The sequence below is a fragment of the Leptopilina heterotoma genome, unplaced genomic scaffold (genome assembly GCF_015476425.1).
Source record: "Leptopilina heterotoma isolate Lh14 unplaced genomic scaffold, ASM1547642v1 Lhet_292, whole genome shotgun sequence".
NCBI classification, from domain to species: domain Eukaryota; kingdom Metazoa; phylum Arthropoda; class Insecta; order Hymenoptera; family Figitidae; genus Leptopilina; species Leptopilina heterotoma.
The window spans coordinates 43,718-620,433 of NW_025110997.1; the positions used below are offsets into that span (position 1 = coordinate 43,718).

Below are 576,716 nucleotides of genomic sequence, written 5' to 3' on the forward strand. Positions count from 1 at the left end.
CAAAAATTTTATTAAAATTCTTCGAATATCAATTATTTTTAAAAATTCATGCTATAATGCTTTTAATATATTCATTAATATTTATTCTTAAATCAATTTTTATTGCAAAATTTTACGAGAATTCAATTATTTAAATACAAAAATAAATAATTTACTGAATAAATGAATGTTTCTCTAAATTGAATTATCATAAAGAATTTTATCAACATAATTGAATTTTTTCAAGGAATTTTAATAAAATTTTCACGAATTATTAAATTTTTCGAGGAATTCGATTAAAATTGTATTAAAAATAATTGAAATTCTATTATGAGTTTTATTATTCATGAAAATAATTGAATTTTTGTAAAAAAATATTATTTATGAAAATTATTGAATTATTATTGCGAAAAAATTTATAAAAAAAATTTGTAAATACATAATTGAATTCTTTAGAAATTTTATTAAAATAGTAGATATTGAAAACCATTGAGTAGAGGAAATTTTTTTAAAAATAATTGAAATTTGGAGGAGAATTTTATTATTTTTAAAGATAACTGAATTTTGACGAGAATTTTTTTTAATTTTTGAACATAATTGAATTTCTGCGAAGAATTTTATTACTTTTGAAAATAATTGAATTTCTGCAATCATTTGTAACTTCATCAAAATTCAATTTTTTCTAGCACTTTAATAAAAATCCCTGACTTTTCCCTGACCTGTGGCAACCCTGAAATTTTTTTCAGTTTTTAAAGTAACTTTAAAAACTGAAAAAAATTTCTTTGTCAAATGACAATTTTCGTAATGAGACCATTTTCGTCATACACAATTTTCATAATACACAATAATAGATAATGATTAAATCATTTAAATTATGATAATGGTACAATACAAAAATACATAAATAAACATAAATATAAAGCTATAAAGTAGAATAATGTTTATAATAAAAGGAACTTATAACCAAAACATACCGGAGAGACAAAAAAAAGTTCAACAATTGACGACATTCCTTTGCTTTTTAACAAAAAGTGATCGCCTTCTTTTTTTCCGTTTCCATCAATTTTTCTGATTAAATATCATTAAATATTCACCTCTGAAGCTTTTGGCATTATTTTACACACTTTTTTAGTAAATTTACACACTTTTTATAGGAAGAAACACGTGAGAAAGACGCAGAAAGACGTTGAAATCATTGAAATTACCGGGAAAATGTAGAAACTCAAGACGCGACGACAAGTGAGTAAATCGCACCAGGGCTGGGAAGGTGAAACAATGAACCCCTGTTATTTCCAAGTGTTTCATAAACGTCAGTTCACAACAAAACCAGAGTTGGACTATTTTCTTTCTTTTTTATTCTTTTAACAATTAAAAAAATGAATATAAGAAAAAGAAAATTGAATAATAATGTAAATAATAATGTTCTTAATAAAAGAGAAACATTTACACAACGCTCATTAGTTTTATTTTTATTTGCAGATTTTAGGCATAGTTCATATGGTTTTCGAAAATTAATGTAGTTTCACAACCTTGCACAAAATTATACGATATACAGATATATGTATACATGTAGTACACATACATAAAGAAATAAAAAGAAACATTCCTTTGGGAACATCAGCTATGAAGTTAATATTTTACAATATTTATAATATTCATGTAAATATAAAAGTACAATTAAAGTTTTATGTAAAACTATAAGTGTTTAAAATTCTCATTGTCGAAAGAAGTATTCGTTTTTGACATTTTAGTATTGAATGAAGCATTAAAGAGGTACGTCTTTGATAAAGCACTGCGGGACATTAGTATTTATATTTTTATTAATAGCTCTGCTCACACGAAAAGAAGTGTTTAAACATATTCAAAAAACATGAAAAGCAATTACACAAAAGATTTCTTAAAATCAAGAGCAATATTTAGTGACAACATTCAAAGAATTTTACTTTTTTCTGATTTTGTTTATGAATCAGTTCTATATATAATTAATTGAAAATGAAGATATAAATTCAGTTGACATAACCTCAAAGTTTCGCCTCTCATTCACTTGTATATATATGTAACATCATATTATCGACGTAATTATGAAATATTTCATTCATTTATCGGTGAATATTTCATTTCTATAATTTATAATTGCATGTTTTACTTTAAAATTTTACACTTTTTGAATAATTTTTCCAACAGACTGAGAGGAGACTGACCTTTCTCTCCGATTTCTCTATTTGAAAAAATGTGTTCTTTTTTAAAAATTCATTGAGTGCGAGTATCGATTTGTGTATTAATAAGAATTCAAATTTTTTTTTTTAGAAGAAATTTACACTATTTTTAAAAACAAAAAAATTTGTTAATGCGCAAACGGATATGTAACGTGATTGTTTTGTTGTATTTGTGTTTCAACTTCGGAATGATTTAGTGAATTTCTATGTTTTCGAAGTTGACACCAAAATTTTAATGTTAGAAAATAAATGATTTCCATAAATGACAAAACACTGAAGCCCATAAAGAGGCCGAGTAGACCGCCAATATTAGCTGGAAATTTAATTAGTATTAATTTGAATCTTGTTTTTTTAGAATTAAAATCAGAAGAAAAAAAGGAGCAAAAAAAATAAATACTTACATAAGAATTCAGTGAATCCGAATAGTTCAGTTTTTACGAATTTTGTAAATTGAGAATCGACAAAGAACAAATGCACCACGGCCATATTATTCCTGAATAAAAGGATATTTTTAAAAAATAATAAATAAGTAGAGAAATAGAGAATTTAGAATACAAAAAATAGATAATTACACAAAGTAATTCTTGTCTTTTCTCACGTAAATATCTTCAATGTCATAGTTCGCCATCAAGGCACTTTGTGAAATCTCAGTTGTGTAGCTCACTTCGAAGCATCCTGGCCAACAATTACAACTGGGACTGTAAATAAATATTTACAGAATTTAATAAATTATTTTTTGTACAGAAATTTATCTTAGGAAAACGAAAGAAAAATTAGTCTTTCAAATAATCTCACGTTTCTGTGATGTTCAATTGACTGTTTGTATTTTCATCATCATAAAGTTTTTGCTCCATGGCTCTTCTCGCTTGAATTGCACACTGATCATCTTTCTTTCCACATATTTTAGTATTCAGTGACTCTGCAGGCGGAAAAAAAGTAAAATTATTATTTCTTTTCCCCTCGATTTTAACTAAAGTTTTGAACGTTCAAATGAACGAAAATTTTCTTCTGTTTAAATATTTTATAAAAATTTAGACATTAATTCTCTTCGAATTGTTTAATTTTCAAATTTAAATATTAATTCTCTTCGAATTGTTTAATTTTGAAATTTAGTCATTAATTCTCTTTGAATTCTTTAATTTTCAAATTTAGTTATTAATTCTCTTCGAATTCTTTAATTTAGATACTGAAAAAAGAAAATTTTCTCACTTGGCATGTAATATTGCACGCAATGACAAATCTGCTGTGTAAAATTTGCCTCACATTCAAGGAAACAATTTCTTTGCGTATAAGTTCTGTAAAAACGCAAACGTCTCTCGGACGTGAAGAAGCACTTTCTTTTTTTCTTCGGTATTTTTAATATTGTTTTACTCGCTACCGAAATATGGGGACGTATTATAATACGCGTTTCTTTGCCCGGCGAAATTGCAAATGCAAAATCGGCTATTTTCGGAGTTTCCACGGGATTATGCAGTAACATCTATAAATGAAAACAAATTAATTAAAAAATGAAAACAAAATTAATTAAATGAAATTAAAACAAAAAAATCAAATTATTTGAATTCTTTTGCATGAATTAAATTAATTAAAGTAATTTAATTAATTTAAGAAATTTAACACTGTTTATTATTTTTTCAGTTATTATTTCCACCTTAAATCCCACACTGGCTGTCGATGAACAATAATATTCATCGACATTCGCATCGAGAGCTAATGTTAATCCAAAATATTTTCCAGCACCATATGGTCTCCATGGTACAGAATCTGGTGTAATATTTGAGGAGGCATATCCAGTTTCAGGTGTCCAATCAATTATCGGAAATGGGTATGTTACATTTAAATCAGTTGATTCTTTTCTAAAAGAAATTAAATAAGAAAAATTACTCGAGATTTTTAGGGGAGAGGAAAAATTTAAACTATTAAATATTACGAGGATATTAAAATAATAATTTTATTATTGGATATTAAAATAATTATATTATTGGCTATTAAAATAATTATATCATTGGCTATTAAAATAATTATATTATTAGATATTAATCTAATAATTATATTATGTGGATATTAGAAAATTAATTATTCGTCGAGCTCACGGATTGAAGAAAATGTAATTTCGATGGACGGAATTAAAATTACAGCACATTCCTTCATCCGTCATTGTGGGATTAAATAGTTTCTCGCATTCAAATTTCATACCGTGCCATTGACAGTAGTGAAGCATTTCAGTACATGATTGTGACACCTACAGAAAAAAAGAGGAAATTGAAAAGAAAAAGTAAAATTTTTAGAAGGAAAGAAAAGTTCTAAATTTTCGGGGATACTCACGTTGATCATAAAACGTCGAACATTTACCCATTTTGCAGATTCATCATCTATATCATTGAATGTTGTGAAATTTTCATTGTTGCAAATATCATTGAGCAAAATCTGCTCAAGTTTGTCGGTTCTAAAATAGTTTTTTATTTTTCTATTAAGATTGAAGTCTAGGAAATATAATTTGACTTCTTAAATTTAATTTAAATTATTTAATAATTTTATTGAATTTTAAGTATTTTAAATTTAATTCGAATTAAATTTAAAGTAAGATATAATCTTTTTTCTATCAGGAAGCAAAATTGAAATTAAATTGAAATTGGAATTGAAAAAAATTGCAATTAAATTAAATTGAAATTAAATTAAAATTGAAACTGAATTAAATTGAAATTGCAATTAAATTAAAATTAAATTTTAATTGACACTGAATTAAATTGGAATTAAATTGAAATTAAATTAAATTGAAATAGAATTAAATTGAAATTGAAATTAAATTGAAACAGAATTAAATTGAAATTGAGTTAAATTAAAATTGAAACTGCATTAAATTGAAATTGAATTGAAAGTGAAAGTGAAGCAGAATTAAATTGAAATTAAAACTGAATTAAATTGAGATTAAATTGAAACAGAATTAAATTTAAATTAAATTTAAATCAGAGAAAAAAAATCTGCTCACATAATTGGAAGAAAGTTATACACTCACCCACTTTTAATTCGATCGGCTTCACTTTTCTTCGCATTATTCATATTGCAGAGGGTAATTGAGGGAAATGGAAATTCTTCATAAGCAACTGGCTCGGGACTGAGGGAAATAATAATTGGCGATGAAATCCATTTTTTATAGACGCCTAAAATATATAAAGACGCTGTTGCCACTGCCGCTGTGAACGAAATAACCCAAAATAATCTGTAAATGTAAAATTCGTAAATCTTTCCTTTTCCTTTCAAAAATCATTTTTCAAACCATCAATTTTCTCTTAGAATGGAAAATCGTACCTTTCAAAAAGAGACAGATTACTATCGCCAATATATCTTAAACCATGAAGAGTACTCGTTTGACAATATGTTTTAGTTAGTGACGCAATCTCCGTTTTTTTCATACATGACTGCAAATATCTTAATTTTGATCTAGAATGAAAAATTCTCGTTCATGAAAATATTTTTTTTCTAACATTCAAAAGAAATGGAAAACTTTTTGAGTTTTATTTACTTGTTCAATTTTTCATCAGTTTCTCTGTGTTTCAAGAATTTTCGCTCAAAATCTCCAGTTTTATTACTATTATTCCTTAAAGTTGAATTAGAAGCAACTTTTCGTTCGAAATTCTACAAAAAAAAAAATTTCAAAAATAAAAATGATTTATTTTGTCAACAATTTTTTTTATAATTACCTGGTAATTACGATTTCTAACTGCAAATCCTTCATGTTTCATTGGCGCTCTGTAGATATTTTGTCTCTCAAGGAAATTAGTTGTTGAATTTGGAAAATATGCGTTACTCTCTCGTAAATAATTTGGAATTTCTCTATTGTTATTATTATTATTACTCATATTATTATAATTTATGCTTTGGGATTGTAAAATCTTTTTAGCCGGATAATTAGACATCACTTGTGAAATGTGGAAAATTTCAAATTCTTTATTTTTCTCGTTAGGTTTTAAAATAGTCACTTTTCTCTGCATCCATCCCACGTGCACTAAACTTTGCAAATAATTCCACACACTTAAAATTTCAAAATTGTTCCTCTGTCCCGTAATTTCTTCATTATCCATATTCCACTAGAAACAAAAATCTCGTTCCGTTCAATATAAATTGACAAAAACGTTTCTTTTTCCTTTTTTGGTAAAGAAATAAAAAATTACAATTCCAAAAAAACTTGAGATGAATTTTATTTCACATTAAACTAAATTTCGAATTTGAATTATATTTCGAATTAAAATTTTAATTCAATTAAATTTCGAAGCAAATTGTAAATTCAGTTAAATTTCGAATTATAATTGTAAATTTAATTAAATTTCAAAAAAGATAAAAAGTATATGGGAGTAATTCTTCTCGTGACTATTAGGAAACGAATGAGATGGGATTTTTTAATGTGAAGTTCAGAATTTTTTTTTAAGCAAATATTTAAAGGGTTTGAAGGCCAAAGGGAGGGAGAGATAAATAGGTGGGAAAATATTTTTTTATAATTAAAAAATTGTTGGTCGTCGAAATTTCGAGGTCTCGGTTGATTCAAGTTTGTGTAACAAACATTTTTTCCCTGTTTTCTTTCTGTTATCCTTAATTAGACTGTGGTAACATCAACGCTTACCAGGTCAATTTAAACACACGCACACACTATTATTTTACCTTCAAACCCTTTTTTTAATAATTTACATTCTTTACCAAGATTTTTACTTTTTTTTTTTTTTGTTTTTTCACGTCTTTAATAACTAACATAATTTATTTATTTTCAAATTTAATTATCGATTCAATTAATTTGAATTTTCAATTTATTTATTTGAAAATTTAATTATCAATTCAATTATCAATTCAATTAATTACTTCTAATTTTCAATTTAATTTCAATTTATTTATTTTTCAAAAATTAGTCGTTTTGGGAATTTATTTATTAATATTTATTAAATTTTCAATTTATTTATTTGATGATTATTTTTTATTCCTTATTTTATTTACCAAATTTATTATTATAAATATTAATTATTTATAGTTGGATATATTGTTTAAAACTTTCTTTTTGGTACATTATTATTCAGGGGTGAGGAAAAAAATGATGAAATTCGTTTACTGCTTGAATTAACTTCTAAAAGTCAACGTGATTAGTATCTGTCAGGAGAAATTAAAAAATATACACATATCGTCTCTATTATTTCGCTCATTAAAGATGAGTGATAATAGGATCGTTAAGGATAAGAGTTATTAAAATAGAGTAAACTATATGTTTGTCTAAGAACTATATAGCAATTTTAATCGTTTCAAGTCTTGTACATTTTATTGATAAAAAGAGAAGAGTTATTATTGTAAACAATGGTTTTTTTTAAGTGCAATACATTTTTCAAATTAACAACAATTTTCCAAATTGAAAATTCATTGAAAATCAAACTAAACGTTATTATTGGGATTTTTTTCCTTATTTAGAGAATTTTTATTAAATAAAATTCCAAAGAGTATTTTTTTTTAAATATTTTAAAAATAAATATTCTAAATTACTCAGTGAACGATATTTACAATTATACTCTTTCATTGTAACTTACAAATGTTTATTTTAGTAATCAATAAACTATCTTGCAATTTACAAGTTGACATGAAAAAAAATATACAAATTTATACATTTTAATTTCCTTAACTTTATTCCTATATTTTCCTTAATATTTATTTTTCTATTTATTTTAAAGAAAATTGTAGAAATTAATTTTTTTCGTTAAATATATTTACAAAAAATATTTAATTTAATTTCAAATTTTTAACAAATTCTTTTCTTTTACAGAAGAAGAAATGTCGAAACAAAATTGTCGGGGAAATATTGATAAAGAAAAGGAGTTAGAAATCGATTGGGAGAAGAAGTATATTACGACGAGAGTAAGAAATGAAATGGAATCAATGTGGGAGGTAATATTATTAATTGTATTTTATTCATTCCTTAATATTTATTTATATATTTTTCTATTTATTTTAAAGAAAATCGCGCATTTTATTTTTTGACGAAATAATTATTTTACTATTTTTTACATTCATATTTTTTTTAATATTAATATTAAAAATTGATTCAATTTAAAATTTATTTCCAGATCCCACAGATCTTCCATTTTCTACAATTAACCAAGAAAGCCTTGAATATTTCTCATTTATCAATGTACGAGGTGGAAAGAATGCTTTTAATGCCAAAAGCCTCGAAACAATTAGCAAATATTATGACCTGTCTTCTTAGGTAAGGAATAATTTTAATTACATTTTTAGGTTCATAATTCTATTAAACTTTTTTTTTATTTTAGTTTATTTTTTAATTTACTTTTTATTTTAATTTAATTCTTTAAATTTATTTTGCTTCCTAATAGAGGAAGGATTATATTTTGTTTTATTTTTATTTTAATATTAAAAAAAGAAGAACTAGAAAATAAATGAAATAAATATTTAATTAGCTTATTAATGAATTAATAATTAATTAATATTATTACCATTTTAGTTCTCCCAATTTGAAATCTAAACTTCATAAGTTACCACCAATGCCCTACGAATTTTGGACGAACGTTTTGATGCACAAAGTTCGAACGTGGTTTAAAATTTATCAAAATAAGCACAAGAATATAATAAAGGTAATTTTATTATAATTTTTTTTTATTAGATAAAAATAAAGAAAATTTCTTGCAATTTTTATTTACTTCAATTAAAATTAAAAAGGAAAAAGATTGAATTTAATTAAAATTGAAAAGAGAAAAGATTGTATTTAATTAAAATTGGAAAGAAAAAAGACTGGATTTAATTAAAGAAAAAAATTGAATTTAACTAAAATTGAAAAGAAAGAAAGATTGAATTTAATTAATATTTATTTCAGGTTTTCGAATCAGTCGGAATAGAGTCACAATTTTGGAATCTTTTTCCTGATATTTCTTGCCTGGAAGGAAAAGATTTTGAAACGTTTGCTTTTAAACAAAAAGTTTGGCTACTAAAAACACTATGTGATACAATTTTGGTAAGTTTCGAACACTTTTTTTCTCTTTATTAATTTAAAATGTTAATTTGCAATTAATTTTCTTCTCTTTAATAATTCAGCATAGCAGAAAAACAATTCAAGAAGAAGTATTAAAGCACTCTTGGGAAGATAGAATCGAAACAATTTTAGGTATTGACAGACACGGTGCAAGATATATTTATTTTCCACATTTTCTAGAAAATGATCTTAGAGTCTATCGGCATTGTTTAGATAATGGAATAATGTCAACAGTGAAGGTACCTACAAATTTATTACTCACACATAAAACAATTTTTAATTTTTGTCTAAAAAAAATTACTTTTTTTTTGTCTAATAAATATAAAATTATAAGAAACAAAATTTGTCTCTCTCTCTCTCTCTCCATAGGCACCAATTATTAAAGAAGAGCCAAACTGGGACGTTAAAGACGAGGACACGGTGAAATTTTCCAATTTAAAAACTGGTCGCAGTAAAAGAAGAAAATCCCGTTGGAGAAATGGATCTTTGCCTTATAAAGGGAAAAGAAAAAAAGATCGTGAGAAAAAACGAAGAATTGAAAGATTAAATAATTTATCGTACAATTCGGATATTTTCAAGAGTTTAGTAAAAAATGAAAGTCTATCTGATCAAAGCAGTCCGGAGAAAAAGAAACAATTAAACATTGTTTCCTTTGAAAATATTCCAAATGCCTTTAAAGGATTTCAAAGTAACAGTGAGGAGGAATTAGATAATATGACCATAATTTATAACATTCTAGATCAATTGATAACGACAATTGAGGAAAATACGACAAATTCAGAAGAAAGTTTATTGGATCAAAGTTTAACAGAAAATCAACAACAAGATGAAGAAGAAGAAGAAGAAGAACAACAACCACAGCAGTCAACAACCGACAATGAAATAAATGACGGTGATGATGTAACTAATTATTTAGAGAGTAATTTTGCAGAAACAACATCTGATGTTGATGAGACGAATAATAAAATTTCTGATACGGAAGAAAAAGGGGAGGAAAAATTAAATGAAGATTTAAAGAATGACGAGGTTGGTTTAGATAAATGGTTAAATGCACTGTCGAAGAAAAAGGACAGTCACGATGATGATGATGATGATGATGAAGAGGAAATTGAGCATAATAGTAAATTAGAATTGAAAGAGAAAAATGAAAATAAAAATCAAGAACTCAAAGAACACTCCTCAAAGGACAATGATTATGATAGTAATGCAGAAAGTGATAATGAAGTTTCTTTAATTGAATTAAGAGACATTTTGCTGAATGAGGCGTCTTTTGATGAATCCTCACACGTTATGATAAACACCAGCAAGCAACATAATTTCCAAAATATAAAATTCACTGAAACTGAATCATGGAATATTGCCGCGAAAGATTTCAATGAATTAATCACCGATTTGAGTGAATCTAAATTTAAGCTCATCGCCGACAGTGTCGAAACATTGCGCAATTTGATCAGAGGCTTCTCCTGCAAAGATAATCTCACGGAGATTAATAAAAATATTGTAAGTTTGAATATTGTGGAATAAATAATATTTATAAATATTATTAAATAATTAAATAACTATTAATAACTAATCCAAAATAACTAATTCAATTTAATATTTACTTAATACAATAATATTTTGTACTTTTTTATGCAATATTTTTGTTTAATTTGAATTTTACGATATTAATAGACAATTGTTTTTGATTATGAAAATTGTTTTTAATTTGAATTTCGTATTTTATTTGCAGAGTGATTTCACACCAGTTTGTGAAGTAAATTTATTAAATAAATTAACGGAGCTACTCAAGTCCGTAGAATGTTTGGAAACGGCTTTAAAAGATTGTACAATGAAAGCGAAATCAAAATTGCAGAAGGAATGGACTAATCATAAAGATGGGTTTGTACTTCTATATTAATAATTATTGTATTCCGGTAATTTTTTGCACAACTTTTCTTATTAAATATTTTGAATTTTAAAATTAATGAAATTCTAATTTATTTAATGCTAAGGAAGATTAAAAAATAGCAAAAATGAATTGAACAAAATTGCTTTGAATTAAAAATTATAATTTAGTTTCTAAATTTAATTTAACATTCTAAAATATAAAATCAGTTACTTATAAATTACAGTAGAAAAACTAATTTTTATTACTGCAATAAAAGGAATTTATTTTATTAAAAAACACTGGATTTTACTTTTTTTTCTACTGTAAAATTAAAAAATTAATTTTCAGAAATTTAAAATCACTTTTGTTTTAATAAGTTCAGATCTTTACCAATTCAGATTTATTATTTACTTATTCAGAGAATAAGAGAATAATTTAATTCTTTCAAGGAATTTAATTAAAATTGTATTGAAAATACATAATTGAATTATTCTAAAGAATTTTACCAAAATTTTGGAAAATAATTCAATTCTATTAAGAAATTTTATAACTTATAAAAATAATTCAATTTTTGTGACGAATTTTATTTAAAAATTTTGAAAATAATTGAATTGTTTCGAAGAATTTCGAAGATTTTTTGAAAATAATTAAATTCATTCAAGAGATTATTAATTAAAAATACACTGAAAACAATTAAAATTTTTTCAAGAAATTTAATTGAAATTCTATTGATAATAATAAAAATCTAATAAAACAGATTTTATTCAAATTTTTTAGAATAATTAAATTCCTCCTAAATAATTTGATAAATTATGAAAATAATTTAATTCTTGCGACGAAGTTTATTAACATTTTTAAAAATAAATTAATTTTTTCGAAGATAATTAAAATTCTTTGAGGAATTTTATTAAAGCATTTAAAAATAATTGAATTCCATCAAAAAAAAAAATTTGGTAAAATTGTATTGAAAATAATTGAATTCTTATAAAGAATTGTATCAAAATTTTTGAAAATAATTGAATTTTTTCGACGAATTTTATAAAATTATTTAAAATAATGGAATTCTTTGAGGATTTTCTTTTTAATTGTATTAAAAATAATTAAATTTCTGCGAAGAATTCTATTAGGTATTTGTGAAAATAATTGAATTCTTGCGAGGAATTTTATTAAAATTTTCAAAAATAATTGAATTGCTTCGAAGAATTTCATTAATAATTTCGAAAATAATAAATAGTAATAATTAATTGGTTAATAAGCGAATCCTTTTAAATTTTGAATTTATAATCATTTAGTTAAATATTAAATGTAAAAGGAAAATTCCTGTTTTTTACCTTCTTAAGAAAAGCAAAATTTAACTAAAAATTAAATATTAATTGAACTTGAAAAATTATTTTCTATTTTGTAGAAATGCAGAAGATAAGGAATCGTCCAGTGAAGATGGTCAATCATCAAATTGGTGGGTGATTGGATCACAAAATTGCATGTTATCGCCATGTGGTTCGCTGACAGAACATTCCGATTGCGAATTCGGCAAACGTGCTGATAATCAGAAGTGTAAATTCAATGACGATGAGGAAAATAAGGGAAAAGAAAATGAGGAAAGCGACGAAGATGATAATGAAGAAGAAGGTTTGTTTACTATACTATTTATTGTATACAATAAAAAAAAGTTTTTTATTTTCTCTATCATTTTTTTATACAGTAAAAAATAACGAAATTATTTTTTTTTACATTTAGAAACAAAAAGACGACCAACGAGAGTATTACGAGCTCGTGGCATTCCGTCGTACACGGAACAATTTCTTTCGGACAACAGCGAAACCGAGGAATTGGAAAGATGGACAGAATTCGAGGCAACTTACACTTCACCCAATGCTCCAATTAATTCTTCGACGCTTCTTCCTTACTCGCAAGTTGACAAACCCGATAAGCGAACCGATCCGGAGGATTCTGATCAAGAGTGGATTTTACCAAGTTCGCGGAAGAAGCGAAGGAAACGTCAGTGTAAATATCTTTTTAATTTTTATCCCATTTTTTTATTTTTTGTTTTTCCTTTTTCTTTATTTTTTACTTTTTTTTAACTATTATTTTTTAAACTTTGTATCATTTTTTAAATTACCGAAATTAAAACAAATTGTAATTTTTCAGCTGCAAGTCGAAGACTAAAGTCATTTCAAAATAAACTGCAAAACATACAATCGACTTCGATGTCGCCGACAAATGCCACTTCATCGGAAATGACGGACGAAAAGCCAAATATCCCGCTAATGAACGAATCAAACGAGAACGTGGAAAAAGCAAAAGAATCAACGGAATTACCCGAAAGTTCGTCGAATTCTGCGAAAGATCCAAAAATCCCGATGAAGGAAAGTCTAATAAAAGTTGTGCCTCCCTCGAGAATGAAAATTGAGTGTGCCGACAGTGTTCATTCCGAATTAGACATTAAAGACGAAGGACCAATAATCGACAATCCGACGAATTACAACAACATGAATACGCAACAAACCCCAGGCTATGTGATCGTAAAAACCGAACCGCCATCACCTGGATATCATTACCCGACGCAACAAAATCCTCCAATGCCCGGAGTTGTTCAACAACAGTACATGCAGCAAAACCCATACGTTCCAAATCATCTGCCCCAAACATCCAATGTTCATTCATCGCATCCTTATTACGTTCAAAATCCTCCGAATTACGTTCTTCACAATCAACATCCTTACGGTCAACCTATGCCACCCAGACATCCGATGGGTTTGCAACAACAACAAATGCAACATCAGCAACAGCAGCAGCAGCATCTTCAGCAACAAATGCTCCTTCAGCAGCAACAACAACGACCGCAAGTCATCAGCGGTCATCAAGTAATCACTCATCCGAACTACGTTCAATATAATTACATGAACAATCAACCGAATATGATGAATCACCCACGAGCTCGCTTACCGAATCTAAACAATCAAAGACCCTACCTGAATCGCGCTCAACTGATGAATCAATCAGTTCGCATGGGTCTGCAAAATCGGATGAACATTCCCCGACAGAACTACAATCACCCGAACGGTGCCGTAATCCGCAGTATGCCACTGGCCGGCAATGGAATGAGAAATCCCGTCCCAAGAGCAAGACATCCTGGACCACGAATGACTGCAAGAGTCGCTGCACCTCCTCAACGTCTCCGACTACCGAAACCAAATCCCCCAGCTGCTGCCGCCGCCGCTGCAAAAAAAAATAATACAACCTCTCTGATCGTCCTTAGTGACAGTGACGATGAAATCGAAATGATTTACACCGAGAAGAAACGTGATTCTACAACACCAAGTGTTTCACCAAGAAAAACAGTTCAAACAAGTCCAAGACGAAAGCCAATTGTCACCTCCGAAGTTACGGTTGCAAAATCAAAAAGTACATTACCACCGCAAATAATGCAACGTATGAGTCAAGGTGGTATTTCAATAACGCCTGTGAAAGCAAATCCACCACCGGTCACTAATCCAAATACACAATTAGTTGTTGTTGTCAATGAAACTGGAAGTCATTACGCTCTCGCATTACCGAACGGAAGTAAATTGATATTAACACCAGAGCAAGTGGCGCAAATACGAGCATCCAATGGCGGTAAATTGATATTGTAAATTATTGTAAAAAAACTTTTCTCCCGCAGCTATAATATCTTTTTATAGAAAGGAAAAAAAGAGGTGTGCAATTTTTATATATTTATTTTTTCATCATTCAGTTTTTAGTGATATTTATATATATTACATAGAACTAAACAAAAAGCGTTAGAGAGTATTATTATATATCTAAAAAAAAAACGATTATATAATCTTTTTTTTTGTAAATACATATTACATATATTATAGAGATAAGATTTAATATTATAACTATCCGTTTTTAAATATCCGAAAGTTTTTATTTTTATTAGACGTATGTGAAAGCATAATTTTTGTTTAGACAAAATGTAAATTGTTTTTTTCCCTGTATTTGAAAGGTTCAAATGAAGGAAATTTTTTTTCTGTATAAATATTTTTGGAAAAGTACCAGGGATCATGGTTAGTTTAATTTTTATTTCTTCTTTCCCTTTTTAATAATAAAATTTAATTAATAAAATTCAATAAAATGCCTTAAATCGTGGATAGCGGAAAATATTTTAATCTGCTTTGAATATTTTTATTGTTTCTAAAAATTGAGAGGATTTTGAAATCCATGAACAGTTTTGTAGAAAATGTTTTCATGTAGAAAAATTGTCGAGGGAAAAATTTGATTTTTACTCTTTTTGAAGAATTTTTTCTTGATTAAAAATTACTTTTAGACTGAAAATAATGAAAAATAGTATTATTTAATTTTTTTAATCGAAAAACCATTTATTTATTTTCTCTAAATTATTTCAGATCATAATTTTTTAATAATAAAGAGAAAAAATATTTTTTAAATTTAATCATTATTTTTTAAGCATTTTTTCTTGGATAAAAATTGTTTTTCGACTAAATTAATAGGTATAAGAAAAAATACTAATATTTAATTTTTTTATTTAAAAATTTACTTATTTTTCCAAAATAGTTTTAAAGTATAATTTTTTAATGTCAAAAATAAAAAAAAATTTAAATTATTTTAGACTAAAAATGGTATAAAATACTAATATTTAGTTTTTTAACAGAAAATTCATTTGTTTATTTTTCTAACTAATTTCAGATCATCATTTTTTAATATTTTTTTATTTTTATAATATTAAGATTATTTTTTAATATTTAAAAAAATTATGATTTGAAATTAGTTAGAAAAATAAAATGAAGATTCAAATAAAAACATTGAATTACAATATTTTTTTAGCATTTTTAACCTGAAATCTATTTTTATAAGATAAAATACTTTTGAAAATATAGTAAAAAATCATATTTCCCATTCGACAATTTTTTTGTTGAACACTAGAAAATATTTTCTACAAAATTACTTATGGATTTCAAAATTTATCAATTTTTAGAAAAAATAGTAAAAAAAAACAATTTTTTCATAGCAAATTTAATTATTTTCAAAGTTAATTTTTTTGAAATTAAATAAAAAATTTATTTAATTTGAAATTTAAATCTAAATTTAATTTAAATTTTGTAAAAATTATGAAAATTTTCTTTGAATGTAAATAATACAATAATTAGTTATTAAAAATTGTTATTTTCAGAGTAAATCTTTAATTAATTTTGACAGATTTAATTTATTATTTAAATTCAATAATTAATTGTAATTAATTACCATAAAATAATTGTTTCTTAATATTTAAAAGATTTTCTCTTTTAAATTTTCATAATGTAATTAAAATTAAACTTTAAACAGACTTAATTAATTAATATTATTGATTTAATTGGTAATTGATTAATAGATTTTAAAATATATCATTTTTGAGAAAAAACATAATATAATATTAACCATTTTTAAAAACAAATTTCACTATTTACGAAGTTAATTTTTGTAAATATTTAATTTAATTTAAAAATTAAATTAACGAATTAATTTAATTAAATAATAGAAAAATTTCATTAAAAGAATTTTAATTTTATAAAAATTTGCTTTGAATATAAATGTGATCCCTATTGAATGAAATAGTGATCCCTATTTTTTAATAAAAATTAAAGTAAATTAAACATCTGGTTGACTTAAAAATTTTACTTAAATTTACAAAATATTTTTTTCTTATATAAAAATGCAAATTAACAGAAACAGAAAAACAATTCCCATTCATTTGAACTTTCGAAACTTCAGGAACATTGTGAATTTTAAAAAGAGCAAATTTATTTTCACTTCAAATATATTTCCTTTTTATATATATAAACGACTGAAATTATTATCAAATATCTGTATTGATTTTTATTATAAAAAATAAAGTTTTCCAAAAAAAAAACTGATACAAAGTATCAGATGCAGAAATCTGTAATAAAAATATTACTTTATAATAAACAGAAACTTATGTTTTTTTTTAATTTTTATTTTTAATATTTTACATATTTTATATTATTTAAAAAAAGCATTTTCCATTAATAATTAGTTTTAAAACTATCGATCTAGATTGGGGGATACAAGATGATAGAAATGCATCCATTTTAATATTAAAAACTGGGAACTTTTATGATCTCTTTCTTTTTTTTAACCGTGTCGCTATAAAGTGTATTTTAAATTGTATAAAAACTGGTATTTTTTCTTTTTTTTTCTCATAATAAACACAATGCATTGCAAAACATAAATTTTTCAAAACGTTTCGATTCGTTAATCGACTGACGTGATTTGCAATTTGTTGTTTTCTTCTGAACTGTAATTCTTAAATTTTGGTGCTAGCACATCAATTGTTTATCAGTTCAGGCAATGATTCATCGTCACTATCGCCCTCATCGTCAACATCACCGAGATCTAAAGAATCAAAATTTGGTTTACTATCGCCTGCTCCACTTAAACCACCCATTTGACGCATCATCTGGAAAATAAAATTGCAGAGAATGAAATTAGCGAATTTATTTCTAAAATTTTAATCTGTTAAATTTAATTTAATTGTTAAAAATTAATTTATTTTGGCAAATTTAATTAGTTAAAAAGCAATTTTTTTTCCCTACCTCTTCCAAATCTTGTCTTCCTGCACCACCTCCGGTTTCCTCGTCTTCGGAATCGTCCTCATCCTTCCACTTATTGAAATCACTTTTTAACCAATGGAATTTATTGTTTTCTTTGGTGAGACGTGGCCAGTAGGGTCCCTCTTCTTTTTTTGCAAGTACAAATTCAAAGATTCTGCCTTGTGGTTTTTCGATTGTTTTTGTTGGGTCGATTTCTTTATAAAAATTAATAGTAACTTCATGCACTTTTTTGTCTGTTCCACCAACACCTTTAAAAAAGAGTTTTTCTGGTTCCACTTTGACTGTTGGATTTGCACAATCTTCGAGACAAATCGTCACATAAAGGACACTATTCCTTTGCGCCCACAAGACAGGTGGTGGCGTTACTCTAAAAATAAACAAAATTTCCGTTTGTTAATTTATATCATTTACAAAGCTCGAACTAGGTCCGTAAATCCCGTAAAAGTCCATCAATTTGCTTCAAGTCCGTAAAAGTCCGTTTTTTTTAAAAAAAAAAAAAAGGTCCGTAAAGTCCTTAATTTGATTAAAAAAAAGACGAAAAGTGCGTAAATTGTATGATATAATTTAGAGAATTTTAGAGAAATTACAAATTATTGCAAAAATTCAGTTATTTTCAAAAGTAATAAATTTCTTTTGCAGAAATTCAATTATGTTCAAAAATACTTTTAACTTCTCGTCAAAATTTCAATTATATTTAGAAATAATTAAATTCTTCTCCGAAATTCAATTATTTTCAAAAATTTTAATAAAAATTCTTGTCAAAATTTCAATTATTTTCAAAAATTTCCCTCAATCAATGATTTTCAATATTTACTATTATAATAAAATTGTCCAAAAGAATTCAATTATTGAAAAAAAATTTAATTAAAATTCTACGCAAACCTTTAATTAATTTCCTAAAATAATAAAAATTTCACAGGAATTCTCTTCGCAATCATTCAATTATTTTCATAAATAATAAAATTTTTACAGGATAATTGAATTATGAGAATTCAATTTTATAAATATGCAATTTTATTCAATAAATTATTTTTTTGTATTTAAATAATTGAATTCTAGTAGAATTTTCTTATAAAAATTTATTTAAAAATGGATTTCAGTTAAAATTTTAGATTATAATTGAATACATATTTTATTAAATTTTTTTTTGAAAATAATTGAATTTCTAAAAAGCATATTATTATTCATGAAAATAATTGAATTCTTGTGAACGATTTTATTAGAATTTTTTCAAATAATTGAATTTCCATGAACAAAAAGTTTTGAACGTTCAAATGAACGAAATATTTTTAATTAAAAATATTTTCATAGATTACTAAATACAATAAAAATTATAATACTCAAGTTTTACAATTAGAAACTTTATAATTAACTTGTTTGATAGTGACCCAAAAATTATAGTAATAAAAATTTAATTTGAAGGCGAAATAAATAAATTTCGTTTATTTGAACGTTCAAAACTTTAGGATAATGAATTTCTAAGAAGAAGTGTATTACTTTTAAAATTAATTGAATTTTTGAAAATAATTGAATTAAAATTTAAAAGAATAATTGAATTATTTACAAAAAAATTAATTAAAATTGTATTTAAAATAATTGATTTCTTACGATCAATTTTATTAAAATATTTAAAAATAATTGAAATTCTGCCATGAATTTTATTATTTATGAAAATAATTGAATAGTTGCTAAGAATTATATTAAAATTTTCAAAAATAATTGAATTCCTGAGAAGAATTTTATTATTTATGAAAATAATTGAATTATTGCGAAAAATGTTATTAAAATGTTTAAAAAGAATTGAATTTCTGTGAAAAAATTTGATATTTTTGAAAATAATTGAATTCTTTATAAGAAGATTTTTAGAAATAATATAATTTTGAAAAAATTTTCTCGAATTTGTTTAATATTATTTGAAGGTTTTATTTTCTAATACATATTTAATTGGAGAATTTACGAATAATTGAAATTTCGTAAAATTGAATATTGTAAATAAATGGATTTGAAAATTGTCAATGAACTTTTTTGAAAATTATGAAAAATAATCGATTTAAAGAAGAATTTTAGTTAAAAATTCTTGAATATAATAATTGAATTGATAATTATTTTATCACTCGGTCGTCTTTAATTATAAAACATGAAGATACCGATCTCTCCGAGTCGAAGACTCGGAGATATCGATATCTTCATGTTTTATAGTTATCATGAATGAAAAATTTAATTTATAGTTTTAAATAAAGAAATAATTTATTCTAATCCTATTTCTTATTCATAATCACAAATTTCAAACATCAGTCAATAAATTTTTTTCATTTAATTGTTATTAATTTTTTTTAATTGCTATTCTCTTTTTTATTTACACAAGGTGAGAATATGAGGACAATTCCTACATATTTTAATCTAATTATCCAATAGCCTTAATAATGTGCGTTACTGCGTTTAGACATTTAACCTCTGAATTATGCTAATAGTAAAATTCAAATTTCGCAATATAAAATTCATAAAATTAGAAACAAGTAGTAAATTTTCAACTTGAATTTAACATTCTAAAAAATGCTGAAAAGCAAAAAAAAATTTATGGGCATTTTTATTTACAGTTGTGTAAAAAAAACAATTTGAATAATGGTCAACTTTTAATGAATAAAGTGAATAAGGTGAATAAAGTTAAGAGTCACGCATTTGTTAGCAAGGCAATAAACTAAAATTGATTAAAGAAATTGGAAACAATTTAACAGAAATACATCAAAATTGACAATTAGAAATTTAACAAAATTAAAATCGTTATTACCATGCACGATTCTGAAAATTCAGAGCAACGTGCATTAACACAATAAAAAAAAGTAAAGTTGAATTATTATAAAACAAACTAAAATATAAATTCAGTTAATTTCATTTCAATTTTTATTATTAATTTATCATTTTTATTAATTCTTTCTCGCTTTTTTTAGAAAATTCGAGAATCAATAAAAATCAAGCAGCAACATGGCGCTAGTTGAACCTTAGCGGCTCATCGTGCAAATAATTCTGATAATTAAAGTGAATTTTAGATTAATTATCATGGGAAATTTTGTTCTCATATAATGCGTACAATTATCGGGAAAAATTATTGACAAATTTAATTATACTTACTGTCCTTCCTGAGTCATTTTAGTAATATTTGATTTACAGAATACAAACACAACGCTTTCATAAACCGCAAAGCACGTCTAAACAAGGGACTGAAGAGAGCTGAAAGAGAAATCAATGCTCACAACCTTATAAACAAGTGATCGTCAACTGTTACCAAAATAAAAATTTAAAGGTGCTTTCATAGCTTTACAATATTTGTTTTTTAACAAAATAATTTAGAAAACATTTACTTTTAGCTCTTTTAGTAATTAAAAATTATCCTTTCTTTCTTTCTGCAAGAATAAATCAGAAGAATATAAAATATTTCATTTAAAAAACAATCTTTTAGCAACAATTTTTCCTTCATAGTGAAACGAGCTTTAGCACCTTAAAATGGAATAATTGTCACAGCCAATCAAAATTCATCCTGATTTTTACTTGAAAATAGAGTACAAGTACCTTTAAATTTACAAAATTAATTAAACTACTAATAATTATTCATATTTTACACTTATTTTTTCATATTCTAATGTTTAAAAAATCATTTCTCGTAATTTTCGGTCTTAAATGCGGAAGTGATGATAACAAAGGAAATTAATCCGAGGAAAATACGAATCGCCGCCGCCAGGTGTTTTTTTTAATATAGACAAAACGCAAACTCCAACAATCTTTTTTGTTATATATTTTCTTTTTTTGTTGTTGTACAATGTTGTAAATCTATGGTCAATTGATGGCAGGAAGGTTACGGGATTTCAATATTATCCATATTAAAATACTTGTTATGTTGAAATCGAGCGAAAAACCAATAATATTGAGAAGCAATTAATGTTTCTTATTAAAAATTAATGTGCCACGATAACAAGAATAATGACAACGACTTGTTTATAACATCGAATTTGTGTCATGAACGAGGTTAACTTCCGAATATTGTGCTCCAAATGACTGATCAGAATTTTTCTATCAGTGATAGTTCCATTGTGTGTGTCAGCTGATGAGTTTGATAATATTTTTTCAAGTGTAACAGCAATCCCCAACATTTTACGTTTCCGATTAGCTGGCAATTTATTGTGATGGCAGATAATTTATTAGGTGAACTCAGTAGTGATCAGACTGAAAAGGTCCTTCAATTTCAGGTAATTATTAAATTTTACACTCTAAATTAAAAATGACGCGTATAATTGTTCATTTGTGGGAATTAAATTTGAATATTTGATATATTTTTAAAATAGGATTTAACGGGTATTGAAGATCTTTCCGTGTGTCGAGATGTTTTGCAACGTCATAACTGGAACTTGGAAGTGGCAGTTCAGGTTTGATAAATAAAAAAAATCTTTTTTGATTCTTTTGTCTTTTTCTAAGTGAAAATAATTTTGTGGTAATAATATTCTTGAAATTACGATTGATAAATAATTAAAATTAAAATAGTGTTTAATTTTTTGTTCGAAATATTGAGACAATGTTTATGATGAATTTAAAATAAAAACAGGAACAACTTAACTTGTACGAAGGGAGACCTTCGATGTACGCACAAGATTCACGTTCACGACCTCCCGCTGTCGTTGATGACACAACTTCAAGAATATATTTCAGCTCCTCAGGAAGTACGTCCGGAGGAGGCGGATTTCTTTCATACGTTTTTTCCATGTGTTATAATTTAGTAACCAGTATTCTACAATTAGTATTCGCCATATTCAGGACAAATGTCAGACCTGGTATGAATTTTTCCATTACTCGAATATTTTATACACTTTCAACTTCAATAATTTAATTTTTTTAATCAAAATTCAATTAAAATAATTGTAATTTTGATAATAATCAAATAATTTGTAATTTTTAGTGTCGTCAGATCCAGTAGAAGATGTTATGAAATTCATCAGATTTTACGATGAACACTATGGTAGAAATCATCCTGTTTTTTATCAAGGCTCTTACAGTCAAGCACTTTCCGATGCTAAACAAGAACTGAGATTTTTACTTGTTTATTTACATAAAGATGATACACAAGAAGTTGAACAATGGTGCAGGTATTTATCAACCATTTTTTTTTTACTTGTATTCGTCTATTGTATTTTTATAATATTGAAACTATTTTTATTATTTACAAACTATTATAACTAATAGTGCGCAAACACTCGTAAAAATTTGCCGTTCGTTGTTAGTTACAAACATTTTATTTTTGAATTTTTTTTTATTTGAGAAAGAAAATTTTGTAGACTATTTAAGATTTTGAATAATTTGATATTTTTTTAATACTTTGGATAAAATTTCCGTACTTTAATTATTTTCCTTTTATTATTGAATTATTATGTGAAAATTCTATTACTGTAAAAATTCTATGGGAATTAATTTCTCTAAAACACTAATTACTCTATAAATTAATTGCCAAACTTTTGACATGAGAATTCGAACTGTAAAACAATTATTTGAAATCAAAAAGTTCTAAACTCACGCAAGGACGGAATATCTCGATTATCATTATTTAATTTTTATTTTAACTTTAGAAAAATTTTGCTTATTATTAAAAAGTCCTTTTGTTAATAATACAGAGGTACCTTGGGCGATGCGGATATAATTCGTTGTATAAATATGCATACTCTTTTTTGGACGTGTAATGTACAATCAGGCGAAGGCTATAAAGTTGCCGAAGCTCTTAAATCTGGTACTTATCCTTTCCTTGCTCTGATCGTACTCAAGGATAATCGAATGTCTATCGTTGGACGGTAAGAATTTTTCAAATTCACAGTTATTTTTAATTTAATTAAATTAATATTTGATTATCTATTATTTAACAATCTAATTATTTTCTTCTTGTAAATTAAATTTTTTTTAATTAGAATGGAGGGCACACCATCCCCGGAGGAACTGAACGAACGCCTACAAACTCTCATTGATAACAACGAGATCAATTTAATTCAAGCTCGTCAAGAACGGTGAGTTGGCCGTTGTGTTAAAAATTTAATGAGTCTGTATCTTAATTTTTTTTCATTTGGAAAAATGATTTTTTTATTTTTGAAAATTATTTTAGAGCGGAAAGATCGGCTGCACAATCACTTCGTCAGCAACAGGATCAGGCCTATGAGGAATCATTGCGAGCTGATCAGGAGAAGGATCGAAAACGAGAGGAGGAACGCCGTGCTCGAGAAGAGGCGGAGGCCAGAGAACAAGAAAAATTAGACGCACAAGAAATGGAAATTCAACGTATTCGTAAACAAAAGGAAATGACGTCCGATAAAATTCCATTCGAACCCGAACCATCAAATCCAAATGCTTGTCATCTTCAAATCAAACTCGGCGAAAGGACCATGAAAAGACGATTTCTCCTCACAGACACAATTGAAGTACTTGAATTTTTTATCTAAATTTTTCATTTTTAGTTTAATTGTCTTTTCTTTCAATACATGGAAATTTGAATCGATCTTCATTTATATTCCAATTTCTCTTTTTAATCAGTATTAAAATTATTAATTTACCAATTTATTAACTTGACAATTTATTGAAATACTAATTTATTATTTTGCCAATATATTAAAATTACCAATTTATTAATTTGCCAATTTATTAAATTACCAATTTATTAATTCATCAATTTATTAATTTACCAATTTATAAATATTAATTAATCGAAATCAATTGATAAATTTAACAGGACGTCTATCACTGGATATTTAGTCAGCCCGATTCACCGACAAGTTTTGAAATAACGACGAGCTATCCTAGAAGAATTCTCTATCCGACAGTAGAGATTTTAACACTATTTCAAGCTGGACTTACTCACAGAGAAGTTCTACACGTGAACGATTTAGACGACTAACCTTAAATTGACACACCAACACACACACAATAAATTGCGAATTTAAAAAACGTCAAAAGATAAATAATATATAAAAAAAAAATCTTATATTATATATTTGATACATTCTCGTATTTTACTTGAATATATTGTGTCTGACGAATCAGCAAATGTGTGCAAAGCAACAAAAAAAATCCATCAAACGATGTAAAAAAAAATGCAGAACTGTTTAAAAGAAAAAGAACATTCATTCAACAAGCAAAAAAAAAAAAATTTACCAGATACTTTATTTACTTAGAAAGTAAAACATCTATTTTCTCCATTAAAAAATTTTTAATTATTCAAATTTTATTAGAATTTTTGATGAATGAATTACATTTCAATGCGTAAACCAAGTGAATAATTTTAGAATAATTACACATTTTTTTGAGCAATTTTTTCCAAGAAAACAAAAAAAATTTTGTGTCTAATTTTTGAAATGTAATTAATTATAAATGAAAAATCTGGGACATAATGCAAAAATACAAAGGCTAATATTAATTAATTTAAATATAATAAGTTAAAGTTGCTAACTGAACATTTAAAAAGGAAACAAAAAAATTTAAAAAGAAAAAAAAATGTAGAAAGAAAAAAATGCTTTTTCTATCTAATAATTTAAAAAGTTAGTTAGCATTTACCGAATTTAATTATAAGTGCATTTTACAATGTGCATGTTTTTCTCAGAATACTTTTTTTTCTGACGATTATAAAATTTTTTTTTTTAGAATAATTTTCATGATTTATAAATGAAAAAAACGCACATTTATGTTTGAAATTAAATCAATGGAAAAATTAAATTGTATCGAATTTTTTTTTTAACTACAACTTTTTTTATTTAGTGTCACGAATATTTACGTTCTATATCACTCTTAAAATTATTTGGTGTTTTTATCGAAAAGAAAAATGTATTTTTTGTACATACACGAGCACAGAACACACACTTTGCACTAAAAAAAAATATCCTGTAGATTCAAGCACTTCGACGATTTAAGACTTTAATTAACGAACGGTACAATTATTGTACACTAGTCCTTTAAGAGTCGGATAATACAAATTAAAAAAAATGAATTTGCACATCATCAGTGAAAAGTTCCATCGAAAGTTTTGTGTTTGGAAATTACCTAAAAGAAATTCACCGAAATTTTTAGTAAATGTTTAGTTTTTTTTAATTTACGATAAAATAAAGAAATAATATTTAATTTTTGTTCTTAAAAGAATAATTATTAATCTTTATAATTATATTAATAATTATTTATAACTATTGATAATTAATTCAAATTGTAACAATTATATTTAACTTTAAAAATTGGTTAGCAAGTTTAGATTTAATGAATTTAATAAAATGACAAAAATAATATCTTGTTAAAAATGCAATTTTCGAAAAGAAATAAATTAAGCATTTATTGTCATGGAAAGTGTATTTAAATTTTTAGGTGAATTTGACTTTTTTTCGTATAAGTACTATAAATAATAAAATATCCTCGAGAGATGGAATTTTTCATTGAAAATTGAGAATTCAGTTTCAATGTCGAATAATTCCTTTCTTTAGGAAATAATATATTCTCCTTTAAGGATTTTGTATGTAAGGACTTTGTAAATTAATAATAGGTATATATATTTGAGAAGATCATTGGAAAAAAAATTCATGAAATAAAATTGTTTCTTTATTTAATTTGAAAATGGAAATTGTTATTGAAAAACAAGTGAATAACTATTAAATAAGAACGATTTGATTTTGTTTCAATCTGTCTAATTTGGCATCATTTTAATTTTTACGTGAAGCTCCGACACATCGCTTTTAATATTAAACATGTTTTTCTACTTAATTGCAATTGCGGCTGCTTTATTCACTATTTTTGGACTTTCCAGTTCGCGGAACTCGTGAGTTTTTTCACATTTTTTGCATTAGAAATTAATACAATTATATCAATTAGTTTTCCTAATTTTTGTTTAATTTAAATATTTTCAAATACTTTCAAATTTAAAAAAAAAATGAAAAAAATAGTAATTTTATATATAAAATATTGGAAAAAATACTCGAATATTGTAAAGATTGTTTAATTTTTTGAGATTTGCAAAAATTAAAAAAAAATTAAATATAGTAAATTTAAATTTTGTTTTTGTTAATATATAACATGTTTTAAAGAGTTCTTTTTGTTTTCGAAGGCTCCGCAACTTTTCAAGCAGAAGATTAAATCACATAATACAAGAAATATTCGGAATATTTTCATCTCGTGATGAATACGTCGATCATCATCGAATTCTGGACGAAATTGGAAGAGCCGATGAAGAATTGCTAAAAACAGACGGTGTTATTGTCGAAAGAAGAACGGAAATTTGTCAAAATATGGAAAATTCATCGGAAGAAAAACCTGCAATACAAACGGAATCTAATGAAAGTTTTACTTTCGATTACAGAAGAAGAAGACACGATTCTTCGCGAGGTAATTTTTCTCTCTTCATTATTTTAGATGAATTATTTTTTCCGTTTCTTTGCGCAAATTTTGTAGTAATAAATACAATTTAATTATTAATTTAAAAACAATAAATAATAAATGAGAAATTTAATAACAATAAATGAATAATTTAATAACAATAAATAATAAATCAATAATTTGATAACAATAAAAATAAATAATTTCACAATAAATAAATGTGCAAATAATCTATATTAATAGTCATTAATAATCTTCTTAACATTTTAAATAATTTTTAATTTTAAAATTAATGTACAATTGAAAATTATCGAATTGTTGCAAAGAATTTTATCAAAAAATTTGATTATACTATTATTATTATTATTCGATTATTTTTTTTAATTATCAGCAGTTGCTGAGGAAAGATCATCTTCTTTCGAAAGGGAAAGAAATAATGTTCTTGTTCCACAAGACATGTGGAATATTTTGAAGAAAACGGCAGTTCCTGCATCGGAGAGAAAGAAAGCTGAGTCCTTGTTTGAAGCACTTCTTCAAGAGACACTTAGAGAGAGTCAAAAATTGAGAGACGATAATGTTGAGAATGGAACTTTTAGTAACAAAACTCAAATGTAATTATTTTCTATTTCCTAAAAATGACAAATTTCCAATTTAATTTATCACAAGACAATTAATCTAAATTAAAATAAGAAACAATAATATTATAATAATTATCTTTTTATAACAGAATTGGTGAAGCTACTTTCGAAAAAATGATGGAAGAACAAGCTCAAAATGAAGGCAGAAAGGATCATCTCCAAATGGAATAATTTTATACAAAAATATATTTTTATATAATCAATATGCAAAAATAAAGATAATTATCATAATTGACAGCATAAATTATTAAAAGTTATAATTATAATACCTTCAGTTTACGTGCATTTGTATTTAAACAATTTAAATTTAGTTTGTTTATTGACATCCAAAAAAAATTGAAGTAAATTTGGATTTTTATTTATAACTGGAGACAATAGTAAAAAAAAACCATTCTTTCCATACTCACAACTATAATATTCTTCGAAACTTTGTAATTGCAAATAATTATTCACAACTATTATAAAATGTAGTTTAATATACGGTAAGTAATTATGTTTTCCTTCTTTTTGTTAAAAAGCTTCGAATCCGATCGTAATTAGTAAACACGTTGAAATATTTGTTTATTATTTTTTTTTGGTACCTTTTTTACAGCCACTAGTGTCTTCGAAACTTTCCGTTGTACCAAACCTTCTATTGCACATCACGAACATTTATTAATAAATTAACCAATTGTGTATTAGATATAACGGAAATATTGCCAGTGCACGGGTGTATGTGTAACAAGTTGGCGGCGTTGGCGCGTTATTTATAGGTTATGTTCTACAGGATTTCAGCTCGCACGACGAAAGAGCAAAGAATCATAAACATAAACAAATGTTTCCCTAATTAAAAAAACACCGGGGGTTTTTTTCCATAAATAATCACAATGGTCGTGTGTAAATATTTTCAACAAGGAAGCTGTCGTTTCGGACAGTATTGCAGATACGAGCATATAAACAATTATGGTAAAAATGATCTTTTGAAATAACATTTTTATAACGTAAAAATTAACAAAGAACGTAAATTTTTCATTTTTTAATGATTATTCAATAATTTACTTAATAATAATTCTGTTTTCCAGTTAGTTATATTTTCCAGTTAATTAAAATTCAATTTTTCAGTGAATTCGAGTTAAATTTTCCAGTTAATTAGAAATTCAATTTTCCAATGTAATTACAAATTCAATTTTTCAATTAAAGAATAATTGGAAATAATTCAATTTTTGGTATTCTCCCAATAGGTTCAAATGCAAATAGATCGAAAACTTATGATGGAAAGAATATTACGTGAGTAAAATTATTTTCTATTGCGAAAGGATTATAAACTTTTATAGTAGATTTACAAAAGTCGCAAATAAAAAAAATGTTTTTATCTTACGTTAATTTCTCGGAAAACAGTCTCATCGTTGCCGAAGATATTTTGGCTGCAGAAAGAGGTGGACAATGGTTGCTATCATGTTTCGGACCATTCAAGGAACAACCATGTATTCCGGGAATGTCAGATCTTTCTCCGGAGGAAGTTCGTTGGGAAATGTATCAAGCTGAGAAAAAGGGCACCGTCGAGCAAGTTGTAAGCAATTTTCTTTTTGCGAAATTCATTTCAAAATTTTACCGAATAAATACATTTTGTATTTTAATATCTACAGAAAAATTAATTTTAATCACAAGTCGAAACATTTTTTTAATCACAATTTCTCTTTTGTCGATAAATACATTTTTGATTTTGCAATTTTATAGAAAATGCAATTTCAACAACTTTGTCAAGAGATGAAAGTTAAACGCGATGCACTTAAAAATCCAACACCACAACTGGTAACAGTATTGGTAAGTTAAATATTTTAAAATTTATGTTCTTAAATTAGAGAAATTCGAAATTCCCACTTTTGAATTTTTTGTAGTTTATTTATTTTTATAGTTTGACTCATAAACTTTGAAATTCCCTAATTTTGATACAAAACTTTCAATTTTTTTATATTTCTTACAATAAGTTCTTTTTAAATAACTTAATTCTTGAATAATTATTAAAAATAATGGATTTTTAAAAAAATTGTAGTTAAAAACACTTTAAAAAATTTAATTTTGGAGAAGTTACGAATTATTGCAGGAATTCAATTATTTTCATCAAAAATAATAAAATTTTTCGCAAAAATACGATTATGCTAAAAAATTAAAAAAAAATTTTCGTTAAAATTTCAATTATCTTTAAAAATAATAAAATTCTCATTAAAATTTCAATTATTTTTAAAAATAATAAAATTCTTGTTAAAATTTCAATTATCATTAAAAATAATAAAATTCTCCTTAAAATTCCAATTATTTAAAAATTTGTTGATAAAATTCTTTATGAGAATTCACTTTCGAGAAACATTCAATTATTCAATAAACTCTTTATTTTTGTATTTAAATAATTGAATTATTGTAGAATTTTCTAATAAAAATTGATTTCAAAATGAATTTTAGTTAAAAATTTAGATAATTAAATATTAAAAGCATTATAGAGTGAATTTTTCGAAATAATTGAATTTTAAAAAAGTTTCAAATTAAAATCTTTAAAAAATTAAATTTTTCATACTTTTAACTAATAATTCTGTAGAATTAATTTTTTTGAAAAAGGTTTATCGAATTCTTTTGAAATTATTTGTAGTTTTTATTTTCTAATAAATCTTTAATTGAAAAATTTCTGAATAATCAAAATCAAATTTTTGTGGCAACCGTGAATTTATTTATTTTTCTAGTTTAATACATTTTAATCGTTTTTCACCTAAATTATGAATTATTTCAGGAAAATCTCCAAAAGAGCGGTCAGGACAGTGCATTTGGTGCATCGTCAGCGTCTTCAAAATCGAATTTCTCATTCGCAACTCCACAATTGGGGAACACGACGTCTACAAATACGAATGCCAACGTCTTTGGTGCAAAATCATTTGGCACATCGAGTAATCCATTCGGTGGTAGTTTCAGTTCAACGAGTGGAAATGCAATATTCGGTGGATCATCAGCAGCGACATCGAGCTCAGTATTCGGATCGAAACCAGCTTTTGGAAGTAATTCTGTTTTTGGAGCAACTCCGAGTACAACTTCTCTATTCGGTGGAGCTACGACGCCTGCATTTGGAACACAAACCACTCAATCGTTCGGCACTTCGCAGAATTCTTCAGTTTTCGGAGGAGCAGCAGCAGGAGGAGGAGGAGGTGTAATTTCACAACCAGTTTTTGGTCAAACTTCGGCATTCGGAACTCCGCAGAATAATTCCTTCTTGAGACCGGCATCAACAGTGGCTACAACGTCAGTTTTTGGTAACAATGCAAGCAGTACGTTCGGTGGTTCAGCACCGCCGAGTTTTGGTAATCCGGGTGTTTTCGGTAATGCGGGAAGTGCGCCTGCTTTTGGAACAACGTCGACTTCGTCTGCTTTTGGATCGACGACAACAACTTCTGCTTTTGGGGCAAAAACGACGCAATCGGCTTTTGGTGGTGCTCCGGTTTTCGGTGGGACTAGTGCTTTTGGTAATTCACAATCGGGTTCGATTTTCGGTGCTCAAACGACATTTGCACCGGCGACGACTGGCAGTTTATTCGGTGGTTCAACGACGAATACTTTCAACAATTCGACGACGTCGGGAATGAATTTATTTGGCGCTGGAACAGCATCGACGCCTTTCGGTGGTGGTGGTGGAGGGAATTCTTTCGGTCAACCGGCCGTGAGTGGAGCGCCGTTTGGACAGACAACAATGGCTGTGAGTTCGACTTTCGGACAGACGACCAACGCCGAAATACCCTTTGGACAAACGACAACCGCTGGCGGAGGGAATTTCGGTCAAACGGCAGTCACTTCGGGAACGCCTTTCGGTCCACAGGGAGGCGCTGCTCCTTTTGGACAAACGGCGCCTTTTGCCTCGACGAGTGGACCATTTTCAACGACCACTGCTCCCTTCTCGCAGAACGCTCCCTTTGGACAAACGGTCACTGCGACCGATAGTTCTTCAATGTCTTCGGAATTTGGAATTCCGGTCACTGCACCACCACCATTTGGAGCGCAAATTAATTTCGGAAATGCGATTAATTCTCCGTTTTCAAGTACAAATACAACTGTCACAACGGCCACGTCGAATCCTTTTATGAGTACTCCTTTCGGCGGTCAACAACAAAATCAAAATTATTCCACTGCTGGACCATTCACAAAATCTGTTGGCGGTGTCTTCTCTCTCGCTGCGATTTTCGATGAACTCGCTTTCTCGGCTGAGGGCTGTTTGACCGACGATCAGAAAAATTGCTATTTACAGGATAAATTCACTTTGGGCAAAATACCACTAAGAGTGCCGACTAAAGAACTCAGTTGAAGTCTGCAATTTTGAAACTTTACATTGAGAAATGTTTGAATATCAAATTCAACGACCAGAGTTAAATAGAGAAAGACTTAAAAAAACAGATTTAAATTAATTTTCTAATTAATTAATTATATTGAATGTATTAATTCTCGTTAATTTATTATATTAGTAAATTAATAATAAAATAATAGTAAATTAATTATGTTAATTGTAACAATTAATTAATTAATTATAATTATTGTAATATTAATTTATTACAGTTATTATAATATTAATTAATTACAATTATTATATTATTAATTAATTCTAATTATATTATTAATTAATTCAGGAATGAATCACATTAATTACATATAATTCCAAATTATATTTAATTTGTTTAATTAATTGATTCGAATTAATAAATCTTTGAGTCCTTTCGACTGTCTGGGGTATAAAAATTATTTTGATATTTAATTTCTTTCGGAAGTGTTTTGACTATTCAATATTAGTTTTTCAACCTTTTTTTCGAATTAAGTTTTTTTCTCATAAAAAAAACCAATCAAAAGTGATATAATTATATATATTTACCAGGTAAAATAATATTGTACAGTTCTATATTTTTTGTTCAGATATTTTTAAATTTAGTTCAAAGTGAAAACATTGTTATTGGAAAAATTTTGTATTATTTCAGATAATGCTGAGATTTTGTGAATATTAAAGATATTTGTCATTTAAATATCTTATCGAGTTTGTAAATATAAATAAGTAGTTTCTTGTGAAACTTAAGAATAGAGAATTCAATAAAATTAATTGTACTTCCATTTTTGGTGTTTTGTTTCTTGTAAGATATAAATCATTTATTATTGTTGTAGAAATTGCAAAAAATTTTCAATTTTCAAATATCAACTGCAATTTTCGAATAATTTCAAATTCGAAATTGAGAAAAAATCATTTGTTAAATATTCAATTTTTATTAGTAATTTTCTAATAAAATACTCTAAAATAATTCAGTTATTTAAAATTTTTTAATAAAATTCGTCTCAAGAATTCAATTATTTCTAATTCTTCGCTGGAATACAATTATTTTTTAAAAATTGTAATAAAATTATGGAAAGAATTCAATTATTTTCAAAAAAAATTTTAATACAATTCAATAATCTAATTTTTAATTGCAAATACTAAAAAACTCTATTGTTTAAAAAACTTGAAAGGAATTCTTCATGAAATTCAATTACCTTCAAAATTTTCAATTAAAAATTATTAAAAAAAACTTCATTATTTAAAAAAAATTCAAAGAAATTCTTTAAAGTATTAAACTTCAATTATTGTTAAAAAATGTAATAAAATTTTTCTCAAGAATTCAATTATTTTCATAAATAATAAAATTCTTCACGGGAATTCAATTATTTTCAATGCAATTTCAATAAAATTTCTCAAAAAAATTCAATTATTTCTAATAATTTTAATAATATCTTTCGAATGAATTCAATTACTTTTCAAAATTTTCCCAAGAATTCAATACATTAATTTTACAATTGAATAAGAAAAAAGAAAGAAGAAAAAAGTATTAAAAAAATCAAAAAAAGAAATGAAAGTGTATCCCGAAAAATTTTAATATAAATACTTTATTACTTTTTCCATTATACAATTATTTTTCTTTTTTTTGTAGAAAAACGAAATTTTCTTTTCTAAGTTTGTACATTTCGTTTTAAGTAACATTATTGTTTAATAATTTTTATTGTATGCATACTATTATTGGCAGAGAGAAATTAAATTAACGTTGACTTTTAATAACCAACAGTTTTCTTTTTCTTTTTATAAATGGAAAATTATAACTTTTACAAAAATATATTGTATATTTCGAGAAAAGTCAATGAAGTTTAAGGATTTTTCTTAGGTTTAGCGGGTTTCGCTTGATGTCTCGCTTTGCTCTTTTGCCTTGAACAATGAGCATGACTGTGTGCACGTAAATCATTGAAGACTCTGTTTCCCAATTTCACGTCAAATCCTCCTGTATCGCCAGTTTCAATTCCTGGCGGGAATTCAAGTACACGACACGCATTCATTCTTGATGACATAAGAATGTCGTGCTTCGTAACAATTTGTGACTGTTCATCGTCATTAATTATCTTCTTGAAACCGCAACGTTGCAAGCTAGCGTATTCTTTTTCAATTTCCTGAAAATAACATTCCTTTTTTAATTAAAAATATTCAAGTATTAAAAATAAGGTGATTGAAGGGTGGAAATAATTTTCAATTCAAGTATTAAAAGTACGTCTTAGGAACTAAAAGTAAATTTGAATTCTAAAATTAAATTCAATTATACTTACAACAAAATGATCGATATCTCTGTTGTCGTCAACTGTTGGTTTTGCAACTTCTGGTTCAGTTGGTCCAACTCGATAGTTTGAGTATAAAATATTTACTGAAATGGAAAATTTGAAAAAATTATTCTTGTGGTTTAAAAAGCAAAGAATTCGAAGGTTTCGTTATTATAAAATACGTACCTTTTGAATTACGATTGAATTTATTTTCAGTTCGTTTTAATTGTAAATCGTGCTCGGAATTATACTGAGCTTGCAGCATGTGTGCTATAACTTCATCACTATCTGTGCCATCGATTTCGTACAACTCCGATTGTTCTTGCACTTCTTTCTTGTCCTCTATTGTTGTCCCAAGTTTTTCGAATTCTCTGAAATTTAAGAATTATTTCGTTATGGTAATTTAATAATAATAATAATTTTGTCCCATGGTTTAAGAAAATTAAATATTTTTTATAATACTTTATTTTAGTCTAAAAGAATTAAATATTTTAACAGAGTATATTAAAATAAAACTAATTCTTTTCAACTAGAAATAATAAATTATTTACATTCTTACAAACAAAAAAATAATTAAATAATAAACAAAATTAGAAATCTTACTTTTTTTGTAAACTTTTGGCCAATTCCTCAGAAGTTATTTCATCGAAACTAATCGGACCTTCTACTGGTTGAATCTTTAACCACGGGGAAGACATTGTTTCTAAAAGAATAATTATATTAAATATTATTGTTATTAACTATTTTTATTGTTATTATTAACTCTATTGTAAGTGGTAACAATGAATGAAACACGTTACGAAAAAAAATTGCACTATATTGTGTCACAAAAAGAGAGGTTATGTTCAATTCATTTCTTTTGAAATATATAAATAAATTCTTATTATCTCATTATGCAATATTCAAAGTAAATTAAATAACAACATTGAAAAGAATTGTACGAATTTGCAATAAAGATTAATAAGAAAATGTGAAATACGAATTAAAATTATAAAAATACCAAGTTTCAGTTTCTACTTACATTAATAATATTCTTCTAGTGATAATAAATAAAATCTATTATTTCTATATAACAAATGTTTCAATAAATTAATTATAAATAACTATAAAATCAATATAACATTAAATGCGACTATGTGCGACCTTCTAGTACTACACAATGATGAACAACAAAGAATCCCTTCTCCCTCTTCGTTTTCTTTCCTTTCTTATTGGTCACTTTTCAGATTTTCTTCCATTTCCTCAAAATCCTATTGGTTACATTTTACATACATGAAAAGTCCTTTTCTTCAAAATTTGAATTTTAATTGGAAAATTTCTTGTATTTATACAATTATTGTACAATATAATTATTAAATTAATATTACAATAAGTAATTAATTACTTATTGTTATTAAAATAAAATTAATAGTAATTCCAAGTGTAAAATTTTATATTGGTCATTTTCTCTCAACTAGTAGCATTCATTCTTTGCACATCTGTAAATAATAAAGATTACATTTTATAAATTACAGAAAAATTTTCTATAAAACGAATAATCTTATTGACGCAGAAATTTTGTTACATAATTATAATTCTATTTCGCCGAGATAAATTTGTTTGTCACTGGATCCTGAGCAAACTGAAAAAAATTTGTAGAATTATTATTATAATTATAACGATTCAATAAAAAAAAAATTTCTTAGAATTAATATTATAATTATAACGATTCAATAATATAAATACTATGAGTTGTTTAATTTTTCAAAGTTAGATGTAAATAAATCCTTACCTATGGGTTCTTTTGGATGGAAATCAATATCATTTACTGATCCATTGTGACCTGGAAGTTTATAAAGAATTCTTCGACTCGTTGTATCCCAAATATAATGAAATCTGTCAGACGAACCGGCGGAAACTTTACTTCCGTCCGGGGACCATGCACATCTCAATAAATTCTGCAAAATAAATCAAAATTAGTAGTTTAATATTTAATATTATCAAATTATATTACATATTTGTAAAACTTTTATTAAGTTTTTATTTTTTATTATTTAATTTAAGTCCAATGTCATGAAATTATTTTTTGAAGTAAATTTCCAATGTTCTTTGTACCTTTTCGAAATTATGTTGATGACCACTGAGAATTTTAACGCAACGTTCATAAGGAGCAAAAGGTCTGACATCCCAAATCCTAAGTGAATTGTCCATGGAATTTGATAAAATATAGGAACCATCGGGACTTAAACTGAGACCAGTAATCGTGTCCGTGTGACCTTTCATTTTATAAAGAACAGCATTTTTCCTCAAATCCCAAACTTTAATGTCATTATCGATTCCACCGCTAATAACTTGTTCGGCAGTGTCATTAAAAGTCACAGCCGTCACTTGATAAGTATTATTTAATGTGAAACATTGTCCTCGTTTTCTTGGATCCCAAATTCTAATTGTACTGTCATCACTGCCGGAACATAATTGCGTAAGTCCTCTACGAGCACCAGAGACTGAATTTACAAAAGACGTGTGACCCTTTAATTTTTTAATTCTCGTTCCCTGAGCAAAATCCCATAAACCTAATGTCATGTCCGTACTGGCTGTATACAAATGACTGCCATCCGGACTAAAATGAATTTCCATAATAGCTCCACTGTGTCCTGACATTGCTGATACATTTTCACATTCTCCGTAAACATTCCAGATATCTGAGAGAATTTCACATTTTTAAAAACAGAAAAGGAAAAAAAAAGAATAAACAATTTTTTTCTACTCACAAATTTGACGATCAAATCCCGTCGAGGCAAGATATTGTCCTTCCGGATGGAATTCTAGAGAAAAAATATCACCCTGATGACCCTCAAGAATCATAATTGGTGAAGCTAAACTTGATGTTCTCGGTGGGCCCTAAAATGTTATTATAAATTTATTTCGACATTATAATCACAAATACCGCATAACCTAAATTTTGCGAATTGAACTAGAAAAATTATAAGAATCACAATTCGCATTACAGGACCAGTTAATTATAATAACAATCGTCAATATTAACAATTGTTTTTCATTTTATTTCAAACATAAAAATGCGATGTAAATATGACATTAGAGGTTAGGAACATACACTTTGGATGACAGCTTTCTCCCTACTGCTAAAAACAACTTCAGTTTTTGTCTTTTTTGATGCTGGAACCAGGGCGAGAATATCATCGCCTTTCCGCTTGTCTAACAGAGACATTTTGATAATAATAATTTATAAATAATTTTTAAATTTGTCAACAAATGAAAAGAATGATCACGATGAAAACACTGTATGAAAAGCACACACCGCACACACACGACGCACATAAAGCTATGTCCACATTGAAAAGTTTTTTGGACAACTTTTTCCGCGCGAAATTTGCAACTTATTTAAAAAATTCTATATTTTTCTGTTGTTTACAGAGGTAATAATTAATAATAAGAAATATATATTTAAATCTTATTATTATTATTATATTCTGTTTATTTTTAGTTAACTGGTAGTAATAATTTAAATTTTATTATCTCTGATAATTGCAGCACTGTATGAACAATACATAAAGATCAGCCTTGTTATATCTTGGAGTTTACATTTGATTGTAAATATTGTTAATTAAATATACAAATATTTAATACTAAATTACTATTATTACCAGTTGAAATTAAATTAGTACTATATCAAGGTTAACCGAGAATTAATCAATGGTTATTGAAAATGTAACATTTGTTTAAAAGTCGCAGGCGTCGCAGGTTAATGCGTTTATATATACTTAACATAACCTCTACCGGTATAAACAAAAACCTGTTGTTTGTTTACGTTAATCGCAAATAATAAATATTTACTTTTTCTAAAATTATATTAAAATAACATAAATTATTATTGTAAAATTAAAAAGTTTCTATACATAAAATAAGTTTATTGTAATTATAATTTTGTTTTTCCATTTTATTATATCAAGAAATTACTTTTTCTGTTTTTAGAATATTTGGAATTTTCTTTTAACAAATTCGCATGTTTCACGCACAAAATTGAATCATGATGAATGGACATTGTTTTGAAGACATCTTAGGTTTTACGAGACAAACTGAAACGCTTATAACAGGTTTAGGAGGAAATCCTGACCTCGTAGATGAGTTTAGAAAAAGAAACATTTCCACTGAAGAATTGGCCGAATTAACTGAATATGATTTAATTACTCTCGGTAAGTATTAATTTTTCAAAATCATTCTATTCTTCCCTTCATTATTAGAATTTATTAGATCTTAATCACAGTAATTAATAATTGTCGCAGTTAATAACTAATCATTACAGTTAATAATTAATAATTCTCACAATAATTAATAAGTATCAAAATAAAAAATTATAATCCAATTGTTGTTTATTTTAAAGGTGCCGATTATTCATTCATTTCGGCGTTTTTAAAGCAAATGAAAAATACGCCAAAAAAGACGAGTGAATATTTAATGCCACATTACAGGTAATGTTTCAATGATTAAAAAATTTGCCGTTATTTTCTATTTCTAAATTTCTTATATTCTTTTTAGATACGAGCACTTGTTGGATATTTTAAAAACTGGACGAAATCATATTAAATTTATTGGCGCATTTATTGCATTCGTGAAACTACGACTCGAGGGAGAGCAAATAAATCTTTTTGTCGATGCCGATAAAGGTATACGTGCCAGTGAAACTTTAAAAATTGCCTCGATAGCAACACTCAAGGAAGTTGATTCCATCATGAAGGAAGTGGATAATTTAGAAACATACATTTCAACGGTATTTTTTTTTTTTTTATTTCTAAACTAAATAGTTTAGAATTTTTTTATTAATGTTAATTTTTTTCTTATTTCTAGACTTATAAGGCACCAAAGAAGAGAAAGATTTACAACATTTGTATGGTCATTGGTGGACTGGGACTGACGACTTGTGCACTATTTCACTTGTGTAAAAAGTGTTACATTAAGTTATAATAGGTAACAAATTTGTATTTTTATAAAACGGAAAAATCACACAAGTTTTCCTATAATTTGTTTTTGTTTATATTTTTTTACAAAACTTTTATTTTTCTATTTCTCCAAGTTTCACTACAAAAAATATACCTATTGTTAAAGAAGGAATTTTCGACGCATTGATTTCTTTAATTTAAATTTTATAATAAAATAGAAATTGAAATTAATAATTAATGAAATAGAAATAATTCAAATAATTACCAAATTATTGCAAAATTAGTGTTTCAGCTCCCTTTTCTCGAACTACAATTCCATCTCGTTTTTTTAATTCTTCGGCGCATTTCACCTTTGCCTCGAGAATTCTAAAATATTCGATTAGTTAAACATTTAATGAATTAATGAGTGTATATACATATAGTAAAAAATATCGCAGTTTACGTACGATGAGATATTTTTCCACTGCTGAACTTGATATTCATTTTGAGAAGTTTCCTCTCCAAGTTGTTTCTCTTCTTCCTTAAGTTTTCTAAATTTCTTCTCCTCGCCTTGAATGCCTTCCATTATTTCGTCCCTTAACGTTGGCTCATCGCTTTTATTCACAAAATTCTGCAAGTATTTTTATTCATTTTAGAAATTACATTTTTAAATTTATTCCCAAGAGAATATTTTTTCCTACCTTTTTGTCTTGCTCTAATCGATCCTCGATATATTTAATTCTATCCATTTCCTTATTCAACTCGTTATTCTTCTCCTCAGTCTTTGAAAAAAAAAATCAGTTCAATATAAGAAGTTATCGAATTAATTGAATTAGTTCAATTAAGTCTTGAAATAATTAATTTTTAATTAGATTCTCATTTTTTTTTTTTTTGAAGATCGAAATATTTTTTGTCTCACCTCTTTTATGGATGCCTTAAGTGATTCAATTTCTTGCGCCAGTTCGGAAGTTGATTCTTCCATTGTTGCTTGAACCGAATCATGTTTATTGACGGCCTTTTCGTATTTTTCTTCCAGCTCCTGTGCTTTTTTTCGTAATGGTTTCACCTCTGAAATTACAATTAAATAATTATAATCTTTATTTATCAAAATTGAAGATTTTTTTTAACTATTAATTTTTTCTGCAGTAACCATCTAATAACGGTGCCAATTCTTTTTGGAGTTTAGCAATTTCCTCAGCTAGTCCTTTATTAATTTCGATTGCACTCTCTTTTGAGAAATTCTCAGGAAGAACCATTGACTCATCATTTTCATTGGTTTGAATTTCTGAAAGCTGAAATTAAAAATTCATGAAATTGAAATTAATTTCTTAACTTTTTATAATAAGTTAAATTAATTTCAATTTGATTTTAATTTATAATGAATAAATAAATTATTAATTAAATAATAAATCGTTTATTTCGTACTTGATGCTCTAAAATTTCGATTGTACGGCGAAGAACTCCATTTTCCGCTTTCAGAGCCGATAATTCCGCTTTCGACTGTTTATACAAAGTGCTTTTAGTCTTCAAACGTGCGACATATCTTTTTAATTCCTCCCCCTCGGGGGCAGATTCCTCAGACAAGAGTTTTGCCCTCTCCTTTTTTTCCCTCAATTTTATTTCAAGTTCTGCTAAAGTTGTTTCTGTTTTTTCCAATTTATCCATAGTATTTTTCTTAATATTCCCAATTGCAGCAGCTTGCTGTCTAAATGGAGTCATTTTATCAGAACCCATTTCGGAAGCCTGTAAATTAAATTTATAGAAATTAATTTTTCAAACCTTTTCAATTTGATTTTTCCATTTTCAATTTAATTTTTGAAGTGTTTTCAATTTAATTGAATTCAATTCAATTTAATTTATAAAAAAGAAAATTAAAAACCTTCTTCTCGACTAATTCTTGAACTTCTCTTGCAGCGGCATCCAATTTTGTTCTCAAAGCTGCAATTTCGTCAGTTCCAATATAAGGCGATTCGACAACCGCAGTTAGAGCTTCTAATTGGAGTTTTTTATTTTTTATCTCTTCTGGTAGACGTTCATTGGCAATTACTGTCAATACTGAGACCTCCTCGGTTAATCGTTGCAAAACAGTTTGAGGCGTAAGACCAGCACCTTCTTCTTTTAGTGATTCCAATTCTTTCTCTGCCCTTTGAAGAGCAATCTGTAATATTATAATCGTCAGAAAATAATTTTTCTTTCCTTATAATTAAATTTTTTTGTAATGCAAGTGATTAATAATTATCAATAAAAATTAGTTTTTATTATTTAGTTAATATTCACCTCGACTGCATCTTGAGCTTCTAATTCTTGTGATTTTTGTGTGGCCAATTCACGTTCTCGATCTCTTTCACGTCGCAAATGTTGAGCCGCTTCTAATAAATGTTTCGCTGGTTCTGTTCTTATTTTCATTCGCTCGATTCTTCCAATTAGAGTCTTGGAAAAATAATTCGGAGGAAAAATGAAAATAAAGTATTTAAATTAATTGCAAATTGCATAAAAGTAGAAAATTAGTTTTTTTAAACAAAAATTTAACTCACTTTTTTTTCTTTCTCCATCGCTTCAACGTCTGCTTTCAATTCGGCAGCAGTTTCTCCACCCTAGTAAATTACAAGAAAATTGATTTAATATTAATTATTGAAAATTAATTAATTATGGAAAATTTACCTTTCGTCCGGTTTCTCTATCTTTGTGTAAACTCTTGAATTCCTCTACCATATTCAAATATTTTTCATATACAGATCCAATGTCTGGATCTGATAAATATTCCGCTGGTATTTCCACCTTGAATATTAAGCAAATAGTCAAAAATTATAAAATTTATAATTAATTATAATATTTATATTTACAAAATAGAAAAAAGTTAATTTTCTTTCTATTTTGTAAGAAAAAATTAATCTTTGTTTCTATTCTGTAAAAAAATACTCTTTTTCTATTTTGTACCGAAAAACTTATGTTTTTTCTATTTTGTAAAATTAGATTTTTTTAAAGTTTCACCTTCACTAGGAAACGGGATAAATAAGCACGTTGACGGGCAATATTGACATTTGATAAAATCCATTTTAAAATTGGATAAATTGTTTCCGTCTCTCCTTTCACTAGACCTTGTCTATAAATTTTCGAAATTTGAAACACATTTTTATTATTATATCGAGAATATAATTAGTTAATTAATTATTAACTAAAACTAAAATTAAAATTAAATAAATCGTAATACCTAAATAATACAGGATCAGCATCTGGTTGATATTTTAGTACTCGAAGAAGTGAAAAAATTCGAATCGAACTTTGCTCTGGATTTTCAGTCCTAATGTCAATTTTTGCATTTTCCTTTTGCTCGATTTCTGATAATATGTCACTGAGAACCTGAAATAATTTTTAAAACTTTTTAAAAATCGAAGAAAAAATGGCGGATAATTATTTAAAACCTATTTTTAATTAATAAATTAATAACAATAAATTTAATATTGTTAAAAGAAATTGTTTTATTAATAAAGTAATAATAATAAGTAATTATAATATTAATTTGAATTTATCACTGGGTGGTATTTAATTAATAGTGTTGATGACTTTATTTAACAACAATAAATAATAAATTTTTAATTTAATATAGAAAAATATTTTTCTCACCTGAAGCAAATCGTCAGAGCTTAATGCACTAAACGAAATTAAATTGTAATTTCGCGATAAAAGTTTATTGATTTCTGTAACAATAAATTTTGTGTCTTCTGCCATTGTTTAAAAAAAAGATATTTTAAACACCGGTTACAATGTCAATTCACATTTAAAGAAACCATTTTTGTCTACACTTTACACTTTGACTAATCATTAAATTTGTTTTCATTCCCGTTACCATGGTAACATTCGTTCATGGAAATAAGAAATTAACAATACGATAAAGAATAAAAATTATAGGTAGACAATTTCATAAATATTGTAAAAATTCATTTGTGGAAAAATCGTTTATTTATAAACATTTTTACAATGTTAGAATAATTTACATTTTTTTTACGATTCCATTTCAGAATTTACACTCGTTTCTTTCTCTATTGAATTTTCTCCAACATCTTTTTCGTCTGTTTTTCTTTTATTCTTTTCGTGTTTATTTTGATTTCGTTTTCTTTTTAAATGATGCGGTTTCTCGTGATTCATCCTGAATTTAAGGGGGAAAATAGAAAATGGATAATTTGATTAATTAATAATTTTTTATTTAATTCAATTATTCTGACGAATAAACGAATCAAATTTCATTTATTCTGAGGAATAGATGAATAAGAATTTCATATGTTCTAAAGAATGAATAATAATTATAATAATAATAATAACTAATTTTTAATGTACATAGATAAATTTAATTAACTTACATATTACAAGACTTTGTGCCAGGTCCCCAATTTGATTCCGGATTTATTTGAAATCGTGATAAGCGTTTTTGTCGAGAAACTGGATTTGCAAGAGGATGAAGTGCAAATGACACTGGTGTTACAGAATCTTTTGTTAAAATTGTAAGCGCCACACTATTTTCAGCGAGTCGTTCTCGTCTCGCGGGTTTTTCCTGCAACATCAGCTATTTTCAAATTAACAATTTAATTTATAATTATTACAATTTATTTAATTTTCTCTAAATTATCAGTCACGTAATTTCTTCTTCTATATTTTATGTTTTGTTATATATTTTCTATACTTATTATTCTATCTATTCTATACTTAATCTTCTAAATATTTTATAATAATGGTAAAAAATAGTAAAGGTAAAAAATAAAAATGGAAAAAAATTTAAAAAAAGGGAAAAAATTGGAAAAAGAAAAAGAGAAAAAATAGAAAAAGAAACAAATAAAAAAGAGAAAAAATAAAAACCAGGAAGAATAGAATAAGGAAAAAATAAAAAAGGGGAAAAAATAAAATGGAAAAAAATAAAAGAGGAAAAAATATAGAAAGGGAAAAAATAAAGAAAAGAGGAAAAATAAAAAAGGAAATAATAAAGAAAGGAAAAAAATAAAAAAAGGGAAAAATAGAAAGGGGGAAAAAATAAAAAAAAATAAAATAAAAGAGAGAAAAATAGAAAAAGGGAAAAAATAAAGAAAGGAAAACAATAAAAAAAAGAAAAAAGTAGAAAGAGCGAAAAATAGAAAGAAGAAAAAATAGAAAGAGAAAAAAATAAAAAAAGGAAAAACTAAAAAAAGAGAAAAATAAAATTCTACGTTGAAATTAGAAAATTTTCACCTTTTCCCAAGCTCGTACAATATCCCATATAACATCATTGGGAGCATCAGTCTTTATGGAAATTTTATTTGCATGTGAATATGAAACTTTGTAACCTGCGTTCAACAGCGCCGATCGAAATAAGAGCATAGAAGGTGTATCAACACGAACAATTGACATCTGTAAAGAAAACAAAATTCTTCATAAATTGCAAAAAGAGAATTAAAAAATCAAAATTCATCTACTTTGTTAATTAAATTTGTTCTCCTACCAAACGATCGAGTGTATAATACAATGGACTGTCAAGTTCTTCTCTCACGACACTCAAAACTCCTTCGATTCTTTTACTCGTTCCCAAATCCATTTCTTCAACTTTTGACAAAAGCCTCGAAACAAATGTTTGATCGTGAATAGGATCCATCCACAAAGGACCGCCAACCTGGGAAATTTTCAAATTTATAATAATAATAAAATTAAAAACAAAATGTCCATGAAAACGTCGTTTAAATTGTGAATTTGAAATTTTTTTTCATTTACTTCACTGTCTTTCAAAAATCGAAAATATTGATTTCGAAAAAAAAGAAATAAAATTCTAATTAATAAAGAAAATAATTTTCGATAAATTTTTATAATTATCATGATAGAAGGAAAAATTAGTTCAAATAAAAATTATAATTAAAAATAGAAAAATCTTACGGAAATAAAATTAAAATAAAAAATTAAATTAAATAAAATTCAAATACAAATTTGAATTGAATTGAATTGAACTCACGTGGTGCTTGCTTTGACAATGTTTACAGAATTGCTCGACACTGGGTGCTGGTGGCAATTTAAAACTTCCGGTTGGGGATTTAACGGTCAAGGGTTGAACAGTCATACTTTCGCAGCCAACACATTGATAGAGCATTCCCAATTTACTGGCATTTTCCTTACACTTCTTTTGACTTGTAAACACCCTCACGAATACACGAATATAAAAATCGGCACTTATCGAAAGTAAAGGTTGAATATAGCGACCATATCGTCCAGCGTGTGCTGCAATGTGTTGCAACAAAATTCTCAAAGCCTGGTTCAACATAAGAGCAAAAGGTTCTTTTTAAATTCAATAAGATTAATTTAGAAAGCTATTAGTAATAAAAATAACAATAATAAAAATAATAATAAAAATAGTAATAAAAATAATAATAAAAATAGTAATTAATAAATAAAGAAGTAATAATAAAAAAAATAAGAAGAAAAGGCTTAAAAAATTGTCAGTTGATTTAACGAAAAATAAATAAAAAAATGAAAGTGAAAGCGTTAAGAATAAAAATAGTAATATATTACAATTTCGTGACAGGCTTTTGATTTTAAGGACAAAGCTCCATATTTAACGTAGCAAGTTTCTGGAAAATTGCCAGCTAAAAGTGCCATATCGGTGGCGGTGACTAAAAGTAATCCTCCTTCCGAGAGACATTGAACAGCACCGTCGAGAAATATTGCTGGACATCCGTAAGGATCAAGATCAACGGCGTCAAAACGCGTTTTTCTGTTTTGATACATGACCATTCTGTAAATAGTATAAAATAATTAATATTTCAATGAAAGCAAAATTAAATTAAAACCTTTTTTTACTAGATATTTTAAGGGAAACAGAACTTACGTTGCATCTTCGTGACTTGGTTTTACTAAATCTTCAACTCCATTGTGAGCGATATTTTTCTCAATCGCTTTGATTGCTTCCTTTGAAATATCATTTGCAACCACATATTTTATACCTTTTATTTCCTTAGCATATCTTATACTCCTCAAACCGGTCGCTGACAAAGCTTCCAATATTGTAATTCCCTTCTGAAAATTAATTATTATTAAAGAACGCGGTATTCCCTTCCAATTTTATTGAAATTCTTTTCAAAAAAATATTGAAAATCAATATTTTCAAAATTTTTAATAAAATTCCTTCAAAAAAATTAATACATTCTCTATTGCCTCAGTTGAACTCTTATCCTCAATTATTAAATTTTTCTTTTCTACTTTTTTCGTTTTCGATTCGGAATTATAATCTTCGGCGAACAGTGACAAAACTGCAATACTGAAAAAAATTTAAATGAATTATGTAAAAAAAGTAATTAATTATGTAATAAAACTACTGTATAAATATTATATAAATCCATCGGGAGAATAGAAACAAAATTAAAATAATGAAAATATAATTAAAATATTAAGACTATAGTTAATAAAATTATGTTGAGTTTGACAATTTTGCATAATACCTTAAATCTCGATTAAATTCCTGAACGTGATTGTAAAAGACTTTTTTCCCTTCGACTAAAATTTCTGCCTTTCCTTCTTTAATTATATTTCCATCATTTTCCTTTATTTGTGCAGAATTATCCATCCTTTTTATTAAAACAGAAAGAAAATAATGTTGTCCTAGGTGTCCTGGGTAAATATTTTTGAGGTTAGGAAGTTTGTTTTTCTTCAATATAAACTTTAGGATCATGTAAATATATTAGTAAAAATTAGTTTCTGTTGTTAAGTATTAAAACAAGTGTCTAATTGAAGGTATACTAATAAAAATTGTTTTATTCTCTAAAAGAAGAGACAAATATTTGTAAACACATTTGACAGTATAAAACACGTGCTTTTCTCATATGGAGACTATAAAACGGGTGTCTCAACAGTATCAACAATATTTTTCAAGACTGTATTTAATACAAATTTTTTGCACACCCTGTACATTATGTTTATGTGTTTGGAATTTTAACAAAAACTACTTCTTTTGCAATTTATTAACTGAAATAAACATTGATTTTTGAGGATTTTTATGTGTAATTAAAGTAGAAAAACGAAGGTATGTCTACTTTGTATAATTCCATTAAATATTTTTGTCGATTGTTTCTATTACATCATTGTCGAGGAAAATTTGTTTTCTAACCTAAAAATCACTATTTTTTTGTTTTTTTTTCTATAAAAATAATCCACGAAGTAGAAATAAACGAAATCAAAAAATGTTATTTAGGAATTTTTCTGACTATTTTTATTTATTTTCCAATTAAAAAAATAAATGTAGACATTGTTTATGTAATCAGAATAATTATTCCAGGTGATGGGGTTCAGATCTTTAATTTTAAAAACACCGAAAAAATGTAATATATTTTATGGTGCGTTTTGTACAAATTCCGCTGAAATAATACATAAAAATGAGGACAATTTAAAAGAATGGAAAAAAGAATTGCACGCAACAATGAAAGTATTTCCGAATTTTATCAGCGAAGACGAGGAAAATTCGATTCTCAAAGAAATGGAACCTTATTTAAAACGTTTACGTTATGAATTTTCCCACTGGGATAACGTTAGTAAAATTTATTGTATGTGTATAAATATATATTGTTTTCGTTTAATTTTAATTGAACTTAATTTAATTAACTATTTATATAATATAGTTGAAAATTTATCTTTAATTTGATAGGCAATTCATGGATATCGTGAAACAGAACGTTCTCAATGGAACGAAGAGAATTTGAGGATAATTGACAAAATTCGAAATAAAGCCTTTCCACCAGGAACACCTCAACTTGCTTACGTTCACGTTCTCGATTTAACCGCCGAAGGATGGATTAAACCTCACGTCGACAGTGTTCGGGTAAAAATATTAAAATAAACTAAAAAAAAATCTTTTAACAAAGAGAATTTTTAATTATGAAAAAAATTGTTTGAATTTAGTTTTGTGGCGATATTATTGCCGGTATCAGTTTATTGAGTAATTGCGTTATGCGTCTCACGTCCGTGGAAAGTGAAGATCATAAGGAGGATTTTCTTCTCCCAAGAAGATCTCTTTACATAATGAGGTAAAGAATTTCTATTTTTAAAAATAATTTTATTGAAATAATATTTCTATTATTGAAATCTATTAATAAATTTATTATTTCTATTATTAAAATAATATTGAGTGAACTTTAATCAGTGACTATAAATTAAATACTTTTCATAAATATAAATTAGTGGAGTCGCAAGGAATAAATACAACCACGAGGTGCTAAAAGATGCAGATTCTTTCTTTAAAGGTGAAAAAGTCCCTCGAGAAAGACGCATTTCCGTGATTTGTCGCTGTGAACCAAATCCTCGCGAAGATTAGCACAAAAGAATTTAATACCCATTTTTCTGTACATAACTAATTTTTATGTAAATAAATATCCAATTTTTATAACCCTCGATTTGAATAATTATTCGCAAAAAAAAATAAAGAACTAAATTATTCATTATTATAATCTTTTATTTTAGTCTTCAATTCTCCCATTGTAATTGAAAGGGAATGAAAGAACACAAATCAAACTACATTCAATGTGAATTCTTTTAACTTGGAGAAAAGACAAATTAAATGTATATATCTTAAATATTAAACAATTTCTTAAATAATACAATAATAATGTTTCGTCTTTTTTAAAGTATCAAGACGTTAAAAATGCTCACAGATCATAAATACAATTCGTAGTTCTCTATTATAGAAGTTTTTTTTTATTAACTTCAATAGATAATTAATTTTTTGAAAATTGATAATTATTGGGGAAAAAGAAATTTGAAAAAAAGATATTATTGGAAAAAATTTGTCAGGCGAAAGCTAATGAATATGAATTTTCGAGAGACAAAAAAAATTTACATCGTTTTTTTCTTTTCTAAGGTTTTGGTTATTTCGATGTTCGATGTTAAAATATGTTAAATAACACTACATATATATACATACAACACACGTAAATTATTTTTATCTGAATTTAAATTTTTTATGCTTATAAAGCAATTATTTTTTTAATCACTTTGTCTGACAAAAAATTTGCCATCAATACAAAGTTTTTTTTTTGTTGATAAAAATTGTGTTTAATTCAAAAATTGAATTGTTTTGTCTGTGTTTTTTTGATTGTATTGGTGAATACAATAGAAAAAAGAACTGTTTTGTTGTACTAATACAACTTTTGGGAAAAACAATAATTGAAAACGTAAAATGTGTATTTACCTAGGGATTTCTTTTTTTTTTGCGGAAATTTGAGAATAATTGGAAGAAGGACCAAAGTATTTGGTGTGAGAAGATGTTTTTTTTCTTTAACAAAACTTCCATCGATTTCCACAATTGTTGCATAAAACGAAAGTTGTCATTGGCTCGTCAGCAGAACGTGTTTGTACTTGATTGTAGGTGCAATTTCGTTTTTTACATTTACCACATTTGAGTAATTCGGTCTTTGTTCCTTGCACTGTTGCCAATTGTGCGTCATTTATAGCTTCTTTGTTAAATTGTTCTCTTAATTGTTTTATCTCGTCACTGGCCATTTCCTCGGCAGTCATTGTCGCAAGACGACCTGGTGTTATTGCTCCGACTATGAAATTTGTTCTCAATGTTGGATTCTTCAGGTCTTTTAAATTGGCAACTCTGCTTCGCACCTTTGAAACGAAAAGAATAAATTAAAAAAAAATTAAACAAATTTCTTTCTTAATTAAACAAATTCTTTCTTTATTAAACAAATTAAGAAAGAATTTAATTAAAAAGTGGAAAAGAAAATAATTACCCTATTTTTGTATTTGCTGTCGGTGTTTTTAAACTCCTGGTAAATGGCATCTTCAAGTTCCTCGGCGAGCTCCTCGGGAGGTGCACAACCTTCAAAGGACGAGTCATCAACTCGTAGAGCGTTCGCTAATAATTCTCTGCATTTTAATCTGACAGCGTCGGTTGTTGTTGGAGCTGGGAAACTTGTTTGTTTCTTTTTATCGTCCTTTTGATTTTTTTCTTCCTTGATTTTCACATCGCCACCATCGGTAATGTCTTTATCCTTTTTCGATTCGTTGTCCTCTTTACTTTTTTCGGATTTTTCTTCCTTCTTTTTGGAACTGCTTGGCGAACTTGGACCTTTCTTCTTATCTGTAAAAATTCAATATTCTTTCGTTAAAATCGGTTTTTTTTTCAAAAAGAATTTTATTTTTAAAAGAATATTGCATTTTCTAAACAAAAATGGATTTATTAAAAACAGACTTCACACTCGATAATTAATTTTAAAACAGTAGCAAAAAGTAACTTTTACACTTTAAAAATTAAAAAAATTTGATTATTACCCGATGACAATAGTTTCTTCCAATTCTTGATAAGCTTCTTCGACAAGGATATGACCTCTTCGTCTTTGCTAGATCTTCTCAAAGCATTCACTGTCATTCCAATGCCAGTTTTTTGCAAAAGATTTAAAGTTATCGGTAATTTTTGCAATGATTTGAGCAGTTCCAGTGCCTCATCCTCGTCCTGAAAATAGAAAAACAAAAAAATAATTGAAGGGTGCGGGTGGATTTAAAAACACCCGCGTGCGCCTTTCTATTTACATGCGTGAACTACATGAACTGTTTGTATTTCCTTCTTCTATTTATTATATTAACTACAGACAAACAAACAAGAACGTATCGACTTTTGTTTGGTATAAAATTATTTTTTTCCCCATTTATCAACATTTGAAAGAGAACAAATTATTCGAAGAAAATCGTAAACAATAAATTACACAAGATTTCTTTCGTTTGATGCATGGTAATCAATGAAAATTATTATATTTTACTTACCGTTCCTTCGCCACTGCATATTTTATTGAGCTTTTTTAGAATTCGCAAAATTTCGTCCTCGGCACTCATAATGGGAATACACGTAGCTTTTATCAGGGAAAAATCAAGCACATGCGGTAGCTACAATAATTTTCAGACACCTTTCCCTTGGTAATTGAGTAAACTTTTTGACTGAACTTGCCAAATTATGATGAGTTACTTTTACCTAAACGGTAAATTAAATACTATAGTTAATATATCACCGTTTAATTAATTTATTTCCACTAATATTGGCTCGCGTACTTCTAAATGCTTCTCAAAAAAATGCTAATTACTACTGAACTCGGCCTGCTTCCGAGCCCCGAAAACAAATCCCAGTCGGGTTTCAGTTTTGTCGATATGAACTCGGCTTAAGGCAACGCGGTTAAGTTGTGAACAACAGTCGCTAGATGACGCTTTTGCGATTGTGAATCGACCTTTAGAGTATTTTAAACAAATATTCACTTTTGTTTACTTTTTCTTTTACGAAAAAAACATATTTCAAACCGCAGTTCTGACAGTCGACAATTACAAAAGTCATTTAAGAAGAAGAATAGGAAAGAATCGGAAGACTTAATTAAATAAAAAGAAATCATATCCTTTGATAAAAGTAATTTTATTTTTTCATTAAAAACCTATCTGGAATGCGACTCTACACGTGTGACGGGTACAATATGTAAAACTACTTGCTACAATATTTATATTTATCTCTATGTTTTATGATTTTTTTTGTAATCAACATAATATATTCTTATATATAATAATAGAACATTGTAATGCTTAATTAATATTAAGAGTTCAGGTGGCAAACATCAGTGTCTGTGAATAATCTTTTCTTTACCTTCAAATTTTAGACTTTCAACGTCATAATCGATAACACTGTAGCACTCTAATCTTAATACGATATAATATAATAATATAATATTGTAATATATATTTTTTTTGCGTATTAATGGACGTTATTTACAAAAATTTACAGTGTAGTATTTCAATTCCAGCACATTCTGAATTAATTTTTTTTTCAGGGCAACTTTTCGCTTATTTAAACAAACTCTTCTTTTATATATATATAATAGGTGCATCTATAATTTATATGTATATCTACATTTATATTTTTTGTTAGTTGAACTAACGGGAAATACTGCGTCGAGGGTTTATTAGCTTTCACATTATGAGACTCATTTTTTGCTTCTTTTAATTGTTTTTTTACTGCAATTATTTTAAACCTAGACACGCATTTTTTTTTATAAACAAAACACCAACACCTACTAAACTCATTTTTATAAAATGAGGTACGATTAACAAAAAATGCTATTTAATCTGTAATAAATCCAACGAACTGTAATAAATCGAACAAATTGTAATAAACTATTTTCCAAATAAAAAACAAATTTTTTAAAAACGAAACAAAACGATTTTAAAATGTCAGGATTAAAAAAATCTATTTCTTAAAGTGGAAAATAATTTTATACGATTACAATTAATTGATAAGAGAAAATAAAGTGCAAATGTGCTCATCACCGTGCATTGACAAAATATATAAAACTATTATGGGGAAAAATTATTAATATTTAATAACTGCGTAAAAATTATCTTAGAGAATATAAATGTCGTGTCATGGGTTTAAATCGTTTTTTTTTATCTCAGAGAATTGTCACAGTGCATGATCCTCAACGCGATCTAATTTAAAATTACTTTTGTTAATGAAAAAAAATTAATTTTTTCCAAAAACAAATTACGAAATTAACTTTTTTTTCGGCGATTTTTCATCTAATAAATTTTAAAATACAATTTTAATTGCAGTTTTAATTCAGCGATGCCTAATGAAGCGGTATATTACATTAAAGTACATTGATTTTAAAAACAATTTGTTTTTTCCATATTTTTTTTTAAGAAACTGCACTGAGTATAAATAACTTATTACAAAGCTACATAATTAAATAACTTAAGTAAAATAAATCAGTCCGCCAAGAATTGTTTTTCATTCATAACTCAGCAAAGACTGTTAAAAAATTTCTATGTACATAATATCGAATCATCGATATTTGCTTTTATTTGAAATTTCAATTTTTCAATTTTCAATTTAATTTGTACATCCTTTCAAAATAAAGAGGTGCAAATTAGTTTTTAATCAAAAATCATTTGCAAATTTTTCTTATAAATAAATTCACTGTCATCGAAATTTAATAAAGCTCTTGGTTTTCTTTCTTCTTCTTCTTTTTTTTTTGTTTTTTATGTTGAATTATCTTAAAATAAAAAATGTAAACTTTAATTTCGCTGATTGCGAATTTAAAAAAACGAAAAATCAGTTCACTTGTTACTTTTCATTCAAAATGAATAAATGTAATAACAAATTATTAATTATTAAAAATTAATAAAACTGACTAAAAACAAGTTTCCATGGAAACTGTTAATTGAAATTTCATTTTGGAACCAAAATTATTTTTTTTTTATAAACTTAAAATTCCAGGTTGGGAGTAATATTAGAAAAATAAAAAAAAAACCGAAAAATATTTTCTTTGAGGAATAAATTTTATTTTATGATTAAAAAAAAACAAAGCAATTTTTCGTTCACAATTTTCAGTGATTTAATTAAAACAGAAAGTTTTAAAAAACAAAATCTTTTTTTGTTTCGTTTAAAAGTATTTCGTTGTAAAAAAATATTTCTTTGAACATGTAACAATTTTTTAATGAAAGTGGAAACTATTTTTTTACGTTCGATTAAGATTAAGAAAGGAACATTGAAAAAAAGTAACATTAATAATAATACTTAAAAAAAAAAAAATGATAAATTAAAACTTTTATCAAGTAAAAATAATTACTTTTTGAAAAAAAAAATTTAGTTTAAAACAGAATCAACTGGTTCCAACATGAAATATCTTTAATCTCTTTTCTAAATATATATTTCTTTTTTTCTTTAAAAACGTTAAATAAACGTCCTGCAATTATTATTTAAATAATAGCCATTTTTCAATATCAATTTTCGACTTTTAATACCTGTCGTTCATGTTCCATTTAACGATAAGCCAGTTTTAAGATGATTTTAATCATTTTTGGTCCACGCTGTAGATATGAGCTAAACCGAAATACAAAATCAAAGCAGCTTTTCAAAACATCCAAGAGACCGATTTTTTTTTCTCTTCTTTCTTTCTTTTTTATCAAAAATAGATTTCAAAAAAATTAACAATACCTTGGTTCACGAACCAAACGGAGATTAAAAAAAAATATAATAAGAATTTTCATTGTACAATTTTTTTTTTGTTTCGTAGAAAATGTTCTCCAATAATAGCAAAAATGATAAAAAATATTTTTTGAAAAAAATTGTACTTTTAAAGGCAAATGAACAAAAATTAAATATTTCGCTATTATTTGGAAAAGTTTTCTTTTTTAATTTTTTACCGGGACGCATGAAAATTTCGCAAAATTGTAGCATTTTTCGTTTCACAGAAGTGTTTGCAACAGAATATTATTTGAAATCAAATTTTTTCTTTGAAAGAATTTTTCGAAATTCGAATTTCAAAAGATATTTTATTTATTTGATTTGTTATTTTGCAAGATTTATAAGAAAAATAATTGACTAACATATTTTTAATATGAAATGTTTATAATTTATATTCTATAGTTAATTATAATTTATACCTTATAATTGTTTATAATTTTATAATTATTTATAATTTATACATTATAAATAATTATAATTTATACTTTATAAATAATTATAATCTATAATTTTTATAATTTATATGTACTTTGTAATTAATTTTAATTTATACTTTATAAATATTTATAATTTGTACTATAATTAATTATAATTTATACTTTATAATTGTTTATAATTTGTACTATATAATTAATTATAATGTATATTTTATAATTATTTATAACTTATTATATTTTATAATTAATTACAATTTATACTTTATAATTGTTTACAATTTGATTTTAGTCATTTTAATTAATTAAATTCATTAATTTTAAATTAATTTTTGAATTTATTAATTTTGTTTAATTAACATTTTATAATTATTTGTAATTTATACTTTATAAATATTTATAATTTACACTTTATAATTAATTATAATTTAAACTTTATAATTAATTATAATTTATACTTTACAATTATTTATAATTTATACTTTACAATTAATTATAATTTATACTTTATATTGGTTTATAATTTATAATTACTTATAATAATTGAATTATTATTGGAAAATAAGAAAATATTCCTACTTTTTAACTCGAAAATATCCAAACTTTGAAACTGTATGAAAATAATTTAAAATGCCAAATGAAAATTCTAAACTAATGACAATGTAAATAAAATGTTATGGACAAAAAAATGTCAAATAAAATGTTTCTATTAAAAAATTAAATAAAATAATAATTTCAATTAAAAATTAAATTAAATTTCTGTGAAATGAAAAATTTTCCCTAGTCTCTAGGAAATTTTCCTGCGCACCTTCTTAGATATTAGCTGCAATGATTATGTATTTCCTCAAAATTCAATCGACCGATTAGCGAGAATTCTGCTAAATTTCCCAAACTGCTCACGTCGATTCACGTGCTGCTCGCGATCTGTTCCGCCGGCTTGGAATTTTCATTCTCAGGAATTTTCTCCTCTGTACAAAGCCTCTTTATCTCCGGTTGATCCGATTGACTCGAACTCGAACTACTTTTCCTCTTGTGTCCCGAATTACTGTGCGACGATCTTGACGAATCATGTTTCCTCGAACTTTTATCCTTCGATTGACTGTGTCCCGAGTCCTTATGCTTCTCGGATCGTTTCTCGTCGTGCTTTGATCTCGATTCATCTTTATCTTTCGTTTCCGCTTTATCTGTTGTTGATGATGACGATTTCTCGTGTCGACGATGTTTACTCCTCTCTCGATCCTTATCGCGTCTTCTCTCATGATCCCTTTTCTCCTTATGCTTACGATCGCGATCGTCCTTTTCTTTCTTGTGTTTTCGTTGGGTATTTTCACCGGTGGTTGAGTGTCTTGATGAGGAGGATGATGATTTTTCTTCGGTTGACACACGTCTTTCGCTTTCGTTTGACGAGGAGGAAATTGAAGCGGAGGAATTGCAGAGAGAAGAGGAGAGGGATGTACTGGTGAAATTCTTTTTTTCTAATTCTTCGCCTTGTGTTTCGTCGGTTTTTGTTTTACCGGCTTCCTTCATTTCCTCCTCGGCCATTTCAATGAGGGCTTTCACTGCATTCTCGGTGGCGCACTCCATTTTCCCGGTGAAGGCCGACACTGTCTCGATCTCTAGTAATCGATACGATTTCTCGACCTTTACTTTGTCCTCGCCGAATAAACGTTCGGCTATTTCGAAATTTTCTTTGCGAATTCGCTCGAGCATTTCTTTAGAGGCGATGGCGACACCGCTTCGCAGTGATTGACAGACTTCATCGACGTCGGTTTTTGATTTGTAGATTGCGATCTCAAGGGCTTTGTCCACAACTTCGCTGGCGTAAGTTTTGCCCGCCGCTTGTCTTGCTGTTATCATTTCGCCATCGATCGTAATTTCGATCTGTTGAGGAACCGGAGGCAGTTCTAAACTGTTCATCCTTTGGATATTTTCCGCTTTTGGTTCACTTTTCGATAGAGTCGAATCGAAGGAAGGTTCGGTAATAATCTTTTTCGGTGTCTGACTCGAGGATTTCGAATGACGATGTTCTGATTTACGGGAATCGTCGTGCTTCTTTCTATCGTCGGATCGATGATGACTACTTGATGATTTGCTCTTTCGATGTCTATCGTCCTGTTTTCGATCTCTTCTGCTATCGTTTTTCTCGGAACTGCTCTTTTGTTCTAGAGAATGTTTCTCCGACTCAAGGGTTAATTCGTTAAGATCCTTCGACGAGCAAGAATGACGGGCACGATCGCGATCCTTACGTTTGCCATGCTGATGATCGGATTTCTTCAAATTCCCCTGATATTCAGCGGCACGTTCCTTTGCCTTCTTCTCCTCTAGTGAATCATTGCTGACGCGACGATCAGCTGCCAATCGTTGGCGATCAGCATTTTCCTTTTGTTCCTCGGTGACTTCAATTTCATGAAGTTTCTTCTCCTTGTAATGAATGTGCGCCGTCTCATTGAGTGGTCGCGTGTGTTTAATACCCGACGATGCATCGGGATAATACTGTTTTAATCGCACGTGCCAAGCGATACTCGACACCGCCGAAACAGTGCGAAATTGATGAATAATATTACGTGGCAAGAAATAAATATCATTGTCATAGAGATTAATTCTCGCATAGCGAATACCTTGTCTTCGTAATTGATTTAATTTCGCGTCCTCGATCCATTGAACGCATTGCGATATTGGTGGTTCATGTAAATCGAGTTGTAATTTTTCGACAAGTTCCTGAAAATCACCGGCGTAAAATGCAACAACGTCCTTTGTTATTCGATTATATTCGGCTGGATAACCACTGTGAACGGCTTTTAAAACACCAACGGCGGCTGTTGTCATTCTATCTAAACCGTGGCCAACATGATCGGCGTGTGCACGAGTTCGATCTTCAAACATATACTCACGAGCTTCACTTAATCGCGGCAAATATTGGAGATTACGAAGTTCATTGATTCCTGCTCTTCGTCGTTTACAGGGACTTTTGTTTATGTCAGCAGTTGGGACCAATTGTTCACCGGGTCTTATCCAAAGAATCGGTCCGTCATTTGATTCCTGTGGACTCTCCATTGTCACTGCTGATAATGGACCCCACGGCATTGTCTGCAATCGGAAATTTTTAATTACCTACTCTTTATTTTTTTTTCTTTTTGCTTCCTCCGTTTATAAAATTCTAATCATAATCGATTTAGAGAAGAACTTTCGTTGAAAATTCTAGAAAATAATTAATTTAGAGAAGCATTTTGGATGGAAATTCTAGAAAATAATTTTTGGAAAATAAAATTTGGAAAAAACTTAATTAATTTAATTTTTGAATAATATTTCTTTTAAGAAATAATTCAATTTCAGAAGATTTAAATCTTCTGAAAGTTAAAAAGTTAGAATGAAGTAAAATAAAGTAGAAGTTTAAGTAACTCACCAATCTTAAGAAGACGTTCTCCTCCATTTTCTTCAAGACGTCGGGAAAATAGCCTCCAACTTCTTCGTGAACAGTTCCGACGAGACTAATTTGATGCAATGGTCCATATCTGATAGTGCCGTTACTGTAAGATTTGCAAATTTGATCCTTATACTGTAGCATTGTGGTAGTTTCAATATCACTATTTCTTCCTAAAACACCATTCTTTACGGTTAATGTGGGATAATGCAGTGCCATATGATCAAGAAGATCCGGTAAGTAAGCAGCAGCATTATGAACTATTCCCATAACATGATGTGCATTACCGTTCTCATCTTCTCCAAAAACAACCTGAAACAATAAATTATCAATTCATAATTTTCTTCACTAATTACAATACTATATGTAATAAAATAAGAATTCACAAATTATGTAGAAAATTAATTAAATTAGTTTTATCTATTATAAAACTATTATATTTGTCAAATCAAATTTCTTTTCCAGTTCAATTTTTCGCTTCAAAAAATTGAATTAATTCAGGGTTGCCACAAAAATTTAATTTTGTTTTCCGCCGACTTTTCCCTGATTTCTAGACAAACTTTTGATTTTGACTGACCCTAAAGAATGTTCTGATTCACAGTAAAAATGTTAGATACTAAAAAAAATGTTCTATTACATCTACTTACGAATTTCTTTAATTGTAAAATTATTCAAAAATACCAATAGCTTTATTTAAATTAAATATTTAATCATCAGTAATTAGATAGTATTTTTCCATAAGCATTAAGATTTTCAAAATATTTAAATTCAAACCTTTTTAAATTCAGAGACTTATAAGAATATTTATTATAAAACATAAAGATATTGATTACTCCGAGTCTTCGACTCGGAGTGATCGATATCTTCATGTTTTACAATAATTAAAGACGACCGAGTGATAAAACTATTATTTTATATTTTAAGAATATTGTTACTGTAACTTTTTCAAAATTATTTTCATTATTTTAATTCAATTATTATTGTCTAGAATTTTTAAATAATATTCTTCTTTAAATCAATTATTTTTAATAATTATTGAAAATTCTACAGAATTTGTTAGTTAAAAGTATGAAAAATTCACATTTTCAAAAATTTGAATTTGAAACCTTTTCAAAATTCAATTATTTCTAAAAATTCATGCTATACCTAATACTTTTAATATTCAATTATTAACTAAAATTTTAACTGAGATTCAATTTTAAATCAATTTTTATTACAAAAGTCTACGAGAATTCAATTATTGAAATAAACAAATAAATAATTTATTAAATCAATTGAATGTTTCTTAAAATTGAATTCTCATAAAGAATTTTATCAACAAATTTTTAAATAATTGAATTTTTTGACGATTTTTAATAAAAATTTTAAGAATAATTGCATTTTTCGAGGAATTCGATTAATATTGTATTAAAAATAATTGAAATTCCGCGATGAGTTTTATTATTTCTAACTTCTATTATTTTTTTAGAGTCTGTAACTAAAATTCCCTTCTAAATGAATTTAAAAAAAAAATTAGTTACTCGAAAATTGGTAATTAAAAGTACAAAAAATTCAAATATTACAAGATGTGAATTTGAAACATTTTTAAACTTTAATTATTTCTAAAAATGCTTCCCATATGCTTCTAATTTTCAATTATTATCTAAAATTTCGACTGCAATTCAATTCCAAATCAATTTTTATTAGAAAGTTTTGCAAGAATTCAATTATTTAAATACAAAAATAAATGATTATCAACAAATTTTTAAATAATTGAATTCTTTCGACGAATTTTAATAAAATTTTTACGAATTCTAAAAATTTAATTTTTTCCAGTACTTTTAAAAAAAATCCCTGACTTTTCCCTAACCTGTGGCAAACCTGTAATTTTCTTTTCACCAAAAAATTGTAATACAAAATTGTACAATTTATCAGCTACATAAAAAAATGTCTAAGTTATCAAAAATAGAAACTCACCTTGAAATATTCCTGTGCAAGTTCCTCAATTTCTTCACTACTTAAAATGTCAATTTCATCCTGATACATGTGAACAACAGTAGCACCACCATTGGGATAAGTTTCTATATGAATAAAATCCTTGTACTTTAAGCCTTGAAGTGATTCATGTTTAGTTGTCTGCTTCTCAAGTGTTTTACACATTTTCGTTTGTAAATTAAGCCTTAAATTATCATGATTACCCTTCTGGGGATTTGGAGAAAGTATTTTTTGATGTTGAGAAAATGAAGAATTTCTATCACGTTTACATTGAATTCCAACATTTGCTCGTTTTATTTTACTGCGTCTATAGCAACGCGTGCAATGATGTCTATTGTGCTCTTTTCGTTTGTCTTTCGAGGAAGACGATGAATGTGATTTACTTTGACTGCTCTGATCACCGGAAGACTCATGCTTATGTTTCGATCCCGTTGTTCCTGTTGTTGTTGTTGTTGACGTCGTTGACGTTGAAGTTTTATTCAATGTAACATCATTCGTTAATTTACATTCGTTAGATTCAATTTTTACTTCTACTTTTTCGACTGTCTCATTTTTAATAGTCTCGTTAATGTTGGTTTTTACATCAATTTCCATTTCGGTATTTTCTACTTTAGGTATTTTTAATGGTGATGATGGTGATGTTTCAATTTCACTGACTTTTACATCGGGTACGGTTAATTTTGCAGTGTCCATTGTTATTTTTGTTGGTGAACTCATTGGAATCAGGCCGTGATCATTTGTAACACGTGGTGGAAAATCAGGACTCGGTGGACTATTTAAAACAGCACCACTGCTTTGTGGACTTTCGGCGAGTTGTGAATTTTTACTAGATATATTCCCGCATTCCTCTATTCTCACCGGAAACGCTTGTTTTCTATTTTCACAGACAATATCACTGCTATTGGCAATGTCAGTCTGAAAACAAAATAAACTTCCTTAAGAGAAATTTTCAATATTAAATATTAATAACTAGCAATACAAATTTAATAAAATTTCTAGAAAAAAATTCAATTATATTCAAGATAATTTAAGAAAGTGTCTCTACAGGTTCAATGATTTTTAAAAATTGAAATAAAATTTTTCTAAACAATTCAATTGTTCTCAAAAGTTTATAATAAAATTCTTTTATTTTAATAAATTTGTTTAATAAAATTCGAAAAAATGATGATAAAATTCTTGAAATGAATTAAATTATTTTTAAATTTTGTTGACAAATACTTTACAAGAATTCAATGATTTTAAGTACATGAATTTTAACATTGAAAACATTTAAAAAGAAAAATTATTTAAGATTTGATAATTTTTTTGACATTTTACTCACATGGGCAGTGAAAACTTGAACATTTTCCTCCTGACAGACTGTTCCTGAATTCTCGTGTTCCTGTCGTACCTGAATTTATTAAAAATTAATACCTGTATCTTTTCAAAAAGGAATCAAAAATTTAACATTTGCTATACGTACATGATGAAATGTAGAATGTTCCTGTGTTGGATAAACACTGGTTGACACAGTTTCTGGATGTTTACTTTCTTCTAAAAATTGAAAAACTAAATTTTTACATCATACATTTGACTTTGGCTTCCACACTGAAAAAAAACTAAATTTTTTCTCAATTTAAAGACTAGTCGATTAAAATTCAACATTTCTAAATGAAAAAATCTAAAAAAAGAAATTCGAAATTTCGGACATAAAAGGACAAGTGTGTGTAAACTATCTACAAACAAACGAAATATAGAGAAAATTTACGTTTACTATAAATAACTTGTCATTTTTTCCCAATAATTTTAGTATTTAAATTCGATAACATAATGGTTGTTGGTTGAAAAATAAGGAAAATATCAGTGTGTTTGCCAAAATGCCAAGGGACAAATTATTGTAAAAATTACCCTCAGGCTCTCGAGGAAGACTGGTAGCATTGTTTGTGTCTTTGGTGTGGCTGTGATGCGACATGCCGTGATTTTTTTAGAGGAAGAATATGTAAATTGGAGTTGACAATGTGAAATTCGTTATTGACTTTCTCTGCATCACCAGGAGTTTTTCTTTTCGCCAAGTTCGCTGACGATGACGCCTTGGTGAATAACCCGTGGGCGTCACGTCGGGCGTCTTCGCCAAACGTTGCTTAAAATTTTACCGTTTTTCCACTGTTTCTGCAACGTTACGTCACAATACTTACAAATGTCGTCCCAAATAAACTCACAAGCACTTTAATTTTCACTATTTACATCGCACATTCATTTGACATAGCATTCTCGCCATAGTTTCGGATGCCATCTTGATTTTCTTCAACAACATATCCTCAATTGAGGTTATAAAACACACACTATTATTGGTTAAATCTTCCTTATCGACTAAGTTCAAAGATTTTCATTGGTCGACACAGTTTCTCACAATGGGTATGTGACCAATCATAATAATCAATATATCGCAATTGTTAATCCATTTTTCCGATTTTTTTGCATTAAATAAAAATGAATAAAATTCTATGTGCGAATTTCTGGCAGAGATTTTTAAAAGTTGAACAAAAGTTCTGTGACTTTTAAAAAATTACCGCATAAAAAAAAAGGAAGAAAAAAGTTTCTTTTTTGGCATTAAAATTCTCGCCATAGAAAAGAAAATTTCACAGTCGGTAATATAATTTTTTTTTCCAAAATAATAATAGTAAGATAAATATTTCAAAAAAAATTATTCTAAGTACTGCATATCAAGATTTATCTTGTAGGAAACAATAAAGCACTACAAAAATTTTTGTTAAAGTTTAAGAACATGGCGAACGATTTAAATTTTCCCGCGCTCGAGTGCAACGCCATCTGCAAGTTCAAAATTTCAATCGAGTGCAATTTCTAGGTTATGTCGTCATTGTTGCAAACTTTACCGCGATTCTCGTGAGATCAACGCCGAGGAGAGAGAATATACAGAAATAAACACAAGTAGCACACAAAAGTCTTGAAAAGTGTAAGTCTATTTTCGACAAAATGTCCTCGCCAAATAAAAAGGTAAAAAAAGTCGAGGACCCTGGGGATGGTACGGAGTATGACCTTGAAATTCAGAAGGCTCTCGAAGAGATCGACGGTTGTCAGAATCAAATTGATGGACTCAACGAGAAAGCCAGCGACGAGATCCTCGAAGTCGAGAAGAAATATAATAAACTGCGTAAGCCTTACTTCCAAAAGCGTAACGACATCATCAAGAGGATACCAAATTTCTGGGTCACTGCTGTATCCTTTTTATTATTGTCACAATTGTTTTGCTCTTTGTTCATTTAGCATTGATATATTTTGACATTTCCCGGCTATGCCGGCGTCCACCGGTGATAGCGGCCATCTTGCCGAGACCTATATATCTCAAAATCCAACGGATCACCAAACTTTTTTTTATACGTAATTAATTATTTTTTTACTCCAGGAGAAATAATGTCTATTTTTACATTTCATATTTTACTCGTTAATTCGATTCAATAATGATCTAAACAGAATGGGGAAATTTGTTCGACACCATTGTTCAGTGGTGACAATGAATTTCGAACACCTAAATTTCAATAATTTCAATTGTTGTCGATTTTCGAATTCAATTCTTTTAATTCTAAACTAATTTTGATTCTAGTTTAATTCTAACAAACTGCTTACAATCAGCAAAGTTGCTTGCTCCTAAAAGTTATCTATTTTCGGAAATAATTCTCAATATCAATAACAATCGTTATAATAACAATGGTAATGAAAATAATGAGAATGAAATAATAGTATTACATTTGTTTCAGTTTCATTAGCTATGTAAACATTTGATTGAATGGAATTAATTTCATTGTATATATGATAACAGCATATTTTCTCTTAACTTTTCCACAATAGTTCGTAAATAATAAAAAAATAGCCGATATTCTCGAGGAAGAGGAGGAAGATGCTTTACGATTCTTGAATAAATTGGAAGTCGAAGAATTTGAAGATATTAAATCTGGTTATAGAATTAATTTCCATTTTGGCAAAAATCCGTTTTTCGAAAATGACGTTCTAACAAAGGAATTTCACCTTGGTTCATCGGGTGAGTGAATTTGTTTGAATTCAATTTTTATCCTAATCGCATTTTTTTATTTCACTTGCAATCTTTACTTCAATTTGAATTTCTAATTTCAATTGTAATTTTTATTTAAATCGTGATTTTTATGTTAACCTTAATTTTTATTTCAAAATTCGTAATTTTTGTGTTTTAAATAATTTCAGGGATCATAGTATCTTTTCACTTACAATATGTGAAAAGGTGAATATTTTGCTAAAATAGATGACAAAAATAAAAATTATAAAAAAACTCTTCAATACAATTCAATTATTTTCAAAAAATTTAAGAGAATTTTTTGTAAGAATCAATTATTTGCATAAATAATACGGTTTTAAGCATAACTTCAATTATTTTTAAAAAACTTTATAAAATTCTTGACAAGAATTCAATTATCTTCATAAATAATAACATTTTTCGCAAACATTTAATTACTTTCAAAAATTTAAATAAAATTCTTGTCAAGAATTCAATTATATTTAAAAATAATCATATTCTAAGCAAAACTTCAATTATTTTCAAAAAATTTAATTAAATTTTTGCCAAGAATTCAATTATCTTCATAAATAATAAAATTTCTTAATTCTTTCTAACAAACATTAAAATAAAAAAATCCACTTTTTCTTATAAAATAGTTAATTTTAATCTATTTTGCACTAATGAAAATTAGGTTTTTTATAACAATTTATAAGTCTTAACTATTTTTATGTTTTGGAATATTAAATAAAATTTACTAATTCAACTAAGATTTTTAATTAAAAATAAGTTTGCTTAATTATTTTTTGTTAGTATTTAATCTTCAAAACTTTAAATTATAAAATTTCATTAATTTAAAATTTTTTAAAAAACATTTAAAAAGAATAATTATAAAAAAAAATTAGGAAAAATGATGATTTTTATGAATAATAATAGATATATATTTTTTATTTTAACATCATTCACAAAATTCTTGTTTTAAAATATGTTTAAAAAAATAATTTATCAAGTTTTGTTAAATTGTTCCATAAATGTAAATAAAAAATTCACAAATTATAGTTTCGAGCGATTGAATATGAAAATTATTAAAACTTAAAATTAATAAATTGTTTAAAGCTTAGAAAGAAATTAAAATTCGAGCTTAATTAAAAATAAAATAAATTACAGAAGTTAATTGATTAAAGACTTTGACTATTTAAATTCAGAGTCAATTAGGATTTGAATCGATGAGATTTTCAATAATATAGAATTTAAACTTATTGAAATAAAAATTAATTAAAAACTTTTAAAAACTAGTTTTGATTGAAAATATTAACAGAAAGTTCAGAAAATTGGTATAAAATAGGTGAAAATGAAAGGAATAGATGTGAAATAGGTGGGAAAATGTAAAAAATCTGTCAGACTGTGATCCCTTTTAATTGAAATTTCATCTAATGCGACGAAAGAATAAAAGAAACTCCTGCTTATTTGCAGGAGATCCAGCATCACATAGTACGACAATTCGCTGGAAGGAGGGTACAGATTTAGTGGAAAGAGCAAAGGCGAATGCCGCTCTGAAAGGCAGAAAAAGGCCACTAATTCATAGAACGTTTTTCACTTGGTTCGCGGATCACGGTGATCCAAGTTCCGATGAAATCGCCGAACTTATTAAAGATGACTTGTGGCCCAATCCTTTACAGGTAGGCAAATTTTAACAAAATCATTTTCAAATTTTTTTCCTTTATACATTGTTTTTAAAGAAAGAAATAAAGAAGAGACTTCCTTTTTTTGTAAAGAAACTTTATTTTTGTAAAATTTAAATATTTAAAAAATTTAATTTCTCGTTTCAGTATTATTTGGCTCCCGATATAGAGGGCGAAAATGGAATCGAGGGTGATGGTGAAGAAGGTGAATCCGAAGAAGAGGAGGAGGAAGAAGATGGAGTCGGAGAAGAAGGTGAAGAGGGCGTCGAGGTCGAGGAAGGAGAAGACAGTGTAGAAATAATGGAAGACGGACCCGAAGAAGAGGAAGAGGAAGAGGAGGAGGAGGAAGCCGTGATTGAAAACGATGGTGAGGAAAATTTTCTCTTTTGAAATAAAATTTTTTACTTCTCCTTGAAATAAATAATAAAAATAACGAATTAATTTTTAGATGGGGAAGAACCAGAATAGAGAATAAGGTAACTCGTACAGTTGAAAAAAAGAAAAACCAACAAAACAATTCGAAAGAATAATTATGTGACGGAAACATTCTTGAAAACGAATGTTAGAATAAGAATTGTCGCGCGCAATTACGAACACCTGCCTGGAGTCTTTTATTATATATAATAATTATATTAAAATTAGAATAGGCTTCAATTTAAGTTCAGACATCAAGCAGGAGCTCTAATCGACAAATTGCTGTGCACACAAAATCAATTTTATAATATAAAAAACAAAAACTTCCCCGAACGAGGTACAATTGGCAATCTAATAGAGACGATAAAAAAGAAAATCTTTCGACATCATTTAACAATAATGCGCTGTGCGCAAAAGACAAATGAGAATACATCTTAAGTTTGCTTTTATTTTACTAAAAAAAAAAGATGAAAATTTAAAAAAAATGACAATCCGTAATATTAAAATTGTGTAGAAAAAAAAACACGTTACAATAATCAGACTTGTGATGTATTTGTAAAATTTATTGAGTCTAAATATCAGTCTTATATTGTAACGTGTCACACGGATTTCGTACGGGATGAAGAAGATATTTTAAAATCAAACTGACGAATAATTTTTATTTATTGAGTAGTATTTTTTTTTTTTAAATATATTGTAGATAATTACGTGCAGTTAGTGATTTACTTTTTTTTCCCCGTAAACTTTTTTGTTCGTTATTTAGAGATGCAAATGTGATATATATTTTTTTTACTTATGAATCTCGGTGCGTTTTCTTGTTTTCTGTTTTAATTTTTCATTTTCACAATTTGTAAATAGATATGTATAACGTCTCTCAGAGTAGTTTAATGAAAATATTTCAATTATTAAAAATAGAAGTTAAAAAAAAGTAATCAAAGATTGCCATGTGCCTCGTTCATTTGCATCTTCCTACACTCTTTTTAATTAATAAGAAAGAAACTCATCATTCGCGTAAACTTCAAAACTGTTTTGCATCGACGAACATTAAAATATATAAATATATTAGATTAATTTTCAAGTATAAGAATATTTTCGATTACTTCTTTCATAAAGGCGTTTGAAAAAAAAAAGATTTAGAAATAACAATCAGGGATTATAAAACAGCATCACAGATTTTAACTTGTCAAACATTGACGTATTTGTGTCAAACAAGACAAATCGTAAAAAAAATAAAGTTGTCAATTTCAAGTATAAGAGAGTAGTGGTATTTTATTTAATTATTAAAATTTATTTTAATTCGCTTTTTCTAAACGTAGAGAAGAGAAAATCAAATTTTTTCGAGAGTGGGTAATTATTTTTTATTTTGAAAAAGATTTTCAGTCATTTATGAATGCTTTCTATTCTTTGCTTTTTTTTATATTTATTTGTGGGGGCGACAAAAATATTTGGAATTTATTAGTATGAAAGTAAACTGTGAGAGATTTACAAAGTTAAGTGTCTCATATTTAAGAGAGTGGGTCTAAACGTGCGAAGCCTTAATTTTTTCACAATGATCAACATTGTTTGGCGGTGGTTTTAAAATTATACGTGTCAGGGTCACGTGACGTCAGAAGATTCATAAAACAAAAAAAAAATAATACAAAAAAATTAATCTCAACTTTAAGGCAATTTCGGTGACCTAATTTTTATTTAGTTTCAAATTTAACAAGGGTTCCGTCTCATTTAACACAAGACTCTGAAAATTGGAAGATTTTCGTCTTCGCCATATATTTTATTTTTCAAGTTGAAAAAAAATTATTTTAGTTTGGATAAAAAAATGAAAATAAATTGGACACGAATAAAAATTGATTAACAAAAATAATATAGAAATAAAGGAGAAAAAAAAGTATGTTTAACATTGAAATTTTGGAAAAGAAATTTTCTAATTATTATCGTTTTCTTTTTAGTGCGACGAACAGGAAATATTATCGCCACGCTTTTTAAGAGTCTTACTTAATATCTCGTAATACTCATGCACGCATTTAGCAGTTTTTTTTTTATTTTAACTCTTTTATTTGGGACTGCTGAACGAAAGGAAAAGAATAAACATATGTGTTGAGAAAAAAGGGAACCGAAAGACAATCTTGTTGGCAAAACTTAGTTTAGTTGCATTTTTTTTTTCTTTTAAAATCTTTCATTACAAAATTTGATCGTAAATTTTTTTCGTTTTAAAAACAAATTAATTAAAATAATAATTAATCTATTAATATTAATCAATTATTTAACATAGTAATTTATTAATATTAATTACTTAATAATAATTGTTACTTTATTAATATTATTATATTAAAATATTAAATAATTATAATAGTTAATTAATATTAAATAGTTAATAAATAATATAATAACATATTTTCCATTAATTCGAATTTTTATTAACAATTTATTCCGTTAAATTAAGTCATTGATAATTTTTAATAAACGAAAATAATAATTACTGAACAAAATTCGATTTAAATATTATTTTGAGAAATGGTAATAGAAATAATAATACTACTAATAATAATTATTATAATAATATTAATATTTATAGTAATAATAATAAATTTAAGAAACTAATAAGAGCAAAAAAAAAAATTTGAGTGTGTGTTAAAATTTGTTTTTCAGTTTCAGAATAAAGAAACCATCCCCTTTCTATGAAATCTTTCACTTCTTGGTCCATGACACTCAACAGACTCTCCCCAACTCTCGTTTTTTTTGTGTCATTCTTTCTCTCTCGTTGCACATTATAGAAACGAAGAGGGAGAGAGAAAGTGAACTGCGACAGATCTTTCAGCGAGCTTTTTAACTTTCTTCAGCTTTGAATTGCTTTGAGGTTTTATTCCTCGACGTACTCTCGTACGAAGCGGTTCTGAATGCAAGTGGTTGTGGACCGTGGAAAATTTTAGAAACGATTTTTCTATTTTTTTTTTCTTTGAGATTATCGAAGAAAATAAAAAATTAGTTTCGGAATTTTTTTGGACAATTTTATTCTAAATGGAAGACTACTGGAGAGAATTTTGAAAAGTGTGAATGAAAAGAAGAAGGAACTAGTGGAAAAGACGAGGGAAAAGGAGAAAAATTTGAGAAGAAAAGGAAATTAGAGAAGAGGATAAAAATTTTTGTCGAAGGAAGAGAAGATTTATTTTTTGATGAAACTGAGTCAGGAGGATTTATATTGAAATTCTAAAGAATGGAGTTACAGACGAGGAGTGTTGTTCTCTTTGGCCTGATGCTGATACTATTAGAAGGCAATTATAATTTTATTTTTAATTACCATCTATTAATCTATTAATTTTTATTATCTATTTTTTTTCTTTTTCTTATGAAATACTTGTCACTTTAAACTCAATTTTACTAATTTTATTATTTTATCCTTTTTATATTTTAATTATTTAATTAAATTATTATAGTACTATGATAATTATTAGTATTATTTATTATCGGTATTTTTTATTTTAATTTCGATTAGGAATTTTAATTTCCTCTCATTTCAATGATGAAATCGAAAATTGAATTGAAATTGAAAAATCCATTGACTTTGATTAAAATAATAGTCTTCTTTTTTATTGCAGATAAATTATGTTACAGAATTGAAGTTTAAAACTTTAACAAAGTAGCATTTCGAACCCATAATCAATCAATTAAATATCAACCATGATGAGACCGTGACCGTAACAGAATCATAATTCTCAATTATTATACATTTGCATCCTGATTGATCAAGTCAGATGACTTTCGAATAAAGCTATTTAATTTTAATTATTTAACTTCAGAATGAGTCACAAATTATAATTTTTGTTCACACAAAATTTCTCATTTCCGATTACTAAGAATAATTTAATTATTCCACCAGTGGAAACACGACTATGAGCATTTTTTCTATTTATTTATTTATTTTCTCTATTCTAATTAAAGTTTTTTTAATTCTACTAAAATAAATTCAAATAATAATACAACAGCAAATTTAAAATTGAAAAATAGAAGAAAATTTTCTTTAATTAATTTTTTTGTAACGAAATTTCTAATTTTAAAATTCTATTAATAAAAATTCGAATAATAATAAAAAATCTAATAAAAACTGAAAAATAACAGACAATTATATTAATTTATTTTGTAACGAAATTTCTAGTTTGAAAATTCGAATAATAATAATAATGATAATAATAATTTACAATCTAATTAAAATTGGAAAATAGAATAAAAATGAACAAAAATTAGAATGCAAAAATTCTTGTGTTAAATTTATTGAAAATGCATACGAGAAATTTTACTATTTCGATGTTTTCTTATCGCGACTTGCATTCGAAAATCTCCCCGGGGAGATTCGACTATGAAATACGATATTTGCGTCCAGTTGTAAATAGAAGATAAATTTGTCATGGTAATATTTTACTTCTAAACCTAGTCCACATGAAATATGAATATAAATAATGTCCTTGCTCTCTTTCTCTAATCGATCATGATAGTGACACCCTTTTTTCGAGATCGATTCCATATTCTACTGAAATTTATTTAAATCATAAATTAAATTTTTATTTATTTATTCTCTAATCAAGTTCGAAAAAATTTATTCAAACTTTACGAAATAAAATTCTATTTCTAGAGTGTAATAAATAATTTTGCTCCCGCACTATATCTATATAGAAGTGCGAAGAGAATTTTCATTTCGAAAAAATTTAATAACTGAAAGAAAAAAAATTCTACAATACTATTTTTGTTTTTAAACAGAAATCAAAACACAGCCGGATAAATGTTGCGACCTCGGAAAAAATTGGGGACGAGAGGGTTTGAAGTGTGAGAAATTTTCTGGTCCCGTTTCTGGAGTTCCCGAAGACGAACAGGAATTTTGCCTCCAGGGTGTTAATGTTTGTTGCATCAGAGAATATCGAGAGAAAGGTTGTCAGCAAGGAAAGGACGATGCACGTGCCGGAAAAGGGTGCAATTCACCAGGTGAAAATAAATCTTCAGCTTTTGTTGAAGACTATCGAAAAAATTGTTGCGATGGATGCAAACTCGGTGAGTATATTTTTAAGTTCACTACGTTTATAATCAATTTAGAAATCCAATATTTAATTAATAAATAAATAATATATTTAAATAAATAATAAATTTAATAATAATAAATATTTTTAATCTAAGATGAGATTTCAATTCAGTGTTTATACTTTCTTATCCTAAAGTTCTGAACGTTCAAATGAGCGAAATTTCTTTATTTCTTCTTCAAATTAAATTTTTATTCTAATAATTTTGCTCTACTATCAAAAAAATTAATTATAAAGTTTCTAAATGTAAAATTTAATTTCTTAACTATTGTTGCAATCGGTAATTGAGAAAATATTTGGAATAAAAATTATTTCGTTCATTTGAACGTTCAAAACTTGTTGATCATTTTTTGTACTTTAATATTGGACGATTTTTGCATTTAGGAATCCAAAGAGGATCACGAGGTCAAGGTTGTGCTTTGAAGTACAGTTTGGGTAACCCCTGGGACCCAGCATTTCTGGAGTGTTGCCATGAAGCTTCTCCAACAACCATTAGCACTGAGAGCAATGAAACCTCTTCCACCTACGATTCAACGAAAGCAACCGATACATCATCTGTAGCCACAATTAATGAGAACGAGATCACTGGGAGCTTAACCACAAAACCATCATCTTCATCTCCACAAGCATCACTAGGTATTGTCACAATTCTACTGATGAAGGAATTTTTTCTCGAAAACGAAAAATTAGATTTTTTTGTCACTAAAAGCCTTACGATTGAATAATTAAACTAATACGTCAATGAAGATTACTACAAATGATCAAAGATAGAAAAAAAATATTCTAGATAAATGCAATAACATTTTTTGTCTAAATTACTGATCAAGAAACTATTTTATTATTATTTTATCATTAAACTATTTCCTAAAATTTTTAACATTCAAACAAACGACGTTATTTTTGGTACTATTTTAAATTCGAATTTAGTCAAAAACTATTATTTTTTATATTAAAAAAAATTAATTCTAAACTTAATAAATGCTGAATTTACATTAAAATAAAATAAAATATTAAAATAATATATTAAAAAATTATTATATTAAAATAAAATAAAATGAAATATTTAAAGAAAAACAAAGTTTCGTTCATTTGAACGTAAAAAATTTTAGTGAAATATAATTTAAACAAAAATTGATATAAATTTGGATGGAAAAAGAATCTATCTTCTAAATCGTTGATTATAAACGTTTTGAACTTCACTGACGTAAGAAATAATAACAAAAATATTTTGTTTATTTATCGAGAACAATTTTTTTTAATTAATTTAAATATCTAATTAAAATTTTTAATTTTAAACTAAAAATTTAATTTAATAATTAAATTTCACTAAAACGTTAAATTAAAATGGAATAATTAAATTTAATTAAAATTTTAAGTTAAAATAAAATAATGGAGTCTAATTAAAATTTTAAGTTAAAATAAAATAATGGAGTTTAATTAAAATTTTAAGTTAAAATAAAATAATGGAATTTAATTAAAATTTCAATTATAATTTAATTTTAAATTAAAATTAAAATTAAATAAAAAATTAATAAAATTCATTATCTTCAATTTGAAAAATCTTGAATATTTCCGGTGGGAATAATTTATGCAAGGAGATATTTGATGGAGGAAATGTTTAGAAAGAGAATTTTTATTGTCTTTAATCTAGATGACATCTGTCAAGTAATGAGGGGAATGCTTTGCACCGAGATTTGTGTACCAACTCCAGGTTCTTTTTATTGTCTTTGCAATGAAGGATCGACACTCTTAGAAGATGGAAGAACTTGCAAACAAAATTCCACCGTCGACAGGTACTTAACTAATTATAATATTATCTCTATATTGATGAAATCAGACTTTTGTTATTAAAAACATAAATAATAACAACACTACGCATTCTAATACAAAACCCTCAATTTTTTCTATTTCTGACAATAATTTCTTTTTAAATAACTTAATTCTTGAAGAACTATTATAAAATTATTACTTTGAAAATTATTTAATGAATAATTTTACTTAAATATTTCGAAATTAATTGAATTTTGAAAGAGTTACGTTTACACTTTTCATAAACTTCAAAAGGTTTCGATTTGAAATTTTTTAAAGTTTCAATTTCAAATGAATTTAATTAGAAATTTTATTGAAAATAATTAAATTCATATGCAACTAGACGTGAATTCAATTTTTTAAAATAAAATTTCTCGAAACAATTCAATTATTCTTAAAAATTTTTATAAATTTCTTGTCAAAATGTCTAATTATTTTAAAATACTTTGCAAGAATTCAATTATTAATACAATTTTAATAAAATATTTGAATTCAATTATTCTTAAAAATTTTGATAAATTTTTTTAATTATTTTCAATAAAATTCTATGAAAGATTTCAATTATTTTCAATAAAATTTCTAGAAAGAATTCAATTATTCCTAAAATTTTTTATAAATTTCTTGTCAAAATTTCAGTTATTTTCAATAAAATTTCTCGAAAGAATTCAATTATTCCTAAAAATTTTTATAAATTTCTTGTCATTTGTATTATTTTTAAATACTTCGCAAAAGAATTCAATTATTTTCTATTAAAATTTTAAGCAATTAATTAGAATTCAAATTGAATAAAATTTGATTAAATTCAAAAATTGTATAAATTGTAAATTAAATTCAAAAATTGTATAAATTGTAAATTAAATTATCAAAATAGATAAAATATGTGCAGAAAATTTTAAATAAGCGAAAAAAAGTGAAAGTGAAAAAAACAGTGATCTTTACAATAAAATTGTTTTTAGAAAATTTAAAAAATAATTTTCCAATTTTCAGATGCAACACCGAAAGCAATCCATGCGAACAAAATTGTACAGACACGGGACTTGCAGTGCTTTGCAGTTGCGATGAGGGCTATCAACTTGCAAATGATAATCATTCTTGTACTCCAATAACAACTGAAATGGGTAATTCGACAACGCGTTATGAAGAAAATGAAACAACACCAAGATGTCCTGCTGGATATCGCTACAATTCAAAAAATCAAGCCTGTGATGGTACGTATTGAATTTGATTATAGGATATGCTGGATGCTGTGCTATTTTTGCAAAAAAAAAAAAAAAAAAATCTTTCACCTGCTATTGCTTTCTGTGTACCATCTGCTTAATGTTGCCTGTGATCATTGTGACTTGGCTCGAATCTCCCTATGATCAGACATGGACGAATGTGAGGAAAATCCTTGTTCAGGAGAATGTCAAAATACAATAGGATCTTACTTGTGTGTCTTTGAGAAACAGGAAAAACCTAATATCGATTCCACAGCTCAAGACAAGGGACAGAGTTGTCAACCTGGCTTTTATTGGGACAAGGGGACAGAAAATTGCGTTGGTATGAAAAATAGTTGATTTTGAAGAAAAAAAGAATTGATTATATATTTTTTAAATATAATATTTTCTTTGAAAATGATTGAAAGCTTTGATTTAAAATAATGTTATTTTTTCTTATAGATATTGACGAGTGTGAGGAAATTTCGGGCGTTTGTTCCGAAGATGGACATATTTGCGTTAATATGCAAGGAAGTTTTATTTGTCACAAGTCCCAGAATGCTACAGATTGTCCTTCGGGATTTAAATTTCATTTGGAAAACAATAAATGCCTTGGTAAGAGTTTCTTCTTTTTAAGACATTTTTTTATTTTTATTTTCTATTTTATTCGTTTTTTTTGTTTTATTTTAATTTTTAATTTTTTTTTATTTTCTATTTATTTAATATTTATTTAAATTCTATTTATTTAATTTTGAATTAAATTTAAATTCACAACGTTTGTGATCAACGATTGAAAGAAGAGAAATATTTTTCACGACAAAATGCTTTGATTAGAAGTTTTTCTTTTCTAAATTATATATAAAAAATGTAGGTTTTTCATACAAAAGTTTGTAAAAAGTTGAATAGAAAAATACTTTTTTTTTAAATCGTTGATTAAAAATGTTATCAACTTCGCACTAACGTTCTAATTTTGTAATTAAATTAACTGCGAATTTTGTAATTGACAGATATTATTTTCTTTGACAGATATTGACGAATGTGCAGAGGGACTTTCAAATTGCATGCCAGAAGTGGAAATATGTAAAAATAACGAGGGCAGTTACGACTGTGAAATTATTTGCCAAAAAGGTTACGCATTCAATGCCAATTTAAGTTCCTGCGTTGGTAAGAATTTTCTTCAATTAAAATTTTTCTTATTTTTCAATTTAATTTAATATAATTTAACTTAATTATAAAGACTAATTTAATTTGTATTCTTTTATTTCACTAACAAATTTGGATGAATATTTAAAAATACTTCCAGCTCCGTAATTCTTCTTTAACTAGTTGACTGACTCAAAAGAGAAAAAAAATCAGCATGCAATTTGAAAATTTCAGCATGTAAGTAAATTATAGAAACTCTTTTTCCTCGTCTTTAGAAAATTACGTTCACAACGTTTATTTTTGGAGACAATAGAGAATTTTGTAAATTTCCTAATTCGAAATTTTCAGATATTGACGAATGTTTGGAAATGAAAAATTCCTGTCCAAATACCGAATCACTTTGTCTAAACACAATCGGTAGCTTCGAGTGTATAAATGCAAATGAAAATCAAGGATTTGTAATAACTAAAAATCAGGATATAAATTCTCAAAATGAAATTATTTGCACACTTGGTTACAAGCCATCGGCAATTGGCGATTCATGTCTAGATATTGACGAATGTGGGGAGAATATTCATTCCTGTGAAGCGAATGAAAAATGCGTGAATGATCCCGGAAGTTACAGATGCGAGAGTTCTTTGGAAGCACCAAAAGAAAAAATTAATTTTCAAGAAGCTGAAGTTAAGCAAAATGAAATCAATAAAAACGACACTGATTTAAAATCAAAAGACGAAGATCTTTGTCCTCCGGGATTTTCTTTTAGTAACGAAACCATGAATTGCAAAGGTAACATTAATAATTAGACATAAATTAATTAATATTAATACAGGCCTCCGATATTATGACTTTTTTCCATTATTTTCCAAAAATGCGACTTTTTTCGACTTATTTTCAAAAATTGCAACTCTTTAGACTTTTCTTCCAAATATTTCAACAAAATACCATATTTTTAGTATAAATTGCAAATTATTTCGATTTTTCTAGTGTGAAAAATAATTTACTAATTAAATTTTTGAAATATACAATTACAATGATTTGGAATAATTAAAATTTTGTAAAATCAACTTTTGAAGAAATTTAATTCCAAATTTTGTGAAAATAATTAAATTCTCAAAAAAATTTAACGAAAAATCTTCAAGTTTAAATTTATGAAAATGAAAATTAATGAAAACTAGCTTCTAAAAACTAATATTAATTTTTTTTTCAAATAAAAGTAATTTTAACCTTAACATTTTGCAGGAAACAATCATTGTGAAAATTTTAAATTAAAATTCTTTAAAAAATGTAGTTTTTTTTTAAATTATACAAAAATTCTTTTAAGAAATTAAATTATTTTCGAAAAATTAGAATATTTTTAAAAAACTAATTCTTAGAATTGTTTTATTACAATTTATTAAGATTTACTTATCTTCGAATAAAGAAAATTTAATTTGTTTAAAATTTACTTCTTTAGATTCTTATTAAAATTTCGGAAAAATCATGTTTATATTTATAATTAAAATACTTCAAAAATTTGATTATTTATTTTATAATTTTAAAAAATTCAATTATGTTTAAAAATTTTTGTCATATTTCAATTATTTTAAAACGATTTTACCAAAATTGAATACAAGTCTTCAATAGAAATAAATTATTTTTATAAATAATAAAATTGGTTGTAGAATAAAATTATTTTCATAAAATATAACATTCTTCCCAGGAGTACAATTATTGTCAAAAATGTTTGTAAGAATCTTCGAAAGAATTCAATTATTTTTGTAAAAAATAAAATTCTTCAAAGCAATTCAATTATTTAAAAAATTTTAATAAAATTTTTCCCAAGAATTCAATTTCAATTTTCACAGGAATTCAATTAGTTAAAAAAGAATTTTCTTTAATTCTTTGTCAGATTTCAATTATTTTCAATTTTTTAATGAAATTTCTCGATAGAATTTAATTATTTTCTACTAGTTTTAAAAAATTCTGAGAAATTCGATTATTTAAAAAATTTAAATAAAATTTTTCACAAGAAATTAATTATTTTCATGAATAATAATAATTTTCTCTGGAATTCAATTATTTTTACAAATAAAATTCTTTACAGGAAATCAATTCTTTAAAAAAATTTTTAATAAAATTCGTTGCAAGAATTCAATTATTTTCATAAATAACAAAACTTATCGCAGAATTTCAATTATTTTTTATACAATTTTAAATATAATGATAGAAAATTGCTTTTATTCTTAATTTTTTTTTTAAATTTACCGAAAGAATTCAATTATTTTTAAAAATTTTGGTAAAATTTTAGATAATAATTGAATATTAGAAGAGCTATTGTGTGAATTTTGATAAATAATTGAATTTTGAAGAGGGTTCAAATTAAAATCTTTGAAAATTTGAATTTATAGTTACAATATTCTTATGATATAAAATAATGATTTTATCACTCTGTCATTTAAAATTTTTTAGTATTTTTAATCGACTAAAGCGACTTTTTTGGTGTCTTAAAGTCGATCCGAGGCTTGTTAATAATTACAATAATATTAACAATAAGTCTGTTAAAAAAATTTACTTAATTTTCTGATTTAATTTAATTTAAATTAATTACCTACTTAATTTGTTAATTAATTAATTAATTTATTTATTTATTTAGATATCGATGAATGCATCAGTGGATGGACAGCTTGTGGAATTGGCGAGAGATGTAGAAATTTGATCGGTGGCTACGATTGTATTCCAACTTGTAATCGGGGTTTTGTTTTTGAAAATGAAACCTGTCAGGATATAAATGAATGCACATTGAATTTGCATTCGTGTTTCGATCGAACTCATCGTTGTGTCAATACAAATGGTTCTTATGCCTGTGAACCAAAAGAAAAGGCAATTGGCCAAAAATTTCGACCAAGAAATTGCGAAAGAGGTTTTAAGCAAAATACAGAGACGGGAAAATGCGTCGATATTGATGAATGTCTCGAGGGACCTGGTTGCCGTGATCACGAACGATGTTTCAATACTTTTGGCAGTTTCGATTGTTCTCCACTGTGCACCACTGGATGGTATTTTGATCCATCGATTAAGGGATGCAGGGACGTTGACGAGTGTCTCCTCGGTCGTCACTACTGCAAACAAGTATTTTTTTGACAAAAAAAATGTTTTTCTCTTTCTATTTTTATCTATTTTTATATTTTTATCTATTTAATCTATTTAATCTATTTTTTTATCTATTTCTATCTATTTTCGTCTATTTTTGATCTATATTCTATTTATTTACAATTTTTTACATTAAATTATTATTTTTTGTATTAATTATTATCAGTCTAAAGTTTTGAACTTTCAAAACGCCTGTTAAGTTCACAAGCGTTTATGATCGTCGATTGAAAGAGAAAAAAATATTTTTCTTAACAATAAAATATTTTGTTTTTTTATCTATAATCTATAATTATTCAAATTAAATTTTTAATTCAAAGTAAACTTTAATGGAATAAATTTTCTTAATGCAGGGAACGGAAATATGTGAGAACACAAATGGCTCCTATGTCTGTAATCCTGCGCCTCATTGTGGACGAGGTTTTCGACGTATTTTCAATGGAAGTTGTTTGGATGTTGACGAGTGCGCTGAAAATCTTCACTCGTGCTCCTTGGAATTGCATCGTTATTGCGTTAATCGTGAGGGTTCCTACGAGTGCGTCACACGTTTACCTTCTTGTTCTCCAGGTTACGAGTATTCACTTTACACTCGACATTGTGAGGATATTGACGAATGTCTAATTGGAAAATACAATTGTGACACTCGCTTGTCTGAGAGATGTGTCAATCTACCCGGAAGTTATAGGTGAAAATTTTAATTTACAAACGAAAAACAAAAAAATTAAAATTTAAATTTATACTCAAATTTTATTCTTCTACAGTTCTGAAGGTTCAAATTAATGAAATTTATTTATTTCTTGTTCAAATAAAATTTTTATTACAATAATTTTGAAACACTGGCAAAAGAAAATTAATTATAAAGCAAAAACAAAATTAAATAATTAGAATCTTTATATTTCATTGTTTTCTTACGTGAGGCAAAAGCATTGTATTAAAATTTTGAATTTAAAGAAGCAATGAATAAATTTCGTTCATTTGAACATTAAAAACTTTAGAGACATATTAAAATTGAATTTATATTCAAATTTTAATTGAAAGAAATATTTGAACTTGAACGAAATTTTTCCGAAATGAATTTTTATTTTGAAGAGACCTTCTCATAATTGTTCATTTATTTTAGATGTGAGAGACCTCCGCCTTCAATTAAATCGTTACAAAGAAGACCAGCCTGTCCTCAAGGTTATCGATATCATCCAATTTGGCGGAGATGCTCCGGTCAGTTAATTATAATCAAAATTCAAATTGATTAGAATAGTTTAGAGCTTGAGTCTATATTTATTTTCTAAATTGGAGATGTTTTCTTTTTCCGTAGAAAAGCAATTTAGAATTCAAAATAGAAACTACAAATTCTCAATGGGAGACGAACTCTAGAAGAATTAGTTTTCAAGAAGATGAAATTTATTGTCCAGATCTTTTTGAATTCGTGCCATGTCGCATTTTCAATTGCATGAAAAATCTTTGCAAAATTATCTAGCATGCTTTCTATATTTTCCATTTTCTATTTTTATTTTCTTAGTTATCATTTTTATTTATTTCTATTTTCATTAATTTCTACTTTTATTCATTTTTGTTGGAATATAAATACTAAATGCTTAGAAGTGAATTGAAATGCTTAAATCTTTACGAATGAAAAATAAATTGAATCGGATTTTTAATTACATTTTTTTAATAGACGTGGACGAATGTGTGGAAGGAAGTCACTCCTGCGGACGAGAAGTTTGCTACAATCAACCTGGAGGTTATAGTTGTGCGAAACATCCCACACCGATTACAAGAAGAACAGCTCCTCCATTTACTTCATCAGTTTCTGCGGCTTTCACCAAAGCCTGTGCCGATGGCATGAAGTATTTAAAATTTTTATTTATTTTTTCAATTCCTCTAACAGGGTTGCCACAAAAATTTAATTTTGTTTTTCCCTGCTTTACAGACAAAATTTTAACTTCTTCCCTGACCCTAAAGAATATTTTGATTCATTCTAAAAATGATTAGATGCACAAAAAAAATATTCTATTACATTTATTTACGAATTTTCTAAATTGTAAAATTATTCAAAAACACCAATAACTTCATTTTCAAATAATATTTTAAACATTAACTTAGATTTTCGAAATTTTCAAATCAAACCTTTTGAAATTCAAAAATTTATAAAAATTAAAGGTGACCGAGTGATAAAATCATTATGGTATATTATAATATAAAAATATTGTTACTGTATCTTCTTTAAAATTATTTTCATCATTTCAATTCAATTATTATTTTCTAGAATTTTTAACTAAAATGAATTCTTTGATCAATTATTTAAATCAATTATTTTCAATCATTTTTGAAAAAGTTCTTTTAAGAATTTTCAAATTCATTATTTGTTTACAATTCAATTTTACAAAATTTTGATTAGTTCCTTAGAATTTTTATTTAAAAGCATGAAAAATTCAAATTTTCAAAGATTTTAATTTAAAACCTTTACAAAATTCAATTATTTCTAACAATTGCAATTATTAGTAACTTCTCCAAAATTCAATTAACTTCAACTGAAATTGATTTTTAAATCAATTTTCATTCAAAAATGCTACGAGAATTCAATTATTTATATACAAACATAGATAATTTATTGAACAATTGAATGTTTCTTAAAATTGAATTCTTATACATAATTTTACTAACAAATTTTTAAATAATTAAATATATGTTTTGTATATATAATTGAATTCTTCCAAAGAATTTGAAAAAAAACATTTTTTTAAATAATTGATTTTTTCGAGGAATTGAAATTAAATTTTTAAGAATAATTACATTTTTTGAGCAATTCCTGTCAAAATTGTATTAAAAATAATTGAAATCTTGTGATGAACTATTTGAAAATATTTGAACTATTTTTGAAAATAATTCAAATTTTGCCATGAATTTTATTTAAATTTTTGAAAATAATTTTTAATTCTTGTGATGAATACTATTATTTATAAAAATAATTGAAATTTGCAATGAATTTTATTTAAATTCGTTGAAAATAATTGAATTTTGTCGAAGAATTTTGCTATTAATTTACAAACATAATTGAAATGTTGACAATTTTTTAAAAAAATTTTTGAAAATAATTGAATTTCTGCGAAGAATTTTATTAGTTTTGAAAATAAGTTAATTCTTGTGATGAATATTGTTATTTATGAATAGAATTGAATTTTCCAATAAATTTTATAAAATTTTTGAAAACAATGGAATTTCTGTAAAGAATTTTAATATTTATTAAGATAATTGAATTCTTTCGAAGAATTGCGTTAAAATTTTTTAAAAATTAAAACGAATTTTAACAGAATTGAAATTAAAATTTTCCAAAAAAAAACTTAATTAAATGATTTATAAGTAATAACTTTATGGCAGTTCTTCAATAGAATTAAGTTATTGAAATAAATTATTGTCTGAAATAGAAAAAATTTAAGGTTTTTTTAAAATTCGTGGTAATTTCATAGTTTATGAGGCAAACAAAAAGACACAAAAATTCAGAATTTTCTTATAAATTCTAAGCATTTAATTTTTTCCAATACTTTTAATTAAAATTCCTGACTTTTCCCTGATTTGTGTCAAAACTCTGTCTAATTTACTTCTAATTTAATTCCACAAAATAATGTTTCCATAAATTTTCAGATATGAAAAAAATCAAGGATGCGTGGACATAAACGAGTGCAAGGAAATAGAGGACGCATGCAGTAGCAATGAGAATTGTGTGAATAGCATTGGAAGTTTTGATTGTAAATGTAGAACTGGATATCGTAGGGATAATTTAACACAGGCTTGTGTTGATATCAATGAATGTCAATTGAAATTAGACAATTGTTTACCAACGCAAAGATGTGATAATACACTCGGTAGTTTTGCTTGTGTGAGATTTTTATCATGTGGCACTGGTTATACATTAAATGCAGCGACGGAGATTTGCGAGGATGACGATGAATGCGCACTTGGATCGCATAATTGCGTCGATGGTTATTTTTGTCGAAACACATTGGGTTCATTTCGATGCTATAAAGTTAGAGGAAACGTGACAACAACTCAAAGACCAACGACTATAAGACGATTGCCAAGTCGATATCCTGTAAGGACGACGACACCAAGAATAACTTCTAAAACAACGCCAATGATAACGAAACCAATCACTGTTGTAACTACTCAAGCAATGAAATCGACAACCACTGAGAGGATTATTTCAAAAAGTACATCTCCTTTGCAGACAAATAAAAATCCTGAAACAAGGTCAGTGTGTTTAAATAAAAATTTGTTATATAATTTATTCAGAAAAATTATTTTTGAACCAAAAGGTTTTAATCTTTAAATTTTAATTCAACATTAAAATGTTGAATTAAAATTTAAAGATTAAAACGTTTTTGTTCAAAATAGATTAAAACATTTTAATTCAACATTTTGTGATTGTGTCTAAAATCTGTTTTAGGCCTAAAATACAATGTCCAAAGGGGTATGAGAATGGGAAAAGTGGACAGTGCATTGATGTGGATGAATGTAAATTAATTCCGAATCCTTGTAGCAAAAGGAGTATGCAAATGTGTATTAACACTATGGGATCGTATCGATGTGAGCCGAGAATAATGTGCGGACCTGGATATCAACCAGATCCGAAAACCGGAAGATATTGTGTCGATGTCGACGAATGTGCTGAAAATATTCACGAATGCAGCAAGGGTCAGACTTGCGAAAATAGACAAGGTGGTTACGCATGTATTTGCCCACCAGGTAAATTTTCAATTTTTTTCCTACTCCATCAGTGTAACTTAAATTTCATAACGAAATAAAAATCGTAAATGAAATAAAAAATTCGTAATGAAATAAAATTCAAAACAAAGTAAATTTTATAGCCGAATAAAATTCATAGACGAAATAAAATTCATAACCAAATAAAATCCATAACGAAGTAAAATTCGTAACGCAGACTTCACACTCGATAATTAATTTTAAAAAAGTAGCAAAAAGTATAGCTTTCAAATTTAAAAAAAGTAGCTACCTATCGAAAAATTAAACTTGACGACCAATTAACTCGTTTTAGAAACCTCACAAAACTGACAAAAATTCCATTCCATATTTTATTTTCCTGTCTTTTTCCTAATTTTCATAAAAATTATTTACTTCTTTCTTATCCTGCTAATAAATTAAATTCCATCAACGAAATTTTATTATTCATGAAAGAATTTAAATATTTATAAAAGTAATTTAATTCTTGCAAAGAATTTTATAAAAATTTTTAAATAATTAATTTCTTTCGACTACCTAATTTTATGCAACTCCTAATTTAAATAATTGGATTTTCTGAGAAATTTGTATTATTCTTGAAAAGAATTAAATTCTTAGGAAGATTTTTACAAAAAAATGTTTAAATAATTGAAATCTATTTGGAAGTTTTATGAAAATAGTAGATATTGAAAATCATTGAATAGCGAAAAGTTTTTAAAAATAATACAATTTTACAAAGAATTCTATTAAAATTTTTGAGAATAATTGAATGTCTGTGTGGTATTTTATTAAATTTTTTTAAAAAAATTTATTATTTATGAAAAGAATTGAATTCTTGCAAACGAGTTTATTGTTATTTATGAAAATAATAATTGAATTTTGCAAAAAATTTTATTAAAATGCTTCAAAATAATTGAAATTTCGGAAATAACTTTGTTAATTATCGACACAATTAAATTCATTCAAAGAATTATTTGTGTATAAATAATTGAATTCTTGGAAAGAATTTTATTAAAGTCTAAAAGAATAATTGAATTATTTGAACAAATTTAATTAAAATTGTATTAAAAATAATTGAAATCCTGAGACGAATTTTATTATTTATGAAAATAATTAATTTTTGCGAAAAATTTTATTAAAATGTTTAAAAAGAATTTAATTTCTGTGAAAAATTTTTTTATTTTTTAAAATAATTGAATTTTTTATAAGAATTTTATAGACATTGTTTTAAATAATTAATAATTTTTTGGAAATATAATAAATATTATGAAAATTTTATTTTAAATGATTGAATTCTTGTGGAAAACTTTATTTGTGAAAATAATTGAATTTTTCAATTAATTAATTTAAAGTAGTATTAAAAATAATTGAAATTCTTCTATGAATTTTATTATTTATGAAAATAATTTAATTCCTGCTTAGAATTTTATCAAAAATTTTTTTAAAAAATTGAATTTCCATGAAAATTGTTATTATTAGTGAAAGTAATTGAATTATTGTCAAGAATTGTATAACAATTTTGTTAAATAATTGATTTTCTTGAAATTTTTTTCAAAATGCTATTCTAAATTAATTGAATTCTTGTGGAAATGTTATTATTTATGAAAATAATTTAATTTTTGATGAATTTTATCTTTTTTTTTTAATAATAGAATTTTTTGCGAAATTCTATGAAAATACTAGATAGTTTTAGTAAATGAGTGTGAAGCTTGGTAACAAAGTAAAATTCATAACCACATAAAACTCATAAACGAAATAAAATTTAATAATTGTTGATCATATAATTTTGCAGGACACACAGTGGTATCAAACAGGGATTGCGTTGATGTTGATGAATGCAGTATTTACGGGGATAAATTATGTGGTTCAGGTGGTCGATGTGAAAATACAGTGGGCTCATTTCATTGTAAATGCGAAACGGGCTTTGAAAATTCAGCCCGAGCTGGCGGCTCGTGTCAAGACATTGATGAATGCGCAACAATTCAAGGAGTTTGTCAACACACGTGCTCAAATACGTGGGGCAGTTTTAGATGTGGATGCAAACCCGGCTACCGATTGAATTCAGATAACAAGACTTGCTCGGACATTGACGAATGCATGGAATTTAAAGAAAATAATCTCTGTATTGGAATGTGTGACAATACACCGGGTAGCTACAAGTGCCAATGTCCAGAAGGCTACCGACTTGGAGAAGATGGACGCACATGCCAAGGTATAATAAAAAAAAATCAGCGAGAAACAATTGTAAACAATTATAGACAATTTTTACAATTTCTAGTATTCCAATATTCTAAAATTTCTAATTAAAATTCTGTCTTCTTCTATATTAATAATCAGTGTATTCCGGTAATCTGCTCGCAATTTAAAGTTATTTGTTGTTTCCTTTTTTGTTTCCTAACTTTTTTAATAAATTTTCTTTTGAAATATTTTCAATTTTAAAATTAATGTATTAAAATTCAGTGAATTCTTGCAAAGAATTTTGTCAAAAAATTTGAAAATAATTGAATTTCTACGAAAAATCTTATTTTATGATCTTATCTTATCTTATTTATGAAGATAATTGAATTCTTAGCAAAAATTAAATTAAATTTTTTTTTTAAATAATTGAAGTTTTGCTTAAAATTTTATTATTTTGAAAATATATTTAAATTTTTTTAAATAATTAAAGTTTTGCTTAGAATTTTATTGTTTTTGAAGATAATTGAATTCTTGGCAAGAATTTCATTAAAATTTTTGAAAATAACTGAAGTTTTGCTTAATATTAATATTTTAATATTTTTGAAGATAATTGAATTCTTTTCAAGAATTTAATTAAATTTTTTGAAAATAATTGAAGGTTTGCTTAGTATTTTATTATTTTTGAAGATAATTGAATTTTTGTCAAGAATTTTATTTTATTTAAATAATCAAAAATAATTGAAGTTTTGTTTAGAATTTTATTATTTTTGATGATAATTGAATTCTTGTTAAAAATTTAATTAAATTTTTTGAAAATAATTCAAGGTTTTATTATTTTTTAAGATAATTGAATTTTTATCAAGAATTTAATGAAATTTTTTGAAAACAATTGAAGGTTTGCTTAGTATTTTATTATTTTTGAAGGTAATTGAATTCTTTTCAAGAATTTAGTTAAATTTTTTGAAAATTAAATGTCTGCGAAAAATTGTATTTATTATTTATGAAGATAATTGAATTCTTGGCAAGAATTTTATTAAACTTTTTGAAAATAATTGCAGTTTTGCTTAGAATTTTATTATTTTTCATGATATATATTTAAATTTCAGAAAATAATTGAATTTTTTCGAAAAATATTTTAAAAAAATTGTTTTTAATTGAATTTCTTCATGAAATTTTAATTAAATTAAATTAAAAATAATTGAATTTTGCCAAGGAATACTACTATTTTTATTCTTTCGTGAAATTATATCAAAATCTTTTTGAAAATAATTGAATTTTTGCAAAAAATTTTACTATATTAAAAATAATTGAATTCTTGCGAAGAATTATATTACAATTTTTGATAATATAAACAATAATAATTAATTATGTACTTAGTAAGTGGATTTTTTAAATTTTGATTATGAAATTATTCAAAAATTTGAATTTGAAAATAAAACATTGTATAATTTGCATAATAATAATAAATTGAATATTTGCTAGTATTAAAATATTTTAATTAGAAATTGAATAGAAAATAAATTCATAAATAAATAATTTTAATTTCATCAGTAAAAATGTTAATCTTTTATCTAATATTTTAATTTGTAAATTGATAATTTAATTAAATTAAATTTTAATCTCTACTAATCGTTTTTCCAATATTTCATATTAGAAATTAATAATTTTAATTACTATTAATTTTTCTCTTCTAATATTTTAATTTACTAAATAATAATTTTAATTTCTATTAATTTTTTCTTCTAGATAATGATGAATGTTCAATGGGACAAGTTTGTGGCAATTCGAATGAAATGTGCCAAAATACAAGAGGTGGTTATCGATGCAATAAAATTGATTGTCCTTCGGGTTATTATTTAGATAACGAAAAAAAGAAGTGAGTATATTATTAAATTAAAAATAATTACTAATTAAAAAAAATAGTTTTACTTATTGCAATTTTTTATTTTTGTATTTAATTATTGTAATTATTTTCTTCTTTTCTAATTATAGTAATTAATAATTACTTTTTCTTTTTGTATTATTATATTTATTTTCAATTTTTCTAATTATTATAATTATTTCCTATTTTTCTAATTATTGTACTTATTTTCTATTTTTCTAATTATTGCAATAATTTTTTTTTCTAATTAATTGATAGAAATTTTTATTTTGTTTCTTTTTTTTCGAAATTCGAATTCTAATTAATTAATTTGAAATTTTGCAGCCGATGTGTGAAGGCTTCGCGATATTGTCAAATAACGGATCAGGCGTGCTTGCGACAACCCTCGCATTATTCCTATAATTTCATTACATTCGTGAGTAATTTGCCAATGCCAAGAAGTGGACAGTTGGAACTTTTTACAATGCGAGGAACACATTTACCCGGATCGTCATTGCAATTTAGCATGTCATTTATTGAAGCTAGAGCACCACCGGGAGTTATTCGAGCAACCGAATCATGTTTTGCAATGCGTAGACCAGCACCATCGCAAGTTGTTCTCGCTCTCGTTAAATCTATTCAAGGTCCACAAGAAATAGAACTTGATCTTAGCATGGAAATTTATCACGATGCAATGTTCGTTGGAAGCGCTGTTGCTAAGATATTTATATTTGTATCGCAATACGAATTCTAAAATTTTATTCTTTTAATATCAGTTATTGCATTTTTTTTCTATTAAAATTTACGTATTTTATGACGTAAATTTTGTAATTTTTAAATCAACGATTTTCTCGATAAAAAAAGAAAATTTTAGAGGTGAAAAAATATTTCCCTAGAAAATGAATTTAACGATTTATTTTTTTCTGTATTTCGAAAGATTATTATTCGACTTTTTAATAATAGTGAATAGTTTTAGAAATATTTCTATATATGAGAATGAAAAATTTATTTTCTTAAAAAAATGAAGTATATGTGTAATTATAAAGATTTATATTTTATAACTTTTTCATTATAAACTTATATAAGGGTTTAATTAAGAAAGAACTGTTAATGATAAAAAAAGAGCGAATAAAAAGAAATATTATATGTAAATATTTCATTATTCTACGCAATAAATTATAAGTATAATGTAGACTGACTAAATAATTATTTTTCATGATTATAAACGTGGTCTTAAAACGCGAATAATCGTTTCAATTTGGAATCGTTAAATTGTGAAATTCCAAATTGTATCGCAGGGAAAAATCGAAAAAATTTCAAGAAATTATTATTAAGACTTACTTGGATTCTGGAAGAAGAAATTAGAATTGTTTACCTTTGTAGAGATTAGCCGGAGAAGCAATCGGAATTGAGATAATCCACCAAATTAATTAACTGGAAAAAAATAAATGTAATTAATTTCAATTCATTATTTTTCAATCGTATGCCATAATTTTGAATAATTTCAGATTCAAACTTTTAAAAATTCAATTATTAACTAATTTACTAATTAATTATTCTTGTTTATTAATTTCAAAAATTCTTCACAAGAATTCAATTTTTTTCATAAATAATAATATTCGTAAGAATTAAATTACTTTTATAAAATAGTAAATTTTTTTGGAAAATTGAATTATTTTTAAACAAAATTTTAATAACATTTCACGAACGAATACAATTATTTTCTAACATTTTAATAACTTCTTCAAAACAATTCAATTAATTTTTATAGTAAAATCTTTGCTAAAATTCAATTATTTTCAAAAAAATATCACAAAAAAATTTAATTTTTTTCTTAATTCGTTATAAAATATTTAAAAATAATTCAATTATTTTAAAAAATTTTTATAAATCCTTCGAAACAATTAAAATTTTATTTATAAATAGTTTACTATTGCAAAAAATCAATTATTTTCAAAAAAAAAATCCACGAAAGAATTGAAATTTTTTTCTTAATTCGTTTTAAAACATTTCAAAAGAATTCAATTATTTTCTAAACTTTTTATAAATTCTTCGAAACAATTTAATTTTATTTATAAATAGCAAAATTCTTTGCAAAAAATAATTTATTTTCTAAAATTTTTATAAATCCTTCGAAAAAATTCAATTATTTTTAAAAAATTTATAAATCCTTCGAAATAATACAATATTATTTTTATAAATAGATAGTAAAATTTTTTGCAAAAGTTCAATTATTTTTAAACAAAATTTTCATAACATTTCACGAACGAATACAATTATTTTAAAAAATTTTAATAAATCCTTGCAAAGAATTCAATTTAATTTATAAAATTCTTTGCAAAAAATCAATTATTTTCTAAAATTTTTATAAATCCTTCGAAAAAATTCAATTTTATTTATAAATAGTAAAATTCTTTGCAAACTTCGAAAAAATTCAATTTTATTTATAAATAGTAAAATTCTTTGCAAAAATTCAATTATTTTCAAAAAAATTCACGAAAGAATTTCAATTTCTTTTAATTTGTCATAAAATTTTTCAAAAAGAATTCGCAATTATTTTCTAAAATTTTAATAACATTCAATAATTAAATGTTTAATTTCAATAATTAACAAACACGATTATTTTAAAAACTAGAAGATTGTTCACAAAATTCAATTATTTTCAAAACGCTAATAAATAAATATTTTTAATTTATAAGATTTATAAATAATAAAACAAGAAATTGGAGTAAAACTAACCTCAAAATTTAACGTTGTATTTTGACCGCATTTTCACAATTGATCAATATTTAATTGAATGTCTTTTTAACGAAATATTGCACTTCCTACACTTAAATAACACTTAACGAACACAAATTTAATAGACAATAAAGAAAAACTATATTAATTTGATAAAAAATTCAAAATAATGTAAAGAAAACAACACTTGACGACAGTTTCAACAACACTGAACAAAAATAAACGGTTACTGAATAATCTGTTCTCTGATTCGTCGGATATTTGTAAGCAATATTTTGATTGGTGGAAAGTTTTCATCTCAACCGGAAGTCCGGAACACTAATTTAAAAATATATTAATACTTTTACTATTATTCGAAGAATTCTTTAATTATATTGTACCAAGTGTTATTACAGACATTACAAGACGCTTAATTATAACTTACAATTATAATATTATTTTTATATTTTTTTAAAAACGACAGAATGTTGCAATTAAAAATTACTATTTTGACTAGGATTGTCATTACGTTACTTCCGGCTGCGCGAACGAATGGAGAATAGAACTGTTCTGCGCACAGACATTCGCGGCTTTTCTAACAGCTCTAACAGTTTTCTTCTTTCTGCGGTGTTTAATATTTAATGTTACTTTTATATGCTACGCTTATAATATTTGTCGTGAAAAAAGTGAATAATTGTTTACCAATTGTAAAAGTACGGAAGTGGCGATACTTGTCCTTAACACCTTTACTTTTGTCAGGCGATCGGAACACTGGAAAAAAATCAAGGTACATAACCTCAAAATATTTTTACTTTGCACTATTTTTGGAGAATTTCGAGAGAATTATTAGAAAAATATTAATTATTCTGCATGAAAAGTGAGTGGTAATTGCTTTTAAACTATTATTACTAATTGTATTAGTCTTTTAGTCGATAAATATGCATATTGCTATTAAGAATTTTAGTGTTTTTTATTATGTTTCATCTTGTAACTTTTCGAAATTATTATGGGACTATTAGAAAACAAAAAATTTTTATCATTTATAGATGCATATCGAACCGATTTTATCGTGTATTTTTTGATTAAAACCTAAAAACACATGAGTTGAATAACCTGGTACTATTTTTATAACCAGTGTTGCAATTTTTTATTGCAATTTTTAATAATTACGGGTACTCGCACGTGGTTATTATTGTCGAACTTTTGTTTTGGCTAGTGAGAGAATTTTTTATAGATCAAAACACTCGTGTTGTGATTCTAATTTATTAATAAATAAATAATAAATTAATATTTTATGTCAAATATTCGGTAAATTATAATCTGCAAAACTGATTTGATATCAAAAATTTAATCTTCAGATGAAAAGTTTCCTTGGTTCACTTGACTTTAGTCAATAAATAAGAAGAGTGATTGTTAATTTATAACAAAACATAATCATATTAGAGTGAAGATACTTTATCTAAATATTGAAATTATGAATTTATATATCTATTTATTTCTTGTACTGTCATTGTTTTGTGATTTATTTGCATTCGAAAAGTTAAATTTCGGATCATGGTTTCCGGCAACCGAGGGCGAACCATGGCCTTTACCATGGGTCAGAAATACGGCTGATGAATCATTATTATTGCAACCAGCAAATTTTATCATTGATGTAAGTTGAATATTATTTAAATAAAAGTAAACAAAATTTTTATTTATGAAAAATATTTTCAATTTTTACAGCAGGGAGAGTAAATGAATATTATTAATTTTTACGATTTATTTTTGCAGACAGAAGATGATAATTGCCAAATTTTGAAAGATGCTGTTAGAAGATACGTGGCAATTATTGTCGCAGAATCAAATTCGGCTGGACGCTTCACTCAAGGAAATGAAAACCAAGATCCGTCAATAAAAGGAAATTTGACTCGTCTTAGTGTAAAAAAATTGAAAATTTGTGAAAAGATGCCCTATTTTCATATGGATGAGTCATGTAATTATTTTAGAGAAAATTTTAGTTCCGAATGTTCAAATGAGCGAAATTTATTTATTTCTTCTTCAAATTAAATTTATAATTTTGCGTCGCTATAAAAAAAATTAATTATGTTTCTAAATATTATAAAATTTAAGTTTTAATTAATTTTCTTTTACAATCAGTAATTTAGAATATTTTCAATAAAAAATATTTCGTTCATTTGAACTTATGGATCATAATTTTAATTCAATTGCAAAAAAAATATTATTTTGAAATTGAATATTACATTGAACTTATTACTCCGAATTACAGATATTTTGGAAATTATGGAAAATGAATCCAATTTAAATGCAAATTCAGTGTGGGGCGCTCTTCGTGGTCTCGAAACTTTCAGTCAATTATTGTCAGCATCCGGAGAAGGAAATAGTGTAAGTATTTTATGAAAACGACAAAATTAAATTATTTCGTAATAAAAGACCAAAGTAATTAAAAAACGATTTTAACAAAGAAGAAATATCAAGTGTAATTGAAATTGCATGTTTAAGAATTTACACTACTTTTAATTTGTTAACAGTTAAAATAAAATATTTTTAAAAATTCAATTATTATTATAAATAAAAGAATTTTCACAGGAATTCAATTATTTAAACTAGAATTTTCTTAATATTTTTCGAAAAAATCAATTATTTAGATAGAATTTTATAAAATTCTTCGCAAGAATTCAATTATTTTTATAAATAATAAAATTCTTCTCAGGAATTCAATTATTTTTATAAATATTAATACTCATCGTAGGATTCCATTTATTTTTAATACAATTTTTAAATGATTTCCGCGAAAAATGCAACTATTCTTAAAAATTTCAATAAAATTCTTTGAAAGAATTCAATTATTTAAAAAAATTTTAATTAAATTTTTTATAATATTGGATTTTTTAAAAAATAATTTTAATAACATTTTTTGAAAAAGATCTAATTATTTTCATTAATAATATACAATTTTCAAAGAAATTCAATTATTTAAAACACAATTTTCATTAGATTTTTTGAAAAAAATTATTTCTTTAAAAAGTTTTTTTTTTAAATTCTTCTAAAGAATGCAATTACTTTAAAAACTTTATTAATATAATTTGAAATTAATTTCGCTAAAAACGCAATCATTCTTAAAAATTTTGATAAATTTCTTGTCAAAATTTCAATTATTTTAAAATACTTTCCAAGAATTCAATCATTTTCAATAAAATTTTTAAAAATTCTCGTAAAAATTTCAATTATCTTTATAAATAAAAAATTCTACGAAATTCAATTATTTAAAAAAAATTTAATAAAATTCTTGGCAAAATTTCAAATATTTTCAAAAAGTTTTCTCAATTTAATGATTTTCAATATATTTACTATTTTAATAAAATTTTCCAAAATAATTCAATTAATTAAATAACATTTTAATGAAATTATACGCAAACATTTAATTACTTTCGTAAATAATAAAAATTTGACAGGATTTCAATTATTTTATAAATAATAAAATTCATCGCAGAAGTTCAATTATTTTTAATACAATTTTAATTGAATTCCTCGAAAAATGTGATTATTCTTAAAAATTTTATTAAAATTGTTCAAAAGAATTCAATTATTTAAAAATTAGTTGATAAAATTCTTTATGAGAATTCAATTTTAAGAAAGATTCAATTATTCAATAAATTATTTATTTTTGTATTTAAATAATTTCATTCTCGTAGAACTTTCTAATAAGAATTGATTTAGAATTGAATAAAATAAATTTATTAAAGTTTTGAATAATTTTATTTATAAATTTCAAGAAAAAAATGATTGAATTTTGAAAGAATTAATTTTGTAATTTTTAGAAATAGTTAAATTTTAAAAATGCGTTACATTGAAATCATTTGAAATATTTTAATTCCTGCAGACAAAATAAATAGGTATTTAAATATTTATTTTAAAAAATTATTCTATTTTTGAATGTAATTAAGAAATTATAAAAAAAAATTGAGCCGTCAAGTTTAATTTTTCGATAGCTACTTTTTTACTACTTTTTTATGTCTTTTAAGCTACTTTTTGATGCTCTTTTAAAACTAATTATCGAGTACGAAGCCTGGAGTTCATTTATTAGAATTAATAGGAAATTTCATTTGTAATTCCAGTTGAAAATAAAAAGACAAATTATTGAAGATAAACCTCGATTGCCACACAGAGGACTTCTTTTGGATACGTCTCGTCATTTTCTACCCGTTAAGGATATTCTTCTCACTTTAGATGCAATGTCCTACAATAAATTAAACGTATTTCACTGGCATATTGTCGACGACAATAGTTTTCCATATGAGAGCGCAGTTTTTCCAGAATTATCATCAAAAGGCGCTTATCATCCATCGATGATTTACAAGAGAAACGATATCGAAGAAATAATAAATTATGCCCGACTTCGTGGAATTCGTGTCATTCCTGAATTTGATACACCTGGGCATACGGAATCGTGGGGCCAAGGATATCCCGAGTTACTCACTAAATGTTACGGTACGTCGGATTTAATTTCCTTCCTGCATTTTAATTCAACTATTTTTTTAAATAAAAAATTAATATATATTCTACTTGTATTAAAATTTAAACTGTATTCATAGTTCAAAAATTATAATTAAAATTTTAACTATAAATATAGTTAAAATTTAACTAAATAAGGTTCAAATTTTAACTGTATTTTAACTACATTTCGAAATTTAACTTAAAAATACTTTTTTGATGAAATTTAATTTGTTTCAGTCTAATTAATAATATTTTGTAATCTTTAGATAAAAATGGAAATTTAGATGGAACTGTTGGACCTCTCGATCCGACAAATCCGAAAGTATACGAATTTTTGGACAAATTGTTTCATGAGATTGTTGATGTTTTCCCGGAAAAATATCTCCATCTTGGAGGCGATGAAGTGCCATTCAAATGTTGGGAGAGTAATTCTCAAATTATTAATTTCATGAAGGAGCACAATATGACGAAAAATTTCACACTCCTGGAAAATCTCTACATCAGTAAATTGATCAATATAACGAATAATCTCAATTCGAAAACAATCGTCTGGCAAGAGGTAATTTTAAAAATACACAATTTAGATAATTTAATACATTTCTTAAATAAATCTGTAATAAATGAGAAAAAGATTTTTTGCGAATTTTGATATTGATATTAAATTATTAAACTCGAAATTAGCTATTTAATTTTGAAATAGGTATTCGATAATGGAGTGAAAATCGAAAACGACACAATCGTTCAAGTTTGGATTGGTCCAGCTTGGAAAAAGGAAATTAGTAAAGTAACAAACGCCGGAAATCCTGTGTTACTTTCAGCTTGTTGGTACCTCAGTGATCTTTTAAGTGGAGGAGATTGGAAAAAATTTTACTACTGTGATCCACTGTTATTTTCCGGTTCTAAGGATCAAAAGAAACTTATGTTGGGGGGTGAGGCTTGTATGTGGGGGGAATATGTCGATAGGTATCAATATTTTCTTATAAAAATTCACAAATATTAAATTTCTTTTTTTTTCTTTCAAAAAATGAATGATTAGCAAAAAGTATTTATTATTAATATTCTGTTATGATTTCTTAGGAATAATTTGCATCAAAGAATTTGGCCGAGAGCAAGTGCAGCTGCTGAACGACTTTGGAGTTTTAACATACAACCTATGAATTTCGTCTCTAAACGTCTTGAGGAACATTCTTGCCGAATGAACAAACGTGGTGTTCCCGCTCAGCCTCCCAATGGATCCGGTTTCTGTTTAATTTGAAAACAGATCAATTTTCACAGTCGGCACTCATTCACATTTATCGCAGGTAAATTAGCAATTTTTTTTTTAATTATAGAAATATTTTTCGACTAACTGCACGACATTAGGGATATGAATTAGTAATAAGGTAAAGAAACAGTAAAAATAAGTTATATAGAAATAGAAACTAGTATAAAAACGTATCAACAATAAATAGAGATAGAAGAAAATAATATCAATAATATAAAATTAATATCAAAAATTAAAATTAGAATAAAAAATAAAAAATTAGTATCAAAAATTAAAATAAAAAAAAAGTTTCAAAACTAAAAATAAAAGAGAACAATAATCAGGGTTGCCACAAGTCAGGGAAGTCGGGGAAATTAGAATTGGTCAGGGAAAAGTCAGGAATTTTTATTAAAAGTACTGGAGGAAATTGAATTTTTAGAATTTATAAGAATATTCTGAATTTTGGTGTTTTTTGTTTAATAAAATTCTTGGCAAAATTTCAAAAATTTTCCTCAATTCAATTTTTTTTTAATCTCTACTATTTTAATAAAATTTTACAAAAAAATTCTATTATTTAAACAAAATTTTAATAAAAATTTCACAGGAATTCAAATACAAACCAATTTTTTATATATTTCTTCGCACTAATTCAATCATTTTTAAATTTTTTATTAAAGTTTCTCGAAAGAATTCAAATATATTCAAAGAATTGAAAAAATAGTTCAGAGAAATACAATTATTTCGAAAAATTTAAATAAAGTTCTTTTAAAAATTCTATTATTAAAAAAAAATGTTTACAACATTTTTTACAAGATTTAGGTAGTTAATAAACTTGCAATTTTGATAAAATTTTCTTATATAATTCAATTATTTTCAATACAATTCTTCTTGAGAATTCAATTATTTTCAAAAATAATAAATTTTGTTATGGGAATTAAATTATTTGAAAAAAATTTCAATAAAATTCTTCGCTAGAAATCAATTATTTTTATAAATAATAAAATTTTTCTTGAGAATTCAATTATTTAAAAGAATTTTGATAAAATGCTTTATAAATTTGAAAAATTATAATAAAATTGGTCGTAGAATAAAATTATTTTTGTAAAATATAACATTCTTCCTAGGAATACAATTATTGTCAAAAATGTTTGTAAGAATCTTCGAAAGAATTCAATTATTGTCGTAAAAAATAAAATTCTTTAAAGCAATTCAATTATTTAGGAAATTTTAATAAAATTTTTCCCAAGAATTCAATTCTTTTCAAAAATAAACATTTTCACAGGAATGCAATTATTTAAAAAAGAATTTTTTAAAATTATTTGTCAGATTTCAATTATTTTCAATTTTTTAATGAAATTTCTGGATGGAATTAAATTATTTTCAAAAAGTTTTAAAAAATTCTGAGAAATTCAATTATTTAAAAAAATTTGAATAAAATTCTTCACAAGAAATTAATTATTTTCATGAATAATAATATTTTTCTCCGGAATTCAATTATTTTTATAAATAAAATCCTTTAGAGGAATTCAATTCTTTATAAAATTTTTTAATAAAATTCGTTGCAAGAATTCAATTATTTTCATAAATAACAAAACTTATCGCAGAATTTCAATTATTTTTTATTCAATTTTAAATATAATGATAGAAAATTGCATTTATTGTTAAATTTGTTTTTAAATACACCGAAAGAATTCAATTCTTTTTAAAAATTTTGATAAAATTCTTCATGAAAATTCAATTTTAAGAAATATTCAACTTTTGAATATATTATTTATTTTTGTATGTAAATAATTGAATTCTCGAAAAATTTTCTAATAAAGATTTATTAAAAAATGAATTTCAGGTAAAATTTTAGATAATAATTGAATATTAGAAGAGTTATTGTGTCAATTTTTAGAAATAATTGAATTTTGAAAAGGGTTCAAATTAAAATCTTTGAAAATTTGAATTGAAATCAGGGAAAAACAAAATAATAAAAAATTGAATTGAAAAAAAAAATTGATTCTTTTTCTTTTTTTTGGGAATAATACATTTTTTATTCAATGTTCACTTATACATTAAAGATCTTTATGAAATATAAAGTAAATAAAATAGACGTTGACGTATTTTTTCACATTGACACAATTTAAATTTTTCTTAAAACAATGATTATAAAAGAACATAATAAAAATATAATTTTTATAAGATTATTTAAAACTAAATTAACTAAAATCTAATTGATTATTTCTTAAACTTATACATATTAACATATGTGCGTCAAACATTTTGTGCAAAATATAAAAACTATTTTTATTAGAATAATAATTTAAAGAGAAAAGTAATTAAAAAAATATCTCTAATTTCATCAAAATTAAAAAAAAAACGTTACAAATTAAATCAATTTTACCTAAATTATTATTAAGGTAAAATAATTATACGAAATAATTTTCACATTAATTCTTGACAATATTCGTTAAAAAAGAAATCCGTACACAAAATTGACAAAAAGAACGTTTTGCTAAAACATTTATCACACATTTTATTGTCTTTTTGAATTAAATGTACTTTTTGGATTTAAAATATATATGCTTTTTGATTAATCGATCGATTTTTTAACGAATGAGTATAAAAGTATAGATAATTAATAATTGTTTGCAAAATACAGAAATGGGAAATTTTCTTCTTTTTTTTGCAATTAATTATCTTCGGGTGTTCTTGTTTCTTGAATTTCCTGAAAGAAAATTATAATTAATTAAAAAGCGAAATAGGGAATGATCTTGATTATAAAAGGACAAATGCCATACCCGATTACGGTGCTCTCCGTACTTGGACCAAAATGTGACCTTAATAGGAGACCTCTGACCAGTTTCTTTATTAAAAATATTACATTTGGAATACGGTGGTGAATAAAGATGTAAAGAAATTGCAGTGTCGACAGTACTTGGATTTTCCACACGATGAAGTCCAATGGAATCTGAAAAGTTAGACAATGAATTTTTTTCTTTTTTTTCTCTTTTTAATCTTTTCACGAGAGTTGAAAATTTAGTTTGTTTATTAATTTTTCCGATTGGAACCAGAATTTATTAATTTAATGGGATTAATTTAATTAATCAGAAATTTCAATTTGATCCTTGAATTTAAAAAATTCAAAATTATTTTATTTTCGAATTGAAGGGAATTTATTTTTCTATTATTAAATTTTTTTTGCACAGACAAAAAATAATTCTTTCTTTTTTTTATTAGCTATATCGAGATGAAAGTTTGAAATTTTTCTTTACCGTTAATATATGTAATCTCATTAAGATCAAGTGTAGATATTCCAGTTTCACGAAGTTTCTGTGTTTCAGAACTGGTTTCATCTTCATTATCAGAAGGCATTGCGTACGTTGTCTAAAAATTAAAATCAAATTTAACAATAGTTGAGAATAATTTTGAAATATTTTTAATTTACAATTTAGAGACTCATTTAAAAAAAATTGAAGAAATTAATTGAGAAAGAAATTTTTGATAAAAATTACTTCACATAATTGTCCTTGTAGAATTTTCATAACACAATGAGCGTTGGCATGATCATGAATTGCTGATCCATGTCCTTCTCCCCAACAAATAACCATGAGATTAAACCTGCCATTTCCCTCGTCAACTAAATTTCTCGTATATCTGGAATTTTTTTGAAAGAAAATTATTTTATTATTCCTTTTTTATTACTTTTCAATTTTGTTCTTTTTTATTATTATTTTATTTTATTATTTTATTCTTTTATTGTTTCGTTATTTTGTTATTTTACTATTGTATTATTTTGTTACCTTTGCTATTTTGTTTTTTTATTATTTGTTTATTGTTTTTCGTTCTCATACATTTTTTTAATTATTAACTCATTTTTATCAGTCTAGACATTGTAAGAAGTACATTTTTCGAAAAATGCATTTTCATTTTGATTAAATTCCAAATATCATTTTGATGAATGTTTTTTTATATTAAACTCAATTATATATTTAACTTTTGACCAAAAATTTATAATTTTTTATCTAATCTTTCACATGAACCAGAAAAATTGTGATGAACTTTGTTTAAAAAGTATTATTTGCTAAATTTAAATGAATTTTATTATTTATTTATAAATTCAAAAATTTGGTATTGACTTCTATTTCAACATTGAATTAATCAAAAGCGAATAAAAATAATTGGATATTTTTTTAAAGACTTAAAAAAATTGTATTATTTCAAAATGAAGTTATTAATCTTGATCAATACGTGTAAAATTCAGCACGTGCCTCTTATCTTTTTCTTACGTTTTATTTACATTTTTTTAAAAAATAAAATTCTTATATTTGTATTTTTCGATTTTGCTATTTTTGCCTATTTATCCGTTTTATTCGACACAAATATTTTTCTACGTAATATTGGAAAATTCCTTATTTTTTAGTACTGAATAATATTTTCGAAAATTGACTAACAATAATTAACAACAATTATTACTTAATAGAAAAACGTCATTCAATGGAATATTGAAATGAATATTGAAATAAAGAATGAAAAACAATTAATGATAAGAAACAATATTCATAACATGAATGAAAGTAAAAAGTTTGTTTATTAATTTTTATTACTATTTTTTGCTTATCATTAATTGTTCATTTCTTTTCTATAATTAATTAATTTTGTTTCTTTGATTAACTAATTTTCTTTAATTTTCATTAATTTCGTGCAATTGGTTCATGAAAAAAAAAAGAAAATAAGAAAAAATTAAAGGCACCTTTTATCTTCTTTATGATAAAAAGAAACTGTAAATTGTGTTTGATTTTGATTCAATAAATCATTACAATTACTACTGGTTTCAAATCAAGTAATAATTTATAAATTATACACGCGTAATATAATCGAGTATAATTATGAATATTATTGACGTGACTGACAAGACCTCATTTTTTAACGCTTAAAACTTCGAGATTATACTATTTTTAGAAAAACGCATTTTTAATTTAATATACAAAACTTAAAGTTTAAATGCAATTCCTTCAATTTGATAATGAATTTGAATTTATTATTTTATATATAAATTAATATAAATAAATATATACAAATTATAACAATTATATAAAAATTAATAACTCCATAATTATCTTTCGATTAAAATAAAAAACAAAATAATTAAAAATATTTTTTAATTAATTAGCATTTTTTATTAATTAATTAACTAATTAATTATTATTATTATTATTATTACAAATTGTTATTGTTTAAACAAAATTCGTGATTCTGTCACTAGAATTTAAATTTACGTCATTAGACAAATAAGTAGTGTATTAGAAAAAAAAACACAGAGAATAAAAAATATTTTCTCCTTTTGTTTCGTAGTGTTGAAAATTCCACAAAGTCTAGGGGATTGATATCAAGTTTGAACTTTGTGACACTTTATCTGTTTCACTTTGAAATCTATATTCTCTCAATAGAAAACCCAATTCGCTGATTAGAATTTAATTATTAATTAATTTGATTTAATTAAAAGACTAATTAAAAAAAAAATAACAAATATAAATATTTTATTCATTAGAATTTTACAGTAAAAAAATATTTCGAGTCTGTAAATATTACAAAAATTACAAATGAAAGACAAAATACAATAGATTGTTAAGAGTGCATTATACAGGGAGAGAGAGTGTAATTTTCGTTTTGTCAGTTATGAATGGACCAAAGATAAATAATAAAATTTATAATGTGTATCTTGCGCTCTTTTATTCACACAATTCAAATTTTATACGATATGATTGAAACTCTTGTAATATATAGTATTGAAAAATTGAACAGAAAAAAAACAAAAACTGCGAAAAAAAAACTTTTTCCATTGTTATTTGAGATAAAGGAAAATTTTCCTAGATAGTAATAAACTATATTTTGTAGTTTATTGTCTGACTTTGCATAATGTATGTGCATATAATTAATATGTCTATATAAAGAGTGAAAGTGAATTTTATAGCTAAACAAATAACTAATATATATAGAAATACAAGAATTTTTTTCTTGTTCATTTTTTTTTTTTTGTAATCCAGAATATTTGATGAATTTCATAAGTTATTTTTTTCTTAAGAAATATTAGAATATATTAAGTGAAAGGAAATTTCTTCTTTATAGATTAAAATTACTCGTTTGGTCAAGAATTAATTTTTTGTAAACATAACGGGAGAAACTAATCTAACAGTAAAAGGAGTAAATATTTTTTTTTTCATCATCTGTGATGCAAATTAGATTTTTTTCAAATTGAAATATTTTTTCGTCATCCAAATTTATGTAAATGGTTCGAAAAGAAAAATTATTTCCCCATTTCTTTCTTTATTTAATTATTTCACTATTTTTTTATTTTCTTCATTATTTTTTCATGTTTTCATTATTTTACTATTTTTTCTTTTTTTTTTAATTATTTCACTATTTTTTTATTTTTTTATAATTTCACTATTTTTTTAAATTATTTCACAACAAAATTTTGAGAATTGAAAAAATATTACTGTATACAATCTATTATTGTCACTATCAAACAATAATTAAAAATAGTGAATAATAATAAAAATATTAATAATTAATAATTATTATAATCAACATGCTTTTTGTTGATAATCGTCAAATAATAATTTGTGTAATAATAATATAGTATAATTTTTACTATTTTTTAAGAAAAAAATTGCGTCAATCATAAAAATAATAATAATCAATATATGCTTTTTGTCGATAAGCGTCAAATAATAATTTGTGTAATAATAATAATAATAATAAACGTACTTATTTTTGTAAATAAATAATAATAATATTATTTTCATAATAAAATTAAAAATAAATAATTTTAATTAATATTAATATTATTTAACATAAAAAGAAAAGAATAATTTAAAAAACATGGAAAGAGAATAAAAAATGTAAAGAAAAAAATAGAAAAAGAAAAATTGGAAAGAGAGTGAAAAAATGGAAAGTAAAAAAAGGAAAAGAGAGTAAAAATAAATGAACTATAAAAACAAAAAACAAATGTTTCGTCACCTGTATCTGTCAAATTTGGCGTATTTCTTCCAATCTTGAGGATTGCTTCTGTACGCCAACATAATATCCTGAACCCTATCAATATTAACATTATCAGTTTCAAAAGCATCGTATAAATGATGAATAAGTTCCTGTAAATTTAATCCTTTAGTAATTGGCGTTTCATTCATGTCTTTATCGCAAGGATAATCGTTCATTAACGATTGGCACTTGTTGTTGTTGCTAAACACTTCCATATTTTCTCCTTTCACCGCGATTAATTGAAAACAAAATGAAAACAAAAAATTTTCAAACAAAAAAATTACTTTGTAGAATAAATTCTTAAAAATTTATCAGTTATATTAGAGATAAAAAATATAAATAATCACTAGTTCTGATAAAAAAAAACCCGCTTAAGTTTTTTTTTATTATTTAATAATTAAAAAAAATATATATTGCACACACACTCAACTTGGTAAAGTTTACGTCCCACCTGAACTCTTTCTCTCTCCCGCGTGTAAAAGTTTATGACGGTACGGAGATCGCGCGAGAAATGAAACAGAACAGGTTGTGTCAAATCGTTTAAATACAATAAAATATCATGTTACAAAGAAAATATTTTTTTGGGGGATTTTTTTGTTTTTTTGGTTTTGAATGGGATTTTATTTTTGGGGGGAGAGGGGAAAAATTTATAATTGAATGTATAGATTTTTCAAAGTCAATATTGATGAATAGTTTATGAAAGACTGAAGAAACCAATGAATTCGCGCTCTCAACATCCACGAACTTGATTTACCGAGAAGTTAATCCCTACTCCATATGAATCACTAAACAACTGTTATCGCTTCCAAGTCTAAGGGGTACACAAGTACTGAATATAATCAACGTGCCATATAAGACATTTGGTTGCCAATCAATTTTTATAATATACTTTGTCCTTTGAAATAGTGTTCTGTTCCGTTTTTTTCTTACTCTTTTTGATATTTTTGTTCTTTCCTTTATTTGCTCTTTTTCCTGTTTTTCTTATTGATTTATATTTTTTAATAATAATTTTTAATCGTTTATTGATTCACCTTTTTTTTTTTATTGAACCGAATTTGAGTAAAAATTGAATTTCTTTTAATGAATCGAATTTGAGTAAAAATTGAAATCTTTTTATTGAATTTAATTGTTTTGTATTGAATGGAATTTACATAAAAATTGAATTTCTTTTAATTAATTGAATTTGAGTGAAAATTGAATTATTTTTATTCAATTGATTAAATGGAATTTGATGAAGAATTGAATTTCTTTTAATTAGTTGAATTTGAGTAAAAATTAAATTATTTTTATTGAATTGATTCAATGGAATTAGATGAAAAATTGAATTATTTTTATTAAATTGATTGAATGGAATTTGATGAAGAATTGAATTTCTTTTAATTAGTTGAATTTGAGTAAAAATTGAATTATTTTTATTGAATTGATTAAATGGAATTTGATAAAAATATTGAATTATTTTTATTGAATTGATTAAATGCAATTTGATGAAAAATTTAATTTCTTTTAATTAATGGAATTTAATGAAAAATTGAATTATTTTTATTGAATTGATTGGATGGAATTTGATGAAAAATTTAATTTTTTTTATTGAATCGAATTTAAGAAAAAACTAAATTTCTTTTATTGAATCGTATTTGAGAAAAAATTGAGTTCGATTATTGAATTTAAATAAATTGTGTTGAATGGAATTCGAATAAAAATTGAACTTCTTTTAATTAATTGAATTATTTTTATTGAATTAATTGAATGGAATTTGAGTAAAAATTGAATTATTTTTATTTAACTGATTGAATGGAATTTGATGAAAAATTGAATTTAATTTAATTAATTGATTTTGAGTAAAAATTGAATTCTTTTAAATAATTAAATTTGAGTAAAAATCGAATTCTTTTTATTACATTAAAAATGAATGGTATTTATTGAAATTTGAATAAAAATTTAATTCCGTTTATTGAATTTAATTGAATCGAATTCGAGTAAAAATTGAATTCTTATTGAATTTGTTTGTATTGTATTGAATGGAATTTGAATAAAAACTGAATTTTTTTTAATTAATAGAATCTGAATAAAAATTAAATTTCTTTTATTGAATTGAATTTAAGTAAAAATTTAATTATTTTTATTGAATTAAAATTGAATAAAAATTGAATTCAATGGAATTTGAGTAAAAATTTAATTTCTTTTACTTAATTGAATTTGAATAAAAATTGAATCTTATTGAATTTTATTCAACGAAATTTTCTTTTGTTTTCTTTAATTCAAGAAGAAATGAAAAATTTCAAAAAAAATATTTTCTTCTTTTCTTGTTTTTTATGTATATTTTTTAATTATTTAATTTAATTTTCTTTGTACCTTTTCTTTTTGGCTTGTATTTTCTTAACGAAAAATTTCTTTTTTTAAAAATTTATTTCGTCATGATAAAAAAAATTTTATTTTTCTTCTCTTATTTAAATGTTTTTAATAAATTTGCTTATTCTATTTGAAAAATTTTGAAATTCGTTCAAACAAAATGACGCGTGTTTACATTATTGTCGCATAAACTATGAATGTATAACATCTGAAAAACAGATGATAACGAAATTAATATACAATTAAAATTATGAAAATACAGTTTTTTTCAAAAAAAGAGAAAAAAAAGAAAATATCGTATATTGTTAGTACAGCTGATATTTTACAATAACGCAATAGAATGATTTGTTTAACAAAATACTTTTGTAGATCACAAATATTTCATAGAAAATTTTGTATAGAAGGAATTATTATTATTAATTTTTAAATTTTATATGGAAATATTTTTTTCTTTCTTTGGTTGACATTATAAAGAAATAAAAAAAAACATGCAAATAGAATAGAACAACAATAATTAAATAAAAATGTATTTACTTTTCTCCATTCTTAATAATTTATTCATTTTCAACTATTTTTGCATTCCACCTTTTTGCAAAAATTTCTGGCATTTTTTTATTATTTATTATCGTCTGATAATTTAAACGTGACACAAATAACTTCATGTGATTCTACTTAAGGTTTTAACAAGAAAAACTCCTCGGGGTCAGCAAACTTTGTTAATAATGAAATCAACTCTTTTTTTATCAAACGCAGCATCTATTTTTTTTTTCTCTTTCTCAAATCTTAATTATTGGAATTCGTGACAAATTTCCCTCTAAATATATATTTTATATTAATAGCATGTATTTTTTATCAACGATATTTTTATTATTAACAAAATGTCACTAATTCTGTTTTCATCAAATTTCAAAATCTATACAATTTTTTAATTCAATCTCTATTAAATAAAAGAAGTTCAAAAGTGAAGGATTATATTATCTGCATATTAGTGGCATAGGTCAATATTTATAAACCGATAAATGTACAAGTGGAAAATACAATATAGATTTTTGTTTTCCTTTTTTTTTAAATAAACAGTCTAAACGTTTTAACTTCCTGATGTAATTAGAGTAAATTTTTCATTTTCATTAATAGAAGACTAATTAGTCGGAAAATTGCATTAATTAGTATTTTATTAATTAAATGATCTATAATCTATAATCTACAATATATAATAATTTGAAATTATTTTATTAATTTACTAAATTTATAAAATTATAAAATTTATTAAAACAATTTCTTCGACATAAATAATCATAATTTTTTATAGTTATTATTATATAATATAATATAATATAATAATTAATAATATATATTATAAATATTATTATTTATTACTTATTAATTAATTAATATTTAATTAATTACTGCCTTAATTAATTGTATAATAATTACATATAATAGTATAATAAATACTAATAATTATTAGCGTAATATATTGATAATAATTTACGTATAGCTATTAATTAGTTGTTTCATCATCATCATTATCAGTGGACTCGTTAGGATGAAAGTTTTTTTGGAAAATATAAAATGTATCATTCGTTGAGTCACTGCGTAATTCCTCTTTAGATAAAGATTTTTCGGAAAACCCTTCAGGTGTTAATTCTTCATCTCGTTTTGCTTTCTCTTTATATTCTTTTAAAAGACTTTTAAAAGCTTCCGTTTCTTGATATGGCAGAGTGTTCCTTTTTTTCTATTTTTTTAAATAGTTAATTATTTATTAGGTATAATTATTATTATTGTATTTTTATTATTATTAATTAATATTATTTGCTTCTAAAGACTTGCTCTACATTTGTTATAATTATTTATTTATATAAATGTAGCAAAAAAAAAACTCTGAAAAAAAATTTATTTGATTGAAATTTAAATTTATTTTATAATTTAAATTTAAATTTATAATTAAATTTATAATTTAAATTTATAATTAAATTTATAATTTAAATTTATTTTATAAATTTAAATTTTATTTAAATTAATTAAATGGTATTTGCTTCAAGAAATTATTGTTTCAAATAAAATTTAATTTAAAATACAATTCAATCAAATGCAATTGATTTAAATAAAAATTACTTATTTCATTCAAAATTTATTTGATCAAAAATTATTGCTTGATAAATAATTGACCAGTAATCGGTTATTTGAATTAAATCAATTTTCCTTTTTCTTAGTAAAGAATAAATTAAAATAAAGAATAGGAAATAAATTTTACGTTTAATAAGAAAAAAAAAGTTTCTGAATATTTAGAAAGAGAGAAAATTGATACGTACTCGCTCGTTTATTGTGTGAGGTGACGTTTGACAAATTTTTGAATCTCTTTGCGTTGATCCATGCTCTCTAATGTATCTCACAATATCATATCTCTTTTGTCTTTCGTCTTCTCGTTTACGTATAGATTTCATTCTCTCATTCTCTTCTAAATCGCGAATTAATTTTTCATTTTTATCTAATATACTTTCATAAGAGCTTCCATAAAATTTTGAATGTGAAATTATTTTCCTTTCCGGAATAAGTTGTCGGCAATTTCTTCGCGAATAATTAGAATCTTCTTGGCAATTTTCTCGAGTTAATATTTTTCTCTTGCAACAATATTTACAACTTGAAATAATAAAGAGAAATTTATTTAGAAAATTATTTTCATTTTTATTATTATCGTTTTGTGTATTATTTTACAAAATAATATACAAATAAAAATAAATTCAATAAAACAAAGTAAATTAGAAATTAATTTTTTCATTTAATTAAATAATTAAGTAAGAAAATTAATTTACAAGTTAATTTTTTTTTTTATTTAAGGGGATTTGAACCTTGATGACGTCACAGTTTGTGCAAAGCATTAGTTTTAAATCTGTGACGTCATCATGGTTCAAATGCCCTTAAATGAAAAAAATTTACAAATTGATTTTTTTTTTATTAAAAAGGAGAGATACCTCTTGAATTTATTTGGTGCTTCTTTGTAAACTTCATCGACTTGACTATCTTCATCTCTTCTTTCGCTTTCCAATGATTTCTTCTCATTTTCCGAACTTGTATAGTAATTTTCATTGTATCTTGAAAAAAAATCTCTGGTTAATATAATTAATTAATTTTCAAAAAAAAAAGAAATAAATTTTCTCTCAAAAAAAACCTTCTACGAAAGAGACGTTTTTCTGTTGATAATTTTTGATAATTTCTTCTCTCATTGGGAATTTCCAAAGAAATATTTTTTTCCCCTTGTTTCACTTTTTCTTCATCATCAAAAAATGACTCATTTTTTATTTTTTCACGTTTATCTCTCGATTTTATTTCTTCATTATTGTATTTTTCTCTTGCGCCAATATTTGCTGCTTAAAGAATAGAAAAACAGTTTAGAAATTTCTGTTATTTTTTATATTGTTTTATATAGTATTTTGTAAATTATTATTTTAATTATAACATAATACTAAGAATAAATAATAATAAAAATAAATTGTCGAACAAACGATAAACCAGATGAAAAAATCAAACAAGTAAACAACAATAAATAAATTAATATAATACTTAAAAAAATAATTAAAACAATAAATAATAGTGATGACAATAAATCGTCATTACTTCTATAAAAAATAAACCAAATGAAAAAAATCTAATAAATAAAAAGCGACAAATTTAAAAAATACAAAAATAAAAAAAATGTGTTATTGTCGTTAATTAATTAGTTGATTAATTAATTAATTAAATATAAACATTAAAATGAAATCAGGTCAAAAGAAAGTGGAAAATATAAATTTGAGTAAACAAAAAATACTCATTGAAAATTATCAGAGTAAAGAAAAAGTGATAATAATATAATGCTCCTGAGCTCTTGATAGCCGGTCAAACAGATGTGTAAGAAGTTGAATTTAATTATTGTCTATATAGAATGATATATGAAAATAATTATCCAAAAAAAAGAAAGAAAGTTTATTTGCATAATACTGACAATCGTGAAATTTGTCAACTGAAGAATTACTAGATACACCAGTGACATCGATATAATTTTTCGTATCTTCTTGGGATTCACTGGAATCACGTTGAGTTTTTATTGACCTCGACAATTCTGTGATATCTTCATTTGCTGACGTTACTGAAGACGATGTTGAATACTTTGATTTATCACTCTCTTCAAAACTACCCGATTGATAATTCTAGCAAAATAAATATTTATACACGTATATAATTAATTCAATCATTGTCAATATTTAACAAAAATATTTTCTTCTCTTTTTGCGCAAAAATAGAAAAGAAATAAATTTTTTTGCAGAATTTAATTCAATTGATTAATTTATTCAATATTTGTTCTTTTCTTTTTTCAAAAACGAGAAGAAATTAATTATTGTTGTAAATAATTACATTAATTAATATATTCAATATTTGTTCTTCTCTTTTTTCAATAAAGTAAATTAATTGTTGATTTTAATTGCAATTAAATTAAATTCATTTTAATTTTTATTCTTCTTTTTTTCAACAAAAAAAATTTATTATTGTTGAATTAAATTAAGTGAAATGAATAATTTTTTGTTTCAAAACAATAGTAATAATTGACATTAGAATTAAATAAAAATTACTTGATATTCTTCGTCACTGCGTTTCCAAATTTCTGTGATTTCACTTTCGTCTGACGTTTTTGAGCCAGATAAATAATTTAAATTTTTCTCATTAGAGCATCGACAGTGATAGTCTAATTTTTCGTCGACTTGGAAATATTTCATCCTCTCGGTAATTGGCATTAAATGACTTTTATAATTAATTAAATTTAATTAATTTTCCTCTCATTTATAATTAAAATTTAAAAAATTTGAAATTACTTTGACAAAAAGTATAAAGAAAATATAAAAAATGTATAAAAAATATAAATATCTAAACAAAATATAAATGAAAACATAAATAAATATAGAAGAATATGTTAATTGATAAAATTAACTTAAATTAATTCAATTAAATTAAATAAATTTACTAAATTAGTTGATAAAAAATTAAATTCTATAAAAATGTAAAAAAAAAAAATATTAAAAAAATTAAATTGGAAAAAACAGTTATTGAAAATTTTCTTCACCTCGGTAATTGTTTTATGCAAAATTTTTTTTCGTATGGATATTGCAAAATTCGTTCATTTTTATTAAATTCTGGCCCTTGCAATGAATCGTATGATGTTGATTTTTCTCGATAATCAATACTGTACGATGAAGATGATGTCGAGACAGATGACGAATATAATTTCATTGTTTCTTGATCTTCAATTTCAATTTTTTTGTAATCCTTCGAAACTGTTTTTTTCTTCATTTTATAATTATTATTTTAATAATTATTATTATTCAATTATTTTAGTATTTTTATTTAATCATTTTAGTATTTAATTATTTTAGCATTTATTATTTAATTATTTTAGTATTTATTATTATTTAACTATTATATTTTCAATTACTCTCTTTTTTCCAAGCCAAAAAAATTTCAACAAATTGTCAAAAAATTTCCTGAAACCAAGACGTTTTTTTTCTTTCTTCTCTTTCTCAAATTTTCTCAATAAATTTTTGGATTCCTCATCTGATTGCACATCAATGCCCTCCTCTTGAAATTCTTCTGAGGAAGAAAGAGAAGAAGCTTTCGATAAATTGTCGAGATTTAATTTTTCCTTTTTACGTAAACGAAGCCCAAAACAAGTGGGACTTTCACTATCTGTTTCTATATCTTCTGTTTGAGTGCTAAATATCTTTAGAATAATTAATTGAAATTTTTTCTTTTAAGTCTAATTTTTTTTTCTGTAAACTATATTGAAGAAAAATTTATTCGAATCAAATGAACTTGTCTATTATCAAATAAATATTAACTTGAATTAAATTAATTTTTTTAAAAATTAAATTGAATTAAACTTCAATCAAATAATTTTTATTTCAATCAAATTAAATTACTCTTTAAATTAAAAATAATTAAGAAATTATTGGTTCAAATACAATTGTCTTTCAAATACAATTTGATTTGAATAGAATTATTTGATTCAAAAAATTATTTTAAAAAAATATTTATTTGATAATGTTTGCAAGTAATCGGTTATTTGAATCAAATAAATTTTTTTTCAGAAACTTAAGAAGTTGTACGAAAGGGAATTTTTACTAAAAAAAAAGTGCAAATAGATAAATTATAATAATTTATTTATTTAGAGTCAATTTATTTTTTTTTGTTCAATGATAAAAAAAATAGTAATAAATAATATTACTTTTTTTGGTATTATTTTTAATTGAATTATTATTCTAATTGCAATTTTTAATACCTGAGTAGAAACATCGTCGCGTAATGTTTGAGCTTCAACGTCTTTAAATGGAGTTTTTTGAGGAAGACTTTTGTCAATTTGAGATTCATCATCTTGATACGCTATTGAAGATAAATAACTTCAATATAGTAATTTTTTTGTATTTTTAATTCTTTTATTTTTTTATTTCTACTTTTTTTATTTCTACTTTTTTATTTCTACTTGTTTATTTCTATTTTTTTTATTTCTACTTTTTTTATTTCTGTTTTTTATTTTTCTATACTGTTTTCTTTTTTTTCTATATTATTTAATAAAATTTGATCAGTTTATAGAATTTTACTATTTCCTACTGTAACTGTATTCAGTGGAAGAAGAAACAGAGCTGATATCTTCCTCTACGAGATCCACTCCCTCTTCTATTTTACCCTTCGAGTACTTTGAGTCTTCTAATTTCTCTTTTGCATCCGATATTTTAGATTTTCTTCTCTTAGCCTCTTCTTCCGAGGAATCTCTTTCGATAATAATATTAATAATAAAAAAGGAAAGAAAAAAAAGATTTTCGATTAGATAAAATAAAAAATTGATTTACTTTTCTTCACTGATATCGGAAAAATCGCCATAATCCATTGGTGTTTTACAAACGGTGCACATATTCTCCAAATCCTTGAAACATTGCGGACAAAATAGACCAACGCAATTTGGCGTTGGACATTTAATGTGAGGAATTTCCTTGTCCCTCTCGATAGCGCCACACAAAAGGCAAATTCTTTCTTCAGAAGAGAAGCATTTTCTCAAAAGGGGACAAATTGCCGTTAATCTCTCCTTTAGTGTCACTTTTTCCGTAGTCTGATGTGCACCCTGCATACCAAATTTTCTTCTTAGTTGTCGTCTCGCGAATTTCAGGAAATTGCCTCTTGATCTTTAAATTCAAAATAAAAAAAATGAAAATTGAAAAACTAAATTATTAAATTATTAAATTAATTAAATTAAGAATGTGACAAATTTTTTTGTTCTGATTTGGAATTTCTTTTTACAGGCTAAAGGAGAATGAACCTCAGGATGTGATTATAGAGCCAAACAGCGCGCTCCTTGGCCCTTTCTGGATGATAGGAAATCATGACACATTGTCGCATACGCAAACCGTAGGGTTCGAAGATAATAATTAACCAACAGAAGAACATGAGGGTGAGAATTTGTAAATATCTATCGTAATTTGGTGGTATTGGATCCGGTAAGCATGGGACCATATTAATTTCCTCCTCTTCGGATTTTAACGAGAAAGCTTTCACGATACTTCGATAAAGTTCCGCTAAAAATCCAGTTCCTGACACGTGTACTTGAACCGAATTTTCCGGTATTTTTGTCTCGAATCTTCCGTGATATCTAAAAGGAAAATATTACACTTTACACCCAGAAAAAAAAACATTTAACTCAGAGCCTATATTAAATTATTTATTTGGATCAAATAAATTTTATTTGGTTAAAATAATTTCTCTTTGGATAGAATAAATTTATTTTGATCCCAAGAAATTTTATTTGATTCAAAGAGTTATTATTTGTTTCAAATAATTTTTTTTACATTAAAATTGAATTAAATGTCAAATAAATAATAAATTTATTAATAATTAATTAAAATAATAAACCAAACAAAAATTATTTGAACCGAATAAATTTAGTTTGGATCTTAGAATTTTTATTTGATTCAAATAAATTTTATTTGGTTGAAATAATTTTTTCTTTGCATCGAATAAATTTTTTTTGTTTCCAAGAAATTTTATTTGGTTCAGAGAGTTATTATTTGTTTCGAATAATTTTTTTTACATTAAATTGAATTAAATTTTAAAGAAATAATAAATGAAATCAAACCAAACAAAAATTATTTGAACCGAATAAATTTTGTTTGGATCAAATAATTTTTATTCGTTTCAGATAAATTTTTTTTTAAATTAAATCAAATTAAATTAAGTTTCAAATAAATGATTAATAAAATCAAATCAAATAAAAATTTTATTTATTTCAAATAAAAATTTTATTTTTGTTGAAATAAAACTTTTATTTGTGCTAAATAGCATTATTAAATTTAATTATTTAATTATTTTAATGAAATTAAATTAAAATTTGACAAATATACTTTTATTTGCCTCAAATAAATTATATTTGCACTATTAACTTGAAAATATAAAATTCGAACGAATTGATAATTAAAATGTGGAAAAATGAAGAAAAAAAGTAAAAACAGTTTTAAATTATTCATATTTGTTAGTTTGTTAATTTATTAATTCGTTAATTTATTCGAGCATTTGTTCGCATTTGTTTGAAAATTTATTTCACTACTTATTTGAGTAAAGTATCTTTAGAAATATTTTTTTCTCCTTTTTTTATTACCTAATAACGTCGAGAATCCAAAAGAGACTGTAATCAATAGCCATTTGAAAGAGAAGTTTAAATGAAATTAAACTCATAAAAACGGCAGATTTCGTAAGTTTCATTTTTTCGGCTTTAATTAATCGAATCGACGACAATGGAATATATTTATTTCTCTCACGCGGATTTAATGGGAGAACAGTTTCCTTGTCCAATCGCGCTCTTCGGAGATCAATTTCACGTAAATAATCCGTTAAATAACGATTATCAAATCGTAGATTCGTCAGCCATTTATATCGATAGAAAATTACTCTAAAAAACAGAACAAATTTTAATAGAAAAGAAAAATTTTTATTTATTTATTAAAAAAATAAGACGTTAATGAAAATTTATTTAGTTAAGCAGTAAAAGGGAAATTAAATTAATAAACTTCAAAAAAATTAAAAAAAGGAAAATATATATTTTTTTAATTTTAATTAATTATTAATAATAATAAAATAAATAATAAATAATAAAAAATTGACAACCTGACAAATATGAGTAAAATAAAGACGCTGGTCAAGCAGCTCAACATATCGAAGAACAAAAAGTATTTTTCAGTTCTTTGCTTTATTTCTGTGCTAATTCCCTTTGCAATATCAGTATTCGTTCGACTTCGATTACTCTCAAAATGAAATGAGTGGGAAAATTTTACTTTTACATAAAATATAGCCTTCACGTGCTTTGCGAATTTTTTTATCTCTGCAAAAATGAAAAAGGAAAGAGAAAATTATTTATTCGAGTTGGGAAATTTATTTTTCCTATTACAGTTATAGTAATTCAATTATTTTATTATAATTCTATTTTTATTTTTTTTTTTTTAAATTAACAAATTGGAAAAAGCCCTTTATTTTATTTTTATTTATTTATTGAATAAAGTAAATTTTTACCTACTTTTTCGAACAACGTTAACAATAGCATCCGAAAAAAATGACACAAGTTCACAAATGAAATCAAATGGTTTAACAATGTAGCAAATTGCGCCAACCACATAAGTCACATTACAAACACCGCCGAAAATTGATCCTAATTTTGCTTTACAATCATCCACAGCCTCTTCGAAGGCTCTATTACATCTTTCGAAAGGTGTGCCCAATTTTTTATTACACATATTTACAATTGAGCCCAACCACTCGTAAACTGATTGAATTACTTTTACTGAAAATGAAATACATATAATTTTTTTCAAATTTATAACACAATTAAAAAAAACTAATTAATTTTGAAATTAATAAAGTAGAAATATTTGAAATTAGTAAAACAATAAAAATTTTAAATTATTAAACAAAAATTTTTATTTTGATGACTATGAAAAAATTATGAAAGTAACTTACAAATACTGAGTACGAGCCTCTTAATGGCTATTAGGGTCATTTTGATTTTTTTCACAACAGTTTTTACTGTTTTTAAAACTTTCGTTATTGCATCTTTAAGAGCATTGAATGGCTCTCGAATTAAATCGAGAATTGATTTTACTGCTTCTTTCAAATGTTCCTAAAATAGTAAAGAAAAAGGAATTTTCTCGCATCATACAATAATTTTTGTAGATAAAAAATTTGTACGTATACAAATTATTTTTTTACATATACTTATCAATCAAAAATGTTTGTTTTAATTTTTTTTTTGAGTATTTTTTCGGTAGAAAATATTTACAAGGAATTAAACAAACATTTTTGTGAGTACCAAATTTTTTTTCACTGTCTTATTTTTTAATTATTGTTAATTCAATCTTACTTCGCCACAAGAAAGTGATTGCGATAAAACGCCAATATTGTTTAAAGTATTTTTGGCTGGTCCTGTGAGTGCAAGTATAAAAGCATAAGCCATAAGAGCCTGTCGACCGCGCTTTGACAAAAATTGTGGCATTATCAAAAAAACAAGACACCTGTGGGAGAAAAATTTATTTTTAAATTCAAATAAATAATTTGCCTTTAATTTTTTAATGCGAAAAAAGTTGAATATTAAACAAATCTGTATTTTGTTAGGAAAAAAATAAAATATCTAGATAAATAGAAAAATAAAATACTTACATAAAAAATAATAAAATAACAAAATAAATACAACAATAAAAAAACAAAATAAGTAAAATAATAAAATACCAAAATAAATGGAAAAATAATAAAGAATAGAAAAATAAATAAAACAATAAAAGAACAAAATAAGTAAAATAATAAAATAGAAAAATGAATAAAATAATAAAGTAACAAAATAAAAAAAATTATAATAACAAAGCAATTAAAAATAAAAAAATTTAGAATATTTTTGATAATAAAAATAAGAATAAAAATAAAAATAAAAAGTAAAATAATGTAAAAATAAAAGTAAGAATAAATATTGAAGTCAAAATAGAATAAAATTGTGAATAGAAATATTAACAGCAATAATAATAATACCTGACATACTTGGAAAAAGCCAAACCAAGTGTTAAAGCAATACCGAGCAATGAACACCACAATGTTGCAGATGATAATGAAAATTGTAGTTGAAAGACGAAAAAAATAAAAAATAGATACGTGAGAAAAATTCCACCAAAAAATCCAAAAACACTTTTTAATACATAATTCTCAAATGTTCCATTGGTTTTTAAAAGTAGTGCTTTTTTGTGAAACCACGTATCCTCCGGACAGGAGACAAGTTTTTTCAAAAAATCCTTTATCCTCTTCTTAACACTGTCTTGCAAGAAAAAAAATAAAATTGATTAAAATCGTTCATATTTTTAATGAATAAAATTATTCCTTCTTTCTATCTTTTTTTTGACAAAAGTAAACTTTTTGAGACAATTTTCCCAATTAAATTAATTCTTATTAAGTACAACTTAATTATTTATTATTATTATTATTATTATTATTATTATTATTATTTTATTTAACTTTGTTTTTTTAATTCCTATTATTTGTTTACTATTTTTAAATTATTTAAATACGTAAATAAATAATAATTAATAATAATTTTTGCTGTCTTACAGTAATTTAGCGTAACGAATTTTTTGAAAAATATTATAATGTATTTTTGCCCCTCTTGAAACTGCAATTGATTTTAATTTTTCATCATGATAATTGAGACGTGCATTTCTTAGCCGTGCTGCTTTTACAACTTGTTGGAAAAATGCCATTTTTTACCACTTATTTATTAATTGCTATGCTATATTAATATTTAATTATTAAATATTTCTTTCACTTTTACTAAAACATCTCGTATTTTTTAATAATTTACTTTTTTTGGTTTTAGATAATAATTAATTGTTAAGGTTATAAATATTCTACTTATATGACATAAAAATTAATGACACTGCAAAAAACGATTTTGTTTTGTTTGAAAAAGTTTTTAGTATTTTTATTAGTAGAATCCGAATTACACTTCATTTTTATTTATATATACATTTATCACCTATTTATACAACGAAAGTTCGATTGTACCATTTTTGAGTTTTGTTTATTTATTTTTATTGTATTTTTTATTATATTGTTATAAAAATATTAATACATTATAATAATCGTAAGTTTCCTTTCCGTTAGCAAATTATCTGCATTCATTTGTTTGTTTTGAAAATTTAATTTTGTGGGTTAAGTATTGGCATTTTATATATATTTTTTAATGTCAAACTTTTAAATGTGGAAAATACTTTACTTATTAAATTGTCTCGACTCTTTGGTAAAAAATGTAAAATTATCGAAAATTATCAAAAATTCAAAAATCCGATTTTCTTAAAATTCAACATTTTTTCTTCTCTTTTATAGAATTTAGCTTTATTATTTTTGTGCTTTTGGAAAATACTTTACTTATTTAATAGTTCGACTCTTTAGTAAAAAATCTAAAATTATCAAAAATTCGAAAAATTTCAAAAATCCGTTTTTCTTAAAATTCAACATTTTTTCATCTCCTTAATGGGATTTAGCTTTATTATTTTTGTGCTTTTAGAAAATACTTTACTTATTAAATACTCTTGACTCTTTGGTAAAAAATCTAAAATTATCGAAAATTATCAAAAATTCAAAAATCCGAATTTCTTAAAATTTAACATTCTTTCCTCTCTTTTATGGGATTTAGCTTCATTATTTTTGTGCTTTTGGAAAATACTTTACTTATTAAATTGTCTCGACTCTTTGGTAAAAAATCTAAAATTATCGAAAATTATAAAAAATTCAAAAATCCGAATTTCTTAAAATTCAACATTTTTTCCTCTCTTTTATGGGATTTAGCTTTATTATTTTTGTGCTTTTGGAAAATACTTTACTTATTTAATACTCTCGACTCTTTGGTAAAAAATCTAAAATTATCGAAAATTATCAAAAATTCAAAAATCCGAATTTCTTAAAATTCAACATTTTTTCCTCTCTTTTATGGGATTTAGCTTCATTATTTTTGTGCTTTTGGAAAATACTTTACTTATTAAATTGTCTTGATTCTTTGGTAAAAAATGTAAAATTATCGAAAATTATCAAAAATTCAAAAATCCGATTTTCTTAAAATTCAACATTTTTTCTTCTCTTTTATACGATTTAGCTTTATTATTTTTGTGCTTTTGGAAAATACTTTACTTATTTAATAGTTCGACTCTTTAGTAAAAAATCTAAAATTATCAAAAATTCGAAAAATTTCAAAAATCCGTTTTTCTTAAAATTCAACATTTTTTCATCTCTTTTATGGGATTTAGCTTCATTATTTTTGTGCTTTTGGAAAATACTTTACTTATTAAATTGTCTTGATTCTTTGGTAAAAAATGTAAAATTATCGAAAATTATCAAAAATTCAAAAATCCGATTTTCTTAAAATTCAACATTTTTTCTTCTCTTTTATACGATTTAGCTTTATTATTTTTGTGCTTTTGGAAAATACTTTACTTATTTAATAGTTCGACTCTTTAGTAAAAAATCTAAAATTATCAAAAATTCGAAAAATTTCAAAAATCCGTTTTTCTTAAAATTCAACATTTTTTCATCTCTTTTATGGGATTTAGCTCTATTATTTTTGTGCTTTTAGAAAATACTTTACTTATTAAATACTCTCGACTCTTTGGTAAAAAATCTAAAATTATCGAAAATTATCAAAAATTCAAAAATCCGAATTTCTTAAAATTCAACATTTTTTCCTCTCCTTAATGGGATTTAGCTTCATTATTTTTGTGCTTTTGGAAAATACTTTTCTTATTAAATTGTCTCGACTCTTTGGTAAAAAATCTAAAATTATCAAAAATTCGAAAAAATTCAAAAATCCGATTTTCTTAAAATTCAACATTTTTTCTTCTCTTTTATGGGATTTTGCTTCATTGTTTTTGTGCTTTTGGAAAATACTTTACCTATTAAATTGTCTCGACTCTTTGGAAAAAAATAAAAAATGATTAAAAATTATCAAAAATCCGAAAAATTGAATTTCTTAAATTTCAACATTTTTTTTCTCTTTTATACCATTTAGCTTTATTATTATTTGAATTTTTATTCAAGAGAAAAAATGGAAAACTGAAAAAATTTAGAATTTTTTAAAAATTACAGGCCTTTTCCATGATTTCCCTGATTTCCAGAAGCCTTTTAAAAATTCCATACCATTTCCATGATTTCCAGATTCTGTAGGAACCCTGCTTTTGTCTGACTTTCTTCTAAATTATCGAATTCAGTGATTTCTGGGGTGAATTTGGTTAAGTTGTAAAATGATTAATTTCTATTTGAATTCGTTTTTTTTGAATGTAGAAAATCTGATGTTAATTTAATTCTTTTTTCGTTATGCACGGCAAAAAATATTTAGCTGGATGAACTACAGATTTCACTTTAGTAGCGAAATTTTTCAGTGCTTCAATTAATACTTTCGTTATTCTAGAGAAACTTATCGCTATTTCAAGTAAAACTTTTTTCAGTGTGTAATAATTATTATTTCTTTAAAACGTATTTAATTTAAAATGGCTTTATAAAATAAGCAATGCAAAAGATGACCCAGATACTAATTGTAATTGTTCTAGCCATAGTTTAAGTCTAGTAATGTAAATTCTATTTAAATTGAGACCATTGAGTGAAATTATTTGTATTTTAGTTAGTTAAATCTCTTTGTTAGGTTATAATAATTATTTCTTTAAAATTTTTTAAATTGTTTAAAATAAGCAGCCCCATACAACATTCCCGCGCGCTTGCGCGCGGATAGTTTGGCTAGTTATTATTAATGGATATTAAATATATAAAAAATAAAAAATAGCTAGATACTTTTTTCATTTGATAAATAAGAAATAAAATAAGATTTTTAATTAATTTAATTAATTTAAAATAAGAAAAAATAATTAAAATAAAAAAGATTTTTTTTTAAATTGAGTTACATTAAAAAATTTAAAATTGCGTTAAATAAAAATTTGGTAAAGTAGAAATTTATTGTTACAGAGATGAATAATAAGAAGAAGTAATTGATCTGCAGAGTTGAAATTTTAAACCGCTCAACATTACATTGAATCGTCCATCGATGGCGCTAAGAGTTTCATTTTCGAACTGTGTTTGAAATTAAATTGACAAATATTAATTTAAATATCATCGTTATCATGTGAATTACATTAACGTGTCTGTTTATTCAATTTTTTTTTGTTATCTCACAAGCAAAAAAATATACGAAGTAGAACATTTATATTTTAAATGGATCACAGTTGAGAATATGAATAAATATTACAAAATTTTTTTTTAAACTAACTGAATAAAAATTAGAATTAATTCTAAACGTATTTAAATGTAACTATAATCATAAAATTTTTTTTAAATTTCACGAAAAAAAAAGATTTAATGAAATGCAAAAAAAGAAATAGTTTTTTTTCGTATTCTGCAAAATAGAATTTTCTGAGACCGTTATTCAATATACAATATGCCGATAAGACTTATCAATATTTTCAGTTTGGGAGGTCATTTTTAATGCTTTTCGTTTATTGTAATCTTATAAATTTCGATTTAGTAACTTTTAAATTGTTTATTAGACTGTAAATGAAACGATTTTTTAAATTTTAATTAAGAACACCCAGAGGGAAATTTTATTTGAACCCAAATATAATTTTAGTTAAATTTCTGGTAAAAAAGGTCCAAATACCTACAATAAATAAATAAATAAAATATATTTAATTATAATAATGGTTATTAAAAACCGACCACTTGACTATTATCAAATAAATATTTACTTGAATCAAATAATTTTTATTTCCATCATATAAATTATTTTTGAACTAAATACTTTCATTTGAATTGCTTCATTTGACGCAAATAATGTTTCATTGATTTAAATAAAAATTATTTGTTTCAAGTGAATATTTTTTTTGATAATAGACAAGTAATCGGTTATTTGAATCGAATAATTTTTTTGTCAGTAATTAATTATTAGTTTAAATTACCAAATTACACCCAGAAAAAGGATATATTTGACTTAGAGTCAATTCGACTTTTTATTTGTTTCAAATTTATTTTTTGTTTTATTTATTTTTGCCAAATAAAATTTCTATTTAAAACAAATAAATAATTTCGTAGATTCAGAGACAAATATACTTTTATTTTGTTTAAATAGAATTTTCCCTAGTTGCGTGGAGAGAAATACTGAAAAAAATTTATTCGATTCAAATAACCGATTACTTGACTATTATCAATTAAATATTTACTTGAATCAAATAATTTTCATTTTTGAGTCAATTGAATGGTATTCGCTTCAAACATTAAAATTATTGGTTCAAATACAATTTAATTGATAAAAATAAAAATTATTTGATTCAAGTAATTATATTTAATTGATAATAGACAAGTAATCGGTTATTTGAATCAAATACATTTTTTTTCCAGTGAAGGATTTTCGAAAATATATGACATTAAATAATTATTATTAATACTATTATTATTATTTTTATTATTATTATCATTATTTTTATTATTAATATTATTAGTTATTAATGATTAATAAATATAATATAATTAATAAATACTTCAATTAGTAAATATTAAATATCTTGAAATGAAATACATTTATTAATTCGATAGTAGCATTGCCAAATTATTAATTATCGATTACCTATTTAATAAATTAATTAAAATGCTAAACAGCAAAGGTAAAATAACGAGAACTCGGGTTCTGTTTCAGCTATCAACGATCCTGTCGAATGTGTAGGAGTGGGGCAAGGGGCGCACAATCCAAACCGATAGTGGAACCCACACCGCAGCAGTTCACTTTGCCAGCTGTGTGGTTTAGTGAACGTGTCTTCCCTGTTTTGTACAGTTTCAAAGACCAGGTAAAAACGTGTTTAAGGTGCCTCCTTCATCCATGTTATTCACGTTCTGAAAAAATTTCAATTTTATCTTCTAATATTTTTTTTTAAGTGAAAATTGAAAAAAAAGTGTATGTGTGTGTTTTTTTCCCTTAAAGCTCAACGAAAAGAAGAAACCAAAAAGAAGAAGAGAAGGAAGAAATGTCCTGAAATTGTACCACGTGACCGCGATGTTCAAACGGAGTGGTTATTCTTATCAGTTAATAATTAACGGGCAAATGTTACGGCTTATCAGTGAGAATACACGCGGTGTGTAAGATTTTTTACACATACGCATCATCATCATCATTATCATCATCATCAAAAAGAGTGACGACTACGGAAACATAAGGAAATGACAACAAGAGAGCTTTACGTAAAGGTAAATTTTTTTTTTTGCTAGAAAATAGCGAAAGAAAAAATAGAAAATAAGTATTGTTATTCTTTTCTTACACTGTAAGAAAGAAGAGAGTTAAATTTTGACTCTGGCAATTCGCAATTTTTAGTGATGAGAATTTAAAGAGAAAAATTTTCAGTTGAAGCAAACGGAGTATTTACAAAATTGAATTTTTACTTCGCTTTGTTAATTTTTTTGCTAAATGTAACTGCGAAATAATTCCCAAGGGAAATGGAAAAATCGCATTGACTTTGGCACGTTCTTAACTTTTGTTTCACTTAACGACTCGAAAAGGGAGTTAACTCGAGAAGAGAGTCAGTTCGAAAAGGGAGTCAACTCGAAAAGAGAGTCAGTTCGAAAAGGGAATCAACTCGGAAAAGGAATTAACTCGAAAAAGTAATCAACTCGAAAAGGGAATAAAATCAAAAAGGGAATTAAATCGAAAAGTCAGTCAACTCGAAAAGGAAATCAACTCGAAAAGAGAATAAACTCAAAATTAACTCGAATTAACTCCAAAAATGAATTAATTCAAAAACTGAATCTACTCACTTTTGGAGTAAATTTTCAACAATCGAAAAAATTAACCCCAGATGACATTTAATCGTTCCGAAATTTTTCCCAGTTGAGTTAAGATTAAAGGGGTGAAAGCTCGTATCTGGAGCAAGCAAGGATCCGTGTGCTTTAAAAAAAACTCGAGATCAATATTGTGGGAGGAAAAGCAGGTGAACCTCAATACATTTTGAAAATATTTGTCTCATCTTCAATTTCAAATATTTCTAAATATTGCTTAGGACAAAAAGTCATTGTGGGAAAAGTTTATTGTAACTTGACAGTGGATTTTTTTCATTATGATGGAAATAATTTTAAAGGGATTAGATGTTGTTATTTGTTTTCATGTGAAATCAATGTTGATGAAGGTTTTGTTCGTGATGTAGTTCAGTAGCTGCGCATAAAGTACTCTAACTTTCTCCACATATACACGCGAAGAGAAGATATCTAACTTTAAAGGGATGCTTCGAATCCTTTTGCAGAATTGGAAAAAAAATTTATAATTTGTTATTATTCATTAATAATAACAAATTGTAATTTTTTTTATTATTAGAATTATTATCACAATTATTATTAGAATTATTACACTAAAAAAAATTATTTGATACAAATAATCGATTATTTGACTATTATCAATTAAATATTTATTTGTCTCAGAAGCAACTAGATTATTTATTTGTTTTAAACAAAAATTTTATTCGATATAAATAAAGCAAATAAAATTTTATTTAAACGAAATAAAATTTATTAGTTAAATTTCATCTCGAATTTTATTTAAATCGAGACAAGTTATATTTGAACCAATAATTTTAGTATTTGAAGGAGGCTACCATTTATTTGAGTTAGTCTCTCAATTTCAATAATTCAAATTTAGAGTCGAATTTAAAAAAATAAATAATGTAAAAAAAATACAAGAATTGTCTTTTTTACGGCAAAAAAAAAAACGGAGAAGAATATAAGAAGCTCTGTTTATTATAACTTCTTGAGATTACTTATTGATCACTATCACCAACTTATGAAGAAAATTGATCAAACACGATAATTACCTTTCTTTATCAAATCGTAAAATAACAATAGATAGTTTAATTGTTTACGTAAATAATAAATAAGTAATATAAATAAATAATTTATTAAGACTACTATTAGTACAATATTTATTATTTATTATTACTGTAATTATTATAAGTATTTATATTATTATAATCATAATATTTAAATAACAATATTTTTACTAAAATCAATCAAATAGTATTTGCTTCAAAAGAAACAATTCATCTGAATTTATTGGTTCAGAAACAATTTAGAATTTTATTTAAATAAAAATAGTTTGATTCAAGTAAATAATTATTTGATAATAGTCAAGTGATCGGTAATTGAATCGAATTTTTTTTCTTAATGATGAATTTAAATTAATATTTCAAACGATTTCTTTCTAATTTAAAAAAAGAGAGCCGCTAATTAAGTAAAAATTATTTGATTCGAGTAAATATTTATTTTGATAATAGACAAATAATCTTTTATTTTAATCTAATAATTTTTTTTCAGTGTGATTAATTATTAATTTAAATTACCAAATGACATCTGGAGAAAAAATATATCTGACTCAGAGCCAACTATATAGACTATTTATTTGTTTCAAAAAAATATTTGATTTAAATAAAAAAAAATAAATAAAATTTAATTTGGTTCAAATAAAAGTTTTAGTCATTAAATAAAATTTTTTCTGAGTGTATTAATTAATTGTAAATTTAAAAGAAAAAAGTTTTTTTTGAAATTTTTAATTAAATTCAATTTAAAACAGTAGGATTATTATTTATGTTAATTAAAAGTAAAAAAACAAAAATTAAAAAAAATAGAATACAGGTTACATCTTCTCTTGTAATTACATCCGATGAATTTGCTCTATGAAAGTGCATTCACCTTATTTGTGAACCTGAAGCAATAATAGGTTTTTTCACTATAAAAAAAAGTAAATAGAAATAAAAAGTTTAATGATTTCAAACATTCGTAACATAGTTTCAAATAATCCTCCAGACAATTACCAGATTCATTATACAGAATAATTTAAATTAAAAGAACAATATAACTATTATACGCAGTATAAACATTAAATTATTTTACTTTTACGTAATTTAAATGAAGTATTTTTTTTAATTAAATTATTCTATTCCGGGAAAATTTAAATATTCTTTTCTAATTTTATACATTATAATTATCAATTCTTAAATCTCAAAATACAAACAAAAAAAAATAATATGGAAAAAGTAAAAGTTCAATTCTAAATTTAGCAACAAATTAAATTTCATTGCCAACTTAACCTTCATTATCGAATGTATAAATTAAAGCAATAACTCATTGAATAACGGTTTGACCGGTATTTTATGTAACATACACGCTCATTAACTTTTATAAACGCATAGAATAAGTGAGCGTGTGTGCATATTATTTACACTCTTTGCAAAGGTGCGTGGGAATTGAAAATTTGTCTCATGAGAAATGAAGATATACTTTGTCAAGAAGGAGAAGGAAATTTCAAAGACTTATATTTATATCGTTTTTAATATTTACACTAAAAAAATATTAAATTAAAAAAAATTACTTGTTCAATACAATTAATTTTACTTATTTACTACTTACTAATTTACTAATTTACAACTATTTACTATTTTAATTAATTTACTATTTAATTAATGCATAATTTTAATATTAATTTTATTTCAATTTTCGTTCGCTTTATTAATTAATAATTATTTTGATTTTGATTAGTTTCAATCTTCTTGATATCTTCCTTTACTAATTGCTCTAATTAATTAATAAAAGTGATTTCCATAATTTACAGTTTTCAAGACTATTAAAAGTTTCTAAAATATCAATAAACTTGTATTAATTGTATTTTCAAATCAAATATTAATTAAATTTCAAATTTAATTATTTATTTATTTATATTTATTAGGAAAATTGATTCTCGAATATGTAAACGTTTAATTTTATTTTAGTTTTTTGTATAGTAATTTTTAAAAATATTTATACAGAAAAAACATTTTGTTCGTTTGAACGTTCAAGTGAACGAAATATTTTTTATTAAAGTACTTTCATAAATTACTGATTGCAATAAAAATTAAAAACTTAAATTTTGTATTTACAAAACTTTAAAAATAAATTTCTTTGACAGTGACGCAAAATTATTACAATAAAAATTTAATTTGAAGAAGAAGTAAATAAATTTTGTTCCATTGAACGTTCAGAGATTTAGAATAATTAAAATTTAATTGATTGAAATAAAAATTATTTTTGATTCAATTAAAATTTAGAAAATAATAATATTCTATTATTTAAAAAAAATTTTAATAAAAATTTCACAGGAATTCAAATACATACCAATTTTTTTTATATATTTCTTCGCACCAATTCAATAATTTTTAATTTTGTAATGCAGTTTCTCCAAGGAATTCAAATATATTCAGAGAATTGCAAAAAAAATAGTTCTGAGAAATTCAATTATTTCGAAAAATTTAAATAAAATTCTTTTAAAAATTCTATTATTAACAAAAAAATTTAACAAAATTCTTTACAAGATTTAGTTAATAAACTTGAAATTTTAATAAAATTTTCCTATACAATTCAATTATTTTTAATACAATTCTTCTTCTTGAGAATTCAATTTTTTATGCGAATTCAATTATTTAGAAAAAAGTTGAATAAAATTCTTCGCTAGAAATCAATTATTTTTGTAAATAATAAAATTTTTCTTAAGAATAAATTATTTAAAAGAATTTTGATAAAATACTTTATAAATTTGAAAAATAATAAAATTGGTCGTAGAATAAAAATATTTTTGTAAAATATAATATTCTTCCTAGAAAAACAATTATTGGCAAAAATGTTTGTAAGAATCTTCGAAAGAATTCAATTATTTTCGTAAAAAATAAAATTCTTCAAAAGAAATTTAATTATTTAAGAAATTTTAATAAAATTCTTCCCAAGAATTCAATTCTTTTCAAAAATAAACATTTTCACAGGAATTCAATTATTTAAAAAATAATTTTTTTAAATTCTTTGTCAGCTTTCAATTATTTGCAATTTTTTAATGAAATTTCTCTATAGAATTTAATTATTTTCAAAAGTTTTTAAAAATTCTGAGAAATTCAATTATTTAAAAAAATTTGAATAAAATTCTTCATAAGAAATTAATTATTTTCATGAATAATAATATTTTTCTCCGAAATTCAATTATTTTTACAAATAAGATTCTTTACGGGAATTGAATTCTTTAAAATAAATTTTTAATAAAATTCGTTTCGAGAATTCAATTATTTTCATAAATAACAAAACTTATCGCAGAATTTCAATTATTTTAAAATAAATTAAATTTTAATTCAATTTTAAGAAATATTCAATTATTGAATAAATTATTTATTTTTGTATGTAAATAATTGAATTCTCGAAAAATTTTCTAATAAAAATTTATTAAAAAATGAATTTCAGGTAAAATTTTAGATAATAATTGAATATTAGAAGAGTTATTGTGTGAATTTTTAGGAATAATTGAATTTTTTTAAAGGGTTCAAATTAAAATCTTTGAAAATTTGAATTTATAGTTAAAATATTCTTATGATATAAAAAAATGATTTTATCACTCTGTCATCTTAAATTTATTATAAAACATGAGGAAATCGATCACTCCAAGTCGAAGACTCGGAGTTGTCGATTTCTTCATGTTTTATAATAATATTCTCATAAGTTATTGAATTTGAGAATCTTAATTCCTATAAAAAAATAATAATGATTAAATATCTGTCAAAATATAAATAAATACACCCAGAGAAAACTTTTTTTTTATACTTAAAAATTTTTATCTTTTTTCTGGGTGTAAAATTAAATTAAAAGAAAATAGACTGAAATATCACGTTTTGATAATTTACGTTTATTAACATATTTATCAAATTTATTAATATATGCAATTAGTGTATATTTAAATATCAGGGTTAGAAAATAGAAAGTTTTTCCTTTGATTTTAAACTTTTACCATTTCATCGAGTTCGGTTTCGTTAAATTGCCGAGTGCTTTGAAACATTAATGTGCCGATCGGTTTCGCAGAACGTGATCAGCTAAAGTTACTATATAACTTGTAGTATATATAGGAACGTGTAAAATCCCTTCTCTCGTTTACCTCTCTCTTTTTATCTCTCAGAAGAAATAAGAGAATAACTAGGATAGGTCACTGGTCGTCCTGTACTCGGGTTCAACGAGACACGATGTATACTTATATACATTTAATACTCGTTTTCTTCCTTCCAACTAAATGCTACGATTTATTTTACAAAACTCGTAATTTAACATATTTTATTTATAAAAAGTCAATAATGTCAGTGAGATGGAATAATTTTCGTAGAGAAAAAAATTGAATATTAAATCAAATTCTCCAACAAAAAATGTACTTTCTCAAAAATTCTGTTGGGAAAATGTAATTTTTGTTGGAAAATATAAGAAAAAGTAAGTTTTTATTTTTTATTTTGAATTTCTTTTATTAATATTCATGAGTTGGGAAATTTTATTTAGGAAATTATTTTTTTGGTGGTGTAATATATTCGGTAGTGCAATAAAATATATACGGAGGTGAAGGCGAAGGACCTTAGGTTGGGGTCACTGTGCTACTTCCTTATGACGAGGAATTTTTAGTATGCGTACAGTACATATACCGAGAGTAGAATGAACTTTTCGAAAAAAATTATCTCCTAAATTTAAATTTGAACTGAATTTAAATTGTCTTAATTTTTTTTCTTCTTTTTTTCACGAAAATGTAATTTTTCGAGCGATTTTCTTTTCGTGTGAAAGGAGTGTAATTTTTATTAGAAATACATTAGTTTTGGGTTTTTAAAAATAAAATTACTTCGTGCCTTGTTGAAAATACCTATAAATACTTTAGGACTCAATTTGTCTTGTCGAAAATTCTTTTTCTGGGTAAAATTCAAATTTTCTGGATATGAAGACTTTCTCCACTGGACAATAAAATTTTTTTGTCAAAACTACTTTTTTTTTATTGAAAGTTAAAAATTTACTTAAACTGAAATAACTTTTCATTTTTGAAATGTTTTTTCTTGACAATAAAATTCGTCTTAAAGAAACTGTTTTTTGCTGCTTAAAATTAACATTTTTTTCTACTTGAATATTTGTTTGAACAAAACGATTAAAACATTTTTTTTGTCAAAACTACTTTTTCTACTTTTGAAAATAAAATTTGCCTTTTCGAAATTATTTTTTCTACTTAAAGTTAAATTTCTTTTAACCAGACAATAATATTTTTCTAAACAAAGCGACTTTTTCTAGTATTTAAAAATATTTTTTTTTGTCAAAACTACTTTTTCTATTTTTGACAATAAAATTTGTCTTTTCGAAATTATTTTTTCTACTTAAAGTTAAATTTTTTTTCATTGTCAATAATTGAAAATAAAGTAAAAAATAATTGATAAAATCTTTGTCTGAACAAAATGTGTCTCATTCTACTTGAAAAATTTGTTATGTCAAAACTATTTTTTCCCATTTGCTAATAAAATTTGTGTAGGTCGAAAGAACAATTACTTGTTGTTTTTGGAAATAAAATTTGCATTTAAAAACTTTCTTCCACTTAAAATCAAAATGTCTAGAGTTGGTAAGAAAACATTTATCTACTCAAATTATTTTTAATTTTTTAAATTTAAAAATGATTTTTTTTGTTCTAGATTAAAACTAAGCAGAACTGAAAAAAGTGAAAAGCGTGAAATTACATAATTTCCACACTCAAAACAGAAGGCAAATAAAGATTAAGAATGTAAATTGAACGTAGGTGGAAAACTTGACCTGCTTTATTCTTTATATGGGGCAACAGAATTCTCTCGCTCGTAGGTTCACTATGCGGGTCTCTATAATTATGTGGGTCAACGATCGATCTTTTGACAAAACGCGTGATACCTCTTACTTGTAGGAAGTACATTCATAATATACACTTAAATCAGCGGGGCAGGTCTTGACACTTGCAACAGAGAAAAAAATAAGAAAAATTAAAAAGATAATTTATTAGAATAACAAAAGGGAAAAATTGATACTCGCAAGGTCATATTTATGACGAGTCTTCTCACTTTTTATTCGCATGAAAAGTAAGGTGGAAATCAGAAGTTACGAAAAAAATTAAGTATTATTTATATATTTATTTATTTATTACACTGAAAAAAATTTATTTGATTCAAATAACCGATTAATTGACTATTATCAATAAAATATTTGCTTGAATCAAATAATTTTTATTTGAGTCAATTAAACACTCCGAGGAAAAATATATTTGACTCAGAGCAAACTAGACTGTTTATTTGGTACAAATAAATTTTACTTGGGTTTAATAAAATTTTATTTGGTTCAAATAAATTTTATTTGGCTTTAATAAAATTTTATTTGGTTCAAATTTTATTTATGTCGAATACATTTTTTTTTAAACAAATATACAATTTAATTGACTTAAATAAAAATTATTTGATTCAAGAAAATATTTATTTGATAATAGACAAGTAATCGGTTATTTGAGTCAAATAAATTTTTTTCAGTGTAAATTTTTTAAATAAATAAATAAATAAACTTATTTATTTATAAATCTTATTTCCAAAAATCAATTATTTGAATTAAAACAATTTATTTGAATCAGGCCTGATTTGAATAAAAAAAAAATGATTTGATTCATGTAAATGTTTACTTGATAATAGACAATTAGTTCATTTGAATCAAAAATATTTTTCTTTGTCCAACAAATTTATTTATAAAATATAATTATAATAATAAAATAATCAACTTTTAAAGAAAAATATTTTCATACAAAAAAACAATAAAAATTTGTTGTCTAAATTTTTTTTCTGTTTAATATTGTTCACTGAAAATAATTTTTGATTCAAATAAACTATGAGTTGTCTATTAGCAAATAAATATTTTCTTGTACCTAATAATTTTTATTTATTTTTATTTAAATAAATTAAAATCGTCTTAACTGGAATAATTCAAAAATTTGTTAATATACTAAAATTTTTTAGTTCCTAATTTAAAAAAATTTTTTTTTATAAATTTTAGATAAAAATAATTGAAAAGTATTATTTTTATTTGAAGTTTTTTTCTTATAGTAATTATTACATTTATTATTAAATTTTATTGAAAGAGAAAATATTAATTTTGTTATATTTTCTATACGTATTGAATATTTTTTATTTATTACTTAAATAATTTAATGTTTAATATTTATTATCTAATTAATTAATTAATTTACTTAGTTGTTTTCGCAACTTCCTGAATCCACCTACTCTATATCAAATTACTGATATGATATAACGTACATTGGTACCAAATGTCACAGAAAATTAATCTGCCCTTTATATTTATTTTTTATTGTTGATTTACTGTTTCATTTAATTTTTAATTTAAGAATGAAAATTATAATCAATTAATTGTCAATCAATTGAACATGTTTGACACTATGAGTCATTAATACTTTTTTTTGTCAAAAAAAAAGTATATCACATATATTTTGAGTCATCAGAGATTGCACTTGATTTTGATAAGATTACAACAATTACAATAAATTGTCTCTTTTTAGTTGCGCAAATTTTTTTTTTCAAAATAGTGATTTTAATTTAATTATAGAGTCAAAGAGAAAATGATAATAATTTCGTATATAAAAGGAAGTGGAAAAGTTTTATCTTCTCTCAATTTCGTATACATAAGGTTAATGAGAGCATTATTCGAAAACGAGAGAAGATAAATTGTTTTCAGAGCAATGAAACATTTTGTTATTTTGAAAATATTTTTTTTTTTGAATAATTAAAAATAGTATTTAAATATTTATTTTTTATTTATTTGTTTTTTTTATATTATTTAATTACTTATTTATTTATTCAATTTAGACGGCAAAGACCCAGTGAAAAGATAAATTCGACTCAGAGTCAACTAGACATTTTATTTGTTCTAAATAAATTTTATTTGTATTAAATAAAATTTTATTTAAACAAAATGAAATTTATTCTAAACAAATAAAAAATCTCGTTGACTCTGAGACAAATATAGGGTTTATTTAACATAAATAAAATATATTTGGTTTAAATAAAATTTTTCCTTGGGTGAAGCAGAGATTATTAATTTTAATTTTTTATTATTTAAAAATATTATTTAAATATTTGTTTTTATAATAAAAAATTTAAAAAAATGAAAATGAAAGAAAAGAGGAAGAAGATTGATTTAAAAATTAAATTCATGAGTCACTTTAAAAAATGATGATCTAATTACTTTTACTTTCTTCCGCGTGTGTGGAGAGTTTGAATGACTTTCTTGGATTTTTCCGTTCCCAAGAACTCTTACTGAGTAACAGTAAATATAAACTGATGCATAGAGATTATGGTAACAACATCACATGGCTTTAATGCTTTTCCCAGATTTTCAAATCCTGAATTACAATTTATTCTCTCACCCTTTTTTTCTATATCTTTAGAAAGATCTAGTTTGAACATATTCATAAATGCGATTTTCTAAATTTTATACGCTGCTTCAAATTATTCATGCATTTTTTCCCTATTATTCTTGGAGTGTGAAATTTCTATTCAGTTTTTTTTTTTGGTGAATATATTTTTATTTATTTTGCAAAGAAAAATTATTATAGTTACTTTCAAATATAAATGGTCTTACAGAGAATTTTTTACTTATTTTTACTCACAAAGAACTTAAAAATAGTTCATTTTTTTTATTTATATTTTTATTCATTTGATTTAGTTGGGAAAAGTATCAAAGTAGTTTAAGTAACAAATTAGTAATCCTATAATTAATAATTTAATTACATTAAAAAATTGCTAAACAATTAGGAAACTATTAGGAAAAAGAAGGAATTTTAACATTTAAAAAGAATTCTAATGAATTAGTAAATATAATTAGTAAAATTTAGTTAATAAATTATAATCAGTGACGAATTAGCAAATTATTAGCAAAATGGAATTAATAGGAAAATTATTTACTTGTTTATTTTCGCAAATAAAAAATAAATAAATAAATTAGTAAAATATTAGAAAAAAGAAAAAAAATTGTCAAAATCTTGGTATAAAATTAGTAAAATATCTGATAAAAAAATATTTTGAAAAATATAGTTGAAAGAAAATTGTTAGCCAATAAAAAATTGGTAAAAAATTGTAAAATTTATTTAAATTCACTTAATTTTGTACAATTTTTAATTAAATTAAATTAACAACAACAGAAAATTAATTAATTGAATAAATTAACTGTAATTAAAGGAAATAAATTTTAATTTAAGAAAAAAACTAGTGATAACTATTTAACTATGGTGATTGATAATAATTAGTTGATAATTCTTATTAGTTAAAAGTTGTTTACTAATTTACAAATTCGCGGATTTTAAAGGATGGAACAATATTTTTTTAATTCTTGACTTTCACTAATGTTTTGAAGTATAAATTATCATATAAAGTTCACCACTCAGTTTGCACGCTAAATATACAACAGAAGCCTTAGATTGGCGGCAAAGTATAAACTATAAGAGTTTTCATCGGTCGTCTACACTGACTTACATTTGAACTACTTTTATTTTTCAATCACGAAAAAAAATTGACCTATTATTATTATCATCATTATGATTATTTTCAGTTTAGTTCAAAATTATTAAACAATTTTACTAAAATAATGAGCAAATCGAAATTCCATTTTATTTTTTTAATTTAATCATTAAATTTATATTTATAATTAAATTTAATAAATTAAATTATTAAATAATTAATAATATAAATAATTTAATTTAATTTACTAAAATAAATAAACAGCATTTTGAGATAAATATTATATAAATGTTTTTTTTTTGTTAAAAAGATTCTATTTAAAAAGTAAAATCTAAAATTTAAAAAGAACAATATATTTTATCTTAAGATAACATTTTTAGATAAATTATATAATCGTTTTTTTTTGTGAAAAAAAATTCTGGTTAAAAAAATAAAATATAAAATTTAAAAAGGACAATAAATTTTATCTTAAAATCTGCAAAATTCTGAAAAGAATAACTTTTTTTCTCTTTAAAGAAAATTTTCTTTTCTCTATTGTTTACAAGTTATTAGTTTTGAAAAATTAATACTTGGGAAAAAAAGTTTGTTCCGACAATTTTGATGGAAAAAATTAAAAAAAAAAAAAAAAGAATTGAATAACGAGAAGATGAAGAGAATGATTTGTTTCCTGTGTGATTAATTTTCACATATAATAGAACACTGATTCTTTGTTTATTAATTAGTTTTCTGTTTATGTGATATAATAATAACATTTAAACTAGGAAATGAAAATTTTTATATACAATATAATTATGTATGGTAATTAAGAGCTTTTTTTTAAATTTAAAAACTTGTTTTGGCAAAAAAAAATTCTTTTAAAGAATAAAACTTTTCTGGCAAAAAAGAAAATTGTTTCTATATGAAAGTAGAAAAATTTGTCTTGTGAACTTTTTCTTTTTTTAGACGAAATTTGTTTTGTCTTTCCAAAACAATAAATAATAATTATTATATTAATTAATAGAATTAATTAATTAAATAATAATTAATTGTTCAGATCAATAATAATTGATCAGAATTAATTGTTCAGATCAATAAAAAATTTGTTCTCGCAATTAATTAATTATTTATTTATTTATTCACAAAAATAAAGAAAAAAAATTTTTCCTACGTAAAGAGACACAAATAAAATAGAGTATAAATAAAGAACTGCCTATATACAATATAATGAATAATAAATAATAACAAACGTTAAAAAGAAATATATCGTGATTATGTGAAAAGTTGACTTTTTTTCCTTCTTCCTGATAAGAGGAACTATTTATGTTTATATATAATGCGCGTAATAACAAATATTGTTCTTGTTCGAGTTTGAAGGTATAGAAAGCTTGGGAACTGTTGTTCGTCAGGAATGTTGATACTCTGACTGAGAACCGTTCGTGAGGAAAAATTCCTTGGTCCAGTTAGGCTTAGGATAAGAAGCGAAGGAGGACAATAAAAGGATACAATCATCCTTGTAACTTGTTATTATCCCCCCTCTCCTCCCACCAGACAAAAAAAGCAAATTAGTTTAAAAAAAAAAAAAAATTTTAACTCCAACTACATATAATAGAAGTGACACTACAAAATTTTTTACTTAATTTTTATTTCTGCATTTTTACTTACAAAGTTATAAAAATAATAATAATCGGTCTAAAAATCGTAATAAAAATAATTTATTCTTTGTTTCTTATTATTTTTATACTTATGTTATTTATTATTATTTAACAACAAAAATAATAAATAAATTATTAATAGATATAATTTATTCATTATTAATTTATTATTTATTTTATATTATTTGTAAATTATCAATTATCGTCTACTATTATTATTATTATTATTATTATTATTATTATTATTTTTTTTTTATTATTATTTAATCAAATTAATTTTTTTTCCAGTGTATTTATTTACAAGTAAATTAAAATAAAGTAATAATAATAAATAATAAATAGAAATAAAATAATAATAAAATAATATTTTACTTCATTGAAATATTTATTCGTAATATTAAATTGATGAATATATAGTAATTGAGAAAAAAATATTTTTTAACAATAGCAGAATATGTAACAATCAACAAATGAAAGTTAAAAGAAGAGGAACTTATTATGTAAAGCAAAAGACAAGTCTTTCACGACTCAATGAATTTAAGCAATTGTATATTATTATTATGAAATCAAAAATTTCATGTTATTATTAACAACGTGTATTTAGATTCTCTTAACGCAAAGAATGTCAAATTTCTGATTTATAAATACTTTTTTTTATAGAGACCTAATCGAAAAATTATAAAAGTTTAATAAATATAGTAAAAATACACTTGATTATTTGAATCAAATAATTTTCGATCAAATAAATTTAATTTTCAAATAAATAGATTTTTAATCAAATAATTTTAAATCAAATAAATTTTGAATCAAATTTTCGATCAAATAAATTTTGAATCAACAAATTTTTGACCAATTAAATTTTGAATCAAAAAATTTTTAACCAAATAAATTTTAAATCAAACAATTTTTGTTCAAATAAATTTTTGAATCAAATAGTTTTCGATCAAATAAATTTTGAATAAAATAATTTTCAATTACATAAATTTTGAATCAAATAATTTTCGATCAAATACATTTTGAATCAAATAATTTTCTATCAAATAAATTTTGAATAAACAAATTTTGAATCAAATAAATTTTGAATCGACAAATTTTCAATTAAATAAATTTTGAATCAAATAATTTTCGATCAAATAAATTTTGAATCAAATAATTTTCGATCAAATAAATTTTGAATCGACAAATTTTGAATCAAATAAATTTTGAATCAAATAATTTTCGATCAAATAATTTTTATTTTAGTCAATTAAATTGTATTTAAAGAATTTGTGTATTTTGAAATAAATGCGATTAAATTGACTCAAATAAAAATTATTTAATTCCAGTAAATATTTATTTGATGATAAACAATTAATCGGGTATTTGAATAAAAATAATTTTTGTTTCAGTGTAAATAGCGATAAAATAATAATAAAATAAAAAATAATATTTAAATAAATAATAAAAATAATTAAATATAAATAAATAAATAAAAAAATATTAAAATTTTGTAAAGAACTAAAACTAATAATACAATTTCAGTGTGAATAGAAAATTTGTCTCTTTTTTCCTCACAAAAAATAATGACTGTTAAGAATATTCATACATTTTTAACAATAAAATTAAAATTTCCAAGTCTTCTTTGAAAATGAACAAAAGAACAAAGGAAAAAAATGTAATATTATGTATAAATATATCCAGTTAGGAATTTAAGTTTCGGGACACTGTGAAAACTAAGAAGCTGGAACGAAAGAGTCAAGTTTATGAACCAAAGTGTATTACAGTGATTATAATAACGGTACACATTGGAAAATGACTGATTGTATTTCAATCTTTGACTAAACTAGCCGTAACCACAAAAACAAAGTAAATCTTCATTTCTTCTTTTTTCTCATTCAATTAAAATATTATTTCTTTTTTCTCTTTAAAATTTCGCACCATTTACACCATTTTATCGACACAATATTTCCGTGTCTTTTATTTACACTTTGTTTATTTTTAATATTATTTTTTATCATTAATATTATTTATCATTGTTATTTTCAGTTTAGTTCAAAATTAGTAAATAGTTTCACTAAAATAATGAACTTTAAATACTGTTTTTTTCTCATTTATTTAATTTAATTAAATTATTTAAAAATTATGTAAATTATAAATAAATAATATTTTTTTTTCATTAAAAAGTAAATTAGTATCTAATAAAAAAATATGAAAATAAATAACGTAAAAATTATTTAGAAAAAATTCTTTTACTTTTCTAAATTTTTGTTAAAAAGATAAAAAGAATTTAATTAAAAAAAAATTATAAATCTTAAAGAAACAAAAGAGAAAAATTGAAGTTTTCGAGAGGAATTGAAGAGAGAATTGTGTGTAAATTATTCGCTAAATTTTTTGTATCTTAAAAGAGGTGTTTAGTTGCGATTACAAATTGTTTTCCATTGTATTTAATTTAATGCAAGCGCACGCGATGATCATCTGACCGCATAAAATTTATTTCTTAAAGGAAATAATTGTTAAAGAAAATTAACAAGAGTGTTTACATTGTGTGTGGGATAATTTCAAAATTGATTACCTAATTAGGTTATAGGAGCTCGCAGCTAATTAATAAATTAAGAGGATTTAATTTATTTCATGGTTCGATAATCATCAAAAAAATAACGAGAGTTTGTGTGCGACAATAATAATTTAATGGAAATTTCGATCAAAATAAGGCAGAAAAAATTTGAATAAATGGAAAGTAGTGAAATGTGACCTTGATCTTCACTTTCGTTCTTCTTTTGCTTATAAATTTAAATATTATATGCGAGCGAATGTTTCATCATTCAATTATGTAAAAAATAATTAGCAATAATTAATTCCTCAATTTCTTCTCGAGAAATGTTTTTTTTCTTCTCGGGAAATATTTTTTTTCCTTTTATTATATATATTACAGTCGTAAGCAAATTTCTTTTGTTCCCTGTCGTTGAAGATTTCCTTACGATAGCAATAATTGTACAGAATTTATATAATGTGATTGTAAATTTTTTTGCGATATCGAATTTTTTATTTTATTTGCTTTTATTTTTTTATTTCTTCTTTACTTTTTTGTTTTTCTATTTTCTGTTTTTTTATTTTTTCCCTTTTTATTTTGTCTTTAGTTTATTTGAAATATTTTTTTTAATCATTTGCAATTTAATAAAAGGTCATAATAATAATTATAATAATATGATTTTTTATATAAAATAATAATTCTCTTGATTTTTGTTTGCAGGATGCAAAAGTATGGGTACCACATCCAGAGAAGATTTGGGAGGGAGCGATACTTTTGGATAATTATAATTCGGAAAAGAAGACACTTGAATTACGCACAGATGATTCGAAGCAAACAAAGATAATAGAGATAAAGAATGACACGGATCTGCCGCCATTGAGAAATCCTGATATTCTTTTGGGTGAAAATAATCTCACTTCGCTTTCATTTCTTCATGAGCCCGCTGTTCTTTACAATTTACAAATTCGCTTTCAAAGGCATTGCATTTACACGTATTGTGGAATTGTTCTCGTTGCATTTAATCCGTACAATGAATTGCCCATCTATGGTAATGACACAATTTGGGCGTATCGAGGTCAAGCCATGGGCGACCTCGAACCCCATATATTCGCCGTTGCCGAGGAAGCTTACACGAAACTGGAAAGGTAATTTTTGATTTTTTTTTTGTTTTTGTTTTAATTTAATGCAAAATTTTGAATTTGCATAATTTTCATGAAATTTGTTTCTATAAATTCAATTATTTTTAATGCAGTTTAAATTAAATTTCTCGAAAGAATACAATTATTTTTAAAAATATTATTTAAATTCAATTATTTTCAAGAGTTTTAATAAAAATTCAATTATTTTAAAGAATTCTAAAAAAAATCTTTCCAAGAATTAAATTATTTTCAATACAGTTTTAATTACATTTTTTCGAAAGAATTCAATTATTTGAAAAAATATTGATACAATTCTTGAATTGAATTCAATTATATTCAAATTTTTTTATAAATACTTTACAAGAATTCAATGATTTTCAGTGCATCGAAAATTTAATTATTTCTGAAAATAATTGAATTCTTGAATAGAATTTTATTAAAACTTTTTTAAATAAATGAATCCCTGTGAAAAAATTTATTATTTCTGCAAATAATTGAACTTTTGGCCAAATTTTAAAAAATAAGTGAATTTTGGAAAAGAATTTTATTAAAAATGTATTTAAAATAATTGAATTCATGGGAAAAATTTACTATTTATTGATATAATTGAATTCTTACGAAGAATTTAAAAAAAATTTTTAAAAACAATTTAATTTTCCCTGGAATTCAATTAAAATTGTATTGAAAATAAGTGAAATCCTGATAAGAATTTTATTATTTTATAAAAATAATTGAATTTTTTACGAAGATTTTTATTATTTATAAATTGACTTTTTGCAAAGAATTTTATTACGATTATTGAAAATAATAAATTCTTCATAAAATATTCAATTACTTTTAAAATTTTCAGTAAAAATTATTTTTAAAAAACTCCACTGTTTTCAAGAATATTGAAATAAATTCTTAAAAACAATTCAATTATTTTAAAGAATTTTAATAAAAATCTTGCCAAGAATGAAATTATTGAAAAAAGTGTTGAAATGAATTCAATTATTTTCAAATTTTTTTATAAATACTTTACAAGAATTCATTGATTTTCATTAAATTAATTTAAAAATTTTAAACATTTAAAAAGAAAAATTATTTAAAAAGTTAAGAAACAAAAAAGCAAACAGCAACTAACTTCAAACTGCGAACAGATTACCGGAATAAAACGGTTATTAATATACCTATGTAGATTATTTTCACGAATAATGAAATTCTTCGATGAAATTAAATTACTTTCGATATCTATTATTAGAATTAAATTTTTCAAAAGAATTCAATTCAATTATTTAAAAAATTTCAATAAAATTCATTGCAAAAATTCTATTATTTTTGTAAATAATAAAATTTTCACGCTAGACTTGAATTATTTTATTTACAATTTTCATACATTTTTTTTGAAAGAAATCAATTATTTAAAATTTTTCGAAATAAATTACTTAATTATTTTTAAAAATTTGATAAAACTTGTTTAAAAGAATTTATTGTAATTATTATATAATGTACAACAATTCAATTATTTTCTATGCATCTTTTTTTGATAATTCCTCGAAAGAATTTAATTATTTTCATAAATATTAAAACTTGTCGCCAAAATTCAAGTCTTCTAAAGAATTTTTATAAATTATGAAAATAATTCAATTCTTGCGACGAATTTTATTAAAATTCTTGAAAATAATTGAATTGTTTCAAAGAATTTTATTAAAAGATTTGAAAATAATTCAATTCTTTAAAGCAATCTAATAAAAATTGTACTGGAATTAATTCAGTTCTTATATAAAATTTTATAAAAATATTTGAAAATAATTGAACTCCTTAAAGGATTTTCAAAATTTTTTAAATAATTGAATCTATCAAAAGAAACTTTAATAAAATTGTATAGAAAATAATTTAATTCTTCCGAAGAATTTTTTACATTCAATTATTTTCAATTCAATTTTTATTGATAATTTCTCGAAGGAATTTAGTTATTTACACAAATAGTAAAATTCATAACAAAAATTCAATTATTTTAATAAATAATAAAATTCTATGCAGAATTTAAATTACTTTCAATACAATTTCAATTATTTTTGTTCGAAAATTCAATTATTTTTACAAATTTTTATTAAAATCCTTCGAAACAATTCAATTAGTTTAAAAAATTTTTATAAAATTCTTTAAGAAAATTCAATTTTATAAATAATTAATTATTCTATTAATTATTTATTTTTGTACTTAAATAATTGAAATCTCGAATAATTTTCAAATAATAATTGATATAAAAATGAATTTCAGTTAAAATTTTAGAACATAATTAAATATTAGAAACGAATAACGAATTTTTATAAATAAGTTTACAAGGGGTTTTTAGATTGAAATTTTGGAAAATTTTAATTCCTGTAAAATTGTAATATTATTTAAATATTTATTCTAAACAGTGATTGATTTATTATTATCCTAAAAAATTACTAGAGTTTGGAATAATTTTATTTGAAAATTTGAAAAAAAAATTGAATTTTGGAAGAGTTGCAAAGCTTGTATTGTTTATTTATTCTGAATTAGTTTATTTACTTTAGTTTTTTGTATTTTAATTTGTGTATTTAATGTTTCATAACTAAATCCTGAATTTTAAATTAAATTTTCGTATTTAAGTAAATATTTTGCATTTAGTAGTGGTGGTTTAATTTTTAATTGCACAAAGAATAGCAATCGATGGTTAGAGATGAGAGGAGTTTGAAAAAAAGGCTTCGTAGAACTCAATAACTAGAATTAAGGCAGGGGCTTCTTCCTCCAAACACTTTGTAAAAGTATAAGTTTATTTTTGCATGAGAAGTTCTTCTCTTATTTGGAAATTAATTATTTTTATTTTGTTTACATCTTTCCTTTTTTTCTTGTTTCGTTGCAGAGAAAGTCACGATCAATCAATTATCGTTAGCGGTGAATCGGGAGCTGGTAAAACTGTCTCGGCAAAATATGCGATGCGTTATTTTGCCACTGTTGGTGGTTCATCGACGGAAACACAGGTGGAAAAAAAGGTACTTTCCTCATCGCCAATAATGGAAGCAATTGGCAATGCTAAAACAACGAGGAACGATAATTCATCGAGATTTGGCAAATTCATTGAAATTCAATTTAATAAAAATTATCATATTATTGGCGCCAGTATGAGAACATATTTATTGGAAAAATCGAGAGTTGTTTTTCAAGTAAGGAACAATTTTCTTAATAATTTAATTTCTATTTGATGTGGATAAAAATTAATTGTTTGGATTAATAATTTTAATTTAAGGCGGGAGGAGAGAGGAACTATCACATATTTTACCAAATGTGCTCAGCAATGAAGAAATTACCGCATTTGCATTTAGATTTTCAAGACAAATTTCATTATTTAAATCAGGGAAATGATCCGATTATCGATGGTGTCGATGATTTGGTTTATTTCGAAGAAACTGTGAATGCATTCACGATGATTGGATTCACTTACAAGCAGCAGGATGATATGTTTCGAATTTTAGCTGCCATACTTCATTTAGGAAATATTCGTTTTACAAATTCCGATTCTCAGGGAGGTAATGACTCCGAAGGAAGCAATATATCCGTACGTTAATTCCTCTCAAAGCAATTTACGAATCGTTAATTAAATTCAAAAAGAATAATTTTTACACTCTTCTCTATTAACTTCTTCAATATTTAATTTTAATTAAAAGCCCCTTCTTTAATATTCGATTTTTAATTTAATTCTATTACTTTCTTTCATATTTAATTTCAATTTAATTCTATTTCTTTAATATTAAATTCTAATTTAATTCTATTACTTTTTTTAATATTCAATTTCAATTTAATTCTATTACCTTCCTCAATATTTAATTTCAATTTAATTCTCTTACTTTTTTAATATTTAATTTAGATTGATGTTAATTTAATTTAATTTAAGAGAAACTAATTCAGTTTCTGTCTTCTTTTTTTGCAGGCAAAGGATAAGAATCTTCTGATTATCTCCGAATTATTGGGCATCGATGTAAATGCCATGAGAAAATGGTTGTGTCATAGGAAAATTGTGTCAATGAAGGAAGTATTTTTGAAGCCAATGACGGTCGATGAGGCAAATGGTGCACGTGATGCATTAGCGAAACACATTTATGCCGAGCTTTTCAATTGGATTGTTTCGGGAATTAATAATTCATTGCAAGCACAGACAAAAAGTCAATCGTTCATTGGCGTATTAGATATTTATGGTTTCGAAACATTTGAAATAAATTCGTTTGAACAATTTTGCATTAATTATGCGAATGAAAAACTTCAACAGCAATTTAATCAACATGTCTTTAAATTAGAACAAGAGGAATATCTCAAGGAAGAAATTGAATGGACATTCATTGATTTTTATGACAATCAACCCTGTATTGATCTCATTGAAACAAAATTAGGAATTTTGGATTTACTCGATGAAGAGTGTCGTGTACGTTTGTAATATTTTACTTTTTTGCTCTTTATTTAACACTTAAACTATATTTAACACTTAAATAAAATATTTATTTAACTCTTAAATAAAATATTCATTTAACCCTTAAATAAAGTATTTGTTAAGCATTTAAAATTAAATTTAACACTAAAATTTGTTTAACTGTATATAATTTAATTGTCATTTATTTTTATTATTGCTACAGATGCCGAAGGGAACAGATAGTTCGTGGGCGGAGAAACTCTACACAAAATGTGGAAAATCGAAGCATTTCGGAAAGCCGAGATTTGGAACTTCGGCATTTTTGATACATCATTTTGCAGATCGGGTACAATACGAAGCTGTGGGATTTTTGGAAAAAAATCGCGACACGGTCATTGAAGAGCAAATCGATATTTTAAGATCGAGTCAAGTAAGAAATTTTTAATTAGTTTTTTGTGTCAATAGAAAAATTGGATTATTTAATTATATTAATTATATTAAATTATATTTCAATTAAGATTCAATTTTCGATTTTAAATACACAATTTTAAAAAATTAAATTCCTCTTTTTATTTATTTTTCATACATTTGATTGCTTTTTTATATTTGACACAAAATAAATTGAATCAGTATTTAATTTTAGTATTTATTTTATTTCTAGAATAAATTACTGAAAAAACTTTTCTCTGAAGAAGATCCAAAATTGACTGTTCCTAACGCAAGAATTAAAGTTTCTGCACAGAAAACAAGTAGTAGTAGTGCACCAAAACAACATAAAAAGACTGTGAGTATTATTATTATTTTCCATAATTTTGTGATAATAAGTGGATTTTTTTTTAATTTTAAAAAATGATATTTTTGTTCAAAAAATTTTATCTCAATTTTTTTTTAACTTTTTTAATTTGGAATCTAAAATAGTTAAATTCTTGCAAAGAATATTATTAAAATTTTTAAGTAAAATTGAATTGATTCGGAGAATTTTAATAAAAAATTGAAAATAATTAAATTCTTCTAAACAATTTTATCAAAATTTTTAATAACTGAATTCTTTGAAGGGATTTTATTAAAAGTTTTTAAAATAATTGAATACTGTCAAATGAAATTCTATTAAAATTCGATAGAAAATAATGTCATCCTTCCGAAAAATTTTATAATTTATAAAAATAATTTAATTTTTGCATTGAATTTTACTAAAATTTTTGAAAATAATTAAATTGATTCGAAGAATTTTATTAAAAACTTTTGAAAATAATTACATGCTTTCAACGAATTTAATAAAAATTGTACTGAATTTAATTGAATTCTGTTAAAGAATATTATCAAAATTTCCTAGAATAATCGAATTCTTTCAAAGAATTTTATTAAAATTTTCTAAAATAATAATTGAATTGTTTCGGATAATTTTAATGAAATTTAAAAAAATAATTGAATTCTTGACAAGAATTTTATTTAATTTAAAATTTTTGAATTGTCCAAATTTTTATTCAATTGAAACGAATGATGAATGAAATAATGAATATAATTGAATTGTTCGAGGAAAATTATAATTCTTCCGAGAAATTTAGTTAAAATTGTATTGAAAATAATAATTAAATTCAGGTGAAGAATTATAGTATTTATGAAAATAATTCAATTTTTACGAAGAATTTTATTATTAATGAAAATAATTGAATTCTTTCGAAGAAGTTTATTGCAATTTTCGAAAGTAATTGAATATTTTCAAACAATTTCATTAATATTCTCGAAAATAATATAAGTAATAATAAGTAATCAGTTAATAAGTGAATTTTTGAAAAATTTGAATCTGAAATCATTTAAAACTTTAAGTTTATATTTGCTAATAATTTGCTAGTTAAATATACATTATAAAAGAGATATTAATATTAATAATATAAAATAAAAATTTTAAAAGCAAAATAATTAAAATAAATTATAATAATTAATATACAATAAAAATATTTCAGGTGGGATCTCAATTTCGAGATTCGCTGAATATGTTAATGTCGACATTAAATGCGACGACACCTCACTACGTTCGATGTATCAAACCCAATGACACAAAAGAATCCTTCGAGTACAATCCAATTCGTGCGGTGCAACAACTTCGAGCCTGCGGTGTTCTGGAGACAATAAGAATATCAGCGGCTGGTTTTCCCAGTCAACGGACGTACGCCGATTTTTTCCATCGCTTTCGATCTCTCTGTAAATTCAAGGAAATCAAACGCGATGATCTTCGTGAGACGTGTCGTCGTATTCTTGCAACCTACATTAAGGACGAGGACAAATTTAAATTCGGCAAGACAAAAGTATTGTTTCGCGCCGGACAAGTGGCCTATTTGGAGAAACTTCGCGCGGATCGTCAACGTGACGCATGTATAATGATGCAAAAAACCGTTCGCGGTTTTATTTGCCGCAGTCGTTATCGTAGAATTCGCAAATCAATTTTGGGTCTACAGAGACATGCGCGCGGTTATTTGGCGCGACGAAAAGCCCAAAAAATACGCGAGCAAAGAGCTGCGGTGAAAATTCAGGCACGAGTGAGAGGCTGGCTGGTGAGAAAGAGATTTATTAATTTGAGACGAGTTGTTCTTGGTCTTCAGACATATGGACGTGGTGCTATGGCGAGAAGGAGATTCCGTTTGATGAAGGACAATGCGGCGGCGATTGTTATTCAGAGATTTGTCCGCGGTTATCTCGTGAGAAAACGTTGCAGAAGGAAGCTCTATAATATTATTTTAGTTCAGTCTTGTGTGAGGAAGTTCCTCGCCAGGCGAGTTTTCCGCAAATTGAAAGCCGAGGCAAGAAGCGTTGAACATGTCAAATCACTGAACAAGGGTCTGGAAATGAAGATCATTTCCCTTCAGCACAAGATCACCGAATTGGTGAGTTAACACTAAAAAGAAATAATCTATATTAAGAATCGTTGTATTCCGGTAATCTGTTCGAAGTTTAAAGTTAGTTGTTGTTTCTTAACTTTTTTAATAATTTTTCTTTCCAAATATTTTCAATTAAAAAAAAAAAAAATTTAATTCAATTAAAATTAAAAAAATTCTAATTAAATTCTTTTGAAGAATTTCTTTGAATTTTTTTTAAATAACGAAGTTTCGTTAATAATTTTAATTGAAAATTTTGAAAGTAATTTAATTTTATGAACAATTTCTTTCAAGTTTTTAAAATAATTGTGTTTCTTAATAATTGAAATTTAACATCTAATTACTGAATTTTTTAAAAATTTATAGAAAATAATTAAATTCTTCTCAGAATTTTATTACAATTTTCTAAAATAATTTAATTGATTTAAGGAATTTTATTAAAATATAGAAAATAATTAAATTCTTTCAAAGAATAGATAATATTAAAGGTTTTTTTTAAGTTTTTGTAATTAATTACATTCTTTTGAAGAATTTCTTTGTGTTTTTTTAAATAATGTAGTTTTTTTGAATAATTTCAATTGAAAAATTTGAAAATAATTGAATTAAACAAAGAATTTTTTCAAAATAATTTTTGCGATTAATTTTACTTGGAAAGAATTTCTTGACAAGAATTTATTTCAAATTTTTGAAAATAATTGAAAATTTGTAAAGAATTCAATTATTTATGAAAAAAATTGAATTCTTGACAAGAATTTGTTTCAAATTTTTAAAAATAATTGAAATTTTGTAAAGAATTCAATTATTTATGAAAAAAATTGAATTCTTGATAAGAATTTATTTCAAATTTTTGAAAATAATTGAAAATTTGTAAAGAATTCAATTATTTATGAAAAAAATTGAATTCTTGACAAGAATTTGTTTCAAATTTTTGAAAATAATTGAAATTTTGTAAAGAATTCAATTATTTATGAAAAAAATTGAATTCTTGACAAGAATTTATTTCAAATTTTTGAAAATAATTGAAAATTTGTAAAGTATTCAATTATTTATGAAAAAAAATTAAATTCTTGACAAGAATTTGTTTCAACTTTTTGAATATAATTAAAATCCTCAGAAGAATTTTATTATTAATGAAAATAATTGAAATCTTCCAAAGAATTTTATTTTTTATGATGCTAATTGAATTCTTGCAAAGAATGTTATTAAAATTTTTGAAAATAATTTAAATCCACGGAAGAATTTTATTATTTAAGAAAATAATTGAAATCTTTCAAAGAATTTTATTTTTGATGATGATTATTGAATTTTTAGGAAGAATTTTATTAAAAATTTTGGACATATGTAATTGAAATTCTTTGAAAAATTGTATTATTTATGAAAATAATTGAAATCTTGCAAAGAATGATTGAAGATTGAAGAAAAAAATTGAATTCTTTCGTGAAATTTTATTGATAATAATTGAATTTTTGCAAAGATTTTACTATTTTAAAAAACAATTGTATTGTTTTGAACGTTTTATTACAATTTTGTTGAAAATAATTGAATGTTTGCAAAAATTTTTATTATTTACAAAATTAACTGAATTGTTCTGAAGAATGTTATTATTTATGAAAATAATTGAATTCTTCCAAAGAATTGTATTCAAATTTTTGAAAATATAAACAATAATAATTAATTATTTACTCAATAAGTGAAATTTTAAAATTTTGATTATGAAATTATTGGAAAATTTGTATTTAAAAATAAAAAATTTTGTTATCTGCTTAATGTTAATATTATTTCATTTGCTTGATTCTTAATTTTTTTCCCCCAGACGAAGGAGAATCAACATTTGAAAACAGCGCAGAATGAAGTTGTGGATTTGAAATCGAAACTCGAGGGACTGAAGACTATAGAGATTGAGAATAAAAAACTAAATGGCGTCGTTGCTGAAAAAGAGAAGGAAGTCATTAAAATGAAGGAGGCTGTCGAGAAGGAAAGGGACGAGAAAATGGACTTGCTGCAAGTACGTAAAAGTTTGGATTAATTATTAATTGGTTTAATTAATTTGTTTAATTAATTGAAAATAAAATTTTCTATTAAATTAAAAATTAAATAAACATTTAGTTTATTGAATTAAATTTTGAAAATTTATTCCTTTAATAGGAGAAGGAGAAGATTATGAATCTGAAGAATGAAGAGAATAAAAGACTTGTAGAGGAAAATGAGAAATTGATGAAGGAGAACGCGTCAGCTAATGAGAAATTGAAAACAAATCTTCGCGGGGCAGAGGAAATTCTTAAAAGTCGATTGGAGCAGGAGAAGGATCTTCTCTTGCACGAACAAGATCAGGATCGAAATGCCTATCAGAAATTGCTCAAGGAATATCACGATATGGAGCAGCAGGTTGAATATCTTCAACAGAAATTGGCTGTTCCTGGTCATTCGCGATCGTTAAGCAATGCCTCGAGTGGAAGCGGGCACATCACGTCCACTGATCTTCCGCCCGATGATCATAATATTGTAAATATTTTTTAACTTCTAAATCTATTTTATAGAATTTTTGTTTATATTTCTTTTTTCTGAAACAATTTTCTAATTTTTTTTATAGTTTACCTTCTAAATCTGTTTTCTAAACTTTTTGATATAGTTTTCCTTCTAAATCTATTTTCTTAATTATTCACTAGCTATTCGTAACGATTAATAAATTATTTTGAATGACAGGATTTCGGCTATGGTTCAGTGAAATCTACGGGATCTTCGAACACGCCATATTCGAGGGTTGAGAACATCGATTGGCATCAACAACGAACGGAGAGTCCACCGGATGGTGAGATTAATGTTTCGAAATCGCCGCTAGAGAGAAATGGTCCACCGCATGGTCCAGTGGATGTTGGACTTGTGCTGAAACTTCAGCAAAAACTAAGGGATGTAGAAAAGGAGAATGGCAGATTAATTAGAATGGTCGAGGATTTAGAACGTGAAAGTTCCGAGGAAACCACGAGAGCTCAAGATACTTTTAAGGTACGAATAGATGATAATAAAATAAAAAAATAAAAAAAAATAAAAATAAAAATAGAAGACATTAGAAATAATTTAGAAAATAGAAATAAAAAACAATAGAAATAATTTATACAGTAAAAATAAATAATAGAAATAATAACAAAATATTCCAAGTTCAATAAGAATTTTATTTATTTATTTATTTTTTGGAATTGAAAAAAATTCCTTTTTTAGAAGGAATTTTTACAAAAAATACAGAAAGAAATACATTTTAAATTCTTGTTTTCAGTTGCAAGAACTCGAAATGGAGAATGAGAAGCTAAAGAAAGATTTGGGATCGTTGCAAAAATCGGTCTTGGATAAAGATCCTGTTAATGCACAGAATAAACTAATGGGTAATTTTTTTTTGTACTATAAAATTTGAAAATGCTAAAGAAAGAAAAATTAAAGAAAGAAAGAAAATTACAAGAATGAAAGAAAATTATAAGAAAAAAAGAGAGAAAGAAGGAAAGAAAAAATTCTTTCTCTAGTAAATTTACAGAAAAAAAAGAAGAGAAAAAAAATACTTTTTTCCACACGTCAAAAGAGGGAAATACCCTTTAATTCAAAATTTGTAAACAAAAGTTTTATTATCGATTCCAGAGATAGGGACGTAATTGAGAAAATGTAAATAGTCTTAATAATAATGCCGATTTGAAACGATAAATATAAATAGGAGTAAAATTTTAATTAACTTGACAGAATAATTTATTTTAATTCTTTTTTTTTTTAAATTATTTAACAAAATGTGTAATTTCTCATTTATGAAAATTAGTACTAGCTTAAAAAAATGTTGGTTGCAGGCTTTATTTTTTGGAACAAAAGAGAATTATACGCCCGGTAGTATATACAATAATTTTAAAAAAAAATTTTTAATACATCTGGAAAATTAGTAAATTACAATAATTTTAGAATTAAACGATAACAAAATTAATGAAGTTAAATAACAATGATATTGAAATAAAATAACAGTAATGATAATTATAATTCTTATAATAATAGTGATAATAATAACAATAATTTTTTTATATTACAAAGAACAATTCGAAGCTCTTCGAGAAGAATTGGGAAGGAGAAGGGAAGAATGTGTTCAACTTCGCACTGTTTTGGCTGAGAATACACAACGAATGAAGAGTCTTGGATCTAATTATGGACGAGATGTTGATATTGTTAATGAAGACGGTGAATTAATATTGGCATTTGAGGCGCAAAAGAAGATTAATAGGTGAGTATTTTCTTTCACTTTTATTCAAAAGTATTTTATTTATTTTATTACTTCCTCATAGAGGAAGTATTTACTTTATTTTATTTATTCAACTATTTTATAGTTTATTTAACTTTGAAATTAATTTATAGTAACTTTGAAAATCTTATTGAAACAGAAACTGTTTTTATGTTAAATACATAAATTATTTAGATTTGAAAATAATTGTAAATCTTAAATTATTTTTGAAAATCAATTTACTAATTTTTTTGTGTTTCTTATTTTTAAAAGACAATTGGAAGATGAACTTCAGGACAAAGAGAAGGGCTGGCGTGAACAACGAAAAGAATGGCTGGCGGAAATTGATCGACTGCAAGAAGAAATACAGAGGCAGCAAAAATTGTTGAACGTCAATTTGAGTAAAGCACCACAAACGCAAACTGAAGCTTATTTGCAGCATGAAGTCACACGAATAACCGCAGAAAACTTGGTAAGTGCTGATATTGTTTAAAAAAGAAATATTTTTCCATACAAAAAAATGCCTCTATTTCTTTTCTCGTTTTTGTTAATTATTTTAACTCGTTCATTTTTTTTCCTCAGGATCTTCAAGAGAAATATGACAAAATGTCCGAGGAATGTCGAAATTTGAAGAAGAAATGCAAGATTCTCGCTAAACGTCTCAAAGAAGCTGGCTGTAAGTTTAAACAATTTTTGTCTACTACCAAAAAAAGGGTAAATTTATTTTTCCAAAGTTTTGAATTTTCAAAAAAAGAAAAGTAATTAAGATTCAAACATTTTTTAGTTAAGAATTCATTTTTTCTATATATGAAATTTTTTTTTTTTTGGAGAAAAATAAAAACTAAAAGTTATAAAAGAATATTGTCGTTTATTTGAACAATCGAAACTTTAGAAACATTAAATTTTATTTATTTATTTATAAACATTCAATGATTGCTTGAATGTTGTACTAAAAATTTAAAAATAAATTGTAATGCTCACAAAGACGAGGGATCTGACGTTAAGGAAAGTAGGGATCGTTCTTTCGTTTATAAAGGACTTGGTGAGTGGTCACGAGACGTAAAATCACTCCCCTTATCATATTTCATTAAATTTCCTAAACTGAAATCTTTTTATTCCTCTGTAATTCGAAAAAATATGACCACAATTCATGAATCATTTGACACTACATCGAAAATAATATAAACATAAATTGTATTAGATTAACAGTAATTATCATTTTGTTTTAGTATTATTTATTTCTATTTATTTTCGAATATTAATTAGTACTTATTTCATTTTAGTATTCTTTATTAATATTTATTATTTAAATATTTTATTATTTATTATTTATATTATTTCGAATTATTAGTTAGCAATTATTTTATTTTAGTATTATTATTTATTTTCGATTATTGAATAGCAATTTTTTTATTATTATTATTTATTTCGATTATTAATTAGCAATTATTTTATTTTAATGTTATTTATTATTATTTATTATTATTATTTATTTTCGTTTATTAATTCGTAAGTTTTGAATTTTCCAGTACCGGACAGCGTGGAATTAACAAACGATCCTGCCACGAATAATCACTCTTCTGCGGATAGTGGAAGTAACATGCCTGCGATTCGCAAGAAAGAACGAGATTACGAAGGAATGCTCGAATTTAAGAAGGAAGATATAGGAGTGATCATTCGACATCTCATTATCGGTAATTTTTCAATTCATTTATTTATTCAATTCAATTTATATTCAATTATATCAATAAAAGTAGTAAGTAACTTCTCAAAAATTCACTTATTTTTTAAAATTTTGCAAAAATTCAATTATTTGTAGAAATAATAAATTTTTTCGCAAGGATTCAATTATTTAAAAAAGTTTTAATAAAATTCTATTCAAGAATTCAATTATTTTCAGAAATGATTAAATTTTCGATGTACTGAAAATTATTGAATTCTCTTAAATTATTTATAAAAAAATTTGAAAATAATTGAATTAAATTCTTTTGAGAAAATGTAATTAAAATTATTGTATTGAAAATAATTTAATTCTTGTCAAGATTTTTATTAAAATTCTTTAAAATAATTAAATTGTTTTGAAGAATTTATTTCAATTCTTTTGGAAATAAAGGGGTTTTTTTTATATAATTTTTACTGAAAATTTTGAAAGTAATTGAATTTTATGAAGATTTTCTTTCAAGTTTTTAAAATAATCGTGTTTATTATTAATTGTAATTAACGATTTTCCTATTAAATTATATTAAAATTTTTTATAGAAAATTAAATTCTTTTAAACAATTTTATTAGAGTTTTTGTAAATAGGTTACATTTTTTTTTGAAGAATTTCATTAAATTTCGTAAAGATAATGTCATTTTTTAAAGTAATTTTAATTGAAAATTTTGAAAATAATAGAAATTAACAAAGGATTTTATTAAAAACTTTTGAGAACAATTGAATTGTATAGAGAAATTTTATTACAATTTTTAAAAAATAATTGAACCTGTTAGAGAAATTATATTAAAATTATCTTAAATATAATTGAATTTTTTCCCAGAAATTTAATTAAAATTGTATTGAGAATAATTGAATTTTTGAGAAGAATTTGATTATTTAAAAAAATAATTGAATTCTTGCCAAGAATTTTACAATTTATAAAAATAAATGAATTTTTCAAAGAATTTCTTATTAGAATTATTGAATATAATTGAATTTTTATTAATACTCTTGAAAATAATTGAATTCCTCCGAAACATTTTATTACTATATGAAAATAATTGAATTTCTTTGTAAAACTTTATTATTTAAATAAAAATAATTTAATTTTTGCGAAGAATTTTTTTATTTAAAAAAATAATTAAATTCTTGTAGAGGATTTTATAATTCATAAAAATAATTAAACTGTTTCGAAGGATTTTATCTGAATTTCTGAAAATAGTAGAATTTTTTGAAGGAATTTTACTAAATATTTTGAAAATAATAATTTTTGAAAAAAATTTTCATCAAAATTGTTGAAAATAATTGAATTTATATTCAAATTCTTGAAAATAATCAAATTTAATTAATATGTTTAAAAATAATTGTATTCTTTCGAGAAATTTTATTAAAATTGTATTGAAAATAATTGAATTGCTTTAAAAATTTTATTATTTATAAGAAAAATGAAATTCTTCCGAGAAATTTTATAAAAAGTTTTGAATAGTAATAAACATGAATATTTAATATTATGTATGTACTTAATGAGTGAATTCTTTAAATTTTGAATTTGTAATCATTTAAAAATTAATGTTTATTCTTGAAAATATAAAATTTTTTAATTTACAAAATAATAATTTATAATAAAAGTATATATAATAATATATATATAAAAGTAAATTTAATCAGTTGCAGAGAAAATTTAAATCTAGTTTTAAAAAGTATTCTTAAAAATTAGAGTTTCTGGTTAAAATATTTATTTAGAATGATATTTATTCAGAAGAAAAATATTATATTCTCTTAAAAAAATGAAAAAACTCTTAAATTTCAGACCTGAAACCAAGAATCTCAGTGACTTTACTTCCCGGTCTTCCGGCGTACATTCTCTTCATGTGCATAAGACACACGGATTGTGTAAATGACGACGATAAAGTGAGATCATTATTAACTGGCTATTTAAATGCCGTGAAAAAGGTGATTAAGAAACGTGAGGATTTTGATTCGAGTGTTTTATGGCTGAGCAATACACTTCGATTATTGCACAATATGAAACAATACTCGGGAGATAAACCATTTCAATTGGAGAATACACCGCGTCAAAATGAACAGTGTCTGAGAAATTTTGATCTCAGTGAATATCGTGTTGTACTGAGTAATGTTGCACTTTGGATATTCAATAATATTGTCAATAATCTTAAGGATCGAATTCAAGCCCTAACTGTTCCCGCTCTTCTGGAGCATGAGGCAATTGCCGGTTTGGATTCAAATAAACCCGGTCGAGCAAGATCATCGTCAATGGGCGAGGAGCCCGGACCAACGCAACAAATGCTTGAGAAATTACTCGATGAACTCAGCTCTGTGAATAAAACACTTCAATATCATGGTGTTGATAATGAAATTATCGTTCAATTATTTAAACAACTTTTCTATTTTATGTGCGCAAGTGCTCTGAACAATTTACTTTTGAGAAATGAATTGTGCCATTGGACCAAGGGAATGCAAATCAGGTTCGGAAACTAAAAAAATGTTTTATAATAAAATTTAGTGACTAAATTCATTACATTTAGTAACTAAATTAAATTTAGTTTCTACATTAATTGAATTTAGTGTCTAAATTAATTAAATTTAGTGACTGAATTAATTAAATTTAGTGACTAAATTAATTAAATTTAGTCTTACTTTATTCATTTAATTTTTAATTTAAATTTAAATTTTCAGATACAATATGAGTCATTTGGAGCAATGGGCGAGAGATCAGCAACTCGTCCCAGCTTCCGAAGCTTTGCAGCCGATAGTTCAGGCAGCGCAGTTATTACAGGCGAGAAAACGAGATGAAGATGTTGATTCCGTGTGCGATATGTGCAATAAACTGACCGCTAATCAAATTGTCAAAATATTAAATCTCTACACGCCGGCGGATGAATTTGAGACGCGAGTCCCGGTTTCTTTCATCAAGAAGGTCCAGGAGAAACTTACGGAACGCAACGAAAATACCGAACAAGTAATTTTTGAATTTTCTACAAAAAAACACATTTTCCTACAATTCGATTTCATTTTTTGGTTTTTTATATAATAAAAAACAATTCTTTTGATGAATTTCTTTAAATTTTTTTTTAAATAATGGAGTTTTATTAATGATTTTAATTAGAAATTTTTAAAGTAATTAAATTTTATGAAGAATTTTTGTTAAGTTTGTAAAGGAATCGCATTTATTAATAATTGAAATAAAAAATAATTAATTATTGAATTTTAATTAAGTTTTAAAAAAAAATTAAATTCTTTTGAGAATTTCATTACAATTTTTTAAAATAATGTAATTCATTCAAGGAATTTTATTAAAATATAGAAATTAATTAAATTCTTTCAAAAAATTTCTTTAATTTATTGAATATAATCGATTTTGTTAATAATTGTAATTAATAATTTCACTATTAAAATTTTTGATACAACGTTAAACATTTTTAAACATTTTTAAACAATTTTATTTGTTTTTGTAAATAATTAAATTCTTTTGAAAAATTTTTTAATGTTTTTTTTAAAATAGTACAGTTTTTTTTGAATAATTTTAATCGAAAATTTGGAAAATAATTGAATTAAACAAAGAATTTTTTTCAACTTTTTAAAATAATAGTGTCTATTAATAATTGTTATTAAATATTTGATTATTGAAGTTTATTAAAATTGTATTAAAAATTTTAAAAAAATTGAATTGCTTCGATGGATTTAATATTAAAATTTTAGAAAATATTTGAATTTCTTTGAAAAATATTATTGAAAATTAAACAAAAAATGGAATTCTTTTCGAAATTTTGTTGAAAATAATTGAATTGTTTTGAAGGATTTATAAAAATTTTAGAAAATAATTGAAATTTTCGAAGGATTTATTATAATTTTAGAAAATAATAGAATTCTTTTAGAAATTTTTAAAGCGAATTAAGAAAATATTGAATTCTTTTGTGAAATTTTATTGAAAATAATTGAATTTGTTTTGAAGGATTTATAAAAATTTTAGAAAATAATTGAATTGTTTTAAAGGATTTATAAAAATTTTAGAGAATAATTGAAATTTTATCAAAATTTTGTTGAAAATAATTGAATTTTTGCAAAGAATTTTATTATTTATAAAAGTAATTGAATTTTCCCAAAGGATTTATTATTATTTTAGAAAATAATTGAATTCTTTTAGAAATTTTTAAAACGAATTAAGAAAAAAATTGAAATCTTCCTTGAAATTTTATTGAAAATAATGAGTCATTGCAAAGATTTTACTATTTAAAGAAATAATTAAATTATTTTGAAGGATTTATGAGAATTTTAGAAAATAATTGAATAATTAAAATTTTCGAAGGATTTATTATAATTTTAGAAAATAATTGAATTCTTTTGGAAATTTTATTGAAAATAATTAAAATTATTTTAAAAAATTTATATAAATTTTAGAAAATAATTGAATTTTTGCAAAGAATTTTTCAATTTATAAAAATAATTGAATTGTTTCAAAGGATTTATTATAATTTTAGAAAATAATTCAATTCTTTAGAAAATTTTTAAAGCCAATTATGAAAAAAATTGAGTTTTTTCTTGAAATTTTATTGAAAAACATTTTACTATTTAAATAAATGATTGAATTGTTTTGCAGGACTTATACTAATTTTAGAAAATTATTCAATTCTTTTGAAAATTTGTAAAGCGAATTAAGAAAAAAAATTTAATTATTTCTTGAAATTTTATTGAAAATAATGAATCTTTAAATAGATTTTATTATTTAAAGAAATAATTACATTGTTTTGAAGGATTTATTAGAATTTTAGAAAATAATTGAATTCTGTCGTGAAATTTTATGGAAAATAATTGAATTTTTGCATAAAATTTTACTATTTATAAAAAAATAATTGAATTCTTCCGAAGAAATTAAAATTTTTGAAGATATAAACAATAATTAATAAATTAGTTTTTTAAATTCTGATTATGAAATTATTAAAAAATTTGTATTTGTGAATATAAAATTTCGTCATTTTCATAATAATAATAAATTGAATATCACGTTCAGCGAACGTAACATTTGCTAGTTTTATATAATGAGAAAAGAAATAATTTTATTTAATAAAAATTTATTTGTTTAGATAACAAAAAATTAAAATAACCATTTTTTCCAGTTGCTGATGGACCTGAGATTTTCGTATCCAGTCAGGTTCCCATTCAATCCATCGAATATCAGACTGGAAGACATCGATGTTCCTGAAGTTCTTCATTTACCAATGCTAAAAAAAATCTAGAGCATTCCAATTTTTTTTTCCCCCGTCTTGATGACCATCGTGATTTTTTTAATATTTTGTTTTGAGGAACGCCAACAACGACCCTTGACTCATCAAGAATTTAAAGTAAGTTATTTAAAATTGTCAAGTAATTCAATTAAATAAGAAATGGAAGATCTAAAAATACCTATTTACGAAAATTTAATTTAACAGGACGGTATTTTTTTTATTGATTAATTTAATTATTTCTATAGTTAGATTTTTAATCATTATTTAGTTTTCTTGATAAATTTTGTATAGATTTGTATTTAATTCGTATTCAGGTATTTCTTCCATTTCAAATCAGAAAAAGAAAATTGGAAATAAGGGGTACCAAATATAGCATAGAAGTAAAAAAAACCGTGTGATCTACGGAACCAGTTTTTTAAAAAAAGAAAAAACATATAGCTTTTTTTATTTTTAACGCGAGAAATATATTTCCTGTTTTTTGAATAGAACAAACACCAAAAGCGTTTTAGAAAAAAAAACGTTCATAAGACGATAGAAAGTTATCAAAATTGAAACTTTTTAACGTTCATGTTTAAGGCTTTATTTCCAAATAACAAAAAATTCCAAACAAAAATGGTTCCCCCCTAATAATTTTTGATAAATTTCAAATTAGTTAGTTTATTTATTTATAATTCTAGAGAGGAAAATTGTCGGAAAAAATGTGTATATAATTTTATTTTTTCATATTTTAAAATTCGTAGTAATTTTGAAATTTTAATTTCTTTTTTTGTAAATAATATTAATTTATTTATTATATCCAAGTATTTTTTATTAGTTAAATTTTTCATTTTGAAGAAAGAAATTAATTCCAAGTTTTACTGGTGAATTACAAGAAAATTAGATTTAAAATTTACTTTATTCCATTTTTATAGAAAAAAATATTGAACACAGAAATAATATTTAAAAGAAAAGATCTAATTTCCGTTTGTAAAGATAAATTAATAGAAGAAATTTATTTAAAATAATTTTTCATTACGATATTTCTGCGTGAAATTTTAATTGAAAGGAAAATTCTATTGTAATTAAATTGTGTAAAAAGAGAGAAAGAGAGTTTTAAGATACATACTATATAACGTTATGTTGTTAGATTGTATATTTTGTGATACGAGAAGATTGTTAACGAGAAAAATTGGAAGACCAACTAATTGGTCTTCAAGAGAGAAAGGTATATTTTAATTATATAAATTATATTACTGTTAAAAAAATATCATTTACGAATAAAAAGCGTACGCTTTATGTTTTAGTGCCATTTCATAATTATATTTGAAAAAAATTTAATTTCTTCATTTTTCTATTAATTTAAACATTTTTCATTTCATTCATTTTTTTCATAAACGCATTTTGCTTAAAAGAAAATAGAAAAATAATTACTTCTTTCATAAAATAGAATGCGAGACAGTGTTTATATTTTCGATGTAACAAATTTTATTTGTTCCTGAAAATAAAATAAATTATCGTTGATTCAATTTTCGTATTATTTAAATAAAAAAACTGGTTTTCTTTTTTAGTTGACAAAATAATTTGAAGTATCGTAAAGAAATAATTTACATAAAAATTATTTATTTCAAAACTTGAATACATAAGCAGCATAAACTTTATCGTCGTTATTATTATAATTAAAAAATATTATCGACGGTGAAAAATTTTATTTCTCTGTTCTTTTTTTGTATTAAAAAAAAAAAAAAAATATATGGTGAAAATTGAATAAATTAAATGAGTTTACTTTCTAAACGGTTCTTTTATATAGATATTCGTTTTATAACTGCCATAAAAGTGAGACAATGAAATTATGACAAAGTGATAAAATACGTCAAAGACATGAGGTTTGAAAAAAAAATCTGTTTTAATGTAACAAAACAAAAAAAAAGTATGTAAAACACAAATTAAGCAATTACGAAGCGTAATGTTAATATTTTACCGATAATTTGTTCGTGCGTAGAAAAATTATTTGTTTACTGCATGTCGTTGGCTTCATTCGAGGAACGAATATCATCAATTTTCAGGATCATTTTCACCATTTGTGTTGCCAGGAGAATTTGCTGAGTCTTACTCTTCAACGATTCAATAACGTTTTGTACTTTCATGTCTAAAATCAAAGGAAAATTGCAATTTTACAAAGATGAAACTAAAATTAATGAATTTTACAATTAAAAAGTTTTCTTAATTATAGAAATAAATTTCTATCGATCTATTTATGACAGAAAATTATTTGATAATTAATTATTCAAAATTTAATTCTCGAAAATGGTAAAATAAAGAAATAATTTAATTTCATAAAATTAAATATAAACAGGGTTGCCACAAAACTTTAATTTTGTTTTTCCCTAATTTCCAGACAAAATTTTCATTTTTTCCCTGACCCTGAAGGACATCAATAACTTCTTTTTTAAATAAATATTTAATCCTTATTATTTTTCTATAGGAATTAAGATTCTCAAATTTAATAACTTACGAGAATATTATTATAAAATGACAGAGTGATATAATCATTATTTTATATCATAAGAATATTGCAACTATAAATTCAAATTTTCAAAGATTTTAATTTAAACCCTTTTCAAAATTCAAATATTTCTAAAAATTCACACAATAACTCTTCTAATATTCAATTATTATCTAAAATTTTACCTGAAATTCATTTTTTATTCATTTTTATTAAAAACTTTTTCTAGAATTCAATTATTTACATACAAAAATAAATAATTTATTCGAAAATTGAATATTTCTTAAAATTTAATTTTTATGAAGAATTTTATGAAAACTTTTTTAAATAATTGAATTCTTTCGGTGAATTTAAAAAAAATTAAGAATAAATGCAATTTTCTATCATTATATTTAAAATTGTATAAAAAATAATTGAAATTCTGCTCTGAAATTGAATTTTTTTTAGTATTTCTTCTTTTCGAATTAAAATTATTTACCTTTTTAATTATTTAAAATAAAAACCACAAGCCCTCAGATCTCATAATCATTGATCATTGGAGCCAACAGCAAGAGAAAGATTTTCAATAGCGTTTTCTTGACGAAAATAATTTCACTTGATACAAAGTCAAAATTGAAATTGTATAAGGCATGAATATTATTGAGAAGACAAGCAATCGAAATTCAAACTCTTACACTCCTCTATGGCGCTTTGTCATCATTGGGCAACAAAATTGATAATTTTTGTAAAATAGAAATTTTGTAAAGAATTTTATTATTTTTTTGAAAATAATTGAATTTCGGAGAAGAATTTTATTATTTATAAAGATAATTGAAATTTTGACGAGAGTTTAAAAAAATTGTTGAACATAATTGAATTTATGTGAAGAAGTGCATCACTTTTGAAAATAATTGAATTTCTGTAATCAGTTGTTCTTAAAATTTCTATTTAAATTAATTAAAAATTGATATTTTTAAAAATTTCAAATTCTAACCTTTGAAGTTCATCTATTTATGAAGATTGTAAACGCAACTCTTTTTAAATCCGATTAATTTTGAAATTTTTAAGTAAAATTATTCATTAAATAATTTATAAGTAATAATTTTATCAAGAACTTAAATCTTCAAGAATTAAATTATTTGAAAAGAAATTATTGTCAGAAATAGAAAAAATTGAAGGGTTTTTATTAGAATTCTTGTCAATTTCATAGTTTATGAGGCAAACAAAAATAAACCAAAATTCAGAATATTCTTATAAATTCTAAAAATTAAATTTTTCCCAGTACTTTTAATAAAAATCCCTGACTTTTTTCTGACCAATTCTAATTTCCCAGACTTGTGGCAACCCTGATAAATTAATATCTATAATTTTATATTTTATGAAATTAAATATTTGGTAGTTTATAAAATTAGATGAATTATTTAAACTTGTAAAAGAATTTTACCTGAAGTTCCTCGATTCATGCAATCGATACCAAGTGCTGGATTATTTTCGGAAATTTGTCGTGCCTTGATTTCGGCGAGAGAATTGACTGGAGACATTCCAGAATTCTCGGCGAGCGACATGGGAATTGCTTCGAGTGCTTCGGAAAATGCACGGAATGCATATTGTTCTAAGGTGCTAATTTTGTCAGCGGCCGCAGCGCAGGCCAAAGCACAAGAGATTTCAGACGCACCACCTCCATAAACAATTCTCTCGTCCGTTACCAAATTACGTACTGCACACAAAGCGTCGTGCAATGAACGCTTCGCTTCTTCAATGATCTGCGCAGAAAAAAATTAAAAATTCATTAATTTTATGTATATTTTCTATTATTAATTAATTAATTAATATTCATTCATTAATTTTAATTAACAGTAGTTAATTTTTTTCAGATTATAATTTGTAGCATTATCAGAGAGTTTCACCAGGTAATTGATTGAAACCGAAAAATAATGAATAATGCAGTATTAATTTTGCAAGGTGTCTGACCAATTAGATCCGTTGAAAAACCATAATTAGAATTCTCCTTGCCTTTCTTTTTAAATTTCAATTGCAAAAAAAAAATAAAATTTTTTCAAAATTATGTACTTTTTAAAATTAAGTACATTATAATTTTGGTACATACCATTTTATTACCACCTCGAATGAAAATTGTAACAGCCCCGGAATTTTTGCAGTCTTCAATAACAAGCATTTTATCCTTGGTGGTACCAAACGACAATTGTCTCACAACTCCAGCAAAACCAAGTTTCTCCGGTGTTAATTCTTCAAATCGTGGAACGATTCGACCTCCGGTTGCAATGGCAATCAACTAAATAGAAAATTTAGTATTAATTTTCCTCTTTCAAAAAAATTACATTATTTTCTTCTTTAGAAAAATTAGAAAAAATCTTTAGAAAAACTAATTTTTTTCGTAAGTTTTAAATTATTTAAGCCCTCAGATCTCATAATCATTGATCATGGGAGCGACTGCAAGGAAACGAAACGTAAAAATAATTGTCGATTTCTCTCGAGAATAGTCACCATTACATAGAGTTGATAAAATCAACTAAATGTTAGGATGGAAAATTCTGATTAGAAAAGAAAAATTATTCTCATAATTCCAGAGACCTTACCCCTCCTCTGTGGCGCTTTGTCATCATTGGGCAAATTTAAAGAAATTATTCTTTTAATTTCTTCTCTTTCTTTTAATTATTCTTTTTTTTTATATAAAATACCTCGATTTCAGGGCCTCCGACCCATCTGACAGCGGGCAATTTTTTCTGAAGAAGAAGATGATTTGCTTCGTCATCAAAACCCCATTGACAAATTGCGAGCGTTGCTCCTGCTTCTTTGACTTTATTGACGATTTCCTCGAACTTTTCCTTCTCGTAATTACGAAGTGCCCTGTAGTCCTCGACAGACGTAACGTCGAGCTTATGCTTTGTCTTCGGCTTCGGTGGCTCGAACGGACATGTCAAAATTGCCAGTTTCACATTGTCCAGCCTCTGAAATTGAATTTTTTTTAGTATTTCTTCTCTTCGAATTAAAATTATTTAAAATAAAAACCACAAGCCCTCAGATCTCATAATCATTGATCATTGGAGCCAACAGCAAGAGAAAGATTTTCAATAGCGTTTTCTTGACGAAAATAATTGCACTTGATACAAAATCAAAACTGAAATTGTATAAGGCATGAATATTATCGAGAAGACAAGAAATCGAAATTCAAACTCTTACACTCCTCTACGGCGCTTTCTCATCATTGGGCAAAAAAATTGATAATTTTTGTAAAATAGAAATTTTCCGTTTGGAAATTTAGTACCTTCGGCATTTGAGGATGACTGAAATCTTTGTCGATAACGACTCCGCGAACCAGCACGGTGTCCTCCAGGCGACCGCCAACTTTTCCCTCAACTTTGATGAGTTCAAAGTTCACGTCTCTTTTCTCTAAATCAGCAACAGCCATGACTGCATTCACAGCGATTTGTGCCATTTCCCTGTGCATCTTGTTTATGCTATAAAAAAAATTTTGTAATTTAAAAAAAAATTACATTATTGTCTTCTTCAAAAAACTTTACTTTTTCTAAAGTAAAAAAATTTATTATTTTTCGTAAGTTTTAAATTATTTAAGCCCTCAGATCTCATAATCATTGATCATGGGAGCGACTGCAAGGAACCGAAACGTAAAAATAATTGTCGATTTCTCTCGAGAATAGTCACCATTACATAGAGTTGATAAAAGCAACTAAATGTTTCGATAAAAAATTCTGATTAGAAAAGAAAAATTATTCTCATAATTCCAGAGACCTTACCCCTCCTCTGCTGCGCTTTGTCATCATTGGGCACTTCTAAGAATTAATTTTAAAAAAAAAAAAATTTAATATTAGTTTTTAGAAGCTAGTTTTAACTAATTTTCATAAATTTACACTTGAAGATTTTTTTATTAATTTTTTTTCGAAAATTCAATTTTTTTCACAAAATTGTAATAATAATACTTGAAAAAAATCAATTATCGAAATAATTTGTAATTTACACTAAAAATGTGGTATTCAGTTAAAAATTAGATAAGAAAAAAATCTAAAAAATAAATTTTAGATAGAAATGAACAAATTTAGAATAAAAAAAAATTAGTTACATTTTTGATCCAAGTGTCGTCATGGCAGTTTTGATTAGTGGCTCCAAGTCATTGGGATTAACGGGGAATCCTTCGGAGATGCTCGTGAGATGTTTAATAGCACAACGAGCGGCCAATTCGAAACCATCGGCAATTCGAATTGGATGAATACCCTTGTCGAGTAATTTCTGAGCTTGCTCCATGAGAGCGCCAGCTAAAACGACAACTCCAGTTGTTCCATCGCCAATCTCATCGTCCTGAGATTGAGACAATTGAACCATGAGTTTCGCTATTTCATGATCGACGTCCATATTTTTGAGAATCGTTGCGCCATCATTTGTCACGGTCACATCCCCATCGGGACTCACCATCAATTTATCCAAACCCTTTGGTCCCAATGATGACTTGAGAATGTTGGCGATTTGACTCGCAGCCATAATGTGTGACTGTAAAAATATTTCTTCTGTATTATTGAACATTTAATTAATAATATAATATTATATTTAAATTTAATTACTTAATTATGTTTATTTATTATGTTTAAGATATTATATTATTATATATATATAATTATTTATATATTTATTATATTTGTTATTTATATTTTTATGTGGCACTGTTTTAATTGTAATTAATCTTTAAGAATATTAATTACAACAGATTTATTAAACAATGCGTTTCTTTTGCAAAGTGTCTGACCAGGTAGGTATATTAAAATAGCACCACTGGAATTCTCTTTGCTTTCTTGAATTTTAATATTTTCTTTTTAATAAACTTTAATAATAACTTATTTTTTATAAATTAATAATTTTTAATTTCAATTAAAATTGAATTCAATTTTGAAACAATTTAACAAACGGATTAATTAAAGAACAATTATGTAAAAACAACATCATCAATTAATAATTTTTAATTTAATAATTAATAATTTTTTAATTTTATTAATTTAATTTATAATAATTTATTAATTAATTAATCATTTTAAGTTTAAATTAAAATTGAAAACAATTTTGAAACAGTTTAACAAACGGATTAATTAATAATAAAAAAAATTCATAACACATTGATAACTAACTATTAAAAATTAATTGAATTTGTTTTTAATTTTATTTAAAAAGTTTGTTAAAAATATTATATTTCTTAAAAAAATTTGTTTAAATTTATTATCGCTTTTTAAATATTCATGAAAGAAAAATTCTCTTCTCAAGCGCGAGTTAAAATTATAACATATTCCTGCCTACTGCATACAATTCACATGTCCTTTTATGGTCAGAAAGTAAAAAAATTATGATGTCTCTGAAAAAATGGAACATTCATCTAAATTCAATGAAAAGAATCAGCAGTTATTTTTTTAAACTAAAAATTACAATTTTTACCAGGAAAAAGATAAATTTAGCTAAAGGAAAAATGTAATTTAACATATGAGCATCATTCTTTTCTTTTATATGTTTCGGAGCATCGCCATTAATCACGTGGCAACGGTGACTAGAAAATTTACAAATTTAGCTAAAATTGAGACAAAATGACACGAAAATAGACAAAAAGACATGGAAAAAATAAGTAAAAAATAATAATCACTAATAAAATGGAAATTATAAAAATTAGAGGCAAATAATTAAGAAATTTATTCTTACCTTGATTGCATCGTTACCGGTCAATCGCTTCTGTTGGAATTGATCTCGCAGTATAATATAGGGTTTACCGTATTCATCGAATGCGATAGAACCCGGAAAGGCGTTCATTTTGTTGAATTTATTAATTCAGACAAAATGACGGATAGTATTCTTTTTTTATATATTAAAAATACTAAAATTGTTTCACTCACGCGGTACGTACTATTCACCAAAAGATGTCCATTTTGTTTCTGATTAAATAGATGAAACGAATGAAACATTCAAGATTTAAGACTTCATTTTATTTTTTTATGCAGCTAACTTCATTTTACAAATATGAGAGATTTATTTCATTGGTCATCTATTTTCAGATTGGACACTGTTTTGAATTGGGAACCAATCACATTTGTGCACTTGTCGGATCGGTGGTGTGGATATGACTTTAGTGTGGGATTCGCGTTGTGAATGTACCTTAGGCGTCAGCCATCTTCATTCAGCGCTGGACCTCTACCATGGACGGGTCGATGTACAACTCCGCAGGGTAAGAAACCCTTTTATTTGTTAAGAAATAGTTAAAATATTACTTATTTTGCAATAATTAATTACCAATTAGTTGCGAATATACTTTATAGTAAGCGATTGCAGCAAAAATGTTTCTTATTTGTTGTACATTTTGTCAAAATTACGCCTGAAGATTTTGAGGTTAGGAATGCGGAATTTTCATCGTATGGATAAAAATCTTTTCATCCGATGTAAATATTCATCTAGAATCACTCTTTCCTATTGATATTACATGTTTAGGGTAGTATTTAGGCTGAAAATTTTGTTTAAATCGTAAATTTTTGCTTTATTCCTGAAAGCATTAAGTCTACGACTTGAAGTTGGCAACTTAGGAATGAGTCCGTGTTACACGACTCGTGACTAGTTGATCAGTTCAGTCCAGTTACCATTTGTGTCCAACTTCACTTGAATTTAACTTTGAGCACTTTAATAAATTAAACGTTCTTTTTTGCAATATAATTGTTGAAATCATAAATATATACAGTTAATTTTAATTAAACTAATTTGGTTTGGGTGAGTAACAAACATCGCTAGCATTTTTGTTAAAACTATACATAATAATTTTGAATTCAGTACGATTTTACATATTTGTTATCAATTTGCAAAATATTTCGATAGAGAGTGCTTTTTGTTTACAGAAGTTTTTTTAGACTTTTATATTAATTAACATTTTTATTTATCTATTTTTTTGTTTTATTCTCCAAATGTTGTGAATTTATAAACTTAGATGAGAATTATGTGATGTGAAAACATAAACATAACAGTATTTTAAAGTAAATTAAATAGCTGACATTGTCAACGTAAACCATATAAACATTTAATTATTTAGATATAAAATTATCAAATATTCTTTAATACACATAACCTTATATTGGAAATCATGTTTTTTCATTGTCAATTTATTATTTTTGGTTAAGTATAAAAATAATAAATAGTAAACTTACATAATCGTAATAAATGTTTGTTTGTAATTTGAGGTTAGATTACAAAATATATTTGATAATTTTGCATTATTGAATTGTGTAAAAAAAATATAAATGACAAAAAAAAATAATTTCAAAAAGTAATTCTTAAATTTACTGAAATGTTTCTCTTTTATTATAATTTTACAATAGTAATTATTAATTATAATTATTATAATTATATTACAATTAATTTTAATTATAATTGTTTTAACAATTATTATTTTTAATTATTATAATTGTTCTAATAATATTACTATTAGTCTTTAATTACAATTAAATATAATTTGAAATCTTCTAAATTTTTTTGTATTGAACATTTTTTGACAAAGGAAAGAACTTTTCGTTTTTATGGTCAACAATAAGTTTCAATTGTTCAAATGAACGAAATATTTTTTTTTTAAATATTTTTATAAACTACTGATTGCAATAAAAATTGAAACATTAAATTTTACATTTAAAAAGTTTGTAATTAATTTTTTTGATATTGACGCAAAATGATTATAATACAAATTTATTTTGAAGAAAAGAAAAATTTATTTTGTTCATTAAAACCAGTAACTTTGGGATTATATTGTTTTCAAAGGTTTTCTGAAGCCTGTTTAACAAAATAAATAACATTTCATAATTCTAGTTTCATACATAATTATTTTTTCAAGATTTTTAATTTTAACTATGTATCTTTTTTTATTTACAGGTATTATTTTTGGTCATTTATTGAAATGCATTTACCGCATCGCAGAGAGGAAGGATTATTGAATATGGTTCATAGATTATGCAGTTGGAGAAGAAGGATATTCCTGAAAATTTCTGAACAAGATAATCGATGAATTTCGTTGAAATGTAAACGATTACTTCTTAATGCAGCCGATTTTTATACAATGGAAGGAAATAAAATATTAATGGTATGAAAATTTTCAATTATATTAACTATTAAGTTATAATTTACAAACTAAAATATTTACATTTGAAATTTAGTAAACTATTTTGGGCATTTTTAATACTCTTTAAAACTAACATTTGCGAATTATTAATGAGAGGGTTAATCGATATTTTTAACTATTTAAAAAAAATAATTTAAATAATCCATAAAATTGTTTATATATTAGTAATTTTTTGAGAGGAATTCAATGGCTATAAATTAAAATTGATTAGAAAATATTTTGTCCCTTTTTGAATTTTTATATAATCAAAAATTGATAGACTTTGAAATCCAAGCATGAGTTTGAAGATAATATATTTTTGTATCCACAAGAAAATTACTGACTGAAAAAATTATTGATTTTTACTTTTTTTTGAAGCATTTTAAACAAAACATTGATTTTAAATTTAAATTTTAAAAAAATACCATTGTTATTCAATTTTTTTATTTATAAATTCATTTGTTTTTTTTCTTACTAATTTCAGATCATATTTTTTATATAAAAAATAAAAAATATATAAAAATTATGAATTGTAATTAGTTTGAAAAAAACTGAATTTTCAAATAAATATGTTTAATAATAATGGTATTTTTTGGATTTTTCTGCCTAAAAGCAAAGTTTATTTCTAAAAAAAAAATGCTTCAAAAATAGTAAAGATCAATTTTTTCATTCCATAATTTTCTTGTGGATACAAGAACATATTTACTACAATTCAATTATTTTCAAAAAAATTTAATAACATTTTTCGCATCAATTCAATTATTTTCAATACGATTGTACTTAAATTCTTCAAAAGAAGTTAATTATTTTCAATAATATTAATATAATTTTTCACTTCAATTATTTTCATAAATAATTAAATTTTAAATGTATTTCTCGAACTATTCAATTATTTTTAAAAATTATATTAAAATGATTCAAAATAATTCAATTATTTTCAAAATTTTTGATAAAATTTATTATGAGAATTCAATTTTAGAAATAATCAACTGTTTATTTTGTATTTAAATAACACAGGAATAACAGGAATTTACAAATTTACAATTTTTTTTAAATTCATCGCAGAATTTCAATTATTTTTAATCAAATTCCTCGAAAAATGTAATTATTCTTAAAAATTTTATTAAAATTCGTCGAAAAATTTAATTATTTAAAAATTTGCGGATAAAATTCTTTATCAGAATTAAATTTTAAGAAAAATTTAATTATTGAAAAAATGATTTATTTTTGTATTAAAATAATTTAATTCTCGAAAGATTTTCTATATAGTAAAAATTGCTTTAAAAAAGGAATTTCAGTTAAAATTTAATAAAATTAAATCTATTATTTAGATAATAATTGAATATTAAAAGCATTATTTATAGCATGAATTTTTAGAAATAATTGAATTTTGAAAAGATTTCAAATAAAAATCTCTGAAAATTTGAATTTTTCATACTTTTAACTAACAATTCTGTAAAATTAATTTTTTTTTGAAAAAGTTCAATTGAATTTTTTTTGAAATTATTTGACGTTTTTATTTTTAATATACAATTGAAGAATTCACGAATAATCGATAAAATTTTGTAAAATGACTTGTAAACAAATGAATTTAAAAATTCTCAAAAAACTTTTTTAAAAATTAGTAAAAATAATTGTTTCAAAGAAGAATTTTTGTTAAAAGTTCTAGAAAATGTTAATTGAATTGAAATGATTAAGATTGAATCATTAAGAAGTCAATCACTTCGACTTGAAGGTTCGAAGTGATCGATATCTTCATGTTTTATAATAATATTTTTATAAGTTGTTGAGTTTTCATGTGGAAAAATAATAATGATTAAATATTTATTTAAAATAGAAGTTATTGATGTTTTTGAATAATTTTACTTTTAAAGAAATTTGTAAATGTAATAGAACTTTTTTTTGAGTATCTAATCATTTTTAGAGTAAATGATTGTAGGAATTCAATTATTTTCAAAAGTAATAAAATTCTTCGCAAAAATTCAATTATGTTCAAAAATTTTTTAAAATTCTCGTCAAAATTTCAATTATTTTTATAGAAATAATTAAATTCTTCTTCAAAATTCAATTATTTTCAAAAATTTTAATCAAATTTTTGGCAAAATTTAAATTATTTTAAAAAATTTTCTTCAATTTAATGATTTTTAATAGGTATCTACTATTCTAATAAAAATTTCCAAAAGAATTCAATTATTTAAAAAAAAATTTAATAAAATTCTACACAAACCTTTAATTATTTAAAAAAAAATAAAAATTTCACAGGAATTTCATTATTTACAAATTCTTTTATAAATTTCTTCGCAATCATTCAATTATTTTCATAAATAATAAAATTTTTACAGGGATTAAATTATTTTGGTAAATAATAAAATTCTTATTAGGAATTAAATTATTTTGATATAAATAATAAAACTCATTGCAGAATTTCAATTATTTTTAATACAATTTTACAGGAATTCCTCGAAAAAATGTAATTTTTTTTCAATTTTTTTAAAATTCGTCAAAAGAATTCAATTATTTAAAAATTTATTGTTACAATTCTTTATGAGAATTCACTTTAAGAAAGATGCAATTATTCAATAAATTTTTTTTGTAGGGTAAATGCACTAGTAGTCGGACACTTAAGGATACAATCTTAAATTATGCTTTTTTTCTTGAAATAGCAAATATCTACTGTGTTTATAAGCACATTATTAATTAAAGGAGTTCTTCAGGATTAAAAATCATATAAATTTGTTACAAATAGTTGAGTATTTAATAAAATATAAACAATTTAATAAAAAATTACGATTGCTTTAGTAGTCGGACACTTTTTCCCCTTGTTTCTATAGTCGGACATCTGTCAGATATTTTGAATTTATAAAGTAAAAAAGATAATTTTTTAATTGCTATCTGCTGGAAAATGGAATTAAAGCATATTAGAAGTTATTAATATAATATTTAAACCCTATAAGTTTTAATATTTATGATTAATTATCAACAAAACTTTGTGCCACTCATCGCGCTACTCGAAAATGGCTGTATCTATAGTCGGACACCATGATTTTTAAAACATTAAATAAAATATTTCTTGTTTAATTATTTTCGAAAATAACACTATTTTAATAAAATATAAACTTCACACATTCGTCTAGTATACTTTTTAAAGTAATTATCACAATGCATTATTATTTATTTGCCAAAAAACACGAAAGTGTCCGACTACTAGTACTGTCCGACTATACCCGCACTTACCCTATTTAAATAATTGAATTTTAGTAGAAATTTCTTATAAAAATGGATTTAAAAATGGATTTCAGTTAACATTTTGGATTATAATTGAATATTAAAAGCATTAGAGCGTAAATTTTTTTTTAGAAATAATTGAATTTTGAAAAGGTTTCAGATTAAAATCTTTGAAAATTTGAATTTTTCATACTTTGAACTAACAATTCTGTGTGGAATTAATTTTTTTAGAAAAGTTTAATTGGATTATGTTTGAAATTATTTGATGTTTTTATTTTCTAATATACATTTAATTGAAGAATTTACGAATAATTTAAATTTCGTAAAATTGAATATTGTAAACAAATGGATTTGAAAATTGTCAAAGAATTTTTTCGAAAATTATTAAAAATAATCGATTTTAAGAAGAATTTTAGTTTTAAATTCTTGAAAATAATAATTGAATTTGATAATGATTTTATCACTCAGTCATCTTTATTATAAAACATGAAGAAACTGATCACTCCGAGTCGAAGACTCGGAGTTATAGATATCTTCATGTTTTATATTTATGAAAAATTTAATTTATAGTTTTAAGTAAAATGTGTTCTTTTATTTGACTCGAAGTGGTTATATTTTTTTTTTGTACCGGAAATGGTCCCTAATTTTTCATTTTTGGTCCGTAAAGTCAGTATTTTTAAATACTTTCACTAATTCGTGATCTGTTTCAGTATTTGTTATTGTTTATTCCTTATCCTTTAAAAATGATAGTAATAGCTATTCGAAAAATCAAATGAGAAGATATCTTGTTGCAAATTTGACTTCTCTATTGTTGTCGTCTTTTAACCCTTTTTTAAATCATGTGCTTATCTTGCAGCCCTGCGCGGCCCCTACTTCTCTAATTCCCCCCCAACCGTAGAAAAGCAACCGCCTACTATGGCGATGTTTACAGTACAGTCACGGCACGAAAAGATCCATGTGTTCAGTCGGTGGTTTGTCCGGCTATCGAGCAGGTAGTGCGTATGCGTCGAGCGGCTGCGCATTTCGTTTCTCAAAGTGTACATTCGTGTCACGTGGTTCCACATTTATCCCGCCGATTTCATTTCGCAAAAATAATTTCATTTTTTCCCCCAAATGTCACGATTTAATCTCATCACAAGGATCTCTTAACAATTGTTTCTGACATTTGGAGAAAATTTATTGTGAAATTCCTCTCGAGTGTAAAATTAAACATTAACAAAAAAAAAAAAAATACTTTTTATGAAAAAGGAATTTTTATTTAAGTGAAACATATTTTTTTTTCTATAGTGATTCTTTGTTTTTCTTTTGAAAAGTCTTTCAAAAAGTTTATCAAAAAGTCTTTCAAAAAGTCTTAAATCTTTAATTTAGAAAGATCTGATTTCTTTCATCAATTTCTACTCAAAAGTGCGAAGTGCATCGGGTGTTTAAAAATAAATCAAACTTGTTAAATAGGATAAAGTGTTGTGAGTGCTTTAATTGAAAGTGGATTTTAAAGTGAATTTAAAAAAAAAATTAAAATCTTGAAGAAAAGAAAAAGTAATCAATTGAATGCGAATGAATGTCAATGAGAGACGATTGTTATGACCGGCGTATTATTTTTTGATAAGGAGAAGAAGCGGGTGGAGAAGAATGAAAAGTGGTTATTGTTGACAATTGATTGGCAAGAGAAATTGGAGGCGGAAAAGGGGAAAAAATTTGGTGCACAGGGAAGAGTGGTGGTGGTTGGCGGCGCCGGTACCGTCGGCGGTACTACCGGCACAAAAATAATGCCTCGCGGTTTACCAACGAGACGAGGCCTTCAGGCACTGGCTCTCATTCTTGCGACAGCTTACGCTACAATTCTTCTCTATCAGGCTGTTGCACCGCGCCAGGTGACCCATCTTTTATGCATTAAATAGTATACATCAGTTGTAATTAGTCAATGTCGCGACGCTAACTCAAGTAATTAACATTAGCTTTCATCCGCTCTTGTCATAGCAGGAGACATTTAAAGGCAGAAACACGTTCCTTGGAAAACGTGCTTAGTATGATTATTCCCAAGTTGAAAACTTTCTTCTTCTCTAACATTCCATCTTCTTTTTCTTTTTCTCTTATGAAAATTAATTTCATATTCATATTTCTTCATTTTGTTTAATTAGTTTCAGTTCAATTGAATTCTTGAATTTTTGCTTTTTCGCAACACTTTTGATTCGTTTTTTGTCTTAATTTGATATTTGTTCATTGTGCTTTAATTTTTATTTATATTTTTTTCTTTATTTTTTGATATTTTTATCATTTTTTGATATTTATAAATTTATACAGGAAAAAAAATGTTATTTTAACACTAAAAGTAGTGTTAAAATAACACGCAACATTTTTAACCGATACTGTGTTATTTTAACACTACATTGGTGTTAAAATAACACTAGAGTCTGGTAAATTAACACTAGAGGGTGTTAAATTAATATATATCTTTAATGGGGTTAAAATAACACCAAAATTGTGTTAAAACAACACCATCTGAAAACTACACGCAACACATTTAACACTTATTTTTTTCTGTGTTTTTAATTAATAATAAATAATTTATAAATATATTTATAAATTATTTATTATTTTATTTAGTATTTATTAACTTAAATTTTACTTAAAAATTTAACAAATATTTAAATTATTATAATTATTTATTTGTTATTAGTTTATCCAATAATTCTACATAAAAATTTAAAAACAATTAAATTTTATAATTATTTACTTATAAATTATGTATCAAATCATTTTTTTAAGTTAAAAATTCAAAAAATATTTCAACTATAGAAGAGTTGCAATTGCAATTATTTCATATCATTGAATTTCAGAAACTTTCCTAAAATTCAATTATTCTTTGAATTTTAAAGTAAAACCTTCTAAAATTCAATTATTCTTTGAATTTTAAAGTAAAACCTTCTAAAATTCAATTATTCTTTGAATTTTAAAATAAAACTTTCTAAAATTCAATTATTCTTTTAGTTTTTAATTTCAAACTTTCTGAAATTTTTATAAATAATTGAATTTCTAAGATTTTTGAGTTAAAAATACAAATAGTAATTGAATTTTAGATGATGTCCGTTCGCACTTTTTATAAATAATTGAATTTAGAGGGTTTTAAGTTCAAAATTAAAAAATAATTGAATTTTAGATGAGTTCCGTTTGCAATTTTTATAAATAATTGAATTTAGAGGGTTTTAAATTAAAAACTAAAAGAATAATTGAATTTTAGAAGGTTTTATTTTAAAATTCAAAGAATAATTGAATTTTAGAAAATTTCTGTTTGCGATTTTTTATAAATAGTTGAATATCTAAGCTTTTTGAGTTAAAAATACAAAAAGGTAATTGAATTTTAGAAGAGTTACACTTGCAATTTTTATAAATAATTGAACCTCACTTAAGAATGTTTAAAATTAAAATTTTTAAAAATAATTGAATTTTAGATGAGTTCCATTTGCAATTTTTCTAAATAATTGAATTTAGAGGGTTTTAAGTTGAAAATTAAAAAATAATTGAATTTTAGATGAGTTCCGTTTGCAATTTTTATAAATAATTGAATTTAGAGAGTTTTAAGTTGTTGAAGTTCTGAATAATTTTAAATTCTAAAAAATAATTAAATTTTAGGAAACCAGCAGTTGTAATTTTTATAGAATAGATAATTAATTTCCAAAAGGTTTTTAAGGTAAATTCACTTTAAAAATGTATTAAAAATTAAGAATTAAGAATTTTAATTGATATGAATGTATAATAATGTTTAAATATTTATTTTAAAAAGTTAATAATTTGTTACTTTCTTAAAAAATTTTCTAAAAGAAATGAATTATTTTTAAAATTTTAATAAAAAATTTTTTTTTATATGAATTCAATTTTTTTTCAATACAATTGTAATTAAATTCTTCGAAAGAATTCAATTGTTTTCAGAATTTTTAATAACAAATTCTTTTAAAAAAATTCAATTATTTTCACAATAAAATTTTTCCCAAGAATTCAATTCTTAAAAAAAATTAATAAAATTCTTTGCAAAATTCAATTATTCTAATAAATAATACAATTCTTCGTATAGGATTTCAATTATTTTCAATACAATTTTAGTTGTATTTCATGAAAAATTTAAGTATTTTCAAAATTTCTTAAAAAAATCATTATTGGAATTGAGTTATGGAAATAATAATTAATTATTCTATCAATTGTTTATTTTTGTATTTAAATAATTGAATTCTCGAAGAAGTCTTTCTTGAAATCAGTAAAATACATTATATAAAACGTCAAAAAAATAATTTAATTTTAGATGAAACAATTGCAGTTGTAATTTTTAGATATAATTGGATTTCGAAAGGTTTCTAAATTTAATAATTACGTATGGAAAATTTTAAATGCTGCAAAAGTATAATATATCGAGTTTTACTTTTTAATTTTAATTCAATTACGTTATAATCAAATCTGTTTCTGGAGTATTAAAGAAATTCGAAATAAACATTGATCCTAGAGTTATTTATTTCTTTGGTAAATTATTCAATTATCTGTTAACAATTTTAACAGCGTCAACATAACAATAACTTTTATGTGGTCTCTATTTTTATCAGAATTAATTATTCCTTTGTTTTTATTTAATTGTCTCTTGTTAGGAAAATTGTACCAATAAGTTGAAGTTAAAAAAGAAAAAAAAATTCTATTAAATACTCAAATATAACCCAACAGTATAGTCATAAAAATATAAAAAAAAGAGGAAATATTATTATAGTAATTAAATATTTAAATATTAAGTAATTAAATTTTTGAATATTAAGTATTTAAAATACTCAAATATTAAGTAATTAAAATTTAAATATTAAGTATTTAAATACATTAAGTAATAGTTAATTAATGAATGTTAATTAAAGCAGAAATTCGTTGATCAACAATGTGAACTTAAACTTCGTGAAATTGTCTATTATTAGGAAAATTTGATTCTATAATTTATATCCCAAGTTTTAATTCTTGATTCCATTGTATATACGTTTATAGAGTTTCATTTCTTAAGTGAAATGGAAATTCCTAATGGCCGAGTGATTATATAAGTTTGTCGCATTTCGTAAGTTTAGTTCTATCGATAGTGAACACAAATGCCTGCGGAAAATATAGATATATGTGTGTATATGTATAGTTTCTGGAGAAGGTGTATTGCTGATTAGAGAAATAAAACGTGGAATTTATAGTCTAGACTTTGTACATGGCACTCAGAGCTTAAAATAAACCATAAATATTGACATTTATAAAATTATAGATAAGTTTCTTTAACGAGAGTGAAAGAATAAATCTACTTTGCTTTAATTATGTACCTATACTTGTCTTTAAGAGGGCTTGCCTCGATTCGATCTTAAAGTGCAATATATTTCAAATTTTAACGACGGAATTTACATTTTTGTTTTCATATTCATATGCGAATGTGAAATTAATTTTTTTTCGTTAGATATTATAAAATACTTCCTTCATGACAGAAAAGACATGAAAGACAGGGTTGCCACAGGTCAGGGAAAAGTCAGGAATTTTTATTAAAAGTACTGCAAAAAATTAAATGTTTAGAATTTATAAGAAAATTCTGAATTTTTGTGACTTTTTGATTGAATCATAAACTAGGAAATTACCACGAATTCTAAAAAAACCATCAATTTTTTCTATATCTGACAATAATTTATTTTGAGTAATTCAATTCCATTGAAAAACTGCCATAAGGTTAATTTATAAATCATCTAATTAAGTATTTTTTTGAAAAATTTTTATTTCAATTCTGTTGAAATTAGTTTTAATTTTTAAAATTTTAACGCAAATCTTCGAAAGAATTCAATTATCTTAATAAATATTAAAATTCTTTACAGAAATTCAATTATACACAAAAATTTAAGAAAAACATTCTCGTCGACATTTCAATTATCTTTATAAATGAATAGCAAAATTCTTCGACAAAATTCAATTATTTTCAGGAATTTTAATAAAATTTATTGCAAAATTCAATTATTTTCATAAATAACAATATTCATCACAAGAATTCAATTATTTTTAAAATTAATAAAATTCATCGTAGAAATTCAATTATTTTCAAAAAATGTAAAAAAATTGTCGTCAACATTTCAATTATCTTTATAAATGAATAGCAAAATTCTTCGACAAAATTCAATTATTTTCAGGAATTTTAATAAAATTTATTGCAAATTTAAATTATTTTCATAAATAATAGTATTCATCACAAAAATTCAATTATTTTCAAAAGCAATAAAATTCAATTACTTTCAAAAGTAATAAAATTTAATTATTTTCTAAAATTTTAATAAAATTAATGTCAAAATTTCGATTATTTTCAAAAATTTTTTTTAATTCACCGATTTTTAAAATTCTACTATCTTAATAAAATTTCCCAAATGAATTTAATTATTAAACAACATTTTTTATAACATTCTACACTAACAATAATTTCTATTCAAAAAAAAAAAAAAATTCCACAGGAATTCAATTATTTAAAATAGAATTTGCATAAATCTTTTCGAAAAAATCAAATGTTTTAAAATTTGGCATTAAATTCTTTGCATTAATTCAATTATTTTCATAAATTTTAAAATTATTTTCATAAATAATAAAATCATTCGCTGGGAGTCAATTATTTTCATAAATAACAATATTCAGCACAAGAATTCAATTATTTTCAAAAGTAATAAAATTTAATTATTTTCGAACATTTTAATAAAATTCTAAATTTATTATTTCAATAAAATTCCCCAAAAGAAAAACAATTTTGAGCAAGTTCTACCAGAATATTCAATTATTTTCTAAAATAATAAAAATTTCACAGGAATTCAATTATTTAAAATAGAATTTGCAAAAAAAAAAATCAATTGTTTGAAAGTTTTTTATAAAATTCTTCGCAATAATTCAATTATTTTCGTAAATAATAAAACTCATTGCAGAATTTCAATTATTTTTAATAGAATTCCTCAAAAATGTAATTATTCTTAAGAATGTTATTAAAATTCGTCGAAAGAATTCAAATATTTTTAAAAAATCTAAAAAAAATTGTCGTCAACATTTCAATTATTTTTATAAATGAATAGCAAAATTCTTCGACGAAATTCAATTATTTTCAGGAAGTTTAATAAAATTCATTGCAAATTTCAATTATTTTCAGGAATTTTAATAAAATTCATTGCAAATTGCAATTATTTTCGTAAATAATAGTATTTATCACAAGAATTCAATTATGTTCAAAAATTTTAATAAAATTCATGGCAAAATTTCAATTATTTTAACAAAAATTATTTTAAAATTATTTTTCTAAAATTTTAATAAAATTCATGGCAAAATTTCAATTATTTTAACAAAAATTTTTTTTAATTCAACGATTTTCAATATTTTAATAAAATTTCCCAAAAAAGTCAATTATTTAAAAACAATTTTGACAAAGTTTTACAAGAATATTCAATTATTTTCTAAAATAATGAAAATTTCACAAGAATTCAATTATTAAAAATAGAATTTGCATAAATTTTTTCGAAAAAAATTAATTGTTTGAAACTTTTTTATAAAATTCTTCGCAATAATTTAATTATTTTTGTGAAAAATAAAACTCATTGCACAAATTCAATTATTTAAAAATTTGTTTATTAAATTATTTATTTATTTATTTATTTATTTATTTCACTTTTACGGGCTTGAAGCCCTTTCGTACATTGTACTTAACAAAGTATTTAACAAATTATAACAATAAAAATTTATAATATAAAAATAACAACTATAAATGCGCTCAAATAAACAATTTAATTTTCAAAAGTGTTAACTATTCGTAGTGAGGCTTTAAATTTGTCCAGAGGCATAGCAAAAAAATCAAGCTGTTTACTAAATGCATTCGCTTCTCGACAAATCCTATTTATAGGAGAGTTTTCACCATTCACCGTTCTGTGGTGTCTCAACCTAAATAGAGATACATTTCTCAATGATATAGTTGGTGCAGAGAAATTAATATTTGACAAAAGTTCGGAACAATTTACAATTCCATGAATTACTTTATATAAAAACAGTAAATCGTTAAATATAAACCTCGAAGATAGAGTGGGAATATTAAGAACTTTTCTAAGTTCACTGTAATCATGGCTATTACGGTCATATGGAATGTGTAACTTCCATGCAGCGAATCGCAAAAATCTATTTTGAATTTTTTCGTATCTATCAAGATGATCCTGATAGTAAGGAGCACAGACAACAGATGCAAACAACAGCGCTGGCCTCACAAGTGAAAAAAACAAAGATTTAATGGCGTGAATGTTATTAAACGTAGTAATATTTCTTGTGACAAAACCAAGACTTCTCAATGCCTTTTCTGATGAATCAGAGTAGTGACTATGGAAACTAATATTCGACTGAAGAGTAACTCCCAGGTCTCGAACACTTGATAGTCTTGTTAACGGAGTGTTATGAATTTTATAATGAAATATCTGTGGTGAAGTTGACTTTGAAAAAGTTATGACTGAACATTTGTTAATATTTAATGGAAGTTTATTTAAGATAGACCATTTTACTAATCTCTTTAAATCATCTTGAAGGCCAGCCGAATCTTCCTGTGATTTTATTACTTTGAATAATTTTAGGTCATCAGCAAATAAGGACTTAAAAGAATAGTAAAATATTTTAGAAATATCATTAATAAAAATTATGAAAAGCAGAGGACCAAGGTTCGATCCCTGGGGAACTCCCGAAGTGGGAATAAAAGTTGTCGAAAGATTTTGTTCGACACGCACCACTAACTCTCTGTTAGCCAAGTATGACATAAACCAGCTTTGAAGGTCATGGGAAAACCCCATAGCTCCGAGCTTTGTCACAAGAATACCATGGTCAACCTTATCGAAAGCTTTAGAAAAATCTGTGTAAACAGTATCTACAGTATCTATTATGTGTAAGAATTAAATTTTAAGAAAAATTCAATTATTCAATAAATTATCTATGTTTGTATTTAAATAATTGAATTCTCTTAGAATTTTATAATAAAATTTGATTTATAAAATAATTTCACTTGAAGTTTTGGATAATAATTGAATTTTGGAGAATTTACTAATAATTGCAATTTTTAGAAATAATTGAATTTTGTAAAGGTTTCAATTTAAAATCTTTGAAAATCTAAATTTTTCATAGGTTTTAATTAAAAATTCTATGGAACTAATTTTCTTAAAAAAGCTTAATCGAGATTTTTTAAAATTATTTCAAGTTTATATTTTCTAATGCATATTTTATTGAGGAATTTCCGAATAATTGAACTTTCACGTAAAATTGAATTGTAAACAAAATGTATTTAAAAAAGAGAAAGAAAAAGAAAAATAAAAGATTTGAAAATAATAATTGAATTGAAATGATGGAAATAATTTTGAAGGAGTTATACAGTCTCTAATATTATTCCTATAATATAAAGTAATGATCTTATCACTCGATCATCTGTAAATATTATAAAACATGAAGAAATAGAGTATTCCGAGTCGAAGACTCGGAGTGATCCATTTCTTCATGTTTTACAATAATATTTTTATCAGTTATTGAATTTCAAAAGGTTTGAATTTGAAATTTTTGAAAATCATAATTCCTATGGAATATTTATTTAAAAATGAAGTTATTTTTGAATAATTTTACAATTAAGAAAATTCGTTAATAAATGTAATAGAAAATTCTTTGGAGTATCTAATTATTTTTAGAGTGAATCCGAATATTCTTTAGGGTCAGGGAAAAATCGAAATTTTGTCTGTAAATCAGTGAAAAGTCAGGAAAAAACAAAATTAAATTTTTGAGGCAACCCTGTAAAGAATATATTATTTTGATTTAAAATTTTCTTTTCATTTTGGTTTCAAATTTTTTTATTTATTTTAATTTGTAATTTTCTATTGATTTTGATTTGAAAATATTAATTTTTCGGTATTTATGTATTTTTTGCAGTGGAATGAAGAAGGTGCAGAAGAGATCAATAACAGTGTCGCCATTGAAGTCCCAATATCTAGAGCAGCTGGTGAGGAAGATGCGGTAACACCGCCTGGAGCAACTGCTACAATGGCACCATTTTCCACTGATCTTGCTGACGTCTTTATCAGCGTGAAGACCACCCGTCACTATCATCATTCCCGTTTGCCTGCAATCATCAGCACGTGGTTTCAATTCGCCAAGGATCAGGTCAGTGTATGAGCTTGATTCTGTATACACTTGTTCGATCAACTATATATAATATAATATAAAAGCTAATGCCAATATCTCTCGGGTAAGGTTTTAAATGGATTATGTATAGACATAATCCGGTTATGCTCCGCTAAACTGGTCGCACAATTATCTCAAGATAGTGTGTTTTTAACGCGATTCTGAAAAGAGAACAAAAAAAAAATTCTCTTTCGCTCAACAATTTTCATATTTAAACGTTTTCATCATTTTTTTTTGTATGTTTAATATTTTTTTATTTGTTTTTTTTTGTTTCATATTATTTTTGTTTATATTATTTTTTTGTGCATATTATATTTTCTGTACACATTTTCTTTTTTGTACATATTATCTTTTTGTTCACATTATCTTTTTTGTACACATTATCTTTTTTGTACACATTATCTTTTTCTGTACATATTATCTTTTTAGTGCATATATTTAGTCTGTAATATTATTATTAACACGTGATTTTAGCCATTATACGTTATTAACGCGTAGTTTTGCAATTTCCCATCAAACGGGGTGAAAACCTTGACAACTGGATATAAATAGTCTATATAGTGAGAATATTGAGTCATTTATGTTGGATTAATTATCGGCAATTTAAATCAGTTTGCTATTTGTTACGTAAGATGGCAAATTGCTTTTTTTATGATGTATGAAAAAAAATAGAACGAATAATGATTATGGTAATAATACAAACATTTTTATTTATGATCCACAAGTTTTCAACGTTCAAATGATGAATGACGTATTTCCTATTAAGAATATTTTCATAATTATTATGGAAATTTTATATAAATAAAATTATTTTTTATATAAATTTTACGTGAGTTAATAAAAACGTAAACTTTACATTTAGAAATATAATTAATTTTCTTCTGGTATTGACGCAAAAATAATTGTAATTAAATTTTTCATTTAGAATTTTTTATTCAATCACATCAAATTTAATTTGAAAAAAAATGAATTTGGCTCGAAGAGTTGTTAAGAGTATTCAGGAAAATCGAGGAATTCAGGGAAAAGTCAGGAAAAGTGAAATATTGTTCAGGAACATCAGGGAAAATTATCAAAAGTACTGGAAAAAGTATTAAATTTCTAGGAATACTAAAAAATTCCAATGATTCTGCTTTGCATAAAAATTAAAAAAATAATTAAATTTTATAATTATTTATTTATAAATTATTTTATTTAGTATTTATTAACTTAAATTTTACTTGAAAACTTAACAATTATTTTAATTTCATAATTATTTATTTGTAAATAGTATATCCAATAATTTTACTTAAAAATGAAAAAATAATAATTATTTACTTTATAAATTTTTTATATTTAAAAATTCAAAAAATAATTAAGGTATAGATGAGTTGCACTTGCAATTTTTAAAAATAATTTATTTTCAGAGGATTTTCAGTTAAACATTCAAAAAGTAATAAAATTTTAGAAGAGTTCCGTTTGCAATTTTTATAAATAATTAAATTTAAAGGGTTTTGAGTTAAAAATTCAAAAAATAATTGAATTATAGAAGAGTTGCAATTGCAATTATTTCAAATAATTAAATTTCAGAAAGTTTTAAATTAAAAACTAAAAGAATAATTGAATTTTAGAAAAGTTCCGTTTGCAATTTTTATAAATAATTGAATTTAGAAGGTTTGAACTTTAAAAACTTTAAAAGGTTTAAAATTAAAAAAATAATTGAATTTTGGAAGAGTACCGCTTTTTTAAATAATTGAATTTCAGAGGGTTTTAAGTTAAAAATTTAAAAACTAATTGAACTATAGAAGATGTGCAATTGCAATTACTTTAAATAATTGAACTTCAGAAAGTTTTAAATTAAAAACTAAAAGAATAATTGAATTTTAGAAGAGTTCCGTTTGCAATTTTTATAAATAATTGAATTTCTAAGGTTTTTGAGTTAAAAATACAAAAAATAATTGAATTTTAGAAAAGTTACACTTGCAATTTTTGTAAATAATTGAATTTCAGAAATTTTAAAATTAAAACTTTTAAAAATAATTGAATTTTAGATGAGTTCCGTTTGCTTTTCTTTATAAATAATTGAATTTAGAGGGTTTTAAGTAAAAAAAAATAAATAATTGAAGTTTAGAAAAGTCTTACTTGCATTTTTTGTAAATAATTGAATTTTAGAAAATTTGAAATTAAAAATATAAAAGATAATTAAATTTCAGAAAGTTTTAAATTAAAAATTCATAAAATAATTGAATTTTAGAGGAGTTCCGTTTGCTTTTTTTTAATAATTGAATTTCAGAGTCTTTTGAGTTAAAAATTCAAAAAATAATTGATCTATAAAAGATTTGCAATTGCAATTATTTTAAATAATTGAAATTCAGAGGGTTTTAAATAAAAATTAAAAGAATAATTAAATTTTAGAAGATTTTACTTAAAAATTCAAAGAATAATTGAATTATGGAGGAATTGGGTTTGTAATTTTTATAAATAATAGAATTTCTAAGGTTTTTGAGTTAAAGATACAAAAAATAATTGAATACTTGAAGATTTGCACTTGCAATTTTTATAAATAATTGAACTTTAGAAAGTTTAAAATTTAAAACTTAAAAATAATTGAATTTTAGGTATGTACCGTTTGCTTGTTTTAAATAAATAATTGAATTTCAGAGGGTTTTAAGTTACAAATTCAAAAAATAATTGAATTTCAGAAGAATTGCACTTGCAATTTTTGTAAATAATTAAATTTCAGAAAATTTTCAGTTAAACATTCAAAAAAGAATTGAAGTTTAGAAGAGTTGCAATTGCAATTATTTTAAATAATTGAATTTCAGAAAGTTTTGAATTAAAAATACAAAATATAATTCAATTTTGGAGAAGTTCCGTTTGCTTTTTTTAAATAATTGAATTTCAGAGTTTTTTAAGTTAAGAATTCAAAAAATAATTGAATTTTAGAGGAGTCTTGTTTGCTTTTTATAAATAATTGAATTTATAGGGTTTTAAGTTTAGAATTGAAAAAATAATTGATCTATAGAAGAGTTGCAATTGCAATTATTTGAAATAATTGAATTTTAGAAGGTTTTACTTTAAAATTCAAAGAATAATTGAATTATGAAGGAATTGGGTTTGCAATTTTTATAAATAATTGAACAAAATGAAATGTTTTTGAAAACTCTGTTCATTTGAATGTTCAAAATTTTAGGATCATATTACTATTAATTATTTTTAATAAAAATGTTTGTATTAAAAATTATGTTTCTTTATACACTATAAGCTTAAATGGATAGAAGTTATTAGTTAGAAAGTATTAATGGAATTGTTTTATTATCTGAAAAGTAAATAGTTTTGTCTGCCTTATTTTAATGCTGATAAGGTATTCAGTTAAATGTACCCGCGAAAGAGTGAATTTGAAGGTCGCAATTATAAATAATTGTGGATAATAACTTCATTAGGGATGTTAAAGATTTACGGATCATCAGTACTTGTACATATATAGCGTTTTATTGGTCGTCATTCCTAATTCTTGCAAAGATATTTTTCTTGGAAATTTTCTTCACGAGTCTCCTTGCTCATTCACCTATTATTACCTTGATGTGCATAAATCCATTAAGACGTGGGTAAATCTATAGAGAGTTATGTAACACCGCAGATACCTTGCAATATTCTTTAATATTATGCTTTCAAAACATGACATTCAATTAATATGGAGATTATTGTAATTAAGCGCGAAAACAATGTATTTCTCTTTTTATGGTCTACTTTATATGTGAAGTTTGGCATTTCTTTAGTGTTTTAGTGAGAGAAAAAGATAGTTTAGTATAGCAAAGGAAATCTCCATTTCCTCTGGTATACTAAACTCCTTAGTAATAGGAAAAAATGGACTTTAAGTAACAGACGAAATGGATTTTAGTAACAGACGAAATGGACTTTAATAGCAGACGAAATTGACTTTAGTAGCAGACGAAATGGACTTTGGAAACAGTAGTAATGATTTGTTTGTCTTTAGGTCTAAAATTGATTTTTTTGCGAGTGGCGATAAGTTTATGAAGATAATGGGTGGAGGATAAAGTGGTCGTTTGTTTCATCGCTTGGAGGTGTGATGTCCTTCAGCGCCTCCGGTAGATCCTGCGAGCGACAGATGGTCAGCTGAGTTAAAGTTATCGACGCAAGAGACGGCGCCCGAACTCTCATTGGAGATCGGCGCGAGAAATAGACGGCCAATTGTACAGGATTTACGTCCACAAATACATGTGTGTAAGCTTTCTCACGTGCATTCGCGTGTGTAGCCCCGCGGAACTTGATGAGCCCGCGGCGTGGGAACATGCTTCACCCTGTTCGTCTGATTCCGCTGCTCGTCCTCCCTTCCAACGAGACTCCTGCTTCTCTCTTTTCAAATTTTTCTCTTTCTCTCACTCTCTACCGTTCCCTTATACTCATTGGCCCTTGAATGCGAAAACATTAAGTACCATTTCACTCTGGATCTTTTGCCCAACGTACATTAACAAGAGACGCAGAGAGAGAAAGAGAAAGATTTCACGATTTTTATCTCACAGCAAATTGCCGGCATTGTGCCCAAACTCAAAAGCAACCCATTCGAATAGTATAAAACTTCCCGGAATCTTAACGAATGTCCCTCGTATCGAAAAAAAGGACCAATTCCTCTTTCGGCGCACAAAAGAATAAAGAGTTTAAATTGAGGAATTTTTGAAAAGTACATTTTTTTATTCAAGTTATGTGTTACGTAGGATATGATTATAGAAGTCATGACCAACCTTCCTTTCAATTGATTACTGATGATTGAATATACGAAAGTGATTTTTATCCTTTTCCCAAACGTTGATTCCTATAGGTTGCACAAGATTCGCTTGAACAAGAAGTTGTTGCGGCAAATAATAAAGCCGTTTCGGTGTTTGCCTCGTGGGAAGATCTCACGGCTTACCTTCGACCTTCCGACCCAGTCCATTAACGGCGACCAGAACAACGTTAGGTCCCTGAACATTATCCGCGGAACCGACTCGCGTTTTCATCCGTTCTTCCTCGATAATTAAGCGATACACCAGCATTGCCAATCCAACGGGATCACGACTGTATATTCTCCTGTTTTTCCAAAGACTGCGCGCTGCTGCTGCCAGGTGCAGTAGTGTTGCGCATCTCTACCTTTGCGTGCAACCAAAGCGTATCTTTATTATCACTTTCAAACTTGCACCTCAAACGTGTCAGGCTAAGGTTCACTCTTCATTCCTTCAAGGGCTCTTCAAACGTTTCTTCATTTCTGAATTTTCTCAGATTTTTTGCTTTTAGTTATTCGTAAAATTTTTATGTCGAACTGATTAAAATTTCTTGTGATTATAGTTTTAATCGAAAACGAAAGTTAAAGAGTCGATTACAAAATGATAGTGATTAAAGAGTACAATGTTTATTTTAATTACAATGTTCTTTTCTTTTTTGTGAACATGTTTTTGTCGACTACAAATTTGAAATCAGTTTTTTGTTAATTAACGCGGGTGCATTTCAAAGGATGATTCATAGATTCAATGATAATTAGCATTCCTCATGAATAAATTCAAGTCAATATAATTGTGAAAGATCTAACTGTTTTTTTTCGCCTCTCCGACCCGTTCCGATGTTTCTTTTTTTTTCGAAGTTATATGGTATATATGTTAATCAGTCGAGGAAGTTGAGGGCTGATTAATTCACGTTTTCATTAGAAAATAGGTTCTCTCACGATAAAGAAGCAAAACTTAAGATTTATAGAAAGTGGGAATAATTAAGAAGACACCTAATGACTTAGCACACGTTATTATAATACTATTATTAACGCCATTTGAGAATTATATAATATAGAACTCAGTTAAAATTCTGAAATTTAGTAGAATAAATCAAAATTCTCTTTCTACCGTTATTTTTTATGCGGTAAATCAATTTTTAATTTGTTTTGAAACAGTTTTTCATTTTTTATAGTCTTTCTTTTAGTAAATTTTTGTTTAGTATTTTTGAAATATTTTTAGTAAATGAATCAAATTTATTCTTTAATTAAAGAATTATAGAAATTGTGTTATGGCAAGTGAATAGAATGTCGATTAAGTTTTCATTCAGGCACGAATAGACATATCGGATTCTATCTCGTGACGGATCTTTCATGCTTAGTCAAACTGCAGAATATGTGAATATGTAAGCTCGTGGTGATGGAGTGGATAAAAGAGTTGAAAGAGGGCAAAAAAGAGAGAGAAAGAGAGAGAGTGTGTGAGAGAGAAAGGGGGAGGGGACTAGAGGAGCAGGTATAGGTGTTAGGTTTCTTCGCCAAATTGGATACAGGTGAGCAAGGGGTCACGCATTGTTTTGATGATTAGTACGTCGTAATACCGACACTAATACGTGTTTTAATAATGCGCTCCACTGAAAGGGAATATTAACTTCCTGTTAGACATTTACGACAAGCTTGTGGAGCATCAAAGTATTATCCGCTAAGTTTCCCTCCTTCTGGTATTTACAGACTATCATCTCCTTGGTTTTTTTTATTTCTAAACGAAATCTTTCTGCCTCCTCTTAATTAACGACGAGGCAAAAATCAATCGGAGAAGTTATTACTTATTTAAAATTTTCTTTCTAAATTTTAAATCTAAGTATAACAGTATCCAATGTTTATTAGTGTGTTTCTTTCCTTATTTTGCACTTGTAAAAAGAATGTATAATGTATAATTCCTACGGGCATCAGACTGTTTCACGAAACGTTTGATTAGAACGTGATTGTTTGAAGACAAAATGTTTAACCGTTTTTCGATCAGAGAAAGATTGTGGGAACAGTTCTTGATGTATTTGGCCGGACAAAGAACGAAAATATGGAAGTTTTCTTCGAATCACAAGTAGCTTCAAGGTAGAAATTCAATTCTTTCCTTTTAAAAATAATTAATAATAATAATAATATAATATAATAATATATATTAATAATTATAATTAATAATTATAATAATAATAATAATAATAATAATAATAATTATAATTATAATTAATTATATATTAATATAATATTAATAATAATAATAGTACAAAATCTTTTAATTATAATCCAATAGAATATAGAAGCAAAAAATTATTCACAAAATCGATTGCGAAATAATTCCTTTGTAGAGGCAAATTGGTTAATTAATCAAAAAATCAGTTTCGAATGATTTATGTATAACCCCCGATGGAATTTTATTGTCAAATTTCCTTTCTTGGAGCTAATAATTATTTTCGAATTTCAATGTTAAAGCTTTTGTTGTGGTGAATCATTAAAATTTGTCTGCTGTCGAGAGTATAAAAAACCACGTTGCTAACGAAATGCAAAGTCACTGATGTCGATTGGACAAAGTTATAATGATATACGAGAATTCAAGAAGCGTCGAAAGAAGTGAAGAAAAAAGAAATTTCTACTGTCGATCAGGAGTGGTCCATAACGTTGAATGACTTGAACCAAACAAGTACCCAATTTTCTAAAGAGCATAACAACTATACTGGTCCTGGATAATTGGTCAATTACATCGTTTATTTAGTTTCATGTCTACATGTCTCTTCTGCTTTAATATTCGCGAGAAATTATGCGTATTTTTTCGTTTTTGATATGCACTCGGATATTCTCAAAATTAGAGGCATGAGTTCTTTTTGGCAAATTTTCCATTCTAGAGAAATGAATAATTCTAAATTATTCTAATGAATACATTCGGAAGACTGATTTCCAAATCGAATTTTGAAATTAGAGGTATTGAGATTAGGAATAATTAAATTTTTGATGAAGAATGTAAAATTAGTGTTGAGAGAGTGAGTGGATTAAAATAGAGTTGAAGTTGCGAAATTCGTGACTTGGCGAGATGCTGGGGGTGAATTTTAATATAATTATGTCAATGTAATGTGACTCGTTGGTACAGTTGACGTCACGATTGTCACTGTTTTTTGCTCGTTGGCTCGTTAGCGGATTAGTTTTCTTTCTACGAACTCTGATGAGTCCTTCTTGGATTCTCTTCATTCTGGCTTCTCACTCTTTCACTGTCATTCCATTGGGTCTTTGTTTTAGCTCCAGATAGCAGACGTGTCAACTCATTGCACTCTTCTTTGGTTCTTTTTTTACCTCCTCTCTCTCTTTCTACCTTTTCTCTTTTCGTTTTCTCGCGCCGGAAGTTTAACTTTGAAATTGTCGAGCTTTTTCCACGACATCCTTGTCGGGATCTTAAGTACTTTATAAGCCTCACTTTCAAGAAAGCCTTCCGCAATTAAATCGTACGTAAGTACAGGTGTCTCACCTGGCTCGTATAACAATATATCACCTATGTTGAGACAGAGGATAATCCTTCATGCTGCTTCTTCTATTACTCGATTGCCACCTTCAGCCATCGTTATATTTCATATGGTGAATACAAGAAGATAGAGTTGAATTTACTTTTTTTTTTGGAATGCTTCTTGGGGAATTTAATTTTCCCTTTTTTTATCGATATAAATAGAAAGCATTATTCATTTGTGATGTGAGGTAAAAAGCAAGTCTTATAGGTTATGATTTGTTTTAAGTGAAAATAAAAGAGGTTTAACTGTCGATAATTTTTCTTTTTCGCATATTGATTTCTTTATTTTCAGTTGAAATTATTCAAAATTGAAAAAAGTATTATTTATGTTCAGTAGAAGAAAATATTGAAAATGCATGAAGTGGGTTAACTATTGATAATTTCAAATATATTTTCAGTTGAGTGAAAGTTATCAAAAGATTATTTATGTTCAGTAGAAGAAAATATGAAATACAAAGAGTCGAGTTTTGTTTAAATCGTGAAACATTAAATTTTGAAATTAAATTCAAAATAAAATTGTTGAGAGAGAAATTTTTTTCTTCGTCGTCATTATATGTGTTCTGTTTGAAGGCAAGTTTACAACTTCATCGATTCCTTTTGATCGTGTTACCAGATGTCAGAGGGAAAAATTAACGATCTATACGACTCTCGTGCACTGTGCGTGCAGTTTAACTGATATTATTTGTGGTATGAACAATCACGCTCGTATACGTGCAACCACGCGAGAGTCAAGCACGATCTTAAATGAAATGTAAGAAACTGAACATAAAACTAACCTCCCATTGAGTTTCGAGTGCAACTAAAAATGGGAATTTTTCATTTAGCTGTTAGGTTTTTCTATTTTAGAGTTGAGAGAGTTGACAGACAAGAATTTAATGAATATTTTTCTGTTTTTTTTTGCTTTCAGACGTGGTTCTTCACTGACAGGGATGATGCGTACTTTCAAAACGAAACGAGTGAGTATATCTATTACAATAATAATAAATAAGAAAATTGAATTTTTTTTAGATATTAATATTCTAGAATTGGGTGAAGTATTCTTAAAACAAATGTCTTCGTGAAAAAGTGTGACATGAAAACTCTAGAAGCTTTTTTAAGTTCACGTTCTCTAACCGAGCTTTTAAATTTTCTTCTTTCTAAGTCACTAAGATTCATTAAGGCCACATGTTAAGAAACTCATTTTTAATGAAGGCTTCTTAAGGTAAATGAAATATTTGGCTCACGATCTAGATTTCTGTAAATCACGGTTCTCATTTCGCTTGGCGAGAGAAAAAGGGAAGAGGTTGAGTGGAAAGCTGAAAGGCTCGTAAATCATTCTGAAACTTTACTTACGCCTCTTAACGTAAGTAAATCAGCAGCCACTGGGGTTCGATGCTAATGATTTTTAGAAGCCCCACTTCCGGCTTTCCTCATTGAACCATCCACATCAATTTTAGTTTAAGCGGAACATTGTCTATTCTAATGGACCCAATTCGCGCAAAGTGCTTTTATTTAAATTAAATCAATGGAAAATTAAATTTTTTTTTTTTATTAGGAAAATTTATTTCCTTTTTATCTTTAGGAATTTGTAAATTATTTTTTTTCAACTTAGGATTTTATTGAAACTTTAAAGAACGTAATTGAATAGAAAGTAGATTTCGTATAATTAGTGTTTGGAGGTATTTAGAAATTAAATTAAATTGAAAAATATAGAAATGAGGGGAAGCTGCGCGAAGATTATTTCATGAAAAAGATTCTCAGAGATGTTTAAAAACGAAAGCCGATAAAATGCAGAAGAGACGGCGTTCGGGCTGGGTTGTATAAGCTCCTCGTAAATAAAAACGTCTCGCTCACAGCAATTAAGGTCCGCGCTTATATACCTTTACAGAAAGCCTACCGAACGACCTAGACACTTTGAAATTTTTGTGTTCTACCAAGGTAATTCGACATCCCAGTTAACGTTGTGACGGGAATAATTAAATACAAGGGTTCACGATATTATCCCAGCTGTCCTTTAGAGTTTCAAAAAAAAAAAAAGAAAAAAAAGAAGAAGAAGTAGAAGAGAAAGAAGACTTTGATATCGAGGGATCTCTTCATTGATTTTATCGGACATGGCCCGAGCAGATTCTCAGGCGACGACAGGTCATTAATTAATGAGTGAGAAACACCGGGTCGACATTAAACGCTGTGACTCAGAATAAAATGTCATCTTATCGAATTCTTCACTTGGATTTAATTATTTTAATTACTTTATTGGGAAGATTTATTATTCCTTTTGAGGACATTTTTCTCCGAATGTGTCGCTCTGTAAAAACTTTCGGTAGTTTCTCCGATAACATGAATGGAAATTTTCCCGAAATTTGGAAGAAGGTTCTTCGAATTTTCTAATAGGGAATATTCCTTATTTTTCGGAAAAGCTACTGAAGATTTTTTTTTCCTAAGAGAAATGGGATCAATTTTTAATTAGAGTTAAATTTGTCTACTACTAGAAAAGACGAGAAACAGACTGAAAATTACTTTTGTTGAAATACAAAATGCAATAATTTGTGTTTCGTGAGAGGAAAGAAAATTGTCGATTCCGATATAAGAGAAAAATGATATTATGGCATTTAAAGAACAGAAATCGAAATTATCTGTAAAATACACCACAAAGGGAATCAAAACTCTGATTTTCGGATGATTAAGTTCATATTGTTGAGTCTTGCGCAAGATAATCCGCAGACAGTCTGGAGAACAAGAAAGGTGAAATTACAGACATCAGAGTTACTGGCAGACAACGTGAAAATAAAAAGATTGGAGTATAGAATCGAGTAAAAGAGAGGAAAAAAGAATAACATTATAAGAAAAAAAAAGGAGGGAAAAAATAAATTGAGAGAGAGAAAAAAAATTGCTGAGAATTGAAAAAGCGTGATGTGCCAATTATAAAAGGATTAAAAAGAACTTTCTTCAGAACCAGGGATTGAGATGGGTGCAGAGAGGGGGGGGGGTGAGTGGATGGGGGTAAAAAGAAAGATAGATGGATGATAAAAGAAGGATAGGGGGGCGCACGCGAACCCTCGGGCTATGCCCGACATTTGACCTCAACACGCGCACTGCACCGGTTTACTTCGAGACCTTTTCCTTCTTCAGCTTCTGCCTCTCTTCTCTCTCACCTTTATTTTATGTTTCTTCTTTATCATTTTTGTCCCTTTGCTTAAAGACTTTCTCTTTTCTTTAATTATGCGGTTAATTCTGTAATTTTTAATTTATTTCCATTGTCATTTTGCTTGGTACTTTTTCTCTTTCGGAAATTATCGGGGTTCTTTTGCTTTTTTTCTCTCTTTCGAAAATTATTGTCACGTTCTTTTGCTTCTTAGTTTTTCTCTCGAAAAAATTATTCATTTACCGTTGCAATTACAGGAGTCGTCTTAATTGTTAATTACTTTCTTAAAATTTGTTTTAAAGTTCTAACGAATTTTTAAAAGTAGGTCTTAATTTCGTCACCTTAATTGGTAATTCTTATTAACAATATAATTTTTTATTTGTTCATTCTTATTAACAATTAGAATTATAAATCATTTCTTATTTATTAATTTTGATTAACAATAAGAATTATAAATAATTCCTTATTTGTTTTGATAAACAAAAAAATAAGTAATTCTTATTTTGGATAAGAGTGATTCTCTTTGGATAATTGATGATTCAATTAAGATTTCGCAGTGTGCATGGTTGCGGTTGGAGAATAATTTTGATGTTGTACTGCGGGTCTGAAATAGTTGACGATTAAAAAATTCATTCGTTAATTCAACTCTATTATGAAACAGTTAATTGTGTGAGCATTTGGAAAATTTATTTTTAAGCTGAATTGGATTTAACATTTAGCATTAACATTAGAAAGTAATTAAGGTTATTTTCATTTGTGAAAATGGTCTGCAAATTGTTTTGAGGATTAAGTTATTTTTAAATTGCTCGTTGCATATGGAAGTATTTTTAACTAAATTATTATTTCAATTAAGTAATAATAATTTTTTAATTTTGCTACCTTATAGACTTTTCCCTGATTTTCAGACAAAATTTTTACTTTTTCCCTGATCCTAAAAGAACATTCGAATCCACTCTAAAAATGATTAGATACTGAAAATAATGTTCTATTATATTTATTTACGAATTTCCATAAATTATAAAATTATTCAAAAACACCAATAACTTCATTTTAAAATAAATATTTAATCTAAATCATTAACTAAGATTTTTGTGATTTTGAATTCAAACCTTTTAAAATTCAATAACTTGTAAAAATATTATTATAAAACATGAATAAAGCGAACACTCCGAGACTTCGACTCGGTGCGATCGCTTTCTTCATGTTTTATAATAATTAAAGGTGACCGAATGATAAAATCATTATTTCATATTATAATATAAAAATATTGTTACTGAAAGTTCTTTAAAATTATTTTCAATATTTCAATTTAATTATTATTTTCTAGAATTTTTAACTAAAATCAATTATTTGATCAATTATTTAAATCAATTATTTTCAATCATTTTTCGAAAAGTTCTTTTAAGAATTTTTAAACTCATTTGTTTACAATTGAATTTTACGAATTTTCGATTAGTTCCACAGAATTTTTAATTAAAAGTATGAAAAATTCAAATTTTCAAACATTTTAATTTGAAACTTTTACAAAATTAAATTATTTCTAAAAATTGCAATTATTGGTAACTTCTCCAAAATTCAATTTTATCTAAAACTTAAACTGAAATTAATTTTTAATTCAATTTTTATTAGAAAATGCTACGAGAATTCAATTATTTTAATACAAACATAGATAATTTATTGAATAATTGAAAAACAATAAATTTAATTCTGATACATAATTATATAAAAAATTTTTTAAATAATTGAATTCTTTCGATGAATTTCAATAACATTTTTAAGAATAATTACATTTTTCGAGGAATTCGATTAAAATTGAATTAAAAATAATTGAATTATTGCGAAGAATTTTATAAAAAAGTTTCAAACAATTGATTTTTTTGAAAAAATCTATGCAAATGTTGTATGCACTTTGTTGTAATGAATATTAATGTTTATGAAAATAATTGAAATTTTGCCATAAATTTTATTAAAATTTTTGAAAGTAATTCAATTTTATTACTTTTGAAAATAATTGAATTCTTGTAATGAATATTGTTATTTATGAAAACAATTGAAATTTCTAATGAATTTTATTAAACTTCCTAAAAAGAATTGAATTTTGACGCAGAATTTTGCTATTCATTTATAAAGATAATTTAAATGTTGACGAGAATGTTTTTTGAAAATTTTTGAAAATAATTTAATTTCTGTAAAGATTTTTAATAATTTGGAAAATAATTGAATTCTTGTAATGAATATTGTTGTTAATGAAAATAATTGAAATTTTGCCATGAATTTTATTAACATTTTTGATAATAATTGAATTTTATTACTTTTGAAAATAATTGAATTCTTGTAATGAATATTTTATTTATGAAAACAATTGAAATTTCCAATGAATTTTATTAAATTTCCTGAAAATAATTGAATTTTGTCAAAGACTTTTGCTATTCACTCATGAAGATAATTGAAATGTTGACAAAAATTTTTTTGTTTTAAATTTTTGAAAATAATTGCATTTTTTTAAAGATTTTTAATAATTTGGAAAATAATTGAATTTTTGTAATGAATATTGTTATTTAAAAAAATAATTGAATTTCTGTAAAGAATTTTAATAATTTTGAAAATAATTGAATTCTTGCAGTGAATATTGTTATTTAAAAAAATAATTGAATTTCTGTAAAGAATTTTAATATTTATTAAGATAATTGAATTCTTTCAAAGAATTGCGTTAAAATTTTTAAAATTAAAACCAATTTCAACAGAATTGAAATTAAAATGTTTCAAAAAAATACTTCATTAAATGATTTATAAGTAATAATTTTATGTCAGTTCTTCAATAAAATAAAGCTATTTAAAATAAATTATTGTCAGAAATAGAAAAAATGTAAGGTTCTTTTTAGAATTCGTGGTAATTTCATAGTTTATGAGGCAGACAAAAAGACACAAAAATTAAGAATTTTCTTATAAATTCTAAACATTAAATTTTTTCCAGTACTTTTGATAAAAATTCCTGACTTTTTCCTGATTTCCAAGACTTTTCACTGAATTCCCTGATTTCCCTGAACTGTGGCAACGCTGTAAGAAGAGTTGTAGGAGTTAGGCTAAAGAAGTGTGGGGGTAAAGGCAAAAAGTGAAGTAATTAAGAGTAAAGCAGGTTGAGATGAGAGAGGGCACAAAACCGAATTGGTGTTAAGTACCAAAGAAATTAAAGTAGAATTAGTAGACTTAAGAAAAAGACAGCAATGAAGAAAAAGAAGAAAAAGTCAGTAATGAAGAAAAAAAATTAGTAACGAGAAGAGAAGAAATAATTAACTATAGAGCAGAGAGAGTGAAAAAGGAATGGAAATATCGTGATTAGAGTTTGACGCATAGAACCTTAGAAGGGAAAGGAATTTAGAAGAAAAAGAAAAAGACTCGTAGGATGAGAGCAAAAGTTCAACTCAAAGGTGAAAGTTAAAGGGAAGAGGAGAATAAGAATGCGAAGACCAAACACTTGAGAGGGTAAGAAATGTTAGAAAAAAAAGTGCTGATTAATTATTTTTGTAATTACTTGCAGCACCTGACTTTCAGAGACTGTAGAAAAATAAAATAAAGCGGCGCGTGAGCGAGCGAGCGAGCGCATTTTCTGTAATCGTGTGAAAGCATGAGGTCCTCCATTCCTGCAAGGTGGCGCGAATTTAGATCGTAATCCTTTTGCTTTGCTTGGGACGGGACGGGACGCGAATTAATTAGAGTGAACTTATGGTGTTTGCCCCCCGAGAGTGCGACTCTCGGGGAATGTTTATTATTAACCTCTCTCCCTTAATTAATTGAGACTCATCGTGTTTTTCAGACGGTCATATGATCAACACTAAGTGCTCGTCGTCACACAACAGGAGGGCGTTGTGCTGCAAGATGTCCGTGGAGTTCGACAGGTTTCTCGACAGCGGCAAAAAGTGAGTAATTCAATCAATTAACATATGCATGAAAATTAATGTTAATTAGCGGAACTTTAGTCAAAAGAGAGTCCTCTTGGGTATATCATCTTGAAAAAAGAAGAAGAGGAAAAAAAAATGAAATATTAATATCATATTTTCGACACAGTATATTGATTTATGAAATATGCTCACACAAAATTTTTACGATCGCGTCATATTTGACGAGAAAGCTACAAATGGCACTCAACGGCTTACTGAAAAATTATTTTTTTTTGCTTCAGGGTGCTAAGAGCAACGGTATATTTATAAATCGAATAATTTTTTTTCTCTTAGTTTAAGGCTCGAAAAAAATTATTATCATACTTAATATGAATTATGAGATGGTGGAGATATTTTTAGTTCAGTGATAATTTATACTGGCAAACTTTGTTTCTTTGCTTCCTATTTTCTTTTTCTTTCTCTTCTTTAATTTTTGTTCTTGTTTTTGTCTCTTTATACCCTTTTTTCATTTTGTTTCTTCTTGTCTTTTTATTAAATTTTTTTTCAACTCTTTTTCGTCGCTGGAAAAGTTAAAGGATTTAAAAGGAATTCAATTATACTTATGGAAATGAACCAATTAAATGGAAAGGGAAAGAACTTGAAACGCGTATAATGATACAAGGAAAACATTTCGAGAATTTCGATTATGAAAGTTTCTTTTGGTATAAAAAGTTATTAAACTCGAATTTTCAAGCTGCTCGAGAAAATACTGTCTTTATTTCGAAGTTAACTATGCATTGCTTTTACGTGCTATAATAAAAACATGAAAAGAAGGGAACTTTTCGTGGCATTTGCTTAATAGGTTGGCAGTTAAAGAGTTAACGGACCATTCCAAGTTTCTGGCTTCGTAATAGCGTATTTTTTTTGAGATCGTATTGCTCGACGAGTAACTCGAGAGCCCTTTAAGCCATCAGAATCAGGACCGAGTTAAATGAAATTCTTTCAACGTGCAAGAATTTCTTTAAATTAAAAACAAACATTTCACTGTAAACACGATCATTATTGTGATAAATTGATCTGTGTATTTATTTATTATTTTATTTGTATTATATTAGTTGAATAATTCAAATTTATTTAAAGTTCGTAACGGATTAATGGGGAGATTTATTAAAAGGAAGAGAAATAAATGAACTCGAATGAATTTAAATTATGTATCAATATATTTATAATGTTTTAAATTTATTTTCACTTGAGATTTTATACATTAAATTAATTGAGTAATTAAATTAAATGAATAATCGAAGATGGGGAAAGGGAGATTATAACCGTAATTAAATTCTTTTTACGTTAAGTAAATCGGTGTGTATTTCGTTTCGATCTTCCCGGTATGATTTCATTCGGTTTCCGTATTATTTTATTTTTTGAAAGTGCAAAAAAAAGGTTATTAAAATATTATTGTACTGAAATATAACACTGAAATGAAGTTTCCTAATTATTTCCATAAGAAATTGGATAATAATTTTCGATGTTCTTTTATTTGTTCGGTTTGTTCAAAGTTTAGAGATTTTTCATTTGCGTGTGGATTATATTTTTTGGATGATGACTCATAAGAACAGTTTTTTTTAGATAAAATGTTAGTCATGAAAAATTGTTTATGATAACAAACTTTAAATATAAAGGGTCGCCGCACAAGTCAGGGAATTCAGGGAATAGTCAGGGAAATTAGAATTGGTTAGGGAAATCAGGGAAAAGTCATGAAATTTTATTAGAAGTACTGGAAAAAATTAAATTTATGGAATTTATAAGAACATTCTTAATTTTGGTATTTTTTTTTTGTTTGCCTCATAAACTATGAAATTGTCAAGAATTTTAATACAAACCCTTCAATTTTTTCTATTTCTGACAAAAATTTCTTTTTAAATAACTTAATTCTTGAAGGACTATCATAAAATTATTACTTAGAAATTATTTAATGAATAATTTTACTCAAAAGTTTCAAAATTAATTGGATTTCAAAAGAGTTGCGTTTATAATTTTTATAAATAGATGAACTACAAAGGTTTTAATTTGAAATTTTTAAAAATATCAATTTTTAATGAATTTAAATAGAAATTTTATAAACAACTGATTATAGGAATTCTATTATTTAAACAAAATTTTAATAAAAATTTCACAGGAATTCAAATACATACTAATTTTTTATATAATTATTCGCACCAATTCAATAATTTTTAATTTTTTAATGAAGTTTCTCCAAAGAATTCAAATATATTCAGAGAATTGAAAAAAATTTAAAATAGTTCTGAGAAATCCAATTATTTCGAAAAATTTAAATAAAATTATTTTAGAAATTCTATTATTTAAAAAAAATGTTGACAAAATTCTTTACAAGATTTAGTTAATAAACTTGCAATTTTAATAAAATTTTCCTATACAATTCAATTATTTTCAATACAATTCTTTTTAAGAATTCAATTATTTTCCCAAATAATACATTTTTTTATGAAAATTCAATTATTTAAAAATAATTTGAATAAAATTCTGCTCTAAAAATCAATTATTTATATATAAATAACAAAATTTTCCTTGAGAATTCAATTATTTAAAAAAATTTTGATAAAATGCTTTATAAATTTAAAAAATTATAATAAAATTGGTCGTAGAGTTAAATTATTTTCGTAAAATATAACATTCTTCCTAGAAATACAATTATAGTCAAAAATATTTGTAACAATCTTTGAAAGAATTCAATTATTTTCATAAAAAATAAAACTCTTCAAAGCAATTCAATTATTTAAGAAATTTTAATAAAATTCTTCCCAAGAATTCAATTCTTTTCAAAAATAAACATTTTCACAGGAATTCAATTATTTAAAAAAGAATTTTTTTTAATTCTTTGTCAGATTTTAATTATTTTTATTTTTTTAATGAAATTTCTCAATGGAATTTAATTATTTTCAAAAAGTTTTAAAAAATTCTGAGAAATTCAATTATTTAAAAAAAATTTGACTAAAATTCTTCACAAGAAATTAATTATTTTCGTGAATAATAATATTTTTCTCCGGAATTCAATTATTTTTAGAAATAAAATTCTTTACGGGAATTCAATTTTATTTATTATACAATTTTAAATATAATGATAGAAAATTGTATTTATTCTTAAATTTTTTTTAAATTCACCGAAAGAAGTGAATTATTTTTTAAAATTTTGATAAAATTCTTCATAAAAATTCAATTTTAAGAAATATTCAATTATTGAATAAATTATTTATTTTGTACGTAAATAATTGAATTCTCGAAAAATTTTCTAATAAAAATTATTGATGTTCTTCAGGGTCAGGGAAAATAAGTATTTGCTAAAATAAAATTTATTTCTAAAGTTAATTTTTGTATAAAAATTTTTTAAATTTTCTTCGAACGTTTAATTTGGTATTAAAGATTGTTAATTCCAGAGTAAATTTTACTACCTCTGAAGTAATTTAAAAAAATTCTTTTAAGAACTTTTTCTTTGGAAACAGTAGAGTTCTGGTAATTATTTTTAATAGCAAATTTTGCTATCTTTTTTGAGGAAATTTGACTAATTTTGGTTGAAATTTATTTCGAATATAGTAAAGTCCATGAAATTTAGTAAAAAAAAGTAGCGTCTTAATATTAACTTCCAATTATAATAATTAATAGAAAATGTATAGTCAAAGCATTTCTTCTGTATCGAGATATATTTTATTATGGCAAACATTGCGCGCACAGGTAAATAAAAGGGAGAGTAAACTAACAAAATTAAGTTTAAGGTTTATCTTATTGCGAGATTGGTCTCCATAAAATGTTAGTGCGTTTCGAATGCAGCGAGAAAGATCGTTGGACGGAGGCAAAAAAGAATCTCTCTCTCTCTCTCTCTCTCTCTGTATTTTTCAACTCTTATTGGTCGTCTGGTTGCAAGTGACTTGCGGCGGGCTCGTTAATTAAGGATTAGCTGGTTAATTAGCATGAACGTTTTCATCCTTTGCTCTTATATGTGTCCCCTTTCCCTTTTTCTTGTCCCTCTCTCGTTTTAACGTGTCCCTTTTACTGCTGTATGTTGTCTGTGTGCGCTCTTTTGCGGCAACAGGTTGATCTCGTCCTTGCAAAGGCAATTTATGTTTCCTTGCTTCCATAGGTCCTTTTCGTGCTAACGAACCGAGTAGACCGTTTAATTTCTCCTTCTGTGTGTTTACGTCGGTTTCACTCTTTGACGAGCATTCATTTTCCATTATATTATTATTATTATTTTCTCTGTAACAAATTTTCTTTGCTTTGCATGTTTGGACATAGTTTTAATAGTATAAAACACTCGTGGTAATTAGAATTTACGGAAACGTATTTTTAATTTTCCTCACGAGAAAATTGGGAATTAGATATTTTTCTTTTTGCTTCTTCATGAGAATATTTTTTTTTCCTTCTTGGAAAAAATTATTGTCCTTTCTAAATGAAAAGGATTTCGGTTGTAAATTTTTGAAATTCGTATTTCTTTATTTTATTTAGTTTTTGATTCGCATTTTATCTCGTCTTATTTATTCAATCAATTACATTAAAGAGCCAAAAGAAATAAAAATACCGTAACTTTTTATATCAGGAATTTTAATTAATTAGTGAAGTGAATTTTGATAATTGAATGACTTTGTTAATAAATTGAATGCAAATTGGTAATCGGAACTTTATGTAATAATTTGAGAGAAATATTTGAATTCGTTTAAGTAACACGATACATTATTTTTATATTCTCAAAATGAAAGAATATTCCGGGAAAAAATCCTATGCGATTGAAATTCAAAAATTCTTCTAAAAAAATTAATTAAAAGATTAATTATACAAAAATTAATTCATTAAAAAAATGAGTTAATTTAACTATAAATATTGTTGTAAAAAAGCCTGGTAAATTAAAATTATTTATTTGAGATTTTTATTTGGCAGAAAGAATTTTTATTGAAAGATTGAAACGAAATTAATTTTTTAAAAGATTTTTATAGTATACACTTTTTTGTTTTTTTTTGTCTAAGTGATACTTGAATATCGTATAGAAATAAAATTCCCCTTGATACACATTTTTCTCTCCCCAAAAACAAAATTCTAATGTAGACAAATAAATTTTACGAGGTCGTAAAAAATTTTGATGCGTTTGTCGGTTGTACTTTTCCTCGGGAGCTTTAACTTTTAAGGCACCTTGTACATTGAAACTAACACGTGCATGTTTAAGTACCATAAAAGAAACTCTTTGCTTTATCTGATGTCAGACTTATTTTTTATAGATTTCCTGATTTTTTTCTTATCCCTTCTCTCTTTTTCTGTTTTTTTCTCTTTTTCTTTTTTTTTCTTATTTTTCTTTTTTTCTTTTTCTTTTTTTCTTACTCCATTGAATGGGGTAAGCAGACTCCATAACTCGTGACTTATCTGACCGCCAGTCGATAATGCGTATCGATGTCTTTCGATAAGCAAATGATTGCTCGTTTGTCGGATGCCAAACACTTCTTGGCATTAATATTTTTCCCAGTAGAGAAATCGTTAAATGAGACGCCGATAATGGCTATAGTCTAATAGTGACGAACGTTTATTGCTCCTACGATTTCTCCGTTTAGTAAAAAAAAAAAGAAAGAAAGAATTACAGAACAACGTTGTCTTGAATTCTGATAAAATCGCTGTTGTTAAAATTAGCCTTTCAAGATTAGTAAACGAGAAATCTTGAATGCTGATTTGTGGTTAACTGTAAGGATCTTCTCGTTATATTCAACAAGTTTTTTTATATACTTTTTTTTTACATGAAAAAAAAGAAATTCAATGTCCAAATATAAATTCTAAATATGTGATTAATCCAAGGAGAAAACTTACTAACTCAACACTTACGTAAGAAATTAATTTATCACATTTAACTTGAAATGATTTCACTAAAAATTTATCTTTCCACTTGATAATTAATTATGAAAATGAATAATGTATGACTGTGATGAACATGATTCAAAAAAAGAGTAACTATTTTCGATGCTTGTAAAATATATTTTAGCATTTAAATATTCTGATTTTTATCTTTATTGCGTTGTGAGAAAAAAAAAGAATTGAAAAGTGTATATTTTTTTAATATTCTTCACACTTTATATGAATCGAGAAATTAGAATAAAAACAAAGAGTAACAATTTTTAATTGAGATTGAAATTTAAATACTTTGTTATACTATTAATATTCGTGCAGAAAAAACTTGACATTTCGATATCAGCTTCGGAGGAATTATTTATTTTTGCTTCAGGAAACTATTTATTTTGTATCGCAGAAGTAGAAAAGTAATTGAATGCAATAAAAAAGTACGGTTGGAAGAAATTTTATTAAATACTTTTGATTGAATATTCCGAGAAGATTCTTTTGTATTTTGAATAGATTAGTCGTTTATCTTTAGTTGCATCGCTTTTAGATATTATTTTTAAAAAATAAAGTGTGTGTTCGATTTTCTAGTCTCATTCTTTGTGAATGCACGTAATATGGTGAATTATTATTGAAGATAACAGAAAGTAACTGTTGCGATAAAGGATTGCTTAAGTATTATTAATGATTAAAAAGTTGGAATGTTTCGTTACTGGACTTTGGAAATTTTTCCTTTTTTTCCCCGTCGATTTTTATTATTATTTTTTTTTACATCGTGAAATATAAAAAGTCCCCAGTATCTTGGGGACGATGAGCTCTTTCTCCATGAGATTTCGCCCCCCTTTTATAATTACCACGCACCTAATACCTTAACCGGTTTCAAGACATGGTTAATAACATCTTGATAACAGTTGCAATCGTTATGCTTCCATAACGATGGGACTTACTTCAAACGAAGCGAAAATTTGTTATCAATTTGTTATTACCGCCCGGGGTATGGGAAAAGTAATTATTTATTTTACCTCTTATGATTTTTAAATCGTGAACACTGAAATGAAGTTTCTTAATTATTTCCATACACTGAATTGGATAATAATTTTTTGTGTTCTTTTATTTGTGGTTTGATAAAGTTTGGAGAGACTTTGCATTTGAGGGTGAGATTATTTTTTTTTCTGTAATTTGGATGAGGACTCATGAGGATAGTTTATATATATTTTGAAAAATTTTAATTTCTATTCGGTAGAAATTGGTTTTAATTTTAAAAATTTTAACGCAATTCTTTAAAAGAATTCAACTATCTTAATAAATATTAAAATTCTTTACAGAAATTCAATTATGTTCAAAAATTAAAAAAAACATTCTCGTCAACATTTCAATTATCTTTATAAATAAAAAGCAAAATTCGACTCCGAAATTCGATTATATTCAGGAATTTTTATAAAATTTATTGTAAAATTCAATTATTTTCATAAATAACAATATTCAGCACAAGAATTCAATTTTTTTTCAAAAGTAATAAAATTCAATTATTTTCAAAAATTTAGAATAGCATTTGTAAATAAATTTCGAAAAAATCAATTATTTAACAAAATTTTTATACAATTCTTCACAAAAATTCAATTACTATTATTAATAATAAAATTTTTCATAGAAATTTAATTTTTTAAAAAAATTTTTGATAAAATTTTAAGCAAGAACTCAATTATTTTCATAAGTAATAAAACTCATCCAAGAATTTCAATTATTTTTTATTAATTTTTCCAATTAAAGTTTTCCACAAGAATTAAATTATTTGAAATTATTTCGGAAAAATTAATTATTTAAAACAATTTTTATAAAATTTTTAAGAAGAATTCAATTATTTACAAAAATATTAGAATTTTTCATAGGAATTCAATTATTTAAAATATAATTTGTATAAATTTTTTCGATAAAATCAAATGTTTTAAAATTTGGCGTTAAAGTCTTTGCAGTAATTCAATTATTTTCATAAATTTTAGAATTCTTTTCAGAAATTTCATTATTTTCGAAAATAATAAAATCATTCTTAGGAAAAGTTAATTATTTAAAAAAATTTTAATAAAATTCTAAATCTATTATTTTAATAAACTTTCCCAAAAAAATTCAATTATTTAATAACAATTTGGACAAAGTTCTACAAGAATATTAAATTATTTTCTAAAATAATGAAAATTTCACAGAAATTCAATTATTAAAAATTAAATTTGCATAAATTTAAAAAAAATTAATTTTTTGAAACTTTTTTTATAATATTCTTCGCAATAATTCAATTATTTTAATAAATAACTAAACTCATTGCAGAATTTCAATTATTTTTAATACAATTTTAATTGAATTCCTCGAAAAAATGTAATTATTTTTATGAATGTTATTAAAATTCGTCGATATAATTCAATTATTTTCAAAAAATATAGAAAATATTGTCAACATTTCAATTATCTTTATAAATGAATATCAAAATTCTTCGACAAAATTCAATTATTTTCAGGAATTTTAATAAAATTCATTGCAAATTTCAATTATTTTCATAAATAATAGTATTTATCACAAGAATTCAATTATTTTCAAAAGTAATAAAATTCAATTATTTTCAAAAATTTTAATAAAATTATTGGCAACATTTCAATTATTTTTAACAAAAATTTGTCTCAATTGAACGATTTTCAATATTCTAATATTTTAATAAAATTTCCCAAAAGAATTCAATTATTTAAAAACAACTTTGACGAACTTCTACAAAAATAGTAAATTATTTTCTAAAATAATGAAAATTTCACATGAATTCAATTATTAAAAATAGTATTTTCATAATTTTTTTCAAAAATTATCAATTGTTTGAAACATTTTTATAAAATTCTTCGTAATAATTCAATTATTTTGATAAATAATAAAACTCATTGCAGAGATTCAATTCTTTTCAAAACAATTTTAATCGAATTTCTTGAAAAATGTAATTATTCTAAAAATGTTATTGAAATTCATCGAAAGAATTCAATTATTTAAAAATTTGTTTTTAAAATTATGTGTCAGAATTCAATTGTAAGAAACTGTCAATTATTCAATAAATTATTATCTATGTTTGTATTTAAATACTTGAATTTTTGTAGCATTTTCTAATAAAAATTGATTTCAAAATTAATTTCAGTTAAAGTTTTAGATATAATTGAATTTTGGAGAAGTTACTAATAATTGCAATTTTGTAGGAATAATTGAATTAATTTTGTAAAGGTTTCAAATTAAAAGTTTTGAAAATTTAAATTATTCATACTTTTAATTAAAAATTCTATGGAATTAACCGAAATTTCGTAAAATGGAATTGTAAACAAATGATTTTGAAAATTGTCAAAGAACTTTTTCGAAAATTAATAAAAATAATTGATAATTGATTTAAAGAATAATTTTAGTTTAAAATAATTCTAGAAAATAATAATTGAATTGAAATGATGAAAATAATTTTCAGGGAGTTACAGTAACAATATTTTTATATTATAATATAAAATAATGATTTTATCACTCGGTCATCTTTAATTATTATAAAACATGAAGAAATTGATTAATCCGAGTCGAAGACTCGGAGTAATCCATTTCTTCATGTTTTAAGTTTTAGAATAATATTTTTATAAGTTATTGAATTTCAAAAGGTTTGAATTCGAAATCTCGAAAATCTTAGTTAATGATTAAATATTTATTTGAAAATGAAGTTATTGGTGTTCATGAATAATTTTACAATCAAGGAAATTCGTAAATAAATGTAATAGAACATTTTTTTGAGGATCTAATCATTTTAGAGTGAATGGCAGAATTTTCTTTAGAATTTTCTTTTTTACGGAAAAATTGAAAATTTTGTCTGGAAATCAGGGAAAAGTCAGGGAAAAACAAAATTAAAATTTTTGTTACAATCCTGTGAGTGGAAAATAAAAGTTATTTATGGCGAGTAGACGAAATATTTTTCTCATGAAAAAAAATACTTTTCTAAATATGCAAAGTTTGAAATGTATAATGAAAATTCTGTTTGGATAGAAATGTTAGATGAAAATTGGTTAGTTTATCCAATTAGGGTTAGTTTTAGATAGGGATTATTTTATAGAACTAAAGAGGAATAAAAATGTTGTGTAAAACCACTTATTAGGGGGAGAAATTCTCTTGGTGATTTGACGTAATTTAGAGAACGTGTTATACGTCTCGATTTACATTTTCGATCGTCTACGTGCAGAACTTGGTTCTCTCTTCTTGCAGTGATCGCAGAAGTTTGTTGGATCGTTAATGGATCGCGTTTACATGATATACCCACTAGGCGGACCCCATTTCTCAAGTGAAGTTATTTGCATTTACACGATATGCTCGTTGGAAGTCTTAGACGTCAGGGTTGAAATGAAGGGTGGCGGAAGTGATTTCAACTTTGAAATATACGTAGAGACGTACACGCACTCGGAAATCAATCCGACAGAGAGACAGACAATTATTCCATTCAATTTAAATACTCATTAAATTCTCAGTCGGCTTTTTTGCATTTTAGTTGATTTGGCAAAATTTTCTATTCGAGTAATTTATTCTAATCTAATTCTTGAGGGGTTATTAGGAGAATGAGTTTTTTAATTAGTTGTTTTATATACAGAGTTTAATGTTGATTTTACTCTCGATTTTTTGTATTTACGTTTTTGGTTCTCTTGTGGTGGTTTTTTTCTTTTTCTTATTTGTTTTGAATACACAAAGTAGTAAAAAGCTTGTTGATTAGAGGACATTTGAAAAATATTGTCAATGAGGGTAATTCGATTCCTTTTCGAATTTAGTTTCTGTTTGCTTATAGAGAGTCAAGTGGCAAGTGTCGAGCCGAGAGAAAATATTATTTTTGACGCGCACATTCGACGCCTAGAGAAGCAAAACTAATGGTTATAACATCTGACTTGGTCCAATTATTGTTTTCCTTTTCTCTCTCACGTATACTTGTTGTTTCTTTTTCTCTTTTTTTTCGAAATACCTACCTGTAGCTTACACGCCTCTAGACTATCTCTGTTGAGTTTGAAGGATCTCTGAGACGATTCTCCGCCTCGCAAGAGAGGTAGTACAGGTGGATAACAAGAAGATGGATGACTCGAGGCAATCAGTCAATCACAAACAACGCGAAAGGGTTTACTGAGATAATAGAACGAATGCCCCCCTTCTTTATATAAAAGAAATTCGAAGGAATTGTTGAAAAATAATTTTATTTGGTAGAGAAAAAAAATTAAATGCGCATAATCTGATGATTTTTAATTAACAAAAGAACTGTTTTTTTTTATTTACGCATACAGGCTTCGCACTCGTTTACTAAAACCTACTATTTACTACTTTTTTTACGTTATGCTACTATTTACTACTTTTTTACGTTCTGCTACTATTTGGGTACTTTTCTTTAGATTTCAGACACAAAAAACTACTATTTCTGTTTTTCTTAGAATTTCCACTACTTTAAATTCGCTAATACTAGAAACCAAAAAACTATTCTCAAAAATTATAATCAAATTCTTTAGAACGATTCAATTATTTTCAAAAAATATTCGAAATTGAATTATTTTCAATATCTCGTACTTTTACAAAATTTCACAAAAGAATTCAATTTAAAAAAAAATGATAAAATTCATCCAAAATTCAATTGTTTTCATAAATAATAAAATTCCCACAGGAATTCAATTAATTTAGGATAGCATTTTCAAATAAATTTCGAAAAAATCAATTATTTAACCAAATTTTTATACAATTTTATTCTTCACAATAATTCAATTACTTTCACTAATAATAACAATTTTCATGGAAATTCAATTTTTTAAAAACAATTTTAATAAAATACTAAGCAAGAATTAAATTATTTTCATAAATAATCAAACTCATCGAAGAATTTCAATTATTTTTAATACTATTTTAAATTAATTAATAGAAAAATTCAATTATTTTCAGAAATAAAATTTTCCACGAGAATTGAATTATTTAAAATAAAAGTTTCATAATATTTATTATAGTTTGAAAAATTTAATTATTTCAAACAATGTTTATAAAATTTTTATGAAGAATTCAATTATTTACAAAATTAACAAAATTTTTCATAAAAATTCAATTCTTTTTAAATATTATTAATAAAATTTTTCGCAATAATTCAATTATTTTCATAAATAATAAAATTCTCTGGAATTTAATTATTTTTGAAAATTTTAAGGAAATTTTTAGCAACTATTCAATTATTTTCATAAATAACAATATATTCATAACAAAAATTCAATTATTTTGAGGCATTTTAATAAAATTCTTTGCAAAATTCAATTATTTTCGTAAATAATAACATTCATCACAAGAATTCAATTATTTTTAAAAGTAGTAAATTTCTACTTCGAAATTCAATTATTTAAAAAAAATTCTAATAAAATCGTTCGCAAGAATTCAATTATATTCATAAATAATTAGTATTCTTCTCAGGAATTCAATTATGTTTGAAAATTTTAATAAATTCTTTTGCAACTATTCAATAATTTTCATAAATAATAAAATTCATCGCAGGATTTCAATTATTTTTAATACAATTTTACATGATTTGCTGAAAAAATGTAATTGCTCTTAAAAATTTAATTTCAATTCCTCGAAAAAATCAATTATTTAAAAAAATGTTTTTTCTTAATTTTTTGAAAGAATTCAATTATTTACAAAAATATTAGAATTTTTTCACAGGAATTCAATTATTTAAAAATATTTTAATAAAACTTGTCCTAAAGAAATCAATTATTTAAATAATATTTAAATTAAATTTTTTTTAAAATAATTCAATTGTTCTTTTAGAGTTTAATAAAATTCTTTCCAAGAATCATAAATAATAAAATGCTTCTTAGGAATTCAATTATTTTCAAAAAAAATTTAATAAAATACCACACAGACATTTAATTATTGTCAAAAATTTTGATAGAATTCTTTGTAAAATTTAATTATTTTTAAAAACTTTTCGTAATTCAATTATTTTCAATATCTTCTATTTCCATAAAATTTCCAAATAGATTTCAATTATTTAATAAATTTTTTGTAAAAATCTTCGTAAAAATTCAATTCTTTTCAGGAATAATAAGAGTTTCTCATCAGGAATTCAATAATTTAAATTAAAATTTGCATAAAATTAGTCGAAAGAAATCAATTCTTTAAAAATTTTCATAAAATTCTTCATAAGAATTAAATTATGTTTATATAAATATTTAAATTCTTTTATGAATAACAAAATTCGTTGCAGGTCTATTCAATTTATTAGCAGGATAAGAAAGAAGTAAATATTTTGGATGAAAATTATGAAAAAGTCAGAAAAATAAAATATAGAATGGAATTTTTGTCAGTTTTGTGAAGTTTTTAAAACGAAGTTTCTTTGGTCATCAATTTTAATTTTTCGATAGCTACATTTTTACTAATCTTTTTAGTTTGAAAGCTACTTTTAGCTACTCTTTTAAAAAATTAATTATCAAGTGCAAAGTCTGTACGCATTTTTAAAATCATTTATTCATTGAAAAATTGAGTTCATTTATTTATGAGAAAAAATAAAATTGCTGTAAAACTCTACAAAAATTTAACCCTGAATAATGATAGAATAAAAAGTTGCAATTTATCGTTCCTCATTTGCATGTTTGCATATACGTGAAATTATGATGGAAAAATATTATCGTATATACATTTGGGTTGTATTGGATTTCGTGAATGAAAGAGTCCGAAAAGATACGGTTAAATATTCATGTATGAGCAGAGGCGACAATTTTTTTTACTGGTTTGCGGTATTTACGTAAAAGTTTTTTTTTGTGTTTACACGGTCGTTTACACGACACTCTATGTGCTTGCAAAGTTAAAGTTTTGCCTTTTATGTGTTTTCATCACTTATTGATATAAACATGGTGCGAGCCACTTGACAATCAACACCATGGGAATATAATTTCGATGTATATAGTTGGTTGGAAATATCTTTTATTCCCAGAACGTTTCGTTTCCGTTTTTTCAGCAGAGTTTCTATATTTTAACGTACACACACATATACGTTGACGGAATTAATGCAAGATTTAACTTTGATGTCTGAAAGAGATAAACTGCGGTGTAGGAGAAAAAGTTAGTTCTGCATAGAATCGGGAAAAATTTTCTCTATATTTACCCACATTTCTAGTATGGATTTTGAATAAGAATGAATGATATAAAAATAGTAGTAATAATTTGAACAAAATTTAATTTAAAAGAAGTATTTTTTTCTTTGGCTGGAAATATTCGTTGATTCTTTCATTACTTTGACTGTTTAGAGTATAGGAAAATAAAGTTTGAATTGAATTTTTTTCGCGTCTTTGAGATTAGAAAAAAAAATGCTTTGATAATTTTAAGAAAGGAAGTGGAGAAATTTGTTTTTTCGTAGAATTTGATTGGCCATCAGAGAGGTGAATCCTTTTGTAAAGTGGACGTATATTTAAGTGTGCACAATGGCATAGTTGTGTTGTCTGAATAGGAAAGTAGAGGGAATATAGGAAGAAGGATTTTTCTCTTTTTTTAGTGGTAGGGAGAGAGAAAGAGGGGAAGAGATGAGGGAACAGCTGGTCCAGAAGATGATTCAATCCGTACTTGGGCATATTCGATGACGAGACGGCAAGACAGAGGGGCAAAAGTGTCTCAAATGTCGGATGCGGGCGAATCTTATTACAATCTTTGTTGGCTCCTTATAGTAATTTAACCTTTTCATTGCCAAAATTTCTCTCCCTAAATGAAACTTCCACTTTTATTTCGTAATTTCTTTTTATAGAATTTAAGTTTTTTTATATTTTTAAATATCTGTTCTTTGTATGGCATTTTTTATATAGCAGTTTTTTTTAATCGCTGTTAATTAGTTAATTAGGGGTTCAATTTACACAAATTGGGATTAAACACAAGGATCTTAATTTCTATGTAGTAAAATTTTAAATATAAAAAAATGAGTCGGTTGTCGGTTATTATAGAGAGAACGGAGAAGTAAAATGGAATTTATATTCAAGGGACATGAAATGGCTTTAGTTAATTTGTGATACGTATTTTCGATGGGCTCTCTTTTTATTCTTTTCAGACACTAATTTGATGTTTCCTAACGGTAGACTCATTCTGATTAAGCTGTCAATCTCGAGATTAATATAATAAGGAGCGAGTCGTTCCTCTGCTTTTCAGTTTTTATCTTCTAATTATTTTTTATTTACACGAGTAATTTACTCGCACTCGATCATTCATTCCATTGAGTCAAGATTATTCCATTATTATACGCTGTACTCTGAAGGTTTTTTTTTACATTTCTCCTGATTTCTAATGAAGGATTTCTGATGGGAGATTTTTTATTTATCATTCAGGTTCGTTAATCTTATGTCTTTTTTTGTCTTCGCTTGATTTTATAGTAAATCAGCTTTTTTAAAATTATTTTTAATTCTATTTAAGAAAAACCCCTCCTGCAGGGCTCGAACAAGGTCCGTAAATCCCGTAAAAGTCTGTAATTTTGCTTCTTCGCAAAAATTCAATTATGTTCAAAAAAAATTTTTAAATTCTCGTCAAAATTGCAATAATTGAATTGATAATGATTTTATCACTCAGTCATGTTTGACTCTGATAATAATTGCCAATTTTTCCAAACATAATTCAATTATTTCAAAAGAATCGTTAATTTTTCAACTCTCCAAACTAAATTGAGAGAATTTCATTTTTAGAGGAAATTGACATCGATATTCCGGTGACATTGACTTTATTGAAATTTCAACAGATAAATGACAAGTAGAAGTTTCTCCGACATATGTACGGACACATATATATATATATATATACGAGAGAGTAGAGATATATAGAAACGAAGGGACTGAAATCGAGCATGAAATTCACGTTCGTCATTGACTAAGAAGAAGCAGAAGAAGAAATAAGAACAAGACGAAGAAGAAGAAACAAAAGAAGCCAGTTCTTCAGGAATAAGCAATGAATATTTGTTCAGAAGCTTGAACACATTTCGTTGTAGTATTAAAACAGCAGACAAAAATTTTCTTACGAGGTAAAACCTGACATACATGGCAATGGTCTTGTCCCATCCAATGTTTGACACTGTAAAATTCTTCCAAATCGCGCCCAAAATACAGCAATTAATCTTCGTCCACCTTCGCTCGCGCTTGGAAATTATAATCCGAACACTATACGCAAAAAATAAAGAATTCTAAAGCAGAAAAAATCTCTTCAATAAGATAATTTTTGATTACTTCGCTTCATGACTTCCATTAAAATTTGCAAATGTTCATAAAAAGCAGTATCATCATTAGGCGACATTAGTGGAATAAAAGTTCCGTTATTAGATTTAAAGCGTTTACTGAGAAAACGTTGAGAGTAATAAAGCATCAAGGAAAGTTTATGAAAATAAATCAGTATGACAAAATGAGAGGGTAATGTGTGCGCGACTATGTATATAGGAAGAAGTTTCTCCCGTCTAGCAATAAGGCGAGAATAGTTTAGAGACATATGACGTTTCCGATTGGCTCTTGCACTCGTGGTTATAAATTTCCAGCGTGAATATTTTTAATATTTTCCTTATACACTCATAACAACCATAACATCTCCAATTAGTTATCCTTAGAAAATAAAAGCTACTAATCTACCTGCCCTGCATGTAACAACTCGTTATCCGTATTTCTCATCAGGGGATGCGCGCACACCGCTAAGAAAAGAGTCAAGTCATAAACTCCCATGTATTTCGCACTCGAACACTTTCTCACAGAGTGTTCATGTGCGCAGGGCCAGTAAATGTCACTCTCAACGGATAAATTACACTATAGCTTTTGCTTCCACGGTAATGAAAAGGGAAATAATCAAAAACTAATGAAGCGAAAGGGTTCCCCGCACGATACACATACGTTCTGTTGTCGAGAAAGAGAAAGAAAGGTCGTTGCCAGTAGAGCAAACCGAACACGATTCTAAAGAGAACGAAAAAAAAAATAAAAACCGAATAAGAAGAGGAACGAGTGAATAAACGACTAAAGGGAGTGAAAGAGAGTAAAGGAGAAAATAGGGTAAAAAGAGTAAAAAAGAGTAAAAAAAGAGTAAAAAGGGTAAAGAAGAAAAGAGAGTAAAAAACACTAAAGGAGAAAAGGGACTAAGAGAGTAAAACAGAAAAGAGAGTAAAAGAAACAGAAAGAAGATCACAGGGGAAGAAAATATGGAATGGTAGCAAAAGGACCTTTTCTTCGTCTCTAAACGCTTATTATCCTGCATTACCCGGTAGCCATCGTACCAACTGTAATACACAGTCACGCGAACGGGAATCATCGTCACAGGCAAAGGAACACCATGCCAGAAGCGAGACAAGTTTTTTGCCAGGGCGCTCGTGGCGCTCACGGTAATTACCGCGAAACCGGGCACACGGTCCAAGGCAATTACCTAGAATTTATCAGCAAAACTCGAGTGAAAATTGTAAGGAAACGCGAATCGTGCTCTGTTGCTGGCCGCGCGAGAGATTGTAGATTTGAAGAGACAACAACAACAAAAAAAAATAGTGCATTTCACACGACACCTCTTTTGCGGTAACCAACGACTCTCGCCATTAGGAAAAACACTTTAAGCCTCGCTTTAAGCCCAAGAAATTAGCGATCCTCAAGATGAGGATTCTCTCTTTTTCTCCCATTCGTACCATACCGCAACTTTAAACAATATCACCACGCATTTAAAATTCAATCCACAAATATCTTCCAAATACTCCACAATAAATCACCTCGCAACACATTCTACTGTTTTATTCCACAATAAAGTGCGAGAAAAATAAATTCTCAAATTAATCACTGCGAGTTAAAATTTACGAGTTAAAATTCGGAAAATTCAGAAAATTCAGAAGCAATTTTTCAATTCATATTTGAACATTTTTTCGGTAAATTTTATTACAGAAGAAAAGTAAACAGTTAAAACAAATCGCTTCGACAAGGAAAAATTGAACACTTTTAATACTAATCATTGTTATCTAATCACTACGAAATCAATTCGAAGAGACATATTTTCGGAAACAGCTTGTAAATCAGAGTACAGAGCGAGAGCAACAGAGTAAAAATAATCTTTTACCGTGAGATTTATTCTCCAGCTGGTCACAACAGCAAAGTAATTAAATTTCATGATAAATTGCATCAGAGAATATGTACAAATAGTAAAATAAATTTTATCTTCAAGAAACTATTAGCTACGTAGTTATATACATACAATGACAGAAATTCCTGTTGAAACAAGATATATCCTGTATATCTATTTCATTCCTTTTTTTTCTTTTTATCATTCCATATAATAAATTGAAACTAGATGTTCTTTTCCAAAAAAATCAACAGATAAACCTCAATTTAAAAGAAAAATATTTTATACAAACCACAAGAAGAATTTCATCTTATTTCATAAAAGAACAAAACCAAAATCTAATTTCCTTGAAATATATGGATGCAACAATGTGAAATTGTGCGAAATTAAAACATAAAAACCGAGACAATAAATTTCCATGACTTTATACATGTTCGGAATTTACAATAATCCGCTTGATATATTTTCCTGTTTACAGCAAGAGAATAAACTGTCATTTTTGGAAAATACATAGGTGTGTTTGGAATTTATTGTAAATTATTTTTCCCGTATAGGAAAAAATTAACCAACGAAATAAAAGAGAACAAGAGCTCAAATAGAGATTTTCCGACAAGATTTCCATGAAATTATTACACTGTGGTTATTATTCATTATACGAACAAAAAATACAATAAAAATTTACCTACGAAACAAAAATTAGGGACTATTTCCGGACCAAAAAAAATATAACCACTTCCATAGTCAAATAAGAGAACATATTTTACTTAAAACTATAAATTAAATTTTTCATAACTATATAAAACATATATGTTTTAAGGGGAATTAAGGGAATAATCAAGAAATAATAAAAATAATAATAGGGATTTAGATTATTTCGGATTATTTATTTATTAATTAAATTAATTTAAGGGATTTTTATTAAAATACTATGTAAAAAATTAAATTTAAGAGAAGTCACAAATGTTTACAGAAATTCAATTATTTTAAAAAGTAATAAAATTCTTCGCAGAAATTCAATTATTTTTATAAATAATAAAATTCTTCACAAGATTTCAATTATTTTAAAAAATGATAAAATTCTTTGCAGAAGTTCAAAGATTTTTTTTTTTTTTTTTTTTCAAAGATTTTTATTTTTAAAATTTCTAAGTATTACTCGTCGAAATGACAATTATCTTTAAAAATAATAAAATTCTTGTCAAAATTTCTATTATTTTCAATATCTACTATTTGAATAAAATTTTTAAAAGAATCCAATTAAGTATTTAAAAAAAGTGTTGATAAAATTCCAAGCAATCACTAAATTTTGAAATTATTTCAAGATTTTATTTTCTAAATATTGAATTGAAGAATTTCTGAATAATCGAAATTTTGTAAAATTGAATTGTAAACAAATAGATTCGGAAATTCTCAAAGAACATTTGGAAAAAGTATTAAAAATAATTGATAATTGAATTTTTTCGAAGGATTCGAATAGGAACTATTCTTGAAAATAATTGAAATCTTGAGAAGAATTTTATTATTAAGAGAAATAATTGAATTCTTTCAACGAATTTTTATTACATTTTTTTTTAAATAATTGAAATCCTGTAAAGAATTTGATTATTTATAAAAATAATTTATAATTATAATTTATATATTTTTATTTATAATTTAGGGGCCGTTCAAAAAATACGTAACGCTATTTTTCGGAAATTTGGACCCCCCCTCCCCCCATGTAACGCAATGTTGTATACATTAGCGCCATTTTTTCTGCTGACCGTAACAAATAGCTTGACCCTCCCCCCTCCCCCCTAAAGCGTTACGTATTTTTTGAACGGCCCCTTATAAATAATTTATTTCTTTTTGAGAAATTTTATTAAAATAGTAGATTTTGAAAATATTTGAATTCCAGCGAAGAATTTCATTATTCATGAAATGTAATTGAATTCTTGCAAAAAAATTTTGAAAATAATTACATTTTTCGAGGAATTTATTTATAATTGTATTAAAAATAATTGAAATCCCGCGAAAAATTTTATTATTCATTACAATAATTAAATTCTTACAATGAATTTTATTACATTTTTTAAATAATTGAATTAATGTGAAAAATTGTATTGCTTATAAAAATAATTGAATTCTTTCGAATGATTTTATTTAAATTTTTGTAAATAATTTAATTTTTTTTTAATTTTATGGAAATTTGAAGTATTGTAAAACATGAAAGTATATCTTTATGTTTTAGAATAATTTTCTTCTAAGTTGTTGAATTCCATAAAGGTAAATTGGAAATAAATTTGGAATTTTTTAAAAATCTTAATTCTTATGGGAATAATAATAATTAAATGTTTAATTGAAAAAGAATTTGTTGATGTTTTCGAATAATTTTATAAATAAAGAAATCGTAAATAAATGTAATGTGGCAACCCTGTAATTCCCCCCCCCCATAACTGTCCACGTTGACATTTTTTTGTGAGAAATTAATAATGTTGGTTGCAGACAGTTTTGAATTTAAGCTCTTTTAGTAATAAAAAATTTTGACTCGAAGAATACAGAAATAAATTTAGTATAAATTCAGAGATAAAAATCAAGAACATTGTCAATTGTCACAATTTTTGATGATGAATATTTTGAGGTTTATAAACCTCAAAATATCCATTATTAAAAATTGTGACAAGTATTCATAGTGTCGAAATTCTGAAATTTGACATTACTTTTTTTTGGAGGAGGGAGGGGGAAGAAATAAATAAGTAAATAAAAAATTTGATGTATGTCAGCGTGTCAGGTTCATTGGAAGCTGAAAAAAAATATTAGCTCATTTTGGCGTTTGGTTCTCTTTGATCCAGTTAATTTTCTCTTTCCTTTTTTTATCAATCACAAACCGCTTGAGTGCAAGCATCAGACGGGTTGTCAAACCTGATTTGCTTTAAATTTCGTTTCACTGGTTTATACTCTTCTTAATCCACGTGTGGGTTTTCATTGAAAGAATGAGAGAAACAGAGGGGGGTCAGGGGGTGGGGGAGGGAGAAAGGGTGAATACGAAGACACCTTTCTTACGAGTATAAGCGAGGCTCTTGACAGGAGATTGTCGCGTGTAATCTTCCCATAAACGGACGTGCTTGTGTCTTTTGGCAGCAGGTGTATTGTGGGCGCCTCTCGACTCGTACGTGATTCGAATTCGGTGATGTCCTTTTCCTGGGAAGTTGCGTTTCTACATATGTACTATATATATATGTGTGTGTACAATATGTATGAATATATGTACTATATGTATGAATGTATGTACTATATATATATTCGCGAGAAATTATTCCACTCGTGTATACATATAATGACGCATGTGAATACGCGCACGTATTTTCTTGTACATACGGCGGATGTACGACTGCGGGGAGAGGATCCGAAAAAAAATATTACCGCAAGTCTATTTGAGTGACTCGTAAAAAGGATCTTAATATTGACTCACAGTAAATGAAAATATATTTACGAGTGTCGTTTATTTTCCTTAATGTTCAGAGAAAATTAGAATTTATTTTTTTCGTCTGTGGTAAAATTGTCTTTTCAGGTTTGCAAAAGGTCAGGGAAAAAAAGAAAAATTCAGGGAAAAGTTAGGGAAAGTAGAATTGGTCAGGGAAATCAGGGAAAAGTCAGGGATTTTTATTTAAGTATTGGAAAAAATTCAATTTTTAGAATTTAAAAGAATATTCAGAATTTTCGGGTCTTTTTTGTTTGACCTATAAACTAGGAAATTATTACGAATTCTATAAGAAACCTCAAATTTTTTCTATTTCTGACAATAATTTATTTTAAATATCTTAATTCTATTGACGAACTGCCATAAAGTTATTACTTCTGAATCATTTAATGAAGTATTTTTTTGAAAAAGTTTTATTTCAATTCTGTTGAAATTGGTTTCAGTTTTAAAAATTTTAACGCAATTCTTCGAAAGAATTCAATTATCTTCATAAATATTGAAAATCTTTACAGAAATTCAATTATTTTTAAAAATTTGAAAAAAAAATTCTCGTCAACATTTCAATTATTTTTGTAAATGAACAGCAAAATTCTTCGCCAAAATTCGATTATATTCAGGAATTTTTATAAAATTCATTGTAAAATTTAATTATTTTCTTAAATAACAATATTCTTCTGAAGAAATCAATTATTTTCAAAAACATTTAAAAGAATAGTTAACATTTCAATTTTCCTTATAAATGAATAACAAAATTCTTCGACAAAATTCAATTATTTTCAGGAATTTTATTAAAATTTATTGCAAAACTCAATTATTTTCATAAAAAATAGTATTCATTACAAGAATTCAATTATTTTCAAAAGCAATAAAATTCAATTACTTTCAGAAGTAATAAAATTGGATTATTTTCAAAAAATTTTCTTAATTCAACGATTTTTAATATTCTTCTATTTTAATAAAATTTTCCCAAATGAATTCAATTATTAAACAAAAATTTTGATAATATTCTACACCAACGTTCAATTATTTTACAAAAAATAAAAATTTCACAGAAATTAATTTATTTAAAATAGAATTTTCGCATAAACTTTTTCGAAAAAATCAAATGTTTTAAAAATTGGCATTAAATTCATTGCAGTAATTCAATTATTTTTATGAATTTAAAAATTCTTTTCTGGCACCTAATTATTTTCAGAAATAGAAAATTCATTCGGAGGAAGTCAATTATTTTCACAAATAACAATATTCATCACAAGAATTCAATTATTTTCAAAAGTAATAAAATTTAATTATTTTCAAAATTTTACTAAAATTCTAAATTTATTATTTTAATAAACATTCCCAAAAGAATTCAATTGATTTAAATACAATTTTGACAAAGTTCTACAAAGAATATTCAATTATTTTCTAAAAAAAATTTTCTATTAAAAAATGATTTAAAAATTACTTTCAATTAAAGTTTTAGATAATAATTGAATTTTGGAGAAGTTAGTAATAATTGCAATTTTTAGAAATAATTGAATGTTGTAAAGGTTTCAAATTAAAATCTTTGAAAATCTTATTTTTCTTACTTTTAATTAAAAATTCTATGGAACTAATTTTTTTTTAAAAGTTTAATTCAAATTTTTTAACATTATTTCAAGTTTTTATTATCTAATGTAGATTTAATTGGAGAATTTTTGAATAATTGAAATTTCACTTAATATTGAATTGTAAATAAATGGAATTGAAAATTCTTCAAGGGATTTTTTCAAACATTATTAAATATTATTGATTTAAAAAAGAATTTTATTAAAATTTTTTGTAATAATATTCTTATAAATTATTTAATTTCAAAAGGTTTGATTTGAATTAGAAATTTTGACAATCTTGGTTAAATAATAATGATTAAATATTTAGTTAAGAAAGAAGTTATTGGTGTTTTTGAATAATTTTACAATTAAGGAAATTCGTAAATAAATGTAATAAAAAATTCTTTTTAGCTCTCTAAATTTGAATTAGTAAAATTGTTTACTAATTCGAATTAGTGAATGACTTTTTGCTTTTGATTTAGTAAATTTTACTAAAAAATAAGTAGAAATTACTATTTATTAGTAAAATTTACTAATTTAAAAGGAAAAAGTCAGTTACTAATTCAATTTAGTAAATATTTTTACTAATTCAAGTTTAGAGAGAGTATCAAAATATTCTTTAGTGTCAGGGAAAAAGTCAAATTTTTGTCTGAAAATCTGGGAAAAGTGAGGGAAAAATAAAATAAAATTTTTGTGGTAACCCTGCTTTTCGAGTGTTTTAAATTTTTATTTTATTTTTATGAGTTTTTTTTCAACTATGAGGTAAATTTTTTTGGTACATCAATTTAGAATGGAATAATAGAGAATATTAGAGAATAGTGAGGAATATTAGAGGCGCATAGTTTTTCTGTGAAAAAAGAAAACTGTGAGAATAACAGAAAATTAGTGAAGAATATTAGAGAATAATAAAGATATTGGAGAACATTTGAGAAGAATAGAGAATAAATTGTGGAAAATGTTTAGAATATGTACATAAATTGTTTGACGAAGTATATTTTAGGTAGCATGGCGATTGAATGGATATGTGATTAATTATGCAAAATATTTTTCTAGAATGGTGTTAAAAGATTTTGCACGGTCGTATATTTTATTTGGACGTTAATAATAATAATTTGGTCATCTCTCGGATCTTTTGAGGCCTTTCGAATTCCAGCATAATTCGGCGCCTCGCTGCTTCTAATTGACCTTCACTCGCCATTAGTAAAGTTGACATCTTTATGAAGTGCGCACTGAAAACACCAACTGTCTTTTGGATATATTTGTAACTGACTATGTTGTCAGTGTAATAAAATATGTGTGAAAGAATATCGAGCCGATGATATCAGTACTATCATCTCTCTCATTCTCTTCATCTTCTCAACAAAAAAGTAAATTCTGCTTAGTTTTGATTTTGGTCCTAAAAATAATTATTTTTGCTAATGAATGCTCATTAGGACTATTTGTCCATTTGAACTAATAAATGCTCGATAAAATTATCATTTAAATTTAAAATTTAAAATTTCCCTTATTATATCGTACAATTTACGGACTTTACGGACATTTTTCTATCAAATTACGAACTTTACGGACCTTTTTTCAAAAAAACGTACTTTTACGGACTTTAAGTAAATTTACGGACCTTTACGGGATTTACGGACCTAGTTCGAGCCCTGTAGTTTCAATATTCTATATATAAAAACCAAGAGCGGAATTTTTCATGGAGGGCAAATTAATTTCAATTAGATGAATTACATCCTTCACTATACAAATTGGAACGCCTGGTATACAACCAATTTAGAATCATCGTGTTTTAAATACTTTTAATTCTTCTGATTCCAATCGGGTCATTTCAGTTTACAAGATTGATCATCAAAAGTTTATAAGGGTAATAAAAAAAGGCCTTTCTCAAGATAAATCCATAAAATACTTTTGTTATGCGGTGAATGATCAGCACGATTGTAACGATCGACAAGATCAGAATGATCATCATGATTACTCTGATCATCGTTTTCAGGAAAGAAGATAAAGATAAAAGAAGAGAAGACCACAAAGACTCAGAAATAAAATAAAGATAATATAAATCATAATATATTTTTAAATTCTAAACTTTTTAGAATTTCACACCAATTGTACAAAAATTCTCTTATTTCTTTTGTGCGAATTCCATTGAAAATCGCCTCAAATTTTTATTTTCTATAGTTTTATTTTATAATAAATTTGTTCATTCTGAATAAATAGAACAATTATTATGTAAATTTCTGTTAAACATTCAACGAGTAACAAAAGAGAGGAATCCTAATGTGACGCTTCTTTGAAATCATTCAAGGATGAAATGAAATACTTTGTAACCGTAGGGAGAGAAAAAAAAGTAAAACTATCCACGAGTCACGGTTCCGTGCTTTTTACATCCCTGCGACCCGGAAGGCAAAACTGCAATGTTTCTCTATTCACTCTATTGTTACATGATGAACCATTGCCATTACTGTCTGTATCTGTTTCTCTATACATGTTCTAAATTTTTATCCTCAAAGAATCGTATACTCGTAATTACACACAATTTTCCCAATTTTCTGTTTCTCAATTCTGTTGTTAAAAATACCTTACCAATTTATTCACAAATTTGCTTATTATAACAAGCATTTACTAACAAAAAAAAACCAGTGGTTTTATAATAATTAAAGATCACCTAGTGATAAAATCATTGTCAATTCAATTATTATTTTCAAGAATTTAAAACTAAAATCCTTCTTAAAATCCATTATTTTTAATAATTTTTTAAAAAGTTCTTTAATTATTATAAAACATGAAGTATAATTTTAATAAAATGTTCTCTTATTTGACTCGGACTGGTTATATTTTTTTGGTCCCGAAATGGTCCCTAATTTTTCATTTTTGGTCCGTAAAGTCTGTATTTTTAAATACTTTCACTGGTTCGAGCCCTGAAACTATTATATGTGATATATAAGAGAATAATTTTTCTGAATTGTAAATTTCGGAATTTTTTTCTGATTAGTTTTGTTTTGAAAATGTTTCCCACAAAGAAATTATATTGTGTTTTCAATTCCAAAGGAAATATTTCAGGGGCTAAGCAATTTTTTAAGAGGTGAATATTTCTTATTATTACTATGAACATGAATTCCACATTAGAGTGATGAAAAGAGTCATAAATTTCTATAAAGAGATAGCGAGGAGAAAAAAATATTTTGTCTGCGATGATTGGATTTAACGAATTCTATGAATTGTGATTCATTGAAGAAAATACAAAAGTTGTGTTTGTATAAAGTGTATAGTAGTAGTGGTGGTGGTAGTATAGTAGTGTTTGTCTGTGCGTGTACGATTTTTATCTCGAAGAGACAATTTTACTCGTCTATTAGGTAGTAACTCTCGATTTCTGTTGAAGGTTATAAATTTGGATAGAGTTTCTGTGTATAGTGAAGGTGCCACGTCTTGTATATAGTCGGTGGACACTTTAGCGTGCTTTAGAGTGAATTAATGTCGCAAACTGTACACGTATGTGCGTGTTGCTGATCGTGGATCCGCCCTACGTTGCACCAAAGAGTCCGAAACTGGTTTGCACCTGACACGCAGCCTCAGGATCGAATGACGCGTTTCAATGCGTCCTCGCTTCTCTTTTCTCTTTTGAGTCTTCGTCGTCATCTAGAATCGCCCTCATGCGAATTCTCTCTCTCCTCTCCCTGTTGTATATACATATAGTGTATATATATGCACTAGGGCCTTTTATCTCGCATCACACCACAATTTACTTCGGGCGAACCTCCACCTCAACCTTATTGCTCTCTTCGAAAACACAGTAACCCACAGACACGCGAAACATCTTCCGAGAAACACTCCTCATGTTACTTTGTCCTTATCTAGAGTTTTTGAGTCTGCCTACGTTTTCAAACATTTTATCTGACAGGCCAATAACATTGCTCCCTCCCTCTCTCTTTTTTTCTTCTTTACTTTCTTTATTTCTATTGGCAGGATGATTAATTCGAAAATTATCCCCAACTTTAATTGCTCATTTCATTTTGATAAATTTTTTTTCACGCTTTTCATATCTACCCAATCTTCTTAAAGTTTTGAGTATTCAAATGAATGACACTGTTTTTATTTTTGTCTAATTTCAATTTTCTTTTGTTAAATATTAAAAAAATTAAAATATATTTAAAAAAACCCTTTTTTTATAAAACTAGTGTATCTAACGGTTACAGATGCTAGGGAATTTCATTAAAATTTCTTTAAAACGTCAGAGAAACTACAAAAAATATAATAAGTCAGGGAAATTAGAGAATTTTATTAAAAGTACTGAAAAAATGTTAAATTTCCAAAATTGTTGACAAAAAATTTTTTTTTTTTGTGTTTTGAAGTATTTAAATACCTTGAATTTTTTTCCAATTAAAAAATATTTTGAATCTCAATAATTTTTAAAAATAACTAAATTTTCTATATTTCTGTAAATAATTAAATTTTAGATTAAATTTCTTGAGTTATTATTTATTAATTACAAATAAATAAATAATTTCTGTAAAAGATTTTAGTTCGAAATTCTAACAATGTTTTTTTTAGAAATAATTGAATTTTAGGAGAGTTAAAATTCAAATTTTCTAAAATTTCAATTACTGTGAAGAAGTTATTAGTTTGAAATATTTATTTAAAGAATTATTTAATTTTAAATAAATTTTTTTTGTCAACTCTGCAAAAAATTTCTGAGAATTTCAATTTATATTGTAAACAATTTTTTAATAATTCTTGAATTTAAAAAAAAATTGTATTAAATAATTATCAATTTAATAGAAATTTTGTGAAATTGAATAAAAAAAGTAATTTAATTTTTCAAAAATTTTATTTCGATTTATGAAAGTAATTTCATTTTTGGATAATTTTATTGGAATTGTTAAGAGTAATTGAATTTTTAAAGAATTTTTAAAAAAATTTTCTGAATAATTGAATTTTTTTTAAGTTCATTAAAGTTTTCGAAAATAATAGAATTTTTTAAAAATTTAATTGTCATCTTCGAAAATAATTGAATTATTTAGAAATTTCATTGGAGTTTTTGAAAATAAATGAATTTTTGAAAAATTTTCTAGCCATTTTTGAAAATAATTGTATTTTTTTTAAATTTAACTGAAATTTTTGAAAGAATTGAATTTCTTAAGAATTTCATTGGATTTTTTAAAAATAATAGAATTTTTAAAATATTCTATTGGAGTTTTTAGAAATAAATTAATTTTTTAAGAAATTTATTTGTATTTACGAGAATAATTCAATTTTTTGAATAATTATATTGGAGTTTTTGAAAATAATTGAATTTTTTAAGTATTTTATTAGAGTTTATGAAAATTGAATTTTTAAATAATTTTATTGATTTCTTTTTATGAAAATAATTGAGTTTTTTTTTAATTTTATTGGAAATTTTTAAAATAATTAAATTTTTTAAGATTTTTATTAGAGTTTTGAAAAATAATTGAATTTTTTAAATATTTTATTCAAGTTTATGAAAGTAGTTGAATTTTTTAAAACTTATTAGTTTTTGAAAATAATTGAATTTTTGCAGAACTTTTTTGGTATTTTTGAAAATAATTGAATTTTTAAAGATTGTAATTAGAATTTTTAAAAATAATTGAATTTTTGGAAAAACTTTTTTGGTATTTTTGAAAATAATTGAATTTTTGAAGATCTTTTTTAGAACTTTCGAAAAAATTGAATTTTTGGTGATTTTTAAAAGAATTGTAGAGAATAATTGAATTTTTGTCAGAACTTGATTCTTTTTAGAATTGTATTGTAATTTTTGAAAATAGCTTAAGAAAGGTAACAACGATAATTAATTTTATGTTTAAATTAAGTAGATATACCCATAAAGTTTTGAATTAAATTTTTGCTTCTAAAAATTCTTTTTCTTTTATAATTGAACACACACCTAGAATTTTTGTTTGTAAGGTTCAAGGAAAAAATTAAAATTCTGTCTGGAAATCAGACAGAAACGAAATTAAATTTTTGTGGCACAGTACTTTAGTTTACTTGTGTAAGTAATAAATAATAATAAATAAACATTATATAATATACAATACATAATTATTTTCCAGTGTAATATTTTTATGTTACACAGTTTTTCATACTTCATAATTATTCAATGAAGAAATTTTGTTTGTTATATTATTACATTGTGCGCGATGATGAGTAAATTTTATTATTTCTCACTCATTAAGCTGTATACGTTAAGTGCAGCAACATTGAAGTTGGCTTTTGAACAAAATTTAATTATCCTTTCGCATTGTTCGTTTTTCTTGGTTTATTTATAATGAAATTTTATTCCTTTTAATGAAGTCGAGAACGGGTTGAGGAAAAAAAAGCCAAATTGCAAATGAAGAAGACGAGATTGCTTATTATTCGACTGGACATTAATTATAACACCGCAAGCGCGTAAATGTCGTTCTCATAAATTGCAAATGTTATTAAAAAAAATGAAATAAAAAGAAAAATGAAAAATAAATAAAAAAGAAACGGTCCATCAGTGTGGTTCAAACCACAAAGATCAGCGCGTTCTCATCAAGGACGATGGCACATGATGGCTTCTCGTTATAAATCTTTTGGGCTTCTGAACGAAACTTAACGACGACATATTTAAAATATGGGCAATGCACTGCATTTTTTTCTTATATATATATATATACGCGAGACACGTTTTAATGCTCGCTCGCATATACAAAGTGCCGTGTATGCACTTTATCCTATAACTTTCTTCGAAAGTGATGAACACCTCGACACGAAATTTTGCTTATCTTCTGCATAAAGCTTTTGTCGAAGTGCCAGTTTAATATTTTACGATGGTTTTATGTTTCTCGATAAGGAAATTAGGCTTTGCCGCGTCGATAAATTGTTTTATAATTTAGAGAAGTTGTGCTTTCTTCATTTCTTCGAAAATTTCGAACAAATTTTAATCTTGAATTCTTGGAAAAACTATGAAACTTTTGTCAGGGTTGTCACAGTTCAGGCAAAAATCTGGGAAAATAGAATTGGTCAGGGAAATGTCAGGGATTTATATTAAAGTACTGGAAAAAATTAAATTTGCAGGATTCATAATTAGTTTAATTTAATTTTTTAATATATATTTAATTAATTATTAAAAATCATGGATTTATAGAAGAATTTTAGTTAAAAACACTAAGAAAAATGGAATTTTAGAAAAAATTTCAATTATCTTTAAAAATAATAAAATTTTTTTCCAAAATTCAATTATTTTCATAATTATAATAAAAATTTAAGAGGAATTCAACTATTTACAAATTTTTTCGCAATAATTCAATTATTTTCGTAAATAATAAATTTTTTTACCGAGATTCAATTATTTTCATGAATAATAAAACTCATTCTAGAATTACAATTATTTTTAATACAATTTCAACCGAATTCCTTGAAAAATGTAATTATTTTTGAAAATTTGATTAAAACTCGTCAAAGAATTCAATTATTTAAAAATTTATTGATTCAATTCTTCATGAGAATTCAATTTTGAGAGGTAAATTCATTTATTGAATAATTTTTTCATTTTTGTATATAAATAATTGAATTCTCGTCGAATTTTCTAGTAAAAATTGTTTTAAAAATGAATTTCAATTAAATTTTTAGATAATAATTGAATATTAAAAGTATTTATTTCTTTGGGAGAATTTTAATAAATTTTTTGAAATTGATTTTTTTTTCGAAGAATTTACTTTAAACTGTATTAAAAATAATTGAAATCCAGTAAAGATTTTTATTATTTAAGAAAATAATTGAAGTCTTACAACGAAATTTTGTTACATTTTTTAAAAATTTAACTCAAATCCTGTGAAGAATTTTATTACTTATGAAAATAATTGAATTTTTGCAAAGAAATTTATTAAATTTTTTTTAAATAATTGAAATCCTGTGAAGAATTTGATTATTTATGAAAATAATTGAATTCTTACAACGAATTTTATTATTTATGTAAATAATTGAATTCTTGTTATGAATTTTATTACATTTGTTCTAAATAATTAAAATCCTGTAAAGAATTTTATTATTTATAAAAATAATTGAATTCTTACAACGAGAATTTTTGTTACATTTTTTTAAAATTTAGTTCAAATCCTGTGAAGGATTTTATTCAAATTTTTGAAAATAATTGAAGTCTTGCTATGAAATTTATTTTTTTTAAATAATTGAAATCCTGTGAAGAATATTATTATTCTTTTATGAAAAAAATTGAATTCTTGCTATGAAATTTATTACATTTTTTTAATAATTGAAATCCTGTGAAGAATATTATTATTTTTGAAAATAATTGAATTCTTACAACGAATTTCATTACATTTCTTTTAAATAATTGAAATCCTGTAAAGAATTTTATTATTTATCAAAATAATTGAATTCTTGCTATGAAATTTATTATCTTTTTTTAAATACTTGAAATCCTGTGAAGAATATTATTATTATTTATGAAAATAATTGAATTTTCGCAACAAATTTTATTACATTTCTGTTAAATAATTGAAGTCATGTGAAGAATTTTATTATTTATGAAAATAATTGAATTTTCGCAACAAATTTTATTACATTTCTGTTAAATAATTGAAGTCATGTGAAGAATTTTATTATTTATGATAATAATTGAATTCTTACAACGAATTTTGTTTCATTTTTTCGAATAATTGAACTGATGTGAAAAATTGTATTGATTATCAAAATAATTGAATTCTTTCGAATGATTTTATTTAAATTTTTGTAAATAATTTAATTTTTTGTTGAATAATTTTATGAATGTTTAAAAAATTACAAAACATGAAGATATTAATTACTCCGAGTCAAAGACTCGGAGTGATTGACATCTTCATGTTTTATAATAATATTCTTAAAAGTTATTAAGTTTCAAAATTGAAGAAATTTATAAATAAATGTAATAGAACATTTTTTTTGAGTCCGTACTCATTTATAGAGTAAATCCGAATATTCTTTTGGGTCAGGGAAAAATTGAAAATTTTGTCTAGAAATCAGGGAAAAGTATGAGGGAAAAATGAAATTAATTTTTTGTCGCAATCCTGTTTGTGTTTGAATTATATGAATTATTAAGAAACTGTCTATTTGAATTATGCGACTACAAACATTAGTATTCTTTCTTCGTTGTTAATTCGATTGTCAGGTTATAACAAAAGTGAAGGAAATCACTTTGCATAAGAGAATTAGAAAATTGCTTTCTATCGTGAAAGGGTTATAAACTGATTTCATTGTTCGGATGCGAATAAATTTTTCTCAAGCTTATCTCTGGAATGGTATGCATACTGATATTCTTGAGCTTGGCAAAGTATCACCGACGAATACTTTGTGCTTTATGAGCTGTGTGTTCCTTGCTCACATACAGTCAAGTACTTCGAATGCATTATCTCTCTCTTGCTCTCTCTCTCTCTCACTCTCTCACTACGCGAAGACCGAGCGTGACGGATTCTATCTGTGCGTTCCTTTCCCTGATGAATGTTGTCTTGGAAGCTCAGAGCACATATTCTTTTTCTTTTTACCCCTCACTTCAATTCATGAGTGCACTCAAGCGATCAACAAAAACCTCGTAGAATTTTAACGGATCAATTTTCTAACATTTTACCATTTTTTTTTTGGTACAACTATTCCCTTTTCTTTCTAGAATGCTTTTTTTTGTAACGATATTTCAGAATATAAAATTCATTAGTTTGGATCAATATTCCCGAGAGTTGAAAAAAACATTATCGGAGAAAATTGCCTTTAATGACTCTTGGGCGCTTCTTCTTAATTATAAATTCAGTGGAGGAATTTAATTATTCATAGTAATTGCTACTAGAGACTGTATCATGTAAATTAATGTCGCTCCTTTCGGACTTCTTTTATATTTGTGGAATAAAATTAAGAGGTGTAATTATATGGTTTCTTGAAAACGGAATTTTTCAAATTTTAAATGTCAGAAAGAAAAATAAACGAAAAGAGAAAAGAAAAGCAAAAAAAAAAATGAAAAGAAAAACAAAAAGAAAAGCAAAAAGGGAAATAAAAAGAATAGGAAGAAAAGATTTGAAAAAATTGATTGAGAGAAATATTGAAAATGAATTGCTGTCAAGATTCTTTTTTCGAATATGAATGTAATCTGAATTGTTCGACGACGAGTGGTAAATAAATTTGGTAAATTATTGCGGACATGAAACATTAGTGTAGTGTACGAAAGACACTTTTTTATTTTTGACTCTCCTGCTATCTCAAGTGACAGAACTGTTAGACATGAATGATTCCATTCAGAACCACGTGGGCGGATATATGCGTGTTTGTACTCTTATACACTATATGAATATGCATATTGCCCCAAGGACCGTGGCCTTTAAGCTCTGATGCTTTATCAAGCAACACGATTGAAAACTTGAGAATTCTTTTTCGTTTTTGGCTCATCTCTAACTGTTTCTTTGTTTCCACTTCAGAGAGCAGTTTGCCGATAATTATGTTATTTGTCTGTTAAATTTAAATTAGCAATGGGCAGAGAGATGCTTTTTTCTAATAGAAAAACGGTGAAAATTAATTATTTTATTGCGGGATTCGCAATTAAATTAATTATTAATCTAAATAAAATACTATTTTGATAATAATTTTTAGCAATTAATGGTAATAGTATTGCTACACTTACAGTTTGGATAAATCAGGGAAAAGTCGTGAAAATTACGGAAAAGTTGGAGATTTCATCAATATTTTGGAAACAGTACTTAATAAATTTCTAAAATTGATAACAAAAATCTAGAGTTATCAGGAATTAACTTATTAAAAATTTAAAACAATTTATTTCTTAAAAAATTTTTGTAAAATTATTTATCGATGAATTATTTATCTAATAATTTCACTTAAAATTTAAAAAAAATCAATTTTATAATTATTTATTTGTAAATTATTTATCGAATAATTTTAAATAATTGAAAAAAAAATTAAATTATGGACTTGAATTTAGAATTTTTATAAATAATTGAATTTTAGAAGATTTTATTTAAAAATTTAGAAAATAAATGAATTCGGAAGATTCAACTTAAAAATGAAAAATATAATCGAATTTTGAAAACGTGCGTTTAAAATTTTTATAAATAATTGAATTTTAAAAGATTTTTTTTCAAATTCATAAAATGATTTAAAAAAAAAAATATTCGAAATTCAATTGTTTTCAATATCTCGTATTTTCTTAAAATTGCGCTAAATAATTCAATTATTTAAAAAAATAATTGATAAATTTCATCCGAAATTCAATTATTTCCATAAATAATAAAATTCTCACAGAAATTTAATAAATTAAGAATATAGCATTTTCAAATAAATTTCGAAAAAATCAATTATTTAACAAAATTTTTATACAATTCTTCACAATGATTCAATTACTTTAACTAATAATAAAATTTTTCATGGAAATTGAATTATTTAAAAAAAATTATTGATAAAATTCTAAGCAAGAATTCAATTATTTTCATAAATAAAATTCTTCTCAGAAATTCAATTATTTTTGAAAATTTTAATAAAATTCTCAGCAACTATTCAATTATTTTCATAAATAATAAAATTAATCGCAGGATTTCAATTATTTTCATTACAATTTTACAGAAATTGCTCAAAAAATGTAATTATTCTTAAAAATTTAATTTCAATTCCTCGAAAAAATTAATTATTTAAAAAATTTTTTTTTTCAAATTCTTTGAAAGAATTGAATTATGTATTTACAAAAATATTAGAATTTTTTACAGGAATTCAATTATTTTCAAATATTTTAATAAAATTGTTCGAAAGAAATCAATTATTTTAAATAGAATTTTAATTAAATTTTCTGAAATAGTTTAAATATTATTTTAGATTTTAATAAAATTCTTTCTAAGAATTCAATTATTTACATAAATAATTCTTCGAAAGAATTCAATTATGTCGATAAATTACAAAATTATTCCCAAAAATTCAATTATTTTGAAGTATTATAATAAAATTCTTTGCAAAAGTTAATTATTTTCATAAATATCAATATTCATCATAAGAATTCAATTATTTTTAAAAGCAACAAATTTCTTTTTTTTAGGAATTCAATTATTTTCAACAAAATTTAATAAAATAACTCACAGACATTATTGTCAATTATTGTATTATTGTATTATTGTATTGTATTATTGTATTGTATAATATTATTGTATTATTGTATAATTGTAATTATTGTCAAAAAATTTGATATAATTTTTTATAAAATTTAATTATTTTTAAAAACTTTTCGCAATTCAATGATTTTCAATATCTTCTATTTTCATAAGATTTCCAAATGGAATTAAATTATTAAAATTTTTTTTTGTAAAATCTTCGTAAGAATTCAATTCTTTTCATGAATAATAAAAATTTCTCAGGAATTCGATTATTTAATTAAGAATTTGCCTAAAATTAGTCGAAAGAAATTAATTATTTAAAAATTTTTATAATATTCTCCGCAAGTATTAAATTATTTTTATGAATATTTAAATTCTTTCATGAATAATAAAATTTCTTTGCAGGAATTTAATTTATTAGCAGATTAAGAAAGAAGTAAATATTTTTTTTTTTGAAAATTTGGAAAAAGTCAGGAAAATAAAATATAGAATGGATTTTTTGTTAGTTTTGTGAAGTGTCTAAAATGAGTTTTTTTGGTCAAGTTTAATTTTTCGATAGCAACTTTTTTACTACTTTTTTTAGTTTAAAAACTACTTTTTGCTACTTTTTTAAAATTAATTATCAAATTAATTATGGAATTTTGTTATTTTCCGATTGAAAGAAACAATTTTTTTTCATCGTTGATCATAAACGTTATAAATTGATTGACGTGAATTTTTTTTAGAGTTGAGTTTGTAGTTTTTTTTAAATAATTTAGTTTCAGAAAAGTTTTAATTTTTGATAATCTGTATTTTTGTGGAAAATTAAAATGCTTATTTAAAGAAAAATAGGTTATTGGTGTTTCGAATAATTTAACGCAGTTAAAGATATTAAAAAATAAAAAGTTAAATTTCCTAAAAATAAAAATTTTTTTTTCGTAAAAATCTTAAAAAAATGTCTTGAGCGGTTAATATGGATGCGAGTGGAACTTGAAAGCAAATTTCTCTTATCAGTGTAATCTTTTGCGGCCTGAAGGGCTCCGGAAGTGTCTCGTTGACTCTTACTGCGCGGTTCATTGGCACATCCGGTACGATGCTCTATGATCCAAGAGAATTATACATATATTATGCACATCACCGAAAAGAGGAACAAAAGTTATTAAATGACTAGGTAAATTATCACGTTGATGAGCGCAATTAAATCGAATGGAAAAAAAGGCTCAGTTCATATTTTTTAAAGTAATATCTTCATTTTGGAACCGGTTTTCTTTTTTTTTTTGTAAAAATTGCCCCTGTCTCTCTCTCTCTTTTTTCTCTCTTTCTCTCTTTGTTAATTCATTGGCGTGTCTCTGGTATTTAATCCTCTCTTTTTTTTTTAGTTATCACGCGAAAACACTCGTTGGATATTACATCTCGAATACGATCCAATTGACTGTCGTTATTTATATTCGCAATTTTAGCCCGTATGAATTCGAAATCTCAGAGGTTATCATGATGTAATTAATTATCGGTTTTATTGGATCTCATGCAAATTTGAACCTGATTTCGAACGGCAAACACTTTCGGAACGATTATATTGGGATTTGGTTAATTACGGTGACTTTTTAATACAATGTTTTATTGAAGTTTCTCTCTGTTTAATTGGAATCTGAAAATAAACTCTTATTAATTTCGTCTCCATTAAAGGAAATTATTTTACCTTTGACAATTAAAAATAAGCGAATAAGAGATGAATTTGGTTCTATAGAAAAATTGTCTTTTAAGGAAAGAATAAAAAAAGAATTCTTTTTTTAAATCCCTTTGAATTACTATAATTAATTTTTTAATTCAGTTTGAAATATAAATTAGTGTATTTAGAAGAGAATTAAAAAAATATTTGATAGTTTCAAATAGGGGCTTTTTTTTAGAAAAGTGCTGGTTTCAGTTTATGTTGTGCAAAAAAAGCTCCGAATGATTCGAGAGTATTTTCCATTTTGTAAATCGTTTATCTTTCTGCCACGCCCTGGTGCATATACCTTGAAATACATGGCTATTAACCTCTAATAAATTCTTGCACCTAGTGAATCAGCGTATTGGATTCGAGTAGATTTTCCGCCTGGCACATTTAAATTTAACTTTATTAAAGCAGGGGAAATAAAACGAAAGGAATACAGGAGTGAGCTTGGTTATAATCACTATATGCGAAAGGAAAAATAAAAGCAAACCGAGATAAGGAGGGTCAGATAATTAGGAAGCTGCTTTAATAATACTAACTCATAAAGATAAATAAGAATAGATTGTTTAAGGACGAGTTAGTTAATGCACGCTCTTATCAATCGTATTGATTAATGAAAAATACTAGGTACACTCTCAATTCTCAAATTAAGTAAACTTTAATTTCCATTTTTTATTTACATCATGCCATTTCTTTTTATTTACAAAATATTTTATTTTACCTCTTTTTTATTTGTAGAAATTTTATAAGAGTCTCTTTTTTATTTCAAAGCTCAAACTAGGTCCGTAAATCCCGTCAAAGTCCTTAACTTTGCTTGAAGTCCGTAAAAATCAGTTTTTTTAAGAAAAGGTCTGGAAAGTCCGTAATTTAATTGAAAAAGGTCCGTAAAGTCCGTAAATTGTACGATCAGGCTTCCTACAGAATCTGGAAATCATGTAAATGGTATGGGAATTTTAAAAGGCTTCTGGAAATCAGGGAAAAGGCCTGGAATTTTTAAAAGTTTCTAAATTTTTCCTGTTTTCCATTTTTTCAATTTTTAATAATTTTAAATTTTTAACCAAAGGGTGGAGACTATTAAATAAGTAAAGTATTTTTGAAGAGCACAAAAATAATTAAGCTAAATGACACAAAAGAGAAGGAAAAATGTTGAATTTTAAGAAATTTGGGTTTTCGAATTTTTGATAATTTTAGATAATTTAAAATTTTTTACCAAAGGGTGGAGACTATTGAATAAATAAAGTATTTTTGAAGAGCACAAAAATAATAAAGCTAAATGACACAAAAGAGAAGGAAAAATGTTGAATTTTAAGAAATTTGGTTTTTCGAATTTTTGATAATTTTAGATAATTTTTGATTTTTTACCAAAGGGTGGAGACTATTAAATAAGTAAAGTGTTTTTGAAGAGCACAAAAATAATGAAGCTAAATGCTACAAAAAAGAAGGAAAAATGTTGTATTTTAAGAAATTCGGTTTTTCGAATTTTTGATAATTTTTAATAATTTTTTATTTTTTACCAAAGGGTGGAGACTATTAATTTTTGAAGAGCCCAAAAATAATGAAGCTAAATGCCATAATAGAGAAGAAAAAATGTTCAGGGTTCCTACATAATCTGGAAATCATGGAAATCATGGAAATGGTATGGGATTTTTAAAAGGCTTTTGGAAATCATGGAAAAGGCCTGGAATTTTTAAAAGTTTCTAAATTTTTCATGTTTTCCATTTTTTCTCTTCAATAGAAATTCAATTAGAAATTTTAAGATACAATATATATTATACGACGTGGAATTAAAATTTAAAATTTCACTGGAATTTCCTAATAATTTGTCCTGGAAATCATGGAAAAGGTTTCAGATTAAAATCTTTGAAAAATTTGAATTTTTCATACTTTTAACTAACAATTTTGTGAAATTAATTTTTTGTTAGAAAGTTTAATTGCGGATTTTTTTTTATATTATTTGAAGTTTTTATTTTCTAATACATATTTAATTGAAGAATTTACGAATAATTGACATTTCGTAAAATTGAATATTATAAACAAATGGATTTGAAAATTGTCAAAGAAGTTTTTCGAAATTTATTAAAAATAATCGATTTTAAGAAGAATTTTAGTTTTAAATTCTTGAAATTAATAATTGAATTGATAATTATTTTATCACTCCGTCTTTTTTTATTGTAATAAAACATGAAGAAATCGATCACTCCGAGTCTTCGACTCGGAGTTATCGATATCTTCATGTTTTGGTTATGATAAATTTAATTTATAGTTTTAAGTAATATGTTCTTTTATTTGACTCGGACTGGTTATATTTTTTTTTGGTCCGGAAATGGTCCCTAATTTTTCATTTTTGGTCCGTAAAGTCAGTATTTTTAAATACTTTCACTGGTTCAAGCCCTGTTATTTGCATGAAGTATAAATTTACGAGTGTGACGATATTTTGAATCAAAAGTTTAGTTCTGGAAACTGCAGTTAATAAAATGGATTTAATTACAAGAGTTGTTAATTTTATAGGGGGTTTTCTTTAATGGTAAAATATTTTACAATTGCACACGGTAATCTAATTAGCATAATGTTGAAATATATTTGATATTTTCTTCGACACTGTTTCTGATGGCCTGAGGCCACTTACCTTTTGCTGTCATCGCCATAACGATGTATCATGTTCTGCGGTTTGAATTACTTTAAAATTGCCATGCAGATGGATATACATATAGCTACCATCGAAACGAAGTATCGATTTATTTTCTCAACCGCAAAGTTACGTATGGTCTCTACAAATATATATATCTGTATTTACAGTTTACTGGTGTATACCTATATATATGTAATACACATGAGTAAAATACTTCTTTTCATGGTTCATGCTTCTCAGGGGTTTCAACTTCTATTCCAGAATTTTAACTGGATTAATTTCGCTTCGTTTATTGGTAAGACTTATATTTGTATTCTCTGATTGTGGTTTGCTCCAGTTGTGTTTACATTTTTCTTTTGGTTTTGATTTCTCTCTTCGGAACAAAAGATTGATTGGTTATACGAACAGGAAAAGTGTATTAAGGGATTTCTTCAAAAATACCGAATTTTTAGAAGTACTGAAACGCTGATTTATTTAAAATTCACTATCACTGTGAAGAGTGAATTGAAATAAATTGATTTTTTTTTACATGTACGGAATTACAGAAAACATTTTGTAATTGATAATATATTGCGGAAGTTATGATAGCCGCAGTTGCAATTATGAAATCCATAAATTTTCCCTTTATTATTGGAATAATAATAATAATATTGATTTGGAGTATATAAACAGGTGTCTGAAGGTTCCATGAATTATAACGATATTCAGAATATAAATGAAGCGACGCATGCAAATTAGTGAATGTATGTAAATTAATTCCGAAATGTAATGCACACGTATGAGTCATACCCGGGAGTTTAGCAAGTTATTAGAAATGCATTAAATCCGAATAAAAGTAAATCTTTTGAATATGCTGTAAGCGCGCGAGAGAAGAGGCGCGAAAGAAAAGAAGGGAAAAAAAAAGATGATCGGGATTTATGAAAACTTGTATAGTAAAGAATTTTATTTGCAATTACACGGGGGGTTTACATGCTTACGCTGTAAAACCTGGGGAAATATATTACGAGGCATGGATCATTCGTTATGGCACAAAACCGAGAATAAGTCTCATTCGAACAATCTCTTTAGGAGATCGCGCGAGTCCTTTCCGCAGTGCGCCTATATACGACATGCATAACTGTTTTATGACATTTTTTGATATATAAGGCGTGTTTGACAGTGGCTCGAGTCTGGAAACTCATAACCCTGAAAATAGAGAAAAAGAGAGAGAGAGAGAGAGAAAGCTATTTTATGTATTTGCGTCTTGCGTATAGTCTATAAGTACATGTGTACTTACATGGTGGCCCAACGTTCTTACGTTTACCTTCACTCCTGTTTTTTTTTCCTTTGCCCCTTTCTTTTTTTCGTCCGCGGTTAATTCTTGGCGCGCTGCACATAATTCTCGTCACTGCCGGCGGACACAATACGCGCGGTGGTTGCACGGACGTACGGCCTTAATTTATGTCGTACGACCTACAGTGGCGAGAGTTAAACGACATAAATACGCTGTTGTGCGAGCAAGGCCAAAGGACCAGAGGTGAGGATGATATTAATCGTCGGGACAAAAAAAAACTTGTTGTTACATTGTGTTCACCAAATGGAAGAAGCCCCCACCCCCAACCCCCCTCTCCCTACTCTCTACCATTATGCCACTGTGTCTTTTACGAAAGAACGTCCGCAGTCGAGAAGATCGTTAAATTCAACTTCAATGAACTCAGAAACAATGCGAGGCAAAATGAACATCTGCATTGTTTATAGTTTGATAAATTTTCTTGAAGAACTTTTCCATCGTCATTTATGAACTTTCGGTGCTTTACTCATACTTTGCTTTTTTTAGTTTCTTGTAAAAAATTATCAAACCATATTTAATATTTGAAAGGTTTGAAAGTTACTAATTAAATTCCTTTTTTCTGTTTCAGGTGAGTTTTCTTTTTCTAAACGTTCAACAATTATGAAGTCAAAAATAAGTGAGTAGTGATAAAAATTTTGTTTGTTATTTAGGAATTATTCTTCTTTTGTTTACACAGTTTTCTTCAAAGTTTCAAATTGATACCAAAACATTGAATCAACTTATGATTTGATCCACATTTTTGGTATCAATTCGTTGCAATTTGATACTTTAAAGTAATACCAATCTTATTTTTTTTTGTCATTTTCATATAAATTATTATTATCTCTAAAAAAAAATTTATCGTTTTTCGGCAAGCCAAGAACAATAACATAGTTTCCACAGGTCAGGAAAGTCTGGGAAATTAGAGACAGGCCAGGGATTTTTATTAAAAGTACTGGAAAAAATTTAATTTTTAGAATTCATGAGAAAATTCTGAATTTTGGTGATTATTTTGTTCGCCTCATAAACTATGAATTATATTAATTATTCCAATTAAGGGAATTTGTAGAAAAATTTTAGTTAAAAACACTAAAAAACATAATTTTGGAGAAGTTACTGAAAATGATTGCAGCAATTCAATTATTTTTAAAAGTAATAAAATTCTTCGCAGAAATTCAATTATTTTTAAAAGTTTAAAAACAAATCTTGTCAAAATTTCAATTTTTTTTATAAATAATAAAATTCTTCTCCAAAATTCAATTATTTTAAAAAAATTTAATAAAATTCTTCGCAGAAATTCAATTATTTTCAAAAGCTTAAAAAAGAATCCTGTCAAAATTTCAATTTTTTTTATAAATAATAAAATTCTTCTCCAAAATTTAATTATTTTTGAAAAATTTAATAAAATTCTTCTTCAAAATTCAATTATTTTTAAAAAATTTTTTAAAATCTCGTAAAAATTACAATTTTTTTTATAAATAATAAAATTCTTTTTCAAAATTCAATTATTTTTAAAAAATTTAATAAAATTCTTTTCCAAAATTCAATTAATTTAAAAAATTTTCCTTAATTCAATTATTTTCAGTGCCTACTATTTTATTATTTTACAAAATAATTCAATTATTTAAAATAATTGTAATAAAAATCTTCGCTTACATTTTATTATTTTCATAAATAGTAAAAATTCCACAAGAATTCAATTATATACAAATTTTTTTATAATTTTCTTCGCAATAATTCTATTATATTCATAAATAATAAATTTTCAATTATTTTAAATACAATTTTAATCGAATGTCTCGAAAAGTGTAATTATTCTTAAAAATTTTATTAAAATTCGTCAAAAGAATCCAATTATTTAAAAATTTTATTAAAATTTATTAAAAATAATAATTGAATTGTTTTCAAGTATTTTATGAAAATTTTGTTAAAATAATTAAATACTTTCGAGCAAGTTAATTGAAATTTCAATTAGAATAATTGAATTTAAATAAAGAATTTTTAAAAAAAGTTTTAATAATTATTGAATTCTTTCGAGAATTTTTTAGAAAATTATTTTAAAAGTAATGGATTTTTTGCTATAGCAAAATATATATATATATATAAATAATTTACAAATTAACAATATCAACCCGAGGTAATTACAGTATGCCTGCTCATAAACAATACAATAATAAAATTCGGTTTTCGTCGAGACCTTTTGTGGTCAATTTCTTTTGTTATTTAATTTTGCATTTATAATTTCAACAAATTTTAGTAAAATTTATTAATAATAATTCAATTCTTTCGAAAAATTTTATTAAAATTCTATTGAAAATAATTGAATTGTTTTGAAGTATTTTATGGTAATTTTGTGAAAATAATTAAATACTTTTGATAAATTTAAGTGAAATTTGCACTGAGAATTTGTTGATAGAATTCTTTATGAGATTTCAATTTTAAGAAACATTCAATTATTCAATGAATTATTTATTTTTGTATTCGAATAATTGAATTCTCGCAGTGTTTTTTAATAAAAATTGAATAATTGAATTTTTATATTTTTAACTAAAAATTCTATAGAATTAATTTTTTTGACAAAGTTTAATTGATTTTTTTATTTGTAGGTAGTTTTTATTTTCTAATATATATCTAATTGGAGAATTTCCAAACAATCGAAATTTCGTAAAATTGAAGTGTAAACAAATTCTCAATGAACTTTTTCAAAAACTATTGAAAATAATTGATTTTGGAGAATTTTACTTAAAAATTGTAGAAAATAATAATTGAATTTAAAATATAAAAATAATTTTCAAGAAGTTATAGTTACAAAGTTACTTATTTTATAAAATAATTATAGTTACAATAATTATATAAAATAATGTTTTTTTTATTCGGCCAACTTAAATAATTATAAGTTATTTAAAAAAGTTTTAATTTCAATGTGTTGAAAATCATTAATTTCTACAAAAAAATAATAATGATTAAATATTTATTTAAAAAAGAAGTTATTGATGTTTTCGAATAATTTTACTTTTTGAAGAAATTTACAAATAAATGTAGCAGACAAATTTTTTTAATATCTAATAATTTCTGGAGTGAAACAGAATATCCTTTAGGGTCAGGAAAAAAAGTCAAAATTATTAAAAAAAAAAATCTGAAAATCAGGGAAAAGTCAGGGAAAAACAAAATGAAATTTTTGTGTCAACCCTGAATAAATAAAATTTTCTTTTAATAAAAATGAATAATGAATAAAAATGGTAAAAAAATTTGTTCTGAGAAAGAAAAATAAAAATTATGCAATTGTTTTTATTTTGTTTTTTCGAAAGTAAAACAATTGTTCTTGAGAAAATTCAGAGGAGAATTTATAAGTTTCTAGTAGTGAAGAGTTGACACTTCCATATTTAGACAGAGAGATCCCTGGGGAGAAGGGGCAAGGGGTGGGGAAGGGGGTGATGATATTCTTCTCTTATTTACAATAGAATAGCTTATTTGAAAGTATTAGAATTTCTACACTTTTGTGGTGAAGATTGTCGCGTTTGCTTTGAGGCAAGTATACGTTTTGCGACACCATTCTAGTTGTCATTTATGTATACAGTTGGGTGAGAGAGAGAGAGAGAGAAAGATTGACGATCATTGATACCCGCCTGCTGTACCTAGAAAGGCAGACAGCTTCCCATTAGGCACTTAACAATGACAGAGGCAATCGTCAATAAGGAGGCTTCGCCTCATCTTTTTTCGCATTCCTTTTTTTTTCATTCACCTCTTTTATGGAGGAAAAGAAGAATGTCGCCGCGAATGCGAATGCTCAATATATATATGAGAGATCTTACTATACACGTGAAATGTCACATCTCCTCTATAACTGACATATCCCTCATCACATTATTCCATGAATTCGCAAACACATCATTTACAAATGTATTATTACGTCGACTTTAATAATTCAATGTTTCTTCCTCTCTGAATTTCTTCCTCTTCTTCTTTAAATTCTCAATTAAAATTTTAACTGATTTCAAGTAGTGAATGATTTTTTTGGTTTTCAATCAGCATCAACTTTCTGAATCTGAGTTTGTTAAAAATAATTGTTGAATGACTTTTTCAGAGTTGACACAGGTCAGGGAAATCAGGGAAAAGTCAGGGAATTAATTGGAATATATTCAGGAATTTTTATAAAATTTATTATAAAATTCACTTATTTCTATAAATAACAATATTCATCACAAGAATTCAATTATTTTCAAAATTGATCAAATTCTTCGTAGAAATTCAATTATTTTCAAAAAATCTAAAAAAAAATTTCGTCAATATTTCAATTATCTTTGTAATATAAATGAATAGCAAAATTATTCGAAAAAATTCAACTATATTATTTTCAGGAATTTTGATAAAAATTCTTTGAAAGATTCAATTATTTTCACAAATAACAATATTCATCTCAAGAATTCAATTATTTTCAAAATTAATAAAATTCTTCGCAGAAATTCAGTTATTTTCAAAAGATCTAAAAAAAATTTTAGTCAACATTTCAACTATATCTTTGTAAATAAATAGCAAAATTATTCAAAAAAGTATAATTATTTTCAGGAATTTTAATAAAATTCATTGAAAAATTCAATTATTTTCACAAATAACAATATTCATCAGAAGAATTCTATTATTCTCAAAATTAATAAAATTCTTCGCAGAAATTCAATTATTTTCAAAAAATGTAAAAAAAATTTTTCGTCAACATTTCAATTATATTTGTAATATAAATAAATAGAAAAATTATTCAAAAAAATTCAATTATATTATTTTCAAGGAATTTTAATAAAATTCAATGAAAAATTCAATTATTTTTACAAATAACAATATTCATCACAAGAATTCAATAATTTTCCAGATTTTTAATAAAATTAATGGCAAAATTTCAATTATTTTTACAAATTTTTACTAATTCAACGATTTTCAATATTCCATTATTTCAATAAAATTTCACAAAAGAATTAAATTATGTATTTAAAAATTCGTCTCAAGAATTCTATTATTTTGGCAAAATTTCAATAAAATTTTCAATAAAAAATCATCAAAAAATGGCAAAATTTCAATTATTTTCAAAAATTTTGATATTCTACACCAATATTGAATTATGTTCCAAAAATATAAAAATTTCACAGGAATTCAATTATTTGAAATAGAATTTGCAAAATTTTTTTCGAAAAAATCTTTTTATTTAAATTTGTCATTAAATTCTTTGCAGTAATTCAATTATTTTCATAAATTTTAAAATTCTTTTCCAGGGATTTAATTATTATAGTAATTAACAATATTCAGCACAAGAATTCAATTATTTTCATGAATTTTAATAAAAATTGAAAATTTCAATTATTTTCATAAATAATAATATTCATCACAAGAATTCAATTATTTTCATAAATAATAATAAAACTCGTTGCAGAATTTCAATTATTTTTAATACAATTTTAATCGAATTTCTCGAAAAATGTAATTATTTTTAAAAATGTTATTAAAATTCGTCAAAAGAATTCAATTATTTAAGAATTTGTTGATAAAATTATTTAATAAGAATTCAATTTTAAGAAACATTCAATTATTCAATAAATTATCTGTATGTTTACATTTAAATAATTGAATTTTCGTAGAATTGTCTAATAAAAATTGATTTAAAAATTAATTTTAGTTAAAGTTTTAAAATATAATTGAATTTTAGACAATTTATTAATAATTGCAATATTTAGAAATATTTTAATTTTATAAAGGTTTCAAATTAAAATCTTTGAAAATCAGAATTTTTCATACTTTTAATTAAAAATTCTATGGAACTAATTGTCTTCAAAAAGCTTAATCGAAATTTTTTACAATTATTTCGAGGTTTTATTATCTAATTTATTTATTTAATTGAAGAATTTTCGAATAATCGATATTTGCGTAAAATTGAGTTGTAAAGAAATGTATTTGAAAATTCTCAAGAAGAATTTTTTTCAAAAAATATTAAAAATAATTGATTTAAGGAAGAATTTTATTTAAAAATTGTAGAAAAGAATAATTGAATTGAAAATAATGAAAATAGTTTTGAAGAAGTTATAGTTAAAATATTTTTATGATGTAAAATAATGATTTTATCATTCGGTCATCCATTATTATTATTATAAATTATAAAACATGAAGAAATTGATTGCTCCGAGTCGAAGACTCGGAGTGATCGATATCTTCATGTTTTATAGTAAATATTCTTAAAAGTTATTGAATTTCAAAAGGTATGAATTTGAAATTTATAATTATAATTCCTATGGAAAAATAATAATGATTAAATATTTATTTAAAAATGAAGTCATTGGTGTTTTTGAATAATTTTACAATTAAGAAAATTAGTAAATAAATGTAATAGAACCTTTTTTTTGACTATCTAATCATTTTTAGAGTGAATCACAATATTCTTTAGGGTAAGGGGAAAATCAATATTTTGTCTGAAAATCAGGGAAAAACAAAATTAAATTTTTGTGGCTACCTTGCTTTTTGCTTTAGCAATAAGTAAAACCAACTATTTAATGATAGTTAATTTGAAATCCTACGATAAAATTAGCAAAAAATGATCTATTTTTAAATGTTTCAAATTCAAATCTCTCATCCGATTAAATTATCCGTATTCCTAAATCCATTGATGCTTTTTTCCGAAAAGAATGTCATATGAAACATTTCATTCAATCGAAAATTCAAGGAATTTATATAAGCAATATTGAGAGAGATAGAGAGCGATTCATCAATTTAATACGAATGGAAATATGTCGAGTATTTGTGGATAGGAAGGAGGGAGAAAAAAACCGCGAGAGATTCTCTCTCGAAGTAAGTGTAGCGAGAGCACCTTTGGCCGCGGCGTTGGCGGCGGCAACGGCCGTTTGTCAAATAAAACGATACGAAAATAAAAAATGGAGTTTCGAGAATGGGGGGGCCTTCGAAGGAGGAAATGTTGGCTGTTCCAATCGGCCATATAGGCGGGTATGAATGGACAAATGTTTCTCGGGGGCCTGGCACGATCACGGCACGGTCCGTACACGTGCAGCCCTCGGGCCTAGACTCAACTATATAGGAAAATTATTGATTATTAAACTGGGGCCGAGTGTACAACTGTACCTCAAAAAAGGCGTTTGCAAACTCGAGTACATAACGCGAAATTCTATATCATTCCATATACATTCTCTGTTTCCTAGATCGAGATAACAATTTTTCACTGTTGCGAGTTAATATTTTTCTTGTAGAAAATAAAACAAAAAAAAAAATAAATAAAAATAAAAAAAAAATTATTGCTTCAGGGTTGCCACAGGTCAGAAAAGTCAGGAAATTCGGGGAAAAATCAGGGAAAGTAGAAATATAGTCAGGGAAAAGTCAGGGATTTTTATAAAAAGTACATAAAAAAAATTTAATTTTTAGAATTAATTTGAAAATTCTGAATTTTGGTCTTTTTTGTTTAATAAAATTCTTGGAAAAATTTAAAAAATTTTCCTCATTTCAATTATTTTTAATCTCTACTATTTTAATAAAATTTTACAAAAGAATTCTATTATTTAAACAAAATTTTAATAAAAATTTCACACGAATTCAAATACATACCAATTTTTTTATATATATTTTTTCGCACTAATTCAATAATTTTAAATTTTTTAATAAAGTTTCTCCAAAAAATTCAAAAATATTCAGAGAATTGAAAAAAAAATTTAAATAGTTCTGAGAAATTCAATTATTTTGAAAAATTGCAATAAAATTCATTTATAAATATCTATTATTCAAAAAAAAATATGTATTGACAAAATTCTTTACAAGATTTAGTTAATAAACTTGCAATTTTAATAAAATTTTCCTATACAATTGAATTATTTTCAATACAATTCTTCTTGAGAATTCAATTATTTTCACAACTAATATTTTTTTTATGGGAATTCAATTATTTAAAAAAAATTTGAATAAAATTCTTCGCTAGAAATCAATTAGTAATAAAATTTTTCTTGAGAATTCAATTGTTTAAGAAAATTTTGATAAAATGCTTTATAAATTTGAAAAATTATAATAAAATTGGTGGTAGAATAAAATTATTTTCGTAAAATATAATTTTTTTCCTAGGAATACAATTATTGTCAAAAATGTTTGTAAGAATCTTCGAAAGAATTCAATTATTTTCGTAAAAAAAAAATTTTTCAAAGCAATTCAATTATTTAAGAAATTTTAATAAAATTCCTCCCAAGAATTCAATTCTTTTCAAATAAAATAAATATTTTCACAGGAATTCAATTATTTAAAAAAGAATTTTTTTTTATTCTTTGTCAGATTTAAATTATTTTTAATTTTTTAATGAAATTTCTCGATGAAATTTAATTATTTTCAAGAAGTTTGAAAAAATTCTGAGAAATTCAATTATTTAAAAAACATTTGAATAAATTTGAATTCTTCGCTAGAAATCAATTATTTTTATAAATAATAAAATTTTTCTTGAGAATTCAATTATTAAAATATAACATATATTCTTCCTAGGAAGAATTTAAAATTTGTGTAAATAATTGAATTTCAGAGGCGTTGCGGTTGCAATTTTTATACCTAAATAATTGAATGTCAGAAGGTTATAGTAAAAAATTCGAAAAATAATTAAAATATTGAATTTTTTTATTTACGGATTGAAAGAAAATTTTTGTTTAATCGTTCATCATAAATTATTCATAATTCATTATGAATTTCACCGACTTGAATATTTTTAGCGTTGTGTTTGCAATTTTTATAAATTATTCAGTTTCAGAAGATTCTAAATTTGAAAATATTGATGTTACGAATAATTTGACAATTAAAGATGTTAAAAAAATTGGAATTTAATTTACCAAAAGTAAAAATAAATTTTTTTTTTTTAAATGTTTAAAATGTCTCGTGGATACGAGTGGAACTTGAAAGCAAATTTCTCTCTAATTTGAAGCTTTTATATTCTAATATTGAAGAATTGGAGAATTTTCGAATAATCAAAATTTCGTCATCCTTGGTCATCTTTAATTATTTTAAAACATGAATGTTTTGAAAATCTTAATTTCTACGGAAAAATAATAATAATGAAGTATTTATTTAAAAAAAAAATTAATTATGTTTTCGAATAATTTTACAATTAAAGAAATTCGTGAATAATTATCAGGGAAAAAGTGAAAATTTTGTCTGAAAATCAGGGAGAAGTTAGGGAGAAAAAAAATTAATTTCTTTTGGTAACTCTGTCCTATCTTAAAGAGGAAGTATTTTTATTAATGTCTTCGTAATTTAAAAATTAATGCGTTTTAGAATAGGAAAATTAGCTCTGTAATAATTTATTTCGAGAGCTGAAGTTTAGAAACTATTGGGGGAAGTATATAGCAAAAATAGTTTATTAGTTTCCACGATTGGTGGTTGAGAGAGTTTACAATATATATCTTTTTACGTGACATGGCGATCGTTTGTTTCTCACATCCCTAACGGCGCTACGCTATAGAGAGAAAAGGACAAAAAGTATACGACAGGCAGAAACGGTTGTAACTCTCCCAGTTTTTTTTTCTTTTCTTTTTTTTTTTGTTTTGTTTTATTCTTTTTGTGTTTCTCTTTTCTCTTTTATTCTTTTGCTTCACTGCAATAGTGATCATTCGTCTAATCGATATACGACTCTATTTCCAAGAACTTCAAGTTAATTGAAAATATTTTTAGTCAAGTGACTGTTTCCTTAAATTAAACGCGCGCATCGATTCTCTTAGTCCAACTTTACACACGAGATGAATAATGTTTGACTTGTATAATTAGATTTTAAAGCTTAAATATTCCATATTAGCTCTATATTTGATGGCTTGATAATTTATTTACAAAGAGGAAAATTTAGATATGTTTGACTCAGAGAGTAATGAACTTTTTGTTTGAATTTTGTTTAGTCTCAATTTCATATTTAGACCAAATTTTTTTTCTCAAAAAACTGAAAAACAATAGAACTTTAGAACAATAGGTAATTTTTTTATTTGCTTTTCTTTTTGTTTGGTTCTATTTTTTCGATTTTGAAAACGATGTACGACGAAAGTGGAACAATATATATAAAATAGGAATTAAATTATGACAACGAAGACCTGCGGCGATCTCTCAAATTGCACTCTGCAATTCTGGAATCGAGTTTCGAGGATAAAGCTCAGCTTCCGGTATCACTCGGTTCAGTACTTGAGAGAAACGTGTATCGAATGATCAATCCGTCGCTCCTGCCCGCAAGATGTTACATTCTAAATGGGCCCCCTCGATTTTCAACCCGACCTTTGAACCCCTCTTTCACAATATAACCCCACGCGTACGGAAATAGCACCCATATTCCAAAAGACGAGCCGCAGTAATAATCTCTAAATGCTGTATAATTTTGACTCGTTGAAATATTAAAACAAAAAAATAATAGGCGGGAAATTTAAAAAGAGAAAAAAAATTTCCTATTTATTTTCTGTAATTTTATCCACTGAGAATTATTTATAATTTATGTTTGATTGATATAACATTTATTTTGTAACTCGAACTTCTTTTTAAGTTACGTTAGACGTTGTTTCATTTCGCTTGTGAGAGAACTTTGATGCCATCTGGGCGGGAATTTAACGAATCGTTTTGGCGTGAAATTCGAAAAAGGGAAAAAGCCCCTCTCTTTATGTTCTCTAATTTTGTTTATTAATGATTTTTAAATTAATTAAATTCATGAATTAACTAATTTGTGTATTAAATTAAATATTAAAATATTAAATGTGATGCGCTCCCAAGAAAGGTACCTAAGAAGCAAATGAATTATAGGTTAGGTTCGTGTTACATTTATCTTGATTAAAAGTTTATTTTTAATTATATGAATTTGAAACAAATTTCCATTGAATATTTTAGATATAATGAAGACTTTAAGATCAATAATTTTTAATTAATAATTGATTAACTTTTTGTATTTTTACTCGAAAAATTAATAACATAACCACAAATTTTTTGCTTCTTAGGTACCTTTCTTGAGAGCGCGTCACAAATGAATGATTATTTTATTACTATTATTACTTTTTTTTCTAATTTATGAATTAATTAAATTTATTTTTTTATTTATTAATTTAATGAATTCATTAACTAGAATTATTTTTAAATTTATTTACTATTGTAATTTATATTATTCATTTTATAACTGAAACCTTTCCTGTTTAAATAATTTTGGGCGTTGTTTCATTTCGTTTGTGAGAGAACTTTCATGCCATCTAGGCGGCAATTTAACGAACCGTTTTGGCGCGAAATTCAAAGAAAGAAAATTGTCATTAAAAATATATCAATCAGGATTGCTACAAAAAATTGATTTTGTTTTTCCCTGACAGAAAAACAAAATTTTTCCTTAAAAAAACCTTAAAACAATCAAGAGGTTTCAGATTTTAAAAAATTTTAACATTGAATTTAATTTCTGATTATACTGAAAAAGAAAAATTAATTGCTTTTGAGAACGTAAAAATATACATAAAAAGTGTTGAAAAAGAGTATAAAAGGAAAAAAGAAAGGAAAAAATTTCTTTTTTTTTAAATTAAAATTTAGTTTTCGGATGATAAAAAGTGAATAATGTTTTCTTTTTCTTTTTTTTTGTAAATTGGGCGTAACGAGTGTAATTCAGAGTAGATAAATAATTTTTATTCAGATCACGAGAGTAACGTACATGTAACTTGAAAACAGAATCAATGCACATCTCTACAATATGTACAACACGTTTAATTTGCATACATCAGTTGCTCTTGAATCGCGCTCCGGGCAGGGCGGGTTAATTCGAGATGATATGAATGCGAAGCTACAATAACGAGGACCTTCCTCTTTATCAGAGGGATGCACAGCATCCAGAGAGTGTAATTTTTTTCTCCTTTATTTTAAATATATATATACATATACACACGGACAAAATGTTAAAAACGAAATTCACTGTAATTTTCAAGAAAAAACTGCGTGTAATTTTATTTTAATGCGCTCGATAACTCTCTTCTGAGTTTTTCTTTTTGTTTCTTAAAATTTTATTCTTAGTTTTTTATTTTATTTCCGCATTTTGCAAATATGCTTATTCGTATTAATAATTTTTTACGAATTTATTTTTTTAGTTTTTTAATGTTTATTATTTTATTTTTTTCTTTATTGTTATTTTGGTTTTTTATTTTTTGTTTACTTGTCTATTTATCAAAAAAATAATTAGGTTTCTTGAATCAAATAATTTTTATTTCAGTCAACTAAATTGTAGCTGAATCAATAATTTCGTTATTTAAAGCAAATGTAATTTTTTTTTAAATTACAATACAATTAAATTTAGAATTTAATAAAAATTATTTGATTCAAGTAAATATTTAATTGATAACAGTCAAGTAATCGATTATTTGAATCAAATAAATTTTTTTTCAGTGCATAATTTATTACTAAAGTATAATTATTATTAAAATTATTAAAATTATTATTAAAATTATTAAAATTATTATTAAAATTATAAGTAAAAATTTATTGAAATTATTCGGAATAATTTGATTTGATTAGGCATCTCAATACATGGGCTATTATGCAGTTTTCAATAGCATTTGATGTTAATATATTTGCATTCGTGATCAATTGAACAAACGCCTTTCAATTTGATAATTACACGGATAATAACACTTCAAGAAATTGTTGATGTAAATGTGCGGTTAGATAATGTATTGAATATATATAGTGCGAATACCCTGAGGCATTATTAGATTTCAAAAATTGATTCCTAGAGAAGTGTGTGCGAAGAGAGAGTTTCGATAGTTGTCAATTTCATTTCGATGAGAAAAATGAATTAACATTTTAATTTGACGCACACTCGTGACTTTAGAAGGGAAGTTACGCTTCATTTGAAGATTAGACAGATGGTGTTGAATATTTAAAATTAATTATTCTGAATATTAAATGCAATTTATTCCGCTTGAATTAATTTATGAAGAAATGTATTTATTGCAAAAAAAATGTATTTATTGTAAAAAAAAATTAATTCCGTTATATTAAAATTTTAACTATGAAATAATACAAACTGAATAGAGATTTATTTGATTAAAGTAACTGATTTTATTATCAACTAAAGTCTTTTATCAAATAAAGTATTTTATCAAATAAATAAGTCTTTTAACAAATAAAGTCTAGCTATTATCAAATAAAATCTAATATCAAATAAATATTTACTTGAGCCAAACAAATATTTACTTGAACCAAACAAATTTTTACTTTAACCAAATAAATATTTACTTGAATCAAACAAATTTTTACTTTAACCAAATAAATATTTACTTGAACCAAACAAATTTTTACTTTAACCAAATAAATATTTACTTGAATCAAACAAATTTTTACTTTGACCAAATAAATATTTACTTGAATCAAAATTTTGTTATTAAAACACAGTTTTTCTAAGGATATCAAATTGAGACAAAAAACGAATCAAAAGTTAAAACTTTTGATTCGTTTTTTGTCTCAATTTGATATCCTCAGAAAAACTGTTTTAATATAAATTGTATTTGAAACAAATGGGATTTAATTGACTCGAATAAAATTCGAATAAAAAAAAAAAAAAAAATGCTAAAAATTTGATTTGATACGAAAAATATTCATTTGATAATAGCCAAGTAATCATTTACTTGAATCAAATAAATTCTTTTCCCCCCCCGATATTAGTTGCTGGAAGGATGATTATTTTTGAAATTCATGATGAGTTGATAGCGTCTTCGAATTAATGTTGCTACTTGCAATCGGAAATGAATCTCCTGAAGCAATTTCCCCGTCAAGTTGGAAAAATTGTAAATTGTAGAGTGCGAATGCAGTATAGGTCATCATGGACAATTTACTTCTATCGTTTATTTTTGAAAAAAGGTTCGTTTTTTTTTCTTTTTTTCCCCTCCTCTTCCCCACCTTGTCCGCACTATTTTCATCATTGCGGCGCGCGTAATTATGATTTTATTTCAAACATCCCAATGTCTTATGTATACTCAACGAAATTAATAATTCTTTTCCCTTTGACTTTACTTTATAACCATGGCATATATACTTGAAATATTCAATGCTACACTGTAAAATTTAATATTGAAAACTTTTCTAATTTAAAGTTCCTTCATTATGAAAAGTTTCTCTTCTCTTCCCCTTTGATTTTTTTTTGTCAATATATTAAAACGCCTATTGCTTCGAAAAGTCGAGTATTGAACACTGAAGTTTTCTTCTTTTTTTCTCTAATGAAAAATTTTGTTTTTCCGAGGGAAAATTTAATTGGAAATAAAGTAGGGGAAAATTTAATTGAAAATAAAGTAGGGAAAAATCAATTGAAAATGGAAAAATTATTTAAAAATTGAATAGAGAAAATTAAATGATTGTGTGGAGAAAAAATTGATTAATTGATGATAATAATTGATACGATCTGAAAGGAGTGTGTAAATTAATCTTCTTGGAAGTTATTCATTGGTGTATGTAAATTATTTATACAGGAGTTTAATTATCGTTGATTGCGCGTTAATGGAGAATATCAAAGCGAGAGCGCCGCTACAGTTTTCTGTTCCCATTAGTTTTCTGTGTAAGTTGTGTTTGGATTTCTGGTTTAGATTCGATGCTTTACAAGTTAGAAGGAAATTTTTGCCTTGTGCAAAGAAATCGTGCGCTCACTGGTTCGCTCATTTCTCTCTTCGTGTTTTTTTATATATATTCTTTCGTATTCGCTGTTTTTTCTCGAAAGTTTTATTTTTCCTTTTTTTTTTTTGCTCTTGCCGATCTGCTACCGTCCCCTCTGGCTGTATAACGTCGTTTCATTACCTTACCGGCATATTCGCCAAAGCAAAGAACGGTGGTTGCGAGCGAATTACATTGCTGCGACGATTAACGTCTTTCTTAAAGCCGCGCCCAGTTCAGGAAAGCGTTTATTGCCAACCGAGTGAGTGCGTTGTCAACATTTTTTATTTAGTCTTTCAAAATGTCTGCACCATACACTCAATTTATGTGCGAAGGCTTTTTTTTAAATGGTCCGACTTGATGAAAACGGGGAAAAAATTGGAGGGAAAAGAAATACGTGGAGATAATTATTCTTTTTGACTTCTTTTGGTGAATTTATTTTTTTTTATAAAATATAGGAAAAATTAGCTAAATATTCGCAAATACTAAAAATAAAAAAATTATTCTCAAAAATTATAATCAAATTCTTTAAAACGATTCAATTATTTTCAAAAAATATTCAAAATTCAATTATTTTCAATATCTTGTATTTTCATAAAATTTCGCAAAAGAATTCAATTAAAAAAAATTGATAAAATTAATTCAAAATTCTATTATTTTCATAAATACTAAAATTCCCACAGAAATTCAATTAATTTAGAATAGCTTTTTCAAAAAAATGTTGAAAAAATCAATAATTTAAGAAAATTTTTATACAATTCTTCATAATAATTCAATTACTTTCACTAATAAAAAAATTTTTCATGGAAATTCAATTTAAAAAAAAAATTTGAAAACATTCTAAGCAAGAATTCAATTATTTTCATAAATAATCAAACTCATCGAAGAATTTCAATTATTTTAAATACTATTTTAAATTAATTAATCGAAAAATTCAATTACTTGCACAAATAAAGTGTTCCACAAGAATTGAATTAATTAAAATAAAATTCTCATAATATTTATTGTATTTCGAAAAAATTAATTATTTAAAACTATGTTTATAAAATTCTTATGAAGAAATCAATTATTTTCAAAAATAACAAAATTTTTTCACAGAAATTCAATTCTTTTTAAACATTTTAATAATATTTTTCGAAATAATTTAATTATTTTCATAAATAATAAAATTCTTCTCAAGAATTCAATTGTTTTGAAAAATTTTAATAAAATTCTTAGCAACTATTCAATTATTAAAAAAAAAATAAAATTCATTGCAGGATTTTAATTATTTTTAGTACAATTTTACAGGAATTGCTCAAAAAATGTAATTATTCTTAAAAATTTAAGTTCGATTCCTCGAAAAAATCAATTATTTACAAAAATATTAGAATTTTCCATAAGAATTCAATTATTTTCAAATATTTAAATAAAATTCTTCCCAAGAATTCAATTATTTACATAAATAATTCTTCGAAAGAATTCAATTATTTTGAGGCATTTTAATAAAAATCTTTGCAAAATTCCATTATTTTTATAAATAATAATATTCATCACAAGAATTCAATTATTTTTAAAAATAATAAATTTCTTCTTGGAAATTCAATTCTTTTTAAACATTTTAATAAAATTTTTCGCAGAAATTCCATTATTTTCATAAAAAATAAAATTATTCTCAGGAATTCAATTATTTTTAAATATTTTAATAAAACTCTTAGCAACTATGCAATTATTTTCATAATTAATAAAATTCATCGCGGGATTCCAATTATTTTTAATACATTTTTACAGGAATTGCTTAAAAAATAATTATTCTTAAAAATTTAAGTTCAATTCCTCAAAAAATTCAATTATTTACAAAAATATTAGAATTTTCCATAGGAATTCAATTATTTTCAAATATTTTAATAAAATTGTTCTAAAGAAATCAATAATTATTTTAAATACAATTTTAATTAAATTTTTTAAAATAATTCAATTATTCTTTTAGATTTTAATAAAATTCTTTCCAAGAATTCAATTATTTACATAAATAATTCTTCGAAAGAATTCAATTACCTACCTTTTTTGTTATAAATAACAAAATTTTTTCCGAAAATTCAATTATTTTGAGGCATTTTAATAAAATTCTTTGCAAAATTTTATTATTTTTAAAAGTAATAAATTTCTTCTTGTAAATTCAATTATTTTAAAAAATTCTAATAAAATCGTTTGCAAGAATTCAATTATTTTCATAAATAATAAAATGCTTTTTAGGAATTCAATCGTTTTCAAAAAAAAAAATTAATAAAATAACACTATCATTTAATTATGGTCAAAAATTTTAATAGAATTCTTTGTAAAATTTAATTATATTTTTAAAAAAACTTTTCGTAATTGAATTATTTTCAATATCTTTTATTTTCATAAAATTTCCAAACAGAATTCAATTATTTATATAAATATTTAAATTCTTTCATGAATAATAAAATTTGTTGCAGGAATTCAATTATATCAAATAATATTATGAATTACAACAATAAACATATTGTTAATAATATTATTATTAATGGACAAAACTTTAATTACTTCAATTAAATTTTAATTAAAACTTATTTCCTAACGAAAATTTTAAATAAGATTAATTTCTTAAATAAATTTTTAAAAAAAGTTTTTTTATTTCTTAAATAAATATTTATAGAATGAATTTTCATAAAGTTTCTCAAATTCTATAGAAATTTTCCGATTGGCAATATGGCAATGCTACTTTTATTTTACAAATGATTCTTTAAGCGTTTAGTTGAAAGGAATGTATCGATGAATCTTTTTGTCGATTTATTTTTCCCATTTCTTTTATTTTTCTTTTTTTTCGTCTTCTTGTTCGTTTTTCGTGGAAAAATAACAGATTTGCCTCATGGCGATCGTGTAAAGACGTCGAAACGTAACGTAAGACACGATCTCGTGGGCGCTAATGGGTTAACGCGTAGAAATGCCCTCACATGCTATATGTGATAAGACTTTCCCCGGAGGACGATATCTTGGATCGAGCAATTCAACGAACCACGACGAGTACGCTTTGTACCCTTAAGGCAAGTTTTTCGATCGTTCAATTCGATTATCGTCGACAGACATCGAATCGTTTATCTGCATCTGAAACGATATATACAAAATCGCAAGTTGCCCGCGCGCACAAGAGACAGCGTGCGGCGCGTACAGTGTCTGACATTAATGAAGCGATTGCTTTGAATTTTATATCTTATTTTGTCAAACGTCTGGATATCGATTTTATTACCTATATTCTACGCAATATTTCAAATTTTTATTTTTTTTATTTCATTCGTTTTTTGGTAAAATTTCTACTTTATTCGTTTTTTTTTTAAATTTTGACTTTATTTTTTGTTTTAATTTTTACATCACTCGTTGTGTATTTTATTTAGTTCAATTAAATTTATTAAATCTAGAATTAATTCGACTTGTATCTTAAAATATAAGATATTATTTTTTACTGCGTTGAATTGCTCCAATTTCTCTCTTTTTTCGCATAGCAGAGTAGTTATTAATTTATCAGGTAGTGGAATCGAAAAGATTAATTTTCCCTTTTTTTTCGCAAGATGATTGACGTGAAATAATAGATTAGTGCTGATTTTTTTAATAATAGAGAATGTATACAGTAATAGGCAATTGGTGTTATTTTGGTCATGATATTTTCTTCTTAACCGATTCTTTTTGATTGGAATTTCTTCACGAGGAATATTTTTCATTCATCAATTCACGTCACGAATATTCGTGACACGATTTTTACGTTGACGAAACGCCGTCTCTCTCATTTTTTACACTCAAAAAAAAAACTTTCGGATCGATTTATTTGCGATTCCTCGAAAATCATATCGTGACATGATGAATTATTGAAGTAGTGAAAAGAAAAAAAATTGACTGCGAGTATTGCGTAATTGAGTCTTGTTTTATATAGAAAAAATATTTCTGTATATAGTATTTTTAATAGTATTTTTTATACTATTTTTTTCTATACTTTTTTTATAGTATTTTTTAAAATATTTTTTATAAAATTTGTTAATAGTATTTTTTATAGTATTTTTTATAGTGTTTTTCATAGTACTTTTTTTCATACTGTTTTAAATACTTTCTAAATGATTTTTTATTCCTTGATAATTATTTTTAAAGAATTTTTTAATAGTATTCTTATTTTTGCATAGTATTTTTTACACTTTTTGATTCTTTTGTTTCTTTACAGTTATTTTCGTAGTATTTTTATAATATTTTTAATACTTTTTAAATTTGTTCTATTTGTTACTTTATAGTATTTTTCATAGTATTTTTTCCATAGTACTTTTTGAATACTATTTTTTAATACTTTTTGAATTTTTTTGTTCCGTTATATTATTTTTCATAGTATTTGTGTTGTATTTATAGTATATTTTATTATTTTATTTTATGGTATTTATTAGTATTATTAGTATTTCTACAGTATTCTGTTGGACAGTATTTTTGAGCACTTTTTGTATTTTTTCTCTTTGTTTCTTAATATTTTTCATAGTATTTTTTATAGCATTTTGTCCATAGTATTATTAACACTTCTTGAATTTGTTTTTCTTTTTTTTTTACAGTATTTTTTATCGTATTTTATCCTAGTAATTTTTAATACATTTTGAATTTGTTCTTTTTGTTACTGTTTCATATTTTTCATAGTATTTGTGTTGTATTTTTATAGTATTTTTTCTGCAGTATTTTTTAGCACTTGTTGTTCCCTTTACTACTTTTTATATTGTTCGTGTAGAATTTTTTATAGTATTTTTTCCACAGTACTTTTAGTACTTTTTGATTTTTTCTATTTGTTTCTTTTTAGTATTTTTTCATAGTATTTTTGGTAGTATTTTCTATATTTTTTTCACAGTATTTTTCAATACTTTTTGAATTTCTTTTTTTTTAGTGTATTTCGTAGTATTTGTTATAGTATTTTTATAGAATTTTTCTGCAGTATTTTTCAATTCCTTCTAAATTTTTTTCTTTTTATTTATGTTTAATATTTTTCATAGTAGTTGTTGTAGTATTTTTCCACAGTATTTTATGCATAGTATTTTTTAGTACCTTTTGAATTTTTTTTTGCTTCGTTATTTTATTCACAGTATTTTCTAATACTTTTTGAATTTGTTTTTTTAGTGTATTTCATAGTATTTGTTATAGTATATTTTCTACAGTATTTTTTAGTTCCTTCTGAATTTTTTTCTTTTTGTTTGCGTTTAATATTTTTCATAGAAGTTGTTGTAGTATTTTTCCACAGTATTTTTTAGTACTTTTTGAATTTTTTTTTGCTTTCTTATTTTATTTTTCATAGTATTTTATTCATATTATTATTAAGACTTTTTAAATTTATTTTTATAGTATTTTTATTGTATTTTTTCATAGTATTATTAAGACTTCTTGAATTTTTTTTATAGTATTTTTCCATAGTATTTTTTAATACTTCTTGAATTTGTTCTTTTTTTGGAGTTTTTCATAGTATTTGTTGTAGTGTTATTTATAGCATTTCTTCCACAGTTTTTCAGTACTTTTTTAATTTTTTCTTTTTGTTTCTTTTTATTATTTTTCATAGTATTTGTTGTAGTATTTTTTATAGTACTTTATCAACAGTATTTTTAATACTTTTTGAATTTTTTTTGTTTCTTTTTTTCTAAATGTTTCGTTTTCTTTGTAGAAATAATAGATCAAAAAACTTTGTTAAAATTTCTCCTATGTAAAATTTTGTATTTAAAGTTTCTTTCTCAAATATTTTGTCTTAATTGTTGAGCATAAACGTTCACTAAAGTTGTTGAATAAAGTTTATGAAGTCTAATTTTTATTTTTAAGTTACTAATCAAACTTCTTCTTTCTGTTTCAGGTGAGTCTTTTTTTCTAAATATTCAACAATTATGAGGTCAAAAATGAGTGAGTAATGATACAAATTTTCGTAAGTTGCTTATTATTTACATAGTTTTGATTCTTCTTTCTTGTTGTTTTGTTTATAGTTTTATTTTTTGTTTAAATTTTTGTTTAATTTTTTGCTAATTTTTGATAGTTTTTTGTTTTTTTTTGTTTATTTCTTTTTCTTTTGTTTATTTTTTTTGTTTTTGTTATTTTTGTCGCCGTATTCTATTTTTGCCTCGGCATCGATGAAAGTGTGAAATGCGGTAAAAGGCAACGAGGAACATCTTCATGGCTCGTTAATAAATTTTTCGCGAACCTTTGTGAAAGGTTTCTCGTTAACTGGTGTGTTATAGAAAGGCGGTTGGTGGCCCGAACAAATCGAGACTGATCGATTCGCACCGGATGCTCAACAGGTGAAATTATATACGTCGCGAAAATCGTTTTACCAAGAAAACGAATCCCGTTCTTCACCTCAACTTGTTGGTTGTCGTTCACAAATGTTTGGTCCAATTGCACGCTCTCTTCTCTTTTTCCATACTTGTTTCCTTGTAATCCAAACGATTGGTACAATCTCCTCTATTCTGTCAAGCTGTCTCCCTGTATACATCCAACTACTACTTGTTTATACATAAAAGCTCACCTAGAATTTGCACAGTTGCGCATTGCGGCAAAACTCTTGGTACCTACTACTTTGACCAGCAGGAACGACTGCAATTACCCGTCGACTCTCGCTCACTCGCTCGTTCCTTTGCATTATCTTACATTGGCCTTTCAAGCCAATCGATCCACTATGCGCGCAACTCACTGTATAGACACTCACAGTTTCGACAAGGAAAGGAGATTTTAAACTCAACCGGTGAGATATATAATAACACATAATTGCAACCAGAGAAGAGTCTTCTTTTTGTTATATTTCAAATAGAAATTGTAGGAACGATTACATGTCTTGTTAAATATATTGATGCTTCACGATGAATGGTGGAGGAAAAAATTCCAAACATGTTTGGTAAAATTTCCTGCTTTTTAAGAGGAAAATACTTCCTGGGAAAACTCAATTTCTCTGCTGGCGAGTTCTATGCGCGGTTCTCTTTTTTCCACAGTTCTTTTACCGAGGGAAATTGATTATACGATGAAATAATGTTTCGTTTGAGGGGAAAATTTGTTAACAAGAAAGTAATAGAAGCGGCGCTGTTTGAAAAATCCGTTTGGTAGTTATTTTATTCCCCAGGGCCAAATATGGCAATTTTAGACCCTTGAGATAGATTTTAAACGTAGTTGCATGCCTCGAGTAGTTAATGTAATTTTTTAACTTGACTATAGTTTAATTTTTCGACTTTTTGCGACTGTTTTCGAAAAAAAACGCATTCTCAACTTTTCTTTCAAATATTGCAACAAAATATCACTTTTTTTTATATAGTATAAAATTTATTTCGATTTTTATCGTGAGAAAAATAACCACAATAAAATCTTTGCAAAAACTATTTTTGAATTAATTTCTAAGATAACTAAGCTTTTGAAATATTATTTATTCAAAGTATATAATTACAATCTTTCTGAATAATATCAATTTTTTATAATTTTATTCAAAATAATTGATTTTTTCCAATTTGCCATAAAATTTTTAGAAAATGAAATTTGGAAAAATTTTCATTGCAAAATTTTGAAAATAATTGAATTCTTAAAAGTTTTATAGTTGCAAATTTTTCAAATGGTTGAATTTTAAAACATTTTAATGCAAAATTTTACAAATAATTAAATTTTCAAAAGTTTTCAATAATTGTAATCTTTGGAATTAATTAAATTCTTAAAGGTTTAATTAGAAAGTTTGAAAATAATTAAATTTTAAAAAATTTTAATTGTAAATTTTAAAAACAATTGAATTTTCAAAAATTTTAATAAAAAATTTTACAAATAAGTAAATAAATATTGAATTTTTAATAGTTTTACATAATTGCAAACTCTTAAAATAATTGAATTGATTGAAAATTTTCTAAACAATTGAATTCTTAATAATTTTGATTGGGAATTTTTTAAATAATTGAATTTTAACCCGTGTAGAAATTTAACCATGGCCCAAATAGGGGCCAGATCTTGTTATCATTGTGTAGGCCATATCGTGGCAATTTCTACACGGGAAAAAATCTTAATAAAAATTTTTTACAAATAATTGAATTTTCAAAAGTTTTAATTGAAAACTGGGAAAACAATTGAATTCTTAAAGCTTTTAATTGAAAATTTTAAAAATAGTTCAATTTTCAAATGTTTTAATTGCAAATTTTAATAATAATTGAATTTTAAAAAATTTTAATCTTAAATTTTACAAATAATTGAAATTTCAAAAGATTTAACTTGAAAACTTTGAAAATAATTAAATTATTGAAAGTTTTAATTAAAAATTTTGAGAATAATTGGATTTAAACAAAATTTTAATAAAAAATCTTCAATTCGAGATTTTGAAAATGAAAATTAATGAAAACTAATAGCCTTAAAAAATTATTTAAAAATATTTTTTAAAGCGTATTTTTTGGAATTTTTTCTGAATGTTTTTTTAAAATTCAATTATTTTCAGTATTTTTAATTGCATATTTCCAAAAATTCAAATAACTTCAAAAAATAATTACATTAAAATGTTTTTAAAAATCTTTTTTTTTTTTTAATTTTTATTAAAATTTTGAAGCAAAAGTAAAAATTTCAATTGTTTTCAAAAAATTTTATAAAATTTCAATTATTTGAAAAAATTTTTATATATGTTATTGAAACTTTCATTATTTTCCAAAAATTATTTGAAATTATTTGTTTTTACCAGTTAACTAAAAAAAATAAAAATATTTTCAAAGAATTATTTTTTAAAAATTGTATAAATTTCAATTATTTTAAAAAAATTGTATAAAATTTCAATTATTTAAAAAAATTGTCAATTATATGTAATTAAAACTTCTATTATCTTTCAAAAATTATTTCAAATTATTCGTTTTTATCGCACGTAACAAAAGAAATAAAAATATTTTCAAAGAATTATTTTTAATAATTTTTTTAAACATCAATTATTTTCTATAATTTTCTTTAAACCACGAAGAATTTTAGTTGTAATTATTATAAATATTTGAATTTTAGCATTTAAATAAATAAATTGTAGAAAATAATTGAATTTTTAAATTGTTGCTGTTGTAATTTTTAGAAATTATTAAATTTCTGAAGAATTAAAATTAAAATTTTGAAAATTTAAATTTTTTCTCGTACGGAAATTATTTATTTTTAATTGAATAAAAAATTTATATTCTTTTGTCTATTTATTTATAAAACACGATTTATTATAAAAAATTTTAGTTTGTAGTTGCGAGTGAATAACCATAATAAAAAAGTATGAGGGCTTTTTTTTCTCTCTTTTTTCTGCATTAAAACGCAGAGAATATTATACTTGCAAGATAAATCGTATATATATATGCTGGTTTATTGTAAATGCTTAGAGAAAACAATTGGTTATTTCATTTTACCTCCGCTGTATATTGTGCAACCTCAGCAGCATCTTTTGCAATAAATCTCTCTGTGTAAAAGGATCGTGTATACATTATCGTGATTTAATAAACATTTGTCGGCTTTGAAGTTCTCTTTCTCTGTTGAACAGCCGCGCGTTTCATATACATATACGTATATATACACACCACGCCCTTTTCGCAACGGTGGCACACGCCAGCCCCTGACCTTTCCCCCCACTCTCCCCCCTTCGTTCACAATTGTTACATGATCGTGAAATAGATAATTTCATACTACTAAAAACACGATTCTCAATGCATAATGTACCTAGGTTAAAATTAGATTCGATAATTTTCCTCTCCTTGATTTAATACCACCGCTTCAATATAGTAATTTTCCTCTACGGTATGCTCTACGGCAAAAAGTCATTAACTTCAAGTTTAATTATATCTTCGATTTATAAACCCTCATTATATTGCTTCTCGTTTTTAACTTTTTTTTATAGAACGTTTATTATATATTTATCTCGATTGATTTTTATTTCTATTTATAGAACAGTTCTTTCTGTACATGAGGATATTTTTTTTGGGTTTGGCCTAGTTTTTTTTTCGAAATATGAGCCGATGGATAAAATTTCGATGACCTCTGATATCTAGAAAATCGTAAAAATAATTTTGTCACACTACATTTAATTTCGTTCCTGCAAGAAAGTAAACGAGAAAGTAAAGTAATTCAAAAATATTTTCAAGTTAATTTATGGTTTTTAGGGGACAACTAAGGCTATCAAAATTTTATGCTACTATCTAGAGGCTCAAATTAGGTATTTTCGGAAAAGGAATAAAATAACCTTGTTTTTTATATGCAGTATTTTTTTATTTTTGAATTCAGATGAAATCTTCTACTAGTATTTTTTTTTTTTTTGCTTTTTTGGTTTTATAATAATAAGGAAATTGAATTTTATATTTCCTGTTAGATGTTGGAGATTTATAGTGAATCACTGCTATTGTGAATCTTCTGCCTTTATTTTGTACATTTTATGGAAGGCGCACACCCAATGGGAATTAAGTAGCGAAGCATTCCCATAACATCAAAGGGCTACAACCCTCAATCATTACCCCTATTCAGGCAACATTTTGTTGAGCTCCTTCAAAAATCTACTTAATATACATTGAATCCACCCAGGCATGAATTTTAACTTACTGGTATCAATTTATCTGTATACTTGTACTTAATTCTTCGCACAAAAAAAATCAACTTTTATTATTCTATTTCTTTTCATTTATAAATGAATACAGTGTAAAAAATCAAATTTTACTTTTAGTTCACTTTTCATTGAAATCACTAGAAAAAAGAAGCATTTTTTTACTTAATTTTTTTTTGCCTTGAGATTTTTTAAACATAAAAATTGTTTGCTTTTCAAAAAATTCAAAAAGTTCAAAAATTCTGCCAACAATGCGGTTGTATTATAAATTTATCTAAAGTAGCATTGTAAAAAACAAATATCTTCAGAGTTTCCACAGATAAGGGAAGTCGCAGAAATTCAATTATTTTCAATAGTAATAAATTTCTTCGCAGAAATTCAATTATATTTAAAAATTAAAAAAAATTCTCGTCAAAATTCAATTATCTTTAAAAATAATAAAATTCTTCTCCGAATTTCAATTATTTTAAAAAAATTGTCCTCAATTCAATGATTTTCAATATGTACTATGTTAATAAAATTTTTCAAAAGAATTCAATTATTTAAAAAAAATGTTAATAAAATTCTAAGTAAACATTATTTAAATTATTTTCATAAATAATAAAAATTTCACAGGAATTCAACTATTTACAAATTTTTTTTTTTAAATTTCTTCGTAATAATTCAGTTATTTTCATAAATAATAACATTTTTTACAAAAATTCAATTATTTTCCTGAATAATAAAACTCATCATAAAATTTCAATTATTTTTAATACAATTTTAATTGAATTCCTTGAAAAATTTAATTATTCTTGAAAATTTTATTAAAATTCCTCGAAAAAATTCAATTTTCTTGATAAAATTCTTTATGATATTTCAATTTTGTGAAACATTCATTTATTTAATAAATTATTTATTTTTGTATTTAAATAATTGAATTCTTGAAAAATTTTCCAATAAAAATTTATTTCAAAATGAATATCAGTTAAAATTTTAGATAATAATTGAATATTAAAAGCATTATAGCATGAATTTTTAAAAATAATTAATAATTGAATTCTTTCGAAGAATTTTAATAAAATTTTTGAAAATAATTACATTTTTCGAAGAATTTATTTAAAATTGTATTAAAAATAATTGAAATCCTGCGAAGAATTTTATTATTTATTAAAATAATTAAATAGTTGCAATGAATTTTTTCAAATTTTTTTTTAAATAATTGAAATAATGTAAAGAATCTTATTATTTATTAAAATAATTGAATTTTGAATGAATTTCATCAATTTTTTTTTATAAATAATTGAATTCTTTTGAGAACTTTTATTAAAATAGTAGATTTTGAAAATATTTGAATTTCAACGTAGAATTTCATTATATTCGTGAAATGTAATTAAATTCTTGCAAAAAATCAATTTTTTAAAAATAATTGAACTCATGTGAAAAATTTTATTACTTGTAAAAATAATTGAATTGAATTCCTTTATTTCAAAAAATGTAATTAAAATTTTATTTAAAATAATTGATTTCATTCGAACAATTTTATTAAAATATTTGAAAATAATTGAATTCCTGTAAAAAATTCTAATATTTTTTTAAATAATTGAATTCTTCCAAAGAATTTAAAAAAAACACTTTTTTAAATAATTGATTTTTTCGAGAAATTGGATTTTTAGAAAGGATTTTTTGAGCAATTCCTTAAAAATTTTATTAAAAATAATTGAAACCCTGTGAAGAATTTTATTATTTATGAAAATAATTGAATTCCTGAAACTAATTTTATTATAATTTTTGTAAATAATTTAATTTTATTTTGAAAAATTTTAGGGAAATTAAAATTTTTATAAAACATGAAGACATCAATTACTCCGAGTCTTCGACTCGGATTAATTGATGTCTTCATGTTTTATAATAATATTCTTGAATTTTAAACATGTTTGAATTTTAATATTTTGAAGAATTTTAATTCCCATGGAAAAATAATAATTAAATACTTATTTAAAAATTTAGTTATTGATGTTTGCGAATAATTTTACAATTTAAGAAATTAGTAAGTAAATTTAATAGGATGTTTTTTTGAGTATCTAATGTCTAATCATTTTTAGAGTGAATCAGAATTTTCTTTAGGGTCAGGGAAAAAGTCAAAATTTTGTCTGGAAATCAGGGAAAAACAAAATTAATTTTTTTAATTAAAATTAAATTAATTATTATATTAATGATTTATTTTTTAATTAATTTTTTTTGTGGTAACTCTGAAACATTTAATTATTTTCAAAAATAATAAAAATTTTACATGAATTCAATTATTTGCAAATTTTTTGTAAATTTCTAGACAATAATTCCATTTATAATTTTAATTATTATTTAATAAATTATTTATTATTGAATTTAAATAATTGAATTCTCGCAATTTTTTAAAAAATTAATTTAAAAATAAATTTCAGTTAAAATTTAGATAATGCAGGGAGAGTAAATAAATTTTAATAATTTCGAAAAGGTTTCAAATTAAAATCTTTGAAATACTGAATTTTTCATACTGTATAACTGATTTAATACTTTATTTTTACAATGAATTTTAGTCAAACGTGGACTGAAAGTAAACTTAATTTTTTACAGTAAATTTTCAGTTTAAATTAGGCCTTATATGTAAATTAAAAATTTTAAATTATAATTAAAGAAAATATTAAATATTGAAGAAAATATTAAATATTAAATGAAATATAAAATTTAAATTCAATTTCAAAAGGATCTTAAAGTAAGATTTTCTTTTTCTTTTTTTTTTACTGAACCAAGATGGAAAGAAAAGAATAACACTTTCTCAAGTGTAATGGAAATGTAATACTCGCGCAAACTCTCGAGTTAGATTTGCAAATCTAGAATTATAATATTGACAATTTGATACCGAATATGAAATTTTATTGCACTCGATTTATTCCGAAGCAGTAAAAAATGATTTTCTATTTCTAAAGGGATAGAGTTATATATTATATATATATGTATAAAACGTCAAGAACATAAAAGTTGAAATCATGAGAGAGAATTATAACCCCCTGGAAATGCCCTATAAAATCGACATCCATAAAATTTTTTATCAATAGTTCTTCTCTATAATGAAATAAATGAAATAAACCTCTCACGAAAATGAACAATAATGTGAGCAATAATGTGAGCAATAATGTGAACAATAATGTTTCCTTTTATGATTGACACTGAAAATTCAAGTATCCCGCGCTTTGTTCGTGGAAAATTATCCGGCGGTACACGTGCGCCTCAATGTTGGTACATGTATTTATATTGTACATGATGTATATATAGAGAAATAAGCGGGTAGGTTATCCTATACGAAGGGGTGATTTTTTTTTCTTCGTACACGGTGAAATTGTACGCGTGGCTGGCACATACACTAACGCGGGTGGGGCTGGGAATTTCTCACGCCACGAATCGCTGTCGCACTTATGGGGACCCGCTGTGTTATTACCATAACCATGCTTTAACAACACACGCGGGGTTGGCGACCCGATATATACGCACTGAATAGGATGCCTCCTTTTTACGCACTGTGCCCACGTTGACGCTCAATGATACTACTACTGTCCCTTACTTTTTGATCGTACACTATACTCTTCTCATGGCAGACCTGGTGAATTGGTATAAACGAGCAGGTGTGGCATTAGGAAGCATGAAATCACGTGTTTAACTGCGATGACATGTTCTTTTCATTTTTTTTTGTTCCTTCTTCTTTATTCTCTGTAGTCATTGGCAAAAGTCTTCTTCTTCTTCTTCTTCCTGTTTATTTCTTAATGACAAAATCTCATTTTCTTTTAAAGAACTTTATTCTTTTCTTTTTTCGATTATTTTTTCAAAGTCGTTTTTTTCGAGTGCCTCTCTTCTATCTTTATTTCTATTCTGTCTATTATTCCTCTTCTTCTATCTCTGAAAAAGGAGTAGAGTGTCTACTGACAGAATTGTTAATGAGGAGTGTGATTAATTATTTTGAAAAATATAGTGTCATGACATTGAGAATACTTTTTTCATTAAAAGAATTTTATTTACATTTTTTTACAGGCATCGCACTAATCTACTAAAACCTAATATTTACTCCTTTTTTTTCGTTTACTATTACTGTTTTTTTTTTACAATTTCCACTACTTCAAATTCGCTAATACTAGAAATCAAAAAACTATTCTCAAAAGTTATAATTAAATTCTTTAAAACGACTCAATTATTTTCAATATCTAGGATTTTCATAAAATTACGCAAAATAATTCAATTATTTAAAAAAAATTGATAAAATTAAATTATTTTCATAAATAATAAAATTTACACACAGTAATTCAATTAATTTAGATTTTAAAATAGCATTTTTAAAAAAATTTTGAAAAAATCAATTATTTAACAAAATTTTTTTACAATTCTTCACAATAATTCAATTTCTTTCACTAATAATAATATTTTTCATATAGAAATACAATTATTTGAAAATTTTGATAAAATTCTAAGCAGGAATTCTATTATTTTCATAAATAATAAAACTCGGCGACGAATTTCAATTATTTTCAATACTATTTTAAATAAATTAATCAAAAAATTCAATTATATTCAAAAATAAAGTGTTCCACCAGAATTCAATTATTTAAAATAAAATTGTCATAACATTTATTATATTTCGAAAAAATCAATTATTTAAAATAGTGTTTAAGAAAATTTTATGAGGAATCCCATTATTTTCAAAAATAATACAATATTTTTAACAGAAATTCAATTCTTTTTAAACATTTTAATAAAAATTCAATTATTTTCATAAATAATAAAATTCTTCTCAGGAATTCAATTATTTTCGAAAATTTTAATAAAGCTATAGCAATTATTCAATTATTTTTATAAATAATAAAACTCATCGCAGGACTTTAATTATTTTAAATACAATTTTAATTAAATTTTTTAAAATAATTCAATTATTTTTTTTTATTTTAATAAAATTCTTCCCAAGAATTCAATTATTTACATAAATAATTCTTCGAAAGTATTCAATTATTAAAGATAAATTACAAAACTATTTCAAAAAATTCAATTATTTTGAGTCATTTTAATAAAATTCTTTGCAAAATTCCATTATTTTCATAAATAACAATATTTATCACACGAATTCAATTATTTTTAAACATTTTAATAAAATTCTTCGCAATTATTCAATTATTTTCATAAATAAAAAAATACTTTTTAGGAATTCAATTATTTTAAAAAAAAAGTGAATAAAATACCACACAGACGTTCAATTATTGTCAAAAATTTTAATAGAATTCTTGGTAAAATTTAATTATATTTAAAAATTTTTCGCAATTAATTGATTTTCAATATTTACAATTTTAATAAAATTGTCGAAAAGAATTCAATTTTTTTGAAATTTTTTATAAATTTCTTTCCAAGGGAGGGTTCATAAATGATGTCACGCAATTTTTCGGGATTTTAGACCCCCCTCCCTCCTGTCACGCAGTTTCATGCAATTTCACATGTAAAAATACATTTTGTCACGTTTAGTAGAGACCCCCCCCCTAAACCCAAAAACGTGACATCATTTGTGAACGCTCCCCAATAATTCAATTAATTTCATGAATATTCAATTATTTAAATTAATTTTTTTATAAAAATAGTCGTAAGAAATCAATTATTTAAAATTTTTTATAAAATTCTTCACAAGAATTAAATTATTTTTATAAATATTTAAATTCTTTTATGGAATAATAAAATTCGTTGCTGGCATTCAATTTATTTTAGCATTCAATTTTAGCAGGATAAGAAGGAAGAAAATATTTTTTATGAAAATTAGTAAAAAGTCAGGAAAATAAAATATAGAATGTAATTTTTGTCAGTTTTGTTAAGTGTCTAAAACGAGTTTTTTGGTTGTCAAGTTTAATATTTCGATAGCTACTTTGTTACTACTTTTTTTAGTTTGAAAGATACTTTTTGCTACTTTTTAAAAATTAATTATCGAGTGGGAAGTCTGTTTTTATTTTAATTGAATTTTTGTTATTTTATAATTATTCCACTGTTTATAATAATAAACAGTGAGGAAAATTGAAAATACGATTTTTATAAAACTGAACTAATTTGGGAAGTCATCTATTTAAATTAAATTAAAATCTATTAAATTATTAACAGTTAATTAGAATATAACAGTTAGAACTAATGTAACAGTTAATTAGAAACGATTTTATAAATAGTTATAAAAAATAGTATAAAATTATAAATAGTTACTTAGGAATATATGTAAACAATGAAAAAGAGTTAATTAGAAACAATACTACAAACAAAAAGAGTTTAATAAATTATAAAAAAATTATAAATAATTAACATTCCAATATGATTAGAATCATCTTGAGTCAGAATTGGTAGAATATTTTAATCGAGTACTGGAATTATTATGTTAATAAGTTAATATTAAGAATTAAATTCGTTTAATATATCAATAATGCGTTAATAATTGCTTTTTATGATTATTAGAATTGTGGTTCGTATTATTCTTTCCTTGGCCATTTGTGTAATTAAAATGGTATTTTCTTTCTCTTTTGTTCTACAGAGAGCTTTGGAAAAGATTTATCACCGAAATTTCGCTGTGGGGTAATCGTTTATTGTGTGGTCAAACTATTCATATTACCTGTCACTAAAGCAACTGGTGCACGCAGACATACACTAACACATACGTTTTAACTAGGTGGGAAGTCAATGGCAGGATTCCCCCTCTTGCCCCCTTGAAAAATCGCCCACGTATGGATTCTCACATATTATATACGAGAAACCATTTGAACGCACCTTAAAGTTAAATGAGCGAGGATTTTAGCTTCCCTTCTAAAATGAAGTCTGATTTTTTATTTTGCATATACTCATTTATTTTCTTGATATGTTCATAAGAAAATAATGTTCATAAATTAAGTTATTAATTACCTCGTAAAATATACGCCTTCAGATCGAATTTAGTCATTATTTTTTTGACAAATCTTTTTTGCTGTTCTTTTGAAATTGAAAAATTGAATTTCAATAATAATTATTATTATTTTTATTATTATTTTTATTGTTATAATTTTTTTATTATCTTTATTATTACTATTTTTATTGTCGTTATTTTTATTGCTATAATTTTTATTGGTAATATTTTTGTTTTTATTATCTTTATTGTTACTATTTTTATTTTTAGTTTTTTAATAAACAATTTTTATTTTTTATCTTAAATTTTAACACATATGGACCTCAATAACTTTTTCTGCAATTAAAAAAAGGAGACTATTATAATTTCTCTATTCTACAATTCTCGTCTGAAATTGGTTAGTAATTTACAAAAATGGTCTATTAGATCTCGATCCTAGTCTAGATTGATCGATTTCGTCAGAATTTAAAGATTGAGATTAGAAGATTGATGCGAAAAAATAGGGGAAAATACATTAATTCTACCTGCTTTATAAGAAAAAAAATTGACGGCGTTCGTGCAGATAATGATTGCTATATTTGGGGCATTTGTGCAAAAAAGAAAATTTCAAAATTTCTTGTACATTGAACTCAATTTGAAAGTAAATAAGAATTATTAAGTCTAGTTGCAGTAAATAAGATTTCATATTTTTTTTAATTTTAAATTGATCGCTTTTTTTCTTTTCAAATTATAGATTTCGTGTAATGCTACACTGAAAATAAAATTTGATTCAAGTAAATTATTTGAAAATATACAATTAATCACTGTCTATTATCAAATAAATATATTTGCTGGAATAAAACGGTTTTTATTTAAATCAATTAAATTGGATTTGAACCAATAATTTCAGTATTCGAATCGAATATAGTATTCTATTTGAGACAAGTATTCATGAATCAAATAAATTTTTTCTTTTTAAATATTTTCAATTTTAAAATTAATGTATTGAAAATCATCGAATTGTTGCAAAGAATTTTACTATTTATAAAAATAGTTGAATTGTTTCGAAGAATTTATTAAAATTTTAAACACTAATTGAAATCTATGGAAAAGTTTGAATACATCCGAGGAATTCAATTAAAATTGTTTTGAAAATAATTGAATTCCTGCAAAGGATTTTACTATATTTATAAAAATAATTTAATTCTTGAAAAGAATTTTACTATTTAAAAAAATAATTGAATTGTTTCGAAGAATTTATTAAAATTTTAGAAAATAATTGAAATTTATGGAAATATTTGAATACATCCGAGGAATTCAATTAAAATTGTTTTGAAAATAATTGAATTCCTGCAAAGGATTTTACTATTTTTTGAAAATAATTGTTTTCTTTCAATATTTTTGACGAATATATTTAAAAATTGCATTGAAAGTAATTTAATTTTTATATAGAATTTTTTTAAAAATATTTTGAGAATAATTGAATTATTTTTAGAGAATTTTAAATTCTTGTTGAAATTGAATTTTATGGAAATTTTTGAAAATAATTAAATTCTTTCGTGTAATTTTATTTAAATAAAATTAAAATTTGATTAAAAATAATTTAATTCCTACAAAGAATTTTAGTATTTAAATAAAAAAAAATTGAATTGCTTCGAAGAATTTTCACAATTTTAGGAAATAATTGAATTTTATTTATGGAAATACTTAAAAATATTTGAATTCATCCAAGGAATTCAATTAAAATTGTTTTGAAAATAATTGAATTCCTGCAAAGAATTTTACTATTTATCAAAATAATTGAATTATTGCGAGGAATTTTACTATTTATTAAAATAATTGAATTTTTTCGAAGGATTTATTAAAATTTTAGAAAAAAATTGAATCTTTTCGAAATGTGTTAAAATTTTTTTAAAAAACTAAATTCTTTTCGAGGAATTCAAGTAAAATTTTTTTGAAAATCATTGAATTTTTGTAAAGATTTTACTATTTAAAAAAAATAAAATTGAATTGTTTGGAAGGATTTATTTAAATTTTAGAAAATAATTCAATTCTTTCGTGAAATTTTATTAAATTTTTTGAAAATTTGAACTGCAATAATTAATTTTGTACTTAGTTAATAAGTGAATTTTTTCAATTTTGATTATGAAATTGTTTAAAAAATTTATATTTGAAAATAAATTTTGTAATTTGCATAACAATAATAAATTGAATATCACGTTCCGTAACATTTGCTAGTAATAATAATAATAAGTAGAGTTAGTCTCCATTTTTTTAGTTTTAATTTTTCAATTTTTAATAATAATAACTAAATAATAAAATATAATATAATAATAAAAATATTAATAAATGAAAAATCTCTATTTTTTTAATTTTTCAATAATGAATTTTAGCCTTTTTTTGGCCTTGATTTTTTCTTTGTCTAAAAATATTTTTTGTTTTCTTCGTGCTTGATTGAGCATCAAGTTTCTTCTTGTTTTTTTTCTTTTTTTTTTGCAAGAACAACAAGGAAGAAGAGGGGCTTCCTTGGTATTTGCGAACATTGAATGTGGGCAGACGTGTCATAAAAAATATAATTCGGTTAAGTTTGCACATCCGGCTCTCTTTTATATATTTCATACGTCATGCAGACACCCATAATAGCAATTAACTTCATTCCCGCGACTGCTTAGTGGTTAACTACTCTTCATTTACTCTCATCCACCTATATTATACACGCGTACTTTAGTTAATCCTTTTTTCCTTCGTGAACTTTTATTATTCTCTCTTCTCTTTCCGAGCCGCAGAGGAAATTCAATTTTCAAGCGCAACATTATTGAGTAATATTATTCATTCATTCATTCATTTATTATTTCATTATTTCTGTTATTTTTTACTTTTTTATTTACTCTATTTTTTATTTTTATTTAATTTTAGTTTTTAATGGTTTTTAAAAATTTTTTTTATTGCTTCTTATTTTATTTTATTATTTTTTTTATTGTTTTTTAAAATTAAAAATTTAACCTCAACTTTCAGAAACTTTATAATTACTTATTATTAATAATAATGATTATTTATTATAATTAATTATTTGACTCAAAATTATTGAAATAAAATTTTAATACGAAGAAGAAACAAATAAATTGTGTATATATGCAAATCTTATTAAATTTTTACAATTCTTTTTTGACATTTTTTACATAATATAATTCTATTATAAAGATTGATTTATGATTGCAATTTTCTGTATCTTTATGCGGTGTTTTTTTTAAACAACTGCACCTCCTAGGGCGTGCGTCGATTGACGTAACTAATTTTGAAGTTTTCTGATTAGTATAGTTTGTATCAAAAATTCGATGGCATTATTGATGGTGAGTTTCATTGTATCTGCTTTCAAGCAGGTTTCGGTCATCAACTGACTCTATTTATCATTATCAATCATATTATTTGATGAACGTCTGAAACTGTGTGATTAATGATTTACTTTACGCAATAGTTTTTGATCTTGAGGTTTATGTCGAAAACTTTATTTTTTGGCACATGTCAATGGTATGTAAGTGTTGTTTTCATCCTTATTTTGAATACAACAACTTTAATTTTTGATCAATTTCAGATTCGAAATTTAAAAAAAAAAATTCAATTTTAATTTTAATAACATTTTTCGAGAGAATTCAATTATTTTCAATACAATTTTAGATAAAATTTCGTAGTTTTTCTAAGGATATGAAATTGAGACAAAAAACGAATCAAATATGTTGCTTCGTAACATTTTTAATTCGTGTTTTGTCTCAATTTGATATTCTTAGAAAAAATGTGTTCTTGAAAGAATTCAATTATTTTTAATAAATTTTAATAAAATTCTATATAAGAATGGAATTATTTGCAATACAATTTCAATTAAATTCGTGGAAAAAATTTGCAGGAATTCGATTTTACTTTTATGTGTATAATAAACTCCTTCACAGGAATGGAATTATTTTATATAATTTTGATATAATTTCTCCAAGGAATTCAATTATTTTCGAAAATTTTAATACAATTCTTTATAAGAATTCAATTACTCTCAATGCAATTTCAATTACATTTCTCTCAAGAATTTAATTATTTTCACAAAATTTTCATTGAAATTCTTCGAAATAATTAAATAATTTCAAAAATTTTAATAAAATTCTATGCTACATTTTTCATTCTTTTTTTTAAAACGTAGACTACTATAAATCAGCTAAAAGTTAAAATAAAACAAAATTATTTTAAAAACTTTTAATATAATTCTCCTAACAAACAATTTAGAAATTTTTTATAAATGTCCTTAAAAGAATTCAATTATTAAAAAAAAAATTAATCAAATTTTTCGCAAAAATTTAATTAATATCAGCAACGAGAAAATTTTTACAGGAATTTAATTATTTGAAATACAATTTTCAAGGAAATTTTTCAAAATAAATCAATTAAAATATTTTCATAAAATTCTTTGCAAAAAAATTATTTTCTAAAATTTCTAATAAAATTTGATTATAAGAATTAAATTATTTTCATGAATAATAAAATTCATAGCAAGAATTAAATTTTTTTAATACAATTTTAATTAAATTCTTATCGAAATAATTGAATTGTTCTTATAATTTTTATAAATTGAATGAAAAATGCAATTATTTCCAAAAAATTCAATTATTTAAAAAGAATTTAATAAAATTCGTTGCAGGAATTCAATTATTTGGACAAATAATAAAATTCGTTGCAAGAATTCAATTATTTGGATAAATAATAAAATTCTTCAGAGGATTTTAATTATTTTTAGTTCAATTTTAAATAAATTCTTCGAAAAATTTTAATTATTTTTAAAAATTTTATTAAAACTCTTCGAAAGAGACGAATTATATTTAAAAATTTTGATAAAATTCTTTATAAGTATATGCAATTTTAAGAAATAATCAATTATTTATTTTTGTATTTAAATAATTGAATTCTTGTAGAACTTTCTAATAAGAATTAATTTAAAAATAAATTATTAAAAATAATGGAATTACAGAAGAATTTCAGTTAAAAATTCTGTATGATAAATGATAATTGAATATAAGTCTTTAAAATGATTTTAACAGTATGTAATTAGAAATTTTAATAATTTAAATTGTTCTAAAATTAGTTAAATCTTTAAGTATATATTTAATTAATTAATAAAAATAATGGATTTATAGAAGAATTCTAGTTAAAAACACTAAAAAAAATTTCAATTTTAAGAAATTACAAATGATTGCAGAAATTCAATTATTTTCAAAAGCAATAAAATTCTTCGCAGAATTTTAATTCTATTCAAAATTTAAAAAAATTTCCACCGAAAATTTCAATTATCTTTATAAATAATAAATTTCTTCTCCAAAATTCAATTATTTTCATAAATAATAAATTTTTTTTAAAGAATTTAATTATTCCTAAAAATTTTATTAAAATTCGTCTAATGAATTCAATTATTTAAAAAATTTGTTGATAACGTTCTTTATGAGGATTCAATTATTTTTATAAATAATAAAATTTTATTCAGTAATTCAATTATTTTCAATACAATTTTATTAAAATTCGTCTAAAGAATTCAATTATTTAAAAATTTATTGATAACGTTCTTTATGAGGATTCAATTATTTTCATAAATAATAAAATTTTATTCAGTAATTCAATTACTTTTAATACAATTTTATTAAAATTCGTCTAAAAAATTCAATTATTTAAAAATTTGTTGATAACGTTCTTTATGAGGATTCCATTTTTTAGAAATATTCAATTATTCAATAAATTATTTTTTTGTATTTAAATAATTGAATTTTAATAGAATTTTCTAATAAAAATTAATTTAAAAATGAATTTCAGTTAAAATTTCAGATAATAATTGAATATTAAAAGCATTATAGCGTGGATCTTTAGAAATAATTGAATTTTGAAAAGGTTTTAAATTAAAATCTTAAAATATCTGAATTTTTCATTCTTATTATCTTTGGAGTGAATCAGATTATTCTTTAGGGTCAGGGAAAATGGGAAAATTTTGTCTGAAAATCAGGGAAAATATGGAAAAACTTGAAAAAAAATTTTTGTGGTAACTCTGATAATTATTATTATAATTGAATCCAATTTTATAAAAGGATAAAAGCGAGAAAATTAATAAAACAATTTCCCCAGTGGAGAAAGAGAAAGAGAGAGAATTTTCGCCATATTCATTCCCATTTTGTAGAAAAGTGGAGAGCGTTAAAAATTGAAGTCTCGTTAACTGCAAAGAGCATGTGGATATTAAGCAGGTGAAAAATAATGCTAACTACCTCGCGCTGAGAGTTATATATTTTTAGAAAAGAGATTATTTATATCATTGTGTGCATATATTACGCTGTTACTTAAATTAATAAATGCATTTTCGCTTCGAGTTTACTTGAGCATTACCAACCATAAACGAAGTGGATATATGTATTTATCGCACTAAAATTGCGTTGTAAAATGTGGAAGATGGCGCGCTTCCCTTTACGCATAATAAACCACTGTGAGAGAGAGAGTGAGAGAGAGAGGGGTATGTGCTCCATTTGCATTTTTCCTTCCAAGTTAAACATTATCCAGCTGACGCTCTCTCTCTATACTCGCGCAAATTTTAAAATATTCCTGGAAAGCAATTCACCAGAATGTAAAATTTCTTCCACGTTTTCTGTAAGCGTCCACAATTTTTTTCTTCTTCTCCTTTTCCTTCTCTTTTTTTCAACACTTTTTATTACTTATTGAAAACTTGTAAACTGGTTCAATGGTCTGTGTTACTCTCCCTCGTATACCTTGAAGAAAGGGCCGCGCGTTCGTTTAAAAAGTGCTAGGAAAGAAAAATTACCCTCTTAAAAAGCGATGAGAGAGTTTCTGAAAAGAAAATGAGAGTGAAAACGTTTAAATGGAATTGTTTTCACTTTCAATTTTTTAAAAGTACGTTTTCAATTTTCTTCTTCTCAAGTTTCAATTGTTCTCTCTGATGGGGATAATTTGGGAATTGTTCTCACTTTCAGATGTTTTTTAAGAAAAAAAATGTTTCTAAAAAATGTTTCCTAAAAATGTTAATATAAGCTCTTGGTATTGTTAATATTAACTAGTAGTTTGAACTATTAACATTAAGTCATAAAATATTAATGCAGAATTTACTTTTTCGTTATTATATTTAGAATATATTTTTTTACTGTTTGTCTTTATGTTTGAAATTCAAAATTGATTTTAAAATTGTTTTTCAAGTATCTTGATAACTGAAATATTGTTATACCTTAATTAATGTTAAATTGCACGTGCAGCTGTTAAGTTCATGAACAGTTGAGTTAGCACGTTATTTATGTAAATTGTGGGTATAAACTGCATTCACCATGTGCAGCTGATACGGTTTTTTATCTGTAAAATTCACAAACACTTGAATATTCACATAAAATTTTTAATATTAGTTTCTGTTTAGAAGAAAATTGAAAAATTCATTTCAAAAGTTATTATTTTTTTAATTCTTTATAAAATTCTTCGAAACAATTCAATTATCAAAAATTTTAATTAAATTTGTTTAAAAGAATTCAATTATTTACGAAATTGTTGGAGAAATTCAATTATTTTCAAAATTCATTTCAATTATTTTTAATATCTACTATTTTCATAAAATTTTACAAAAGAATTCTATTATTAAAACAAAATTTTAATAAAAATTTCAAAGGAATTCAAATACATACCAATTTTTTATATATTTCTTCGCATCAATTATATAATTTTTAATTTTTTAATGAAGTTTCTCTAAAGAATTGAAAAATATTTAGAGAATTGAAAAAAATTTAAAATAGTTCTGAGAAATTCAATTATTTCGAAAAATTTAAATAAAATTCTTTTAAAAATAATTTTATTATTTAAAAAAATTTTGATAAAATTCTTTACAAGATTTAGTTAATAAACTTGCAATTTTAATAAACTTTTCCTGTACCTACAATTAAATTATTTTCAATACAATTCTTCTTGAGAATTTAATTATTTTCACAAATAAAACATTTTTTATGGGAATTCAATTATTTAAAAAAACATTTGAATAAAATTCTTCGCTAAAAATCAATTATTTTTATAAATAATAGGATAATTTCTCTTGAGAATTCAATTATTTGAAAAAAATGTTGATAAAACGCTTTATAAATTTGAGAAATTGTAATAAAATTGGTCGTGGAATAACATTATTTTCGTAAAATATAACATTTTTTCTAGGAATACAATTATTGTCAAAAATATTTGTATGAATCTTCGAAAGAATTGAATTATTTTCGTAAAAAATAAAATTCTTCAAAGCAATTCAATTATTTAAGAAATTTCAATAAAATTCTTTCCAAGAATTCAATTCTTTTCAAAAATAAACATTTTCACAGGAATTCAATTATTTAAAAAAGAATTTTTTTTAATTCTTTGTCAGTTTTCAATTATTTTTAATTTTTTAATAAAATTTATCGATAGAATTTAATTATTTTCAAAAAGGTTTAAAAAATTCGGAGAAATTCAATTATTCAAAAAAAATGTTTGAATAAAATTCTTTAGAAGAAATTAATTATTTTCATGAATAATAATATTTTTCTCCGGAATTCAATTATTTTTACAAATAAAATTCTTTAGAGGAATTCAATTCTTTAAAAAATTTTTTAATAAAATTCGTTGCAAGAATTCAATTATTTTTATAAATAGCAACATATAATTAATTTTTTTGTAAAATTCACCAAAAGAATTCAATTATTTTTCAAAATTTTAATCAAATTCTTCATAAAAATTTAATTTTATATTCAATTTTCGAAAGAATTCAATTATTTTCGTAAAAAAAAAATTCTTCAAAGTAATTCATTTATTTAAGAAATTTTAATTAAATTCTTCAAAAGATTTCAATTCTTTTCAAAAATAAACATTTTCACAGGAATTCAATTATTTAAAAAAAATTTTTTTTTTAATTCTGTGTCAGTTTTCAATTATTTTTAACTTTTTAATAAAATCTATCGATAGAATTGAATTATTTTCAAAAAGGTTTAAGAAATTCGGAAAAATTCAATTATTTAAAAAACTTTGAATAAAATTCTTCACAAGAAATTGATTATTTTCATGAATAATAATATTTTTCTCCGGAATTCAATTATTTTTAGAAATAAAATTCTTTACAGGAAGTAAATTCTTCAGAAAATTTTTTAATAAAATTCGTTGCAAGAATTCAATATATTTTCATAAGTTACAAATCTTATAGCGGAATTCCAATTATTTTTTATACAATTTTAAATATAATGATAGAAAATTGCATTTCTTCTGAATTTTTTTTTTAAATTCACTGAAAGAATTGAATTATTTAAAAAAATTTTGATAAAATTCTTCATGAAAATTCAATTTTAAGAAATATTCAATTATTGAATAAATTATTTATTTTTTTATGTAAATAATTGAATTCTCGAAAAATTTTCTAATAAAAATTTATTAAAAAATGAATTTCAGGTAAAATTTTAGACAGTAATTGAATATTAGAAGAGTCATTGTGTGAATGTTTAGAAATATTTGAATTTTGAAAAGAGTTCAAATTAAAATCTTTAAAAATTTTAATTTATAGTTACAATATTCTTATGATATAAAATAATAATTTTATCACTCTGATATCTTAAATTTATTATGAAACATGAGAAAATCGATAACTCCGAGTCGAAGACTCGGAGGGTTCGATTTTTTCATGTTTTATAATAATATTCTCATAATAAGTTATTGAATTGGAGAATCTTAATTTTTATAGAAAAATAGTAATAATTAAATATTTATTAAAAAGGAAGTTATTGATGTTCTTCAGGGTCAAGGAAAAAGTGAAAATTTTGTCTGGAAATCAGGGAAAAATTTTTTTTTAAAAAATTACACTTATTTCAATAAAAAAGCCACTAATTAATTTCTTATACCGAGATTTTAAATATCAATTTATTTAGTGAAGAAATGAATTCCACGACTAAAAAAACGAACACGACTAAAAAAACGAACACGATAAAAATATCGATACCTAAGGAAATGAAACTAAAAATTGAAATCAGTTTATATTATTCGTTGAACCCTCTAAATTTGATTTGATACTATTTTTTATTTTTAAATTCAATCTGAGAGCCGCTAGCCGGTATTATTTATATAATATTTACAAATACGAAGAAAACATGTCCCTCAGTATTTTATGTACATGTGTGTACATGATCGTGTGCCATTAAGTTGGGAATTTCAGGTATATTAACGATGTCAGAAGAGTGAGACGGGCATATGTATAACACACGAATTCGCGACCACCCGTTGATACACGTTCAGATTTAACAGCGCAAAAGTCCGCGTGCGCTAGCATGTGGTCATTTCATTTTGCAACCCGGTGTGATTTTAGTGACCGACTTTATTACCCCTCTACAATACGCCTGTGCACCTCTTTTTCAAACGAGAGTCATTACTGACAAATAAAGTGGGGAAAAAAAAATTAAGGAAAATAAAAATCGAAAATGAAACTTTTACAAGGTGAGAATTGCCGTTCATGTATTGATATGTATATACTATATACGACACGTTATTTCATCTTGTATTTTATTAACTGAAAAACCCTCTTTAGTATACTAGTCACGTTTCACAATAAACGCGAGAGAAAGTCAATCTAAATACGCTCACGAGAAATTAATCCGGTCCAGCTGCTTATTATGTGCGAACGCTCGAGACAAATTGAATTTATATTGCGGAATCAATTTGAGAGAAATTTGGTTAATTTGGTTTGTACCTGGATTTCTGTACCAGTGGAATTGTCACAGTGATTAAAAAAATTTTTTTAATCAAAAAATAAGTAGCTAACCAAAAAAATAGGTTTTAATTAAAAGTAATTTTTATCGAATCAAACTTTACGCATTTATCTACTAAAACCTACTATTTACTACTTTTTTTGCGTTATGCTACTATTTGGGTACTTTTTTAGATTTTAGCCACTAAAAGTTACTATTTCTTTCTTTTTCTTTTGATAATTTACTTTAAATTCGCCAATACTAGAAATAAAAAAACTATTCTCAAAAATTATAATTAAATTCTTTAAAACAATTCAATTATTTGAAAAAAAATATTCGAAATTCAATTATTTTCAATATCTCGTATTTTTACAAAAATTCGCAAAAGAATTCAATTATTAAAAAAAATTGATAACATTCGTCCAAAATTAAATTATTTTCATAATTAATAAAACTCATCGAAGAATTTCAATTATTTTTAATACGATTTTCAATTAATTAATCGAAAAATTCAATTATTTTCACAAATAAATTTTTCCACAAGAATTGAATTATTTAAAATAAAATTTTTCTAATATTTATTATATTTCGAAAAAATTAATTATTTAAAACAATGTTTATAAAATTCTTATAAAGAATTCAATTAGTTTAAAAAAACAAATTTTTTCACAGAAATTCAATTCTTTTTAAACATTTTTCGAAATTATTTAATTATTCTCATAAATAATAATTTTTCTTCTCAGGAATTCAATTATTTAAAAAAATATAATATTCTTAGCAACTATTCAGTTGTTTTCATAAATAATAAAATCCATTGCAGGATTTCAATTATTTCTAATACAATTTTACAGGAATTTCTTAAAAAAATGTAATTATTCTTAAAAATTTAATTTCAATTCCTTAAAAAAAATTAATTATTAAAAAAAAAAAAATTTATTTGAATTCTAAGGAAAAATTCAATTATTTACAAAAATATAAGAATTTTTCATAGGAATTCAATTATTTTCAAACATTTTAATAACATTGTTCGAAAGAAACAAATTATTTTAAAAACAATTGTAATTCAATTTTTTTCAAGTAATTCAATTATTCTTTTAGATTTTAATAAAATTCTTCCCAAGAATTCAATTATTTACATAAATAATTCTTTAAAAGAATTAAATTATGTCGATGAATTTTATTAAAATTCTTAGGAACTATTCAATTATTTTCATAAATAATAAAATTCATCGTAGGATTTCAATTATTTTAAATACAATTTTAATTAAATTTTTTTGAAATAATTCAATTATTCTTTCAGATTTTAATAAAATTCTTCTTAAGAATTCAATTATTTACATAAATAATTCTTCGAAAGAATTCAATTATGTCGATAAATAACAAAATTATTCATGAAATTTAATTATTTTTTAAAATTTTAATACAATTCTTAGCAACTATTCAATTATTTTCATAAGTAATAAAATTCATTACAGGATTTCAGTTATTTTTAATGCAGTTTTACAGGAATTGCTCAAAAAATCCTTTCTAAAAATTTAATTTCTCGAATAAATCAATTATTTAAAAAAATGTTTTTTTTAATTCTTTGGAAGAATTCAATTATTTACAAAAATATTAGAATGTTTCACAGCAATTCAATTATTTTCAAATATTTTAATAAAATTGTTCAAAGCAGAAATCAATTATTTTAAATACAATTTCAATTAGATTTTTTGACATAATTCAATTATTCTTTTAGATTTTAATAAAAATTGCCTTCCAAGAATTCAATTATTTACATAAATAATTCTTTAAAAGAATTAAATTATGTCGATAAATAACAAAATTATTCTAGAAAATTCAATTATTTTGAAGTATTTTAATAAATTTTTTTGACAAATTCAATTATTTTCATAAATAACAATATTCATCACAAGAATTCAATTATTTGTAAAAGTAATAAATTTCTTCTTAGGAATTCAATTAGGGTAAGTGTACCAATTGCCGAGGGTGTTCCATTTGTCGATGTTACCATGGTAATAACCAAAAAATATTGTCTAAAATGTCTCATTTGTTTGTTTATATAATATTAATATATTTTTTTTACATTTATAACGCATAAAAAAATTAATATTTATTATTTTTTTTCATTTACAATGTGCTACATTGTTTAAATAAAATTCAAAGTTTGTTTACTCGACAACAGGAACCATCCTCGACAATTGGTACGTTTACCCTATTTAAAAAAATTCTAATGAAATCGTTCGCAAGAATTCAATTTTCTTTTAATGAATAATAAAAAATGTCTTAGGAATTCAATTATTTTAATTACAATTTGCATAAAATTAGTCGAATGAAATCAATAATTATTTAAAATTTTTTATAAAATTCTTCGCAAGAATTAAATTATTTTTATTAATATTTAAATTCTTTCATGAATAATAAAATTCGTTGCAGGAATTCAATTTTTGAGCAGGATAAGAAAGAAGTAAATATTTTTGATGAATATTATGAGAAAGTCAGAAAAATAAAATGTAGAATGGAATTTTTGTCAGTTTTGTATAACAAAGATAATTGATTTAAAAATATTGTTTTCACAGTGACATGGATTAAATTTTATGGAAAAGAATTTTGATGATTCTATGATTCCAGGGAAAGCATGAAAATTTTATTAGAAAAGTTATTTTATTCGAAATTGCAGTGAAAATGTTAGTTTAAGTAGAGTAAGGGATAATATTTAATTGCAACTGAAGAATAACGAATGTTTGTTTTAATTTTTTTTACAGATGGTTCTGTCATTTCGACGATGACAATTACGTGAATGTGCCGCGGTTGCTGAAGCTTCTGGATAACTATAATCCACGAGAGGATTGGTACCTAGGGAGACCGTCGATACCAGCGCCCTTGGAAATTTTACGTCAAGGCTCCGAGTCTACAAAACGATCTGTAAGTGACAAAAAAAATTTTCTCTTTCATCTGACTTAAAAATATTTCAAATTTAGTAATTTCTACATCGAAATGCATTTTATAGTTTTAAACTCAAAATTTGAAGTATAAAATATTAAAAATCTAAGATATAAAATATCTGTTAGAATCTAAAGTATTTAATTCTTAAAATTGGGTGGAATGTAAATTTCAAATTCCACTTTTGTAAAAGTTTTACAAGAAATCTTCGTTTTTTAAAAATGTTGCGCACTTCAGCCTCATTTAATTTTATACGCAATCTAATAATACATATTCCGTAAATACCCGAGAGTTTAGATGCGGAATAGAATATCGGTTGTTATCAAAAGCGCAATTAGTCGGTTGTTGCATGATGACGATTTACCGCTACCCTGGGATGTTTTAGATAAGTAATTTTAAAAACGTAAATGAGTATTTTAACGAGAATCTCTCTCTCCACACACACTTTACATCCGCATTGATTTCAACTATATAGAAATTGTTTTTTTCTTTCTTTATCGCAAATTTTCCGCAAACTTGAGCGCACATTACATTCGTTTTCTTTTCTCTCGTGTATGAGAGTAATTTTTTTTTTTTTTTTGAAAAAAGCATTAAAGATATATATATATATGTATAAAGGAGAATCGCTTCTTTATAATTCTAATAATTTATCAAAACCTTTTACATATACAACATTCGTATCGCGTTCTCCTTTAGGTTTTTCTATCCCTTTTGTTATTGAAGTAAGTAGCTCATTGCATTTCTACCGGGGAGGTCTTATCGAATTTATGCATCTGCGAAACAACCTCACCTGTGTTCTTTAAAGAGACAGGAAGGCGGTGATGAAGGAAAAAGAAGATAGGGAACTTAAACTATATTTGGTTTATATATATTGTTTCGATAAAAACGTTTTACTTTGGGTTTTGTATCATTTCTTACCTCTTTGGAAATTTTATTATTTTTTTAAAAAACTATTTTTTACCGAATTTTTAAGTAAAATAATAATTTTATCACTCGGTCATCTTTTAATAATTATCACTATAATGTTATTAATTATTAACTAAAATTAATTGTTTAAAAATAGAGGATAAATTAAAGAAAAGTTAGAAATTGTTCTTAAATTAGGAATAATGTCTTTTTCTAGTGACTACGAGGGGATTTTTATAATATTTTTTATTGTTGTTGCCACTTGTGTGTTCTGTGAAGAATTTAGTATTTTTTTTTGTTGCCTCCCCTGGCAATCTGTCCCTTTAGTGTGTACCACAAGTCCACACTTTTTTTTTTGTCACGGTTTCTCATCGAGTCCATCCGTGAAATCACTATTTTCCGCAATAGCCTTCACTATAGGTGCGGTTTTACTGGTTTCCACTCTTTAATTTTGAAGCCTCGTATTTTACGGCAAATCGACGTGCACATCAAGAGAAACATTAATTGCGTGAAAATAAAAAATATGTCGAGAAATGAAGAGTGAAAAAGGAAAAAAAAATGGCCAAATCTCAAATTGTATTTTTATATACGAAAGATTAGCTTGTGATTTTAATTTAGGACTTTCAAATTTCTTTGTTTCTATTTTGTTTATTTAAATTATGAACAGGTCGTGCGGACTCAAGGGACTATTGATACTTTTTGACAGTTTTTTCACACTATTTTTCAAAATAGTAGATAAATAGTTATTTATCAGGCGTTATTTTTATAAATTTACTAATTACAGGTATTTCGTTAAAAAAGCCTCTGATTTGAAATTAATATGAAATTTCATATAGAAAATTCATAAATTTATTTAGTGAAGAAATTAATTCAACATGGAGACGCTATTCTCCACCTGCGAACGCCAAGGTCACCGCTAGATGGCACTTCAGTTTCTTCTTGGAATTTTTTTTTTTGCCATCTGGTGGCGGCCTTGGCGTTCTCAAGTGGAGAAACTAAAAAAACCATTTTCTCCCTCAAAAACTTTTTTATAATTAATAAATTACAAAAAATGTTATTGTAATGAAAATAATTAAAATTATTATACAATTAAATTATTAAATTATTTCAAAAATTTTATGCCAATTTTGATGCTGTTTCTTAATTCTAAATTTCGTCCAAGGCCTTTTTTTTGACAAATTTTTTTCGCAGATAGTACTAAATAAATTTTGTGGAATTTATATAAGAAAAAAGAATATGTTTCTCTTGCAAATTCTTGGCTATTTTTTTTTTTTTTTTTTGCTTTTTAGTTTTTGCAATAATGTATACGTATATATGACATTATGAAAAATGATATTTTTGTTCGCGCGCGAAAGCCATAGCGCGGAATAATGTCCGTTTTCTGCTCCTTTAATGAAAGGGAAGATGTTTCTCTCTGAATGTCACAGGGAGGTCTTTCGTTTTGTAAAGGTAATCATAAATTCGTGGCCGCATGTTTACGAGGTACATTGCGAGATATCATCGTGATTTAATCATTCGTTCAGTGCTGGATCGGTCTCGGTAGCTGGGAGAGAAAGAGAAAAAGAGAGAATGAGAGAGAGGAGGGGGGGACGCGATTTTATCATCCTCGGTACTGTCACGATCGCATCCCTTATTCTTTATTTCATTTTAAAGACAAACATTTTGTACCTACAACAGTATTACAACCTTATTCCCCTTTTATATCAATTTTTATCGTATTTCTCCGCTCTTGTTTTTAATTTTCTTGAGAATTTTTAAATTTATTTTCGGTTTTTTAGTGGGAGAAAAATTATTATTATAAATATTAAATATATTATATTATGATAACTAAAAAAATAGGTACTCCTTTTTACTACTTTAAATTCGATAATACTAGAAATCAAAAAACTATTCTGAAAAATAATAATCAATTTCTTTAAAACAATTCAAATATTTTTCATTTTTCATGGAAATTCAATTTTTGAAAAAAAATTTAATAAAATTCTTAGCAAGAACACAATTATTTTTCATAAATAATCAAACTCATCTAAGAATTTCAATTATTTTTAATACTATTTTAAATTAATTAATCGAAAAATTCAATTATTTTCAAAAATAACAAAATTTTTCACAGAAATTCAATTCATTTTAAACATTTTAATAAAATTTTTGGCAATAATTCAATTCCTCGAAAAAATCAATTATTTAAAAAATGTTTTTTTTTTAAATTCTAAGGAAGAATTCAATTATTTACAAAAATATTAGAATTTTTCACAGGAATTCAATTACGTCGATAAATAACAAAATAATTTACGCGAAAATTCAATTATTTTCAGACATTTTAATAAAATTCTTTGCATAATAAAATCGTTCTCAAGAATTCAATTATTTTCATAAATAATAAAATTCTTCTCAGGAATTCAATTATGTTTGAAAATTTTAATAAAATCTTTTGCAACTATTCAATTATTTTCATAAATAATATAAATCATAGCAGGGTTTCAATGAATTTTAATACAATTTTACAGGAATTGCTTAAAAAATGTGATTATTCTTAAAAATTTAATTTCAATTCCTCGAAAAAATCAATTTTTTAATAAAATGTTTTTTTTTTAAATTCCAAGGAAGAATTCAATTATTTTCAAATATTTTAATAAAAGTTTTCGAAAGAAAGCAATTATTTGAAATACAATTTTAATAAAATTCTTCCCAAGAATTCAATTATTTACATAAATAATTCTTCGAAAGAATTGAATTACATCGATAAATATCAAAATAATTTACGAAAATTCAATTATTTTGAGACATTTTATTAAAATTCTTTGCAAAATTCAATTATTTTAAAAAATTCTAATAGAATCGTTCTCAAGAATTCAATTGCTTTAAAAAAAATTAAATAAAATACCACACAGTCAAAAATTTTAATAGAAGTCTTTGTAAAATTTAATTATTTTTAAAAAATTTTCGCAATTCAATGATTTTCAATATTTACTATTTTCATAAAATTTTCAAACAGAATTCAATTATTTAAAAAATTCTTTGTAAAAATCTTCGTAAGAATTCAATTATTTTCAAGAATAATACAAATTTCTTAGGAATTAGTTCATGAATAATAAAATTCGTTGTAGGAATTTAATTTTTTAGCCGAATAAAATAGAAGTAAATATTTTTTAGGAAAATTAAGAAAAAATCAGGGAAATTAAAAATAGAATGAAATTTTTGTCAGTTTTGTAAAGTGTCTAAAAAGAGTTTTTTTGATTGTCAAGTTTAATTTTTCGATAGTAACTTTTTTACTAATTTTTTTAGTTTGAAAGCTACTTTTTGATACTTTTTTAAAATTAATTATCGAGTGTAAAATGTGCAATTCTATATTTAATTTTTCTTTTTAAAATTTTACAGAATATTTATTAGTTAAAATTTAAAAATAATCGATAATCAGGTATAAGTAAAGAATTTATTTAGTATAGAAGTAAAAAAATTATTAAAGTAAAGAAACTATTTCTTTGTTACGAAAATGAAAAATATCCCAGACATCAATCAATATTTATTAATAGTTTTCTTATTAATTCACATACAACTTTTTTTTCCTTTTTTTTTTGTCTCGATTGAAGAAGAATTATTTTAAACGTTTTTCCCCTCTTGAAACTGGAAATAATATGGAATATAGAAATTTTTTTTTTCGCTCTCCCCCCTTAATGATTATTTTTCGTTGATTTTTGTATATTTTTCACTTGAAATGTAGAGCAAGAAGATCTTTAGCCCTCGATTCTCTTTTTCATTGAACGTCTCGACTATCCGGTTTTTTTAACAAGTACCAACTGTCTGGACATCAAAACTCGTTATAAAGCAACATATATCTCGCGAAAGTCGATCGTGTATCTTTTTTATGACTATCGGAACGATCGTATCATAACCCAGTTAAAAGGACAAGGCGGTTTACACGGAATTTAAATTGCGACGGTTAGAAAAGGGATTCTTGTTCAACATCTGAGAGTGTACACGAATTTTTCCCTTGTTTTTTTTTTTTTTTTTGTTTTTTAATACTTGAGGCGCAACGAATGCAAAATATAAAAATGCGTACACTGTGTGTATACTTTGTGCGCCAAAGGGAGTATAATTTACCTATCGATAAAAAAATATTCTTTGCTGGAATTATGTAAGTTAAGAACAAATAGAAAATGCAAAAATAAGTAGAGGGTGAAAAATAAATTGAAAATAAAAATCAGTAGTAGTAGTAGTAGTAGTAGAAAATAAAAAACAAGAAAAAGGTAAAAAGTGAATAAAAAATTGTAATAATAATTGCGATTATTAATGGAAAATACAGAATGTGGATATAAAAACGGGGAGAATATAAATAGAGTTCAGGGGGATTAGAATTTTTGATTTCGAATTACATTAGTTTTGTTTTATTAATATTATAGAGTTGGCGTTAATTGAATCTTGAGCTTATGTGGTTTAAAAGTGCACAGTAACTCGGCAGGATCCTTGGAATTTAAATTACGTCAGTCGCGCTTCGCTTCCTCGGTTCGAACAGTTTGTCCAGTTGGCGTGTACGTATTTTCTTATCTCACGAGCAAATCTCCAGCTGCGATCTCCGCGAACTCTAGCCCTGCATACGTTTCTTTTCTCTTTATCAGTTGAATCAGGGGCGTAAACCAATACAGGGATGGAATATATATACGTATATCCATATTGGAAAAAGAATAACCCTCGAGCACTTATGGAAATTTTTAATACTCGCATATATATGTACAAAGTGTTTCATCTGATGGATCGTTTAACACATTTGACTCGAAAATAATAATGATAATAAGCATATGAAAAATTATATTTCAAGTACGAATTCTGGATCATTATTCTAAGTTCATCTCTTAAAACTTTATTTAAACTTATTTAACTTTATTTTTACCGCATCATCATTTTTATTTGAGTGCAAATTTTCTGTGAAATAACCACGAATTTTAAAAAGAAACCTTCAATTTTTTCTATTTCTGACAATAATTTTTTTCTAAATATGATAATGCAAAAAAAAAAATTGGTTAGTTAAACAAAAAAAAATTCTTGTTTGTTGATCGGTCAACAAATTTAAAAATTTAATTACTTTCTCGCCTACTAGAAATAAGTAGGCGAGAAAAAAAGTCAAAATTAGTGATTTTTATTCAAAAATAAATTAAACTTTGCTTCTGCGTCAACTTCTTCCTTAAATAGTAAACTATATTTTCTGAAAAAAAATTTTCTACAGCGAAAATAAGAAAATAGGTTGCTATTTCTCAAGAGGAATTGCGAAAAACTAACAATAAACTGGGACGTCAATTTCTCACAGTTGGCAATTAGAAACAAATGTACGAAAAAAAAGTCCACACTCGTCAAGACACAAAGTAACTGTTTCCCACATTTTTCAGTTACATATTATAGAAAAAAAAAAAATTTATAATCAGATAGAAGAGTGCAGACGCGTTAAATTTAATATTTACACAAATTACGTACAATAACACTAAAAAAATTTTTTTTTCTTATGAAACATAATAAAAAATTATGGATCGTATATGAAAATATGATTGACGTGAAAAGGGCAATTTAGTGTGTTGTGTAGAAAAAATAATAAGAGAAAAATGGTTGGCAATGAGAGCGAAAATAGAGTTAGGTTGCTCGTTAGCTTTCTAATAACGTGGTTATACTAGCGAGAGAGATAGTTTGCGGTCACACAGTAACAAGTCTGCGCGCAAACCCGTGTAGATTCCGGATTCTCTCTTAAATGGGATACCTATGTTTACGTGCCATGTGGCCCCGAAGATACACGTGAGTGCATCCCGAGACCAAAGCAATCGTACGTCGCGACGTGAAACAACCACACCCCATGTGGAGTCAACTCTATATACCAAAGAATCTCATATATGAAGAGAGAACTGAGAAAATACAATAAATAACGATGCGTCCAGCAGAGACAACAATATATATATATATGTATAGGCTCACACAAGAATATTGGTTCATTAAAAACGAGAGGTTAATTAACAGTTCCTTTACAAAATATTTCTCGTTAGTTTCCTCCAATCGATATATATCACACGGTTTTATAAAATTATATTTTTTCGATTCTGTTGAATATATTTAATAGTTAAATGGATTTTCTGTTTAAACTATTTAACCGTTACATATAGATTTTCTGTTAAAACTATATTTAACAGAATTTCTATTTAACTGCAGGCCTCGGACTAAAGCGACTACTTTTTGCACTCTATTTTTCAAAATAGTAGATAAATAGTTATTTAGCTACTATTTTGATAAATAATAAAAAAATAGTTATTTAGCAAAATCGAAAAGGAAAGTAAATTGGAAATTGAAATCAGTTTATATTAATTACCAGCATCTCTAAATTTGGTTATAAATAATTGTAGAATTACGAATATTGACGCACATTTTGAGATTCAATATGGAGATGCAATTCTCCACCTGCGAACGCCAAGGTCACCGCCAGACGGCAGGACAGTTGACAAAATTGAGATTTCTCGCCATCTAGTGGCGATCTTGGCGTTCTTATGTGGAGAAATTAAATTTATTCTTCACAAACTTTTTTATAATTAATAAATTGCAAAAAATTGTTATGGTAATAATAATTTAAACTGTGTTTTTAGTGCACATTTTTGGAAACTAAACTTTTGATTCAAAATATTTCGAAAAAGACGCTTTTGTAAAAATTTTTATACAGAGAGAAAATATATATTAAATTTTGTAAAAGTATTTTATAATTTGGGGAAAAAGTGCGACAAAGTGAAATTTTGATATAAAAAATACTCAACTTTAAAAAAACTTATGTGAAATTTAGTAAAATATCAAGAATATAAATTAAATTCTAATATAACTTTACTAAATTTTACACAAATTTTTTATAAAATTTAGTATTTTTTATATTAAAATTTCACTTTTTCCCCAAATTATAAAATATTTTTACAAAATTTAATATTATTCTCTCTTCGTGTATAAAATAAATATTAAATTTTTTTTAAAAAACACGACCGATCAGCCTTTTACTCAAAAACTGTAAAAATTAATTGTTTTCAATTCAATTTTACAAAATTTTGATTATTCGAAAGTTTTTCATTTAAATAATTAAAAAAGTTAACTAATTTCGAAGAAATTTGAATTAAAATTATTCAAACGCAAAGTTCTTCAGAATTTTCAATTTAAAATTCAAATAATTAAGTTTCCGTAAATTTTAAAGTTTTAATTTTCAATCCATCTGAAATTTAATTATTTCTAAAACTTTTCTACAGTAATAATATTCTTATAATATAAAATAATGATTTTATTACTTGGCCAGCTTTAATTATCATAAGACATGAAGAGATCGATCACTCCGAGTCTTCGACTCGGAGCAATCGATATCTTCATGTCTTGTAACAATACTTTTCTAAGTTGTTTAATTTAAAAAAGGTTTGAATTTAAAATTTTTAAATATCTTAATTCTTGTGGAAAATTCTGTTCATAAAATTAAATTTTTTAAAAAATATTTGAATTCCTAAAAAAAATTTCATTATTTATGAAAATAATTGAATTCTTGCGAACGATTTATTAGAATTTATTAAAATAATAAAATACCCTGGATGAAATTTATTACTTTTAAAAATAATTGGATTATTGCGATGAATACTGTTAGTTATGAAAATAATTGAATTTCGAAAAAAATTTTATTAAAATACCTACCTCAAAATAATTGAATTTTTGGGAGTAATTTTCTTATTTATCGACATAATTGAATTCTTAGAAAAAATGTAATTAAAATTTAAAAAAATAATTGAATTAATTCAAAAAAATGTAATTAAAATTGTATTTAAAACAATTAATTTGTTTCAAACAATTTTATTAAATTTTTAAAAATAATTATTCAGTCCTTCCAAAAAATATTAAAAAAAACATTTTTTTAAATAATTGATTTTTTCGAGGAATTGAAATTAAGTTTTTAAGAATAATTACATTTTTTGATCAATTCCTGTAAAATTGTATTAAAAATCATTGAAATCATGCTATGAATTTTATTATTTATGAAAATAATTAAATAGTTGCTAGGAATTTTATTATAATTCTCAAAAATAATTGAATTTCAAAGAAGAATTTTATTATTTTTTTGAAAATAATTGAATTATTGCAGAAAAGTTTATCAAAATGTTTAAAAAGAATTGAATTTCTGTGAGAATTTTATTATTTTTGAAAGTAATTGAATTCTTCATAAGAATTTTATGAACATTGTTTTAAATAATTAATTTTTTCGAAATATAATAAATATTATGAAAATTTTATTAGTTTAAATAATTGAATTCTCGTGGAAAACTTTATTTTTGAAAATAACTGAAAATAAATAAATAATAATAAATAAATAAATTGCATAAAATTTTGATTTTTTCGAAGTTTTTTTTGAAAATTAAAAGTAGTGGAAATTCTCTAAAAAAAATATTATTTATATTCTTTGTTCAGAATAATTAAATAATTTTCGTAATGAAGATTATTTTTAATTTAGGTATGAAATAACAATTTTTGCGAAATTCAATTTTCCTCGTACAAGAAAGTTTAATTATTTTTAATTTTGAAAATCTGATGTCGAATTTGAAATTAGTATTAAAATTTGTTAAAGTTTTTTTTATATACTTTACCTAAAGTTTAAAAAAGAACATTCAAATTATTATAGTTAATTAATTAATTTATAAAAAAAAAATTCATTCGCATTTTAACGTTCAGAAATAGTCGAAAAATTAAAAAAAAAAAAAAAAAAGTCGCATATAGTATCCGAGTCCTGTACGTCAAATAACTGCGGAATCTACAAATCCATGCCACATATATATGGAATATTTCAAAAGGCATTAAAATAACAAAACAAGGATTCACGAGAAATACTCGTTACCGCAATCGTTGAATGGATAAATTGACGAAATGAGCTCATAATTTCGAAATATGTGATTTATATGGATATACGAATCATCAAAGTTTAAATTGGATTTTGGACCAACATTTTCTATATATATATATATCTAAACATGAAATTCTAAAGCACCCAACGGGCGTTACCCCTTTTACTATAACAATAACAATAATAATAATAATAATAACAACATCGCGTCATGATAAGCAGTAATAAGTTCCTGGTTTACGGTTCATCGGTAGGTTATATTCATCTGGTATATACGATCCATCTACTCGACAACGTGAAATGACCAACGGCCAGATAACGAGCGTTTATCCTTGCAATGTACTCTCTTTTACCGCAGGGCCTTTCACCCGAGGCGTGGTGCAATATACCTGCTTGCAATTACTTGCAACCGTGAGGGGGGAAAAAATGGGCAAAAATTACTTTTAAATTAAGACAGTAGATGTTGATTTTATAACCCAGACACTGATCTAATTATATATACACTACAGTGACGACGGGAAGTTTTGTAAGGTCAGAGCCAAGCCCAATAAATTCAGACGTGAAACGATCGTCTTTTATAGGTCAATATAATATCTTGATGTCTTATCCGGGATTTCATAAATGAAAAATCACGATTCTTGAGGAAAAAAAATATCCATTTGCTTCATTTAATACTCATTTTTACCTTTTTTTTTACTCATTTTTCATTTTTTATCCTTTTTACTTTTTTTTAAATCCTTTTTACTTTTTTTTACTCATTTCTACATTTTTTTATCATTTTCATATAAGTCTGACGTTTTATTTATTTATTTATTTATTTAATGAGATAAAATGAGATAAAAAATTCTAACTAAATTATAATGTTTCACCTCCAAAAAAAAACCCGCTGAATAAATTTTAATAATTTTATTGGTTTACATAGAAATTCAGCTTTCTGTAAATTTTGGAAAATTAAATTCTCAAAATTTTTGATAAAATAGAAATTATTTTAATAAAAATTTGACTAAATAAAATTTGGGTAAAATAATTCAGCTAAAAAGAAATCCGATTAAATAAGAATTCGCTTCACTGGAAGCTAATTTAATGGAAAATTATTTTTTTAAAAATATAATTTTTCAATATATAATTCTTGAAAAATACGATTATATGTATTTCAAAATAATTTTTAAAAGTGATCAAATTAAATTCTTTCAAATGTACAATAATTTATTTCAGTGCAATTTGACATTTACTTTTAATTGCTTCAAATTTTTAGATTATTTTCGAGAATTCAAATTATTTTATAACGCTTCCAATATTCAGTTATTTTTCAAAATTTTAAATGAAATTGTTTTTTAAAACAATTCTTTTTAGAATTCAAAGATAATTGAATTATTAAAATTCAAAAATTTTTTTGTAAAATTTTATTTTCCAAATTTTTAGTTATACAATTCTTCAAAAAATACAATAATATTTGAAAATTATTTTTTTAAAGAGTGAGGAAATAAAAGTCATTAAAATACAAAATTTATTTTAGTGTAAATTGAGAAAATTGCTTATTTTTTTAATTTTCAAAACTATTTCGGTAATTTAACTGTTTCAAAAAGGGGCCGTTCAAAAAATACGTAACACTATTTTTCGGAAATTTGGACCCCCCCCCCCCTCCCCCCATGTAACGCAATGTTGTATACATTAGCGCCATTTTTTCTGCTGACCGTAACAAATAGCTTGACCCCCCCTCTCCCCTAAAGCGTTACGTATTTTTTGAACGGCCCCAAACTTGTAATTACGATTTTTTAAAAAATTCATTTTTTCAGAATTTTTAAATATAGTTTTTCAAATTTAATTAATTTTTGTCTAATAACAATTTGAATATACATATATATATTATTTATTTCTGAAAAACTTCATTTTTTTAGAATTTCTAAATAAAGTTTTTCAAAATTAATTAATTTTTGTGTAATAAATATTTGCGGATACTTATAATTATTTATTTGTCAATCAGGAATTAAAATTTCAATATATTTTCAATGTAAAAGCTTTTGAAATTTAATTATTTCTAAAAATTTGATTTGTAAGTGAATCTTTCAATTCTTGAAATATTTTCTAAATTTTAACTAAAATATTTTTTTGGCAAATCAATTTCTATCAAAATTTTGTATACGCGAATTCAATTATTTAAATTCAAAAGTAAGTGATAAAATAATTGATTATTTCTAAAAAATTGCTACTGTATAACTTATGAATTTTTTTTTAATTCGAGAAAGAAAATTTATAGACAATTTAAAATTTCTAATATTTTGATATTCTTTTAATACTTTAGACAATATTTTTTTTTATATCCCTGTCCTATGAAAATTCTGTTATTGTCAAAATTCTAGGGGAATTAATTTGACTAAAATACTAATTTAGAAATTGTCAAACTTTTTACATGACAGACAATTTGAGCTGTAAAACAATTTGGATACAGTTTTTCTTGAAACTATCAAATTGATACTAAAGTGAAGCAAATGGATGCCAAAAATTTGGATCTTTGATTTTATCCACTTTTTTGGTATCAGTTCGTTGCAATTTGATACAAATTCTAAAAAAACACTGTTAACTTAAAAGTATCAAATTGCAACGAATTGATACCAAAAATACGGATCAAATAAAAAATTGATCCACATTTTTGGCATCAATTTGATTCACTTTTAGTATTAATTTAATAATTTCAAGAAAACTGTGAATAATATTGAATTTGTGCGGAATTAGATATTTTCTAGACAGTAGTAGAAGTAGTAGTATAAAATCATTCATATTATCTACCGATAGTTTTTGATATCAATTCTACAATCTCTGATTCTATAAATGAATTAATATTTAAAAAAAAAGAAATTTCTCCCCATCGTTTGTGTCATATTATAATGATGACGACTTTGATCCACAATAATCGAGTCGCATTTTCTCGATCTAATGAGATCGTATTAGAATTGTATTATCTCGGACAGGCATAAATCGAAACAGCGTCCGACAAGTGCGGGGTATGGTCAAAAGGAACAGACAAGATAAATTTTTTATGAGTTTAAGGGTGGGGGGGGGATAAAAAAAACGGACAATGATGCCAATCTGTGCAATGGCTAAAGAGTTCTTAGTGATGTCGAGTCGCATTTCATTTCAGTTTTATTCGACCTTGCAATATGAAAGATTCCTTGAATACTTGAAGAGAGCGAATCTCGATCTCGATTTCTTTCTCAAGATGAATAGGGGCCTCAAGCTCATAAAAGAAGTTTAAGCCGTTTTTAAAAAGCGTAACTCGTGTAAAGAACAGAGTGCGCGCACCGATTTGGCATTTTAGATGTAATAAATAGATAACCCGTTTTGCATTATGATTGTATGTTATATATATATTTATATGTATATGAAAGAGAGAGAGATATCTTAATCTTATATAGCTTAAATCCACTTGTTCCGTATAGTAAAGAGATTAACGCATTTATTATATTCTTAAATGCGCTCACGCGAGATGAGATTTTATTTTCATTTTGTAACGAGGACTTCTCTCTCTTTTATGATACATTTATAATTTATTGTTATTATTATTAATTATTTATACCGTGCTGGAAATTTGTGTATAAATTACAGGGACTTTATATTTGATGAATGTTATTGAGAAGCGTTATTGCATTAAATTATTTTTATGGTATTATTTATTCTTATAATTCGTGCGATTATTACGGCTATAATTATTCAAAGTTATTAATTTTTATATTTTATTAACAACGTTGAATAATTATTCAACGTTATTAATAAAATTAATAAAATTAATAAATTTAATAAATTTAATAAAATTAACATCGTAAAAAGCTTTGTAAATATGATTTGTATTTTCTCGACAATTATATTTACTATCTAGAAAGAGAGAGAGAAAGAGATATGCAATTTGTGATGATAAGCAATAAATACAGGTAAATTTGTTCTTTTTGGAAAAAAAGGATTATTGAATTAAAATAAACATTGCTAATGGTAGTTTATCGGTTTTTCAGAGGGAATTAGAGAGAGAAAGAGACAAAGAGAGAGAGAGAGAGAGAGAAAAAAAGTGTATAAATATTCCTCCCTCATTAGTGTATAGAATTTGTTTTTGAAACTTGGTAGATGCTTTTTCTTCATTGGGACATCTTAATTAATGTAATTCTGTTTTGTTTATGCCGAATCAATGTCATTATGTTCACAAAGTTAGTGACGCTTCTTTGCCATATTCTCGTAAGCTCCACTTGATTGACAACTCGTTATAAAAAAACTCGTTTGTAATGGTCATTATGAGTTTTTTTTTCTTCCTTTTTTCCAAACTGAAAACCAGTTACACATTGACATTAACTTTTCCTCTTTGAAAACTAGACTCCCTCTTGGTAGCATTATTAAGTATTATTTAATTTCAATTCTCGGAAATTCTCTCGAATATCATCGTGAGAATTTTATTTTCCGATTATTTTTTATTAGCTTGAAATAAAAATATTCTATATACTCGAGCGGAACACAGAAAAAAAAGTCTGAAACCGTTTACATCTTAAAACCAAAACGATTGAAAAGTAGACTATTTTTAAATTTAAAACTATTGAAGATATTTAATTCCATTTATTAAAAATGTTAGGACTTAAAATAATACTCTAAATTCTAAAGGCTTTAAAGCTCTTAATATGAGATTACTTTTTTCTTGGCGTAACTTTATAAGAAAGTTATTTTGTAATTTAATTATTTAAAATCGATTAATTCAGTATAGTTTAGCTTTTTCCCTGAGTAGAGTTTAGAAAAACTGCTCAAGTGCGAAGAAGAAAAATTATTTTCTCGTAGGAGAATAAGTAACACAATGTTATTCTTTTTGACAGGAATACAAAAAGCGTGCGTCATTTTTTTATTCGCCCCAAATGACACTATAGAGTCGAGGTTTCTTTTGTTCACCTCTAATAACCCTTTGCGTGTTTCAAAACATCTGCTTTTCTATAAAGACCACAAAAATTCCACACTCGACTCTCTAATATGTGATTTGTTTATCTCCCATGTTTTTGTTTTTAAGACAAAAAATATACGAATCAAAATATAAAATATGAATATTGTAGAATCGGTATTAGAAATATTAATTTTTTGTAATAAATTTATGTACATATGATTTTCTGCGGACGGTTTGCAATTATTTTTCACCGGTTTTAATACATCTCGTGCCGAGGTAAAGTTTATTATTCCTCTTTCAAGAAATAATCGCCGGATAAAAAGGAATATAAGTGATAATTAAATGTGGTTTAATGGATAAAAGAGAATGTTAAATTGATTGCAAAGAAGAATGAGCGTTATTTTGCAAATTGTTAGCTACAAGCTTGTTAATGGTGACAAATATTGGGATTAGAAGAATGTTTCGTGCTTGGAGTTCATTTTTCTTCGCACGCGGCTATATATATACATTTGTAGGCGAGAAATAAAATTGATTTATCATCGGGTTTATTTGATTCATTTAAGTGACACAGATTTCAAAGTGTAAAACTTGGAAAAAGAGGAAAAGAGAAAAAGAGAAAAAGAAAGGAATAAAAGTAATGGATTAATATTTAATAAAAATAAAAAAAAGTAAACAAATATGTGTTAACGGATGACATGATTGGTGCGTATGGGAAATAAATTGTTGAGATAAAAAAGAAAGTGCCGCGTCTTATTAAAATATTCAGTGAATGAATGTGAAATATTTTTCTTGTGCATTTTCGAGTCAATATGTTGAACGGTTTCGTCTGGGGCTCAAAGACGGGTTTCGGAAGCGCGCCGCGGGCGATTCAGAAATCGCAAGGCGTGTCTGCAACTGGGGCAGAGCGGCTCGCCACATCGACCAGGAGTTTGACAGACGGAGAGAGAGAGAGAGAGAGAGGATGCTGCAGGAGAGGGTTAGGTGAGAGAAGCAAAGATTGAAGGAATAGTGGCAAGACATTGAGGGAGATAAAAAGAGTAGAGAAAGAGAGAGAGAGAGAGAGGAGATATATAATAACAGGAGTAGGAGGAAAGTGAGCCGTAGGTGGTCATTCTCTCTCACTCTCTGGACCGAGATACGAGGCTCAGCAGGATGGCAGTTAAACCGCAACTCGCAGTGGCGATATTAATCGTACGCGGGGCAAAGAATCAGCGAGAGATAGAAGGAGAGAAAGAGAGAGACAAAGAGATATAGGGGAGAGAAAGAGAGACAAAAAGAAATAGGAGAGACAGAGAGAGAGAGACAGAGAGATATAAGGGAGAGAAAGAGAGGCAAAAAGATAAAGGAGAGAAAAAGAGAGACAGAAGGAAGAAGGAAAGACAAAGAAAGAAGGAAAGAGAAGAATAAAGAGAAACAGAGAGAGAGAGAGAGAAAGAAAGAAGGTCGAATTTGAGAAAAAGCGAAGGAGAGAGAGAGAGAGGACGAAAAAAGACCTTTTTTACTGACAAGTGAAATATGAGATGTTTTATTAAAGCGATCTATCGAATATTCATACCTGCTCTGCCTGACAGCCGATAATTATCGAGTAGTTCGGTTAATTGAGAGCCACGGTTTTCGGTGCTGATTTGCATCCCATTTTTTGCCTACCAACGCAGAGTAAACGTATACTCGGTCACCGCAAATTAAAAGAATTTAGGGAAAATCAAAATTCGTCACTGACAAAAAGAAAATCTGCAACTACATCAAATTAGGGTATACAGATTTTTACTATCCTCTAAATTTGAATTAAAAATGTTATTTAAATTAGTGACTCACGCTTTGCTTTCAAATTATACTAAATTTTACTATAATAAATTAGTAGAAATTATTATTTATCTACTAATTCAAAATTTGCGAGTAAATATCTTGAATTCAGAAGCGTACAGGAGCAGATTTCTGATGAGAAATATAATTCCCGATAGTCTATAATATGGATAACAATTTTTTGATGACACTGTCAATGAGAATGGACCATTTAGCGTGTTAATGGAAAATGAAAGAAAAAAGAAATTGCAAATCTTGTCCTGTGTGTGTTGAGATGGGCGAATCCGTAGACATTTTATGTGTGCACGGTATATATATACCTTGTGATTGAACTGCAATACAAGTGTATACGAACGTCAGGGACGTGATTACCGTTTTATGTTGCGCCGTAAAATTTTATTTGTCTTTTGGAATTATATTTGATACTATAGAGAAGAGTTAAAACTCCACTCGGGAAGATTTATTGGTCAATTTTATACTTAAAAACAATATCCCCGCAACTAGAGACACTGTATAGTCAATATTGTATATTTGATTTCTAAATTAATCTCTCTTGGGTTAATTAAAACTGTATTAATATTTTGCAGAGTTAAACATCATATTTTGATGTACAAAATATTTAATTTTAATAATCTGTTTGTTAAAAAATCCATTTATTTACAATATTTAATATTTTTACTGCTACAAATACTATACTGTACTACTACTACTTCTTCTTCTGTTGCTGCTGCTACTACTATTGCTGATGTTGCTGTTGCTATTACTATATACAGTTACCATATTACATATATATTTTGTTGTACCTGATTTAATCCTATAAAAGGTTGTGTAATACAAGGTTCCTTCTCGTGCTGCTAGAAACGCATCCCTCATTACATTGCGGAAGATAAGAAAGAGATGAACACCGCTAAGAGGAGGAGAAAAATAGTCAGAGATGCAGCGCGCAATTCTTTCTTTTTTCAGAGGAATAGATGTATATACACAGAAAAGAAACGGAAAAATGAAATGAGAGAAGAAGGATGGAAGATAAAAGGACGAAAGTATGGAGAGAATATATATAGCTTCTTTTATATATATATAAAAGATCGCGGAATGCGTGACATGTGGCGCACATCCGCGTGCATATACAGAAATATGTAACCACAGGCCAAGAAGAAGAAGAAGAAGAATAAGAGGAAGGTGTCTGCCAGTAACGTAGGCAAGCACGACAGCACCCGTGGTGCGGAGGGAATAATATAACCGAATAATCGCCGACACCGATAGACAGTGAGACAGACGGACGGAAAGAGCCTTTTAATCCCTTTAATCTTGAAAAGGAGCTCGACGAAATGAAAGAAAGGCGCAAAAGCAATGGTGACACTCTTGAGATGAAGGAAGAGAACCTGCTTCGCTTCATTCATGAGCTCGCGGCCAAACGAGAAACTCTCTTGATGATTTGCTCATCGTCGAAATAAAGGCGTTTCACGAGGATTAACGCGCTCGTCTTTAAGAACATCCCCGATTAATTTCTCTCCCTCTCTCTCTTTTATCTCTCTTGCTTTCTCTCTTGCTTTCTCTCTTGCTTTCTCTCTCTTGATATTGCCTTTTCTCTCTCTCTCTCTTTCTTCTTCTCTCCCTCATTCAAGAATTATTTGAAACACCGAACCGAATTTTTTAAAAAGATCCTCTCGTACCTAATGAATTTTCAAAGAATCTTTCCGTTGGAGAAGACAAGTTTCGAGCAAAGGACAAATTTTAATTAAAAATCCCTAGGAGAGAGGTGACGCAAGGAGGCAAAAATTTGCAAATTGTGGAAATTATTACGAAAAACTAGCGTGAAAATAGGCCACTTTGGCTTCTCAAAAAGATCAGTAAATTTGCATAAAGTCCGTAAAAGTCAGTTTTTTTTTTAAAAAGGTCCGTAATTTGATTAAAAATAGACGAAAGGTTAGTAAATTGTACGTTATAATTTGAAGAATTTTAGAAAAAATAGAAATGATTGCAGAAACTTAAATTTCTTATTTTTAAAAGTAATAAAATTCTTCGAAAAAATTTAAAACTGTTCAAAAATTTTTATAAATTCTTGTCAAAATTTCAATTATCTTTAGAAATTATAAAATACTTCTCCGAAATTCAATTATTATTTTAAAAAAATTTTAATAAAATTTTCTAAAAGAATTTCAATTATTTTCAACAATTTTAATAAAATCTTCTAAAAGAATTTCAATTATTTTCAACAATTTTAATAAAATTTTTTAAAAGAATTTCAATTATTTAAAAAAATGTTAATAAAATTCTACGCAAAGAATTTCAATTATTTAAAAAAAATGTTAATAAAATTCTACGCAAAGAATTTCAATTATTTAAAAAAATTTTTAATAAAATTCTACGCAAACAATTATTTTCATAAAATAATAAAACTTTCACAGAAATTCAATTATTTACAAATTTTTTTTATAAATTTCTTCATAATCATTCAATTATTTACGTAAATAATAAAAATTTTTACAGGGATTCAATTATTTTCGTATAAATAATAAAATTCTTTTTAGGAATTCAATTATTTTTATAAATAGTAAAACTCATCACAGAATTTCAATTATTTTCAAATAAAATTTTAATCGAATTCCTCGATAAATGTAATTATTATTAAAAAAATTTTTTAATTTATTTGTCGATAAAATTTATTATGAGAATTCAATTTTAAGAAACATTCAAATATTCAATAAATTATTTTTTTTGTATTTAAATAATTGAATTCTAGTAGAATTTTCAAATAAAAATTGATTTATACATTAGTTTCAGTTTAAATCAAGTTAATTTGAAAATTCTCGGAAAATTTTCAAAAAACTTTTTCAAATATTATTAAAAATAATAGATTTATAGAAAAATTTTAGTTAAAACACTAAAAAGAAGTTACAAATTATTGTAGAAATTCAATTGTTCTGAAAAGTAATAAAATCCTTCGAGGAAATACAATTTCAATTAAATTTCTCGAAAAATATAGTTATTCTTAAAGAATTTATTAAAATTCGTCGAAAAAATTCAATTATTTAAAAATTTGATGATATAATTCTTTATGAGAATAATAATTGATTTAAAAATGGATTTCAGTTAGCATTTTAGATTATAATTGAATATTAAAAGCATTAGAGCGTGAATATTTAGAAATAATTTGAATTTTGAAAAGGTTTCAATTTAAAATCTTTGAAAATCTAAATTTTTCATATTTTTAACTAACAATTCTGTGGAATTAATTTTTCTGAGAAAGTATAATTGGGGATTTTTTTTTTGAATTTATATTTGAAGTTTTTATTTTCTAATACATATTTAATTGAATAATTCACGAATAATGGAAATTTTGCATAATTGAATTGTAAACAATAATGAATTTAAAAATTCTCAAAGAACTTTTTCAAAAATTTTCAAAAACAATCGATTTAAAGAAGAATTTTAAATGAAAACACGAAAAAAAATTTTAATTTTGCAAAAGTTACAAATTATTGAAGAAATTCAATTATTTTCAAGAGTAATAATATTCTTCGGAAAAATTAAATATTGTTCGAAAATTATCAAATTCTTCTTATAAATTCAATTATTTTCACAAATAATAAAACTTATCGCAGAATTTCAATTATTTTTAATACAATTTTAATCGAATTTCTCGAGAAATTCGATTAAAATTGTATTAAAAATAATTGAAATTCGTCGAAAGAATTCAATTATTTAAAAATTTGTTGATAAAATTCTTCATTGGAATTGAATTTTAAGAAACATTCAATTATTTAATAAATTTTTTCTTTGTGTTTTTAAATAATTGAATTCTAGTAGAAGTTTCTAATAAAAATTGATTTAGAAATAAATTTCAGTTAAAATTTTAGATAATAATTGAATATTAAAAGCATTAAAGCGTGAATTTTTAGAAATAATTGAATTTTGAAATTATTTTTTTTTGAAACAGTTTAATTGAATTTTTTTATATTATTTGAAGTTTTTAGTTTCTAATATTTATTTAATTTAAGAATTTGCGAATAATTGTAATTTCGTAAAATTGAAATTTTGTTAAATGTAATATTGTAAACAAATAAGTTTGAAAATTGTCAAAGAACTTTTTCGAAAATTATTAAAAATAATCGATTTATAGAAGAATTTTAGTTTTAAGGGGGGAAACCACATTAGGTGGCTTATTTTTATGGATTTTTTAAAAATTTTTTTGGGGGGGAAATATAAATTAAAATTCAATTACATTTAGGCATCTTTTTATTAGTGTTTTGAACAATGTTTATAAATTCTTTTGATTTATTTTAACCAGAAATAAGGCAGATATGCTGTCGTAACCACTGATGGTCCTGATATTTTTTCTCGACTTGCGTGACGTGTAGCAATTTTTATTTTTAACTAAAATTTAAAAAAAAAAATTTCTTACATTCTTAACTTATTTTCTAAGAATATGAACCTCATTTTAGGTAAAAATAATAAAAAATTTTAATTTTGAAGGTGTTTGAAATTTTTTCTTGAATTTTCACAATTTTTTTTTTACACTAATTACACAAAAAAAACATCTTTAAAATCGTGATATCACCTTAAATGGTGGTTCATATTCTTTGTAATTTTATAAAGAATAAAACTTCCAAATCTCATTATAATCGGTAAATATTTGTTTAAGTTAGACTGCACGCAATCATAAAAAATGTGATTTTGAGAAAAACGCATTTAAAGTTTCAATTTAATTTTTTTTTTGTTCAGCAGAAATTTTTTTTAAAGTCACAAAGAGTCATATAATAATAGAAAAAATAATAAAAAATTTATAAATATATATACTTTAAGAAAATGAAAAAAATAAAAAATAAATTTTTTGAAAGTTACAATTAGGTTTCCCCCCTTAAATTCTTGAAAATAATAATTGAATTGGTAATTGTTTTATCACTCGATTTCTTCATGTTCTAGTAATGAAAAATTTAATTTATTGTTTTAAGTAAAATATTCTCTTATTTGACTCGGAATGGTTATATTTTTGTCAGTAATCCGTAATTTTTTATTTTTAGTCCGTAAAGTCCGTATTTTTAAATACATTTCACGGTTCGAGCTCTGGGTATACTTCTACTAATATTACTATACAATAAGTACTAAGTACTTTACTATATAGTAACTGTATAATATACCAACGATACAGATGATGTAGTAACTATATATAAACGAAAGCAGCGCATCAATTGCCTTTGTACTTTATATAATAAAAGCGCGACGTGTTTTGTGGTTTTGTTCAGAAAAAGCAGGGAAGGGGTGAGGTGGACATTCAAAACACGAGATAAAATGTACATAGTTAGGCCTCAATGGACCTTCTTTGTGTTATGCTTCGCGTGTTATGCATTTTATCAATTTCCGGTGTGTGTGGATGTATGTATGTACATAAATTGCGGAGACGAGGCCGCAAGAACAGAAATTGATCACTTATTTATATATATACATATATTATTGATAGCAGTTAGAGCGTAAAGAGGAAATTGTTTATTCATATTAAACTTTGAATTTCCCATTAGGAGTTTTAGTTTTCTTTCATTTTATCGCATTATCGAACATGTGCATTAGGTGAATGAATAATTAACAGGATTGACACAGGTCAGGCAATTCTGGGAAAAGTCAGGGATTTTTTTATTAAAAGTACTGTCAAAAATTAAGTTTTAGAATTTGTAGGAAAATTCGGAATTTTGTTCTTTTTTGTTTGCTTCATAAAGTTGGAAATTACGTCAGGAATTCTAATATGAAACCTTTAATTTTTTCCATTTCTGACAATATTTTCCTTTTTAAATAATTTAATTTTCGAAGAAATAATAAAATAGAATTTTTGTGTCAATTCTAAGTTTCTTTTTTGTTTTCTAAAAGTTGTGTTTTAATTTCATAGTTTCATTTTCGTTTTTTTAAAAGTTTTGTTTCGATTTTTTAAAAGTTTTTTTTTCTGTTTTTTTTTGCGTTTTTTTTCGGCACTTGAAGTATATAAGTGTCGTGGTATATTTAGGAACGGTAAGTAAAGCATGGAATTTACAGCAGGTGCTATAAAGGGTCGATGGCGTTTTGCGATTCAGACCTGGACATCATTCTTGATCCTTATTAAATGTAAGTGCTGGTGCGCACCATACGTGAGGAACGAGCGCGTCAAGAAACAAACTCTCGCACCTTGAGATACGGCCGCATTTCTATGAGATACGGCGACCGGCTTGGCGTGGCATCTCTCCCTTATCCGCGACGAATTTAATTAGAACCGCCGGTTTCAGGTACTAAATGTACGTCCCGAACCATTCATCCGTTTAACTCAAGAATCTCCGCAAAAAAAGAAAGCTGATTAATTATTTCGCAACTCTATATACGCGCGGTTCTCCGTCTCCGAGAGTTTCGCAATTAGAATAACCACTTTTTTCCCCCACACACTATATACTAGCACTGATTCGAAATCGAACTTATTTATCAATTTAAATTATTTTTTTTAATGAATAAATTTCTAAGTGAATTTTCAAAGTAAAAAAATTTGAATTTTTTATTTTATTTTTCTAAGGATATAACATGGCTCGAAACAGTGGGAGAATTTAAAAATACGGACTTTATGGACCAAAAATGAAAAATTACGGACCAATTAAATTACTGACAAAAATATAACCAGTCCGAAACAAATAAGAAAATATTTTACTTATAACTATAAATTAAATTTTTCGTAACTATAAAACATGAAGAAATCGATAACTGAGTAATAAAATAATTGTCAATTCAATTATTATTTTCGAGAATTTTCAACTAAAGTCTTCATAAAATCGATTATCTATATTAATTTTTAATAATTTTCGAAAAAGTTCTTTGACAATTTTCAAATCCATTTGTTTACAATATTCAATTTTACGAAATTTCAATTATTCGTAAATTCCTCAATTCAATATGTATTAGAAAATAAAAACTTCAAATAGTATAAAAAAAAATCCGCAATTAAACTTTCTCAAAAAAAAATTAATTCCACAGAATTGTTAGTTAAAAATATGAAAAATTCAAATTTTCAAAGATTTTAATCTAAAACTTTTTCAAAAATCAATTATTTCCAAAAGTTGACGGTCTATTGCTTTTAATATTCAATTATAATCTAAAATTTAAACCGAAATCTATTCTTAAATCAATTTTTATGAGAAAATTCTACCAGATTTCAATTATTTAAATACAAAAATAAATAATTTATTAAATAATTGAATGTTTATTAAAATTCAATGCCTAAAAAGAATCGTTATCAACAAATTTTTAAATATTTGAATTCTCTCAACGAATTTTAATAAAATTTTGTAAGAATAATTACATTTTTCGAGAAATTCGATTAAAATTGTATTAAAAATATAATTGAAATTATGCAATGAGTTTTATCATTTGTGAAAATAATTGAGTGTTTTTATTTTTAACTAAACATTTTCTATAAATTCATTATTTTTAATAATTTTTGAAAAAGTTCATTAAAAAGTTTCAAATTCATTTGTTTACAATTTAATTCTACAAAATTTCAATTATTCGTAAATTATTCAATGAAATATATATTAGAAAATAAAAACTTCAAATATAATTTCAAAAAAGAAATCCTTAATTATACTTTCTCAAAAAAATTAATTCCACAGAATTGTTAGTTAAAAATATGATAAAATTAGATTTTCAAAGGTTTTAATTTTGAAACCTTTTCAAAATTCAAATTATTTATAAATATTCAAACTCTAATGTTTTTAATATTCATTTATAATCTAAAATTTTAACTGAAATCCATTTTTAAATCAATTATTATTAGAAAATTCTATGAGAATTCAATTATTTAAATACAAAAATAAATTATTTTTTGAATAGTTGAATGTTTCTTAAAATCAATTCTCATAAAGAATTTTATCATCAAATTAAATAATTGAATTTTTTCGACGAATTTAAATAAATTTTTTAAGAATAATTATATTTTTCGAGAAATCCAAATAAAATTGTATTAAAAATAATTGAAATTCTGCAATAAGTTTTATTATTTATGAAAATAATTGAATTCCTAAAAAGAATTTTATTATTTTTGAACAATTGAATTTCTGCAATAATTTGTAACTTGTTTTTAATGTTTGTAACTAAAATTATTCTATAAATCCATTATTTTTAATAATTATTAAAAAAGTTTTTTAAGGATTTTCAAATTTACTTGATTTAAACTTAAATTCATTTATAAATCAATTTTTATTAGAAAATTCTACTAGAATTTAATTATTTAAATACGAAAAAATTATTTATTGAATATTTGAATAATATTGAATTCTCATAAAGAATTTTATCAAGAAATAAATTTAAAAAATTTTTCAATGATATGATAATTACATTTATCGAGGAATTTGATTAAAATTTTATTTAAAATAATTGAAATTCTGTGATGAGTTTTTCTATTTATGAAAATAATTGAATTCCTAAAAGAATTTTATTATTTACGAAAATAATTAAATCCCTGTAAAAGTTTTTTTATTTATGTAAATAATTGAATGATTACCAAGAAATTTATAAAAAAAAATTGTAAATAATTGAATTTCTGTGAAATTTTTATTATTTTATAAAAACAATTGTTTGCGTAGAATTTTGTTAAAATTTTTTTAAATAATTAGTGAATAATTACATGTTTCTTAAAAGTGAATGCTTACGAAGAATTGTATCAATAAATTTTTAAATAATTGAATTCTATTGACGAATTTTATTAAAATTTTTAAGAATAATTAAATTTTTTCGAGGAATTTGGTTAAAATTGTATTAAAAATAATTAAAATTCTGCAATTAGTTTTATTATTTATCAAAATAATTGAATTCCTAATAAGAATTTTATTATTTACTAAAATAATTGAATCCCTATAAAAATTTTATTATTTATGAAAATAATTGAATGATTGCGAAGAAATTTATAAAAATTTTTGAGAATAATTGAAAATAATTGAATTTTGGAGAATAGTTTAATTATTTTTAAAGATAATTAAAATTTGGACGAGAATTTTAAAAAAATTTTGAATATAATTGAATTTTTGCAAAGAATTTTATTAAAATTTTTGAAAATAATTGAATTTTGGAAAATAATTTAATTATTTTTAAAGATAATTGAAATTTTGACGAGAATTTAAAAAAATTTTTGAACACAATTGAATTTTTGCGAAGAATTTTATTACTTTTGAAAATAAAACGTTGCTTCGCAATTATTTTAAATTTTGATACGTTTTTTTCCTCAATTTTATATCTGCAAAAAAACTGTGAAATTAAAAATTTTAATTCGAAGGACTTTTAAAAATTCAACCTGATGAACTACTCTTTTGAATTAGTAAAAATGTTTACTAATTTGAATTAGTGACTGACTTTTTGCTTTTGAATTAGTAAATTTTACTAACTTAGTAAAAAATTACTATTTGGTAACAAAAATTTATTAATTCAAAAGCAAAAAGTAAGTCACTAATTCAAATTAGTAAATATTTTTACTAATTCAAATTTAGAGTAAAAAAATTTTTAAAAAATCCGTTCGTTCTCTCACGTGCGGAGGAAATGGCAAATTATCTGAAATTGTAGGGAAGAAGATGATATTTGTTGCGATGGCGGGAAATAATCGAAACTTGGCTTCAAGTATATATTTCAAATTTACTCTCGAGTAAAACGCGTGTCATTAATCGATTCAGTGATTAACCACACACGCGAGTCTCATAAAGAATCTAATGAAGCAAATTCCTAACGTTCAAGTTTCATATATAAACGTATCCATATATATAAAACGAGAAAATGTGAAAACTGAACGGAAATCGTGATTGAAAAACAATTTCTCCTTTTTCTTTGAAATTGCAATCTTTGCAATTCTATACCGTTAAAATTGTAAAATCTTACGAGTGCTTGGATCATAATTCATCGTACGTGACTTATTCTATCCATCAGTGTTCACCAGCAACAATTATGCTTTAATTCTTTCAATTTTTCCCCCTTTTTCTGCAATTATTTTTTCCAAATGCTCCTTCAAATTAAAATCTTTCCAATGAAGCCTAAAAAAATTTCAAATGCGTTGAAAATTGTAAAAATTATGCATACTCTAGTAAATATCTTTCGTCTTTTTTTCTAAAATATTTTAAATATTCTAAAGAGGGTTTTTTCTTAAATTTTTAATATTTTCCGCAATCTCTTCAATATTTCAAAGTCTCTTCAATATTCTATAAACTAACTCTTAAATATTTCAAGTATTTTCAAATATCTTGAATATTTCTGAATATCTTGGATATTTTTAAACATCTTGGATACTTTTAAATATCTTTGATATTTTTAAATATCTTTGATATTTTTAAATATCCAAGTAAATATTTCCAACACTCGTTATAATTTGTCCAATAAAGTAAGCGAAATCGATAAAATTATTTTCACCATCGGAAAAGATTGTTGAGAGAATGAAATTAATTCTAAGGAAGCCGCATTGAGCTTTAATTATAGATTCAAACAAAAAAGAAATGAGAATTCGACGAATATCAATAGTGATTGAAGGAGATGCGTTCCTATACGTGATCGGTTTAAGCGATGTTTCTTCTCTGAGCTTTGGCCAAAGAAATTAATTGCAATGCGTTGCGAAAACGTGCGCGAGAAATATATGAGACAGTCCACCCCCTGCCCCCCCCCCTCTCTCGCCCCAATAATTTTGGTTTGAAAAATAATTTTGAAACTATACTGACGAAATAACACAAGTCGTCGAATGTTATTATAAAGTGGGTGGTGTGTGAAGAAGATTAGAGAGAAATGGAAAGGGAAAGGGGACTCTAAATTTTGCGAGAAGATGAAGAAAGGCCCTGCCCTGGGGTCAGGTTAGATTGCTTGGGCACAGGTGAGAGACGACGCTTCTCTCCCGAGAGAATATATACTCTCTCCTACTCTCTCACTCCCTCTCTCTCTCTTAGTCATCTTGGGGAGATTTATGCCGGGTTGCAAGAAGCGCTTATCGGATCCATAAACGCTTAACGGTACTTTAATTACCAAAAGAAAAAGGCGACAGGTTGCGGAGAAACCAAAAATTTTCTCCTATAGTTTCATATATTAGATTTTTCAATTATTTTACTGGATTTGTGGGAGAAAATGGAAAATCGATTTCAATTTTTAATATTTTTAGCAGAAGGAAATTATTTTCCAGTAGAGAATTATTTTAAAAGTGGTCAGTTTGTGTAACTTTATTTTTGCTTTGATTTCATTTTCACTTTCATTTTGACTTCGGTAGATTTTTTTTTTACTTCCATTTCTACTTTAATAGTTTTTTGTTTTTACTTTCAATGGTGACCGATTTTTGTCTGTATTCTTATTTTTACTTTCACTTTAACAAATCTTTATTTTCAGTTCCATTTTCACTTTCATTTTCACTTTCATTTTCACTTTCATTTTTTACTTTCATTTTCATTTTCACTTTCATTTTCACTTTCATTTTTACTTTCATTTTCACTTTCATTTTCACTTTGATAGATTTTCACTCCCACTTTGATAGGTAATATAAAAACTTTAAAAAATTGAAAAAAAAATTTATCATAATGAACATGAAAGGGCGAATAAAAATCTATTTTTACTTTCACTTTGATAGATTATATAAAAACTTCATAAAAGTGGAAATCATAGTAAAAATGAATGGGCAAATAAAAATATTTTTTCTAATTATAAACACTTCTTTTAGTTAAAGAAAGAAAAATCAATGAAAGAAAGAAAAAAAAAATCAAGAAAAATTCTAAAATGAGGAGAGAAAAGAATAATTAATATTTCTACAAATATGGAAAAATTCCAAAATAAGAAAAGAAAAAAGAATAATTAATTTGCAATAGGTAATGTTGGTTGGTTTTAGAAAGAGAGAGAGAGTGTAGAGTTGTAAACCTTTCGGGAATATCTCTTTTTCATTTGTCGGCATCTGCATATAAGGCCCGACATACCAAACATTTTCCATCGCGTAAGTTGTCTCTTGTATACATATAATAATGTCGATTGACGCCGCCGACAAAAAAGGAGCCTTACGCAGAAAATTCAACTCTCAGAATGCAATGATGTCTCCCGAACTGCCTTATAAGTGGCAATGGGAACCTGCTCCGCTTTCAAACTAATTGCGCAATAATAATTAAATTCAGCTCCCAAAATCTCAGGGTGGCAACCTCACTCGAATACAATTATATGAATAATTTTATTTCTTCTTATCTCTCTCTCTCTCTTTCTCTTCGCCACTGACCATCAATTTTATTGGTATCATTTTTTATCAATTTTTCGTACCTTTTTTTTTAATCAATTTTTCGTATCGTCTTTTATCAGTTTTTTTGTGATTTTTTTATCAATTTTTCGTATCTTCTTTTTTGGCAATTTTTTGTTTCTTTTTCGCATTTTTTGGAACTTATTTAAAAATGTTATTTATCAATATTTTTTTCTCAATTTTTCCGAACCTTTACACAGTTTTTCTAAGGATATTGAAATTTGAAAAAAATTTGAAAACTGCAGAAAAACTATGCTTTTATTTTTGTTATATTTTCGTGCTAAATTGTATGAGTTTTAAATTATTTTCTACCGCCTAAAAACTGACAGTTTTATTAGCCTCTCTTACACTTCAAATTCATATTTTTCCAAAAGATATAAAATTTTATTGAAAAAATCTTTTCATTTTTCCAATATTAACACAGATTTCTTGAAAGTATCAAATTTTTACTAAAGTATGTATCAAATTGATGCATTATTTAAAAGTTTAAAAACTCTTTGAAATAAATATTAAAATATTATCGAACTTTTGCAAATGAAATTTTCCAATAGCTTTAATTTTAATCCCTCTGAATTTTATTATTTATTTTTATGATTTAATTATTATTACTGGAACTTGCTACTGAAAAATTTACAAAATTTAATTACTCTATAGAATTTTAAAATTAAAATTTTCGAGAGTTTAATACATTAAAAAATAATTTAATTTTATTGAATTTCTACAACAATTAAAATTCTAAAAAATTTGAAACATTCTGAAATTTACTTCTCAAAATTGCCAATGAGATTTTCTCAAAATTCAATTATTTTATAGAATTTTTAATTTTGTTCTTAAATTATTCGAGAGTTTAATAATTTTTTTAAAAAAATTCAATAATTTAAATTTCGAAATCAAATCTAAAAATTTTGTAAAAATTTAATTTGAAACCTTTTGAAATTTATTTCTAAAAATTTCTACTGTAACTTCTTTTAAAATTCAATTATTTTCTAAAATTTGTAACTATAGTTATTCAAAATAATTTTATAGAATAAATAAACTTTTATATAGTAATAGAAATTTTCCAAAAATTCAATTATTCTAAAATTATTTCAATTATTTTGAAAATTCAATTATTTTTCAAAATTTCTACTCTAACTTCTCCAAATTCAATTATTTTCTAGAATTTTCAATTATTTTTTACAAAAATCATCTCTAAATAGATTATTTTTTACAAAAATCATCTTTAAATAGATTATTTTTAATAAAAATTATCTCTAAATCAATTATATTTTATAAAAATTATCTCTAAATCAATTAAAAATTGATGATAAAATTCTTTTTAAGAATTTTTTAAGAAACATTCAATTATTCAATAAATTATTTATTTTTGTATTTAAATGATTTGAATCATTTTCGTAGAATTTTTCAATAAAAATTGAAATAAAAATTAATTTTAGTTGAAGTTTTGGATAATAATTGAATTTGAAAGTATTATAACGTGATTTTTTAGAAATAATTGAATTTTGAAAAGTCTTCAAATTAAAATATTTGAAAATTTGAATTTTTGTTACTTTTAACTCACAATTCTGTAGAATTAATTTTTTTGAAAAAGTTTAATTGGATTTTTTTTTGAAAATATTCCAAGTTTTATTTTCTAATATATATTTAATTAAAGAAGTTCCAAATAATCGAAATTTCGTAAAATTGAATTGTAATTAAAAGGGTTTGAAAATTTTCGAAGAAATTTGTCAAAAATTATTAAAAAATAATTGATTTAAAGAAATAATTTTAGTTAATAATTTTTGTATTTCTGTTATAATTTGTTTTTTATTTTACAATTTTATAATTTTATTTATTATATAAACTTTTTGAGAATTCAATTATTTAAAAAATGTTTACTTAAAATACTAATAAAATGCATCTTGAAGCGAATTGTTTTCAATTAAATTTTACAAAAATTTCAAATATGAAAAAGTTTTTCAAATAAATAATTCAAAAATTCAACTGATTTCATAGAAATTAGAGTTCCATTATTTTTAGAAACTAAGTTATTCAGAATTTTTAATTAAAATTATTCAAAATTCAACATTTCAAAAATTTTATTTAAAACCTTCTAAATTCTAATTATTTTGATTTTCGAAAAATTGCTACTGTAACTTTTTCAAATTTCTATAATTTTCTTAAAATTTTTTAAATTAGTCGACGACCACCCACGTGAAATGATTCTACAGAATATTATTATTTCTTAATTATTATATTTTTTTAATTTTTAGTTTTTTTTTTTATTAATTTTACACGGAAAAAAATTCTTATCTGATAAAAAAATCTACAAAAATACATAATGTGGAATATTTGCAAAAATTCTGTATGAAAATTCTTTACGGAATTCCATACCGAATTTTCGTAGAATCGTTACAAGTGAGTACTTTATTCGATATAAAATGGATTAATATAGGTATGAATTTTAAAATTGAAATTCAACTCAACAAATTTGTTGAGTTTAGATTACTCAATTGTAAAAAAAGTTATTGAAAAGAATTTTCATAAATCTCAAAAGCCAATAAATAGCATTAATTGAAAAGTGCCTCTTTCTAGTGCACACTTTCTTTTCACCTCATTTGCGAGAGAAAACCTTGTATGGCTTTCGCGTCCTTGACTGCTTGCAGTAATATACAAGCAATGTTGAGATTTCTTTGGGAGAAAATGAGTTTTGCAAAGCACATATAGATATTTATATACAGATTTGTATTCACGCAACTTTGTATAACAGCCGCATCTGTTCGAAGGAGAAAAACGTGGTCATATATGAGCAAAACTCTCGACGGTGCGGCGGGTTTATATATATTTCGCTGTGCGGAGTTTGGCTGAACCGAAACCACGTACGTACGGGGGCTACTACCTCCATTACTTGCGGATATTATTATTATATATATTGTATAGTGGAAGACTCTCTTTCTTGTGTGTATATGTATCTCATGGCACCATCTCTGTTTTGCACGAGCATCCGGTGCACCGCAAAACTATCTCTCGCAATCTTTAGGCCTAGTTTGCTGCCGCGAGGCGCACAACGTTCGCCTTTACGCTCAATACTTTTTTTTTCTCCTCGCGGTGAGGCGGGTCATCTCTCTTTCTCTCTTTGTAGATCACTTCTTGTTTCTTTGTTTTTCAACCCTCTTTCTTTATATTCTTTCGTTTTTATCGTGCCTCGAAGCCCGCACGCGTGCAAGTGTCGCGTACTGACCGTGCGGCCACGGAATTTAATGATGATTATTGAGAGAAATGTGTAAATACGATTTTCGATAGTTTTATTTGTTTAATATTGATTTATTATCTATTTACTATATATTTATTACTTATTTGTTATTTATTTGTTATTTGGCTATTTTTTATTTGTTATTTATTTAGTTTTTTTCTAGAGGCTATTAACACCAATTTTTATTTATGTTGATTTAGTAGAAACAGACTCTTTTAGTCCGACGAAAACCAGTAGAAGTAATAGTCAGACTTTGAATTTGTTTGGGTCATGTTAACTCTTGCTTGTAAATTTTAATGCCAGTAGTAGAAGTGTATTATAGTCAGACATTGAAATTATTAGTTTCGAATTAGTAGAAAAAAAAAATTAACAAACAGACTGGACTTTTAATTCTTCGTATAATTGCTGTTAGTAGTAAAAGACACTTTCAGTCAGACGAAAACCTTGTGTTTTGCAAGATTTTAGATCAGTAGTAAAAGGAAATTATAGTCAGACTTAGAAATCGTTAGTTGCAAGGTAGTAGTAAAAGTCAGTAACAGTCAGACCGAATTTTGAATATTCGGAATAATTGTTGTCAGTGGTAAGAGAAATTTTCAGTCAGACAAACTCGCGCGATTTGTAAAATTTAATACCAGTAAAAAAAATACACGTTTAGTCAGACGTAAAAAATACCTTTTTGCAAATTTCCAAATCAGTAATGAAAATAAATGTAGTCGGACTTTGAAATTAGTTGCGTGTTAGTAGTAAATGACAGTTACGGTGAGACTATTTTTTGAAATTTTTAAATAATTGTTTTTAGTGGTAAATGACTTTTTCAGTCAGACAAATTTTAGTCTGTTGTTAATTTTAATACTAGTGGTAAAAGTAAATTATAGTCAGACTTCGAAATTGTCAGTTACGTGTTAGTTAGTATAGTAAAAGATTCATTTTCTTTAAATTTTAATACCAAAAGTAGTGGAAGTAAATTATAGTCAGACAGAAATTGTTAGGTGTTAATTAGAACTAATAATCGCCCGAGTCGAAATTTAAGCCCTACTTTCACCCTGAATTTTCAGGGTCTATTGAGTGTTAGGAGTAGTAAAGTAGGGTCTAATTCTAATACAATTAGACCCTACTTTGACTCCCAAAATAGGCGGAAATTTGCCAATCTTCCATTTGGAGAAGCAAAGGAGGGTCTACTTCTAAGAAACCTATACCGTACTTTTAAACCTCGTAGACCCTACTTTCATACTCCTAGACCCTACATTCTAAAAGAAAATTTTGAATTATTTTTTAATGCATTACTTGAAACACTGCAAATGCAAAAAGTACTCCAAATTCATAAATACTGATGTGTTTTATAGCGTCTATATACACTTCGTGTATATAGACGCTATAAAACACATAAAATTCCACTTTTACTCATCCCTAGTGCTTCAATTGAATCTGAGCAAATCTTCAAATTTTTCTTTTTCTAATTGTAGGGTCTAGGAGTATGAAAGTAGGGTCTACGAGGTTTAAAAGTACGGTATAGGTTTCTTAGAAGTAGACCCTCCTTTGCTTCTCCAAATGGAAGATTGGCAAATTTCAGCCTATTTTGGGAGTCAAAGGAGGGTCTAGTTTTTAAAAATTGTATTGAAATCAGACCCTACTTTACGACTGCTAAACCTGAATAAGCCCTACATTTTCAGAGGCTAAGTAGGGTCTAAATTTCGACTCGGGCGGACAGAATTTAAATTTTTTGAATAATTGTTGTCAGGAGTAAAATACATTTTTAGTCAGACTAACTCTCGTGTTTGGTAAATTATTGTTTTCTAAAGTTATTGTCCTTATTTTTGAAATCTAATTTTACTTATGATTTTCAAAATTAATTCAATTTTAAAAGAGTTGCGTTTATAATTTTCATAAATAGATAAACTTCAAAAGGTTTTAATTTGAAATTATAGAAAATTTTAATTTTAATTGAATGAAATAAATAATAAAAATTTTACAGAAATTCTATTATTTACAAATTTTTTATAAATTTCTATTAAAATTCATCAAAAAAATTCAATTATTTTAAAAAGCCTTTTTTATAATTTATTTATTAAAATTTAAGTATTATTGTTAATAAATTTTTAATTTTTTTTAAAAGAATGAAATTGTTTTTAAACATTTTAATGAAATTCCGTTTAAAAATTCAATTTTTTTTCAAAATAATTTTAATAAAATTCTTCTCAGAAATTTAATTAATTATAATAATTCATCAAAATTCAATTATTTTTAATATTTACTATTTCAATAAAATTCTTTATAAGAGTTCAATTTTAAGAAATTTTATTTAATTTTTTTTTTAAATTTACTTAAATTTTATTCAATAAATTATTTATTTTTGTATTTAAATAATTGAATTCTCGTAGAATTTTCTAATAAAAATTAATCTAAATATGCATTTCAGTTAGAATTTTAAAAAATAATAATTGAATATTAAACTGTCTAAATTTGAATTAGTGACTGACTTTTTGCTTTTCAATTAACAGATTTTACCAACAAATAATCGTTTCTACTAATTTAATAGTATAATTTACTAATTCAAAAGCAAAAAGTCAGTCACTAATTCCAATTAGTAAACATTTTTACTAATTAAAATTTAAAGAGAAAGTATTGTAGCGTGTATTTTTAGAAATAATTGAATTTTGAAAAGGTTTCAAATTCTAATCTTTGAAAGTTTGGATTTTTCATAATTTTAACTGAAAATTGTGTGGATTTAATTTTTTTTAAAAAAGTTTAATCCAACTTTTTTAAAATTATTTGAAGTTTTTATATATTTAATTGTAGAATTTCCGAATAATTGATGAAATTTCGTAAAATTGAATTGTAAACAAAAAGATTCAAAAATTTTCAAAGAAATTTTTCAAAAATTATTGAAAATAATTAATTTAAAGAAGAATTCTAGTTAAAAATTCTGTAAAACAATAATTGTATTGAAGTGATAAATGTAATGAAAGTAATTTTGAAGAAGTTACAGTAACAATATTCTTATAATATAAAATAATTTTTTTATCACTGGGCCATTTTTAATTATTATAAAACATGAAGATGTCGATTGCTCCGAGTCGAAGACTCGGAGTGATTGGTATCTTCATGTTTTATAACAATTTTTTTAAAATTGTTTAATTTCAAAATGATTTGAATTTGAAATTTTTTGACTATCTTAATTCTTATGGAAAAATAATAATGATTAAATATTTATTTATAAAAGAAGCAATAGAACGTTTTTTTGAGTAATAATTTTTAAACTGAATGAGAATATTTTAATTAAGTCAAGGAGAAGTAGGAATTTTGTCTAAAGTTCAAGGAAAAGTAAGGGAAAAACAAAATTAAATTTTTGTTGTCAACAAATGTAGTTTTAAAAACCTGGAAAAATACCGTCTTTTAACCTGAAAAACCTGGAAATGTCAGAAAAGTCAGGGAATTTGAAATGAGCAAAAGCGTGGCAACCCTGTAAAAGTAGTTAAAGTAAAATTTATAGTCAGACTTAAATTTTTTGTAGTAAAAGGCACTAAGAGTCAGTTTTGTAAATTTTAATACCAGTGGTAAAAGTAAAGTTTAGTCAGACTTAAATTTAATAGTCGTGTATTAGTAGGAAAAGTCAGTTTGTTTACACGATTAAGTAGTAAATACAATTTTTAGTCAGACAAAATTTTTCAACTTCTTACATTGCTTAAATAATTAAGTAGTAAATACAATTTATAGTCAGACATGATTTTTTAATATATTTTCTGCTTTCTTAGTTGAAGTTTTTTTAAGCAGATAAGTTTGTTTAAGTAGAAACAGTAAATTTTGGTCAGGCATTAAGACTAATTCTTTCTAGCATTTTAATTTCAGTAGTAAACGAATAATTCCCTCAGTCTAACAATTTTTGTAAATAAATAGTATTTTTAGTAGTAAAGGTCAATGTTAGTCTGACTAATTGTCGTTAATTTTAAAAAGTCAACAGTAGAAGTAGAATTCATTCAGTCTAAAAATACTTGTATATCAATATTATTTTTCAGTAGTAAAGGTCAATGTTAGTCAGACTAATTCTCGTTAATTTAAAAAATCAGTAGTCAAAGTCATTCTCCGGGAATTTTGAAAACTCTTCTAATTCACGTTTCAGTAGTAAAAGTAGAATACAATATATTTTTATATTTTTATTTCCTTGAGTCGTTGCTTATGTTACTTGAAAGAAGTTATTTTTTTTCTTTTTTGAAAAAATAACAAGATTCTCAGAATGGGAATATAAGTCTATTCAAAGAGGACAAAAGAAATTTTATTTATTTAATACAGTTTCTTTTTGGATACAAAAAAAAAAAAATATTCAAAGAAACTAGAATAAATAAACTGAATTTTTTAACAATACGAACATTATTCTCGGAGAAAAACCCTTTTTTTAAATTAACTTTTTCGTAATCTTTTTATAAATTCAAGAAAAGAATAATTACTTTATTTTCTTCTATTTGTATTTATAAAATTAATATTTTATTTTTTATTAATTTTCTAAAAATCAGAATTTTACTTCTTTAATTTTCTGAAAATTAGTATTTTATTTTCTATTAATTTTTTTAAAGGAGTTATTGTAATTTAATTTTTTTTATTATTTTAATTTTCTATTTTTTTGGTAATTATTTTCAGTTATTAATTTCTAAATAAATAAATAAATTAAATAACTTTTTGAAGGAAATAACATTTTTTTCAAAGCGTACAGCAAATGATTTTTTTATATATGCCAATAATGCAATTTGCAAGAAAGTGAATGGAGTTTAACATTTGAAATAGACATGCAAGAAGTATTTGCATAGTTCACAAGTGCTCGGCCACGTGGCAAGCGACAACGAGTCAGTACTCAACAGTGTCTGGCTGCGAGCGGACGCAAAGTGGTTTCTTCTTGTGAGGCCTATTCGACAAGTACTCGTCCTATTTCTATCCTTCCTTGAAGAATTTATCTTGTTTACCGAGAAACTCGGACACCACGTTCCACATATTCAAAGATGTAAATGCACTTTCCCCTCGAGGTAAAACTCGTTACCTTATCAGATTATTGATATTTACTTTCGCTTTTGTCACCGAGCATTAATCGAAAGTCCATTGATTTATCAACTTTTTCTATTTCAATGAAAAGTTTAACTCAAGTTTTTTTTTACTTTTTCTCTTTCATTTTTTTCCTTTTTCTCTTTTCCTTTGTTCTATTCTTTTTTTCTCATTTTTCCTTTTTCTATTCATTTGTTCCTTTTTCTTCTTTTCTTTTTATTTTTTCTATTTTTTCTTCTATTTCTCAGGAAATAAGCCAGAAATTTTATGCCAAACCGGCAATTTTTTCACCAAATTAAAAAAAAATATTACAATTTTAATTCGTTTTTAAAAAATCGCTTTTTATTTCAATTTTTATGGGTATTTATACTGTTCTCTAAATTTTAATTAGTTAAAAATAATTAATTTGATAGTAAAAAATCAGTCACTGATTCAAATATAGCATTTAAATAAGTTTTAAAAAAATTATCGAATTAATAGAAATTTTATGAAATTTAACTGAAAATAATTAAATTTTGTTCAAGACTTTCATTAAAAACTTTTTAACAAATCGAATTTTCAAAGTATTTTAATTTAATAATTGATAAATAATTGAATTTTATAAAGAATCACATTCTAATGTATTCATGTTTCTTAGTGCAAAGATTAATAATTAAAATTTTTATTAGTTAATTACTTTATTTAAAAAAAGATACACACTTAAAATTTTTCAATAAAATTGAATTTTCGCAAAGTTTTTTTGAAAATTGTGAAAAATAAGATTTTCGAAATTTTTCAATTCTGTTGTTTCAAGATAATTGAATTTTTATAAACAAATAATTAAACATTTTTTAAAAAATTGAAAGTTCTTTACATTCTATTAAAAATAATTAAATTCATTTAAAGAATTTTATTTAAAATTTTCGAAAATAATTAAGGAAAGTTTGTCACCGTAATTATAATTTTATTTTTAAAAATTTCTTCGCAATATATTCAATTATTTTCATAAATAGTAAAACTCATTGTAGAATTTCAATTATTTTTAATACAATTTTAGTCGAATTCCTCGAAAACTGTAATTATTCTTAAAGATTATATTCAAATTCGTCGAAAAAATTCAATTATTTCTAGAAACTGTAAAAATATTCTTCTCATGAATTCAATTATTTCCATAAATAGCAAAATTCTTCAGATTTACTAAATTCTTTTGAATATTATTTTTTAAAAAATTCTTCACAAGAATTCAATTATTTCCATAAATTTTTATAAAATTCTAAAAAACAATTCAATTATTTTCAAAAGTAAGAAAATTCTTCGCAGAAATTCAATTATGCTTAAAATTTTTTTTTAAATTCTCAAAATTTCAATTACCTTTATAAATAAATAAATTGTTCTGCACAATTCAATTATTTTCATAAATTTTCATAAAATTCTAAAAAACAATTCAATTATTTTCAAAAATTGTAATATAATTCTACGCAAACATTTAATTATTTTCATAAATATGTAATAACATTCTTTGGAAGGATTCAATTACTTTTATAAATAGCAAAATTTTTCAGATTCACTAAATTCATTTAAATATTATTTTTAAAAAAAAATTCTTCACAAGAATTCAATTATTTTCATAAATTTTCATAAAATTCTAAAAAATAATTCAATTATTTTCAAAAGTAACAACATTCAACGCAGAAATTCAATTATGTTTGTAAAATTTTTAAAGAGTCTCAAAATTTCAATTATTTTTATAAATAAATAAATTGTTCTCTGCAATCCAATTATTTTCAAAAAATTTTAATAAAATTCTACGCAAACATTTAATTATTTTGAGAAATAATAACATTGTTTGGAAGGATTCAATTAATTTTATAAATAGTAAAATTCTTTGCAGAAATTCAATTGGTATCAATACATTTTAATAAAATTGAATTAATCAAATTTTCAATTGTAATTATGAACAGACAAGATTATTTTAAAAAATTGAAAAAATTCTTTGTTTAATTCAATTATTTTCCAAATTTTTAGTTAAAATTCTTAAAAAACACATTATTTTCAAAAAATTTAAAGAAACTTGTCAAAAAAAAATGTAATTATTTATAAAAACTCTAATAAAAATTTTGGACGTTATTTGTAAATTTATTTATGTTCGAAATCAAATGAATTTAAATTTGATGAAAAAAAAAAAACGCGGAAAAAGCCGGGAATTTTGTTGAACACAAATAGTAAACACCCTGAAATTTCTATTATTTCTTTTTTCGTTTGTTTAGGATTTATTTCTTTTCTGTCTTTCTTTTTATTTTTTTGTTTTATTTTTCCTTTTTTCCCTTTCTTTTCGTTTGTTCTTTTGTTTTTTTTCTGTTTTTCTTTTACTTTTCCTTTTTTCTTTTCGTTTCTTCGTTTATTTTTCTCTCCCTTTTTTTTCTTTCCTCTTTTCTATGTTTATTTTTCTTTGTGCTTCCATTTTTTCCTTTCTTTCTATTTTTTCCTTTATTTTCTCTTTTTTTCTTTTCATTTTTTTTGTCCGTTTACTTTTTCTTTTTTTTTTCTTTTTTCTTTTATTTTTTCTTTCTTTCCTTTCTTTTCGTTTGTGTTTTTATTTTTTTTATTTTTTCTCTTTTTCTTTTCGTTTCTTCGTTTATTTTTTTCTTTGTTCTCTTTATTTTTTCTTTCCTTTTTTCTATGTTTATTTTCATTTAAATGAATTTTCAATTTTCCAGTTTAACGTTATAAGGAAAAAAGTCTCGTCTAAGAGGAAAATTGTAAACTATTTTCCGCTTAGGAAAATAGTTTCCAATTTTCCTCTTAGACGAGACTTTTTTTCGGAGCATTCCCTTTAATCAAAGTGGAGAATCTAAAATTCCTCTAATATCCAAAAAAGATGTTAGACTGCGGTGGAAATATATACATTTGCCTCAAGTTTGTAGTTGAGAAATATTCCGTCTAGAGATGTAACTGTAATCTCATATATTAGATCTGAAACGATCGATCAAAAAGTGATCTTGAGAATCTGTATCTAAGAAGTCAATGTACTTGACTTTGTGTTACGAGGCCTTTCGACCTTTATATTATTATCTCTGCAGCATTTCTTAGATTTTATTTTGTGCAATAAAGACCCGACGAGAAGAGAGAAAAAGGAAAAAAAAATACTTGAGGCAAGTGAAGATATTTCAGAGAACGGGGACATTGAATAGAATTGTATAGGAAAAGAAACGGACAGACAGATAGGTGGCGGTTTTGGATATCTGATAACTGAGCTGTGTTGTAAATTGCCGTAGAAATAGGGATGTGAACGACGATTATGCATTACGGGATTACGTGGTATGGTCGCCTGAAAAGCCCTACGAGGCTTTATTCACGATTTATGGCCAGAAGTGATGTACAAATTCTTCCTACCACTCCTCCTGTCACTACCATTTCAATGGCAATTAAACAGATTTTATTGCACGTAATTTTCCTCATGTACATATCATTTAGCTCTTTTGGATTAATGTCAAATGAGAATTTTTTTTTAATGCGATTTTCAGAAGAAAAATTACTTTGTTTCATTACATTACATATCATTCTACAAAGAAAATTCAATTATTATTATCATATGTAATAAAATTCTTCGCAGTAATTCAATTAATTTCAATGCAATTTTAAATTAATTTTTGTTCAAAAAAAATTTAATTATTTTTTCAAAAATTTTAATTAAAATCTTTGCAGAAATTACATTATTTTCAATGCAATTTTAATTGAATTCTTCGCAGAAATTCAACTATTTTCTAAGATTTTAAGTAAATTATTAATGAAAATTTAATTATTTTCAATACAATGTTAATTAAATTTCTCAGAAGAAATTGATGATTTTTCCAAATTGTAATAAAACTTTTGGAAACAAATCAATTATTGACAATATTTTTTTATTAAATTTGTTTTAAAAAAAATTCAATTATTTTCAAAAGTTTCAATATGATTCTTTAAAAGAATTCAATTATTTTCGAAAATTTCGATAAAATTATTGTTTACTAATATAAAGTTTACGACTAAATGGTACTATTAAGAAATTCAATTATTTTTTGAGATTTTAATTAACTTACTCAATGAAATTCAATTGTTTTCAAAATTTAATTAAATTTCTTGAAAAAATATATTATATTTATTTTCCCAAATTTTAATGAAATTTTTGCAGAAATTCAATTATGTTAAAAAATTTTTTGAAATTCTCGTCAAAATGTCAATTATTTTTATAAATAATAAAACTTATTTCCAAAATTCAATTATTTTCAAAAATTTTAATAAAATTCTTGGAAAAAATTCAATTATTTTCAAAAATTTTAATACATTTTTGGGAAAAATTTCAATTATTTTCAAAAATTTTAAGGGTATGTGGAATCAGCCAACTTCAATTAATACATGTATTAATATTCCCACCGGTTTTCTAAAAAAATATTTAATAAATCTTGACAAAATATAAGAAAAATAATATTTTATTTATTGAGGCATGGATCTCTAGTCCAATTAATACAAAAATTTGCTTTTAAATATTATTTTTCATTTAATAAAAAGTTTGATATTTTTTGAGAAAAAAAGACAATCAAATACAAATTAATATTGAAAAAGATGAATAAATTTATATTTTTCTATGTTAACATTCATTTTTTTCAATGGCAATTTGTATTCGATTGTCTTTTTTTCTCGAAAATTGTCAAAAAAATGAAAGTTTCAATAGAAAAATATAAATTTATTCATTTTATTTAATATTAATTTGTATTTGATTGTCTTTTTTTCTCAAAAAATATCAAACTTTTTATTAAATGAAAAATAATATTTAAAAGCAAATTTTTGTATTAATTGGATTAGAGATCCATGCCTCAATAAATAAAATATTATTTTTTTTATATTTTGTCAAGATTTATTAAATATTTTTTTAGAAAACTGGTGGGAATATTAATACATGTATTAATTGAAGTTGGCTGATTCCACATACCCTTAATAAAATTCCTGGAAAATTTTAATTACTTTCCAAAATTTTGAAAATTTCTCATCAAAATGTCAATTATTTTTATAAATAATAAAATTCTTCTCCAAAATTCAATTATTTTCAACAATTTTAATAAAATTTTTGGCAAAATTTCAATTACTTTCAAAAAAATTTGTCTCAATTCAATGATTTACAATATTTATATTTTTTCAAATATTTACAAAAGAAATTAATAGTTTAAAAACTTTTTTTATAAAATTGTACACAAAAATTTAACTATTTTAATAAATAATAAAAATTTCCCAGGAATTTAATTATTTACAAATGTTTTTATAAATTTCTTTCGAATAAATAAATTCTTTTCATAATTAATTAATATTTTTATAGGGATTCAATTACTATATTAATAAGTGTAATAAAAATTCATTCTAGGAATTCAATTATTTTCATAAATAATAACACTCATCTCAGAATTTAAATTATTTTTAATACAATTTTATTCAAATTTCTCGAAAAATATAAATACTCTTAAAAATTTTATAAAAATTCATCATTTAAAAATTTGTTGATAAAGATCTTTATGAGAAGTTGCAAATGATTGCAGAAATTCAATTATTTTCAAAAGTAATAAAATTTATTCTTATAGTAATTTATTCTTATTCTTATAGTTGAAAAATTTTTTATTTTCTTATCAAAATTTCAATTATTTTCCAAAGTATTAAAATTCTTCTCCGAAATTCAATTATTTTCAAAAAATGGAATAATTATTCAATAAATTATTTATTTTTGCAGATAAATAATTGAATTCTCGTCGAATTTTATAAGAAAAATGGACATCAAAAAAGAATTTCAGTTAAAATTTTAGACAATAATGGAACATTAAAAGCATTGTAGCTTCAATTTTTAGAAATAATTGAATTTTGAAAAGGTTTAAAATTCAAATCTTTGAAAATCTGAATTTTTCATACTTTTAAGTTTTAACTAAGAATTTCAGCAGTATTAATTTTTTCGAAAAAGTTTAATTGTATTTTTTAAAAATTATTTTATATTTTTATTTTCTAATATTATATTTAATTGAATAATTTCTGAATAATCGAACTTTTCGTAAAATTGAATTGTAAATAAATGTATTTGAAAATTCTCAATGACCTTTTAAAAAATTATTAAAAATAATTGATTTAAAGAAGAACTTTATATTTTTCCGTTGATTAATAAGTTAATTTGTTAAATACTAAGCACTCTAGAAAATAATGATTGAATTGAAATGATGAAAATAATTTTGAAGAAGTTATTGTAAAAATATCCTTATAATAAAAAATAATTATTATAATAATATAATAATATTATTTTAAAGATGTTTAGACTTTTTTGGATTGTTCTAATATAGTAAATATAGTAATTATATTATTATAATATAATAATATTGTAATATAATTATAGGTAATAATATAAATAATAATATTCTTATAAGTTATTGAATTTTAAAAGGCAAAAATTTGGTTTGGAAATTTGGGAAAAGTCAGGGAAGAACAAAATTTAATTTTTGTGCTAACCCTGATTCCGATTAATTTCAGGTGGTCCTCAAAAAAAAAAAAAAAAAAAAAAAGAAATGAAATCTCACGTCAATTTTTATTTAGCAATTGAAAATGATCGGTTGCGGAAAAAATTTGATTCCACCTTGCGAAATTGAATTTTCGGCGTGAAATCGATCAGCTCAAGGTGATATTGATGTTTATTGATATCTGATATATAAAAGGAAGGCGAGTTGCGGATTGAAAATATGACTTGGCACTTATTAGGTATACCCGGATAAAAGTAATAAACGCGAGACGATTTTTTGTACTCGTTTGCGTCGCTACTTACCAGTTCCCTTTTAACAATCACGCGTGCTCACTAACTGGCATTCTGTTTCTTGGCACTATATGGGTATCGTAGTATATACAGACAGACACACAGGGCCGTTGGACGATATCGGGATCTCAAATCTGTTCATTAGTCCTAATATACTGACCAGCCACCCACTCTCCATCAGATATTTACCCATCGAGTCATTCAAACCTTTTTCGCATTACGGTCTTGAGAAAACGATACCTATAATAAACGTCTCGAGAAAGTTTCTATCTTGCTCTTGTCTTCACGTGCCAACTAACGGTGCAAAATCAAGATATTTAGTACCTGCCTCTTGTTACCTTAACGAACGATGTTAACTATTGTTGTAGGCTATCAATTTTCGTTTCTAGATTCGCACTCGGATTTTTTTAATTATTTTTTTTTTCTTTTCGGAGTGAATTTGTAATTTTTTTTTGCGAAAAGAAAAATTTTTTTTGAAAAAATTAAGATAATTTAATCTTAATGAGAGTTTGGATGCTGTTTGTATAAAGGAAAAAAAAAGAAGCTTCTTCTTGTGAGGGAAGAAAAATCGTATCGTTTTTGGCTGGAGCCAATCGCAGATTCGTAATTGGATTTAGCGTCTCTTCAAGGCAGTCCCACCGAGTTAGGAATGTAATTAGTCACAAGAGATTCAGGAGTAATCTCTTGGTGGAATCGGCAACTGGTCCCTTCGTTACCGGACCAAAAGTGATTGCACATCAAGGGAGGTCAAATCATTACCAGTCGTAAATACACGTTCGATAATTAAAATTACAAACTGATTATACCTACGAATTTCCCCCTCGTCGATTCAATATATTCTCCGAAACCAAATTTTCAAGTACACATTATATTTGAAAAAATATTTTATTAAAAAAATAATTCATTTAAATAATTAATAATAAAATTTTTTAAAAAATATTCATTCTAGTACTTAAATAAAATAATTGAAAAATAATTCAATTACTTTCAATTTCAATTATTTTAATAAAATTTCTCAACAGAATTCAATTACTTTCAATTTCAATTATTTTAATAAAATTTCTCAACAGAATTCAATTGTTTTCAATTTCAAGTATTTTAATTCAATTTCTCAACAGAATTCAATTATTTACATAACTATAATAGAATTTTTTGCAAGAATTCAATTACTTTAAATACGATTTATATAAAATTTCATTATTTTTCCAGATTTTAATAAAATTCTTCGATATAATTTAATTATTGTAAGAAATTTTATTTAAATTTGTTTAAAAGAATTCAATTATTTTAAATGATTTATATACAATTTCTCCAATGAATTCAATTATTTTTTTAAATTTTGATAACATTCTTTATAAGAATTGAAATATTTTCAATACTCTTTTAATTAAATTTCCCGAAAGAATGTATTTTCACAAAATTTGAACAAATTGAACAAAATTTGAAAATTCAATTATTTTCTTAAAATTGCATTAATTTTTTCGAATAAATTCAATTATTTTAAATACGATTTCAATTGAATTCTACGAAAGAATTCAATAATTTTTCCAATTTTTCAGAAAACTCTTCGAGACAATTCAATTATTTGTAATAAAATTTTTTTGTAAAGAATTCAATTATTTTAAATAATTTTAATATTATTTCTCCAAAGTATTCAATTATTTCCGAAAATTTTTATGCACTTTATAAGAATTCGAATATTTTTAGCACATTTTTATAATAAAAATGCTCGAAATAATGGATTTTTATCAGAATTTTTATAAATTTCTTCTTAAAAATTAAATTATTTTCAATACAATTTTTATTAAATTTTTTAAGAAAATTTTAAGAGTTTTCTAAATTTTAAGAAAATTTACTGAAATAATTCAATTATTTAAAATAATCTTCATATAATTACTCCAAAGGATTCAAATATTTTTGAAAATTTTCATAAACTTCTTTATATAAGAATTCACATATTTTCAATAAACTTGAAGGAATTTTATTATTTTTCTGAAATTTTAATAAAATTCTTTGCAGAAATTCAATTTGTTTTTTAAAATTTTAATAACATTCTTTGGAGAAATTTAATTATTTTCTAAAATTTCAATTAACTTTTGTCTAAAACAATTTCAATTACTTTAAATAATTTTGATATAAGTTTTTTTTTAAATTCAATTATTTAAACAAATTTAATTTAATTACTTTTTGAAAATATAATTATTTTTTACATGATTTTAATTAAATTTATCAACAGAATTTTATTATTTTTCGTAATTTTCATAAATTTTTGCAAAGAAAGAAAATTAATTCCATAAATTTTTATTTAATTTGTTTAAAAGAATTCAATTATTTAAAAAAATGTCGATATAGAATTCAATTATTTTTCCACAAATTTTGATCAACTTTTTCATAAAGATTTATTTATTTAAAAAAAAAATGATTTATTTTCTCAAAATTTAAATTAAATTCTTTGTAGAAATTCAATTATTTTGTAAATATTTCAATTACATTTTTTTTTCGAGAATTCAATTATTTTCAATGCAATTTGAATTAAATTCCTCAAAAGATTTTAATTATTTTCCCAAATTTTAACAGTCTTTGATTTTATTTTCTATTATTATTTTATTTAAATTTAAATAAATTTTTTAAATTAAAATTTTGTAAGTTTAAAGTTTGTAATTTTAAATAAATTTTTTATTTAAACTCAATTAAATTAATAATTATTCAATTCAAATAAATTTTTCTCCCCCTGAATAATTTTTCTCTAAATTTCCCAAAAGTAAACAAAATCGAAAATTCATAAAAAAAAATGAAAAAAAAGGGATAAAAATGTCTTCTTTGTGGTCTCAAACAGTTGGGATTTCGATTTGGACGTTTTGTGTGGAAAATCACGCCGTTTGTGATGCACATATTAGAGTTGAACATATAAAGTATCGTGCGCCAGAAGAAGTCAAAGGAGAAGTAAGAAAAAAGAAAGAGTGGGGAAGAAATGTTGTTTCTTTATTGAATTTAACATAACCCTCGTTGGTAACAATAAGAAAGTACATCAAGTGACCCATTGCTTCGCTCATCGGTTGAGGTCAACCTTATGCGACTTCGTGACTTTGTGGTACATATATGTATATATATATGTTTGCAATGTTATGTTATTCAAATTGTCGAGTTCATATAGCTACTCCTCCTCCCCCCTCTCTTCCATTTTCTTCTGAACCGACTTTTTTTTGTTAAAGAGAAGAAGAAGAAAAAAAGGCTGAGCGATAAAATCGCCTCTTTCTCTCTTTCTCTATCGCGTGTGTATATCTAATAATGCAACTGGCCTTGCCCGGATATACAACGGGAGCTAACTTAGTAAATATATATGTATATATATGTGTACTTCTTTTCCGCCCATATTCTTCGCGAGTCTTTTATCTGTCATGTTCTTTTATTAAATCGTATAAGAGACGAAGGACGTCTTATTTTTCGGACGAGTGACCTCTAACAAAACTCTTTTTTTTTCCTATACTTTTCCGTCTTTTTATTTAAATTTTAATAAAACTGCTATTGCAGTTGACACAATTTTGAGAAAATCACTTATACACACATTCATTAAATTTTGATGAATTTAAGAAAAAAATTATTTTTAAAAGAAAAATTCATTTATCAAATTAAATTATTTGAATCTTTGCACTTATGTACTAAAAATCAAAATTCTTTTTAGAAAAATTTAGAATTGAAGTTAGATACGAAAAAACGTGAATATTTGTTATGGAAATCAGGGAAATTTAATTCTCTTATAAAATTGAGATCCAAAAGTGAAGTTTGTATAACTGTTAACTTAAAAGTATCAAATTACAACGAATTGATACCAAAAATGAGAATGAAATCAAAATATTGATCTAAATTTTTGGCATTAATTTGATTCAAATTTTTAGCATGAATTTGATCCACTTTAGTATCAATTTGATAATTTCAAGAAAACTATGAAGCCAATAGTCAGCCTTGATTCAATATAGATTCAATAAAGTAGGGAAACAAAAATAAATTCAATATAGAAATTCCAAAAAATTGGAATCAAGATTTGTGAAATTTATTCGTATCTCCATGGATTCTAAAGCACTGGATGAGGATTATGAAATGCAAGGTCATTGAATTCGAACAATACTCGAGGATTGTAGCAACATTGTAAGACTGTTTATACGTACTCTCGGTAATTCCATTCGGTTTCGAGGCTTGATCGCTATCAAAATGACCGTCGGTTTATGTAGCCGGGGTTTTGGAATCATAATAGCAAGCAGCAACTGCACGTACTATTTCATATTCTATATATATATATATATATATGTATGTGTATATAGTTGTAAACAATGTAATGCCAGAGTATACGCTAGAGAGGGGATTTTGAGCTATAGGGATAAGTACTATACGGTCGAGTTGTTAATGCGCATTTGCGAGTTGAGAGACTTTAAGCATCTTACAGGCATTGGAACTTGTAATTAGGATCTATTTGGATGTTCACTTTGCTCATCCTGTTATATACTCGCCATATGTGAAGGGATAACAATTACTTTGATTTAGGAAGGAAGCACTATTTCTTTCTCCTTTTTTTTTCTTCACTACTAACAAAGATTATTGGCTTCGACGAGATTTTAAATACAATCTTGACGTTGATTATGCTTCTTGAATGCGCGTCTTCTGCACTTTAAAAAAAAAAAAGTAGAATAAAAATCCACATGAGACATTGATGCGATGTTGAGTATATGTATAACACTGCGGAAACAAAAAAACGACTCACTCCCTGGATGTGTGCTATTAAAATAATCTGCGAATTATTTCTTTTTCTTATTCTTTCTTTATCGCGTACTTGACATGGTATATTTTACATGTCACTGATGGTCTCTTCCTGTCAGTTTGTGGGCTTTTTTCTTTTTGGAAAAATTTTTTTTTTACTTTTAGCATTTTTATTAACATTTTATTTATTTAGGTATTCTATTAATTTTGATTATTTGAATTTATCAGTTTATTTACCTACTAAGTTATTTTAATTTAACTATTACTGTTTAATTATAATAAATTACCTATATTTCAATATAATGAATATTAATTCATAGAGTATTAAATTAATTTACACTTTAAAAGGCAATTTTAAAACAATTTTACGAAAGAATCATATTAATTTAGAAAGTAATTAATTAATTAATTCTATTTTTAAAAAATACAATTTTAATTAAATTCCTAGGAAAAATTGTATTATTTTTATAAATTTTAATAAAATTCTTCGAATCAATTCAATTATTTTCAAAAATATTAAAATTGATTAAAACAATTGAATTCTTTCAAGAAATTAAAATACAATTTTTCGAAATAATTTAATTATTTTTAAGAATTGTAATAAAACTCTTGGTAGTAATTCAATTATTTTCAAAAATTTTAATTAAATTTGCATAAAAGAATTCAATTATTACAAAAAAATATTTTGATATACTTTCTCCAGTGAATTAAATTATTTCCAGTAATATTAAATTTTTTTTAAATAATTGAATTTTTTTAAACAAATTTTAATATATTTTTACGAAAGAATTCAATTATTTTCAAAAATTTTAATTAAATTTGTTTGAAAGAATTGTTTTAAGAAAATTTTAATTAAATCTATTTATTAAAAATCAATTATTTTCAAAACAATTTTTAAGAAATTCCTTAACGTAAGTATTAGTCTAATTTTTCGAAATAATTCAATTATTTTTAAAAATTTTAATAAATCTTTTCGAAGTAATTTAATTATTTTTAAAAATTATAATTAAATTTGTTTTAAAGATTTTATTTATTTTTCCAATTTTAAATAAAACTCTTGGATATCAATTCAATTATTTTCAGAAATGTTTCATTAAATTTTTTATTTAAAAATTTCAATTATTTAAAATAATTTGAATATTATTTCTCCACTGAATTCGATTATTCTCGAATTTTTTGCGAATCAATTCAATTATTTTCAATACTTTTAATTTTTTTGCAAAATAATTGAATTCTTTGGAAAAATTATATCAGTTTTTTTAAATAATTGAATTCTTTTAAAAAAAATTTAATATATTTTTACGAAAGAATTCAATTATTTTGAAAAATGTCAATTAAATTTGTTTAAAAGAATTTAATTGTTTTCAACAAAGTTTTAATCAAATAAAATTGTTTATATTGTGGCCTTGGACCCAAGGCCACAATATAAACAATTTTATTTGACAAAAATTAAGGTCCTGAAAACATTCTACGTTACAAAGTTTTAATTAAATTTCTTAATAGAAATTAATTTTTTTTCACAAAATTTTAATAAAATTCTATCGAACAAGCCAATTATTTTCAAAAATTTTGATAAACTTCTGTAAAAGACACTAATTATTTTCAATATAATTTTAGTTAAATTCTTAAAAAATATTATTTGTTTTCAATAATTTAAATAATGTTCTTTGTAGGAATTCAATTCTTTTCTATGAAATTTTGATAAAATAAAATGAATCTTAAATTCCAAAAAAAAAATCAAATTATCAAACGTTTTATTTATTAAAGTTGTTAAATAATTGAAATTATAGAAAATTTTGTTAAAAATAATTAATTTTTTAATTGTATTTCATTATTGAAAGTTAAATTTTGAAGATTTTAATTTACAAATTTTGAAATTAATTGAATTTTCAATAATTAAAAAATATTTAAATGAAAAATCTTGAAAATGAAAATTTGAAAATAAAAATTAACGAAAATTAGCTTAAAAAAATTATATTGAAATATTTTTGAAACAAGTAATTATTACCATTTGTTCTTTGTAATTTTTTAAAATTATTTTCAATTTTATTTATTTACAAGACATATAAAAATCAAAATTATCGAAATTTTATATTTTAAAGAACTTTATTTTTTTAAAGGCAGGCCCTAAAGCTGTGGTTTTTAAATATAATCATATTTTTGAAGAATAAGAACCAAAAATTTAAAAAATAATTTAATTTTTGGAAATTTTGAATTGAAGTTAGATAATAAAAAATTGTTACATTTTAGTCTTAAAGCTACTTTTTGATAATTTTTTAAAATTAATTATCGAGTGCGAAGACTGATCAACAACGAAAGGTTTAACTATCGAGAGACGACTGTATTTTGAAGGAACTTTTATACGATTAAAAATTGAAGGACGGTTTTTAATCCAGTGCGAGGCCGAGAATGTTTCCTTTTCTTAATTTTCTTTTCCCAAATTACATTTTAAAAGTACATCAGCAAACCCGTCAGTTTCAGAAATTGCGAGAGAAGAATGAAGTAGCATTTTTATTTTTGAACGCAGTTTTCTCTCGTGCATTATTTTCTTGAAGTGAGTATATGGAGTTTGTTGTGTTGGAGCAATTTCTAATCGGTTCTTTTGGAGTTGACCACCTTGTTGTTCGAGAAAACTGTATATAGTGACTCGAGACTATATATATAGAGAGAAAAGTACCACACCCAGCAGTGTAAAAAGAAACGAATGGCCTGTCGACCGCCTGGAGCATGATACTATCAGCTCTGCTAGTTTAGCCTCCTAGAAACCGTGTTTAATGGTCCAAGAATGAATCTGGAGTCTAGTATTGATGATCAGCCATGGTGCAGGATCTAACAATAATTTAGCACGAGCCACACTATATATACACATACACTTCCTATAAGGGTTCATCGAATGCTTCTGTATTGATGACCCGCAATCGCGTCCCATCATCGACATCTTCTGATAGATGGTACAATTTTGCCAATATTGAAAATATTCTAAAGGCTGAATTAAGTTTTACTCGCTGTTGAGAATATTTTTAATTTTTCATCTCATCACAGTCGGAAAAGTTTTATATATTTTTACTAGAATAATTTTAATTATTAGCTGATTTTTATTTAACTAATAATTCTACATATTAATTAATTAATATATTAATAATATTGATATTATTTATTATTATGAATGAAATATTTCGGATTTTGAATTTCGCGCCAAAAGTTCTTTGAATCGCCGCCTAGAGGGCATGAAAATTCACTCATAAACGACGTGAAACGAATGGAGTAACAGTGCTTCAAATCAAGTAAAATTTTTTTAATTACAAAATTATAATTAATTACAATATGATTTATAATCTGTAATTATAAATTAATATCCTAATAATACTAGGATTCTAATTTCTAAATCCTAATAATAGCCACTATAATAGCCATCTTCCGTATAAATATATTTTTCTTTTTTTTTATTCTCCCTTTTCTATTTTTGGATTTACTTTCTATTAAATATTCTCGATATGGATGTATTTAGTGAATATAGAAGAATTATAGATACATAATAATTTATCGAAGCGTTTTTGAAATAATTTTTGCGTCAAAGCAGATAATTTATGGACATAATAAAGCCGTCAGTTGTGAGATGAAAGAGAATAAAATTGTTTGTAAAAAAAAGAGAAAGAAAAAAAATCACAACTCGATGATCGATCATCGCTTATAAGCGCAGATGCAATGTACGCTAATTAACTGTGTCACGTTTAACGAACTTCTGGTAACGTCACATATTTTCTTCTCCCATCGATTATTATTATTATTATTATAATATTTAACTCTCGAGCTAATTAAGAATTCGCCTTTAGGGTTTTTTAAGAATTTAGAATTAAAATCTAGTGTGACAAGATCGATTTGAATGGATTTTGAATAAAAATCCTTCCGCAGTGTTTTTAATTATTAGTTTCTAAATTTTTGATCGATGGATACATTCCCTTTGGGCTCTGAATTTTTATTTTACAATTTTAAATTTCAAATTTTACATTTTTGACATTTTTTAAATTGAAGAAAAATTTGTGGACCAAAAATTTTTAAAAATAAAATTTATTATTAAATTTCAACAAATAAAAATTATTATTAAATAAAAGAAATTAAAATTTATTAATAATTATTATATAAAATTTATTTATAATTATTAATTAAATTTGACATAAGTTAAACAAAGTAAAAAATTACAAATCGAATAATAAAAAAGGCCAAATTAATTTAAATATTAAATTTTAATTTAATTTCAAGTTTGAACTGCGAAAAACCGAAGTTTTACTGGAAAAATAGAAAAAAATAGACTAAAATAAAGCAAAGAGTGAAAATTACAAATCGAATAATGAAAAATCAAATTACAATCCGGTTTTCGTTCTCTTTTGATTCTCGGAAAATGGAATGTAATTATTTGTATTTCGATTCTCCTTTGTTTCACTTTATTAGCAGATATTTCCACTCTTCCACTTTGAAGGTTCAAAAGAGAATCAATAGAGTGTCAGGAGAATCGAAAGAGAACGCAAATTTCGATTCGGGAATGAAAAACGAGAGGAAAAAAGAAAATGGGAAAGAGAAAAAAGACAAAAAGGAAAAAACAGAAAAAGAGAAAAAAAAGAAAAGGAGAAAAAAGAAAAAAAGAAAAAAGAAAAAAAGAAAAAGAAGAAAAGGACAAAAAAAGAAAAATGAAAATGATAAAAGGGAGAAAAAGAAAAATTATGACGAGAAATACTTAATGTCAAGATAAAAATTTCTGTAATTAAAATCACGCGAATCAATCGGAGAATAAATGAGATAGAATTTGTCGATAATAAACATGAGACACAAGTTAAAATGCCAATTTAAATATTGTCTCGCGCCTCAACGAACTTGAATATCGATTTATCAATGATCGATCGATCAATCGGCAATGCACAAGCGATTGATGCGTCACGCAATTACTCGATAGTTTTCTATGTAACCCTTTCCTATAAATATCACGCACAGTGATTTTGGAGATATAATAAAAAAATAATAATAATAATAATAATTTTTTTTTCCCCCTCTTTATATTAGTGCCAAGCAATCAAATGATCAAGTCTCATTTTAATGTTGTTGTTGTTTCTTTTTCTCTGTTGCAGCAGAAGGTCAAATTCTGGTTCGCCACGGGTGGCGCCGGTTTTTGCATCAGCAGGGCGCTCGCTCTCAAAATGATACCGGTGGCTGGGTGAGTCCACACTTTTTATTATATCTTCGATCTACACACATCTCATGTGATCCATGGCTCGTAAGCGGCGCGAATCCCATGAAAGAGATCTATCGATCCGCTTAATACTCTAATTTTTTAATTTCCTCGACGATCGATAAGAGAAAAAAAAAGAGAAGAGAAGAGAAGAGACTATTCTCTACTGTATTGTCCCACTTCTCGTGAGCGGTAAATAGGTGATGAAATTTTAATTTTGATGTTAATTGTTTTTTTTATAATTCGTTGACTTTTATTAAATTAGTATCTAAACTAGGGAAAATTTGTTTTTTAATTCGAAAATAAAAAGCCAACCAAAGAAAATACACAGTTTTTCTAAAAATATCAAATTGAGACAAAAAAACGAATCAAAACGTTGCCGTTTTGATTCGTTTTTTGTCTCAATTTGATATTCTTAGGAAAACTGTGTATGTTTGAATTAAATATATTTTATAATTGAATTAAACGTAATTTTTATTCAGTCAAATTTATTTGTTTTTTTTTGTTATTTTGTCTTTTTTTTACTTAAAACTTTGAAATTACCAAGAATTTTAATACAGAATCTTAAATTTTTTCTATTTTTCACAATAATTTATTTTAAATAATTTAATTCTTGAGCAATTTAATTCTTTTCTTTTTTCTTAAAAAAATTTATTAAATTATCTAAATTCTGAATGAATTTAATTAGAAATTTTATTTGAAGTAATTTTTTGCAAAAATTTTAATTAAAATTCTTCTGATATTAGTTTCATTTCTTGAATATATATTTAATTATTAAAAATAAATGATATAGAGAAGATTTTTGTAAAAAATTTTAGAAAATAATTGAATTTTGGAAAATATGTAAATGATATCAATGTTTTTAAATAATTGAATTTTGAAATGGTTTCAAATTAAAATCTTTGTAAATCTAATTTTTAATACTTTTAATTAGCAATAATTCTGAGAAACTAATTTTTTTTGGGAAATTTGAATTCCAATTCTTTTGAAATAAGTTGAATTTTTTAATGACAATACATGAGATTATCAATTATTTAATTATTAAGAATTTTAGTTAAAAACTTAAAAAAAAAAATAATTGTATTTTAGAGAAATTTCAAATAATTGTAGGTAATTTTGAGATATAATTGAATTTTAAAAAGGTTTCAATTTAAAATTTTAGAAAATTTGAAATTAATTATTAAAAATAATTGAGTTAGAAAAAAATTTTAGTTAAATATTCCAGAAAATAATTGAATTTTGGCGAAGTTTCGAATACTTGCAATTTTTAGAAATAATTGATTTTTTAAAGAGGTTTCAAATTAAAATCTTTAAAAATCAGAATTTTTAATTATAACAATTCTGTAGAAAACATTTTTTTAAAAAAATTTTAATTGCAATTCTCTTAAAATTAATTAAATTTTTAAATATACATTTTTTAATTATTAAAAAATAATTGATTCAGAGGAATGCTTTGGTAAAAATAATTGATTTAGAGAAGAATTTTATTAGTTAATAGCTCTAAAAAAATAATTGAATTTTCCAGAAATTACAAATACTTGCATTTTTGAGAAATAATTGAATTTTGAAAAAGTTTCAAATTAAAAACTTTAAAAATTTAAATTTTTAAACAATTGTGTAAAATTACTTTTTTGAAAAATTTAAAAATTCAATTATTTTGAAATTGGTAGAATTTTTGAATATATATTTAATTATTAGAAATTTATTTATTTATTAAAAACTATTGATTCAGAGAAGAATTTTAGTTAAAAACTCTAAAAAATAATTGATTTTTGGAGAAATAACAAATATTTATAATTTTGAGAAATAATTGTATTTTGAAAATATTTAAAATTAAAATCGTTAAAAGTCTGAATTTTTAATAGTTTTAATTAACAATTCTGTACTAAATTAGTTTTTTTGAAAAAGGTTTTTCAAATCAAAACTTTGAAAAATTGAATTATAAATTATAAACAAACGGATTTCAAATTTCTCAAAGAACTTTGTCGGAAATTATTAAAAATAATTAAATAAATAATTGATTTAAAGATAAATTTTAGTTAAAAATTGAAGAAAATAATGATTGAATAGAAATGATGAAAATAATTTTGAAGAAGTTACAGTAACAATATTTTTAAAAGTTATTGAATTTTAAAAGGTTTGAATTTGAAATTTTTGATAATATCAATTCCTATAGATAAATAATAGTTATCGAATATTTATTTTAAATAAAACTATTTATGTTTTTGAATAATTTTACAAAAAGTTCGAAATTAAATTTGAAAAGGTCGTATTTGAACATTTTTTTTGATTATCTAATCATTTTTTGAGTGAATTAGAAAATTTTTTTAAGACCAGGTAAAAAGTCAAAATTCCTTCTGGAAATTAGGAAAAAGTCAGGGAAAGAAAGAATTAAATTTTTGTGTCAGACCTGGTAAATATTTTATGTTATTTCAACATTAAACTTAATTTCATTAAATTAACATTAATTTACGGTAATAATAATTAATAAATTCGGTATAAATTGTATCGGTATTAATTTTTTATTAATTAATACTAATAAAAACTTTATTAATGTTAAAATTAATCCCCTTTTTTTTAAGGTTGAAAAATCGGTATAACGGTTTTCTCAACATTATAAAATGAATTAATGGAAGTATTCGAATTGTATTCCTTCCTGGGGGTGGGGAGGGGGGAGAATAAGTTTTATTATTTTTGTTGTTTTTTCTTTGACTTGCTTCTTCTTTTTCTTCTTCTCTTTGTATTATTGAACTCGATTCAGTTTAAAAGTTTCTTTCATGGCGGAGTTTCTTTTTTGCAACGATTTTCGTCGCATTATATCAATGCCGATCAATCGGTGAACTCTTGTTCGTTTTATTTGGCGTTCAATAAAAAGGGGTCCCTTGGAATCAGACGCGATTGGTCACGCATGACACGCATGACGCGCGTCGTTGCGAGTCGACGGTTTTAAAAACACCGGAGGTCGCCTCGAGCCATGGACCATGAAAATGCACTTTACAAAAATTGATGTACGACTCCATTGTCCTCAATTTACTCCATTTTCCCCAAAAAATTAAAATTCTCTTTTTTTGTCTCCTTTTTTTGAATTAGTATTATTATTATTATATTATTATTATTTTCAAAGGTTCAATCTTTAATTTAATTATTTTTAAATTCATTTAATTCTTTTCTTTACTCGCGATAAGAAATTGTTTGAAACAACCAAAATCCTTGTTGGATCAACTAAAGAAATTTGGTTTTAATAATATTGATCTCCTGTAAGAGAAATAAGTTTTAAATTAGAGCTGATTTTGGTATTTAAATATTAGAACCAAATTACCAAATTGGTACTAAAATTAGTATCTATCTTTTTACGCAGTGTTGAATGTTTCATACGGATTAGGGTGAAAGTCAAATCAAATTTTTGTTCCAATGCCACTGAGAGGTTTTTTTTTTTGAATATTTAGAAAGTGCGTAGAATTTTATCCTGGGAATAAAAATTAATTATGTGAAATTGCACTTTTTAAAGGAAAAAATTAAGAAGGAAAAAGGAAAGTAATTATTATGTATAGAAATAAACTGTTGGGGAGAAGAAATGAATGATTCTCAAATAAGTTTCTTGTGTCGCTGAACGTTGTAAATAATGAGAATAAATTACACTGTTTATATGTGAACGATCTTGAGACATAAGTTACACGCTGGTTTATGTTGCACTTTATTTGTGCGCGCGACGATCTATTCAACTGAACTCAATCTTCTTCTGAATAAGGACGTAAGACTCATCTTTTTACGGTACTCGTAAATCAGTATTTATACTGCTCTCGATTGTTTGTCGTGGGATCTTAAGAATGCCACCGCGCACGTTTTGTCTTTTAAAACTGCATTGTTCTTATCATCATAATTATATCGCACCAAAGTTATAAATTTTCTTTGCAAATTTTTCAAACTGACAAACTTTTCTCTCACTCCTTCTCTCTCTTTGTCTATAATAATACAACTATTCATTATGTTTGCCAAGCGATTTTTCAAAAATTAAAAATGATAATTTCTATGGGGACACATTTTGAATGACTTTCAGTTTATTCCTGAATGATTTGTGATGAGGTGAGTTTAGTTGGCGCAGCTGCTTTACTCGACTCTCGGTAAATAATGTATTCCCGCACTTGAAATCTAGTGTTGAATGTGTCGTCGCTTATTTCTTTCGAGAATACTTGAGATTCTTGAGAAAAACTGGGAACTAAAAGTGATTTCGTCATCTTTGCAAACGACGATTAACGAAGTGGACCATTTTGATGAAATTAAACACTCGAGTTTAACTTCTTCCTACGCTCGAGGGTTGTTTTTCCCCATCATCATCATCATCGTTCAACTTATCATGACCAAACATTTTTCTCATCTGCATATGCATATAAGTCAAGTTTCATTTCATTTTTTTAAAAGTATTCTTTTACTTTTTACAACATTGAAATTTTATAAAATTTCATAATAATATTAAAACTATATATTCCAATTCATATTTTATTTTTATACAAAAAAAATTGATTTGAAAATTTTTACTAAAAATTCAGATCAATTTTTGATTTGATCCACATTTTTGGTGTCAGTTCGTTGCAATTTGATACTTTTAAGAACAGTTAGATTTTAAATGGCAATTTATGAAGAATGTCTGAGACATTAAAAATATTGGGGACCGTAAAAATATCTCAAATAAAAGATTTTAGAAATGAAAAATTCAGTAAAAAAAACCATTTATACGGAAAGGGACTTTTATGAAAGAAGTATGAAAGAAGTTTTTTAAGGTTGATGAGGGAATTTTTTAATAATTTATAAAACAAAGAGGTAAAAAATTTGTTGAAGTAACTGACCAAAAAAAAACAACGAATATAAGGGCATTTTTATATATAAATTGTGAGAGTGAAAAAAAGAACAGGTAATGGTAAAGACTGTATAATTAACTCTATAGTCTTTTTGTTTTTCGTTGATTTGACTTTCGTTGGGGTCTTATCGATGAATCTCTGATCCAGGTTCCTTTTGGCTCATCCACTTCCTCTTTATGCAGTTTTTTCGGTTACTCACAACCAACATTTTGCCGCGTAACTCCTGTGGGTTCCTTATTAGGGGATTGAGAGAGGAGCATCGGACCAAAGAGAGAAAGAGAGAGAGAGAATGATCTGGCAAAAAGCTCGGCACCTGGGAGGGCTTTTGAGTCACTCATTCGCTTCCTCAAGTTAATATGATGACCCCCCTCTTTGGGCTTTGGTTTGGCTACCTTATAATCCACTACCAATAGCAAGTGTAGAGAGAGAAATCACTGCATGTGAGAGAAAGACGAATATAAGGATGAAAAGAGTCGATGAAGGATCCAAGTGCATTGAACCGCTTTCTCATTCAGGGACAGTCTTTTCTGAAACTCACTATTACGACCCTTCGATATAATATGTATGTTATCGTGGCGCATTAAAATTCTTCATCATTCGTATTAGTTCGATTGTATACTTTTTAGGAAATTCAATTTTGTAAGAGAAAATTTCTATTTTAATTTTTCTCTCGTACAGTGAAATAAATTTAGTTGAAAAATTAAATTTCAATTTCAAATCAATTTCAATTGTATTGACTACTTTTGGTAGTCAATACAACATTTTAAATTCAGTTGAGGACTTATTGAATTATTGAGAGCAGTTGAAAAGTAGTCACATCTACTAGACATTTTTTTAAGTGTATCATAAAATTATTACTTTTCATAAATTATTTAATGAATAATTTGACTTAAATATTTCAAAATTAATTGAATTCTACAAAAGAGATGCGTTTACAATCTTCATCAATAGATGAACTTCAATAAGGCTTCAATTTAGAAATTTATAAAATTTCAATTTCATTATTTTTATAAATAATTAAACTCTTCTACGAAACTCAACAACTTTCAGCAACATTTTTCATAAAATTCTTAGCAAAATTTCAATTATTTTCAAAAATTTTTTAAAACTTCTCGTCAAAATGTCAATTATTTTTATAAATAGTAAAATTCTTCTCTAAAATTAAATTATTTTCAAAAATTTTATAGAAACTTTCGTCAAAATGTCAATTATTTTTATAAATAATAAAATTCTTCTCTGAAATTCAATGGCTTTTAAGAATTTTAATAAAATTCGTGGCATAATTTTCAATTACTTCCTAAAAATATTCCTCAATTCAATGATTTTTAATATTTACGATTTTAATAAAATTTTGCAAATGAATTCAAATGTTTAAAAAAATTTTAATAAAATACTTCGCAAACATTTAATTATTTTCATAAATAATAAAAATTATTTAAATATTTACAATAAATTTATCCTCGCAATAATTAAAATATTTTTACAAATAATAAATTTTTTTACAGAGTTTCAATTATTTAGATAAATAATAAAAGTTATCGCTGAATTTCAATTACTTTTAATACAATTTTCATTGCATTCATCGAAAAATGCAATTATTCTTAAAAATTTTATTAAAATTCGTCAAAAGAATATAATTATTTAAAAATCTATTGTTAAAATTATTTATGAGAATTTAATTTAAAGAACCATTCAATTATTCAATAAATTATTTATTTTTGTATTTAAATAATTGAATTGTAGATTTTTTTAAAAAAATTGATTTAGAAATAAATTTTAGTTACAATTTTAGATAATAATATTAATAAAACCGAATTTTGAAAAGATTTCAAGCTAAAATTTTTGTAAATCTGATTTTTAATACTTTTAATTAGCAATATTTTTGACAAATAATTTTTTTTTTAAATTTCAATTCTTTTAAAATAAGTTGAATTTTTTAATGCCTATATATGAAATTATCAATTATTTATTAAAAATAATTAATTTAGAGATGAATTTTAGTTAAAAATTAAAAAAATCATAATTGAATTTTAGAGAAATTTCAAATATTTGCAATTTTGAGAGATATAGGTTGAATTTTAAAAAGATTTTAAATTAAATTATTTAATGAATAATTTTACTTAAAAATTTGGAAAATAATTAGTTAAATTTCTAAGTATATTATTTAATTATTAAAAAATAATTGATTTAGAGGAGAATTGTAGTTAAAAACACTAAAAAAAAAAGATTGAATTTTGAAAAAGTTTCAAATTAAAATCTTTGAAAATCTGAATTTTTCGTACTTTCAACTAAAAATTGTGTAGAATTAATTTTTAAAAAAATATTTAATAGAATTTTTTAAAAAATTATCTTAAGTTCTTATTTTCTAATACATATTTAATTAAAGAATTTCTGAATAATCGAAATTTCATAAAATTGAATTGTAAACAAAAATGGATTTGAAAATTCTCAAAGAACTTTTTCAAAAATTATTAAAAATAATTGATTTAAAGGAGAATTTTAGTTTAAAAATTCTAAAAAATAATAATTGAATTAAAATGATGAAAATAATTTTGATTAAGTTATAATAATTAATTATTATTATATTAATATATAATAATAATAAAAAATATATAATAATAGTTATAATATAATTTAAAATAATTATAATTATCTTATAATATAAAATAATTATTTTGTCACTCGGTTACGTTTTCTGATAATTCTTTTGATTCGTTTTTTTTTCAATTTGGTAACCTTGTAAAAACTGTGAAATTGATATATAAAGATTTAATAATGCTCGACGATTAAAATTAAAATTAAATCTAAATTAAAAATCAGTTAAATGTAAATTCTTTGAAATAATTCTGTTCTCACGGTTCGATCTCACACGAATTCGATTGAATTTGAACGTTTAGTGTTCGTCGCGGCGTATTAAAAGTATTTTTTTCTCTCTCTTTGCAGAAAAAAAAAGTTTCTTTATCGTTTTCGCGAAAGTCTGTGTGCGTCCTTTTAAATACGTATATATATATATATATATAAACTTTTTGAAAAAGAAGAAAAAAAAAAAAGCACGTCTTAAAGTGCGGCAATAGATGTCGATCGAGAAACGTCGTTTCGTCGCGGGCAGGCCTGGTTTCGTATTAACCGTCAATCGGCAAACAAAGACGGATAATGGTTGCTTCTCAAAGCGTGGAGGGTCTTAATTAACCGCGAAGCAAGAAGCCGCTCATCACAATGGAACCAAGACGAAAGGCTGATTGCCGCCTACGTATATGCGTTGCCGGTGATCACGCGCACTTTTCCCTCCTTCACACACTTGACGCGGGAGAGCGAATTCGCCTTAAAACACGATAAAATTTGTTGTTTGCTCCAAGAGAGAGAAAGAAAGAAATAAAAGTTCATTAAAGTCTCTTCAACTTCCTTGAACGAGAAAGAATATTGTGTGTGTGTGTACTTAATTCTTATTTTTTCCCGCATCTAATTTTTTTTTATCATTCAGTCGAATCTTCTGTGTTACGCATACTGATGCGTACAGTTGAAAATTTGATGTTCAGTTAAAACTAATAAAATAGTTAAATTACAAAAGCAACACAAGTTATTACAAAATATTATTGAATTTTGATCGGAACAATGCGGAATACAGTATTATATGAAAGTTCCATGTGTTTGTAAAAAAGTTATTGGAATTACTTAATTTTGTAAAATATAAATGTAGTTTTTAAAAACCTGGAAAAATTCCGTTTTTTAACCTGTAAAAGTCAGGGAATTTGAAATGAGTAAAAGCATGGCAACCCTAATCTTAATGTTTTTCTAAAGGATTAAGAACAGAATGTTTAAAGAAATAGAAGAGGAAAAAATAATTTTTCCCGCAAGAAGTTTGTAAAAGAGAGTATCGAGAAACACGCGTATCAGAATTCTAAGCACCTAATCAGATAGAAGCAACGGTTCTTCTTTCTTCGTGAAAAAAAGAATGGCCGTCTCGTAATTACCTCGTTCTCACATTTCCTCGCAAACGAGTGTGCCTCATTCTTCACACACAGTGGTGTATTAGATGCACCACATGTGTGGAGAAAAGCGATCGGTTGTTCAGATAATTCGCAAACCTATCTTCCTCTATATCTTACTCTTGAAGAATGTATAGAGATAGATATACAACGCCTATATAGAGTTGAAAAAAGGAATAATGAGAGAGAGATAAAAATAAAGTTAGTTTGCTCTTGATACCCCCGATCACTGAGGAAACTTGGACCATTTATCACATTTAAACGCAGCCGCACACCTGTCTACCCTCTCGAGAGTGCAGCTTCCTTATATTGCTAAGAGAGAGAAATAGAGAGAGAGAGAGAGTCGATTCTCGCGCTGAATCCTTTTAGCAACGTTTCATTTATTTACACCTTTGAAAGTCACGCTCATCCCAGCACAAATGATTTTATCACTCGAAAGGACATCTTGAATTTAATAAGTGACAAATTGCTGAACAGAATGTGTTAATGGTCACGGTTTCAAGTCTCTTTTATTTTTTCGTTTTTGAGAAATCTCTTTCATCGTCTTTTGAATATACGTTGAAAATATGTTTATTTTGAGCGTGGAAAGTTTATTTTAGTTATACCGAGCTGTTGAATTAAGCAATTTTCTTTATGATAATAAGTAATAACAGTTTGATTTGTTGTTTCAAATACAATTTTTATCCTCAACTGAATTTAAAATATTGCATTGACTATACCAAAAAGTAGTTAAAAGAACTGAAAATGTAGTTGATGCAATCAGATTTTGTACTTGTTTTTGTAATTTAAGTGCTTTTCTTAGTCAACTGAACTATTTTTTTTTTTTGTAACTTGTGATAATAATTACAATAATAATAAATAATTTTTCTATAAAAGTTCCGTATAGAATTGAAGATATGCTCCCTTTTATTCAGCACTGTTAAAAGAGAGGTTCTTTTTCAATTTTTTTTTGTTTGAAGATCTTGTTTTGAAAGAAGAGGAGCTCTCTCATGTCGCATTACAAATAAAAATCGTACATGATTATAATCACGGCAAATTTTTCCCCGGACCCTTAAGGAGTATCACTTTTTAAGAAACAAGAATTTTTGTCCTGTTATTTTCAGTGTTTCTCTTTTGTGCACGCAAACCGTGTAACGTGAGAACGCGTCGCAAAGATAGCTGGTTCGCTGGGCGAAATAATTGCTACCATAGGAAACACTACATCCGGACAGCAAAAGTACAATTACGTGTTGCTTGGCTTGAACTAACATTATATACTACCTGAAATTAAGAAGTAATTTCAAAAATAGGAGAAAAAAATGAAGAACAAGTCATTTTATTTTGATTTTTACTCTTTAATTACCATCGTTAGTTATATTTTTTCTTTTTCGTTTTGCTTTTTTAGTCGTTTATTCCATTAAACTGATTAATTTTTGTATTTTTTATATTTATATTTATATTTATAATTTATATTTGTTATATTTATTTATATTTATATTTTAAAAGAACAAAATTAAATTAGTTTTTGAATCGGAGTATATAATAATGGTGAGGTGTAAAACGTGAGGTGTTAAAATAACACCAGAATAGATTAAAATAATCTGCAACAGTTTAATCTCTCTAGGATTAAATTAACACCAGAAAGGATTAAAATGAAAGGATTTTGGTGTTATTTTTAACTATGAATGAAATTTTACTTTAAATAAAACACCAAAGTCAACGATTTGTAAAAATTCAACGAATTCAGCTTCTCCAGGGGGAATAGTAACATAGAAAACTTAGTAACATAGTTACTAAATTCAATTGTGTTCAAAAATTAAAAAAAATTCTCGTCGTACTTTCAATTCTCTTTATAAATAATAAAATTCTTCTCTGATATTCAAATATTTTACAAAATTTTAATCAAATTCTTGTCAAAAATTTTTTAATTTTAATTATTTTCAAAAGTTTTCTAAAATTCAATGATTTTCAATATCTACTATTTCAATAAAATTTTCCAAAAGAATTCCATTGTTTAAAAAAATTTGAATAAAATTCTACGCAAACATTCAAATATTTTCATAAATAATAAACATTTTTACAGGAATTCAATTATTTACAAATTTTTTTATAAATTTCTTCGCAATAATTCAATTATTTTCATAAATAATAACATTTTTTACAGGGATTCAATTATTTTTATAAATAATAAAATTCTTTTAGCAATTCAATTATTTTCATAAATAATAAAACTCATTGCAGAATTTCAATTATTTTTAATGCAATTTTAATTGAATTCCTCGAAAAATGTAATTATTCTTAAAAATTTTATTAAAATTCGTCTAAAGAATTTAATGATTTAAAAAATTTTGTTGATAACATTTTTTATGAGAATTTAATTTCAAGAAAAATAAAGTTAATAAATTATTTATTTTTGTATTTAAATTTGAAATAATTGAATTCTGGTAGAATTTACTAATAAAAATGGTTTTAAAAATGAATTTTAGATAAAATTTTAGATTATAATTAAATATTAAAAGCATTATAGTGTGGATTTTCAGAAATAATTTAATTTTGAAAAAGTTTTAAATTAAAATCATTGAAATTTTTAATTTTTCATATTTTTGACAAACCATTCTGTAGAATTAATTCTTTTTAAAAGTTTAATAGGATTTTTATTGAAATTATTCCAAGTTTTTATTTTTTTTCAAAATATATATTTAATTGCAGAATTTGCGAATAATTGAAATTTTGTAAAATTAAATTTTAAAGGAATAAATTTGAAAATACTCAAAGAACTTTTTTAAAAATTATTAAAAATAATGGATTTATTGAAAAATTTTAGTTAAAAACACTATAAAAAAATTTACTTTAAAAAGGATACAAATTATTGCAGTAATTCAATTATTTTCAAGAAAAATAAAATTCTTCTCAAGGATTCAATTACTTTTACTAATAGTGAAACTCATCGTAGCGTTTCAATTATTTTTCATACAATTATAATTGAATTCCTTGAAAAAAAAACAATTATATTCATGGAATTTTTAATAAAATTCGACAAAAGAATTCAATTATTTAAAAATTTGTTACTAAAATTCTTTATCAGAATTGAATTTTCAGAAATATTCAATTATTCAATAAATTATTTACTTTTGCATTTAAATAATTAAATTCTTGTAGAATTTTCTAATAAAAATTGATTCTCATTTCAAAAAAATGAATTTCAGTTAAAATTTTAGATTATAATTGAATATTAAAAGCAAAAAAGCGTGAATTTTTAGAAATAATTTAATTTTGAAATTAATTTTTTTGATAAAGTTTAATTGGTTTTTCTTTTATATTATTTGAAGTTTATATTTTTTAATATGCATTTAATTAAAGAATTTAGGAATAATTGAATATTGTAAACAAATGGATTTGAAAATTGGCAAAGAACTTTTTCGAAAATTATTAAAAATAATTTATATAAAGTAAAATTGTAGTTTAAAATTTTTGAAAATAATAATTGAATTGAAGTAATGAAAATAATTTTGAAGAAGTATAACATTCTTATAATATAAAATAATGATTTTATCACTCGGTCATCTTCATGTTTTATAGTTATAAAAAAATTTAATGAACTAAAATTTCATTCATTGTAAAAAAATAACACCAAAATTGATTATTTTAATCTTTTTTGGTGTTAATTATAATCTGCAACACTTTTGAATACCTCATGATTTACTGTGATAATATAAAAGAAAAGAAGCAGATAAAATAAATAATAAAGAAAAAGATAATAATAAAGGTAAAAGAAAGAAAAAATAAATATAAAGAAGAAATTAAAACACATTTTAAAGAGACACTAGAATGTAGATATAATAAATAAACGCCGAAGAAAAGTTGAGACATTAATCAAAAATTTAATCAGAAAAGCTCCGTGCCCCTATTTTCTTATATCTATATAATCGAGAGCCGTCTCCCCTCGGAGTCAATTTATAATTAAAATATCGAAACTTGGGTAAAGAGAGGAGGCTTTGAAAGTTGCCTTATCTATCACCGGGAAGACACAAATATCGATATCGATCGTGAGGCACCGTTGCAACTTTACGACAAGGGGAAGGTAATAAAAGGAGTTTGCTGGATTTAATAGAATTGAGACGTAGAGGATTTGCAGATAAGAATAGTACGAGTGTACGCACGTAAAGGATTTATAAGTGTATATTTACGTATACGTATATATACGTGTATTTACGTGTATAAATACAAGTGAAGCTAAATCGTAATTCGTCGCTATCTCATCGGTCGGTTTTCACACGCAGGAGACTCTCGGCGTAAAACCTCAAAGGAATCGAGTGAGTCTGACTGCTCGCGACTACTGTATATAAACGTACACAAGTTGAGAGTTGAAATCGACTTTGCCACTACCGATCTCTATAGATCACGATCCCATGGCCGTGGTATAGGAATGCCCAAATTGGTTTTACGATCCGCGGCCGGTCCGAATGATTGGTATTAAAGCCCCAGTGATCGCTACGAGGAAAGAATCCAATTAGGGGCGTAATAATGGAATGATCGAATGGACGTAAACTTTTCGTTCCTCTTTCTCTCCCATTCGAATTCTTTTTCTCCTTTTTTTTCGAACCTCCCCTTTCTTCACTCCCTTCACCCAAAAAATGACAGACCATCACTGTAAATGAACTGGAAATGATACTGGGGACTAAGAACCGAAACATTGTAGAAGAATCGGTTGGGAAAAAATTTATGTTCGTATTTCAAAACTAAAATAGTTAATTTAATTAATAAAGGTTTAATTTAATCATTAAATGATTAATTAAATCATTAAATGATTAATTATTTATGAATTAATTTATTTGTTAATTAATTTAATTACGTTAATTGATGAGGTAACATTTTTTAGGAGTGTGTGGAATAAATTCTTTTTATTGTCAAATATTCAATTATTTTCATAAATAATAAAATTTTGTTAAAGAATTTATGAAAAGAATTAAAATTCTTTTCATAAATAATAAAATCGTTCGCAAAAATTCAATTATTTTCATAAATAATAAAATTTTTTTAAGGAATTCAATTATTTTCATGAATTTTAATAAAATTCATTGCAAAATTCAATTACTTTCGTAAACAACAATATTCAGCACAAGATTTCAATTATTTTTAAAATTTATAACATTCTTCGCAGAAATTTAATTTTTTTTCAGGAATTTTAATAAAATTCATTGCAAAATTCAATTATTTTCGTAAATAACAATATTCATCACCAGATTTCAATTATTTTTAAAATTAATAAAATTTTTCGCAAAAATTCAATTATTTTCAGGAATTTTAATAAAATTCATTGCAAAATTCAATTATTTTCATAAATAATAGTATTCATCACAAGAATTCAATTATTTTCAAAACTAATAAAATTTAATTATTTTCAAAATTTTTTTTTAAATTCATGATAAAATTTCAATTATTTAAAATCAATTTTGACAAAATTCTACAATAATATTCAGTTATTTTCTAAAATAATGAAAATTTCACAGGAATTCAATTATTAAAAATAGAATTATCATAATTTTTTTCAAAAAAAATCCACTTGTTTGAAACCCTTTTTTTTATAAAATTCTTCGCAATAATTCAATTATTTTCATAAATATTAAAACTCCTTGAAGAATTTCAATTATTTTTAATACAATTTTAATAAATATAATTGAATTGAATTTTCATACCTAAATAATAAAATTTTTTTTTAGGAATTCAATTATTTTCATAAATAATAAAATTTTTTTAAAGAATTCAATTATTTTCATAAATAATAAAATCGTTCGCAAGACTTTAATTATATTCATAAATAATAAATGTTTTTTAAGGAATTCAATTATTTTCGTAAATAATAAATTTTTTTAAGTAATTCAATTATTATTTTTATAAAAATAATTTAAAATTCTAGAAAATAATAATTGAATTAAAATCATGAAAATAATTTTGATGAAGTTACAGTAACAATATTCTTATAATAATATAAAATAATGATTTTATTACTTGGTCATCTTTAATTATTATATAAAAACATGAAGAAATCGATCACTCCGAGTGTTCGACCCGGAGCAATCGATATCTTTATGTTTTCTAACAATACTTTTATAAGTTGTTTAATTTAAAAAAGGTTTGAATTTGAAATTTTTGAATTTCTTAATTCTTGTGGAAAATCCTGTTCCAAAATGAAGATTAAAAATAGGAATTGTGCAAATATTTTTCTTCTTTTTCTAAAACAAAATGATAATTTTGTTAAAAAATTGTGATTCATAAACAAAAATAATGCAAAATAAATAAATTTTCTATTTCTCAATCACAGTTGTTTAACAATTTTCTAATTTTGTTTACAAGTAGAGAACAAAAATCTGCATAATTTCAATTTGACAAAACATAATATTTAACAAAATTTTAGTCTTTTAATGAAAAGTAGTGAAAAAAATGCTGATGATTTCTATTTGTCAATTCAATTTTGAATTAATTGTAAAATAAAAATAATTATAATATAATAATATAATATACAAGTGGCGGCAAAAATTGGAGCCTTTTTTTGGCGCCACTTGTCTTATATTAACTGATTTTTTGGAAAATAACCTAATAATTAAATCATTTTTTAATTATTTTTATTGACGTAGGTTTTATTTAAATTATAAACACAAATAAATAAATGTATATTTCAACAAAAAAAATTAAAAACTGATTTAAAAATTAATAATTAATTAATTATAATTAATTTAATAATTAATTAAAAATTAATAATTGAAAAATAGAGTTTAGTTTCTAAAAAATCCGCTAATATGAGACAAGTGGGACCAAAAATTGGACACATTTTTTGGGAACTAACCTAATAATTAAATAATTTAATGAATTACTTAAATATTCGGTTTTTAATTATTTTTATTGTTGTATGTTTCATAATAGATGTACATTTTTTTGGATTATTTAAATGTAGTATATGATGTTGTAGGTTTTATTTAAACTATAAATACAAATAAATAAACTTATGTTTCAACAAAAAAATACAAAAAAGATAAAGAAATTAATAATTGAAGAATAGAGTTTAGTTTCTAAGAAATCCGCTAATATAAGACAAGTGGCGCCAAAAATTGAAGACTTTTTTTGGCGCCACTTGTCTCATATTAGCGGATTTTTAAGAAATTAACCTAATAATTAAATAATTCATTAAAATACTTAAATATTCGTTTTTTAATTATTTTTACTCTTGTAGGATTTATTTTAACTAATAATATAAATAAACCCATAATATATTTACCATTAGGAATTAGATTAGAATTTAATTTTATTGCAATTACTTTTAAAAAATAAGGTAAATAAGGTTGTATATTAAATCAAACGTATTGAGCAACATTTATTTATTTCATCATTCATACAAGATCTGATATTTTTTACTTTCAATTTATAATTAACAACAATCGTGAACAAGGTATTATCTCTTTTTCTCTTGACATGCACTCTTCTCACGTGTGATATGTTGTACAAAAATCGTCAGCGGAAATTTTCATCGTGCCAATTAGGAATCAAAGAAGAAAGAGAAGCCGTAGATAGTGCGTTTTAATTAACATTTTCCTTTTCGATTGGTCCGTTCTTATAGATATATATATATGTACACATATAAATGTCCCCTCTTTTCTCAATACGTACAGATATATATGTATACAAAACCCCGTAGAATCACGGGGCCACTCATTAGCGAATACCATTCGGTAGATTCTCAAATCCCCTTTTCCAGCGACCTTTTTAATTGGGCAGATTAGTCCCAGAAATCGCAGTCGCCAATTCCACTCTCTCTCTCTCCTCTGGTCCTGGCTGTCCAAATGGTCCTGTCTCACCGCGCGCCACGAAACCCTTGTCCTTTCGGCGTATATATAGAGATAGGGCCCCGCGGGGACAACAACGACAGAGGCGGAATATCGGCCTCGTTAAAATTCCCTTGGCGACGAAATCGAAATTTCGAGGTTAAGTGGGTGAAAGAGCGACGAGAACTCGTCTTATTGTTTTCCTACTTTTGTTTCATTCTTTTCCTTCGTCGCATTTCTTTCAAAAAGTTTTGTGAACAAACAGTGGCGTCGACAATACGGTGGTGTCAAAGCCATCTCTTCTCTTTTCTAAATTCAATTGTCTCCGCTTGCTTTTTAATTAGGCGTCAACGATTTACATTTGGAACTTTTGCAGGCTCTGGAGGACGCAGTTTTTTAAACAGAACAGGAATAAAAAATTATTATTTGAGGAAATTAATTTTAAAATGTTGGGAAAAATGTTTTCTTTCTGTAATGATTAATTCTGTTAATACAATCTAGTTAACAATTATTTAATTAATTTATTTATTAACATTAATTAATTAATTATTGTTAACTAATTTATTTATTAGCAATATTTAATTAGTTATTCTTAATTATTTCTACCCAGTAATAATATAATTCGATTTTTTGTTTTGAATTTCCCGCCAATACAGTTCGTTGATTCGCCGCCTAGATGGCATTAAAGTTCTCTCACAAGCGAAAAGAAACAACACCTAAAAGTCTTTTAAAAAGAGGTAGAAGAACATTTAGTTATAAAATGATTAATCTTTATTAATAATCGTTGAGAATTTTATCAAAAAATTTGATAATTCTAATTAAATTCTTTTTGATGAATTTCTTTGAATTTTTTTTAAAAAGTTTTGTTTCTTTAAAGTTTTTAATTAAAAATTAAAAAAATAATTGAATTTTATGAACAATTTCTTTCAATTTTTTAAAATAAATGTGTTTGTTAATAATTGAAATTAAACATTTAATTATTGAATTTTATTAGAACTTTTAAAAAATTTTATAACGAATAAGAAAAAAATTGAATTCTTTCGTGAAATTATTTTGAATATAATTAAATTTTTGCAAAAAATTTTATTACTTATAAACATAATTGAATTGTTTCGAAGGATTTATTAAAATTTTAGAAAAAAATTAAATTTCTGCAAAGAATTTTACAATTTATAAAAATAATGGAATTCTTACGAAGAATGTTATTATTTATGAAAATAATTAAATTCTTGGGAAGAATTTTATTAAAATTTTTGAAATTAATAAACAAAAATAATTAATTAGGAAATTAGTTAATAATTAGATTTTTTTAAAGTTTGAGTATAAATGTATTTAGAAATAATTAAATTCTTCTCCAAAATATCAATTATTTTCAAAAATTTTAATAAAATTTTAGGCAAAATTTCAATTATTTTTAAAAATTTTTCTCAATTCAATAATTTTTAATAGGTATCTACTATTCTAATAAAATTTTCCAAAAGAATTCAATTATTTAAAAAATAATTTAATAAAATTCTACACAAACCTTTAATTATTTTCAAAAAAATAATAAAAATTTCACTGGAATTTAATTATTTACAATTTTTTTTTTATAAATTTCTTCGCAATCATTCAGTTATTTTCATAAGTAATAAAAATTTTCCAGGGATTCAATGATTTTGGTAAATAATAAAATTCTTATTAGGAATTCAATTATTTTGATAAATAATAAAGCTCATTCAGGAATTTCAATTATTTTTAATACAATTTTAATCGAATTCCTCGAAAAAATATAATTATTCTCAAAAATTTTATTAAAATTCGTCGAAAGAATTCAATTATTTAAAAATTTATTGATACAATTCTTTATGAGAATTCAATTTTAAGAAAGATGCAATTATTTAATAAATTGCTCTTTTGTATTTAAATAATTGAATTCTAGTAGAATTTCGTCATAAAAATTGATTTAAAAATTGATTTCAGTTAAAATTTCAGATTATAAATGAATATTAAAAGCAGAGCGTAAATTTGTAAAAATAATTGAATTTCGAAAAGGTTTCAGATTAAAATCATTGGAAATTTGAATTTTTCATATTTTTAACTAACAATTCTGTATGGAATTAATTTTTTTGGTAAAGTTTAATTGGATTCTTTTTGAAATTATTTGATGTTTTTATTTTCTAATTTATATTTAATTGAAGAATTTACGAATAATTGAAATTTCGTAAAATTGAATATTGTAAACCAATGGATTTGAAAATTGTCAAAGAACTTTGTCAAAAATTTTTAAAAATAATCGATTTTAAGAAGAATTTGAGTTTTAAATTCTTGAAAATAATAATTGGATTGACAATGATTTTATCACTCGGTCATCATTATTATAAAACATGAAGAAATCGATCACTCCGAGTCGAAGACTCGGAGTTATCGATATCTTCATGTTTTATAGTTATATGAAAAATTTAATTTATAGTTTTAAGTAAAGTGTTCTCTTATTTGACTCGGACTGGTTATATTTTTGTCAGCAATTGGTTCATAAATGGTCCGCAATTTTTCATTTTTGTTCCATAAAGTTCGTATTTAAAAAAAAATTTATTTGATTCAAATAACCGATTAATTGACAATTATCAATTAAATATTTACTTGAATCAAATAATATTTATTGGAGTCAATTAAATGGTATTTGAACCAATAATTTCAGTATTTGAAGCAAATATGAATTGAACCATTTAATTGACTCCAATAAATATTATTTTATTCGATTAAATATATTTAATTGATAATAGTCACTTAATCAGTTATTTGAATCAAATAAATTTTTTTTTTAGTGTTGTAATTTAAATTTTACTACTAACGCGAATTATTAAAAAAAAAGATGCTAATTATTTACTAATGAGTTAAATTATTTTTTTTGTCTTTAATTTTACACATATAATTTCGGTGAGAAAAGAAAAAAATAGCGCCGCCTCTGTTTGCATATTTTTTTTTTCATTCTGTAAAATCTCGTCTATCTCTTTCTCTTTCTCTTCCCTTTTCCCCTTTTTCATTTCATTTCGCCCTCTCACTCACTCTCATCCCTCTGTCTCTTTCTCGCGATAAATAACAGAGCCCCAACAATCAGCGTTTCGGTACAGAGGTTCCTTCTTGGCTTCCGAAGAAATACCAAGAGGATTCTTCATTAATAAGGAACATCGCTGAGGATCGTCGTCATTCTATCGCACCCAAGAAATTCGTGAGATCGGGATTTCTTTCCAAATTCGTATATTGGACCCTTCCCACCATTTCTGAATACTTTCTAAATGGGCCGCGCGTATAAGAGTTTGCCTTTTTTTCTCTCTCTCTCTCTTTCACTCTTTCTCTTCTTTTTTTAAAGAACAAGAGCAAAATTAACCGTCAAGTATTTAAATTTAAATTATCCACATTTTAAAGTCAGCAGGGAGAGGGAGAGAGAGAGAGAGAAAGAGAGAGACTTTGAGAAATATTCTCAAAAGTTGAGATTTCGATCATTTTCATGAATTTTGTCAGTTTGAAACTAAAATGAAATTAATTTTACTCTTAAGATTAATTAAGAGAGATAAATTTTGCTGATTCATTTATAAGGAAGGAAAAAACTGTTTAATTAAAAAATGGTAATTTTTCGTACGCAAGTATTTTTGCACGAGGTTTCTTTTTGGCGAAGAATAATTTTTTAATCGAAAATTAAACTGATTATAATAAATATAATAATTTAATAATAATAAATAAGAGAGAAATTAATTTTCACAAATAATATCTGTGAAAATTAATTTCTCTCTTAAATTGAATCAGTGGAATTTAAGAGAGAATATTTGTAAGAAATATTTTATTAATAATATTAATATTTTATTAGCAAATTATTTTATTAATAACGAAATAGTTTATAAATAAAGAATTATTTTAAAAATAAACAAGAGGTTGAGTAAAAAAAAATACACCAAGCTTTAAATATTATAGAAAAAGATATTAATTATTAACATTTATAACGAAACGAGAGCAAAAAAAAGCCAGACGTCCATGACTTTTACACTTTGTAAATGAATTCATAATGTCGTAATTTATAACTATATTTTCTCACGTAGTTAAATTAATTAAAAACTTATTTTGCGATCTACTATTTCTGGAATTTACTCCGCGAGTAATACGCTTAATTTAATAACTGTCGGGATTTTCTACATACAGAAAGTATTTAAGTTTATTAAATTTGCAAATAAATAACCGTAAAGTGCCTATAAGACATTTTTTCCTTTCTTTTTCAACCAAGAAGTGTAAATTGCCTGAAAGACACAAATACGTAGAGTAGAGGAAAAAGAGAGAAAAAAAATACCAAATTCCTTGGAGAAAATTATTCGAAAGAGTCGCAAAAATGTTTAAAATAGTAATTTTTTAATGACTTGGACAACGAAATGCATTAAGTAAAGTGTAATTAAATAAAACATAGAAATAATTTCAGTAAAGTGGAATTTGCTTGTACTATAAATATATAGTCAACACATTTATGTATACATATGCAACTAAATATAAAGTAGAGGAGCAAAGTGAGTAAAGAAATAAATAACGAGGAAGAGGCGCATATATACATTGGTTTTGTAAAAAAATAAAAAGAAGAAAAAAAAAGAAAAAAGAAACTTCAAGGGAAGGTAAATTTCAGATGCAGATACACTGATCGCATTATCGTATAGAATGCAATTCTCAAGGGACTTTGCCGAGTGTATATACAAACATATATCGATAGGTCGCGAACGTTCGTTGGTTCGTTCGTTCGTTCGTGTGATTTCAAAAGACTTGACAATCTCTCGCAAGAGAGTCGTCTAATTAACGAGTCTCCATTAACGAGACGATTAATCGTTCCCCTTGATCTCCGCGAGGAAGTAAGAAATAGAGAAACACAATTAACGAGCCGAGTGGTCCTTACAATTAATGTGAATGCAGCCTATATATGTGTATAGATATATAGATGCTGACGTCTTCGTTAGGTGCATCCGAACGAATAAATAAACATAACTAAATAGTGATAAATGAAAAATGGGATTTTAATTGGTTAATTTTTAGAAAAATCTGTTTACGATATCTGTGAATATTCCCCGAAAAATTGTTGTTTCCTTTTTTTTAAGTTGGAGGTAAAATTTTTACTACTGAATTTAATTTGTTAGGTTCTCTAATTAAATTGAATTTTGTCGAAGTTTTTTATCCAAAAGTTCGCAATAATTTAATTATTTTCACAAATAATAAAAAAATTTACAGGTTTTCAATTATTTTTTCCATAAATAATAAAACTCATCGCAGAATTTCAATTATTTTTAATACAAATTTTAATGGAATTTCTCGAAGATTCAATTATTTTTGATACAATTTTAATCTAATTTCTCGAAAAAGTGAAATTATTCTTAAAAATTTTATTTCGTCAAAAGTATTTTAATTTGTGCCTATTTAAAAATTTGTTAATAAAATTCTTTATGAGAGTTCAATTTTAAAAAGCATTCAATTCTTAAATAAATTATTTATTTTTGTATTTAAATAATTGAATTCTAGTAGAATTTTCTAATAAAAATTGATTTAAATATGAATTCCAGTTGAAATTTTAGATAATAATAATTGAATATTAAACTCTCTAAATTTGAATTAGTAAAAATGTTTTTTAATTTGAATTAATGGCTGACTTTTTGCTTTTGAATTAGCAGATTTTAATAATTTTTTAATAATTTATCAAAATTCAATTATTTTCAATATCTACTATTTCAATAAAATTCCACAAATGAATTCAATTGGGTATTTAAAAATTCGTCTCAGGAATTCAATTATTTTCAAAAGTAATAAAATTCTTCGCAGACATGCAATTATTGTTAAAAGTTTCAAAAAATTCTCTTCAAAATTTCAATTATTTTTAGACAATAACATTTTTCTCCAAAATTCAATTATTTTCAAAAAATTATAATAAAATTCTTGGCAAAATTTCAATTATTTTCAAAAACTTTTCTTAATTCAATCAAATTTTTTAAAAAGATTCAATTATTTTTAATATAATTTTAATCTAATTTCTTGAAAAAGTGAAATTATTCTTAAAAATTTTATTAAAATTCGACGATAGAATTCAATTATTTAAAAATTTGTTGATAAAATTCTTTATGAGAGTTAAATTTTAAAGTAGATTCAATTCTTCAATAAATTATTTTTGTATTTAAATAATTGAATTATCGTAGAATTTTATAATAAAAATTGATTTAAATTTGAATTTCAGTTTAAATTTAAGATAATAATTGAATATTAAACACTCTAAATTTAAATGAGTAAAAATCTTTAAATGAAAGTTTGTTAATAAAAATGAATGAAAATTAGCTTCAAAGCAATTATTGTATCAAAATATTTTTTTAACAAGTAATTCTAAGAATTTTGTCTTTATAATTTTTTTAATTCAATATTTTTCAATATTTTCAATTATATATTTCCAAAAAATTAATGATTTTCAAAAAAAGAAAACTAAATTTTTTTAAATATTTAATTTTTGTCAATTATTAAAAAAAAAACGTTGTAATTAACAATTATTTTCAATTTTCCTAAAAACTAACATTTGAATTTATTTATCAAAATTATTCAAAGTTCCACTGTCTCTAAAAAAAAGTTAATTAAAATTATTTTAAAAATCGACAAAAACTTAGATATTTTTCAATATTTTCCATATTTTTTTCTTAAAAATTCAATTATTTTGAAATTTTATTTTCAATTATTTTAAAATTATTTTACTAAATTTCAATTATTTGGAAAGTTTTCAATTACATGTAATTAAAAAATGTATTAACTTTCAAAAATTATTGAAAATTTATTTTTAAACAACTAATTTTAAGAATAGTTTTATTAAACTTTGTTTAAAAAAATCAATGAATTCTAATATTTTTGATTCCAAATTTTCAAAAATTTACCTTAATAACATAAAAAGAATTCATGAACAGTGAATTGCAGTTATTATAAATAATTTAATTTTTTTTTATTTAAATAATTGAATTTATGAAGAATATGCGGAAAATCATTCAAAATAGTTGTTTTTGAGAAAAAGTCCGTCACTAATTCAAATTGGCAAACGTTTTTACTAATTGAAATTTAGAGAGTAGTTAATAATAAATAAATTAAAAATAAATAAATAATTATTGACTTTTTACTTTTGAGTTAGGAAATTTTACTGACAAATAGTAATTTCTACCAATTTATTAGTAAATTTTATTAATTAAAGAGCAAAAAGTGAGTCACTAATTCAAATTAATAAACATTTTTACTAAAAATTTAGAGAGTAATAAATCATAAGTAAAAATGAATAAATAATTATTGACTTTTTGCTTTTGAATTAGTAAATTTTCCTAACAAATAGTAATTTCTACTAATTTATTAGTAAATTTTACTAATTGAAGAGCAAAAAGTGAGTTACTAATTCAAATTAGTAAACATTTTTACTAATTCAAATTTAGAGAGAGTAATCAATTTTTCGAATCAAATAAATTTTGTTTTTAATTAAATAAAAAATTGAATGGTAAATAAAATTATAAAAAGTAATTTTTATCATTATAATAGTGAATGTAGGTACAAAAATTTAAAAAAAAACTATTGTTTTTGAAAAAAGACATTTTAAATCTGCGAGGAGGAAAACGAGCAATGAAAATTGGCGTTAGCTGGCAGTGTGTTGTGGATCGTCGAGAGGTATTTAATTATCAGCAGGCGCTGCTGCTGCTGCTTTAATTTGGCAACATTCCACCGCATGGAGATTAGGTCGAAAGCGCACCTGCTGCTCGAGCTGACTTTGAGTTTACTATTGCTGTCACTGATATTGTGTGTGGCTTTGAAACTGGTTGTCGCTTTTTGAAACGCCTTTATTCCCCTCGAATTCTCCTCCCTCTATTATCCCTCCCTCCGTCCCCCTCTTTAATCCCTTTTTTTTATCATTTCGTTCAATTTTTAATAAATTAGATAAAAAATTTGTTTGTTAAATTAACAATTCAAAATAGTCTCAGGAGCGATAGCTCCTGAGGCGATTTTGAATTATTAATTTAATAAACAAATTAAAGTCAATAAATAATTTTCTGTTAAACATTTTTTTGGTTATTTATTTAATCTCTGGAAAATTTTAGTTAACGAAAAAAATCCGTCTTTTTATTAACTAAAATTTTTAGATTAAAAAAAAAAGAAAAAATTTTTAACAGAAAATTATTTATATATTATTTGTTTCATTTAATTATTAAAGTCCTTCTGTCATCGCTTTCGTTCATTCTACTTTTTCCCCTGTGTCACTCGGTCAATTAATTTTATTGATGATTTCCAATCGATTGTGATTCATTTGCTTGATATTAGCTATTATAATGGGATCTTTAGAAATACACTCTCTCTCTCTCTCTCTTTTTCTCTCTGCATAGAGTCGTATAAATGTACATAGCGAAAGGCTGGTTTGTATCTTTAGATATACGATAATGAGATAAATAATTATCGTTTATATGTATCGGCGTGAGAGTCGTTTGTCAAGCGCATCTCTGGCAATATAATTATTACCTGTGTGTGCATATATGCAGCACAGGTGCTTTCAATGGCCGAGATTTCAATTACAATTTCTAATCGACACGAGAGTGCTTTGGCTTTGAAATTGGATTTTTAAGATTTTCCTTCTCGCATCAATTTCCATTAATCAAAAAAATTATTCTCAGAAAATATAATCAAATTCTTTAAACGATTCAATTATTTTCATAAATAATAAAATTCATCACAGAATTTCAATTATTTTTAATAAAAAATTAATCGAATTCCTCGAAAAATATAATTATTTTTACAAATAAAGTTTTCCACAAGAATTGAATTATTTAAAATAAAATTTTAATAATATTTATTATATTTCGAAAACATTAATTATTTAAAACAGTGTTTATAAAATTCTTATAAAGAATTCAATTAATTTCAAAAATAACAAAATTTTCCACAGAAATTCAATTCTTTTTAAACATTTTAATAAAATTTTTCGTAATAATTCAATTATTTTGGTAAATAATAAAATTCTTCTCAGGGATTCAATTATTTTGGTAAATAATAAAATTCTTATTAGGAATTCAATTATTTTCATAAATAATAAAATTCATCGCAGGATTTCAATTATTTTTAATACAATTTTACAGGAATTGCTAAAAAAAAAGGAATTATTATTAACAATTTAATTTCAATTTCTCGAAAAAATCAATTATTTAAAAGAATGTTTTTTTAAATTCTTTGGAAGAATTCAATTATATATAAAAATATTAGAATTCTTTACAGGAATTCAATTATTTTCAAATATTTTAATAAAATTGTTTAAAAGAAATCAATTGTTTTAAATACAATTTTAATTAACTTTTTTTTGGAAATAATTCAATTATTCTTTTAGTTTTTAATAAAACATTCTTCCCAAGAATTCAATTATTCACATAAATAATTCTTCGAAAGAATTCAATTATTAAAGATAAATAACAAAATTATTCCAGAAATTATTTTATTTAATTATTCTTTTGCAAAGAATTTTATTAAAATAAAATTCTTTGCAAAATTCAATTATTTTCATAAATAAAAATATTCATCACAAGAATTCAATTATTTTTAAAAGTAGTAAATTTCTTCTTGGAAATTCAATTACTTTAAAAAAATTCTAATAAAATCGTTGAAAATAATATTAAATAATATTTATTTAAGTGTTGCGAAGAAAAATTTTGATTCGTTTTTTGTCTCAATTTGATATCCGCAGAAAAGCTTGGAGAAATAAAGAAAGAATAAAATAAAATGATGAGAATTTTTTAAGTGAATAAAAAAAAAAAGAGAAAGAGAAAGAGAAAATAATTCCACTCCTAAAAATCTTGTAAGATAAAAGAATCATCATCATCAGTTAATATGAGTAATAAAGAAAGATCGAAAAAGGAAGACAAGACACGAGAGTTGTGTAGTGAAATGTGACTTATAACGATAATAATATTAACAAGAAAAGAATATGAGAGGAAAGAAATGAGAAATAATAAATTTGAAAATGTACGCCAAGAGATGAGCGCATAAGTCGTTATCTGTTCTTCTTCCTGAATGCATATGAATCTTTAATTTTATTCGGTATAAACAAGAGCCACGTGTTTCGTCGACATAATTTAATAAGCGCATGCATATATTATGAAAAACGCGCACACAAACGCAAATTCACCCGCTTACGTCTCTCTCTCCCTTTTCTCTCTCTCTCTCTCTCTCTCTCTCTCTCTCTCTCTCTCTCTCTCTCTCTCTCTCTCTTTTTCTCAGCGAGCGCAATAATTTGCCAGAAAAGTAACGAGCACTGCTGTGTACAAATTAATTTTCTTATCTTTCTGTATATAAATTATTATTTTCAATTTTTGCATTTTGCCTTTAATGTACAATTCGCATAAATTCACTTCACACTAATTGTTAATTATAATTATTAATTAATAATTGTAATTATTATTAATTCCTTGTTCTAAATTTTTTTTATTATAAATATTAATTAATTAATAATAATAATAATAATAATAATAATAATAATAATAATAATAATAATAATAATAATAATAATAATAATAATAATAATAATAATAATAATAATAATAATAATAATAATAATTATTATTATTATTATTATTATTATTATTATTATTATTATTATTATTATTAATTAATAATTACTCATTGTTACAACACTTACACTGGAAAACAATTTACTTGATTCAAATAAACTTAGCAAATAAATATTATTTATTCACTCAAGGAATTTATTTGAAAAATTTGTTAGACCAGAAATGTTTTAAAATTTTTTGTTTCTTAAGGCAGGGAAAAATTTTTAAAGCCAGGGGGCAAAATTTTTGAAAGTAATTTAACAAATTACCGCTCGTTGCTCTGAGCGCAGAGAAGATGAGATGCAGCGAGATTAAAATCTTAAAATTCTTTTTCAAACATTCGAGTAATATTCATGAAAGAGCGAAACATAAGTAATTAAAATACCACATTCAGGTTTCTTATTCCCCCAATTTTTCAGAGGGAAGTCAACCAAGAGAGAGAGAGAGAGAGAGAGAGAGAAAATTAAAAAGAGAGAGAGAGAGAGAGAGGAAAAAAATAAAGAGGGAAAAGAGAGAGAAAACATAAATTTAGCGTGGAATGAGAGAAAGTAAAATGAGAGGAGAGCACTCTCAAGAGGGGTCTCTTTATACCTTATCGATCCTGCAAAAGTTCCTTGGAGAATGTCTCGCGAAATCTGATCCTAAAGAGGCGCAGGAAATATAAGTTAATAAAAAGTATAAAAAAAAGGAAAAGAGAAAAAGAGATAGAGAGAGAGAGGGGGGGGGGGAGGAGAGAGAGATCTAAGAGCATTACAAGAAATCTTCTTTGCAAGAGAAGTCGGGGGGAGCCTCTCTCGTTTCTCCGTCAGGCGAAAGATACACATTGCGCGTACATAAATGCGCATAAATGCGTGTATACATAAGTATCCTATGCGGAATACATATAGTCCGATTCAGAAAAGGGAGAAACGGAAACACGATTTACACGATTGTATTTATTTACAGGTAGATTTATTGTGCTCTGTTGCCCCTTCCAAACCATAAGAATGACTACGTGCGCTCCCATTTTTTATTCACTTAAAAATTCACTCGTCGCTGTTATGTTTTTTTTTTCTTTTTTCCCTTTGAAATAGACGAAACGGTGAATTTATTTTCTGAAAATAGTCGAAAAGAAAAGGTAACAAAAGAAGTACAAAAAAAAAAAAATTACAAAATAACAACAAAATATTTAATTATAAACAAAATTAGTCATTTAAATTTTGTTTTGAATTTCGCGCCAAAACGATTCGTTTAATTACCGCCTAGATGGCACGAAAGTTCTCTCATATGCGGAATGAAGCCTAAAGCCTAAATAAGAACAAGAAGAATTTTCAATTATATAGAAACGAAATTAATTCTATTAATTCTATTTTCAAAAATTCTCTTGAAATAAAATCGTATTTTTGAAGAATTATATTTTGAAATTTTTTTTAGAAAATCGTAAATTTTCATTTAAATTTAAAAAGAATGTTTTTGTAACTATAAAAAGGTCAAACAGTTATGCTAGTAATGCTAGTTTTGAATTAAATTAAAGTAATTAAATTTTCCGCAGAGTGGGATTTTTCTTGTTTAACAAAATTTTGAATTGATGCCAGACTTCGCACTCGATAATTAATTTTCAAAAAGTAGCATTCAAAGTAAAAGAAAGTAGTAAAAAAGTAGCTGTCGAAAAATTAAACTTGACGTCCAAAAAAACTCGTTTTAGACACTTCACAAAACTGCCAAAAATTCCATTCCATATTTTTTTTTATTTTTCTTACTTTTTCCTAATTTTCATAAAAAATATTTACTTTCTTTCTTATCCTGCTAATAAATTGAATTCCTGCAACGAATTTAATTTTATAAAAATGTTTAAATAATTGATTTCTTTCGAACAATTTTATGTAAATTCTCATTTAAATAATTGAATTCCTGAGAAATTATTATTATTCATGAAAAGAATTAAATTCGTAGGAAGATTTTTACAAAAAATTTATTAAATAATTGAATTCCGTTTGGCAATTTTATAAAAATAGAAGATATTGAAAATCATTGAATTGCGAAAAGTTTTTTAAAAAAAATTAAATTTTACGAAGAATTCTATTAAAATTTTTGCCAATAATTTAATTAATTAATTTTATAATTAATTAATTAATTAATTAATTAATTAATATTTAATTGTTTAGAAAATAATTGATTTCCTAAAAAACATTTTATTATTTATGAAAATAATTGAATTCTTGCAAACGATTTTATTAGAATTTTTTAAAATAATTGAATTTCCAAGAAGAAATTTACTACTTTTAAAAATAATTAAATTCTTCTAATGAATATTTTTATTTATGAAAGTAATTGAATTTTGCAAAAAATTTTATGAAAATGACTCAAATTAATTGAATTTTCTGCAATATTTTTGTTATTCATTGACATAATTGAATTCTTTCGAAGAATTATTTATGTGAATAATTGAATTCCTGTGAAGAATTCTAATATTTTTCGAAAATAATTACATTATTGCGAAAAATGTTACAAAAATGTTTAAAAAGAATTGAATTTCTCAAATTTTGTTATTTTTGAAAATAATTGAATTCTTTATAAGAATTTTATAAACACTGTTTTAAATAATTGATTGTTTTCGTAATATAATAAATGTTATGAAAATTTTATTTTAAATAATAATTCAATTCTTGTGGAAAACTTTATTTGTTAAAATAATTGAATTTTTCGATTAATTAATTGAAAATTGTATTAAAAATAATTGAAATTCTTCGATGAGTTTTATTATTTATGAAAATAATTGAATTCTTGCTTCGAATTTTATCAAAAATTTTTTTAAAAAATTGAATTTCCTTGAAAAATGTTATTATTAGTGAAAATATCTGAATTAATGTGAAGAATTGTATAAAAATTTTGTTAAATACTTGATTTTTTCGAAATTTTGTTGAAAATGGTATTGTAAATTAATTGAATTTTTGTGGGAATTTTATTATTTATGAAAATAATTGAATTTTGGATGAATTTTATCAATTTTTTTTAAAAATAATTTAATTCTTTTGCGAAATTTTGAGAAAATGCGAGATATTGAAGATAATTGAATTTCGAACATTTTTTGAAAATAATTAAATCGTTTTAAAGAATTTTATTATATTTTTTGAGAATAGTTTTTTGAGTAGTGGAAATTGATGCGAGTAGGAAAATCTTAAAAATACAATTTCATAAAAATTGGATAAAAAAATATTTATTTAAAGTTTTTGGTTATCTCAACAATTTGGAACTTTTGTAGTTAAAAAAAATTACTTTAGGTGTTAAATAAAAATTACTTGATTCAAAATATTAAATTTTACACAGTTTTCTTAAAAGTATTAAATTCATACTAAAGTAAATCACAAATTGATGACAAAAATCTGGATCAATTTTTTATTTAATCCACATTTTTGGTATCAATTCGTTGCAAGTTGATACTTTTAAGAAAATTGTCTAATTATTTATTAAATAGTAAACTATTTTTTTATTTATTGTAATATTGAATTTTACTCTTTTTTGATAAAAGTTCCTTTTTTTCTGTTTCGATCGCCAAAATAGGACAAGAAGGGTCAAATGTTATTTTTCTATTTATATAGTTTGAATGGAAATTTTTTATTTTTGTTATTAATTTTTTTCTTTGTTTGCTTCTTTGTTTCAGTGGTGGCAAGTTTATTACTGTTGGCGATAAAATAAGACTGCCCGATGATGTGACAATGGGTTATATTATTGAGCATCTTTTGAAGAAGCAACTCACTGTCGTCGAACAATTTCATTCGCATCTTGAACCAATGAAATTCCTCAATAAGGACACTTTCCACGAACAGGTGAGTTTCCTACAACTAATTATTTATTTTCTTTGACTATTTTTTCTCAAATAAATTACTATTTCTAAATCTGAATCAATAAAATTTTTAACTAATTTTGTATCAGTGACTGAATTTTTTTTTTTTTTGGTTTAAAAATTTACTTGATTTGGTTTATTTCTTAGTAATTTGTTACTATCACCAAATTACTATTTATTATTGTTACTATAATTGATTTATTCAATTGGGATTCATAGTTAAATTTAGATTCAGATTTACGTTAAGATTCAGAATCAGTTTTAGATTCAGTTATAGATTCAGTTTTAGATTCAGTTTTAGATTCAGATTTAGATTCAAATTTAAATTCAACTTTAGATTCAGATGCAGATTTACATTCAAAATTAGATTCAGATTTTGATTCAGAGAGCGATTTGGAATCCTGTTTTTTAATTAGAACAAGATTAAAAAAATGAATGTAGTAAAAAGAGAAAATGAGAAGAGAGAGACTGTAATTGTTTTATTTATTTATTTTTTTGAAAAAAGGAAGACATTCTTGAAGAGTAAAGTGTTATTCGCGGGGAGATATATTCCCTGGATATTAAGAATAATGATAACTGTAATAAAATTGATTTATTATCGTATGAATAAGGTACGCAAGGTATATATAATTTGATTGATCTCTAAATTCATAGGCTACTCCTTTTGCTCATAGAAATTCAATTTATCAATTTGTCAATCAATTCAACTTGAATCGAAAGGTCAGTGACCCGATTGGAATTGATAGGAAAACGTCAGAGCAATGCGAGCATCTAGATTTCGAATGTTCGATAGGAGCCAATTGATAGTCATGGATCACATTGTCGGCTTTCTATATAACATTTCGAATGCAAGACACCTCTTTTGGCATTTATATTTATATATCTTTGCTTTTCTAAATACGTCTTTCCTTTTCTATATACATCTTTCCTTTTCTATATTTTTTCTTTTTTTAAATTTTTTCTTTTTTACATTTTTTCTTTTAGCTACATTTTTCTTTTTTTAAATTTTTTCTATTCTACATTTTTTCTTTTTTATAAACTTCTTTCCTTTTCTATATATAAATATATATTCTATATCTATATATACGTTAGTCTCATCTTAACACTCAAAAAATAATCTTGAATCTGAAACATCGCGATCCATTACTTTCTCGTGTAAATGTACAACAAGCACTGACGTCAATACCTGTACAAAAGGATTCGAAATATTTTTGATTGACAGATACCGATAAGATATATACTGCTATTAGCATCATCTTACAATGGTCAGGAACTTGCCAATAAAACGAATGACTCTTCCTTATGTACCTCAACAAAAAAGGAAAAGAAAAGTTCCCAAGGAAATGAGAAACAGATTTATTATCACAAAAAAAAAGGAAAGAATAGAAGAAATCGAAATAATATCTTCCGAAGAGTAAATTTAATTGATTGATTCAAAAGATTTTACATTCTCATCATGTGAAAAAAAAGTGTAGGGACTATTTTTTTAATGTAGAATCAATTTTTTTTCCAGGGAAATATTTAACTGTTTTTTTTTAAAATTTTAATCGAAAAATGTAATTTTAATTCAATTCGACTTTAAATGAATTATTAAATTAAATTTTTAATTGATTTTATTAAATTTAGTTTTCAATTAACTTAATTTAATTATTTGGATTAGTCACTTCTAACTAATTTAAATTTAGAGAATACTAAAATAGAAAAAAAATTAAAACTAAAAATTCACTGAGCTAAAAATAAATTTTTTTAATGCCACAAATATTTTTTTTTGTTACCAAGAAAATATAAATTAAAAGAAGGAATAAAAATATAGTCGTCGATTTAAACTTTCGAAATTTTTCGGAATATAGAGTAGAAAAGAACGAAAACGAAATAAAAAATTAATATTTCCTTGTAAGTAAAATGAAAAAAGAAAAATGAAATCATATTTGCTGAAACATCATCTATAAAGTATATTGCATCTGGTTGATGAAAATATGTTTTGTCTCTGAATCAATAAGGTTTCAACTTTCAAGTCCGATGTAAGCGAAATTCGAAATCGTGAAAAGTATCACTTTCAATGATACTACACGTATAATATACAATGATAAACAGAAAACGAACTCTTGATTTTAAGTTCAAGATTAAAATTTTAATCTCATTATTGTATATTTTTAGACACATGGATTAATTTCAAGGTTTTTTCTCCTCTTTTTGCTTCAGGTATCATTCAGTTACTCGAAAGGTTCCAAAGACGAATGGAATGTTGTGAAAATCGATGGTTTCAATCCTAGAGACGATCCAACAAGGTAAGATTCGAACAAAGAAATTATTATAGTTAATTAAATAAATTAAATAATATTTCTGTATTCTTTAATTCAAAATTTGATTGAATTTTTTAATTAACAATTAAAAGTATACGATTTTTTTCTATTCTTCAGAAAATTGCTGAGAAATGAAATCAAAAATTAATTTCACTTCAAATATAAAAGTTTTGACTAAATTTTCATCGAAAACTACAAAAACTTAATTTAATTTCAAATCAAAATTCTATTTCGTTTCAATTATAAAATTTTTGACTAAATTTTAGTCAAAAACTACTAAAATTTAATTCCGTTTCAAATTATAATTCAATTTTGCTTTAATTATAAAAGTTTTGACTAAATTTTAATCAAAAAATACTAAAATTTAATTTACCTTCAAATCAAAATTCAATTTCGTTTCAATTATAAAATTTTTGACTAAATTTTAGTCAAAAACTACTAAAATTTAGTTTCGGTTCAAATTATAATTCAATTTTGCTTTAATTATAAAAGTTTTGACTAAATTTTAATCAAAAACTACTAAAATTTAATTTCGTTTCAAATCAAAATTCAATTTCGCTTCAATTATAAAATTTTTGACTAAATTTTAGTCAAAAACTACTCATTGGTATTAGAAAACTATTAATATTAAGGTTACTAATTTATTTATGTAGTAAACGTTAGTAATTGAAATAGTGGCCTTAGTTTTAGTTTTTTAGTTTTAGTTTTTCTTAGTAATTTTGTACTACCATTTGGTAGTTTTTGACTAATAATTTAATTAATGAACGACTTTTTTTTTTGATTTATCAGTCGAAAGAGACTAATTCAGATTTTGTAAATAAATAAAAATAAAATAAATTAAGTAAATTAAATAAAATTATATTAAATGCCATTAAATTAAATTAAACAAATTAGATTGAATTTAATGAAATGAAATTAAATAAATTAAATTAAATTAAATTAAATTAAATTAAATTAAATTAAATTAAATTAAATTAAATTAAATTAAATTAAATTAAATTAAATTAAATTAAATTAAATTAAATTAAATTAAATTAAATTAAATTAAAGCTTGATATAAAATGGAAAAAAATCAATTTCTGTTACAGATTCAGATCGATTCATTGTCATCTTTATCCGAAACTTTCATATTGTCCGCACAGATGATGAATTTACGTAATGTAATATTTTTTTTTGTTTAATTTTTTTTGTGAATTTATTATTTTTTTTATATAAAATATATAAAATATTTAAAATGATAAATTATGAACGAAGCAATGACTGAACATGATGGCAGCAATAAAAGTCCGGAATTATTTGTCTGCAACCAGTGAAGCAGTATAAGGTAGATTAAAGTTTATACGTTCCATAAAAATCACGCGAGTCGCTTTGCCGAAACATTAAACAGATTGCAGAACGTTATTTAATCCACTTTGTCTATACTACTGCTGCGTCAAAACTTAAATGTTTACGAACGTGCAAAAAATGAAAAAAAAGAGAGAGAAAATGTCAAACAAATGTTTGAAATTCAACTCCAATGCGGTATGTGCATATAATTTACACAGTAAAACTTCCTGAATCAGAAGGGATTCTTCTCGTAAAATTTTTTATTTTTCTAAGCAATTTAATTAATTTAATTTAATTATTAATTATTAATAATCATGGTTAATTTTTATTTTGAACAAATTTTAAATAAATTTATAACGCAAATCGAATTAAATGAAATACTATTAAAATTGAAACGTAAATTATTACGTTTCATGTAATAATTAAATTAAATTAGTTATTTATTAATTAATACAATTAATTAATATTATCAAAGTGGTGAAATAATTTTTAAACTTTTCCTTTGATTTATTTTCACTTGTTTCACTTTTAAAACAAATAAAAAATAAAATATGTTAATTAATTATTAATTAATTCAACTAATTAATATTATTAAAGTAATAAAATAATTTTTGGACTTTTACTTTCCATTATTTTCACTTGTATAAATTTAATTATAAATTAATTCAACAAATTAGTTTTATTAAAGAAATAAAGAAAAGGGTTCATTTAAAACCTGTTTATGTCCAAATAAATAAATAAATAAATAATAAAAACTAATTTTTGGGCAAGTTTAAAAATTATTTAAAAATTAAAATATTAAGTTGTATTTTGTAGACAAAAAACTATTTTTTACCGGCTTTTTTGTTTTTAATTAAAGTATCACTAAATATTTTCTGTTGAAAAAAAAAATTTTTGTTTCTATTCTACATTACTTAAAATTGAAAAAAATTGAAAATTGAAATAAAAGACTAATATTTTCAAAATTGAAGAATCCTCTGTTTCGAGAAGTTTTATTCTATAAAAGCAATAAAAATAAAAATATCGATAGATGGAAATATCAAGAAAACAATTTTTTAATTATCAAATAATTAATTAATAATCGTGTCATTTTTCTTTCATCGAACATTTTTTTTTCTTTCAAAAAGTTAAAATTTTGTTATTTACTTTAAATTTTCCTTTAGTTTTTTATTTTTACAATGTTGCGTGAAATAAAATTTTCCATTCCTCGCACAATTTTGTGAAACAAATAACTTTTAAGCTGTTTTCATTTTTTTCTATTTTTTCTTTCTTTCATTTTTTTTTTTTTTTTTTTTTTTTTTTTTTTTTGTAAAATATTGTACATATTTCTATTATCGATGATCGACTTATTCAGCTCTGACAGACACTTCATGTATAAATTAAAAACTAGTGTATTCGAATTTCAATTAAATTTTCAATTTACATTGAAATAACAGTTAATTGATTTTTAGATGTGAACTGAATACTTTAAACACAGTTGAAAATGTCGATTATAAATGGTAAATTATTTTGGCTCAGAGTATCAGTGAAATATTTTAGATTTTTTTTTTTTTTTTTTGCATAAAGTAGAAAATTGCTTAATAATGGAGAAAAGAATTTTTTAATAATAGAACATTTTTCTGTAATACAAAAATTTAATAATAAAAATTTGTTCGTAATAAAAAGTTTTTTAATAATACAAATTTTTACATAATAAAAAGTTTTTTAATGATAAAAAATTTTTTCACAGCGAAAAGTTTTTTAATAATAAAAAATTTTTTCACGGTAAAAAATTTGTTAATAATAGAAAATTTTTGCATGATATAGAATAAGAATTAAAAAATAAACAAATAACTCTATTAGTAAAAATTTCAGTTGTTAGTAATTTTATTTTTTAATTATTATTATTATTTTTTTTGGTTAATTTGTTGATACTCTGAGTTTATGGATGAGTTAAGTGTACCTCTCCAAAGTCTGTGACATTTTTAAAGTTCTATTTATCGAAAGCTAGTGTGTAACTGTCTGTTAAAAGTTAAAAAAAGCACTGTGAAGATTATTTATGAATAATACAAACAAACTTTTCGAATTGTTAAAAATTTTTCTATGGAAAAAAAGTTTTGGCAAATATTTTCGTTAACAATTGCAGAAATAGGATTATTTTTTTAATTAATAATTATTGATCCTAATAATTATAATAATTAGTTACTATAATTAATTATTTTAATTAGATAGTGTAAAAAAAATTAATTTTAATGAACAACTGTAAAAGTAATTAATTATTATAATGAACTACTATAAAAATAATTAATTATTATTATCAACAACTTTAATAATAATTAGTTATTATTAATAAAATTGTGAACAATAATTATTAATAATTCAATCATTAATTTTGATCAGAATTTCCTTCGTGGAAAAAGCAAAAAAATTTGTGATATTTGTAAATTAATTATAATAATTATTATTAATAAAATTGTGAACAATAACTAATAATTCAATCATTAAATTTAATGATAATTTTCTTCGTAGAAAAAAGCGAAAAATTATGTGATCATAATTTTCTTCGTTGTCAAAAAAACGAAAAGTTTTGTGATATTCCTAAATATATTCACAGAAAAAAAAATGCTGTTATTTGTGATTAAAAGATGAATAATAAGCAAGTTGAATAAGAAAATGATTTTAAGCTAGTCCCTCGTATCGAAGCAGACAGCTCTACAATGTGATATTGTAATATTGTATATGTGTGTACAAGAATGAGAGCGATCAAATTATTTTTCCCTTTTGTTACCTCATTTAATGTTTATTTTTAAATTTGTTTTTTTTTTTTTTTTTTGAAAAATCGTCGATTTATATGCGAGAGTGAATTATATTTTGTTGACTTGTCCGAGTGTGCAATAAAAAAGAGAAATGGGCAACGTCCTTTTTGAAATTAAATTTAATTTTTTCTATTCAATTAAATAATTTTTTTTTAATTTTTTCATTTTGTTTTCATTTTTTTCTTTCATTTATAAATATTTAAAAATATTTCATTTATAAATTAAAAAGAGATTTTCTTTTATTTATTATGTATACAGAGAGAACAAAAAAAATGCGAAAATGAATATTGAGGTGCTCTTGAAAAGAGATTTTTTTTTTAAAGAGATTGTGTTTATTTTTTATTATTATATATGTTGCTCAAAGCACTGGATCTATAATTAATATTGTTTCTACGTTGTATCATACTGTTTTATATGGTAATACACATCTATATAAATTATTTCATTTGATTTTTATTCCTACAACTCACTTTCCTTTATCCAATCTTTTTTTTAGTTCTTCTAAACAAGTCTTCTTTTAAAAAAAATAAAAAAATTGTAAAAGAAATGTTAAAAAACCTGATCAGATAAATATTTAAAGAAAATATTTGATAATAATAATAATAATAATAATAATAATAATAATAATAATAATAATAATAATAATAATAATAATAATAATAATAATAATAATAATAATAATAATAATGATAATAAAAATAATTTAATAAAAATGTTATTTTTATTAAAAAAAAAGAATTAGTTGCATAAAAAGTAAATTAATAAATAATTACCCAATTTATCGAATAATTATGGTAACTGACATATTGATTAATAGATAATTATTCAGTTAAATAAAAGTTGAATAAATAAATAATTACCCTAGTTATCGAAAAATTATGACTAGTGATAAATTGATTAATAACTCGTTTAATTGCTTAGTAATATTTAATTTGTAATATCAGGTCATCTAGAGAGACAGCTAAAAAATAATTAAATTCTGTAATAAGGACAATTTGAAAATTTAATTAATAAATAATCAAGTTATTTAAAAATTACGTTTATTAATAATTAAACTAGATTTAAAATTAAGTACTTTTTAGAACAAACTTAATAAATAATTGCTTTATAACAGTTGTAAATTTAAATTATTCAATTAACTGAAAATTTACTTATTTAATTTATTATTATTATGTAAAATTATTATTTTCTTATTATTTAGAACTTATTATCTTATTATTATTTTATTATTATCTTATTATCTTACTATTATTTTATTTTTTTCTTATTATTTTCTTATTTTTTTTCTTATTTTATTATTATTATATTCCTTTAATTTTTTATCATTAATTTATTATTATTTTACTTAAATTCTCAATAATATTTAATAATTAAATAAGTATAATATAAGAACTCTTTTTCAGTGAAAGTATCGCCATCCGTTGATTGAATGGAGAATTATTCTTCAAGTCGATACAGAAGTTTTCTGCGAGGAAGACTAGAGAAAAAAATATACAAAGCAAATTTTCGCAAATTTAATTTTCAAAACAGGAAAATTTCCAAAAAATATAATCGAATATTGTTTTTTAAAAAAAGAATATTAGGATTTTTAATTTAAAGGTTTCTTTTCTAATTATTCACAGTCAGTAATGATATGATTATCGGTGCAATCAGAAAACTCGGTAGGTAAATAATTTCATAAATCAATAAACAGAAATAGTAGATATAAATTAATAAATTAATTAGTTACAATAATTATTTTTTTTTCACAAAATTTTATTTATTTCGTAATTAATATTTTTCGCATTAATTTTATTTATTAGATTTTTATTACTTTTTGATTACAATTTTATTTCAATTTTATTTTTATTACTTTTTTATTACTCTTTTTTACTTTTTTATAACTTTTTTTACTCTTTTTTTATACTTTTTTACTGTTTTTACTTTTTGTAAATTTTTTGTACTATTTTTTAACTTTCTTTCTATCTTTTTTGCTTCTTTATGACCTTTTATTTATTACTTTTTTATTAGCTTTATTTACTGCTTATTAAAAATTAATTTTATTTATTAAATCTTCTGGGACATTAATTAACATAATTAGTAATACATTTGTTCTGCCCAAAAATAATCAATTTTTAACAAACTTCTCCTTTTATTTAATTTTATTTATTTATCCCGCAGAATTTTCAATAATAATAAGTTTAATTGTAAAACTTTTCTTTTTATTCCCCAAAACGACTAAAACGAAAATTTCAATTTTTAATTAATCTTCGTCTCTTTTTTTGTTTCTTTCTCTTTCTCGTCACGATTCACTTTTTTTTCTTTCTTATTAATACGGCAATTTTTATAGCTTCATATATAGAAGATATAACAAAATATCTCTTTTCCAGGAAATATTGAATAATAACGAATTTTTTTACCAGCGATAATTCACTGGTTTTCGTTCACGTTGAATATTTGAAAAAAAAAATTGAAAAGAAAAAAAAAGTTGACAAATTTAAAACAAAAAATGAGTGAGTAATAAAAGGGAGATGCTTTAAAAACTAAAGAGTAAAATAAAAAAAAAAAATATTAAAGTACAATATACACTGACCTGAAAGAAAAAAAGAATGAAAACACTATAGATTTGTTGTTTAATCGATTTTTTTTACTCCCCCATACATACAATTTTGTTAATTTATGCAAATAGTGGAAGCGAGAATTTTCTAGTTTGCAAATATTTTCTTTTGTTGGTTCAATAACGGTTCGGTGTTTTACACGACTGACCGATAGCATCCTCATCGATATTCTACACTGATCGATTATGCATTTTTGCATACTTTATAACAAACTTTATTGGCAAAGTAACACTTTTCTTTCTTAATTCTTTTTTACGAAAAAAAAACTCTTTTTCTATTCTTATTTTTGCTATAGTTATGGATTTTTGCTACTATTAACAATTAACTATTAATAATAATATTAATAATAATATTAATAATTAGCTGTCAATAATATTATTAAAAATTAACTAGCAATACTGTCATTAATAATAAAATTTTATGTTGTCTGACTAAAACTGACTCTTTCCACTGATTCTAAATTCCAAAATATAAAATAAAATAATAATTAATAATAATTCATTCACTACTTTTATGCATTTTTGTAAATTGCTTTATTTATTTATATACTCACGTTCCCAAAATACATAAAGTGAGAATAATATCGAAATTTTAATATTTCACGTCTCATAAAGTTTGCAAGATTTTTTTGGAGAATACGAAAGAAATTTCAAAAAGTATATATCGAACTATTTTTTTGTTTATTTTTCTTCATATGTTAAATCTATTTATCTCGTTTTTCACGACAAGTTTCACGAGGAGAGAAAGCTGCTAAAGTTATTGCAATCGTGTCGAAAAGAGACGCAGTATTTGTCTTCATTCGTGTAAAATGTGTGTGCGAAATTCGAAAAATAGTTGACAAAATTTCCTCGAAACTCAATTGAAACCAATTATTTCTATTTTTCATGCAAATAAAGGTTTGAATTTTAATTTAAAAATAACAAAATGATAAAAATAAAATATTAATTGTGATAAGTAAACTTGGAATTAAAATTTAGAATCAGTAGTAAGAATCAGTTTTAGTCAGACAGAATATTTTAAATCATTTTTATATTTTTCCTTCAGTAGTAAATACTAATAATAATCAGTCAAAATAATTAAGGATAAATTTCGGTTAGGCAGAACATTTTAAATTATTTTTATATTTTTCCCTTTAGTAGTTAACGCCGTTAATAGTCAGACAAAGTGATTTTTTTATTTTTTAGCTTTTAATAAGTAGTGAAAGAAAGTTTCGATCAAAAATTTTCTTGTAATATATAATTTTTAAAGGGAATCAGTAGTATTGGTCTTTTTTAGTCAGACTAAAGTGTTTTATTCCAAAGCTTTAAATGCAAGTAGTAACCCGAGTCGAAATTTAAGCCCTACTTTCACCCTGAATTTTCAGGGTCTATTGAGTGTTAGGAGTAGTAAAGTAGGGTCTAATTCTAATACGATTAGACCCTATTTTGACTCCCAAAACAGGCTGAAATTTGCCAATCTTCCATTTGGAGCAGCAAAGGAGGGTCTACTTCTAAGAAACCTATACCGTACTTTTAAACCTCGTAGACCCTACTTTCATACTCCTAGACCCTACGTTCTAAAAGAAAATTTTGAATTATTTTTTAATGCATTACTTGAAACACTGCAAATGCAAAAAGTACTCCAAATTCATAAATACTGATGTGTTTTATAGCGTCTATATACACTTCGTGTATATAGACGCTATAAAACACATAAAATTCCACTTTTACTCATCCCTAGTGCTTCAATTGAATCTGAGCAAATCTTCAAATTTTTCTTTTTCTAATTGTAGGGTCTAGGAGTATGAAAGTAGGGTCTACGAGGTTTAAAAGTACGGTATAGGTTTCTTAGAAGTAGACCCTCCTTTGCTGCTCCAAATGGAAGATTGGCAAATTTCAGCCTGTTTTGGGAGTCAAAGTAGGGTCTAGTTTTTAAAAATTGTATTGAAATCAGACCCTACTTTACGACTGCTAAACCTGAATAGGCCCTACATTTTCAGAGGCTAAGTAGGGTCTAAATTTCGACTCGGGAAGAGTCAGTTTCAGTCAGACAACATTTTAAACAATTTTTCTAATTTCTCTTTAATAAAAAATGATGTTAATAGTCAGACAAAACATTTTTAATAATATTTATATTTTCCTTTAAGTAGTAACGACTGTTGAAAGTCAGACAATTTGAATTTTTTCAAGTTTTTATAAGTAGTAAAAGAATGTTTCAATCACACCTTTTCTTCTAATAAATAATTTAGAGAAAGAAATTTAAATTAATATTTATTTTTAATGAATCAGTAGTAAGAGTAATTTTAAGTCAGACTTGACAACTTAAGTTTGCTATTCCAAAAATTGTAATCTAAGTAGTAAGAGGCATTTTCAGTCAGACGCAACGTTTTTAATAATTTAGTAATTTTTTCAGTAGTAACAGTCGGTAATAGCTAGACAAAATTGTTTTAACTTTTTTCAGTTTTTTATCAATATTACAACTCTTTTTCAATAAAAATTTCTTTTTAAACTTATTTCGTTACTAGAATCAGTAGAAGGGTTTATTTTTAGTCAGACAATATTATTAATCATTTTTCAAGTTTCCTTTTATAGTAAAATCGGTATAATAGTCAGACAAAATGATTCAAATTTTTTTTAAGCTTTTGATAATAGTAGTAAATGGAAAATTAAATAAAATTTTTCTTGTGTGAAAAATAATTATTTTTTATAAGAAATCAGTAGTAATAGTCAATTCAAGTCAGACTAATGCTTTTTAATCTGATATTTTTAATCGTATTAATAAAATTCATTATCAGTCAGACCCAACTTTTTGAAATTATTAAAAATATTTTTTTCAGTAGTAAATACAGTTAACAGTCAGACAAAGTAATTAAAATTTTTTTTTTACTTTGTAGAAGTAGTCGAAGGAAGTTTAAAAAAAATATTTTTTTGTAATTTTTTTGCATAAAAATCAGTAGTAATAGTCTGTTTAAGCCAGACTAACGTTTTTCATTCTGAAATTGTAATCTAAGTAGTAAGAGTCAGTTTTAGTCAGACAATTTTTCATCGAATAATTACAAATTATGTTCAGTAGAAACAGTCGGTAGTATGCAGACAGTATTGTTAAAATAATTTTAGCTTTTTTCAGTAGTAGAAGTATTTTTTTGGTCAGAATATTTTTGAGGAACAATTTTGGTTATAAAATCCGTAGTAATGGATTGTTTAAATTTTTTTTAGTTTTGTATCAGTAGTTGAACTCTTTTTAAGTCAGAATTTTAAATAATTTTGGTTATCAATAGTAATAGTCAGACTAAAGTTTTCCATTTTAGAACTTTTAATCTAAGTAGTAGGTGTTAGTTTTAGTCAGACGCAACGTTCTTAATAATTTATTAATTATTCCAGTAGTAACAGCCGGTAATAGTCAGACAAAATTGTTTAAATTTTTATCAGTATCACTACTCTTCTTCAATAAAAATTTCTTTTTAACCTTATTTTGTTACTAGAATCACTAGTATAGGGGTTATTTTTAGTCAAAATTTTTCTTGTGTAAAAAAATAATAATTTTGTATAAGAAATCAGTAGTAATAGTCAATTTAAGTCAGACTAATGCTTTCTACGCTGATATTTTCAATCTAATCAATAAAACTCATTTTCAGTCAGACCCAATTTTTTTAAATTATTGAAAAATATTCTTTTTAGTAGTAATTGCAGTTAATAGTCAGACAAAATGATTAAATTTTTTTTTACTTTTGCATAAGTAGTTTAAGGATGTTTCAGGAAAATTTTTTTGCATAAGAAATCAGTAGTAACAGTCATTTTAAGTCAGACTAATGTTTTTTTATTCTGAAATTATAATCTAAGTAGTAAGAGTCAGTTGTTGTTAGACAATTTTTTTTTCGAATAATTAAACATTATTTTCAGTAGAAACAGTCGGTAATTTTTTTTTTTTTTTTGCATAAGAAATCAGTAGTAATGATTATTTTTGGTGAGACGAATGTTTACTTTTCTGAAACAGTTACTTGAACTAATAATAAATAGTTTTTAAGTCAAAATTTAAAAAAAATTTGGTTTTTCAGTAGTAATAGTCAGGCTAAAATTTTTTATTTTAAAACTTTTAATCTTAGTAGTAAGAGTCAGTTTAAGCCAGACACGATTTTTGGAATAAAAAAAATATTTATCTTTTTTAGTAGTAACTGTCGGTAACGGTCAGACAAAATTGTTCAAATTTCTTGTTTTTTATGACTAGAAATCTTTTCTGTTAAAAGTTTTTTTAATTATTTTGTTTTTCACATATTTTCTAAGGATATCAAATTAAGACAAAATTGAGAAATTGAGAAATATCAAATTGAGACAAAAAACGAATCAAAAGTGTTGCGAAGCAACATTTTGATTCGTTTTTTGTATCAATTTGATATTCTGAGGAAAACTGTGATCAGTAGTAATAGCCATTTTCAGTCAGACTAACGTATTCTATCCAAATCCTCTTAATCTACTACAATCAATTGGAAAACCATTAGAACCTAATTAATCTTTTCTAAATTCCTGTGTCTAATGTCCCAAACTTCAAATCATCCCAAATAGAAAATCATTAAAAAAAAAACTACTTCTATTTTGAAGAATTGAAAAAAACTACTTTCCCACTTCCTTTAAAATCGAAGAAAAAAAAAATGTCGACTGCATAATTTTTCGCAGAATACGAAAAACAAAATTTTGAACAAAACTCTCCGTCGACTTTTGGGAATTGCATATATATATATATATACATGTGTGTAGGAGAAAAAGAGATAGAAGCGATAAAAGTTCTCGAGGGTGTTTTTTCGGGTAGTTTTCGGTGGATCAGGTCGAGGAGTTGGCTTCCGGTGGCCGGGGATATAGTCTGGAAACCAGGTCGTGGCACTGACAATCCGACCTACATACGATTCGTTGCACCTCTTACGTCATTGGCTACAACTGTGACCCCAGACATTTTCATTTCTGCAAAACGACCTTCCGTTCAACTTACAAAAAAAAAATGAAAAGAAAAGAAAAAAATCTCAAGTATCACAAAATTTATATTTATCACTTCTTGTGTGCGCGAGACATGTAATGGGATTATCGCTATAAATAAATGCGGAAATGTGTCAAATAATAATATGAATTTCCATTTCATTTTCATTCTTCTTTTCTTTCAATTCTATTTTCTCTGTATACTCTTTAAATCTGAATTAGTAGAAAGTTACTAATGAAATGACGAAAAGTCTTCCACCAAATGATTTAGTAATAATTTTACTAACAAATAGTGAAATTTTACTAATTATTAGTAGATTTTACTAATTGCTTAGTAGAATTCTACTAACAATCAGTAGAACTGTTTTATTAATAGTCGATAAAACAGTTTCACTAATTCATTTAGTAAAAAAATGACTTTCAATTAGTAAAATTCTACTAAAACATTAGTAAAATATTACTAAAAATTAGTAATATTCTACTAATTAAAAAGGGGAAAAGTCTTCCATGAAAACTACTAAAAATTAGTAAAATTTTACTATTTCTTAGTAGAATTCTACTAATTCAGATTTAGAGAGTAGTGTATAATATCAAATTTAGTATATTATTAGCCTTTAAAATTTTGTTTCATAATATATATGTATACCTTGAATACAGTTCACTTTGTACATATTCACTTTGATCTGATTTAATTTAATTTTATATAACATTCGAAAAGACTTCCTTATTACATCGCGTCAATTTACGAGCTTCTACTGTAAATTTTCAAAGCACTATAACTTTTTACCTGTGCTAGATATCATGCTCTATTTGGAACCAAATTAAAGCTTGAGACTTGCCCTAAATTTCTACTATTATTAGAATGGGCTGGGATGAAGATTTCGGAATTTTTTTGGCAAAAAACCAAACGTCAAAAATTTTACCAAAATTTTTTTTTTTTTTTTAAAGTTTTTGGGCCAGGCCAGCTTAACTAGGTTAAAAAAATTTTATTGAATTTTAAAATGTTATAATTATTATAAAAATATGTAGTTTACAATAAAACAAAAATTTTAAAATAACTTTTTCTTTAATTGATTGTTATTTAAAATATTGAATTTTTAAATTTGCAAACATGCAAATGTTTTTATTTAAAAGAGTGAACAATTTCGTGTAATTATTGAAAATGACATTTATTTGTTGTATACTGTATTTTAACTATTAATTTTTTTATAATTATTGTAATATTTTGTTAAAGCAAAAAAATATAAAAAATTAAAAATTTTTAAAAACAGTTAAAATTTTGTTTTGTTTTGTTTTGTTTTGCTGAAATATTCGCATTTTTATCAAAAAATGAGTTCTTTCCGCGAAATTATGTTGCTATATATAATAAAATGTTATTATTTATCGAAAAAAAATCAAAACTCTTATTCTTTGTATCAAGACGAATCGATTGGTGTATGTAAAGTATATATTATATTGAAAATTATAGAATTTTACAATTAAGTGGAAAAATTCACTTTTTTACTGTATAAGAAAATTTTATTCTTTCTATTAAGACGAATGATCTTTATTTTATAAATGTTAAATTGTATTGAAAATGATTTAAAAATTGAATATACTTGTCGTTAATGCTTCCTTCACGAAGAAGCAAATTTTGATTGTTGATTGTAAAGAGGAAGCAAAATGTTCATGTAATGAACATCTGGATTTAAAACTTGTTTTAATACAATTTTAAGTAAAGTCTTTAAAAACTTTAATTATGTTCAAATATTGTATTGAAATTTTTCGAAAAAAAATGAACAATTAACAATTAAATTTAATAATTTTAGCAAAAGTTCCTAGAGAATTTTCAAATCTATTTGTTCACAATAAAATTTGTTAAAATTTTAATTATTCGTTTATTCTCTAATTAAATATTTAGAAAATAAAAACTAGAAATAATTTTTTTAAAAAATCAATTAAACATTTCAAAATACACTTATTTCTAAAAATCAAGCTATAATGCTTTTATTATTCAATTATTATAAAAAATTTTAACTCAAATTCATGTTTTATTTAAAAATTCTACAAGCATTTAATTATTTAAATACAAAAAAGAAAAACTATTGAATCAATGTAAGTTTCTCAAAATTAAATAGATTCTTCAAAAGGGTTTAAAAATTTTTTTAACACACTATTGTGTAAAAAATCTATGCAAAAAATTACTAATGTTACTAATGTTACTAATGTTACTAATGTTACTAATTACTAATGTTGGGCTAGTGGGTCCTAATAAAAACAAATTATATAAAAAAAATTACAACTTTAAGACAATTTGTAATTTTGCTGAATTTTTTTTACCGATTCTTGGTCATTTTACCCCATAAATGAAAGTATCCAAATGAGTTGGAAGGGCAACACTTTTTTTGCAGTCTATTGGGGTCTAATACAAATGATTTTAAAAAAAAAATTACAACTCGAAGACCATCTGTAACTTTGATAAATTTTTTTTCGTTTTTTGGGTCATTTTACCCCATAAACGAAGGGTGCTGAAGGGGTTGGGGGGTTGAAAGTTGTTTGGTGCATGTTTTTTATTAGAGATGTGCAAAAAGCTCGAAAAGTCGAGCCGAGCCGAGCCGAAATTTTTTCGGGCCGAGCCGAGCCGAGCCCGAGCCGGCTCGATGTATCGAGTACTCGAAATTTTCGAGTACTCGAGTGACTTCGAGTACTCGAAAAATTCGAGTACTCGGGTAAATTCGAGTACTCGATTAAATTCGAGCACTCGAGTGAATTCGAGTACTCGAATTTTTCGAGTACTCGAATGGATTCGAGCTTTTGACTTACTAAAAAAACTATTAATAAGTAAAAAATTTCGAATTTTTTTGAATTACTGAATCAATATTTCTATTTGCTAAATATAATAAATGCGAAAATTCTATGAATTTTCTCGAACTCGAATTTACTCAGAGCTCGAAAAAATTCGAGTACTCGAATTCCCTCGAGTGCTCGAAAAATTCGAGTACTCGAATTAACTCGAGTACTCGAAACTATTCGAGCTTTTTACACAGCTCGGCTCGGCTCGAACTCGGCTCGAGCTCGAACTGATTAGGCTCGGCTCGGCTCGGCCCGAAAAATGAAAAGCTCGAAAAAGCTCGCTCGAGCCTCGAGCCTCGAGCTTTTTGCACAACTCTATTTTTTATCAATTAAAACGTTTTTGCGTTGAAAAATTTTTAATTTTTTTAATTTTTAATTTTTCGTTTTTTTAAACGTTGCGGACTTCAGCCTCATTAATTATTTAACTGTTTTTCATTATTGAAAATCAAGTTTTAAAGAATTTCAATTGAAAATTTGAAAAATTATTGAATTATTACAAATTTTAATGGAATCAAATGAAAATTTGAATAAATTTTGTTATGATATTAATTTTACAAGATAATTAAATTTTTGAAAGATATGTAATTGAAAGTTTTTAAATAATTGGAATTTTTTTACATTTTATTGAGAATTATAATTAAAATGTCAAAAACATTTATTTTCAAAATTTAAAAATTAAAATCCTTTTAAAAAATAGATTTGTTTTTTAAATTGTTCAAATATTCTTTTGAAGAAATTTAATTATTTTTGAAAAATTACATTTCAATTTTTTTAAAACTAATTTTTTGAATTTCTTATAATCATAATTTTTTAAAATTTAATTATTAAAAAATATATATATGAATTCTAGAAGAAGATTCGAAAAATTATCAAGAATAGTTGTTTTTGGGGATGAAATTTAATTAAAAATTATTGTAGAAAATAATTAAATTTTTGTCAGTGTTGCAGTTGTAATTATTAAAAAAAAAATTTAATTTCAGAAGTGTTAAAATTTAAAACAAAACAAATTTTAACTCTTGTAAGAAATAAATAAGTCTTTAAATATTTATTTAACAAAATTATTTAGGTCTTGAATTATTTAATTTAATAATCAATTAAAGAATAAGAACTTGAGAAATTATTATTATTTTTACAATTTTTATTATTTTTATTATATTTATTATTTTTATTATTTTTATTATTTTCATTATTTTTATTATTTTTATTATTTTTATTATATTTATTATTTGTATTATTTTTATTATTTTATTACTTTTATTATTTTTATTATTTTTATTATTTCTATTATTTTCATTATTTTTATTATTTTTATTATTTTTATTATTTTTATTATTTTTTTTTTTTTGCTTCCGAAATGATTCCTCCTAATTTTGTTTATGTCTACGTCTATAAAGATAAGAATAAATTTTTGGGACTCGCTCAAAATTATTCGAAAACGATACTTATTATAATTTTTATTTCACAGTGAATGACGGAAATTTTTTTGAAGAGACGTGTTATTTTTTTTCTAAACGACATTTTTATAACCCTTACCTAATTAATGAGTCTCTTCTTGTCAACATGTTAAGAGTTAATTTGCATAAACATCGAGTGTTTCCATCGGTATTCTGCGAAACTGTCGTCCTTGTTTGAGGCAAAATCTCTCTCTCTATATATATATTCCTATAGTTATATTATTGCTGAATTTTAATGAGTACAATAATGAGATGATTATAATGTTGTTGAAAAATCGGATCACGTTTAAATTTTCGCTTCTCTACAAATGTTATTCTATTATTCTTGATCAGATCGAATGGTCCGAATAATAAATTTTACAATTACAAGCATTTTGCAATTTACATTAATTTTGTAAATGCAAACTGAATTTGAAACTATTTTGTAAATAAAAATAAAATCCCAAAAAAATATATTCAAAAATATATAGTTAACAAGAGAAATTTAAACAATTTTGTAAATAAAGACGGAAGTTAAAGCAATTTTGTAAATAAAAATCGAATTCAAAAAAAGGTTGTAAATAAAGATTGAATTTAAAAAAATTTATTATTTCTCGAAGCGAAGCAATTTATTTTCTCGTCACGAATTATATAATTGACGGTTATTGAAGAATTAATATTTCTAATAAATTATTTTCAGTACTTTCAGAATTACTCACCGGAAGATGAAGCAGGAAAAACGTTTATTTTGTCCTCGAGGAAGCAATAGATTTGTGTCAATTGAGCAGAAGGTGCAAACCGCCTCCACACAGACTTTCACTGCAAAAGATGAAATAATTTTTTATTATTATTAATTTGTCCAATTCTGTGAAAAAATTGTTTGCTAAATGTTCTGACAGGTGATAGAGAGTAAACTTACTCTCATTCACTTGAAGAACTTAATTGAGAACGTCATCCGGTTCACTTATGTCCGAATCCCAAATGCAATTTTCAACTCGAATGAAAGTAATTTCAACTATTCTAACGTTGGGCACGCTCAACGATCTTGAATATTCAAAAGCTCGTTTAACTACCAGCAAATGTAAAGAGCCACACACTCCAGTGTGAAACTGAACATGCATGTTTCTCTCGGATAACAGCAGATCCTTCCCCCGTGAGAACAGAGATCTTTTGGCTTAACATTTCTCCCCGTATATTACACACATATATATAGAGAGAGAAATACGTATATGATAATAAAGAAAAAGCAGCTTTCTCACATGTAAGGAACACTTCAATTTTCTAATATTTTTTCACGGAAAAAATATATTTCTCTATAGCAAATTGTAAAATATTTCAGGAATGAATTTTAAGAATATTTTTTTTCTAACTTTTCTGCATTTTACCCTGAAGAACATCAATAACTTCTTTTTTAAATAAATATTTAATCATTATTATTTTTCTATTGGAGTTAAGATTCTCAAATTTAATCATTATTTTATATCATAAGAATATTGTAGCTATAAATTCAAATTTTCAAAGATTTTAATTTGAACCCTTTTCAAAATTCAATTATTTCTAAAAACTCACACAATAACTCTTCTAATATTCAATTATTATCTAAAATTTTATCTGAAATTCATTTTTTAATAAATTTTTATAAAAACATTTTTCGAGAATTCAATTATTTACATACAAAAATAAATAATTTATTTAATAATTGAATATTTCTTAAAATTGAATTTTTATAAAGAATTTTATCAAAATTTTAAAAAATAATTGAATTCTTTTGATGAATTTAAAAAAAAATTTAAGAAATTCCTGTAAAAAATGTTATTTATAAAAATAATTGAATTCCGGAAAAAATATCATTATTCATGAAAATAATTAATTTCTTGTAAAGAATTTTATTCAAATTTTTTTTAATAATTGAATTTCTCAGATTTTTTTAAAACTTTTTAAAAATAATTAAATTCTATCGAGAAATTTCATTAAAATTTGAAAGTAATTAATTTCTTGTGAATAATATAATTCAAATTTTTTTAAATAATTGAATTTCTCATAATTTTTAAAAGTTTTTTGAAAATAATTAAATTTCATTAAAAAATTGAAAATAATTGAAATCTGACAAAGAATTTTAAAAAAATTCTTTTTTAAATAATTCAACTCCTGTGAAAATGTTCATTTTTAAAAAGAATTGAAATCTTGCAAAGAATTTTATTAAATTTTCTTAAATGATTGAATTGCTTTGAAGAATTTTATTTTTTACGAAAATAATTTAATTCTTTCGATAATTGAATATAAAATTGAATTTTTAGGAAGAATTTTATCAAAATTTTTAAAAATAATTGAATTCTTTTGGTGAATTTTAAAAAGAATTTTAAGAATAAATGCAAATTTCTATCATTATATTTAAAATTCTATAAAAAATAATTGAAATTCTGCGATAAGTTTTGTTATTTATGAAAATAATTGAATTCTTGCAACGAATTTTATTAAAAAATTTTATAAAGAATTGAATTCCTCTAAAGGATTTTATTTCTAAAAATAATTGAATTCCGGAGAAAAATATTATTATTCATGAAAATAATTAACTTCTTGTGAAGAATTTTATTTAAATTTTTTTAAATAATTGAATTTCTCAGAATTTTTAAAAACTTTTTGAAAATAATTAAATTCCATCGAGAAATTTCATTAAAAAATTGAAAATAATTGAAATTAGACAAAGAATTAAAAAAATTCTTTTTTCAATAATTGAATTCCTGTGAAAATATTTATTTTTTAAAAGAATTGAATTCTTGGGAAGAATTTTATTAAAATTTCTTAAATAATTGAATAGCTTTTGAAGAATTTTATTTTTTACGAAAATAATTGAATTCTTTTGAAGATTCTTACAAACATTTTTGACAATAATTATATTCCTAGGAAGAATGTTATATTTTACGAAAATAATTTTATTCTACGACCAACTTAATTATAATTTTTCAAATTTTCGAAGCATTAATTATCAAATTTTTTTTAAATAATTGAATTCTAAAGAAAAATTTTATTATTTATAAAAATAATTGATTTCTAGCGAAGAATTTTATTCAAATTTTTTTTAAATAATTGAATTCCCATAAAAAAGTATTATTTGTGAAAATAATTGAATTCTCAAGAAGAATTGTATTGAAAATAATTTAATTGTATAGGAAAATTTTATTAAACTTGCAACTTTATTAACTAAATCTTGTAAAGTATTTTGTCAAAATTTTTTTTTAAAATCAGAATTTTTAAAAGAATTTTATTTAAATTTTTCGAAATAATTAAATTTCTTAGGGCTATTATTTTCAATTTTCTGAATATATTTGATTACTTTGGAGAAACTTTATTAAAAAATTAAAAATTATTGAATTGGTGCGAAAAAATATATGAAAAATTAAAATGAGGAAAATTTTTGAAATTTTGCCAAGGTTTTTTATTAATTTTTTATTTATGAAAATAATTGAATTGTTATAAACAATTTTACTAAAACTTTTAAAAAGAATTGAATTCTTTCGATAAATTTTATTAAAATTTTCTAAAAATAATTGAATTAAAATTGTACATTAAAAATAATTAAATTTCTGTAATGAATTTGAATAAAATGTTTGAAAATAATAAATAGTAATAATTATTTACTTAATTAGTTAATAAATGCATTTTTTTTGAGATTTTGAATCTGAAATTATTCAAAAATTAAAGTTGATATTAAAAATAAAAAAATTCTGTAATTTGCAGAAAAAAATAAATGAATACCTAGTTATTATAAAATTTGAATTTGAATAAAAAATTATTTAAATATCGTTAATTTAAATTTTCAGAAATTTTTTCATCACAAAATCCACCTGAAAAATAATTTCTCCTACAAAAAATTTAGAATTCATTACTTCACTAAAATTCTACTCAGAATAAAGAAAATTTAAACGATTTCAGATTATTTGAAAAGAAATTAAAAAAACAATTAAAATCATTTATTCAGAGAATTATAGTCAGCCACACGAATTTCGTTTAATAAAGTAAAAATATTTCGATTCGATTTTGCCAGAATTGGATTCTATATAAAAGTAACTTAATCCTCGCGAAAAATCATGGATATGTCCGCGTGGTTCCATAGGATAGAAATAAAAAAAAAAAAAATCCCGAGTTATTCGATACAGCGAAAATTCTTATTTGAAATATAAACTTTAATTTTTATTTTTCACGATCAAAAAAAAGTGTTCTCTGAAAAAATTTTTAACTACAACTTTTTTATAGTTACAATAAAAAAAATATGGCCAATCGAAAAAAAGTGCATTTAAAAGTAAAATTGTAAATTCTACATCAAGTACAGTTTTGTCATTTACAACAACAATTTGAAGTGAATACGTAACAATGCAATTTTAATATCAAATTAGATTTCCAAATGAGTATTTGCCTAACTCCATTTAACTAATTAATCAAATCAATTAGCTCCTAATTACCATAAATTATAATATGACGACAGGATGTTAAATTTAAATTAAATCGTATTCGACTGCAATTATTATTATGAATCACATTCATATAAAGGAAAAATATTACAAATTTTTGATAAATTCAAATTTTATCTTTCAATAATTCGTTAATAATTTATATTGAAAGAGAGGTGAAAATTAATATAACAAATGATTTTTTTTTTCATTTTCTGAATTAATTTCCATTAATTATGATTAAAACAAGCTAACAATTATTATTTTGATTCGCAAGAGTTCATTGATATAAATTCCAATTGATTTCATTAAAACAAAAAATGTACTTGTTTCTACTTGTTAAAAAATTGTTGTATTTTTTTTATATTCAAATTTTCGCAAATATGTAATTAGAAATTTTGAAAATTTAAAAAAATTACAAAGAAGAAATGCTAAAAATTACTTGTTTCAAAATTATTTTAATATAATTGTTTTGAAGCCAAGTTTACTTAATTTTTTTTTTTAATTTTCATTCCCAGGGTTTTTTTATTAGAATAATAGAGAATTTAATTAATTTCAAATTTTGCAAATTAAAATCTTCAAAATTTAATTTTCAATAATAAAATAGTGTAAAAAAATCAATTATATAAAAATATAAAAGGTAAAATACTAATAATAATAAATTCAATATTAAAAAATTGTAATTTTCATTTTTACAAGATGATTGATTTTTAGAAAATTATAATAAACAAATTTTAAGAGTTAGTTTTTTGGTAAATATTTCAATATAATTTTTTGAAGCTAATTTTTATTAATTTTTATTTTACAATTTTTATTCAAAGATGTTCCATTAAAATATTTGAGAAATTAATAATTTAAAAAATTTGCAGTTCTTTAAAATTTGATTTTCAAAAAATTAAAAAAACAATTTCGCATTTGGATATAAAAGAATTTGAGTATAATTTTATGATATATTAATATTTTTCTTTTGCAATTGTGAATCCAGAGTCAATACTGCAAAATTTATGCGAATAAATCTGGCAAATATTATAATTCAATTAAAAAACAATATTTTTGCCCGAAAGTCATTAGCGAAGAAGCTTATTTGTTACCTCGTTATATATATATATATATTTGTGCGTGTGTGTATGGTGAAAATTCTACGTATTTCAGGATGAATGGTATATTAATGACCTATATGCACTATACATGGAAAATCATGAGTAACAGAATAACCCAATTTCAATTTCACGTAATGGCAATTTCGATATCTGCAACTGTCACTCTCCAACTTCTGTCCTGATTATTGTGTAAATGCAATAATACGATAAAATCACTTGTGTCACTTATTTACAATACATTTCAATGATATAAATGTAGACTATAATTTACACAATGCTGAAGAAAGTGCCAAAAAAAAATTTTACACTATTGGGCAACAATTTTATTTCCCTTCCTTACAAAAGACAAAAAATCGTTGTTTGCTTCCTTATCGAGAAAAGTTTATTTGTCTTTGGGAGTAAACATTTTTCAAAAGTAATGTAAACAAAATTTTGTAGTTTTTGTATTAAAATAAATCAATTTGTGTGTATAAATTGTACAATTTATCGAAAATAAATGAAATTGAACGGAATTGAAATAAAAAATTTGGATTTCGTTAAATGACGTTTCATTTCTTTTTCATATTTTTAATTAACACAATTTTAAATTTCAAACAATTTTTAATTGAATGAATTTTAATTGAATCAATGTTAAACTATAACAATTTTGAATTGAAACAATTTTTTGTACCAATTTTTCATTTTAAAGAAACTATTTTCAATTACAAAGATTTTTAATTGAATCTATTTTCAATTTCTACTACTTTTAATTGAAAAAAATATTCAATTGAAAAAATTTTTAACTGAAACGATTTTAGATTTTAACAATTCTTAATTGAAATAATTTTCAACCGATGAAACAACTTTTAATTAATCCTACAATTTTCAATATCAACAATTTTTAAATGACACAATTTTAAATTACAAGAATCTTAAAATTGAATTAATTTTCAATTTGAACTATTCTTAATTGAAAAAATAATCAGTTTAAAAAACTTTTAACTGTAGTGATTTTAACGTTTAACAATTTTTATTGAAGAAATATACAATTTAAATAATTAATAATTGAATTAATTTTTTACTAAAAAAATGTTCAATTTTACCAATTTTTAATTCAATTAATTTCTAATTTCTACTATTTTTAAACGAAAAAAATATTCAACAAAAGCAACTTTTTGACACAATTTGACACAAAAAATATTCAATTGAGTCAATTATAAATTAAAGCGATTTTTAATTTTAACAATTGTTAACTGCAACCATTTTTAATTAAAAAAATACTCAATTGAAATAATTATTAATTAAAAACATATTCAATTAAAATAATACTTAATTAAATTAATTTGCTTCTCAAAACAATTTTCAATTGAAACAATTTTTACAATTTTATATTGAAACAGCTTTTTAATTGTCACAATTTTCAATTTTGACTATTTTTATTGAAAAAATATTCAATTGAATCAATTATTGTTTGAATTAATTTTTAACTGAATCAATTTTTATTTCAATTTTGAATTGAAACAATATTTTTATGTAATTGAAAATTTGTTTAATTTAAACAATATAAAATGTAACCAACTTTCGATTCCTACTATTTTTAATTGAAAAAAATATCCAATTAAATACAACTTTTTAATTGAAATAACGTTCAATTTCAAATATTTTTAATTGAATAAATATTTAATTTCTACAATTCTTAGTTGAAAAAAATATTCAATTTGATAATATTCTAACTGAAGCAATTCTAAATTTTAACAATTCTTTTTATAAAAATACTGAATTGAATAAATTCTTAATTGACTTAATTTTTTACAAAACAAAGTTTTAATTAAAAAAATATTCAATTCGATACATTTTTATCTGAACTTTAACAATTTTTACTTGAAAAAATATTTAATTAAAAAAATATTCAATTTAATAAATTTTTAACTGAAGCGATTTTAAATTTTAACAATTTTTTCTTGAAAAAATATTCAATTAAAAAATTTCTAAATTGACTTAATTTTTTACTAAAATAGTTTTTAATTGAATAAATATTCAATTTAATAAATTTTTAACTAAAGCGATTTTAAATTTTTACTATTTTTTATCGAAAAAATTATTCAATAGAAGCAACTGTTTAGTTGACCCAATTTTCAATTTTAGAAATTTTCAATTGAAAAAATATTTAATTGATTCAATTATTAATTGAAGCGATTTTAAATTTTAAGAATTGTTAACTGTAATAATTTTTTATTGAAAAAATACTCAATTGAAACAATTTTCAATTCAAAAAATCGTAAATTAACCCAATTTTCAATTTCTACAATTTTTCATTAAAACAACTTTTTAATTGGCACAATTTTCAATTTTGAAAATTTTTATTGAAGAAATATTCAATTGAATCAATTAATATTTGAAATAATTTTTAACTGAAATATTTTTTTTTCAATTTAAACAATTTTTTATTAAAAATTGATTCAATTAGGTACTTCAATTTTCAATTAAATTTTCAAATAAAAATTATTTCAATTGAAGATTTAGTTAAATTTAAACAATCTTAAATTTAACAAATCTTCAATTCCTACAATTTTTAATTGATAAAAATATCTAATGGAAACAAGCTTTTAATTGAAATAATTTCCAATTTCTAGAAATTTAATTTTTAACCAATTTTCAATTGAAAATATAATTAAATATTAATTATTAAAATTAAATAAAGATTATTTCTTTTAGGCTAAATTGAAACAATTCTCAATGATAACAATTTCAAATTGAAACTTTCTTCAATTTATTACAAAGCAACTTTTCGAATCAAAAGATTAAAGAAAAATAGAATTTAATTAAAAAATAATATTTACCCGAGTATAAATATTTATTCGAAAGAGATAAATATTTATTTTTATTTAAAAATTTGTAGGATTATTGGATTCGAAATAATTTTTTTTTCTTTTCAGATGTGTTATGAATACCAAAGAGAAATAGAAAAATAAAACAAATTATCAACAGATCCAAATTCTCAGTGGATATAAAGCTTGTCGCACTCACATATATACTATAGATATACGTAAAGAGTGACACAGGGATGAGAGAGACAGAGAGAGAAGCAAAACTCTCTTTGATGCTTGTTTCGACGTGAGTCAGTTTAGAATTCGGTTTACATAAACATTTGCGTGACAGATCGTCAAAGGACGTTTTCCCTTTACTCTGAGCGATCCATGAAAATTGTCTCATAAATCAAGAAATTGAAGAAACATTCAGCAATGAATGTTTGTGCGTTTTTATTGATGGTACTCTTTTTCTCTCTCCTCCTCTCTCTCCCTCTTTCAATCTTTTTATACGTATAGGATTATTGGATTCGAAATAATTCTAGGTGAAGAAAAATGGTTAAAGATGAAAATTGATGGAGAAAAAAGTATAAAAAATAGATACAAAAAAAGAGAGTTAGAGAGAGAGAGACGTGTGTTTATACACCTACGAATAGATAAGTTGTGGTTGGATGCTGCGAGGAGGAGAAAAGATCGATAAGAAGAGGGGAACAAGTAGAGAGCTGTGCGGACTCTCAGGGGAATGACAAGGGGATGAAAACTTTTTGGTTTTAGAGTAGAAAGTCAGTTTTCGTACAAGAGTTGCAAAGTACACAAGGCAAAAGTCGATGGAAGAGACTAAGAAACTCGTATTTTTTTTGTACCTACGACATTATTGATTTAAATGTCGTTTTGTCATTCTAAATTTATGATTGCTTTCATTTTTAATAAAAAGCAGCTCCCTTTTACATATATACTTCATTTTTTTCCGAGAAATGAGTTAAAAATTGTTTATAATGTCAGCATTACTTTTCTCCAAGTGGACGAAAAAATACGAAATAATATTACAACACTTTATAAAAAAAGTCGAAATTCATGTCTTAAAAAAATCTCACCACGGTTGCCACAAGTCAGGGAACTCAGGGAAAAATCAGGGAAAAGACAAGGATTTTTAGTAAAAGTACTGGAAGAAAATTAAATTTTTAAGATATTCATGAGAAAACTCTAAATTTTGATGTTTTTTTGGTTTGCTTCCTAAACTATGAAATTACTACGAATTCCAATACAAAACCTTCAATTATTTCTATTTCTTACAATAATTTCTTTTTAAATAACTTAATTTTTCAAGAACTATCATAAAATTATGACTTATAAATTATTTATTGGATAATTTTTAATACAATTTGCATAAATACTAGATTTATAGAAGAATTTTAGTTAAAAATATGTACTAAAAAAATTGAATTTTGGAAAAGTTAGAAATTATTCCAGAAATTCAACTATTTTCAAAAGTTATAAAAATTCTTCGCAGAAATTCAATTATGTTCAAAAATTAAAAAAAAAAAATTCTCGTCAAAATTTCTATTATCTTTATAAATAATAAAATTCTTCTTCGAAATTCAAATATTTTTAAAAATTTTAATAAAAACCTTGCCAAAATATCACAGGAATTCAATTATTTACAAAATTTTTAATAAATTTCCTCGAAATAATTCAATTATTTTTATAAGTGGAAAATTTTATTAAATTTACACAGGAATTCAATTTTTCAAAATAAAAAATTTAATGAAATTTTTCGAAAAATAATTATTTAAAAAGATTTTTATATAATTCGTCGCAAGAATTAAATTATTTAAAAAAAATATTTAACAATTTTCTTTTCAACAATTAAATTCTTTTTATAAATAATAAAATTTTTCATGTCAGAAATTCAATCATGTTCAAAAATTAAAAAAAATTCTAGTCAAAATTTCAAATTTGAATTATAAATAATAAAATTTTTCTGCAAAAATCAAATATTTTTAAAAATTTTTAAAAATTTCTTGGCAAAATTTTACAGGAATTCAATTATTTACAAAATTTTTAATGAATTTCTTCGAAATAATTCAATTATTTTCATAATTAATAAAATTTTTACAGGAATTCAATTATTTTAAATATAAAATTTGATAAAATATTTGTAAATATAATAAAATTCTTCACAGAAATTCAGTTATTTTTATAATCTTGAATAAAATTCGTTGCTAGAATTCAATTATTTTCAAAAGTAATAAAATTCTTCGCAGAAATTCAATTATGTTCAAAAATAAAAAAAAAATTATTGTCGAAATTTTAATTCAATTATTTAAAAATTTGTTAGTAAAATTCTTTATTTTTTACTATATGAATTATAAATGTTTTTTTTTTAATGAATTCAAAAATATTCATCTTTCAGTATAAATTTTTTTGGTAATCAGTAGTAGAAGTCATTTTCTGTCAGACTTATGTTTTTTATTATAAAGCTTTTCATGGAAGTAGTACAAGTCAGTTTTAGTCAGACATAACATTTTTAATTATTTTTCGTTCCCCGACGAATTTCCTAATCTTAGATTCCTAAACGTATTTTCCTAACAACTACTTTTCCTAATAGTTAATTTTTCCTAAAACTATTTTCCTAAATCATTTTTCCGAACTCAATTTTCCTAGTCTTTTTTTACTAAAGTCTTTTTTTCCGAACAATATCATTTTTCCTAATATATATTTTTTATGACGATATGCGATCTGCAATTGTTTTTTCAATAGCAACAAATATAAATGTCAAAAGTTCCAAAATTTTGAATGAAAATTAATATTTCGAGTCTAAATTAAAAGTGTAATTTATAAATAAAATAAAAAAATTTATATTTTAAATAAAAACAATGGAGATTGGTATGAAAAAAAATATGAATAGAACGAAGTTTATAAACCAGACGCAGTTCTGAAATATCTAGAAAATTTGTCACATACAATTGTTCTCTAAATTTTAGTAATTAATTTTAAATTATTTCCACTTCAGTTTTAAATTAAAATTTTTAGGAAATTAGGAAAATTTAATAACTTTAGGAATTTTCGCTTAGGAAAATTGTTTTAGGAATTTCAAATTTAGGAAATTCGTTTTTAGGAAACGTTGAAATTAGGAATCTACGATTAGGAAAATCGGTAGGGAATCATTATTTTTATATTTCTCCTTCAGTAGTAAATGCCGTTAATAGTCAGACAAAGTGATATAAATTTTTTCATCGTTTGAAAAGTAGTAAAAGAAAGTTAAAATCAAAACTTTTCTTGCAATAAATAATATTTTTAAAGGAATTAGTAGTAATAGTCATTTTAAGTCAGACAACGTTTTCTATTTTTAAAGTTTTAATCTAAGTAGTAAGAGTCATTTTTAGACAGATACAACTTTTTTAATCATTTACAAATATTTTTCTAATAGTAACAGTCGATAATAGTCAGACAAAACTGTTTAAATTGTGTCGGTATCTTATCAGTAGTAAAAGTATGTTTCAGTCAGAATTTTTTTCGTATACGAAAAAATTATATTTATTATTTTATAAAATTACTTCGCTTATGGAATAAGAAATAATAGTCAGTAGTGAATTCAGTAAATTCAGTTTGGAATAGATAATTTTTTATTATAATTAGTAATAATAGTCATGGAGTGGGACTAACTTTTTCTATTGTGAAACTTTTAATCTAAGTAGTAAAAGTCATTTTAATTCAGATATAAATTTTTCAATAATTTAGAAATATTCTTTTAAGTAGTAAATGCTCTTAATAGTCAGACAAGATGAGTCACCTTTTTCCAGTTTTGCCTGAATACAGAAAAAAGTTTCAGGCAAGATTTTTCTTGTCATTTTTTTAATAAGAAATCAGTAGTAAGAGTCAGTTTAAGTCAGACAAAACTTTTCGAATAATTAAAAAATATTGTTGAAATGTATTTAGTTTTTTACTAGTAGTAGAAATCTTTTTTAGTCAAAATTTCTTTTTAAACCTATTTTTTTAGTGGAATCAGTAGTACTGGTCATTTTTAGCCAGACTAACGTTTTTTATTCAGATCCCTTTATTCTGAGTAGTAACAATTATTTTCAGTCAGACGTAAGTCATTTTAAGTCAGACTAACGTTTTTGATTCTGAAATTTTAAATCTAAGTAGTAAGAGTCAGTTTTAGTCAGACACAACTGTTCGAATATTTAAAAAATAATCTTTTTAGTAGAAACAGTTGTTGATATTCAGACAAAATTGTTAAATTATGTTTAATTTTTTTGTCAGTAGTAGAAGTCTTTTTTAGTCAGAATTTCTGTTTAAAGTTATTTTCTTAGTTCAGTCAGTAGTAGTGATCACTTTTAGTCAGACTAACGTGTTCTTCTGAGATTCTTTTAATCTCAGTTACAGTAAGAATTTAGTTTTAATTTTATTATAAAATACAGTAAATTTTTAGTAAAATTACAGTTGAAAAAAAATTACAATTGAAATTACAAGTGAGAGAAGAATTATTAAAATTTTTCCTTATTCTATTTCTGATTTTTATTATCAATAGAAGAAATTTACTCAGTGTTGTGACATAATTATTTAAAAGGACTCTATAAAGAATTTATACTCGAAATTAACTTTATTAGTGGAGAGGTTAAAAGCAGATTAAAGTAGATGAGTTTATATCGCGTCTGAACATACGCTATTTATACTACTTTGCAATTTTTATTACCTTTTCAATAAAAATTTTCACAAAAAATATGTAGAGAATTTTTCTCAATCTCTTTCAGTTGCGTTAAAAAAATAATAAGTTTTTTATTCAAAATCGTATAGAAAAATTTTTAAAAATATTTTTATAAATATATATTGCTCTGAATTTTATTTGAGGAAATAACTGTCTTAAAATAAAATTTAATTAAATCAATACTAAAATAAGTTTTTAATAAGAAAAAAGTCAATTTTATCATACCTTATTTTAAGTAATAAAAATAATTCTTAATTTTTAAGCAGAAATAGGCAATTTGAGTCAATCAAGGTTTCATTTTCAAATGAATTTTATTCTCAGTAGTTCAAATAAATTTTGGTCATACTTCTTTGAGAATATAATTAATTTCCGTTAGTCATTGGATTAATTTAGTAAAAATTTTATTTACACTAGTATAAGTAATTTGTAGTCAGACTTTTACTACTTAAATTAGTAAATAGTAGTATAAGTAAGTAGTATAAATAAATTGCAGTCAGACTTCTTTGAGTAGAAATATTCAATTTTAGTCAAATTTAATTTCAAAAAAATTTGATTATCAGTAGTATAAATAGTTTTTGTCAGTCCTTTAAATTTTTAAGAAAAATAATTAATTTTTACTAGAAATAGTAATTTTTAGTTATACTGCTATTTATTTCTTTTTAAATTTCAATATAAGTAATTCAAGTTAATTATTGTAGTCAAACATTTTCAGTAGAAATTGTCGATTAAAGTCAGACAGTGGTTTAATTTAATGCCAATAATAATTTTTGTAGTATAAGTAAATTGTTATCAGAATTTTTTAGTCATTTTTATTAGTCAGATTTTTATTGGTGATTTTTCACTGATTAGACAATTAAAAAATTTCTCTCACGCGAGAAGTAGAAATATTTTTTGTAATGTTTTTGAAAAATTTTATTTTCTCCATAAGAGTGAGGGAGAAAAAAAAATGTCTGAAAAAATGTCTGTCACGTCAATGCCCATTAACGTTAATTGATATTTAATGACTTTCTAATTTCCGTTGAAATTTAGTCATTTCTCGCGCACTCTTTTGGGAAAACTAAAATTTTCAAAAATTTTGTAATTATTTTTTACATTTTTCGCGTGTAATAAAAAGAACAAAAGAGATGACGTAATCCCCCTCTACATAATCTCTTTTGTTCTTTTTATTACACGCGAAAAATACAAAAAATAATTTAAAAATTTTTGAAAATTTTAGTTTTGCCCAAAAGAACGCGAAAAATGACTAAATTTCAACGGAAATTAAAAAGTCATTAAATATCAATTATCTTTAATGAGCTTTGACGTGACAGACATTTTTTCAGTTGCAATTGAACCTTGGGCCGCGTAACACCTCGCTGATGGATTTCTTCGAATCTGTTTAGACGTTTTTGGATACTCTGGATATTTCTGGATATCTTTGGTGATTTTTGGATACGTTTGGATAAGTCTGGAAACAGTGGACATTTTTGGATAAATTTGAACATATTGGACATTTTTGGATAAATTTGGATTTTTTTTGAATATTTTTCAAAAATAAAGTGCATTTATTCAAAAACATTGTGAAGTGTCGTTGGGGCAGAAACCAAGTTCTAAAATTCGGAGAAATTTAAATTTCTGTTTTTGGAGTGTTAGCTCGGGAAGTGCGTCACCGAACGAGAGCTCCTCGAGGGATGGTCACGATCATGGGCTGAGACTAAACGCAGTAAGTTAAAAAAATATTTTTAAATTTTTTAAATTGAAATTTATAATTTTTAAAAAAATTTTAAATAAGTTATAGTGATTTAATTTTTTTAAATGATAAATAATTTGTATTTTCAATTACTTTTATTTTCGTTTTTTCAAATTTTAATTAATTTTATTTTTTCAAATTTTGAGTAATTATATTTTTTCCAACTTTAAATAATTTTATTTCAATTTTTTCGAATTTTAAATCATTTTATTTACATTTTTCCATAATTTAAATAATTTTAGTCTCTTTTTTTAGTCCATTTATAAAAATCAAGAATTAAAATTTTTGAAAAATTTTTGGAAAAGTTAATTTTTTCCCTAAGAGTGAGAGAGACAGATGTTGATTAAATTTCCGAGAAATATGACGTCATTATCTCATCAACGTCATTTCCATTGTCCTGTTTATTTCCTGAGAAAATTGAAAACAAAATTTGAAATAATTTTTGTAATATTTTTGAAAGTTTTATTTTCTTCATAAGAGTGAGAGAGAAAGAAAAATGTCTGAAAAGATGTCTGTCACGTCATTGCCCATTACCGTTAATTGATATTTAATGACTTTTTAACTTCCTGGAAATTTAGTCATTTCTCGCGCTCTTTTGGGCAAAACTGAAATTTTCAAACAATTTTAAGGATTATTTTTACAATTCGCGTGTAATAAAAAACATCAAAAGAGATGACGTAGAGGAGGATCTCTTTTGTTCTTTTTATTACACGAGAAAAATATAAAAAATCATTAGAAAAATTTTAGAAAATTTTAATTTTGCCCAAAAGAGTGCGAAAAATGACTAAATTTCAACGGACATTAAAAAGTCATTAAATATCAATTAACGGTAATGGACATTGACGTGACAGACATTTCTTCAGTTGCCAGTGAACCTCGGGCCGCGTAACACCTCGCTGATGGACATATTCATTTCTTTGGTTGCGTTTGGATATTTTTGGATGTTATCGAAATTTTTTTGGATGAGTTTGGATGTGTTTGGATATTTTCCAAAAAAGTGCATATTTTCAAAAACATTGAAAAGTGTTGTTGGGGCAGAAACCAAGTTCTGAAGTTCAGAGAAATTAAACTTTTTTTTTTTGGAGTGTTAGCTCGGGAAGTGCGTCACCGAACGAGAGTTCCTCCAGGGATGTTCTCGGGAATTATCTGAGACTGATCGCAGTAAGTTAAAAAAACATTTTTAAATTTTTTAAATTGAAATTTTTGTTTTTAAATAATTCTCAATTATTTAATTTTTTCAAATTTTAAACAATTATATTTTTTCCAACTTTAAATAATTTTATTTTAATTTTTTCAATTCTTAAATAATTTTTTTTTCAAATTTTCAATAATTATATTTTTTGCAACTTTAAATAATTTTATTTTAATTTTTTCAAATCTTAAATAATTTTATTTACATTTTTTCAAAATTTAAATGATTTTATTCTCATTTTCTGTCTCGTTTATAAAAAACAAGAATTAAATTTTTTTTTAAAAGTTAATTTTTTCCCTAAGAGTGAGAGAGACAAATGATTAAATTTTCCAAAAATATGACGTCATAATCTCTTTAACGTCACTGCTATTGTCCTGTTTATTTCCTGGGACCTTTTCTCCCTTTTATTACCTGCGAAATATCTAAATAATTATTTTAAACTTTTCGAAAATTTTATTTTTATTTCATCAAATTTTAATTAATTTTATTTAAAAATTTTTTAATTGTTTTACTTTCATTTTTTCAATAATTTTTTTTAAATTTAAAAATAATTTTTTTTATTTGTTAAAATTTTAATTCATTTTATTTTCATTTTTTCAAATTTTGAATAATTTTATTTTTATTTCTCAAAATTTAAATTTTTTTATTTTTAAATTTATAAATAATTTTTTTTTTGCAATTTTAAATTATTTTATTTAAAATTTAAAATTTTATTTTTTCAAATATTAATTTTTTTTACTTTAAAAAATTTTAATTACTTTACTTTCATTATTTTATATTTTGAAAAAATTTTATAAACTTTAAACAATATTATTTTTCCAAATTTAAATAATTTTATTCGAATATTTATTTTTTCAAATTTAAAATAATTTTTTTTATTGGTTTAAATTTGAATAATTTTATTTTTATTTCTCAAAATTTAAATATCTTTATTTAATAAAAAATGTTAAAAAATTTGTAGAATTTACAAATTTAAATAATTTTATTTGAACTTTTATTTTTTCAAATTTTAAATAATTTTTTTTATTGGTTCAAATTTTGAATAATTTTATTTTCATTTTTCAAAATTTAAATATTTTTACTTTCTAAAAAATGTTTAAAAAATTGTATATAATTTCTTAGCTTTTTAACACGATTTTAAAACAAATTTACAGTTTTAAGAACATTGTAATGTTTAATTTTATAATTAATTTTATTCTATTAAGAATTAAAGCACAATGGGCACATTGACTTTAAAGCGCGCATCTAGTGCTAAATTTTAAAAAATAAAAAAAAATTCCAGTTAGAAGAAGTTTTGTTTTGAAATCTCAAAAATTATATTCATACTAAGAAAATAATAAGAAATATTGTTGCAAAGCGCGAATGTTTATAAGAAACCATACTTGTCTTTGCTAAGAACTAAAAATACATTATAGCATGTAAACCATCGAAGGAGATATACAGGTCATATTGGCATGTAACCCTTGCAGAAGTAGTTTGTGCTATCAGCTTTTAACAGGTTATTACCATGTAAAAGCTAGAAATTGGTTTTTTAAGCAAATGACTTTTGGCTTTCTTTGTTATTTTTTGTTGTCTAAAAAAAACAGTTGTTCTATATTTAACATTTAGCCTCAGTCTCCCCTACTATTAAACAATGAAATATTTATAAAAAATAGTTTACAATGACAAGAAAAAAGAAGTATAATATTTATAACCAACAATGCATTGGTTTTATTATCTTATATCTACAAACTTTATTATATTCATACATTATATGTAAATATACATTTATTTCAAAATTACGATTAACAAAAGATTGATAAAAAATAAACGGCATTTTTCCTGGTCAAAAGAATGATTTCCGAAAAAAGGAAAGAGTGGATTTGGAGGGTACCAGCCATCTCAGGGGGTTCACCAATGCCATACGTTTGATGATATTCATCTAATGATATTCTTGTTAACTTGTGTACGGCAATTCATTTGTTAACAAAATGTCTAAAACAAGAAATGACATATTGAGTCTTTTTGACGGTGGTGATGCACCTAAGAAGATGAAGCGATGGGTATCAATTCACATTCGGTAGAGAATAGCATACACCTAAAGAGTACTTGAAGAGGTTACGTTCTTTTCACAAGAATTAATGTCGTTTTTGTAAAGTAATTCCGGTTGACTCTCTTATCTTCTTTCTCTTGAGAAAGAAATTTTTTAATAAGAAGCAGAGAAAAAAATAATCATCTACTGCTACTTAACTTTATATTTATTCATATTTGTATTGAATATTTTACATTTTTGTCTTGACAATAACAATAGTGAAATTTCAACACGCTTGTGATTACTTATTCTTGTTAGAACAAGTTCTATTTTGAAATTAAAAATTGTATTCATACTAAGAAAAATACTTTCCAAATTTATATCTTACTTTTTTCTTTTTACTTGTCAATGTAAACTTTTTTCATTTATGTTTTATTACTTAATAGTAGATATGCATACAAAGTTGCCTCTATGCTTGGCAGTAGCCTACAAAATCATTTTTTCTACATTCAAATAAAACAAAAAAAAAATACTATAAAAGTATAAATAATTTTGATAAATAAGTATATACTATTTACATTAATTTTTACATTATTACTGAGGCTGAAATTATCAATGTTTATATGATTATATAAAAAAGTTAATTTTTCGAAAATATAGAACAACTGCAACATTTTCGATCAAATTGTTATTCGATGTTTTGTAATTTAATTAAAATAAGCATTCGATGTTCTTAAAATTCGTTTAAATTAACATTCGACGTTTTGAAAATTCGAACAAATAATAATTTGGTATTTTAAAAGATTATTATATAAATTATTCAATATTTGTAGATTCTAGCTAATAATATTTCGATCGTTTACAACTTTGGAAAATTTCACACAACCGTTAATTTAATTAAATGTCATATTACTTTCAAATTTCTCGTTTTTTATACCTAAGTTCACAGAAGGAATGTCCTTAAATAAAATTATTTTTGCTTCATTAAACGCGAGAAATAATGTAACTTTTTTTATCCTTTAAAAGAAATTAAAATGAATTAAAATTAAAATTATTTAAAATAAAATGAATTAAAATTCAATTACTTTCAAATTTCACGCTTTTTCATACCTAAGTTCACAGAAGGAATGTCCATAAATAAAAATTGTTTTCCTTCATTAGACGCGAGAAATAATGTAACTTTTTTTATCCTTTAAAAAAAATTAAAATTATTTAAAATAAAATAAATTCAAATTCAAATTAATGAAAATTAAATTTAAGAAAAACATTAGTTTCCCTGTAAAATAAATAAAAAAAAATTTTGATGTAAGTTTATCTCAGAAGTCCAAAAAATGTATTTTAAAAAAATGTCCCGATGTGTGTGTTTGTGTGTACTAACATTACATTTGCCTCAATATCTCAGAACGAGAAAGAGCTAAAGGCCTCAATTTTTTTTAAATTGTAGGTCTCCCCGAGGGACATAAAATGAGAGTATTTTCAGCCCGATTCATAAAGTTTAACTATATTTTTTTTTGCATTTTTCATTTTGTAAAAAAACGTTTTTTGTCAATAACTTAAAAAAAAGTTAGGACACCTATAAATATTTTTCTTTAGTTTTATAGAGTTTTTTCGAGCCTTCATTGAACATTTTTCATCTATATATTAACCAGAGGTATTAAAGTCTTAAAAATCTAAATTTCTCGAAAATAACACTTTTTTGAAAATTTTGTTGAAAAATATAAAAGTAACTTTAAAAGTATCATTACCAACTTGTAGAGCATTAAAAAAAGGTTCGATTGATCTATTTTTGAACCTGATTCGGTCAAAAATTATCAAATTATTGGTATTTAAAAAATCAAAAATTGTAGAAAATATGTGTAATTATTAAACTATTATAAACATCTTATAGAATATATAAAAACATTTCTGGGACCAAGATTAATTAATTTTTAATTCTTTTATAAAAATTAATTCTTATATTTCAATTATTATTATTTCTATGAGGAAGCAAAGTATTCATGAAATTAAACACCAATATTGTAAAAATGTACAACTTGGCAGCGGTTTTTGTTTTTGTTTCTGTTTCAGGTCAACATGTTTCTTTTATATTTTGTCAAGAAAATATTTTTGAATAATATGCTTTTTTATTCTGTTTAACGTTTATTTTTTCGTATTGAGTTTTTTTCCCTTTTATGTTTTATTTCATGTTGCATGATATTGCAATTAATTTAGAAATGAAAAAATATACTTTACCATTTTCAAATGTGTGTCGAAATATTTGTTTCTGTTTCAGGTCAACATAATTATTCGTTCTGTTTCAGGTCAACATGTTTTGTTTATATTTTGACAAGAAATTATTTTTGAATAATGTTTTTTTATTCTGTTTAATGTTTATGTTTTCGTATTAAGTTTTTTTTTCCATTTTATGTTTTATTTCATGTTTCCTGATATTGCAAATAATTTAAAAATGAAAAAATATACTTTACCATTTTAAAATCAATTTCTTATGTGTGTCGAAATATTTGTTTCTGTTTCAGGTCAACATAATTATTTGTTCTGTTTCAGGTCAACATGTTTCTTTTATATTTTTTTTGTCAAGAAAATATTTTTGAATATGATTTTTTATTCTGTTTAATGTTTCTTCTTTTGTATTAAGTTTTTTCTCCGTTTTATGTTTTTTTCATGTTGCATGATATTGCAAATAATTTTTTTAAAATAAAATATACACTTTTCCATTTTAAAATCTTTTTGTTTTGTTTGCCGAAGTATTTGTTTCTGTTTCAGATCAACAATTTTGTTGCATGGCATGTTTTGTTCACGAACAAAATTTTTTGTATGTCAAAATATTTGTATGTATCATGTTGCCAATTTTTTCTCATGTTTGTCACATTTTTTCTGTTTCTATTTTTTTTTTTTTGTTTTAGGTGAAGATAAATTTGATTGGTTTATATATTATATATTTAATATATTTATTGTATTTTAATTAATGTTTTTTTCAGCGTTCCTTTGGAACACAATATATTTCCGCCAATGTTATTAATATTGACGCAAATAAATTGTGTTCCACATTAAAAACAAAGTCTTAAAAAAGTTTTATTTTTCAATTTGTTCATTTGAGAATTTAGAAATAAAGGAACTCGAAAAAAAATTAAAATTTGTAATTTTTTCGCATCATTGATTCAAACTCAATTGAATTTTAGAGACTTTGCTTTTAATGTGTTCAATCGGAGAAAAAAGTTGTCAAAGTTCAGTATTTATTTTCTATAAATAAATGATGAATTACTGAGACAAATATTTATTTTTATTTGATTCAAAAGAATTATTTTTGATTGAAATAAAAAAAATTTTCTTTCGTTTGAAGGGAGGAGTGGAGTAGGCCTATTGCACATTTGTCCAATCACAAATTAAAATGCGTTAAAATTGTAAACGTGTTTTGCTATAAATTTGTGATTGGACGAACTGTGTGCAACGGGGAAAAACCATACAAAAACGCGTCTGGTGTTCAACCTCCTGGGTGACGCGGAATAGAACACAAAATTTGAATTAGGAATTTTTGCTTTTTAATTGGTAATTCTAATTACTGTTACAATTAAAGTTGTTATAATTTCCTAATTTATTATTATTACAATTCTGTTGTTATTATTAATATTTAATTACAATTTTGTTATTGATTTTTATTATTACTTTTTATTGTTTATTATTGATATTAAAATTTTGTTATTATTTGTTAATATTTCTTATTACAATTTATTATTGTTTTTTATTCTTATTTGTTTATTATTACAATTTTGTTATTGATTATTATTATTACTTTTTATTGTTGTTTATTATTGTTATTAAAATTTTGTTATTTGTTAATATTTCTTATTACAATTTATTATTGTTATTTGTTTATTATTACAATTCTGTTATTGATTATTATTACTTTTTATTGTTGTTTATTATTGTTATTACAATTTTGTTATTATTTATTAATATTTCTTATTACAATTTATTATTGTTTATTATTGTTACTTGTTTATTATTACAATTTTGTTATTGATTATTATTATTATTACTTTTTATTGTTGTTTATTATTGTTATTACAATTTTGTTATTATTTGTTAATATTTCTCATTACAATTTATTATTGTATATTATTGTTATTTGTTTATTATTACAATTTTGTTATTGATTATTATTACTTTTTATTGTTGTTTATTATATTATTATTATTACAATTTTGTTATTATTTGTTAGTATTTCTTATTACAATTTATTATTGTTATTTGTTATTAACTTTTATCATAATTATTATTATTAACATTATGATTATTATCATTATTAATTATTATTCTACATATTATTATTATTATTATTATTGAAAATAGGTTACGGTGACGTAACATTACTAATTACTAATTCAAATTATAAGAGATAATAAAAATAATATAAATATAAATTTATAGAAAGAAGATAAAATTCGTGTTGAATTGAGATTAGAAATTTTTTCCCCAGTAGTGTTAGAAAGATTTTTCACGGTTTTCGCTATTTTATTATTGTGCTACAATGACAAAGCGACGTGTTGCTTCTCTTTTGAAATGTAATATGAAAAATCTTTTTTCATGTTTTTTTTTTCTAAAATCGTGAATAGAAAAAAGAACCTAACAGTAAAGCTGCAACTGGCCTTATGTTGCTACTTGAAGAGCGCCTAGAACGAGCTTGCACGGCGCAATCTCCATTTTCTGAACGAACTAGGTCAACAATTGCTGGCCCCTTTGCACGACCGCCAGTCTTGCTCAACACGGGCCACGGAGCAGTTCGTCAGGGGTTAATCGAACCTCTCCAACTCGCGGTACTGTTTTGCGGATATTGTTTCGCGCGCATAACTTGCGCACTTTCGGTCCAAAACTTGTGCGCGACACTTTTTAATCTCACGTTCCGTTTTTTGCTCATTACAAATTTTTTCCTTTCTCGGAAATTTTTTTTCCTATTAATAAAAAAGAAAAGAAGAAAGTTAATAAAGAAAAAAAAAAAATGTTTCCCTCAGTTTACAATATTGTGATTGAAAATATTGTCATAGGATTATCATTGAAATGAAGAATCTGTGATAAGAATACGTAGCGCGCACCATTCACGGTAATTGTTATCTAATGAAAATTCCCTTAGTCTGGCTAATAACACTTAAGGATTCTTTTTTTTTTTTTTTTTTTTTGCAAAGCACCGTTTCACCTGTTTATGTTTTTTTTCCTCCTCTTTGATAATAGGAAAAAAACCGGGTCAAGTGCTTTTAATTAATTCCAAACCAGTTTTTTCCCACGTTAATTATTAATTGTAATTTAATTATCTTTCAAATATTTTAATTAAATGAAAATTTTACTTGCAAAGTTAAACTTTGTGGAGAATGTTTAAAATATGATGAAACCAATATTATGAACCTGTAAATTTTTTGTCAATTTTAAATTTCTTTTTTTTTAACAAAAAAAAAAAAAATACCTTCGCATTTTTGATGAAAATGTAACAAGAGTCGGTGGTTTTTTTTCCATTTGACCAGTGTGGCTTTTTTACCTCGAATTATTTTTTTCCATTTATTTTATTCCATTTTTTCAGTTTTAATCTAATTTTAAAAAATCTTGTTATACCAAAAACATTTTTTTGTGGTAAATAAGTATTTTATACTAAATAATAAATAATTATTTTCTATATTAAAAAATATTTATTCTTCTTTTGAATTATTTTATGATAAATTATTTTATAATAGATAATGAATAATTATTTTAGAATAAATTATTTATTTATTTAAATAATAAACAGGACAATGCTTTTTCATAATTATTAGTTTTGATGAAATAGTTAAATGATAATCAAATAATTATTAGCAAATTATTAAATATTAATCGAATACGGAACAATAGTTATCGAATAATTAAATAATGATTTACTTATTATTAGCAAGTAATTAAATAATAATCAATTATTTGAAATGAAAAATTTTAATTTTAATAAAGTTTCCTACACTATATTATTAATATGTTCTATATTTTCAACTCTTTCATCCTTTTGATTAAAATATGAAGAATATTTAATTAATAATTAATAATAAGCTTTAAAAAAGTACTTTTTTAAAACTTATTATTAATTATTAATTAAATATTCTTCTTAAATAATTAACTCTTTTTTTGAGAATTTCTTATATTCTTTTAATTAAAAAATATACTTTTCCTAAATTTATTATTAATTATTAATAAAACAACATCTAATTTCTTTTTCCCATTTTTTCTGCTTGAACCAAATTTTGTTTCTGAATCGAAAGAGAAAAAAAATTACTGAAATTGTTTCTCCTTTCGAGTATCGTAAATATTCAGCTTTATAAATGGATTTTCCAATGGAATATAAAGCAGGCAATATGAGAAATAAAATCTCTAATAAAAAGGAATATTTCTGATTGATAAATTATAGTTGCGGTTAAAGAGAATGTAAGTTGCGAATTCGAAAAATGTAACATTTTTTTTCGTTTTTTCTTTTTTGAGGAAATTTTTCTCTTGCGGAATCTTAATGCACAACAGATTACTGTTAAGGGGGTGGGGAGGGGGGTGGCATAGAAAATTCTTCGTATGGCCCCCCGGGGGCGAGTCTCTTCTCCTTCCCCTCTCTCTCTCTCTCTCTTTTACTATTTCTCTTTCTCGTTATTATCACGAAGAATTCTATAAGGAGTAAGAAAAACCAGACAAAAATGTAAAATTTAAATTACAAAAATTTCTTTATATGAAAAGATTTATTAAATTCCACGTCCTTGAATTTTCTCAAGGGATAAATTAATATGCAACTGTAATTGTGATTTGTTTTATTATTATTATTATTTTATTTTCGTTAACATTGTTTTTTTGATTATTTTGAAAGAAAAAGGCCTAAACACCGAGAAGAATATTATTATTCGATTATTTATTACTGTAACTATTACTATTGTTATTCTTATTATTATTATTTACTTTTAAATTTTTTTTCTATTTTTTCTATTTACAATTATTTTAGTAAATAATGTATTTTTTATTTATTTTTCTAATTTTTTCTATTTATAATTATTTTAGTAATTAATATACTTTTTTACTTGTTTTATTTACTTTTGATTATATTTCTTCCAATTATAATTATTTCAGTAATAAATATATTTTTTATTTTTCTATTTCTATTGATTTTTTTATTATTTTATTTAATATACCTCTCTTTTATTTATTTTTCTATTCTCCTTTTTTCATTTTATCGGCCTGTCGGTACTAAATAAATAAACAATTTTTTGTTTGTCTTTTGTGATCTGTTTTATATTTTTCGTTGAAAAATGGTTATTATTATTATTATTATGGTTTTTATTGAAAAAAATATTTTGTATTACATGTCAATTTTGTATTATTGTATTTTGTCCGTTACTGTATAAAAAAACAAGAAAAATATTTTCTGTTTGTGAAACTTTTTGTTTACAATATTTATACGCATTTGATGTTTGTCGACAATAATTTTTTTTTTTATCTCAATTAAAATGAATATTTTGACTTTTTTTGTAGACACGAATTAGATAAAACATTATTGAAAATTGTGAAATTTAAATTGAATTTTGAAATCGGGCTAATTAAACATAATGAACATAATAAATTTTCGACAGTATCATTATTCGCTTATAACGAGAAGTATTATATTATGATCCGCACATTTTCGGTTTTAATTAGACCATACCCAACATTTCATTCTCCGTATCTTCTATTCAGGAAAATTCATTGTTTTGTTTGATCGATACAGAAATTCTCAAATTTCATTAAAGAATAATTTTATCGGTACTTAACTTTATTATATAATCTGTATAATTCATTGTATTTAATATACAGTTAATCATATTAAATTACATAATAGAATATTATTATTATATAATAATTATAATACTAATTTTAATAAGAAAATATTATTTATTTATTTTTTAAACTGTCTTTAATAATAGTGATAAATAAATATTAAATATCAAGTTGGGAATAATTATCATTTACATATTATTAATATTTTTATTGAAATAAATAAAAGAATTTTTTTTAAAATGTTTCTAAAAAAAGTAATAAATAAAATGAATAAAAAAAATACCTAATTGTCAATGAAATGTTTATCGTTAAATGCTTGTTCATTTTTCTCGTTTCTAACTCAAGCAATTTTCAGTACAAGGGGAGAAAATGCGATTCCTCGAAATATTAAAATATTGATTTCAGCCTTCTGCCTCTCATTCATCCTCTCAAACTGCTTTCGATGCCGCGTTTAAGATATTGTCTGGGTCACCTTAAAGCTTTCCCAACTGTGAAAACTTTCAACTTGCGCCATTAATCATTTTCTTAATCAAAAGCAGAAAACAAAAAAAAAATTAGAAACAGAAAATACAAAAGAAAAAAAAATTGAAAGCAGATAATAAAATAAAAAAAAAATGACAAGCAGTAAATACAAGATAAATTACAAGGAGAAAATAAAAAAAATTGCATGTAGGAAATAAGAAAGAATTACAAAGTAGAAAATACGGAAGAATTTCAAGTAGTTAATTAAAAAAAAAATTACAAGTAGAAAATTAAAATTAAAAGTAGAAAATAGAAAAAATTTACAAGCAGAAAATAAGGAAGAATAAGTAGAAAATGTGAAAGAATTGCAAGTTGTAAGTAGAAAAAAATTATAAGTAAAAATTAAAATTAAAAGTAGAAAATAAAAAAAATTTTACTGCAGAAAATAAGAAAGAATTACAAGTAGAAAATAAGAAAGATTTATAAGTAGAAAATAAAAATTAAAAGCAGAAAATAAATAAAATTTTACAGCAGAAAATAAAAAAGAATTACAAGTAGAAAATAAAAATTAAAAGCAGAAAATAAATAAAATTACAAGCAAAAATAAGATAGAATTACAGAGTCGAAAATACGAAAGAATTAAACAAGTGTAAAACAAAAAAAATTGCAAGAGAATAAAAAATTAAAAGCAGAAGATACAAAAAAATTAAAAGAAAGTATAGTAAGTAGAAAAAAGTTACAAGTAGAAAATTAAAATTAGAAAATAAAAAAGAAATTACAAGCAGCAAAAAATGAAAAAAGTAGAGAGTAGAAAATAAAAAAAATTGCCAAATTACCAAGAGAATAAAAAAAAATTAAAAGCAGAAAATACAAAAAAAATTAAAAGAAAAAGAGTTGTAAAATTCCATAACATAATTATTTGACAGTAAATAAAGCATTGAGAGTCAATTAATAATTTTTGGGATTATTATCCGTTGATTTTGACGTTATATATAAAAAAGTTTGAGATAAATTTCAATCCTTTGGCTACAACTCGGCACACGGCGATATAGACAAGAAGCGCTTGAAAAACGAGGGTCCTTGGACGCGTACGATTCCTTTGAGGTGAATCATCTTGAGCAGCGACAAGATATAGCTTGTGCAATACTGGATATTGCACTGCCGGTCGTCAGCGTTGTGATATATTTCATTTTATTTCTTTATCCTTTCGTTTTCTTATATCTCTCCAGGCATTTACGCTACAAATTTTCAAAATGCTTTTTGTCCAACAAGATTTTTATATATAAATATAAATTTTCAACTTTTACTTAAATTGTTTTCTTGGAACTGTCTTTTTTTATTTTTTGTTTTCTGCTTTACGTTTTGTTTTCATTGTCATTTCTTTAATTTTGTTTCTTCTTTTTTTTCTTACGGTTGTCATTAATAAATTAAAATATTTTACTTTTAAAAACTTTTAAATTAAAATATTTGAAAAAATTTTAATAAATTTAAAAAAATATTCTTTTTTCCCTTTTTTCTTTTTTTAAAAGTTCTTTATTTTTTTTTTCTTATATTTCAAATTTTTCCGGAATTATTCACGATAATGGGTTAAAAATAAAAAACAGAGGATAAAAATAAGTAATGGATTAAAAATATAAATAATTCATGGGTTAAAATTAAAACTAAATAATAGGTTAAAAATAATAATAAAAGAATAAAGATAAATAATGAAATAAAAATAAAAAAATAGAAGAAAAAAAAATTAAAAATGAAATGAAAATTAATTTCACTCCCCCACTTGCAGAAATGGAAAAAATTGATAAAAGAAAATATTGTCAATTTTTTCCCCAAATGTGAAATATTTAAACACAAGAAACACTGGCAATTTAAAAAAGTGTTTTTTAAAATAAATAATGTGAACAAAATTTCTTTTTCCTTTTGTTTTAAATAAATCACAATTTAGATATTGTGTGTGTGTCATAATGCGAAATTGTCGGCACAATTTTTTTTCATATACCACTCGACATTCGTTGGATGTCGAGCTAATTCTTTTTAAGCTTTCAAGATCTCTTAGGTAATTGCCTTTATGATTGTTCTCTGCTTCCTTTGCCTTCTTTTCCCCTATTTTTTTTTTTTTTTTTTTGGTCCTTTTCTCCTTTTTTCCATAAGCACGTTTACCACTTCTCCATCACTTGCACTGAGTTATATAGCCACTGAAAAACTTTTCAACTTGGATTCAGTTTTTCAGGGTTTACTGCTTGCATCGGTAATCGACCGAAAATAGTTCCCCAATGATTTTTATGAGATTGAGAGAAATTTTACATTTCTCAAGAGAAGAAATATTTTACTTGAGAATTACGAATTGAAATTATTGAAAGCAATGCAAATAAAATTATTTTTTTTGGTTGTATGTTTTGAAATCAGTTTGGGAAAATATTTAAAAGAAAAGTAAAAATATATTTTTTTTAAGTTTACTTTTAGTAAATCGCTAAAAAATATTTAAATTAAAATCAATAACTAAAAAGAGAAAAAAATAAATGGAGTAGAAAGAGAGGAAATTTGTTTGACTTAACATTGATATTTACTACTTAAAAATATTTTGGCGTTTTTAAATTACCAATGCACTCAAATAAATTTAAATTAAAATAAATGAAAAAAAAAATATATTTAATAGAATTGGAGGGACTTTGATTCTATGACTTGTCTGACGAAAAGTTGATACTTACTACTTAAAAATATTTTGTCACTTTTAAATTACCAAAGCACAGAAATATATTCAAATTAAAATAAATATCAACGAAAAATAGTTTTAATAGAATAAGAGAAACTTCTATTCTAAGAGATGTCTGACGAAAAATTGATACTCACTACTTAAAAATATTTCGCCACTTTTAAATTACCCGAAGCATTGAAATAAATTGAAATATTTTAATTTTTAAATTAAAATAAATTTTAAAAAATACATTTTTAATAGAATTAAAAAAAACTAGACTACTGAAAACTCTTGTAGTCTATGAGCAGTCTGACGAAAAATTGATTCTCACTACTTAAAAAAATGCTTTGACACTTTTAAAACAATAAATTTGGTTAAAAGAGGAAATGTATATTGCGCATGCAAAAACATGAATCGTAAAATTATTTTAGTAGAATTTATTACGACATTGTTAAATTGAATCAAGCTATGCAACATTGATCTGTGTACGCTACTGCGGCGCAGCTGGGAAATTACGTATGTACCTATGAACGCATATATACGAATATACACATCCTACATATATATATATATGTAAATTTCTAGAACAAGTTCTAATTAGCGCATTTAACTCCCAACGATTTTAAATGCCGTAAATACATAAACTTGTTACTTCTTTACTTTGAGTTTCTTTTACTACTTGGTATAGTAAAAACTGATGAAGAAAAAAACTTGAAAAAAAATTTTTTTTGATATAATTTTATAAGACATATTTCAAAGGCTTGTAATTTTAACCGAAATAATAAAAGCACAAAAAATTAGTACAAATCAAGTTTATTCAGACTGACTAGTAGTATAAGTGGGTTTTTAGTCAGACCGAATTGTAGTATTTATATTTATTACTCAGAAGATAAATTTTTATTTCTTGTCTTTTTAGCGGAAGTAAAACAAAAAGTATTAAATATAAATTTTAGTCAGACTGAACAGTAGTAAAGGTTCGTATACAGTCAGACGACACATTTCACTAAGTCTTGTCATTTTAACAAAAATAATAAAAGTACAAAAAAGTAGTGACTAGCCAAACGTTTAAAGTAGTAGAAGTCAATTTCAGTCAGACTGAATAAGAAATTCTTCTTCAGTAGAAAAGCAATTTTTAAAGATAGAATTTTAGGATTTTTGTAAAAATATATTTATTATTATTATTATTATTATTACTAGCTGTCGTACCCGTCTTCGACGGGTTTTAGTTTCTACCAATATATTTAATAATTTTCCTACCAATCTGAAAAATCAGAAAAAAACCGGGAATTTAATTTGACCGGAAAATTAATAATTAGTTACCATTAGCTATTTCGGTAGTAAAATATTACTATTTAAATAGTCTCCAACCTTTTTGCAAAAAATCAAAAATTATCAAAAATTCGAAAAGCCGAATTTCTTAATATTTAACATTTTTTTCTTCTCTTTTATATCATTAAGCTTCATTATTTTTGTGCTCTTCAAAAATACTTTACCTAATTTGTTATCTCCACCCTTTGGTAAAAAATCTAAAATTATGAAAAATTAGAAAAAATTCAAAAAACCGAATTTCTTAAAATTCAACATTTTTCCTTCTTTTTTATGGCATTTAGCTTTAGTATTTTTGTGCTCTTCAAAAATACTTTACTTATTTAATAGTCTCCACCCTTTGGTAAAAAATCTAAAATTATGGAAAATTAGCCAAAATTCAAAAAACCGAATTTCTTAAAATTCAACATTTTTCCTTCTTTTTTATGGCATTTAGCTTTAGTATTTTTGTGCTCTTTAAAAATACTTTACTTATTTAATAGTCTCCACCCTTTGGTAAAAAATCTAAAATTATGGAAAATTAGCAAAAAATTCAAAAAAACCGAATTTCTTAAAATTCAACATTTTTCCTTCTTTTTTATGGCATTTAGCTTTAGTATTTTTGTGCTCTTTAAAAATACTTTACTTATTTAATAGTCTCCACCCTTTGGTAAAAAATCTAAAATTATGGAAAATTAGCAAAAAATTCAAAAAACCGAATTTCTTAAAATTCAACATTTTTCCTTCTTTTTTTATGGCATTTAGCTTCATTATTTTTGTGCTCTTCAAAATTACTCTACTTATTTAATTCTTTCCACCCTTTAGTACAAAATCAAAAATTATTAAAAATTATGAAAATTTCGAAAAACCGAATTTCTTATAATTCAACATTTTTTCTTCTCTTTTATGGCATTTAGCTTCATTATTTTTGTCTAATGTAGCAAATTTCTTACTTTACATACTGATCTTTAAATAAAAAACTTTAATAACTTTTCCTGAAAAGCTTGCTCAAAGATTAAAAATCACTATTTTTTTTAGAAAAAAGTTGATCTAAAAAAACGAAAAAAAATTTCAAAATACGTCTTTTTTAATAATTTTATTGTAGAAATGGGTTGTATTTATCTGAAAAAGTTAGCTAAGGATAGTTTTGCATTCATTTTCCAAAAAATAAAATATTTGAATTTTTTTGATTTTTCGAATTTTTTGAAAAAATGTCATAACTTTCGTTCAAGTTAATATTTTTTAATCGGATAAGGCTATGATTTTAAGTTACATTAATACCTAATAGACTGCCAAGTTTCGCATTATTCGGTTGAACCGTTTTCAATTGATGCGCGAACAAAGTTTTGCATACAGACAGACAGACAGACAGAAGGACAGACAGACAGACAGATAGACAGACAGACAGACATTTTTTTTTTTACATTTTTCGAATTCTCATGTCTCAAGAAGAAAAAATATATAAGAATTTTCAAGATTGGAGCAATGTACAGACAGAAGTCTGGTTTTATTAATATAGATTATTATTTTAGATTATTTTAAGATTATTTTAAGATTATTTTAAGATTATTTTATTTTAATTATTTTATTAAAAAATAAAATAAGTTTGCCAAAAATCTTAAATTGATTTTTAATACAAAAATTATCTTGCACTGAACTTTCGTTTTTAATTCCTATTCAAAAATAAAGTACAAAAATTCTGCAATAAAAATTTTCCTGCTCAGTGTTGTTTCAATGAGAATTACACGTAGGAGAAGCGTCAATGTTTTTAAGTAGTAAAATTCCCCTGCAGTCAGACAGTAGTACATAAAGAATTCTTCAAATTGTCCCAAGTGGAGAAAGTCCATTAAGTCAGAAAGAACGATTTAAATTGTTTCACTGGTTTGAGTAGTAAACGTTACTTCGAGACAGTACTAAATTCTTTTAATTGTTTCAAGTAGTAAATGTCGTTTTCAGTCAGACCAGGCGATTCAATTTTCTAATTATCACTGCATTAGTTAGTTTCTACTAGTTATCACTACTGATAGTGTTAGTTATCGTCGATAATAGTTACAATTAATTGTCACTGGTAATAATTCTAACTAATTATCACTAGTGATAGTAACTACTAATTGTCACTAGTAATAGTAACTACCAATTATTACTAGTAATCAATAATAAAGATTTTAAATTTATTTGTTTGGCCTTTAGGCCAAACAAAAAAGTTTCAGATCTTTATTATTTTAATTATTTGGGTTTAGAAATTTCTTTTATTATTACTAGTAATAGTTGTGTTATCACTAGTGATAATTTATTATTACCAAAAGTAATAGTTGGTATCAGTTATTACAGAAATAGTTATACTAGCAATAGTTATCACTGGTATTAATTATCACTAGCAATAGTTATCACTAGTAATAGTTATCACTAGTAATAGTTATCACTAGTAATAGTTATCACTAGTAAAAGTTATCACTGGTAATGGTAATCACTGGTATTAATTATCATTGGGATAGTTATCACTAGCAATAGTTATCACTAGTAATAGTTATCACTAGTAATAGTTATCACTAGTAAAAGTTATCACTGGTATTAATTATCATTGGGATAATTATCACTAGCAATAGTTATCACTAGTAATAGTTATCACTAGTAAAAGTTATCACTGGTAATGGTAATCACTGGTAAAGGTTATCACTAGAAACAATTATCACTAGAAACATTTATCATTGGTAATAGTAATCACTGGTAATAGTTATTATTATTAACATTAATCACTGGTAATAATTATCACTAGTAATAGTTATCGCTGGTAATAGTCAGCACCAGTTATCAAAAGTAACAGTTATCCCTAGTAAATGTTACAAACAGTTATCACAATTAATATTTTCAAATAGTTGTCAAAATAATTGTCGCATACAGTTATCACCAGTGATAGTCAGTACTGATTATTACTAGTAATAGTTAGTACTAGTTATCACTAGTAATACTTATAATAATAATAGTCGCAAACAGTCATCATTATTAGTAGTTAATTCTAGTTAACTAATAATAGTTTCAAGTAGGTAGTACTAGTTAACTAGTAATAGTTTTAATTAGGTAATAGTAGTTAACTAGTAATAGTTGCAACTAGAAAGTACTAGTTAACTAGTAATAGTCGTAACTAGAAAGTACTTGTTAATTAGTAATAGTCGTAACTAGGAAGTAATAGTTAACTAGTAATAGTTAACTAGTAATAGTTAACTAGTAATAGTCGTAACTAGGAAGTAATAGTTAACTAGTAATAGTTAACTAGTAATAGTTAACTAGTAATAGTTGTAACTAGGAAGTACTAGTTACCTAGTAATAGTACTAGTTAAAATCAGTTAAAAAAAGTAATAATAATTTCAAATCAGACAATGCGAAACAATGACTCGAAATTGACTCAATTTATTGTTCCAACAATAGGGACAGTACTTTATGCAGAAAATTGATTCCATTAAAAATCGAAATCAATGTGAATCCTCTTTCTATTTATAATAAACTCGAAACGAATATATATGATTTCGAAGCAGAACATGGTGGTTGAGAGAAGAAGAATTTTCTTTCAGAGATATGTATATATTACTATTTCAATACTGATCCCTTTACTCTTGCTTCAATGATCCTGCTCCGTCTTGTAAAAACCGCGATGCTTACACTAGAAAAAGTATTTCTCAGTTATTTCACTCACTTGAACCGGTAGGGTCACTGATACCATTTGCTTTTTAGAGTTCACTGAATATGTTACACACACTTTTATGTATATATACATACAATATATATATATATATATAGAAAATATGTATATATATATTTATATAGCGAGATATGCGCGTCGATTCACACCGATGTATACATATATGTAAAATTGCCCGCAATATAGACTTTCAAAAAAATATTCTCAAGAGATATTCTTATATAGATATATATATGTATATATAATATGATCAAAAAAAAGAGAAAGAAAAAAATGAAGAAAAAATACATCGTTTGATATGTTGGTACGTCGACTTGATGCCCTCAAATAACCCCTAAAGAATTCTTGACTTGGTGGTGGACCCTTTTTATATGATTCCAATTTATGAGAGAGCTTTACCAAATCACCCCTGGAGAAATTCGAAAATTACTGCTGAATATTTTTCGTGTATGGCCTTTAAATGAGATAGCAGCTAAGGGGTGATTTCAGTTTGATTTAGATGTGAGGCGGAGAGCGAGAGAGGGGGGTGACAAATTTATTTCATTTCCGAATATATCACTATAGTATTTTTGCTTTATCTCATAAAGATTATCGCTAATTTTAATTCCCTTCAACTAATGGGAATTAAGTTGGGAATTAAGTAAACTTGATATAGTATAACAATCTCTCACTTCTCTAATGTCATAAAGTGTGATCAATTATTATTTATTATTTTTTATTTTGGGATTATTGAAAAATTATTGGCGGATGGTTTCTCGTAAAAATATTTTTGAAAAATAAAATATTTACGTAATGTATAGAATCGAATATTGTCTAAATATTTTTTTATTTTATATAGATTTTTGTACTGATTTTTTTATTGATTTTATTGTTTAAATTCTAGGGAAAATTTTTCTAATACAATTTTATTTCGCAAAATTGTTTTTTCGATTAATAAGGTTCAATTTCTAAATTTTTTCCCAAACATTAATTTTTAGGAATAAATTTAAATTTCCTAAAAAAATTTAAAAAAAAAAAAAAAAAATTTTTTAAAATTTTCTTGTTTGAACCAAAAAATACAACGAGAGTTTTATTTAAAATTATGGGAAATAATTTCTAATAGAATTTTTTAAAAATATAATTCAATTTTTTTTTCCTTTTTATTTGGACCAAAAAATAAAATTAGATTTTCATTTCAAATTATTGGAAATAATTTCTAAGAGAATTTTTTAAACATAAAATTTAATTTTGAAATATTTGTTGCCTATTTATTTTTATTGATTTTGGAGTCAAATAGAAACAAGTAAATTTCTAAATATTTTTTCGAATGAACTTCAATTTTTAACAATAAATTTAAGTTTCCCAAAAAATTCAATTTCCTTTTGTTAATATTTGAACCAAAAAAATCCAGAGTTGAATTTTAAATTATGGAAATTAATTTCTACAAGAATTTTTAAAAAATAAAATTCAATTCCTCTTTTATTTTTTTTTTTTATTTAAACCAAACAATTAGAGTTGAATTTTAAATTATGGAAATTAATTTCTATAAAGAATTTTTAAAAAATAAAATCTAATTTCTCTTTTATTCTTTTTATTTGAACAAAAAAATACAACTAGAGTTGAATTTTAAATTATGGAAATTAATTTCTAAAAGAATTTATTAAAAATCAAATTTAATTTTTCTTTTTTTTTTCTTTTTATTTGAACCAAAAAATACAACTAGAGTTTAATTCGAAATTATAAGAATTAATTTTTGAAAGAATTTTTTAAAAATAAAATTTAATTTCTAAATATTTGTCTCCTAATTATTTTTATTGATTTTTCGGGGCAGATAGAAACAAGCAAATTTTTAAATTTTGTTTTAGTAAACCCAAAAAAATATATTTAGAGTTAAATTTAAAATTATAGAAAATTATTACTTTCTTTCTCAAGAAAAGAATTTTTCTAAAATTTCTATCTTCTGTTGAATTAAATCTTTTGCCAATAAATTTAAAAATCCCTAATGAAAAGTTCGACTTTTGAAACTGATGAATACGTTTTTTTCATTCATAAGTAGCTTTGCAGAAGTCTTCAAATTTTTTTTTCAATAAAGAATAAAAAATATTTATCCTATTGTGAAAAATTTGAAGAGTCAAGGAATTTTTCTAAGTATAAAAATTCTTAATAAAAATAAAAAAAGTCGTTTTTAAATGTAAATAAATATTGCCCTAAACTTTGTTTCTTATTTAATTATTTTTTATAATAAAAAATTTTGTAGAATAAAACATAATAATAATTACAGAACTTATAATAAAAAATGATTAACCTAATTAATTAATTCTCAAATATTTAAATTTTCAATTGGATTTATCATGATGTGTAATTAAATTTCTAGTACACGTCAAAAGTCGAAAGTTACCTTCCTAATTTAATAATGATAAATAATTACAGCAATTCTGTTAGCTATGTAAATTTATAATTTTACAAACAGTTTATTAAATATTCTAACTTTGCCGAGTCACTAATTAAAGAAAAATGTTTCTTGCATTTAATAATTAAGGATTTTAATTCAATTTAATTAATTAATTAATTAATTTAATTATAATTTTATAACTAAGGGATTTTTCAAATATAATCAAACCTGGAATATAATTCGTATATCTCTCATAAAACAACATTTTATTTCATTAAAGCAATTATTCTATTTTATTTTCTCCGATTTATATTTTCAAGCATTTGTGAAAACTAACGTACGCTAAATAAATAATGTTTCTATAAATAAACAAGAATTATAAATAATTTATGAACAATTTTTTTTCATTTTATTATTTATGAGCAGGAAAACAGTAACAAAATAAAATAAATTTTCTATTTCTTCTCTCCAAAAATATATCCTGTTTGTGAATTAATGAAATATTTATAAAATGACATATATATATATATATATATATATATATATATATATATATATATATATATATATATATATATATATATATATATATATATATATATATATATATATATATATATATATATATATATATATATATATATATATATATATATATATATATATATATATATATATATATATATATATATATATATATATATATATATATTTGTGATTGGTGATCGAAAATTGAAAAGTGAAAGTAATATTTCATCTCGTTGAATAGAGAAAGTAAATATACATGCCGGCATCAATTTATCACAGTTGGTTTCGTTTAAATTGAGTTGAATGTTGCACGTACAATTTTTTCGCATTTCACTATTTTTTTTCTCTCTTTCTCTCTCGATAATATAGAAAATTTGCATGAAACTATAGATTTTTAAATTATTTTCGTGTGACAACAATTTTTTTTTTAATAAATATTCCAATTTTCAATATTATTCTCACGAAAAATAATTTTTCTCTCTTTTGAGTTTATTTTTTATTGGCAGAAAAATATTAACACAAAAAATTGTTGATATGAAATATAAGTTTAGGTGAATTTTTAATATTTTTATTTTTGATAGATTTGAAAATTTCAATTTACTTTGAGGTCACTTTTTATGAAAAATGTTTTCTAATACTTTTTTAAAACTTTTTTTTAAACTGACTTTTTTACATCATCTTTTTTAAAATCACTTTTAAAAAAGTTCTAACAAGCTTTGATAATGATAATAATAATAAAATAATAATAATAATAATAATAATAATAATAATAATACAAAAATAGTAATAATAATTTAATAATAAAAAATATATAATTTTTTTTCAGTTATCAATGGGCAGCGGGAATACACTTTTTCTGGATTTCCAAATAAAGTTCAATAAAATTTAAAGTCCAGAAATATGCTTCAATTGCGGAAAGAACTGACAATAGTTTCTCGCTATTATCAATTAATGTGCATTTTATTAAAAACCTAAGTGCGTGCTTCAATAAAGAAATTTATAGGATCTAATTGTCAACTAGGAGGAGAATTTTCGGCATGAAGGGTGAGTTAATTTTTTTAAACTCTTCATTCTTCTCTCAACTTTTTTTTTCGACTAATTATTTTGATTATTTCAATCACTTCCAATATCTTATTTTAAAAAAAAGTATTTAAAAATATTTTTCAAATACAAATAAATTATAATTAATTATAATTTAAATTATGATCCTAAAGCTCCGAATGTTCAAATGAACATTAAAATTTATTTATTTCTTCAAATTAATTTTTTATTATTATAATTTTGCGTATCATTATCAAAAAAATTAATTCTAAATTAATAATTCATTTAGTACTTAATAATAATTTTAAGTAAAAAATTTACTTCGAAATGTAAAATTTAATTTTTTTTGCAATGGGTAATTCTTGAAAATATTTTTATAATAAAAAATATTTCGTTCATTTAAATGTTGAAAAATTCCAACATCATTTTAATTATAACATTTTTTTGATAAAGTAGAATAAAAAATATTTCATAAATTGTCTATCATTTTGATTATAACTTTTTTTTTATAAAGAAACTGAATACATTTTGTTTTAGTTTAGGAAAAAGTGTAGAATTTTACTTTAAGCACTCGACACCTTTGGTACTTTATTTGAAATTCAAAAAATTGAGTTTTTAAAAAAAGGATTTTCATGCAAAAATGTTGAGAATTTAAAATTTTCGCATTGCATTCATTTCTCGGCAGCTGTGGTCAAGTTACGTAACTACTGCTTTGCATAAGTTAATTAAACACACCTAGACAAAAACTGAAATTAAAATTTGACTCTCAAACTTTTTATTTTCTTTAAATTTTAAAATCTTCCTTACTTATTATTATGTTAAGATAATTGTATTACAAAAGTTTTCTTAGAATAAAAATCATTATGTTAATACTAAAACCCTTTCATCGTACATTTTTTTTTGTAAAATAGTTTATATTTTATAAACTGGATTTTATAAAAAAAATTTGATTCTAAAATTTTTGACGTTCAAATAGTTAACGATTTTTAATTTTTATTGCAATCAGCATTTTTTGAAAATATTTTTAATGAAAAATATTTCCATTATTTGAACGTTCGAAACATGTTTCAAAACTTCAAAACTCATGAAAAAAATAGTTTTTGCAAAATTGAAATTGTCAAATTGATTTAAAAAACAATTTAATTTAATAATCGAATTTTTGTATTGCATACATTTTTTGAAAGTTTATAAAATAAAGTAAAAAAGAATAAAATAGTTTACTAACTGTATTTTGTAAAAAATTTACCAAATTGATTTTGCAAACTAGAAATTCTCAATTTAATTTTTCAAAATTGAAATTTCCAAAATAGATTTTGCAAAATTGAAAATTACAAAATAGATTTTAGCAAAAATGAAAATTTTCAAATTGATTCCAAATATTTCGAATTTTAAAAACATTTTTTGTAACGAATAAGTTTATACTACATAATAACAGTAAGGGGCCAATTCGAAAATTCGCTTTACGCACAAAACGCGGGGTGTATAAATAAGAAGATAAAAAAAAATTCATTTCCATGAATTGAACGTTCTGTACACGTGGTTGTGAAATTCACACATTTCAGAGTGAATTGCATACAAAAACGTGCCCATGAATATATATTCGTGTTCTAGGTTCGTAAACTCAACTGCTTTTCATGAACAAATCAGACACTATTTCATTCGTGTTTCATATTCAAAAAATAAAACGCGCACGTTCCTTTAAAACAAAAGCAAAATAAAAAAAAATAGAAACAAAAAGCAAGAATTATAAAATAACTTTTAAATTTTTTGAAATACCTGATTTTTTTCCAAATTCTAAAAAATTATTTCCATTAGTAGGATTGTTAACCAACCTGAAACAAAAAAAAACGTAAAATAAATTATTAGCAAATAGCAAATAGTAGTCGAGAAATAAATGTTTATAAATATTTCTTTGAAAAAGAGTAGAAAAAATAAATTTTACACTTTTTCTTATAAAATTTTTTTTATAATTAATTATTATAAATCTTCTCCAAAATTGTAATGTCTCTAAATGTTTTAAAGTTTAAATTATCGAAATTTATTTATTTTATATTTACAAAATAAATAATTTTTATAAATATTTCTCTAGAAAATAAAAATCAAAAAAGTAATTTTCTACTTTTTCTTATGAATGCTTTTTTAAAATTAACGCAGTCAGTAATTCCTGGAAAAAATTACATCGGAAAAACTAATTCCTTTACTTGAACTTATTCAGAATTTTCGAAAATTAAAAAATAAAAATAAAATTCTATTTTTTGAAAGAACACTTAAAGAAACTCAGTAAAAAAAAATTTTTAATTTCGAAAGTAAAAAGAATTTAAAATCAAATATAAATAATTAATAAGATAATATATGAATATTGAAAATAATTAAATTCTAATATTTTTTGAGAGAACGCTTAAAGAAAATTAGTAAAAAAAGAAAATTAAATTAAATTCTATTTTTTGAAAGAACACTTGAAGAAAATTTCAATTTTGAAAAATCAATTTGTCAAATTCTCTACAAAATCCAGTTTGCTAAATTATTTTACAAAAAAATGTTTTTGATGAAATAATTGTATACAATTAAAATATACTATTTTTTTACACAATTTTACAATTTCAATTTTACAAAATCTTTTTCGCAAATTTTAATTTCGAAAAATCAGTTCGATAAATTCTTTACACAATTCAATTAGTAAACTATTTTATTCACTTTTATTTTATTTTATAAACTTTGAAAAAAATGTATAAAATACAAAATTTAGAATATGAAAGTAAATTGTTTTTCAAATTAATTTGACAATTTCAATTTTGCGAAAATTATTTTTGTAAATGATCAACAAGTTTTGAACGTTCAAATGAACGAAATATTTTTCATTAAAAGTATTTCTTTCGATTTCACGGTCAAATAAAAAATATAACGAAATATTTTTTATTAAAAATATTTTTTTCGTTTTGAACATTCAAGTAAACGAAATATTTTTCATTTAAAATAATTTCTAAAATTACTGATTTCAATAAAAGTTAAAAATTTAACATTTATAATCTTTATGTTATAATTAATTAATATTATATGATAAATAAATAAATAAAATAATTAATTTCAATTTTTCTATTTTTTTGAAAAAAACACTTAAAGAGAATTATTAAAAAAAGGCAAAAAATCGAAATTTCAAGAGCAAAGGGAATTTAAACTGAAATATAAAAATAAGATAATTTATGAATATTAAAAATTAAATTAAATTAAATTCTAATATTTTTTGAAAGAACAGTTAAAGAAAATTAGTAAGAAAAAGTTTGAAAAATCGAAATTTCGAGAGCAAAGAGATAATTTAAACTGAAATATAAATAATTAATAAGTTAATATTTGAATGTTAAAAATAAAAAAATAACAGAGTAAACTATGGGAATATTCATAAATACAATAATCAATAATGCACGGGTATAAATTTATTGGCCGCTGTTGCTAATTAATTGAATGATTAACGCTTCAAATGATTGGTACGCGTATACACAACTATAATGCATTAGAGTGTGTATATGTATATAAATATATATAAGTTTGAAGAGAAATGATAAATTATTCCTTTTGGAAAATGAATTGTTATGCTGTGTGAGAGATGGAATATAAGCTCGTCGACGATGACGACGACATAGTATTACTCAACTTTAATCGAGGATGCATTGTTGTTCCTTGAAGATGGAACGTTGACACTCTATTGGATTGTTGCCTGACAGAATATTATGTACGCAAAGTCTGTACATAATATACTTTCATAGAAAAAAGGAAAATAAAAATTTTTTCTCTTCTTATAAGCACAGATGCGACACACACAATATATTCTGATTAATTACTCGATGAATTAAAAACGACATTTTTTGAAAAATAAATATTATTTTTTGAAAAAAAATAAAATCTCCATCGTCTCGAGAAAATTGATTTTAGAAAGTTTTTTTCTAATTTTTAATTAAAATGTGAAAATGTGAAAAAATAATAATAAAAGATTACAATAATTAAAAACTAGTCAATTATAAATTTGTGGGACAGTTAGCCCTTGGAATTTTGAAAATAAAAAACGAAAAAAGGAGTAAATAATAAAAATATTCAAACTAATATATCTATTTGATAAATAACGGAATCTGAGAGATAATTTAAATAGTATTCGCATCACGAGTTTATATTGAAACATTTAATAATACGAATATTTGTATACATGTTTAATGGAATGTATGGAAGTTTAATTGAAATTTTCCCTGAAATCACAAAATAGATGAAAATTTAAGCGTGTGTTTCGAAACATTGGATTTAATATTAATTTTGCATTTCTTATACACGAAAGCAGAAATTGTTGGAATGTTTATATATGTATATATAGATAATAGCGAAAGGTCAAATTTACCCAAGAGAAAATAGCGTCGAAGCTCAGAATATTAAATTTTCCAACGCTAAAGGTGGGGGAGAAACATTTCTTACACAAAGACAAATATGATTAGGCGTCGTGTTCTTGTTATCTAGATAATAAGATTACTTGATGCTCTCTACTTCTTCTTGTGCACACAAGCCACTTGGCTCGTTATTAGTCTCTAATTATGAGAAAAGCCTCATGCTCCAGATTTTGCGAAAACCCTTAACTTTTTTGCGGCCACTTTTTTTCTTCTCTTCTCTTCTTTTTTTCTTACTTCTTCGTATTTTTATTATAATAAAAAAAATTCTTGATTTTTATTCATAATTATTATATAATAATAATAATTTCGTTATTATACAAAAAATATAAATGCTTGTCTGACGAAAACTATTTTTACTACTTAAAGTTTTAAGAAGTTTGCGTTTTTGTCTGACGAAGACTGACGTTTACTACTTTTATGGGAAAAGCATTTTTTCTGATCGAATCTGATTTACTATTTAGAAAAAGGAAAATAATTCCATGTCTGACCAAAACTGATTTTTACTACTTACTATTAGAAAATATTGAGTTTTTATTTTAAAAAAATCTTTCATTTACTAATTATAGGAAAAAAATTTAAATTAAAATTTTTGTGTCCGCCTGTTACTGATTTACTACGTAGAAAAAGGAAAATAATTTCATGTCTGACCAAAACCGATTTTTACTACTTACTATTAGAAAAAATTGAGTTTTTATTTGAAAAAAAGTTTCATTTACTAACGATAGGGAAAAATGAAATTAAAAATCGTTTGTCCTACTAATACTGATTTACTACGTAGAAAAAGGAAAATAATTCCATGTCTGACCAAAACAGATTTTTACTACTTACGATTAGAAAAGTTTCAGTTTATACTTGAAAATAAACTTTCATTTACTAATGATAGGAAATAAATCGAAATTAAAAATCTTTTGTCCGACTGATACTGATTAATTACGTAGAAAAATAAAAATAATTCCATGTCTGACCAAAACCGATTTTTACTACTTATGTATTTATAAAAGTTTGAGTTTTTGTCTGAATAAAACTTTCATTTACTACTAGTAATAAAAATATTTTGTCTCCTCGTTACTGATTTACAGCTTTGAAAACAAAAAATAATTCAAAGGGTTTTCTGTCTGACCAAACTGATTTTGACTACTTACGTTCAGAAAAAAAATTGTCTGATCACAACAATTTTTTACTACTTCAATTCAAAAAAAATTTTACATTTTCTATTAAAAAGATGGAAAATGATTCAAAATGTTCTGTCTGACCAAGTACTTTAACTACTTACGTCATTAATAAAATTTGGGTTTTTGTCTGAAGAAAACTCATTTACTACTGAAACCAAAAATACTAAAAGTAAAAATATTTTGTCTGACTGAAATTGTTTTACTACTTAAAAAAAAAATTTGTTCTGACCATAACTATCTTTTACTACTTCCATTTAGAAAAAATTTAGTTTTCAAACCAAGAATTCGATTGAAAAAAATATTAAAATTCAAATTTTGTCTGGCTAATACTGATTGACTAATTAAAACATAGAAAATTATTAAAAATGCTCTGTCTGACCAAAACTAATTTTGACTACTTACAATAATGGAAATTTGAGATTTGGTTTGAAGAAAACTTCCATTCACTACTAATATCAAAAATTTGCCTATTAGTTACTGATTTACTATTTAAAAAAAAATTTCTATTTTGTCTGAACATAACTAGTTTTAAGTACTTACGTTTAGAAAAGATAAAAAAAATTTTCTGAACACAACTATTATTGACTACTTCAATTTAGAAAAATTTTAGGTTTTCTACTTAAAACATGTAAAATTATTTAAAATTCTCTGTCTGACCAAAACTGATTTAAACTACTTAAATTCAACAAACCTTTTTCTGTTTTTCTAAAGAGAACTCTTATTTACAACTGAAACGAAGAATTTAAAAATTAAAAATCTATTTTGTCTGACTAAAACAATTCTACTACTTAGAGAAAGGAAAATAATTCTGTCTGACCAAAATTATATTTGACTACTGAAATTTAGAAGAAAGTTTGACTTTCTACCAAAAATCTGATACCAAAATTATTAAAATAAAGTTATGCCTGAATTATACTGATTTACTACTTAGAAAAATTGTATGAAATACACAACTTTCTGTCTGGTAACACATTGACCTCAACTACTGAGACCAAGAAGAATGGAAATTTAGAGAAAAAAAACTGAAACAAAGATAAATAAAATTAAAAGAAAAAACAAAAAAAAGCAAAAGTAAAAAAACTATAAAATTGAATAAAGTAAAGAAAAATAAAATAATCTAAACAGATTTTCGAAAAAAATTCGCGAAAAAAAATTTCAAATTTTCATCTGTAAAAAAACTGAGTAAAAACAGAAAAAAGTGCAACACTAGTACCCAATAAAATTAGACAAAATTTTCAACAAATTGAAAGATAAAATTGAAGGGATAATAAAATTAGTGGAAAGTACCCAAGTTTTTGTTCTCTCTCTCGAGGAAAAAAAAGCGAGTACCAGTAGAAGAAAAAGAAGAAGAAGAAGTACATTTTTCAAGAATTCTGCCTAAAGCGAAATAAGAGGGAGTTAGTTACTTTTTTTTGGGGGGGAAAGGCGAAAGTTACGATAGCTTAAGTGGATCATAAAAAGTTTCTTGTTCACTCTGCCACTGATTCTGGTGCCGCAATGCCGTAATTATTGCAGAACTTTGACTTCGTGTTAACTAAAGTAGTGCTCACACAGTATTTGAGAATTCAACTATACAAAGATGCAAAACTAGTATCTACAGCATCCGCGCTTTCCATAATTTTATTACTCTCAACTTCCATTTAAAAAGGAGAAAAGAAAAAGAAAAAGAAGAAGAAGAAGACGAAGAAAAAGAAAAAAAAGAGTACTTCATCATTATCGACTATAATTCCTCCATCTTCCAAACTCTAATTACACTAAAAGTTTTTATCCTCTAAAATAACTTGATCCAAATAACAAATCATCTTAAAACTTCTTATATAAAACTTCCATGAAATGTTGCACGCAACTTGAAAACTTTATTTGCATCCCAACTTTTCATTATTCTACAATAAATTTCCATTTAGCATCATTCGCTTGTCAAGAGATTTAGGAATTTTTAATTTTTTTTTTCAACTTTAATTCGAAATTATAATTTTTAATTCAATATTAAAAATTAAATTTTCGGTTTTTTCGTAAATAAAACTATTTTTTGGAATATTTAATAAATGATAATTATTTATTTAACTAATATTTAATTAGAAGTGTATAAAACTTCAATAGAGAAAGTAAAAAAAAAATTTACAACAAAAGAGACTTTTTGGGGAATATAAATTAATTTTTTATCAATAAATATTTAATAAATATTAAATATTAACTTAGTTAATATTTAAATAATTGAAAATATAAAAAAGTCCAAAGAAGTAAAAAATGATTCACTACAAACTCATTTTTTTATCTATTTATTTATTTATTTGGAAAACATATTAAAATTCACAAATTTTTGAGAAAAAGTAGAGTTTTCCTGTTAATAAATATTTAATAAATGATAATTATTTATTCAACTAATATTTAATTAGAAGTGTATAAAACTTCAATAGAGAAAGTAAAAAAAAAATTACAACAAAAGAGACTTTTTGGGAAATATAAATTAATTTTTTATAAATAAATATTAATTAATTAACTTAGTTAATATTTAAATAATTTAAAATATAAAAAAGTTCAAAGAAGTACAAAATAAATTTACTACAAGCTCATTTTTTTATCTTTTTATTTATTTATTTGGAAAACAAATTAAAATTCCCAAAATTTTTATGGAAAAGTAAAGTTTTTTGTGTATAAATATTTAATGAATAATTATTAATTATTATAATTAATATTTAATTAGAAATATACAAACTTTAATGTAGATAGTAAAAAAAAATTACAACAAAATAGACTTTTTGGGGAAATATAAATTTATTTTGTTTGATAAATAAATAAATAAATAAATATTTAATAAACTAAAAACATAAAAAGTTCAATAAAGCAAAAGAAAGTTTACCACGAAATAGACTGTTTATTTATTTATTTGGAACACAAAATAAAATTTTCAAATTTGGTGGAAAAAATAATTTAAAAAAGTTATTTTGATAAATAAATAAATATTTAATAATTATTAATTGACAAATTTAATTAATATTTAAATAAGAATGTAAAATCTTTAATAAATTAAATAAAATTCACCACGAAATAGACTTTTTATTTATTTATTTATTTAGAATAAAAAATTAAAATCCAAAAAAATTTTGGGAGATAATTAAAGTTGTTTTTGTAAATAAATAAATATTTAACAAATATTAATTGACTAATTTAATCAAAGTTTAATTAAAAATATAAAAAATACAATAATGTAAATGAAAATTTTCCAGAAAATAGACTTTTTATTTATTTATTCATTTGTTTGGTAAACAAACTCAAATTCCAGAAATTTTGGAAGAAAAATGAAGTTTTTTTTGAAAAAAAACTAATGAATATTGATGAATATTGTTAATGAATATTTAATTCAAGATTTAATAAATACTTACTTATTAATTAATTTAGTTAATATTTAATTAAAAATATAAAAAAACTACAACAAAAAAAGTTAAAAGAAAAAAATTACATCAAAACAGACTTTTTTTTTGGGAGAAAAGTATTATTTTCCCATGTTGTCCCACTTTTTTTTCCTCTGTTGATACGAAAGATAGAAAAATGTTGGACATTCTTATATATACTTTTGTGTTGTAATCTTTTCTGTGGACAGCAAATAATTAATCAGGCGCCACCTCATTGTTAAAAACGAGGCGACTTTTTTTTTTTTTTTTATACATATCACCGAGATTTTTCGTATAAAGTTTCAAGTAAACGTGATCTCGCTTTCGTGCTTTTTAGTTGTCGAGTTTTGTTTGAAAGAAAGCCTCAGACTTTGTTTTTAACCCCCTTTTTTTTGCTGAATTCACAGTTGCATATACAAACACATATACATTTAACGTGTTCCTTTTATGCGGTAAAACGTCTGTGAAACTAAAAATCTATGATTTATGAACATCTTTGCGACACACAATAAAAAAAAAAGAAAAAAAAACACTGGTTTATATAAAACGTGCTCATATAATAAACTGCGAAATTCAAAAAGATTCACTTTTTTTTACAAGGTTTATTTTACGAGAATGTAAGTATTTTTTTACTTTTAGATTTGTTTTTTTAATTGATGCTCATAGGGGTTCATGGTCTTTGTACTTTATACTATTTTCTTTTACTTTCAAATATTGCAAATTTTGTTTTTAATGTAATGGAATTTTTTTTATTACTTCTAATATTTTCCCCTCTTTTACTTCTTCGTATATTATTTTTATAACTTATTTATTTTATTATTTATTCATTTATTAAATTATTTATTTTTTTAACATTTTACTTAAATATTTTTATATTCTATATTTTTTATTTTAGTATTTACTTTATTTTCTAGTTGATTATTTATTTTACTATTTATTGTTTAACTGTACTATTTATTTTATTATTTAATATATTTTTTTACTTGTTTATTTTTAATTTTTGTTATTTTTAATTTTATTTTTTTATTGTAATTAAAATTTACTATTTAATTTCACTTTTTTAATAAATATTTCTCTATTTTTTTTACTATTTTTTTGTTATTTTTAATATTTCATGGGGATTTATATTCACTTTTTTACCCTGAATTTTTGTCTATTTTGCAATTTCTCTCTTTTGTTGGTTTTATATATTTTCTTTATTGTTAAGCGCCCACAGTAACTCGGAGAAGATATATTAAAGTGACAAATGTTTCTTCGTTGAAATGCAGACTTTTTTAATTAAAAGTGCAATTTAAATGATTAGAAAAAAACTTTCACAAAAAATGGATGTGAATTTATTATTTTAATTACTTTCTTAAATTTTTGCATTGCGTTAAAAAAATGAAACTTAATTTTTTAAAAAGAAATATAATTTCATAAAAAATGTAATTTCATTTCTGCCAAAAAGGAAAAATATCCCAAAGTAAAATAATTTCCATCAGTTACTTTATTGTTTACTTATTTTTTCTTTAGGGAAATTTAAAATTTTTTTAATTTAACTTTACTAAATATCCTTAATTAATGAAAGAGTTTTAGTAAACTGACTTTTATCCAATAATAACGAATATAAAAATATTAACAAATAAAATATTTAAAATTTTTATTCAAATTTAATTTTCCAATTTTTTCCAATTTTTCATTAATAATTTTTTTCTTTCTTAAATTAAAATTTTTACACCAAAAGAAATATTTCCATTTCGTCGAGTTTTTTAATTTCTACAATAAGCAATGCCACTGAAGATGAGAGAAAAAAATCGAAAAAGAAATGTATAAATATATAAATTTTCATTTCCTTGAATTTTTTTTTTTAAATTTGTTTGATGTTTGATAAGTAATTCAAAGTGAACAGCAGGCATTGAATAAGAGAGAGAAATATAAATGACATTATGGAAATGTGAAAAAATAACTTTTTAATGGAAACAGCAAAAAAAGAGGAAAATAAAAAAAAATAAATAAAAAGAGAAGAAAAACTCCTTCATCAGCAGTGAGGTTTCATAGGTCACGCGGAAGATGGAAGATGAGACAAATGAAGACAGGAAAAACAGAACAAAGAAGGTCATAAAGAAAAGAGAAGGATGGAAACTCGATAGGTTCTGGCCTACTTAGTTGCTTCACACTTTCACGTTTGCTTTGAAAATTTTCAAAGTGCTGAGTTTAACTGGCAAAGCATATTGATTGCTTGCATCAACGAGCCAAGTAGCACGTAACTTCAAAACCTTATTTAATTTTGGATAACGTGAAAACTATCTCTCAGAATGCATTATTTCATCTCAACTATTTGCCATGGATTGAAAATTTACCTCATGTATTTTAAAATAAAAATATTTTTCAAAACACAAAAAATTTTTTCTTTATTGTTATTATTATTATTTATAACCTACGAATACTTTGAAAAAAAGAGAACGAAAAAAAATAATAATATTGTTATTATTAGAAAAAATATTGAAAAGTGAAAAAGATTTTACTATCAGTTGTAAAATTAAATTTCCATCAGACTAAAAGTTTTTTATACCCTTGTAATTTTAATGTCAGTAGTATAAAGCAGTTTCAGTCAGACGAAACGTATTAAATTCATGTAATCGTGATATGAGTAGTAAAAGTCCGTGAAACTCAGACACGAAGTTTTAATTTATTTCCATATACGTTTAATTAATAAGCGACATTTATTTTGGCACAAAACTTTTAATTTTTATTTTTACTATATAAATGATTAGAAAAAGTCCATCAGAGTCAGACAGTCATTTAAAAATTTTTTGAATTGATATTAAGTAGTAAAAGTAAATCGAAGTCAGACAAACGTCTTTAAAATTTTTAAATTTATTTTAAGTAGTAAAAGTCGATCGAAGTCGGACAACTAACTTAAAATTTTTGAATTGGTTTTAAGTAGTAAAAGTCGATCAAAATCAGACAAACGTATTTAAAAAAAATTCTAATTTATTTTAAGTAGTAAAAGTCGATCGAAGTCAGACAACGTGTTTTGTGTTTTGTAACTTAATTAAAGTAGAAAAGACCATTTAAGTCAGACATCTGGTTTTAAATTATTTTAATTGCTTAAAAAAGTAAAAGTCCTGTGAAGTCGACATACAAAAGTTAAATTCTTTTTGCAAGTAGCAAAAGTCAGTTTAAGTCAGACAGAGTTAAACAACTTTTTTTTGTTTAATTTATCAAGTAGTGATAGTCACTATATGTGACAGTTTAAATTTTTTCAGTTCGTTTTTATTTTTACTTTCATTTTAAATTTCCAGATTCGACTGAAGTAGTATTTAAATAGTCTTCAGTCAGACAGGAAATTTTAACGAACTGATCTCTTCATTTATATTAATTGCCATATTAATTTTAATTATAACTTCAATTTTAACTATAATTCTTGTTTTTATTTTAATTTTTCAGCTTCTTTTAAGTAGTAAAACCAATTTATAGTCAGACAGCAAGTTTGAATGACCTGGTATCTTTTGTTTATTTGAATTTTATTTTTAATTTTAATTTCAATTTCTATTTTAGTTTTTATTTTTAGTTTTTATTTTAGTTTTTACTTTAGTTTTTATTTTTAGTTTTTATTTTAATTTTTACTTTAGTTTTTACTTTAGTTTTTAATTTTAGTTTCTATTTTAGTTTTTATTTTAGTTTTTAATTTTTTATCTTAGTTTCAATTTTAGTTGTTAGTTTCATTTTTATTTTTATTTTTCTGCTTCGCCCAAGGAGTAAAACCAGTTTTCAGTCAGACAATAAGTTTGAATGAACTGATCTCATTTTTACTCTACAAATAGAATGTTTGGAAATATTTTTATCGCGCAGAGAAAAAAAGAACATGTCCCTCGGGGATTGAATATTAAAAAAGTCTTTAATAATTACGAATTTTTTTTTCTATATTCGCAAACTGAAACGATATTGGATATTGGAATTATCCGACTGATTACATTGGCAAGTGATTCTCTTGTAGAATTTTATAACCTAAGAATACTCTGAAGCAAAGAGAAGGAGAACAAAAAAAAACAGTACAAACCGGATTACTTTCGCAATTGTACCTTATAAAAATTTATTTCCAGCATTCTGGGAAAATTGATTGTACACAGTTTACCCTTTATAGTCACTCTCAATACACTCGCGTTCAATTGTATAAATAATATTTAATACCTATGGAAATAAAATAAAAATAAGAAACTAAAAACAAAACTGTAGAAAATAAAATCACAAAATTGGATTAAAAAAAATTATAATTATTTATAGTTAAAAAAAATACTGTATAATAAAAGAAAATAATATTTTCTAAATAATATTTAATATTGATTTTAATGTGGAAATAAATAAAAATAGAAAAATGAAAATAGAAAAATAAAAATAAAAAAATAAAAAATAGAAGTAAATGTAAAAATTACAAGTACAAAGTACAAATGAAGAAAATAATAAAAAAAAATTTTTTTTCAATGAGCATTGCACCCCTTTGAGAATTGATTAACTTTACAAATGAATCTTAATAATTTACCATTGATTGAAAATTACTACCAGTTGAATTCCCTCCATTCTAATGTATATTTGATTTTAATTTACGAATTATTAAGCAAATTGAGAAGCACTTTAGTAATGAGAACATGTTTTAATTTTTTATAAGAGTCGTATAGAGGAAATTTAAAAAAGAACGAAACTAAAGACAATTCAAATTTTTGTTAATTAAACATTTAATGTATTAAAATATTTTTAATTCAAATAGACAGAATTAGTAATCTTCAATATTCAAATTGGCCTGAATTTAAATTTACAATAAAAAAAATACATTAGAGTATAATTGAAGTGCTTTTTTCAGAAGTTTGAGCTTTTAGATGATTTTTAAATTCTTTGTCCGATTGTAACTTCTCTTTACTACTGATTAGGAAATAATTTGTATTATTTTTGTTAAATTTTTTGTTAAATTATTTTTTATTATTATTTGATTTTGTATATAATTTTTATTATTTTTTTAATTTTGTATATATTTTTGGATAGACTCCCTGAAGAGGAAATCATTTAGATTTCGAAACGTTGGAGTAAATAAATATTTTATTCATTGTCCGAATGTTTTTGTTTCATTTTCCTTAAATTATTTTTATTTTGTTTACTTATTAAGTTATTATACTATTTTAATCAATTTTATTTTTTTAATTTCTACCAATTTATTTGTTAATTTTACTCTTATTTTCCTTATTTACTACTAATTTCATCTTTATTTTACCTTATTATAAAATTCCTCGCCTGACTTGAACATAGAATAACTACTTGGATTATAGTCACAAGGATTTATGTTTGTCTGACCAAAAATTGGTTTTTACTACTTAAATGATATTTCAAATTCGATCTGATTACAAAACTATATTTTACAACTAATTTAAAAAAAGAATTTTATATCTCTTTTTTAACTATTGTTCTGTCTGACTAGAGAGAGTTTTTACTACTTACAATAAATGTCAATTATAAAATCCTCACCAGAACTAAGCTTATTGTTACTACTTAGATTGCAGTCACAAGAATTTACTGTGTTTGTCTGTCCGAAAATTGGTTTTTACTACTTACTATAAAATACCTCCATTTTAATGCTTTTTGTCTGACGTTATCGCACTTTTACTACTTACTTTAGAGTAACGAGAATTTACCAAAAACATTCCGTCTGATGAAAATTGATTACTACTACTTTAGTAAAAATTATACAGTAACGTTTTTATATTCTCTAATTTATTTTTTTTATTACATTTTTTTATTTTTTCCACGTCTTACTTGTAGTAAATAAAAAAAATTGTTAACAATTGCTAATAAATTGCAAACTGTCTGACTAAAAATTGACTAAAACTACTATTAATTTCTACTCTAGAAAATTTTACCCTCTCTTTCAAAAAAAAAAAATAAATAAATAAATTTTTATTTATAAAATTTGCATAAACATACAAACGGTCGTCTCTTCCTGCTATTTTTTTTTTTTTTTTTTTTTTTTTTTTTTTGCCTAAGAGAAAAAAGTTGTACGAGTGTGGAAAAAAAAGTTAAACGTGCATAAACATGAAGCGTTACATAATTTCCTATTAGCGGTGAATGTATGCTCGCCTTTGGTAAGCCAGAAACCTTTAATGTGAAGAAAAAGCGTGACGCGTAGGGAAAGAGGTCTTGAACTCTTTTAGCTCTGTCGCTTAGAGGAAAAGCATAATCCAAATTGCATTAACAACGCTTAACTACGATCCGTCTCCTATATAACACGAGAATGAACGTGTTTGCGAAGAAAAATATTAAAAGCAAGCAAGCATTTTCACTCGATTGATATATTATTATATTATGTCGTCGACCTCTCAGGCCCATCGATGTAAACATGCATTCTCTCTTACATCTACATGTATATAAATAAATATATGTACATACATGCATACTATAACCCTTCGAGTAACAACTAGGAAGGATTTCCGGTTCGAAGATTTCTTCTGCTATTCTAGATAATTATCAGACGTGTAGTCAGTCACGTTTATATTATTAAATTACATCAGAGTGAGAGAGCCTTTACTTCCGTCTTAAATCAACATTCATAATATGCAAAATTTCATTAAATAGTAAATTTCCTGTTTAATTAAGTTTAAATTTTGTTAACATTTAATTATAAACGCTAATTTATCGTTTGCCTTTATGCAAATATGTTTTCCTTATTTTGTTTACTCGTGTACATTTTTTCTTTGCCTTTTATAATTAATTAACTTTTATTATACGCTACTTTTTCATTTGCTTTTTTATTTAAACGTATTTTTTTTTCTTTGTTATTATTTATTTTTATAAAGTTTTGTTTCTTCACGTGTCTGACTTAAAGTTTACTTTACTACTGATTTATGAAGAAAATTACTTTTTGCTTTTTGGATGACTTATCACTTTTACTGCTTGGAAAGAAGGAAATATTTTCTTTGTCTGACTATACTCTTTACTTTACTACTGATTTTTGAAGGAAATTACTTCTTGCTTTTTGGCTGATATGATAGTATTTTTACTACTTAAAAAAGGAAAGAAATATGTAAATGTGAAACAGATATTTTTATGCTACTGATAAGGGGAATTTTTATTTTTAACAAAAATTAATAGAGAACAGAACCAAAAATGTATATAAACATATTTCCGGAAAAAATATTTATTTAATTCAATCATTCGATTGTTTTCTTTGTTATCAAAGAACTATTTACTTGAATTAAGTAAACGATTATTTTTCTACTGTCAAATAAATATTTACTTAAATCAAATAATTATTTGCTACGATTAAAACTTTATTTTACTTTTGATTTTGAAGAAACATTATTTGTGTCTGACTTAATATCATTTTTACTACTTATGAAAAAGAATTATTTCGTCTGACTAAAACTTTACTCTACTACTGATTCTAGAAGAAAAATTTACTTGGTCTGATTAAAATTTTACTTTACTACTAATTTTATAAGGAAATTATTTTTTGCATCTTCTTGGCTGACTCAAAATTATTTTTACTACTTAAAAAACAGAATTTATTTCGTCTGAATTAAACTTTACTTTTCTACTGATTCTAGAAGGAAAATAAATTTTTTGGTTTTCAGCTGACAAATATTTTTACTACTCAGAACAAAAAAAACAAAATTCTTGTCTGACTTAAAACTACTTTTACTACTTAAAAAAACAAATTATTTAGTCTGAATAAAACTATTATAAAAATATTACTATTTACTTGTATCAAATAATTTTTATTTGAGTCAATCAAATAGTCAATTATTTGTCAAATAAAGTCAGTTAAATACTAAAATTATTGGTTAAAAGTTAAAATACAATTCACTTGATTTATAATTTTAATTTCACAATAAAAATTTTTTTTATTCACGTAAACATTTATTTGAAAATTGACAAGCAATTTGTTATTTGAATCGCATTTTTTTCCTGTGTAATTCTGAGAATTAACATTTATTTAATTTTTGAAAAGTAATTTTTATATTTTATTCGTTATATTTACTAATTTGAATTAGTGACTGACTTTTTGCTTTTGACTTAGTAAATTTTATTAATAAACAGTAATTTTTACTAATTTACTGGTAAAATGTACTAATTCGAAAATAGTTACTAATTCAAATTAGTAAGTATTTTTACTAATTCATAATTAAAGAGAAATTAAAAATTAGTTAACTAAATGAATTTAGTAACAATAATAAAATTTAGTAATTTAGTAATAAATAATAATAATATTGACAATAATAATAATAATAATAATATTAAAAATAATATTAATAATAATAATAATAAATTGTCTAGTTAAAATTTTACTTTATCACTAATTTTAGAAGGAAACTAATTAATGTAACTTTTTGGCTGACGTAAAATTATTTTTACTACTTAGAAAAAAATTATTTTGTCTGATTAAAACTTTACTTTACTACTGGTTTTAGAAGCAGATTACTATTTACTTTTCAGTTAACTCGATAATATTTTTACTACTTAAAAAACCAGAAATTATTTTGTCTGACCCAAACTTTACTTTTCTACTGACTCTAGAAGGAAAATAAATTTTTTGGTTTTCGGCTGACAATTATTTTTACAACTCAGAACAAAAAGCAAATTTACTAGGTCAGACTATAACTTTACTTGACTATTGATTATAGATGAAAATTACATTTTTCCTTTGTCTGACCATAAACTTTACTTTACCACTGATTTTAGAAGAAAAACATTTTCACTATTTGGCTGACCTTATATTATTTTTACTACTTAGAGAGAAGGATTTATTTTGTCTGACTGAAACTTTACTTTACTACTGAGTTTTAAAAGAAATTATTTCTTACTTTTTGGCTAATGTAATAATATTTTTACTATTCTTAGATTAAAAGAAACAATTAGAACCAAAAATGTAGAAATCTTCCTGGTCTGACTAAAACCATACATTTCTACTAATTCTATTACAAAATTATTTTTTGCTTCTCGACTGACGTGACATTAATTTTACTACCTAGAAAAAAGCGTATTTATTTCGTCTGACTAAAATTTAACTTCACTACTGATTTCGCAAGGTACAAATTAGTAATAAAATCAAAATAAAATCAAAATAAAATCAAAATTAAATCAAAATAAAATCAAAATTAAATCATAATAATAAAAAATCAAAATAAATTATCAAAAATAATAAAAATTTTAATTTTAATATAAAAATATTTTTTATTTAAAAAAAAATTCACTTATTAAGAGAGCGACTTATAGTTAATGAAATTTTTCCCATTCACATTTATGCGGAGACGATATTAGTATTAATCTTATTCTCACACGTTTACTGTTCATAATTTATTTCCTTAAGTTCTTAATTCATTTGTTCATTATAAAAAAAAAACTGGAATTCCTCTCACTTAAAGTTAAAAATGAAAAATGAACAAAAATATTTTTTAAAAAAAAGTAAAAAGCGATAACGAGAAAGTTCCTTGAAACAAATGAAGAGACCTGAATTTTCATTTTTGTGAGAGAGAGAGAGAAAGAGAGAGGCAAAAAAAGTGTCCGTGATTCCATGAATTCTCTCATCATGGTCTTCATGAATCTTGACTGAAAACTTGATTACCTTCATTAAAATTATCAGCGAGTTTCCGCGTCACTAATTACATGAAATATCTCTTCAAATCAGATGGAACTGGGTACAAATATATATGTATAGTGGCAAGGAGAGACAGAGACAGAGAGAGAGAGAGAAAGTGAGAGAGACTGAAATTCATTGAAGGATGTAAAATCATCAGGAGATGCCTCATAGAAGGAGAGGATACTGCAAGTGAGTGTAAGGTCGAGAGTGTCAGATCGTTCAGTAATTGAAGGACAGAGATCTCTCTCTCTCTCTCTCATTTTCTCTCTCCCATCTTCGTAAGAAGATGGGAGAGGGAAAATGAGAGAGAGACAGAGAGAGAAAGCATGAAAGGAAGAAAAGGAGGGAGAGAGAAAATGATAAAAGGAGAGAAAAAGAGAGAGAATGAGAGAGAAACTGAATAAAGGAGAGAGAGAGAGAGAGAGAGAGAGAGAGAGAGAGAGAGAGAGAGAGAGAGGGAGAGAGTAACCTTCGAGGTTGACAACCCAATGGCGAAGGGTTTGTGTAAACACTTCTGATGATTCTTCTTCATTGGTGCGCCTTGCATGTTGGTAAGCGCGCCACACTGCCATTGGCATCGTTGAAAGCCAACTTGAACCTACACATACTATATACAGGCAACCTCATGACTTATGGATCCACATTTCACTCCACCGATCAAGTCTACTGAACCCCGTGGCTCAACACCTATTTCGTTTACCTACCAGCACATAAAGTAAACAATCCCTATTTGTCCCACGATACCTTCACTATAGCGTCATAAATTTATCAAAACCACACACGCACTCACTCTACCTGTGTATACAACATTCTCTACACCCAATTTGTAAATTTTCAAAATCAACATGCATTTTTACAAATTGACGAATTGAAAGAGAAAAGTAAAATGAAAAAAAAAACACTAACGATAACGTTGATAGTAAATATAAAAACTAGTTCTCGAAAATTGCAGTAGTTTTAGTCAATTTTTAGTCAGACAGATTGTTTTTACCACTCTGAATAAAGAACGAATTTATCTGGTCTGACTAAAAATGTTTTTACTACTGATTTTAGAAAAATACTCTATGCTTTTTCAAGGAAGTAGAAACTTATATTTTTCTGTGATATTATTAGGTTTGACTAAAACTTGACACTACTACTGGTATTTAGGGAGAAGATTAATTTTTTCAGTCTTTGTCTGACGTGTTATCATTTTTACTACTTATAAAAATTACTTTGGTCTGACTGAATCTTTACTTTGCTGCTGATAATACAGAGAAAATAATTTTTTTTATTTTTGAATGACTTTTTTTTACTACTTAGAAAAAAAAACTTATTCGTCTAAATAAAACTTTGTTTTACTACTGATTTCAGAAGAAAATTAATTATTTGAATTTTTTTTGTCTGACGTGTTATATTTTTTACTACTTAAAAAAATTACTTGGTCTGACTAAACATTCACTTCACTACTTACTATAAAATAAAAGTAAGTTGTTTCGGTCGTTTTTGAAGGTTTTTTACTACTTAGAATAAAATTACTGATTTCACAAGGAAGAAAGAAAGAAGAATTTATTTCTTCTGACTGAAACTTTCATTTACTACTGATTTTAGAAAGTCTGACTAAAACTTTACCACTGGTAATTCGTAAAAAAATTAATTTTTCAAGTTTTTGCCTGACACTATTTTTGTCAGGCAAATTAAAAAAAGTAATTTGTCAGAAGAAATAAAAAATTATTTACTTCTAAAATTAGAAGTGAAAAAAGGTTGATTCCGACAAGAATTCATTAATTCGTCAGTAGTAATGAAAAAGATTTTGTCATAAAAAATAAATTCTTATTTTTCAGTAGTAAAAATAATGTAAGGCCAGCCAGCAAGTAAATAATGATTTTCTTACAAAATCAGTAGTAACGTAAAGTTTCAGTCAGACTAAATAAATTTTTATTTTTGTCTAAGTAGTAAAAATAATATTATCTCAGGCAAGTAGTAAAAATGTTTTTCTTCCAAACTCAGTAGTAAAGTAAAGCATATAGTCAGACAAAGGAAAAAAGTAGTTTCTATCTAAAATCAGTAGTTAAGTAAAGTTATATTCAGACCAAGTAAATTTTTTTTTTGTTCTGAGTAGTAAAAAAATAATTGTCAGCCGAAAACCAAAAAATTTATTTTTCTTCTAGAATCAATAGAAGAGTAAAGTTTGAGTCACACAAAAAAAAACTGTTTTTTTAGGTAGTAACAATAATATCGAGTTAACTCAAATGTAAATAGTAATCTACTTCTAAAACCAGTAGTAATGTAAAGTTTTTGTCACACAAAATAATTTTTTTCTAAGTAGTAAAAATAATTTTAAGTCAGCCAAGAAGATACAAAAATTAGTTTTCTTCTAAAATTCGTGATAAAGTCAAATTTTAACTAGACAATTTATTATTATTATTATTGAAAAAAAATTATTTTTTATTTTTTGGCTGACAGAATATAGTTTTTACTACTTAGTAATAACTATAATAAACTTGAACTGATCATAACTTTACTTTACTACTGATTTAAGAAAGAAATTCTTTTTTTGTCTGACCTTATATTATTTTTACTACTTAGAAAGAAGGATTTATTTCGTCTGACTAAAACTTTACTTTACTACTGATTTTAGAAAGTCTAACTAAAACATTACTACTGGTATTTCGAAAAATAATTAATTTTTCAAGTTTTTGTCTTACACTATTTTTACTGTATAGAAAATAGAATTTTATTCGTCTAAATAAAATTTGACCACTAATTTAGAAGAAAATTAATCGTTTTCTTTTCCTGTCTGACGTGTTATAATTTTTACTACTTCAAAAAATTACTTGATTTGACTAAATCTTTACTTTTCTAGTGATGATAAAAGGTACCTTAATTTTTTCGGTTGTTCTTAGAGTTTCTTTACTACTTACAAAAAAATTACTTTGTCTGACTACATATTTACTAAACTACTGATTTTAGGAAAAAATTTCTTTTAACTTTTTAGTTGACATGATATTATTTTTCCTCAACAAAAAAAACTTATTTGCTCTGACATAACCTTTACTTTACCACTGGTTTAAGAAGTAATCTATATTTTCTCGTACTTCTTCGGCTAACATAATATTATTTATACTACTTAGAAAAATAAAGAATTTATTTTCAGTCAATAAAATTATACTACTCATTTAAAAAATTAATTTTTTAAAAATTTTATTTGAAAAAGTATTATTTTTACTATATTGTGTCTGATAGATTGTTTTTGCTACTTAGAAAAAAAATAATTTTTGTAGTCTGACTAAAACTTAACTTTACTACTGATTTAAAAAAAAATATTTTTTGATTTTGATTAAATCATTCTTACGTCTGACTAAAACTTTACTCTTCTACTGATATTTTGGGAGAAAATTAATTTTTCCTAAATTTTGTCTGACAATTATATTTACTACTTAAAAAATTACTTAGTCTGACTAAATTTTTACTTTACTACTGATTATAAAATAAAAATTAATTTTTTTCGTCGATGTCTGACATTTTTTGACTACTTAGAAAGAAAATTACTTTATTTGACTAAATCTGTACTTTACTACTGATTTCAGAAAAAAATTACTCTTAACTTTTTAGTTGACGCGATATTATTTTTACTATTTAACAAAAAAAATAATTATTTATTCTGACTTAAACTTTCTTTTACCACTGGTTAAGAAGTAAATAACTTTTTTTTTCACTTGTTTAGCTGATATAATTTTGTTTGTACTACTTAGAAAAAAAAAGTTTATTCTTTATTTATTACTGATTTATTACTGATTTATTTATTATTTATTTATTACTGATTTTAGAAGAAGAAATTTTTTTTTGATTTTTGCCTGATAGATTGTTTTTCCTACTCACAAAAAAAGAAGCATTCAAAAAGTCTGACTAAAACATCACATTACTACTGATTTTACATTCCTTAATTTTAAGAAAAATACATTTTACTTTTTAATGACAAAATATTATTTTTGCTATATAGAAAATAAGAATATATTTCGTCTGACTAAAACTTTACTTTTCTACTGATTCTGAAAGAAAAATAACTTTTTTCGCTGTCGGCTGACAATTATTAGTACAGATAGTAATAAAATTAAAATTTTAATCAAACCAGATAAATTCTTCTTATTTTCTGAGTAGTAAAAACAAAATCTAATCAGCCGAAAGCCGAATCTTTGACAAAAAGAAAATTCAAGCAAAAAAGACCATTTCTTTTGTACCTGTAATTTTTTCCCCCGAAAAATGGAATATTTCCCTATGAGATCCAAATGTATTATCATCATGCACTACATAGAGAAAAAAAAAGGAAAAATTTCGAATTATGGGTTTTCTTCACAATCGATACACGGCCATGTTTACTGGCCAGGACAAACAATGAACCGCTTTGTATCACTCTCACGTACCCAATCACGAGTGCCTTCGTCTGATTGCAAGTGGGTGAGTTTTTTTTCCCAAAAGGGGGGAAGAGGAGGAGGAGAAGGAACATTCCTACATTAAATTAGCAATACCAATGTTCAATTTTTTTTTCCCATCCCCCTTGAGATCTATTAATCAAATTTATTATCGCTCACTTTTTTATTATACTCAATATCATCATGAACTTCCTTAATTCACTTCTGATTATACGCTATGCACGTACGCCTAATAAATTTTCCAATTGGAAATCATAAAAATTATAATAAAATAATCGTAATAGTAAAATTTGAAAATAATCACCTAGTGTGGTTGGAATTTTGGAATATTTCCTGAATTCACCTCCGGAAAATTTCCACGAGTGGTTCCAGGATATTCTTTTTTTTTAAAGTAATTTCGGAAATTGAAGAGGAAATTTTAGTTTCCGAAAAGTTATAAATTGATTCTAATAAAATAATCGCAATAGTTAATAAGTTAATTATTCTTAACTATTTTGAACTAATTTAAATTTAGAGTGCACGATTTAAATATTAAGAATATTTTTTTTTCTTGAAAATGATTTCATACACGAAATTTTAATGGAAATTGATAAATTTCCATATATTTCAACTTAAACATAAACGATGAATGGTAATGATGAATTATATTCACGCGATAATATGCAACTTTGAAAATAAACAGCTGTGGTTTACCGCACGTACCACAATTAACCTGATTAACTCTCTGTGCATGTGAAATATGCAGTGCGTTAATTCTACTTACTACCAAGAATGAATGTTATATCGTCATGAGATACCTGACCGAGTTCAGAATTCACCGAGGGTATTCGATAGCTATCGTTGTGGGCATCGATATACTATACGTAGAGAGAGAATACACTTCAGCCACGATCGTCTGGTCATGTTGTCAATTTCTCTCCCTCAATATAAACCCCGTCTCCAAATAATTATTATACCATCAATTTACTCAATAAAATATTTATTGATCAAGTTATTATTATTATTATTATTAATATTATTATTAATATTAATATTAATATTATTAGTATTATTGTTAATATTATTATTATTATTATTTATTACTAAATTTTAATATCATTACTAAATTCATTTAGTTAATTAATTTTTCAATTTATCTCTAATTTTGAATTAGTAAAAATGTTTACTTTTTGCTTTCGAATTTTACATAAAAACTATAAATTCAATTTTTCATAACTATAAAACTAAAGATATCGATAACTCCGATAATTTCAAATTTTAACTAAAATCCATTTTTAAATCAATTTTTATGAGAAAATTCTACTAGAATTAAATTATTTAAATACAGATAAACAATTCATTGAATAATTACATGTTTCTTATAATTGGATTTTTATAAAGAATTCTATTGATAAATTTTTAAATAATTGAATTCTTTTGACGAATTTTAATAAAATTTTTAAGAATAATTAAGTACATTTTTTCGAGGAATTCGATTAAAATTGTATTAAAAATAATTGAAATTTTGCAATGAGCTTCTTTATTTATACAAATAATTAAATTTCTAATAAGAATTTTATTATTTACTAAAATAATTGAATCCCTGTAAAAAGTTTATTATTTATAAAAATAATTGAATGATTGCGAAGAATTTTATAAAAAAAATTTGTAAAAAATGAAATTCTTGTGAAATTTCTATTATTTTTTAAAAATAATTAAAGGTTTGTGTAGAACTTTATTAAATTTTTTTTTTCAAATATTTGAATTCTTTTGGAAAATTTTATTAGAATAGTAGATATCTATTAAAAATCTCTGAATTGAGAAAATTTTTTTTTTTTTTTTTTTTTTTTTTTTTTATTTATTTTTAAATAATTGAAATTATTTCCAAGAATTTTATTACAATTTTTTGAAAATAATTGATACTTCGGAGAAGAATTGAATTATTTCTAAAAATAATTGAAATTTTAATGAGAATTTTAAAAAATTTGTGAACATAATTGGATTTTTGCGAAGAATTTTATTACTTTTGAAAATAAGTAAGTAGAAAAATAATAATACGTCAGAAACAAGTAAAAAAAATAATTTCTTTCTAAAATCAGTAGTAAAGTAAAGTTTGAGTCATACAAAACAAATTCTTTTTTTTTAAGTAGTAAAAATAATATTGAGTTAACGGAAAAGTAAATAGTAATCTTCTAAAACTAGTAGTAAAAAAAATGTTTTAATCAGACAAAATAATTATTTTCTAAGTTTATTATTATTACTAAATTCATTTAGTTAATTAATTTTCAATTTTTCTTTAATTATGAATTAGTAAAAATATTTACTAATTTGATTTATTGACTGATTTTTTGCTTTCGAATTAAAAAATTTTACAAGTAATAAATTAGTAGAATTTACTGTTTATTAATAAAATTTACTAAGTCAAAAGCAAAAAGTCAGTCACTAATTCAAATTAGTAAATTACTTTTAAAAAATTAAATAAATGTTAATTCTTAGAATTATACAGCAAAAAAATGCGTTTCAAATAGCACATTACTCGTCAATTATCAAATAAATATTTACGTGAATAAAATAAATTTTTATTATGAAATAATAAAATTATAAATCAAGTGAATTGTATTTTAACTTTTAACCAATAATTTCAGTATTTAAGTGACTTTATTTAAAATTTAATTGACGATTTGATTGACTCAAATAAAAATTATTTGATACTAGTAAATATTTATTTAATAATAGCCAAATAATCGTTTATTTGATTAAATTAAAAATTAGTTTAAATTAAAAATGACTTTAAATTAAAAACTACTTTAAACACAGAATTATTTTAAATTTAAAATTGCTTTAAATTGAAGAATAAATAATCATCACAAATCTAAAAACTATTTATTTTGTATATTCAGAAATTTGCAATTTTTCTTTGAATTCTATTATTATTATGGTTCGAAGTTTGATTATTGAGTAAACTGTTGGATTGCTTATTAATGAGAATTCATGTGGAAATTATTCTATTTGTGTAATTTACATTTTGCTTTCAATCTGTTGCAATTCACTATTTAGTAATAATTTCATAAGTCGCCACGAAAGATAATTAATTAATAATTTATGAAATTAATTTCACTTCCATATTATTTGCTTGGGGCTGCTAATCGAATAACTAATCTTGTACTATTCAATTTTAATTAACTGTTTGTTTAAAATTAACGTTAAGGGGAAAGGGGTTCGGAAATTTTTTCTCTAAATTGACTATTTTCTTCTTACAATAAAAAAAATTGTAAGGAAAACTATTTTAAAATATAAACAAAACTTTATTTAAATAATAATAATTTTTTAAATTATAAGTTTACTTTTTTATTTTTGTATTTTGTATTTTGTATTTTGGATTTTGGATTTTGAATTTTGAATTTTATATTTTTGTATTTATGTATTTTTGTGTTTTTCTATTTTTCTATTTTTTTATTTTTAGTATTTTCTATTTTTTCTATTTTCTATTTTTTAATTTTTAATATTTTCTATTTTTTAATTTTATTATTTTCTATTTTTCATTTTGCTTTCCTGTATTTTTGTTATTTTTTGTAGTTTTTTTTGTAGTTCTTTATCGAAACACAAAAATTGGTTTATTATTAGAAACGCTAAAGAAAAACATCTTCAAAACACAACATTTCACATAAAAAAAAATCTATCCAATAAAAGTTTCAACATCATAAATTTCTCTCAAAACTTTTTCCCCCCTCACAAATATACTTCACAATTGTACATCAAATGAAAATATTTTATTTAATTTCACTTATACTCAAATTTCATCACGATATAAAGTCAACTCAGCAGAGTTGACAGTAATTATAATTTAAAAACTTTCCCCGCAATAGAAACATTAATAAAATAAATAAACTTCTCATATACTCAATTTCGGATAAAATTGTATAGAGTCAATTTTTCTTGGCTAAATATAAAGTTTATATATTGAAGAAAAAAATAAACAGAGCTTTCTTTTTAGTTTCAATAACAGAAAAGTTCAGAAAGCAAAATGAAACGGGGAGAAAATTCGCAGTGCTCCTATAAAGAAGACGAAGAAAGTGGGGGGAGGTGAAGGAGGAAAAAAAGTCGTTAAAAAGCAACCGCTAAGAAAGAAAAATAATCTGCTTCGGTCTACAGACGACATTTTCGTTCAGGTAACGGAGAAATGGCTCAATAAACTTCAACGTAAATCAACCTTCGAATATTCACAAGCCGCAATTCTTATTCGTTCGTAAACTTTCTTTTGACAAAAAAAAGGGAGGAAAAAAAAATTCTCGCATTCATTCTTTTTGATTAAATGCAATATTTCAATTCTCAAAATTGGAAAATTTCAAAGTGAAATTTAAAGTAGCGGGAACTATACTGGTTAAAAATGCAATTCTAATTGTTGCAAATTGTTGTTTTTACTATTATTTCCAATTTTGTTCTAATTTGTCTGACTGAAAATGTGTTTTACTACTGATATTTTTTTTCAAAAATTTGTAGTGTTTAGTCTGACCTTAAACTATTTTTACTACTAATACTTTTAGAATAAGTTTCGAAGAAGTTATTTTTAATTAAACATGAAAATAGTTTTAGTCTAACTAAATAAATTTTCGTCTTTTTTTCTAAGTAGTAAAGATAATATATAAACTGTCTAGAAACAGGAAGATAACAATTTCCTACAACTAGTAGTAAAGTAAAATTTTAGTCAGACAAGAAAATTTTTTTTAAATAGGTAGTAAAAATAATTTGTTACAAAAATAAAAAAAATTTTGCTTCTAAAATCAGTAGTGAAAAAAGATTTAGACAAGAATTCAGTAATTCGTCAGTGGTAATGAAAAAATTTTTTCAGAAAAAACAAATTCTTATTTTCAAGTAGTAAAAAGAATATCACGTCAGACAAAAGAAAAAAAATAATTTCCTTCTAAAATCAGTAGTAAAGTAAAGTTTCAGTCAGACGAAATAAAACCTACTTTCTAAGTAGTAAAAATAATGAATGGCCAGCCACCAAGTAAAAAAATATTTCCTCACAAAATCAGTAGTAACGTAAAGTTTCAGTCAGACGAAATAATTTTTCTAACTAGTAAAAGTAATATCCAGTCAGACAAAAGGAAAAAAGTAATTTCCTTCTAAAATCAGTAGTAAAGTAAAGTTATAGTCAGACCAAGTAAATTTGTTTTTTATTCTAAGCAGGGTTCGAACGAGTGAAAGTATTTAAAAATACGGACTTTACGGACCAAAAATGAAAAATTACGGACCAATTATTACTGACTAAAATATCCTAAAATACTATAAACAAGTTGATCATTTCATGATCATTTAGCTTCCTCAATACAATATATACCTATTGTATAATTTTTTATTTTAGAATAATTATTTAAAAGTGTTAAGATACACATGCTAGTGTTCAGTCGGGTTCAGTCCCTACTAGAACGCTGGTAATTTTCAGATGATTAGATTTGTTAAATTTGGAAAAAATAAATTTTTATTTTCGTTTTTACCAATTTTGATTGTCTGATGGCGTTCGGGTGAGGGTGCTACTACTAAAAAATGGAAATAAAATTCTCTATTCTTCAGGATTGTGTAGGGTTCTGTCCCTACTAGAACTCTGGTAATTTTCAGATGATTAGATTTGTTAAATTTAGATGAAATAAATTTTTATTTTCGTTTTTACCAAATTTTGATTGTCTGATGGCGTACGGGTGGACCTGCTACTACTAAAAAATTCAAATAAAATTCTCTATTCTTTAGGATTGCGTAGGGTTCAGTCCCTACTAGAACTCTGGTAATTTTCAGATGATTAGATTGAATAAATTTAGATGAAATAAATTTTTATTTTCGTTTTTACCAAATTTTGATTGTCTGATGGCGTACGGGTGGACCTGCTACTACTAAAAAATTGAAATAAAATTCTCTATTCTTCAGGATTGCGTAGCGTTCAGTCCCTACTAGAACTCTGGTAATTTTCAGACGATTAGATTGAATAAATTTGGATAAAATAAATTTTTATTTTCCTTTTTATCAAATTATGATTGTCTGATGGCGTTCGGGTGAGGGTGCTACTACTAAAAAATGGAAATAAAATTCTCTATTCTTCAGGATTGTGTAGGGTTCAGTCCCTACTAGATCTCTGGTAATTTTCAGATGATTAGATTGAATAAATTTAGATGAAATAAATTTTTATTTTCGTTTTTACCAAATTTTGATTGTCTGATGGCGTACGGGTGGACCTGCTACTACTAAAAAATTGAAATAAAATTCTCTATTCTTCAGGATTGCGTAGCGTTCAGTCCCTACTAGAACTCTGGTAATTTTCAGATGATTAGATTTGTTAAATTTAGATGAAATAAATTTTTATTTTCGTTTTTACCAAATTTTGATTGTCTGATGGCGTACGGGTGGACCTGCTACTACTAAAAAATTGAAATAAAATTCTCTATTCTTCAGGATTGTGTAGAGTTCAGTCCCTACTAGAACTCTGGTAATTTTCAGATGATTAGATTGAATAAATTTGGATAAAATAAATTTTTATTTTCCTTTTTATCAAATTATGATTGTCTGATGGCGTTCGGGTGAGGGTGCTACTACTAAAAAATGGAAATAAAATTCTTTATTCTTTAGGATTGTGTAGGGTTCAGTCCCTACTAGATCTCTGGTAATTTTCAGATGATTAGATTGAATAAATTTAGATGAAATAAATTTTTATTTTCGTTTTTACCAAATTTTGATTGTCTGATGGCGTACGGGTGGACCTGCTACTACTAAAAAATTGAAATAAAATTCTCTATTCTTCAGGATTGCGTAGGGTTCAGTCCCTACTAGAACTCTGGTAATTTTCAGATGATTAGATTTAATAAATTTGGATGAAATAAATTTTTATTTTCGTTTTTACCAATTTTGATTGTCTGAAGGCGTTCGGGTGAGGGTGCTAATACTAAAATATATTATTATATATAATTTTAAAAGTTAAATAATTATAATAGTTTATTAAATATAATTAATAAATCTTCTTTTTAATAAATCATAATAAAAATTAATGTTTTAAAGTATTAAGATAAAATTTCAAAAATACAAAATTTCAATTTTTTTTTGAAAATCTAAAATATTTATTAATTCTATAAATATTGATAAAATATATACTTTATATACATGAATCGATTCGTTTTTATGTCAGGAATGCAATTTTGACAAGAATTAATGAAAATTTTAATATAGAAAAAAGTTATTTTAAAAAATCCAAAAATTAATTTTTTCAAAAATTAAAAAATTGTTGAAAAAAATTTTTTTTTTTAGATATTTTTGAAAATCCTTCTGTCTGATTTTTAGTATTCATGACCGTAATACACCTACAAAATTTTATCAAAATCCGTCAAGACGTGTAAGAGAAAATTTGTCCACAAGAATCGGTGACATACACACACACACACATACATACACACATACATCCGGACATTTGTTCCTCTCGACGAATTATATATACTACACTTGAAAATTTGTAAAAATAATTGATTCTAAAAAATTCGGAAATCGACATCACTATAAGGCTTCCTTTATGAGGAAGCAAAATTATAGTCCGAGACAAATAAGAGAACATTTTAGCTTAATGATAGATCGTCCAACGTCCTTCCGGCAGGACGAAAAAGACTCAGGTGAGTCCCTCCGAAATCACTAAAGAAAACTAACATGGATTCAGATAAATAAAAAATGAAATATATCATTGGAAAGGTAACGAAACAAGCTTTCAGCGCATATAAATATCGAGCTTGTAAGTTCAAAACTAAGGGCTGGGTAGTTTGAAGAAGTTGCATGTTCCAAAAATTCACATAATTTTTAGTCACAGAATGACGAAGCCCGGTCCTGCCGGCAGGACGCTTTTCGTCTTATTTAAGAGACTACCTAGCCCAGGTTTATAAATTTAAAGACTCGATATTTACATCATTTGAAAGCTTGTTTCATTACCTTTCCAACGATATATTTAGTTTTATATTTATCTGCTTCCATATTAATTTTATAGAGCAATTTTGAAGGGACCGCGCCTGAGTATTACTCAGATATACTGAACAATATTAAAAATGAATTTTTTTTTAATTGAACAATTAGGTTTCATTCTTTGAACGTTTTTGAAGAGAAAGAGACTTGTCCGATCAAAAAATATGGATTTTCGGGGATTTTACATTAAATTTACGAAAAAATGTTTTTTTCACTGTTTAGAAACATAGCAAGTTTGAAGGCTTTGAAAAATAGTTTAATATTATTATTTTAAAAAGTCAAAAATATGTATTTTTTCGTCTTTTCGTCTACTTTAATCCCAAGGAGTGCCAGAAAAGAAAAGTTAAATTCCCTTTTTTTAAAAGCCTTTTTTTCGGAACGTCCTTCCGGCAGGACGGGCGCTTGGACGATTTATCATTAAAACTATAAATTAAATTTTTCATAACTACAAAACATGAAGATATTCAACAATTTTTAACTAAAATTCTTTTAAAAATCAATTATTTTTAATAATTTTCGAAAATTTGAAACCTTTCTAAAATTCAATTATTTTTAAAAATTGACGCTCTAATGCTTTTAATATTCAATTATAATCTAAAATTTTAATTGAAATACATTTTTAAATCAATTTTTATGAGAAATTTCTACTAAAATTCAATTATTTAAATACAAAAAAAATTATTGAATAATTGCATGTTTGTTAAAATTCAATTCTCATAAATTTATCAAAATAATTGAATTCGTAATTCAAAATTCGTAAGAATTTTATTATTTACCAAAATAATTAAATCCCTTTAAAAATTTTATTATTTATAAAAATAATTGAATGATTGCGAAGAAATTTATAAAAAAAATTTGTAAATAATGAAATTCCTGTGAAATTTTTATTTTTTAAAAATAATAATTAATGATTTGTAAAGAATTTTATTACGTTTTTTTAAAATAATTGAATTCTTTTGGAAAATTAAATAATAATAGTAGATACCTATTAAAAATTATTAAATTGAGGAAAATTTTTGAAAATAATTGAAATTTTGTCAAGAAATTTATTTAAATTTTTTTAAATAATTGAATTTTGAAAAAGAATTTAATTATTTTTAAAAATAATTGAAATTTTGACGAAAATTTAAAAAAATTGTTAAACATAATTGAATTTTTCAGAAGATTTTTATTACTTTTGAAAATAATTGAATTCCTACAATCATTTGAAATTTCTCTAAAATTATCCAAATTATATCCTATAGTTTTTTCTTTTTTTTTAAAAAAAATGGTAGAAGCATTGTTAGAAATAAACAAAAAAATTGGTTTCTTTCTAAAAGTTCAAATAAAGTTTTAGTAACCCGTGTAGAAATTACCCTACTAGGGCCATAGTAAGGAATGAAACGCCGCGCCCGATCAGGCCCAGATCGGGGCGACAAGAAAATGTGGATTTCCAGATCAGGGCCATATCGGGCGCGGCGTTTCATTCCCTAATAGGTCGGCCCTATCCGGCCCTGATCAGGGCCCCAGCAAAATTTCTACACGGGAAGTACTACGACATAAATTAAATTTCTTCTAAGTAGTAAAAGTTGATATCTTGTAAGCAAAAATGCAAGAAATAATCTCCTTCAAAAATCAGTAGTAAAGTAAAGTTATAGTCAGACCCAGTAAAATTCGTTTTTGTTCTGATTAGTAAAAATAATTGTCACCCGAAAACCAGAAAATTTATTTTTCTTCTAGAATCAGTAGAGAAGTAAAGTTTATGTCAGACAAAATAAATTCTTGTTTTTTTAAGTAGTAAAAATAATATCAAGTTAATTGAAAAGTAAATAGTAATCTTTTTCTAAAATCAGTAGTAATGAAAAGTTTTTGTCAGACAGAATAATTTTCTTGCTAAGTAGTAAAAATAATTTTAAGTCAGACAAGAAGATACAAAAATTAGTTTCCTTCTAAAATTAGTGATATAGTAAAATTTTAATCAGACCAAGTAAATTTTTCTTCTAGAATCAGTAGCAAAGTAAAGTTTTAGTCCGACGAAATAATCTGTTTTTCTAAGTAGTAAAAATGATATCACGTCAGACAAATAATTTTTCTTTAAAATTAGTAGTAATAAGTAAAGTTTTAGTCAGACAAAATAATTATTTTCTAAGTAGTAAAAATTATATCACGTCAGACAAATAATTTTTCTTTAAAACTAGTAGTAGAGTAAAGTTATAGTCAGACGAAATAATTATTTTTTCTAAGTAGTAAAAATGATATTACGTCACACAAATAATTTTTCTTTAAATTCGATAGTAAAATAAAGTTTTAATCGCAGCAAATAATAATTTGATTTAAGTAAATATTTATTTGACAATATTCAAATAATCGTTTATTTAATTCAAGTAAATGTTTCTTTAGATAACAAAAAAGTACTCGAATAATTGAATTAATAAATATTTTCAGAAAATAGAAACATTTTCTTTTATTAATTTTTGTCAAAATTAATAATTTCCCTTATCAGTAGCATAAAAAAAATCTTTTTCACATTCACATATTTCTTTTCCTAAAAGATCCTTTATATGTATTATAAGGGATTCCCTTTACATATACATATAAAGTTTGAAATTTGGTTCTTGACACTATCTCTTTTAGCGAGAAAGGAGGACGTCACCGTAAACTCGACAGTTTTGACAGTTTTCTGACTGCCTGGAATTTCTGCAAGTGGCATACATATTGTATATGCATATACATATACGTATATATATATGCAATAGCCGGTATCGGGTAATTCTTTGGCAGAGTTACTTCATCAACATGGCCGAGATTTTAAGACCGCACGAGTGAACCGAATAGAGTGATGAGGGGAGGGGGGTGGGGAGTGTTGTACTATATCAGAATGAAAGAGTGGCAGAAAAAGAGAGTGAGAAGAAGGAGCAAGAGGGAAAGTAGAGGGGGAGGGGTGAGGGCAATAGCGGTTGAATGCTCTGCCGTGCTTTTGATAAGGGCAACGTCAGCATCCTTTTGTTAAGAACAACTTTACTGCACTTCGATTTTACCCGATGAGCTTTGCGAAAATCGGATGATTGATGCTGACATCGTATGGCAACCAGTTGTCGCGTGACTCTGTGCATTCAATTTAAACTTTATGCTTTATTTATGCAATTTACAGACTTTTTTTCTTGCCCCCGCCTTGTTTTGATTGAAACGTTTAGGAAATATATGATCGAATTTTCGGGAAATTTTTTGTCACGAAGAGGAAAGTTTTTTTTTGAATGTCTGATTTATGGTTGACTCCTACTACTGGTGTTGAAAATTAAAACGAATTGAAAATATAATTTCTCTTAGTACAATTTTTTTGGGAATGAAGATTATAAATAAATTAACAGTCTTTTATGTACTGGATCTAAAATTATAATTTTTATTCTTCTTTTATTTCTTCTTAAATTCAGCTTTAAAATAGCTGAATTCATTATGTCTTAACAAGAGTTTTATTACTTGGACCAAGTTTATAAAGAATCTTTAGTATTTGATCTGACTAGTACTTTACTTTACTACTGATTTTAAAAGAAAATTAATTTTTTTGCTTTTTGTCTGACATTTTTACTACCAAGAAAAAAAATCCCTTTGTCTGACTAAAACTTTACTTTACTACTGATTTTATATAGAAATTACTTTTCAATGGATTGAATAACAATTATTTGAAACTAATAAGCAATTATTTTTTTGCAAAATAGTAGTTTAAAAAAGTGTAATTAGAAAAAAGAATTATTTCGTTTGAGTAAATCTTTATTTTACTAGCGATTTTAGAAGGAATTGCTTTTTGTCTTCTAATATTTTCTCAGTGTATTAATACAAAAATTTATTTCATTCAGGCAAAGAATTATGTTTATTTGAATCAAATAAATTCTTCCTAATTTTTTTTTATGAATTACAAAAAATGTAAACTAGATTCGACAGAATTGTAAAAAGTTGATAAAAGTTGTGGAAGCGGAGAAAAAAAATTAAGAGCAAAATAAATAAAAAATTTCATCAAAGTAAGAGAGTTGTAAAAAATAAATTTTTTTCAAAACTTATAGACTACATGGAAAACAAAATTTTCCGTATAACTTAAAAGTTATGTTCATCTTAAATAAAATTGAAAACTTTCAAGAAGATACGTTGTAAAAGATTTTTCTGCCACACGGTAAATTTCAAAGATATCTGAAAGATTCATCATACCCAAGGGAATATACGGTACTTAATAAGTTTTTTAATATCCATTTGATTTTTATTTTTCCAATTCGATACAAAATTGTAATCACTCAAAAACTTATTTTAGTGAAGTTTCACTGTTTTTCAGTAAACTCTATTTTCTTGATTTTAATAAGTCAAATTTGCACTAGAAAGTAACTTTCTTCCAAAATCAGTAGTAAAGTAAAGTTTTAGTCAGACGAAATAAATTGTTTTTTCTAAGTAGTAAAAACATTATTATGTCAAACGAAAATTAAAAAATTAATTCTTTCTGAAATCAGTAGAAAAGTAAAGTTTCCGTCAGACCATATTAATTATTGTTTGTGTCTAAATAGTAAAAATATTATTTTCAATCCAACAAGAAAAATTAATTTCCTTCTAAAATTAGTAGTAAAGTAAATTTTCAGTCAGACGAACTAAATCCTTCTTTTTAAGTAGTAAGAATCATATATGGTCAGCCAAAAAGTAAAACGAATTTCCCTCTTAAATCAGAGTAAATTAAAGTTATGGTCAGTCGAAATAACTCTTTCTTTTTCTAAGTAGTCTAAATAATATTATGTCAGACAAAGTAAAGTTTTAGTGAGACTAAATAAAGTTTTGTTTTTTTAAGCAGTAAAATTAATACAAAAATCTTTTAAATTAATTTTCTTTTTAAATAAGTAGTAAAGTAAAATTTTAGTCAGACTAAATAAATTATCTTTTTTGTCCAAATAGTAAAAATAATCTGTTAGATAAGCAAAAAAATGTATTTTCTCTTAAAATCAGTAGTAAACTACAGCTTTAGTCAGACTAAAGAAATTTCGGGTTTTTCTAAGTACTAAAAATAATATCAAGTATATCAAGGGATAAAAAATTATTCCCTTCTAAAATCAGTATTAAAGTCAAGTTTTATTCAAAATGAAGAAATATTTGTACTTTTCGTCAGTAGTAAAATAAAGTTTTAGTTAGACCAAATAAATTGTTGTTTATGTTTAAGTAGTAAAAATAATATGTCAGTTAATAAGTAAAAAAATAATTTTCTTCTAAAGTCAGTAGTAAAGTAAAATTTTAGTCAGACATAGTGAATTCTTTTTTTTAACCAGTATAAATAATTCTAAGTAGTATAAATAATATCATGTCAGCCATAAAGAAAAAAATGAGTTTCTACCAAAATCAGTAGTAAACTAAAGTTTTATTCGAAGTATAATATTCGATTTCATGAAATACGGAACGAAAGAATTTTCACTTTACTTCTGATATCAAATCAGTATAAATTGCTTCATCCTTTTGACGATATAAAATTTTACTTTCATCCTCTATATAAAGAATGTTCGTAATTTAAATGAAAACTGTTTTGAGACACGCGAAATTAAAAAGAACATTTTTTTTTCTAAATTTCATACTATCCTATATATGTCTGTTATTTATGTATTGCAAAAATTTTCACAAGCTATTCGCGTAACACTTTTCAGAAATTACTTCAACATTCTCGGAACACGTTTTTGGAATCTCGATAATTCTCGCATCGCAGAGAAATGCAAACGATAAGGTACACGCTTTTGCTTTGCGGAGGTATTCAAAAGCGAATAAGTGCTCCATGCAGTTACCTATCAAAGAGTCTTCAGTTCCGGCAAAAACTGCAACCGTCGCTTCTTTTTTCTCTACGGTCAGTTTTGCAAACCTTTTTGCAAGATAGAAAAAGCTTTCAAAAAAAAGAAAAAGAAAAAAAAATTCTCTCTTTTTCCCCTCCCACATTTTTTTTTTCGTGAATATCGATTGCTGATCAAATTTTAATAAATGTGTGCATATATTTTTCTTACTCTGCAGATTTTCTCACGGAATAAAATAAAAGTGATAACTGCAGAGTACAGTAAAATAGTAAAAAAACAACTTTATATAAAAATAATAAAATATATAATTTTTTTTTTCGAAGCAGTACAGATAAATCAGAAAAATTATTTCCTAAAGTTAGTAGTAAAGTAAAACTTTAGTCAGAAAAAATAAATTCTTTTTTCTAAATAGTAAAACTATCGTGTCTGGCAAAACGAAAAAATTCTAATTTCTATTTTAAATCAGTAGTAAAGTAAAATTTTAGTCAGACTTAAACAAAGTTATATTTAAAAAAACAAAATAATTTATTGTCTAAATAAAAAAAAATTATTTTAAACGTCTTGCCTGACTAACATTGACCTTTACTACTTAAAGTAAATAAAAAAATATATAAAGCTAGATTTTTTTTAAATTTTATACTTCTTGTCTGACTAAAGTTGGACATTACTACTTAAACAAACTAGAAAAAATTGTCTACATAAAAAAAGTAATTTTAAATGTATTGTCTGGTAGATATTGACCTTTACTACTTAAAGAAAATTAAAAAAAAATTCCAAAAGTAAAAAAAATGTTAAGAATTTTAAACGTCTTGTCTGACTAAAATTTGCTATTACTATTTAAACAAAATAGAAACAATTCATTAAATAAAGAAATTATTTTGAACGTCTTGTCTGACTAACATTGACCTTTACTACTTAAAGCAAATAAAAAAAATATCAAGCTAGATTTTTAAAAAATTTTAAATTTCTTGTCTGGCTAAAGTTGGAAATTACTACTTACAGCAAATGAAAAAATTGTCTGACTAAAATACGCTTGAAGATTTTTAAATGTCATGTCTGACTAAAATGGACCACTACTACTTAACCAACTTGTGACACTTTCAAAAATTATTCTTTACTTTCTAACAAATGAAAATATTAATTAATTATTAATAATAAATACAAAAAGTAATAATTAATAAGAATAATAATAATTAACTTGAGTATATACTCAATTATTATTAATTAAAATAATTAATTAATTACATTTTCAATAATAATAAGAATAATTTAAAAAAATTAAAAATGATAATTAGCAAAATGTTTCTAAATGAAGAATAGAATAGAAATTTTGTCATAGTAACATTTTCATCTTGATTGTAACTTTTTATTGGAGAGAGGTTTTTTTTATCGTTTTAACATGGCAAATGTCTTCTTTATATGCAACTAAACTAAGTAAGTTAATACCTTCGAAGTCGTTGCATAATAAAACGATTTCGGCCATTGTTTATCGTGCCTCGCATGCCAGGCAAAAAGCCTGAGCTTAACTTCCTCGAGGGACCGGAAGTGAGCTGGCACTGGCTTTTATTGGTAGCTGCCGTTTCCAGGGTCGCTTCGCATGCTGTTTTTTTTAACGCTTCCTAACTTGCAAGCAAACAGATTTTACCACTTTAACAAAAGTTCCTCTCATAGAAAATTTCCCCCTCTCCAATTTTTATTATTTCTATTTTTATTATTTTTATTATTTTACTTATAAATACTTATAATAATTGACTAAATAAAAAAATTATTTTAAATGTCTTGTCTGACTAAAATTAACCCTTACTACTTAAAGCAAAAAAAAATAAAAATAAATTGACTGACTAAAATATATTTTTAAATATATTATACATTGTATTCTTTTTAAATACATTTAAAACTAAATTCTCTCTCTTTTGAAGTAAAAAATTACGATTGTAAAAAGCAGAAAAAATTTTTAAAAATATAGAATGAAATAAAAACAAAGAATTGTAGCACTTCTAAAAAATAAAATTTTGCACTAAAACCTCTTATTTGTGGAAAAAGTATAAAAAAAACATTGATTTTATGCTCCTTTCGGTTATACCTATCTGCGTAACAAAATGGTAGCAAAGTGTCGGTAATTCAGACTTTAATGTGTCCATGGGGAATGCAGACATTATCCTTAAATCCCGAAGGATTCTAAAACTACAGTAGCTCGTAAGCCTTTCTCGTAATTTGTAGTCGAAACCTCAAAAACACGTTTCCCTCAACACATAATCATTGGAGGTTGAAAAAATAAATTTTTATCCCAAAGACATTAGATTTCTGTCCCATTTTTCCAAGGTCCGAAATTATAAATTTAAACCTAATAACATTTATTATATAAATTTAATAAATGTTAAACTTGATTTTACTTTTAATAATTTTAAATAAGAATGAAAAAAATTTTCAAATTTAAAATCAAAAGGCATTAAAAATAAAGGTACATGTAAAATAAACTGAAAAAATTAATTAAAAGTTTGAAAAACTTACGGATTTATAAATTTGTAAACAACTTTATATGAGCGATGTTCGAAAAATTAATTAAAAAGGAATTATGAAACAAAATATAGGGGCAATACTTTAACTGAAAAGACTGAATACAACTGTCAATTTTAAGATCTGAAGAGAATTCCTGAAACCTTTAGTCGCTGATACGAAAATGAGAAGAGAATTATTAAGGGGATGAAATTCTGTTGAAGTTCATTTCCTAAATCCACTGACTATATGTACGTATATATATATATATATAGACATATAGAACGTCAGTGAAATTACTTTGCGCAATAATCTTTGCAAAGTAAGTCCAACGTAATACCCTTTGTATAATTATCATTTGTGTACACTTCATTTAATAATAGTCCCATTGAAGACAATTGATCTTCATTAAAAGACGAATGTACTTTAAGGAACTGAAATTATGACGAGAAATATTTACACATATTTCTACATACCTTTTTTTGTAAGGCAATATTATTATCTATTATTATTATTATTATTATTATTATTATTATTATTATTATTATTATTATTACAATTCTTATTTTATTTTTTTTTTATTTTTAAACCATTTTTCATAATTTTGAAATTAATTTAATTAATTCTCTCGTTTTCTCTTCCCTCCTCTTTCTTTTTTCCTCTTCCGAAATTGTTTTCAAAGCACAACATCTGATGAATTTCACACTCACGATTAAAAAATTAAAAATTAAAAATACTCTCCATTTAAAAAACACAATTTTTTCTGAATCGGAAATAAATTCTAAAAAAGTTATGAGTAATTCCGTGTTTCGGAAAAAGCTCTTCTTTAATAAAAACAGCTCCAAATTGATAAAAAAAAAGACGAAATTTGATATTCGACTCCAAAAATTGTTTAAAAAAATTTTCAAGACAAGCGTCATTTTTTAAGACACAAAATTTTTCTGAATCGGAAATAAATTCCAAAAAACTTCTGAGTAATTCCGTGTTTCGGAAAAAGCTCTTGTTTAATAAAAAAGAGCTCCAAATTGATTAAACAAAAGACGAAATTTGATATTCGACTCCAAAAATTGTTAAAAAAAAATTTTCAAGACAAGCGTCATTTTTCAAAACACAAAATTTTTCTGAATCGGAAATAAATTCCAAAAAACTTCTGAGTAATTCCGTGTTTCGGAAAAAGCTCTTGTTTAATAAAAAAAGCTCCAAATTGATAAAAAAAAAGACGAAATTTGATATTCGACTCCAAAAATTGTTAAAAAAAAATTTTCAAGACAAGCGTCATTTTTCAAAACACAAAATTTTTCAGAATCGGAAATAAATTCCAAAAAACTTCTGAGCACTTCCGTGATTTGGAAAAATCCCTTTTTTTTATAAAAAAAAAGCTTTAATTGGATGAAAAAATGCCTAAATTTAATATTCGACTCCAAAAATTGGTGAAGAAAATTGTCAAGACCAGCGTCATTTTTCAAAACACAAAATTTTTCAGAATCGGAAATAAATTCTAAAATACTTCTGAGCACTTCGGTGATTTGGAAAAAGCTCTTCTTTAATAAAAAAAGCTCAAAATTGATGAAAAAAAAAACAAATTTAATATTTGACTCTAAAAATTGTGAAAATAAATTTCTAAGACCTGCGTCGTTTTTTAAGTAACCAATTTTTTCTGAATTAGAAGTAAATTCGAAAATATTAATTAAATATTTGACTCTAAAAATTTTGAAAATTAATTTACATGATCAACGTTGTTTTTCAAGATAAAAATTTTTTCAAATTTAAAACCTCGTCTTAAAAAATAGTACCATTAGTGGATTTCTTAACGAAATAAGTGTAGTATCTTATTTATAAAAAATAGTAGCAAAATATTTGTATGAAGTAAAAAACAATTTGATTTTTCAATTTTTAATAAGAATTATTTACAATTTATTTATTTTCGCAGTTTTTAATTATTATTAAATATTAATTTCGTGACTGAAATGAGACAATTAAAGAACTGTTGCATTGTCACGAAATCCAAGAATAGAAAAAATTTATCAATTTATATTCTAATATTAATAATATATAATATTAAACGGAGAGAGAATATATATTAAATTTTGTAAAACTATTGTACAAACTGTGGAAAAAGTACGACAAAGCGAAATTTTGTTATAAAAAATGACTAATTTTAAACAAAGTTATGTGAAATCTAGTATAATTTTATCAAATATTCAGAATATTAATTAAATTCTAATATAACTTTACTAAATTTCACATCAGTTTTTTTAAATTTTAGTATTTTTTATATCAAAATTTCGCTTTGACGCACTTTTTCCCCACTTTGTAAAATATTTTTTAAAATAGTTTAATATATATTCTCTCTCCGTGTAATTACATAAAATAATAATTCTGTAAATTTCTACCTAATATTTATCTAAAATTCTTGAAAAAATTCTACAAATTCTAGTATAAAATCGTACATTTGTATTTGTAAAATTGTTTTCCCAGAATTTATATAAATCGATTTTATACAATTAATTCTAAAGGGGTCATTCATTTCTCACGTGTAAATTTTTAGGGGGAGGGGAAGTTAGTCAAAAATCCACGATTGTCCACGATGGGTAGAGGGAGAGGGAGAGTTCGAAAATTAGAAAAAATTGTCCACGTACTATAAAAGAACGACCCTCCGCAGTAAAATTCAATAAAACTTTTCCTTCTGCGCACGTTATGAGTACAAAAAAAATTCTAATATACAATAAGGTGTAAAAAAAAATCTCTCGAGTATACTTCCCCCTTGTTTACCATCTACTGTCCTGGGAGGAATCATTTAAAAACATTTTTCCATCTGGCAAACAGTCTCGAAGTGATAATTAGTGAACTTGAAATTGCGGTTATCCGCATAGAAGCCATAGAGTGAGAGAGAGAGAGAGAGCCAGTGTGGCTAGCAAGTCCGTGGTGAATGTTGCGATATCTCTAAAGTGGGGAAGGGGGGGGGCTGAGAGTGCAAAGAGGATAGTGGGTGCTCTCCTGGTTAACAGAGAAACACGAAGAGTTGTGTAGAGTGGAGGGGGGAGGGGAATTTATACTCCACTCGGATTTTCAGCAGTAGTGGAAAACGGGATTGGGTGGTGAACAGAGGGAGAGGGAGAGGGTTGTAAAATAGGTTGCCAGCTTCTAGGGATGGTACTGACACTATACGACCTACATACAGGCCATTGTGCCCTACTGTATATTCCATTACGTCATCAGTTGCACCCGACGAGGCCAAATCCAGAATCCTCCAATTCTGCTACTCTCTCTCTATATATATACCTATATATTTATATGCTTGCGAGCTTTCTTCCAAGATCGAAATCCAACCAAAATTAAATTATCTTCCAGCCTCTTAATTCCTTCATTTCTTATTTTTTCGTCGATTTTTTATTTTCTTCTTTTTTTTACTTTTTTCCTGTCGATTTTTAATTTCTCAATTTATTTTTCTCTTGGCTTTTCGTTCTTTTTTTCTGTTTTTTTTTAAGTACAGAATTAGCTATTTTTAATTAATAATCCAGCTGAGAAAGTTCTATAGAATTTCACTAGAATCATTCAATATTCTATAGAAATTCTAATAATTCTGTAATTTTTTTTAATTCGATTCTGTATAATTTCTACATGAATTCTACTAAATTTTAGTGATTTTTAATTAAACAGAATTTAAATTCTGTCAAATAAGAGAATATTTTACTTAAAAGTATAAATAAATTTTTTCATAACAATAAAACATGAAGAAATCGATCACTCCGAGTCCTCGACTCGGAGTAATTGATTTTTTCATGATTTATAATAATTAAAAATGTCAAATTGATAAAATCATTATTTTATATTATGAGAATATTGTTTGTGTTTTGAGGTTTAGGCCAAAGAATCCAAATTTTCCATTAAAAAATTTTTAATGATGATGATTTAAAAATTTTTTAATGGAAAATTTAGATTCTTTGGCCTAAACCTCAAAACACAAATTATATTACGATCCAAAAACTGACTTTTAACAAAATAAGAATATTGTATACTTTTTCAAAATTATTTTCATCATTTCAATTCAATTATTATTTTTAAGAATTTTTCACTAACATTTTTTTTTAAATCAATTAATTTTTAAAAAAGTTCTTCTACAATTTTCAAAATCCATTTATTTATAATATTCAATTTTACAAATTTCAATTATTCTTCAATTAAATATATATTAGAAAATAAAAACTTTAAATAATATAAAAAAAATTCAATTACATTTTTAATATTCAATTCAATTTATTTTTAAATCAATTCTTATTAGAAAATTCTACTGGAATTCAATTATTTAAATACAAAAATAAATAATTTATGGAACAGTTGAATGTTTCTTAAAATTCAAATTCTCATAAAGAATTTAAAAAATTAAAAATTAATTAATTAATTAATTAATTATTTAAATTTAATTTAAATTTCTAAATAATTGAATTCTTTTAATTAATTTTAATAAAGTTTTTAAAAATTATTATTTATAAAAATAATTGAATTCCTTAGAAGAATTTTATTATATTTTAACATAATTAAATTTCTGCGAAAGATTTTATTACTCTTGAAAACAATTGAATTTCGGCAATAATTTGTAACTTCTTCAAAATTAATTTTTTTTTTTAGTTTTAACTAAAATTTTTCTGCAAGTCCATTATTTTTAATAATTTTTAAAATAGTTTTATGATAATTTTTAAATTCATTTGTTTTAAACTGAAATTCATTTTTAAGTCAATTTTTATTATAAAATTCTACTAGAATTCAATTATTTTAAATACAAAAAATAATTGAATTATATTGCGAAGAAATTTATAAAAAATTTGTAAATAATAGAATTTCTGTCAAATTTTTATTATTTTATGAAAAATTTTTTTTTTTAATTTTTAAGAATAATTATATTTTTTGATAAATTTGATTAAAATTGTATTAAAAATTAATAAAATTCTGCATTCAGTTTTATTATATTTATGAAAATAATTGAATTCCTAAGAAGAATTTTACTATTTTTTAAAATAATTAAATTTCTACAATAATTTGTAATTTCTCAAAAATTAAATTTCTTTAGTGTTAACTAAAATTTTTCTATAAATCCATTATTTTAATTAATTTTTGAAATAGTTTTTTGAGAATTTTCAAATACATTTGTTTTTAACTAAAATTCATTTTTAAATCAATATTTATTAGAAAATTCTAGTAAAATACAATAATTTAAATACAAACAATTATTTATTGTATATTTGAATGTTTCTTAAAATTGAATTTTCATAAAGAATTTTATCAACAATTTTTTAAATAATTGAATTCGTTTGACGAATTTTAATACAATTTTTAATAATAATTACATTTATCGATAAATTCGGTTAAAATTTTATTAAAAATAATTGAAATTCTGCGATAAGTTTGATTATTTATGAAAATAATTAAATTTCTAAAAAGAATTTTATTATTCAGAAAAAATAATTGAATTCTTGTAAAAATGTTATTATTTAGAAAAAATAATTGAATTCTTGTAAAAATGTTATTATTTAGAAAAATAATTGAATTATGTTGCGAAGAAATTTATAAAAAATTTGTGAATAATTGAATTTTTGTGAAATTTTTATTATTTTATGAAAATAATAGATATTGAGAATCATTAAGGGCCGATTTCACCAACACCGATTAAAAGTTAATCAATGATTAAATCCTCAATTAACCAATCAAAAGTCTTTAAACTGTCTTTAATCATTGATTAACTTTTAATCGGAAGTTGGTGAAACTGTCTCTAAATTCAATGGATGAAAATTTTTGAAAATAATTGAAATTTTGCCAAGCTGGGGAATAAATAAATAAATTAATTAATAATAAATTAATAATAATTAATAATAAATTAATAGGACCGATTCGTAAGATACGATTTCGAGACGATATTATATTTTTTTAATTTGCAGAATGCAGAGAAATAAAAATGAAAGAAACTGTATAAAAATTTTAACGATTCTACTTTTATGGAGGGAGAGATTTACAATTAGTCGACATTTAAACTGTTTTTCTTTGTAAGATAAATATTCTCATTAAGCTTTTGCGAAAGAGTTCTTCGAGTCTAAGGTAATTTTTCCAGAGTGGAGAACACTTTTTTTTTTTGCAAACAAGATGAGAGACACTACTTAATTATAACCTGAAAAACAAAGTAATTACACCGCCTTTGAATATAATAATGATTCGAGTTCATTTTCATCGAATAATTTCCAAATTTCTTTTATTTGAAAAAAGATTCGAGTTCATTTTTATCTAATAAATAATTTCTACATTTTTTCAATATTTTTTTATCCAAAGTGAATTTATATTTATCAGAATTCTTATTTACTTGAATTTTTATGTATCTAAAGTTTCAATTATCCGAATTTTTATTATTAATTAACATTTATCAATATTTTCATTCGTCTCAATTTCCATTTGTTCTAATTTTCATTTATTTTAGTAATTTCACTAGACATTTTTTTTGTGTATAAATATTTTCATGAAAAATAAAATTAACAAAAAAAAAATTCATTTGTTTTATTTAAAATTGCAATTTTTATATGATTTAAAAAAAATAAAAAATTAAATAAATAAATAAAAATAAATTTTATAAAATAAATAAAAAATATTTTCTTCAAACTGTTAAAAATAATTCTAAAAAATTTTAATGTTTTTTGTATATATTCGAATTATTTTTAATTAATTTTTACAGAGTTTCAACATATTATAGAGTTTAAAAATATTTTTAATCGTCAAAAAAAGTCAGAATATCCAAAATCTGTTGTCGTCGATATTTTTTTTAACACTTCGTCCAAAATTTGGAGGACAAAATATTTTAAAAAACACAAAAATTCGTTGGCTCCTTAAAATTTGCAATTATGAAAATATAATAAAAGCTCAGTGCACGCGACTTTCAAAGTTGAAAGTTTTCGAAAGACTTGAAGAGAAAGTTTTCGCGCAATGGTAGGAGAGGTGCTGAATTAAAGAAGCCCTTCTCCAACAAAGATTTGAGCGGCTTTCTGGTAGTTTACATTTTTTATTCGCTATATCGAAATCAGAAGTGTAATATACATTTTCATATTGTACTCGAAAAGTACCTACTTCAAAGTTTTCAGAAAGAAAAAAGAAAAATAAAACAAAAATTGTTAACAAAAAAAAAAAAAGAAAGAAGAAGGTCATCATATATTAATTCGACACCAAGTCAAACAAAAGACTCATTTAATTTTAAAGGGAAACTGAAAAACGTGCAAGTTCAATTGTTTGAACTCTCGCAAAGCTCTTTCTCTCTCTCTCACTCTCGTCGAGTTGAGAAACACTCATTCTGTAAATTAAGAGTGAAAATATAATGAGTCAACTCCCTTTTTTTACTACTAAGTATTTTTACACTTGGAAATAAATGTTTCTGAAAAAAATTATCCAGGTGAATATAACAAAAAAAGTTAGACAGTTAATCCTTAATAAAAATAAGAATTTAATTATCCTGGAGATTGAATTAGAATTTTTTTTATTTATGATGAGAAAAATAAAAAATAGAAAAAATTGTAGATAATTTTTGTGATTAGTTTTCTTTAAAATAAAATTTTTTAAACTTGCAAATAGTTGTCAAGTTTTTTCACGTTTTTTATGCTTTATTTATTTTAAAGAAAATTTTAACTTTTTGCAAAAAACAATCGAAAAATAGAATTATTTGAACAAAGTGTCATTTGAATAAATAATATTTTGAAACTAAAAACATGTTTTTAGAATAATTTTAAACGTCTTGTCTGATTAAAGTTGTCCATTACTACTTAAAAATAAAATAATTGTTTATATAAAAACATAATTTTTACGCCTTGTCTGACTAAAATTGAACTTTACTACTTAAGGAAATAGAAGTAATTGTCTGTACGTAGGAAATATATTTAAACGTCTTGCCTGACTAGAATATATATTTACTACTTAAAGAAAAGAAGAAGAAGAATTGTTAAACTAAAAACATTTATAAAAAATTTTAAATGTCATGTCTGACTAATATTCACCTTTACTACTTGAATCAAATAAAAAGAATGGTCAAACTAATAATATTTTTTTAGAATTTTAAATGGCATGCCTGACTAAAATTTACCTTTACTACTTGAAGCAAATAAAAAGAATTTTCAAACTAAAAATATTTTTTTTAAATTTTAAACATCTTGTCTGACTAAAGTTGCTCATTACTACTTAAAAAATAGTCGAATAATTATCTATATAAAAATAACTTTTAACGTCTTGTCTGAGTAAATTTAACCATTACTACTTAAATACAAATTTCAAAAAACAAAAAATTACTTTAATTCACGTTTGAAATTATCATTCACCTAACAGTATTATTTCCAATTTATAATTACCATTATTTTTTGCAGAATCAAAGTAAAGTTACATTTTTAAAAAAGTTTGATTTTTAAATGAAATAAAAAATCAAAATAAATTGAATAAAAGAATTTCCAATTAAAATGTAAAAACAACAGTTTACATGATATTCGTTCACAAAAGAAAAACTAGAACCATGAAACAAACGATTACTTGTCTATTATCAAATAAATATTTATTTGCATTAAATAATTTTTTTCCAGTTTATGTGATAAAATGAAATAGAATGTAAATATTTTTTTTAAATTGATCTCAAAATATTTATGTCGAAATATTTTCAAAATTTTTTGTTTAATTTTTTGTTTAATAATAATATTTAGTTAATTCTTTTAATAATTAGTCATTTTTGTACTAATACTCTTTAATTTTGAATTAGTTAAAAGTAACTTATTTGATAGCAAAAAAATTAGTCATTGATTCAAATAGTAATATTTTACTAATAAAATAGTTGACAATTAATAATTATTAATTAAATTCACTTTTAGGTTATGAAAAACTAACTGAATCTTTTGGTAACTAATTCAATCAATTAGATTTGAATATTTTTGTAGTTATTTATTTACTATAAATTAGTAATTTTCTACTAATAATTAGTTATTTTTTACTAAGAGCTGAAGCAAGAAGTCAGTCACGATTTTACTAATAATTAGTTATTTTTAACTAACTCAGATTTTTTCTATTACTATTTTTTTACTAAATTATTTATTAATTTTTTTCTATTAATAATTAGTAATTTTTTTCTAATAATTAGTTACATTTACTACTTCCTGAAACAAACAGTAAGTCAAGATTTTACTTAATTATTTTTAACTAACTTTTTTTGAAACCAACTTAAGACTTAGAGAGCAAAAGATAAAAAAAAATCCCCCTGCAAATTTCCAATCTTGACTAAATTAAAATATTCGATTCAAATGGATATTCACATTTTAATAACCAGGTGATTTATTTTCCCTAATGGTAATTGTGTCACTTGGGATAAATCGTTTCTTTCACATTTTTTTCTCTTTTTCTTTTTTCTTCTTTTTTTTAATACTATTATCGTGATTTTTCAGCAGTAGGTCGCGTTGATCTATTCAACTGTGATAAAAATATTCAGCAAAAGAGGCGCATTTCCGTTTATGAGCCTCAGCTTAGAGTGAAAAAGGGGAGCGGGGTGTGGGTGTGGATGGAGAGGTAGTTCGCTTATTCAGCACGTACGACGCTTCACTGAGCTCTTTAAAGGCAAGTTCACAATGACCTCGAATAAGTTGACCATTATGAACGATCTATACACCAACTTCCAGACTGAGCTTGTCAAAGGTTGTGAGCTAGGGTGGCCGGTAATGACCGAGAAAGGACCCGGGAAAGCATTATTCTACATCACCTCCGATGTCAATTCACTTTCACCTACTAAAAACTACGGTTCACGTTCATTAAAATAAAGAAAAGTTTTCGTTCTTTTGTCAAGGAGATTTAGATTTATATGGAAATTATAACTTAAACTTGATCTGTTTAAAATAAAATAAGAAAAATAATATGTTCATAATTTCCAGCTTTAGATATTTTAAATTAAAAATTGAAAAAGTATTTTCTATGAGAAAACTAAATTCGATTGACTTACGTATCAGTATAGATGATGCCAATTCTAATCAGACAGAATATTTAGGAACTCTTGGAATTTTTACCTGCAAGCAAAAAAAAAAAATATTTTTATTAATTCTGAGTTTTTGACGTCAAACATGTGATTTTTGTAATAAGTTCATTGTAATTTCTATAATAAGAATCTTATAAATCATGTCCTGTTTTTTAAGTAATATAACTCCCTTTTTGTCAGACATTTTATATTATTCTACTCGAAATAGTTAAAATATTAATGTTTAAGTAGTATAACTCCATTTTTGTCAGACATTATATATTCTTGTACCTGAATCAAAATAAGTTAAAATTTTAATTTTTAAGTAGTATAACTGTATTTTGGACAGACATTTTATATTTTTATACTTGAATGAGTTAAAATTTTAATTTTTAAGTAGTATAACTCCATTTTCGTCAGACAATCTATATTCTTGTTCCTTGAATCAAAATTAGATAAATTTTTAATTTTTAAGTAGTATAACTCTATTTTGGTGCAGACATTTTATATTTTTTATACCGGAATCAGTTGAAATATTAATTTTTAAGTATTATAACTCTATTTTGGTCAGACATTCTATATTCTTGTACCTAAATCAAAATAAGTTAAAATTTTAATTTTTAAGTAGTATAACTGTATTTTGGTCAGACATTTTAAATTTTTATACCTGAATCAGTTGAAATTTTAATTTTTAAGTAGTACAACTCTATTTTGGTCAGACATTTTAAATTTTTATACCTGAATCAGTTGAAATTTTAATTTTTAAGTAGTACAACTCTATTTTGGTCAGACATTTTAAATTTTTATACCTGAATCAGTTGAAATTTTAATTTTTAAGTAGTACAACTCTATTTTGGTCAGACATTTTAAATTTTTATACCTGAATCAGTTGAAATTTTTATTTTTAAGTAGTATAACTCTATTTTGGTCAGACATTCTATATTCTTGTACCTCAATCTAAATCCGTTAAATTTTCAACTCATATTAATCAGTGACCGAATTTTTGCTTTCAAATCGGTTTAAAAATATTTACTTAAAAGTAGAGAATAATTTTTTTTATTAACAATTTTATTAAAAACAGAGCTTGGATCGACCTTAATACAAAATGTTAATGATGTTTTTTTAGAATTAACTGTAGAATGTAACAAAATGTTTTAATAAAAATTATTTTATTTATATAAAATATCAAGAAAATTATCAATCCTCCAAGTCAAATATTAAAATAATAAAAAAAAACAATTTTAACGTTTCGACAAATATTTTGTTTGTAGTTTTTTTTTATTTGCAATGAGAGACAAAAATAATTTTTAATCGTAATAATTATTTTTTAAGGCAAAAAAATACTTAAATGAATCGAATAATCGGTTTGATTTTATTAATAATTAAAAAATTCATTTTTTCTATTATTTTTTTATTATTTAAAAAAAAAATTAATAAAATTGGACGCAAAAATTTAATTATTTTCATAAATTTAAAAAATTTCAGAGGAATTCAAGTATTTACAAACATTTTTTTTTAATTTCTTCGCAATAATTCCATTATTTTCATAAAAAATAAAATTTTTTTTTAAGGAATTGAATTATTTTCATAAAAAGTAATTAAAAATTCTAGAAAATAATAATTGAATTAAATCTTTAATTATTATAAAACATGAAGATATCGATTACTGCGAGTCGAAGACTCGGATTGATCGATTTCTTCATGTTTTATAACAATTTTGTATTTAAGTTATTTAATTTCAAAAATATTTGAATTTGAAATTTTTAAAAATCTGAATTCCTATGAAAAAATAATAATAATTAAATATTTATTTAAAAAAGAAGTTATTGAGGATTTCGAATAATTCTAAAAATTATTATTATTAAATTATATTTCCTATTTCTTAATCATAATTTTTTAACAATTAACAATTTTATTTAATATTTTTATAAATTAGAAAGAGAATTCTTTTCATAATTTAAGTTAATCAAAAAAATTTTGTTATAGACTAAAGCATATAATAAAAAAAATGTGGACAAACAGAATTAATTAAAGAATGAAATACGAAGATTATTATTTAGTAGATAATATTAGATAACAATATATAATTTACAAAAAAAAAATATTTTTGCTATTTAAAATTTAAGTCAAAAAGTAATTGAAAAATGTGAAAAAAGTTTATTAGTCGCATTTTTTCACAAAAAAAGTCGAAAAAGTCGCACAATCCGAGCCCTTAACAGTTATTTTTTTTTATTAATAAATTTTATACTAATTTTACTTATCAGGAAATTTTAACCAATTCAAACTCAAAAATCCAGGCATCGATTTAAACAAATTAAAATTCTGATTCCAATTTAGAGAGTAAATTTTCACTGAAAAACAAAATTATAAATTAGAGGTTAAATAAAAAAAATTTTATAATTTCTTTTTTGCAAATAGTAAAAATAAAAATCCAGCTTTAGTCAGACAGAATTTTAAAAATTCCCATTTTCTCCTCCACCTCCCAAATTCTCATCATCGTGTTTTCCATTATACTCACAATTTTCATAAATATAAATTTCTCAAAAAAAAAAAAAAAAAAAAAAAATCGTGTTTGGTGGCACATTTCGGTTGACAAGCACTAACGTAAAGTTTGCCTGGTGAGTAAACGAATTATTTCAGTAGAACGAGCACATTGAAAGTTGTCTCTCTTTCTCTCTCTCTCTCTCTCAGTTCACAAGAAAAGTTCACTTAAGTTTTGCTTTCAGGTTTCTTGAATGCGCGCACGTCTATTTACAAGCTTTCGCATATAAATACTATCGCGTCTTAGAAAATTGACGTTGAAAATTTGAAGGCAAAAACGATGATGAGATGAAAATTATAACGTTTGTCAGAACTTAATGGCGTCATTCAGTTAAGTTAGCCAAGTGATGTTGAATCGTTTAATCATGATGGAGAAGTCAACGATGCATGAAATTTCTTTTTTTTTGCGTATGTGTGTGTGTGTAGGTGAAAAATTCTCGTTGACAGGTGTATAGGTTATAGGTTTCCCTCTTTTTTTTCATTCCATGGGACCGAGGTCGTTATATGAATGTCGAAACCCACCTTTGTTTCACTGATACCTAACGTAACGATTTTTTTTCAAAAAAAAAGAAAAGGAAAAAAAAATTGAAAAAGAGGTCGACTAACACCTACACGTTTCAAATTAACTGGATAAAAAGCTTTGCGCTGACCAAATCACTGCTGCTCTTTCCCTTTAATTTTTAAGTAAAACTTTCTTTGGTCTCAATTTTGAGAATTTAGTTGTTAAAAATAATTAATTTTTAATTATTTTAATTTCTAATTACCTTAATGTTTAAATATTTTTAATTGAAAATTAGAGTAATTAAAAATTATAAAAACAAAAAATTAGATCAGTTGAAAATAATTGAAATAATTGCAGAGAATTTGTACTAACTAGAAATTAAAATTATTGAAAATTTAAACATGTAAAAATTATAGTAATTGGAAATTTAATTAAAATTAGTATATATAATCTAATCTTTTATTTTCTTTTATTTCACTAATTAGCAATTTAATTAAAATAAAAGATGAATATAATTTTTTTCTAATTTTAAATTACTATGATTTTCAATTATTATAGTTTTCAATTATTTCTATTCATTATTAAATGATTTTAATTACAAATTAGTATATTTTTAAATGTTTAAATTTTTAATTATTTTTAATTTTTAATTTTTAAATTTATAATTCGAATAATTTTTATGATTTTATTATTGATTGCTCTGAATTTAATCACTTTAATCTTTTAAGTATTTTTATTACTAAAATTTTATATTAGTAACGTAAATAATTAATTGAATTTTTTATTGTTCCAGTTTTCAAATATTTTAATTAAAATTTTTTTTAATTTTCAAGGTTTTATTAATTTTAGTTTTTAATTTTTTTGATCTTTAATTGTTTTAAATTTTAATTATTTTAATATTAATTAATATTATTTTTAATTGTTTAAATCTTTAATGATTTAAATTTGATTTAATTTTGATCTTAATTTTTAGTTAATATAAGTTTCAATGGTTTTTATGTTTAATATCTTTTAATTTTTCAATTTTTAATTAGTTTATTATTTAAATAATGTTTTCTTTGAAAATTTGTTATGAATTGAATTCAATGATTTGAATTTAAAATTCTTTCAATTTTCAGTTATTTTAATATTGAATTGAAATAATTTTTAATTGTTTCAATTATTAAGTAGTTATTTGCAAGTGATTAGGAGTTATTACTTAAAAATTATTATGAATTTAATTAAAAAATTTAAATTTTCAATTTTTCTAATTTTCTGTCATTTTAATTTGGAATTTAAGTAATTTTCAAACGGTTTCTGAGTTAAAAATTGTAAGCAATAATAAAAATATTATTTGAAAATTAGATAGAAAATTGAATAAGAATTTTCAATTAATACAGTGAAATTAAAAAATTGTTTCTCGCGATAAATATGTCGTAATGTGGAGTTATTTTATCGACAAGTAAAACACACAGAAAGGGATAAAATCGTGACAAGAGAAATGAGATTTTGGTTGGTAAATCTGATATACGGCTTTCACTACGACTCAGTGGAGATTCTGATAGGATGCTATTGATTAAGGACTCATAAAATCATCACGAATATAGCAGGAGTGGTTTTAAGTGTCGAGGGGTTAATAGAACTTCCTTTTTACTTCCAAAGTAAAACGCCTTATCACGAAAATCTAAACCACATTTTTATAGTCAGTGTAAAATGATTATTAAACTTTTTCCCATCATTTACAATTTTTACCAATTTTATTTCCTAATTGTAAATTTTACGCTGAAAAAAAATGTGAGTTTTATTTTGACATTAAATTTGACTTTAACTTTTGCTTAGACTTTTACAATTACTCTCACTTTCAAGGTTAAAATCAAGATAAAAGTTAAAGTTAAAGTTAAAGTTTAACTTAAAATTAAAATTAGAGTCAAAGTCAAAATTAAAGTCAAAATTTAGGTTAAAGTTAAAGTTAGTAAGAGTCAAAGTTAAATTTAAATTTAAGGTCAAAATTGAAGTTTAAATCAAAATAAAAGTCGAAGTCAAAATCAAAATTAAGGTTAAAGTTAAAGTCAAAGGTAAAGTCAAAGTTAGAGTAAAAGTAAAAGGCAAAATCAAAATTAAAGACAAAGTTAAAGTTAAAGTCAAAAATAAAATCGAAGTAAAAGTCAAAGTTAAAGTTAAAATCAGAGTCAAAGTCAAATTTAGAGTCAAAGTTAAGGTCAAAGTCATAGCTGTAGACAAAAAGTCAATGTCAGAGTCAGAGTCAAAGTGGAAGTAAAAGTTAAAAACAAAAAGTCAATGTCGAAGTTAAAGTTCAAATTAAAGTCAAAATCACAGTCAAAGTCAAATTTTAAGTCAAAGTTAATGTCAAATTTAAAATAGTAGACAATGAGTCAATGTCAGAGTCAAAGTCAAAGTGGAAGTAGAAGTTAAAAACAAAAAGCAATGTCGAAGTTGAAATCTAATCGAAATTCAAAGTCAAATACCAAATTTGGCAGCCCTGGGTCTCACAGACCTAGAGTATGGTTCACGTTCAAAAATTTTAATTTCCCTTTTTCTGGACCAGAGCAGAATAAAAATTCAAAAAAAAAGAATTAATCTACTAACAATTTGCAATAAATTCAAAAAGGAAACAAAAAAGTATCAAATGAATGCTAAATCGATATTATCGAGTAAAAAAAAATTGCTTTTGAAGCATTCTTCAATCAGAATATCGTAAAGTGTTTCATATTCTCGTATAATCTGATAAGTCGTGTCATAAAAGAATCAGTGACAAGGGTCGCGTAGGTAATTTTCTCCTATTCTGTGTAAAACACTAAAAAAAAAGGTCATCGCAGTTAATTCCATTAGACTCTAGTGTTCGGGGTATGAAGAGGAGGAGGGGGAAAGGTGCGGTAGGGGAAAAAAGTACGGGGGGAGGGGAGTTAGTTTGCTCTGTTAAAGGTACAAAAGTCGTGGCAAGAAGCAAATCGAATTAAGCAAACGCCAACCGTTGATGGTCGATAAAGGGTGGTTTTCACTGTGGCAACAAAACTCGATAACGTCCCATCGTTTTTGCCAGAGGGAACAAGAGAGAGAGAGAGAGAGAGAGAGAGAGACAGGAGGTGCAACTACAATATCACTGAGAACCGATAACACGAACAGCGGACATTTCCATTTTCATTTCTCATTTTTCATCGCGAATCTCCCGTGACGCATTTTATGATCTTGTCCCCTCTCTCTCTCTCTCTTGCTCTCTCGTTTCACATCGCCGAGTAACAAACACTTGTCGCAAAATCGAATTTTGAAACGAATGACCACCTGTGTAATTAGTTACATGTAAGCAAAGTTTTTTTTTCATTTTCATCTCCCAAAGGGAATTTGTAATTTGTTCAAAATATTTTCCTCGTAGAAGGTTGAAATTATTTAAAAAAAAATTTTTTCCCATTTTTTTCCTTTTCCCCTTGAATAGTTCGTTAACAATTTAACAATGCTTTATGAGAAGGAAAAATTGCTTTTTCAAAAGTGTTTCACTTTTCATGCTAAAAAAAAATAAAACAAGTTTTTTACAATTAGATTTTAACTTTTGAATTTTAAACTTCTTGCCTGACTAAAATTGGACATTACTACTTAAAACAAATATAAAAAATGGTTTAACTAAAAATTTTTCTTAAGAATTTTACACTTTTGTCTGACTAAAGTTATCCATTACTACTTAAAAAATATAAATAATTGTTTACATAGAAAAATAATTTTAAACGTCTTGTCTGACTAAAATTGACCTTTACTACTTAAATAAAATAAAAATAATTCTCAATCTAAAGTGATTTCAAGAATTTTTAACGTTTTGCCTGACTAAAGTGGGTTATTACTACTTAAAAAAAAATTAAATAATTGTCTGCATAAAAAATGAATCCAAACGTCATGTCTGACTAATATTGGCCATTACTACTTAAAATAAATATAAAGAAATATCTAACTACAATATTTAATAAGAATTTTGAACTTTTTTCACTTGTTTCAAAAAAGACAATTAAAAATTGAAGTTCTATTTTATTTTTCAAAATATTAAAAGAATTTGTGACAGAAAGTAAAAAAAAAAAACGTTTTTGTTTGGATTATTTTTGCGGATTTTTATTTTTCAGTTATTTAAATATCGGAAAAACAAAATAATTGGGAAAAAAGTTTTAAAAAATGTTACTTTATGATAAAAAATAAAACTGTAAAAAAAGGTATAAAAAATTTTTAAAAACTTTAATTCAGAGTATTTTACTTTTATTATTAATTTGGAAAATATTACGAAATTTAGAAAAAAATCAAAATAGAAATTATTGTCCATGTTAAAGAAGAATTTTAAATGTCTTGTCGGAATAAAATTTTTTTAGAATTTTAAACTCCTTGTCTATCTTTATAGAAAATAAATTTTTGTCTGACTAAAATTGACCTTACTACTTAATGCGAATAAAAAAAAATGTTAAACTAAATTTTTTTCAAAATTTAAACGTATTGCCTGACTAAAATTGGTCATTACCACTTAAAAATAATAATAATAATTATAAACCAAATAAAAAGAATTCTCAAAGTAAAAAACTCGTTTAGAATTTTAAACTTCTTGTCTGACTAAAGTTGGTCATTACTACTTAAACAAAAAGAAATAATTGTCTATATAAAAAAAGAATTTTAAACGTCTTGTCTGACTAAAATTGAATTAAAGCGAATAAAAATAATTATCAAAATACAAAAATTTTAAGAATTTTGAACGATGTGTCTGACTAAAATTGACCATTACTACTTAAACAAAATAGAAATAATTGTAATTGTTAGTAATTATATTAATCATTCAACAATATTATTTTTAATTTATAAATCGTATTATTTATCCAAAACAAAAATAAAGTTCCATTTTTAACAAGTTCCATTATTATTAATTTAAAAAAACGAAAATAAATCGAATGAAAAAGTCTTCAATTTGAAAAAAAGATTCCTTATTTGAAAAACATTTTCTAATTTAAAATGAAATTACCAACAGAAAAAAATTGCAACTCGAAGAAAATCTCTAATTTGAAAAAAAGATTCCTAATTTGAAAAAAAACCCCAAAGAAAAAAATTCCTATTTAAAAAAAATCCCTAACTAAAAAACAATCTCTAATTAAAATGCAAAAACAACAGTTTACATTATATTCGTTAACAAAAGAATAACTAGAACAATGAACTGGAAAAAAATGTATTTTATTCACATAAACGAATACTTTTGTAGTAGCAAATAAATATTTATTGGTATAACAAATTTTTTATTTTACTGCATATATGTGACTAATAAAATAAAATTAAATTAATTAATGAATTATTAATTAATAATTTTTCGAAAAATTGATCTCTGTGTGTGTGGAAATAATGTAGTTCCAAAAATATCTTTTTTCCAATTCTAAAAGCGTACTCGATATACAAGGAAAATAGCTCAGGAAGCATGAGAGGCATTTTAAAAGGCATTTTATGCAAAATTCGATAATGTACATTTCAGATTGTTAAGAGTGATATGCAGATGGAGAATACTTCCGATAAAAAGTGTCCATACTATTAGCAATCTCAGTGTTAATGAAACATTATCTAATTTGTTAATCAGATTTTCAATTAAAATTTTTTTGCGAGAGAAAGAGAGATTTTAAATTTGATTTTTTTTTATAAAGCGATTCTAAATGTATTTTTCTATTTGATTTTGAACTGAAGAATTTATTTATTTCTATTTTTACTGGATATAATTATAGAATATTTTTGATGACAATAAAATTGAGATTAAAAAGATTATTTCAAATAATTAAAATCATAAAAGAAGTCTTTTTTTATTTATTATTTTTTTGTATTATTTATTTGTTATTTATTCTTTCCTAAATAATTATCAAAAGAAGATTTTCCTTTAAATTTCAGTCGAGATAAAAAGATTAATTATTTAATTATACCTCTTACATTATTTCCCTGAGATTAAATTTTCAATCGATTTGAATACTCGGGACATTATTTTAAAACTTTCTGAAAGCTTAAATAACTCACTAAAGTTCAACGAAACAAGAAATACTTTCATTTCACTTGCTCTATTTTTCCTGCAACTTTTTATCTATTGTTCGCTTCCAGGAATAGTCCATTTTAAACAGAACTTCGTATATCTTTATCTGTTTTTCCTCATGTATAACGAGCGTAAGCGTAACAATTGGAGAAATATTTCAAAAATAAATTTTCCTTCTCGAGAAAATAAGAAAAAAAAATTTCTCATTTAATTCCGTATAATTAATATTATTCTTTTCATTTCATTATTTAATTACATTTTTACAGTAGAAATATTTCATTTAAATTTCACAACAGTAAATTATAATTGTATAATTTCTGTTTTTATTTTCATTCTTTTGTTTTCGATTCAACTTTGATTGAGTATATGTTTGAGAACGTAAATGGAGAAAAATAAATTACAATTTTATTTTCCTTTATTTGTTTCTATTGTATTTTGTTTCTGCCTTCCATCTATATATATATAACAAAAAGTCAGGAGCAGAAAATAAAGAGCAATTACAAATTAAACTCAAACAAAGGTTTAAACTCCGGAACGGAAACCTTTAATTAAAAGGATGCCTTTGAAGTGTAAAATTTTCGTATCTCTTGTTAATAGAGAAAATTGTAAATTTTATTATTTTTTTTTCAGAAGAAGAAATAACAAAATTGCGAGGAAAAATATTGCAATTTTACTTCAATCAAACTTTTTTTCTATAAAATAATATAAAAAAAGAAACTTTACTCTTATATAAGCAGATGAATATTATTTATTATTTTCATTTGCAGAGAAAAACTGAAAAGAGTCTCTCTCTTTTCTTTTTATTTTTCAAGATCAACCAGCGTATATACTCTTGAGTGAGTTTTACGAGTTCTTCAATTCCCAAACTAAATTTTCATCCTTTACGTCAAATCCCTATGAAACTTTAACTGACTCTATTAAAAAGACTTGTCAGTTAGTTTTGAAAAATAAAAATTTCAGAAAATATCCTTATACCTTTCGTTTATAATTCTACTATATAACATTCACCTCAAGAACTTTATTTCTTAGCGAAGAGAAAAACAAATGTCGAAAAATATATTTTATAACCCAATTTTTTTATTTTCCAATGTAGTTTTACTTTTCTTTTGAAATATAAAATAAAAAAAATTTTCTCATAAGAAAACACTCGCAGTGTAATGTAAATGTATTAGTGTGTAAATGTGAGTAAATTTTATTGGTAAATACTTTCAAGCTATACAAATTCTATCTGTATTAAAAGTTCTTTTGTATTTTTTCTATCGAATTCAATATTTATTTATTAATTCAATTGTAGTTTTCAAGTCTGATTTAGTTTATCATTTTTATTAGTAGAAGATTTTATAAATATTTTTAAAAAATTAAATAATTTTAGGAATTTTAAACGTTGTGTCTAATATTTACCTTTACTACTCAATGCAAAATAAAATAAATAAAAAAAATTGTCAAAATAAAAAAAAAATTAAGAATTTTAAACTCTTGTCTGACTAAAATTAGTCATTACTACTGAAACAAAAAAATACCAACTGTCTAAATTAAAAACGGATTTTAAACGTATTCTCTGATTAAAGTTGGTCATTACTACTTAAGCAAATAAAAAAAAAATTGTCAAACTAAGCAAAATTAAAATAATTTTAAACGGCTTGTCTGACTAAAATTGACTTTTACTCCTTAAAGCAAATAAAAAGAATTGTCAATCTAAAACAATTTTAAGAATTTTAAGTAAATACGAAAATTAGTCTAAGTAGAAAAGAAGAAAGCAGAGTTAAATTTTACATTTTGGTAGAAACCAGCTGTGAGTTAAATTTCAAAAATTCGATTTTTCAAGAGTCAAAAGAGAGAGAATAGTAAATTTAATTTATTTTAAATAAAACAATAAATAATGGAAAATTTTAATTAGTATCATGAGAACAATAAAAATATCAATATCATTCATCGGGGATGCGTAATACAGATAACAATAAAAAAAAGGAAAGCGGAACTCGGGAGAGATCAGACAATAAAATAATACCCCAATGGTTTTTTTTTTCATTCTCTCTCAACTCGGAGGCGTAACGTAACGGATGAATAGATATATACGGAGTGAGAGAGTGAGAGAGAAAGAGAGGAAAAGAGACAGAAATGAGAAAAAGAGAGAAAAGATAGAGATAAGCGAGAGAAAGGAGAGGGAAAAGAGAGAAAAAAGATTTAAAAAAAGAGAGAAAAGAGAGAAAAGAGAGTAAAGACAGAAAAGATATCAAAAAGAGAGAAAAGAGAGGGAAAATAAAGAAAGAAAGAAAGAAAGAAAAAAAGATAGAAAAAAAAGAAAGAAAGTGTTAGAGAGAGAAAAGCAAAATACAACTAGGACAGAGAAATTGGAAAGAAAAAAAAGAAAGGGGGACGAATATAAAGAAAGAGGTGATAGTATTCAACGTTTATAACCTCGGGGCACGGTGTCGTTTAAGCCACCCCTGTCCAGAAACCACCAACTCTTCTCGGTATTCTTCACTCTGCCACTTTTTGCTACAACACTCTTAAGGTGCTATCACAACGGTGTTGACGTCACGTGCTCATGAAACACATTTCCCCTCAACTAGACGCCCTCTTTACACCTCGCCATCCCCCACACTTTCTCTAACTTAACTCTCCCTCTCTAACACACACCCACACACACCTTCAATGCCTACTTTTTATCTTGCCTCTCTCTCTCTCTCTCTCCAATTCTAAATTCTTATTACTTTTATCGCTCCTTTCTCACATTTTTCAAAATACACTTTTTATCCATCTACGTACTTATTTCTCGTTATTCCATATATTTATTATTTCTTTTGAAATTATTAACGTATTATAAATAAATTATAATCTATTTATATACCCCATGCTGTAATTTAAAAAAAAAAATTTTAAAGATTCCTAACAACCAAAAAATTCTATTAAATATTACTTTCAGAAGGGTGATTTATTTTGAGAAGTTATAAATAAAAAAATTATATTAGGGGTTATCACGCTTTATTGATAATTTCAAATTCCCTGACTTTTCCAGGTTTTCCAGCTTAAAAAACGGAAATTTTCCAGGTTTTTAAAACTATATTTATATTTTGCAAAATTAAATAATTTAGTCATTATAATTTTTTCAAAAGAATTAAGATTTTCAAAAATTTTAAATTCAAACCTTGAAATTGTTGTTATTTATTTGAAATTAAACAACTTAAATAAAAAATTTTTATAAAACATGAAGAAATCGATCACTCCGAGTCTTCGACTCGGAGCAATCGATATTTTCATGTTTTATAATAATTAAAAATGACCGAGTGTGATAAAATCATTATTTTAATATTATAAGAATATTGTTACTCTAACTTATTCAAATTTCTTGTTTTTAATAATTCAATTAATAATAATAATAATTATAATATATAATATACAATATATTATATTATATTATAATTATAATAATTAATAAAATAATAATAATTTAATAATTCAATTTTACGAAATATCATCGATTATTCGGAAATTCTTCAATTAAAAATATATTAGAAAATAAAAACTTTAATTAACTGAAAAAAATGTAATTAAACTTTAAAAAAAACATATCTACACAATTTTCAGTTAAAATTATGAAAAATTCTAACTTTTAAAGATTATAATTTGAAACTTTTTGAAAATTCAATTATTTCTGAAAGTTCACGTTATAGTACTTCCTCTCTAAATTTGAGTTAGTAAAAATGTTTACTAATTGGAATTAGTGACTGTCTTTTTGCTTTAGAATTAGTAAAGTTTACTGAATAAATAGTAATTTCTAATAATTTATTAGTAAAATCTGCTAATTCAAAAGCAAAAAGTTAGTCACTGATTCAAATTAAAAAACATTTTTACTACTTCAAATTTACAGAGTTTAATGTACAGTTATTAATTATTATCTAAAATTTTAACTGAAAGTTATATTTAAATAAATTTTTATTAGAAAATTCTAAAATAATTCAATTATTTATATACAAAAATAAATAATTTATTGAAGAATTGAATGTATTTTAAAATTGAACTCTCATAAAGAATTGTATCAAAAAATTTTAAATAATTGTATTCTTTCATCGAATTTTAATAAAAGTTTTAAGAATAATTATATTTTTCGAGAAATCCCATTAAAATTGTATTAAAAATAATTGAAATTCTGCGATGAGTTTTATTATTTATAAAAATAATTGAAATTCTGCGATGTGTTTTATTATTTTTGAAAATAATTGGAAAACTATAAAGTTTTTTATTATTTATAAAAATAATTTAAAAGCTATAAAGTTTTTTTATAAAAAATTTGATTATTTATAAAAATAATTGAATTGAAATAACTGACATTCATATTTAAATCAATTTTTATTAGACAATTAAAAAATAATTTAATTATTTAAAATTTTAAAATACAAAAATAAGTAATTTATTGAAGAATTGAATGTATTTTAAAATTGAACTCTCATAAAGAATTTAATCAACAAATTTTTAAATAATTGAATTTCTTCGTCGAATTTTAATAACATTTTTCAGAATAATTTTAATTTTCGAGAAATTAGATTAAAATTGTATTAAAAATAAATAAAATAATTGAATCTCTGTAAATAATTTGATTTAATTAAGAAAAGTTTTTGAAAATAACTGAAAGTTTACCAAGAGTTTTATTAAAATTTTTGAAAATAATTGAATTCTTAAGACGAATTTTTAAATACCTAATTAAATTCTTTTGTGCAATTTTATTAAATAAGTAGATATTGAAAATAATTGAATTTTGATAAATTATTGAAATTAATTAAATTTCTAAGAAGAATTTTATTGAAATTATTTTGAAAAAAAATTGAATTTTCATTAGACAATTCAAAAATAATTCAATTATTTAAAATTTTAAATACGAAAATAAGTAATTTATTGAAGAATTAAATGTATTTTAAAATTGAGTTAAAAAGAATTTCATTAAAATTTTTGAAAATAATTTAATTCTTTGAAGAAATTTAATTAAAAATGTATTGATAATAATAATTAAATTCTAATAAATAAATTTTAGGAAGGCTTTTTAAAAGTAATTGAATTTCTTTGATGAATTTAAATAAAATTTTTTAAATTATTACATTTTTCAAGAAATTCCATTAAAATTGTATTAAAAATAATTGAAATTCTGCGATGAGTTTTATTATTTTTGAAATTATTTGAAAACTTATAAAGTTTTTTTTATTATTTATGAAATTAAATGAATCTCTTTAAAAAATTTGATTATTTTTTTTATGAATATTTTTTATTATTGCTAAACTATGCCTAGAACAATTCTAATTAATATCTGGGTCATCAAAATTAATTTAATTCACAATTAATAAAAAGTAGCCACCGAAAATCAGCAGGAGATGAAAAATTCTTTTCTCATCGAACTTTATTTTATTTTTATTAACAATTGTTAATAAACAAATTGTTTAATGGTTTTAAATTATTTCTTGAAGAATTTTAATTAATATCCGTGTAGTCAAAGTTAATTTAATTTACAATAAATACCCAGCAGCCACAGTCGATTTGAAGAAATTTTGAACTGACAGTTTTCTTGAAAGTATCAAATTGATTCGAAAGAATTGTATCAATTTTTAATTTGTTCCACATTTTTGGTATCAATTCTTTGCAAATTGATACTTTTAAGTTAATATTGCTATATTCAAAAATATTTTTAATTACTTTTTAATCACTTTTACTATTTTAAATTTAGGGAGTAAATTTAAGAAAATTTAAAAAAAAATTTAAACAAGTTTTTACTTAAATTTAATGATATTTTTAATACACCAAAAAAAAATATTCTTGTTTTAAGAGGACAATTCCTCTTCTAAAATCCACTTACATTTTATTCTTGAATTAAAAATATTACTCTTCATTGGAGACTATTCCTCTACTTTTAAGAGGAATTACTCTTAAGTGGAGAATAATCCTCTTAAAATAAGAAGACGTTTTTTGAGCCATATACAAAGAGGAAAATATGCATTGAAATAAGAGGAATCCTCTTAAAACAAGAATATTTTTTTTTCAGTGTAAAATTTAAAGAAACAAAGGATAATAGAAATATTAATAATGTTTTTCCTCTCTCTAAAATAATAGAAATTTCGAAATCTTGAAATTGTCAAAGTTTTGAGTTTAAATATAGCTCTGCTTTGGTCTGAGGGAATATGTCAGATAGTATATAGTTGAGAGATGGAAGCCAATGTAATGGGTAAATATGCAACTTTGAAAATCGAGTGTATCTATGCATGTTGAGAATTGGAGAAGGGGGGGGGGAAAGGTTTATTCTTGCTTTGTTGATAGGGAAGCTTTGAAACAGTCATACTCATATAGTGGCAAAGATAGAACATTTACGAATGTATCCAAAACTTTTCTCATAATCCGTTAGCCACGTTCATCTAACTATACTTGTTCCATTGTCAAGAATTCAAAGTCCCAACGGAATAGCAACTCGAAAATGACCTTTTAACTTTTCAAAACTCGAACAAAAACCAGATGAGCTTAAAACGCAAGGAAGTCCGGTCAACTTTTCCTTTAAATTCAACTTCAAATATACTTATTTTTTTCCCATCAAAATATTCAGTCACACTGCATTTTCCAATAGAACTAAATCATTTCTTCGTCTCAAAAATAATTATTTTATTTTCTAATATTTTTAAAAATTATTATTTAATATTTATAGGTATTATTTTTACTATTTATTTATTTTTTATTCGCAGTTTTTTTACCACATAAAATTGATACTAAATTGAATCAAATTAATGCTGAAAATTTAGATCAATTTTTAATTGATTAATAATTATAATAATTATAAAAATTACAATAATTAAAAATGATTAAATATGAAAAATTAGAAGAAGATCTAAAGTATTATAAATAAGAATAGGAATAAAAATAATTCTTTTTAAATAATAATTAATTAAATTTTATTAATTAAAAGTGGAGGTAAACTTGAAAATAAAAATAGAAGAATAAAACCGTTGTCAGTTATTTTCATCAAAATGTTCCATTTAATAACAAGTTAATTAACTTTAAATGCCTTGTTCTCCTGAAAGTTGTAAAAAAAAACTGTTATTCCATACTTTTGTTTTTAAATTGAACCCACTTGAAATTTATTCCACTTCCTGCTTTAATTATTTCGATGAAACCACTTACCGTCACCTTTAATTTTTTATTCCTCTCGGTTATACTTTTTTTTCTCTCTCTATTTTAGTCAATTTGATTTCAAAACTGAAATGAATATAACAGGGAAAAAAAAGGTGAAAAAATTGTTAACCAAACTTTTTTATTTTCCCTCTTTCTTTCTTTTGAAAGCGAATTTTACAGGCGCTGTCGTCATTCTCTTTATATTGTTCTAAGCTATCGAACCACTTTTTCTCCCCGTTTAAATTTTCCTCCACCCTACACAGTTTTCTTTAATCACGAGTTTCTCAGTTCTGAGGCGTTATTTTTCTTTTTTTTTCTCTCTTTCACTCTCACTCCTCAGTCTTTTTCTTCTCTCGCGAACCGAATTCGAATGATGCATCACTTACTTCCGCAAGGCAAAAAACTTGTTTTGTAGACAGTGCAAAACAATTTTCTCCTTCGCGTAATTTCACAAAGGTTCTTTATATATATATATATATATATATATATATATATATATATATATATATATATATATATATATTTAAAAAAAATTGTATTTTAAAGGAGCTGTAAATTGAAAATTAAAAAAAAAATTCCTTTTTTAGAATTTTTTTTTTTAAAAAGCTTTTTCAAAAGGGGAATATTATTGAGATTTATTTATAATTTTTAATGTTTTTTCAAATTCGTCCTTTGCTTTTCAATCGGATGTTTTTGAAAAAAATATTAAAAATTCTAAATTAATTTAATTATTTTGAAAATTAATTGATTTTTTGTAATAAAATTAATTAAATTCTACTCAGGGTTGCCAAAAAAAATTTTATTTTATTTTTCCCTATTTTCCAGACAGAACTAAGATTTTATAAAATTTCAAATTTAAATCTTTTTGAAATTCAATAATTTATAAGAATTGCTACTGTAACTTATACCAAATTATTTTCAAGATTTCAATTTAATTATTTTCCAGACATTTAATTAAAATTCTTCTTTAATTCAATTATTTTTTATATTTTTCGAAAAATTTCCTTAAAAATACAATTATTTAAGAAAAAGTTCAGCTAAAAGTAAAATACTTCTAAAATTTACTTTCTTACAAGACGCAATTTCATGAAATTTTAATAATTTGGAAATTTTGTCAATTAAATTTTTAAAAATATAACTAATTTAAAAAAAATGTGAATAAAAATGTTTTTTAAAATACAACTTTTATAAAACTAAATTAAAAAATTTAATCTATGTTAAAAATGGTAATATTAATTTAACAATCTAAAACATAAAAATAGTTGATTATAAATTATTGTAAAAAGACGAATTAATAATACTGCAAAATATGTTTTTTTTAAATTTAATTTCTAAGAAGAACAGAATTTTATTTATTTTAATGTCCGTTTCTATGTAGAATTAAAAAATTAATTTTCACAAAAATTCATGTCATTTTTGTTCTAATTAGTTCAAAATTTGACTAATTGAAATTTAGAGAATAATTTTTGAAAAATATAATTGCAAAAAAAATTTAGAAATTACTCTATTTTCCACTATTTTATATGCGAAATTTATTCTATTTTAAAATATAACCTTTTAAATAAAATTTTGTATTAATTTTTACATTACTTTTTGTAATTTTTGTAACTATTTAAAATTTTGAATACGGAATAATTTAATTTTTACATAAATTTTGAAAAAAAATTTGAAAATAACATAATGGAAAATTCAATTTGATTCTTTCGAGGAATTTAATAAAAATTGTATTAAAAAGTTGAATTTTTTCCAGGAATTTTATAAAAATTATATTGAAAATAATTGAATTCTTGCAAATTTTTTTTTGACGAATTTAATTAAAATTATATTGAAAATAATTCAATTCTTATAATTGATTCTTTCGAGGAATTTTATTAAAATTATATTGAAAATAATTGAATTCCTGTGAAGAATTTTATTATTTGTATAATGAAAATAATTGAATTCTTGTAAATTTTGTCGACGAATTTAATTAAAATTTTATTGAAAATAAATCAATTCTTATAATTGAATTTTTTTGAAGAATTTAATTAAAATTATGTTGAGAAAATAATTGAATTCTTTCAATTGAATTTTTTCGAGGAATTTTATTAAAAATTTAAAATTATATTGGAAATAATTCAATTCCTGTGAAACATTTTATTATTTGTATGAAAATAATTTAATTCTTGTAAATTTTGTCGACGAATTTAATTTTAATTATAATTGTTTAGAAAATAATTCAATTCTTATAAAATTGTATTAAAAATAATATGACTGTTTTACATTAGCTATTTAAAAATAAGTAAATAAATTGTTTGAAAAAATAAAAATTTCAAAAATTGGTGCAGAATATTAAAATATTTACTGAATAAACTACATCCGTGTTTATTAAATTTAAAAAAAGAAATTTAAATCTAATGTTTAATAGAATAAAAATAACTTTTTAACGAAAGAGAAAAATTTTATCAATAATAGAAATTTATTAAAAAATTTATTGAATTAATGATTTATTAATTGAATTTGATATAACTAAATGAATAGGTCAAAGCTAAAATAGGTTAAAATAACCCAGTGTGTCAACAAGTTTAAAATAAAGTATTCTATCATCAGCAGAATTTTTTTTACAAAACCATTCAATTTTGAATATCAGTAGTAAAAATCTGCTTTAGACAGACGAAGGAAAAATTTTTTTTTTTATTTTAATTTTATTCAGCTAGGATATTTTAAAATTCATGAATTTTTATTTTATTTTATTACTATAGTAATAGCCTTCTTTAGTCAGACTCTCATGTTCTTTAACATATTTTAGAAATGCAACAAATCGTCTGCGTAACATGAGTTTTTCAAACAAGATTTTTTTCCAGCTTGTAGAAAAATTGAGGAGAGAGCTCTCTAGCTGAGACTATGATATTAAAAGAAGCTGATATGAACTTTATGTCTGGCTTGATATGTAGGATGAAATTTCTTCAAGGAGAATAACCATTTTCTTTATAAAAGAGAGGATAAAATTTGGAGTTTTTTTCTTCTTTTTTTTTCATTCATTACACACTTTGACGAAAGTCAATATTTACTATATTTAAGAATAGAAAAAGATAATAAACAAATTGTACGTTTAATTAATTATTATAGAAACAACAACAAATTCTAAGAAAAAACAAAAAATAAATAAAGAATATTTAAAAATAATGAATAGAATTTTTATTTTTTAAATTTCTAAAAAATTAGATTAAAAATAAATTTTTAAATAATTTATAATCATAGTAAATTTATGTCTGAATAACAACGACTGTAACTACTAATTTTGCTTAATCAGTAGTAATACTAAAATACTATCAAACTCGATGTCGAAATTAGTAGTATAAGCCGATTTTAATCAGACATAACGTTAAAATTAACAAAATTAGTAGTAGAAGACGATTTTAGTCAGACAGAACGCTAAAATAAATCGAATTAGTAGTAGAAGACGATTTTAGTCAGACTGAAAGTTAAAATGAACCAAATTAGTAGTAGAAGACGATTTTAGCCAGACAGAACATTAAAATGGCAAAATTAGTAGTAGAAGTCAATTTTAGTCAGACAGAACTTCAAAATGAACAAAACTAGTAGTATAAACCAAGTTCAGTCAGACAGAACATTAAAACGAACAAAATTAGTAGTATAAACCAAGTTCAGTCAGACAGAACATTAAAACGAACAAAATTAGTAGTATAAACCAAGTTTAGTCAGACAGAACATTAAAACGAACAAAATTAGTAGTAGAAGTCAATTTTAGTCAGACAGAACATTAAAACGAACAAAATTGGTAGTAGAAGTCAATTTTAGTCAGACAGAACATTAAAACGAACAAAATTAGTAGAAGAAGTCAATTTTAGTCAGACATAACGTTAAAATGAACTAAATTAGTAGTAGAAGGCGATTTTAGTCAGACAGCACGTTCAAATGAACAAACAGTGGACATACACCTACGACTTTCGAAAATTTTGACTCATTTTTCATCCTCCACTTTTTAATCCCAAAAGAAATGAAACAAAATAATAATTCCCTCTTTGGCAATTTTTCATAAAAAAATTTAAAAAAAACCTTACATGTCATTTTTAAGAACATGTCACGCAACATATTTCACAAAATCGAAAAAAGATTTATGGTCTACTAGCAAAGTGTGTGTGTGTATATATATATATATATATATATATAATAACATATTGGAATTGGGGAAATATTTTTGCTAAAGTGGAACTTTTGATAAGGGAAAGATGTATGTGATATTTTTATATCAGGAAGTCTTTGGAAGACGTGTCCAGAAAAGAAACTAGATCGTTGATTCGATTTTGTTTACGTATATATATTTACAAATTTTTTTCTTTTTTTTTTTACTGAAAAGAAATATTCCAATTCTTAATCATCGATGGGACATTCGTGAAGCCGAACAATACAACACGGGTCAAGTCAGGTCAGGGCTTCAGGCCAAACGATTTGCAAATACATGATGTTCCCTCGACATTCATTTCTTTTCTTCTTTTGGCCCGCGGATATAGAGAAAAATCAAAGCAAAAATGTGCCCATGTATTTTTTTTTGCATTTTTTTCTATATACATATATAGAAACAATTGCAGTGGAAAAATGTCGAAGAGGCATTTTCTTGAGTACACTTGAAATTACAATGGAGAAATGAAATAAATGAAATATTTTTCTTTTTGAATTTTTGATAGGAAAATATAAATAAACTCGCATTTTATTTCTACCCTGTTTGTCTACTAATTAATATTTTTATTCAACAATATAAATTATTTATTACTAAATATTATTAGCATGAATAAATGCACTTTTTTTACTTTTAAAAATAACATTTTTGTAAAAAAAAAAATTTCTTTTATAATTTTTATAATTTTGAATCTGAAATAATTTAATTTTTCTATACAATTCACTAAAATTGTTGGAAATAGTTAAACTATTTAAAAGTTTATTAAAATTTCTAAAAATAATTTAGTTATTTATTATTTTTAAGAATTTAAAAATTAAATATTCTTTAAATCAAAAATTTAAAACTTGACTTGCAAGTAATTGAATTGTTTTAAAGAATTTTATAATTATTTTAACAACAATTGAATTCTTTTGATTAATTTTATTATAATTGTGTTGAAAATAATTGAATTCTTTCGAAGAATTTCAATTAATTCTTGTCAAAAATGCTATTGAAACTTTTTAAAATAATTGAATAGTTTCGAAAAATTTTCTTAAAATGGGATTAAAAATAATTGAATTTTGGCAAAGAATTTTATTATTTAGAAAAGTAATTGAATTGTTTCTAAGTATTTTATTTCAAATGTATTTAAAAATATTTGTTTCGTGATAAAAATTTTATTATCCTGAAAAATAATTGAATTCTTGACAAACATTTTATTTAAGCTTTTGCAAATAATTTAATTGTTTCAACGAACTTTATATTTAAATTGTACTCAAAATAATTGAATTCCTATAAAAAATGTTATTTTTTATAAAAATAATTGAATTCTTCCCAAGATTTTATATAACTTTTAAAAAGTATTTGAATTCTGTCGAAGAATTTCAATAAAAATGAACTGAAAAATAATTGAATTTCTTCGAAGTATTTCATTGAATTTGTATTGAAAATAATTGAACTCATAAAAAAACTTTATTATCCAGAAAAATAATTGAATTCTTGACAAGAATTTTATTTAAGTTTTTAAAAATAATTGAATTGCTTTACAGAATGCAAAAAAATGTTATTTTCTATAAAAATAATTGAATTCTTGCCAAGATTTTATTAAGGTTTTAAAGAGTATTTAATTTGTTTCAAAGCATTTTATTAAAAATGGAATGAAAATAATTGAATTCCTTCAAAGTATTTTATTAAAATTATACTAAAAATAATTGAATTCCTAAGAAAAATTTTATTATCCAGAAAAATAATTGAATTCTTAACAAGAATTTTATTTAAGCTTTTGCAAATAATTCAATTCTTTAAAAACTTTATATTTAAATTGTACTGAAATAATTGAATTTCTTTGAAGTATTTTATTGAAATTGTATTGAAAATAATTGAATTCCTAAGAAAAATTTTATTATCCAGAAAAATAATTGAATGCCTAACAAGAGTTTTATTTAATTTTTTGAAAATAATTAAATTGCTTCAAAGAATTTTATATTTAAAATGCATTGAAATAATTGAATTCCCTATTAAAAATTGTTATTATCTATAAAAATAATTGAATTGCTTCAAAGAATTTTATATTTAAAATGTATTGAAATAATTGAATTCTCTATTAAAAATGTTATTATCCATAAAAATAATTGAATTTCTCCTAAGATTTTATTAAGCTTTTATTTATTTTATTTATTTTAATAACCTTTTATTTAGTTTATTTAATTTATTTTATTAATTAAAAATATTAATCTATTTATATTTCTTTTTTTGCATTTATTGCATATTTTCTTTACAATCTTGTTCCACGAATATTAACGTGAAAAAAGAATAAAATTTAATGACACAATAAACTACTAGTTTAGCACACGCATATAATCCGGAAAAATTCATCAGCGGAAATTTTTTTTTTTTTCTGTTTCAGGACTGTGTTTTACTTCATCGAGCATTTCAACTTTAAACTCGACATTTGTGAGAGGTTTGTAATTTAGTTTCTCTTTTTTTTTATATATCTATATACCCTCTTTTTGTGCATTTTTATTACGTAATTTATGGAGAGAAAGGTGATTCTGTCGAGCATATCGTAAAGGTTTACATTCTGAATGGAGGCACAAACAGTGAAATTACACTTGGGGGCGGGAGAGAGAGAGAGAGAGAGATTACTTATGAAAAGGAAGTAACATAAGGTGGAGCAAAGGAATCAGAGATCACAAAAATCGCTCCTCTAAACCAATCTATTTCACTGCTCTCACGAGTTTCATGAAAGCGGGTATAAAATTATAATTTTCTTACAGCTGTTGCACATTCTGACATTTTCTTGCAATTTTACAGTAGAAAAAGAAAAAAGGAAAGGAAGAAAGAAAGAAAAAGAAGTGGAAAAAAACTGCTTTTAATTTTACATGTTCTTTTTTTACTTTACAAAATGAAAACAAGTCGTAATTTATTTTTTTTTATTCAGGAGCAAATGTTCATTGTGAATAAACAAAGGGAAATTAAGTTTTACGTCATAACTCTAGTTACTTTTTCCCATGGAATAAAAAACAAAATTCTAAAAGGTGGTGTTTTTATTTAAAAGGGAATTTTTTTTTGGATTAAAAATTTTTATTCAAAGTGAACTTTTGAAGCGTAGTGCTCAAAAGAAACGAACGTTTTATCTCCTTTTCAGTGGGTATTAAGTATTAACTCATAATTACAATTATAAATATTTACTTATTAACAATTTTACTATTTTTACTTACTTTTTAGTTGGAATTTCAACTATTTATTAACGTTAGTATTTTATTTATTTATTAACGGTAACTATGTTACTATTATTATTATTATTATTTACATCTTTTACTTTATTTCTTGTTTTTAATTTTACTCAGTTTTTTTTGTTTTATTATTGTTATTATTATTTTTTAAATAAGGATAATTTAATAATAATAATAATAATAATAATAATTAATAGTGATAGTGATAATAGTTAATAATTTTTAATAATAATAGCTTACAAATTTTATATATTAAAGTAGTAGTAAAAGTACAGTTTACTGTAGTTTATTCAGTAGTACAAGGAATTTATAGTCAGACAATAAACTTTTATTAAAATTAAAGAATTATCCTTTTTATTAAATATAGAAAAATAAATTAAAAATAAATTTATATTGTATTTATCAGTTTCTGAATTATTTTAATAAAAGTTTATTGTCTGACTAAAACTGCTTTCTACTACTGATTAAACAATAATAACAAATACTGTTACCTCTATACATGTAAAATTTATAAACTTATCAATAAAATAATAAAAAAAAGTCTTTTCATTCTCTCTGTTATCAATAGTTATATTTACCATTAACAATAAATAGAAGAATTAAAAATGTTATTGTCAATAAATAGAGAACATAAAATAAATAAAAATAAATAAAAAATATTACAGTCAGTACAGAATAAAAAAATATTGCCAACAATAAATAGAGAATAAAAAAACATTACTACCAATAAAAAGAGAACATAAAAAACTAAACTTTTTTGTAATACATTATTTTAACAAAAAAGCAAATACTAATTTAATTAATAGTCCATTGATTAAAAGCAAATATTCATGATATATAGAATAGAACTTTAAATAAACTGCTGCTAAAGTTTCAAACGACTTTAATTGTGTGCAATTGAGATCGAAAAGTACTTCCGACTTCATTTTTCTTTTTTTCTTGAGTAAATAATCATTGGTTATGGTAAAATGATAGTGTATCACGTGACAGGCAACGTTAACCAAGTTGAACATCGCTCACAAAGACTAAAGTGGATCGCCTGTAATTTGATTCAAGGTGCTTCAACCATGTAAGTCAGGTATCAGGTGTGAAATAAATTTAAAGCAAGTGCTGTGTTTTTGAATTTCAATACACGTCTCTCTCTTTCTCTCTCTCTCTCTCCATAGTCACGAAAATTAGAGAGCAAATTAATAAAAAAAATCTACGATAAAAGAATGATAAATTACAGCAATATTTTTTTCACAATGATTTTATGACTGACTAAAAACGCCTTGTACTACTGATTAAATAATGGGCGGAAAAAAGAATGAAAAATGATTACTTTTTTTAAATTCTTTTCTGTCTGACTAAAAATTTGTCGTACTACTGATTTAATACTACGAAAGAAAGGTGGAACATTACAAATCTTTTTACGCTTTCATGTCTCACTAAAAGTAATTCGTACTACTTAAATAGTACAGAAAAAAGAAACGTTACAAAAATATTATTTATTCTTTTATGTCTGACTAAAAATACCTTGCACTACTGATTAAATAATTGGAAAAAGGATAAAAAATTACAATTTTTTAGAATTCTTTTCTGTCTGACTAAAAATGCTTTGTACTACTAATGAAATAGTCAGAAGAAAATGTAGTAAAAAATTCATCACCTTTTATCGCTTTTGTGGCTGACTAAAAGTGCCTTGTACTACTGATTAAAACTAGGAAAAAAGAAAGAAAAATTCCAAATTTTTTACGCTTTTATGTCTGACTAAAAATGACTTGTACTACTGATTTAATACTACGAACCAGAAAAATAAAAAAAAATAAAAAATAATCAAATTTTTTAAAGCTAAATTCAATTATTTTTATAAATAATAAAAAACTTTATAGTTTTTCAATTATTTTCATAAAATCAAATAAATTCAATTATTTTAAAAATCCTTCCTATAATTTATTAATTAGAATTTAAGTATTATTGGCAATACACTTTTTAATTAAATTTCTTAAAAGAATTAAATTATTTTCAAAAATTTTAATGAAATTCTTTTTAACAATTCAATTTTTTTCAAAATAATTTAAATAAAATTCTTCGTATTAGAAATTTAATTAATTTTAATAATTAATAATTTATTAAAATTCAATTATTTTCAATATCTACTATTTCAATAAAATTTCACAAAAGAATTCAATCAGGTATTTAAAAATTCGTCTCAAGAATACAATTATTTTTAAAAGTAATAAAATTCTTCGCAGAAATTTAATTATGGTCAAAAGTTTAAAATAATTCTCTATAAAATTTTAATTATCTTTATAAATAATAAATTTTTTTTCCAAAAATTCAATTATTTTCAAAAATTTTAATAAAATTCTTGTCAAAATTTAAATTATTTTTAAAAACTTTTCTCAATTAAATCGAGTTTCTTTTATAGAGATTTAATTATTTTTGATACAATTGTAATCTAATTTTTTGAAAAATGAAATTATTCTTAAAAATTTTATTAAAATTCGACGAAAGAATTGAATTATTTAAAACTTTTTTATACAATTCTTTATGAGAGTTCAAAATACATTCAATTCTTGAATAAATTATTTATTTTTGTATTTAAAATTTAAATAATTGAATTATTGTAGAATTTTCTAATAAAAATTGATTTAAATATGAATTTGAGTTAAAATTTTAAATAACATTTAATAACAGAATATTAAACTCTCTAAATTTGAATTAGTAAAAATGTTTTCTAAATTGAATTAGTTATTAACTTTTGCTTTTAAATTAGCAGATTTTACTAATAAATAGTCGTTTCTACGAATTTAATTATTTAATAGTAAAATTTACTAATTCAAAAGCAAAAAGTCAGTCACTAATTACAATTAGTGCCTCTAAACATTTTTACTAATTCAAATTTAGAGAGAAATTATTATAGCGTGAATTTTTAGAAATAATTAAATTTTGAAAAGGTTTCAAATTATAAACGTTGAATGTTTAAATTTTTCATACTTTTATTAACTAAAAATTGTGAAAATTTATTTAATTTTTTTAAAAAGTTAAATTGAATTTTTTTTAAGTTATTTAAAGTTTTTATTTTCTAATATATTTTTAATTAAAGAATTTCCAAATTTCATAAAATTTAATTGTAAACAAATAGATATGAAAATTCCCAAAGAACTTCTTCAAAAATTATAAAAAATAATTAATTTAAAGAAGAATTTTAGTTAAAATTTCTGGAAAACAATAATTGAATTAAAGTGATGAAACATGAAAGTAATTTTGAATAAGTTCTAATAACAATATTCTTCCCTCACAGCATAGGATATCCCGTGGATATCCCATTTCCATCCCGCGACATCCCTTGGATATCCCAGGGAGATCCCATGGGATATCTCACGGGACGGAAATTTGGATAGCCCAGGGATATCCATTGGATATCCCTGGGATGTCCCTGAGATATCCACGGGATATGCAAATTTTTCTTTTGTGGGGTATCCCGCGTGGGATATCCCTGGGATATCTTGCGTGGGATATATGTCAGCGCATGTGTATTAAACGGAATACGATCGTTCCAAGTGTCAAAAGATTGTGTGGAATTATATTTACAAATTAAAGTCAAAAAAGTTTCATTCAATATTTGTTGCATCAAATATTGGTAGACAATATATTAAATTATTCAAATATTTATTCTAATTACATTGTACATTCTAAACAAATAATGCATGAATTACTAGATTAATTACTGAAAATCCAGTATATTTTTCCCTTTAAACAAATGAAATAAAATTTTATATGTATGTACTCATATAATCTTACACGCGCAGGCGTCGACCTTCCCAGCTGTTGAGTGTCATGGCGACCATGGCGTCGCGTCATTAGATCAGAAGCGTGTGTTTTGCAGTGTGTGATTATAAGTGTTGCTGTTTAATATGTTTAACTTTCACATTTTTTTAGTTTCTTGTAAATATCTTTAACCAATAAATATTTATCAGTAATAGATAAAATGAATTGACCAAAATTAATTTAACCACACACAATAAATGTTTAGCGTTAAAAAGACATTTCATTGAATTCAACTAATGTTTATTAAATCACAAAAAAATAACTTTGTTATTATTCAAATATAATCTTTTATTTTTGAAATAATTTTTTTCTCATTCTAGTTATAATTTAATAATGGTTTTTCAACTCTTTAAAGCTCTAATTATTTTTCAACATATTACTATTTCTCACGTAGCATATCCCGCGTGGATAATATTAGGATATCCCGCGCGAGTCTCCCATGGGATGAAAATTTGGATATCCCAGGGATATCTCTGAGACGTCACAGATATCCCAGGGATGTCCCTGGGATATCCTAATATCCCGAGAGATATCTCAGGGATATCCCTGGGATATCCTTTTGCTCAGAGGGTTATGATATAAAATAATATTTAAAATAATGATTTTATTAGTTGATCATGTTTTATAACAATTTTTTATAAGTTATTTAATTTCAAAAAGGTTTTAATTTGAATCTTTTGAAGAATTTTTAATTCTTATAGAAAAATTGTAATGCCAATTATTTAATTTTGTAAAATATAAATGTAGTTTTAAAAACCTGAAAATATTCCGTTTTTTAACCTGGAAAAGTCAGAGAATTTGAAATAAGCAAAAGCGTGTCAACCCTAGTCTGACTAAAAATGCTTCATACTACTGATTGAATAATAAAAAAAATAACAATAAGTTACAGTAACATTTTTTTCGCTTTTACGTCTGACTAAAAATGCCTTCTACTACTGACTTTAATTATATTTTAACAGACTTTAATGAATAATTAAAAATCACTGAATGCGAATTGTTATTTATTTGACAAACTAATCCGTAGTGAGGGATAATTAAATTTGAAAATTCTTCCTCTTAACTCGAGATTATGAAGATAAATTTAATTTTCACCCACCTAAAAATCAATTATCCTCAAAAACCGAAATTTATTAATTATATGGGGGAGGGAAAAATAATGGAAATACAGTTACGCAACATAAGTGCAGATGGAAAGTGCACCACGGTTTTCGTGAAAGTAAACGAAGCGTGAAAAGGTACAAAGGCCACAGATCGTAGTAATTTAATTAGCGCCACTTGAACACAGAATTGCGTCGAGTGAGAATTTTCGTGTACGTATAGAGGAGAAGGAGGAGGAGTATATTCAATAGTGTTGAATCTTCCTCTCTCTTTCTCTCTTCATTTCTCTTCCTCTCTTTTTACTCCCTTTCTCTATATCTCTTCTATCTTTATAAAGAGAAGGAGAAAGATAGAAATGGAGTTAAGAGAGAAGAAGAGAAAGAGAGTAAGGAAAGGAAAGAGAAATAGAAAAAGAGAGGAAAAGAGAAAGAGAGAGAAAGGAAGTAAAAGAGAGATGAAGAGAAAGAGAGAAAAAAAGTGAAAGAGAGAAGAAAAGAAAGAGAGAAGAAGAGAAAGAGAGAAGGAAAGTAAAACAGTGAAGAAGAGAAAGAGAGAAAGTAAATGAAAGAGAGAAGAAGAGAGAAAGAGAAAAGGAAAGTAAAACAGTGAAGAAGAGAAAGAGAGAAAGTAAATGAAAGAGAGAAAAAGAGAGCGAGAGAGAGAAAACTCCGTGCATGATGCAATCTCCCGGTATAAGTAGATTTCTACATATACCTGGATTCACTTCAGTAGTGCTGGTGTATATATATTGATCGACCAAAGGAACTCCTGGTCGTACGAGGACTATACCGACGTTCGCCACTCTTTATCAGTCCTTGTTTCCTTCTCTCTCTCTCTCTCTTGCCTCCCCCCACCCCTTCTCACCATACGACACTCGTCCAATCGTATCTTTCGACTAACCGAACCGTCGTCCCCTTCACCCCTTGCCAGGAAATTCCGCAACCCTCTCAAGCAGAGTTAGAAGTACAGTGGCAATTTCTACTCCCCCCTCTCCTCCTCCTTCTTCACTCCCTCTTCTCTTGCACCGATGCTCATAATACCCCTCTTCACGGAGCTAAAAGTCATTTCAATGCCAACCACCAGAGAGTAAAGATCTCCAATTCATGGTGTTCTCTTTATGATGAAATTGATTTCTCTGAAAATGGCTTTTGAGCAAAAAGTTTCACCAAAAAGAATATTCCCTCAAAAAAAAACTCTCTCTCTCTCTCTCTTTCTTTCTTTTTTGAGTCAATAAAATGACTAGTGCGATACCAATCGGCAATAGGAAGTTTTACTTAGATTTTATGGGACCCTTGGTATATTTTTCTTCATTTTTTTTCTTTCTTTTCTTTTTTGCTTTATTTTCTTATTTTCTTTATTTCTCTTCTTCTTTATTTTCTTATTTTCTTCATTTCTTCATTTTCTACAAGTTTTCTATACGTTTTCCACTCTATTTTACTCGTTTCGCTAAAGAATACACTGTTATGTTAAAAGTATCGAATTGCAACGAATTTATACAAAAAATTATGTATTATCCTGGATTGCCACAAAAATTTAACTTTATTTTTTCCTCACACTAAAGAATATTATGATACACTCTAAAAATTATTAGATACTGAGTAAAATGTTCTAATACATTTATTTGCGAATTTTTTTAATTGTAAAATTCTTTGAAAACAATTGCAGACTTCGCACTCGAAAATTAATTTTAAAAAAGTAGCTCTCAAACTAAAAAAAGTAAATAATTAAATTTCTGTTAAATTCTTATTATTTTATAATGATAATTAAAGGTTTTGCGTAGAGTTTTATTAAAATTTTTTTAAGTAATTAAATTTTTTTGGAAAATGTTATTAAAATAGAATAAATAAATATTAAAATTCATTGAATTGTGGAAATTTTTTGAAACAAATTAAATTTCGAAGAAAAATTTAATTATTTCTAAAAAGTAATTAAAATAAAAATTTTGACAAAAATTTTTTTAAAAAAATTTAAATAATTGAATTCCTGAGAATAATTTTATTATTTATGAAAAATAATTAAATTATTGCGAAAAATTTGATTAAAATGTTTAAAAAGAATTGAATTTCTGTAAAAAAAAATTTGTTATTTTTAAAAATAATTTAATTCGTCTTAAGAATTTTGTCAAATATTTTTTATTCAAAAATTGAATTTCCATCAAAAATGTTATTACTAGTGAAAATAATTTTGAATTATTGTAAAGAGTTGTATAAAAATTTTGTTAAATAATTGATTTTTCGAAATTTTTTTGAAAATCCTATTCTATAAAGTAATTGAATTTCTGTTGAAAATTTTATTATTTATGAAAATAATTGAATTTTGGATTAACTTTATCAATTTTCATTAATAATTAAATTCTTTTGCGAAATTGTATGAAAATAGTAGATGTTGAAAATAGAATTTCCAATATTTTTTAAAAATATTTTAATCCTTTTAAAGAATATGATTTTCAAAAATTTCAAATTAAAATTTTTTAAAATTTAATAACTTATAAGAATATTATTATAAACATGAAGATAACGATCACTCCGAGTCTTCGACTCGGAGTAATTATTATTCTTCGAAATTATTATCATCATTTAAATTCAATAATTATTTTCTAGAATTTTTGACTAAAATTCTTCTTTAATTCAATTATTATTAGTTAATAAAATAATTGAATTCGTGCAAGGAATTTTATTAAATTTTGTTTAAATAATTGAAATTTTTATAAGAAGTTTATTAAAATTTTTTACAATAAAATTTAATTCTTGAGAATAATTTCGCTACCTATTTATAAAAAATAATTTCATTCTTGACGAGAATTTAAAAGAAATTTTGAAAATAATGTAATTTCTGCAAAGTATTTTATTACTTTTCAAAAGAATTTAATTCTTTGTGATGAATTTTGATACTTATAAAAACAGTTGAATCTTGGAAAAGAATTTTATTATTTTATTGAATAATTGAATGTTTCTTAAAATTGAATTCTTTCGTCAAGTTTTAATAAATTTTTTAAGAATAATTACATTTTTCATGGAACTTATTTAAAATTAGATTAAAAATATTTAAAACACTGCCGTGAAAATAATTGAATTCCTAAATAAAAATTTTATTATTTATAAAAATAATTGAATGTCTTCGTAGAATTGTATCAAAAATTTTTTACAATAATTAAATTTGATAAATTTTATGAAAATAGTAAATATTGAAAATCATTGAATATTACGAAAAGCTTTTGAAAATAAGTGAAACTTTGCAAAGAATTTTATTTAAATTTTTCAAAATAATTGAATTTTTGACGAGATATTCGTTAAAATTTGTAAAAATAGTTGAATTTATTCGAAAAATTTTATTTCTTTTGAAAATAATTGAATTCTTGTGAGAAATATTGTTATTAATAAAAACAATTGAATTTTGCGAAGAATTTTTTTTAAATTCCTAAAAATAATTAACTTAAAAATTAAATTACAATTTAAAGTAAAAAATAAAAATTTCTTCAAAATAAAGATGGATGAAATCAAAATTTTCTTGGGATGAAATAATATGCATTTCGTTTGAACAAGTAATACAATGACCAGTTGTTAATATTTATTCATTCGCAACGAATACTTCAGAGACAAATAATAATTTATTATTTTATTCGTTCTATCCAAACAAAAGAAAATAAATTTTTCTAACAACAAATTTATAATAAAGAAACACATATAAAAGAATCATAAATAAAAATAATAACTTCATATAAATTAAGAAAATAATTTTTAAGAATTTATATCATTTTCATGTAAAAAAGACTGTGTGTGTCTGTTTTTTTCTGTTAACAGTTTACGAGTAATAAATTTTCAACGCGTTAAAACGAACGAAAGTGACAATTTTATTCGAGTATTAAACTTATATAAAGATATAGCTCATTTTTTTCAAAGATATCGGGAAATTTATGATCAGTTTAAAAAATTTCGTGAGTACATGCACATTGCAAATCGTCAGCTTTTTATAGTCTCTTTCTCTCACTCTCTCTCTCTCTCTCACTCTCTCTCTCTAGAATATTACTGAATGAAACATGTTCACGATGCTCATGACAATTTTACCAAACAGATACCGAGCTAAAAATAAAAATTGCTCCCTTGAAACTGGTGTTTTAATAAACAGTTTCCTTGACAGTTTTGAATTTACTATAATGACACTGTTTATTTGAGTAAAAAAGAAAATTTTAGGCAGAAAATTATACACTAAGTAAATAAAAAATTATATTTAAATATTATATAAAGGAGAAAATTCTTCAATGGAGTTATATTTTAGAATTTTTAGGACAAATTTCAACTTTTATATTTTTTTTGTTTAATAGAAAAGGTTATTGTCTGACAAAAGTTGACTTTTACTACTTATTTTCAAATTTAAAAAAACTTAAATATTTTCTGATTAAAATTTTGCTTTTCTTGTGCGACAAGAATATTTTTTTTTCTCCGTCTGAAATTTAACATTGTCTGACTAAAGCTGACTCATACTACTGAACGTAAAATAATAATAATTTTCGAAATACAATTAATTAGAACTAATTTTTTTTGACAAAAAAAGTTTCTTTACTACTGTTACGTACATGTGGGAGAAATTTTCTAATTTATCCTCTAAGCCTGACTAAAACTAGAATTTACTACTCAATACGAAAATTAGATTTTAAGAACGTATTTTGTCTGACTAAAGTTGATTTTTACTATTTACTTCAGAATAAAATGAATTTCTATCATTGTCTGATTGAAATTTCTTCTTACCACTAATACCAAGATTAGGAGATTTTTTTCAAATTTATAATCTACGTCTATTTTACTATTTTCTTAATTTTCAATTTTTCTATTTAATAGGAAAGGTTTTTGTCTGACCTGCTTTGTCCTTTACTACTTACATGAAAATCAAAAGAAACTTTATTCTTGGCTGACTAAAATTTTCTTTTTCTCCTAACACTAAAGTCCAAGACAATTTTTTAAATTTTGTCTGACTAATTTCGACTTTTACTACTTACACCAGAATCAGGAAAAATTTTCTTTATCATTGTCTGACTAAAATTATTTATAAATTACTTCTTTTTTTGAAGTCATCTATTTTTTTTACTTTTCTGTTTTTCTATTTAATAAAAAAGCTTTTGTCTGACTAAACTTGTCTTTTGCTACTTATATGAAAAATAAAAGAAACTTTATCCTTGTCTGACTAAAATAATTTTTTCTACTTACACTGAACAGCAAAAATAATTTTTTTCTTTTTTTCTCAACTACAATGTAACAGCTTTGACTAGAATTGATTTTTTTTTTGCTGTTAGTAAGAACACGGGATTTTTTTCAAATTATAATGAAGTAAAACTAATTTTCTCTAAATAAAATTGACTTTTTACTAGTGATACCAATATTGGGAGAATTTCTCCACTTTTCCCTCTACGTCTGTCTAAAACTGGAATTTACTAGGTATACTAATTACAAAAACTAGATTCCAAGACGGCTTTTTGTCTGACTAAAGTTGACTTTTACTACTTGCAACAAACACTAAACGAGTTAAAGAACGAATTCGCCTGACTAAACTTGTCTTTTACTACTTACAGCGATGAAAAAATAATTGTTATCATTGTCTGACTAAAATATTCTTTTTCTACTTACAGAAACGTACAAATATAATTTTTTTCTTATTTTTACTAAAAAAAAATTGACATTTTCTACATTTTTAGTGCCGGAAAGTTAGTTATTAAAATAAATCACAATAAAAATACTAATTAAACTCAAGTAGATTTTTCGAAACAAAATCAAAGTTATTAGAGATTCCAAAAAACTAACTAATATACAAAAAAATTCCTATCGAGAAAAAAAATAAGAAATTTAGAAAAAACAAAAAAAGGACACTCGTTTGATAATAATTATTTTAATTAAAACTTTTAAAAGGTTCCATCGGCGAAAGGTGGAGAGGATAAATTTTCGACCCATTTTGGTACTTTGAACGACAATTTATTGTCGAAGCTTGGCCCAGTGAAAGGCTAAGTAAACATATATATTCGCGGAAAACGAATTGAGGGAAATGTAAATCCTCTTATCTCCGAAGAAAAGCGACGTTGTTGTAACGTGGGTTCTAGCAAATAAAATAAAATAAAAAATAAAAGTAAGAAAAAACTCTCACAAACCTGATGTAGACTTCCATTAATTTTCCTGTATTCAATCGTAATTTGTTCTTTACAAACGCAAATTCCATTTTCCCGATTTAAATTACTTTCTCTATTTAAAAAGAAACTTCTCACTTAATTCATTATAATTTGTATTCGTTTTATTTTATTTATTTATTTTTTTTGTTAAGATTTTTTCACAAATCAATTTCTTAACGTAATTGCACTTTTTTGTCCAACTATAAATCTAAATCTGTCATTACGATAGTGAAATCAGATTTTTTTCCAATTTATTTTCTTTTAAATCGTTTTTTTTATTTCCTTTCCTTTCGTTCTGTTTTATTTTGTTAATTAAATGGAATTAAATTAATTTAATTCTTTAAACTTCTTTCGACAGCAGGAGAGAATTTTTTTTAACATTTTGACTTAAGTCAATAATGTTAAAAATAAAAACACAAAAAATTCTCTCCTGCTCTTTAATTATCTTTATTTTAATTTTCATTTCTGCTTAATCTATTTAAATGAATTAATCCTTGTAATTTATATTTGTCTTCATTATTTATGTTACTTGATGATATATACTTAAAGGGATGAACTGTTGAAATTTCTCCTCAAATACGTGAGTGGACTTAAGATTACGTTTGCTAAACTCAAACGATGCAGAGAGACAAGCCTAATTGGAGAATTTGTGTAATTGATATCTCCTTGTTAATTATTGCAGATTCAACATAATTTCGAATTAATGTCGCCTATAATAATTATCGCTCTAATAAACAATATTGGAAAATAGGGAAAATTAGATGAAAAAAAGAAAATACTGTTCAATTATTTGAAAATAATTTTATGTAAATTCATTTCTTTCCTATTAATTTAACAATTAAATTATTAAATTATTAAATAATAAAATAATAATTACTAATCAATTAATAATTGACAGTAAAGTAATTGTAAATACTTAAATAGTTGGCTTATAATTAATAATTATTAATAATAATAATAAAGTGCTTGCTAAATTTTATCTAAAAATTTGATAGTAATAGAATTCCTTCAAAGAATTTTATTATTTAGGAAAATAACTGAATTCTCGTAAAGAATTTTATTAAATTTTTTAGAAATCCTAATTAAAATGTTTTGAATAATTTCTATGAATTTTTTTTAAACTAATGGAGTTTCTTTAATAATTTAAATTGAAAATTTTGAAATCAATTAAATTTTATAAAGAAGAATTTTATTAAAATTGAATTGAAAATAATTGAATTCTAGCGAAAAGAATTTTACTATTTATAAAAATAGTTGAATTATTTCGAAGAATTTATTAAAATTTTCGGAAATAATTGAAATTTATGGAAATGTTTAAAAATATTTGAATTCATCGGAGGAATTCAATTAAAATTGTTTCGAAAATAATTGAATTTCTTTAAAGAATTTTATTATTTTTCAATTAAATTCTTTCAATTTTTTTGACGAATATATTTAAAAATTGCATTGAAAGTAATTTAATTTTTATATAGAATTTTTTAAAAATATTTTAAGAATAATTGAATTATTCTTAGAGAATTTTAAATTCTTGTTGAATTTAATTTTATGGAAATTTTTGAAAATAATAAAATTCTTTCTTGTCATTTTATTTAAATTGTAATAAAAATAATTGAAATCTTGCGAAGAATTTTACTATTTATAAAAATAATTCAACTGTTCCGAAGAATTTATTAAAATTTTAGAAAAAAAAAATTTTATATTAATATTTGAAAATTTAAATACTTTTTGTGGAATTCTATTAAAGTTTTTTTGAAAAGAATTGAATTTCTGCAAAGGATTTTATCTATTTATAAAAATAATTGAAATGTTTCGAAGAATTTATTAAAAATTAAATAAATAATTAAATTGTTATTAACAATTTTATAGAAATATTTGATAATAATGAAATTTTTTCGCGAAATTCAATTAAAGTTGTTTCGAAAATAATTGAATTTCTTTAAAGAATTATATTAATATTAAGTATATTCAAAATAATTGAATTCTTTCAATTTTTTTGACGAATGTTTTTAAAAATTCATTGAAAGTAATTTAATTTTTATATAGAATTTTTTAAAAATATTTTAAGAATAATTGAATTATGATTAGAGAATTTTAAATTCTTGTTGAAATTCAATTTTATGGAAATTTTTGAAAATAATTAAATTCTTTCGTGTAATTTCATTTCAATTGGATTAAAAATAATTCAATTCCTGCAAAGAATTTTACGATTTATAAAATTAATTGAATTCTTGCGAAGAATTTTACTATTTATAAAAAAATTAAATTTTTTCGAAATATGTGTTTAAAATTTTTTAAAAATTGAATTCTTCCGAGGAATTCAATTAAAATTGTTTTGAAAATAATTGAAATTTTGTAAAGATTTTACTATTTAAAAAGATAATTGAATTGTGTAGAAGGATTTATTAAAATTCTAGAAAGTAATTGAATTCTTTAGTGAAAATTTTATTAAAATTTTTGAAAATATAAACAGTAATAATTAATTTTGTACTTAATAAGGGAATTTTTTAAATTTTGATTATAAAATTATTAAAAAAATTTATATTTGCTAGTTAAGTAACAATTACTAATTAATTAATTAATAATTGACAGTAATGTAATTGTAAATAATTAGCTTATAATTAATAATTAAGTAATAATTAATAGTTCACTAATAATGAGTAAATAAATAATAATTAATAATTATTAGTTATTAATATTTAATAATTAATCATTATTATAGTTATTAATATTTAATAATTAATCATTATTATAGTTATTAATATTTAATAATTTAATAATTAACAGTTAAATGATAAATAATAATTTAATAATAATTAATGATTCGCCACAGTTAATAATTGAAAGTAATTTCAAAGTAAGTAGAATAATAAAATGAAGTGGAAAAATATTAAAGTCATTGCAAAAAAATGAAGTATAGAGAAAATAAATTACGATTTACAAATGCCGGAAGTGTTCGGCACAGAGGTATTAAAAAAGAGGTCAGGGGTTAAAAGAGGTTAAAGTTGTTACGTCAAAATGTTACATACGCGAAATATCTTTCCATCTACAACCCTTTAATAGTTTCATAACGAGACACGTGACATTCGCATTAATCCATGAAAATAGAGTGACAAGATTTTCGATAATTTTTATCTGAATATTCACGTTATTTAACAAATTGCATATATATCATAAAGGTAGAAAATATTTTACCAACAGTTTTTTTTATCGACTCGCAAAAAAGAAAAATTTGAAAATAAATACGACACTAAATAACCTACGATTCAATTATTTTACATCTCTTTATATTTTCTAGGCCTTAATAAATTATTTTCACTGCAATTAAAATAAAAGAATTTCAAATTTCCATCCCGTCAATAATAATTGTCAAAAAAAAAAAAAATAGAAATCTAAATTGAGCAATTATGTCAATCTGATGAAAATCGATTTTAACGATGAATGCAATTTTTCAATCGTTAAGAAACACGCCATGGTTTTCCTCCATTTGTAGGTCATACTTTGAATTTTAAACTTTTGATTTGTATTCATAGCGATAAAGTGGATTTTTCAATTTCGAAAAAAAAGAAATAAAACGAATTTTCAACTTTTTCTCTGTAACCGCTCGTAATCACCTCAATCTCAATATATAAATAAAAATAACTCCAAAAAATGTGAATTCGAAAAAAGGCGAAAATAGAAATTGAAAAAAGTTAAATAATCTTTTTTTGAAAATTCAATTGTTTATACAATTTATATTGATATTTATCTTTCTCGTGACGAGTGTAAAATAAATTTATGTCTGAAGAGAGAGAAAGAGAGAGAGAGAGAGAGAGAGAGAGAGAGAACCGCGTCCGAGTTTTACAACTGTAAACTCCGGTCGTTAATTATAAATTTTTAAATTTTATTTACGAATTTTGTTGTTTAACTAAAATTCTCATATTATGGCTAATAAAAAATACATGAAAAAAAAGTAATTCCTGTTTCAGTACATAAAAGTTAATAATGACAATTATATGAATGTTTGTTTGTCTTAAATATTTATTTTTCATAAAAGAGAAATGATTGTCTTAAAATATAATCTCTTGGAAATTTTTCCTTCAACTCTCTTAGAAAATTGATTTTCAATAAGTCCGATAAATTTGTTCATCATATATGTTTTTACTTTACTTGATCCAATTTTACGATGAAAACTTTCTTTGATTCCAATGGTGAAGTAAACTTTTCGTGGATCGGAAAAATAAGAGGACAAAAGTTTCATGTGACCGTTCAGATTGATTAGATTTCAACGAGCCATCATTTTATTTACTCCGAATTCTTGATGCTACTAATATCCTACATAAGTCTTACAGTTTCCCTCTCTCCACAGAATCATTAACATTTTATTATTTTTACTTTATTTTTTATTTTTTTCCTATCTTTCTTTTATTTTCAATTTTTTTTTTTTTTGCTTTCTTTCATTTATTTTCAGTTTTTTAATTTTTCAATTATTCACTTTTTCTATTTTATTACTTTTCCATTTTTTTATTCTTCTGCTTCTATTTTTCGATTTTTCTAGTTTTCTCGAGGAAACTAGAAAAATCGAAAAATAGAACCAGAAGAATAAAATTGAAAAATAGAAACAGAAAAATTAAAAAATAAAAAAACTTTCCGTTTTTTTTTATAAAAAAACGGAAAGTTTTTTTATTTCTTAATTTTTCTATTTCTATTTTTCAATTTTACGATTTTCCTAATTTTTCCATTATTCTATTTTCAGAATTTAAAATATTTTTTACTAACAAAGCGTTACTAGTAAAATATTATTTCCAACATGCGTAGTCTGATTAAAACTGACTTTTACTACTAATACCGAAACTACGATTTTAAATAGTTAGGAAAATTATTTTCCCCTGTGAAAAAAGAATGACAATGTCTGACTAAAGTCGACTTTTACTACTTGCCAAAAATTGAAAGAATTTTTACGTCTGACTATAATAATTTCTTACTACTAATAACAAAATAAGAACAGTATTTTCAGTGTTTTTCCTACGTCTGACTAAAACAGGAATTTATCACTGATTTCAAAAACAAAACGTTAAACGTTAAACGTTTTGTTAAAATAATTTGCCAATCACGTATTGTCTGACCAAACTTGACTTTCACTCCTTATATCAGCGTTAAAAAAATTGTTATCATTTTCTGAGTAAAATATTTTTTTATGACATGGGGAATATAAATTTTTCCCTGATAGTGATTTATATAAATAAATATATATAGTCAATTTGGGACTCGTTGCGGTAAATTATATGTAAACTCGGGTGTATTTTGAATTTTACACCAGTAAACTCGATATTATACGTGTATATTATTTTATAACAATATTGTAAATGTATTCAAGGAGATTCTCCAGGGAAAGCGATATAGGAAAGTAGCCGTCGGCTATATAAGCTTTGAATAAATTGCTTATTACCACTTACACAAGCAATGACCGTACAGTTACATTTTCTTTTTCATGAATAAAAAAGAACGAGTCACAACAACCATTTTAAACTTTTTTTTATTAGATTTATCGAAAAAATCCCCTTTGCTATGACACTCTTGTAATCAAAACATATTTTTTTCTTTCTCTCATTTTTTTAAAGTTTTTTTTCTAATTAAAAATTTTATTTTAAATCTTAAGTCTCGTGTAAAAATAATTTACTTATTAATATTAATAATATTCATTGATTATTTTCTTTTTAGTTTTTTAGTCTCTTGTTAATTTTTTAAGTCTTTTTGTTTCTTCGTTTTTGAAAAATTTTTTTCACAATATTTTGTTAGATAAAATATTTATTTTACTCCTGAAACTAAAAAGTCTCGTTTTAAAAAATATATGTCTGACTTAATATTGACTAATTCTACTTATAATAAACATTGACTAAATTTTCTTTACGGTTAATGGGAAAATTCAATTAATATAAAATGTTTGACTAAAATTCCCTTTTACTACTAATTTCTTTTTTGACAGTAAAAACGAAAATTAAATTTACAATGTCTGACTAAATTTCTTTGTTACTACTGAAATTAAAAAGTCTCGTTAATAAGAAAATATAAATGTCTGACTAAAATTGACTTTTACTACTGAAGTTAAAAAATCTCGTTAATAAGAAAATATTTGTCTGACTAAACACTGACTAATACTACTTAAAATAAACACTGATTGCAGTTTTTAACTATGAAATAAAAAATTAAGTAAATATAAAACGTTTGACTAGAAATTGACATTTACTACTGAAACTATAAACTCGATATTTTTAAATATGTCTGACAGTAATTGACTAATACTACTAAAAATATACAACGATTGTTTTCTTTTAGTTTTTTAATTTATTTTTAATTTTTTTTTTTTAATTTTTTTTTTTTTTTTCGATTTTCAAAATTTTTTTCACAATGTTTTGTTAGATAAAATATATATTTTACTACTGATACATAATTTAAAGAAAATGAAAAAAGATTTCCTTTCTATTGCACCTTTCTTTTTTGCTAGTAATGTGAAAAGTGCAAAAATTTAAGATGTTTGACTAAAATGGACTTTTACTACTGAAACTAAGAAGCCTCGTTTTTTAAAAATATATGACTTACGAAACATTGACTAATACTACTTATACTAAACATTGTTAATTATCAAATATGTGTCATTCCAATTTATTTTTTTGTACTTTTTTGATTTTTCAGCCTTCTTTATTTTGTTTACTCATTTTTGTTTATTGTTACAATTGTTACAGTTTTTCTTGAAAATGTTTTGTTTAAACAAAATTTATTTTACTACAAATACGAAATTAAAAGAAATAAAAGAAAATTTTCTGTGTAACTTCAAAAAATTCAATTTACTAGTAATGCAAAAATTACACAAATATAAAATGTCTGACTAAAATCGACTTTTACTACTGAAACTTTAAAATTCTCGTTGTTTGGAATTTATGTCTGACTGCAGTTGACTTATACTACTTATGTCGTCTAATTAAAATGGACTATTACTACTGGCGAAAGTACGATTTTCATAAAGTCTGACTAAAATTTACCATTACTACTATAGTTATAGATTTTATTTTCAATTATTAGTTAATTTACAGCGTTCTCATGATTCAAACTCCCGTCTGAATAAAAATACCCTCTACTACTGATTTCCCTATTTTCATTCATATCTTCAAGGCAAATAGAATCAACTAATTCAATATTTCTCTAATTGACATTTCAATTCAATTTATTCGTAATTTCCGTACACACTCGAAAATACCAAACAATACTGCGACGACAATATTCATAAATATTTTTCGAAAAAAAAAATGAAGCCAATTTTTTTTCTCTTCTCAATGGAAATTAAACATATTGCGAAGAAAAATCCCCGAGGCAAATGAAAATTGATGGCAAAATTGTAACCATTATCGTTTTTTTTTCTTCGTCTTTTCTAAAGTGAACCAAGAAATTACAGACGTAGAATTTGGAATTTCCGCTTCAGGTTCTAGTCCTTTGGCTGATTGCCCGGAGCACTTCGACTACCGCAGTCCACTAGGGTCCACGTTTCAACCCTCCCGACAAGCCACAGAGGAAGGTGATTAATTATTGTTTCTCATTCCATCGTCTCTGGCTAAAATAGGCTGAATTCTGTTTAACCATACCTATTCAAATTTTCACTATAATTCCATCTAATTAAGATTCCAATAATTAACCACAAAAATCAGGCATCTTAGTGTAATCCGAACAAGTTTCACCAACTATGCAATAATTTAACTTTTTTTTCAATTAATTTTAATTGTATCTCAATTTATTTGTCTCTTTTGTAAGTAATACTATCATTATTGGTAATACTATCATTATTATTAATATATCATTATTAATTAAATTTATAATAATAATAATTATTATTATAAATTTAATTTATGTCCTTCACAGGAAAAAAAAGTCTGACTCCGTTTACACCTTAAATTCAGCCTCAAAAAGAGGCTGAAAGTAAGACTTTTTTTTAGTGTGTTACAAGAATAAACTAGACACTTTTAATTATTATTTTTCTATTATGATTTCTTATATTTTATTTTTTCGTATTTTTATTAATTAGTTTGTATTATTATTATTAGTATTTTTATCATTTATTATTAGTTACATTTTCTATTATTAATTTTATTCTTATTTTTATATTATTAATTTTATATATTCAACACCAATGTTTCTAAATTCGAATTAATAAAAATGTTTACTATTTTAAATTAGTAACAGACTTTTTGCTTTCAAAAAAAAAATTACAAATTTAATTCACGAAATTCTTCACGTTTCATGGAATTTAAATTAAAATTTATTACTGTTATTATTTTTATCATTGTTTCCTCGCACAAATTGCATGAGAGTTTCCCTCGTCTATGAAAATGTATTATACTGAGAGGCAGGAGTAGCCAAAAAGATTAGGAAAACGTGACTGGCGTTTTGGAAGAGCATCCTTCTATTATTAGGAAAGGAGAAAGAGTTTGGCATTGGTCAGACAGATGAATTTCGTTTGATTGTCAGTAGTAACTGTCAATATAAGGTCAGGCCAAATGTACTTTTATTGAAATTTCAAGAAGCAATTGGAGGGAAAAAATTGTCTTAAAAATAAAATTCCAATTGCCTAAAAATTAAAATAACAATTTACAATTTATAATTTACATTATGTACACAGGTCTAGGAATTTAATTATTTTCAAAAATTTTAATGAAATTTTTCTTCTCAACAAAAAAAAATGATTGAATTTTGAAAGAATTACAGTTGTAAATTAGAAATAGTTAAATTTCCAAAAGCAAAGTCTTTGAAAGAATTATTTAAATAATTTATCATTTAAACTTATATTTAAATTTAAATTTAAATTTTAATCATTTAAAATATTTTAACTCATGTGGAAAAATAAATAGGTTCTTAAATATTTATTATAAAAAAATAATTCTATTATTGAATGTAATTTAATTTAGAAATTATAAAAAAAATTGAGTCGTTAAATTTAATTTTTCGATAGCTGCTTTTTTATAACTGCGTTTTTCAGTCTTAAAGCTACTTTTTGATACATTTTTCGAATTAATTATCGAGTACAAAGCCTGTAATACTTTAATTTCAATAATAATTCAAGACTATGTAACTAACTAACAAAGTGGGAGTGAAGAAAATTTATTTGACTATCATGGAGCTAAGTTAGCATGGTTAGGTTGGGCAAACAACGTGAAAAGCCCGGAAATTGCTTTCAGTCACGTGGAGTGCTACTATCGGTCTCAGTACGCGTCACAGAGCTTACATACCTATGGTTTCCGTTTTTGCGATACAGATATAATCGTACACATGTACATAGCATAAATATTACATTCCTCCTCACGTAACAAAGAAAATAACAAAAAAAATTTTTTCAAACCATTTCTATTTCTAATTATTTAATTTTTTACAATTATATTATTATTATAATAAAAAAGAAATCTCTAATGTAACTCATTTAATTAATTTAATTCATTCGAATTATTTAATTTATTTCAATTTATTTAATTTATTCAATTTTATTTCATCAATTTCAAATTATTCAATTTATTTCAATTTATTAATTTAATTTCGAATTATTTAATTTATTTAATTTATTTAATTTATTTAATATATTTAATTTATTTAATTTATTTAATTAATTCAATTCATTTCAAATTATTTACTTTATTTAATTAATTTCAAAATAATTTAATTAATTTATTAAGCCTATTATTTATTTAATTTAATGAAAATAAGTGAAATTAACGAGAAAATGAATGAAAAATATTCGTTAGTTTAGTGGTGCTAAAAAATTTTCTCTCTCTCTCTCTCTCTCTTTAAACTTTAGTGCATGCCACTTGAGTAGAGAGAAAATCTAATTCGTTGAGTACATAGGGAAAATTTCATTCGATACGAAAAGTACATCGTGAAACTAGAAACTATGTCCTGGCCAACTAACTTTGACAGCCACTGAGGGAATGTTTCCTTTACGATTTCCAGCACTTTCACAATAATGTCTCTTATATGTATTAACAACTAACGTGTCATCTGATCCAAAACCTAATACATTACCTCGCGAGAGAATAATTTTCAGGAAAAAAAAATTTTAAATACCAAAAAAATAATTCTATATAATAAAATAAACAAAATAAATAAAAATAATTAAATAAAGTATTAATAAAAAATCCTGATATTTTTTGAATTCAGGAGTAAATTTTAATTTTAGTCAGACGTAGAGGAAAAACTATTGTCAGTAGTGAAAGTCGATGTAGGCCAGACGAAAAGAGAAAATTACTGTCAGTAGCAAATGGCAATTTTAGTCAGACCTGTTATAGTTTAACTGTGATAATTAGGAAAATAATTTTTTTTGCACTTTTTTATAAGTAGAAAAAGATTTTTATATTCACAATTTTTATTTTCAGTGGTAAAGATCACTGTTAGGTCCGACCACCAATTTAAAATCACGAAAATTGTAAATTAATTAATTAGGTATAATAAATAAAATCTGTAAGAAGTAGTAAAAGTAAATTTTACTCAGACTCAATGAAAATCATACTATCGTTAGTAGTAATAGTCCATTTTAGTCAGACGAAATAAGTAGTATAATTCAACTTATTCAACTTATTCAGTTCGACATTAAAGAACAAGAATTTTAAAGTTTCAGTAGTAAAAGTCGATTTTAGTCAGACATTTTATATTTGTGTAATTTTCGCATTACTAGTAAATAGAATATTTGAAGTTACACAGGAATTTTTTTTTTAATTCTTTTAATTTCGCATTAGTAGTAAAATAAATTTTTTTTTAACAAAATATTGTGGAAAAAAACTTTAAAAATTCTAACAATAAACAAAAATAACTAAAAAAAAAAAATAAAGAAGGATTAAGAAACCAAAAAAGTACAAGGAACACACGTTTGATAATAAACAATTTTTTCTATAAGTAGTAGAAGTCAATTTTCAGTCAGACACAATTTTAAAATTTTTCACTCTTAAGAATTAATAGTTTCAGTAGTAAAAGTCATTTTTAGTATAAAAGATTTTATATTAATTTAATTTTAGCATTACCAGTAAAGAAAATGTAGTCAATGTTTACTATGAGTAGTATCAGTCATTTTTTAGTCAGTCATATATTTTTAAAAACGATGCTTTTTAGTTTCAATAGAAAAAGTCATTTTTAGACAAACACTTTATATTAATTTAATTTTCGCATTACCAGTAATGAAAATTTAGTCCATATTTACTATAAGTAGTATTAGTCAATGTTTAGTCATTCATTTTATTTTTAAAAACGAGGCTTTTTAGTTTCAGAAGTAAAAGTTTATTTTAATCAAACATCTTAAATTTTTGCACTTTTCACATTACTAGCAAAAAAGACAGGTACAATACGAAATCATTTTTCCTTTTCTTTAAATTATGTAGCAGTAGTAAAATATGTATTTTATCTAACGAAATATTGTGGAAAAAATTTTGATAATCAAAAAAGCTAAAAGACTGAAAAAATAAAAATAAACTAAAAAATTAAAAAAAAAAACAATCGTTGTATATTTTAAGTAGTATTAGTCAATTACGGTCAGACACATTTTAGAATATCGAGTTTATAGTTTCAGTAGTAAATGTCAATTTCTAGTCAAACGTTTTATATTTATTTAATTTTTGATTTCATATAGTCAGAAACTGTAATCAGTGTTTATTGAAGTAGTATTAGTCAATAATACTAGTTACAAATTTATTTATAAGTAGTAGACAAATATTTTCCTATTAACTAGACTTTTTAACTTCAGTAGTAAAAGTCAATTTTAGTCAGACATTATAAATTTAATTTTCGTTTTACTGTAAAAAAAAACTTCAGTACTAAAAGTTAATTGCAGTCAAACATTTTATATTTAATTAATTTTCGCTTTTCTGATTCGAAACTGCAATCAGTGTTTACTATAAGTAGTATTAGTCAATTTTTAGTCAAACATATATTTTCTTATTAACGAAACTTTTTAGTTTCAGTAATAAAAGTCCATTTTAGTCAGACATTTTAAATTTAATTAATTTTCGTATTAATAGCAAAAAAAAATTCGGTAGTAAAAGTTAATTTTAGTCAAACATAATTTAATTTAATTTTCCTATTACTAGCAAGAAAAAAAATACTTGCCATTAGAAAAAAAATCTATTTTATATTTCGACAAATTAATTATAACTAGCAAAAGAAATTTTTCTTTGCTAAAGACAACTAAAAGAAATACCTCTTTGAAATTTCAAGAAAAACATGAAAAGAAAATAAAAATTTCTTTAGAATTAAAGGAAATTGTCTTTCGATTGTTTTTCAAGAACCATGGAAAATGACGCTAAAGCAGGACGTGTTTTGATTTTCAAGTATTTTCGAGAGAGAGACAAGCGAGCTTAGGCTAGCGTTGCTAATTTAGCGCCAACTGTTTCGTGCACGAGGGATTCTCGTTACCGGTACTATGTCAACTGCAATAATGGCGAACGGAGTATCCGGTGTATCGTTTATCCTGCCCGGTTCTATACACGCTTATTCAGGTAAACGTTTCATGGCACAGGAAATTGCGTACTCTCTTTTATTAAACCAAGTCAAATTACTTTCTCATCTTTCTTTATAAAAAACCATAAAGAAAACAACAACAACAACCATAAAATTATCGTAATGTTTTCAATTATCGTAATACGACAAGTAAAGTTGTAAAAAAATAGAAAGTTTCAACGAAAATATTCCAGAGAGATAAAATTTTTAAGTAACAACATTTTTTACTATAGGGAAAAAAATATTTTTATGTATTTTGTTTTCAATATTATTAAAAATATATATTTTTTTTCTCTCTAGTTTATTCATAGTTTTTTATAGTTCGTCTCCAGAGTTTTTACCATACATTTTATTTATGGTTTTTTCTAGAATTTTTATAATTTTTGTCCATTTTTTCTATACATTTCTTAACAGTTTTTTTTAATACTTTTCTAGTTTTTGACTCTTTACATTGTTAAATAAATAAATAAATACTTCTTTATACTCTTTCCCTTTTTTTTATACGTTTTTATACTTTCCAATTATTTTTTTATACTTTTTCATTATTTTCAAGACTTTCAATACTTTCAATGTTTCAATACTTTTTTTATACATTTTTATATTTTTTTTAATACTATTTTTATATTTTTTTTTCATTCTTTTGTTTATATATATTGTTTCTAGAAACAATTTTTGAATATAAATGAAGCCTCGTAGAATAATCGCTATTTTAATAAACTTTTTTTTATTAAAACTATTTGCCTGTTGTTAATACGAGTGTGTATTTATACTCCAATAACTTTAATGAAAATTCATTCGAACATCAACGCTTCGAATTCTCAAATCGTTTAATGCTAAACGCTTATTTCAATTGGAAGCGATAAAAATTTTGTTCCTATGTGAAATTGTTTAATTGATTTTCATTGTCGATATTATTTCCGCTAATAAACTGCTCTTTCCACTATAATCAATTTCTCTCTCCCCATAAACTTCTCTATTCTCACTATTTTTCTAGGAAACTTTTATCTATATTAAATTTGCCACGTCGATTTAGTTTAAATCAATTTTCCAACTATTAACCGACAACATAATTAATTTTCTGCTGAATTTCATTAATAACTTGAAGTCATTAATTTAATAAAGTTTCAAGTTCGAATTTAATCAAGAAAATAAAGAAGCCAAAGAAAAAGAAGAAAAAATGAAAAAAGAATATGAAATGAAAAGAAGATAAAAAAAAAAATTAAAAAAGGAAAGGAAAAAGGAAAACAAGAAAAAGGAAAAAGAAAAACAGAACAGAAAAAAGAAGAGAAAAAAGAAAAAAGTAAAGAAAAAAAAGAAGAGGGGAAAGAAAAAGGAAAGTATAAAGAAAAATGACAAAGATAAAAAAAGAGGAGAAAGAAAAAGAAAAGTACGGAAAAAAGAAGAGAAAAAACAAAAGGATCAAGAAAAAGAGAAGAAAAATTGACCAAAAAAGAAAATTCTCTTTGAATAATATAAAGATTTTGTTAGAAAAGTTTCACTCTCATTGGAAGAGAAACAAATAATGGTAAATTCGAGATTCATTGTTAAAATTCTGCAAACTCACCGAAAGAGAGAGAGAGAGAGAAAGAGAAATTTCGATTCGATCTGCTACTCTAATAAATCGTGGAAAACCGTGAAAAACCGTTTTTCCCTTCAAGTCGAATAGAATATTAAATCCGTTTGTGAAGAAGGCAAGTACTTAGGTTCTGAAAATCGAACTTCCTTCCTCCTCTCCTTGACTTTATTCCACTTCGTTTTATCTAATACTCCCCCGAGACACACAGTAGTAAATCTACTTCATTCTTTTTCTTGGTCGTAGAAAAAAAAATATTGCAAATACGTGCTAAAGGTTTTTCTCTCCCGCACTAAAAAAAAAAATTTCACAATTTGATTCACACACTTTTTCTTCCCCTCCACAATATTCATTTTATCAAAATTGATGTTTCTTTGCTTTTCTTCGAATTTATATATACATGTAGGTATTCAAAACACAAGAGAAAATAATTTTTTTTCATTTCCAATAAATGCCTACGAAGGAAAAAATATAAATAAAAAGATATATAGAAAATATTCTGTTTTTCGATCCTTCCACTCTTCGTTTCCCTTTTTTTCCTTTCCTCTTTTTTATTTTTTTTCCATTTTATGAAAATTTTTCTTATTTAAAAATAAATGTATTATTTATTTCATATTTATTTATTTTTATAATAAATCGTTTGAATTTGCTTTCAAAATAAAGATTTCGATTTTTAATTCAATGATATATTTTTCCATTCCTTCCTATTTTTTCTTTCCGTTTTACTATTCCTTCATATTTTTCGAAAAAAATTTTTTATTCAAAAATAAATATATTTATATAGAATTAATATTTTACGTTTATATTTTGAAAATAATTTCAATAAAATTATTCGAAATTTTAATAATTTTATTTCAAAATAAAATTTTTAACAGTAATTCAATTTTAAATCATAATTCTTATTAGGAAGAGCTACAAGAATTTAATTATTTAAATACAAAAATAAATTATTTATTGAATAATTGAATATTTCTTAAAATTGAATGCTTATAAAGAACTTTATGAAATTATTTTTTTTAACAATTAAATTCATCCTTTTTGTGAAATTAATTAAAAATTGTATTAAAAATAATTGAAATTAAAATAAATTAAGTAAGTAATAAAATTCTTGAGAATTTTAAAATTTATCAAAATAACTAAATTCGTGTGACGATTTTTATAAAAAAAAAATTTGTTAATAATTGAATTCTATTGGGAAATTTTATTAAAATAAAAGCAATTAAAAATATTTAAAAAAATTTTTGAAATTAATTAAGTTTTTACGAAGAATTTTATTAAAATTTTTGAAAATAATGCAATTCTTTAAAAAAAATTGAATTCTTGTAACAAATTGTAGTAAAATTTTCAAAAATAATTAAAGCCCTGAGAAAAATTTTATTATTTATAAAAATAATTTTATTCTTGAGAAGAATATTATAAAAATATTTTTAAATACTTGATTTTTTTCGACAAAATGTTAGGAAACTTGTTATTTAAATAATTGAAATTCTTTGAAAAATTTATTATTTATGAAAATAATTGAATATTTGCAAAGAATTTTATAAAGAATTTTTTAAATTATTTTATTCTTTTGGGAAATTTTTTTATTAGAATAGTATATCTTGACAATGATTGAATTTGTAAAATTTTTTAAAATAATTGAATTTTTGCGGTGAATCTAATTAAAAATTCTGAAAATAATTAAATTCTTTCAAGAAATTTAATTAAAAATGTATCTAAAATAATAATCATTAAATTCTAAAAAATAAATTATATCGAATTTTTTAAAATAATTGAAATCTTTCCAAGAATTTTATTAAAATTTTTAAGAATAATTGCATTTGTCACGGAATTCGTTTAAAATTGTATTAAAAATAATTGAAATTCTGCCATGAGTTTTATTATTTATTTTTTTATTTATTTACACGGGCCGTAAATTGATAAATTTAATTATTTATGAAAATAATTAAGTTCTTTCAACGAATTTTATTATTTTTAAAAATAATTCAATTCCTGAGAAGAATTTTGTTATTTATAAAATAAAAATAATTCAATTCCTGAGAAGAATTTTATAATTTTTTTTAAATTATTGAATTCTTTTTGAAATTCTTTTTTAATTAAAATAGTAAACAATAATTGAAATTCGAAAAATTGTAAAAATAATTGAATCGTTTAAAAAAATTTTATTAAAATTTGTTGAATTGTATCTAAGAATTTTATTAAAATTTTTGAAAATAATTTTTTTGTATTGACTTTCAGTGAATTTAAATTTGAAAGTAGTGCAAATTCACAAAAATAGATATTTTAATAATAAGAATACTGATATAATTTTTTATATTATATATATTATATATTATATTCTTCTCTATTGTCCAAAAAAGTTTCTTTATTCTTTCTTTATTTAGTATTTTTTTATATTTATATTCAAAAAAAGATTTTGTGTTTTTTTGAAATTGATTTCAAGAAAAATATTATGAATTCGATATCAAGAAAAAAAAGTTTGAATTTGCTTTAAAAACAAATAGTTTGATTTTAATTTCAGGAAAAAACATTTTGAATTTGTTTTTGAAAATGAATATTTTTCTCGGAAAATATTAAAACACTGATATAATTTATCTTTTAGTGCATAATTTTGATATATTATATATATGTAATAAAAAAGGATAATCTTTGAAGATAGTTATCATAATTTAAGCTTCGGTGAGAGCTTAATATCACCTCAGGTAATAAAGTTTAAAACGTAGCTATAAAATGAAAATTTGTCCTATTAGAGAAATTTTAAAGACCTTTTAACGTACTAACTGTCGTTTTATCCCAATGTTTTATTTCCTCCTTTAATAATAAATATTTCGCATTAATTTGTCACAGATTTTTATATGCTTTCTTGCTTCACATTTGACCCACTTTCATTCTCTGAATTCATTCATTTTTTTTTTTTTTAAGAGAAATTTCTTTTTTACCACATTTATAAAAATTCTATCATACTATCAATTATTAATAAATTAATTATTAATATTCTTAACATACTTAATATTATTAATATTATAAATTATCATTAATAATCGTATCTGCAATGGATATAAATTCTCATTTCTCTTTATTACTATAACTTTCTAAATTTAAATTAATTAAAAGTAACTAATTTAATTGTAATAAGACAGTCTCAAATTTAATTAGCAGTATTTCTACTGAAAAAATAGTTAATAATTAGTAATTAGGGGAATGTAGTCAAGGTTGGCCTACTGTCTAGGTAGGCCACTCGCGTTTTTTTGTCAAGTTCACTAGCGCCACCTACGCGCATTTTTGTCGAAGCTTGTCTTAGTGAAACCTAACTTTTTGTTCAATTACATTTTCGGAAAATCGAAAATTGTGTTTTCTGTGACGTCGGTACAAAAAAAGCTCAAAAAAAGTTTTGTGCATAATGTGAAAAACCATTAATAAAAGATAAAAAACAAATTGAATCGTCAAGGCAAGTATGCAGAAAATTTGTGGGACTCATGGTTGAAAGGAAAACAAAGTAAAAAATCGAATCCCGAAACGTATTTCTTTTTGTTTACAACAATTCGGTAATGTTACTTACTGTCAAGGTCGGCCACTATGTGTTTAAAATGCGCAAAGTTGAGGACGAGCTACTTCATTTGCAAAAACTGCAATTCTGTATAACTCATAATATAATTGATCATCTTATTAATATTTTTATTTAATTTTATTAATATTTTAGTGCAAAACTTTTTTTTATTTATATTTATTTTTTTATATTGTTTATTGTTATTATTTTGTTATTTCATTAAGTTACAAACTGTAAACAATAAAGAATCAATTTTCCGTAACTCCAAACATGTTATTTTATTTTTTAACGATTAATGCCCTTTGAATTTTAAACATGGCCGACCTTGACTGTAATGGCCAACCTGGACTACAAATTTTTTTTTTTTTAAATCTTTATAACTTTTTCATTTTTAAACCTGTCAATTTACTTTGTACAGAAAAAATGTTCCTATTAAACAGGACTTTCCAACCATATACTTCAATTGTCCAAATTCATTTTTAAAAAAAAGTTATAAACAAAAGTCAAAAAGGTGGCCGACCTAGACTATGTTCCCCTATTATTTAAATTCATTTTTAATTTATGACAAAAGAACCAACTATCCATTGAAAAATAATTAAGAAGCACAAAATTAGGTACTTTTACTCTTTTAATATAAATTGTATTTTATTACAAAATAAGTAAACTAAAATTTTTAAAAATTCAACAATAAAATGATAATTAAAATCTATTAAAGAAAAAATTTTCCATGAGAACGAAATTCTTAATTATAGACATTTTTTTAATGAATTTAATAGAAAATTTTTCTTTTTTTTTATTTAAATTATACATTACTGAAATAGAAATTTTCTCGAGGTTCATTATACTTTATGAATAATGCGAACACTGATTAAATTATAATCTGCTTATAAAATAAAAGTCTTCAAAAGCGAGGGAGAATATTTTATTATATATATATATATATATATATATATATATATATATATATATATATATAAAGAGAGTGCTATTTTATATCGACTACATCACTGAGAGAATCTTAATTATAAAATAATTGTGGTGAGTTTTTAAGTCTTAGTAAAACTTTAAATATACATACATCTTGCTCATCAACATTTTATATAATATATATATATTATAAGCTCACGTCATTTTAGATATTTCAACAAAAATATTTCAATCGATAAAATTTATAATTAAATCACAAATCCTAGCCGGATACTGTGTATGATACTTGTCAACGTTCATATATACTGTAATAGCATAATCCTAGGCCAGAATAGAGCTGATTTATCACGACATGAACCATTTTAAAACCAATTTTAATTGAAATAATGCAAAAAAGAAAGAGAAAAAAAAATTTTCTTTTTAGAGTCTCCAAAAAATTACTTATAAAATTATTTATATAATATTTGGAAACAACTTTTTGCTATTAAAATTTTTCTCTACTTTTTCTTTTTCTTTATTTTTGAAATAATAGAGTGAGAAACTGACAAATAGTTTGCAGAAGATAAAGAATCGTGAATGTCGGTATTTATATTCGCATTTTTATGAAGAGTTTCGACTTCATTAATCTTTTTTTTTCCACAATTCTTTTTTCGGAATGCCTGTCTTTCTGAAGGTTTTACCGGAAAGCCAGAGAAAGTTAGAAAGACAACTACCGAACAAAGTTTAAGAGTTTTTCTTTTTTTTTTGTATTTTATTTTCAAACTTTTGTGTCGTCCCTCCAAAACTTTCCCGGGGTACTACGTCAGCTGAAGAAAACCTATCATTTCCCAGGGCAATATTCCCAACAGAGATCTGAGGGAAAAAATTCTTGAAACTCAAAGAATAAATTACATTTTTTTCCTGCATGACAACTTTTTAATTTCTTCTATTTTTTAGTTGATAAAAAATTACTTTTTCCCAAATAAAATCGAACAGGAACATTTTTATTTTTTCAACAAAGTGATTCAGCCTCAAACTTTTTATTTTTTTTCTATTTCAGTAGATAAAAAAAGAAAATATCTTTTCTTAATTAAATCGAAAATAGAAATTTTGGAAAATAATTCCGATTTTTTTATTTTGTTTTTTGTTTTTTAATTAAATAAATAAATTGGAGAGAAAAATTTTAAATTTATCATAAGAATTTTATTAATTGAACACAAAAATATTAAGTAGCACCAAATATTAATAATAAAAATATTAATAGTAAAAATATTAATTGAAAAAATATTCATAGTAAAATATTAACAGTAGAAATATTAATAGAAAAAATATTAATTGTAAAAATATTAATGGGAAAAATATTAATAGTAAAAATATTAATGGGAAAAATATTAATAGTAATGTTTTTCTAAAAAGTAGAAAAAATTTTTCTTTCCCACAATAGAAAAATTTCTTCCCAGGAAAAAAAAGAGATATTTAAATACACATAAAGTGTTATATTTATGAAAAAGCAAATCATCTGTATAAAATATTTTCCCATAAATTTAGATATTCTTGTGAATTCAATAATCGGATAAGTGTCGACAGGTCGACTTGATGCATCGAAAGTGCAGTGCTTTAAATCTACTTAACTTCCGCATTAACTCAGTGAGTTCTCCACGAAAAGCATCGTAACTTGCCCGGAATCCTTTCTGAATATATTTCCACTTTAGAGATTTAGGGATATAAATTTTATTTCAAAGTATTTGAATAAATTGACTTAAAAAAAATGACAAAATAGAATTTCCTTAAACAATCTCAAAAACCAAAGGCGTCGTACTCAATAGATAATTTTAGAAAAAGTATACCTATTTATTTTTCCCCGGGAATTAATATATTTTGAATAATTTCAGCGTAAAGTCTTTTTGAAATTTAATTATATTTCTAAAAATTACAACTGTAATTCTTCCAAAATTCAATCATTGTTTTGTTGTTAAAATCTTTCAATAAAATTATTCGAAATTTTAATAATTTTATTTCAAAATAAAAATTTTAATAGTAATTCAAATTTTAAATCATAATTCTTATAAGGAAGATCTACAAGAATTTAATTATTTAAATACATAATTAAATTATTTATTGAATATTTCTTAAAATTGAATTCTTATAATGAATTTTATAAACATTTTTTTTAACAATTAAATTCATCCGAAGAATTTTAACAAAATTTTCAAGAATAATTTCCTTTTTGAGAAATTAATTTAAAATTGTATTAAAAATAATTGAAATTAAAAAAATTAACTAAGTAATAAAATTCTTGTGAGAATTTTAAAATTTATAAAAATAACTGTATTCATGTAACGATTTTTTTGAAAAAACTTTTTTTAATAATTAAATTCTTTTAGAAAATTTTATTAAAATAGATTATTATTAAATTTATTATTATTAAATTCTTATAAACAAATTGCATCAATTTTTTTTAAATAATTAATTCTTACGAAGAATTTCAATAAAATCTTTAAGAATAATTGCATTTTTCAAGGAATTCATTTAAAATTGTATTAAAAATAATTTAAATTCTGCAATAAGTTTTATTATTTACGAAAATAATTGAATTCTTGAGAAGAATTTTATAAAAATCTTTTTAAATACTTGATTTTTTTTACAAATGTTAAAAAAATTGTTATCTAAATAATTGAATTTCTTTGAAAATTTAATTAATTCTGAAAATAATTGAATGTTTTCAAAGAATTTTATACAAAAAATTTTTTAATTATTTAATTTTTTTGGGAAATTTTTTATTAAAATATTACCTGGATGTTGACAATAATTGAATTTGGAATTTTTTTTTAAATAATTGATTTCCTAAGAAAAATTTAATTAAAATTTCTAACAATAAATAAATTATTAACTTCTAATAAACAAATAAATGAAATTTTTTTTTAAACCATTGAAATATTTCCAAAAATTTTATTAAAATTTTTAAGAGTAATTATATTTTTCAAAGAATTAAATTAAAATTGTACTTAAAATAATTGAAATCCTGCGATAAATTTTATTATTTATGAAAATAATTGAATTCTTTCCACGAATTTTGTTATTTTTAAAAATAATTCAATTCCTGAGAAGAATTTTGTTATTTATAAAAATAATTAAATTCCTGCGAAGAACTTTATTAATTTTTTTTCTAAAAATAATTGACTTCTTGCAAAGAATTTTATAAAAATCTTTTACTTTTTAAATAATGGATTTTTTCGACAAATTTTGTGAAAATTGTGTTTTAAATAATTCAATTCCAGTGCAAATTTTAATATTTATAATAATAATTGAATGTTTGAAAAGAATTTTATAATTTTGTTTTTAATCTGTTCAATTCTTTTTGAAATTTTTTTTATTAAAACAGTAAATATTAATAATTGAAATTCGAAAAATTGTGAAAATAATTGAATCGTTTGAAAGAATTTTATTTAAATTTATTGAATTGTTATTAAGAATTTTATTCAAATTTTGGAAAATAATTTTTTTGTATCAACTTTCAGCGAATTTAAAGTAGTGCAAATTCTCAAATATAGAAAAAAGTAGCTTTAGGTATCACAAATCAAAAAAAAATGTCCAAATAGTAACAGATCGTAAAAAAGTAGTAAATAATAGGTTTTATGTGTTTTATTTTTGATAAATAAGAAAATATTTGAATTTATTTTTGCTTTATTTTCCGAAGAAAGAAAATTTTACGCAGCAACAGTTTTTTTTTGGAAAATTACATTGACGCAAAATTTAATAAAAAAAAATAAATCCGATTCATTTTGAAATATTAAAAATTAATTTTCTTCTTATCAACAGTAGTAAATGTAAAATTTATTTTCGAGACTCGTTATTATTTTTTTCGCATATTTTTCTTTTTGTGTACGTGAATGCACGTAACGAAAAAATAGTAGGGGTGGGGGAGGATAATAAAATTCCAAGATGTTAGCGACCCTCTGGTACAATCAGAGGCGACAAGTGCGGCTAACAGAAAGACTGACGCTAGAGGAATAAAGAGAGAAAGAGAGGGAGAGAGAGAGAGACACAAAAAAAGAGGTGCACATAGAGAGGAGGGTGCATCTCAAGGGGGATGCAAAGGGGACAAGTCAGCTACAAAGTTTCATTAATAATGCAAATTGCAAGTCTTGCCAGAGACACCGGATGAAAGTTAAAGAAAATTATTTAACGTTATTCGTCCTTCTTCTTCTCCTTCCAGACAGGAAAAACATTTCAAAAGACAATTAGTCTTTGGTGGCCTTTCACTCCTTGAATATCAAATATTTCCCATAGTTCATCATTTCCAAATTCTTTTTTATTATTTATTTATTAAAAAAATTTTTTTTATTAATTTAACTTCTGTAGTTTGTATAATTTTTGCGAAAATTCCCTCAGTGATTTTTCACTCCTTGAATATCAAACATTTCCAAATTCCTCCCAACTTTTTGTAATTTGTAGATTTTAAGAAAAAATTTCATACTTAAAAAAAAATTACGTCATAAATTTAATATGCGGCGCAAGAGTTTAAAAACAATTTTTATTTTCTTTTTTTTTATTAAAGTTTTAGAAATGATAAGCTCGACTAACGTAAATTATCTTTTCTGAGAGTGAAAATTTGTACTTTCTTCTTCATTAAATAGAGAAAAACATGAATTGCGCAATTTCTGGGAACAAGTAATTTCTACAATTTTGCAGTGGGAGCCTTGTCACACACTTCCTATGTCGTATTAAACGTCTCTCTGCCATTATGAAAGGGTACGACGCTCTTTCACTAGAAAATTAACTGTTTCGTGAATTAATTTTCTCGAGTAATTGCTCATTGTCACTATAAATAAAGCCGCCCATTATTCTAATTTATTTAATAATATCAAGCTCATTAAATTTATATTTTAATTACTCAAAATGTTTACTACAACAGTTTATATAATGAAATAATAATAAAGTGCATTGTCGTTGTTGGTAAATTGAAACTTTACCTAATATTAAATTAACATGTTTTGAATATTTTATGATAAAGAAAATTAATTTAATACTCGATTTAATATTATTCGAATATTTCTTCAATATTATGATTCACAAGTTTTGAACGTCAAGTGAACGAAAATTTTTTAGTAAAAATATTTTCATAAAGTTTTCATAAAATAAAAACTTAAAATAAAAAATTTTTTAAAAAATTAAAAACTTAAATTTTACATTTAGAAACTAGAAATTAATTTTTTTTTACCAGTGACGCAAAATTATTTCAATAAAAATTTAAATTGAAGGAGAAATAAATAGATTTCGTTCATTTGAAGTTGAACACTCGGAACTTTGGGATTTGTTAATATTATACAAACATAATTTTATCTTTAATATTTTTCGAATAATATTATCTTCAATATTTCCTATTGTTGATAATTTCCAATTTGAAATTATTTTGAAAATTTTCAATTTCAAAGGGATTTCAATTTGCGCCTTATTTTCGGAAAAATTGTTTTCTAGGTTCACGATACTGTGAAAAATGTGAGACGAAAATTTTTATCAAATAATTATCCTACCTTGAAAGTATTTAGAAGATTCCCTCCTCTTCTCTCCATTATTTATTTCCTCTTCTTCTGGAATTGTTTTCAAAGCACAACATCTGATGAATTCAACACTCGCGATTAAAAAATAATTTTTGCCACTCACGAAAACACGTTTTTAATTAAAAATATGAATAAATACTGTTTAACTGCAAAACGCTCGCGGTTATAGAAATTGTCGCACACTCCCGAATTTAAATTAGTTTCAAGTAGAAAAATAAGTGAGAATAAATTTTTGAACACGTGCAAGACTCACAGATCGCAACTGACGCAGTTAGAATTAAATTTTGGGCGATTGTATTATTTTCACGTGTCCTTCAAGCTCGGTCGTCCTTTGCTTGCTCCGAACTGTAAACAGATAAGAAATAAAATTTTTAATAGAGCGTCTGGGCAATAAAAATTTATTACTTTCTGAAAAGTATTTCGATTAAATAAAATTATTCATTACAAATATTATATTAAAATAATAATTTTAATTATTGATAATTATAATTAATTAAATTATTAATAAAAATAATAATTATCAATTATTTAATTAAAATTATTTATTATTATTATTATTAATTTGCTAATAATAATAAAACAATAATAATAATAATTATTATTATTTTTTAACTTTCCCTGCCATAGGTCAGGTATATCAAGAAATTCCAACGCAATTCTTCGAAAGAATTCAATTATCTTGATAAACATCAAAAATTCTTCCCAGAAATTCAGCTATTTTCAGGAATTTTAATAAAGTTCTTTGCAAAATTCAATTATTTTCATAAATAACAATATCTTGAACAATATTCATCACAAGAATTTAATTATTTTCAAAAGTAATAAAATTTTTGGCAGGAATTCAATTATTTTGAAAAAAAAATTTATAAAAATGGCAACATTTCAATTATCTTTATAAATAAATAGTAAAATTCTTTGACAAAATTCAATTATTTTTAATAATTTTAATGAAATTCCTTGCAAAATTCAATTATTTTCATAAATAAGAATATTCATCAGAAGAATTCAATTATTTTCAAAATTAATGAAATTCTTCGCAAGAATTCAATTATTTTGAAAAAATCTAAAAAGAATTCTTTACAAGATTTCAAAAGAATTCAATTGTTTTTAAAGATTCTATTAAAATTCGTCAAATTAATTCAATTTTTTAAAAGTTTGTCAATAAAATTCTTTATTATTTAGAACTATATTTTAAGAAACATTTAATTATGCAATAAATTACTATTTTTGTATTAAAATAATTGAATTCTTGTAGAATTAGCCAATAAAAATTAATTAAAAAAATTAGTTTCAATGAATTTTTAAGTTAATACCTAATTGAATTTTGTTAAAGTTACAAATAATTGAAATTTTTAGAAATAATTGAATTCTGAAAAGGTTTCAAATTAAAATTTTTGAAAATCTTAATTCTTCATATTTTTAATTAAAAATTTTTTGAAATTATTTGAAGTATTTATTTTTAATTTTTTATACCTAATATAAAAACTATAATAATATAATAGAAATCTATTCTATTATTATAGTTTTTATATTTAATTGAAGAATTTCCGAATAATCGAAATTTCCTATAAAATTGAAATGTAAACAAAATGAATTTGAAAATTCTGAAAAAATCTTTGTCAAATATTATTAAAAATAATTGATTTAAAGAAGAAGTTTAGTTAAAAATTTCTGAAAATAATAATTGAATTGAAATTATGAAGATAATTTTAAAAACGTTACATTAAAAATTTTCATAAAATTATTGAATTGAAGAAGAGGTTTGAATTGGCAATCTTAGAAAATATTCTAAATTCCTGTGATAAAATAATGATGATTGAAAATTTTTTTGAAATAAAATAATTACTGTTTTCGAATTATTTTACAATTAAGAAAGTTCGCAAATAGAATTATTCAATTATTCGAACATTTTTTCTCCTTTTTGGGTATCTAATCATTTTTAGAATAAATTAAAATACTTTTTAGAAAAAAATACTTCTTCAGGCAAAAAGTGAAAATTTTGTATGGAAATCAGGCAAAAGTCATAATATTGTCGTAGAATATTATACAATATTTTTTTTATTATTATTCTTTGTAATGTTGTATAAAGTTTTTTTTCTGTTTTTCTATTTTTTTGTGTATAAAATATTATATTATATTATAACGTTAGAATATAATTTCGTATAGTATGTGCGTAAAATATTATATTATAATTATAATGATTCAATATATTATAAATAATAATTAAAATAACTTTTCTTTCATTTTATTAACTATGAAAAAGTTTTTGAGGAATAAAATGAATTTCTCCACTTGAGAACGCCAAGGTCGCCACTAGGTGGCGAGAAATCTCAATTTTGTTAACTGACCTGTCATCTAGCGGTGACCTTGGCGTTCTCAGGTGGAGAGTAGCTTCTCCATATTGAATCTCAAAATTTTCATCAATATTCGTAATTTTACAATTATTTATAATCAAATATGGACAATTTGACAGTAATTTATATAAAAGAATTTAAATTTTTAATTTTTCTCCCTTTATCGATATTTTTATCGTCTTCAATTTTTCCATAGTCTTTGAATAATTTTCTTCCCGTCTACAACTTTTTTGCCCTCTGACGTCACCTATCCTGTAAATTTCGACTTTCAATCTACTTCACACGATATTTTTAGTTTTTAATTTTTAATAAAAAAGAGAAAGATAATAAAGCGAGTGAATAATAAATTTTTAATGAAAAAGAAGAAGATAATAAAACGAGTTAATAATTAATTTTTTATAAAAAAGAAAAAGAAGAAGAAAATAAAACGAGTTTTTCGATCGTGTATGCTAGAAATTATTTCACCATTGTAAACTTTTTCCTTAATTTGTTTATTTTTTTATTTTACTAATTTATTAGAAAAATATAATTGGATAGAGTATAATGGAGAAATGTATAAAAAAATAATTGATCAAGTGTGTTGTGTAGTGAGCGTTTGTTGGTAAGCAAAGTTTAAGCCAATATTCAGGAATAGAGAATGGGTTCAGAGGGTAAATGGTTGCCCCACTGCGCAGATTATGTACCCCCTGTCGTGCAGTATCGCCCGGAAGCAGGTGTTCTGCTGATAACGCGCTGAGGTTCGCCACTTGATTCGTGTTGATGCATCGCCTCACTGTTTTCATTTCACTAGCTATTTCAATCGAATCAATCGATCGACTACTATCATGCTTTATACCAGCTCAGTCTTAAGTGTGTCGTACATAATTACTTCACTCATCCTGCATCATCCTGATAACATTTATTTCATCCGCAATTTCAACTTCCGATCCCAGGAGAGAAAGAGAAGGAGAATGAGAATTGAGAAAACAAAATTGCTTTACAGACAACGAAAACAATTGTATCATTGTTGTTATTGTAATTATTAAAATAATATAATATAATAATAATAAAAATAATAATAATAATAATAATAATTAACTACAATAATCGACGATTCATTCATTCTTTTTGTGAAAGTTAGATTTTTGCGTATGCTTTTGTTTTTTTTTTTTCTTTAGAAAATATTGTTTGACAAAAATAATATTTTTGTCGAAACTTTTTAATTTTCATAAAGAAATAATTTGCATCATTTCTATTTCTTAATTACAATTGCTCTATAATAAAATTTGGTTTTTTAAAAATAAAGGAAAAAAATGTTTATAAATTCTATTTATCAATTGCAAATTTTAATTGAAAACAAAATTTGAAAATTTTTAAATATTTAAAAAATAAAGGAAAAAATTTTATTAAAAAAATGTTCTGTTACATTTATTTATTTCTTTAATTGTAAAATTATTCAAAAACATTAAATAAGTATTTAATTATTATTATTCTTTCACAGGAATTAAGATTTTCAAAAAATTTTTAATTTAAACTTTTTTGAAATTAAACAGCGTATAAAAGTATTTTATCATTATTTTGTATTATTATAGATAATTAAGAATATAATTGTTACTCTAACTTCTTTAAAATTATTGTCATCATTTCAATTCAATTATTATTTTCTAGAATTTTTAACTAAAATTCTTCTCTAAATCAACTCTATTTTTAATAATTTTTGAAAAACCTAAATTTGTTTAAAATTCTATTTTACAAAATTTCGATTATTCGGAAATTCTTCAATTAATTATAAAAATTATAATAATATAATAGAAATATAGTATAAAAATAAATACTTAAAATAATTTTAAAAAATTTTAATTAAATTTTTTCAAAAATAATAGTTTCACAGAATTTTTAATTAAAAGTATAAAGAATTGAGATTTTCAAAAGTTTTTAATTTGAAAACCTTTTCAAAATTCAATTATTTCTAAAATCTTCAGTTATTTGTAACTTATACGAAATTCAATTATTATCTTAAACTTTCATTGAAATTAATTTTTAAATCAATTTTTACTAGATAATTCTACGAGAATTCAATTATTTAAATACCAAAGTAGTAATTTATTGAATAATTGAATGTTTCTTAAAATTAAATTTTAGTAAAGAATTTCTATTAGCAAATTTTTAAAAAATTGAATTCTTTTGACGAATTTTAATAGAATCTTTAAAAATAATTGACTTCTTTTGAAATCTTGTAAAGAATTTTATCAACAAACTTTTAAATAATTGAATTTTTTGAGAGAATTAAATTAAAATTGTACTTAGAATAATTTAAATTCTGTGATGAGTTTTATTATTATTTTATGAAAATAATTGAATTCTTAACAATAATTTTTTTTATTTATGAAAATAATTAAATCTCTGAAAAAAATTGTAATATTTATTGATGATTTTATTACTTCTGAAAATAATTTTATGTAAATTCTATTTTAAATAATTCAATTCCTGTGAAATTTTTTATATTTTAAAAAATAATTGAATATTCGAGTAGAAATTTAATCAAATTTTTTTTTTAAATAATTGAATTCATTTGGGAAATTTTATAAAAATTGTAAATATTGAAATATTAAAAAAAATTTGAAAATAATTGAATTTCGGCGAAGAATTCTCCTATTTTTGTAAATAATTGAAATCTTGACAAATTTTCTGAAATTTTTAAAAATAATTGCATTTCTGCGAAGAATTTTTTTACTTTTGAAAATAATTAAATTCTTGTCATGAATATTGTTATTTATGAAAATAATTGAATTTTGCAAAGAACTTTATCAAAATATTAGTAATAAATTAATAATTCTAGCAGTAAATTTAATAAAAATTACTATTTAGTAGAAATTTTAATTTAAAAAGAAAGTCCTTAATAAACAAAAATAGAAATTATTTTTTTCTTCTACTAAAAGAAAGAAAGAATTTTTAATAAAAATCGGAAACAAAATATCGATAAACTAGTAATTAATGAAACTAAAAATGAAAAAAAAATGATAAATATTGTAAGGAAAAATATTTTTTTCTCTCCCCCTTGGAATAGAATTATATTCAGTTTCTTATTATTGATAAAATTGATATCATTAATTATCGAAACTTATTGTTATAAGTCACATCATAATAACAATATATCATCAATCAGACAAGGGAACACGATCAATTTCTTGTTTGTATATATAGTTTAATTTTATAAGAATAGGAAATTTTCTCTTATCGCTTTTCAAATAATGAGAGATAAAACTCGATTCACCCCTCAGCTTTGGATAACTTTGTTCGTGACCCTTATACCATCAACTGACACGAATTTCCGCCATTAAATCGAGCAAGTAATGGTGTGGTTGAAAATTCCGAGAAGAAAATTTTTGGATATTCTTCTTCTTCTTCTTCTTCTTCTTCTCGAAACAAAAAATTAAAGACTAGCATAAAAAAGAAATCGATTAAAAAAACCTTATTCAATTTTATTGAAAAAGTTTTTTTTTAATTACTTTTTTTCGTTCTATTTCTTTTAATTACTTACAGTAACTAAGCAGGAGTTAAAACCGAACAGAACATTGAACAGAATATTTATTGTCAAATCAAATAAAAATGATACTAAATAAAATATTTTAAAGTAAAAAATATTTTTTTAATAATTTATTTCATTTTAAATGTACGATTAGAAAATAAAAATTGTTATTAATTTTGCAGAGAATGAAAAACTGTTTTTAATTTTGAAAATGCATTGAAAAAATTTTTTAATTTTGCAAAAGTATTGAAAAAAAGTTAATATTAATTTTGCAAAGTGATTCAAAAAAAAGTTTTAAAAATAATTCAAAGAGTAATCTTTTTGTTAAATTAAAAACGATTAAATTATGTTGTCAATTTTCACAACTAGTGAATTCGTTGTATATATATCGAGGTAGTTGAATTTTGTTATACTGAATTTTCGGTCAAAGTTTACATTATTCATGTAGAAGCTGCGGAGGATAAATTCAATTTGACCCTTGACCTTCTCTTCACCCTTGTAATACACTCGATCAAATTTTTAAACATTTATTCCGCATCTATTTTACTCTCCAAAGAATTTCATTGGTACAAATAGTTATCTATTAATGTACAGTGGAAAAAATTATATTTTTGAAACTGTTTTTTTTAATAATAAATATAAATGTTAATAGTACTGTTAATAATAAATTAAATACGTAATAAAAAGTTAATAAACATTAAAAAATATATTTAGTTAATTATATTATATTCATCGTCTGACTATAATCGATGTTTACTACTTATTATTCTTTACGAAGTTTCTAATTTTTAAAAAGTCTGACTAATTATTGACTTTACTACTTATTTTTAAGACAAATTTGTTTTGTTTCTTTGTTTCGTGTCGTAATGATTATTTCGATATTGTCTGACTGATAACTGACTTTTACTACTTGTACTACTTGTATCTCCTTTCTTAATTTCAATTTTTCAAATTATTTCACTTTACGCTCGTCTGACTAATATTTGATTTTACTACTTATTTCTCTCTTTGGAGCTTCACATTTTTTACATGTCTGACTAATTATTGTCCTTACTACTTGTTTTTAAGTAAAATATGTTTTGTTTCCTTGTTTCGTGACATACTGCTAATTGTGAATGTCTGACTAATAACTGACTTTAACTACTTGCATCTCTTAATAGATATTAAATTGTCAAAATTATTTGACTTCAGGTTCGTCTGACTAATTTTGGATTTTACTACTTATTTTTCTCTTTGGAGCTTAAAATTTTTTAAATGTCTGACTAATTATTGGCCTTACTACTTATTTCGACGAATTAAATTCAACTAAGTATTAAATTGATAAAACTTTCTAGAAATAAAAATAAAAATTTCGTTAAAAATAATTTAAATAATATTAACATATTTCAACATAAAAATATAATTTACGTTCAATTTATCATTAACTAAACCAAAAGTTTACTTTTGCTTGAAATTATTTTCAAAAATTTCCCAAAAATTGTGAAATATGTAAAAAAAAATTCTTTTTTAAAGAATGAAAAGTTCGAGAATTCAAATAATCAAATTCAATTTAAAACCGTTTCGAAAATGGTGTTTTATCGTGTGACTTGACTTTCTCTAAAAAAAAAATCAACAAAAGCAATTTAAATTTCCATTTTATCGGCGCGAATTTTAAGGGGTAGGTGGGAAAATCTACTTTTAGTAATCTATACTACAGCGAGATATATCCCACTCTATTGTTATCAGTGAGCAATCGTTAATTGGAAACTCCTTTAGAAAGTAACTAAACCAATGTGACCAATATGATTGCACTGCAATAGATTCAGTTTGTGCACTAGAAGGCTAATTGCGCTCCTTTGTTAATTTGCGAACAGTAATTATATATTCATCGCCTCTGAACTTTAATAAAAGAATATGCCCATTATTATCAATTTCTTTCTACACCCTTTTCTTTTCAATTAAATTTTATAAATTCCTCTCTTCTATACACTTATAGTTTTTTTTTTACAATTTAACTAGAAACTAAATAACTCTCGCCTTTTGTACAAAATAAATTACTGTTGCAATATTTCATTAATTTTTTATATTGTATTCCTTCTTATTTATTGATTTACTTACTTTTAAAGAAGTTGTTTTCCTTCTTTCTATTTTTTTTACCTGACTATAGTTAAAGAAGCAAAAAAAAACCTTATAACCTTATAAGGTTTGATTTTACTTTTTATATTTTGTTTTGAGCTTTAAACTTTTGGAATGTCTGACTAATTATTGGCTTTACTACTTATTCTTTCTACTACTTATTCTTACTTTGTTTTGTTCGATACTTTATTTGTATGAAAACATTCCAATTTTTTTTAAATTATTTGATTTGACAATTTATACCTTTATTGTCTGACTATAATTGATTTGTACTACTTATTTCTATCTTTGGAGCTTCTAATTTTTTAAAGGTATGACTAATTATTGACTTTACTACTTGTTTTTAAAACAAATTTGTTTTGTTTCTTTGTTTTGAGTCGTAATAATTATTTAGATTGTCTGACTGATAACTGACTTTTACTACTTGTATCTCTTTATAAATATCAATTTTTGAAATTATTTCCATTTGATTTTATAATTTTTTTTTTGTAAACTATTTGACCTGACAATTTATATTTCTGTTACTTGACTTTAATTGATTTTTAATACTTACTTAATGGAGCTTGTAATTTTAATAATGTCTGACTAATTATTGACTTTACTACTTATTTCGTCGAATTAAATTAAGTCAAGTAGGATTTGAATCAATAAAACATTAACAAAATTAAATTTAAGGTTTTTTTTTATTTAAAAAATTAGTTTTTCATGAAAGCAAATGAAATTTTTTCGAATTCAAATAAATTTTACCTTCAATATAAAAAGTGATTTAACAAAAAAATGATTTATTTTTCATAGAAATTTTTTTTCCTATTATAGAATTATTTTTTCCAAACTTGAAACATTCGTTTCTTAAAAAAAAAAGAATTTTTCCTCTAATATATTAAAAAGAAACATAAGTCAATGAAAAAAAAAATTATCATTTCAAGAATAAAGAAGAAATAAAACGGAAATTAAAAGTTTAAATGTTGAAACTTTCTTGGATGGGCGGGGGAAGGGAGGGGGGGGGGATAGAGAGAAAAAAATTTTCCAAGAGAAACTAGAAAAGAAACGGTTTGAAAATTTACATGAAAGTTAACTATGAGAAGAGGACAGTTTACTGTTTCAAAACTTTTCCCTACGAGAGTTGGTCCACTTTCTCATGAGCACAATTCCAACCTTTTACGGCGTTTTCATCCATTCTCTTGACATTTTCTTCCTTTCGAAGGAAAATCTCAAGTTTGTGCTACGAATGAAATATGTCCTCTCTTTTGGCTATCTTCAGGAATGTCTGTCTGCTCCTAACTTTTCTATTTTACCATTTTGTCGAAAAGAAAAATGTCTTCTTGGAATTTTTAGGATGTGTTTCGAGTTTTCTACTTTAAGAAGGAGAAGAAGAAGAAGAAGAAGGAGAGGAGGAAAAAAATAGTATAGATAAAAGAGAAAACTTCTTTCAAGGCGGGAAACAGTGGTATTCCTTCAAAAGAATGAAAGAAAAAGAAAAACTTTACACTTTACGCCCTTGGGGGGAAAAAATCACTAATTTCATAAAAGCTGGAAATTAATTTTTTCTTCTAAAATACTCTTTTCTTTTTTTCTTTTTCTCTTTTTCTCTTTTACTCTTTTTTTCTTTTTCTCTTTTTTCTTTTTCCCTTTTTTTCTTTTTTGTACTTTTTCTCCTTTTTTCTCCTTTCCTTGTCTTTTTCTCCCTTTTTGTCCTACATGAACAAAAGAAATTAAAAATTCCGAATTACAACAATTTTTTTTGTCACGTAAAAATAGAATTGTCTAAAGAGAAGAAAAAAAAACTTTTTTGAGAAGTTGACTCTGTAACTATGGTAAGTTTGACTCTCTGGGGAAGTTATTTTCTTTTTCACCAAGAAGAAGGAAATATTCAGTAGAACGTGCACTGCGACTGAAAATTGTTCAATGCAGGAAAATTCTTTTGGTAAATATCCTCTCTCTCTCTCTCTCTCTGCCTCTCTCTACGAAATTATGAGAATGACTGCATTTCCTGGGTCAATTGTTCTCGTGCGAGCAAGTTTACACAACGGTATTCAGCTAATATATACGCTAACCAGTATAACACGCTAAGTATAACACTTCAGTGGATAATACAATGATTCTAATTCAAAATTTCCCCACCAAATTCCAAACAAACTTATTTCAAACTTGGATCTTGTAGAATTTTGTTTTACAAAAAAGTGGTATAATTTTTACTATCAAAAATAGTAATTTTAGTAATTATAATTTTTACTATCAAAAATAGTAATTTTAGTAATTATAATTTTTACTATCAAAAATAGTAATTGTAGTATTTATAATTTTTACTATTAACGAACCTCTGACTGAATTTAAAAATAAAAAATAAACAAAATAAATAACTAAAAAAAACTAAAAAATAAAAAAATATATATATAAATAAATAACTAAATAATAATAAAAAAAGTAAAAAATTATTATTGTATAAAAATGAAGAAAAGATATTCTATAAATAAGAGAGAAAAATGTTCGATATTCAGGAGTTTCGAAATTAATATATTTCATAATGAATAAGAAAGAAACGTAATGAGATTTTTTGCGCAACAGGTAAAATGCATATTTACTGGAAAGTGGAATATTGCATGACCTTCTTTTTAGAGGACAGAATAGAGAAGAATGAAATATTTTCTAGCGTGAAAATGGCTTTTTTTTCTCCCCCTACATCTATATACATATATATAGCACAAGGGAACTGACGAAGTAACTAAAGTGCGAACTTTTTGGTTGCGGGAACACAGTAGAGACTTGCTTCTAAGAGAGTTGTCTAACATGAATTCTTCCCTTACTTTCCACCATCCGGAAGCCTCCGGCGAAAGAGGTGCTCTTATCTTGAAACCGCTTTTCCGGAAGCGAACTTGTACACAACAGCAATATATGTAGACATTTTAGGCGTACGAAAAGTTATTTACAAAGTGGACCAAGTCCTTTGGCATTCCTTGTGGCTCTCGCTAGAATTCGAATAAAATCCGTTTCTTCAGTATTTTATTGAAAATATAGGTATGATGGGTATTATTTAGAATTAATTTCTGCTTTTCTAATATTTTTTTTATAAATGAAATGGAGAAAAATTTGCATAATTTTCATTAGATAAATGAAATTGTGGTTTTAGGAAAAAGCATATAATCAGAGTTGCCACAAAAAATTTAATTTTTTCCCCTGATTTCCAGACAAATTTTTGATTTTTTTCCTGACGCTAAAAAATATTCTGATTCACTCTAAAAATGATTAAAGACTCAAAAAAAAAATTATCTATTTCATTTCCTTAAATGTAGAATTATTCAAAAATACCAATAACTTCATTTTTGTAAAAATATTTAATCATTCATAATTTTCCATGAGAATTAAAATTTTCAAAATTTTTAATTCAAACCTATTAAATTTTTTACCATAAAATTCTTATATTAATATAAAACATGAAGATATCGATCACTTCGAGTCTTCGATTCGAAGTAAAATTTCTACACGGGATCATTTCAATTCAATTATTATTCTCTACAATTTTTAACTAAAATTCTTCTTTAAATCAATTATTTTTAATAATTATTGCTAAAATTCTTTTGAGAATTTTCAAAATTCAATTGTTTACAATTCAATTTTACGAAATTTCATCTATTATTCGGAAATTCTTCTATTAAATATATATTATAAAATAAAAACTTGGAATAATTTCAAAAAATTTCAATTAAGCTTCTTGAAAAAAATTATTTCCATAGAATTTTTAATTAAAAGTATTAAAAAATAGTAAAATACAGATTTTAAAAGAATTTAATTTTAAAACCTTTACAAAATTCAATTATTTCTAAAAATTGCAATTATTGGTAATTACTCAAAAATTCAATTATTTTCTAAAACTTTAACTGAAATTAATTTTTAAATCAATTTTTATTCGAAAATTCTAGAAGAATTCAATTATTTAAATACAAATATAGATAATTTATTGAATAATTGAAAATTCTTAAAATTGAATTATTATACATAATTTTATCAATAAATTTTTAAATAATTTAATTCTTTCGACAAATTTTAATAAAATTTTTAAAAATAATTACATTTTTCGAGAAAGTTGAGTAAAATTGTATTGAAAATAATTGAAATTCTGCGTTGAGTTTTATTATTTGTGAAAATAATTGAATTATTGCGAAGAATTTTATAAAAAAGTTTTACACAATTGTTTTTTTTCGAAAAAATTTATGCGAATTCTATTTTTATTAATTAAATTCCAGTGAAATTTTCATAATTTCATAAAATAATTGAATATTCGTGCAGAACTTTGTTAAAATTGTTATTTGATAATTCAATATTTTTGGGAAATTTAATTAAAATAATTAATACACAAATTATTGAATTAGGAATATTTTTTGAAAATAATTGAAATTTTGTTGATGAATAAATTTTATTAAAATTTTTGAAAAGAATTGAATTTTATTACTATTGAAAATAATTGAATTCTTGTGATGAATAATATTATTTATATGAAAATAATTTAATTTTCTAATGAATTTTATTAACATTACTCAAAATAATTGAATTTTGTCGAAGAATTTTGCTATTCATTTATAAAGACAATTTAAATATTCCCATTTTTTTTAGATTTTTTCAAAATGATTGAATTTCTGCAAAGAATTTTATTAATTTTGCAAATAATTGAATTTTACAATGAATTTTATAAAAAAAATTCTTGAATATAATTGAATTTTGACGAAGAATTTTGATATTTATAAAAATAATTAAAATGTTGCTGAATGAATTTTATTAAAAATTTTGAAAATAATTGTATTCTTGTGACGAATATTTTTATTTATGAAAATAATTGAATTTCGTAATGAATTTTATTAAAATTCTTAAAAATAATTGAATTTTAGCGAAGAATTTTGATATTTATAAAAATAATTGAAATGTTGCCATTTTTTTTAGATTTTTTAAAAATAATTGAATTCCTGAGAAGAGTTTTATCAATTTTGAAAATAATTGAATTTTTCTGATGAATATTCTTATTTATGAAAATAATTGAATTTTGCAAGGAATTTTATTAAAATTATTAAAAATAATTGAATTTTGTCAAAGAATTTTACTATTTATTTATAAAGATAATTGAAACGTTGCCATTTTTTTAGATTTTTTTTTCAAAATAATTGAATTCCTGAGAAGAATTTTATCAATTTTGAAAATAATTGAATTTTTCTGATTCTTATTTATGAAAATAATTGAATTTTACAATGAAAATTAAGTTTATAAAAATTATTGAATATAGGTAATCGAATTTTGACGAAGAATTTGAAAAGTTGACGAGAATTTTTTTGAAAAAATTTTGAAAATAATTTAATTTCTGAAAAGTATTTTAATATTTATTTAAATAATTGAATTCTTTCAAAGAATTGCGTTAAAATTTTTAAAATTGAAACTAATTTAATCTGAATTAAAAAGATTCTAAAATTTTTCAAAAAAATACTTTATTAAATGACTTGTAAGTAATAACTTTTGTTCAATACAATTAAGTTATATAAAATAAATTATTATCAGAAATAGAAAAAATTTAAGGTTTTTTTTAGAATTCGTGGTAATTTCATAGTTTATAAGTCAAACAAAAAGATACAAAATATCATAAGTTTCTTATAAATTCTAAAAATTTAATTTTTTCCAGTACTTTTAATAAAAATCTCGGACGCAAAATTATTGTAATAAAAAATTAGTTTAAAGGAGGAACTAACCAAATTTCCTTCATTTGAACGCTCAGAACTTTAGGATCATAACAATAAATTACAAGTTAGTAAATCAATAGAACTACCTCTAAAATATTATATTATTATTTTCCACCTGAAATTTACACTCCTCCTCTCGAAAATATAATGTAAAGTCGATTAAAACAGAACTCTGTGCGGGAGTTTTTGTGAATATGTAAATTGACATCATCTGGTCCCTCCATTATAAAGCAAAAAAGGGGTTTTCCTACTTTGTCAGAAATTCGCAAGGATTGGGAAATTATCAAGTGGTTGTTAAGGATCAAACAAAAGAGAGGGTCCTTGCAAAGTAAACTCTTTGACGTTGAAGGGTTGTGTCCTGAGGGCGAAAGACGCTCGATTTTAATGCAAATATATGGAAATCAGTATAATATTCAATTGTTACTTTACAACTTGAAAATCCAATGTACCATCCTCTGGAAATTCGCTGATATTATTTGATTCCACTATATACACCACCAAGTTTCTATATCCTAACCCTTAGTTATTAAGTTTCACGTTTTCAAATCGTATTTTCCTGGAACAATGGAAATTATGGAAAATGGAACTTCAAATCTATATTCGTAGCACTTAAGTAGTTTACCAAGTGTTTGGATAATATATAAATTTCGTGAGAAGGGAAGGTGACTTTTTGTCTAGGATTTATTACCATATATTTTTGGTGATATGGGAATAGTTAGAATTTAGTTATTATTTAATTTATTTAACTAATAAATTATTTATTTATTTTAAAAAATGAAAAAGAATGAAAGTAAAAACTACCTTCTAAACCAGAATTAGTTGAAAATAACTAATTATTAGTAAAATCGTGGCTGACATTTTACTTCAACAATTATTCAAATTTAAAGTGTTAGTTTAAACTAACTTTTTTAGTTTTAACTAAAAAGAAAGAAATATTAAATTCTTTTCTTTAAATTTACTGTAGAAATTTAAAAAAATCCTACTATATTTAATAAAAATTGGTGGCGAAGTCAATACATAATTTTACTTTCAAATACTTTTTCGTTCAGTATTTTCTTCTCGGAATTTAAAAAAAAGTATCTTGAAAGAGCTCTTTCTAAGAATGATACAAAAAATATTTTTTTTCTTTTGTTACAATCTATATATTGTAATATAAAAATGTCCTTATCGGTGATCTTTATATTTTCTCGAAAGCTCTACATGCGAGGAGTTACATTTCCATTCGTTTCTTCAAATGGAAACGATTATTCTTTTTATATATATATATATATATATATATATATATTTATATCCATTTCATTCGAACCAATTGGTTGCATTTATAGCAGAAAGAGCACTTTGAAGGACGTCTGCGATTCATGTTAAAGTCAAACTTTAGAGTAAAGTGAATAACATGTGCAAGGATTGAAGAAAAATGTGTATAGTCATATAAAGTCAGAGGAGATGGAAAATAAGAAATCTGGTACTTGTTTTCAACAAAGAATCCCTTTATGCTCGCTTTATGTTATACTCACGTATATATAGACATTTTTCTCCTTGAAATGAATTTCATTTTTATCCATGGGTATCTGTGTTTAATAAAAAAATATTGCGAAATAAATTTTCCTTTTTGTTTCACATTCTCGCGCAATAAATAATAAATTGAAATCTTTTCAAGAATTCGGAGGAAAAAAGTTGGTATTCTCCAAAGACAAATAAAAAAAAAGATGATGAAAAAGAAATAAAATACTTGAGATAAATGTCTGACTAACAATTGACTGTTACTACTGGGACACTTTCAATTTTTCATTGCAATGAAATTTTAATTTTTAGAATGAAAATAAAAAATTTTTAATATTCGCAGTCTGACTAAGAACAGACTGTTTCTACTTCGATAAACTTTCAATTTATAATGAAATACAATTTTTATTTTAAGTTCTTTAATTTTAGGTTTTTTTAATCTAAAAAATATAAGTTTTAGTCTGACTAAAAACTGACTGTTAATACTGTAATAAACTTTCAATTTTTAATGCATTGATATTAAATAATAAATGTTCATTAACACATTGAAATTTTAATTTTCAGTATTTTAATTTTAAGCATTTAAAAAAACTAAATAATAATTAAAAAATATTAATTGCAGTCTGACTAAAAACTTACTTTCCTACTGCGATAAACTTTCAATTTTTAGTGCAATGAAATTAATTTATAAATAGATATTTTTATAAATATATTGAAGTTTTGATATAAGAGTCCAAGAAAAATTTTAAAAAAAGGAAAATTAAAAATAGTGAAAAAATTGCAGTCTGACTACAGACTGACTGTTACTACTGCAAAAAACTTTTAATTTTTAATGATAGAAATTTTGATTTTAAGTATTTTCTTTTAGGCTTTTTTTATTCTAAGCATTTCGATTTTAAGTATTTGAACAGAATTAAAAAAAAAGTATGTGAAACACTAAAAAATATAAATTGTAGTCTGACTAAACACTGACCGTTACCACTGTGATAAATTTTTAACTTTTAATTAAATAAAAATTTGATTTTAAGTTTTTTAAATTATTAGGTTTTTTAATTCTATTTCGATTTTAACTATTGCAAAAGAACTAAAAAAGAACATAAAACACTAAAAAAATATAAAATTTTAGTCTGACTACAAACTGACTGTTACTACTAAGATAAACTTTCTACTTTTTATGCAATGAAATTAATTAAAAAATATTCACAATGACAATTTAATTTTTATTATAATATCGATTTTAAGTATCTAGAGAAAACTAAAAAATCTTTGCAAAATATTAATTGTAGTCTAACTAAAAATGACTGTTACTACTGTAATAAACTTTCAATTTTTAGTGCACTGAAATTAATTAATTAATTAATTAAATTAATGCATTATCAAAATGAAATTTTAATTTTCAATATTTTGATTTTAAGTAAGTGAAGAAAACTAAAAAATTATTAAGTTTAGTCTGACTAAAAAATGACTTTTTCTATTGCGAAAAACTTTCAATTTTTAATACAGTGAAATTAATTATTAAATACGTATTAACAATATGTATATTTAATTTTAAATATTTTGATTTTAAGTCTCTAAGGAAAACTAAAAAATAATTAAAAAATATTAGTTGTAGTCTGACTAAAACTTGCTGTTACTACTGCGATAAACTTTTAGTTTTAAAAACAATGAATTTAATTAATAAATTTTCATTAACACAATAAAATTTTAATTGTGAATATTTCGATTTTAAATCTCTAAAGACAATTAAAAAGTAACTAAAATTATTAATTGTAGTCTGACTACACACTGACTGTTACTACTGCGACAATCTTTCAATTTTTAATACATTGAAATTAATTCATAAATTAATTAAATTAATTCATTAACGATTAATTCACTAACGAAATGAATTTTTAATTTTCAATATTTTGATTTTAAGTGAAGAATACTGAAAATTATTAATTGTAGTCTGACTAAAAACAAGGTGTTACTACTTCGCTAAATTTTCATCTTTTAATGCAATTAAATTAATTAATAAATTTTAATTAAGACAATGAAATTTTAATTTTAAATATTTAGATTTTAAGTCTCTAAAATAAATTTAAAAAAAAAGTTACTTGTAGTCTGACTAAACACTGACTGTTACTACTGCAACACACTTTCAATTTTTCATTGCAATGAAATTTTCATTCTAATCATTTTTAATTCACATATTTTTACTTTAATTATTTCCATTTTAAGTACCAAACTAGAACAAGAAAAGGAAATTAAAGAAATTTTAAAAATTGCAGTCTGACTAAAAACCTGACTGTTTTTACTTCACCAAACTTTCAGCTTTTAATTAAATAAAGTTTCAATTTTAAGTATTAGTCCAAAAAATAAATTTCTTTTTCATTTCCAAATTTTTCTTTGCCTAATACTTAAAAATCAAAATTCGCAACGTAGTTAAATCATTTTCTTTTTCTCTGCTTATTTTTTAAAGGTATCAACTTGGGTTATAAAAATAGGAAGTAAATTATTATTTGCAGGTGCGTCAAAGCAAAGTGTATATAAAACTTGTGAAACCCATGAGTTTGAGAGCAATTTAGTGGGTCTCACTAGCGATGAAACAACATTAAGCCATTTTATTTACCGTTGGGTAAGTGGGTACTTAAATTTTAAGCTTTCAACTAGCAGCGAGATTCAATTACCGTTTTACGTGCTGTGTAAACATGAGAGTTCAGTCAGGAGTTAAAACGTTGTACGCGTGCCTTGCGATGGAATCATGGAAACATAGAATAGACGCACAGCAAAAAAAGAAAAGAAGAACGCAAAAGCACATCTTTTATAAGTGCCTTACAAAAATTATCCATTTCGTAATGTACTTTTTTAAAAAACACCCTTTTTTCGGGGAGAGAGAGAGGGAGAGGGGTGAAAAAATTTCATTTCACAAAAAAAATTTCATTATTTAATTAAAATCTAAAATGATCCTTTCTTCAAATAGAGAGAAGAAAGAAGTTAATTAGCTTATTTCTTCACTGAAATGTTAACATATGAGCAAAATAAATGTTTGAAGAATATTTGAATTAGTAAAATTTGCTAATAAATGTAATTTCTACTAATTTATTTCTATTTGTTTAATTTAATTTAATAAATATATTTTAATAAATTTTACTATAATAAATACTTAAATAGTAATTTCTGCTAATTTATTTCAAATTATTTAATTCAGTTTTTGTAAATTTTACTAATAATAAATAGTAGAACTAATAAATAATCATTTCTACTAATTTATTTCAATTTATTTAGTTTTATTTAAGTTAGTAAATTTTACAAATAATAAATAGTAGGACTAATAAATAGCCATTTCTACTAATTCATTTCAATTTATATAATTTTCCTAATTTTGGTAAATTTTACTAATAGATAGTAATTTCTATCAATTTACTAGTAAAATTTACTAATCCAAAGGCAAAAAATGAGTCACTAATTTAAATTAGTAAACATTTTTACTAATTCAAACTTAAAAAGTTAGAAATAGATATTTTAACAAATAATATTACAATTATTTCTTTCAATCATAAAACTGTTTAAAAATTCAAGATTATTATTAGTATAAAAAATTGATAAGAGAAAAAAAGAAATAAGGGAGAATATTTGAAAGACTGCATCATGAAAATCACTTGGTGAATATAAAGAAAGTTTTCTGAAAATTTAAATTACCAAGAAAAGAATTGAAAACAACCTAGAAAAAAGTGAACTTTTCAGAATTTATCAACTATTTTCATAAATATTAAAAATCTTTTAACATTGCCTTGAAAAATGCATGAAAAATGTAAAATTGAAAATCTTATGAAAAAGTATCAGTCCCGAGGAAAAATAATGGGAATTTAAAATTTTTTAAAATACATTCGAAAATAATTCAGATAAAAAAAAGGAATTTCCTCAAAAAAAAAAAGAAAAAATTTAGAAAAAGAATTCAAAAGAAAGAAATTAATAATGAAAATTTCATTAATGTTTATTAAATATTAATAATAAAAATAAAAACAAAATAAAAATATTAATGCAACAAAAAATTAACTATGTTGAATTGTCTTAAATTGAAAATCAAAATTTAATTTGTAAATTTAATTTAAATTAATTTAAAATTCTAAAAGTTAAAAATATTTTCTGACTTTTTGCTTTTGAATTAGTTAAATTTTAGGTATATAAAAATGCCTTCTCATATGTTGAGAATGTTAAAGATCTATTAATTAATAAATTAAATATAAATGTCGATTTTAATATAACACAAAAAAAAATTCAATTAATAATTCAAGTTAAAAAATTTATTAATTCATAACTAGAGAATAAATTTCGTGATATATTTTTGCAAGCAAAATTAAGAATTTATTTCATTTTACATAATTTGCGTTTGTTAGAATTTATAATTCGCGCCCCTTTTTCGTTTAACTCTTTTTTTACTTCATATAGACGGCGCTTCCTTTTTAATCGCCTTTTTTTATTAACGTCTCCCTACACACACTATCTCTTGTCTTCTCGACTCGATCACCACGTTGTTCGCGACAAAGTCAAATCCTTTGTATTAATTAAAAGTGTTCATTAAAGATAATTATTTCTAACCGAATAATATTCTCTTTATTTATTTCGTCAATCCACTGCCAAACTTATTTAACTTCTAATAGGTTATGGGCCCAGGTGGACTCATAAACTTTGTTTGACGAAAAACCGACGCGACGCTTTGTCATTTCGCGCTTCCCCTCGTCACGAAAAGTAAAGTGACCGGCCGCGCTCTCGCGATTTCTTCGTATCATTCGACCACAGTGAATTTGACTCGCGTTCGTCACACCGATCAAATTCAAATCGTTTTTTCGAAATTTTTCTCGTGAGTGAAACCTTGTTTTTCTAGTTTTTTTGTGAAAAAAAAATTTTCCCTCACACGGAACATTCAAAATGGCGCAGGCACACTCATTCAGTCCTATGCGCATCGAGCTTCTCACCAGGGACAATTACGAAACTTGGAAAATCCAGGTCGAAGCCCTTTTAACAAAAAATCAAACGTGGTCTTACGTCGCAGGTAAGAAACCAAAACCTGAACTCGTCGGAGAAGGGGCAGCTCGTATCGCTGCACAAACTGCTATCGACACATGGACTTCCGAAGACAAGATGGCAAAATCCGATCTCATACTTTCCATAAGTGCATCACAACTCAAACACATTCGAAACTGCGAAACATCATCAGAAGTGTGGACAAAGTTGGCAACAATTTATGCTTCGCAGGGGCCCACACGGAAAGCTACCCTGCTCGAGCAGTTATTGTTACAGAAAATGGGCGAGGATGACGACGTCCAAGATTATCTCTCCCGATTCATGAATACAGTTGACAATCTTCAACAGATGAACATAGAGATCAACGGCGACTTACTAACGATCATGCTCATGCACAGTTTACCAGCGAGTTTCAACAATTTCTGCTGTGCCATCAAATCTCGAGATACTTTACCGACCGTCGAAATATTAATGACAAAAATTATTGAAGAGAGTTTCGCAAGAAAACATAAAATCGACGACAGTGGTGGCGCAATGTTCGCGAAACAGAGACATCTGAATGTGAAAAGTGGTAACAGTGATCGCAATGTAAACAAAAACAACGACAGTTACAATCAACGCGAAAAGTTAAAGTGCAATTTTTGTGGAAAAAATGGCCACAAAGAATCGAAGTGTTTTAAAAAGAAGAGGAGTTTAAATCAAAACGCGAATACAGTGAATGACGTTTTCGTCGCGATCGATGAAAATAATCAGTGTCGTGATAAATCCTTTTTTAGTACCGCGTCCAGCGAAAAGTGGTGCTTAGATAGTGGTTCAACCGCGCACATTTGCAAAGACAAACAACTTTTCACAAATTCGTACGAAATTAAAAGTGGAGTGAAACTTGCTAGCAATGCAACCGCGGAAGTGACGGCCAAAGGTGACGTGCAAATCACTACTTCTAATGGCAACACAAACAACCCTATTCTTTTACAAAATACTCTTTTCGTCCCAAATCTACGCACCAACTTGCTCTCAGTGTCTAAAATCGTGGACAAAAATCACAGTGTCGTTTTCACTAAAAATCGCGCGTTTATAAAAGACGAAAACGGAATTTTAAAATTCACTGCAGATCGCGAAGGTGACCTATTTCTCGTTAAAACTGAATCTAATATCGCGAACGCCGTCGACAACATTAAGAGCGACGAAGTCGAGTGGCACCGACGACTAGGTCATTTGAATCGAAACGATATGAGCCTCATGATAAGAAACGAATCGGTTACCGGGATGAAATTTAAATTCGATAGTGACAGTTCGAAGTGTGACACTTGTGCGGCCGGAAAGATCGTTCGCGCACCGTTTCCAAAAGGAAATCACGGATCATCCTCTTTGCTCGAAATTGTACACACAGACCTGTGTGGTCCTATGAGGACAGAGACAAAAGGAGGAGCCCGTTACCTATTGACTTTCACAGACGATTACAGCCGATGGACGGAAATCTACCTTCTTCACAACAAATCCGAAGTTGTCAACAAATTCATCGAGTACAAGAATCTTGCGGAAACGCATACCGGCAAGAAAATCAAGTCAATTCAATCTGACAATGGCAAAGAATTTGTCAATACAGAAATGAATCGCATTTTGAAAAATTCAGGAATTCAAAGCCGACTCTCTGCTCCCTACACGCCGCAGCAAAACGGGATCGCAGAACGCAAGAATCGAACCCTGATTGAACCAGCTCGTTGCATGCTTATAGACTCCGGACTACCGACGTCATTTTGGGGTGAGGCTGTCGCAACCGCGTGTTATATCCGAAACAGATGCGTCACGAAACCATTGGGCACCAGAACTCCACACGAGATATGGATGGGAAAACGTCCCGACATCCGACACTTTCGAAAATTTGGAGACAAGGTCTACTTTCTCAACAAATCTCCGGGCAAGGACAAATTGAAACCTCGAGGCATCGAGGGAACCTTCGTCGGATACTCGACTACCGCCAAGGCTTATCGAATCTGGGGACACGACGACAAAAAAATTCACATCACACGTGACGTTCGATTCATGAACGAATCACCAACAAAAATTGTTGAAAGTAATCCAACTGTCACTAATGAAAGAGAATTTTTTCAGAATCCGGTGAGTGATCAGGAGGCGGACATCCCGATCGACAACGCTCCAGTAATCGATGCTCCTCACGTGAACAACCCAGAAATCCCGACGGAAGGTAGACGGAGACAAGGCAGACCTCAAAAAATAAGAACTGGCAAACCTGGACGACCGCCCAAGAGACGACGCAACATCATCGCAGATAGGAATGTACAACCAAACATTGAACGCGAAGGATCCATTCATTCTAGCGGGGAAGAGTCCCAAGAAGAAACACTCGAAAGGAATGATCCTCCAGAAAACTCTCAACCAATTAATCCGTATTCTTCAGATGACGAGGAATTTCATGGCTGGGAGAGCGCTGAATTCGCCATGAGTGTATGTGAAATTCCTCTTCAGCAAGCATTATCAGGACCTGACAGCACCGAGTGGGAAGACGCCATCTACACGGAGATCAAGAGTTTAATAACAAACGACACATTTGAACTCGTTGACAGACCGCCGGATGGAAAAATCATCAAGTGTCGAACCATACTTCGGAATAAACTGGGATCTGATGGCCAACTGCAAAGAAGAAAGGCTCGAGTTGTTGCTAAAGGCTACGCACAACAATACGGAATTCATTTTTTCGAGACGTTCGCTCCTGTTGCCCGTCTCAGCTCGCTTAGATTGATGGTGTCTTTGGCGGCTAAATTCAATCTTCGCATCACCCAACTGGACATCGAGACAGCATACCTGAACGGGAAGATGGACACCGAAGTTCATATGGAGCAACCGGAATCACTTGAAAAAATGCTTCGACGAATGATCAAGGACTCTGATCCGAAGATTTCTCGACGTGCTCAACAAATGTTAAATCAACTCAAAGGAAAGGCCACAGTCTGCAAGCTAAACCGAGCGATATATGGTTTACGTCAAGCCGGACGTCAATGGCACACCGCCTTGGATTCGACTCTCCGAAGGATGGCCTTGACGCCAACGAATTCTGATCCCTGCGTCTATGTCGACAAAGTAAATCTAACTTTCATTGTTGTATATGTTGACGATATCTTGATTTTTTCAGATGACAGGAATAGAGAGAACGAAATCAAGCAGGAACTTTCCAAGCAATACAAGGTCAAGGATCTTGGTGAGGCAAAATATTGCCTGGGCATCCAGATTCATCAGGACAGGGAGAGCGTGACGCTATCTCAAACTGGCTACATCAACGAAGTCCTACAACGATTTTCCATGAGTGAGTGCAAACCCGTCAAGACTCCCCTCGCACCAGGTACAAAGTTCACCAACGACCAAAACAACCCCGACGACAGCAAGAAATTCCCGTACAGAGAATTGGTTGGATCTCTCATGTACGCTGCCCTAGGAACGAGACCCGACATCGCACACGCTGTCAGTGTGTTAGGACAATTCAATAACAATCCGAAGGACGAGCATTGGAAAGCTGCTAAGCGCGTGCTTAGGTATCTCCAAGGGACGAAGGACTTGGGTCTAAAATTCGTCAAGGACAACAATCCATTGATCGCCTACACGGATGCCGATTGGGGAAATTGCCCTATCGACAACAGGTCATACACCGGTTCCATATTCATTTTTGGTGGAGCCGCTGTCTCGTGGGAATCACGAAAACAGCACACAGTAGCGTTATCATCGACAGAAGCCGAATATATGGCTATCACAGATTCTGCGAAGGAAGCCGTATGCATCATCAATCTGCTCAAGGATCTACGATTATCAACTCTTGCCAAGGTGACGATTTTCAACGACAACCAGGGAGCTGGAAAACTTGCCGAAAACCCGGTCTATCACTCCAGATCAAAACACATTGCAGTGAGATACCATTTTATTCGTCAAGTGTTAAAAGAATATCCAGTCGAGTTAAAATACTTACCCACGGAAGAAATGATCGCTGATGCTCTAACAAAAGGACTTTCCGGGTCGAAATTCGCAAATTGTGTTTCCGGTTTTGGACTAAAAATAATTCGCAACAACAGGTCGCAAATTATGGGAGAGTGTTAGAATTTATAATTCGCGCCCCTTTTTCGTTTAACTCTTTTTTTACTTCATATAGACGGCGCTTCCTTTTTAATCGCCTTTTTTTATTAACGTCTCCCTACACACACTATCTCTTGTCTTCTCGACTCGATCACCACGTTGTTCGCGACAAAGTCAAATCCTTTGTATTAATTAAAAGTGTTCATTAAAGATAATTATTTCTAACCGAATAATATTCTCTTTATTTATTTCGTCAATCCACTGCCAAACTTATTTAACTTCTAATAGCGTTAATAAGTGAATTCCTTTTTCAAGAGATGAGGTATTATTTTTTTTTATTTTTTCATTATTACAAATTTTTTTCTAAATATTAAAGCAGAGAATCGATTATAAAATTTTATTTCTTTCACTGTCATTTCAACTTTCATTATCACTTTGACAGATTCTTTTTATTTTTACATTTATTTCTAATTTTAAATTGAAAATAAAAATCTTATAAAGTAAAAGTGAAAATAAAAAGTGAACAGAACAATCTATGAAAGTGGAAATTAAAGTGAACATAAAAATTTATTAAAGTATAAATTAAAGTGAAAATAAAAAAATTATCAAAGTGAAAATGAAAGTGAAACTCCAAATCGAAAAAATTTAATTTTCAATTTAATTTTCTTTTTCACTTCAATAGATTTTTATTCTTTATTTCATTTTTACTTTGATTGATTTTTATTTTCATTTTTACTTTGGTAGATTTTCATATTCACTTTCATTTTCACATAGATAGAATTTTATTTTCACTTTAATAGATTTTTACTTTTATTTTCACTTTCACTTTCACTTTGGCAGTTTTTTACATTCACTTTCATAGATTTTATAAAAAATTTTGAAGTGAAAATAAAAATTAATCAGAATAAGAATGAAAATAAAAACATCTATATGTAAGTGAAAATAAAAGTAAATATAAAGATCTATCAAAATGAAAATAAAAATAGAAATAGAAATTTTTTTAAAACAAAAATAAGAGTAAAAATATTAAAGTAAAAATGAAAATAAAAATCAATCAAAATAAAAATGAAGGTGGAAATAATCTATGTAAGTGAAAGTGAAAGTAAATATAAAAATCTATCAAAATAAAAATGTAATTGGAAATAAAAAATAAAAAGTAAACTAAAAATGAATAAAATTAAAAAAATAAAATAAAAGAAATAAAAATAAAATAAAAATAAAATAAAAAAACTACAGTTTCAAACCAAAAAAATAAAATCGATTTGGCCAATTTGAACTAAAAAGAAAACTGATTAAGACTCACTCTCTCTTTTTCTCCATAACGACAGTGATCAAATCTAAAAATACATCAGTCAGAGGTCTTCAGTCGAAGAAGTAAAAAAAAGGAAGAAGAAGAAGAAAAAAAAGTAATTCCTGTCGGACGAGACACAAGAGGTGACATCAAAGACGGATTAATGCTCTTCATATAAATCACTTGAAATTACCTAGTTTTCAAGATTCATTCCTTCGCTTGATCCCTTTTTCCAAAGTATTTTGGTTTGGAAACTTGAAAGAGATGAGGGTTTTCCTGGCAGCAGCAGCAGAAGCAGCAGTGGCACATGGAGGAGAAGGAAAAAAAATACCCGAAGGATCAACCCGAGCGAAATATCCTAACATTTCACTGGTACGGATTTACGATTTCACAAGGGGATCGGACGTGTTGCTCCTCCTTTTCGTTATTTTCTCATTCTTCCCAAAAGAAAAATCCTTTCTCATGTAACCAGAACGAATGCGAAAGCGACGGAATACAAAACGAATTTATGGTCTAGTCAAACGCGAAATTTTATTGCGCAACAAAAAAAGAGCAAAAAAAAAATTGGAGGAAAAAAGGTTAGGCAGTCGATAAAAATATTTTTATTCGGTAATTTTCGTTTAAATTTAGATGAGAGTGGAAAATAATTAAAAGAAATTAAATTATATTAAAAAAAAAATTCGTCTTTAATTTCTGCTTGTCTTTTATTTTCACTTTCATTTCGATAGATTTTTAATTTTACCCTAACCGAATTTTTGTTTTCACTTTCTCTTTCACTGCAACTGTGACCGATTTTTATTTTTACAACTAGTTTTTACATTTATTATAACAAATAATTATTTTCAGTTTCATTTTCACTTTCCCTTCGATGAATTTTATAAAAACTTATGAAGGTGGAAACAAAAGTTTATCAAATTGAAAATGAAAGTAAAAATAAAAATCTATCAAAGTAAAAATGAAAGTGAATCTTTCATGAAAGTAAAACTTTTATTTTTACTTTAATAGATTTTTATTTTTACTTTCGTTTTTTGTCAATATCTATTTTTTATTTTATTTTCACTGCAATAGATTTTTACTTTCACTTTCATTTTTATTTTCCTTTTCATTTTCACTTTCATTGATTTCTATTTTTCTCTTAATTTTCAATTAATAAAATTTTTACTTTCACTTTAATAGATTTTATAAAAGCTTATGAAAGTGAAAATAAAAATTTACCAGAGTGAAAATGAAACTGTAAATAAAAATCTATCGAAGTGAAAATGAAAGTAAAAGTAAAAATCTATGAAAGTGAAAATGAAAGGGATTATAAAAATCAATCAAAATAAAAATTATAATAGAAGTCTATTGAATCAAAAATAATAATAAAAATTTCAAAGCAAAATGAAAATAAAAATTTCAAAGTAAAAATGAAAACAGAAATATATTAAAGAAGAAATGAAAATAAAATTCTACCAAAGTAAAAGTGAAATTAAAAATAAAAATTCCTTAAAGTGAAAATGAAAATACTAACAAAAGGAAAGTGAAAATGAAAAACTCTCAAAATGAAAGTGAAAGTGAAAAATAAAAGTCAAACTAAAAACGAAATTACATAAACGACCTGAAGGAAAACCGAAAAAACCACGAAATAAAAAATTTTTACTCCATAAAATTTTTTTTCCTTTTTTCCCCCATTTTTTAATAATAAGATACAAGTTCACTTCAAGTGCGTAAAGGTGAGTTCATTTTACGTCGACTTTATGATAACTTGAAATCTGCAATTTTGAGATGCTGCTCCATAATAAAAGCCCCACACAACAAGTTCTCGTAAAATAATTTCCACGTAGGCGCACTTTAAACGTATCCGCAAAATGTGAAAATATAACTTTTATAAAACACATGATATATCTAAAGAAACTCCGTGACGAGATGAATACCTTGGTTTTGTTTCACGTATTTTTTTTCTAAAAAAAAAAAAATAAATAAAAATAAACTCTCACAAATAAAACATGTTTCATCTCATTACTCGTCTGCGACATGAGACTTCATTTTTCTCTATTCGAAGAAATACATTTTTCAATTTTTCCCTTTCTGACATTTCGATAATAATTCCTTGCAATAAGTTCGATTTGTCGTCACAATTTTTCTTCCTTAATAAAAAATTTTTCTAATGCACTTCCCACAATATTGTAAATTTACTTGGCAGAAAGTATTTTTTGAGCGATCTCTTATTAATATAAAATATTAATAAAAAAAATTGGGAATAATAATAAAAAATAATTAATAAATAATAATAAATAATAAATAAAATATTAAAATAAAAATAAACAAACAAAATTAAAAATAAATAAATACAAACAGGTATAGAATATTATTACTGTACAATATATTATTACATATTAATTATTATTGTTATTATTATTATTATTATTAGTTATTATTGATATTAATTAATAATAAAAAAATAAAAATTATTAACAACATTTTTAATAATTCTAAATAAAAAATCTGTAATAAAAACACAGTTTTCTCCCCAAAATACAATAGCAATGTAAAAAAAAAAATTTGTATTCTGTACTAAACACAATTTTTCAAATAAAAAAAATTCAACTACGCAGTCAACGTTTAAAAATTCATAACTGACGATATGAAAAGACAATAAATTGTTTATTAGCTCTATATAATTCAGAGACGGACAACAAATAGTATAAAAGCTTATGTGTACACTGAAGAACGTAAATTTTTAATTAAAAAATAGAATTGAATTTTTCATTCGATTCAATGGATACCACGATTTTTTTAAAATATATAATATAATCACTTTTTAAATAGTCAATTTATTTATTTATTTTTTTTTTTTTAAAAGATGTAATTTTAATTTATAATTTTTTTTGCTTAAAATATTTATATTACACTCAGAAAAAATGTTGTTTGGAACAACCGAATGAAATATCAAGTAAATAATAAATTATAATCAAATAAAGCATTACAAATTATTGTGTAGTTGATTAAACAATTCCTTGAGTCAACTAAAAATTTACTTCAGATCACAAAATTCTTTCTTAGAACGGAATATTTTTTAAACCGAACCAAATGTTTTCTATTAAATTGAATACAAACAAAAGTTAATTTTAAATTAACTTTTAAGTTTAATTAAAATTAAATAAATAATATAAAAATAAATTTAAAAAAAGTTTATTTCGAAAATAACATAAAAATAAGGTTTATATAAAAAAATTCGTATCTTTTATATATAAACAATATTTTTATGTTATTTTGAGTCTCTATTTGAGTCGAAAATAATTTTTTCCTGAGTGTAAATAAAGAATGATTTATTTCCCAAAAAAAATTTCTTTGATGTTAAGATAAAAAAAAAAATTGTTTCCACTTAATTTCACTCAAAAAAAATTTATTTTATTTAAATAACCGATTACTTGTCTATTACCAAATAAATATTTACTTGAACCAAATGATTTTTATTTAAGTCAATTAAATTGTATTTCTAACCAAATTTACAGTATTTGAAGCAAATATGAATTGAACCATTTAATTGATTTAAATAAAAATTATTTGATTCAAGTAAATATTTATTTAGTTCGAGTAAACATTTATTTAATTCAAGGAAATATTTCTTTGGTTCCAGTAAATATTTATTTGGTTCGAGGAAATATTTATTTAATTCAAGAAAATATTTATTTGGTCCGAGGAAATATTTATTTAATTCAAGTAAATATTTATTTAATTCAAGTAAATAATTATTTAGTTCAAGGAAATATTTATTTAGTTCAAGTAAATATTTTTCTAGTTTAAGTAAATATTTATTTGATAATAGAAAAGTAGTCGTTTATTTGAATAAAATAAATTTCTTTTCAGTTTATTAATATGAAGAGAATGGAATTCTTAGGAAAATTCAATAATAAATGGAATTATTAATTTATTCTTACAGATATGCTTTGGATTATTTGCGGCTGTATTCTAATGACAACGACGGTCCTTTCGTGCCGACAGAGTGAATTTCAATGTGGGAATGGTGTGTGTGTCACTTTAAACAAAGTCTGCAACTTAGTGGATGATTGTGGTGATGGAACAGACGAGCCACGACAATGCACACGTGAGTGAACCTTCCTTTTTATTTCTCTCTCTCTCTCTCTCTCTCTTTTCCTCTCTCGCTTTTTACTTTTTACAATTCTTCACTTTCCCCAATAAAATTTTTCAAATAACTTGTTTTTTTCTCCAACTTTTTACATTTCTCATTATCTGAGAAACTATTTTTAATAAATATCTGGAATTTATTTATTTATCTATTTCCATGTAAAATGATTATTTAAAAAAAATTTTAATTCGTTTATTTATTTATTTGATTTATTTTTTTATTTACTTAATATTTATTTATTTGTTTATCTATCTACATATGTAAACGAACTATTATTAAATTTATGTTTTATTTCATTTATATATTTATGATTTTTTTATTTTGCAAAATTAAAAGGAGAAGGTAAAAAAAACTTAAAAAAAAAAAAAAAAAAAAAGTTTTAAAAACTGAAGGTAAAAAGGTGTCATTGCATGAGAGAGTATCATTGCTCTATTTTTTTGTTTACCTCATTTTTTGTTAATTCATGATAGAAAATATTTAGCAGGGGAAAATATTTTCACAACGAAAGAGTAAATATTGGAGTAAAACGATAATTATTTATAAATTATTGAAAAGCTATCCGTGTCTATATGAATATAATTATATGGGTAAACCAATGTCATTAGAGGCATGTGGTTACAAACAAATTATCTGAAATGCCATTTTCATCTATAAAATTATTCAGATTACATGCCTGAATGATATTGCGTATCAGTTTAGTGGCTGTACCATATGCTTAGTTAGTTTTGTCTATCACATACACGGACGACAAGAGAAAATTTCGAAAATTAATAATCGTCGATTATAATTGAAGTCGAAAAATTATTATCGCAATAATGAACGAGAGATAATTATTCGCAATATTAAAATTATTCACTGGAATAATAATTTCAAAAAAAAAAAATGTGAATATAATGTCAAAATGTGAAGATTGGAAATTTACAAATTAAAACTGAGTTACCGTACAAATTTTGTCACATGAGTAATTTTGTTAATCTACATTTTCATTCGAAATCCCCATTTCAGAAAAACTCAAGTTTTAATTTTCGTATTTAAAAGAGAAATCTTGAAAGACATTTTGACTTCGGAATTTATTTTATTAACCACTATTCTTTTACTTTAATTTTCATTCTAAATCGACTACAAAAAAAATTTTTATTTGGTTCTAACAAATTTGAATTGGTTTGAAAAAAAAGTTTATTTGCTTCAAACAAATTTTATTTGGTTTGAAACAAACTTTACTTGCATCAAATAAATTTTATTTGGTTCAAAAAATATTGATTTGCTTACAAAAAATTATATTTAGTTTGAAACAAATTTTATTTGATTCACATAAATTTCATTTGGCTCCAAGAAATTTTAATTGGTTCAAATAAATTAGTATCATTACATTTTAATAAAATTGAATTAATCAAATTTTCAATTATAATTATGAACAAACAAGATTATTTTAAAAAATTGAAAAAATTCTTTGTTTAATTCAATAAAATAAAATAAATTAAATTAAAATAAATTTAAAAGACAAATTTATTCTTTACATCTCTGATTAAAACATTGTTTTACTACTGAATTTTAATTTTTCGAAAATAATTAATAGATAATTAAAATTGATTAACGATTAAATATTGCTACTACTTTGTCTGACTAAAAATATCTTCTACTACTCATTTGGAAAACAGATTTTCAAAATTGAAAATAATTAAACTTTCTCATATGGGGAAAATTGAATTTCGCAAAAATTGTTATTTGATACCTAAATTAAAAATAATCTTCATTACGAGAATTTTAATTATTCTGAAGAATAGAGAAGGTAAAAAAATTATTATATATTCAACTTTCTGTACAAAGAATATAAATAATATTTTTTTAGAGAATTTCCACTACCTACTTTTAATTAGCTAATTTTCAAAAAAATTTCGAAAAAATAAATTATTTAACAAAATTTTATGCAATTTATTTTGCAGAATAATTTAATTACTTTCACTAATAATAAAATTTGTCATGAAAATTTAATTTAAAAAAAAAATTTTTATAAAATTCTAAGCATGAATTTAATTATTTTCATAAATAATAAAACTCATCGAAGAATTTCAATTATTTTTATCACTATTTTAACTTAATAATCGAAAAATTCAGTTATTTTCACAAATAAATATTTCCACAAGAATTCAATTATTTAAACTAATATAATTTTCATAATATTTATTATATTTAAAAAAAATTAATTATTTAAAACAATGTTCATCAAATTCTTATATGAAGAATTCAATAACTTTTAAAAATAATAAAATTCATAGCAGGATTTCAATTATTATTAATCAATTAATAAAAAAATATTTTTTTAAATATTTTTTGGAAGGATTGAATAATTATTTTCAAAAATTTAATAAAATTGTTTGAAAGAAATTAACTGTTTTAAATATAATTTTAATTAAATAATTCAATTATTTTTTAAAATTTTAATAAAATTTTTTCTAAGAATTCAATTATTTACACAAATAATTTTTCGAAAGAATTCAATTATGTCGATAAATAAGAAAATTACTCCCGAAAATTCAATTACTTCGAGGTATTTTAATAAAATTCTATTCAAAATCCAATTATTTTCATAAATAATAATATTTATCACAATAATTCAATTATTTTTAAAAGTAATAAATTTCTCTTTGGAATTCCATTGTTTCAAAAAAAATTCTAATAAATTTTTCGCAAAAATTCAATTATTTTCAAAAAAATTTAATAAAATTTCCCACAAACATTCGATTATTGCCAAAATTTTTGAATAGAATTCTTTATAAAATTTAATTAACTTTAAAAACTTTTCGCAATTCAATAATTTTCAATATCTATTATTTTCATAAAATTTCCAAACAGAATTCAATTATTTAAAAAATGGTTTGTAAACATTTTCTTAAGAATTCAATTCTTTTCGTGAATATTAAAAATGTTCATCAATTCAATTATTTAAATTAGAATTTGCATAAAATTATTTCAAAGAAATGAATTATTTAAAAATTTTCAAAAAATTCTTCGCAAGAATTAAATTATTTTTTATAAATATATATATATTTTTAATTCTTTCATGAATAATAAAATTCGTTGCAGGAATTTGATTTTTTAGCAGGATAAGAAAAAAGTAAATATTTTTGATAAAAATTAGGAAAAAATCTGGAAAATAAAAAATATGGAATGGAATATTTTTGTCAATTTTGTGAAGTGAATAAAACGAGTTTTTTTTTAGTTTTTTTGAGATTAAAAAAAATGACAATAACCCACAAAAGTTTATTTTCAAAACAAACAAATGAATGCAGATAATTTGCTAAAGGAAAGGGAAACTTACGATTATTATAATGTATATATTATATTATTATTATTTTTATTATTATTATTTTTGTTGTTATTATTATTATTAAAATTGATTAATGACTAAATAATGCAAATTATTTGTCTGACTAAAAATATCTTCTACTACTACTACTACTACTACTACTACTACTACTACTACTACTACTACTACTACTACTACTACTACTACTACTACTACTACTACTACTACTACTACTACTACTACTACTACTACTACTACTACTACTACTACTACTACTACTACTACTACTACTACTACTACTACTACTACTACTACTACTACTACTACTACTACTACTACTACTACTACTACTACTACTACTACTACTACTACTACTACTACTACTACTACTACTACTACTACTACTACTACTACTACTACTACTACTCGTTGCCTTTTTCTGCAAAATTTAATTTTCATTTTAAAAACTAAAATAAAATTACAAAAAAAGGAATTATTAAAATGAAACAATAAAAATGATATTTTGTCTGCTTTAGCAAACAATATTCCATTCAGAGCAGGAAATGTACGCGAATAATATGGACGAACATTTTATTTAGAACCGTGATTTTCTATGTATGTGCATTCAACATAAACTGATGTCAACAGCATGTGAATGATACAGTGTTTTGCGTCTCGGTAATTAATTTCTATCCATGTAGAAATCCAAGTAGACACTTATATGAGAATATATACGTATATATATACAGATATCTATATCTATATATGCACGTTTGAAAGTTACATGCGTAGCCGGAAGCTCAAGTGGTGTACTTGTGTAAAATGGGCGCGAGGCTCGTAACTTTGGTTAATTACACTCCATGGCATTTATTTCACATGCGACGAGATCGCTGCTTATGGGAAAACCCCTTATTGTGAGAGTGAGAAAGGAAGAGAGTGAGAGAAAGAGAAAGAGACCCCCTGCAAGCAGATTAAACGCCACGAGACGATGCTGATGGGCTCCTGGGGTATTCAGTAAATTGTAGGAGCCCCGGAAACGACCCTCGTATTTTGAGACACATTTTAGTTGAGAGAGAGAGAGAGAGGGGGGAGGGCGTTTGCTAAATTCTCGAGTATATGGGGAGGTTCATTTTCCACCCGCGGCCCAGAATCTCACACTATCTCTCTGTGCATTTCTCTCCAACCATGGAATTCGAAAGGCATACCAAATGATTTAACTCGCATATTTTATACCTGTGTATATAGTTGCTCGTTTTGAGAAATTCTTTCCTGAATCTAAAATCTGATTTTTTTCCTATTTTTTATTATTATTTTTATTTATTATTATTATTATTATTATTATTATTTCCGTTCTTTATTCGAAATAAAGCATATTTTAATAATTCGGAGAAATAACATCTCTTCGCTTCACGTTCGTATAATGTTTCTTGAAACAATAGAGCAAAATTTATTTAGTAAAAGACAAAGTGAACGGTTATTTCTATCAAATAAATTTTCTCTCAGTGATAGCATTGGTTTATCCAAAGAAATATTTTATTTAAACCACACACTGTAGAAAGAAAGGTACTAATTTAATACCAATTTTGGTACTAAATCGTAATTTGGTTCTATTTTAATACCGAAATCAGCTATAATTTAGAACCTTTTTTTATAGTGGCATATAATTTACTCGAGTCAAGTAAAAGCGTATTTTTAATCGGACAAAGTGATTATTATAATTCTAGGAATTTTGTGAAAAAGTCTAATTTTTTAAAAATGTAGACGAACAGAAAAATTGAACCAAGTAAAATTAATTTCTAATAAAATAAAATTTATTGCAAATATATAACAATTGTTTCGTACAAAATAAACTTTTCTTGAATCAAATATAATTTTTTAAATCAAACAAAATTTGTTTGTGGCAAATAATATATATATTTTTTTAACGAAATTAAATTTATTTGAACCAAGTAAAATTCGTTTCAAATCAAATAAAATTTTTTGTAAGCAAATAAATTTATATCATTTATAAATATATTTTTTTATAACTATAAAACATGAAGATATCGATCACTCCCGAGTATTCGACTCGGAATGCTCGTTTTCTTCATGTTTTATAATAATTAAAAATGGCAAATTGATAAAATCGTTATTTTATATTATAAAAATATTGTACTTCTACAAAATTATTTTCATCATTTCAATTCAATTATTATTTTTAAGAATTTTTCATTAAAATTTTTCTTTAAATCAATTCGTAAATTCTTCAATTAAATATATATTAGAAAAATAAAAACTTAAAATAATATAAAAAATTCAATTACACTTTTTCAAAAAAAAAATAATTTCAAAATTCAATTATTTTTAAAAATTTACGCTAGGGTAACTGCACCAATTGCCGAGGGTGCTCCAGTTGTCGAGGATAATAATTTTCTTTTTTAGATAAATAGTATAATATATAATATTTAAGAACAAAAAAAATTTCTAAATAATCTTTGTATTTTCAACTGTATATTTATATATACAAATTTCGTAGCGATTCTACTAAAATAATTATTTAATTAATATTATAATTCACTGCTGTGAAATTTACACGAATCTCCATTTTCTTAATACTTCAGGTTGATTAAAACAGATTTTTATAAATGCAAATTAAACGTATTTATAATGACTTTTTGTGTACAAAATTATTATTATAATTTTGTACACGAACTAAATTAATTTTGTATGCATGTTTTTTTGTTAAAAAAAAATATTTAATATTTTTTAAAAGCAAATCATCGGTATTTGGTTCCTTTTTTTTGACAGTTCCATTTTTCGAGGAAATGACTCGAAAATTGGTGTAGTCACTTTTTTCGCTGATGCACCATTTATCGATGGTTAAGTGTTTATTTACTAAACGTCAAACATAAATGCCAAACATTTATAGGTACAGAGAAAAAGAAAAAAAATGCTCAAAAAATTTACAACCAACAGAAAATAATCAACCAAAAAAACGAGGAAGACCGAAAAAAAATTAATAAAAAAATGCATTATTTAAAACTAAAAAATTTTGTACTATAGTTTAATTATAATTAACCATTATATTTACAGTTTGTAATTAAAGTTTATTTTATTCGTTTACAAATTTAATGTGACTTAAATTAATTTATTTTTTCAATTAATGTCTGATTAAAAAAATTGATTAAATTTAATTAACTTATATTTATAAAAGTTTAAAAAACAGTTAAATAATTTTCTGTCCTGTATCATCTACTATAAAAATGTTTTATATCGATATTATAAATTATTCAATTATAGTTAAATAAATATATTTGTTTTCTGGTAATGTTCTATAATATTTTTATCGAAAAAATAAATATCTACTCGATTTTCTAATATCTGTACAGGTTAATTGTTAGGTTATATTGGGTTATATGTTTAAAAATGTCATACCCTCGACAATTGGAACAGACCCTCGAGAAATTAGCACAAGACCATCGACAAATGGTGCTTTTGCTCGATTGACTTTTAAATATATTTTTTGCTTAACAATTTAGTTTATATTAAAAAAATAAATATGAATATTAAACATTATTAGATCCTTCGTCCAAATATATAAAAATCAAATTTTAAAGTGCATTTACTTCCGAGAAAAAAAATGTCAAAGTCACATGTTGCCTAAAACCCTCGACAATAAATTGGTACAGTTACCCTATATTGCTTCTAATATTCAATTATTATCTACTCCAAAATTTAATTTTTTTTGTATTAACTAAAATTTTTCTAAAAGCTCATTATTTTTAATAATTTTTGAAAAAGTTTTTTGAAAATTTTCAAATTCATTTTTTTTAAACTGAAATTCATTTTTAAATTAATTTTTATTAGAAAATTCTACTAGAATTCAATTATTTCAATACAAAAATGTAATTTATTAAATATTTGAATGTTTCTTAGAATTTAAAATTCATTTCTCATGAAGAATTTTATCAACAAATTTTTAAATAATTGAATTCTTTCGAATTTGTTTAAAGCAATTGACTTTTTTCGAAAAAATTTATGCAAATTCTATTTTTTAAATTAAATTCCTGTGAAATTTTCATAATTTTAGAAAATAATTGAATATTTGTGCAGAACTTTGTTAAAATTGTTATTCAATAATTTGAATATTTATGGGAAATTTTATTAATATAATTGATAGGTATACAAATTATTGAATTAAAAATATTTTTTAAAAAAAATTAAAATTTTCTTAATAAATGAATTTTATTAAAATTTTTGAAAATAGTTGAATTCTTGTGATGAATAATATTATTTATGAAAATAATTGTATTTTGCATTGAATTTTATAAAAATTCCTGAAAACAATTGAATTTTGTAGAAGAATTTTGCTATTCATTTATAAAGATAATTGAAATGTTGACGACAATTTTTTTAGATTTTTTACAAACAATTGAATTTCTGCAAAATCTATATATTTTTTTTTGCAAAATAATTGAATGTTCGTGTAGAATATTATCAAAATTTGTGTTTAATAATCGAATTTTTTAGGAAAATTTTATTAAAGTAGTTGAATATTGAAAATCATTGAATTAAGAAACATTTTTCAAAATAATTAAAATTTTGTTAAGGAATGAATTTTATTAACATTTTTGAAAATAATTGAATTTTATTTATTTTGAAAATAATTGAATTCTTGAGGTGAATATTGTTATTTATGAAAATAATTGAATTTTGCAATGAATTTTATTGAAATTCCTAAAAATAATGGAATTTTAGAGAAGAATTTTAATAGGTATTTAAAACGATAATTGAAATTCTGGCTAAAATTATTGTAAATTTTTTAACATAATTGAATTTTTGCGAAGAATTTAATTACTTTTGAAAATAATTGAATTTTTGTTCTTCTATTAACATTTCTCGAAATCAGTGGTCCAAATTTCTTTTAGTCAGACAAAATATTAATAGTTCTTCTTGTGAATTAAGTAGCAAAAGATAGCTTCAATCAGACGGGACACAAAATAATATTGGTTGTTGGTAGTAGAAGACATTTTTAGTCAGACAAAACTAGTTACAATATTCAAGTGCTTTTGGGAAGAAGTTCAATTTAAAAACAATTATCAGCGTAGAAATCGTCCATAATTTTTCTCTTCACTCAATAAATATTTCTGATTAAGAAAAAAAATTCTAAATAACAATTATTGTTCATATTAATGAATAAATTAGAAACTTTATTTGCTCTTTGTTTAAATTTTGTAATGCAGTAAAAGTAATTTATAAATTAGGAACGTTTTCTGCTCCTCTTTTTTTTAAACTCTGTAAAGCAGTAAAAGTTAAAATTAGTCAGACAAAAAGTGTCAATTTGGTATAATTTCTGCAGCAGTAGTAAAAGTCAGTTACAGTGAGACAAAATGGTTTAATTTCGTATAATTGTAGCTCTAGTAGAAAAAACTAGATTCAGTCAGAACAGTTAAGGTAAACTTTGTAACTGGTAGTAATGGACAGTTTTAGTCAGACGAGTAATTTTTTTACCACGAAAAATGTTTAAAACTTGTGCCTCATGCAGAGTACAAGTAGAAACAGATATTTACAGTCAGGCAATTTTTTTAACTCTACAGTAATTTTGAAAAAACACTAAAAGTTTATTTTCAAGCGTCAAAAATTTTCAGAAATAATTTTTACTATTTTTTATTATTAAATTATCTCTAAAAAATCAGATTACTTTTTCATTCTTTTCTCTTTTGTTACTCCTTTATTTTGTCTTAGTACTAACAACGAGTTTTACTTAGACGAACCCAAGAGCGTTAAAAAATAATTTAATTTTCCTAAAAGGCGAATATTTTCAACATTTTCCCATATCTAGTAACTATATTTCTGTGTAAAATAAAAGAAATAAACTACAGCAACAGGAAAAAAGTTGCAAAAAAGTTTTGTACATAAGCCACAGGATTCTTATCTTCTTTTTCGTCTTCTTCTTCTTCTTCTTCCACTTTTTCTACTACTGCTTCTACTTCTTTTTACATAAAATGCAAGGATTTAAAAGTTACTCGAACTTAACTTTGATATCCTGTTTGAGAGAAGCCAATAAAGAATCAGTCCAGTGAAGTAATTAATAATAATTATTAAGCCTAGAACGTAATTAAGAAAGAAAACGATGCCGAGAAAAGTGTAGGAACATTTTTTCTTATAAAACTTGAAAAAAAGGAGGCTAACTAGAGGAACAGTTCTTTGTTCATGTCTTCGAAACTTTTAAAGAACGTCAATGACTTAAATACTCTTTTAGTTAACGCCAACGTTCTCCAGAGAAATAAAAAAGGAAACCTTGTCAATTTTTATCATCCTAGTCAATTCTAATTAAATGTCTACTTGATTTTCCTAAAATAATTTTTATTTCTGAAAAATATTCTTTTCCGAAAATAAAATGTTCATACCTGCTTTCACATTTTTATTATATTAATAAAATATAATAAATATAAAAATAAATAACTTTTTTCAATACACAAATTGAATTAAAATGTATAATAAGTTTATGAATCTTTATAAAAAATTGTCGAATCTCAGGTTTCAAAATCAAATTTCCGTTAAATAAAACCAAAAATGTGCAACAATTTGTAAACTGAGTTATTTTGCTAGTTTATAGTAAACTTTACATTGTAAACAATTTCATTCCTGGAAAACTTGTAACTAAATCGATATCCAACTCAGGGGAAAATTGGATTATTCAGTAAAGGCGATTCAGGGTAATAATAATTTAAACCCTGAGATATATTTTATTTGAATCAAATATAACATTTTTTTCTTTTGAATAAATGTATTTTTGTCTTCGTTTTTTAAATTTATTTGTTTGAAATGAGGATTTTTTTTTTAAATTTGAGAAATTTCTTTTGAACGGAAATAAAGTTTTTATTTGGAACAATAAAATTTATTTTAACCAATCAAATATTTTTGAAGCAAATAAAAATTTATTTGAAATTTATTTAAACCAAGTAAAATTTGTTTAGAACCAAATACAAATTTTTTGAGTTAAATAAACTTTTTTTAGCAAAAATTATAATAGAATTGATCATAGAATACAATTATTTTCGTAAAATATAACATTCTTTCTTGGAATGCAATTATTGTCAAAATTGTTTGTAAAAATCTTTAAAACAATTCAATTATTTTTAAAAAAAATTAATAAAATTCTTCGTCAGATTTCAATTATTTTCAATTTTTTAATAAAATTTCTCAATGAAATTTTATTTCTTTTTAAAAAGTTTTTAAAAATTTTGAGAAATTCAATTATTATTTTAAAAAATTTGAATAAAATTTTTCACAAGAAATTAAAATTATTTTCATAAATAATATTTTTCTCTAAAATTAAATTATTTTCTTAAATAAAATTCTTCACTTGAATTCAATACTTGAAAACATTTTTTAATAAAATTCGTTGCAAGAATTTAATTATTTTTATAAATAACAAAAGCTTATCGCAGAATATCAATTATTTTTTGTACAATTTTGAATAAAATGATAGAAAATTGTATTTATTCTTTAAATTTGTTTTTACATTCGCCGAAAGAATTCAATTATTTTTAAAAATTTTGATAAAATTCTTCATAAAAATTTAATTTTAAGAAATATTCAATTATTTAATAATTTTTTTTTTTAAATAATTGAATTCTCGAAAAATTTTCTAATAAAAATTGATTAAATAATGAATTTTACTTAAAATTTTAAATTATAATTTGAATATTCAAAATCATTATAGCGTGAATTTTTAGAAATAATTTAATTTTGAAAAGGATCTATAGAAAAATAATAATGATTAAATATTTATTTGAAAAAGAAGTTATTAGTGTTTTTGAATAATTTTACAATTAAAGAAATTCATAAATACCTAAATGTAATAGAAAATTTTTTTGAGTATCCAATAGTTTTTAGAGTAAATCAGAATATTTTTTCGAGTCAGGGAAAAAGGTAAAAATTTTGTCTGGAAATCAGGGAAAAACAAAATTAAATTTTTGTGACAAGCCTAAATTCAATCATTTTTGTGCAGACAAATAGCAAAAATACTTATATATCAAGTTTCTAATTTGAGAATTTCATGGAAAAGAAGAAAAAAATTAGAAAAAGAATCACAAAGAATAATGCTTACTGATTTGAATATTTATCAGAAAAATGAAAAAGGAAATTAGGATTATCGATTTACTTTAAGAAAAAGTTTCATCCGTTTCCATGAATATATCTATATAAGTGTACAGTGGTTTGGGGTCAAGCGAGTGAGTCAAAATAGGGGTAAGTTTGCACGAAATTACGAGCTTGTTTGCGAGTTTGATTCGCCAAAGTAAAAGATTTATCTCGCGGAATTTCAATTCGCTCACCAGACTTTGATAATAAACGACGATTTCACTGGATATAAACTAGAAAGTACGCTTTCTCTTCTCTTCTCTCTCTCTTTTTTTCTTTCTCCTTTTTACAAAACTTGTATCCGCAAAAATACTTTTGACTTCGATTCCAATAAATCCAATCGCCTTTATCACTATTGGAAATTAATTTTTTAATTCAAAAATTCTTCAAAGTTTTTAATTATTCTCACTACTTTTCATTTGAAAATGGAAAATTTTTTTTTTGAGTAGAAAAGAATTTTTAATTTTTTGTCTTTTATTCCACTGATATTTATTCGAGTGAAAAAATTGATAAATTGACAAAGTTTTAAAATATTTTTACTTGGGAATTAGTAGTAAACAATCGTTTTAGTCAGACAATGTTCAAATTTATTCTTTTCAGTAAGTAATAAAAAAATAAATAAAAAATAATAAAAGTATACATAATAATATTAATAATAATTAATAGGATAAAAAATATTTTTTATTTCGTACTATTTATTAATCGTAGAAAAGTTTTTATTTTTGAGAAGTTTTTTAGCTCAGAACATTTTTTTTTTTTTTTTTGAGAATATTCTTTCTGCAAATATGCATTTTTGATAAAATAACTCGTTTTTCAAATAAAATTGAATTTTGAGAGATATTTTTCAAAGAGATCAGAGATGCGCAACGAAATGATATCTACTTGAAAAATTCTTTTTAGTGCTTGAAATTTACAATTTTATATTTTTCATATTCAAGTAGTAAAAATATTATAAATATTATATTAGTGTTTTAATTATTAACAACACTATTATTAAATACCAATTTTACTACTAATGATTAATTTTATTTTTTACTATTAATTTTTAATTTTATTATTAACTCTATTATCTATTTTTTGAAAAATTAATATTCAGAAGGAAGTAAAATTTCTTATTTCAGTCACTGTAATGAAAATTTGCAATATTAATACAAATTTTAAAAATTATTTTAATCAGATAAAATTTTAAGAGTTTTAATTTTAAATTGAGCTGTAAAAGAATAAAAAAATAAAACAAAAAGGTAAATTCAGTAGTAAATGTCAATTTTAAGTCAGCCAAGATTTTTTTTACTTCTTTTAATTTCGAAATCAATGGTAAAAAATTCCTTTAGTCAAACGTTTAATCAGAAACTTGTATAGAAATCTTTTTAATATAAATAAAAACTTAAATTTCAGTAGTAAAGGTAAATTTATAGTCAGACAAAATTTTCCCTTATTTTATCTACGAAATCAGTGATAAAAACTATTTTGGTCAGACAAAATATTGCGAGTTCTACTTTTGAATTAAGTAATAATAGAATTAAGGAAATAAAATAAAAAAGGTAATTTCAGTAGTACAAGTCAATTGAAAGTCAGCCAAAATTTTTTACTTTTCTTCCATTACTCCGACATTTCTACAGAAATCTTTTAATTTAAAAAAAAAGAAAATTTCAGTAGTAAGAGTAAATTTACAGTCAGCCAAAATTTTTTCCTCTAACTTCAAAATCAGTGGTAAAAACCATTTTGGTCAGACAAAATATTGAGAGTTCTACTTTTGAAGTAAGTAGTGAAAGATAAAAAAAGAAAAAAATGTATTTTCCGTAGTAGATGATTAATTTTTCAATTAATTATTAATTTTGATGTTAATTATTAATTTTTATATTAATTATTAATGTGGTCATTAATTATTAAATTTACCGCATGAATTATTAATTTTCCTATAAACTTTATTACCAACTGCATTAAAAAATAAATATCAAGTAGAAAATTAAATTTTTTAATTCAGCCTCCGCTATGAAAATTTGCAATTTTAATAAAAAAATGTTGAAAATTATAGTAGCTGAAGATAAAATTTTCCCACATCAAAAGATTCTAAATAGAAAGTATATAAGTACCTTACTTATTTAATATTTATGTATTTATGTAAAGAGGAGAAAAAAATTACGATCTAAATGAAAATGATACTTTCATAAAGTGAAAATAAAATTTCCCCTGTTTATAATTATTATTTTCCAAAAAAAAAAGAAAAAACCCCTAATAATAATGAAATTAATTAGCAATTTGATATTTAATAAAACGGATACTTGGCTGGTAAATTGTGTTAGTGATAACAAAATTTTTAGCTGAATTTTCCTGAGGGTAGTCATTACCATTATTACTTTAACAGCGAGAGAAAAAAGTTGAAGTTGAGCCGACTCGATAACGGGTTTTCTGTAAAATAATGGCGAAAGAATTGGGGCGAAAAAATCCTGGCTGACTGTATATGAAATGTATATATAACATATATATGCACTTTCGTTCAAGATCTACCTTTTCTTTTTCCTTCACTTTCTATTATAATATTCTCCTATCAGGAGAGAAAAAAATAGTAAAAGTCAAAACTTCAGTTTTTTCTTTTCTTTTCTTTTTATTTTTATCTAATTCTTATAAAGACTCTCGAGCTTTTCGCTCAAAAGGACAAGGAGAAATCTGAAGCTTATCATTTTTCTTCTTTTCTACACCACTCTTGACATGAAAAACAATTTAAATCGCCAAATCATTTTTCTGTTTATCCAAGTCGGTTAATTTTTTCCTATTCGTCATATTTTTTAAATATAATATTTTGTATTTATTTATTAAAATTAAATTTTTAATATTTATCTATTAAAAATAAACCTTTAATATTTATCTATTAAAATTAAATCTTTAATATTTATTTATTAGAAATTATTCTTTAATATTTATTTATTAAAATTTAATCTTTAATATTTATTTATTAACATTAACTTGTGTAGTTTAAAATTAATTGAATTTTCAAAGAGTTGTGTTTACAATTTTCATAAATAGATAAATATTAAAATTTTATAAAAATTTTAATTTTCAATGAATTTCATTAGAAATTTTAAAGATTACTCAGGTTTTGAAAAATTTTAATAATTCAAATTCTTCTAGAATTTTTTTAATTTTTTAATATATAATTAAATTAATTATTAAAAATAGTGGAATTATAGACGAATTTTACTCAAAAACACTAAAAAGAATTGAATTTTGGAAAAATTGTAAATTATTGCATGAATTCAATTATTTTCAAAAGTAATCAAATTTTTCTTCTAAAATTCAATTATTTTTAAAATTCTTAATAATATTCTTGGCAAAATTCAATTTTTTAAAAATTTTTAATAAAATTTTTAGCAAAATTTCAATTATTTTCAAAAAGTTTCCTCACTTTCATAAATAACAAAATTCTTTCTAGGTATTCAATTATTTTCATAAATTACATTCATCGCCAAATTTCTATTATTTTTAATACCATTTTAAATTTATTAATCGAAAAATTCAATTATTTTCACAAATTATATTTCAAAGC

General features: G+C 24.2%; 24 protein-coding genes across 35 annotated transcripts in view; 12 read left to right on the plus strand and 12 right to left on the minus strand.

Moving 5' to 3' along the window:
• The first annotated feature begins 1,552 nt into the window (after nt 1-1,552).
• LOC122504334 (probable serine/threonine-protein kinase DDB_G0282963) lies at nt 1,553-15,100 on the plus strand. Of its 3 annotated transcripts, none has more exons than XM_043615398.1 (12): nt 1,553-1,752; nt 3,834-4,020; nt 7,990-8,111; nt 8,291-8,430; nt 8,686-8,815; nt 9,055-9,192; nt 9,273-9,449; nt 9,580-10,710; nt 10,943-11,091; nt 12,486-12,709; nt 12,818-13,084; nt 13,229-15,100. In XM_043615398.1, the coding sequence occupies exons 2-12, from the start codon at nt 4,017-4,019 to the stop codon at nt 14,713-14,715; spliced, it is 3,969 nt and encodes a 1,322-aa protein (XP_043471333.1). In that variant the 5' UTR covers nt 1,553-1,752; nt 3,834-4,016; the 3' UTR covers nt 14,716-15,100. The 3 variants fall into 3 exon arrangements, with proteins under 3 accessions (XP_043471333.1, XP_043471332.1, XP_043471335.1); XM_043615397.1 differs by having other exon boundaries at nt 3,933-4,020; XM_043615400.1 differs by having other exon boundaries at nt 3,933-4,020; nt 12,818-13,078.
• Nucleotides 1,764-3,893, minus strand: LOC122504352 (pickpocket protein 28-like). Its single transcript, XM_043615423.1, has 6 exons — nt 3,861-3,893; nt 3,405-3,675; nt 2,991-3,165; nt 2,768-2,893; nt 2,597-2,688; nt 1,764-2,508 (listed from the first exon to the last, which is right to left on the minus strand). Exons 1-6 carry the CDS (start codon nt 3,891-3,893, stop codon nt 2,324-2,326), a joined length of 882 nt encoding a protein of 293 aa, XP_043471358.1. The 3' UTR covers nt 1,764-2,323.
• A 1,936-nt stretch (nt 15,101-17,036) lies between the features above and the next one.
• On the minus strand, nt 17,037-20,965 carry LOC122504329 (prostaglandin E synthase 3). Its single transcript, XM_043615390.1, has 3 exons — nt 20,824-20,965; nt 17,677-18,061; nt 17,037-17,540 (listed from the first exon to the last, which is right to left on the minus strand). Exons 1-3 carry the CDS (start codon nt 20,838-20,840, stop codon nt 17,409-17,411), a joined length of 534 nt encoding a protein of 177 aa, XP_043471325.1. The 5' UTR covers nt 20,841-20,965; the 3' UTR covers nt 17,037-17,408.
• A 298-nt stretch (nt 20,966-21,263) lies between these two features.
• Nucleotides 21,264-25,706, plus strand: LOC122504331 (FAS-associated factor 2). Its single transcript, XM_043615392.1, has 8 exons — nt 21,264-21,935; nt 22,032-22,112; nt 22,289-22,514; nt 22,640-22,826; nt 23,349-23,522; nt 23,637-23,732; nt 23,828-24,140; nt 24,449-25,706. The coding sequence occupies exons 1-8, from the start codon at nt 21,873-21,875 to the stop codon at nt 24,611-24,613; spliced, it is 1,305 nt and encodes a 434-aa protein (XP_043471327.1). The 5' UTR covers nt 21,264-21,872; the 3' UTR covers nt 24,614-25,706.
• Nucleotides 25,707-26,022: 316 nt separating this feature from the next.
• LOC122504333 lies at nt 26,023-27,932 on the plus strand. Of its 2 annotated transcripts, none has more exons than XM_043615395.1 (4): nt 26,023-26,512; nt 26,798-27,075; nt 27,458-27,677; nt 27,794-27,932. In XM_043615395.1, exons 1-4 carry the CDS (start codon nt 26,442-26,444, stop codon nt 27,873-27,875), a joined length of 651 nt encoding a protein of 216 aa, XP_043471330.1. In that variant the 5' UTR covers nt 26,023-26,441; the 3' UTR covers nt 27,876-27,932. The 2 variants fall into 2 exon arrangements, with proteins under 2 accessions (XP_043471330.1, XP_043471331.1); XM_043615396.1 differs by having other exon boundaries at nt 27,461-27,677.
• A 509-nt stretch (nt 27,933-28,441) lies between these two features.
• LOC122504332 (nuclear pore complex protein DDB_G0274915-like) lies at nt 28,442-32,197 on the plus strand. Its single transcript, XM_043615393.1, has 5 exons — nt 28,442-28,649; nt 28,925-28,970; nt 29,082-29,253; nt 29,421-29,507; nt 30,466-32,197. The coding sequence occupies exons 1-5, from the start codon at nt 28,571-28,573 to the stop codon at nt 32,020-32,022; spliced, it is 1,941 nt and encodes a 646-aa protein (XP_043471328.1). The 5' UTR covers nt 28,442-28,570; the 3' UTR covers nt 32,023-32,197.
• Nucleotides 32,198-33,601: 1,404 nt separating this feature from the next.
• LOC122504341 (serine/threonine-protein kinase RIO3-like) lies at nt 33,602-35,476 on the minus strand. The gene is made up of 5 exons (XM_043615410.1): nt 35,335-35,476; nt 34,917-35,016; nt 34,500-34,684; nt 34,323-34,417; nt 33,602-34,169 (listed from the first exon to the last, which is right to left on the minus strand). Exons 2-5 carry the CDS (start codon nt 35,009-35,011, stop codon nt 33,873-33,875), a joined length of 672 nt encoding a protein of 223 aa, XP_043471345.1. The 5' UTR covers nt 35,012-35,016; nt 35,335-35,476; the 3' UTR covers nt 33,602-33,872.
• A 251-nt stretch (nt 35,477-35,727) lies between these two features.
• On the minus strand, nt 35,728-37,623 carry LOC122504340 (U5 small nuclear ribonucleoprotein 40 kDa protein). The gene is made up of 5 exons (XM_043615409.1): nt 37,408-37,623; nt 37,064-37,193; nt 36,408-36,994; nt 36,085-36,250; nt 35,728-35,934 (listed from the first exon to the last, which is right to left on the minus strand). Exons 1-5 carry the CDS (start codon nt 37,519-37,521, stop codon nt 35,882-35,884), a joined length of 1,050 nt encoding a protein of 349 aa, XP_043471344.1. The 5' UTR covers nt 37,522-37,623; the 3' UTR covers nt 35,728-35,881.
• Nucleotides 37,624-37,871: 248 nt separating this feature from the next.
• LOC122504362 lies at nt 37,872-41,276 on the plus strand. 3 transcript variants are annotated; one of them, XM_043615437.1, is made up of 6 exons: nt 37,872-38,054; nt 38,286-38,506; nt 38,695-38,782; nt 38,850-39,081; nt 39,159-39,278; nt 41,144-41,276. In XM_043615437.1, exons 2-5 carry the CDS (start codon nt 38,341-38,343, stop codon nt 39,273-39,275), a joined length of 603 nt encoding a protein of 200 aa, XP_043471372.1. In that variant the 5' UTR covers nt 37,872-38,054; nt 38,286-38,340; the 3' UTR covers nt 39,276-39,278; nt 41,144-41,276. The 3 variants fall into 3 exon arrangements, with proteins under 3 accessions (XP_043471372.1, XP_043471371.1, XP_043471370.1); XM_043615436.1 differs by lacking the exon at nt 41,144-41,276 and having other exon boundaries at nt 37,872-38,092; nt 39,159-39,415; XM_043615435.1 differs by lacking the exon at nt 41,144-41,276 and having other exon boundaries at nt 39,159-39,415.
• On the minus strand, nt 39,485-43,039 carry LOC122504360 (intraflagellar transport protein 81 homolog). The gene is made up of 13 exons (XM_043615434.1): nt 42,854-43,039; nt 42,441-42,589; nt 42,221-42,332; nt 41,891-42,007; nt 41,764-41,823; nt 41,507-41,659; nt 41,109-41,387; nt 40,655-40,972; nt 40,380-40,521; nt 40,149-40,297; nt 39,931-40,011; nt 39,697-39,860; nt 39,485-39,616 (listed from the first exon to the last, which is right to left on the minus strand). Exons 1-13 carry the CDS (start codon nt 42,956-42,958, stop codon nt 39,520-39,522), a joined length of 1,926 nt encoding a protein of 641 aa, XP_043471369.1. The 5' UTR covers nt 42,959-43,039; the 3' UTR covers nt 39,485-39,519.
• A 131-nt stretch (nt 43,040-43,170) lies between these two features.
• LOC122504363 (probable tRNA (guanine(26)-N(2))-dimethyltransferase) lies at nt 43,171-47,057 on the minus strand. Of its 2 annotated transcripts, none has more exons than XM_043615438.1 (9): nt 46,678-47,057; nt 46,382-46,496; nt 46,068-46,255; nt 45,752-45,974; nt 45,198-45,491; nt 44,697-44,864; nt 44,447-44,605; nt 43,588-43,790; nt 43,171-43,376 (listed from the first exon to the last, which is right to left on the minus strand). In XM_043615438.1, exons 1-9 carry the CDS (start codon nt 46,905-46,907, stop codon nt 43,232-43,234), a joined length of 1,725 nt encoding a protein of 574 aa, XP_043471373.1. In that variant the 5' UTR covers nt 46,908-47,057; the 3' UTR covers nt 43,171-43,231. The 2 variants fall into 2 exon arrangements, with proteins under 2 accessions (XP_043471373.1, XP_043471375.1); XM_043615440.1 differs by having other exon boundaries at nt 43,588-43,778; nt 46,678-47,056.
• Nucleotides 47,058-47,109: 52 nt separating this feature from the next.
• LOC122504365 (alpha-ketoglutarate-dependent dioxygenase alkB homolog 7, mitochondrial) lies at nt 47,110-48,611 on the plus strand. Of its 3 annotated transcripts, none has more exons than XM_043615442.1 (5): nt 47,110-47,258; nt 47,511-47,759; nt 47,877-48,050; nt 48,131-48,255; nt 48,410-48,611. In XM_043615442.1, the coding sequence occupies exons 2-5, from the start codon at nt 47,514-47,516 to the stop codon at nt 48,540-48,542; spliced, it is 678 nt and encodes a 225-aa protein (XP_043471377.1). In that variant the 5' UTR covers nt 47,110-47,258; nt 47,511-47,513; the 3' UTR covers nt 48,543-48,611. The 3 variants fall into 3 exon arrangements, with proteins under 3 accessions (XP_043471377.1, XP_043471378.1, XP_043471379.1); XM_043615443.1 differs by having other exon boundaries at nt 48,472-48,611; XM_043615444.1 differs by lacking the exon at nt 47,110-47,258 and having other exon boundaries at nt 47,588-47,775.
• An 889-nt stretch (nt 48,612-49,500) lies between these two features.
• Nucleotides 49,501-51,349, minus strand: LOC122504364 (transcription elongation factor S-II). The gene is made up of 4 exons (XM_043615441.1): nt 50,993-51,349; nt 50,504-50,684; nt 49,963-50,312; nt 49,501-49,837 (listed from the first exon to the last, which is right to left on the minus strand). Exons 1-4 carry the CDS (start codon nt 51,059-51,061, stop codon nt 49,502-49,504), a joined length of 936 nt encoding a protein of 311 aa, XP_043471376.1. The 5' UTR covers nt 51,062-51,349; the 3' UTR covers nt 49,501.
• Nucleotides 51,350-55,162: 3,813 nt separating this feature from the next.
• On the minus strand, nt 55,163-62,350 carry LOC122504366. The gene is made up of 6 exons (XM_043615445.1): nt 61,947-62,350; nt 61,522-61,592; nt 61,381-61,449; nt 60,042-60,974; nt 58,068-58,397; nt 55,163-57,751 (listed from the first exon to the last, which is right to left on the minus strand). Exons 1-6 carry the CDS (start codon nt 62,008-62,010, stop codon nt 55,571-55,573), a joined length of 3,648 nt encoding a protein of 1,215 aa, XP_043471380.1. The 5' UTR covers nt 62,011-62,350; the 3' UTR covers nt 55,163-55,570.
• Nucleotides 62,351-62,909: 559 nt separating this feature from the next.
• LOC122504367 (protein SET) lies at nt 62,910-67,433 on the plus strand. 2 transcript variants are annotated; one of them, XM_043615447.1, is made up of 5 exons: nt 62,910-63,275; nt 63,906-64,095; nt 65,566-65,762; nt 65,913-66,132; nt 66,214-67,433. In XM_043615447.1, the coding sequence occupies exons 1-5, from the start codon at nt 63,033-63,035 to the stop codon at nt 66,231-66,233; spliced, it is 870 nt and encodes a 289-aa protein (XP_043471382.1). In that variant the 5' UTR covers nt 62,910-63,032; the 3' UTR covers nt 66,234-67,433. The 2 variants fall into 2 exon arrangements, with proteins under 2 accessions (XP_043471382.1, XP_043471381.1); XM_043615446.1 differs by having other exon boundaries at nt 62,911-63,275; nt 65,557-65,762.
• Nucleotides 67,434-68,828: 1,395 nt separating this feature from the next.
• On the plus strand, nt 68,829-88,133 carry LOC122504369 (fibrillin-1-like). Its single transcript, XM_043615448.1, has 18 exons — nt 68,829-69,448; nt 70,929-71,216; nt 71,627-71,878; nt 72,894-73,035; nt 74,039-74,259; nt 74,417-74,590; nt 74,710-74,862; nt 75,274-75,411; nt 75,739-76,176; nt 78,023-78,498; nt 78,870-79,201; nt 79,637-79,731; nt 80,189-80,360; nt 82,156-82,761; nt 82,958-83,256; nt 85,043-85,462; nt 87,175-87,304; nt 87,635-88,133. Exons 1-18 carry the CDS (start codon nt 69,391-69,393, stop codon nt 88,041-88,043), a joined length of 4,803 nt encoding a protein of 1,600 aa, XP_043471383.1. The 5' UTR covers nt 68,829-69,390; the 3' UTR covers nt 88,044-88,133.
• Nucleotides 88,134-91,823: 3,690 nt separating this feature from the next.
• LOC122504357 (beta-hexosaminidase subunit beta-like) lies at nt 91,824-95,846 on the plus strand. The gene is made up of 6 exons (XM_043615430.1): nt 91,824-91,982; nt 92,277-92,392; nt 94,126-94,498; nt 94,771-95,063; nt 95,205-95,467; nt 95,582-95,846. Exons 1-6 carry the CDS (start codon nt 91,955-91,957, stop codon nt 95,757-95,759), a joined length of 1,251 nt encoding a protein of 416 aa, XP_043471365.1. The 5' UTR covers nt 91,824-91,954; the 3' UTR covers nt 95,760-95,846.
• A 2,312-nt stretch (nt 95,847-98,158) lies between these two features.
• On the minus strand, nt 98,159-103,553 carry LOC122504359 (cysteine dioxygenase type 1). The gene is made up of 5 exons (XM_043615433.1): nt 102,753-103,553; nt 99,245-99,386; nt 99,005-99,116; nt 98,531-98,700; nt 98,159-98,457 (listed from the first exon to the last, which is right to left on the minus strand). Exons 1-5 carry the CDS (start codon nt 102,986-102,988, stop codon nt 98,422-98,424), a joined length of 696 nt encoding a protein of 231 aa, XP_043471368.1. The 5' UTR covers nt 102,989-103,553; the 3' UTR covers nt 98,159-98,421.
• A 3,070-nt stretch (nt 103,554-106,623) lies between these two features.
• On the minus strand, nt 106,624-107,570 carry LOC122504353. Its single transcript, XM_043615424.1, has 2 exons — nt 107,435-107,570; nt 106,624-106,857 (listed from the first exon to the last, which is right to left on the minus strand). The coding sequence occupies exons 1-2, from the start codon at nt 107,564-107,566 to the stop codon at nt 106,624-106,626; spliced, it is 366 nt and encodes a 121-aa protein (XP_043471359.1). The 5' UTR covers nt 107,567-107,570.
• Nucleotides 107,571-108,445: 875 nt separating this feature from the next.
• LOC122504354 (DC-STAMP domain-containing protein 2-like) lies at nt 108,446-116,923 on the minus strand. The gene is made up of 13 exons (XM_043615425.1): nt 116,775-116,923; nt 116,205-116,480; nt 115,546-115,696; nt 115,146-115,305; nt 114,706-114,969; nt 114,300-114,513; nt 113,794-114,084; nt 112,462-112,791; nt 111,998-112,327; nt 111,759-111,919; nt 111,430-111,530; nt 109,142-109,309; nt 108,446-108,490 (listed from the first exon to the last, which is right to left on the minus strand). Exons 1-13 carry the CDS (start codon nt 116,921-116,923, stop codon nt 108,446-108,448), a joined length of 2,640 nt encoding a protein of 879 aa, XP_043471360.1.
• A 4,967-nt stretch (nt 116,924-121,890) lies between these two features.
• On the plus strand, nt 121,891-158,584 carry LOC122504355 (unconventional myosin-Va). Of its 2 annotated transcripts, XM_043615427.1 has the most exons (21): nt 121,891-122,038; nt 122,173-122,435; nt 138,425-138,849; nt 141,716-142,016; nt 142,100-142,408; nt 142,781-143,269; nt 143,478-143,684; nt 143,916-144,038; nt 145,219-146,136; nt 147,941-148,132; nt 148,273-148,629; nt 148,831-149,130; nt 149,399-149,504; nt 150,187-150,373; nt 150,644-150,842; nt 150,953-151,046; nt 151,356-151,412; nt 151,900-152,064; nt 153,877-154,552; nt 154,764-155,046; nt 157,202-158,584. In XM_043615427.1, the coding sequence occupies exons 2-21, from the start codon at nt 122,409-122,411 to the stop codon at nt 157,319-157,321; spliced, it is 5,535 nt and encodes a 1,844-aa protein (XP_043471362.1). In that variant the 5' UTR covers nt 121,891-122,038; nt 122,173-122,408; the 3' UTR covers nt 157,322-158,584. The 2 variants fall into 2 exon arrangements, with proteins under 2 accessions (XP_043471362.1, XP_043471363.1); XM_043615428.1 differs by lacking the exon at nt 151,356-151,412.
• Nucleotides 158,585-158,888: 304 nt separating this feature from the next.
• Nucleotides 158,889-165,722, minus strand: LOC122504356 (T-complex protein 1 subunit epsilon). The gene is made up of 7 exons (XM_043615429.1): nt 165,483-165,722; nt 163,870-164,294; nt 163,057-163,249; nt 162,470-162,739; nt 161,878-162,063; nt 161,215-161,533; nt 158,889-159,434 (listed from the first exon to the last, which is right to left on the minus strand). The coding sequence occupies exons 1-7, from the start codon at nt 165,588-165,590 to the stop codon at nt 159,301-159,303; spliced, it is 1,635 nt and encodes a 544-aa protein (XP_043471364.1). The 5' UTR covers nt 165,591-165,722; the 3' UTR covers nt 158,889-159,300.
• A 6,332-nt stretch (nt 165,723-172,054) lies between these two features.
• Nucleotides 172,055-371,932, plus strand: LOC122504358 (fringe glycosyltransferase). Of its 2 annotated transcripts, none has more exons than XM_043615431.1 (9): nt 172,055-173,003; nt 181,081-181,311; nt 190,519-190,567; nt 196,547-196,649; nt 282,947-283,106; nt 336,781-336,866; nt 367,758-367,923; nt 370,143-370,228; nt 371,332-371,932. In XM_043615431.1, the coding sequence occupies exons 1-9, from the start codon at nt 172,713-172,715 to the stop codon at nt 371,387-371,389; spliced, it is 1,230 nt and encodes a 409-aa protein (XP_043471366.1). In that variant the 5' UTR covers nt 172,055-172,712; the 3' UTR covers nt 371,390-371,932. The 2 variants fall into 2 exon arrangements, with proteins under 2 accessions (XP_043471366.1, XP_043471367.1); XM_043615432.1 differs by having other exon boundaries at nt 336,784-336,866.
• Nucleotides 371,933-409,120: 37,188 nt separating this feature from the next.
• LOC122504349 overlaps nt 409,121-576,716 on the plus strand; it is a 239,149-nt gene continuing 71,553 nt past the window's right edge. Inside the window, exons 1-4 of the mRNA XM_043615421.1 lie at nt 409,121-409,244; nt 423,828-424,045; nt 496,065-496,118; nt 561,532-561,696. Coding sequence (XP_043471356.1) covers nt 424,039-424,045; nt 496,065-496,118; nt 561,532-561,696 — 226 coding nt within the window. The 5' untranslated portion in view covers nt 409,121-409,244; nt 423,828-424,038. The remainder of the gene's footprint in view (nt 409,245-423,827; nt 424,046-496,064; nt 496,119-561,531; nt 561,697-576,716) is intronic.

Excerpts from the sequence above, each read along its gene's own strand:
- LOC122504333 (XM_043615395.1), top strand. The coding sequence starts at position 26,442 with ATGTTTTTCTACTTAATTGCAATTGCGGCTGCTTTATTCACTATTTTT. Across the intron at positions 26,513-26,797 it reads CTTTCCAGTTCGCGGAACTC|GCTCCGCAACTTTTCAAGCA; the intron begins GTGAGTTTTTTC and ends TTGTTTTCGAAG. Across the intron at positions 27,678-27,793 it reads TTTAGTAACAAAACTCAAAT|AATTGGTGAAGCTACTTTCG; the intron begins GTAATTATTTTC and ends TTTTTATAACAG.
- LOC122504341 (XM_043615410.1), bottom strand. The coding sequence starts at position 35,011 with ATGTCTTCCCCGTGGTTAAAGATTCAACCAGTAGAAGGTCCGATTAGT. Across the intron at positions 34,418-34,499 it reads ATTCAATCGTAATTCAAAAG|TAAATATTTTATACTCAAAC; the intron begins GTACGTATTTTA and ends TTTCCATTTCAG. Across the intron at positions 34,170-34,322 it reads GAGATATCGATCATTTTGTT|GAAATTGAAAAAGAATACGC; the intron begins GTAAGTATAATT and ends TGTTATTTTCAG.
- LOC122504363 (XM_043615438.1), bottom strand. The coding sequence starts at position 46,907 with ATGATCCTAAAGTTTATATTGAAGAAAAACAAACTTCCTAACCTCAAA. Across the intron at positions 45,492-45,751 it reads CAAAAGCCTGTCACGAAATT|GCTTTGAGAATTTTGTTGCA; the intron begins GTAATATATTAC and ends ATGTTGAACCAG. Across the intron at positions 43,377-43,587 it reads GGCACAAAGTCTTGTAATAT|GATGAATCACGAGAAACCGC; the intron begins GTAAGTTAATTA and ends CCTTAAATTCAG.
- LOC122504369 (XM_043615448.1), top strand. The coding sequence starts at position 69,391 with ATGGAGTTACAGACGAGGAGTGTTGTTCTCTTTGGCCTGATGCTGATA. Across the intron at positions 73,036-74,038 it reads CAAAATTCCACCGTCGACAG|ATGCAACACCGAAAGCAATC; the intron begins GTACTTAACTAA and ends TCCAATTTTCAG. Across the intron at positions 75,412-75,738 it reads CAATTTAAGTTCCTGCGTTG|ATATTGACGAATGTTTGGAA; the intron begins GTAAGAATTTTC and ends CGAAATTTTCAG.
- LOC122504329 (XM_043615390.1), bottom strand. Across the intron at positions 17,541-17,676 it reads GAAGACAAGATTTGGAAGAG|ATGATGCGTCAAATGGGTGG; the intron begins GTAGGGAAAAAA and ends TTTATTTTCCAG.
- LOC122504340 (XM_043615409.1), bottom strand. The coding sequence starts at position 37,521 with ATGTCTCTGTTAGACAAGCGGAAAGGCGATGATATTCTCGCCCTGGTT. Across the intron at positions 36,995-37,063 it reads GGGATTTGATCGTCAAATTT|ATATCTGGAATGTTTACGGA; the intron begins GTGAGTAGAAAA and ends AAATTCTCTCAG. Across the intron at positions 35,935-36,084 it reads CCATCCAAAAGAACCCATAG|TTTGCTCAGGATCCAGTGAC; the intron begins GTAAGGATTTAT and ends AATTTTTTTCAG.
- LOC122504334 (XM_043615398.1), top strand. Across the intron at positions 9,450-9,579 it reads GAATAATGTCAACAGTGAAG|GCACCAATTATTAAAGAAGA; the intron begins GTACCTACAAAT and ends CTCTCTCCATAG. Across the intron at positions 13,085-13,228 it reads GAAGCGAAGGAAACGTCAGT|CTGCAAGTCGAAGACTAAAG; the intron begins GTAAATATCTTT and ends GTAATTTTTCAG.
- LOC122504367 (XM_043615446.1), top strand. The coding sequence starts at position 63,033 with ATGTCCTCGCCAAATAAAAAGGTAAAAAAAGTCGAGGACCCTGGGGAT. Across the intron at positions 63,276-63,905 it reads CAAATTTCTGGGTCACTGCT|TTCGTAAATAATAAAAAAAT; the intron begins GTATCCTTTTTA and ends TTTCCACAATAG. Across the intron at positions 65,763-65,912 it reads TGTGGCCCAATCCTTTACAG|TATTATTTGGCTCCCGATAT; the intron begins GTAGGCAAATTT and ends TTCTCGTTTCAG.
- LOC122504356 (XM_043615429.1), bottom strand. The coding sequence starts at position 165,590 with ATGAACGCCTTTCCGGGTTCTATCGCATTCGATGAATACGGTAAACCC. Across the intron at positions 162,740-163,056 it reads GTCATCCTCAAATGCCGAAG|AGGCTGGACAATGTGAAACT; the intron begins GTACTAAATTTC and ends ATTCAATTTCAG. Across the intron at positions 161,534-161,877 it reads TTCGAGGTGGTAATAAAATG|ATCATTGAAGAAGCGAAGCG; the intron begins GTATGTACCAAA and ends TTTTCTGCGCAG.
- LOC122504365 (XM_043615442.1), top strand. The coding sequence starts at position 47,514 with ATGGGGTTCAGATCTTTAATTTTAAAAACACCGAAAAAATGTAATATA. Across the intron at positions 48,051-48,130 it reads CTCACGTCGACAGTGTTCGG|TTTTGTGGCGATATTATTGC; the intron begins GTAAAAATATTA and ends GTTTGAATTTAG. Across the intron at positions 48,256-48,409 it reads AGATCTCTTTACATAATGAG|TGGAGTCGCAAGGAATAAAT; the intron begins GTAAAGAATTTC and ends AATATAAATTAG.
- LOC122504362 (XM_043615437.1), top strand. The coding sequence starts at position 38,341 with ATGATGAATGGACATTGTTTTGAAGACATCTTAGGTTTTACGAGACAA. Across the intron at positions 38,783-38,849 it reads TATTTAATGCCACATTACAG|ATACGAGCACTTGTTGGATA; the intron begins GTAATGTTTCAA and ends TATTCTTTTTAG. Across the intron at positions 39,082-39,158 it reads TAGAAACATACATTTCAACG|ACTTATAAGGCACCAAAGAA; the intron begins GTATTTTTTTTT and ends TCTTATTTCTAG.
- LOC122504353 (XM_043615424.1), bottom strand. The coding sequence starts at position 107,566 with ATGAAATCTATACGTAAACGAGAAGACGAAAGACAAAAGAGATATGAT. Across the intron at positions 106,858-107,434 it reads CTCACACAATAAACGAGCGA|AAAAAAAGGAACACTCTGCC; the intron begins GTACGTATCAAT and ends TTAAAAAAATAG.
- LOC122504364 (XM_043615441.1), bottom strand. The coding sequence starts at position 51,061 with ATGAGTGCCGAGGACGAAATTTTGCGAATTCTAAAAAAGCTCAATAAA. Across the intron at positions 50,685-50,992 it reads TATGCAGTGGCGAAGGAACG|GACGAGGATGAGGCACTGGA; the intron begins GTAAGTAAAATA and ends TTCTATTTTCAG. Across the intron at positions 49,838-49,962 it reads ACAGCAAATACAAAAATAGG|GTGCGAAGCAGAGTTGCCAA; the intron begins GTAATTATTTTC and ends TTCGTTTCAAAG.
- LOC122504366 (XM_043615445.1), bottom strand. The coding sequence starts at position 62,010 with ATGTCGCATCACAGCCACACCAAAGACACAAACAATGCTACCAGTCTT. Across the intron at positions 61,593-61,946 it reads TCTTCCTCGAGAGCCTGAGG|AAGAAAGTAAACATCCAGAA; the intron begins GTAATTTTTACA and ends TTCAATTTTTAG. Across the intron at positions 60,975-61,380 it reads TTCAAGTTTTCACTGCCCAT|ACTGACATTGCCAATAGCAG; the intron begins GTGAGTAAAATG and ends TTTTGTTTTCAG.
- LOC122504360 (XM_043615434.1), bottom strand. The coding sequence starts at position 42,958 with ATGGCAGAAGACACAAAATTTATTGTTACAGAAATCAATAAACTTTTA. Across the intron at positions 42,008-42,220 it reads TATCCCGTTTCCTAGTGAAG|GTGGAAATACCAGCGGAATA; the intron begins GTGAAACTTTAA and ends TTAATATTCAAG. Across the intron at positions 41,824-41,890 it reads ATAGAGAAACCGGACGAAAG|GGTGGAGAAACTGCTGCCGA; the intron begins GTAAATTTTCCA and ends GTAATTTACTAG.
- LOC122504359 (XM_043615433.1), bottom strand. The coding sequence starts at position 102,988 with ATGGAAGTGTTTAGCAACAACAACAAGTGCCAATCGTTAATGAACGAT. Across the intron at positions 98,701-99,004 it reads TGAGATTACATATATTAACG|ATTCCATTGGACTTCATCGT; the intron begins GTAAAGAAAAAT and ends CTAACTTTTCAG. Across the intron at positions 98,458-98,530 it reads ACGGAGAGCACCGTAATCGG|GAAATTCAAGAAACAAGAAC; the intron begins GTATGGCATTTG and ends ATTTTCTTTCAG.
- LOC122504354 (XM_043615425.1), bottom strand. The coding sequence starts at position 116,923 with ATGGCATTTTTCCAACAAGTTGTAAAAGCAGCACGGCTAAGAAATGCA. Across the intron at positions 114,514-114,705 it reads TGTTAACGTTGTTCGAAAAA|AGATAAAAAAATTCGCAAAG; the intron begins GTAGGTAAAAAT and ends TCATTTTTGCAG. Across the intron at positions 109,310-111,429 it reads GCGACGATGTTTCTACTCAG|AATTATCAATCGGGTAGTTT; the intron begins GTATTAAAAATT and ends TTATTTTGCTAG.
- LOC122504332 (XM_043615393.1), top strand. The coding sequence starts at position 28,571 with ATGGTCGTGTGTAAATATTTTCAACAAGGAAGCTGTCGTTTCGGACAG. Across the intron at positions 29,254-29,420 it reads AGGGCACCGTCGAGCAAGTT|AAAATGCAATTTCAACAACT; the intron begins GTAAGCAATTTT and ends GCAATTTTATAG. Across the intron at positions 29,508-30,465 it reads CACAACTGGTAACAGTATTG|GAAAATCTCCAAAAGAGCGG; the intron begins GTAAGTTAAATA and ends GAATTATTTCAG.
- LOC122504355 (XM_043615427.1), top strand. The coding sequence starts at position 122,409 with ATGACAACAAGAGAGCTTTACGTAAAG. Across the intron at positions 138,850-141,715 it reads GCTTACACGAAACTGGAAAG|AGAAAGTCACGATCAATCAA; the intron begins GTAATTTTTGAT and ends GTTTCGTTGCAG. Across the intron at positions 144,039-145,218 it reads CAAAACAACATAAAAAGACT|GTGGGATCTCAATTTCGAGA; the intron begins GTGAGTATTATT and ends AAAATATTTCAG.
- LOC122504352 (XM_043615423.1), bottom strand. The coding sequence starts at position 3,893 with ATGTCGATGAATATTATTGTTCATCGACAGCCA. Across the intron at positions 3,676-3,860 it reads TTATTGTTCATCGACAGCCA|ATGTTACTGCATAATCCCGT; the intron begins GTGTGGGATTTA and ends TTTCATTTATAG. Across the intron at positions 2,894-2,990 it reads CAATTGAACATCACAGAAAC|TCCCAGTTGTAATTGTTGGC; the intron begins GTGAGATTATTT and ends ATTTATTTACAG.
- LOC122504357 (XM_043615430.1), top strand. The coding sequence starts at position 91,955 with ATGCCCTATTTTCATATGGATGAGTCAT. Across the intron at positions 91,983-92,276 it reads TTTTCATATGGATGAGTCAT|ATATTTTGGAAATTATGGAA; the intron begins GTAATTATTTTA and ends TCCGAATTACAG. Across the intron at positions 92,393-94,125 it reads CATCCGGAGAAGGAAATAGT|TTGAAAATAAAAAGACAAAT; the intron begins GTAAGTATTTTA and ends TTGTAATTCCAG.
- LOC122504331 (XM_043615392.1), top strand. The coding sequence starts at position 21,873 with ATGGCAGATAATTTATTAGGTGAACTCAGTAGTGATCAGACTGAAAAG. Across the intron at positions 21,936-22,031 it reads AAAAGGTCCTTCAATTTCAG|GATTTAACGGGTATTGAAGA; the intron begins GTAATTATTAAA and ends TTTTTAAAATAG. Across the intron at positions 22,515-22,639 it reads CAGGACAAATGTCAGACCTG|TGTCGTCAGATCCAGTAGAA; the intron begins GTATGAATTTTT and ends TGTAATTTTTAG.
- LOC122504358 (XM_043615431.1), top strand. The coding sequence starts at position 172,713 with ATGACCGGCGTATTATTTTTTGATAAGGAGAAGAAGCGGGTGGAGAAG. Across the intron at positions 367,924-370,142 it reads AGGACACTTTCCACGAACAG|GTATCATTCAGTTACTCGAA; the intron begins GTGAGTTTCCTA and ends TTTTTGCTTCAG. Across the intron at positions 370,229-371,331 it reads CCTAGAGACGATCCAACAAG|ATTCAGATCGATTCATTGTC; the intron begins GTAAGATTCGAA and ends TTTCTGTTACAG.